The sequence below is a fragment of the Engystomops pustulosus genome, chromosome 2 (genome assembly GCF_040894005.1).
Source record: "Engystomops pustulosus chromosome 2, aEngPut4.maternal, whole genome shotgun sequence".
In the NCBI taxonomy this organism is placed as follows: domain Eukaryota; kingdom Metazoa; phylum Chordata; class Amphibia; order Anura; family Leptodactylidae; genus Engystomops; species Engystomops pustulosus.
This window is the reverse complement of record NC_092412.1, coordinates 86,914,141-87,376,322: the sequence shown is the minus strand read 5'-3', so window position 1 is coordinate 87,376,322 and position 462,182 is coordinate 86,914,141. Positions and strand designations below refer to the sequence as shown.

Here is a 462,182-nt window from a genome sequence, read left to right as displayed (position 1 = left end):
TATTTAGGGTGCTATTTTCCGTTACTGGGTTAAACGACAGGAATAACTGTTATTATATTTTGATAGATGGGACATTTTGGGACGCAATGATACCTAACATGTTTATGATTTTTACTATTTATTTATATTAATATTAGTTTTATGGAAAGGGGGGTGTTTTCAATTTTTACTGTTTTTCAGACCCCGTAGGGCAGTGGTGGCGAACCTATGGCACAGGTGCCAGAGGCGGGACCCCGAGCTCTTTCTGTGGGCACCCGGGCCATCGCCCCAGCACACCAGACAGGACAGTGATATTTTAAAGTGACTTACTTGGCTACTGAGGACTGTAGGAAGAGGGAGAATGAATAGACAGGGCCTAATTATCTTTGGAGAACCTCCAGCTGGAATCTGTGTGTACAGAGGGTCACTGAAAAGAAGCTACAATGATGCAAATTTTCTACTGTGTTTGTGTCCTCATGAGGCTGGTATGATTGAACGTTGTGGAAGAACAGGAAGCAATAAAATACTGCTTTAATTGTTGGTTGGCACCTCGCGATAAATGAAGGGGATTTGGGTTTGCAGTTTTGGTACTTGGTTGCTAAAAGGTTCGCCATCATTGCCCTAGGGTACTTTAACTGCCTACAGTATGGCAGTATATGGGGATTTTCCACATCATCTATTACCGTCTTATAGTTGTTAAGAGGTTAATAAATTCCCCCATAGTTGAAAACTCAGTTCCTGCCTTTCTTCAACTGCCCATATCTCTGGTTCTGTGGATGTCATCTGAAAGATGGTGATTAAAGGCAATTGCAAATATTTTTAGTGAATGCAACACCCCCCAAAAATATCAAAATGTCAAACATCTGAGCGGCTGGAGAGCCACCCGTTGCAGCTGCAATCGCTAGTTGCCGATGGTGTCGTATGGCAGCCCAGGGTCCAGGCCTGTCTGTCTTCATCTATTAGGTCAGGCCTCTGTTGTTATTATAATTATTGTAGTGCATTGTAAAAGAGTTCAAATAATCTCAATTTAATGTCCCCTTGAGGGACAAAAATATATAAAAAAAATGTTTAAAAAAAGTGGAGTTTAATAACATTTTATACAAAAACATACCAACACACACAAATTGCCCGCCCCTTAAAAAAATAAAATCACACTCATTTTATACCTCCAAATCCTTACCAACCAAGGCTACAAAACGATACTATACTTCCCCCTGTTCCAGCAGCACATCAAAAAATAAATACATTTTAGGAAATGTAATGTGACTGTAATGTGATATAAGCCTGGGTGACTTGCCAAATTTCTAAGACCAACAGACCTGTCAAATTTATAAAACCATGTGTGTCATTTGATAAATTTGTGAAAATTACTGCGATGCACACTCCATGAAAAGTGACTTTACAAATTCCCTACGTGATAAATCGGCTACAATCCCAGGCCAAATCAGTTTTTGGACTGATATAAAACCTTACGTCTGGGTTATATTACAGAAGGGATTGGGTTCTGTCCTCAGACCCCGGACCTGAATCAATCTAAAATGTGTTATAAGGTCATGTTCACACTGTCACTGCGCGACTGTTAACCTTAAAGTAAACCTACCACCAAAATAAAGTAAAAAGAAACTAAACATACTCAGCAATCGTCCTCTTCACCTTGATCCCCACACTTCTTCAAGCTTGACACACCAGGATCGCCGGAATAAAAATAGAGACAATAAAAGCAGCGCGGGTATGATGTCCGGCGCACCGTGCTTTAAAAAAGACCAGCGCCAGGATGGAGATGAAGAGGACAATAAGTGAGAATGTTTAGTATTGTTTTACTTTATTTTTGGTGGCAGATTTCCTTTTAAGTTTCTGTTGACATTTGTCTTCAATAACTAATGATGTAATGGGGCGGATTTACTTACCCGGTCCTGTCGCGATTCCCGGGATGCGTTGTCTGACAAGGATTCGGGTCCGGCACGATTCACTAAGATCGTGCGCCCGATATCCTGCATGTGTCGCTGCTGTGCCGAGGTCAGCTGGAATTCACCTGCTTCTTCTTGGTGCATGTGAGTGTGTGTCATCTTGCGACACGATTCCTTTTTTAAATTTCGCGGGTTTGTCCGAATCCGTCGGGTTGTCCAACAGCCACGCCCCCGATTTCTGTTGCATGCAAGCCGGCATGGGAAATAATTGCGAAACCCGACGAAAGTGAGGCGTTCACACCCTTAGTAAATGAGCCCCAATATGTGTAATGGATGTAGCAAGGGATGTAACAAACAGAAGGTCCATTCTACCTGGTTCTGCTTTCAGAATGGTAATAACAAAGCAGTTTGTGTTATTTATTTTAGAAACCAATTAATGAAGATGAATACAAATACAATTGTATTTCTATGTCCAAAAGAGAGAAAATACCTCCCACCTTCCCTAAAAATCAGATTTTTTTAGTTGGTATTTTTCTGCAACTCCTGGATATAGGTGACTAAAGACTACATCCATTTGTAACAAGTAAAAGCAATATCATTCATTTAGTTATGTGCTATAAAGCCAACAGATTATATAAAAATACAATAAGGAAGTTTTTTTGCATCAAAAAATAAAACTTTGGCAGCGGTTCAGTGATCTGTGCATTGCATGCGGCTCTGATGTTTTCTCTCAGTGTGAACTATCCTTTATATGTAGCATTCTGGTGGCTGCTGTACACGGATCCCTATGGTGATGTAAGTACTGGGCACATTGCAGGTACCCGGGTGTCCTCCTGTCACCCCCCCCCCCCCCCTCCGGCACAGGATGCGGAGAGATGCAGGGGGCGGGGACTGTGGCATCTCCTCAATCTGTGCAGAGAAGAGTTTGGAGAAAGTGGGCGGAGCTCCAGGCTGTTACCCTGGTTACCGTGCAGACCACCCGGGATCCCCCAGCCTTATGCCTGCAGGCCGGCGAGTCCCCGGATGAAGAAGCGGCGGAGAGTGCGGGGGAATGGTGAGGACATGTGTGGGGGAGGGGATTCCGGGGAGCACGGCCAGGCTGCAGGGGCGGCGGGAGTAACCCCTCGGAGCTGTCCCATTACTTGTAGCCCGGGGGTGAGCCGCGTGCCGGATGTTTTGGGTATTGGGGGCTATTGTCCTGTGTGTGCGGGAGCGGGGAGGGGGCAACACGGCTCAGAGCTAGGGAGGAGGAATGTGCAGCCTGTGCAGACATGTACCGATCCCTGCACAACACCCTGACATCACCATTATATACCAGTCTGTGTGTATATACTCATCCTATACCGGTGTGTATATATATATATATATATACTCCTCCTATACCGGTGTATATACTCTCATCCTATACCGGTGTATATACTCTCACCCTATACCGGTGTATATACTCTCACCCTATACCGGTGTATATACTCTCACCCTATACCGGTGTATATACTCTCACCCTATACCGGTGTATATACTCTCACCCTATACCGGTGTATATACTCTCACCCTATACCGGTGTATATACTCTCACCCTATACCGGTGTATATACTCTCACCCTATACCGGTGTATATACTCTCATCCTATACCGGTGTATATACTCCTCCTATACCGGTGTATATTTATATATATATATAAATATACTCATCCTATACCGCTGCCAGTGTATATACTCATCCTCTACCGGTGTATGTATATATACTCATCCTATACCGGTGCCATTGTGTATACTCATCCTATACCGGTGTCAGTGTATATGCTCATCCTATACCGGTGTCAGTGTATATACTCATCCTATACTGGTGTCAGTGTATATGCTCATCCTATACTGGTGTCAGTGTATATACTCATACTATACTGCTGCCAGTGTATATGCTCATCCTATACCGCTGCCAGTGTATATACTCATACTATACTGCTGCCAGTGTATATACTCATCCTATACTAGTGTTTTATAACGGTAACAGTGTATATACTCATCCTATACTAGTGTCCTATACTAATACCAGCGTATATAATCATCCTATACTGGTGTCCCTGTATATACTCATCCTATTCTGGTGTCACTATACTAGTGTCCTATACTGGTGTCAGTGTATATACTCATCCTATACCGGTGTCAGTGTATATACTCATCCTATACCGGTGTCAGTGTATATACTCATCCTATACTGGTGTCAGTGTATATACTCATCCTATACTGGTGTCAGTGTATATACTCATCCTATACCGCTGCCAGTGTATATACTCATCCTCTACCGGTGTATGTATATATACTCATCCTATACCGGTGCCATTGTATATACTCATCCTATACCGGTGCCAGTGTATATACTCATCCTATACTGGTGTCAGTGTATATACTCATCCTATACCGGTGTCAGTGTATATACTCATCCTATACTGGTGTCAGTGTATATACTCATCCTATACTGGTGTCAGTGTATATACTCATCCTATACCGCTGCCAGTGTATATACTCATCCTCTACCGGTGTATGTATATATACTCATCCTATACCGGTGCCATTGTATATACTCATCCTATACCGGTGCCAGTGTATATACTCATACTATACTGCTGCCAGTGTATATGCTCATCCTATACCGCTGCCAGTGTATATACTCATCCTATACTAGTGTTTTATAACGGTAACAGTGTATATACTCATCCTATACTAGTGTCCTATACTAATACCAGTGTATATAATCATCCTATACTGGTGTCCCTGTATATACTCATCCTATTCTGGTGTCACTATACTAGTGTCCTATACTGGTGTCAGTGTATATACTCATCCTATACTAGTGTCCTATGCTAATACCAGTGTATATACTCATCCTATACTAGTGTCCTATACTAATACCAGTGTATATACTCATCCTATACTAGTGTCCTATACTAATACCAGTGTATATAATCATCCTATACTGGTGTCCCTGTATATACTCATCCTATTCTGGTGTCACTATACTAGTGTCCTATACTGGTGTCAGTGTATATACTCATCCTATACCGGTGTCAGTGTATATACTCATCCTATACCGGTGTCAGTGTATATACTCATCCTATACCAGTGTCAGTGTATATATTCATCCTCTACCGGTGTATGTATATATACTCATCCTATACCGGTGCCATTGTATATACTCATCCTATACCGGTGCCAGTGTATATACTCATCCTATACCGGTGTCAGTGTATATGCTCATCCTATACTGGTGTCAGTGTATATACTCATACTATACTGGTGTCTCTATAGTAGTGTCCTATACTGGTGTCAGTGTATATACTCATCCTATACCGCTGCCAGTGTATATGCTCATCCTATACCGGTACCAGTGTATATACTCATCCTATACCGGTACCAGTGTATATACTCATCCTATACCGCTGCCAGTGTATATGCTCATCCTATACCGCTGTCAGTGTATATGCTCATCCTATACTGCTGCCAGTGTATATACTCATCCTTTACTAGTGTTTTATAACGGTAACAGTGTATATACTCATCCTATACTAGTGTCCTATGCTAATACCAGTGTATATAATCATCCTATACTGGTGTCCCTGTATATACTCATCCTATTCTGGTGTCACTATACTAATGTCCTATACTGGTGTCAGTGTATATACTCATCCTATACCGGTGTCAGTGTATATACTCATCCTATACCGGTACCAGTATATATACTCATCCTATACTGGTGTCAATATACTAGTGTCCTATACCAGTGTATATACTCAGTTAAAGGAAACCTACCATTTCAAATGGTAGGTGTAAGCTGTAAACACCGAGCACCAGCTCAGGGTGAGCTGGTGCCGGTGCTTAGTTTCGTTAGTGTTAAAACCGCGGTATCGCGGTTTTAACACTTTTTAAACTTTATAGCAGAAACTGCTTCGGCGCTGCGTGATCGTGCGCGCGCCTTCATAGGAAAAGCAGCAGGCGTTGCGCGCGCGCAGCGCCGAGGCAGCTTCTGCTATAAAGTTTAAAAAGTGTTAAAACCGCGATACCGCGGTTTTAACACTAACGAAACTAAGCACCGGCACCAGCTCACCCTGAGCTGGTGCTCGGTGTTTACAGCTTACACCAACCATTTGAAATGGTAGGTTTCCTTTAAACAATTTTCAAATATACTTTCTATATCAATTCCGCACTGAATTCTAGATCTCTGCTTGCTTTGTAAAGTTCTATGTTTACTATTAGTCGATATAAATCTGACCATGGTCACACAGGTGCGCGTCTCGTTATATCACAGACATTAATCAGAGATATAATGAGCCGTGCACCTGTGTGACCATGGTCAGATTTCTCTCCACTAGTAGTGATCATCGAAGCTTTCCAAAGAAGGACAGCAAGCAGAGATCTACAAAACTGTAAGGAATTGATACAGAAAGTATATTGGAAAATTGCATAACTTTAAATCAAAAAAAGAGTTACATTAATTTGCTGTAATGGGAACACCCCTTTAAATTTGCCATCTTTTTCAGCCTTTCAGAGACAATGTCTACTACCCTCTTGAACCGGAGCAGGGAGAAATTTCACCTGATGCCATTCGTACTCCGTGGATGCCACGACCATCGACACCAATCAGGATGCCTTCCTACAACAACGACTCCCGCTTTAAATTCAGAACACGCCACGAAAATGTGGACTGGAGGAGAATTGGGGCTATTGATGTGGACAGGCTGGCAAATGAATTGGACTTTGTAACCCTTCAAGAAAACATTATGGGTATCACATTCTGTAGCATAGAGAACGAAAGGTGCCGACACTGTCACAGCAGCCTGGACCCTGTCCTGCAGAAACTCTTCAGACTATCTCAGTACACTATTGAGTACCTGCTCCATACTCAGGAGTACCTTTCCACTAACCTGCAGACATTAGAAGAGAAGGTCCGTGCCACCCTGGCCGAGACAGAGCAGATACAAGCCAAAATGGCTAAACAGACGCAAGAAGTGAAGACTCTAAAGGAGGAATGTAAGCGGAGGAAGAAGATCATCTCTACACAGCAGGTGTTGATCAGTGCCAGCGCTGGCCCATACCACAAGGTAAGACACATGAAGATGACCATTGGGCAATTATCTCATATTTGCCAACTCACCCAGGTCTCCCAGAAAAGTTGGGCTATTCAGCAGTCCCAGAAGAGTGGGTAAATCCCCCACCCCATGCTGGACAAAATGCTCTTTATGACTTTTTGACTCTTTATGACTCAAAAATAAATATAGGTCACAGACAGTTCTCAAGTCACAAATGACATCTTTTGGTGTTACTTTTGGTGCAGCTTTTATTCAGTTTACCTACAACACTCTTGCTTTATATCTTGCATTAACTTTTTCACTGCTGTAGACTATACAAAAGCATTAACCCCTTTACTACCCCATACAAATTACCATTCATTCTTTCTTTACCCTAGACCGAAAGGGAAGAATGAACATTTTTTTTTAATAAGTTTTTTGTCCTTATTTTTTATTGGGTGTATTTTATAATGGAAAAATAATTGAGCATTAAGAAAAATGGACCAAAAAAGTAAGGTAAAAGCGAAAAACAGGTACTTTGATTAAAGTTGGACACTTTACCTCATTGTTTATGTAAAGTTTGTATATGTGTGTGGGACAGGATATTAGGTAATTTACCAATATACATTTATGAAAATGTCTGCATCGGATGGCATCATATGTAAATTGAAGTAAAAGACGGGAGGCTTCCCTTTACATATCAATAAAGCAGGGCAGAATTTTTAATAGATGTATATTGGTAAATTACCTAATATCCTGCCCCCCACACTTACACATTACAAAAACATGAGCTAAAGTGGCCATCATTCCTTTTTAGCCTTGCTACTTTGGTTTGCTGCTCCCCTTCTGGATGATTATTGACTGAGCACTGTCAAAACCACTATGCTGAGCTACCACCCACCATCCCTGTATTTGTTACTGTCTTGTGAAATATTGTGATGTATTAAGAATACACATTTTCATTGTACTATAAAATACTGAATTATTTCTGTTTCTCATTACAGTGTCAACATTGTGAGAAGGCCTTCATGAATCATTCCTATTTGCAAAGTCACGTGACTAGGAGACATCCAGAAGGTACATGTGCGGTGTGTGATATATCTAATATATATATATATATATATTTCATAATGGAAATATTTTGCAAGTGATGTGTCCCTTGTGGTGGATCTCCCTTCGGACTTATAAAGATCTGCAGTGAATTACATTGTGAGACATGTGGATGATAATTTTCTAATCCATGAAATGCACAGTTGCAAATATGTTGCAAAATTTCATGGCTTTCATAATTTGTAATATGAATTCACAGCACAGTCCGCAGCAGAATGCACATATCTCAAATTATGAGGGCGATTTAGAATGAAGCCATATAATAGAGCATCCCGCCAGTGATAGACACACATGGATAACCTCACTAGAACTTTCTAACATGGCTGGAAGACTTTGAGTAGCTGCATACTGTGCACTCTGATGTTTACCAAATCTATGTCAGAATCTATAAGAAAACCTATGGTGAATTACATGTGGGTTTACCATATGTTTTCTTTAGGATTTCACATGAATATGGTATGGACTCCTCACGCCCTTCATCCAGATCCTCTTCATACAGTGCATTTTTTTTTATAAATTAGAAGTGGATTTTATACATACGAAAATAATAAAAATCTCAGTTATGACCATTGGGCACTTTTATTACTTAAAAGGAACCTTTCACCACATTTGCACATATACAGCCAGTGACAGGTTCCTATACAGCTCTAATAACTTACTGACACATTTCTTTAAGCTAAAAATTACATCTACATAAATCACATTTTATCTTATATTACCTGACATCACCTGCTCATTACCTGCACGGCCGGCCCCTCTCATCTAATACTCCCCATAGCTTGTGCCTCCTTACTGGTCACAGTTCATGTCATGTGACCAGAGTGACATCATCTCAGGTACTTTAGCCTGTTAATAATAGCAAACTGTACCGCATGCATGTATCTGACCACATGAAGTCACAGCTGTCTCTATTGACTTCTATTCCTCTCCATCCTCCACGGAGGTTGCTGTGATTTCATGTAATCACCAACATGGTGTACAGTTTACTATTGTTAGAAGGCTAAAGGACCTGCAATGATGGTCACATGTCATGAATGTAACACAAGGCACTGTGTAAAAAATATTGACACAATGGGGCTCATTTACTTAAATGGTCCAGTCGCGATCCAGCGGTGCGTTCTCTGGCTAAGGTAGTGCGCCCGATGTCCACTAGGTGTCACTGCTGCGCTGAAGTCCGCTGGAGTTCACCGGAGTTCACTATCCTATCCTGGGTGCAGGTAAGCTTGTGTCAAGCGACACTTTTTTAAAAAAATTCTGCAGTTTTTCCAAATCCGTCGGGTCTTCCGACGGCCACGCCCCCAGATTTCCGTCGCATGCATGCCAGCGCTGATGCGCCACAATACGATCGCGTGCGGCAAAAACCCGGGGCAATTCCGGGAAAAACGGCGCAAATCAGTAAATCCTGGAAACCCAACGAAAAATAGCGATCCGGGCCCTTAGTAAATGACCCCCAATATTTCCCATCTGTACATAGAGCTTTAAATGTCTGTAGTTGAATATTAGCAGCCAGTCCCTAAGTACAAGGAGGCAGGGAAGTGATTTGAGGAGACACAGAGCTGTCAGTCAGATTAATGGGGTGTGGCTTACTGCGAGCCTGAGAGAGAGAAGAGTCACAAATACCAGGCATGAGCCACGAAAGCTAATTTACTTAACAGAAAAACTTCTGTAATTAAGGTACAGTGCCCCACTTGCAGATAATTTGATGTGATATGAGGAGGATTTGTAACCCTTTAGCAGCAGGCATTGTTACTCAGGATGGTCAAAATCTGGTGACAGGTCCTCTTTAATGCTGTTCTTTAGCAAAATGTATAAGATTTGCTGACCTGTGCAGTATTTTGTCTGCATATTTGCATATAAAAGCATCCCCTGTATGTTGGGTACTTTAAGTGTGCATTTCGGTTTCTGGAGACGTCCCAGTATCAGACTCTTCAGTAGGAGAAGTGCTGAATCTAGTTGTTTGTGGCTTCTGTTGGCACTCTCTTCATATCAGACATGAATGCCCTTGTTATTGAAGCAGAACATTTCATTAGTTGTCTGGCAGCCTGATTTTTCGGCTGAAAGCCTGTAGACTAGTTGGTAGCACAAAAGAGATGAAAAGTATGTCAGAGAAGGTAGATGTGGCTGTGCCGATAAGTAAAACCTGAGAAAAACCTTTTCACCCTCAATATCATTTCATTTGACAAAGTATTATTTTTTTTTACAAAAATCCAGCTTTCATTTTCACTCTGTAAATTCACGTCATGGTAAGACAGCTTCACTCGTGTCTTCACAGCTTTATGTCTGTTCTTAGAGCGGTCGTGATGCAGGTCATAGTGTGGCTGAAAATTGCCAATTACCGCAGTAATCTAATAATTTATAGCAAACTGATCATTACGGTAAATAAATGTTCCAAATAGTAGCTTGATTGTGTAGTTTACAAAACCACCATCAAGAAACACTGTTTGTGATGAAATTATGGGATACTGTGATTATTGTCAATGTTTGGTTGCATCTCAACCACATCATTATATGCTTACACATGAAAGCTACTTACACACGAAGATGTGCTGAACCCAAAAATAACATTCTCTGGCCAGAACAAATTCTGTGGATCCATTAGCATCAGAGACTTCAAATAACTTAAAGGGGTTTGCCCATGACAGAAAGTTCTCACATTTTAATCCCCTAGTGTTTACACCATGAAGATTATTTTAACCCCCTTACTTTACAATTTTACAAAGTTTTATTACTGTTTTAGCTTCCGTGATGGGCATTGTAAAATCCCAGAATGTGGGCGGGGACTTTATAAGCAGAAACTTCATGATTCCTCTGTGCAGTGAAATGCTGCGTGCTGACAATATGCTTAGACTATAAGGGTACAGGTTTATCTACGCTTTAATTTAGATTCTGAACATTCTGCTAGTATCTGACACATAGAAAAAGAGATGAGACAGATCAGAAATGAGTGATGATGAGATCCATAAGATGGATAAAAATCAAAATGACACTCTCAGCTCTGCTAACTCACCTAATCAATAAAACACAGAGTCAGTTGTATACTTCCCTCCAGGATAAAGACCTTATCTGTCTGGATCTAGTAGAGTAAGTCTCTGCACACTGCTGCATTCCCGGTAGGATGTTCCTGCGTCTGAGCTGGTCTTTTAATGTAGGAATGGAGAGGCAGGAGGCAGAGAGCACTGCAGTGTACAGACAAGAGAGGCTATTCATGAGAAAAATCCGACCATAGTCAGAAGATTTCGTATTCAGGGGCAACCAACATAAGACTACATTCACGTGAATGTATGGGTGCCCGCATGGTGCCCTATGGGAGCGGTACGGTGCAGCACCGGTGCAGGACGTGGTCCTATCTTGCCATATATAACTGTGGAGAGGGGCAGGTAATGAGCGGCACTCATCCCCTCCTCCTCGCTATGAACGAAGTTGTGATTTCTCCAGTCTTGTATTTCCGTAACCTATGAAACCATATATACGTGACATTTTTTCATCTGTATGCAGCACATATTTACCCCGTATTTATACCTCCCTACAAGTTTCTAAGGGCATATGGAACTGAAATACGGGAGAAAATAGGACATTCTCTATATTTTTATACGGCTAGTATACGGTACGGTGTAAACAACGGCAATGTAAATGGTTAGACGTTTTGTCCATTGAAATGAATGTGGCCGTATGTAACCTGTAAAAAAACGGTACGGTATGCATAGCATACAGCCATTTTCAGGGAATATCCCTTGCATAAGGGGAAAATCACAATAGGTTTAACATGACTTTCAGTATGGATAAAAACAGAATAATCAAATAAACTTATTTGTGAATTTAATTTCTTTCAGTGCCCTCTGGTCAGGGATGGAGCAAAATTAGCTAGCAGATACTGAAGTTTGGATTCAGGAAGGACTAATGTTCCCTTTGTCATTAAAGTGTGGGGCTTTACAGTACTTTAATATGAACAAATTGATTTAACTAGAATGCACAGGACACAATGGGAGGAAATAATTACCGTATTTTTCGAAACTATAAGGTGCACTAAAAATCCTTTGATTTTCTCAGAAATCAAAGGTGCGCCTTATAGTCCAGTGTGCCTTATATATGAACCATACTTACAGACAACAGCTGCCTTGAACTGTGCACAGGTCTGCCACCTGCTGGTCATTCATCCTTATAATCACGTGCGCCTTATATATGAACCTAGACGTTTTAGCAGGCATTTAATGATGGTGCGCCTTATACTCCGGTGCGCCTTATAGTCTGAAAAATACTGTAAGACTGGCGTTTTGAACACTTTTCTTAAAGTTCCCCTCACTGATGGTCCGGCATCTAGTAAGAGGCACTGGTCTCTTGGTAAATACAGATACAATCTCCATCAGTTCAGACTTGTAGACCAGGTCTTAAGTGGCGGAGTTTCAGCTATGGTCTTCGTCGGTTTTCCAGTGGAGACTATAGAAAATTTGGCAGGTCTGATGTTTACACCCAACATGCCCAAAGTATTGTGCGTGTTGGTAAAACAGGAAAACAGATGGGGAGGAGGAGATTGTGTGTCTTCTCTAACAGAGAACTTAACCCCTTAAGGACGCAGGGTATTTTCGCTAATTTCTCGCTCTCCATCTTCAAAAATCCATAACTCTTTCATTTTTCCGTGTACAGACCTGTCTGAGGGCTTATTTTGTGCGTAACAAATTTTACTTTCCCGTGATGTTATTTATTATTCCATGCCATGTAGTGGGAAGCCGCAAAAAAAATTCCAAATGTGGAAAAATTGAAAAAAACTGCATGTGCGTCATGTTCTTGTGGGCTCAGTTTTTACAACTTTCACTCTGCTCTCCAAATAACACCTCTACTTTATTTTTTGGGTCCGGGCGATCTCGCTGATACCAAATTTATACAGGTTTTATTGCGTTTTAATACATTTTCAAAAATTAAACGAATGTGTACAAAAAAGAAAAAAACATTTTTGCCATCTTCTGACGCAAATAACTTTTTCATACTTTGGCGCATGGAGTTGTGTGAGGTGTCATTTTTTGCGAAATGAGCTGACGTTCTCATTGCTTCCATTTTGAGGACTGTGCGACATTTTGATCATTTTTTATTACATTTTTTTATGTCATCTAAAAAGGTGTAAAAGTTGCATTTTGGACATTTGGGCGCCATTTGCCGTTCCGGAGGTCACCGCTGTCAATAACCGTTTTTATATTTTGATAGATCGGGCATTTTGGGACGCGGCGATACCTAATGTGTCTGATTTTTACTATTTATTATATTTTATATCAGTTCTAGGGAAAGGGGAGTGATTTGAACTTTTAATATTTTATTATTTTTTTGCATTTTTTAAACTTTTTTTTTTCTTTTTTTTCCCACTATTTCTTAGACCCTCTAGGGTACATTAACCCTAGATGGTCTGATCGCTCCTGCCATATACTGCAATACTACTGTATCGCAGTATATGGCATTTCTGCACACTATACATTACAATGAGCCACAGGCTCATTGTAATGCATGTGCAGAAGCCATGTATCCTCGGGTCAAACGAAGACCCGAGGCTACCAGGGCAACCGATCGCGATCGGAGGTAAGATGGCGGCGCCCTTGCGGCGCCAAATTTAAAGTGCCGCCGGCGACTTTGCCGGCAGCAAAGAAAAGGTTAACACCCGAGATCAGTGCAAGCACCGACCGCGGGTGATAGCGATGGGTCTTTGCTGCGATATGCAGCAAAGCCCATCTCTGTATGAAGAAGGCTCAGCCCGTGAGCCTTCTTCATACAACCTTGACAGCTCCATGGCGGATATATCCGTCACGGAGCGTGAAGGGGTTAATATATTTCCCCCAATGCATTGAAATGTAAAAAGTAGTTAACATCTCTAAAAAAAATACTTTTAACACACTTAATACTTATATTTCACATTGCTGAAATAATCCCTTAAAACTCAATTTATTAAAAATATTTTGCCTCTGCTGCTACTCACAAAGGGACATGATATGGATGAGGCCACCAGGCTCAGCAGATCTGTCATTCATACATATTCTCTGGGCTGAGATGTTAGTAATGTTTTGAAAGTATTTTTAGAGATGTTGCTTATTTCAATACATTTTGTCCTTTGCATCATAGTAAAATCCATATTTCCATCTTGCAGTACAGTAAAAAAGCCTCACAGACATCCATGAGAATGGTAATATTACAGCTTGGCGGTTATAGGGAGCCCAAACCTGTGACTAAGTATTGATCCATCCGAATAGCAGTGAGAGATGAATCAAATCCATCCAATATCTGTTGGCAAATACTTTAGCACATCCCTTTACTAGAAACCATGGAAAGAAATTAATTTCACAAATTTATTTTACTGTCATATTAAACTGAACTAATGTGCTCTCGACTGAGGATGCGATTTATGTCCAAAAAGTATAAGAGATAGCGAAGAAGTGGTATATTAACTGTGTTCTATTAATTATGCCTTTTATTTATAAAGGAAAGCAAAGTATCCAGCAGAGTAGTAACCTTCAGTATGAGATAAATTGTCTCAAAGAAGAATTACGCCTCACCAGAAGCCAGCTGGAAGCAGAACAAGCGGCTCATTTAGAAAAACTTTCACAGGTAAGGTCTCTACAGAACTTATTCTTAAATTATAGTTATGGCAAAGAGTTAGCATGTACCTTCACTTTATGACTATTAAGTGTACAACCTCTATGTGACTATGCATTTAAAGGGGCTGGCCATTTATACAAAACTTTAACAGGGTGGGTATAAGACCCTAACTTGGTCACCCATATTAGAATTACCCTGTTAAAGTTTCTAGTTTGTGGATGCAGGGGGCCAAGAATTTATTAATGCACATCCCTTTCATAATTTAAATATATACCTAGCCAGTTATTGTTTTGTGTAAGTGGCCAACCCTTCACTACTAATAGCCTTATTCATGATGGATGGCTGGGGTAGAAGGAGACCTGGTCAAGAGGGTACAATACAATTTGATGTTTTGCACTGTCCTACATAATAGAGTAATGGCATGTCTTGATGATATTTATCATTTTAACCAATAAAATAGAATTATGCAAAATGTTTAAAATATGTAAAATATAGGATGCTTATTCATTGCTGTCTATCTTCTTGGGTAGGTTTCTATCTTCTTTGACTTTTAATGAATACAGTGAATCACAGGATTCCCAAGTGTTTAGCCTCAAAGTTCTTCTAACCAAAGCAAAGTAGTAGGTGAAGTTCTAAACATACTACACATGACCCAGGGTTAAGATATGACCAAATGTCACTTTGTAGCCTGGGCCTTATCAAGGTGACATGGTAACATCTGGCACCTGAAAGACTATAGTCATGCTACATGCCAAAACAGTTTGACTTTGTTATAACAGTACATTATTAGATTTCAAAGGCTTTTGAATAACATATGATAATGACAAGTCATTATAACAAGTCATTTATCATATTTTTTGGACTACAAGGCGCACCGGATTATAAGGCGCACCATCAATAAATGCCTGCTAAAATGTCTAGGTGGCAGACCAATGCACAGCTCAAGGCAGCTGTTGTCTGTAAGTACGGTTCATACATAAGGCGCACTTTTTGTGTGCCTTATAGTCTGAAAAATATGGTATTATGCTGCATGTTACTTGTGTATGATTTTTTTTCTATAGATACAGGAAAATGAAAATAAGAAAGCAATTGAACAGGATGTACTGAAAAAGTTTGATGACTGGAAAAAAGAAGAAAGGGAAAAATTTGAAGATGAATTGAACAAAGTGAGAGATATGTTTATGAAAGAGCTTAAAGAAGTGACATCTAAGAACACCACTTTAGAAAATGTAAGTGTAGTCATTACAGCCCGCACTCAGCTTTCTTCACATGCTATGGGGGGAATTTATCATACCCCAGTGCTCGTGTGCCTGCGTATGATAAAGGCCATGCCTTCTTCCCCTGTACTGGCAGATACATAAAGAGGCATACCTACCCGACCTGGCGAAAAAAATCCTGCAAAAACAAATGTTAGCTTAGTATCATCCATGGGTAATCAGTGAGGAAATGGTTTTCTATCTGGGATTATGATCTGAGGATGAAACCATCACTGTCTCTTCTCAACATTTTCCATTGTGATGATCATAACCAGGACTTCAGATGATTATTGATATTGTGTGTGGGTGGGAGCGTTGTGAACATTTTTCTAATATATTTCATCGAGAAATTCTGTTTAGTTTGTAGAGAAACAGACTGCAATGTGCCCCTTAAAGGGTTATTCCCACGAAGACAAGATTATTAAATATACTCACGATAACAAAATAAAACATTCTCTAATTCAATATTATTTACAAAATAATAAAATTATTGTTAATAAATAATAAAAAGTATTTATAAAATACAACATTTCACAGATATATTTTCAATCTGTCTCTATCAGTCCTGGTGTATACAATTTCGGTTGCCCCGGGATCTGACCGTAAATCTTCTGATTGTGGTCCGGCATGGCAGATTCTTCTCATGAAGAGCTCACACACAGACTCTTCCTTCGGGCAAGCAGCATTGTGCATAGACTTACTCTACAAGCTACAGAGATAAGATAAGATCTCCACACTGTGTGTCATTGTGTGTTATATACATCTTGGGCATCTCATCATCTCTGATCCGTCTCATCTCTCTTTCCCCCTGTATCAGATACTAGTAGAATATTCAGAACTAAATAAACGTGTATATAAACCTGTACCCTGATAACCTAAACACATTGTCAGCACACTGTATCTCACAGAACAAGAGGGATCATAAAGTGTCTGCTCAGCTAGTGCCTGCCCACACTCTGGAATTTTACACTGAACGTCACTGAGTGATAGGAGCTAAAACCGAGTAAAGTAAGGGGGTTAAAATGATCTTTATTGTGCAAACATCACTATAGGATTAAGAACTTTAATTGGACAAACCACTTTAATTACAATGTTACTTCTACAGTGCTATTGCAAATCTGTCTACCAGATTGAAGATGGGTCTCTTTCCTCTCCTGTTTGTTGCGCAGCTGTGAGTGTGCTTTCTGCTCTTTCCCTGGCTGTAGTATGCCATGAGTGGTATTTTCAAAGATCAAGCTGAAATTGAAGGTTAATCCTCCCTTATCAGAGCTGTTTAACCAAACACAGGGAGATTAGATGTGAGCTCATGCAGTCCCCATAGAGTCTAGACACACACTGTACAGGCTGAAATACCCATCTCTATTTTTAAATGTATTAACATAAAAAAGTTTTGAAGACTTTGTGCAGTCCAAATGACACATTTCTTTATGTCAGTATGATTATGCATATACCTAATTTATATAGTTTTTTTTCTTATAATTTAATACCTTTGAAAAGATCTGATGTGTTGTAAAAAGAAGCCTTTGCATTTCCACATTCTAACATCAGTAACGTTTTGTATGCTTGCGTGCACAGAGCTGTGTCAATTTTGTAGTACAAGTTGTCAATTCATTAACCATATTTTGTTGAACGTCTGACCTTTTCCCCAGCTTTTAATAAAATTTGGCAAAAAAGTAAGCAAGTCTGACATTCAGATAATAATTTTATATATTTATTCAATATATCTTTATATTTATTGGTTATATTTTTCTATGTTCCTCTATGATGCTGTAAATGACTGCCCCCTGTGGTCCTTCTGTCCTGAACTGAAGGCTCAATTTATTAGAGTGACTCTAGGCTCTGTCTTACAACTCTACAAGTGAATAAAATGTGATTGCATACTTTGAAAATCGCAAATAATGCATCAATTTCAGGAGCTGCTTGAAATCAAGAAAGCCAGTCAGCGGAGATCAGGCCTTGGTGTGCTGCAGGAGGGTCCGCAGAGCGATACAGAAGAGGGGACAGCTAAGTCTCCACTTGACATTCAAGGTGTGAAGGACCTACTTGAGACACAGGTATGATGACAACATCCATTTTACTATCCGCTTTATACAATTATTGACAGATTAAAATGAAAATATTATTTTATAATAATATAATTTTTTTTTCTTTGAAGGAAGAAAAATGGGGGAAGCGCTTGCAGCAACTTACTCAAGAGCATGACAAGGAGAAGAAGCAGGTATGTCTCTATCGTATTGTAACACACTTGTCATGTGCCTCCCAATGTCTGTCTGGATCTTCTTCAGCTTATGGGATTTGGCATTACAGATTCATTGGTCTACTGTCCATCCAAATTCATTAATTTACTGGGGGAATGTGAATATGGGAATGTGTATGTTAATTTTACATTTATCTTACATAAATGATTAGGCTACAAGTTATAGAAAAAGTAGTAAATACCTGAAATACACAGAAGATCAGCCATACTTGACCCACACGATCTGGCATAATTAAAGGCGGCCCCCTACTTAAGAACACCCAACTTACATACGACCCCTAGTTACAAACGGACCTCTGGATGTTGGTAATTTACTGTACTTTAGTCCCCGCCTACAGTCATCACCTGTAACAGTTATCAAAGGTGTCTGCAATTAAGATTTATTGTTTATCCTGGTTCTTATGACGATTCAACATTTTTTAAATCCAATTGTCACAGAGACCAAAAAAATTCTGTCTGGGGTTACAATTATAAAATATACAGTTCTGACTTATATACAAATTCTACTTAAGAACAAACCTACAGAACCAGATCTACAGATCTTGTACGTAACCCGGGGACTGCCTGTATTCTGATACTGGTTGTAATTTTCATTGGTTTCTAAGTGCTCCAGAGTTTTTGTATGACTTTCCATTGTACTGTTACATTTTTGTGAAGTTTTTTCAAATGTAGTGCAATAAATGTTAATATTTAAATGTTAAATATTTTAATAAGTTACATGTTTAATATTTCCACACTTACCTGCTTATTTTTAGCTCGTCTCAAAAATTGAGAAGCTAAGATTATCTTTGAATGAAGATCAAAAGACTGCAAACGATTTCTACAAGAAACAACTGGATGATCTGGGGCAAAGACTTCAGGAGCAAAATGAATTAATTAAATGCCAAAAAGAACAGGTATGTAACAAGGTCTGTAGGCTTCATCGAGACGAATAAATCCATCAGTGGCAATCATTTATCAATGAGGTAATAAATAATAACTGTCCATGACCGATCTCCGTTCCAGGACCTTATGATAGTAGAAAGTAGGCATATGGGCAATTTAAATTTTCTAATAAGCCAGGTCACAATGTATATAGTATCTATGGGGATATTTAAATGCACCTTGGATTAATATCTTTTTAATTCTTGTCCTTTTTTGTGATACAAGCAATAACATCCTTCTGCCACTATGTGGTGCCCTTGTATAGTGTGCAGAAGACTAGTATTGCTACACTGATATATTCAATAGCTACAGATAAAGTTAGTAAGGATCATGGCCGGATTCAGGCATTTTGGTGCCCTAGTTTGGTGCCCTACAATAAGGCCTCCCAGCCATAAGCGTAAATTGGAAAAATATATCCCTCCAGGGCAAATTTTTAGCACAATTTTGGACCAGTGTATACAGCTATTTCCTATGCCTGGTGGTGACTTGAGTGTATTTGTGCATTTATTTTCACCTTTTTAGGAATAACATCAATGATACATCATGTACCAACATCTGCTGGCAGGTGCAGTTCTGAAATTAATTAGGAAAGCAGGAAAACCATTGCGCAGCAAACACAAAAAAAAAACGCAAAAAGAAAAGAAACACAAAATAAATACATTTGTCCCAGTTGATTCAACCAAAAAACATGTCCTTCCCTAGACATAATCACAGAGTTCTCCTCAACACCATCTTAACCCTAAGGCTGCACCTAACTAGAGAAACCACTAAGATGGCTACAGAGTATCACAATTGTATCACTTTATCGATTTAATAAAAACAAAGTATCAATATCAAATTTTGTTTAAATAGGCAATTATTGCATGCCAATGTGAGTAGACGGCAATGGAGGGGGGTACAAATAAGAGAAAAAAAGACACAAGAGAAGAAAATATAGATTAAAAACAATGCAGAAGGGCAGCAGGTATCTATCGCTAGTACTGAAAATTACTGTGCATTGCACAATATAGGTCCCTATTTATGAAAATAGCTGCTAAAGTGCACACTTTCTGGTAAATACTAGTTAAAAGTGTTTAATCTAGTTAAGTGTCCCCAGTATAATGCCCCAGTAGAAAGCCAATTGGCAGAAAGTATAAAATAGTATGGGTTACATTTTACCTATTCCTTTTAAAGACTATCGTCAGCAGAAGAAGTGTGCGGACCTCATGAGATGCCCTGTTGCCCAAGACTACCTTTCGCTCTAGGCTTCGTTTTGCTCTAGGCTTCGTCAGGAGGTGTTGTGCCAGTTGGTCATCAAGGCATCCGTGAAATGAACGGATGTGAAATACAACACCATAGTGAAAGATGGCAAACTCCCACTCAGCTCCCTCCCCCCATTCCCCCACAGCACACGCACAAAAAAGATTTTTCATGATTGTGCACAATCTATCTTCATCATAGTAATGTAATTATGATATCCCTCCAGACATGTCCCCTACCAGATTGCCCCTCTCAATAAAAACTCATTCAGAGTTAAAAAAAAAAAAGTTACCTGTCTTCTGCCCTCACTGTCTCTCTGAGTCGGGACAAAAGGGAAGCCGTCATTGGTCAGCTTGGAAACACAGTGACCAATGACTGCTTTCCTTAAAGCATTAGGGCTTCCTTACTGGCTGACTGTTAAATAACCAATCCAACCACAGCAAGAGCCCCAGGACGAATGGAATCTGGGCACATGCAGGTGGGCAGGACTGGCTCAAGATGTCACCAGGAGCAGGACCCTAGGGAGAAGGCATAAGTGGTTTATTACTGCTTCTACATTCTCCTTTCTTCACTGCACAGATGAAGTAGTGCTATGCCGTGACAAGCAAGGCCGGCACTGCGCCGGGTGTGTAGGGTTAAATCAGAGTTGCTGACCAGAGCCAGTACAGCTCAAATCAGATATTTCCACACACAGGGGGTTGTTTCCCCATGTAATTGGGGCTCATATAGATGCTCCGGTTATAGGTGAAAACTATCCTTATGTGTCACAAAAAAAAGCTACTTAAATGTTTTAGGTTTTGCACAAAATGTGAACGTTATGGCTAATTCGCTAAAAATGCCCTGATCATTGAAGCCTTTTAAGGCCCGGTCAGAAGAGGGTTAAAGAATTCATTGAAGTCAATCCACAATATAACATAAATATTTGCTTATCTGTTATATTTCTGTTAGTTTCTTTCTGGTTTCAGATATGTTAGTTATCGTATATATACTCGAGTATAAGCCGACCCGAGTATAAGCCATAGTACCTAATTTTAACACAAAAACCCGTGAAAACCCTATTGACGCGAGTATAAACCAAGGGTGGGAAATGCATTGGTCAAAGCCTCCCCAGTATGTAGCCAGCCCCTGCCCCTTACCATGTAACCAGTGCCTGCCCCTTAGTATATAGCCAGTAGTCCCATGCACCCGTATATAGCAAGCAGCCCATGTCCCCTATTATATAGCCAGCAGTCCCCTTGTATATGGCCACTGCCTGCCCCCCAGTATATATCCAGTGTACTCACCTTTCCGACGCACCTGCAGGTCCTCTTCTGTCTTCAGCTCCGGCTCCATCTTCGGGACCATACACCATGACATCAGGGACTTGCTGACAGAACAGTGTATGCTGATGGTGGCGCACACACAATGATGTCGGCAAGTGGCTGACGTCATGGTGTGTGCGACGCAGCACTAGAAGATGGAGCTAAAGCCAGAAGAGGACCTTCAGGTGCATCGGAAAGTACATAGGGCTTATTTTTCATAGACTCGAGTATAAGCTGAGTTAGGGTTTTTCATCACTTTTTTTGTGCTGAAAAATACGGCTTATACTCTCAAGTACGGGCAGGGGGGGTTACGTACAAGATTCCATAAGGTTCGATAAGTTGAATTTGTATGTAAGTCGAATCTGTATATTTTATAATTGTAGATCCAGACAACTGGTTTTTTTTTTAGTCCCAGTGACAGTTGGATTTTCAAAATTTTTTTATTGTAATGGGACCAAGGATTATCAATAAAGCTTCACTACAGACACTTTACAGCTCATCATTGCAGTCTGGGACTATAGTAACATCCAGAGAGCTTCACCAGAGGTCATAGTGGGCCGAGGGGTCCGTCTGTAACTAGGGGTCGTCTGTAAGTCGGGTGTCCTTAAGTAGGGGACCGCCTGTATATACGGTAGATGATTTGAAGGTCTTTACACATATAAAGGATTTCTGTGAATGATTGTGCGTTGCCAAAGTGTTCTTGAAGCCTTTTATTTACAAAAAAGTTATATTTCTTAATAATATAATGTAACTTGTGACTGGTTCTTATTATCATTTGTCTTTTTTTTCAGATTAAAGAACTATCCATTAAACCACCAATAGCCAAAAAGTATTCTGGTAAGTAGATAATGGGGCACATTTACTTACCCGGCCCATTCGCGATCCAGCGGCGCGTTCTCTGCACAGGATTCGGGTCCGGCTGGGATTTAAGATGGTAGTTCCTCCGCCGTCCACCAGGTGGCGCTGCAGCGCCGAAAATAATCTTAACGCCCCGGAATGCACCATCCCATAGAAGGTGAAGGTGAGCGCTCCCCAAGCGACACATTTCCGGTTTTTAAATGCGGCGGTTTTTCCGAATACGTCGGGTTTTCGTTCGGCCACGCCCCCCCGATTTCTGTCGCGCGCATGCCGGCCCCGATGCGCCACAATCCGATCGCGTGCGCCAAAAACCCGGGGCAATTCATGTACAAGCGACGCAAATCGGAAATATTCGGGTAACACGTCGGAAAAACGCGAATCGGGCCCTTAGTAAATGACCCCCAATGTCTTTGATCCTTCTGAGGTGACATTGAAAAGTTGTTATTAAGGCGGTTCTTCTTGCATTCACATTGTTCTTGTCCATGTTTACCCTTTAATTCAACGAATAGCTCATGGACAAAGACATCTCTTTGGGATCATACACACAGAGCAGGTCCTATTTCTGTCCATGCAACTTGAGCAGCCTTTTCTGTCACTGAAGTCTGTAAAATTTCTGCTTCATACCTTTAAAGGACATCAACCACCAGGATGAAGGATTTCTAAACCAATCCTTATTCCCTGTTTTGTTTTTGTTTTTTTACAAAAAAGGCTTTTAACCCCTTAGCGCTCCGCGCCGTAGCTGTACTGCGCAGCTTCCTACGATTAGCGCTCAGCGCAGTACAGCTACGGCGCAGAGCCGATGCCGGTTCAGAGCTGCATAGCAGCCGAACCGGCATCGTTAGCCGCGGGATTTCAGTGGTAATTTACCGCTGACATCCCCGGCTAACACCCGCGGTCGGAGTGGGCTCCGATCGCGGGTGTTTAACCCGTTAAATGCCGCGGTCAACGCGACCGCGGCATTTAACTTGCCTTCTGGGGGTCTTTACCCCACGATCGGCCCCCCCGCACCGTTTTCGGGGGGGCCGATCGCTGTTCTGGCTCCTCTCGGGTCCGATCGGGACCCCAGAGAAGCCTGGAGGGTTTACCTTTAAGATGGCGTCTGTGACGTCATCTTAAAGGCAACGTGTCAGCCTATGCATCTGCATAGGCTGGCACTGATAATACCCTGCAATACATTAGTGTTGCAGAGTATTATCAAGAACAAGCAATCAGATGATTGCTTGTTCATATCCCATGGTGGATCATGTAAAAAATGTACAAAATAATGTTTTTCAATAAAAAATTACTTTATAAATCACTAAAAATGCCCATAAGCCCCAAAACATATAAAGAGACATATAACGCTCAAAAAAGTCTAAATCATAACACAAACCCCACATATATAGTATCACCGCGTCCGTAACAATCCGTAGAATAAAACTAAATAACTATTGAACCCATATGATGAACGCCGTAAAAAAAAAAACGTCAAAAACCCGCCAAAAATTATGATTTTTACCTATTATATTCCACTAAAAATGCAATAAAAAGTGATCAACAAAACATATGTACTCCAGAATGATATTGTTGCAAAGAACAACATGTCCCGCAAAAAACAAGCCATCAACCAGCTCTGTAGCCAAAAACGTAACAATGTTATGCCACTTGGAAGACGGCGATGCAAAAATGATAGATTTTTCCCCACATTAGGGTTTTATTTGGCAAATTTAGTAAAACATAAGAAAAAATATTCATGTCTGGTATCCCCGTAATCGTATCGACCCATAGAATAAAGATAACAGGATTATTAGGCTATACGGTGAACACGAAAAAAAAAAAAAGTAAAAAATCCAGTACAGAATTGATGCTTTTCTACTCATGACCTCAAAAAAAAGTTCCAAAATTTTCAACAATAGGTGATACCAACCCCAAAATGGTAACACTGGAAAAAGCATCTCGTCCCGCAAAAAAAATGCCATCACATGGCCCCAATAACGGAAAAGCGAACATTTTATAGCCTTCAAAAGGGGGCAACAAGAAAACTAAAATCCTGGCAGCTGCAGGGTGCTCCTTCCCTTCTGCGCCTCGCTGTGCCCCCATAACACAAGTAATGTCCACATGTGGGGGGTCGCTGCACTCAGGGGAAATTGTAGAACAAATTTTATGGTGAGTTTTCTCTTTTTATCTTTTGGAAATGTGTAAATTTTAGGGCTAAATGAACGTATAACCGACAAAATTTGACCATTCTAAATTTCACCGCCATTTTGATTCAATTACTATGAAGATCTCAAGGGGTTAACAATCTTTGTAAATGCTGTTTCTGATAGTTTGAGGGGTGCAGATTTGAAAATGGGTTGGTTATATAGGGGGTTTTTGTTGCTAAATATGTAAAATTTGATTTCAAACAGTATTTATCCCCAAAATAGTCAATTCCGAAAATACGGAAAATCGCTATTCGATTTGTAGGCCGCGTGACATCAAAATAAATTATCCAAACATTTCAAAAATTATGAAAATGAAAAGTAGACAAATGGGAAATGTTATTCTGCAAGTTATTTAGGTGGTAAATCTATCTGCCTGAAAACGCGGTGATTTTGAATTTCGAAAATTGCAAATTTTTCTAAAAATTCATCATTTTTGTCTTTTTTTTGTAAATAAACGCAAAACTTATCAGCCAAAATTTACCACTAAAATGAAGTACAACATGTGGGGAAAAAACAATCTCAGAATCGCTTTGATAAGTAACAGTGTTCAAAAGTTATTACCACAGGAAGAGACACTGGTCAAATTTCAAAAAAAAGTTGCGAGCCTTAACCTGCAAACAGGCTGCGTCCTTAAGGGGTTAAGATTAAGCAATTGAGCCTGGTGTGCCCCCTAGGCTCTATAGGTTTTAACCCCTTACCGACGTGTGCCGCGTCTCGGGTCACGGTGCATGGAGAGGGTTCCCGGGCTGAGCCCTCTACTTAGCTGGTAAGTCTTTGCTTCAAAAAGATGGTGGCGCATGGGTGTCGCCATCTTGCCAAGGATCGTCGCTCGTCATGACAGCCTCGGGTCTTCGGTTTCGTTTTGACCCTTTCATTATAATGAATGAGGAGTAAAATCCCCATATACTGCCATCCTCTAGTATGACAGTGTATGATAGGATCGATCAGACAACCTAGGCTTAAAGTACCCTATGGAGTCTGAAAAATAGTAAAAGTAAATAAAAGTTTAAAAAAAAATTATAATAAAAAAAACAAAAATTCTAATTATCCCCCTTTCCCTAGAACTGATATAAACAGTAAAAATCATAAACACATTAGGTATTAGCGTGTCCGAAAATCCCTGATCTATTAAAATATAATAAAGGTTTTTCACTACGTTTAACCCCGTAACTGAAAATAGCGCCCAAAAATATAAAAAAATCAATAAAACGTGATCAAAAGGTTGTACAGTCCTAAAAACGATAGCAATGAAAACATCATCAAGGAGGTTTTAATTTTGTAAATGTATTAAAACATTATAAAACCTGTACAAATTTGGTATCCACGTAATCGTACTGACCCAAAGAATAAAGTATACTTGTTATTTGGAGCGCACAGTGAAAGCTGTAAAATCCAAGCCCACAAGAAAACGACGCAAATGCGTTTTTTCACCATTTTCCCTGCATTTGGATTTTTTTTCCCAGTACACGGCATGGAATATTGATTACCATCACTATGAAGTACAATTTGTTACGCAAAAAAGCCGTCACACAGCCCCTCAGGCTCATTTGCATAATTTTTAAAGCCTTTCAGTCTTAGAAACATAAGAAGCATTAAAATCTTAAAAAGGGGAATGTGTCAAATGAGGCGCACACCAGTATGCAAGTGTGCTTGGTTTACAATGCTTCCTCCTGGTGGTAGATGTCTTTTAAATATTGGCCCTTGCGTAGTAAAGATTAAAAGCCAAATCAGTTTCCTGGTCCAGTCTCCGTCATGTATGTATGTGTATGCTCATAAATGATAGCAAAAATTGTAAGAGTATTTTCAGGATAAAGTGAACAATTTTACAGCAGTGTTGAATTAGTTTCTTTTCACGTACCTATTCTAATGTGTGCTGCCATTTTCTCTGCACTGTAAGCTACACTCTGCCGTCTTAATGGGTCTTTAGGATACAATCTGTTCACACCAGTTTTTGGAGGACAAGGCTTATCACAAGTTTGGTCCCCACATAGGATGCCATCGTCATGCATGTTTTGCTACCACTATAAAACAAATGTATAATAGACTTGGGTAACTATCATTTGTATATATATTCAGAATCACTTTTGTAGAAATGTTCTTGTGTTATTTTTCAGCTCCAGCACTTGTCCCAGTATTACAAAATGTAGAAGCAAAATCAAGTGTCTCAGTAATACGAGGTAAGATGCTGTTTATATTTGGGGAACCTAAATGGTCAGATCACAATATCAAGAAAAAATATGTCAATTTACAGTCATTTTCTTGGAATTAAGATTTGTTTTCTGTGGTGGGTTCCTTCATGACCATACAGTGGCATATGTTACCCCTAGCCTTCATAGCATATTGTGCATTATCGCTTCTATCCAGCTATGTAATGCTGGATAAGTAATACTAATGTATACTAGACTGACACTGGCTGAATAGGGGACTCTGCATATGGCAAATGGATGCTTTATATACGGTGGAAGATTTATCAGCCGTGTCTGAGGTAAAACTGTTCCATTTGCCCATGGAAACCAATCAGAGCTCAATTTTATTTTTATAAACAGCTGTGGGAAAATGAAAGCTGAGCCCCGAATGTGCACCAGAATGTATTGTAAGGATACAACTCAGGAAGAGATTATCCATATTGGGGGACACCGTGGCATCATTTATGTAATTTTACAAGTTTTCGTGTGTGTGCATCTATGGCTTAAAGGAAATCTACCACCAGGATGAAGGATTGTAAACCAATCACACTGACATACTGGTGTGTGCCCCCTCTGACAGGTTCTGGTTTTCTTCAAGCTTCTTAGAACCTTGTTTTTACAATAAAAAGGTTTCACAAATTATGCCAGTGAGCCTCAGGGGCTCCAGACTCCATAGATGTCAATGGAGCTTGGAGCCCTGAAGGGTCATCTGCATCTTAAAGATGGGTCATCTTTTTCTTAAAAACAAAGCCACACAAAGCTACAAGAAGAGCATCTTCTGCCAGAGGGGACACACACAAGTATGTCAGTGTACTGGGTTTACAATCCTTCATTCTGGTGGTAGATATCTTTCAAGGGTTCATTCACACTGCCTTCTGCGGGCATGTACATGTTGGCGCAAATCTGTTGCCACATATACATCCCCATAGATGGCAATGGTGGCACGACGGCGGTACAGTGCCACACATGTGTGGCACCGTTCCGCACCGCACAACAGGAAAGGCTAGAGCATGATTTATCTTTTCCCTGGTGTGCGGCCGTGCACCGCTGTTTCCTATGGAGGGAGAAGGGGCCACCTCCTCCTCCTCTCCAGCACACGGCGGTTTGCTGGCACGGTGGGCATACCATGTGTGAATGCAGCCTTACTTGCACTGTTCTACTTTTTGGAGGAAAATGGGTTTTGCTACTTTGGATTTTAACATTTTGACACATGAATAATTTGTGCCCTTTGAAAATTGTGCCAAACACAGCGAAGATTTGCAAATTTATCGATACACTTGTAATCTTTGATAAATAACACCAGCCACAAAGACAAAGCAAGGAATACATTCCCCTCAGTGTTTCCAGCAGGGAAGCTCTAGATTACAGTGTCCAGAATATATTTTCGGCATAGTATTAGTTCTAGTTTCTTCCACATTGTTACTTTGGATTTTTCTTGAAGGTTTGCCATAGCAATCTTGCTAGCCTTAACGCTATAGGTGCCAAAATTCTCTATATTATGTGTTTTGAGACATGTTGTGGCTGTCCTCTTCCTCTCCATGTCAGAGCTGGCACATATACTGGAGCCTATTCAGGAACTTTCTGATGAGAAAGGTAAACCTATATAATATCTATATAATATACGGTCTGTTCTGCACCTTGTGCTGTGTCATATTCACTTTGCATGTTGTTGTTCATTATCAAATTCATTGTGAGTGACTTGGTTAAGGGATCTCTACATATTTTTGGTCTTTCTACATATTGTGCTGTGTTATATACATTGTGCATGTATGTTGTTATTCATTGTACCTATCCGGTTGTATTTAAGTGATTTGGTTAAGGTTGGTTTGTTGGTAAAAATATTAATCGGCACAAGATTGATGTGTTTTAGCCGTTCAGGCTTTAATGATGATCTCTGATTGAAGTTTGAACGGCTGGAATGCGTCAATCTTTAGTCATGCCAATGAAGATTTTATGCCTGCATTGATGTATATTTTTAAAGAAGAAGTAAAACTAAGTTTTTACCACACCGGGAGTTGCTAGACGCTTTTTCAAATGTTTGAGAGCAGGTTGTTTTTCTGCGAGTCCTGTAGGTGGCAGTGTTTGCACCTATCTAGAGTAAAGCTCATTGGATGTACACTTTTGTTGTTTTTAGTTGCTTTTTTTTAATTGTAACAAGTTGGACAATTGTCAATTGTTCTTTTTCCAGTCTTGGTATTGCTTGGTTCATTCATTGCTTTTTATTTCATATGCAAAGATTATTGTTTCTGTACAGAGATGCTAAACTTTTTGTTACTAGTGGGTTGACATCTTCATCGTGGCTGTTAAAAGAGAAATACAAAGCAAATTGTCATCTGGGGTTTTCCCTATATTTCCAGATTTGGACAGTGAAGAAGTCCCAAGCACCAGCAAACAGCAGCTGATAAACGCTCTGAAGAAGAACCCTACATTAAGTAAGGAACTGCGGAAAGTCCTGGAGCAGGGGCTGGTGGAGAAACTTGAGGCCTTAGGAGTTCAGCCAGTAAGTGCTTTCCGCTTCCAGAAGGCCATGGATTGAATGTAGAAAGAGTTTATCATCTTCTAATAGATGAAGTAATAAACCAAGTTGTCATTCTCCAGGGTGTGCGCGGGATCCCAAGCGATCACTTCAATAGAGTTCTGGACGCTGTTGCAACTTTCAGGGAAGAAAAAGAGAGATCAATAGCAGAATTTCCACATATTCGACAAAATCTGATCAAAAATGTCAACCAAAAGGTGGAAGAACGGGCATCGTCAACATCTTTGAGACTGAATTCCAGTTCACAATTCTTTACTGATGGTAACACCTGTTATTTCTACATATCACAGTACAGTTCTATTGCTAATTATATCCTTTTCTGCTCTGAATAATTAGTTAAGCCAAAATCTGAAGGGGAATAAACAAAGTGGCACAGAAATGTATAATTTGAAGCATTTCTGTGTTTTGAGCAGAATACTGCCGTGTGAACATAGCCAAAGTGTTAGTGAATGTGGTTATGTTCCCTGTCAATTCACAGAAACACAATTTCATGCCTTTGTAAGGAAAGATCAGGTCTGCTTTATATACAGGCTTTTCCTGATTTTAATCAATAATATTTTTTCTCCTTTTCTCAGTTTTTTCTACATTTAAATCCTCTACTTTGGGAACTACGTCCGCTACTTCACTGCCTAGGCAAACAAAGTCAAGAGCATCAATACAGAAATCTTCTCATGAAGATTTACACTCTGAAGCAAGATACCCCATCCCAGTGATTAGTTCCACCCCAAAGTAAGACATTAACTCATGTTGAAATGTGATTGATTCCTATAGCACTGAGTGGCAAATGTCCTTTCCGGGTAATGATGGGATCAATTTATAAGCAGCAGTTTTGTTGCTAAGTTTTCTGTGATTTTCCAGTCTGAATGCAGTTTAAAGAAATTCATGAATGTGCAACAAAAAATGTCCTGTCCGCAAAACGGATTTTTGTGTTTGCAGGAGACATTTTATTACAATATGGTAATTCATAGTATACTAAGAGAGGTGGGGAATACATAAAAGATGTCCCTGTCCTTCCTAGGGTTACAGACAGACAGAAGTGCATTATATGTTTTTTCTTTATTTCAAGATGTTCTCTCAATCAATAATCACGATTTCTATGATGTCTGAAAAAAAACTCTCTGGGGGAAATTTATTAAATGTGTTGTAAGATAAGACAGTGTACAGTTAGAAAAGACAGTCTGGATGATAAATCTGTTTCTAACCTCTAAAACATTTTTTTCTGCAAATTACGACAGTATTCTGTTGTTAAATTTGCTCCTCCGTGTTGGTTTAGGCCAGTGACATGATCTATATTTATTGACATCTCATGCAATCAGTGTGCAAATTAAATCATATATAACACAGTAGATCTTTTATTAAAATGTGACATATACTGAAATCTCCTTTTTATTTTTAAAGAATTAAGCTGGTGTCCTCAAAGGAAGCTCAAGTGACCAAGCCATCAAGTATACGGTAAGTATTTCATTGGATACATATATTTAAATGTTTTCACTTTAGCTATTACATTTGATGATCCTGCACTAAAGGCAAGTATTATGTAAATGTGAGCTTCATGTCATTATATTTTGGACATATGCAAAGAAATTCTGTATAAACAGAAGCTGCAGTCTGTGGTAATTGTCTATACCACAATACTGAAATTGTATGATAACAGCCGTGATTGCGGGTATCTGTCAGACCCTGCCTAGTACCTGTTACTTTTAAACTAGCTGGAAATAATATATTGAAATGTATTGGTAGTGCAAGATATTAATATTTAAACAAAAAAGTCATAAAAGTAAAACAATGTGTTGCATGAAAGTAATCACATGATACCACACCAGTGATAACCTCCACCCACATGTTCTATCACTTACCGTATATCCTAAGCAGTGATGTTTGTGTCAAGTGCCGTTTGTATAGAGGTTATCACAGAGATCACTCATTGGCTTCCACTCCTTTATATTCTCTATTGTAGGACACCTCCATTCAGCTCTGATGATGAGTCAGACTTCCAAGATGAGTCTCTTCAGCATCACAAACGTCACGAGTCTTTCAAAGCTAAATCTTTACTTAATGGAAAAGTCGCAGTTGGTTTTGCTACAAATGAAAGTGAATCAGATGGGAGTTTGCTGGAGGAGATAAAGCCACGACCATCTCAGAAGCCAGCCCCAGCCAAACCTGCCAGGGGTAGGTATTCACTTAAATTCGCTATAAATCACATACGCTAAATTTAATACATACTTTGGCTACATTCACACGACTGTTGGGTGGACGTATATACGGACACAAGCTTGCGGCTGTATGTATATACGTCCCCCATAGGCAGGCAATGGGTTCACAGAGCAATACGGTGTTGCATACGTGCGGCAATGTACTGTTCCGTACCTGGGGAAAAGATAGGACATGTCAAGCAGCACTCCCCCCCCCCCCCTCCTCTCCCGTGCGCTAAGGCATGGTGGGCACACATTAGTTTGAATGTAGCCTTAATTATACTTAAAGAGAGCCTGCCACCTAGGACCTCATTTTCACTCAACACAGGTTGCAGAAGTCCATTACAGCTGCATTGCAAAATCCTCTGTTTAGTCCCAGGGGTTGGTTTGCATTCATTTCAAAATAACAACACATGCCTTGTTTGTGCTGCTCATTACTCAGCTCTCAGCCCCCACCTTTGTGCTCCTTCACAGGAACAGAGCTCACAGTATGGTGAACTGACATTATTGGGGGAAGGTGGAGGCTGAGAGCTGAGGAGTGAGAAGTACAGACAAGTTACGGGTTGCTATTTTATAATGCATGCAAACCAAAACCAACCACTGAGAACAGAGAATTTGCAATGCAGGCGTGAAGGGCTTCTGCAACCTGTCTTTAGTGAAAATGAGGTCCCCAGTGACCGGTTCCCTTTAAGGGAATGTGTCATTTCAAAATTATGTATTTAAAAAAATAGGTAAAGATTACACTACAATCATCAAAATAACAATAAGTTACCCATGGGTCCAACCCAGCATGACATGGCATGAATTTCCCACAATTTTTAGGATTCTTACTAGGCAAACAGGAGGATATTTCTGATATGCTGGCACATCATCGGGAGGCTCCGTCCTCCTGATATATGTGGTGGGCAGTTTCGCCCTTTGTACATTTCTACACCAGCCTGAATGGGCACAGGCAATAGCAAGTGCAGTGGCCCACTTCACGCCTCCCATCACAGCTCTTCTCCACGACCACTTGTCGTGGAGGTGCTGTAATGGTGGAAATAATTATTTCAGGGCTATTTAAGGCGTACAAACCTTGAGAAATAACCCCCATAGAATCAAGAGGTTTAAGCTATTTCCCAGTCATAAATACAGTAAATTGGACCATTGTTAATAGTCACAAGACAAATTATTTTTATAAAATTTACTGGAAATAAGATGGATTACTAAATTCAGACCTACAGCAGCTCTCTTTCTGGTTATGCATCACAATTAAGTACATGAATGGTTTCTAATTACTTTTCAGTGTTAATGTTATTTCATTCACTAATATTTCCGTATCGTCTTTTTTATTTTGTGTTTTATAGCCACACTGGTGAAAGAACTTTCTGAACAGCTGGAAATGGCTCGGTCTACACGAACTGTTGATCTGAAATCTGTTGGAGGGGTGGATATTGCAGATGCTTTTGTGAAAAGAGACCCAGTTGTGGAGTTAAAGGTAATGTCTGCAAGGTCTAATCAACATTTCCAACAAGATTTTTACCTTTGCTACACTTGGGTTAGATGGCCGAATGTGTGTGGATAGCCCCTTTGCTTTTGTGTTTGTCTACACATCTCGCTCTAGAACCATGGACATTGATATGGAGTTGCTTCTACTGAAACTAAGGGAAGTGGGGACTGGAGGCCTGACCAAAACAGACACCTTATGAGGCCCAGGTCACATAGACTGAGTGTTATATTATAATGACTGCATTACAGTTTTCAGTGTCTCATAGAAACATTTTTTAGGAGGACTTAAAAAATGAAATAAAAAAAATTAAGCATAGAAAAATAATGATAAAAAAAGAACATGAGCCGTCCTGAGCTCTGTTCTTGAGCTGTTTGTTACTAGTGTTATAGAGGTCACCTTTTATAAACACATTATGAATAGATGCCATTGGTCTATCATGTATAGTTGGCCACATACACTCACCGGCCACTTTATTAGGTACACCTGTCCAACTGCTCGTTAACACTTAATTTCTAATCAGCCAATAATATGGCGGCAACTCAGTGCATTTAGGCATGTAGACATGGTCAAGACATTCTCCTGCAGTTCAAACTGAGCATCAGTATGGGGAAGAAAGGTGATTTGATGCCTTTGAACGTGGCATGGTTGTTGGTGCCAGAAGGGCTGGTCTGAGTATTTCAGAAACCGCTGATCTACTGGGATTTTCACGCACAACCATCTCTAGGGTTTACAGAGAATGGTCCGAAAAAGAAAAAACATCCAGTGAGCGGCAGTTCTGTGGGCGGAAATGCCTTGTTGATGCCAGAGGTCAGAGGAGAATGGGAAGACTGGTTCGAGCTGATAGAAAGGCAACAGTGACTCAAATCACCACCCGTTACAACCAAGGTAGGCAGAAGAGCATCTCTGAACGCACAGTACGTCGAACTTTGAGGCAGATGGGCTACAGCAGCAGAAGACCACACTGAGTGCCACTCCTTTCAGCTAAGAACAGGAAACGGAGGCTACAATTTGCACAAGCTCATCGAAATTGGACAGTAGAAGATTGGAAAAACGTTGCCTGGTCTGATGAGTCTCAATTTCTGCTGTGACATTCGGATGGCAGGGTCAGAATTTGGCGTCAACAACATGAAAGCATGGATCCATCCTGCCTTGTATCAACGGTTCAGGCTGGTGGTGGTGGTGTCATGGTGTGGGGAATATTTTCTTGGCACTCTTTGGGCCCCTTGGTACCAATTGAGCAATCGTTGCCACGCCACAGCCTACCTGAGTATTGTTGCTGACCATGTCCATCCCTTTATGACCACAATGTACCCAACATCTGATGGCTACTTTCAGCAGGATAATGCGCCATGTCATAAAGCTGGAATCATCTCAGACTGGTTTCTTGAACATGACAATGAGGTCACTGTACTCAAATGGCCTCCACAGTCACCAGATCTCAATCCAATAGAGCATCTTTGGGATGTGGTGGAATGGGAGATTCGCATCATGGATGTGCAGCCGACAAATCTGCGGCAACTGTGTGATGCCATCATGTCAATATGGACCAAAATCTCTGAGGAATGCTTCCAGCACCTTGTTGAATCTATGCCACGAAGAATTGAGGCAGTTCTGAAGGCAAAAGGGGGTCCAACCCGTTACTAGCATGGTGTACCTAATAAAGTGGCCGGTGAGTGTAGTACTGTCATAGTGCTGCTATCATATAGGCTTCTATTATTTCTGTTTGTTTTTCCTGTCACCTTTATCTGTTAGGTGACAATTTTTTCTTCTGCTTTATAATGTGAACTCAATTGTTTGTTTTTCTTGTTATTTTGGACAATGATAACATTTAAAGGACTGGTGCTGCCAAAAATAAATCCCCTTCCGTGTATACATGCAGTTTCAGCACAGGAGAAAGCATTGTTACCCCCTGCTGCGCTCCCTCAGAGGGTCCCTGTTTGCTCCTGGAGTTTTCCTACAGAACAGCTTCTCCAGTGATATTTATTTTGTTTTCGTTTCTTTTACTCAACAGGTAACTGACCTAGATGACACTGAATTTGATAGCACATCTTTTGAGGATGAGCCCTTTGAAGTGCCGAGATGTGTTAAGCCCAAACAAGCTTCTGTACCTAAAAAAGAGTTTCCAGCAACTTCTGTAAAAAATGCTTTCAGTTCTTCTAAACTGACAAAAGGCGGTACGTCATCTACAATGAGCTGATTTAGAGGCAATTTCTTTTAAAATATTCCTGAAAAACTCATCTAAGTAAAATATGGCAGATTTTTATTGTAAATTGCACATTTATTTTGTGTTTACCAATTTTTACACTTTCCCTTATAGTATTTACATTGTGGAAAGTAATGTCATGTCTAAAAGACTCATATAAACAGCAGAAAGTGATGTGAGGAGTTAAATAGTCCATATCCAAAGAGATCGCCATTCATAGCATAGTAGAGATATGAAGAGTATTTAAAGGGGTATTCTCGTCTGGGCACTCACATTCACTTTCACTAATCTGCCATATATAAACATTTCTTCAATTGGATGTTATTAAAAAAAATGTTCCTGTGTGAAGATAATTTCTCATAATTGTAGTGATTCTGTCCCTTAGAAACCAGATAGCTTCCTCGGTTACAACCACGTCACACTTTGGCAGCGGTGGCCAGACTTGCGCTATAGAGTCCTGCCGGACCACCTGGATTCAGCGTTCATCACCCCAGGACGGCTGTTGGACATGCAGTTACTCCCGGACATTTCATATACAAAAACTTTTTGTTTATTTGTGCAATCCCTCCAGCAGAGGTGGTCATATCCAAGGACACAGTCTTTTTTCTAAGAGACAAAATGACTACATTTATGAGAAATTATCTTCACACAGGAACATTTTTTTTAATAACATCTAATTGAAGAAATGTTTATATATGGCAGATTTATCAAACTGAATGTGAATGCCCAGACGAGAATACCCCTTTAACACTGATTCCTTTCCAGATTCTGGACTCTTAATAATCTTCCTTATAAAATCAGCTTTTACAAATGGTAATGAGTCAGAAGGGGTGTATTACCAAAGCCCCTTCATGCTGTAGCTTCTTTGACTAATACACTGTGCAGGAGCACTTCCTCCTCTCACTGTGTAAGATTACAGCAGGCAGAGTGAGGGGGGAAGTGCTTAAGGAACTGTTGGAGGGTGACCATAACTTTAAAAGTTGATTTTAGAAGAATGAGTCCATGGATAACAAATATATGAAGATGGTTACAGTTACAGTGCTTGGATTTATGAGTAAGTGCTCATAGGTTATCTTCTTGATTTTGATGGTATGTTTACTTCAAATATTTTTTCCTTCCTACAACAGTCCACATATGTATATATACAGATTTATAGATACAGATTTACATAAAAAATGCAAAAAAATTATATTGATATTTGCATTTTGTGTGGATTACCTGTAGTTCTGCAGATTGCTATAATGTTAACATGTCTTCTGTGTATTGCAGATGCTCGAGACGCTGACACCTCCAGCACACTAGTGAGCAGTCTAGTTACCGTCAGTGACTTCAGTGACACATCGGATGTCTGACTCCTTGGCCACAATGCTGCCGATTATACTGTGCCTTGACAATTATAAAGCCAGTGTTGGCAAAAGTGTTTTTAAATGTGCTTTTTGTATGTTTTATGTCTATGTATTATCACATGTAGCAAATGTCTAAATATGATGGAAATGCTCACCGGCCTCTGTTGCAGTATTATATTTGCATATGTCTTATCTTTGTACGGTACAATGAATTTTTATTGAAGCACTTACTGCTCTTACTTCCCACTTGGATAGTAAATGAGACCTTGCCATCTGGAATCCTGCTCAGCTGATCCAGGGTTTGGTCACTTGCAGAATTATTTCTAGATTTCTATTTTGTAGGTTAAATCCAGTGTTTTATACCTGTATAAATGTATGTGATTGAGTGCAGTTACATCTTGCACATCATGTTCTGTGATATTTCTGCAGAAAGCACAAAGTGTTTATTCAGGGCTCTGAAAATGGTACTATATTTTCTTACTACTTTTTGTACTGCAGCTTTGACTGAAAAATAGTATTAAAATCGGATGTTAAACTGAATTGGTTTAGTTGTTCGTTATGTGTTTGTTATTGATAAGTCTAAATAAACATATTACATAAGTATGCAATGCTGGGACCTTTAGGAATCCATTATGGCTTGGTTTTTATTCATGCACTGATGTTGAGTACCCCAAAATTCAGCAACGAGGTGTGCCCTAAAACTAACAACCACATGTCTACCAGTGCTTCTTATCACTACCCCCTCCCCCCATACCTATCCTTTCCTTTCTTTAAATGCTTTTTTTTTTTTTTTAATTACCGGTAACTCCTTTCTGTAGTTTCTGTATTTCTATTTTTCACTCCCAACTTTTAGAAATCCATAACTTTTTTCATTTCTTCATGTACAGAGTTGTATGAGGGCTTGTACTTCATAGGGATAGTATGAATGTTCAATGCCATGTACTGGAAATCTGGAAAAAAATTCTAAATGCAGTGACATTCACCAAAAACACATTTGCCCCATTTTCTTGTTTCCTGGGTTTCACAGCTTTCACGGTGCACTCTAAATGGCATTTCCGCTTTAATCTTTGGGTCGGTATGATCACAGAGATTTATAGTGGTGATCATAGAGAGAGATAAATTTAAATCTTTTGTACGAAATTTTTTTTTGCAGTATTCATTACAGTATTGCAGTATATAGGCATTTTCCTACTGGGGGAAATAAGCTTTGATCCCAGGCTTCTTTAGCAGTGACATTCACTAAAAACTAAATTTGAATGTTGTAATGAATGAGGAGGAAAATCCCCATATATTGCCATACAGTAGTATAGCGGTATATGGTAGGATCAAGCAGACAACCTAGAGTTAAAGTACCCTAGGGGGCTGAAAAATTGTAAAAAAATAAAATAAAAAATATGACATTAAAAAACATAAAAATTCTAATCACCTTACTTTCACTAGAACTGATATAAATAAATAGTTTATCAAACAAGTTAGGTACACCAAAGTATGAAAAAGTTGTTAGCGCCAGAAGATGGCTAAATCTTTTTTTTTTTGTACAGAAAGTTTTAATTCTTGTAAATGTTTTTTACTAGTTTCACTGCATTTGGAATTTTTTTCCTGCTTCCCAGTACAGGGCATGGAATATTAAATACCGTCACTATGAATCTCAATTTGTTACGCAGAAAACAAGCCATCACACAGCTGTTTACATGGGAAAATTTAAAAAAAAAGTTATAGATTTTTGAAGGTGGGGTGTGAAAAATGAAAAAGGGCCTTGGTGTTAAGGGGTTAATATATAAAAATAATTACCCAGTGAATACCATAATGGAAAAAAAGACCTAAATGGCAGAACATAGCAACACATTTTTTTTTTAAAGAAGGTTTTCATTTTTTATACTCGGGGGCATAACGATTCTGGCCAAATGGGTGCAACCACAACCGGACCTGGGGGGGACACTGTATCTGCCAGGCAACAGATCTCTGGTCCACAAGAAGGGATAGGGTATCAATTGTATGTGTCTTTCATGTCTGAAGACTGAACTATGTAACATGGAGGAAAAAGAACAAATCATGCAAGCCCATCATGGAAGCAGCACTACAAAGTTATGTGACACTAAGATATATTATACTAAGATGTTTTTTGCAATTTCTTCTGTCCTGCTTCTTCTGGTTGCGCCAACATATCAGACAAATGTTTTTGTGTTGTATTCCTCTGAGGCTCCACCACTTGTCTTCAGTTTTGTAATCCCTTTAGCTTGGCTATATGAAATCTTACTGGATTCTGCGGGTCTGGAAAGAAAAAATTGTCCCAATGTTATTTGTTCTGCACAATTATATGTAATTAATTCATGGTAAACATTGGGTGACATGGATCTTTATTTTGTGGACAAGTATCCACATTTTTTTGCACCTTTTTGGGAATATTTGGGCATTTTGTTTGCACCTATGCCAGGGTGTTAAGAAGTTCGCTTGTGTCTGATGAAGTGTTCCTAATGTATCTTTGCAAGACAGATGTTTTCTTTGGTTTGCGCCTACTTCCCCCATTTTTGAGCAAATTAGAGAATTTTTAGGTGCAAATTGAAATACAACTGTCCCATACTTACATACCTACTTTAAAGCACGCCTAAAAAGTTGCAAAACATAAAAAGGTACAAAGCCACGCCAAAGAGAAAAAAAACACAATGTTCTTTTGTATCTCACAGTAAGATACATCAGAACACACAAGAGTGCCGGCAGCAGATGTATCAAATAGGGAGCAAGCAATGTAACTACACTCCTTTGGGTGTTAAAATAGAATACAACAGTAGTACAAAATGAAATAGCAAAAATAGTGTATTTAAAAAGTTGCACATGATACATATATTTCAATTGTGATATGTTAAAATGGGACTTCACACTTATCAGAGATGTGATGTCATGGAGCTGTTACGGATGTATAAAGAGGGCTAACAGGCTGATCCCCCTTCATACAAACCTGGGGTTTGCCGCATTATGCAAACACCCAGCTGTAACACCTGGAATCCGTGTTAGCACCGATCACTGGTGTTAACCTTTTAAATGCCATTGGAGAAGAAGCCGGTCGTATATAAATCCACAGTGGCGCATGGAGGATCTTCGGGAAGAGACAATCCGTTGTTATGACATACTGGAGTCTGTATGACACTCAGGGCGCGTTCACACGTTCCGCTAGCGCCGCGTTCATAACGCGACTCTAGCGCACAGGGGGCAGAGTTTGGGGCGATCGCATATGCGTTTTCAGAGAAACGCATGCGATCGGGTTATTAATCACATGCGTTTCCCGGGTAACGCATATGCGATCGGCCCAAGCCCTGCCCACTGTGCGCTAGCGTCGTGTTATGAACGTGATGCTAGCGGAACGTGTGAACGCGCCCTCTAGGATAATAATTATGTTAGGTTTCGCTGCATCCCAAAATGCCTGATCTAGCAAAATACACAGTGGCTACGGAAAGTATTCAGACCCCTCTAAATTTTTCATTCTTTGTTTCATTGCAACCAATTGGTACGATCAAAAAAGTTCTTTTTTGCTCATTAATGTACACTCAGCACCCCATCTTGAAAAAAATGTAGATATTTTTGATATTTTGTATAATTCAATCAAGTTTATTAAACAAAAAAAAAGAAGACAGAAGAAAAACAAACAAGTAGAAAGAAGGACAATGTAATGCAAAAGCATTTACATTGTACAATAGATAATTACTAACGAGCACAGATCAGTTTGTGTTTACAAAGCAAAAGAGCTCCTTATAGAGCGATACAAATTATAATCGCAATAATCAAGATCTCACCAAAACGCACATGCTCAGATGTGGCATCCCACCCCACAGCGAGGTCAGGGTGTGGTTACGTTTACGTAAATTAACCCCTCACCGACATGTGAAGTACAAGGGGTTAAATTAAATTAAGGCCCCAAGAGCAAATAAAAATAGAGTCATTGGACCTCTGTGGGGGATATAATGGCATATGAGTCCCTGTTCCACAGCACGATACGGTATGATCTAACAATAAGGGGGGGTGTTTGAGGAAATGAAACCAAAAGAGAGACAGTCAAAATTCTTGTTTAATTTTTTGAAACAAGAAAAACTGAAATATCACATGTTCAAAAGGCTGCTTAGCCAAACTAAGAAATCATGGGAGAAGGGCCCTGGTTAGAAAGGTAAAAAAAAAAACAAGATCACTGTGGCTGAGCTCCAGAGATGGGAGGAAGTTCCACAAAGTCAATTATCACAGCCAGTGGCAAATAGAAAATCACAGTTCAAACATGATTCCCAGCCAGACACAATGCAAAGGCTGCTGACATCCACCACTAGGGGGAGTGATAACTGTTCAAATATAAATGCAGATTGCAGACGCATTGTGGTTTTTATCATGTTAAAGGGGCTGCCAGGGAACAAAAAAATGTTATAAATGCTTTAAAAACAATAAACCTCTTATACTCACCTCCTCTGGCACTCCTGTTCACCTGCAGCGTTACCTGTCAATGCTAGTCTAAAAGGTTTATTGTTTTTATAGCCCCCCAAGCCATATATCATTTTTTTCCATTCCCGGACAACCCCTTTAACTGTCTTTGTGTTGCTATATTTTATAATACTGGCTGACTATGTTACATCTGTGATGCTGTGATTCTTCAATGATTTTTCTTTATTTGTTTTATTGCCATGTTACATTACAATATATACCCATCATTAAGCAGTGCTATTTACAAGAGTAGTTTTACCAGAGGCTACTTTTGGGTAGTGTAGCCCAGTGTTGTTATCCAAGAGACTTTATACTGTAAGTGACTGTGGTATTTTTAGGGACGTCGGGTGGAGATGCTGCACGGAGCTGAAGACATCTGGTTATGAACTCATCAGTGAAATGTGATGGATTAGAGGACCTGGAATAAAGTCCTCCTGATGGAAGATATTGTCATCTATAAGGTACTTGATCCCACTAATGACTCCCAGAATCTGTAGTCAGTCAGTGTCAGTTAGCCTGTCTGTGGGCATGTGTGGGGGCTAAATATAAATGTAATGCTGGTACATACTGATGTGTGTAGTAAATGAATTTTTAGTAAATATTGTGTTTGCTACATTCATTGCAGGTATTTTCAATGGAGGGATACCGGTATATTTTTCTGTAGTCGCTATATTTACTTTTGGTAGGCCTTATTGTAGATAATCCAATAGGAGTTGGCCTCATAGATGGAATTGTTATGATTTTTAATTGGGTGGGGATTCATTGTTTTCCTCCGATTCGGCCCTTATTCTAACGTATATTTGCTATAATTTTTCTGCCTAGGGCGCCAAGATGCCTCGTGCCTAAAATCTGTCTATCAATCCATTCCTCATAGTTGTCAAGACATCAATCAATAGCTTCAATATCTGTATATCTATCTAAAAATAGGAAAAACAAGCAGCACTCCTAGATTTTAGTGAAAATTCAGGTGAAAAATTTATTTCAGGATGGGGATATATCGGTGTGCTACAACTAAGCTGAGGAAGGTGTGTTAAAACAAAACATCGCCACCTTGAAATCAATTTTTCACCTGAATTTTCACTAAAATCTAGGAGTGCTGCTTGTTTTTCCTATTTTTAGATAGATATACAGATATAGAAGCTATTGATTGATGTCTTGACAACCTTGAAATCAATTTTTCACCTGAATTTTCTCTGAAAAAGAGTTTTTTTCCCCAAATTCTGCATAGCAGTTGTGTACACTTAGCTTTTCTCTGCTTGTGTACTGGGTCAGACATCCATAGCCAGAAATAATTATACAAAAAATTACTGCATGCTTGCAATATATCCAACACTAAAACCCTGGTGTTGGATACTTAAAATGATTCATTAGAATGCTTTTTCCTCTGCTGTGAAGGTTGAATGCAACAGATGGCTGTTTATTGGGGAAGGAGGCCTTGTAAAAGATTTGTTGTATGGGCATTTCTGTAAGATTGGAGCTGTGGTCATTCAAAGTAAACTTGCTTTGCCCTTTGAACCCTATAATGAATATATAATAATTCTATATTTATATAGCGCACACAGATTATACAGAGCTGCACAGAGCTTGACAAATTGGTCCCTGTCCTCCATGGGGCTCACAATCTAATCAACCTACCAGTATGTTTTGGTGTGAGGGAAGAAACCGGAGTACCCGGAGGAAACCCATGCAAACATGGAGAGAACATACAAACACTTTGCAGATGTTGACCTGGGTGGGACTCGAACCCAGGACTCAAGTGCTGCAAGGCAGAAGGGCTACCCACTCAGCCAACATAGTGCCCATATATATGTGTCATGAACCAAAAATGTATTGATGCACATCATACATTTCACTTTAAGAGGGTTTTTGCAGATTTTTTCCGTAAAAGTGTCAAACATTATATGAAATTTTTTTAATGCAATATCAATTTGTGGTTTTCCTTTGATCTGTACTGTAATTATTTTTATACGATACCATACTATCTATATGTTATTACTGAGAATATTCTAGCTATGACAATCAGAGCAGTGCTGCAAGTACCTTAAAATAACCTGTTTTGGCAAAATGTTTATAGGCGAAGTGCAGCAAAAAATGAATCCTCCCACCAATGCAAGAACAGATCCCGTCCACCCAATGAACAACGCTGTGCCGAGCTCATACCTGCAAGGTAACAACATGTATGGTTAGTCACAGTAGTCTCCAATATTCCCAAAATCCAGCACATTATGAATGTCTGATGCTAAAATCAGTTTGTCTACTTGAACATTTGCTTCAGATGTAAGAAGTGTAATTGTACACAGATGTGGACACTTATAGGGTCCATAGGTTTGTTGCTCATTCTAACATGATTGATAGGTCCCTAACTTTATATGCAAAGATGGGAGAACGATGTGAACACCATGAGCACAGCAAGAATCGCAGTAGAAACACAAGAAAACTGCACCCCTCTTCTAACCCTTGTCCTGGCCCTGTGGTATATTATTCCATCTACACCACAAATGGGTTGTATTATTATAGAAATTTTCCCCTCATCCTTTAGAGTTCCCTCTCCACACGACCCCCCCAAGCTGCCCTATAGTAAATAGGATGAAATGTTCCTAAAGTCCCTAATGGATCAGACCACTTAAAAACATTGTCCAGGAAATATAATTGATGGCCTATTCATAACATTGGGGCTCATTTACTAAGGGTCATACATGCACATTTTTCGGACTGTGCCAAGTTTTTTGGGCTTAAACGACTTGCACAGGTATTTAAGAAGTGTGTGCACTGGTATTGTGGCACACGCAACACTTTTTTGGCGCAGCTGCGCTGACTTCAATGCGGCACAAATTAATGGGCATGCCATCGGACGATCCAACTGATTCAGATCGAGTGCGGTATTTAACTTTTAAATTGTGTTTCAAACCCTAGCCCTAAGATGCACTGCTAAAAAGATGGTGAACTCTGTCGGACCTGAGCAGGGAAACAACACATTCATGATTTCTGGCTCACGATCTTAGTGAATAGACAATGCACTTTCGGTAAACTCCAGTGACCAGGTAAGAAAATGTGCCCCAATATCTTTAATTCTATAGTGCATCTCCAAAGTGAATTACAAGCATTATCACTAAGGGAGCACAGTGAACAACAAAGACATCAAATTCTGACAACTGGGCACCAAATCTAATAAGTTATTGTCACACAAACTTAAAAATGTGAAACATTAAAATAAAATCGAAAAGATTACAGGAACCAACAGAGCAGTAATTTATGACCCTCAAAGAATTATACGGACATTTATAGATTTCTGCTCAGGTCTATATAATTTAGAATCAGTAGGGGAAATTAAGAACCAGACGTATTACAGATTAACTCCTTTTTAGATTCATAAACATTGACAAGGTTAGATGTTAATCAACCAAAACTGCTAGATGAAGAGATCACACTGAATAAAGGTCAAAACTATAATAATGGGTCTAAAAAAATCCAAAGCACCAGGTCCGGATGACACCTGCCCGTGAGCTCTCTCCACTATAGAAAAAGAACGGAGGGAGAATTTCTTGTATTCTTGGTCCCCAGAAGGGTTCAGATCTACGAATATATATAGCAACATCTCTTGATGTGATTATTAAAAAGAATATATTGGATTTAACAGATAAAATAGTAAATGTTATTAAAACATGGTGAAAACCCCCTTATCCTGGCTTACAAAGATTGCAGCGGCTAGAGGGAATGTTTTACCAATAAAATTATTTTACATGAGATGCATTCCTGCAGTCTTTCTAAAGGAAGATATAGGAAAGTTGCGGAAATGCATTAAATGCAGGTTTGAATGGAAAGGAAAAAGGAGTTTTCTATACGCCTAGAGAACTGGGTGGAGCTGGGCAATGAAACTAACTGGAATTTCATAATGCCACAAATTAACGTTCATATAAAAATGGGAGATGCCCCGATAGAACTTGATTGAAACTGGATCAGGAATGTTAGTGTTTGTAATCTAATATATGAATGTGGTTACATTGTATAATACACCATGCTTGGGCTGGGGTGGGGGTGGCGTAACCTCCAGGGATAATATAGGGAATCTGCAACATACTATTATTCTGAATCGTCACTTATATTAAACAGAAACTTATACTAGTGTATCTATTACTTACTAGTGATATGATGTCTATTTTATAATTGTAAAATTTATATTTGAATATAATAAAGTTTAAAAAAAAAGTGCATATAATTATGTTTAGTGTTGATACTGCCCGAGGCATTCTCAGTGCTTACGCACCCTATCGGAGCCCCCAGCACATTACTAGAAAAGAGCAGCACTGATCCATTGCTAGAATTAGATTCAAAAACTGCTTCAGGCTGCGTTCACATGATGCATTTGCCTTGTGTTTAGAAATACAATGGGCCAAATGCTTCATCACATGTAAACACATTTTGTTAGTAGCACCATTCGTGTAGTGTGTGATATTGTTAATCATCCCTATTAATGTTAAAACACATTTAGCTCTTAAAAAACACATATGTGTTTGTGGTGGTCTTGCCCAATGCATTTGAATTGCAAACGCTCATCACAATGCGGCCTCCACCTGTGTTCACAATCTGCACTCGAATTACATTTAGAAAGCACAGCGCAGAGGAGATTCTCCCGACCACATCTGCGTTTACAGTGAAACACTTGTGATTGGGCATGTGCACCACGTGTTTTCCATTGAGCACATACGATCGGGAGAGACTCATGCCCACTGTGCCCTCCATAACTAAATATATAGTGCCCTCCATAACTAAAGTGGGTGCAAAAGATGGGGGCGTCAAAACAAAATGGCAGTTGTAACTACCCTTCGGTGGTTGAACAAACAAAAAACAGAAGACGCCAGCTCACCCTCGAGGTTTTGTTGGCTCCAGCAATCCTCCCGGTGCACGGACTAACGTGTGAGCCCTCCACAGACCAGCAAGTGAAACATCAAAGAACAAATCCAGCACTTTTCACGGGGGATGCCGATAAAATCAGTAATTTTTTATTTTCAAGCTTTAAAATCCACAGTACAGCAATGTAGGAATGGCACACATCAGACCATCTGCTGTACAATGGATTTTAAAGCTTAAAAATAATGAATTACTGATTTTATCGGCATCCCCGGTGAAAAGTGCTGGATTTGTTCTTTGATATTACCCTTCGGTGGTTCCCCGCTACAGGGATGTGCCTCCCATCACACCCGATATGTATGTATACAAAGACGCAGCAGTGACATCACAACCAGACCCACTGCAGGTGCTGGCTATGTTCTGTGTAATGCTTTTACAGGCCGCAGAGGGAACGCACTGTGATATTGACATAACTGCTTCCTCTTTGTATACAGAGAGCAGGGTATGGAGTGCACAGCGCTGACCTGGAGCTCCAGAGGGGATCAAGTACAACTGTTATCTTGTTTTTACAGCTTCCCAACTACACTGGTAAAAAAATACAAGCCTATACAACCCCTTTAATCATGAAGGCCATGTATGTATCTATATGTATTTTATATAGACATGTATCAACATATATATATATATATATACATGTGAAAGTACATGAAAACAGAACCAAAACTAAGCTTAGAATTTTGTGTACAGAATTGTAATACCAGCACTTGATGTAAATCCAGCACCTCCCACATGACATCTTTGGCCAGAGAAATTCTATTTAATCTTCTTCTATCTGGAGGATATGTCAGCTCCTTCCTGCCAGAACTCATCTCTAAGGAAAAATTTCTCATTTTCTCCTCTTTAGTGATAATAGTCACAGAACCTGCCCCCAGTAGCAGTGCTGCCCCCAAGTAGTCACATGACTATTCCCAGTAGCCAGTGCTGCCCTCAAGTAGTCACAGTACTTTCCCCAAGTTGTCACAGTTCTGCCCCCAGTAGTCAGTGCTGCCCTGCAAGTAGTCACAGTGCTGCCCCCATGCCCCAGTAGCCAGTGCTTTCCTTATGTAGTCACAGAGCTGATCACATGCCCCAGTAGCCAGTGGTGCCCCAGGTAGTCACAGACTAGCCCCCATGCCCCAGTAGTCAGTGCTTCTCCCAGGTGTTAATAGAGCTGGCCTCCATGACCCAGTAGCCCCTGCTGCCACCAGGTTCTCACAGAGCTGCCCTTTTCTGCTCCTACCAGGGTAATCTTCAAATCTTGTGCAGGTGCCAAATGAGGTTGTCAGCCAGGTCAACGGCCTATGGCTTGCGGTCTGTGTGATTGTGAGCAGTAGAGCATGGGCGCTGAGAGCGCCTGTGCTCTGCTGCCTCAGATACATGGTGGGAGCCGGCACATCCGCTAGATCCCACCCCCCCACACACAAAACAATCCCCCCCACGGCCTGGCCCCCAGCAGGCTGCCCAAGGCACCGTGCCCCTGGTGCCTAGCAGCAAATATGGCCCTGTATATAGTATCTTTGCCTATTAATCATCTATTTAAAGCAATGGTCAAACATATTCAGCTGTAGGTTTGGAGGTCTCCTGCTTTATTATATAAGAAAAACAAACAATTATTTATAACAAATTTTAAATATTTTATAAATATTGATATAGTACGCTTACTTTGCAGTTACATGTGTAGGGTCAAAGAATTCCACAGTGGTTTTATGTGCATAAAGGGAGCAACCAGCCAAGGAGCTTATGCCTGAAAAACATCATAATAATAAATGGCTCAATGTTCTAAGCAAATATAAATCTGATATTGATTAACTATCAATAGGAGAGTTTATCTATATCACATTGGTGAAGGTTCAAAAACATGTGTCAAAAAAAACAAGAAAGAAGCTGGCACGGCACTATTAGGGAGAGGGTCTTCTGGTAGATTTAAAAATTATTCCATTAAACAGTAAACGCGTTTCGGGTAGAACGACCTTTTTCAAGTAAAAATGGAAAGAGTTCTACATATTATTAAAAAGATACAAAAAGATATATATAAATAAATACATAACATAAATTAAGTAAATACATGAATGAATGTGTGAATATATAAAATAGTAAGAAGGGAGGGCCATTACACAGCAGCTGGAGAGTGCATAAATAAACTAAATACTTCATAAATACACTAAATACTTCATAAATACACTAAATACTTCATAAATACACTAAATACTTCATAAATAAATACTTAGTAAATATGTAATTCATAAATGAACTTTCAATTCAGGCGAACCGTTAAAAGTGCAAAGTGAGGTATTTAGTATTTAGTGCTGCAATGTGTGTGTAGTGCAGAATCTGCAAACGAACAGGTGATGCACACAGAAACTTGGAACCTGAAACTGAATCCCATTTCCAGCTGCCCTTGGCTGATTCCTTCACTTACCCTAATCACTAAGGGACAACTACTTGATGTTCCCTTCCTGCGCCAAAGGTATAAATCACAAAACATTAGGGTAGTCTGTAAACAAGCAGCACATGCAATACAAGTACTGAATAACAGGATACACAGAATTCTTACTACGTACTAATACCATAGGACAGTGGTGGCGAACCTATGGCACTATATGGGCACCCAGGCCATCACCCCAGGGCAGGGTTCGCCAGACAGGACTCAGGGCCTCTTGCAGTCCCAGGCAACCCAGGGCCCTAAAAGGAAGCTACAATGATAATCCAAACTACTTCACCTTCTTTCTATCGTACTGGTGTCCTCAGGTGCTTATACAAATTAAACCTGTGACACAGCAGGGAGTAATAAGTTACTGCTTACATTGTCACATTGGCACTATGCGAAAAAAATGTGGGTTTTGGTTGTAGTTTGGGCACTCGGTGTAAAAAAGGTTTGCCATCACTGCTATAAGAGGCAAAGAACCTAGGACAGGTAGACTTCTTATGTGATGTCCATCAAAGAGGTGATTGGACCAGAACTCTGGAATTCGACAATACAAAATAGCAAGGAAGTAATGAGAGTGAAGGAAGGTCCAGCAGCAGAGAGTTAACTATTGATGAACCAGAGCAGAATTGCAGGAGATTGAAGGTGCAATTCAAACAAAACCACATGAAACAAACTGACATATCCACAGCCGTACCTTACAAACAGAGGATACTATACTATATACTATACTACAGGCACAGATGTACCAGTGTGTTCCTCTGTGTGTATGTCAATTCTCTCCTGCAGATGGATAAACAAGCAAGCAGTGTTACTACTTCACTTTCCATGAGGTAGTGATCCTTCTTCTAAAGGAGGTTTGCACTGTGAGAACCATGGGTACTGCTATTGACACAAGATACTAGTAGATGCAGAAACTTTGTGTGGATTTTGAGTCTATATTAGATTACTTATTTGGGTTGCGTAGGTGTAGGATAGATGATGAACCCAGAGCGCCATTGTGCTGAATACGCCATTGAGTCATGATCCAAGCCTCACACTGTGCTTGGTCATGATGACTTATCTCACATAGATTCAACAACAAGTGCCTCCATTTACTAGTGTCTTGTGCCAATAGCAGTATCCACCATGTTCACAGTGCAACCCTGCATAGAAGAGGAGATGTCACCACATCTTTTCTACCAAATTGTCCCCATGCACTTCTTTACCAAATTGTCACCTTGCACATCTACTTTACTAAATTGTCACCAAGCACATCTTCTTTACCAAATTGTCCTCATGCACTTCTTTACCAAATTGTCCTCATGCACTTCTTTACCAAATTGTCACCATGCACTTCTTTATCAAATTGTCACCATGCACATCTTCTTTACCAAATTGTCCCCATGCACTTCTTTACCAAATTGTCACCAAGCACATCTTATTTACCAAATTGTCCTCATGCACTTCTTTACCAAATTGTCACCATGCACTTCTTTACCAAATTGTCCTCATGCACTTCTTTACCAAATTGTCCTCATGCACTTCTTTACCAAATTGTCCTCATGCACTTCTTTACCAAATTGTCACCATGCACTTCTTAACCAAATTGTCCTCATGCACTTCTTTACAAAATTGTCACCAAGCACATCTTCTTTACCAAATTATCCCCATGCACTTCTTTACCAAATTGTCCCCATGCACTTCTTTACCAAATTGTCCTCATGCACTTCTTTACCAAATTGTCACCATGCACTTCTTTACCAAATTGTCCTCATGCACTTCTTTACAAAATTGTCACCAAGCACATCTTCTTTACCAAATTGTCCCTATGCACTTCTTTACCAAATTGCCCCCATGCACTTCTTTACCAAATTGTCACCAAGCACATCTTCTTTACCAAATTGTCCCTATGCACTTCTTTACCAAATTGCCCCCATGCACTTCTTTACCAAATTGTCACCAAGCACATCTTCTTTACCAAATTGTCACCATGCACATCTTCTTTACCAAATTGTCCCCATGCACTTCTTTACCAAATTGCCACCATGCACATCTTTTTTACCAAATTGTCACCAAGCACATCTTCTTTACCAAATTGTACCCATGCACTTCTTTACCAAATTTTCCCCATGCACTTCTTTACCAAATTGTCACCAAGCACATTTTCTTCACCACATTGTCACCAAGCTCATCATCTTTACCAAACTCTCACCAATCACATCTTCTTTACCAAATTGTCCTCATGCACTTCTTTACCAAATTGTCCTCATGCACTTCTTTACCAAATTGTCACCATGCACTTCTTAACCAAATTGTCCTCATGCACTTCTTTACAAAATTGTCACCAAGCACATCTTCTTTACCAAATTGTCCCCATGCACTTCTTTACCAAATTGTCCCCATGCACTTCTTTACCAAATTGTCCTCATGCACTTCTTTACCAAATTGTCCTCATGCACTTCTTTACAAAATTGTCACCATGCACATCTTCTTTACCAAATTGTCACCATGCACTTCTTTACCAAATTGTCCTCATGCACTTCTTTACCAAATTGTCCCCATGCACTTCTTTACCAAATTTTCCCCATGCACTTCTTTACCAAATTGTCACCAAGCACATCTTCTTCACCACATTGTCACCAAGCTCATCATCTTTACCAAACTCTCACCAATCACATCTTCTTTACCAAATTGTCACCATGCACATCTTTTTTTTACCAAATTCTCACCAATCACATGTTCTTTACCAAAGCGAATCTTTGGAAATTTGAACCATACGTCAAATGACATTTTAAGATGTGCCATCTATTCTATCAGTGTAGGTCCCACTACTGATGTTCTCCAAAAATGTCGTTAGCTGACCTTGTTCTCACCATTTAGCACCAGTTGAATAAAACTTTATGTCCAGTAAATAAATGTTTGAAGCGATATAAATGGAGTGGGAAGCATAAAGCTCTGTCCACTGCATAGTGGAGGTGTCAGGGAACTTCCGTTCTTATTTACTTGAATACTCCTCTGGATAGATCATCAGTATCAAGAATGACTTAGTGCCCAGACAACACTTTTAGGATGCATGTATATATCACAGAACATTTTCAGTAACATATTATTGTACATAAAAGTAATAGAGATTCTGTGCACAATGGTTGGTTACTGGAAAGGCTTGTGATATGGCTTACTAGGTAAAAAAATGAAAATAGTTATGCTATGACCATGTGAGTCATTACCTGATATTATGAATAGTATTCCAGCCATACAGGCAATTTTAGCCTTCATTTGGTCAGAACCTCCAATCCGTGTACATTTCATTCCGACAAAAGCAAACACTGTGCCGAAGAAACCCAGACACACAGATACAATCATGAGTGCTCTACAGGCTTGCAAAAACCCTGGAGGTGAGAAGCAAAATAACATAGTTACATAGGATAGAGCGTAAATGACCTTTCAAACAATAAAGTTTCTTATCCAGGCAAAAGTAAAACCAGTTCTCACACAAAAGAGGTCACTTCAGTGTCGCAGTGTAATGGCCCACAGGTGGGTCCTTACTAATTCTTTAGTACCCCTTTTGGAACCAACATCCACACTGTCTGTAGCCATTTGCTACCACCTACTGGCTGCTTGTGAATATTGTATGCAATATTTATTTAGTTTTGCACCTAAAAAGTTGAATTCATTTATTAATGTTTAAACTTCATGTCTGACCCTGACCTCGAGTCTGGTTCCTGATTCTGTATCTCGACCTTGGGTGCCACCACGGGTAAGTCGCACCTGGTAGTACCCTACCCTACCCTGGTGAAGATCAGGTGCTACTTAGATTCCGGTCCCAGGTGTCGGCTAGTACCATCTCTCGCGGTGGTCCAGGGGGTTCACTGACCCCCAGCCCTGACACTTGCCTTACCATGTTAGCCCAGACGGGTGTGGAAGAGGCCTACACAAGGCCTGAGCTAGCCTGACACCTGCACCTATACCATTCTATACCAACAGCTGCCCTCTTACACTGTCAACCCCCGGTGGGGATTTTGCTACAGTAGTAACAATTAGTTGAGACATTCAACACCCTGATATTATAGTTACATCCTGAATCTATTGTTATGCATGCATGCATTTTTTGGGGAAAAAAAAGCTAATACAATATTTAAGTGTGAAAACTATTTTACTTAATGAAGCTAAGCAACATAAAAAAAATATTTACTACAAAAGTAAATACAGTATAATAAACTACTGTTGAAATGCTTAGGCTCCTTTCAGACGAACATTTTAATATGGCGGTGTGCTACCTGTACTGTACCGTTTCAATACCGGTCACACAACACATTCATTTTAAAGGGCATTATAGCCATCCATTGAATGGCTGTATTGCCCACATACTACCAGAAAAAGATACCAGAAAGAGAGAGCATGCTCTATCTTTTCCCGTATGTATGGCTGGCTGCATAGCTTCCTATGAAGCATTTACCCCTCCCCTTCTCCAGCCAGAAGTTTGCTACGCCCGGGCCCCGGCCTGGATGTAGCATAAGTTTGTCTAAAGGAACCTTAAAGCTAGTCTGCCAGCTTCCTTTATTATTTAGCCCAAAATTCAGTGGTGAAGTAGAAGTTGGTAGACTTTCCGATATTACATTTATAAGAGTATACTGACTGGCCCATTAATATCAGAGTGCAGAGTGTCTGAAAAGCCTCATGCTTTTTTAACCGCAAAAATGGTCACCGCAAGTTTTTTTGTGTCTAAAAAAACTCCCCTAGTGACTTTAATAGGAAATATGGCTCAAAAGAACCTGTCCAGCAGAACCACAACCAGCTGTCAGACTAGGTAAGTGGTGGCCCTGCCTGCAGCAGATAAGACTGCCCTGACAAGGGCAAATCCGCTATCACAAACCTAACTAACTATCCCTGCGTGATCCTACAAGGTCTGGCAGCTGCTGAATGGTTCAGCGGCTACTGAGATAGACCAGTGTTCATACTAGCATGCAGAAAAGTTTCAAGCCAGAACCAAACAAACCTGGGACAGGGGAAGTGGGGAAACAGCGGGAGATACACTGAAGGACAAACAACAGGTACAGACAGACCAGCAGAGTCGGACAGAACCGGATCAAAACAAAGATGGCGGCAAAGGTACAGAAACGTAGAATGGTCGGTAAGTGAAGCAGAGCTCAAATACACAGAATAGCAAACCACATTATAGCAAAAGCACTAGATAGCAGAGAGAAAAATGAATAACCAGCACCACCTGAAGGGTCTGGGAAGAATATAAAAAAAGACATGGACACCGACTTCAGCTGTCCATCATGAAAACCACAGCCGCAGACAGAAAGAGCTGTCGATCACAGGCAGCTCTGGGTGTGGTTACAAGCCCATAAGCCTGAAATCTGATTCCATTCAGAGCAGTTTGCGGGTTCTGACAACGCTATATATCTGGTCATCTGACCGCAATGTAAAAAATAGAACATGTCCCATTTTTGACCTTATTGAGGTATGGCCTCTCCATAGAAGTCTATAGGAGTGCAAAAAACGGGTTGTCCAGGAGACCACCCTACCATATTCTTTTGTGAATATGGCTCAGTTAAAGTGGCATATGGCAAGAAAACCACTGCAAAAACATGACTGCATTATGCATATGGTTGTGTGCATGAGAACTTAGAAATATATTACTAAAATATGGTATCTTTATTAAGTTTTATCTAAAAAATTACTAACATGTTCTATCATTATAAAACTGCACTGATAACTATTAGGTTTGTTGTTCCCTATATACAACTGTATTTATGTCTGAAAGATAATTATGTATTAGGGCCAATATTACAGCAATATTGCAATTACTAGAGTACTTTCAGAAATACTGAAGTTTGGTAGACAAAAAAAAGCAAACATACAAATATTACAGTTGAAAATTGCATTGAATACAATGCAGACATTATTGTGCAAATTTATAAATGGTTAATGTAATTAAACAAATATTTCCTATTTGATATATGTGATAATTCAGTATAAAAGTTATACGTGTATCTTTGTTCTTTGCTTAATTTCTGCCACAGAAAGGATACCATCCCTTCAAAGTTTGCTTTCGTTGCAGAGTTCTGCAGAGTTAAATAAATATTTAAATAATCTTTATTTATATAGTACCATCGTATTCCATAACAATTAACACATTATTTAGAGTAATAAGCAAATAAAATAAGACATTATAAAGAATAACATATACATATGAAACAATAGAAGTGAGGGCTCTACTCCCAAGAGCTAACAGTCTATGAGGATGAAGGGATGACACAAGAAATATAAGAGCTTGAAGAATGGTTCAAATATTCTTTATCATTTGTGTTATCACCCGAATTCAGGGTTGGAACTCTTTTTTTTTTCTGCTGTGTGACTTCCAAAAGTCACAAAATTTAGCTAAAAAACAATCCTGCTTCCACCAGATGTAGGAATTGAATTTGTGCTGTTTGTAAAAGTCACAATTGCTGGCGCAAAGTCTATAAGTCTTATATCAGTTAGAAAAATCCACTAAAATACATCTGTCCACCAGAAAAATGTGGAGCTACGGACAAATGTGGGGAAAATATACAAACTTTACTTACTTAAAATAAAGCACCTCATTGCTGCAAGACAACAATGCTAACAAATAAAGCAGTAGAAATCCTATGGCAGTGGTGGCGAACCTATGGCACGGGTGCCAGAGGCGGCACTCAGAGCCATTTCTGTGGGCACACGGGCCATCGCCCCAGCACACCAGACAGGTTCAAAGCAACTTAAAAGATGCTGCTTTCAGTCATATATTAAAGTTATACTTACTTTGCTACTTGGGACTGTAAAAAGAGGGGAATGTATAGACAGGACCAAATTATCTCTGGAGGATCTTCTGCTGGCCCCACAATTCTCTGTATACAGAGGGACACTTGAAGGAAGCTAAAATGATGCAATTTTTCCATCTTGTTGTCAGGAGGCTAATATGATTAAAAGTTATTGAAGAGGGAGCAATACGTTACTGCTTTAACTTTTGGTTGGCACCTCACAATAAATTTTGGGGGTTTTGGGTTGCAGTTTGGGCACTCGGACGCTAAAAGGTTCGCCAACACTGTCCTATGGTAACAAAGTATGTACAAAATCGAAGATCATTTTTCCTCAACAAAATTTTGAAATAAATGGACAATACATAATTATATAGTTACTGTAAATATGTAGGCTGGGTGAAATGTTCCTGTAATTTCCACACACATAGGCAAGTAAAGGCCCTTATTTTATAAACCTTCATATGCTCCCACTATAAATATTTCTAAAGTTCTAAAATACGTTTAGTCTGGAAATAAAAAGTGCAATAAGTGCAAAAAAGTCTATCTTACCTTCTACACGGAATATGGTCAAGTGAGGTCGACAGTGATACGAACCCAAAGCATTCCCTGCACAGTTCATCCACAAGCCCTGGAACACCCAAGTGGCGGTAATAACAGAGCTGGCTCGGCTGGTCACCCTCCATTCGTTGGAAATAATTGCTCCAATTACTGCTCCACTGCTAGTAATGCAAAATATTAATGCAATTATTTGTAATCCAGACATATCCGGTAAATAAGATGTTGGGATCTTCAAAAACCTGTGTCACCAGCTCTGAAGGCCTAATTACATTAAAAGGACACTAGAAAAACATCAACCTCTTGTAAAACATGGTTTTCTTTTCTTCCAGGAACAATCCTTGCTGTGAGTTCAAAGTACAGTTCATTGGAGGTGAAGCATTGGGGCAAGAAAGGCTACTCCATCTATTAATGGGTTATTAATGTGCTATGAGCACTAATCCAGATGGAAAGCTCTTTTGCTTATAAGTATACAAACAAATCATTTACATTCATGTAATATTAATCAGAATTAATACTACATTACATTCTCAAAAATGTAAGTTAAGTAAAAGACAAACTTGGTAACAAAGTCCTTACTAATGATTAATCAAGCAATAGCGCTGTTCTTATTCATAGTTGATGGTTAAAAAGGACAAACCACCAGGGAGTTACAGGCAGTGTGAAACATAATTGTAAACTGCTTTGATGTATGCATGGTATGTACTCTACACCAGTGGCTACAATCTAGTGGGCCACATTTATTAAAGGGTTTTCACTAGTTCTCTGCACATGTATTTATAAAGTGTCTGCGCCAGTTTTGTGTTGTGCCTTACAAGACAGAAAAAAACGTGCATCTTCAGGGGCAGTTAGTGCTTAGCCGTACCGTGCACTACAATTCTGCAGCATGAACAAAGTGCACCCAAAAAAAAATTCATAAAGAATGTGAGACACAAACACAATTTATGAATCTGGCGCCCTCTGTAGACTTTTTGCTGTGTTTACTGGTTTTGATAAATGTGGGCCAATGTTTCTTCAGTTCACAGTCAGTGGCCCTCATATACTAAAAACAGTGCAAACTGCACTATATGCACTGAAAAGAACGTGCAAAGTCCAACAGAAAACGTTAGTAAATGTGGGCAGCAGGATGAAAATTGCTGTACAGCAAACATTTATTAATCCACACGTCTTGCCCAACTCCTTATCACAGCTACTAGTGTCCTAAGAATAAACATTATCTGCTCCGACACTTAATGGCACTCACACCATAAAATAACCCCCTTGTAACAGCCAAACAGTTTAATGTTCCTCTTACGGCTATCCATGTAGTATAATGCCCCCTTCCCACTGAATAATGCCCCCATTTCTGTGGCATTCTTCACTTATTAATGAACCTCTTCCTATGCCAATGTAACGATAATGGTAGACACGGCTGGAATCCAGCACCCAGATGGAGAGAGACAGGCACAAGGATGGACTGAGGCGTTGGAACAGTAATGCAGGTTGTAGAGTAGATGACAGCAGGTATAATACATGTAGGTACAAGTCTGGGTCAGTTCAGGGAGCAGGAGACTGGAACAAGTCACAATACTCAAGCTATGTTAGGATGATCTCACGCTTTTCTTATAGGCCCAAACAGGAAGCAAGATGGCACCCACACAGGAATGGCCCCATGATGCATTCGATCCACCATCTTAGGTAAGGGCAAATTCAAGGACAATTTCAGCAGCCTTTAGTTTTAAGGAGCAGAAGTGAAGCACAAGAAGACAGAGAAACAGCAGCCATTAGTGGTACATAATAAAAGTACATCAGATTCTGAGAGACAACCCAGTTATAACTGCTCCATTCTTTTTGCCACATGTGTACCAGGCCTGCCATACTGTTCCTCTACTATCTTGTTCAATTTAACCATCACCTGCCCACTCCTTATTATGCTAAAAATGTAAATAAATCTAATACCTACCACATCACACCAGCTGGCCAGCAGAATGGTGGTTTACTGCTTTTAGTCACCACTAAAGGAATATTCTCACCTGGGCATTGACATTTAGGGTTAAATAAATATCTACAGCTAAGAAGCATAAATATATAAAAATTCTGTGGAGTATTACAAATATAACATATTGGGGCAGATGTATTATCGTATATGCGTCAAAAAAGTGTCGGGAACTCAACTTTTTTTAGGCACAAAAGTGTTGCGTTTGCGCCAGAAAGAACAGCTATTTCCGACTATCCGTCTTTTTTTGATGCAAGTGGGCATGGCCTATATTTTCCACATCATCTGCCACATTTATGTTCGGTTTGTCGTCTATTGTTCTTCACATGCTATTTTGGGCGCACCGTTCCGCGCGTATCTCCCGACAAGTAAGCAGATGTGCCGAACATCTGTAATCTATTCTGCACTGTGTTCTGCACTGTGTTTTTCTCTTCAATGATCCTGTGTTCACTGTGTTCACTGTTTTTATTCTATTCTTCACTGTTCTTCACATCTGCTAACTTGTCGGGAGATAATATACACGGGGAACAGTGAAGAATAGATCGCAGATGTTTGCAACTTATCAGAAGACATTATTTTTCAATTAAATAACACATTTTAATCCCAAACCATGGTCCCTTTGAAAAATGCTCGAGTCTCCCATTGACTCGCGCGTGAAAAACGCGCCGAAAACGCAAAAAAAACGCTAACAACACGCGCATGAAAAACGCAAAAACGCTAATTACTCCAAGGAAAAATGGAACAAAAACGCAGCCAAAAACGCCAGTTTTTCACGCATTGCACCCTGACGTGAAACGCAACGCTAGTGTGGAAGGGGCCTTAGATTAAGGGTTTTCTTTTTTGGTCTTCTTCATATGGTCAAGGTCAAAGACCACATAAAACTTTTTCAGACATGACTTGTGCCTACACAGTCAACACCTGGTCTTGTCATATTGTATGGTACAAGTCATCTGATCTATGAGAAAATGGCAGGCCAGGGAGCCCACAACTACAAAAGGTGACAAGATACTGACGAAGTACTGATGAAGTACTAATGAAATACAGGCGGTCCCCTACTTAAGAACACCCGATTTACAGACAACCCCTAGTTACAAAGGCACCCCCGGATGTTGGTAATTTACCAGACTTTAGCTTTAGACTACAATGAACATCTATAACAGTTATCACAGGTGTCTGTAATGGAGCTTTATTGTTAGTCCTGGTTCTTATGACAATCCAACATTTTTAAAATCCAATTGTCACAAAGACCCAAAAATATTTGGGTGGGGCTACAATTATAAAATATACAGTTTCGACTTACATACAAATTCAACTTAAGAACAAACCTACAGAACCTATCTTGTACGTAACCCGGGGACTGCCTGTAGTAACTCTGCTTAGAAATTCAATTAGCATTTAATAAAATGTTATACAAGTATCTATATTTTTACTTTATATGAGAATACATTTTAAACCTGTGACATGTTTGCTAATGTATTCTACATTATTTTGTATCCTTTTACATATAAACACAAACACATATTATACTGTTTTGCTGCCTCTCTAAACTGATCATTTAAAATGAGCTCTGGGTCCATACACCCCATATCTGCCATCACTCTTGAATTCCTGCTTGAAGAGGTGATGAGGTTGCTCGGTGTAATTCATGTGGAATAATCTCTCATCACCAATACTGGTGAATAAGTAGGAAGCTTTTCATCTCCTGTAAATTATTACAAACAAGAGATGGCCTCCCCTGTTTACTTTTCTTTTACACTGTAACTATACCTGTCACGTTATTCATGTTATTTGATCACACTAAGTGTTCACTGCTATATCACAATTGTATACATTTATAATGGGATATTATCTGCTGATCATTTCAGATCTGATCAGTCCAATCTGCAGATGGCATGTTATAGAGCAGGAGCAGCTGAGCAGATTAACCCCTTATCACCGACACTAGTTTTCAGCTCAATGACCAGACTCGATTTTTCAAATCTGACAAGTCTCACGATAATTGGTTATAACTTAGGAACGCTTTAACATATCCTGGTGATTTTGAGAATGTTTTCTCGTGACACATTGTGCTTCATGTTAGTTATAAAATTTAAGTGATAAGTTTTGCATTTCGTTCTGGAAAAAAAGTGAAAATTTGGCAAAAGTTTGTAAAAATTCTTCATTTTCCAAGTTTGAAATGTTCTGGTTTCCAGACAAGATGTAAAACTACCCAAAAAGTTTGATAATTAACATTTACAGAATATCTGCTTTATGTTGGGATGATAATTTATGCTTCCGGTCACTTTTCTAGGATGTTATGAGGTGCAGAACTTTAGGTGCCATTTTTCTTATTTTCATGAAAATTGCCAAAACTCACATTTTGAGGGACAACTCAGCTTTCAAGTGACTTTGAGAGGCCTAAATAATAGTAACACCCCATAAATTACCCCACTATAGAAACTTCACCCCTCAACGTATGTAAAACAACTTCTATTAAGTCTATTAACCCTTTAAGTGTTTCACATGGGTTAAAAAATATGGACCTGTGATTTAGAAACTATAGAATTTTTTTGGAAAATACATTCATTTAGGCCAAAACTGAAATTTTCAGAATAAATTAAATGATGAAACGCACTGCAACGCTTGATGCCCAATTCCTCCCGAGTGTACTCATACCCCATATGTGGTGGTAAACGGCTGTACGGGCGCACGGCCGAGTATAGAATGAATGGAGGCGCCATTCACAGCAGATTTGTATTGTCACATTGTACGACCTATAAATTTTTATTTTTTTTGGTAATACAAACATATGAGGGCTTATTTTTTATGGGATGAGATACAATGTATAGATAATTTATTTTGGGAGTCTAAAGCTTATTCTTGAGATTTTATTAACTATTTCAAGTGGGACTCAAACAAAATCATCAATTTTTATTTTGGATTGTTAGCATTTTTTTCCCCCCCCTCACCGTAATGTAAAAAATAATATTTTATCTTTATTCTCTGGTTCACTACGATTGCGGTGATACCTCATTTATATAGTTTTTCTTATTTTTGCTTAATTTTCCTGAGCAAAACCAATATTGGAGAAAATCACATTGTTTTTACTATTGACAACTTTTCAGGGCCATAACTTCTGTATTTTTCTGTTGTCAGATCTGGTTGAGGGCTTATTTTTTGCGAAAACAGTTGTTTTTTTCAGTCGTATCATATTAGGGAACGTAACTTTTTTTGATCACTTTTTAGAACATTTTTTGTGATGGTGTTTGATGAAAAATTGTATATTATGGGAAGTTTTCCGAGTTTTTTTTTTACGTAGTTCACCGAGCGGGTTCAATATTGATTTAGATTTATTGTACAGATTAATACGGACGCGGTGATACCAAATATGTATGTTTTTGTGTTTTATTTACTGTATATGCATTTTATGTGTTACTGGGGAGATTATGGGACTTTTATTTTATTTATTTATTTAATTATATTATAAAAAGTTTTAATTTTTTTTTTTTTTACTTTTTTTACATTTTCTACTTCTTGGCTTGAATAAGCGATCATCCGATCGCTTATTCAAGCCTTTACACTGCAATACACTTGTATATGCTGCGCATGCTCAGTTACTTACAGCCGGGTCCTGCCAGGAAGAGGAGCCGACAGCCTCGGGTCACTCGTCGGGACCCGGGGCAGCGGCAGGAGGGATCGGATCCCCCGGTAAGCACACCGGGGGGGTCCGATCCACGGGGGACACGCTTACACACCGCGGTCATGCTTGACCGCGGCGTGTAAGGGGTTAAACACCCGGGATTGGAGTTTTTCCGATCCCGGGTGTTAGTGCCGGGTCTGGGCTGTGATATCACAGCCCGACACCGGCACTATACTGACCCGGTGTCCCGAAATCTTCTTCTGACGCGGCACCGTAGAAAGGCGTCACGTCAGAAGAAGTACCCTTAATGACCGCCGTAGAATCCCGATAGGGCGGTCATTAAGGGGTTAATGTGTATGTATATTCACTATTACTTTATGTTATTACTCTGTCTATTGTTATATGAGAATATACTCAGGTCTTCCTGGGTTGTGTATACTTGCAATGTGATGGTTGAGCCTGCACTTTGAGACCATGTGGGATGAGAATGTCCCAATTCTTCAGTAGGTTTTATCATTTCATTTGACAACAAAGATGTAGCACACACCTTGGTGAAGATGAGAATATCCCTATTCATACTAGGTTTTGTTGTCCCTCTCTGTGAATCCTGCTTGGTAAAGGTTGATGAAGAGAAAAATATTGGCAAAGGCTTCTGGCAGGACAAAATATTTGCTGGAGACCATCATGAAGTTAGAATTTATGAAAATGATGACACCTGACTTAGAGACGACCCCTAGTTACAGACGGACCTCTCTGCCCAATGTGACCTCTAATGAAGCTCTCTGGACACTTTACTTTAGTCACAGGCTGCAATGATCAGCTGTAATATGTCTGTAAATATGTTTTCAGGGTTGGACTAGGGCCCATCTGTGCAATTGATTCTGGGGGCCCACCTATTGCAACATGGAAATATTTCCTGTGTATTCTTAGGCCATGTTTACAGAATGCGCTTTCGTTACGTCTGAAAGTCTGAAAACCCCATCAGGCAAAAGCCATATCAATACACATCAGTATTAATGATGATAAAAACATGGATTTATTTTGAGGTGTGTTTTTGCCCATGTGTTTGCAACATCATTTAAAACGCATTGAAAACACATAATATGAATGCAGCCTAAGACCATGTGCACAAGAGGCAATTGAACTGTGTTTTAAAATGCGTTTTAGGCACATCTGGAGAATCTCCTCCCAGAACGCAGATGTGTTTAGACCTAAATGCATGTGTTCAGTAAGTAGTAAAGTGCATTGTTGCTACTTACCCATCACAAGCATTTAACACATCTGTGTTCCAGAAGTCTACACTTAGGGAGGAGATGGCGGAGCCAAAATGCACACCGGTGGGCCAGTCCGACCCTAGAAGTTTTATTGATAATTCTTCTTCCTGTTACAGCAAAATATTTTTTGGAAAAATCAAATTTGGCTGGAGCTACAATTATAAAATATACAGTTCCGACTTACATATAAATTTAACTTATGAACAAACCTAAGGAACTTATCTTGTACATAACCCAGAGACTGCCTGTATTCATTAATTTTTTGCCTGAAAAGGTTGGGAAAAGCTGAATTTCCCTGGTGACATAGTTGTGCATAGAATGATTCTCAAGCTGGAAAATGACAAGAAGATTGGATTCATCATTGGAGAGAAGACCAGAAATAGCAAGAATGGTGGAGAAAGGAGTCTTCCTCCTCACAAGCTGCAGAGCAGTGAAGACCAGGACTTTTCATAAGTCTGTCAGTTAGGCCTCATGCACACAGCTCAGCTCGCTCTCAGTGTTCTGCGACATGGTGCATGCACTATGGCCATCAGGGCCGGATTATAGGCGGGGCTCCCGGGGCTCGAGCCCCGGGGCCCCCACCATCTTGCCCCCCCAGGGGCCCCCACCATATCGCGTCCCTCCGGGCCCTGACTCCTCAGCCGCCACCTCCCTGAGCGGTCTGCCCGGCACAGGTGACCGCCTCCCCGCATATCCCCCTGCATGGCCACCCCGCCCACCTGTCCGGCCCCCGGCACAAGTTACCATATGTCCGCCCGCCCTTCACCTGCATGGCCGAGCCCACTGCCGCAGGTTCCCGCCTACCTGCCCGCCAGAACAAGCAGCCTTACCCCGCATCCCCCCGCGCGCCACCCCCCCCCCCCTGCCCGAACAGACAGCTGTCCTCCGGTTAACAGTAAGTATATATGGGTGCAAGCATACGAGTGTAGAACTTTATGTGTGTATATAAAGGTGTGTATATATCAGTGTATAAATGTGTGTAATTGTATAAACTGCGGGACTGCATGTCTGGTGCGGGCTGGGGTGTATGTTAAATGGGACAGCATATCTGGTAGGGGTGAAGGTAGATACAAAGATGTGTTACTGAGGATGAGGCGGCTGTATGTAGCTGTGTTACTGGGGATGAGGCGGCTGTATGTAGCTGTGTTACTGGGGATGAGGCGGCTGTATGTAGCTATGTTACTGGGGGCGAGGCGGCTGTATGTAGCTGTGTTACTGGGGACGAGGCGGCTGTATGTAGCTGTGTTACTGGGGATGAGGCGGCTGTATGTAGCTGTGTTACTGGAGATGAGGCGGCTGTAAGTAGCTGTATTACTGGGGATGAGGCGGCTGTATGTAGCTGTGTTACAGGGGATGAGGCGGCTGTATGTAGCTGTGTTACTGGGGGCGAGGCGGCTGTATGAAGCTGTGTTACAGGGGATTAGGTGGCTGTATGTAGCGGTGTTACTGGGGGAGAGGCGGCTGTATGTAGCTGTGTTACTGGGGATGAGGCGGCTGTGTGTAGCTGTGTTACTGGGGATGAGGCGGCTGTATGTAGTTGTGTTACTGGGGATGAGGCGGCTGTATATAGCTGTGTTACTGAGGGTGAGGCGGCTGTATGTAGCTCTGTTACTGGGGGCGAGGCGGGTGTATGTAGCTGTGTTACTGGGGGTGAGGCGGCTGTATGTAGCTGTGTTACTGGGGGTGAGGTGGCTGTATGTAGCAGTGTTACTGGGGATGAGGCGGCTGTGTTACTGGGGGTGAGGAGGCTGTATGTAGCTGTGTTACTGGGGATGAGGTGGCTGTATGTAGCTGTGTTACTGGGGGTGAGGAGGCTGTATGTAGCTGTGTTACTGGGGGTGAGGAGGCTGTATGTAGCTGTGTTACAGGGGATGAGGCAGCTGTATGTAGCTGTGTTACTGGGGGCGAGGCGGCTGTATGTAGCTGTGTTACTGGGGATGAGGTGGCTGTATGTAGCTATGTTACTGGGAGCGAGGCGGCTGTATGTAGCTATGTTACTGGGGGCGAGGCGGCTGTATGTAGCTGTGTTACTGGGGACGAGGCGGCTGTATGTAGCTGTGTTACTGGGGACGAGGCGGCTGTATGTAGCTGTGTTACTGGGGATGAGGCGGCTGTATGTAGCTGTGTTACAGGGGATGGGGCGGCTGTATGTAGCTGTGTTACTGGGGGCGAGGTGGCTGTATGTAGCTGTGTTACTGGGGGCGAGGCGGTTGTATGTAGCTGTGTTACTAGGGATGAGGTGGCTGTATGTAGCTGTGTTACTAGGGATGAGGCGGCTGTATGTAGCTGTGTTACTAGGGATGAGGCGGCTGTATGTAGCTGTGTTACAGGGGATGAGGCGGCTGTATGTAGCTGTGTTACTGGGGGCGAGGCGGCTGTATGTAGCTGTGTTACAGGGGATGAGGCGGCTGTATGTAGCTGTGTTACTGGGGATGAGGCGGCTGTATGTAGCTGTGTTACTGGGGGCGAGGCGGCTGTATGTAGTTGTGTTACTGGGGGCGAGGCGGCTGTAAGTAGCTATGTTACTGGGGGCGAGGTGGCTGTATGTAGCTGTGTTACTAGGGATGAGGCGGCTGTATGTAGCTGTGTTACTACTGGGATAGTGGAAAGTGAGCAGGAGGAAGTGTATGCACGCTGCACACAGTGGGGGCCTCCACCAGATTTTGTGCCCAGGGGCCCCCACCAACCTTAATCCGGCCCTGATGGCCATGCATAATAGGCCTCTATAGAGTCCATAAGCTAACCTCAACATGTACAGCTAGCTCACAACCCCAAAATAATGTTGTGTGCACAAGGGCTTAGAGTGATCAAGTCAGAGACAATGGCCAAGCCCATGTTGATGACATGATCCAAGAGTCACCAATACCTACAGATATCTTAATGGGCAAATACGTCTTTTATGTAGCACAAACAATTATTTATGCCCTCTGCTAACAGGAATATCCTCCACCATTCTATATAGACCGGCCTGTGTAAATGGCAGATGCAATGGGCCACCAAACAACATTATATCAGCAATCTGTGATAGTCTGAAAAGTGATCATTATCACTCATGGTCATAAAATATCTCACATAAGTGTGTAAGGTTTTCAGCTTACTTTATAGTATGATACCTTTATAACACTTTTCAGCAAAAGAAGTTAAATATTATCTTTACACTTTGTATAAAATTAACCTAAAATACTCAGGTCCACAATGAATAAACTGGCTGCTCTTTTTAACTTCTATAAAATTTCCTACTAGAATGTGGTAATTTAACCTTTGCTTAATTTACTATTTAAGTAAATGTATATTACTATGATGTTTACAGAAAACTAGCTAATAGAAGTCAGCCTGGCTCTATTACAGTCTATTGCATTCCACTGCTATCAGGAGGTTGTGAGAAGATAACTGCCTTTATGGACGCTGTAATCAGATGTGACCTAGCCTTTCCAAAAATGTATTGTACACAAAAATGCAGGAAAAAATGAGGATTTTCAACTACTGATATAATGTAATTTTAAATATGAAATTTATGTTCACTTATCAGATGGTGATGGTATTTAATTTTCCATGTCATGTACTGGGAAGCAGGAGAAAAATTCCAAATGCAGTGAAAATGGTGTAAAAACACATTTGCGATGTTTTTTTTGTGGGCTTGGATATTACAGTATTTTTCGGACTATAAGGCGCACCGGAATATAAGGTGCACGCACCATCAATAAATGCCTGCTAAAATATCTAGGTTCATATATAAGGCGCACTGGACTATAAGGCGCACCTGATTATAAGGATGAATGACCAGCCGGTGGCAGACCTGTGCACAGTCAAAGGATTTTTTGTGCGCTTTATAGTCCGAAAAATATGGTACTGCTTTCACTGTGCACCCCAAATGACATGTCTAATTTATTCTTTGGGTCAGTTCGATCACGGGGATATGAAATTTATATAGGTTTTACAATTTTTTCATGCACTTAAAAAATTAAAACCTTAAAAAAAATTTTGGGGGGGGATTTTGCCATCTTCTGGTGCTAATAACTTTTTTATACTTTGGTGTACAGAGCTATGGGTGGCTTCATTTTATGCGACTATTCATGACGTTTTCAATGCTTTCATTTTTCAGACTGTACAACCTTTTGATCACTTTTTAGTGAATTTTTTATATTCTTCAAAATGGCAAAAATGGCCATTTTCAACTTTGGGCCCTATTTTCCGCTACTGGCTTAAATGCAGTTTAAAAACCATTAATATATTTTGATAGTTCGGGCATTTTCGGACGCGGCAATACCTGATGTGTTTATGATTTTTGCTATTTATTTTTTTATTTTACTATTATTTGAATTTTTAGGTTTATTTATTATAGTTTTTTAAACTCTTTTTTTATTTTTATTTTTACTTTTTTTCAGACCCGCTAGGGTACATTAACCCTAGATTATCTGATCAATCCTATCATATACTGCCATTCTACAGTGTGACAGTATATGGGGATTTTACTCCTCATTCATTAGAACGAGACAGCCCTGGGTCTTAGGAAGACTGCGATGACGTCACCAAGATGGAGGCGCCCATTTGTCGCCACCAGCTTTGCCGGTGGGAATCTACAGGACAACACCCGTGATTGGTGCTAGCATTGATCACGGGTATTAACGGTAAGTCTTTGCTGCAATATGCAGCAAAGACTTACAGGCTATGGAGAGGGCTCAGCCCTTTAGCCCATGCACCTGCATCCGACTTGCACCATACTATTACGGCACGCGTTGTTAAGGGGTTAATGTTTATTATTAATGTCCACACAGGGGCTCACTTACTAAGGGTCCGCGAACCGCATTTTCGTTGGGTTTCCCGACAATTTCTGATTTGCGCCGCATTTAACAGGGTTTTTTGGTGCACGCGATTGGATTTTGGCGCAATCGTGACGACTTTCATGCAACGCAAATTGGGGGGGGGGCGTGGCTGTCGGACAGCCCGAAGGATTCAGACTACGCGCAGGATTTAAAATTCTAATTGTGTCGCAAGACACGCACTTACAAGCACCTTGGCAGGGAAGCGACAGATGCAGGAAATCGGGCGCATGAGCTATGTGAATTGTGGTGAACTTCATCTTTGTCGGACTGTCCAGATCGGGGGATCGCAACACGGCCGGGTAAGTAAATTTTCCCCAGAGTCTTTTTTGTGACAGTTTTTACTGCAATTTTTAAAGCCGTAGCCAGACGATAGGGATGAAAGTACCAGCTTTATTTTTATATGTTTTCTGCTTTTTGGATATGATTTATAGAAAATACAACAAAAACTTACACAAAAAGGTGTGTGACTTCAGAATACATAAAAACGTGTAACAATGTAACAATGTGTAAATCCAGCCTCATGCAATATTCTGCAATGCACAGTGACACAGTAGAAAAAGTTACATATTCAAGTTAAATAACCTGATGACTCAGTGACAATGACAATGTAATTATTAACATATATGACAAGTCAGAATGCCACCTAGCTCAACTTTGTTGAGACAGGACTCTTTTTTCCTATTAGATAAAAGTGGTTGCCTGTACATAACTGATATAGGACGCAGCCAGTTTTGGCCTTCAGGCTGTGCTGACTTTTTTCCTCTTAGTTTTTACATTGAGTTCTAAATGCTGTAACTCCTTTATAAAACTTTTCATGAAGCTTTTGTGGGAGCCTTAAATATACAGTGAATGCTGACAAGCCTGGTTCACCACATAATACACCTTGGACACCATGGTCGAAATTGAATTAAAGGACACCTGTCATCAGGTCTGTGTCACTAGTCCTGTCACCTCTACCTGTTGGAGCAGCTCACATACATTTCATACATTAATCATTGTAAAATCATCTTTTCTTTATTATGTAAATGAGGCTGGTCACATGGTCAGAGGCCGTGATGTCATCCCTGCCCCCCGCCTCTCCTCCCCCTGCTCATGTCTGTGTGTAATGTATAGTAAAGCATTGCTGGTGCCTGTTCTGTATCTGCTGACATGCTGCATCCTCCTAATACACATGTGAGAGACACAGGCATAAGCTGCACATGTACCTGATATGTTCTGCTATAACATGGCTGCATCCTGGAGCTGTTGTATCTCTCCAATACACACACACATGCACACACAGGCTGCAGGGGGTGTGGCCACCAGCAAGCTCATGGAGCAGCCATCACATCATTATACAGCCTCACATCATTACACAGGCTGTGCCTCTCACTCATGCATAAACTGGACAGCTTGAATATGCTAATGACTCATTGGACATTTCACAGGTCATTTGCATACAGCTTTAGGACCTCATTGCTTGGGTTTACAGGCATGAAGAGGGACAATGAAGGGATAGAGGCAATGACCTCTAATGGCAGTTTATTTAAATATATATTTAGATTTAGATTAGGGGGGTTATTTTGCATGGCGGGTTCTCTTTAACATGGACAGTGCTCATTACAGAGGGAGCCCAGCCATCAGTATGTGCAAACACAATAACATAATTGTATGCTAAGCTATACAGTAATATACCAGCCACCAAAATTCATAACTATAATAAACTGCATTTTTTTTTTAATATAAGTAATATACCAGCCACCAAAATGCAAAACTATAAAAATCTGCATTTTTTTAAAATAAAAAAGTGATCACTAATTGCCATCACCCCTTTTGTACCATTCCTCCTCCTCCACTGATTTTTGTACTTCCTGGTCCTGCTAGACATAGAAATATAATGCTCTGGCTGTGAGTATAGTTTTTTTTTTAATGTTTATATTTTATACTATTTCCTCCCTTTACCTCATATGTATATGAAATTGTAATAACCCTTAAAGGGATTTACCCATGGAAGCAAATTCTCCAATTTTAATCACCTAGTGATGTCTACACAATAAAGATCATTTTAACCCTTTACTTTACAATTTTACTCTTTCACTTTCATTTACCTTCTGAAAATTGTATATGACACATAGAAAGAGAGATGAGACAGATCAGAGATTATGAGATCCATGAGATGCATATTACACACAATGAGACTCTCCAGCTCTGTTACGCACACTGTTAGATCTGATGTGCCTCCCTCCCCATTACTTATCTGCCTGTAGCTTGTAGTTCACAATATGATGTGCTGCTGTTTGCCAGCAGGAAGTCAGTGTGTGTGAGAGCTCCTCTTGGAATGCAGGGGGAGGGGGCTGGAGCCAGAGAACATAGAACAGCTCAGCACCCCAGTGACAGAAAAGCATGATGGTTGCCAAATCTAAAGTCAGAAGATACGGGGTTAGAAACCGAACTGAAAACTGTGTACACCAGGACTTATAGAGACAGGTTGGACTTATAGCTGTGAAATGCTGTTAATAACAGTGAAATAGAGAATGTGTTATTTTGTTATCCTGAGTTCATTAAAGAAACTTGTCTTCATGGGAATACCCCTTTAAGAAATTATAAATATTCATAATAGTTCATATGACTGAAATCACACATGCATCCTTTTGATGTTTAGTAAAACCACACTAATATCCAAGTCTGATCTATTCTTAACTTCCTTGATTGTGACACAAAGGGTTTATTATGAGTAAATATTTCTGTTTGCAGAAAAATATAAGACACTTTGCAATCTCCACACTTATAGAAGCTTGTTAGAAAGTCGATGAAGAGTCACGAGATGCCTGGAGCCACTCCTAACATCTGCTACTTTGCACACAAAGCTGTGTTATGAACTCATGCAAAAAGCATCATGTATTATTTAAATACAGAAAATATGAATAATGGACCTTGTTATTGTCTACATAAAGTCGAAAACAAGTTTTGGCCATGCTGGAAATAGATTAAAAATGAAGAATTCCTAATGTCCCTGATCTACTGCTGCAATGTGTACAGGGTCCCTGGTTGTCTCCGACGGGTGCAAATAAAGACAGCACATGGATGGAAGGGGAGGTGCATGACACGGGCGGCGTGCTGACACGTGTTGCCGCGACGCCAGGGTGAGAGCGGGCAACAGGCTGGAACATCACCTCTGCACAGTGTGGTGGACGACAACATATACAGCACGGAGAAATTGATGAAGGTAGCGGTCGAGATTGTTATAGCGACATGGGTTTGTTGCTGGCGGCCAGACCAGGGCGGAAGATGGTTTCGGAAAGCTCAGCAGTGGGTGCTGTGTACAAACTGACCCCCCTGCTCAGCTGAGGTGCCGAGGTAAAGCCAGTGTGCCACATGTCAGAATTGGAGCTGCCAGCTGAGGATCCACGGATGCTCCTTCAGTACAACTACTCATCGAGGAAGTACACCTGAACGATCTCTCTGTCTGCTGGTATGGTAAGACCATGAATTTTACTTTCAGCTGATGTCTGATCCACTATTCAGATGGTATTGTATGGCGACCTGTTGAAACCACCAGCGAGAGGCAGTTCTTAATTAAGTTTGGGAGCTGGCTTCTATAATTAACTTTTCAACTAACCGTCTTGCTGCCAAAAAACCGAGTTGATAGGCGACTGATGACGATTTAACCATATTAACCATATTAACTTTGCTCCTCCCTGCCTCCTATGAATTGTTACATGCTTATCCTAGTGTGACTCAGCTACTTATATCTAATTAACTAACCAATCTTATCTCCACTGAGTGCGGCGTGTTAGAGGTCTACTCCAGGGTGATTTGTTCTTGGCAACTAACTAACAATGACTCTTTGCTTGCAATCTGGACTGATACATTTCTGTTTCACAGTGACCCTTGTTCTAAAACCACTTGCAACATCCCCCACCGGGGCCTAGCCTTTTCTCGGGGCCTGGAGTCAGCCGGGGCCCGCAGTACCTGAGTGGCTGGCGGTTGCGGCCTAGGCACGCTAGTGTCACGGTGCTTGGTATGGGGAACCGGAGGGCTGTCCTACAGCCTGGCAGGTCTCCAGCAGGGTGGTGTTGGCAAGAAATGATGAGGGAGAGGCTGCTATAGCGGTTCTCCCTGGGGCAACCCTTTGGTGTCTAGAGTATAAGTCTCTGTGTAGTGAACAGGGTGCCGGTGAGGGTGGCAGCCATAGTAGCAGGGACCAGACGGAGGCAGAGGTTGAACAAAAACAACTTACAGTTCTTTATTGGAACCGACAGGAACCGCGGCAACGTGCCTTTAACAGAGTAGTGGAGTGCTGAGATGTAGTTAGAGGGAGCCACAGGATGTAGAGCGCCAGCCTGGATGCAGAGGGCATGCTGGGAGGTAGCTGTGTCCTAATAGGATGCTTCAGCTTGTCCTGGGTTGCTTCAGGTATCACCCTTAAAGGTAGGATGATACCCCTTTCCTCACTAAACTAGCTATTAGTTCCACTCTTCAGGCAGGGGCTAGGCTCTTCCTGCTCTGGTCTGGTATGCTAGCTGTACAGAGTCTGTACTGGAGTAACTCCAGTCTGCTTCTGCAGACTCCTAGGTCTGACTGCTCTCTACTCTCTCCTGAGAGATAACTGACTTCTTCTGGAAGTTTCCTGACAGGGTCTTGTTACTCCCCTGGTCAGGTGGTGGCTGCTCCTCCAATTACATCTCAGCTCACAGCTCAGCTCACAGAGACAAAGTATAACACATGTGATTGGCTGACACATATGACATCAGACAAAACAGTTAACTCCTGCCTTGCCAGGCAGGATCTACTACTGCAGTGTTCCCCTGTGTCCTATAAGGACTATGTAGTGTGATGTAGTGACATGCTGTGGGGCTGACTAGACCCTACACAGGCTGCAAGCTACATGGTGGGATGTATTCGCAACCACTCCTCCGCCTTGCATCGGTGAGGGTGTTGCACATCTTTACCCTCTCCTGAACTTGGACTGATGTGTGCCTGTCCCAGAGGGGATTGGTCTGTATTATCAGTTGATTGACTGCTCTTGTTCCTGGTTTTTGGATTTTTGAATTCCTGCTGGAAGGTCTAGCCTTCATAATTTACTGATCAATCATTGGTGCCTGATCTGAAGTAGGCTCCTCCTGGACACTAATGAATGTATGCCCGCCTTATTGCAATCTGGCACCTAAAATCACCAACTTAGTCAATTTAATCAATTCTTTTTTGTTATGCTTTTCATAACTCTGTATGTAGTTGCCGAGAGCCTTGGTGATTAATCTAAATACATGTTGGCCCGTTGAAGGCCCCATAAGAAGGCTCAGGCAACAACCTTTGCAATAACTATCGCACATTTATTGTTTATATCATAGCTCATATCTATAAGCAAATTGTCTTTTGATTCTTTTAGGGTCACGGGCGACAGGGTTGTCTGATTTAAGTATTTCAAAAAAGAGAAGAACCATGGGGAGCAAGAGGCAGAACAAAGCAGGGGTGAAGGGTAGATTATCAGAAGGGGGGCTCTCCCCAGGTGCAAAATCAAAAGAAGGTAATTTGGATAAATTCCTACACTCTCCCAGCTCAATGAAGGAAAAGGGAAAAAAATCAGAGGAGAAAGATAGGGTAGCGGAGTCACCTGTACAAGGGGTGGGACAGGAAGAAATTGCAGAGGGAGCACAGTGTCCAGAGAGCCTATCCCTTAAAGGGGTATTCCGGGAATATGAACGTCTGACACAAAAACCCATGATGATATAAATAAATAAATACAACATTACTCAATGTCATTAGTAACAAAATGGAGCTTAAATAATTTGATTTTATGATTTACAAAATGTATAACCTCTCTAAAGTAGGTGGAGTTATCATTAAGATGGCCGCCACTGGAAACTACAAGTTCCATGATCCTTTAGTTCTCAGTAACTCCTCCTACCTCTTATACTCTGCTCCCAGTGATGATGTAACAGGTTTTCTTGCTCTGTTACCATAGTAATGATGTGTAACTGCCATCACCACAACACTAGCCATACTGAATGCACTGCAACCAACCGACTACAGCCAAACTTGGTGGTGATCACATGACCCTGCCCAGGCAGGTACAGGACATGTGATGTGGACATGTGACCAGCAGCCATCTTCTGTCCTGCAACGGACCGCGCGGAGGAAATTAACGGACTGATTAAAGGGCCAGTAGCATTTTAATTCTCCATCACAGTGTATGTGCAAAGCATTTACTGCTAAGGGGAGCAAAATTTTTAATAACAACTAATTACACATTAGCTTATATTTTGAGTGCCCACTTCTATATGAATTATGCTGATTCCTGGAATACCCCTTTAAGGACATCTCTGCACAGATTGCGCAATGTACTTTGGCAGTAGGGGAAGTGTTGAAGGAGATAGGGGGCATGAAGAGTAAAAAAAAAGATGTCATCGGTACCAAAATTGACACTCTTAGAGGAAGAGTTGAAGAAAAGGAAACTAGAATAGGGAATGTTGAAGATTCTGCAGCCAATATACAGAAAAGGGTAAAAGGCTTGTAGGCTTCCTGGAAGGTGTGGAGGGAGAAGATGCAACGACCTTCATGTCCAACTGGTTGGAAAAAACATTCTCGGAGGATATTTGCACCAAGGTATTTTTGGTGGATAGAGCTCACAGAGTGCCCTCTTAAGCAAGGGCAGTGGGCGCTCCACCGAGGAGTATCCTGGTGCGTCTCCTTTCACCAAGGGACCGGGACAACATTCTTAGGAGTCTAAGGAAAATTGGGAAAATGGAATACAATTCTGCCCCAATAATGATCTTCCCAGACTACCCCCAAGAGGTACAAAAAAAGAGGGCTAGTTATGCGGATCTGAAAAAGAGGGGGAAAGGCATTTTGTATTCATTGATGTACCCGGCAAAATTAAAAATGATTTATGGACAAAAATCCCTCTTCTTCGAAAATCCAGTAGAAGCTAAAGAATGGGTAGAATGGGTTTTAAAGATCTAAGAGGTATAGCCCGATGGTAGCCTTGCCCCGGCAGAGGTAAATGCTCTGGGAAGAGTCCAGGGAAGTTTGGCCTGGGCATCTGAAGGGGGTGGGGTGGTGCGAGGGGATGACTGGTGGCCCCAAAATTTGATAGGAAAAATGTAAGTAAAAAATGTGATATAGTGCTACTATGATTAAATTGTTATCATGGAACATACGAGGGTTGAATAACAGGACTAAATGTAGAGCGCTGTTTGACTTATGCTCCTCGTACCAACCAGATGTAGTATGTTTACAGGAGACCCATCTATTGAAAGAATCATAGAGGAGGAACCGCACATAATGATAGAGAACTGGGCACATGAAAAAAGTTAAGCAATAATACGAAACAACCATGCGCTATACCAAAATAATAATCTTTATTCCACTAAATATGAACAACAGATGTGTAATATACACCAAACCAATAAAAACATTTAAAAAGGAAAAATCCTCTATACAAAAATCCAAGGGAGGGCAGGGCACATGATAAGGCCCACCAACACAACACCTCCCTACTGACGCTTTTGACCGTGTCGAGTGGGACTACATCTGGGCAGTACTTGGTAGGATGGGGTTTGGTCCCCAATTTATCAAATTGGTAAAAATGCTATACAGAGGCTAGGGTAAGCATTAATGGTAAGGCTTCAGGGCCATTAAGCTTGCACAGAGGGACAAGACAGGGGTGTCCGCTGTCACCTCTGCTGTTTGAGGTGGCACTGGAGCCCTTGGCATGTCAGCTAAGAGAACATGCCCTGATAAGGGGGTTTGTTAGAGGTATTAAAGAGGATAGGCTGCAGTTGTATGCGGACGACATGCTGCTGTTCTTGGACCACTCGGGCACAATGCTACAAAAGGTTATTGCCCTGATAGAAGAGCATGGCAGCATGTCGGGGAAAAAGATCAATTGGGGCAAGTCCTCCTATTTATTGTTGGACTCCCTGCCTAAGGAAACTCAAATTCCCGGCCAGTTGGAAAGAGTATCTGAAATGAGATATTTAGGTATTGTCATTAGTAAAGATCCAAATGACTATGTGAAATTAAATGTGATGCCCATGCTAACAAAAATTAGACGCAAGGTAGATATACGGAAGAGAATTAACCTTACACCGGCAGCTAGGCTTATCTTATGCAAAATGGTGATATTGCCACAGGTCCTCTTCGTTCTGCAAAATAGCCCTTTGGTGATACCAAGAAAAAGCTTTAGGTCTCTGGAAATGATAATAAGGGATTTAATGGTTTGGCGGATTAAGCTGCCGCTGAAAATCACCTCCTATTTTATCCAATTGTACTTGAAGAAGGGCTGATTAGCCCGAAACGCGTCTACTATGGAATAAAGCATTTTAACCTTCTTGAAGACCCTTGTCCGAATAGCGCCGGTCCAGCCCTCTTTTGGTTTTCTAAACCACCCCTTCTGTCTAAGGGATTTAATATGGGGGGGGGGGGGGGTAAGCGGGCACGAATTAGCTTGAATAAATTATATGCACCATTTGAAAAAGGAGGATTGGCAATCCCCGATTTTGGTAAATATTTTGTGGCAGCACAACTACAAAACATTATTGACTGTGATATGGATAAGATTATGTATACACTTGGACAAAATTATGATTATTTAAAGGGGATGAATATTTTTTAGTGGATATGGGAAAAAATTAAGATAGATTTAGGCTGGGAAAGTTTTCTGTATGAAACGCCGCTCTGGGGAGACGGGGAGTGGACGTTAGCCCCGATAGAGGGATATAGGCTCTGGTGTCAGAAGGGGGTGAAATTTGTACACCAAATAGTAGACAATAGGGGCTAAAAACAGCAGAGGAACTCTCACTACAATTTAGGATTGGTGGAGGGGAGTGGCTCCGATACACTCAGCTTCGGTGTGCCTTCAATGCGTCTCTAGCTAGGGTCGATTTTAAGGAAGTACAACACCCCCTCGTCAATGTATTGAGAATGCAGAATAAATCGAAAGGCTTGTTGTCCAGATTGTAAAGCATTAGATAGTGATACACAAGCAAAGCTCCATACTGCTATGTTAAATGGAAAAAAGATATCCCCGACCTATCATTAGAGGAGTGGGACGATGCCATGGGCATGATCAATTGTACTACCAAGAACCTGTCTTATATCGTGTCTCAAATATTTTTAATCCATAGAGTCCATTACACCCCAAAACTGCTAAATAGGTTTGGACACCGGAACAAAAAGAAATGTCCCAGATGCGAGCTTGTGGACGCAAACCTAATCCACATGATGTGGAGGTGCCCAAAATTAAAACGCTATTGGGAAGACATAATAGAAGCTATAGCAGTGCAAAGTGGGTGTATGGTCTCATATGGGGAAAAAACTGCATTCTTGGTACAAAGATTGGTGTACTGGGCTAAAAAAAAGGTATACAAGATGCAATGAAGGGGCTACTAATGGCCTGCAAAGTGATATTATATAATTGGAAGAACAAAAAATCGCCTGGGCTTCAGGAGTGGAAAAGAAAGGTGGATTATATGCTCTTGAGCGAATCTTTAGTGAATATAGAAAGTTGCTAGTTTGATAGATATGATCTCCAGAAAATAGATGAAAAAAGAAAATTATAGGATGCACTTTGTGAGTAATAACTATTGGTACCTAGTCAGGTTGGGGGACACCAGTCGTATGGGGTGGGTAGGGGGGTGGGGATTGAAGTGTAATAAGTTCTAGGCCTCCGTATGTGTTTTTGCCTATTTCTTTTTTTTTATGTTTTCTATGAGCCGGTACATTATTTAAGACAATGGGCCAGATTTATCAAGTGTCTGAAAGTCAGAATATTTCCAGTTGCCCATGGCAACCAATCACAGCTCAGCTTTCATTTTACCAGTGCTCATGAATATTTTAAAGGGGAGCTGTGATTGGTTGCCATGGGCAACTAGAAATATTCTGACTTTCAGACACTTGACAAATCTGCCCCAATGTGTTTCAGTTACAGGGCTCAACAAATACTGTTAACTGTTTGTCCTGGCTGGGGGCTACTTTGTCACATATTTTGTACTTGTTTTTATTCCTCTGTGAACTTTAAAAAAAAAAAAAGACAGCACATGGATGACACATGTGAATGCACCTCGTACGCTGATGACAGATGGCCCAAGTGACCCTAGATGTAGTAAAACCTATAGCAGGCTCCTAGATCAAAACTGCAGCAAATTCCCATAAGGCTCTTGGGAGGGGATGTACAGCAGTTCTAAGAGCATGCAGACATTTCCCCAATTCCCCTATAATCTTAAAATTTAAAAACATTTATTACATTAACCCTTTAATGACCAGGCCCTTTTTTGTTTTTTTCACCCCCCACAATCAAAAATCTATAACTTTTTTTCCTTACACATAAAGAGCTGTGTGACGGCTTGTTTTCTGCGTAACAAACTGCACTTCATGGTGATGGTATATACTATTCCCTGCCGTGTACTGGGAAGTGGGAAAAAAATTCCAAATGCAGTGAAATCGGTAAAAAGAAACACATTTGCGACGTTTTCTTGTGGGCTCGGATTTTTACGGCTTTCACTGTGTACCACAAATGATATGTCTACTTTGTTCTTTGGGTCGTTACAATTATCAGGATACCAAATTTTTTTCTTAAGATTTTGCCATCTTCTTTTTTTCATATTTAAATTCTTATTAATTTTTAATAACAAGACAAAACAGTGCGAAAAGGGAGGGAGGGGGGAAGCGGTAAGCATTTAAAGTCAAATAATCAGGCGCCAACATGCACCCATTTGTGGAAGGGGAGGAGGTTTACATTTGGATAATGTGACAATTTCTAATACAAGGTATCAATTGTACAACAACAGAAATTCAATGTACTGTTATCTACTGAGAAAGATTCACTTTAACTTAGATGCATTCTATAAAATTCCTCAATAATGAAAAAGAAGAAAAAAGGAATAGCGGCGAGGAATCGCAAAATAGGAGGGGAAAGAGAGGAAGACGGAGGGGCGAGAAGGGGAATCGAAAGAAAGAGCGTTGTGCTTCCCCCTACCTAGAGCTTAGGTCTCGGTAGATGCACGATCCCGTGCCGTCAAGTCCAAGTAGCAGGGAGATGCCACAAAAGAAACCCAGTGGAACCATGTTTTATGAGAGCGGGCGGCCCTCTTTGGATCAGTATTCAGGAGACTCTCCATCCTTTGCAACTCGTTGACACGGCCCAGCCACTGATGCATGGAGGGAGGATCGGAGGAGTGCTAGCAGGCCGGGATACAAGCCTTAGCTGCATTCAGGAGGTGACATACCAGGGACTTCCTGTATGTGGCAAGGGAAATCTTGTGGTGATGTAACAAAACCCAGGCGGGGTCATCCCACAGCTCTCTGCCCGTCACCTAGCAAATCACCCCCAGCACCGTCGTCCAAAATGGAACAAGTGAGGGACAACTCCAAAAAATGTGAAGGAGTGTTCCCTCCTCTTTACCGCGGCGCCAACAGGTCCGGCCGACATCTGGGAACATCTTGTGAAGTACATGGGGCACCCTATACCACCTAGTTAGCAGCTTATAGTTTGTCTCCTGGTAGGCTGTGCTAATTGAGGATTTGTGTGCCAGTTCGTAAATCTTTTCCTTTTGTTCTACAGAGAGGGTCAATGTCAGGTCCCGTTCCCATTTGGTCATGTATAGTGGGACATAAGCCTGTGGGGGGAAGATTTTGCCATCTTCTGGTGCTAATAACTTTTTCATATTTTGGTGAAGGAGCTGTGGGTGGTGTCACTTTTTGCGATTTCTGGTTAAGTTTTCAATGCTAGCATTTTTAGGGCTACCTAAAACCGTTGTTATATTTTGGTAGATCGGGGAAATTACGGACGCGGCAATACCTGATGTGTTTATGATTTTTACTGTTTATTTATATTTATATCAGTTCTAGGGAAAGGGGGTGATTTGAATTTTTAGGTTTTTTTAAATATAATTTTTTTAAAACTTTTTTTTTATTTTTACTATTTTTCATACCCCCAGGGTACTTTAACCCTAGGTTGTCCGATTGATCCTATCATATACTGCCATACTACAGTATGGCAGTATATGGGGATTTTCATCCATATACATTATAATGTGCAATTAGCACATAGTAATGAATGGGTTAAATCCAGACAGCCTCGGGACTTCCGAAGACCCGATCAGCTGTTTTGTGGGAAAACCCCTTTAACCACTTCCCACAAATGGATGTAATAGTACTGTCATGTGGGGCTTCCAGCTTCTTACAAGTGGAGCCGGTGCCAGAAGCTGCAGATGACACCCTTCTCTAACACCCATTACCAGGGACCCCTCCAATCTCGGATGTTAACACCTTACCCATGATCAAGCATGACAGCAGTGTGTAAGGGGAATGTACCCGCTCCACCCTGGATCGGACACCCGAGGCGGGTCACTGGGGGGGAATCTGATTCTTCACCTGGCAGCCCCAGGTTCTAATGTGTACCCCAGGACTTTCCCATGTCCTGGTATGTCAAATCCTGCTCCTGGCAGTAACTGACTGAAAATGCATCAGCAATGGCTTGCATTGCAGAAACTTTAACAAGCGATCAGACAGTTGGTTGTTGAAGCCCTTGTCTGAAAAAAAGTTAAAAAAATCAAGAAAAAAGAAATAAAAAATAAACATTTTTATAATAATAACTAGATAAAGACAGAAAGAAAAAATACTTGACCATAAAAATAACTAATAGTGTATAAAACCCCCCCAAAAAACGCAAAAAAAAAACACATTCGGTATTGCCGCCTTCGTAGCTATCTGTTCAATAAATATGAAGCATTATTGGACCTGCATAGTGAAAAAAACAAAATTTATTTTCTAACAGGTGATCACAAAAAGTTACATTCCCCAAAATGATTACACTGAAAATAACCCTTCTCGCAAAAAAATAATCCAGCTGTCACCAAAAATATAAAAAAAACGGATTACTCTGAAAAAATGGCTATGCTAAATCAAATGTGATTTTCTCCAAATTGGATTTAATTCCATTAAATAGGGCAAAAATAAAAAATATATATAAATGAGGTTTCACTGTAATCACAGTGACCCATAGACTAAAAATCTTAAATTGCTGACTTTTCTTCTCCAAGAAAGTAAATACAATCTGATCAATAAGCTGTAGACGCATCTAAATGATGTATCTGAAAAGTAAATCTCATTCGACAAACAATAAACCCTCATAAAGTACAGACCAAACGTTTGGAGACACCTTCTCATTCAAAGAGTTTACTGTATTTTCATGACTATAAAATTGTAGATTCACACTGAAGGCATCATAACCATGAATTAACACAAGTGGAATTATATACTTAACAAAAAAGTGTGAAACAACTGAAAATATATGTCTTATATTCTAGGTTCTCTTTGCTTTGATTACTGTGTTGCACAGTCTTGGCATTCTCTTGATGATCATCAAGAAAAGGTTTTCACATCACCTGTGTGCCCTGCCAGGTTTAAAGGGAACCTACCACCACCGATCTACCTATACAGGTAGATTTCTGGTAGGAGGATCAAAGAGGCTACTGGGGCGTGGAGTAGCTGCGCTGTGTGGCCTCAGCTCCGGCTACTCTACGCCCTAGTAGCCTCATTAGAAAATGTACATATTAGGGAATTAAAAGTTAGTAAAAGATTGTGGGGATGGAGGATTAGCCCTTTAAAAGGGCTGTCCTCACATCCTATAGATGCACCTACCACCCAATTTACCTTTACAGATAGATCCGTGGTGGTAGGTTCCCTTTAATAAGTGGGATTTCTTGCCTTATAAATGGGGTTGGGACCATCAGTTGTGTTGTGCAGAAGTCAGGTGGATACACAGCTGATAGTCCTACTGACTAGACTGTTAACTGCTTTTAGCCATAATACAAATTCTAAGTAAAGAAAAATGAGGGGCCATCAATACTTTAAGAAATGAAGGTCAGGCAGTCTGAATAATTGGGAAAACTTTGGGAAAGTGTTTACAAGTGCAGTTGCAAAAACCAAGCGTTACAAAGAAACTGACTCACATGAGGACCCCCCAGCCCCCAGGAAAGGAAGACCAAGAGTCACCTCTGCTGCGGAGGATAAGTTCATCCGAGTCACCAGCCTCAGAAATTGCAGGTTTACAGCAGCTCAGATCAGAGACCAGGTCACTGCCACACAGAGTTCTAGCAGCAGACACATCTCTACAACAACTGTACACAAGAGGAGACTGTGTGTAGCAGCCTTCATGATAAAATAACTGCTAGGAAACCACTGCTAAGGACCGGCAACAAGCACAAGAGACTTGTTTGTGCTAAAGAACACAAGGAATGGACATTAGACAAAACTGTGCTTCGCTCTGATGAGTCCAAATTTGAGATCTTTGGTTCCAACCACCATGTCTTTGTACGACACAGAAAAGATGAACGAATGGACTCTACATGCCTGGTTCTCACTGTGAAGCGTGGAAGAGGAGGTGTGATGGCGTGTGTGTGTGTGTGTGTGTGTGTGGGGGGGGAGGCTTTGCTGGTGACACAAAATTGAAGGCATACTGATCCAGCATGGTTACCAAAGCATCTTGCAGAGCCATGCTATTCCATCTGGTTTGCATTTAGTGGGACCATATTTTATTTTTCAACAGGATGACCCCCAACACACCTCCAGGCTGGGTAAGGGCTATTTGACCAGGAGGGAGAGTGATGGGGTGCTACACCAGATGACCTGGCCACCACAGTCACCAGACCCAAATCCAGCCGAGATGTTTTGGGGTGAGCTGGACCGCAGAGTGAAGGCAAAAGGTAATAAAATGTTGCAGTGCTTTTCATCATTTAATCCAATCTAAAATTACAATTCCTGAATCGCACCTCCATTTTATTTTAACCTTTGTTGAAGGAAACCTACCACTTTCCAATAGTACTTCTAAGCAGCAAATACCGAGCACCTGCTCTGGGCGAGCTGGTGCCGGAGCATATCTTTGTTATGTTCATAAACCGCTGTAATGCTTTTAAACACTTTAGTAATCTTTATATTGGAAGCAGCTTCGGCACACGTTTGAACGCGCTCGGTGCACCATGCGCACGACCGCGCCTGACTAGGAGGTGGCGGAGAGCGGGGGACGTCATGCGTGTACCACCGTGCGCCGAAGCTGCTTCCAATATAAACATGACTAAAGTGTTTAAAAGCATTACAGCGCATAATGATATTAATGAAGATATGCTCCGGCACCAGCTCACCCTGGTATTTGCTGCTAAGAAGTACTATTGGAAAGTGGTAGGTTTCCTTTAAACTCCTAAAGGGTTAACAAAAATCTTAAACGTTATTTTACACATGTTGAGGGTTGTAGTTTCTATAATTTACTATTTATGCCTCTCAAAGCCACTTGGATGTAAGATGTGGCGCTCTCCGGAGGTAATATGAGGTGACAGGTGACAAGGGCAGGAGTGTCCGGCTTCTCCCCGTGTCACCTCCGCACCACTATTACCACTATGGGAAGCCCCGCCCCCTCCTGTGTGTGACGCGCTTCCACCGCTATTAGTGGGAGATTCCGGCAAGCCATGTGCCGCTCACAGACAGCGGTCCAATGAGAGGCGGGACTGCGGGGGTGGGCGGGACCGTGGCGGCCTGGGATGAGCGGAGAGGTAGCAGGCTGCGGTGCACTTTGCCCAGTCAGTCGTGCGGCTTCGGGTCCTGATGAGGACGAGGACAGCAGCGGCTGCTGAGCATGGAGCGCGCACCCAACCAGGACAAGCACAACCCGCTGCAGAGCGCCAACTTCTGCTCCAAACTCTTCTTCTGGTAAGAAGCCGGCGCAGTGTGCGCCCAGCATGTGCCTTACTAGCGCTGTCATCGCAGGACGTGTCATTGTGCCCAGAGGGCACCTCCAGCGGGCGGCTGGGGCACTGCCTTACCTACCGGGATGGCTGCTGCCCCTGGTCACAGGGAAGGGGGACACTTATAGTAAACTTGTCACCGTGTGCTGCTGCCCTATGGCACCTGATGCTTTCCACAGGAACAGGTCATGTCACATCCAGGAGTTCTCTTACTAAAGTGTTATAAGTGAGACATGCCATGATGGAGGGAAAAAACTCATTTCTTACCCCCAGATGAGCTTTCTCCCATTTGTTTGGTTTCTGGTCTTAAAGGGATGACATCTGTTCATGGTCAGGTGACCATTGACTTTAACAGAGACCTGTCCACACAGCACCTCTGTAACTTTCTGCAGTCACATGGTGTTTGTGTACAGGACGCTGCTCATGCTACTGATTGGATGAATTTAGCGGTCCCCATAACTCAGGACTGGGCTTCATCATGACAAACCACTCACTCATAGATCCAGGCACCGTGACTGTGATATTCTTATATTTGTTATCCATGGCTTCCATCCTTATTAAATCAACTTTAAAATTATGCTAATGAGCCAAATAGGGCTTCAGGGGTCCAGAAACCCTCTAAAGCTTTAGCTTCAAAGGCTGTTACACTGTCTCCTCCCCCTGCTTCCTCAGCAGAGCTCTTGGAACACTGTTACAGTATGGAGGGGCTCTGGTAAAGCTCATAATTTTAAACATTGACTATGAACAGGTCTTATGTATAGAAACTGCCAGACATACAACACAGATTTTTTCCCCCCCTAGAAAAAGCCACAAGGCAGCGGCTGTGGGCACGGGCCATTAAAAAATAAGGACGTATGTGGACTTTTTTCTTTTTTTTTCAAAGTGCTTTTATTACTTCATTGACACAATGGGGCACATTTACTAAGGGTCCGCGGACCGCATTTTCGTCGGGTCTCCCTTCTTTTTCCGTTTTTCACCGCATTTAATTGGGGTTTTTTGTGCACGCAATCGGATTTTGGCGCAATTGCGCCGACTTTCGTGCAACACTCATCTAGGGGCGTGGACGTCGGACAACCCCAGTGATTTGGACTAAGCGAGGGATTTAACATTCAAAGTTGTGTCGCAAGCCATGCACTCACATACACCGGGAAGAAGAAGGTGAACTCCGGAGGACCTGAGCGGGGAAGCGACACATGCAGGAAATTGGACAAACGACCTTAGTGATTCGCGGCAGATCCGAATCCTCGTTTGACAACGCACCTCGAGGATCGCGATGGGACAGGCAAGTAAATGTGCCCCATTATGAAAAAGCTTTGCCTTTTAACCCCTTAACGCTCTGCGCCGTAGCTCTACGGCGCAGAGGTATAAGGGATGTATGAAGAGGGCTCACGGGCTGAGTCCTCTTCATACAAAGGTGGGGGTTTTTGCATTTTGCACAAAACCCCCACCGCTAATAACCGCGGTCGGTGCTTGCACCGATCGCGGCTATTAACCCCCTAAACGCTGCCGGCAAAGTCGCCGGCGGCGTTTAAAAGACGGCGGCGCGTGGGCGCCGCCATCTTTTTTTCGATCGCCACGCCCCCGAACGTCATCGGGGGGCGGCGATCAGTTGCTATGGTAGCCTCGTGTCTTCTTTTGACACGAGGCTATCTGGCAGCTGCATATTCGTTACAATGAGCCAGTGGCTCATTGTAATGAATGTGCTGCAAAAATGCCATATATTGCAATACAGAAGTATTGCAGTATATGGTAGCAGCGATCTGACTATCTAGGGTTAATGTACCCTAGATGGTCTAAAAGATAGTGAAAAAAAAAAGAAAAAAAAAAGTTTAAAAAATAAAAAAAATTAATAAAATATTAAAAGTTCAAATCACCCCCCTTTCCCTAGAACGGATATAAAACATAACAAACAGTAAAAATCACAGACATATTAGGTATCGCCGCGTCCCAAAATGCCCGATCTATCAAAATATAAAAACGGTTACGGCCGGCGGTGACCTCCGAGGCGGGAAATGGCACCCAAATGTCCGAAATGCGACTTTTACACCTTTTTACATAACATAAAAAATGAAATAAAAAATGATCAAAATGTCGCACAGACCTCAAAATGGTAGCAATGAAAACGTCGCCTCATTTCGCAAAAAATGACCCCTCACACATCTCCGTGCGCCAAAGTATGAAAAAGTTATTAGCGTCAGAAGATGGCAAAAAAAATTTTTTCTTTTTTGTACACATTCGTTTAATTTTTGAAAATGTATTAAAACACAATAAAACCTGTATAAATTTGGTATCACCGCGATCGCACCGAACCAAAGAATAAAGTAGGCGTGTTATTTGGAGCGAAGAGTGAAAGTCGTAAAAACTGAGCCCACAAGAACGTGACGCACGTGCGGTTTTTTTTCAATTTTTCCACATTTGGAATTTTTTTTCAGCTTTGCAGTACATGGCATGTTAAAATAAATATCATTACGGGAAAGTAAAATTTGTTACGCACAAAATAAGCCCTCACACAGGTCTGTACACGGAAAAATGAAAAAGTTATGGATTTTTGAAGTTGGAGAGCGAGAAATGAGGCGAAAAACCCTCCGTCCTTAAGGGGTTAAAAGATGACAATGGTAACAATAAAAAGGGACGCTTTTATAGCCAACACACCAGCCATGTAGGTAGGAAATCTACCATCAAAATCCATCATGATAAACCAGGGACACTCATAGATCCAGGCACCGTGACTGTGGTAATCTTCTTATATACCCCTGGGGTATTTACTCTATGCAGCATATATTTGTCAGGACTCAGTGTTTGTAGTACACACATGTGATCTGCTGAATGATTGTCTGGTATCTATCCCATCACACGTTTTGAGGCACGGATCTTTGTGAAGTTGTCAGATCTGCTTCATTTACACAGCACTACAGTCATTCTTTACCTTTCTCAGTATTTATGGACTGTTTAACCCTGCTTGGCCTGGCCATTTTAGACCGTTATCTTCAGAATAAGGCTACCTACACACACTCTCATTGCCATGTGAGACCTACTCTTATGCACTGATGACCGTAGAAAAGTGTGGCAGGAATAGTGGAATTTGTGGATTGGCCAGAAGACTCGCACATGGGGCAGTGGAAGCCAGAGCTGTGAGTATGAGCCCATAGGAAAGCATTTGTCCATTGTATCAACTGATGGCTTCCATGGACAACCTCTATGTTTGTGTGCAAGTAGCCTGAGGGTGCGTTCACACATGGTATTCTGACGCATCCGTTTTAATGTTACTACGGGTTTGGATGGTTCAAAGCCGTGTAATAACATGAAAACACATGCATTTTAGACATGTTTGTTCTAAGTCATGCGTCTAAAACACGTCTGTCTGGACATCATGTGTGAAGGCACCTGCAGGGAGACCTGCCACCAGCACTTTTTGTAACTAAATTGATCTCTAGGACACTTTTCCATATTACTACAATATTCAGGTTGTGATACTTCATGGTTGTGTTATTATATAGAACTCCTAAGATGAACGGTTTATGAGAAAATGGGGGACATTTATGAGGGATATTTATGTTGTACAAGCCCTGGAAATAACCTCAATTCCTTGTGAACTGCAAGGAATTGTGAGTGTCGCCCTTCACACCACCTCCACACCAAGTGGGCATGAAGGGGGCATGCCAGGAAGGAATTTAGTGTAGATATGTACACCCGCACATCTGCCCACCAGAACCTCCATGTAGTATACAGCCAGCCCCCATGTAGTATACAGCCAGCTAGCCCCCAGTGGTATATAGCCAGCCAGCTAGCCCCCAGTGGTATATAGCCAGCCAGCTAGCCCCCAGTGGTATATAGCCAGCCAGCTAGCCCCCAGTGGTATATAGCCAGCCAGCTAGCCCCCAGTGGTATATAGCCAGCCCCCAGTAGTATACAACCTGCCAGCCCCCATGTAGTATACACCCAGCCAGCCGGAGGGTGAGAGGGTGAGTATGTAAGTTTTTTTTTTTTTATTGACCACTGTATAAGACGGGTGCTGTAAAACTCGGCTTATACACAAGTATATATGGTATATGTAGGTGATGCAGGATGTCTGTCCTCTGTCTACAGTTTGGTTTTATTCCCACATCATGTAATTAGGCTTCCTGAAGGTCATGCTTGATGTCAAGGGAGCTGCCTTACAAGGAAGCTAAAAGAGGCTTGGTTCTCCTTGTTCCATCCTGGAAAACGTATTAGCATATTCTCTCTGGCCCTGTGATGATGCACGGGTGTTATGGCTTCCTCTGCGGGAACATGCGTGAGCTTGTCTGTAACTTATCAGGAAGCCTTGTGAAATGATTGCAGCTATAAGTCATATAGTCAGGAGAGTGTTCTTCCTGTATATGGAGTGAGAGTCTTATCACAGGCGTTTTGTTTGTCCATCTTTACATATCATTACTGTTAACTGACACTGTCATCCGTTATGTTCAGTTGTATCACCGTTTATTTACCATCAGTTACCTTTTGGTAACAGAGGTAAATAAACTGAAATCCTGATGGTAGTGTGAACTTAGCCTTACGCTGGGTTCACATCTCGTTTTTTTGCATTCGTAAGATGTATGCAACAACCCTAAAACTCTAAACCTCTAAAAATGGACAAAAATTGATGCTTTTTTCCTTCATACATTCACAGGTTTTTTTTTACGTAGCTTTTGTATTCGTCGTATACGTTGGCATATGTTTTTTTATACTTAAAAGTGGTCTTTAAAAAGAGAATTTTAAGATCCATAATTGGGCGTACAAATAATTGTGACTACTGATACATTTTCTGTAACGCTTTATGCATACATCGTCCCTAGACTCCAATGTTGAAGAAAATGTATATTGTATGCTTATGTTTTCTAAAAGGATATGGAAAACGCAACAGCCCACATTTTTCCCAACCAAAAAAAGGATACAGAAGCACAGAACAACAAAAGTACCCTGTGTGTGCATCCGTCATGACCCATGAATGGATATGCCACAGCACATGTTTTGATACTTTTATACCACCAGGATGATGGATAGTAAACCAATCACACTGACGTACTGGTGTGGGCCCCATCTGGCAGGATCTGCTCTTTTTTAGCTTCTTATATCCTGTTTTTTTTTTTTTGTAAGAAAAGGCTTTTACAATTATGCAAATGAGCCTGAGGGGCTCCTGACTCCATATATGTTAAAGCCTTTTTTTGTTAAAAAAACAAGAACATAGGAAGCTTAAGAAGAATGAACCCTACAAGAGGGGGCACACACTAGTATGTTAGTGTGCTTGGTTTACGATCTTTGATCCTGGTGGTAGATTTTCTTTAATTTTACCCCTTCCGGCCCATGGCACACTGGATATTCCAAGAGGTTCTGGATCAATTGTAAGTCAGGTCCTGTCAGTCGAATCCTGTGAATAGAGAATAACTAGAACACTGGGGACAAACCCTTTAGAGAGGTTCTCCACTTTTATTAAATAAATGTTGTTATAAAAGAAAATATACAGTTTTCCAATATACCTTGTGTAAATAACTTTACAATAAAATGTATTTTCTTTAGAGCTTTTAAACGGTTTATCTATTTTAAGATCAAATATAGAATTTTAGAAGGGTTAAAATAATATGACCAGAAGAAAGAAAAGTTTCTCATGTGCCCCAGTCAGTAACATCACCAGCCTGTGGTTCTTTCCCACACCGACATTATAGAAGGCAGGATAGAACCCCAAACTAAGGACATTAATAATGCACATGAGCTACAAAAAATGTTTCAGGTTCTGCTTGGGGCCTCTCCCCTGTGAATCCTGGCCTTGCAGTCCCAGCTTCCATCAACAACAACAGAAATATAGATTCCACAGCGTATCGTCCTATTTCCATGCCCCCGCCACAGCAAAATCTCAGCATAAAACCTTGACAGAAACGAGTCAATTTATTAAGGTTTCTCAAGCAGAAACATGGCTACAGAATCACCACTGTGTAATTTCCATAGTCATTCTGCTGTTGGTGGAGAAAGAATTACAGGGGTGATTTAAATAATATTAAGGCATTTTTTTCAGGCTTGCACTATTACCTACAGACTAAACATTATAGTGTTTATACGTAAATGGAAAATCACATGCAATATAAAAAAGGGTAGTGTGTCATAGTTCAGGTCTTAAAGATGGTCAAATCCGTTGATGAAAGAACATAGCCTGTCACACTATAACCAGTTATCCCTCCCTGCTCAACCATAAAAAGAACCACAGAGATGATCAGCAGGGTGGGTTGTATTGAGGGCCATACATCTGCCTTTCCTGGACGAGAGTCATCTCCATAGTGGGGATCTAGCCTGAGTGGGAACACCTACATCTCTATACTCTATATACTTTATTTTCGTTACATAAAATATTATATGTATCTTCCAAATATTATTATATTTATATTATATATATCTTTTTAAGTCATTTTATTGGAACATTTGTATTGTTCATGTGTAATGGGCCTAATCCTTTCTTTTACTTGCACCTATTGACTTATATTTTGAGAGTCTTGTCAGAAAATGATGACATCTGCCACTAAACTAGAACCAAACATTTACGAGAGAATAGTTTGTGATTTTTCATCTTTTTTTTTTCCATCTTTGCGGGTGTACTTAGTCTTAAAGGCCATTCCTGCCCAGCTAAGCGTTCTGGTATAGTGTTATGCAAAGAAGTTTCCCAGGAGCGAAAAGGAAAATGATGCCCCTTACATTTGACAAGGTAGCTTACTAAAAATAAATACCAGCACTTCAAAGAAGCCTAGTGATATCGTTACGGGTTTCCCTGTGATCCATGCCTCTGCTTTGATCTCCTGTTGTGACCCTGGACCTGTTCTCTGACCTCTACTCCTCTGCCACCTGCCCTGACTGCCTGCCTTAACCTCGAGCCTGGATGCTGATTCTGTTCCTCGACCTTGGCTCCCATCCCGGTCTAGTCGCACCTGTGGAACGACCTGGTGTCACTCTGCCGCAGCAAGACCATCCCGCTTTGTGGCGGGCTCTGGTGAAGACCAGGTGCCACTTGGATTCTGGTCCCAGGTGTCGGCTAGTACCATCTCAGGCGGTCATCCAGCGGGTTCATTGACCCATGTGCCCTGACAGATATGACCTGGGATAATGGCCCAATAACAATAGATAGCACATTCTTTATATTCCGATATATTTATTCCCTGTCTGCAGGATAAAGAAAAAATCTTGGATCCTTGGGGGATGAGGTTTCCACTAATTTCTCCAAGTGATATATGTGCACAGTGGGTGACCAGAGATTTCTGCTTCTGAGTGAAAAACTGTCATGCTAAAGAACCATTATCATTTGACATAACTATTAGAGTACAACTCTAATCACAAGAAATACGGTAATCTTGTAATACTGTATTTAGTAATTTATAGTTCTGATACCTACAGAACCTTGAGAATTTAGAGAACGCTGTACAGATAGTAATGAAGTACAGAAGTACTAGCCTTTGCCATGTGGACCTGGAATAGCGGGTTTGTGTCTGCGGAGTGGGAACCTCACATTATATGTGGTTTATGTTTCAGCAGATCTGCTCACATGCTGTCTGAAGTCCTGCTATGAAATTACCAAACTTCACAAAGTTTCTCTTTGAACTGATGCATACTGACCTGTGGAATATGTTTTTCACTTTCTATTGTCTGTTAACGGGACCTGAGAACATAGACCAGATTATGCAAAGGGAATGCTAGATCATTTTCAATCCAGAAAAGAAAGTTGTCCCAAAATAGTGTATATATCTCCATTTTTGTTCATTATGTTTTGGGGTGTGTGGTGTATGGAAGGAAGAGTTGATTGAGGGAGAAACGGAGACCGCAGGAGATCATTATTATTATTAGGCAGATGTCTTACTCTAGGGTCTTTGGGTCTTTTTGGTTATTATTATTATTTTATTTATAGAGCTACATGAATCCTTCAATTCCCTATATATTGGGTGTCTACAATGGCTGTTAAGGCTAGTTTTTCTGAGACACCCGGCTTCTCTGGTAGATTATTTCAGACACCGTGATCACATTACCGCCAGGCTCTATAGTGGCCTGTATTCACTGCATAACGCTCTTTTACCAATATATAATAAAGAAAAGGGACGGCAAGCTAATAAGCCACTTCTACCTTCTTGCTAGGGTCTCTGGCTGCCTTTGCACAGAAGAAACTGCAGCACTGCCAAAGGACATCACTCCAGGCGCACCGCCCGTCGTCTAAAGTTAGTGCACGGTTGGGAGTTAAAAAGAGTAACAAAAAAACCTTCATTCTGGACTTCTTATTGTGCCAATGGGATGTTAAGTGACTTGTAGGCCCAGTTCATACCACCATTAGCAGTGTCTGTCTCTATTCTGTCATTGAGAATAGCAAAAATAGCAGGGGTTTCAGTGTTGTGGTTTCTGTAGTTAATATATGAAGGGGACCTTCTATACATGAGCTGCTATGGGAACTGATGAGCTTCTATTTATCAGTATTAGGTGTCTGTCCTTCACTTCCATATCTGATGAATGTAACAGACATCACTAGCGTTGGTGTGAAATTGGCTTTACATTGTGTTTTTTTTTTTTGACTATTCACTGTAGTCAAACACTGCTGTGCTGTAATCTGCGTGTACTTCCTCTTCTTATTGATTCGTCTTTAGTAGTGACACGTTAGGGGAAACGGTAACCAATTTACAGCGGCACACATGGTGTAATCGTTCCATGACTGGAGAGATCTTGTGGCATACAGCCAGAGTAATCAGAAAACATTGCCGCGTATTGCTCACTTCAGTGTGGGTGGCTTAATATTTACATTGTCATGACTAAAGCGCTCTGTGTTATCAGGTTTTCTGGGTTGTGGGTCCTCTTATCATTTCTACTGAGTTCTCTTTTTCTAAAGTGGAGATAATATAAACACTTAAAAAAAGCGTAGCCAGGTAGGTGGCCTCAATGTATTATGGAGACCACACTATCGTCCCCTGCTGAGGATGGCATGGAGGTTGCCCCATTTGTGAAGTCTCCTGTAATGATAGATTGAAACAATAATTTGATGTTGGTCATCTGTCACGGGTGCTCCCGCGATCCAAGTCAGGGATTGCGGGTACACCCGTTATCGCCGTATGCTTGTCCCAGCCCCCCTGCCCGGACTTGCCTATCCTGGCTCCTGGCTGCACTCCAGGTGGTGGCGTGGAGAGCGCACGCCTCCTGCCTTCCAGGCCGCGCGCTCCCGCCGCTAGGGCGACTTCTCAGGATTTAAAGGGCCAGCATCCTCCTGATTGGCGCTGGCTAATCCGGCTCAGCCCTTATAATCCGGCACCTCCCTTCCTTCCTGGACGGATCTTCAGCATTCTATGGAACTTCCAAGGTTTCCACACCTCGCTTCCCACAGCGGTTCCTGTTGAAGTGATTGCCCCTCAGCGTTTCCAGACGCCTACGTGTCTCCTGTCTCCAGCGTTCCCATACACTTCCTTCTGTGCCTTCCAGGATTCTAGTTCAGCGGTGTCTTCAGTCCGTGCCAGTTTTACCAGTTGGACTGTCTCCTCCATACCCTGTACCTTGACTGCAACCGCGGGCCTCATAACAACTCCCGCGGTGGTCCAGTGGGTCCACAGACTCCTCCTTCCAGACTCTTCCCATAGAGACTTTACTCCCGGGTACTCACAGGTACCGTCCAGTTGTCTGTGTGACCCGTTACACCATCCTTGTCATTGATGTTGATTTATAATTTTGGGTAGTGACTTAGTTAGGAAATCTGCCACCCCAGCCTTCTGCTTATCATTGTGCATGTCCATGGATGAGTAGCAGCACACAAACTTGTTTTATGTTGCTTTTGGTGTTGCCTTGCAGTGTGAGATGTATGTGTGTGTGTGTGTGTATACAAGCCCCCTAATGCATGAATTTATCAGAAAACATTAATAGTTGTTTGCCGTCGATCCTCCGTCTTTTTCATTTTCACATACCTATCCTACAGAACACAACTAGTGTGAGGATACAGTGACAGCTGAGCCACACGCTCTTGTAGTCGTAAAGACACAAGTTCCATTGATTATCTTATAATATAAGATAATGAATAGGTTTACCCAGTGATGGCGAACCTATGACACTAGTCATTTTTGGTGACACGCGGCCGCCCAGCTCCCGCTGTCCGCCCCCTCCCTGTGTAATGTGCTGCCCCTGTGTAATTGCTACCCCAATGTTAATGTCCCGCCCCTGTCCCTGTATTTCTGCCCCCTGCTTACCTGTCCGGCACCGCGTTGGTCCGCCCACCGTCTGCAACTCCTCCGGCTCCTCCAGGCTGCAATGCGCGCTGCTCGTCACGTGACTGAGGCGACCTGACGTCAGGTCACGTCAGTCACTTGACCCGAGGCGCGCGGTGCAACCTGGAGGAGCCGAGCCGTCATTATCGTCAGACCTGCAGTAAAGCTACAGGGAAGAAGACATCACTGGGTAAGTATATAAGTTTATTATTATATTATATTTAAAGGGAGGGCGCTTGGGGTATTTTAGTAGTAAAGGAAGGCAGCTAGGGGTATTTTAGTAGTAAAGGGAGGGCGCTAGGGGTATTTTAGTAGTAAAGGAAGGCTGCTAGGGGCATTTTAATAGTAAAGGGAGGCCGCTGCTGGACATGTTATTAATAAGGGGAGGCCGCTGCTGGACATGTTATTAATAAGGGGAGGCCGCTGCTGGACATGTTATTACAAAATTAGGTTTTTTCTAAAGGTGACACAGCACCCGAGTTATGCTCGGTTTTTAGGCAAATTTTGACACACCAAGCTCAAAAGGTTGCCCATCACTGTCTTATATAGTTCTTAGACACCGCGCTCAGTAGGGCGGCACCCTAGACGAGCACCTAGCAATCATCCTGACTCTGTCTATGCTGGCTGCTATGGATACACAATGGCAATGTGTTATAGCACAACATTTGTGTAGCTACCACATATGTGGACATGGCCTAGCACAGTGCAGAGTACTAATCTGATTGTTCTACTTAGGCATTCATAGCTTTTGTTTGCTGTGAAAACATTTTAAGAGATTGTGTTTTGACATTAACTATCCTTAAAAGGGAGCCAGTGAAGGACATATTTAGACTATGAAGGTTTAAGGTGATGATAAGACATGGCAGTTTAATGTATGAATTAAAATCTATTTTCAAACTTTATAGTACAGGCAGTCCCTAACTTAAGGACACCCAACTTACAGACTTCTCTGGCAAAACTCTCTGGATGCTGCTAGTTTACTGTACTTTAATTCTAGGCTGCAATGAACAACTGTACGGTGTCTGCATTGAAGTTTTATTTTTAATCATTGTTCTCATGTCAACGCAAAGTTTTGAAAATCTAATTGTCTCCGAGACAAAAATTAATATTTAGTTACACTCACTGAGAATATACCTTTATAACTTTACGAATAACTTTATGTAACTTAAGAACCTAGACTGGGTCAAGCAGCAGCACCTCTATATATTATATTCTATTTTGTTTTATTCCCTTGGGTCGCCCCTTTCTCTCGTCTTGGGTCGCCCCTTTCTCTCTCATAGACTGTAAGCTCTTGGGAGAAGGGCCCTCACCCCTTTTGTTCCATATGAATTGTTTGTGCTCTGTCATGTTTTTTATTTTATTTATATGTGTCCCCTATGATCTGTAAAGCGCTACGGAATATGATGGTGCTATATAAATAAAGATGATTATTTTTTTATTATTATTATTATTATGTTGTACATAACCTGTGGACTGCCTGTGATTGGCTTAAAGTAGCTGCCGCTTTTGATAATGTCTTCTGAGATGTCTGACAACGAGTTACAGGCACATTGTGAAAAGTATATTATTGACAGATGGCAAGTGTAATGATGTAAAAGTGAACTGCAGCAGCTCATACACCCAGCCATTTTCTCTTCATGTAAATGGAAGTATTGGCTGCTCTCCATCTTTTAGCGCTTCCTGTTTGTTGTAACCCTTTGACAGCCATAAGGCATTTCATGTACACACGTTCCTTCTGCCATCAGCTATTGAGAAAATTGGTTGACGATTTCCAGTTGTACAAATGAAAAACATGTTTTCAATCCTGCATCTTGCAAAATATACAGCATATACAGTGAGGCAAATAAACTTAATAGTAAATATTACTGGATTACAGATGACTGGATCCTGGGCAATTAATCCCTTATAGGAAATCTACCATTTGATTTCATGCATTATGAACCAAACATACCTTGAGAACCTACACTGATGCAGAAGCATATCCTGTTTAATTCCTGAACCAAGTGGTGTTGCTGAAAAATCAATTACAACATTCAGGATCTTGGGGGAGCTGGATTGCCTTCTGCTTGCATGGTTCATGGAGCTTCCTGAAGTGTCCAAAAAGGACAAATCCTGAGCTGGATCACTTATACACAGCAGCTAAGGGGGGGGGGGGTGTTGGGGGTGCAGCGATTGATTATTTCTGCCTGTCAGAAATAATAACACAGTGATACACCTCTGAGCAGTGCTTTTTGGCTTTTTATGAGTGGCACTGTTTTCCTTACAGACTAATTTCAAGAGACCAGCTGGAAAGTTATTAAGAGGTCATATCTAAGCTAAGCCATTCACATGCCTGAAATCCTATCCTCCTAATTATGTTTATGCATTTTTCATCAGTTTACCTCAGGTTTTTGGACTGGTAGTGTGGGAAGAGCGGTGTCGCAGCACATTTATGTTTGGAAGAGTTTCTTAATTACTTGGTACATATTAGGATAGAACAAAGAATGTTTTTTTTAAAGTGCTTGTTTGGTTGGGAACACACAGAAATATTCCAATATACTGTAGATGGGTGAATTTCCTAACCCAATAAACACCAGTGCACATGTTTTTATATATGTATATTTCATCCTGCGCAGCATTTAAAGGGAACCCGTCATCTGGTTTTCTCCATGTTTAATGAAAAGTCTGAAAGTGAAAACCTGATGACAGGTTCTCCTTAATGGGCTTTGCTCATGAAAGAGTTCTCAAATTTTCCAGCTGTGAGTATGTGCACTGGAAAGCATCTCCACCATGCCAGGGAATAGGAAGCAGACGTATGTTTGGTTGTGGATGGGCTATAAGTAGGAGACAAAAGTCATTGGAGTGTAGAGAGGTGGCAGGCTGGATTTAGGAGCACCGTCATATGTACATAGAGCATAGTTAACAAATAATGGCAAATTGACCATGGCTGAAATGGCATTGAAATTGTCGCAATTCCTGGCACGTGGCCAGAAATTGCTTCTATTTTCACTCTTACTCCACCACCATACAAAGTGGGTGTGCAGGGGCATGATGGAGGCCTGCTGACGGAACTGGTGCAGGCTATGGCAAAGTACACCATGTGCCAACGTGTTATATTAATAATCTTTATTTATATAGCTCCATCCTATTTCGTAGCGCCTTACAAATCATAGGGGACATAAACAAATATAATGTTACGTTACAAAGTACTGACAGTCAAATGGAACAGGCCTTGAGGGTACTGCTCACAAGAGCTTACAGTCTATGAGCATGAGGGGGTGACAAAAGAGGTGTAAAAGTTTGTATGATGGTCCAGCCACTTTTTTAATGGATCATAATCCCTACCCATAGTTCGTATCCTACTGAGTTACAGTCCACCTTGGGATTGTGAACATTAGGAGTGTGGGGGGGGGGGGGTGTTAAGGACTTTTGAGGATGTGCATTTTAATATGACATACAGTGATTCCAGAACATACATTTTAAATATGTAGCAACAGTACCACTACAGTACCGGTAACAACCTTAATACATGGTGTATGTGAGCATTGGTATAGGAATCCTCAAGGGATCAGCCTAGAACAATTAATAGGTCTCCTGTCCAGCAGACTGGTTTCCTCTTGGTGTAGGATCTGAGGCTCACACAATAGGACAGCATGCAGATGCTTACCGTCAGAAGTATGGCCAATGTCAATAGAACTTTCTGCTGCTTTGTTATGAGCTATGTCTTTTTTAAAGGCGTTTGAAACTGTCTGTGTAATAATACATTCTTATCTGTTGATGTTTTGACTAACATGGATTACTCCTATTTACATTGTTTTGGATTGTAACAATGGCTGTCAACAATTTCCTACAATCATTTCTTGGAAAAAAAAATCCTCATTGTTCCTCTGCTCAAGACTAGAGATGTTTAACCCCTTCATTAAAATGTGCGATTGTAATTGTAATGAATAAGGGAAATCCCCTTATACTGCCATACTGTAGTTTGGCAATACAGGCAGTCCCCGGGTTACATACAAGATAGGGTCTGTAGGTTTGTTCTTAAGTTGAATTTGTATGTAAGTCGGAACTGTATATTTTATCATTGTAATCCCAGCCAGAACTTTTTTGGTCTCTGTGACAATTGGATTTTAAAAATGTTGGGTTGTCATAGGAATCAATATTAACACTAAAGCTTCATTACAGACACCAGTGATAACAGTTATAGCTGTTTATTGTAGCCTAGGACTAAAGTACAATAAATTACCAATATCCAGAGGTCCGTTTGTAACTATGGGTTGTATGTAAGTCGAGTGTTCTTAAGTAGGGGACCGCCTGTATATGATAGGATCGATCAGACAACCTAGGGTTAAAGTACCCTATGGGGTCTGAAAAATAGTAAAAATAAAAAAAAGTAAAAAAAAAAATTATAATAAAAAAACCTAAAAATTCACATCACCCCCCCCTCCTTTCCCCAGAACTGATATAGAAATAAACAGTAAAAATCATAAACACTATCGCCACGTCCGAAAACTGCCTGATCTACCAAAATATAATAAGTTTTTCACTGCGTTTAACCCCCATAACGGAAGGTAGTATCGAAAATGGCACTTTTTTGCAATTTTGAAAAATATGAAAAAATACTATTTAAAAGGGATCAAAGGGTCATACAGTCTTTAAAATGATACCAATGAAAACATCATCAAAAGTCGCAAAAATGGCACCACCCACAGCTCCGCACACCAAAGTATTAAAAAAGTTATTAGCACCAGAAGATGGCAATGTGTGTGTGTGTGTGTGTGTGTGTGTGTGTGTGTATATATATATAAGATACAAAGAGGTGAGGCAGCACTCGGGAAAAGTTATGAACTCGGGTGCAATTCCCAGGAACTGAACCAAGGTCCATCAAACCATAGAACAGAAAAAAAAGGCAGCACTCCGAGATTTGTGGAAATCAGAAAAACATACTCATTTATTCACACATGTGTCAAGGCTACGTTTCGGCTCCTTGCATCTGGAGCCTTTCTCAAGCAAAGGTGCATGTAACACAGTGAAAAATTTATACAAAATACACAGGAAGTGACATCATCTTACAGGTCATGTGATCACAGCAATACCAAGTTTAAATCACATATTTGAATACAAAAAGGACTTTACAATTACATATAAACATTAGGTTAGAGACCTAGTGCAGTCATGTGCATAATAAAAGGAAGATCTGGCGCCTACCTAAGGATCAGTAGCTGGCAGGATGTGGAATAGTGGCGTGCCCCATGGAGCACCGCCTCTGACACAATCATGTGACTCATATAAACAGAGCTGGCAGTCACGTGACGCCATCTTGTGAAAGGGAGAACCATGCAGTGTATAATAAATACGAGATTATTGTCTCTAAAACGGGTGCCGGGTCTCAATGGATCCACAGTGCCATGCACAGACATCAGTCACATTATCGTGACTGAGTTGTCAGCACTGCCCGATCCATAGCAACCCTTTCAGGACCGGAGTCCAGCGGGTGCATAATGCAGGTCAGGTTATCACTCTATATCTGGCCCATAATAGAGACCATTTGCAACCCAAAATAAGTGCAGTCTCCCTATAGATCAATAAAGGTTACTGAAGGAGGTGAATCATGATATGTAGTGTCTGATCCTTAGGATAATCAGCGGAGATCACATCTGCAGAGTGAAGAAAACAGTGGGGTGCCTCTAGTGAAGTGTTTGCGAGATCTAAAAAAGAAGAAAAAGTGGTAAGTATACGGCTTGGTAGGAAATAATCATTATAAATATACAATATCATACACCAATGTTTCACTGATTCAGATAAGGTGACCAAGATTCCAACCTACATAGGTTTACGCCCATTATCGAGCAACTTCCGTGGTTCTAAATTCAATATTGAGACCCTTGGGTTTCAGAGTGTCCAATCTGTGGATCCACTCCAATTCTTTCCTACGAAGTCTATATAGTTTATTTCCCCCTAATCTATGAGGTGGGACATGGTCAATAATTCTGACTCGTAGTTGAAATTCCGTATGTTTGGCCTCCACAAAATGTTTTGAGACTGGTAAGTCAACTCTCCTGTCCCTGATGGACTGCCTATGATTATTCAATCGCAACTTCAGTTCTGTGCTCGTTTCCCCAACATACCATAAGCCACAAGGGCATTCCGTATCTCGTATTTATTATACACTGCATGGTTCTCCCTTTCACAAGATGGCGTCACGTGACTGCCAGCTCTGTTTATATGAGTCACATGATTGTGTCAGAGGCGGTGCTCCATGGGGCACGCCACTATTCCACATCCTGCCAGCTACTGATCCTTAGGTAGGCGAAAGATCTTCCTTTTATTATGCACATGACTGCACTAGGTCTCTAACTTAATGTTTATATGTAATTGTAAAGTCCTTTTTGTATTCAAATATGTGATTTAAACTTGGTATTGCTGTGATCACATGACCTGTAAGATGATGTCACTTCCTGTGTATTTTGTATAAATTTTTCACTGTGTTACATGCACCTTTGCTTGAGAAAGGCTCCAGATGCAAGGAGCCGAAACGTAGCCTTGACACGTGTGAATAAATGAGTATGTTTTTCTGATTTCCACAAATCTCGGAGTGCTGCCTTTTTTTTCTGTTATATATATATACACACACTCACTCACCGGCCACTTTATTAGGTACACCTGTCCAACTGCTCGTTAACACTTAATTTCTAATCAGCCAATCACATGGCGGCAACTCAGTGCATTTAGGCATGTAGACATGGTCAAGACAATCTCCTGCAGCTCAAACCGAGCATCAGTATGGGGAAGAAAGGTGATTTGAGTGCCTTTGAACGTGTCATGGTTGTTGGTGCCAGAAGGGCTGGTCTGAGTATTTCAGAAACTGCTGATCTACTGGGATTTTCACGCACAGCCATCTCTAGGGTTTACAGAGAATGGTCCGAAAAAGAAAAAACATCCAGTGAGCGGCAGTTCTGTGGGCGGAAATGCCTTGTTGATGCCAGAGGTCAGAGGAGAATGGGCAGACTGGTTCAAGCTGATAGAAAGGCAACAGTGACTCAAATCGCCACCCGTTACAACCAAGGTAGGCAGAAGAGCATCTCTGTATGCACAGTACGTCGAACTTTGAGGCAGATGGGCTACAGCAGCAGAAGACCACACCAGGTGCCACTTCTTTCAGCTAAGAACAGGAAACTGAGGCTACAATTTGCACAAGCTCATCGAAATTGGACAGTAGAAGATTGGAAAACGTTGCCTGGTCTGATGAGTCTCGATTTCTGCTGCGACATTCGGATGGTAGGGTCAGAATTTGACGTCAACAACATGAAAGCATGGATCCATCCTGCCTTGTATCAACGGTTCAGGCTGGTGGTGGTGGTGTCATGGTGTGGGGAATATTTTCTTGGCGCTCTTTGGGCCCCTTGGTACCAATTGAGCATCGTTGCAACACCACAGCCTACCTGAGTATTGTTGCTGACCATGTCCATCCCTTTATGACCACAATGTACCCAACATCTGATGGCTACTTTCAGCAGGATAATGCGCCATGTCATAAAGCTGGAATCATCTCAGACTGGTTTCTTGAACATGACAATGAGGTCACTGTACTCAAATGGCCTCCACAGTCGCCAGATCTCAATCCAATAGAGCATCTTTGGGATGTGGTGGAACGGGAGATTCGCATCATGGATGTGCAGCCGACAAATCTGCGGCAACTGTGTGATGCCATCATGTCAAAATGGACCAATATCTCTGAGGAATGCTTCCAGCACCTTGTTGAATCTATGCCACGAAGAATTGAGGCAGTTCTGAAGGCAATAGGGGGTCCAACCCGTTACTAGCATGGTGTACCTAATAAAGTGGCCGGTGAGTGTGTGTATATATATGTGTATATATAATATATTTTTTTTGTAAATGTTTGAAAACATTATAAAACCTATACCAATTTGGTATCCCTAACCGCCATATAGTGAGGAACACTACTGCTATACAGGGAAGAATAGAGCCATACAGTGAGGGACACTGCCGCCATACAGTGAGGGACACTGCCGCCATACAGTGAGGGACACTGCCGCCATACAGTGAGGGACAGTACCGCCATACAGTGAGGGACAGTATCGCCATGTTTCTTTCTTCCCCAAGATCTCTGCCCCATGTCACAAGTTGTACTCATGGCGAATCACTATAAACTTTGTGACGAATCGTGGTTTTCCTGAAATTCTAAACGAATTTAGAATCATTAGAATCGATTCGTCCATCTCTAATCAAGACTTGGACATTTAGGCGTGACCACTTACTGGCATACAGCACCTGTGTTGAACTGAGAGGGGTTTTCTGGGACAAAAATATTGTTTACTTATCCTAAGTATATGTGATCAATAATGGATTGGTGGGGTTTCAACACTGCTGAGTAACCCCATAGATCTTCTGTTTCTAAGAAACCCCAAAGATCAGCAGATCTCCGCATCTGGTAAACAGAATATATAATAGTAAAGGGACAGTTCTGCTTGTGTAGTGACTAAAACAAGTCATTGCAGCTCGTGCCTTGTGATCACATGTTTAATTTTGCAGCCATTTTAGGGCCTTAGGACTAGGCCTGATTTTTAAAATTTGCCCTGTGAAATTATTGGTGGTCATATAGCTTTTGTGTTTAGTTCTGAAAAAAATTGTAATTTGGCTAACTAACAAATGTCTGCTTGATATCGGCGTGGCTTTTTATGAGAATCCAGAGGCCTAAATAGCAGTAAACCCCCATAAATCATGCCATTTTAGAAATTACACCCCTCAATGTGGTGAACTTTTTGCAGAATATAGAACTCATTTTGTGAGAAATTTTCTTGTTTTTGCATCGCCATGTAACAATGGGCAGAACATTTATATTTTTTTTGTTTACAGAGCTGGTTTAGAGCTTATTTTTTGTGGGACAAGCTGTACTTTTTTGTTATCATGTTGGGGTAAATGTTACTTTTTGATCATGTTTTTATGAAGTCAGATTTCATACTTTTTGTTTTACCGTACGGGTTCAGTGACAGTTTTATATTATTGTACGGGTTGTTACGAACATATGGTACCCAATATGTTGTTTTTTTTGGGTGATTTTTCACTTTTTTATGTTTTACTTGATTATTGCATGGGATGGGACTTTTTTATTCTTTTTTAATAATATTTATAAAAGATTTTTATTCTTTTTTTTTTTTATCATTTTTTAAATTACACTTTTTTTTAACTGTTCTATTTTGTCCCAGGGTGGGACATGAACAAGTGATCATTTGATCTCTTTTTCATTGTAATATACTGCAATACTAATTTATTGCAGCATATTACATAGTGCGCCTATGCATTCTGCATAGGCTGACAGCTGCATTGTTATATCGTGTTGTAAGCAAGATCCTAACAGGCTGCTTCTGAAGGCAGCCCTGGGGTCCTTATCAGGTGCCGCTCGTTGCGGCAATGTACTATAGGGCGTCTACAGGGTTAAACAGACGGGATCACAATAGTCGCGATCCCAGCTGTTACTGTGGGATCCTGGCTACCATGTACTGCTGGGATCCCGCGGTGATCCCATGGGCTTCTGAGCGATTGCCATGGCGTAATTCTACGTCGGTGTGCGGGAACTACCTGCATCCTATGATGTAGAATTACTTCAGGGTGCGGGAAGGGGTTAAAGGGTCCTGGAAGGGGTTAAACGTTCTGCTTGGAAAAGTAAAAATTTCACTTGTTGTGTTGCTTCTTTCAGGCTATTTAGTTGTTTGATCAGCCTCTAGGGACCAGCGGCATTGCCTTTTCACTGTCCTGCGATGACAATCTGGGGGAGATGTATCAATCAGAAAATTCTGTATTGTGGTGCAGCAAACCTGACCAACAAATAGGTGCAAAGTAGGACTCTCTATTTTTTTTCATCCAGCATCAGCTACAATGATTAATCTGGCGCACAGAACTTTCTAGTTCTACTCTGCACTGGTCTAAAGACAGACACAGCGACTTATCTCCCCCTTGACTACTTATCGTGTGGTCTCCCTCTCTGGACATCCTGGAATAGAAGACCTTTATTTGTTTTTCGGCTTTGTTGGTTTGTTACTTCTATTGACTTGAAGAGGGCTGTGCTAATTCACAGTTAGTGCTGACCATCTCTTCATGCTGGTCAACAGTGAGACTGGGTGAGGAAACCAGCAATCTTGAGATTGGTGTCAAAGCTGGAGATATCATAAATACCTAAGTATGGAAATGGTTGTTTACAATTGCTTTGCACCTCTTCTGTATGCTTATCCACTCCTGGTTTTGTCTCACAATAGGGCTCCATGCAAATGACTGTAATGGTAGCTGTGATCTGACTGCACAATTTAAACTTACAAAGGTCCCATGCCTCTTCTCAGCCTGCAGTGTGACCAGGGTAATGTCATCTAAGGTCCTTTACCCGGTTACGTTTGCAGCGTCTACCCCATGTATGTATCTGATCACATGGGAGTATCATGGCATGATTATATCATGCCTCCATGGATTTCTACTCCTCTCCATGCCTTATGCCTCCTTACTGGTCACAGTTCATGTCATGTGACCTGAGTTGCATCATCTCAGGTCCTTTAGCGCCTTAACAATACAAACTGTACCCCATGCATGTATCTGACCACATGAAGTTGCAGCAGCCTCCATGGATTTCTACTCCTCCCCATCCTCCATGGAGACGTGATTTCATGTGAACCAATACATACCTGTGGTAGCCTGTGCAAATGTAACAGGACCGTGGATGACATCACCCTGGTCACTTGACATTAAGTGTCAACATGTAATTGAGTTTTCTCTCAGTTTTCCACATAGCAGCATGTAGCAGTGAGGCCTGTAATAGGAACAAGACAGCAAGGCAATGCAATCACCACTGAATATTCAGGGACTCATTGGACTCACTTAGTGGGTTGGACACACATCAGGTGAGTTGCATATAGGTTTACTTTAAAATTGCATCCATGGAAAGGTATTATTTGAGGATAAGGACAATGCTTTTTAATCATAATTTTTAGATAAGTATCTATTTTGGGTGGGTTAATTTGCATGGCAGGTTCTCTTTAAAGAGAATGTGGATCAATCATACAACCTAGGGCAGTGATGGCTAACCTATGGCACTGGTGCCAGAGGTGGCACTCAGAGCCCTTTCTGTGGGCACTCAGGCCATCACCAGAGATGACTCCAGGTATCTTCCTGCAGTCCCAGGCAGCCCAGGACTTGCTGTGCACAGAGCTATTTTAAAGTGACAGCTGTACCTGGGACTATTTTCTGCTTTATTGGTGTCCTCAGGTGCTGGTATCAATGAAAACTGTGACAGTGAAGGGAGTATAAATAAAAATTAATTTCTGTGTTGGCACTTTGCGATAAATAAGCGGGTCTTTGTTGTAGTTTGGGCACTCGGCCTCTATAAGGTTCGCCATCACTGACCTAGGGGTAAAGTAGCCTACGGGGTTTGAAAAATAGTAAAAATATTAAAAAACATAAAGTCAAATCACCCCCTTTCCTTAGAACTGATACATATATAAATATACAGTAAAAATAATAATCATTTTGGGTATCGCCGTATCCACAAAATGTAAAAACTGTTATTCCCGTGATTATGGAAAATGGAAAGTCAAAATGCCACTTTTTTGCCATACAAATAAAAAAAAAAAAATAAGTGATCAAAAGGCCATTCAGTTCTCAAAATGGTAGCATTGAAAACGTCATCAAAAGTTGCAAAAATGTAGACATGTAATTTGGGGTGCACAGTAAAGGCCGTAAAAAGTCGTAAAATGCATTTTTTCACCAATTTCACTGCATTTGGATTTTTTTTCCCGCTTCCCAGTATAGGCATGGAATATTAGATACCGTCACTATGAAGTACAATTTGTTACACAAAAAACAAGCCATCACACAGCTCTCTACATGGAAAAATAAAAAAGTTATGGATATTTGAAGGTGGAGAATGAAAAATGAAAATGCAAAAAATAAAAAGGTCCTGGTTGTTAAGGGGTTAATATAATTAATCTGTTATTTGTGCTTTAAGCCGTGATTCTGATTTTATTTGTGGAATCACTTTTCCCCATATGTAAAACCTCCAAAACAAATATAATAAAAAAGCAATAAATAGTACCAATAGAACCGTTATCTTATCGTGCAAGAAACACACCCTAAAACACTCCTTTAATTGATAAATAAACTCTCAGAATATGGGAAGCAAAATGTGTCTTTTTAATTTTTCTAAAATTGTAAACCTGCACATTATTGTTGTTTCTTAATCACGCAAACCTACAGAATAATTCTTTCACATTTGATATACAGTGTGGTGAGCAGTGTAAATGTTTTAATTAAATAACAAGCGGGGAAGGGAGGGAAGCAGCAGGGGGCATGCAAGGAAGTAAAAAGAGGGCCCACCAGTCCCACAGATATTATTAATTCAGGAGTGGACGGTATGTGGGAGAGAACAGGAAGGTCCACGGTTTCTTCAGTCCGTGCCAGCGTTACCAGTGTTTCACCATGTTCCAGTGGCACAAGTGCTCCTCCGCGTTCCTGCTGTCATCTCAGGCCCGGAATGTTTCCTGCATTTCCTACTGTAGTACCTTGGCTGCCACCTCGGGGCTAGTCACACCCATGGAACGACCTGATGACACCCCGCCGCAGAAAGACTATCCCACTTTGCGGCGGGCTCTGGCGTAGACCAGGTGCCACTTGGATTCCGGTTTCGGGTATCGGCTAGTATCTCCCGCGATGGTCCAGAGGGTCCACAGACTCTTCCCTAAGAGACTCTATGACAGTTCGTCCCTACGAACTCTGACTTTAACATACATGATCTGCAGGGGACTGTGCAATGAGTTCCTCTATCCTATGAGTGGAAGCAATTTCTGTTATCGGGATTAAACAGACAGGCAAGGACAGTGGACCAAAACTTACTTAAGCTAGAGCCAAATCATCGGCAGGCATCAGGGACCACGGGGTATCATTTATGCAGTAGCGAGGGAACTCTGTACCACTGGGATAAGATCTGTGAAGCAGTCTCTCTGGTCCCTCCAGGTGGGAATGCGGGATTGTCTACAATTAAGGGCAAGGGGACTTTCAAGTCAATTAGGGAGAGACCGTGTTCTGGCCTACTCAGGGTACGTAGGGTGTGGGCCGGGGTCTCGTAGTGATACAAACAAAGAAAGGGAGATGGAGTCTCGAATGGTCAGGTCCAGGGGAGAGTAGAAAGCTCTCTGTGGCAAACCCCTTGCGCTAGGTCTACCCTTGTCTTAGAAGTTTTGCTGTAAAAGAAGTCCAGAAGCTGGGAGAAGGCCTCAGACAGAGAGTAAAGGAGGCACTCAGGCAGACCTATACCCCCTTTATATAAGGCAGACCACAATTTCACTTCGGATCCTGGGCTGTCCTGGGGACCAAATAAAGAAGCCAAAGCACTTTCGGACCTGTCAATAAGGAGAAGGGTATGAAAATTGGGATAGTCTGTACAAGGTAGGCAGTTGGGGCAGTCCCGAACCAGGAAACTTCTTTCTTTTTCCAGGAAGCCAAATCTATCCTAAACCTAGCCAGTAAAGGATGTCAGTAAATAAGCAGTTCAGGTTCTTACAAATTTTGATTCCTAAATATTTAATAACCACCCAGTGGCCAGGCAAAAAAGAGCCCATACATCAGAGCTGGCACATTGGCCGAGAGAGAGATGTTGAGGGCTTCGTATTTTGTCATATTTACCTTGAAGCTAGACCAACGGCCAAAGCTATTTAGCTCAGACATTAAAGCAGGGAGAGAAGTGTGAGGTTCCGTAACTTATACAAATAAATAATCAGCAAAAGCTGCCTCTGATGTCTGGGTTGTTTCGTTGTGAGTTACTCCATTACCAACATGTATAAAAGTGGTAACGGGGGGCAACCCTCCCAGGTGCCGTTGAGGGGGCTAATGGGCCATCATTTTAATTTCTCTAAAGTTCTCTCCTGTTACAATAGTCCCTCGGCCAGACTTAAATCTGGCCAAGGGATTATTATAAAGGGAGAGGAGATCTTATTGAAATATTTTACACTGATCATCTACAAGGCAAAGTCTAACCCAGGTGAGCACACGACCGGTTGCAGGAGAGAGGAGGGGTCGGCGCTCCTCACTCCTTCCCTCTCCATAAAAAGCCTCACCGTAGGTGCCATAGACCTATATAGACCTCTATTGGGGGCCGTGATCTGTCTGCAAATCACCGGCCCCTATGAAGTTGTGTGAATGAGAACTCAGGCTAAGGTATACGTTCGGCTGCCTCCATAGGGAGGCCTGCCCCCGGGCTGTTCATGTGGTAAAAGATAGCGGCCCAAGGAATAGTATCCAAGAAAATGACCACAAAATATGTATACAATAAACTTTTTTCACTTTGCTTCAAGTTTTTTTCACTAACAATTTCAATATTCATGAAAGTATAAGAACAATTTCATAGTGATTTGCTCGATAGTATAGCTTGCAATTTTCTAGACCATAGACAACGTGAGTATATAAATTCCCAACAGTCCATTTGCTTAATCACTAGTATAGTGTAATTTAGAGTTCATAAGTTGAAAAAACTCATGTGTCTTGATCTCGGGCAAAGACTCGTACTCTTCCAGACGCCTTACAAGATGATGTAAGCCACATACTGTGACATTTCAGGGCACACCCCCTCCTGTATCCTAGACCACCGCCCCTTATTTCCAATATTCCCTCCACGTATTATGATTTTTTGTACATAAAAGATAGAGGTCAATGGCATACAAATTAGGCTTAACCCCTTCATGACCTCTTAACCCCTTCATGACCGGCAGAGGTCGCACTACGTTTTTTCCAGAAGAGTAATAATGCTCCTCTTACCATTTGTAAGGAGTATTTTTCGCCAATGAGGAGTATATTTTCACTAATAGAAATACAGAGTGGGGGTGGGTTTAAAATGTGTGGGGGCATTATACAGTGTGAGTGTGTAATTTTAATATTCATGCAATTCATGCAAGATGATCGTTATTGCACATAAATATTGCAATAATGAGTGTGTAACTCCTACTGTATATGCAGGCAGTGAGGGCATAAGAGATTGAGCAATTTAAGTGGCGCATTATACTGCGTAGGGACACAAGGCTACAAAATGGCTGCGTCCTTAAGGAGTTAATGGGACACCAGAATTTTGTTTCTAAGTGCCAGGGTTCAGGAGATATGACCGTTAGACTGTCAGCTGAAGGCAGAAAGCATAAGGAGCTGCAGAAGACTCTTTGTAAAAGTACAAGCACCCTCTGCATGCATCCTCAGAACTGCAAAAATTGACCTGGACATTCAGGCACCAAATGACCTTTGGTCATGAAGTGGTTACGAACAAATCTACATCTTTTGCCTAACCACTGGGACTGCCTGTATTAAGTGAACTGCCCCATCAATGCAAATGGGTAGTTGTTTTCGATTCTGCGACACAAGCAACATTAAAATAACTGCACTTTTTCTAATTAGAAGTACAAATATTAGTTTTGTGGTCTGGTAGCAAAGTAAAATGTATAAAGGGCTTTATTCATGCCCGAGTCTTGGGTGTTCTTGCCAACAAGTACGTGTGTTTTGTCAAGTATCCAGATCAACTCTGTGCAGGACTTGTAGTATCATACTTTTACACTGACTACATTGATAATGGGACATTTTATTAGAATTTTAGGATTAGACATCTGCTTTTTTTATTTTACAATGAAGGAAAAGTCGAATACAGTTGAATTTCTTCTGAAGTTCCATTGAACATGTCACATTACAACTTTCATTATTTGTTGGATGTGTAGCCCTAACCTATGTGAATTTTATTGTATTTGATATATTGGGTAGACATTTAGGTACATTTTTTTTCTTAATGTGTTGCAAAACAGAAGTATTGCAGTGTATTGTATGAGTGCCTTATTGTGCCAAAGCAAAGTAAGGGACACTGTCACTATATTTTACCCCAATAAGATAAGCACCCTCAGGGTATGAAATGTCCTTACTTGAGTGTCCTCTTTTTTTCAGCAGAATGAAGAAATATTGCTTAAATAGTCATAAACTTTTCAACAAACTTTGAATAAATCGTTGAATACATGAAACATTGTAACACGTCTTCTCAGAGCAAATTCTCTCTTGCTACTTACTTTGGCTTTTATCTTCCTTTCATCTTCACTCCTTAAAGGGGTTGTCCCATCATAGTGCCTAACTTGTTGATCAGTGAGGGCCCCACGGATCACGAGAACAGGGGTCTGATGTATCCTGAGCTGATCGAAGCAGTCGGCCATAGAGATGAACGGTCATCTCTATGGAACTGAAGGAGATGGCCGAGCATGCCCCGTTCATCTTTATGTAGCTGAAGGAGTTAGCTGAGCGTGCCAGTTAATCTCTATGGAGCTGATAGAGATGAACGTGGCAGCCCGCATATGCGCGACCGGCTGCTCCGGTCATCTTGGAGTGTGTCTCCCATCACCAAGACCCTCACCGATCAGCAAGATGGGCACTATCCTGTGGATAGGGCCTAACTTGCTACGATGGGACCAGGGCCGGCTCCAGGTTTTTTGTATGATAGAGCCTCAGTGGGCCCCTTCATGGTCTCCCCTTCAGTAGCCTCACTGCCGCCCCTACCTCGCGTAGCCACACTCCCCCCCCCTCCCCCTGTAGACACACTGTATCCCCCCGTCCAGCTACACTGCCCCCCCCCCCGCTGGGTAAGAAAAAAACTCACCTTTTCTCCTTCCCCCAAAGCAGCGCAGGAACAGCCGCCACCTTTCTTCAGCATGTGCCCGCTGTACGGGCCGGCTCTGAAACCGGCACACGTGATCCGATAACATCATCATGTGCACCGGCTTCAGAGCCGTCGCATACTGTGCGGAGCACAGCTTCGGGTGAACGAGGACAGGTGAGTTTCGGATTCTGCTTCTATGCTGCGCTCCCGACGAGCGCAGCATGGAGGCAGAAAACAACACCAGCCGGCACCCGGGGCCCCGGCACTTGCCCTGGTAAGCCTGGTGCTGGCGCCGGGCCTGGATGGGACAACACCTTTAATCTACATTGCTACTTGCTAAAGACAGATAATACTTGTTGGTTTGATTTGCCAATAGGCGTTATTTTAGAGCAAGTTTTCCAATACAACTGTGTGGTTGCTATGTAGTGCCCTATTATACTGACTTCTTCTATTAATTATTTCTGCATCCAAATTTTTTGCAGTTGGCTCAATTCACTTTTTCTTGTTGGCCACAAGAGAAAACTTGAGGAAGATGACATGTACAATGTACTCCCAGAAGACACCTCAGAGAGACTTGGAGAGGAGCTTCAGTGGTAGGTGGCTTCGCTGTTTTTCCTACATGGGGGGTGAAGTTTGGGGGGAGGGTCAAACTTTGTTTCCAATGGAGATCCTGATGTAGATGCTAAGGAACCCATAGACATTGCTGTCAGAATCCGGCAGCCACAACCATATTGATTTGCCCATAAAAGAAAGTTTTCAAATTTTAACCCCTTAACGCTCTGCGCCGTAGCTCTACGGCGCAGAGGTATAAGGGATGTATGAAGAGGGCTCACGGGCTGAGTCCTCTTCATACAAAGGTGGGGGTTTTTGCATTTTGCACAAAACCCCCACCGCTAATAACCGCGGTCGGTGCTTGCACCGATCGCGGCTATTAACCCCCTAAACGCCGCCGGCAAAGTTGCCGGCGGCGTTTAAAAGACGGCGGCGCGTGGGCGCCGCCATCTTTTTTTCGATCGCCACGCCCCCGAACGTCATCGGGGGGCGGCGATCAGTTGCCATGGTAGCCTCGTGTCTTCTTTTGACACGAGGCTATCTGGCAGCTGCATATTCGTTACAATGAGCCAGTGGCTCATTGTAATGAATGTGCTGCAAAAATGCCATATATTGCAATACAGAAGTATTGCAGTATATGGTAGCAGCGATCTGACTATCTAGGGTTAATGTACCCTAGATGGTCTAAAAGATAGTGAAAAAAAAAAGAAAAAAAAAAGTTTAAAAAATAAAAAAAATTAATAAAATATTAAAAGTTCAAATCACCCCCCTTTCCCTAGAACGGATATAAAACATAACAAACAGTAAAAATCACAGACATATTAGGTATCGCCGCGTCCCAAAATGCCCGATCTATCAAAATATAAAAACGGTTACGGCCGGCGGTGACCTCCGAGGCGGGAAATGGCGCCCAAATGTCCGAAATGCGACTTTTACACCTTTTTACATAACATAAAAAATGAAATAAAAAATGATCAAAATGTCGCACAGACCTCAAAATGGTAGCAATGAAAACGTCGCCTCATTTCGCAAAAAATGACCCCTCACACATTTCCGTGCGCCAAAGTATGAAAAAGTTATTAGCGTCAGAAGATGGCAAAAATTTTTTTTTCTTTTTTGTACACATTCGTTTAATTTTTGAAAATGTATTAAAACACAATAAAACCTGTATAAATTTGGTATCACCGCGATCGCACCGAACCAAAGAATAAAGTAGGCGTGTTATTTGGAGCGAAGAGTGAAAGTCGTAAAAACTGAGCCCACAAGAACGTGACGCACGTGCGGTTTTTTTTCAATTTTTCCACATTTGGAATTTTTTTTCAGCTTTGCAGTACATGGCATGTTAAAATAAATAACATTACGGGAAAGTAAAATTTGTTACGCACAAAATAAGCCCTCACACAGGTCTGTACACGGAAAAATGAAAAAGTTATGGATTTTTGAAGTTGGAGAGCGAGAAATGAGGCGAAAAACCCTCCGTCCTTAAGGGGTTAATCACCTAGTGATGTTTACACAATAAAGATAATTATTAACCCCCTTACAATTTTACTCAGTTTTATTGCTGTTTTAGCTTTTATAACTCAGTGATAGTAATTGTAAAATTCTCTAAACAGACACTTTATGATCCTTCTGTGCTATGAGAGGCTGTGTGCTGACAATGAGATTATCATCCTACAGTTTTAGCTACACTTTCATTATATACTATGTTACAGACATTTCCCATTAATAAGTGGAGGCTATTGTGTAGGAAATCCTGACACTTAACCACACATAATATCTAATGAAGGAAATGTAGTGTCTGCCTGGCAGTCCTAATAGCAGATATGTACGACATCATTAATCTGGTGTACATCCTATCAATTATAAAGCCACTATCTGAATATATTTCCATACTTGGATCACAGGACAATATTTCCTTCATCAGGAAACTTGTGAAAGGATAATTGCTAGGCACTTCTGAGGTGGGGCTGTTTATCAAGGATTGGAAATGGTGACCAGGATTGTCTGCCAAGAAACTTTTCTGCTGCTGGTAAATGGAAGCCTATGTAATAAAAGTGTAAGCCCATTGTCTTTGTTGCTTCCCGAATCTGCCTCTGTAGCCTGTAGAGGTTTTTCCTAATCCATGGAAGTCGATACAATTTTTTATGCAGTTTTAGTCCTGTTTCATATCATTCATATCGTGCATTGACTATATGTCTGGCTAATATAACAGCTAATAGAGTTAAACCAGATCCCCTAGTGAAGGTTAGAATAGGGATTTACTAGGGATAATAGCAATGGATTTTACCATCTTGATAATGCAGGTCTGCAACTTCTAGTTCTGTATGGGAGACCAAACATATTTTTTTGGTTATAATTAACTTTTTAAAATCGAATAATCGAAATTTAAAATCGAAATTAAATAATTACAAATCAAATCGAGTCCCCCCCGTGTTTGATAACCTGCCAGATGGGCTGCAGGCCAATATTGATAGATTTAGACATTCTATAGATATGGTCTCTCCCTGGATATCTCAACGGTAAAACAGTAAAATCCCAGCCTTAGTAAAGGATGAAGTAAAGGAATCTGAAGTGCAGATATAAAGCATCATTAAAAAAGGCACAGACTCCAAAAAAAAAAAAGTTTCCCCCTGCTGACTGTTTTATAAAATAAATCCCAGATTGATGTATAAACCTAAACAAGGAATTGATTGACCTTGCCTTTGTCCAGCATGGCTCTGGTCCATCATATTAAAATAGCAAATGACTAAGTAGGCCATTAAACATTAGAATACTAAAAACTGGCTAATTGCAGTGTATAAGTGTCAATGCCTACCGTAATGTGGTCATGCACCTGCTTTTTTTTGGAAGTAGTTGAAGGACAACTTCTAGCTTATGGTTTATCGCACCATTATTATATCTGTGGTGTAACTTGAGAGGGTGTAGGGGGGCGGTCACAACCAGGTCTGGGAGGCTTAGTGGGCCCATAAGGTGTCATTTTCCCCATACGAAAAGACTAGTACTATAAACCATACATTATAATTGGGGACCTAGCATGGACTTTGCACTGGGGTCTGACAGCTTCAATTTAAAGGGAACCTGTCATCAGCAATTGGCCTAATAAACCACTAACACAGTATTGTCATGGTCTATTGTGGTTGCATCAACTTGAAAATCAACTTTGAAGTGAGAGGTAAATTGGTTGTATAAAGTCAAGGAGGAGGAGAATTTAGCACTGAAGTCAAAGGGGGGAGCTCTGAATGCCTTGAAATCGTTTCATTAGACTTCAGGAGATCTGGTTAGCGATGATTCTGGATGCAGGACCATCAATTATAGTGAAGAGGGCTTTCTGAGGAAAAGAAAGCTTGATTTCAGTGTTAAAATCACCACCTCCTTGACTTTATACAACCAATTTACATCTCACTGTAAAATTGATTTTCTGGATGCCACTACACTGGCCATGTAATAAACATGATCTGGAAGGTGCTCAACAGCTTGACAACATACATACAATTTCTGCTGATAGGTTCCTTTAAGTCACTGTCTGTGGCACACCTGGTTGCTCTGCATAAACTCTTAGGCTATATTCACACTGCCGTTGCCCGCCCGTACCGTACCGTAGCGGGCAACGGCAGTGTACGGGGAGAGGAGGAGGTGAGTGCAGCTCACCCCCGCCCCTCTCCATAGCAACCTATGGCGCACGGCGCCGTATTACGGGAAAAGATAGGACAGGTCTTATCTTTTTCCCGGGTACGGAACGGTACGGTGCCGCACGTGTGCTGCACCGTACCGCTCCCGTGGGGTGCCGTGTGCCCATAGAAGTGTATGGGGGACGTATATCGGCCGTATATACGTCGGCCGTATATACGTCCCCCATACGTTCGTGTGAATATAGCCTTAGAGGGACACTGTCATCAGATTCTATCCCTCAGGTAGACTCGGGTAGAATTACCAGACTTGTGGTTCTATGAGCTACAGAACCAGAGATGCAAACAGTTAAATATATAGTTCCCACCTATTTCTTTATCTGCAGCTCAAAATTTCTAAATACTCCATCAATATATATTAAAATGCTTATATCTCTGATTCTTTCATCTCAAAGAACCACAACTCTAAGTCAAACTAGAAGTTGTGGGTCTTCTCTTCAACATGATACCAAAAGCCTGTTTTTAGGTACTTTATAAGACAAAGCATCTGAAGTGACATTTTCTCATGACTTTGGAGGAGATTTTTTTTATTGGTAAAAAGGAAATTTAAAGCCTGTAACCTGTCACCAGCAGTGTCATTTTAGCTGGTGCAGCCTGTGTCTCGGTCTCTTCATTCATTCTTCCTCTACTCCACTGGATGCATGCGCAGTAGAGGTGATTGAGACACAGGCTGCTGCCGCTGCCCCTACCTTCCCTGGGGCTTGCCACATGCTGCTGGCAAGGAGCCAGGTAATGTGAAAGAAAGTTTTATAAAGTACTGAAATGATTCAGAATGCTGATAAAGGCATTTTAAGATCTGCATCACCATGAGCTGTCACAAGCTAAAAATGACATGTTTTGCAAAATCTGGTGGTGGTGTCCCTTTAATGTGTAAAGGAGTCCCTGCACTGAGGTTGATCAACAGAATTGCCCAACTATTAAAAGTACACCAATGATCATAAGTAATGCATTTATATTTATCTGAGTTTCTGGGTGGCTTATGATGAATACAGGAGCCACACAATAAGTGTATTACACTGTTTAGTGAGTGTCTAGTGCGAAATGACAAGACCCCTTTAATTTCTTCACCTGGTAACTATGGATACTGTGCCCTGAACTGTCATTAGTAATATAATATACGCGTATTTTGATCTTTGATCCAGAATGACTGCTTGTGGTATCTAGTTCCCCTGCTTGTAAGTTACTTGCCACTGATATTTAACGGAATCTATTCCAACCAAATCTTTCCTCTAAAAGTCAAATACCATACACCAATTTAATTGTAATAACTCTTTGACACATAAAATGAAATAAAAATTGGGGTTAAAATCTGTTTTTAACAATTCAGGGGTCATTCAGGGGGTTTCTAGTATAGACTGTTCAAAAACAAAATAAAGGAAACACTCAAATAACACTTCTTATATCTGAATGAATTAAATATTCTCATTAAATACTTTGTTCTGTACAAAGTTGAACGTGCTGACAACCAAATCACAAAAGCATCAATGGAAATTAAATTTATTAACCAATGGAGGCCTGTATTTGGAGTCACCCACAAAATAAAAGTGGAAAAACACACTACAGGCTTATCCAAATTTGATGTAATGTCCGTAAAACAAGACAAAATGAGGCTCAGTATTGTTCATGGCCTCCAGGTGCCTGTATGACCTCCCTACAAAGCTTCAGCATGCTCCTGATGACTTCCTTAGGGATATCCTCCCAGACCTGGACTGAAGCATCCGCCAATTCCTGGATAGTCTGTGGTGCAACGTGACCATGGTGGATGGAGCGAGACATGTTGTTCTAGATGTGCTCAATCGGATTCAGATCTGGGGAAAGAGCAGGCCAGTCCATAGCTTCAATGCTTTCATCTTGCAAGAATTGCTGACACAATCCAGCCACATGAGGTCTAGCATTGTCCTGCATTAGGAGGAACCCAGGGCCAACCGCACCAGCATATGGTCTCACAAGGGGTCTGAGGATCTCCTCTCAGTACCTAATGGTGGTCAGGCTACCTCTGGCAAGCACATGGAGGGTTGTGCTGCCCTCCGAAGAAATGCCACCCCACACCATTACTGACCCACTGCTAAGGATGCTGAAGGATGTAGAAGTTGGCAAATCGCTCTTCACAACGTCTACAGACTCTGTCACGTCTGTCACATGTGCTCACTGTGAACCTGCTTTAATCTTGAAAGAGCACAGGGTGCCAGTGGTGAATTTGCCAATCCTGATGATTTTTGGAAAAAAACCAAGCGTCCTGCAAGGGATTTGAGCACAACCCCAATCTGTGGATGGCGGGCCTTCATGCATCCTCATGGAGTCGGTTTGCTAAAGGTCATTTTGCAGGGCTCTGGCAGTACTCCTCCCTTTCCTCCTTGCACACATGCTGAGATAGTGGTCCTGCTGCTCTTACGCCCCCCCCCCCCCCCCCAAATGTCAACACAGACTGACAGGAGTCAGCGGATGCTTTAGTCCAGGTTTGGGAGGAGATCCTGCAGGAGACCACCCGCAACCTCATCAGGAGCATGCAGAGGTGTTGTAGGGAGATCATACAGGCTACAGGGGCTGACGGGCTGTATACTACAGGGGCTGACAGGCTGTATACTACAGGGGCTGACAGGCTGTATACTACAGGGGCTGACAGGCTGTATACTACAGGGGCTGACAGGCTGTATACTACAGGGACTGACAGGCTGTATACTACAGGGGCTAGCAGGCTGCAATCTACAAGGGGCTGGCAGGCTATATACTACAAGGGGCTGGCAGGCTATATACTACAAGGGGCTGGCAGGCTATATACTACAAGGGGCTGGCTGGCTGTATACTAGAGGGGGCTGGCTGGCTGTATACTAGAGGGGGCTGGCTGGCTGTATACTAGAGGGGGCTGGCTGGCTGTATACTAGAGGGGGCTGGCTGGCTGTATACTAGAGGGGGCTGGCTGGCTGTATACTAGAGGGGGCTGGCTGGCTGTATACTAGAGGGGGCTGGCTGGCTGTATACTAGAGGGGGCTGGCTGGCTGTATACTAGAAGGGGCTGGCTGGCTGTATACTAGAAGGGGCTGGCTGGCTGTATACTAGAAGGGGCTGGCTGGCTGTATACTAGAAGGGGCTGGCTGGCTGTATACTAGAAGGGGCTGGCTGGCTGTATACTAGAAGGGGCTGGCTGGCTGTATACTAGAAGGGGCTGGCTGGCTGTATACTACAGGGGGCTGGCTGGCTATATGCTGGGAGTCTGTGACCAATGCATTTCCCATCCTCGGCTTATATTTGAGCCAATAGGTTTTCCCAGTATATACGGTAGTCAATGAGAATATTTAATTCATTCACATTTCCTGCAATTTTTTTGAGCAGTGTATATAGGTTTCGCTAAATCACTTCTGATCTGAAATAATGATTCAAAAAGTCACTATAAGAAATTCTTGTTAAAATATGAAAATTTAAACCTTCTAGCATCCTGAAAACATTGGTAGTAATGCTGATCCAGAACTAAAAAAAGGTTATGGAGCAACACTGTAATAGGGGGTTCAATCCTCACAAATTTAGGCTGCAAGCCTGGGCAAATAAACACTAATACTTAGCAGGAGTGCTGCTTCTAACAATTTAGTAGGTGTGGTGCTCCTTCAATTTTATTTTTACATTGTTAGCAATGTTTGTATTATTCACATTGAAATAATATTCCTGTAGTATTCCTGTAGTAGTAAGAACCACACAGCACTTCTGTTTTTGCTGATTTATTTATATTATGATGCATATTTAATTCTTCCAGGTACTGGGAAAGAGAATTACAAGAAGCTCAAAAAAAGGGTCGTATCCCACGTCTGACAAAGGCTATCATACGCTGCCATTGGAAAGCCTACTCTGTCCTAGGATTCTTTACCTTTATTGAGGTAGATGTACTGAGATCTTTCATCTATTACTGCATAAGTTTGAAGTGTAAACTTCAAGGAGGGCTGGATTGAAAGCATTCTTAAAAGGAAATATACCACTCATTTAGTGGTAGAACAACCCTTAAAGGAACCTGTCATCAGAAATTGACCTAATCAACCATTACCAGTATGTTGTTTAGCAGATTAACACCTTCCAGATCATGTTTCTTTCATGGCCCAGTGTGGTGGTATCATTCAGAAAATCAACTTTGAAGTGAGCTGTAAATTGCTTGTATAAAGTCATGGAGGTGGAGAGCTCAGTATTGAAGTCAAGCTATTCTCCCCTGGATGTAGGACAATCAATTCCAGTGAAGAGGGCATTCTGAAGGAAAGCTTGTCATTATAAAGTTGATTTGCCGGATGATGCCACCAAGCTGGGCCATAAAAAGGAAATGATCTAGAAGGTGTTCAGCTGCTTGATGACATACTGGTAGTCGTTTATTAGGTCAATTTCTGCTGACGGGTTCCCTTAATAACTGCGCAGTACATGGAAGCTACTCACTGCTTCCACAATATATCTAGCAGATGGTGGGAGAGAGAGCGAGAAAGTAGGGGTTGGGGAAAAGGGCCCAGGCACATTTAATTAAATAAAAAGGAAGTTTTCAAACTTCACTGTTCATATACAGTAGGCGACAGGAATATTTTGATAATTCCTGATGACTGCTTAATTTTCTCCATATGAGTAATAAGCAGGGACAGATAAGCCAGTAATCCTGCAGACGCTGTACATTTTTAGTTTCCGGACTTCTTCCTTTATGACTTCCTGCAAGTTTTTTTTTTTTTTTTTTTTTTGCACTGAATCCTGTAATTTAATTTTTTTTGAGGAATTACTATTGGTAAAGGAAAATAGTTTTTGGATGTGAACTAGCTGTTTTTTTAACGTCTAGCACGTGTCCCAACTTATTTAATTTAATGGGCTCCTGCACATGGCGGAGGTTAACACAGCTCCTTGTATGAGCCGACAGCCCGAGCCACAAATTATAGTGCAGGCCTTATTCCTGCCAGAGGTTGCAGCTTGTGCAGTCCTTTTCTACAGTCATTGGTACCGTATTTTTCGGCCTATAAGGCGCACCAAAAATCCTTTAATTTTCTCAGAAATCAAAGGTGCTCCTTATAGGCCAGTGCGCCTATACAGAAATGTACTACAGACAAGTTGTACTCTACATTTACCAGTGTTTAATAGCTCCATCCCCAGAAATTTCCTGCACCTTCCCACACAGTATACAGGGTCCCTAGCTCCTGAAGTGCCCTGGCCCCACAACTAACATTGTGCCCATCCTGCCCTCCCCTAGCATGGAGAGATCGGAGCTGCCATAGTGCCGACCACGAGGCAATCATCATCATCAGTAAACAATCCCCCATACCTGACAGCCCTGTAACAGGGGAAAGAGAAGGAGCCACAGGGAACCCCACAGAAATAACACCCTGGCTGAGGAGGGAAGGAGAAGGGGCAGAGGGAAACCGCTTAACCCCTGCTGCATCACCCTGCATTAACCCCCAGCAGCCCATACCTCTGAGATCGGAGCTCTCTGACACACTGAAGACAAGTTTCCCGGGAAGTGTAGCTGGCTTGAACTGTGCACAGGTCTGTCACCTGCTGGTCATTTTTAGGTACTGCATTTGATCCTGCCCCTTATACTCCAGTGTGCCTTATATATGAACCTAGATGTCTTAGCAGGCATTTATTAGAGGTGCGCCTTATAGTCCGGTGCGCCTTATAGGCCGAAAAATACGGTATGTAAGTAGACCCACACATGGGCAACACACGAGCTGCAGACAATGCACCACTGAGCCCTTGTTTGTGGCTCTAGAGCACACAATGCTGGTTTACCTGAAAATGCAGAAATTCCATTTAAAAAATACATGGCCACCTACCCTGAGGTTTCACAATTCTTTTATTCCTAAGTCAATTGTACTATATAATCAGATGTTTGGCTTAGGAAAAAAAAAGCGTTGAACTAGTCCAAAAATCTGTCCGCCTCCACCCAATTCACAATATGGTATGTTATCTTATGCTCAAACTGCCTGTACAAATCAATTTCCCCATGGATAAAGTTTTATTGTATTGCATTGTACTTGTTAGAATTGTAGTTTACTGTAACTCTTATTTGGAATTAACTTTTGTCTTGGATGTCCCTTTTCTTTTTAGGAAAGTGTCAAAGTGATCCAACCTATTTTTCTTGGAAATGTTATAAGCTACTTTGAGATGGCTGATCCTAGTGAAGCCGCCCTGGCTAATGCCTACATAAACGCTGCTGCCTTGTCTGTTTGTACCTTACTTTTGGCAGTCCTTCACCATATTTATTTTTATCATGTTCTTCGAGCTGGCATGAAGCTTCGTGTGGCAATGTGCCACATGATTTATAAAAAGGTGAGCATTTATTTTAGCATCAGTTGGATTTAGCACTGAATTATTACTAGTTGTTAATTCATATGATTAGTAAGGTCATCGTTGTTAATAGTAAAACATAACTAAAATAGTTTAATTATTACTATGTTAATTTTACTTTATTCATTCTATATATAACAAAGTATGCAAATGTTTTTGTCTAAGGAATTAAATGCACAGCCAAAAATACCCCAATGGCAATAATAGAAAAAATGAGAACATCCAGTAATAGACAGGAGGCCTGCCTACTCCTATAAAAATAACAAAGAAAAATCAAAGGTGAAAGGAGGAGCAGGATTGGGTGTTCCCAAAATTTATCAAGAATATTTCCCTGATTAGGCTGCTAATGAATTTATTGTGAGGACACTTGGTGCATTAGAGCGTTTACTTTGTGAGGTTCACTAAGGCATTCAGATAATTTATATCCTGCTGGTTAATATTCACTTGAATATAGGAGTTACAATAAAACCTCAGGGTTTGTGTCTTGATAGAAAAGATCTAGAAAAAGAAGTCCATCTAAAGCTGGTTGCTTATAAGCATGTTTGTTCCAGAAAAAAAAGATGCAAAAAAGATGTGCAGGATTTACTGGACTGCACCTAAAATCATACTGATGTTCTGAGTTGCTACTGGGCATCATAATGCATAAAAAATGTGTAAAATTCTACCATCAAAATAATGCATGATAAACTAGGGACACTTACTCATAGATACAGGCACCGTGACACTGGTAATATTCTTAAATTTGTTTTTTTTCTTCTAAAATCAATGTTTCAAATTATGCTAATTGAGCCAGAAAGGCTATCCTAGCCCCTCTGCAATGTGGTTTTACAGACTGTTACACTGTCTCACTGCTCCCTCAACATCTTTGCAGCAATTCCTGCAGGGGGATGGTGAGAAAGTGTAACAGCCTGTAAAGCCGCATCACAGAGGGGCCAAGGTAGCCCCTCAGGCTCATAATTTTAAAAGCTGACTTTAGTAGGATGGAGGCCATGGATAACAAATATAAGAAGAGAACTATAGTCACACTGCCTAGATCTATGAGTAATTGCCCCTGGTTTATAATAATGATGGTAGATTTCCTTTGAAGAGCACTTGCCATTAAAATTAACCCACCCAAAATCGTTGTTAAAAACTATAATTAGAAAGAATTTCCCTCATCCCTAAATGGATCCTTTCCACGGCTGCAATGTTTGTAAACTTATATGCAACTCACCTGATGCGAGTCATACAATACGTGAGTCACGCATATTAAACTTTACTTGCATTGCCCTGTTTCCTGATTGATGGGTCTAAGTGCTAAGATATTCTGCTGTATGAAACTCTGATAGAGCTCTGTTATATCATTGGACACATTGGTCATCTAAGGTCCTGTTACATCTTTATCATCTACCCCATGTATGTATCTGATCACATGAAATCACAGAATGCCTCCATAGAGGATGTCCAATTAGGCTGCTGTGATTTTTTTGTGATCAGATACATACATGAGATTAGTTAGTTAACTTCATTCAGACCGCCCGCTGACTTTAGACGTGGGGCGGTTTTTAACCGCTTCTCCCTTCTCCGCTACTCACAGATTCACGCTGAAGTAGAGCTATGCACAAAGGAGTGGATCTGCTGGCTCTATAGACTCGGGAGTCACGTGACCGCCGGATCTAAAGAGGTTAATCAGAGCAGCTGGGTCTAATCAGAGTCACTAGGTTATTCTCCCTGTAACTGGGGAATCTATAAAGAAATTTATAAAATAAAATAAAAAACTGTGAAAATGCCCCCCAGGGGTCTTTTGGGACCTCATAGGGGAAATATAAAGTAAAAATATACACCCATAAATAAAAAAGAATAAATACATTTGCATTTCCCCATATAAAAAAAAAAAAAATTCTCGCTACACTACAAAAATTATGCCATAGTAGCTCTGTTTGCCCAAGACTATACATATTGGGGCTCATTTACTAAGGGTCTGCGGAGCGCATTTTCGTCGAGTTTCCCAACGATTTCCGATTAGCGGCACATTTAACAGGGGATTTCGGCGCATTGGTGCCGGGTTTCACGTGACACGTCGGACGATCCGACAGATTTGGACAAAGCGCAGGATTTATCATTGTAAATTGTGTCGCAAGACACGCACTTACAAGCACCGTGAAGAAGGTGAACTCCAGCGGACCTCAGCTGGGGAACCGACAGATGCAGGATCTTGGGCGCACAATGTTGGTGAATCGCGTCGGACTTCACCTACATTGGACCATCCGGATCGGGGATCGCGACAGGACCGGGCAAGTAAATGTGCCCCATTGTATATAAAAATGACCAAAACAAAATAGGGAATTCAATTAATGTGAAAATTAAAAAAAAGCACTATAAATTACAAAAAAAGCCTTTTTTCCAATTTTAACCCCAAATAAAACTAAAAATGAAAATCTTTAAATCTTGAAACTTTTATTATGTTTTAAGTAGCTCCCGAAAAAAACACTGCAAAATATTTTAAGGTAACACGCAAAAAAAAAGTTATGGGCCTTAAACCACCGCCTACAAAAATTTGATAAAATGGTCGCTAGAGCCTTTTTAGGTCGAGTCGCTAAGGGGTTGATAGGGCTCTATGGGAACTTGTCACTAGCTGTATTATAGAAAACGTGGTGACAGATTCCCTTTAAGAGAGACCCCACATGTCAGTGGTGAAGAAGTGCAGTTTTGCAAGATAGGAAATATCAGTGAGGGATACTTACAGTATGAAAAGAGGATAACATTTGTAGGGAGTTGTATTTGTTGGGCTAAATATACATAGAAGAATGTACTGCTCAGTAAGTACAAATGCTACTGTCTCTAGGTTCCCATGTGATGATGTGTTGAGGCATCATGGAATTGAGAGCTGACAACTTAAAATAACAGAAACATAAGATTAAAAGTGATGACTGGCATTATTACAGGGAAATAAGTGTCTTTTTGCTTAATTTTCAGTGCGGTGAAATGAATGTTTCTGCCATAGTACTGTGTAAATTATTACATTTTTTCCTGAAGTGAAATGGTTGTATCTGGACTTGTACACCTTGCTTGTATGACTGAAGCACTGATACAATGCTAGCTAAAAACTAAAACAAAAAATACAATAGTTTTATGAATTTTCTGCCCTCTGTTTCTTTCCTATTCTTTAATCCGTAAGCAAAACTTAGCAAAACTAGTATCATGTTCGTGATACTAGATGTCTAGCAACAAAATTTATATTTTATAGTTTAGAAATTTGTCTAAACTCTGGATAGCATCTCAATAACAATGTTAATAGTGATGACTGACAATGAAATTCAACACTAAGGAGACTGTTGCATCCCTTCTGTTTTAGGCTCTCCGTCTTAGTAATTCAGCCATGGGAAAAACAACGACTGGTCAGATTGTAAATCTCTTGTCAAATGATGTCAACAAGTTTGATCAGGTATTTTTTGGATACGGATCATAAAGATACATGTATTTTAAATATATTTTTCTTTGATTTGGTAAAAAATACTAGAAGTCTCCATAACCATGATGAAATGATGAGCTACGGTGAGGATCCCTAAAAAGAGTGTCTTTGTCACATGTTCCCATCCATGTTATGATTGTGTAAAACAATAAGACTCATGAAAATGACAATAATTAAATATTCTATAAAACTAAAAAAAATACCTACAGGAGGCTAGTAAAGAGATAACCTCCAGGAGGAGCTTCTTTTTAGTGGACATAAACTTGGAAAATCTAACTTGTTCATTGGTCTACAGTTTCTTCAGTTTATATAAAAAATCTTCACAATATCATAACACGTTCTTTGCATCTATTTGGAAATGTGTTCTCTGTTTTATTTGATTTTAAGAACTTTGGGCCTATCACAGAATTAAGTTTTGCAAGTTTGTCTGCCACATAACTGCAATGAGCTGGGATCCTACAATAACCACATTGTTTGTGGTGTTATTATGCCACAAGCGGATAAAAGGAGAATAAAGTATTTAACTTTTTCTTTCCTACTGTTTTCTCTGGCGCAAACACTGCCAAGTACCTGCCTGTGTGATGCCATCCTTCTCGTATGCCTTTGGTTGTGAAGAGTAATTATGTGCATCTTTTTTTTACAGGTAACTATCTTTTTGCACTTTCTGTGGGCAGGACCGTTGCAGGCGATTGCAGTAACTGTATTACTTTGGATAGAGATTGGCCCATCGTGTCTGGCAGGGATGGCAGTACTTATTATACTCATGCCCTTGCAAACCATTCTTGGAAAATTCTTCACATCTTTGAGGTGAACATTCATTCCGGCTAAACTATACAAGAGTAGTGAGAAAAGATCCCCTTGAGTAATAAGTAGTGGTGGATTTTAGTAAGCTGAAGGATGAAAAGTTTCTAATCAAAAAAAAAAAAAAAAATAGGGTTGCAGAAAAGCATTTCATTGCATGGCGTGGAGTTGTTACATGCCTTTCACTTAGATTTGGATGCATATAAAAACATTATATGAACATACCCTGCAGTGCATTGTAAGACATAATGATGAGTAATATGTACCAACAGGTTCCTAAGCCGTAAATCCGGTATTGACTGGAATAATTGCGAGTCTTATTTCTAACACCCAGTAATTATTCCAGGTTAAGGAAACAAGATGGCAATTGCTTTTAGATTTATTCATGTGTGTATGTGTGGTAATTTTATACATTTTTTTTTGTGTATACCTTTTTCTTAGGGGTAAGACCGCAGCCTTCACTGACATTAGAATACGAACCATGAATGAAGTGATATCTGGAATGAGAATAATTAAGATGTATGCATGGGAGGAGTCATTTACAGAGCTGGTCAATGACATAAGGAAGTAGGTTTCACTATCCTCCAGTTTATTTAGTAATATAGTGTTTTAATTTGTATAAAGAATAATACTCAAGTATATGACAATACTATACTAGTACATAATTTTCCTTGCACATGGATGCAATGCTTCTAAATGAAGCAAACTTACATGCTAGTGTGTGCCTCCTGAAATAGGATCTGGTTATTTTTTTGTTTTGTTTTTTTGCTTCTTATAGCTTAGTTTTGGAAGAAAAAGACTTTAAAAATTATGCAAGCGACCCTCAGGGGCTTGTGGATACGTCACAGAAGCCCCTTCTGGCTCCGTCATCTGCTGATTATTCTTGCCTCGATTTGGCGTTTGTGCCCACCTCCAACCTCCCCAGCCACATATCCGAGCGACATATTCAGGAGCCCCTAAGAGTCGTTAGCATAATTTTGAAAGTCTATTTTCTCAAAAACTAAGCTATTAAAAGCAAAACGGAGAACTGATTCTATTTTAGAAGCCACACCACAAGTCACAGATTTCCTTTACTAAAGTTAACATTTTTACAAATATGATTGACAGCCTTCAGTGTACACACTTTTACAGGAAAAGAGTAATCACTGTGTTAAAGGAAATCTACCATGAAAATCAAGCATGGATAAACCAGGGACACATTTAAAAAAAAATCAGATTCATTCAAGTGAATACATATAGTAATAACTTGTACATTTTAAAATTTTTGGGCAATTGCATGAATATGGATATTACAGAATAACATCAGAACATTGTTTGAACAACCCCTCCCCCCAGAAACCTCCCCTCTCCCAGCGGTCCCCGCTAGCTCAGTGCTGTCAACCTCTTGTATTGTACCTCAGCATAGCCACTGTATCTCACCCCTCTCCATCCCTTAACTCATCCCTGCCAATCTCTGGGGTCACACTTGCATCCACCTTCTAAGCAATTCTTCCATCCCCACTCCATCCACTTATGCCATTGCTTCTCAAACTTTCCCACTGCATTCTGTTTCAAATATACCCCCTGTTCCATTCGGAGAGTAGCATTCACCATCCTCTTAACTTCCATAATGCTAAGAAAGTCAGCATCTAGCCAGTGTTTTACAATAGTTTTTCGGACCTGGTATAAGATCTTTACTGTCGCGAATTGTTCTGCCCTGGGAGCATCCAGAGTCCCCACACAGTCCAACACACAAACCTTCGGATCAGTCACCACTATCCACCCTGAACACTCTATCAATCAATCCGCCAACCCTGTCCCACAAATCTCTGGGCACCGAACATGTCCAGAACATATGCATAATATTTGCTCAATCTAACGAGCATCTTGGACTTCTGTCATCACTACAAATCCTCATTTTCCACAACTTGACTAGGGTGCGCTAGGCTCTATGAAGCAAAAATAACCACATTCAAAGAGAACTTACACAAAGACTCATCAAGCACACCCATCTGATCCCCCAGCACCTTATCCAACACTTCCCAATACAATAAGGATATTCGACTTCTCATGGTTCTCGCCTAGACCACCCCTGTCATCACCCCTAATGAAGAGATCACTATTTCTCTGTCTGTAGGCTGTGTCTCAGTTGTAGGTACTGGAAAAACATTTGTCTGGGAACATCAAATTCTTCCTCTAACTGATAGAATGACTTCAACGTTGATCCCGCCACTGTACACCCTCAAGCATATATACCTCTCCCAAATAATTCGCCCACGCATCATGACCGCTAACCCCCCTTTAAATTTGGGTAAAAAACTGGGACACTTACACATACAGGGCAGACCAAAAGTTTGGACACAACTTCTCATTCAAAGAGTCTTCTGTATTTTCATGACTAAGAAAAATTGTAGATTCACACTGAAGGCATCAAAACTATGAATTAACTATGAATTATATACTTAAAAAAAGTGTGAAACAACTGAAAATATGTCTTATATTCTAGGTCAGTGATGGCTAACCTATGGCACTGGTGCAAGAGGTGGCACTCAGAGCCCTTTCTGTGGGAACTCAGGCCATCACCAGAGATGACTCCAGGTATCTTCCTGCAGTCCCAGACAGCCCAGGACTTGCTGTGCACAGAGCTATTTTACAGTGACAGCTGTACCTGGGACTATTTTCTGCTTTATTGGTGTCCTCAGAGTGCTGGTATGAATGAAAACTGTGACAGAGCAGGGAGTATAAATCACAAATTAAATTTCTGTGTTGGCACTTTGCGATAAATAAGCGGGTCTTTGTTGTAGTTTGGGCACTCCGTCTCTAAAAGGTTCGCCATCACTGTTCTAGGTTCTTCAAAGTAACCACTTTTTACTTTGATTACTGCTTTGCACACTCTTGGCATTCTCTTGATGAGTTTCAAGAGGTAGTCACCTTAAATGGTCTTCCAACAATCTTAAAGGAGTTCCCAGAGATGCTTAGCACTTGCTTGCCCCTTTGCCTTTACTTTACAGTCCAGCTCACCCCAAAACACCTTGATTGGGTTCAGGTCTGGTGAATGTGGGGGCCAGGTCATCTGGTATAGCACCCCATCACTCTGCCTCTTGTTCAAATAGCTCTTACATAGCCTGGAGGGGAGTTTGGGCTCATTGTCCTGTTAAAAAATAAATGATGGTCCAACTAAATGCAAACTGGATGGAATAGGAGCCGCTGCAAGATGCTGGTTCAGTATACCTTCACATTGGAATAAATACCCAACAGTGTCACCAGCAAAGCCTCGCCACCCCAACACACCTTCTCCTCCATACTTCATGGTGGGAACCAGGCATGTAGAGTCCATTCATTCACCTTGTCTGCGCCGCACAAAGGCACGGTGGTTGGAACCAAAGTTCTCAAATTCGGACTCATCAGACCAAAGCACAGATTTCCAATGTCTATGGTCTAATGTCTATTCCTTGTGTTCTTTAGCCCAAACAAGTCTCCTCTGCTTGTTGCCTGTCCTTAGCAGTGGTTTCCTAGCAGCTATTTTACTGTGAAGGCTGCTGCAGTCTCCTTTTACCAGTTGTTGTAGAGATGTGTCTGTTGCTAGCACCCGTGTGGCATTGACCTGGTCTCTAATCTGAGCTGCTAATAACCTGCAATTTCTGAGGCTGGTGATTCGGATGAACTTATCCTCTGCAGCAGAGGTGACTCTTGGTTTCCTCTCCTGGGGTGGTCCTTGTGTGAGCCTTTTTCTTTGTAGCACTTGATGGGGGACTGCACTTGTGGACACTTTTAAAGTTTTCCCAATTTTTCAGACTGACTGACTTGCCAAAGTAATGGCCACAAGTTTTTCTTTACTTAGCTGCTCTTTTCTAGCCATAATACAAATTCTTACAGTCTATTCAGTAGGACACAACACAACTGATAGTCCCGACCCCATTTATCAGGCAAGAAATCCCACTTATTAAACCTGACAGGGCATCTGTGATGTAAAAAACATTTCCTGGTTTTATGAAGCTTATCAAGAGAATGCCAAGATTGTGCAAAGCAGTAAACATAGGAAAAGGTGGCTACTTTGTAGAACCTAGAATGTAAGACATATTTTCAGTTGTTTCACAATTTTTGTTAAGTATGTGATGCAGTTTTGATTCCCTTCAGTGTGGATTTACATTTTTTATACCGTAGTCATGAAAATACAGAAAACTCTTTGAACGAGAAGGTTTGTCCAGACTTGTAGATCCAGGCACAGTGACAGTGAAAATCTAATTATATTCGTTATCCATAGCATCCTTCCTTCTAAAATAAACTTATGCTAATGAGCCTTGGGGGGGGGGGGTTCAAGAGCTGCTCTGTGATATTTGTTCACTTGTTGCTATGAGCAGAACATGTCTTCCCTCCCCCTGCTTTCTCCCTCCTGCTTCTGTCTGTTTAATCTGGCAGCAGCAGGAAGTGCAGGGGGAGAGGAGACCTGCTCTGTTCATCGTAACAGCCTGTGAAGCTACAGCACTGAGGGTCTCTGGAAACCCCCCAGAGCCCCTCACACTCATTAGAATTATAATAATAATAATCTTTATTTAGCGCCATCATATTCTGCAGCAATTTAAAACGCCTATACCAATAAAATAACACATTACAGAGTCATATGGAACAATAGAAGGGAGGGCACTACTCGCAAGAGATTACAATCTATGAGGATGAAGGGGGTGACACAAGAGGTGTAATAGCTTGTATAATGGTGGAGCCATTAGAAGGAAGCTATGGTCGGGTCGCGCTGTTTGGAGAGGGCTCACGGGCTGAGCCCTCTCCATACCCGGTAAGTCTTTGCTGCATATTGCAGCAAAGTCTTACCGGTAACACCGATCGCGGGTGTTTTCACATTGATGCCTGCCAGCAAAGCTGCCGGCAGCCTCAAAAAGATAGCGGCGCATGGGCGCCGCCATCTTACCTGGGATCGCCGCTCCCCGTGACGTCATCGGGGCCGGCGATCCGTCTCCATGGTAGCCTCGGGTCTTCCGAAGACCCGAGGCTATTTCGTTTTAACCCCTTCATTACAATGTGCTGATAGCACATTGTAATGAATGAGGATAATCCCCATATACTGCCATACTGTAGTATGGCAGTATATGGTAGGATCGATCAGACAACCTAGGGTTAAAGTACCCTAGGGAATCTGAAAAATAGTATAAATGAAAATAAAAAAAGTTAAAAAAAAAATTATTATAAAAAAACCTAAAATTTCAAATCACCCCCCTTTCCCTAGAACTGACATAAATATAAATAAACAGTAAAAATCATAAACACATCAGGTATCGACGCGTCCGAAAATGCCCGATCTATCAAAATATGATAACGTTTTTTCAATGCGTTTAACCCCGTAACGGAAAATAGCGCCCAAAGTCGATAATGGCACTTTTTTGCCATTTTGAAAAATCTAAAAAAAATCTATAAAAAGTGATCAAAAGGTCGTACAGTCCTAAAAATGATATCATTGAAAATATTATCAATTTTCGCAAAAAATTACACCACCCACAGCTCCGTACACCAAAGTATAAAAAAGTTATTAGCAAAATAGAAGTTGGCAAAATCAAAATAATCATTTTTGTACAGGAGGTTTTCATTTTTGTAAATGTATGAAAACATTATAAAACCTATACAAATGTGGTATCCCCTTAATCGTACCGACCCAAGGAATAAAGGAGACATGTCATTTGGGGCGCTCAGTGAAAGACATAATATCCAAGCCCACAAGAAAATGGCGCAAATGCGTTTTTTCACCATTTTCATTGCATTTGGAATTTTTTTACCGCTTCTGAGTACATAGCATGGAATATTTAATAAAATAAAAATTTAAGGTACAATATGGTAACATTTTACAGTAAAATGGATGATGGTAATGTTGTTGTTGTATGACTTATGTTTATGAGCGACAGTGTTCCTGCTATATACCTGCATGTCATAGGAATTTAAATTAAAAAAAGGACCATGTTAAATTCAAATCTGTTTTTTTTTTATTTTTACCGGTGTTTTGTATGCGTTGGAAAAGGGGTAGTCTTATACGGCGAATATATCTTAAACTCTATATTTTAACAGGAAAGTAGGGGGGTCGTCTTATACGCCGGAATATACGGTATATTATCTATTATAGATAAGAGAATCATAGAATAACAGAAATCAGGAATGTAACCATTTTAGCGATTTGGCGATGGCATCTTGTATGCAATTTAGCCTACAATCTCACATTGCATTTCATTTACTCTCCTGCTATATTCTTTACAGGAAAGAAATATCCAAGGTTCTTCAAAGTTCTTATCTGCGTGGAATCAACTTGGCTTCATTCTTTGTTGCAAGCAAAATCATTGTGTTTGTGACTTTCACTACGTATGTTCTGCTTGGCAATGTTATCTCTGCCAGTCGAGTGTTTGTTGCAGTGTCCCTTTACAGTGCAGTGAGACTCACTGTCACTCTCTTCTTCCCCTCAGCTATTGAGAGGGTATCTGAGGCCAAGGTCAGCATAAGGAGAATAAAGGTATGCTCTCTTTTTTTCTTAATGAAACAATTGTACATTGTCTATGTATTTTTTTTTTTTGTGCAGATATATTTACTGTTTACATTGCAATCATTTTACTTTGCATAAGTCAATAGCACAAATGATTATAACAGACAATCCTCCCCAGAAGCTCTATATAAGGTGGAGCAGGAGCAATAAGTTACAATTGTAAAATATCCACCAAACAGCTACACATTGGGGCAGATTTACTTACCCGGTCCTGTCGCGATCCAGCGGCGCGTTCTGTGTGGAGGATTAGGGTCTTCCGGCAATTAGCTAAGGCAGTTCCTCCGCTGAAGTTCATCGGAATGCACTGAAGTACACCAAGCCGGGCCGAGTACAGGTAAGCGCGTGTCCAGCGACACTTTTTTTTTTTTTTTTTTTAATGCGGCGGTTTCTCTGAATCCGATGGTTTTTCGTGCGGCCACGCCCCTGATTTCCGTCGTGTGCACACCGATGCGCCACAATCGGATCGCGTGTGCCAAAAACCTGGGGAAAATTCTGGGAAAATCGGGGCAAAACGGAAAAATTTGGGTAATCCGCCGTAAAAACGCGATTCGGGCCCTTAGTAAATGACCCCCATTAACTCCTTACCGATATGTGACTTAATAGCATCTCGCACGTCGGCTGTGGGGGGCGTTTGCTGGCATCTAAATCCCTGCCACCAATCACTTCCCCCCCGATGACCTCACAGGGGGCGGCGATCGAATCCAATAAGGCGGCACTTATTGAATTCGATCGCCGCCCCTGTGAGGTCATCGGGGGAAGTGATTGGTTACTATGAAGGTCTTGGGTCATACAAAGACCCAAGGCTGTTTGGTTTTAACCCATTTATTACAATGTGCAAATTGCACATTGAAATATAGGATGTGTAAAATCCTCATATGAATCAGACAACCCAGGGTTAAAGTAAACCTAGGGTTAAAACAAATAGTAGGTCTAAAAAATCTTTAAAAAAAATTGTTACAGGGGATATTATTCATAACTGGACCCTCTGCTCTATTATTATATATATTACATATAGTGTAAATGGATACAGTATATACTGATAGCAGTCACTGATACTCTGTGGTGAGATGTGTGTGTACTGAAGCCATTGGGTCATTAACATATCAAAAGGCTTTGAACAGTAAGAAGCCACCATGAACCAGGTGTGAGATTCCCTGCACACACTGGGGTCTATCCTAAGAGGGTCTTAGGGTGGAGTTATAGGTGGTGGGAAGGGATTACACACAAGGATATTTAAGGATGGTAAAAACAGAAATCAGTCTCTTTTGTCTCTTGCTCCTGACCCCCCCCGGACGGATAGCACTTAAGGAACCAGGTCATATATTGTGTGTGCTTTCTGTGTATGTATATAACTTTATAAGAGTAATTATAACATAGTACTTATTATAATATAGTAGACTTTATACGTGTACCTATAGATATTCCAGGTGTTATGTGTTTTACCATATATATACATAGCTAAGTGTTTACAGTGAGTGTGTATATATTAGTGTAACTACATGTATAACCTATAGCCGTATCCCATTCACACGTGGATCTCTGCCCTGCACGTGTATTGGAGTTGATATATAGATGCTATTGTGCATGAGTCTCTATATGTACATGTATATGGTCAGGTACTGGATGTGACTCCTGCGTCAGGATATATCCAGGAGCTTCTGTAGTGTTAATTATATATTGTATATACATACACATTACTGTGTCCGGGAGAGGTCAGGAGAAGGTTTGTCTCTATGTATTTTGTATTGTATTTTATGTAGTTACTTTGTCACATGTATGTTGTTAGTAAAGTCTTTTTGTATATAAGTATCTGCGAGGGTTGTATGTTATTCCTGTGATATATGAAGGACTGGAGTAGGTGCTTATGGTAAATAGCACAGACTAAGGGGCTGGACAGAACCACTGGAGCCTAGAGGAACTGAATAGAAACCCAATTCCCCTACCCCCCTTTATCAAAAATTATGAAAAAAATTGAATTAAAAACCTAAAAATTAACATGTTAGCTATCGCCACGTCCCAAAATGTCCGATCTATGAAAGGTCATTTCCAACGTATAACCCCGTAACGGAAAATAGCGCTCAAAGTCGAAAATTCCACTTTTTTGCCACTTTGAAAAATATGAAAAATTCAATAAAAAGTGATCAAAACAGTCCTTCAAATGGTAGCATTGAAAACATAATTAAAAGTCGCAAAAAATTACAGCACACAGCTCTGTACATTGAAGTATGAAAAAGTTATTAGCGCCAGAAATGGCAAAAAGTTTTTGGGGCTAAAACAGCTTGGACAGGTATTTAAGAAGTGTGTGCACTGGGATTGTGGCGCATACAACCTTTTTTGTGGTGCAGCTGTGCACCATGCAACACAAATTAGGGGTTGTTACGTCGGACTTGGATGCATTCATGATATCAGGTGCACCATCTTAGTGAATTGCGGCACGGTGCATTATACATGGACAATGCACTTTCTGTGAACTTCAGCGGCCGGGTAAGTAAATGTGCCCCATAAAAAATAGTTAAAAAATAATGCTTTCTGGAATACCGGTATCCGCAAAGTTTATTGAAAGTGGAGTTGCATTTTTACATATATAGTTTGAACAGTCAGCAGCCTGGAAAGCAACATGAGAAGATTCTTAATAGTTTTGTGAGGAAACTTAAAGGGCTCTTTAAATTTTGGCAAATAAATATCATTGTTTGTACATTTTAAGTCGTACAATTTTCCAATATACTTACTGTATTAATTCCTCTCAGTTGTCTTACTTCTAGTGGATAGTAATCTGTCCCTGATCATGTGATGTCACTACTCGTTGGTATCACAGAGAGTAATCCAAGCCCTGTGTTATAACGAGCCATTTACCTGAATGGCATCACATTACTATGGACAGATTTATATCCACTGGAAGTAAGATTTCTATAGAACTGGGATGAATTGATATAGAAAGTATATTGGAAAGTTCTATAACTTGTTATCATACAAACATTGCTCTTTAAGTAACACAGATATTTCCCCACTAAAGTAGCTCTATAATGTGGTGTTATAACGGAATGTGTTTTCAAAATCCATAATTATATAAATGATTTCAAATTGCTCCGTCCCTTTTCCATAAATCTTTAACTAAATGAAATCCTAAACATATTAGGTATCCATTTATCCGACAATGCCATCTTTCAAAATAGCTTATCAAAGAGTCTTGTATTTCCCAAAATGGTACTGATAAAAGCCTTCGGTTTTCCTGCAAAAATATACAGCCAAAGCTGGCCAGTCACTCAGGGATCAAGTGGTCATTCATGAGAATGGTTTTGTCTTAAAAGAGACAAGTTGTGTTTTGTTTGATGCAACAAACCTCTTTGTGTGTAGAATGGGGAACATAAAACTACATGAAGCAGTCACATGGTTGATATCTCTGACAGTATTGCCTGTATGTCTAGTAATATAATACATCTGTATGGTCCAGCCAACTGCGGAGGGGGAAAGAAGGATCGAGAAAGCTCAACTAGTGAACTTGTGTGCTTCTCAGTGGAATGAAACGGACTGCAACAATATTTCACTCTGGAGCCTTGTCGTTAGTTTTTCTATGTTTCAGTAACACAAATGTTATTCTTCTGTACTTCAGACTTCCTTCTTTTGACACTTGTTACCCTGCATTGAGTATTTTTATATCTATTGCAGATATATTTCTCTACACATCAGAATAGACATGTGGATTCTGCACAGCTCATTCACATGGATCAGACTGTTGCAGTAATCCGTTCTTTTTTTTCCCATGATAAATCTTCTCTGAATGTTTTAGAATTTTTGACAACGGAATCAGAGCGCACAGGGGTGTGCCACAGCCCAATCGTATATGGATTTCTATGGAAATGCATGCAAACAGTAACCAGCACCTAGTGTCTTTCATTTAAACTATACAAGACAATACAAGGTGCTGGTTCTCGAACGCATGCATTTCCATAGAAACGCACATATGCCCGTGGCATGCCCCCGTGCGCTCTGATTCCGTTGATTCTAAATGGAATCACTGCACCTTTAGTAAAACTTGTGTTTCATTATCGGTATCAAGTCACTTGATGAAAATGAGGACAGAATTATATAAAAGAAATGTAAAACCATAGCACCTGCCTATTCTCCTTTTTAATCACAGCCTTGATTCTACATTCCAGGGTGGATTATCTGTATCACATTTCACTTAGAAGTGCCTTGGAAGGCCAGGCCGGAAAAGCTGTTTCTTTTTGTGCTCGTATTTGTTGTGCTTGCATGTCTTTGTGGCATTCTTCATGTTTTGTCTAAAATCAACAACCTTGAAGATATCTGTATCGGGTTTATTCGTCAGAGGCTTATCTATGTCCAGTTCTTTTCAAAACCAAGGTCAAAAGGATATTTGGTTGCAAGTTAGTTGTTAAAAATGAGTGTGCACCTTTATGTATTTGAATTATCATGGCAGATGATGTACATAACCATTTAAAAGGAGCTCATTGTTGAGCATAGTCCTTGTCCAGTGTGTACAAAATCCACAAGTTAATGCAAGGCATGATACAGATGAAAAGAAAACTGCACTGCAGATCAATGACAGACGTTCGCATTGAATCATGCCCCCTTTCTCAAAATGCTGAAAGGGGTTCTCCAGTGACAAAGAATGACCTCACTATACCTCATCTCCCCACACATATCACTTCACTAATTCAGTGTCATTAAATTAACCCCTTTAAGGCTGATCTGTTGAGGTGGGGTTGGATTAATATCTCCTGGTTAGGGCGTATCATCAGCTTAAAGGGAACCAGTCACCAGGGACATAATTTTAACTAAAGGCAGGTTGAAGAAGCTCATTACACATGCAGTGCAAATCTGTCTTTCTGCCTTTTCTAAGCATTTACATTACAGTATAATTGTGTGTTATAATTTACTCTTGCATCCTCACAAAATCCTGGGGTAGTCACAGGGGCTGGACTTTGGTTTGGATTCATTTAAAAAAACATTTGCCTTGTCTGTGTTACTCACTCCTCAGAGCTTGGCCCCCACCTTTGTGCTCCTGTACAGCTCCTCCTCCTGCTCCTTCTCAGAAGTCACAGCCTGGTCAGCCTGACATCAGTGGGGGACGGACAAGCTGTAGAGGAGCACAAAGATAGAGGCAGTCTGCAGCTCAGACAAGTCACATGTTGTTTTTTTAAATGCATCCAAACCAAAGCCCAGCCCCTGTTGCTACCCCAGGATTTTGTCAGGATGCAAGAGTAAGTTATAACACACAATTATATTGTAATACAAATGCTTAGAAAAGGTAGAGAGGCAGATGTGCAATGCAGGTATCATTTTCTGTCTTTAGTGAAAATAAGGTCCCTGGTGACAGGTTCCCTTTAAAGATGAATGCTCTCCCAAGACTGTTCTATTTATTTCAAACTATTCCACTGAGCCTCCCAACTTCCTTTTATAACTAGATGTTGTCCCTTTTCAATAAGTTTGCAGGGTTTTGTCCTCGTGCCCCCTCTCCACTTTGCCCTGGACCTCGTCTGCATCTTACAAAATGCAAGACCTCCCGTATGTGGTCCAGCAATCTCTTTCCGCCCTGAGCCATTTGACCAAGAAACTGCGACTTTTCACTACAGACGGCCCACTTACTCCCATCACAAATAAAAAAAGATTTTCCTAAGGGCCTTGCCCTTTCTTTTTGGGGTAGACATAAGGCAGACCTCCTCTTGACATTCTGTGAGGTGACCATCAGTCCACGTTGCTTTCCCTAGGATTGCTTCTTTGTGACTCTCCAGAAGCAGCGAAATTGCTGCTGGAATACAATTAACATTATCATTTTTATGACAATTTAACATCATTTGAATCCCTGTGTGTCGCAGATAATGCTGCTACAGGCAACCTCTCTTGGTCTAAAGTATCCTTATAGACAACATGTCTACCTCATTACCCTTGTTTGTCCAGAGCTGGGAGTGTGCACTAGGGAGGACATTCCCACAAGCTTCCTGGCTGAGAGTGTTTGACCTATGCCACAGGGGTTTGGGGCAAATTCCCCTTCCCTTGTTGTCTTCCCTTGTCTGTTTGAGAATCAGAGTGAATGGCTGAACAGACACTGCACCCGTTTATAGGAAATAGTCTCATAAGGAGATAAAGAGGTAAAAATTCCAAGTGGCACGGTCCCTCCTCCTTGATATATTTAACACAAGACTACTGAGCCAATATACTAATGTAATGTCCTCTTACACATATCTTAAACTTAGAAAATAAAAGTTAAATTTTAGTTAGCACAAAAAGGGTTAAATTGGCCTTTTGGCATTTTTTTGTTATGTACCATAAATTATCAACTCTTTTCATGGTTTGTACACCAGAATACTTTTGTACAGGGCAAGGTAATGTGAGGGAAGATGAAAACACTAGGTGATGGAGCAGAGCAGTGCAATTATTGTGTGTGTTGTAGAGAATTCTACATAAGTGGTTTTTAACTTGCTATGGAAACCTGTAGAGAGCTGAATTGTCAGAGTTGACAGTGGATTGAAGAGAGTTAGAGAGTTAGCTTGGATGTCCAAGGGGTAGGTAAGGGAATGGACTAGCAGCTAATTGTAGGTCCAGTAACGTAGCTGGAATTACACTGTGCCCTAATATGTATCTTACCCCAATCTGTAAACTCATGTTCATTAAACTCGGAATGTGGTGAAAATAAGACCACTGTACTGCAGGATAACATTGATAAGGTTTTTTTTTTGGTAACTCCTAGTTCTTTGTTAGGAAAATATTTTAAAATATCAATAAATCCATATCTTTTTTAAAATTCTATTTCAGAACTTTTTATTACTTGATGAGATCTCAAAACCAGCTGTAGAATCAGAAAAAAGTGAAAAAATTGAGGAAAGTCTACTGGTCCAAATTCAAGATCTTACCTGCTATTGGGACACGGTAAGATACTATATTTGGGGATGCTAGGTGAAAACAGTGCAAAAATCTTTTAGCTGTGTTCTAAATACATACAAACAATACCATAGCATTACCAGTGCTTTTACACAGTGCAGCCTTGCTGGGTATGTGCATCATGTAGCTGGGCTTGCTTTTGGAAGGGCATATGTGGCCTGGCATGTAATGCATACTTATTGTTATTTACCAGCACCTAACTTTGAAACGCTGACCCACTTCCAACAACTCCATGGGAGTGATAAAAATATGCTTTCGGCACTTTCTGTTCAGCCCGGCTATGGGAAGTAATGTTTCCATTACAAAAAAATAGAACTTAAAGGAAAAACCCTTCCATATATGTAACTCTATGGGATCTGTTGGTAACTGAAGGGTTTTTTTTTATCAACAGTATATATCTTCTGTTAAAGGAACCTGTCAGGGCTGATATGGGACACTTTAAACTATTCACAGGTTTCAGTATGATTTCAAAGCATTTGGCTTTAACATACAAACAATCCACTGTATTACAGGTATAGTTATGTTTTTTTTTCCCCATTATGAAAACATTATGGATGCAGACATATTGATATTGCAAACGTTCAAATAAATTGGAAGGGCCAAGTTCAGCATAGAACTCGTATGACACCCATATGCCCTCCTAGGGACTAAGGCCTCATTTACACAGGAGGTTGTTGTAATGGAGGTTGTGACCTGGCCATAGTATTTGCTGCCTTCTCACAGCCGCCATTGAGATCTATGTTACCTGTTCACGGTGCAGTGAGCAGCCGCTTATCCTTCAATGGAGAGGGGAGGGTTTTTTCCTGAGGCTTTATAAATCTGTTATATAACCGTATGATCACATTCTGAGCCAACAGAAACAGTGTTAATCTTTTAGTACAGGTCATTCTATTACAGTATCTTGAGAGCTTGCACTTTTCCCCGTTTTCCCAGGTAACTGAATGTAGTCAGGTTTAAAAAAAACAATGTACATGCCCAGCTTTGTACTGGCTATGCGGCACAGTCAGAGTGGGGTGAGATACTTTGACCTCACTGCATTGTTACCGGGTGTAATAAACACATACCGTATTAGGGCCGTGATGTAGCCACAATTTTTGCGGTCAGATCACAGCCCCTAATACAGTCGTGTGCATGGGGCCAGTGTAAACAAAACTTTGGGGATAGAAAATCCCAATGATAACTTGTCTCTTTTCATAAGTGTCTAATGTAGCGGATATAGAGGTGCAACATATTTGTCCATTAGACACAAACAGTCTGTAATAACTCTTTCTTCAGTCCCTCTTCCGGCATTTTGATGTTGTTCAGGTGCTGCCATCTACTGGTAGTCAAGGCCCTCAGGTTACATAGCACTACACATGGAATATTTATTAGGCACATCACCTGACTTCTTAAGGAGTTACATTTCTTATAGTGGAAACCTAGTTGTCAATCACTATGGATGCCCTATCAGGGCTATTATACCCTGTCTACATTAATCATTTCCAGCAAATCAGAATTACGTTGCAATGTGTCGCACAAGGGTGGTAATCACTGCGGGATGTCCGCTGCTTTCCGTCACAGCTTTCAGCTACAGCTCTTCTGCTATAAAAGGCACAGAGCTGTAAGAGGGACTGTGTGCTGCTCAGATTCCACAAGCCGAGCACAGCACACAAGACGGGAGTCCTTGCATCAGAGTAACTCTACTAATTGTACAGTTAACTGTTCAGTATAGTTGCTTTTCTGATACTGTTAATGCACATTTAGTTTTACGTATTATGTATCTTTCCCCAGACATTGGAAATGCCAACTCTACAAAACCTCTCATTTAGTGTAAGGCCAGGGGAATTGCTGGCTGTAATTGGACCGGTTGGGGCAGGCAAAGTGAGTATTTTATGTTCTCTGAATACCTTGAATCTGTGATTTTGCAGTATAATGGAAATGCTGATACTTTCCTAGGCTGTATTCACTGTCAGTCTTTGGACTCGTAATGAAAGAGAATGTGTCCGGTATGTACATTGATTGTCCCAATACATTCCAGTTGAGTGATGACATGTCAGAGAAAACTGCTTGGGGTGTTACTTCTTTGTAAAGACACAATAGTCCGCTTAGTTTACCTTGCTTTATTGTGTTTTCTTATTGGAATATGCTTGATTTTTTTTTTCTTTGGAACAGGAAAATTAATACTGAAACCTGACCTAGAAAGCTTCTTTACACTTAATACACAGGATCGTGTTGTAAAATATAACTAACTTTCAGCAGGTTCATTATGATGAAGATTTCTGACAGTATTACGGTATCAAAAAGATAGAAATGATAACTTGTGCTATACTTGAACTATAATTTGCACTTTTAAGCCAAATATTATTTTAGTTTATGTCTGCCCTATAAATTTCTAGTTGAAATAATATGTTTCTTAGTATCAATGTTTTCCACTGATTAAAGCGATCCACTGATCTTCTTCACCTAACACAGTGTAATACAGGTGTAATACTCGGCTCCCGGAAGAGCATTGCGCAGCTGCGCTGGGAGCAGCGGACCCCCCTCCCTCCCCCGAATCACTTTAAACGCCCCAAACACCCCGCGGTCAGCGCAACCGCGGCGTGTTAGGGGTTAACACCTGCGATCGGAGAAATCTCTGATCACGGGTGTTAGAGGCAGGTGCCAGAAGCATGACCTAATAGTACTGCACTTTGCGGGACTGCACCTCCCGCGATTCAGTATTATTACATCAAATGTCGGTAAGGGGTTAAGGGGGTTGCCCAAGGGGGCATTATACTATGTAGGGGCCAGTAAGGTTGATATGATACTATGTTTTCAGGTGGAACAATGGGTGTGGTTTAGAAAAAGGGTAGAGGCTTTTTGTCACTCTTTCTCTCACCCAAAAGTTGGGAGGCATTTACAAAGAATGGGAGGGGAAAACTGTTTTTTAATATCTTAAATTCAGAAATACAGAAACACATCCATGGAAAAGTACTAAAGTTATAGAACCAAGCCTTTATATTATCTAGTACTGCTAGACTGTGCAGCATTATGAAACAATTAGTGTGCTGTTCCCAGAGAAAATCCTGTGGTTTTCATCAAAACTGACTGTTTATAAGGCAATTCCTCTATATCCGGAAATTGTTAGCCATGTTGTCCGTTACTGCATTACCACCAACCCAGGTCAGTATAGAGAGGCTGTTCTCTAGCCTTAAAATAAATAGGACAGACTTGAGGTCATCTATGAAGTAGGATCTGATGAAGCAATACGGTTTCCAAGAACAAATTCATAGACTTTCTAAACAAATATTATTCAGTCTAGCAATGCTCTTCCGGGAGCCGAGTATTACACCTGTATTACACTTTGTTAGGTGAAGAAGATCAGTGGAGCGCTTGTTCAAGCTAACCTGTAAAAGTAAATAAAATCAGTTAAAAATATTAAATAAAAACATTTTTTAATAAAAAGAATTAAGTCCCCTAAACACAAATATTCCCTATACACATGCAATAAAGTGAAAAAAGCACAAAATCTCCAAAAAACCCCACATATTTGGTATCGCCGCGTCCGTAACAATCCGTACAATAACTCAGAAACATTATTGGAGCTTTAGCAGAAGCACATTGGTTATGTGGCAAATCTGTAAATTCTTTTCTCTTGACCGTATGTACTGCAAAACTATTTGTGAATAAAAGTTGAAAATTAAAAAAAAAAAGAAACATTATTGGACCCGCTCGGTGAACGCCGTAAAAACCCCCCTGAAAAACTCGCTAAAAACGTAAATTTTTCATGAAACCTCTACACAAAAATGTTCTAAAAAGTGATTAAAAAAGTTATGTGCGCAGAAATGGTACCACTGAAAAGAACAACTCAACACTTAAAAAATAAGCCCTAAACTAGCTCTGTCAACCAAAAAATATTAAAGTTACGTCTCCAAAAAGATGGCGATGCAAAAACAAATGAGATTTCCTCTATATTAGTTTTTATCCAGTAAAATTGTAAAAATAAATGAAAGACTATATATGGGGTATTGTTATACGCGGGAGGGATTGGGTATTAAATTTTGTGGAGCGTTTTGGTATTCCACTGAGGATTTGTACATTTTTTGAAAAAAACATTAATTTAGCCAAAAAAATTTTACTTTCAAAATTGCATCCGATTTTGTTTTAACCCCCGTAAAACAATTAAAGGGTTATCAAACTTACTTACGTTGTGGGGTGTAGTTTCTATAATGGGGTAATTTATGGGGTTTTACTTTTATTTAGGTCTCTTAAAGTGATTTGAAACCTGAGTAGGTCCCTCAATAGCAGGATTTTGCGTTTTTTATGAAAATGTGAAAAATCACACCTAACGTTCAAAGGCCTATAACATCCTTCAAAAATAAGAGTATGCATAAAAAACTACTGTATGTCCACATAAAATAGACATTCAGTGAATGTTAATAATTAAGTATTTTTGCTGTTATGACTGTGTGGAAAAAGTAGCATATTTTGAAGTTCCAAAATCGAGAATTTTTCCAAATTTTCACCAAATATCTGATTTTCTCATAAATAAATGCAAAACATGCCACCAAAATTTTCCAACTAACCTGAAGTACAAAGTGTCACGAGAAAACAATTTTAAAATCACTTCGATATGTTAAAGCGTTTCAAAGTGAAGGTGAAGCGTGTCAGGAAGGTGAAAAGTGGCTTCGGCGTTAAGGGGTTAAAATAACCCCTAATGCAGCTCTGCAACATATAAAACGCCTTTTATCCTCCTTAACATTAGTTTTTTTTTATTTATCTCCCCAAACTTACACATAATACTATCTGAACTCCAACCCCCATCCCACCTGTCCTCCAGCCTCCTCCTGTGGCCTCTAGTTCTCCAGCCTCCTCCTGTGGCCTCTAGTTCTCCAGCCTCCTCCTGTGGCCTCTAGTCCACCAGTTTCCTCATGTGGCCTCTAGTCCTCCAGCCTCCTGTAGCGTCTAGTCCTCAAGCCTTCTGTCGCCTCAAGTCCTCCAGCCTCCTCTAGTCCTCCAGCCTCCTCCTGCCCTGCAGCCTTCCCCTGTCCTCTATCCTTCTCCTGTCCCTCCAGCCTCCTCCTGTATCTTCTAGCCCTCCAGCCTCCTCCTGTAGTCCTCTAGCATCCTCCAGCAGCCCCCTGCCCCCCTCCTGTTCCCCAGACTCCTTCAACAGCCCCTCGTCCTCTATTCTCCTCTTCTTGTGGCCCCCTGTCCTGGTGTTAAACAAAAAAGACCTGTTTCTTACCTTGCCTCATTTCCCCGCTGAAGTCACTCTCTCTGCTCCCGGGCTCCGTCTGACTTGCAGAGGAGGCAGAGTGAGATGAGGGGGAGCTACTTTCTCACATGACTTGTGCAGACATCATGTGAGGCAGTAGCATGGGCTGGTCCCACCTCCTCCTGGTTCCGATCCTTTGGCGGCTCTGCAGCTCTAATGCATGGGACCAGGAGGAGGCGGGACAATTCGGGGGACAATGGGGCAGTGCGCCAGCCGCCCCTGAATTCCGTGACAGTGTCCAAAAAGCAGGACTGTACTGTTGAATCCGTGACGGTTGGGAGTTATGCATGTATAGTGTATAGAATCCATCAGAGCTGCTAACCTCCACAAACATGGACTCAAAAAAGCAAAATATAACATAAAGTAGTATGCTGAGAGCACACTGGACAATCCTGCCTGAAACCAGTTTTCCTGAGCACTTAATTGCAGACATGTCTTCCCCTCTGATCTGTAGGGGAGGAGCTTCACTACAATGCATGTACATAATTTGCAGTCACAATTGTCTATACTTAAAGCATACAAACATGAGCTCAGAGAAAAAGCAAAGTAAAACGTAAAGCATCATACAGGGAGAATATAAACTGGACAATTGATTTATGCACATCTTATTAAAATATTAGATATGCTATGTTAATCTTGATTTTCTGGTCACTCTAGCAGCGCTATGTAAGGGAGTTGCTTTACTACTGAGCTTGAGCAAAATGTGCATCCACATTCATCTCAACTTAAAGCCTACTTTGTCCGATCAGGAATAGAACAGACATATATAGGATATTTCATAATTTCCCTAAATTTCTTATGAAAATAAATATTTTGCAGTGCATTAATTGTAACAATTTAATATATATTTTTGGAGTTGGTCCTTTTTATTTCTGACTCCACAGGTCTGGCTCGTCCTTCAAAACCCTCCCACCCCTTCCCTCCTTTAGTACACTGTGCTTTTAGAACTTGTCATCACTGAAAAATTAGTTTTGTGCTGACAGGTTCCTTTTAACCAGTAGACAAATATGTTCCATTACAGTGCAGATGCATATTGTGCTGATTATTGACATAAGTCTTTGGAGCCAGTCATTTGCATATAATAAAGAAAATTATTGAACAAAATAGAGAAAAAGTCAAATAAATGACATCATAAGTAAACTGTTGCCTCTGTTCTTTTCCCACTGTCAGTCATCCCTTCTGAGTGCAGTGTTGGGTGAACTGCCAAAAGATAAAGGCTTTGTGGACATCAGAGGAAGAATTGCCTATGTGTCACAGCAGCCATGGGTGTTTTCAGGCACTGTCAGAAGTAACATATTATTTGGGAAAGAATACAACCAAGAGAAATATGAAAGAGTCCTGAGGGTGTGCGCGCTTAAGAAGGTAAATTGTTATCTGGACCAGCTGTCTAGCTGCAGACTTGTGCTGAATGGTATTTACTACATTTATCAGCGCTCTATGATTTACTTTTTTGTTTGGAGACTAAAGCTGACAAAGCTGCTGTAATAAACAGATTCAAGGGACAGATTTGCCTTGAGCTCTTCACTGACACTAGAGACTGTTAAGCGCTTTCTATGTCCTTTTGCAGTGGCAGAAGAAATATGCCAGGCGACTTCACAGACGTACTTAGTATGCAGAGTGGCCGGCACTCAAAATAAGAGGACTGATACCTCTTCAGTTTTTACATGTACTAAAAGATTGATTATTCTGTGTTCAACTTTTAGCTTCTTAGAATTTCCATTTCCAAATTGCTCATCTAAGAAATAGTAAATAAAGCAAGAGTTTGAGATGCAGTAACTCTGAGAGTTCCTGCATCTCAGAGGTGTCATTTAGTGAACTAACCTGCTTTTTACAAAGAATACTCTATAAAATATAGAGTTTCGACTTGCATACAAATTCAACTTAAGAACAAACCTCCGGACCCTATCTTGTACGTAACCCGGGGACTGCCTGTATAATGACATTAAAAGTACAGGACTGTCTACCACCGTACTGTAGTATTCTGAAGGCCATCACTCAGGGTCTCAGGAGCCACTGAGTATAGTAAGGCAGGTGCTATATTGTGTATGGCTCCAGACACTCACACCCCTCAACAGTAGCACTTCTTATCGTGATATGACAACCTGATTAACATTGCTGTGAAAAGACACCCTACTGTAGAAGCCCTTTGACATGTTTCACTGGCAACCCAGCGTCATCAGGGATTGGGACTACAAAAAGCTTAGTTCTGATAAGACACCCTAGACCCCCCCCCCCCCAACATGTGTCGCTGGCAACATTTAGTATCCCCAACCCCTTGAGGATGCTGGTTAGCCAGCAAAACATGTCGGGGAAGGGGGTCTTCCAGGGTGTATTTTATCAGCAATAAACTATATAGTAGCTCCAATCCCCTAATGATGCTGGGAAGCTAGCGAAACATAACCCGGATGGGCTTCTAGGGTAACTTTTATCAGCAATGAACCAGGGTGTTATCACAATAAGAAGTGCTATTGTTGAGGGGTCTGTGTGACCCCTCTATAGAACCTACCATAGTAACAGCCCATGGTTCCTGTTTTGTGAGGTATACTACCAGTTATTTGAGACCCTGAGTGATAGCCTGTCTTTTGACAGTTTGTAAATAATGAGGCACATTTACTTAACCGTATTTTGCGTGTTCCCCGCTTTGTGTTGTCCGACGATCATGGACTCCAGCGCGATTGTGCACCTGATATCCTGCATGATCCGCCGGAGTTCACCTTCTTCTTCCCGGTGGCTTGCGACACAAATTCAAATGTTAAATCCCGCGCTTAGTCCGAATCCGTCAAATCGTCAACCCATTCTATTTTGTTATTCCAAAGACTGTTTTTTACTAAGCTGGGCAAAGCTGGGAGCTACAGCTAGTACTAATGTATATCAAAACGACCGTCACACACTAGGCAATTAATTTATTATGGTAGTTTTGAGATGATTTGAAAACAAACAAAGGAAGGTATGGCCCTTAAACCAATAAGTATGGAAATTCATTGGAAATGCTCCTGGTCAGTAAAGCCTTTTAAAAGGGAACCTGTCATCGCTGTTTGAAAATATAAAGTGGGGAGAGGTTCCCACAGAGCCCTTATAGCATAAGGGCAACCTTTCTTCATCTAATAAAATCTCTGCTCCGAAAAGCCAAAAATTAACATTGATTCTCTGCCTGGTATCCAGGCAGAGAGTCTAGCAAGTCGAGGTGGGCGTATACATATGTGCGAGTCTTGCGGTCTACTTTCCCTACGTCATCCGTCTGTCGGCTGAATTCTCACACAAATGCTTATGGCTGCCATGCGCAGAAGCAGTAAAGCCACGCATGCGCCGAATCTTACGACGCATGGCAGCCATAGGCATTTGTGTGATAAGTCAATATAGTAGCAGGGCCACCACAGCAGTCACTATAGTAGCAGAGCCACCGCAGCAGTCAATATAGTAGCAGGGCCACTGCAGCAACCCATATAGTAGCAGGACTCCCACAGTAGCCAATATAGTAGCAGTATCCCTTCAGTAGCTAATATAGTTACAGGAGCGCTCAAAATTAACAGGGCCTCCACAGTTTCCAATATGGGAACAGGGCCCCCAGTAGCCAGTATAGTTATGGTGCCCACAGAGCCACAGTAGTCAATATAGTAACAGGGCCCACATGGTAGCCAATAAAGAAATGATGCCTTCAAGTAGCCAATGTAGTCACATTGGCCCCTACTGTAGCCAATATGTTAATGGTGCCTCCACAGGACCAATGGAGTAACATATTTGTCCTGGGCCTCCATGGTAGACAATATAGCCACAGTGTCCACCCCCCTCCCAAGCAGCCATAAAGTCAGGGGCCCCCAAAACAGCCAAAAAAGCCTCAGTGCCTCCTAATTAAAGCTAATATAGTAATAGGCGCCTGACCATCCATAAAGTCTAAGCTCCCCCTATAGCTACAACATCAAGAGACTTCTGGAAAACAAAAAAAAAGCAAAAAAAAAAGAATACTACTCACCTTTTATTGTAGCTGGGCATCTCCTTGCTGAAGTCAGTATGGAGAGGTTAAAATTTGCGATGACGTTATCACGTCCGTTCACCCGTGTTGGTTCACAGGATACTCCAGATGCTGGAGTTGCCTGTGTAAATGGTTAACACAGTCAACTCAGGGCAGAGGTCTGGCCTTTGCTCTGACTATTCTTGGAAATTGGTGCAAACCGACACCATGACTATATCACATCCGTCTGCACTGAAATGTAGTTCACTCAGGGCACAGACCTAGTCAGGCCTTACATGCTCTGTGAACCAACGGAGGATTCTGCTGTCCTGTGGTCAGTCCAATGCTGGTCTAATGACATCAGGTCCCGACTGGTAGTGTAGAGGAGACGGATAATGTAGAGAGAATAAATATGATATACAGTTGGCGAATGTCAAAGAAATGGATAATTACAATGTTACTCTATTACAACACAGGACATGCTGCAGCTAGATGATGGGGATATGACAATGATTGGAGATCGTGGAGTTACATTAAGTGGAGGACAGAAAGCTCGTGTTAACCTAGCAAGGTAAGATGTTCAGCCAGTAGAATTGCTTACATGCCTTTGAAAATTTTACCTTCAGTCATAAACAAAAAAACCTTTGTTGTTATGGTTAAATGACACCTGTCATCAGGTTTCTGTCACTAGTCCTGTCACCACTACTGTTAGAGCAGCTCACACGGATTCCATCCCAGCCAATTCCATACATAAATCATTGTAAAATCTAATTTTCTTTATTATGTAAATGATGGTGGTCACATGGTCAGAGGCAGTGATGTCACCCCTGTTACCCCTCCCCTCTCCTACCCAAGCTCATGACACAGACATCAGCTACACAAGTACCTGACGTTTTCTGTTATACACATGTGTGAGACACAGACATCAGCTACACAAGTACCTGACATATTCTGTTATACACATGTGTGAGACACAGACATTAGCTACACATGTACCTGACATGTTCTACTATAACATGGTTGCATCCTGGAGCTGTTGTATGTCTCCTATTCACACACAGGCTGCAGTGGGCATGGCCACCAGCACCAGGAAGTACATAAAAGAGCCATTACACCATTATACCTCACATCATTATACAGGCTGTCAGTATTGTATATAGGAGTATCTCATACACACACAGGCTGCAGGGGGTCTGGCTGCCGGACCCAGGAAGCACATAGAGGAGCCATTACACCATTATACCTCACATCATTATACAGGCTGTCATTCAAGCACTTGGGGTGTGGCTGTGCCTCCCACTCATGAATGTGCTGGACTGCTGAATATAATAATGATTCATTGGACCACTCTCAGGTCACTTACATACAGCTTTAGGACCTGATTGTTTGAGTTTACAGGCATGTAGAGAGACTATGAAGGGATAGGGGCAATGTTTTTTAATGGCAGTTTATGAATAATAATTCCTTTGTTTATATAGCACACACAGATTACCCAGCGCTAAACTGAGCTTGCCAAAATAAACTTATATGGGTTTATGAAAATATAAACTTATATGGGGGTTAATTTGCCTGACGAGTTCTCTTTAACCGGTTCGCGACCGCCCGCCGTGTATTCACGGCGGCGGTCGCGTTCTGATGCATGGAGAGGGCTCGCGGGCCGAGCCCTCTCCATAGCCGGTAAGTCTCTGCTGCATATATCAGTGCCGGCACCGATCGCGGGTGTTTTCTTGCAGAACGCCACCGGCAAAGCTGCCGGCGGCTTCAAACAGATGGCGGCGCATTGGCGCCGCCATCTTTCCGAGGATCGCCGCTCCCCGTGACGTCATCGGGGAGCGGCGATCCGTTGCCATGGTAGCTTCGGGTCTCACGAAGACCCGAAGCTACTTCGGGTTAACCCATTCATTACAATGTGCTATCAGCACATTGTAATGTATGAGGAGTAAAATCCCCATATACTGCCATACTGTAGTATGGCAGTATATGGTAGGATCGATCAGACAACCTAGGGTTAAAGTACCCTAGGGAGTCTGAAAAATAGTAAAAATAAAAATTAAAAAAAAGTTAAAAAAAAAAAATTTGAACAAAAATACCTAAAAATTCAAATCACCCCCCTTTCCCTAGAACTGATATAAATATAAATAAACAGTAAAAATCATAAACACATTAGGTATCGCCGCGTCCGAAAATGCCTGATCTATCAAATATAATAACGGTTTTTCACTGCGTTTAACCCCGTAACGGAAAATCGCGTCCAAAGTCAAAACTGGCACTTTTTTGCCATTTAAAAAAAAATTAAAAATTCTATAAAAAGTGATCAAAAGGTCGTACAGTCCTAAAAATAATATCATTGAAAACATCATCAAAAGTCGCAAAAGATGACACCACCCTCAACTCCATACACCAAAGTATGAAAAAGTTATAAGCACAAGAAGACGGCAAAATAAAAAAAAAATTTTAGTTTATGAGGTTTTAATTTTTGTAAATGTATGAAAACATTATAAAACCTATACAAATTTGGTATCCCTGTAATTGTACTGACCCAAAGAATAAATTAGATGCGTCATTTGTGGCGTGAAGTGAAAGCCGTAATATCCAAGCCCACAAGAATACGACACAATTGCGTTTTTTCACCATTTTCACTGCATTTGGAATTTTTTTACCGCTTCCCAGTACATGGCATGGAATATTTAATACCATCACTATGAAGTGCAATTTGTTACGCAAAAAACGAGCCGTCACATAGCTTTTTACGTGTAAAAATAAAAAAGTTATAGATTTTTGAAGGTGGGGAGTGAAAAATGGAAATGAAAAAACGGGAAAGGGCCCGGTCCTTAACCGGTTAAAGTGTAACTGTAAAGTTCTAATGATTTTATCGAATTATTATATGTGATACCCCTTTTTAAAAACAAACAGAATGATGGCTATATTGTGCTGCTAGCCCTCTTCTTTTCAAAGTTATGGCATTTATGTTCAGAAAGGGTTTGACAACATTCTTTCTTATCAGAGGTGAAGTTCGCGGAGGCTAATGTCTGCCTATCTTTGCTCTCAAGCTGGTTCCATTTAGCTTGCCCACAGATCCAATGATGCCTCATGTTTTCTCTCAAAGAAATTTAGTATTAAATCCATTTAGTTTCCCACACGTAAATCCACTGAACTCTGCACAGGGTGAAGAGAGACAGAGAAAGTTCTGTATAATCACAGACTGTGATGAAGGGATTGATGGAGAACAGGGGGGGATCTATACCTCACTAATCTGTGCAGGAGACATCTGTATCCACAGTTTTGAACACATCCAGCTCTGCTACATACACAGAGAGAGCTCTGTCAGATGACCTCCTCCCCTGTGAGCAGGAAGGAGCAGCTCCTCCCTTCCCAGGAGTCCAACAGATAAACTATGAATTTACAGGGCTTTTCAACACAGGCAGAGGAAGCGGCTACTGCAGCACTAAGAAGCTACTGGATATAGGCAACAAAGATAATAGGCAAAGTCGAAGAGCTATAGATTTGTAAAAAAAAAAAAAAACTTTACAGTTGCTCTTTGACCTCTTGAGGACACAGCCATTTTTTTAAGACTCAGACCCATTTTTTTGTAATGTGTTGCTTTATATGGATTTTAAGGAACTGCACAGTAAAGATCATTTTAACCCTTTACTTCACAATTTTACTCAGTTGGTCAGTGTAAAAGTGTACCAAATCACATACATACAACAAAGTGGGTCAGGGTCCGGTAACAGAGACCCACATACGGCCACTGGTCAACACAAAGATAAGTAAATGCAGTACCCTCACAAAGATAAAGTGCAAATGGAGCCCTAAAAACTCTACCTGATCCCTGTCCTGAGGAGATGTCAGGAAATAGACCAAATCTAGATGCTCAAAAAGAGCCAGATTAGAATCCTGTATGGAGCCCAGGACGAAAATAAAGCTGTAAGTCTGAGGAAGTTGCAACTAAGCGACGGAACGCGTGGGGTGCCTTCGGCCACGGGTCTATGACCTAGCTCTCCCTCCTCCCACTTGGGCTCTCATGCATAGCAACTTTGATTACTTGGGCTCTGCTCTGTTCTGACCTCATGGGACTACTTTTGATCCCTGTTATCTTTTGCTTTATCGATCAGCTATATTTCCATCCTGGGCTCCATACAGGATTCTAATCTGGCTCTTTTTGAGCATCTGGATTTGGTCTATTTCCTGACATCTCCTCAGGACAGGGATCAGGTAGAGTTTTTAGGGCTCCATTTGCACTTTATCTTTGTAAGGGTACTGCATTTACTTATCTTTGTGTTGACCAGTGGCCGTATGTGGGTCTCTGTTACCGGACCCTGACCCACTTTGTTGTATGTATGTGATTTTGTACACTTTTAAATGTTTTTAATCATGCATGTAGGATTGGTTGATTTTTTTGTATATGAATTGTAATAAAGCTTATTGATTCTCTAGCCTTTACACACTTACTCTTTTTTCCTTTTTTGGCCTAATCTTGTCTTTTAGTGTGTTGGCTAATGCAATACTGATCTTTGTGTATGAGATCACGCTTCACATTGTTTGGCTTGAGATTATCAACACTAGTCAGTGTAAAATTCCCGGGTATGGGTGGGAACTCTCTAATCAGACACATTATGATTCCTCTAGTTCTGTGAGCTGACAGTGTTGTTAGATTATCAGGGCACAGGTTTATGTACACTTTAATTTACCTTCTGAACATTGTACTAGTATCAGACACAAAGAAAGAGAGATGAGACAGATCGGAGATGATGACATCCATTAGATGCCTATTATACACTCTCTCCTACTACATCTCTGCTATTCCACAACACACTACTTCTGCTGTGCCTCCCCAGAACTTGGCTCTATGTAGCTTGTAGTTGTCCCCATGCTGCTGCTGCCAGCAGGAACTCACGCTCTATGTATCAATGTCAGTGAGTGAGCTCCGTGCTGCTTTTTTTGTATCTGGCCTATTTGGAAAATAGCGGGGAACTCGCACGTTTTTTTGTTCCATTTTTTTTTGGCCAGAAATGAAAAAAATATGTGTTGGGTCCCCCATAGTAATTGGGGGGGAACTCGCGAGCTTTTTTTTATGGCCAAAAATGTAGGAAAAAACCCAGGTGTGGTGCTCCCCCTGTTTTCAAAATCAGCCAGATACAAAAAAGCAGCAGCCTGCCATTACTGAGTGGGAAAGCCCACTGTTAGGGGGCTATTCAAGTGCATTTATTGCAGCCTGCGGCCACCCCACTACCTGCCCATCTATAGACGGCCAGGTTCTGGTTTGTACCTGGCTCTTTCTGGCACCCCTGGTGGCAGTGGTAACTGGGGTAATGGTATTGGCATTAGGGTCAATTTGACCAAAAAAAGTGAACACTAAGGCCAGCCCTTAGTAATGAGCACCGTCAGCTAGACAGCACCACTACAATGGCAAACTGTGAAGATGAGAACTGTGTCGCGAAGAAAAAAAAACATACTTTTATTAACAAATAGAAAATTTTATTGAAACAAAAACGCAGACACACCCTCATTGACCATTTTGTTTGTTAATAAAATGCTGGTCATCGAACGTAATCCTTTGAATCCAAAGTAGTCCGCAGCAGAACACAAAAACAAACACACACGAAAAAGTGACTCATTGCCATAGGGGCAGGGGAACATGCTTGTAGCCATTGGGGAGGGTGACATGCTCATTGCCAAGAGGGAGGGGGACATGCTCGTTGTCTAGGGGGAGGATGCTTGTTGTCTAATGTTTGCGGCAGTTAAGGGGCAATGTTCTTAGTAAATGTGCCCCAATGTGTTCAGGTCTCCCGACTTGTGCTATACATCCTCCACAACACACAGCACTATCCAAACAAAAACAATGTGCAGTTAGAATTGCTGGCCTCGGACAGCCGGCCCATGCTCAGTAAGCCTTAGCCTTAAACTTAGCCTTAGCCTTAAACTTATTTTTGTTTCATACTTTTTTAATAGTCCCACTACGGGATGTGAACAAGCAATAATCTGATTGCTTGTTCATTATAATACTCTGCAATACAGATGCATAGGCTGACGCTGAGACTGTAAAATCCTGTCTGTGTGACAGGATTTCACAGGTTCTGACTATGGTGGACAGCCTATGGTCCGATCAGGCATATAGCAACCCCCAGGAGGTATTTAAAGGCAGCGGTCTTGCTAACGGCATTATTTAAAAAATTAAACACCTGCAATCGATCTTACAGAAGAAACCCCCTGCCAGATCAGCTCCACTGAAGAGCCACTGTATCGGCATTAGCTCAATTATATTTGTCATTGAGCATTAACCAGCAGAGCTCAGTGATCGGTATATCCGTTGCTGAGCATCAATAGGTTAAAGGAGTGTTCTTATCCTAGGTATTGGATGTCATAAATACAAGATAGTTAACGGGAGTTCCAAAGATACACAAGCAAGCAACCTAGGGATATGTCATCAATACCTGATATGGTAATACCCATAACTTTGCTCTCTAGTTCATTAGCAGCGTCCTCCTTTTTGAGTTCCAGCAGTATAGACACCTATGATGTACACTAGAGCAAGGAGGGGTCTCCTAGATATCCATAAAGTCTGGGGGTCTTTGAGCTCTAGAGGAAGTAAGCATAATCCCTATCTTACCCCGTATCCATATATAGAAAAAAATGTAATACAGGACATCTCCTTTTACGACAGGTGCATAGACAAGAAAAAAAAAGAAAACAAGTACTTTCTTAAATTTATGTACAAGTGTGATGTTTGCAGAAAAAATACAGTGTTTACAGTTTGTATATCTGACCAGAGACCTTTATGAGGATGTACATGAGTCTTTTGTGATTTTATCTTTACCGTTTTACAGAGCTGTTTATCAGGATGCAGATATTTATCTGTTGGATGACCCTCTAAGTGCTGTGGATGCTGAGGTTGGAAGACATTTGTTTGAAAAGTATGTATGTTATTATTTCCACCTGCTGCATTCCTTTTTTTGTAGCAATAAATCGGCATAAAACCACATAAAGTGTACCTTTCTATATCCTGATGTATAGGTCTACCAACACTGCAGTGACTGCATACCCACACTGCAGTGACTGCACTGGTCACATACCTGCACTGCAGTGACTGCACTGGTCACATACCTACACTGCGGTGACTGCACTGGTCACATACCTACACTGCGGTGACTGCACTGGCCACATACCTACACTGCACTGGCCACATACCTACACTGCACTGGCCACATACCTACACTGCACTGGCCGCATACCTACACTGCACTGGCCGCATACCTACACTGCACTGGCCGCATACCTACACTGCACTTGCCGCATACCTACACTGCACTTGCCGCATACCTACACTGCACTGGCCACATACCTACACTGCACTGGCCACATACCTACACTGCACTTGCCGCATACCTACACTGCAGTGACTGCACTGGCCACATACCTACACTGCACTTGCTGCATACCTACACTGCAGTGACTGCACTGGCCACATACCTACACTGCACTTGCCGCATACCTACACTGCAGTGACTGCACTGGCCGCATACCTGCACTGCACAGGCCGCATACCTGCACTGCACTGGCCACATACCTGCACTACACTGGCCGCATACCTACACTGCAGTGACTGCACTGGCCGCATACCTACACTGCACTTGCCGCATACCTACACTGCGGTGACTGCACTGGTCGCATACCTACACTGCGGTGACTGCACTGGTCGCATACCTACACTGCGGTGACTGCACTGGTCGCATACCTACACTGCGGTGACTGCACTGGCCGCATACCTACACTGCGGTGACTGCACTGGCCGCATACCTACACTGCGGTGACTGCACTGGCCGCATACCTACACTGCGGTGACTGCACTGGCCGCATACCTACACTGCGGTGACTGCACTGGCCGCATACCTACACTGCGGTGACTGCACTGGTCGCATACCTACACTGCGGTGACTGCACTGGCCGCATACCTGCACTGCACTGGCCGCATACCTACACTGCAGTGACTGCACTGGCCACATACCTGCACTGGCCGCATACCTACACTGCAGTGACTGCACTGGCCTCATACCAGTGCAGAGCAAGTTGTTTAGTTTATATATACCTATAGGTATCCATATGTTCAACATATAATTAGCATTTCTTGTGAAAATATACATTTTATTCTAAATCATAAAAATACCAGCTCACTTGGACCAAAAACCAAATATAAAAATTACATCTGGTGGTGTTCATATGTACAGGCAGTCCCTGGGTTACATACAAGATAGGGTCTGTAGGTTTGTTCTTAAGTTGAATTTGTATGTAAATCGGAACTGTATACTTTATAATTGTAACCCCCAGCCAATTTCTTTTTTGGTCTCTGTGACAATTGGATTTTAAAAATGTTGGATTGTCATAAGAATCAATATTAACACTAAAGCTTCATTGCAGATACCAATGATAACTGTTATAGCTCTGTATTGTAGCCTAAGGATAAAGTACAGTAAATAACCAACATCCAGAGGTCCGTTTGTAACTAGGGGTCATATATAAGTCAGGTGTTCTTAAGTAGGGGACTGCCTGTATATATATATACATATTGGTCCTACATGACTCACCGGCACAAACAAATATATATTTATGGTATCATCCTGACAGGTGTTTTACTATACAAAGTAAACTCAGTAAAATGGGGGAATACACAATATGCTGCAGTGCAAAAAAGGATAAATATGTAATGTACACTTATATATCCAACCTACCGTAAGTTGTTTTATTGTCTGTAACATAGAAAGTGGAAATTTGAAATGCAAAATTATCACGTCAAAAAGTTGTAGAACACGTGTTTTAGATTGAGGTTACCTTATTCTAGGTATGTATAAGGACCGGCAACCTTGGTCCGAAATGCGTTTTCTAAGTCAAAATGACTTTTCAACTACGATTTTTGCAGATGTCATTTGCCATTGTCTATGTTTTTGTGCACGGCTACTCTTTTCACAGAAACCCAGGAGAAAAAGATGGTGAGCTTTTTCATAATATATATAAAAAAAAATTCTCATTAGTCTTATTTTGATGGTAATCACTAATTTCATAAACCTTATCCAATACCTTGTCGGGCCAATAGAATAGCCGCTTTTTTTTTTTTTTTTTTTATAGAGACCTACAGGTGCACTTGAAGTTTTAGAATACAGGTCTATCTATAAATCTGTAGGCCAAGCCAAACTATCAATAGATTGAGACTATACTGTATATAAATTATTGACATCACTGACAATCTTTCATTTTTCCTTCTTCCCATTCCACCAACCGTGCATCTTGTTTGTTTGTTTGTTTCCTTAAGTGTGCGGCTGCCTCTGGTTACAATTTCCATCACTTGCTTTGATGTTTTGTCTTCTTCTCTAAACAGCGGTGTTATCTAAATAAATTCAGACATTTGTTTTCTTGACACAGACAGAAGATTTCGGATGTCTATGACAATACTCAGAGAGTTACTTTGATGATTAGTTTCCCTCTCGCATTCCCACAAAGTGAACTGATGCTCAATGCCTTGATTATGCCGTGAAACACATTGACTATATAGAACGTATTTGTTACCAGTTGAGGCCCAGGGACATAAAACATTTATCGGTTCAGCAATACTGTAAGGATTTGCACATGAAATGTGTCAGACAAAGCGCTTAAATTAAGGCATAGCGCCTTGTTATCCCAGGCTTTTTTATTTATCACATCTGAATGTAAGGCGAGGGACGGATGAAAATGTTTCCTATCTCCAATCTGTCAAAAATTCTTTTGAAATAGAACATAATTTTTTTTCAATTTTGTCCTCTACAATGGAAATGTTTCCTTATTCAGTCTGCATATGTGTTTTTGAAAGCAGAGCTGTGGAAAAAATAATGGTATTATTGCGCCAATTCTCCTTAACAGCATTTTTTATCAGATGAACAAGTGTGTGGCCCTGACATGGGTTCTCTGCGTAGGATACTCTGGTCTTCACTATTCTGCATCACGTTTACATTAAGTGTAAGGATTCATTGTCCTCCAGGGCTTTGTGTTGTGAGGACTCGCAAAGAACCTTGATCTTACGTTAAAAAGTAGAATTAGTCAGGTGAATGGATTCCTGCTTCTCGTTTACAAGGCTATTAATACAGCCCTGAAAATTTCAGTTGAGTTTCTTTTCCTTGTAGATTTTAATTATATTGTTGTTCTCTGTGAGAAGACCTTTCAGAATGGCTGAAACTATTTTTTTATGCTTATTTTTGTCATCTGGATAAACTCAGTAGAATTTGCTTGAAGGACCTGTGTAAATTTCAGCCTCATCAACTGTTACTAAATGAATCTGAATATTCATGCTGGTCTACTGGTCCTTTAATTCAGTGTATGGCTTTTAGAAAACAAAGCTCATTAGTATAATAGAAAGTTGTGAACTTTTATAATGTATCATGGTCATGGATCAGAACTTTTATTATTCACGTTTGAGAATGATCACATGATGCACACACCAGTTCTCCAATTGTAAGAGAGTTTTGAAAAGTATTGCTCATCGCATGACCTGAAGAGGTTTATAATTCTATGGAAGTAAAAAGTGAAATTAATCAGTCATTGGTATCATTAGCATCAGATCTTGTTAAAGGATATTCTTTTTTTTTATGGACTTTGCTCAGGATAAGGCCATGAAGAGGAATATGCCCCTATCCCTCACAGCCTTTCAGGATTGTTGCATAGCCAGTCACTACAGAGGTGAAAGCAGATGTTTCCATCTGCTGTGTGGTGGCCATGTGGTATTACTATCATGGAAGCAGAGAGACAATGTACTTACAGACGACCCCTAATTATGACCTGGATGTTGGTATTTTATTGTACTTTAGCCCTAGGCTAAAATTAACAGCTATAACAGTTATCAAATGTGTATGCAATTGAGATTTATTATTAATCCTGGTTCTTATGACAAAACAAAACATTTTTAAAATCCAGTTATCATAGAGACCAAAAATATTTTGACTGGGGTTACAATTTTACAGTATACAGTCCGACTAACATACAAATTGTTGTATATGTAACCCGGATACTGCCTGTATAGGGAACAGCTCAGCAGCTGTGCCAAACAACTCATTGTTGTTCCCTTGTACCTACCATGGGGATGCTCCATCAATAAAAACTGCAGTGGTTTCATACTGGCATAGAACATCATTGGAAATGAAAAAGAAGGAAACTGTTGTCATGTATGTAGTGCACCAGAGAAGAGGGGGAGGAAAATGGTGTTGGTCCTAGTTATATAAAATCCAAAAAACTAAGGAATTGTTCTTCCAGCGTGCAAAAAATATATTACATTTTACATGTGTTTCTTGTTCCATTTCAAAAATAACTTTCACAGACAAACATACAATGGGCAAATCTACGCATTTGAACTGTAAAAAAAAATTATAGTTCTTAGTCATGGTCTTGACTATGATTTGAATTTATCCTACAGTGCGGACCTGGTTAATAAGTCTCTGCTATATGAACAGTTTCTGAATTTGATCACAGTATTTGGATCATATTTTCCCATATTTTGTGTCCATAAAAATAATAGTACTGCATATTAATTGGGGTTGATTGTAATTACATTATTCCATCAACCTTCTTTTAATGATTTGTTAAAATTCTGACTCAAAATGTATTTTTTTCCGCCTAGGTGCATCTGTCAGGCTCTACGCAAAAAGTTGTGCATTTTGGTGACTCATCAGCTGCAGTATTTGAGTGCAGCCAAACAGATTCTCATCCTGAAAGAGGTACATTATGTCTTAAAGATTATATATGAATTCTGTGCCTGTACGTAATTGTTGGCAAAGGGAATTGTAGTATTGCCCCGTATGAATTTATTGGGACCATATAATCTACACTTGCATCGCAAATTTCGAATAGGACCAGGTGTACAAATCTTTACGGAAACAACTTAAACTTGGGTTGTTCGGGAATACTTAATCTTAATTTATGTATGGGGGAAAGGGGTCTACAGTATTAAAATATAAAATAACTTACACCCTCCCCTCTTCCATGGTACTGCGGAGGCACCCCGTCGTTTCCATCTTCTGTTTGTATATAGAGGCCAGCGGTAATGCGCGGTACATAGCGCTGCTACTGCACTGGCCTCTGAATGTAAACAGAAGCTCTGTACAACAGAATGTACACCAGACTCTGTATAAAAGCGGCAGCCGGAATTGATGGGGTGCCACCACAGGAGCGTGGAGAGAGTAAGTATATGTTCTTTTTAATTTATAAAGCCTTCCCTACTCCAACCATATAATAAAAATGAACAATTCTGAGACAATCCCTTTAAAACAGTATTCCTGGATTTGTGGAGTGAAGAAACCGGATTGCTCTGTTGCATGCTGCTCTCTGCATTGTACGTTGTACTGTGGATGGTGTTAGCCAATTGACTTGAATGGCACTGCTAATAGGCTACTTGACAAATAGATGTGACTACACTGCTTCCAGAATCTGCATTTTCAGTACCACTGCAATTGCTGCCACCAGCTGATTGATAGATAATAGACTGCCTTGGCAGTTTATTTAGCTGATCATTTTTGAAACCTAGGATATACACTCACCGGCCACTTTATTAGGTACACCATGCTAGTAACGGGTTGGACCCCCTTTTGCCTTCAGAACTGCCTCAATTCTTCGTAGATTCAACAAGGTGCTGGAAGCATTCCTCAGAGATTTTGGTCCATATTGACATGATGGCATCACACAGTTGCCGCAGATTTGTCGGCTGCACATCCATGATGCGAATCTCCCGTTCCACCACATCCCAAAGATGCTCTATTGGATTGAGATCTGGTGACTGTGGAGGCCATTTGAGTACAGTGAACTCATTGTCATGTTCAAGAAACCAGTCTGAGATGATTCCAGCTTTATGACATGGCGCATTATCCTGCTGAAAGTAGCCATCAGATGTTGGGTACATTGTGGTCATAAAGGGATGGACATGGTCAGCAACAATACTCAGGTAGGCTGTGGCATTGCAACGATGCTCAATTGGTACCAAGGGGCCCAAAGAGTGCCAAGAAAATATTCCCCACACCATGACACCACCACCACCAGCCTGAACCGTTGATACAAGGCAGGATGGATCCATGCTTTCATGTTGATGACGCCAAATTCTGACCCTACCATCCGAATGTCGCAGCAGAAATCAGACCAGGCAACGTTTTTCCAATCTTCTACTGTGAAATTTGGATGAGCTTGTGCAAATTGTAGCCTCAGTTTCCTGTTCTTAGCTGAAAGGAGTTGCACCCGGTGTGGTCTTCTGCTGCTGTAGTCCATCTGCCTCAAAGTTCGACGTACTGTGCGTTCAGAGATGCTTTTCTGCCTACCTTGGTTGTAACAGGTGGCGATTTGAGTTACTGTTGCCTTTCTATCAGCTCGAACCAGTCTGCCCATTCTCCTCTGGCATCAACAAGGCATTTCCGCCCACAGAACTGCCGCTCACTGGATGTTTTTGCGTGATGGTTGTGCGTGAAAATCCCATCAGTTTCTGAAATACTCAGACCAGCCCTTCTGGCACCAACAACCATGCCACGTTCAAAGGCACTCAAATCACCTTTCTTCCCCATACTGATGCTCGGTTTGAACTGCAGGAGATTGTCTTGACCATGTATACATGCCTAAATGCACTGAGTTGCCGCCATGTGATTGGCTGATTAGAAATTAAGTGTTAACGAGCAGTTGGACAGGTGTACCTAATAAAGTGGACGGTGATTGTATCTCTAAAGGAGAGCTCTGGGATTCTTTTATTTACATTTCAATATCCTGTGAACCCATAAGAATGCTTCAATTACTGTATTGCACTTTCTTCCTTCTAGGGTCAAATGATAGGAAAGGGAACATTTCCTGAACTTTTGCAGTCGGGTGTTGATTTTGCTTCATTGCTGAAAAGTGGAGATGAGGAACAGTCCCCAACCCAAGATGGTCAGATAATAAAGTTAAGTAGGAACAGAACCTTCTCTCAGTCATCAGTGTGGTCTCAAGACTCCTCTGTACAGTCCCAGAAAGAAGGAGCTGCGGATGCTCTGCCAGTGAGTAGAAGATGTAATGTTATGAGCTGCACATATTTACCCTAAGCCAATGGAGATATTTACTTTCTATTAACATCGGTGTTCTCATTTCTATAATAGACGGAGCCCGTTCTGACTGCAGTTCAGGAGGAGAGTCGTTCAGAGGGAACTGTTGGTTTCAAGGTGTACAAGAAATACTTCCTGTCTGGGTCCAGCTACTTTATGCTATTTATCCTGTTTGTGCTGAATATCTTAGCACAGGTATGTTCTTATTCATACTGTCTTTCATGAAAAATGTTCTGAGACCCAAGAATAGTGCCTAAATGTCAATCGGTATTTCTAGTCCCCCTCAAATAATCAGGTGTCCCTGGGGGAGCGGTGCAGGTGAAAGATATTTCTTACTTTTTGTAATATGAATGGTGTAATATATAAGCATTGCAATTACAATTAGATTGTTAACTGTTTATACATGTGTACGTTATTTCTAGAATATTTCTATAATGTAGTTTAACTATTGGAACAATGGTTGGGACTTGTTTGTGTTATGTTTCCCATTGTTTCATTGTATTGTATATTTGCCCTTAGGTTGCGTATGTTTTGCAAGACTGGTGGCTTTCTTACTGGTATGTGTTTATAGTAATAATAAAAGAATTTACTTGACTACTGAAAGGGGTTGGCCTATTTTCCTCATGTTTTTTTAACGTGTGTAAGTGTGGGTGGCAGGATATTTGGTAATTTTACCAACATACATATACAAAAAGTTCTGCCAACTTTCTTGATATGTAAAGTAAAGCCCCTGATTCAGAAATATATTTTACCTCATCAGCCAGACCTTCCTGTGAATAAAATGGCAGCAAATGGACGGTAGTGTGATCTCTAAAAGTCCATGATCTATGTACCGTCCAGGACCTAATGACAGTATTACAAGCTTACAGTATTACATGAATACAAGCTTAAAGGAAACTTACCATTTGATTTGATGCATTATGAACCAAACATACCTTGAGAATGCTGTAGCTACACTAATGCAGGATCATACCTTGATTAATCCCTGAGTTGAGTGGTTTTGCTGATAAAACAATTATACCGGGGACCATGGGAAAGCTGGATTGCATGATTGCACAAGTTACACTGAGCTTGTATTACAGCTTGTATTACACATGAGGCTTCATTCAGACAGGACTAATAAACCTGAGCTGGATCACTCATACACAGCAGCTAGGGGATGGTGCAGCAATTGATTATTCTGCCTTCAGGCACAACCCATTGATTACATCATCCTGTGAAGCAGTGAATAAATAACTAATGTGCTAGGAGAAGCGCTAAGCCAGCCACAGTAGCGAGACAGCTTCATTATCATAATTTTATAATTAATCAGAAAACCATTCGGCTCAGGGATTAACCAAGATATGATTCTGCATCAGTGTAGCTACAGCATTCTCAAAGTATGTTTGCTTCACACGGCATCAAATGGTAGGTTTCCTTTAAGGTCCTGCAAGGGTGATTGCTCATGGACAGGAACCCTATCTTCAGTTATTTAATGGATAGGCTTGATTACATTTCTAAACCAGGGGATTTACTATACTTTAAATAGATGTATATTTTTAAATTACCTAAACATTTTCCCCACACATTACAAAAAACTGGTATAGTGGCAAACCACATATGGGAAACTCCAGTATAGCAGTTTCTTAAAGGCATCCATTCTTTTAAGAGGCATTCCCCTTAGATCTCTGTTATATACTGCCAGCAGGGAAATTTATTTTTATTTAATCTACATTCTTCACAATTTTTAAGATCTGCTTATACTATCCATGTAATACTTCTTCTGACCTAGCAATGTTCAAACAGCCTATGTAGAGGTAGCTTTCTGGTTTAATTTTATGCTTGGCTGCAGAAAATCTGCCTCCTGTGTCCATGGATTGTCGAAGTGCCACAATATGGATATATCATGTCCATAGCTTTCCTGTATCACCTGTATCTGAACCTGTGCAGTAGAGAACACTGCTGCCATCTGGTGTAGCACTAGACATAATGCCTTCTTTACCTGGAAATTTAGGTGTTAGGGAAGACTTTTGAGCAGCATTCCCAAAATTTTGGCAGAAAGTAATTACTTACCCAGTATGGAAGATCTAGATGGGAGAAATTTAATATTTTAAGGATATAAAACTATTTTTTTGCCAATATTTTGTTATTATTGTGGTATACCTACAGTAAATGTTTCCCTTTTTCACCAGTGCAATATGATTCCTTTAATCTGATACATCAGAGTCCCATTTATTGTAGTAAATGTTTTCAATTTTAAAAATTTCTGTGCCATCATTATGGTCAGAGAACACTTTTGTCCATTTTTTTGCGGGGTTGTATAATGTAGAAGTGGGTTTTTCTGGGGGTTAGTGCTTCATGGGAAAGTCCACATCACATGAGGCAACTGAAAGGGAAGAAGTTACAGAATTATGTAAGAGGGAGATCAACATTTCCTATCACACTGAGTACATGTCTGTATCTCCTGTTGTCAGTGTATGAAATAACCTCCACCTTACATTCTGTAACTTTACAATCCTTCTGTCTCTAAAAAGGATAAAGAAGAGGTAGGCCTATTCTCAGGGGCCAATGCTAATATTAAATGACTTTGCAATTGCATTAAGTATTCTTGAAACATCTGATTTATCTATTAGGGCTACGGAACAGGAAAAGCTGAATATTACTACTGGGACCAATAGCAGTGATACAGAACCAGATCAGCTTGATCTTAACTTATATCTGGGAGTCTATGCCGGTAATTTCCATTTCAATAACTCTGCAGTTAATTATTTTGATGATATTTAAGTATGTTTTGGTCATAAATTCAGGAATATTGGATCAGTAAAAAGGCTTTTTTTCATCTTCCTTACTGGAGTTCTAGTGGATTAATAGGGTTTTTCTATTATAGTGTAAATAATTAAAAGATAATGCCTAGATGAGGCTCAGTCACCTTAGAAAAGTTGAGATAACTGATGCCAATAGTCTAAGAAATACCCCTTAAAGGGAACATGTCACCAGTATTTACACCACTAAAGTAGCAGCACCCTCTGTAAGGGAATGAAATATCCTTTCTAGTATTCCCTTTTTTATGTTAAATGTCTTTTTGCCTGAGATGAGTCAGCAGAGAGACATGTGGTGTCACTTTAGAAGCCACTATTTTGGGCTCTATAGCGGGGTTCTAATAACATATTAAAGATGAGTATCTCCTCTTTTAAATCATGAGGTTTGTGGTTCTGTGTATAGAAAATAGAGATATATGAGGGCGGTTCAATAAGTACCCTTGTTAGAAATTAAGACACCATTAAGAAACCATTATCGTGTTGAAACAGCACCTTCTTTTTCACCAAATGTGTCTCCGGTCGTGTCTCCTTCAATTTTTTGTTGAAGTGGTCCAATAACTCGCAGTAGTAATGTCCAGTGATCGTTCTTTTTTTTTCTAAAAAAAATCCATGAGGATGACACCATTCACATCCCCCCCAAAAATCGCTTCCCTGACCTTTCCGGCCGATGGGACCGTCCTCTCCTTCTTTGGAGCAGATTCACCGGGAGAAATCCATTGTTTTGATTGTTGCTTAGTTTCTGGTGTGTAATGATGAATCCATGTTTCATCAGCGGTGACAACTCGATGAAACAACTCCTTCAAAAACTCGCCTACATTGCTCCAAACACTGCTTCGAAGTTAGCAGCCGCATCCGCTTGTTGTCCACCGTGAGAAACTTTTCAACGCCAGCTTATAATGTAAAATATTAATATCCGTCCTGGTCGACACACCTACGGCCTATGCTACTTCGCACACTTTCGTTTGTCGATCTGCGGGTATCAGGTCGTGGACTTTTTGAATGATTTCCTCGGTAACCACGTCCGCCGGGCGTCCTGGTCACTCCTCATCAAAAATGGATGTTCGCCCACGTTTAAATTGGTTGAACCAATATCTAAATATGGTCATAGATGGCAAAGTGTCCCCATAAACAGCATCCAACTTTGCTTTTATCTCCTCACATTTTTTTCCATCCAAAAACAAAAACTCTCTGCTCTTTTTCCATCTTAACGAAAATCACGAAACGCTTCTTACTCAAATGGCTGCCAAATCCAAACTAACCAATCAATCAGTCTGCAATTTGTTTTGCCATCGTTTGATAGACGGCAGCACACGATGATAACACCAACAACAGTGCAAATATATAACCCCAGTTCAAAATTAATACCACAGTGCAATACCCAACAAATTACAACTACTACAGTACAACACAAACTACCACCCAAGACTAATAACTAATACAAACACCAGAGAAATAAGTAGACCAGAAATAATCAAACAGACTCCAGACTAAAACAATGCTGCCCCTCCAATCTCTACTTTTGCTTCCATTGTCTTTATGCCATTGGTGCAAAGCAGCCCCACAACAGAGAGGAACGCAGGAGAAAGAGTAACACGTATGCCATATATACCAAAGAGCACTTCCGCAGCTGATATCCTTGTCCTGTATCTGTACTTGTTTTGTATTTGTTATTGCAGCTCAGTTGTGTTGAAGTGCATCAAGTGGAGCTGCAATACCAGGCAAAACCTGTTTGGTGCGGCACTGTTTTGGGGTGGTCCATTGGACCCCTCGCTGCTCTGTCAGACTAATGGAGCAGACGGCCATGCATGATGGTTCTGCTCCATTAATCTCTATGGAGCTGACGGAGAACAGTGAGCGTGGTGCTCGGCAATTTCCGTCAGCTCCACAGAGATTAATGTCGCAGAACGGTCATGCGCGGCTGTGGATAGGGCCTAACTTTAGTTTGTGGTAAAACCCCTTTAGTAGAAAGCAGAATTTATTACATGACTTCATAGAGTACAGGATAAGTTTACATGGCAGCTTATTTTTTTTAATTTTAGATTAGGTTTTTAGATATTGGGAAGTTTTTAAAGCATTATTGGGATAAGCAAAGTAATATCACATCTATTGTCCAACTACCAGCTCCCCACCAAATCAAGTCATTGTGGTTTAACATAATAAATCAATCAGACAGCAACAGAAAGTGACACCGGGACCACACACAGCAGGGGGAACATAGATTGGGAAAATGACTTGCATTTTTTGTTTGCCTTTTGATTCTAACACTATTTTGAGATCTCACAAAGTTCATCTTAACTGTGTGGTAGCTCCTTACTAGAGATCCGACTTTATGTTAAAAGTGATATAATTGTTTTAGGCCTCATGCCCACGACGGTGTGTTTTGGGCTTAAGCTTGTTCCCAATGAGGTATAATCCCCTGCATCACCACAGTGTGAACGTGCCGCTTCCCAAACCACAAAAGATGGGACAGGTCCTATTCCTGCATGTTTTTAGCAGCCCTGGCATGTGCTGTGGAGGACAGCAGGCTTTTACCTAACGATTTCAGAAGGACCACAATCAACAGACTGCCCATTGCTTGTGGCCCGCAAAATACTGTACGCATGTTGGTGTACATCAGGCCTTAATGTGTTGTATGGCATGTTCAGAAAGTAAAATTTTCAATGACAACTGTGTTTCCTCCTCTTGATGTATCAGGTCTGACACTGGCTAATATCGTGTTTGGTTTTCTTCGGAGTTTGCTGGTGTTTCATGTCCTTGTCTCCGCTGCCCAGGCATTGCACAACCAAATGTTCCAGTCACTCTTGAAAGCACCAGTGTTGTTTTTTGACAGGAACCCAATTGGTAAGTTTATGTGCAATTACTTTATTCTAGTTTTGTTCTGGGAATAAATCTGTAAAATATAAAGCATAAGAAAAGCTTAATGTTAAACAGTAGATTTAGTAGATTGAATAGATTAGAAGCGTCATGCTGAGTCCTTTTAATGCAGGTCAATTACCCAAATAATCCTACTTAAAAATATGACGAGATATAGTATTAACCATATTTATGAATACAAAATATAATAATCATAAATCAGAGTAAAGACATACAGCAGTGGGACAAATTTAATAAGTTTCTTGTACACATGTAAATATGTAACAAAAAGTGGGAAAGTGTAAATATGTAAATAGTGGGGGGAGGGCACAGCAGAGCAGTCCAGATATGAGAAATGGGGTGCATGATCTCTGTGATCTCAATTGTGAAATGTTAACAACTTGTTGATTAAATATGCAAACCGTAATCTAACCATCTAACCTCAGGCTCCCTATAGTCCCCATAGCTGTAGTATAGTTGCAGATCTCAGCTCTGCCCTATAGAATCTGAGCTGGAAACCCGCAAAAATGGTGGAAAGTAAATCCCTTGTGATCACATATAACATTATGTTTGTACATTTCCTTAGACATCATCAAGGGGAGTATACACAATTTCTAATTTTCCTCTGAAACCTATTATTAGCTATTAACTGGTTGCCCTGATTATAGACCGTGAGCATACAAATGTGACATCTTACCAGTGCAAAAGACATGTGGAGAAGTCTAGGAAGACTGATACCTTGCAGGCTATATGTAACTTTATAAAATGCTATATGTTTTTCTATAAGAATGCTGGTTGACATTTGCTTCCCTGGACCTTTCTATAAAGTGACAAGTTATTAATCTCATTTTCCGTCTTTGTTACTAGATGTATGCCCTGTACACATAGCTTTTATCTGCATTGTTTATACTACGTGCTAGCTTTTGTGTTATAAAGTGTCAACAGAAGTGAATATCAAAAATAGTTTTCCCACCTCTGACCTCTGTCATTTCTTTCTTTCTTTGCTCAGCATACCTGGCTGTATGATTTTCCTCCACTCACCTGAATCCCTTTAGGGAAGAACAGTCTAAAAATAGACATCTTATTTAGCCTGGAACACTTCTTGCCTTAGCTTGTTCAGTTTTCTTTGTAGGAACATAAAGAGTAGCGAATCCAGACTTTGGTTGTTCTTCTCAGAGGATGACACAGACTGAAGATTTACCCAGCAAAATTGATCTAATTGTGGCAGCAAAGCGACGTAAATGTCATACACCAAAATTATTAGGTGTTTTGGCCAATTTTTATAACTTTACACAAGTTTTATAATCCTTTGTTGACGACTCTGCAGTGCTCACATTTACTTTAGTATAGTCCATATCCTTTTATTGTCCCCATTTCTGATAGCCATGATGAAAACCACTGTTATGAGGGATTTCATGTTTCTATTTGAGGGAGGCTAATGGAGGGAGGCCACAATATACAATACAACTTTATCAATCCCACAAGAGAAATTACTTTGAACAAGCGGTCTGAGCATGAAATGACATTTAGGTACATTAGCATTAACATACAAGTAGAAAGGAACACTAGAAAGGAACTTGAGGCACTATAGTATTTGGCTGGGTTGTAAGAAGGTTCGGCTGATTACAGTCCATGACCGATTGGTACCAATTGGCTTAAAAGGTCAATCGATTTAGAGATAAAGTGTTTGCGAAACCTCTGTCCAAAGTTCATCTGGTTATGACAATTGCTTATTGTACTTGCTTGTTGTTCAGATAATATTAGGAACATGGGGTGTGATTCCTGTATGATGGAGGAGGGAGGCCACAATATGATGGAGGAGGGAGGCCACATAATGAAGGAGGATGGAGGAAAGAAGGCCACAATATGAGGTGGATGGAGGAGGGAGGCCACAATATGAGGGAGGATGGAGGACAGAAGCCACAATATGAGGGAGGACAGGAGGCCATAATATGAAGGGAACAGAGGACAGGTAGGAGTACTGAAAGTAAAAAAAAAAATATATATATATATAATGTGTGTGTGAGATAAAAAGGTGGGGGAACATGTAAAGCATGGATAAAATTAAAGGGGAGGGGGTGATATATGTTGCTGAATTGCATTAGTTACATTATCCTATGGATCCTTAGGGGGTGAGCCACAGGAAGGGGAATTTTATTATTTAGGGCCATTTAGGTCACATGGGACCTCATTTTCACTAAAGACAGGTTGCAAAAGCCCATTACAGCTGCATTGCAAATATGCCTTTCTTCTTTCTCTAAGCATCTGCATTACAATATAATTGTGTGTTATAACTTACCTTGCATCCTGACAGAATCCTCTGTGTAGTCCTAGGGATTTGGCTTTGGTTTGAATGCATTTCAAAAAACATGTGACTTGCCTGTGCTATTCACTCCTCAGCTCCAAGCCCCCACCTTTGTGCTCCTGTACAGCTCCTCCCTCTCCCACTGTTGTCAGCTCTGTGAAGGAGCAGGAGGGAGGAGCTGTAGAGGAGCATGAGCTCAGCAGTCACAGAGAAGTCACATGTTGTTTTTTTTTTAAATGCATCCAAACCAAAGCCCAACCCCTGGGACTACACAGAGGATTCCGTAAGTTATAACACACAATTATATTGTAATGCAAATGCTTAGAGAAAGAAGAAAGCCATATGTGCAATGTAGCTGTAATGGGCTTCTGTAACCTGTCTTGTGAAAATGAGGTCCCTGGTGACAGGTTCTCTTTAAGATCGATATTATACTGTGTTTGGGGGTGGAACAGAGAGTGGGATAGTAGGAATGCTTTTGGAAAATAAGCCTTTTTTCCCTCTATCACTAGGCAGGTATAAATCACAGCAGTGATAAGTGTGTATTACGCACATTGCTTTTCCCTGCAGTATCTTAAATGACATCATTTAGGTCCTCCAGCCCCTAGGTGGATAGAGGGGGAAATATGGGGGGCTAACTGTGTGATATGGGTGGGCGGTAACTCGATGATATGATAAAAGCACTGACTGAATGATATCGGGGGGGGGGGGGCTGCTATCTGATTTTGGGGGCTGACTAGCTTCTGGTCTGCTTATACTTGAGTATATACATGGTATATTAGTTTTGTTAAATGGGCCCTTTTAGTAAACAATTTTGAACATCTTTTTCTGTTTTAAAATAAAAGACAAGACATAAAAATATTCCCTTTGGCTGGGGACACATGGGTCTGGCAAACACACAGTGGAACCAGCCAAAATTAGGTGCATTGCAAAGGCCGATAACTGGGTCAGAATCTACCTGGTGGGAATTAAGAACCCCAAGCACAAGCCATCGTCCACTTCACTTCACTGCTGCTATCATCTATATGAAGCACAAGACCATTTCGATCTCAATGAGGTTTGGAAGATTGGAGATTTTATTCCCTGGGGTTGGTAATAGACCTTAACCTTCATGCTATTTTATGCATGCTTCGGAAAATGAATGTTAGTTGCTGGGCTGTTTATGTAATTCTCAAAAAAACAATATTATGTTGGCCTTTACTTATCAACTGCTACTAGAACAATGTATTTGTTTTAATGACAAAGTTAAATCCAACTTTTCAAGGATTGTTTTTCAATAACGTCCCTTGTTTTGCTCTCCTTTGGACACAAGAGGGCAGCATAGTTCAGTTAACGTGGCACTGAGTGTCTGACCACATCTTTTAAGAAGCGTGACTTCTATTTTTCATGATCCTGTGCACATCAACGCTGGGAAACAAACTTTACACTCAGTAGTAATAAATTATATTTTTATGCACATGTTGCTGGATGGAGTCGGTGCTGCTTGTGTTTCAGTAATGGGTTAGTTTATAGAAGAGTTGTGGTTGTTTTGGCTCAGGGTAATTATAGAGTAATAACACTGCATTAAGTTTCAGCTTATGTAGTTAATACTTCTGACACACAGAGTTTAATGGCGTTAATCTACTTTGGAGGTTTTTCCCTTTGTAGTTGGCTTTAATGTGTTGATCTGACATTTACCACTATTATTATAGTTCTCATCATTTTCAGTTGGTATAAGTTACTGTATGACTTCACCGTCCTACTGCAGATTTTACTTGTTTTTTTCTTGATTGTTCATAATGCAGTTATTGTATTTGTATTTCTTTGTTTCTTTTTATGTATTCTTTTGTCTTTCCTGGTTTTATTGCTGCTTTTATTATTACTTCCTTTAGTGCTGATTACTTCTCACTTCCTTACGCTCCGATTATACGAGAACATACATTGTGCATTCCCCCTGCTAACTTTGGCAGGGTATTGTGTGGTTGTATCACCGCAGACATTCTCTCTGACCTGAGCCGGCTTATGTTATAATTGCAAGTGACTGAAGTATTCCAAGACAAAAGGTTGCATCAGTCTCCTTTATTTGGTGCAGCCACATAATAACACCCTAAATATTATTTTTGGGTGTTTGAATGGAACAGCTAATAACTCGGGTAGGTGTGTCAAAGGAAGGCTGTATGACTTAGCATGTTTGACAAACATCCTAATGTTTTCCTACATAAGCGGTGCTGTGTATTCCAGTCCTTATCAGGGTGTGATATTAAATGATATTTTAGAGGGAGTTGTTCATTTGCACCTCGTAGAATCATAAAAGCCCTTGTTACATTTCAATAGCTTTCCAGTGGCCCAACAGTAGATAAACCATTGTGTTATGGCTGCTAACCTTTTTACAAATGGATTACTTTAGTAGAGTCAACACTACGTTAGATTGTTTTGTTTGCTTGTATTATCTGCTAGGATAACCTAATGCATCTTTTACATTTGTGTCACTTTGTCACATTCATCATAGACGTTGGCCTGATTAGAGAAATAGATGATCTTTTAAGTGTGGAAGTCTTCCTGTGGTTTTATGTTGTTGTTATTGAGGAGGACTCTGTGCATTTCTCTGCCAGGGCTTAGATGAATCTTCAGATTCACTCATTGAGATATTTAGTTTGTACTAATGAGTGCTGTCATTTGCAATACAGAATTTTTTTTTTTTTTTTTTTTGCAAGATAAAATTGCAATCCATTTGCATCAATGTCATTAAAGAAGGAAAAACACAATGTACCCCTCACCTTAAAATGGAACAATGTTTTATTATATTTTTCTTTTACTCTGATCTCAGTTTATACAACTTTTCATAAGAGAGGTGGCAGACACTGTCAAACATGTAAGCTCGACTGCAAGCCAGTGCATTGAGTATCATGTTTTATATATTCTGTATATTGTATTTTTTTTATTGTGATTTATTTATTATTATGATTACTATTTATTATTTGTGTATATACTATCAATCCACAGATATGGCATTGCTTTCTTTCTGTTGATGGATTGTATGAAACTATGGTAATAGTGATAATCTCATTTCAGTATTACTTTTGGTCTGGTGTGCACAAATAGCCTGCTTTATGAAGAATCAACTAATTATTACGAGGGTATTAATGTACAGAACATAAATCTAAAATTGCTTATGCTGTCTATTGAAAGTGCCTGCCGCATTAGGAAGTCACATTATATGTAGTAGTTGGTAAGCTAAACGTTCCTGCATGACTGTGATCCTGTAACGTACGAATGAGGCCTGGGTTATTCTTATGTATGAATGATTCATTTCAGAATTTATTTAAAAAATGCAGTAGTAGTCAATGAGTTTTCCTTTGTTTCCATAGAACCAACCCCTCGGCATAATTTGATAAAGTTTTGTAATGTTTGACTGTTTGCATAACTAGTTTTATATTATTAATGCACACTTCTTTTGAAAAGCCAAGTTTCCTCGCCCGCGCTTTGACACATCAGTATTTAATAACTACTTTGAAGACATAATACCAGTATAAGTATTGCATGTATGGTACACATACTGAGTGATCCGTGCCTGGGGAGAACACTGTCTTGTAGCTTGAGGTGCTGCAAAAGATCCAAATATTTTCTTTCTTGTCTTTTTCACAAATCATCATTACAGTTCTCTTTTCGTTGTGATTTTGCCCTGATCCTATAATTGACTCCTTTATCTGAGACGCACAATATTGCCAGAGGATATAAAGTGAAAAATACGTTACAAGCTTTCAGGTTCTCAATTGTCTTTTCATCAAAATTCACCAATGCATTGCTGTTTTCTTTATTGAATTTTATTTTTGTGTGTGTATGTATGTATATATTTACATGCATCATATATGAAAAAAAAATGAATTAGCACATGTGAAAATGATATAATACTTGGGTGCAAAGTCCCAGAGCCCAGACACTTCATCCAATAAACAATAGCAAAAAAATGGACCACTCCTAGATTCTTATCACAAGATTAAGGTACTTTTATTACCATGTTTCCACATCCTTTCCAAAGCTAATACATATATATATATATATATATAATATATATAATATATATATATATATATACTGATGGGGGAAGGGGAGGAAGCAAGTTACTGAAATAAATGATATCAATGTATCGCCCACATTTGGTTTTGCACTGCAACGTATCTATAAGAATTTAGAGACTGCTCAGTTAGCGGAAAGTTTCTTTGTAGATCTAGTGTGGACATTTCTCTGCTGAATTCTCTGTCTACAAAGTAAAAAAAGGGGTTTTGAAGAGGTTAAACCTGAATTTTATACCTGAAACCTGAAATCTGTACGTGCCTACAGCTTTGCTGCTTGTGACTATTCTTGGCCCCAGACTAAAGATGCTTGGGTTAAAACCTTCAGTTTCTGTATCTTCCGTAGGACAGAATCTGCCAGCTTGAGAGAATAGTGAAATTTGCCTGTTCTCCTTAGTTTACAGTCAGTGTTCTGTCCTGTAAAGTTTGGAAGTGTCTTTCTGTGTTTGCATGTCTTGAAGTTGGGTCCTTTTAGGGAAATGATTTGACTCATATTGGGTTCCTGTCATGAGGGCTTAGATAAAGAGCTTAGCCCAAAATCTCTTAAAGTTCAAGCGTCTGCCACTAGGGGCAATAAATAATTTCCTCATAGGCAATCGCCTTCTGTATTGTGCTCCTTCCAAGCTGTTAATCTAATTTAAACCTCCCTGATGATTCATCGCTCCTCAATGGGATTTATACTTAGTATTAAATTCTCCCATGTCAGGAGCTCTCAAACATTCCAGCTGCCATGGCTGAATATATATTCTTATAACTATTGGCATGTTTATTCGGAGGTCCTTTATAGGCCGGGTGATGAAACTGGATTTGTCGTATAAGGACCTTACAAACACTTTATATTACATTGCTTATTATATTAGATTAAAACAGAGAAATCATTCATAAAATCATGGCCATGGTACCTGAACGGCTAGGACTGTCCTGCAATGACTGGGCTACTTGAGAGTTCTCCTCTTCTGAAATAACCAGCACCTTCATTTAGATGTTATCCCTGGGAGGCTTTCTGTCATTATAGTTTACATTTCATTTTGCATAGTGATGCCGGAGCTCAGATGTCTTGTATGAAGATTATTTTGCATCATGCTAATGTAAAATCCTCCACGGCTGCTTCTCAACAAGAAATGTCAGATTACAATTCAGCGCTATCACAATCTTATGACTTTCCAGCAATAGATTGTGTAAATTCTAATTTATTCTAACAGCCGTCCAAGAAACATTTGTCTGACTTTGTGAAAGTGTATAATTGTTGTGGTGGCATATTGTAGTCACTGGCGACCTTACAGACCAATTCCATATACATCAGTTTCTCCATGTTTGCAGCCAGGCTTCTGTGTTCGCTGCATGTAATATAGATTTTTGCTTGAGAGAACAAAATGTAGTGATTTATTGTCATGCATAACCTTGGTGACAGCTGCAATATATTGTATTTTTTTTCTTTGTGGTTGCTGCTATTTAATTCAAAATCAACTTTTTAATTATGTGATGATCACATGGATGGATTACTATGTGTAAAATTTGGGTTCAGAAAAATTTTAACTCTTAAAATTGAATTTTTCAGAATGTCAGTGTTGGGCAAATTCCATCAAAAAATCACAGATGAAGAAGATTTGCATTGATCAAAATAATCCCAATATTTCTTATACAGGCAGTCCCCGGGTTACATACAAGATAGGGACTGTAGGTTTGTTCTTAAGTTGAATTTGTATGTAAGTCGAAACTGTATATTTTATCATTGTAGTTCCCGACAATTAATTTTTTTTGCCCCAGTGACAATTGGAGTCTCACATTTTTTTGCTGTAATAGGACCAAGAATTATCAATAAAGCTTCATTGCAGACAATTTTAAGCTGATTATTGCAATCTGGGACTATTTTAAAGCATCCAGAGAGCTTCACCAGAGGTCACAGTGGGCAGAGGGGTCCGTCTGTAACTATGGGTTGTCTGTAAGTCGGGTGTCCTTAAGTAGGGGACCGCCTGTACTGTTATTATTTATATACTATATATATTATCTATACCATACTGAATAATTGATGGTGTACACTTGCAAATATAAGGATAGACACTAGGGGGAATACCTTGTTTGGACTTGGGCAACGTATTCCTCAGGTTTTCTACGCTTGCTTCAGTTATCATGTGCAGTATACAGCGAATCCAACACTTTCTTTGAAAAAGAGCAAACAAAGAGAGCGTTTTACAAGACAAAGTCCTACAAGAGAAAGTTTGCAGAAAGATAACTATAACGTAGACATTATATTGTAACTTAAACTAAATGGCAATTGAGATTAAAATATTATAAAATATTGCTGAAAAAGTATAGTCCTTTGGAATACTATCACAAAAAGTATGGATGAACCTGCTCCCACAGGGGGACATTTATTATTGGCAGTTTTTTCTTGCTGCGCCTTATGCACTACATTTATGATTTTGTTTCTTTTCTGACACACCTTTTGTTTTCTATAGTCACAATTTGAGTGTAGCTTGGGAATCCCAACACTTTTTCGATGCTTCTGGGTTCACGACACTTCTTTTGGTGCACAAATATATCTATGAAGTTCTCGTTCACCTTCACGAATTTGTAGTTAATTTTATATCCTTTTCGGCCTTGTGCCAATTCATTAAGCCCTTGCAGCAAAAACTAACATCCCAGCAAAAATTACCGCACAATCATTGTGCTAGAATATTAATTCCTGTAATACTATTAATGACTGCCCCTCATAGTTTCCAAGAGATACCTACCAATACCTTTAATAAAAATGATCATTTGAATACAATGGTCATAGATGTAATAAATGTATACTCAATGAGAAATGTTACTACTGCTAAAATGAGCAGTTCCATGAAAGTGATCGTAATAGTGATTTGCATTATTGCAGATATTTTTTAGACTATGGGGGCTTGTCTGGCATAGAAATAAATGCCCACTCTCTGGCCGGCCCGCCCGCCCCTGCTCTACCTCCCCACCTTCATGCCCCTCCACGCCCCCCTTGCGTGCAGGTGGTGGAAAGGGGAAAATAATTGCAAGTGCTAGCAATAAGTTATTTTAGGGCTTCTACGCCACTGGACCTAATATATATCCCCTATATATCTATAATGACCATAAAATTAGATATCAGATGAGAGCAGGTCTTTTCATTTATGATCAGCCTTATACTCAAATGAAAACTCTAACTGAACCTAGCTTACCATCACATATGGATTTTCTGCTTCAGTTCCTTGTTTATTTTTGTTGTACTGTTGGTCAAAGGAAATGGACAAGTTTAGGTTCAGAGATAGAGAATAAATCCTGATGCTGCAATTTTCTCAGGTCAGAACTTCCAACATAAATCAAGGACCCGTTTAGTAAAAGTACAAAAACTCTATATATTGTCTCAATAGCATGATGCATTATTTGAAATATTTTAAAATTTCAAATAAATATTAGCAAATCCACCAATAATTGTTGGATATAAGCCGCTTCCTACATAAATGTTTTCCTTTCACCAGCTCCATCAGCTCAAACCCTACTTTAGTTTTCATGGCCAGGACCTCCCTTCAGGCAGTAGACCATATAGGCTACGCAAACCAAATGCCCATAATAGGTGGCAACTCGAAACAAAAATTGGACTGCAATTCCACATTTATTAAATGAAGCCTTGGGTTGGAGTTGATCAAATTAATGAAAGGGCCTTCATAAGATAGATATAAGCTTTGTAACCTAGAAGGTCTCCTTTGGTGCATAAAGTCCAACTTAGACCTTATGTAGAAAATCTTAAGATATTTGTTCAAGGTCACGCAATAGTGTAGTAGTAATGTAGGATATAATAGCGTGTAATAAGGTAGACTATGCCAATTCAAAGATGCCATACAGCGATCATGAAAATGGTAAAGAACTGAAAATACAAAGTATATTAGAAAGTTGGTAAAGTTTTTATTACATTATGCATAATGGTAAAGCATCAGATGACACACATGTTATACCCTGCTTAGTAATAACTCTTGGGAACTTTAATAACCGCCACACTGAAATTTCTGCTCGCTAAACAAAGTATTTTCTGGTGTCTCTTTTTAGGTAATTAATTTGAAAATGGCAGACAAAAGGGAGATTCTAGAGTTCAATCAGTTTGTTAGCGGCGCATTGTTCGTATAAAAATGACATGGCACTAGGCCAGACCTGCATAAAGGATGACTGTAACTGCATCCTCCTGAGCTCAAAAGAGTATCTTCCAAGAAATGTGAGTTGTAAGATGCGCAAGACAATTTACCTAATGTGAAGTTAAATCCCAAAGGCTGTGGCACATGATTTTGGGTCAGATGAGCGACAATATACCATTGTCTGGTTATATTTTCACTACTCGACAATTTGCGTCCAGCTTTACTTGCTTCATTGCTTGTCACAGTGTTACAAAATCCTCCGGAAAGGGTTAGCATTTAAAGCTCCAGGATATTAACCCGGGCATGTCCTCAAGATTCTCACGAGACATAAAATTAGATAGTTATGCACACCTAGGACTGAGTAATAGAGGATGCACAGTACACAACTAAATGAAAAAGATTCATCATTTTGTTGCAGTTTTGTGGATCCTGTGTATAGTATCGGACAGTAAGACACCATATAACTTCTTAAGTTTGCACTTCAAATCCGAGGGTTTCTGTATGTAAACATTCATTGTCTTCCTTTTTGTATTTTCTCCCTTTACTTTCTCTTGAGATTTTCTGCTAGTGTTAGGGTTATTTGGCGAGCATTGAATCACGTCCTACTTGTATTCAGGTGATCTTTTGTGTTCAGTGTTCATTATATTTATAGTGATTATCATTTCAACGTGATAAAATCTGTTTGTTTAGTCAAGAACTCGAATTTACACATCTGTGTTTGCCTTCAGGCTTCCAAATCAAACCTGTTTAGTTTACCAAGCCTTCTTGTATGTTATCGTGGCAGTAATAACCCTTGTTACAGCTCTTTGGCCTTTTATTCCTACTTGTATTTGAGGTACTAGAGCTACATGGGCTACCTGTTGTTTTCAGAATATATCATTATTCATGGTAGTTACCCCAGAAGGACTTGTGGATGAGACTCAAACAATTTCAGTCTTCTGATTTCAGCAGTTCCCTTGTTTCAGTCACCCTCAATCCTATCATTTTTTTTTTACTAATGTTTAAAGGGGTTGGCCATTTTTTTTTTTTACCACAAATTGCCCATGTGCCTTTACTGCCTTCATAAGAGGCAGAGACATGGGTACATATGCATGCACAGACCTAATGGAAGAGACTTATTGAAAAGTGGGCAATCCCTTTAAGTTAAGACATTTTAATTTCTTTTTTTTCTTTGTATTTTTAACCTATAACACGTAAAGTGTTTTAGAATATTTAACATTAAAACCGCCATTTTAATTACTGAGCAAGTTCTTTCTTGGAACATAAATAGCTGGTGTAAATGCTCTCTATGTGGCGCTAATACACACTCCGGATCTCACATTTCAAAGGCACATTGAAAGTTGTAAAAGTAAAGCCCATCAGAATATGGCGCAATTGTTTTTTGTCAATTCCACCACATTTTATTCCAGATTCTCAGTACATGGCACAGAATATTAAATGTCACTAGAAAGTACAATTTGTCTTGCATATAACAAGCCTACATATAGCTTTGTAAAGAAAAACAGCTTACTTCTTGTGTTAGGACAGTAGTGAAAAACGGAAATGCAAATAGACGAAAAAACTTGTTCTTGAAGGGAACAAAATAGCAAAAAAAACTGTGTGAATCTGCCCTCTTCTAGCCATTTTTTAATACTGGTATCCACCTGGCAGGACTAACCTGATTTTAGATGAGCATTGCATATTATGGGCTTAGTCCACACTGGAACCAACCACAACAAAAAAAACAAGTATATCACATGCTCAACATGCTAGGGACAACAGAACAAAGTAAGACGTGGCTTTATTAGGTATAGAAAGCACAGGTGTGGTACAATGTCAAGTATTTTCATACATGGATCAAAAGATTTTAACAAATTGACTGCAAATGACTGAAAACACCTGCAAGAGCAAAAATGGATAGGGAGCACCTGAACACATTTCAGTTCACGCAATTAAAGTATTTTACAGCGTAAGCATGGAAAGAATAATACTCTGTGGTTTGATGTCTTTTATTGAGGAACAAAAGATTTTTGAGTTATTCACTTCTGGTTTAGCCTCACCATTGTGTAGCAAGGGAGGTTTAATGAATCATTGTTTAACTTAGATAGTGAAAAGTATTTGAGCATTAAATAGTCTTAGATGTGTACATAGCACGTCTTTCACAGGTCTTGTATTTAACAGTGATTAATTGGCATTCAGTGGTTATTTAATTACTTGTGGAGAAATCTAAGAACAGTGTGTATTCTGATTAAGTTATTTAATGTTATAGGATAGACATTTGTGTTGTGAGCGTGTGGCTTACTAATATGATATAGAAGATAGTTGCGAAATTTGGCTGCCTCGTATGACTTGAGGTTTATGGTACATCGATATTCTGGGAACCCATAATAATAATAATAATGAAAAATTAGAAAGCCTTACATGGGGGGAGATTTATCATACAGCGGCACTCCTGTGTAGTTTTGCGTAAAAATAAATACTATGTACTATGTGGACCTGGTGTAGTTTTGCGCAAAGAACTCAGGCATGCCCGTCCCCTCCACCGGCTGCAGCGTCCCTCAGCGGTTCTTAACCTGAGGGTTGAACGCCCAAAACACAGGGGTCACATAAAACAGTCGGAGCCACGATTTTATCGCGTTTTTGCCGTGAATCACAGCAAAAACTTGATAAACCAAGTGTGCACTATGCACACACTAGTTGCTGCGGGACCTTGAATGACATCATTGAAAGTCTCGCTGCAGGGGTCGCTATAACAGCTGTATTTCTATACAGAAATACAGCTCCTACTGCATGTTGGCTAAAGGACCTGTGATGAGGTAATCATCACATGATCCTCCGGCTTCTCAATCGCATACAGCAGGGCTGCTGACAGTGAAGAGGGGGACAAGGATGGAGGACTAGACCTGTGGGGATCCCGGGTAAGATCTGGGGAGGGGATTCTTTTTTTGTGGAGGAGGGGGGGGGATGTCAGGTTTTGGAATTGTTTGTTTTGTCAAGAGAGGGCGGTTCTGGGAGAGAATTTTGTGTTGTGGAAGGGGGGGGGTCTAGACCAGGGGTGGGATTCTGTTTAAGGAGGGGGACAATACCTGGGGGAGTTTTGTATGAGGAGGGGGTAGCAGACATGGGGGGCTACCTGAGTGAGGTGAGGTGGAAGATAAGACCTGGGGGGGGGAGTGTTATAGTAATTATATTGTTTTACATTGGGGGCAGTATTATCATAGTTCTATTCTTGTACATAGGGGGCAGTATTATAGTAGTTATATTCCTGTACACAGGGGGGAGTATTATAGTAGTTATATTCTTGTACATAGGGGGCAGTATTATAGTAGTTATAGTCTTGTACATAGGGATTAGTATTATCGTAGTTATATTCTGGTACATAGGGGCAGTATTATAGTAGTTATATTCTTGTACATAGGGATTAGTATTATCGTAGTTATATTCTGGTACATAGGGGGCAGTATTATAGTAGTTATATTCTTGTACATAAGGGGCAGTATTATAGTAGTTATATTCTTGTACATGGTTTGGGGTCACAGCATTAGAAACGTTGAGAATCACTGATGTACACCCTCTCCACACCCACATGGCATGGAGCTGATATATTCCCTATTTAAATTGCAAACTCTTGCACAGATCAACAATTTGCAATTATTTCACTGCTTCTACGCCAGAAAACTGCATAGAAGCAGTGATAAATCTTCCCCTACAGTCTATGTAGGTTGGGAAGGGGGAATGCTGCCAGCTCTTAAGTTAGTTATTAGATCACCTTTAGCACTTTTAAGTCTTTTTGCTGCACAACTGTGAAGTGTAGCAGAACTAATAAACTGAATTTACTTCTACTAGTCTCCGTCTCCCTCTCTACTTAGAAGCAGAGAATACGTATTGCTAATATAAATTGAATATGTTACAATATTACAATGTTTTTATGTTCTATAAACTAAAAGTCTAACCGTCTACAAGTAAGTCGATCAGGTCTTCGTTTGGAAGAGACAGAACATTGAAGTGGATTACTCACGTATAAGCCGAAGCACCTAATTTTGCCTCAAAAAAACTGGGAAAACTTATTGAATCAAGTATAAGCCTAAGGTGGGAAATGCAGCTTCTACTCTTTAATAAAATGTCCAGCAGAGCCTCCCTTTAAAAAGAATGTCCAGCAGAGCCCCCCTTTAAAAAGAATGTCCAGCAGAGCCCCCCTTTAAAATAAAATGTCCAGCAGAGCCCCCCTTTAAAATAAAATGTCCAACAGAGCCCCCCTTTAAAATAAAATGTCCAGCAGAGCCCCCCTTTAAAATAAAATGTCCAGCATTGAGGTCCTAAGCCTAAACAATGAGGTCCTAAAGCTGTATGCAAATGACCTGTGAAATGTCCAATGAAGCATTAGCATATTCAAGCTATCCACTCTATTCATGAGTGGGAGGCACAGCCACACCCCCAGTGCATGACTGACAGCCTGTATAATGATGTGAGGCTGTATAATGATGTGCTTCCTGGTGCTGGTGGCCACGCCCCCTGCAGCCTGTGTGTGCATGTGTGTGTGTTTAGGAGAGAGACAGCAGCTCCAGGCAGCCATGTTATAGCAGAACATGTCAGATTCATGTGTAGCTGATGTCTGTGTCTCTCACCTGTATATTAGGAGGATGCAGCATGTCAGCAGATGACATACACACTAGCCATGCTTTACTATACATTACACACAGACATGAGCAGGGGGAGGAGAGGGGAGGGGTAACAGGGGTGACATCACTGCCTCTGACCATATGACCAGCCTCATTTACATGATAAAGAAAATATGATTTTACAATGAATAATGTATGAAATGACTAGATAAAGGCTGGGATGGGATCCTTGTGAGCTGCTCCAACAGGTAGTAGTGACAGGACTAGTGGCAGAGAACTGATGACAGGTGTCCTTTAAAAAAGGATGCTTCATGTCACGCCTTGACACAGTGTGTGCTGCTGGTGAGTAGTATATATGTATGTGTGTGTAGAAATATGTAACGTTTTAAGTAAGCCAAACCTCTGATTCCACAATTTCCGGAACTTCGATTCCTCCACCAAAATGTTTCACGACTCCGACCCCACAGTCCTGTTATTTTGGTCACTCTAGCAGTGTGTGATTATTCCTCTAATCTATAGCAGAGGAGCTTTCACTCCTCAGCATGTACATAAAGTACAGCAAGCAATTATCTCTACTAAAAGGGGGATCAGGACTACACAAGTCACGTCAACAGGCCACATGCAGCCAGTGAAGCTCTGGGTCCTGATTCCGGCGCATACAACCAGCATGGGGTGCAGAGCACAGCAGCACATGATGACATAAGACGTTGCAGTGTGGTGCAGGGAGGAGAAAAAGAGCAAAGAAGAGGAGAAGATCTATTTTTTTTTGTCTGGCCTGGAGGTCTCCAGTTTTTTCTTCTATGGGATCTCCAGTATTATTGTCTTCTCTGGGGATCTTCATTATCAGTATTTGTCTGGCCTATGGGTCTCCAGTATAGTTAGTCTGTTATGGGGTTTCCAGTATCTTCCTGCCTTTGGGGTCTCCAGTATTAGTAGTTTTATGCTCTGGGGTCTCCAATACTATTATTATATGTTCTAGGTTCTGGACTATTATTGTCTGCTCTGAATGCAGTATTTGATTTCTGGGATTGTATTTATTGCTGTGTAAGCAGTACGACAGTATGGCCCTTGGACTTATAAATTTGCTCAGCCCTGGCCTAAATGCTTGGATCAGGAATTTAGAGGAAATGTAACATTTTTTAAAAATGTTTATTATATGTTTGTGGAGTTTGAAGCGGTACATTTTAGCACGACACCAAAATTGACTCCGGCTCCACAACTACGATTTTACAGTTCTGTGCAAATCCGTTTCATTTCCATTTTGTTTTAACATCAATTTTGGTGCAAAATTGAAAATTTTATATCAAACATGATAACCAAAGGACACTTGTTAATAGAGGGAGATATATCATAAGAGCATAGAACATAAGAACATTTATTAAAGGTCCAACGCCTCTCTAATGAATCTAATGGGCAGTGGAGCTCCAAAAACAGACCTAGAACTGTCCCACGGAGCCTGTCTAATGATAACTAAGCTCCATAGATCCATGCACTGTGACTGTGGTAATCTTCTAATAATTGTAATTCATGGCCTCCTTCCTTCTAAAATCAACCTTTAAAATGACGTTATTGAGCCAGAAAGACTTTGGGGCGTTACCAAAACCCCTTCATGCTGTAGCCGCACAGGCTGTTAAATTGTCCCACCGCCCTCCCCTCTCAGCACTTACTCTTCCCTCTGCCTGATGTAATCTCACTACAGCAGAGGAAGTTTCAGCACAGTGTGAGGGGTACTACTAGTATGGTGTAACAGCCTGTAAAGCTGCAGCACGGAGGAGCTCTGTTAAAACCCCCAAGAGCCCTTCAGGCTCATTAGTATAATATCAAAAGTTGATTTTGGTAGGATAACAAATATAAGAAGATTACCAGAGTTGCAGTGCCTGGATCTATGAGTAGGTTTCCCTGTTTATCATACTGGATTTTGATGATAGATTTCCTTTAAACTCTCCCTGTGTGTGATATGCAAGGTTATGGTCACATGCATAATGTCATGAAATGTTGGCATGGTACAATAAGAGGCATGAAGTAAGTTTGGGCATTTGCTAATGTTCATTTTACCTGTGTAAGTTGTTTGTTTTTGCACTTGGGGAGTTAGAATTGTTAACATTGTGTTTGATCTTCTGCTTATCAGAAGATGAAGAATATCTGAAATGCAATTTTATTCAGAGGCTAATGTTCATTTGAATATAGCTTAAATGCTCTACAGGTCTAATCACATCTCAGTTTTTCTTTTAAAACGAATCTTCTCCTCCCCGCGGGTATCCTTTTTAATCCCAGTACATTTCTGTTAGGTACAACTGTAAATTACATTCTGAAGGTTTAAGCTCCATCCTTAAGTTTGTGGCATTCAATTAGCAATTCCACTACCCTGAAGAAATATCGTGATCCGCCACTTGATTTTTATTAAACTTATCTCTCTATGCTAAAGTCAACTTTTTTTTTTTTTTCAACCTGAAACACCTACTTCAAATGAAATGATTCAGCTTCGTCATATAGTATAAGCCAGTGTATCTATATTCTGTATAAAAATACTGTATCAATACAACAAATCTGAAATCTTAGATAAAATTGCAGCACAGAAGGATATTTGGGTATTACACATACTCGTAATTCACTCAGACAGAAGGTGATGTCATTGAACCAGTCTATCCCACTTTTATAGTAAATTTTGTGTGGGGACATTTCTACGGAAACTGTCTGTCATGCTTGCAAGATAGAATTCAGCAAAGATTTTAGTGAAAAATAGATAAAAAGGAGGGATGGAGGATAATGAGGACCAACATACTGTAAGTGGAGAAAGAAGCACTTTTGATCTCATTAGACATAGAAGAAAGTTTTATTTGCTTGTATTACTGGTCAATGTAAATTTCGTTGAGCATTAAACCAACACAGACCACGCACAGTACCTTTTAGATGTCTTTATACATGTTCCACTTTTGCCTCTATCCATTGATTAGAGCTTTATTCCCACCTTCTCATTGACCTTGACACTGCTAATCCAGCCCCCCTCATGAATGAAAGAGACCTGTTTCTCTCTGAAAACAATTCCTAAGGGCAGCATGAGTCTTTCTCAGGCCAGGTCTCTCTCAGTCCCCACCTTCTAGAGAGAGTAGTTAATGATGTAGCAGTGCTGAATCACACACACCCCATCTGTCTCTCTCACTCGATTTTCCAGCAAGGGATTGTGTACAACTTCCTAACTTTTCTACACCAGCTGTTTGGTGCCCGGGTAAAAGATGCACCAGATAGAACATGCTCTATCTTTCCCTGCGTTTACAGCCGTCCAGCGCTGTTTCCTTTGAAGATGGGAAGGGTGAGCAGCGCTCACCCAGCCTCCTCTCCAGCGTGCTGCGGTGTGTTCGCCCGGTTTATGGCATGTGTGAATGTAGCCTAAATCTGTAGTTGAATATTGGCAGACGGTCCCCAAGTACTACTGTACCGTAGTTCCATACCGGCAGCATGTTTGTAGCAGTGAGACCTATCAATCAGGAACAAGGAGGCAGGGCAATGCAAGTAAAATTTAACCCAGCCCACTGACATACTGGCGTGTAAAATCAAAGTTCAAGTGTAAAGAAAAAATTTAACCCAAAATGTAAATTTTTAACCAGTTTTTACATATATAATATATAAATTTATTTTTCTTTCAGGAAGGATTCTGAACCGGTTTTCCAAAGATATTGGCCATCTAGATGACTTGCTTCCTTTTACATTTTTGGACTTCATACAGGTAAATAACATGTACTCTTGTAGTTTGTCTATACGCAGCTTTGAGTTTTTAGAGTTACAAAAAACATTAAAGAAGGTGGGATTGTAAAAAAGCAGTAAATGAGCAAAATACAGTAATCGTTCAATCATAACTGTAACTGTGGTGAACATGGAGTAATGTGAATATGTGAGTATAAGGGATCATTTATTATGAGGACAGGTAGAACATTTCCAATAGTATTACCCTTGGTTGAGACATGACATGCTCATATTTCTGTCACACTGACCTTTCAGGAAAGGGGCAACGCACTGTCCTATGCAGAAACAGGGTAAGATGTGATCTCTTTACATGTCATCAGGGATGAATCTAAACTCTCCGCTGCCCGAGACAAGCTATAGAACGGAACCCCCTCTGTCCCAATGCTTCTGAGTATAAGCCGATTTTTCAGCACCATTTTTGTGCTGAAAATTCCCCACTTGTCTTATTGTCGGGTAGCTAAAAAAAAAAAAAAAAGAGTATTCACCATTCTGACGCCCCAGGAAGCTCCTCCTTTTTCTTCATGTGCGCCGGCTCCAGGTCTGCAACAGCTAACCTGCGCACGGAGCTGTCGTGGATCTGGAGCTGGCACCGGCACACATTAAGAAAGAAGAGGAGCTGCCAAGTGCTTCAGAAAGGTGAGTATTTTTTTATGGGCAGGCTATATACTACAGGGGACTGACAGGCTATATGCTACAGGGGGCTGGCAGGCTATACACTACAAGGGGCTGGCAGGCTATGTACTAAAGGGGGGATGGCTGTATAAAGGGGCTGACAGGCTATAGCCTGGCTATATACTAAAAAGGGGGGCTAGGTATATGCTAAAAGGGGGGCTGGCTATATACTAAAAAGGGGCTGGCTATATGCTGCAGGGGGCTGGCAAGCTATGCACTACAGGGGGCTGGCAAGCTATGCACTACAGGGGGCTGGCAGGCTATGCACTACAGGGGGCTGGCAGGCTATGCACTACAGGGGGCTGGCAGGCTATGCACTACAGGGGGCTGGCAGGCTATGCACTACAGGGGGCTGGCAGGCTATGCACTACAGGGGGCTGTTAGGCTTTATTCTACAGGGGGCTGTTAGGCTATATACTAGAGGGGGCTGGCAGACTATATACTAGAGGGGGCTGGCAGACTATATACTAGAGGGGGCTGGCAGGCTATATACTAGAGGGGGCTGTTAGGCTATATTCTACAGAGGGCTGGCAGGCTATACACTATAGGGGGCTGGCTGGCTATTTACTGGGATGCTGTGACCAATGCATTTCCCAACCCCCAGCTTATATGCAAGTCAATAGCTTTTCCCAGTTTTTGGTGGTAAAATTAGGTGCCTCGGCTTATACTAGTGTTGGCTTTTCTTGGGTTTTACCTAATGTTCATTTATATTTACACAAACGGAGAATTCTCGGCTTTAACAACCATTGGTAAATAGTAACGGAAACCATTGCTTGTTGCTAGACTCCTGTACAGTAATTCATATTCCTTGTGTACTCTGGCTTTGAAATACGACAGATGGAAATGAAGGATACGTTAAGAACTACTGTTTATCTCTATATTCTATTCTAGTATTCTTCTTTAAAACATGCTATAATAGTTTGTATAACGACTGTGCATTAACTCTGCAATGCAGATATGTTACTAGAGCTGATATTATTACAATTTTCAGAGGATTCTTAGGGGTCAGATTCCATCAGCTCTCTACATCCATAGTAATGGTTTAGTTTTGAAGTACAGGCAGTCCCCGGGTTACATACAGGATAGGTTCTGTAGTTCTGTCGGAACTGTATACTTTATCATTGTAACCCCAACCAGTATTTTTTTGTTCTCTGTGACAATTGGATTTTAAAAATGTTGGATTGTCATAAAAACCAGGATTAACCATACAGTTTAAGTTCAGACACCTGGGATAACTGCTATAGCTGTTTATTGTAGCCTAAGGATAAAGTACAGTTATTTAAAAATATCCAGAGGTCCGTTTGTAACTAGGGGTCGTCTGTAAGTTGGGTGTTCTTAAGTAGGGGACCGCCTTAATAGTCATTTTTTTTAAACACATAAGTGCCCACATTTAGTGCAAATTGCATCTAGTGAAGTGTGCATGGTGCGCCAGAATAAGGAATTGTGGCGCATGTTCTTCATTTATATGACCAAGCTTTTTTGGTGCACCTTTAACATAGAATTCGGACGGACACTGCATCGTAAATGTGGCGCACCTTCCTACTGTGCAGGATACTTTATAAATACATGTGCAAGTAGTTTGAATTCAAAAGAATGTGCAAAGTCAGACCAGTGCAGGGGCTTTACTAAATGTGGGCCAATGTATTCAATAAATAAAAAGTTGAGAAAATTTCCAATTTTTATCTTTGATCATTACATACATTAAAATTCCAATGGGTGGGTCTGAATAGCAGTGATGTGATATCCAACTGTGTGCAAGGAGTGCTTGCTACCTCTCTGCGTAGATTGTAATAGTTCTTTCTACTTCTGTATCGCTTTGCTTTCCTTTGGATTGCCTTGCAGCGGTCTGGCAAGCAAAGAAATGCATTATGAAACGTCAGCCTTGTAGAAACAATCCGCTCTCACGGAATGATAACAAAGATTAAGCAAATTCTGAATGTGTGTTGGCTTTGCAGAGCCTGTGTTTACTGCACCTATTGAACAAAACCAGGAGTGGTTATTTGTAAAGAAAGAACAGATTAGCTGTAATAAGGTAAAAATAATGATGTCTTAATAAGAAGAAAAGAAAAAACTGTAACTCAAGATAATAATCTCCACAGACACAAAAGATTTATGTGCCAGCAAGATTGTAAGAGATCAAAGGTATTACAATATAATGCTATTGGCTACTGCTCCAGTTCCAACTTTTATGCATACAGCATGTATTATTAACCTGTACGACTAGATTTTTAACAATTAGAATGTAAATACTTGTGCACTGTAAGCTTGTAAAGGCAACCCTTTATTGTGACTGCTTTTAACCCCTTTCACATAGCTATAGTAAGATTGGAGCTGTGCAGTAATGTCAAATTTCTCTAGCAATGAAAGGGTTACAGCTAGTGTACATGGGGTTGGGCCCTGTGTGCGTGCAGTAAATCCAATGCTAATTACGCCTTCTAAGGAGTGATAGGTTTCAAAGGTGTTATGGCTTAAGAACTAAATAGGTGGGGAGGATGTTAGTTTATTACACTTGCAATTTAATAAAGCCCATAAATCACATATCAATGTTCTGGTGACATTGTCTTCTCACGCTTCTCCCTCATCTTTGTTTTAGTTGGAATAAAGATGCAAAAGACATATGGGTTGTACTTGAACTTGCATTCTAGTTTTCTTCTATGTATTGCATTTTTAAGTTCACCTGGGCTGAAGGTATAAGGGAAATTTAACAAATCTCTAAATTCTCTTAAAATAAAGAGAAAATGGTGGAAAAAACTGTAAAAAAGGGAGCGCTGATATTGTGGTATTTTAATGTACAATATAATCAGTAAAGGTGTATTCTTGGTTGTGAAAGAAACAACACTAAGGCCTCATGCGCATGTCCGGATGATGGCAGCTGTGAGCTTGACGAAAAAAACAGCAGCTAACTCACGGCTACCATAGACATGGATTGCATGCGGGCGAGCACATATTTTGCTAGGAACTTGTGCAGGAGGCTTTAGGATGCTTTACTGGTACAACATCCATGATACCGTCCAAATATCCCCGATGCAGACCAGAGGTAAAGAGGTTATATAAAAGGATGTAGTTGCTGTTCTATTCGTAGAGATCTTATTTTATTAAAAATCTTTAAAAAAAAAAAAACAACTGGATATAAAAACATGGAATATGTATTTCAGGTCTGATTGATTCCTTTCACCATTCCCAAGAAGAACCCAATCCAGATCTAAAACTGGTATTCCATCCTTTTGTATCCAATTTAAAAAAAACAAAAAACATTTAATACAATATAACGTCTATGAATAGAACAGCATTTCTATTTAGTAACTTAATAGACAAAGATAAGGTTTTGTATGCATTTTCCCTGCCATTTCCTAGTCTCTGGGGATAGAGTTTTACACCATCACTGCTTCTGTAAAAGTCTAAAACTTTTTTCTGTTGTTTTAATCCTTATGTATTAGTAATTAACATAAGATTAGTCTTAAAAATCTGGTGTGTTAATGAAATCCATCATGTCGCACGCTAATCATCTTTTCTTATAACTGATTGAGTAGTTGTCATAACCACGCCCTTAAATAAATATTATCAATGACCCACATCACTTCTTTAGTGGTTGTCTTGTAACTTTTCAATGACTAAAGATATATCAACCCAAAATATTTACGGTTGCTTAGTTATGAATTCTCTTATGACAATAGGGATGTCAAAGTGGCAATCCGCGAAGATGTCCTGAGTAATATTTTACCAGTTTTGTATACCCAAAAAGGTTTTTCCGATCTCACTTGTTATATTCAATTGTTTTATTAAGAAAAAGTGGGCTTCAGTGAGTGAAGGGCTTTATTTTTATCCGTTCGATTTATTTACATAAAAAGGTCATTCATCAAAATGGGCAAAACCCAAGAGCCTTCAACTCAAATGAACAGAAAGTAATGTATAATAAATACAATCTGTGTAAAATAGGAGCATGAAACAGTCAAAATGATCCAAGAGGAGGACAGATGAGTTTATGTCTTCTACACCCAGTAGGAAAGGTGAAAAGAAAGGCAAAACAAGATTTTAGAACTGCAGTTACGTTCAATCATATAGTTTTGGGACATCAAATTCTACTGCCAGACAACATGACTAGTAACTTTTTAGTTTGAAGTTCCAAGAACATAATCTTTAATTCAAGCGACAGTATCTGAACATTTATAAAATGTTGGTACTTTACAGTACTTTTTAAAAAATTAAGTACCGGATATACTCGTGTGTAAGCCAAGTTTTTGTGCTCACTCAGCTTATACTCAATTGAATATATATAAAAAATTAATACTTACCTCTGGCTCTCCCTGCAACTTCTCTACTCGTTGCGGCTCTAGCTAGCTCTTCCCGCTGCTCTTGTGGCTTCCTTCCAGTGTGGACAGTGGCATACCTATGTGCTCTGCTCACGCACACACTATGATGCGAGAAGAAGCTGGAGCCGCAGGGAGGAGAGAAGGCTGGAGTACAGAGCTTATTATTTTTTAGGGAGTTCAGCTGGACTTTTCATTATTAAGGGTTGTCTGCTGGACATTTTAATAATGATGGGGCTCTGCTGGACATTTTATTAATGATGGGGGCGCTGGTGGGTTTTACATTATTAAGGGGGCTCTGTTAAACATTCTGCTGTGGGGAGGCTGCTGTACATTTTATTAAATTGTAGCGGTGGCATTTTCCATCCTTAGATGATGCTTGAGTCAATAAATTTTCATGGTTTTTTTGTTGGTAAAATTAGGGGCCTCAGTTTATAATCCAGTTGGTTTATACTGATTTTATATACCGTATATACTCGTGTATAAGCCGAGTTTTTCAGCACAAAAAATGTACTTAAAAACGTCCCCTCGGCTTATACACGAGTCAATATACTCGTTAAAAATACTTAAGAAATAATAAACTTATATACTCACCCTCCGTTGGCCCCGATGCGCAGCGCGGCTCCCCAGATGTCCGCGCGGCTCGTCTTCAGCCTTCCGTGACGTCTTCTTTCTTCTACTGGGCGCCGCCATGTTTTTCCCCTGGGCGGTGCCTAGTATGACGTCAGCAGCGGCGCGTCATACTATGCGCCTGCCGCCCGGGGAGAACATTGGCGGTGCCCTGCAGAAGAAAGAAGACGGGCGTGGAAGCCTGAAGACGAGCCACGTGGACATCGGGGGAGCAGGGCTGCACATCTGGGCCACCGGAGGGTGAGTATATAAGTTTATTTATTTTTTTAATGCTGGGCTGGGCTGTATACTACTGTGGGCAGGCTGTATACTACTGTGGGCAGGCTGTATACTACTGTGGGCAGGCTGTATACTACTGTGGGCAGGCTGTATACTACTGGGGGCAAGCTGTATACTACAGGGGGCAGGCTGTATACTACAGGGGGCAGGCTGTATACTACAGGGGGCAGGCTGTATACTACTGGGGGCAAGCTGTATACTACTGTGGGCAATCTGGGCTGGCTTTATACTACTGGGGGCTGGCTTTATACTACTGGGGTCAGGCTGTATACTACTGGGGGCAGGCTGTATACTACTGGGGGCAGGCTGGGCTGGCTGTATACTGCTGGGGGCAAGCTGCGCTGGCTGTATACTACAGCGGGCAGCTGTATACTATAGGGGGCTGCTTGGCTATATTCTGGGGGGGTCTGTGACCAATGCATTTCCCACCCTCTGCTTATACTCGAGTCAATAGGTTTTCCCAGTTTTTGGTGGTAAAATTAGGGGTCTCGGCTTATACTGGTTTCCAAGTGGCTTAAATGGGTATTCCCACAAAGACAAGTTTATGAAATGTACGCAGGATAACAAAATGACACATTCTCTAATTCACTGTTATTCACAAATATACAGCATTTCAGATATAATCCCAACCTGTCTCTATCAGTCCTGGTGTACACAATTTCAGTTGCCCCTAGACACAACCCTGGAACTTCGGGTTGGGGAAGCCATCTTGGAATTTAATCTTGGATTAAATTGTTTACATACTTTTTTAGACACGTCTGGTTACATCTGTAAATTGTTTATATATTTTGATTTGTTAAACTGATTGTAACTGTAAATCTACCTAAAATGGTAACCTACAGAACAAATACTGTGCACCTTGTATGTTTGAGGCAGGTTGCTTGCTGAATCTGTGTATCATTGGGGATCTGCATTTCAACAAGAGCAATATCAATTATGATAAAGATCTTTTGACACTTGTTTTGTTTGCAGGTGTCTTTTATAAGACGACCTCTAATCCCTTCAGGAAGAAATAGTTTCTCCCTTTTAAAGAGTATTAAGTAAATATAAAGGCTCTGATCCTTGCCATTGTTGCTGATTCTTTGAGGGATATTTCCCAACATTCATTGTTTAAATGGTTGTCAGGAGGAATCAAGTGAGACTTGATAAACAATGCCGTAACTGGTTCATCTCATCCTTTGTGCTGGAGCAAATTTTTTTAAAGGATTTGCATTTAAGAAGTGCTCTTTTGGTGGAGGTACATTTAGGGTCACTTTCAGCTTTTGGAACAGTCACTGTTCTTGCTACTTTGGTCTTTAAATGCAGACTTAGCGTACAAATCCAGAGCTTAGCTTGAGTGGCTTGACAAGGTATAGTGTACCATGGACATAGGACAGACACCTTTAACCTGTAAATGTTTATTTAGAATATTTATGTATATTTCATCATGTAAATACGTGCTTTGTAAGGCTGATCATTATGGAAACAGTCTGTTTGGATTGTGCAATAAAATATGTATGTCATAAAAGAAGCCAAAACCACAAAACATATCAAACATGTTTTGATATGTTTAAGATGGTGATATTATTTATAAATCTTCTGTATCTATAGAGAGTTGGCTTGTAAAATCCAGGAATTCAGTTAATAACTGAATATCCATAGAAAATTCTGTCATCCTCAACCATCAGATACTTGAGTAGTTTAAACTCTTATCGCTTTTATAAGCCTTTTGTCACTGAAGCACATCTTATGCATGATCCTGCTTCAGCTGAAATATCATGACCGTTTCATAAAAAATACATGGGGCAGATTTACTAATCTTAGGTTTAGAGTAAAGTTAAACTAGATACCAGGCAGTCTTACCATCTGCCAGATTTATCGCTGTGGTTCATGCTGGATGACAAATCTGGTTCAATTATCTGAGTTTTCTCTCTCAAAAGACATGATTAAAGGGATAGGCTATCCTGGCCAAACATGAACAAGATGGGAATGTGCAGCTTGGTCTCCCTACTACAAGGTCAGGAAAAAGTGCAAAAAAAGCTAAAGCTGGCAGTTCTTCTTTGTTTTTATACCTTTCACAGTACGCAATGCTGTTCTCATAAGCTTAGGAGCTGCAGTGCATCTTGCTCTGCTTTACTGGTAACTCCTGTTTATTTGAGTTGTGCTAATATAATACCTAATCCAACTAACCTATTTGTGAAGGCAAGTCATGTGCTGAAGGTCTTCTCCTCGGACCAGCGTCCAGCACCAAACGTGTTGTGATTTCAATAAAAGCTTGTCATTCGACTTTATTCAAGATCCTTGCATAAAAACATTGCATGAAATGTAGGACATATGTTCCATCAGCACCACTTTCTTACACATGTCCAGTTGTGGAAATCTTGTGTTACCCAGTGGTTAAAGATGGTACACTATTGTGGTAACTCTTGGTGTTGTGACACATTTGAAACCATTTATACAGTCAGAATATTTATATTGAGTTTATTACTCTTTCCGTCGTGAATAACCACTCCACTGGTTAGGGCTAGGATTGATCTTTGTGTAAAAGGTATGAGTAGCTTCACCTGGAATAGGTAGTGCTTATAAACCTTTTCCTAGGCGAGAGTTTTCTTATTGTTTCCCTGGAAGAAAGGTGCTACTGAATCAACAAACCTATTATGGATCTGTATGCAGGACTTAATGTCATAAAAAAAAAAAGACAAAAGCAGATACCCTACTGACAGGTCATATTTTCAGATAGTGGTCTCTTGGGAACTGCTCAAAAGTTGTGTTTTAAATTTTTTGTAACCTAGACGCAAATAAGTGACATCAAAGTAATAGTGGAGCTATGTTGACATACTACACTACCATTAATAGAGTGCTATTACCACATAGAGACCTGGCAAATTTACCATTTGGTATTCATATCCTGGTTGTACGTGAAAGCTTGATTCTGATTCCTTCTCAATAGTAACCTTACTGGTGTTCCTAAAGTTTCCATGATTAAATACCATATACACCAACGTCTTTTTGGTCAATTTATTTAACACAGCCTCTAAAATGATAATGCCATACACTATTTACATTTTCACATGGTGTGAAAGATATTAACATCCACATTCATCAAAAATAGTATCATAGTTTTTCAAAAGAAACAAGGGAATTAAATGCCGCAAGTTGTAATTAATAAGAGCAGAAAAGTAAAAGGGGGGAAAAAATCAGATGGGAGGAAGTTCATGGAGAATATGTGCGTTGTCCTGCAGCTGCCCCCAGAAGAATCGAGTGATTTATTAAAGAAAGCAGATCTAAAAAGCCTTTATTTTAAAATCAACAGCTTGACTAATTTTAAATAACTGACTTTTCAAATGCTTTCATGGCAGACAATGGCGTAATCCTGAGACTACTTGAGCCAGCATTGAAGGGTATGGTGAAGACCACCAGTGAATGTGCTTTTCCCTCCCTCTCTGTCCCCACCACACACATAATGCATTGACTGCAGCTTTATGAAGTGAAAACACTGAGGAAAAGGGAAATGTGGAGAAGCTGTCCACAGTTATTTCTTTGAGAGAATAGCTCTTGCATCTGGACATTGAGAACAAAAAGTGCTTAAGACAGAAATAATAGCTGAGGTTATTCACTTGCACAGAAGCAAAAGACTGGAACTGCCGTGCCTTGTTTCTCTACCAGTGACCCTTGCATTTTATTGTGTGGAAATGTCAGGGAAAGTGTGTAGAAAGAATTTTGCGGTTACAACAACTTTGTCTTTTTTTAACTTTTGTTATGGGTTATGTATGTATCCCCTTTCTTATTTTATTGTGTACATCAATAAGTACTTAGAGCTTTTCTTTACATGACGTACATGAGTTGACCTGAGGTTTTGGGTGGAGTTGCACTTAACATTATTATGAAAAGGCACAAATTTCCTGTAGATTAACCTTTCTCCACATCTGGCGTCCAAAATGATTGGGTCAAGATTTTCTGCCGATACTTCTATTTGACAAGTTTTCCCAAAAATTGAGACTGCAAAAGAGAGATGGACAGTTGCAGTAAATCAGGTTGGAATCCTCGGAGCCCCCTCTGTTTGTAGTCAAAAGGCTAATTTGTCATTCTCAGCATGAGAGTAACAGCTCTGCCATTAAGTGTTAACAAGAGGCTAATCGAGGCACTTGGGAGCGACGTAAGGCTATCATTTTAACACTATCATTTCAGTATCTGAGTGTGTTCAGCCAGGTTTTCCATTAATTAATGCAATATTTCACTTCATTCCCAAACTAAAAGATTGATAGGTGCAAATGATTGCAGTCATTTAGGCATGAAACCTTGTTATTAGCATAAGTGGAAAGGACATGCTGTCAACAATACCGTTCACATGTTGTATGTCATGGAAGTGTCAGAAGCCTGGCGCTAAAATGAATGTAGAGATTCTGTTATAAATTAGACTGTACACTTGATAGGTAGATTTTTAATACTTAGTATGTGTGTTACATACTCTGCGTCACTGTGCACCTGCCTAATAGAAAAACATAACTATAGTCCTAGCAGACTGTAGCTAATATTTGCAATAGTTAAGACTATTAGGGCAGATTTACCATAAAAGGTGGCAGAACTGTGGCAAAAACATTCCTATTTTTTGTGCATTACATTTATTAATGGCATCAAAATGAAATTTACCATCAAAATCAAGAATAATAAAGCATGGACACCTATTACAGGAAGGGATGGTGATAGAGTGAGAAATCCCCATAAGCTATAGCCTGCACCTGTTCCTGGCCGGAAATATATCAGCAGGGCCTGGTGTATAACTGATCCAGGGGCATAGGTGTGTGTGCATTGAATTGATCCAGGTGCATAGGTGTGCCCATAGAATTGATCCAGGCGCTCAAGCATGTGCCTGATATGGTGAGATATACTTGACCCCCCACCACAACCCTAGAGTTTGTTGGAGGAAAAAATGTGCAAGCATGGCTCCTCTCATTTTCATCCTAGTCCCTCTTATGCAAGTCTAAGTAGCTGTGAAGTCTGTTTTTTCACAGTAAAAATTGGAAAATAAGCCCAGAACAGACATGGATCCAATACAGCAAAGCACAGATACACAGGTCTGCTTTTTACCATTTTTAAACAGGACAGGTAATATGAAAATGGCAATAAAGTAAACCTGTCACTATGTAATTGCATTTCAATCTATAATATATGGTTGTAGCTGGATGATTAAATGTGGTATAGTTTAGAACTGACTTATGTAACTTTTAGCATCTTTTAGGTGATTGTGCCTCTACATAGCACAGGTGCCCATTCTATATAAAACCTCTTTATTGTCCACTGTTCATTAAGTATACTATAAACAAAATGACACATTTTCTAATTCATTGTTATTAACAAAAATACAGCGTTTCACAGATATAAGTCCTGTTGTACACAATTTCAGTTTCCCATGGATCCGACCCTGAAATAGAAGTCTAGGGTTGGGGAGGACATGTTGTTCTCCTGTCTGACGCTGCAATGTGCTGCTCTTTGCACTCCAGCCCCCCCCCCCCCCCCGCATTCCAGGCCGAGCTCAAACAGAGACTTCCTGCCGGCAAGCAACACATTGTGATGAGGTCTTTATCTATGTAATGGCTGTTATAGCAGAGCTGAATATGTCATGTGTTATATGCATCTCATGATATCTGATTTGTCCCATCTCTCTTTTTATGTGTGTCAGATACTAATGAATGTTTAGAAGCTCAATGAAAGTGTATATAACACTGCACTCTGATAATCTAACCACATTGTCAGCACACAGCATCTCACAGCACAGAGGGATTATGAAGTGTCTGCTTAGAGAGTCCTTCCCCACACCCTGGCATCTTACACTGACCATAACTGAGTGATCGGAGCTAAAACATCAATAAAATTGTAATGTAAGGGGGTTAAAATCATCTTTATTGTGTAAACATTACTAGGGGATTGAAATTTTTGAATTTTCTTACATCGGCAAACCTCTTTAAGTTGCTGGTACTTTAACCACTCTCAAGGCCAAGACAATGTTTAGTTCTTTTAGGACTGCTGTAACATTTCGTAAAAGTGATTTTGTGTATTTTGTGGCAAGTAAGATTTTCATATTTTGTTCAATATTGGGTTTTTTCATAATTTTATGTAGTTATGTAAAAGTGGTAAAAAAATGTGTACATGTAATGTCCATTCTGCATGTAGGTGGCTTATGCCATGGCCATGATCAACCCGAAGAGTATAGGCGAAGTTTACACTTGAGTTCGCCAGTTCCGCTTCTGCTTTTCATCAGTCATACAGAAAGCGGTTGCCCTTGTTATTTTTGTGTGATAAAAATGTATGTGGAATAGAAGTTGTACAGAAGACCTTCTATTCACATTACATTTTTAGTTTCGGTTATGTTCCTTTAAAACTGAGATGCAAGTATGAATTTTGGAGACTTTTCAACAGGTCCTTTGTGGACATAGCCTTAGAGGCGGGATCACTCTGTGAGCTGTGTATATAATATTAGAGAATACTGAATCAATGAAAAACCATATAAAAACCAATGAGAACATGATTATTCCATCAAAGAATGTTTTTGAGCGCCATGGACTGGATCCCTCTGTATCTGATGTTTGGAGTTAATGCACAATGTTACCATAGGCTTTTACATTAATAGTCTTGTAGTTAAATAAAGTTCTAAACATTTTTTTAGACAAACTTATTCGTATAGTATAAATATTCATACAATTATGGTGATTTGTGATCGTTTTGTTTCTTTCAGGTGTTTCTCCAGATTTTAGGGGTTATTGCTGTAGCAATTGCTATTATTCCATGGATTTTAATTCCATTGCTTCCTCTTGTGATTATTTTCTATTTCCTGAGGAAGTATTTTCTGGAAACCTCCCGCGATATCAAAAGACTTGAGTCAACAAGTAAGTGCTGTATAAATGACTTCAGCAAATCTTCTAAAAGATCATTTTAAATAGGTTTTGCCATGATAACAAGATGATCGTAGAGGGACCCCAACTGATTTAATAAATGGGACCCCCAGGTACCTCCAGTTGAGTGCTTTGCCTGGCAAATTTCGGCACTCCCATGCTAGTGAACGGAGCCACAGTCAGACCCTCACTTATAGGGGGATAACTTGCTAATATTTTACAAACCCTTTCAAGCATGTCTGACAATAAATACAATAGCTACTTTTCTAACTAGATGCTAAACTCTTCTATAATGCGTAAGCACTTATTTTATATGTTATAATCTGTACATTGAGTTCTCTGAACTGAATCGCCTTAGTGTGAGAAAAACAGGCTATATTGCTTTGTGTATCTATGGGAACTTTAGAAGAGCACACTTTTTTGTAGGTGTTGTAATTTTTTTCATGCATAGTTTGCCCTTGACTTTTATATAATGGCTACTTTTTTATGCTATTAAGAACATAGTAAGCGGCTGGAATTGTGTGCATTTTATGTGCATTATATTATAGAAATGAGACCCTTAGCTCAGATTAAATTGAGCACCATTTTTTTTATTCATAAGAAAATAAAGTGAAAACTAAAGTTGTCCATGTTCTCCATTATGAAATCTCACCTTTGCTGCTGCTTCTAAAGATTTTGCTATTTGATTTGAGGCCTACAGTATGCGTTACTTAGCCAGGTTTCACATTTACTCTGAAAATCCTATCACAGTTCCTAATAATATCACACAGTTATACTAAGCTCCCTTACAGTATAGCTACGGCATAAAGCATTTGCATAGAGAGGATAATCACAGAGAAACCTGACGGGTCGCTCTGTAAAGGCCATGTGCACTACCCTAAAGTTCACCCTGTGTGTATAAAAAAGGAAAAGTGAAGTGGTAGGTTTAGGGGAAAGACCTTGTGTTTCTAATGGTCTTCTTTGAATAAGAATGCCCAGGTATTCTATGAGGCCAGTGTTTATAAATAATTCATTACCTATATATTCTCAGACATTCATGTTTCTATGCTATTATATTTATTTGCTCTGACCTTTTTTTCCTATGAGTTCTTGGGGTTATAACTTTAATTTCGATTTATGCTATTTGTGCTGATATCAATGTGCGTTGGTGGGGATGTTCTCTACTCATGGCACTTAAGAGTTATTCAGACAGTAATGCGTTGTCTTTTTCTAAGGGGAATGATTGACATGTCTTCTGTTGTCTAGATCATGTTAGGTGACATTTATTTTCTATGAGAGAGTGACCACTCAACAAAAGGAAAATAGAAAAATATGAAAGAAAGAGAGAGGGAGCTACTATAGCTTGAAAGCGCTTTATAATGCCTCCTTTGTAAAACTGTCTTACCTGCTGACAGGCACAACCAGTTGCTGTCACTTTATATTCCATTAATAAGCGCCCATTGTAGTCTCGGTGTATAAGGGAGATGGACTGAGACCATCTCATATGATGCGGTTTTTAGTTTCGTTCTTTAGTTTCTACAAACAAGAGGCTGTATACTTCACATATATGCTGTAAGCATTGTGCATAAGAAATGTACAGTGCTCATTTTATTGTACATTGTCAAAAAGTAAATGTCTTTATGTACTTACACTCAAGCCTTGCCTCTTCTATACTCTGCAGAAACTGGAGAGGTTTGTGAACTGCGTAGCATGGCAGTCAGTGTGATAGGTACTAGTGTATTACCTTTTATGAAATAGTAAACTTTACACTACAGCAGACATCAATAGTGGTTTATTTGGCATCCTTGTAAGTAATGGTGTACACCTCCGTCTGACTCTCAGATATTGTCAATTTTAGGCTACATTCACACGATATATGCCCGCCATAGCGTAGTACGGCGGGCATAAATCGGCGGAGAGGAGCAGGGGATGAGCGCAGCTCACCCCCGCCCCTCTCCATAGGAAGATACAGCGCACGGCGCCGTATCACGGCAAAAGATAGGACATGTCTTATCTTTTCCCGGGCTACGGAGCGGTACGGTGCCGCACGTGTGCTGCACTGTACCGCTCCCGTACAGGGCTGTAAGCCCATAGAAGTGTATGGGGGACGTATATCGGCCGTATATACGTTCCCCCATACATGTGTGTGAATGTAGCCTTAGCAGAATGTCAAGCTGTGCTACATACTCAAAATGAGATGTTAACTGTAAATAATTTAAAGGGGTTGTGTCACCATAGCAAATGGCTGTAATTGGGTCCAATGCATTGTGACAAGTACTTTCACCATTTACACTTATTACAAAATCTGCAGCCTTACTGAGATAACTCCTTTTGTTCTGGTTGCTGGCGCCCCCTGGTGGTAGCTGTGTCCCGTCCTGAGCTACAGCTGATCTGGCCGAGTCAGCTGCTCTGCACTACAGATCACTCCACAGGCTCACAGCTCCTCTCCACACTGAGAGATCACCTGACACACTGCAGCCAATAGGAAGTGAGAGAGGAGGAGGGGCTGGGATTATGCTGTGATGGCCACTGCTTACCAGGCACTTGCTATACACGAGGGGGCAGGCACTTGCTATACACGAGGGGGCAGGCACTTGCTATACACGAGGGGGCAGGCACTTGCTATACACGAGGGGGCAGGCACTTGCTATACACGAGGGGGCAGGCACTTGCTATACACGAGGGGGCAGGCACTTGCTATACACGAGGGGGCAGGCACTTGCTATACACGAGGGGGTAGGCACTTGCTATACACGAGGGGGTAGGCACTTGCTATATACACGAGGGGGCAGGCACTGGCTATATATTGGGGATTGGCTGGCTATATACCTGGAGGTTGCTGGCTATATACTGGGGGCAGGGGGCTATTGGCTGAATACAAGGGGCAGGTGCAGTCTATATACTAGAGGGTAGAGGCTGGGTATATACTGGGGGGCATGTGCTGTCTAGATATATACTGGGTGGAGGCTGTGACCAATGCATTTCCCATCCTAGGCTTTGGTAGGTTTCCACACAGCACAATAGCTGATTCCTGCTGTGCTGGGGATCAGTAAATGCAGGGACTATTTGAGCACAGCAGGTGGAAGGAGACTCTGAAGGCTGAGCGCTCTGTAGCACTGAGTTGTGCAATAACTGCCGCTGTCGGTGCTGTGCATGTGCCTGGCTAGGCCCCTCCCACATCTGCTTCTGTGTGGAGCAGAATAGAGGCTGAACACGCATCATAATAACAAATAGAAAGGTATCTTTAATTCCAGGTAACCATTACAAATAGATTTTTGAAATATTTTAACCTCTTTGACAGCTTTTTGTAGTAAATTGTTTCGTGGCATAACCCCTTTAAGTGTATTAATTAAATGTTTCAGGCCATGAGCCTAGGATTAGGACTAGATTAGGATTTTGTTGCAGTTATTTAGTGATTTTTGCTGTAAATTCATAAATGGAGATGTTGCTTTTCTTCTTGTTTTTCATTCACTCCTTGTTTTGGCTTCATAAACTGTATTATAAGGCAGCATAAGGCCAGTTTCGGTCCAATGTGGTAAACGGACAATGCTGTATCCTGTTTCGTGGACCGACCACAGTGCAGAGGTGGGAACACCATGTATTATAATGATATATGATGTGTGGTCGGGGTAATCTGAAACTGCCCTGATCCTGAGGACTAAATGTAAAATTACTAGCAGATAACCTGCATTGGTGTTGCTTATGCCATAATGGAGTGCACTGTGGAAATGGAATCCGCAGCTTGTAACCCATTGCTGTGCATGTGGCACAGATATGGGAAAGCAGACAGCTGTTCTGCACCAGACCCAACCTGTGTGTCCTAGAGCAGACTTTGGCGTCTCACATACAAAATTATTCTAAAATTTTCCAGTTTGACTTACTTCAGCACACCTTTGTGTCCTTTTAACCCATTGAATAATATTTATTAAACAATGGGACAGATTTACTTACCCGGTCCCGTCGCGATCCCATGGTGCGTTGTCCGACGAGGATTCGGGTCCGGCGCGATTCACTTACATCGTACTTCTGAGTTCCTGCATGTGTCACTGCTGCGCCGAGGTCCGCCGGAGTTCACCTGTTTCTTCCTGGTGCGTGTAAGTGCTTGATCTTGCAACACAAATCCTTTTTTAAATTCTGTGGGTTGTCCGATGGCCCGCCCCCCAATTTCTGTCGCGTGCAAGCCGGCGCCGATGCGCCAAAATCTCAGCGCAATTCAACGCAAAATGGAAATATTTGGGAAACCCGACAAAAGTGCGGCGTTCGGACCCTTAGTAAATGAGCCCCAATATGTTACTTTGTGTAACAAAGCCTTTTTTTTCTGCAGTTTTTACAAAGTTTTTTGTTTGTATTGCCCATGTGTAAAGTGACTTGCATATATGTCACATGCTATCACACATGTTGAATGCTTGTTAAGGAACAAAAAAGTTCCTCAACACCTGAGCACTTATTTGTTGCAGATTTGTCTTTCTTAACTGGCATCTAATGGGCTTTATGTAAGAAAGTCCTATACAAATGTGTTCTTCTCTTCCAGCTCGAAGTCCAGTGTTCTCCCACCTATCATCCTCCCTCCAGGGACTTTGGACAATACGGGCGTTTAAAGCAGAGGAGCGATTTCAACAATCATTTGATGAAAAACAAGATCTTCATTCTGGTTTGTGTAACTTGTATTCTATGCAAATTAAAGTACATATGGGACAGTATAGAAAACATTGGGGGACATGTATCATAGTTTTTTTTTTCTTTGGTGTATAATTGAGACATTTGGAAGAAATTTTTTTGCGCCTTATGTATGATCATGACTTTTTTCTTGTGATACATGTCTAGTTTTTCCTGTCCTGGCAGAAAGAAAAAAAAAAGAATTGTAGAGGGGCACTATTGAAGGTCTTATGCAAGGAGAATGAATAGGATGGGGTATAGATACCCCTAGGAAATAGACAATGTATTGCTTATGGTCTTTAGTGTGATGCTCAAACTCATCACTTCTGTTAAACTTCTTTGTTAATTCATCTTAAAAAATGGCATACATAGCAGGGGACAGTAACTAGAGAGGATGTGTTCTTATGCAGGGACAAATCGTTTCGCACATCATCTTGCGTCACAGGGTCCATGGAAAAAAATTCTTCTATTGCACCTGCCCTAGACCAGGTGCAGATTTGCGCCTAAAAAGTCACAAAAAAGGTGATACAAAAGTGAAAAGTCGTATGGAACTTCTGGAAATACATAAGGCACATTGTAGAAGGTGCAGACAAAGATGTACTTGAAAAACTACAGCAAGTCACAGTGAAAAGTTGCAAAAACTGTCAGATGAGACAATTTAACTAACAGAATTAAAGATACATGTCCCACATTGGGGCAGATTTATCAAGAGTCTGAAAGTCCGAATATTTCCAGTTGCCCATGGCAACCAATAACAGCTCAGCTTTCATTTTACCAGTGCTCATGAATATTTTAAAGGGGAGCTGTGATTGGTTGCCATGGGCAACTAGAAATATTCTGACTTTCAGACACTTGATAAATCTGCCCCATTGTGTCCATAGCCCTTACTTCCCAATATTGCAGATTTAGCACCTACTTACAGCCAGCAGTGCATCACAGTGGTGAAATCATTTTACAATGAACAAAAACAGAATGTATTATTTTATTCACTTTATTTTTAGTAGATCCTTTAATATAATATCCACTGAGGGCACAACATGATCCATTTACTGGTGCTAGTTGATAATATTATATGACCTTAAAAGTGGGGCAATAATCAGGAATGGAAGTTCCTATGCATATTTGTTCATGTTTATTGCTTAGCCCAACGTTCCTGTGAATGTTTATGTTTATTGCCTTGGGGGGGGGGGGGATTTTATTGTGTTTTTTTTTTACATTTTTCCACACTTCTTTCTTATCCACTAGAGGCTTGGTTTCTGTTCCTGACAACATCCCGGTGGCTTGCAGTGCGTCTGGATGCCATATGTGCGCTGTTTGTAATAGCAATTGCATTTGGGTCCTTAATCCTTTCAAAAAGTGAGTTCTAAGGACATTCTGATAATATTTCCTTATACAGGCAGTCCCCGGGTTACGTACAAGTTAGGGTCCGGAGGTTTGTTCTTAAGTTGAATTTGTATGTAAGTCGAAACTGTATATTTTATAATTGTAGATCCAGACAAAAACATTTTTGGCCCCAGTGACAATTGGAGTTTAAACATTTATTGCTGTAATGGGACCAAGGATTATCAATAAAACTTCAATACAGACACTTTACAGCTAATTATTGCAATCTGGGACTATAGTAAAGCATTCAGAAAGCTTCACCAGAGGACAGAGGGGTCTGTCTGTAACTATGGGTTGTCTGTAAGTCGGGTGTCCTTAAGTAGGGGACCGCCTGTATTACTTATGTGTTTTTCAAAGAACATTATTTTGTCAGTATTCAGCATACATACCCGCATGGGCAAATTATCAGGGGAATATTTATTCCCATTTCTTATTTTTGACCCATTCCTGGTGTCCACTTACAAATACTGATGAAAATACTACTGTGTGAAAGAGAACCTAGTTGTCTCTTGGTCAGGAAGCGCAGCCTTCTAGCAGCTTTAAATCCTTCTAGCATTACCTGAGCCGTTTGTCATAGAAGTTATGCTAATGTGGATGGATGGATAATTCCATATTTAGTTTACTTCACATGCACTTTATCTAGAAAGCTTGTTGGTATGAAAAGAGTTCATTATGAAGTCAGAATCCAGTACAGCCAAATCCATCACCTGCATGGTTTAGCTTCATTCCTGAAGAACTGAATTAAGTGATGCTCAGTGACTGTGTTTTTTTTTTCTTCCCTCATCTAATCTGAATCCCTTGCCGTGGGGATCAGTCTGTATTTTTAGATGTGATGTTAATGATGTGGTTTTCTCACTTCTGTTGTCATTAGTATGACAAGGTTTGTGCTGCCTACTGTCCATGTAGAATAAATTTTAATCATATTAACAAAAATACTGCTGCATACCTGCAATATTCTTGCATGCAAAAGTGATGGAAAACTTTAAAGGGGTTGGCCACTTACATCAAACTTTAGCATGGTACATATGAGACTGTAATAGGGTCACTCATACTTGCCCTGTGACCCCGGGCAGCAAGACTTGTGACTTCCTGTGACATCCCTTGTCCTGCTGACCTCCAGGTATCCCCCCCCCCCCCTCCATCTTAACCTTTTCCATATCAGTGGTTGGAGAGAAATTACCCTATTATGATCTTCTGCTTTCCCTGTTAAAGTTAGGTATAAATGGTCAACCCATTTAATCAGTCACTTAATTAGGGCCAAAAAGAAATGAGAACATGGCCTCACAATGTAAAAATAAAATGAGTCTTCCTCAGAATTTCCCATTTGCTAACAGCATTTGTGTTGAAAAGTAAAACAAAGTACTTAATAAACATTTATCGTTTCTTTGTATCAAAAATTTTGGAATTTTTTTTTGCCAGATAGAAGACCTTTTATAATCCTCACCATTTCACTTTGCATTGATTAAAAAGGGTAATCTCAATGATTCACACATATTGTAATTTTCATATAGCCCCCACTGTCCCAAAGCAAAATGCTATTTAATCCATCTATGGTCCGGTGATTGGTGCCAGGTTGTCTGATCCGGTGGAGGGATAGGAATGACATATAGGGAGGCACACTATTATTGCTAATCAAACCAATTCTCTGGAGCTAAGGGAATGTTGGTATTGTTGGGATCTGTAAAATGGTTACTTATGTTATATTGTTGGATTTGAACCATTATTATAGCAAAGTATTTGTGTTAATTTGGTATAAATCATAGTCTGTTTGAATATAATAGATCAGTAACCTAGAAATTGCATATTTATGACTGAATTTCTCTATTTTATATGTTACTACAGCTCTTGATGCAGGACAGGTTGGTTTGGCACTATCTTATGCCATCACCATTATGGGATCTTTTCAATGGGGAGTAAGGCAAAGCGCAGAAGTTGAAAATCTGGTAAAGTAATTTACCTTGTTTCCTTTTAACTATTATCAGCAAATTAGCCAATTTATGTATAAAAAGTTACATGTATGAAGCCTCCTTATATGGCATGGTAACTAGAGATGAGCGGGATTGCTTTTTAAGATTGTTGCATCTTGTGTGGGTTGGGACTCCCCTGGCCAATCACAGCCATGGCTAGTGGGTAGGGGCATCAATTTCCTGGTTTGACTGCACACTTTCCAATCCCGCTATATGTCTGGGTCGTGCGGGACACACCCAGACGCAAACTCAAAGTTCGGGTCCCCTCATCTCAAGTTATTTTGATAGTATTTTTTTATCTTTCATCATGCATGATGTATTTTTTAATCTATCTTTATTATAGGCTTAAGGTTTCTTTTAAGGAGACGTGTCACTAGAACTTTACCCCTCACACCAGTAATATCTGCTGGTAAAGGGCTAAAAGTCCTCCACCTAACACCTAAAATTATCTGCCACTGAGGCCATGTACCTTGTTTACAGCCGTTTTTCTGTTATGCAACTCAGTAGACATGAGTCAACTTCTAAAGGGAAAAGTCAAGTTTTCTTCTCCTTTTAGTGACAGCTCTGTCCTGAGCAGACAGGAAGTCCTCTTGCTGTCCACTCCCTGTCCTAAACAGAATGCTGTCCCTCTCACTGCATGGTGTATTTAGCAGTGTATGGTAAACTGCAGATATTCTCACCATCTCTAGCACCCCGTGATGGGCGAGGCCAATTGGTGGAGGGGCGGGGCCAACATAGACAAAGGCAGATATTAGAAATTGTGGGTGGTTCTTTGTCCTTGTATGGTATGTGTATATATATAGGGGACATGTTCATATTGTTGTCACCTTCCCCTGAGGAAGTCACTAATATGTGACAAAACGTGTGGCTTCTGCTCACCTCCCCCTCTCTCTGCACATGTTTACAATCGTCATTTGTTGCACAGACCTAGTGTTAGGTATTGTATTATGTTGTTACAGTTGTTGGCATGTACTCATCTTTAGTCCATGACTGTCTTGAGCACATTTTGTGATTATGACTACTGTATGACTTTGTATACACCTTTCATTTGATAGGTATCTTGAGCAGATTTTAGTAAGTAATCTAGTGCCAGTTTCAATTCTGGCCCTTGGTAGTCTTATACACCGTGTGGGTGTACTTTTAAGTGTTTTTATCTCTTTTCCTGTATCTTACATGTATGTCGCTTTGATTTTTTCAACAAACTTGTTTTGCCTATTATTGTTAGTCCTTCATACACATCCTACTGTTTTTTTGTATGTTCAAACACTTAAGTCAGTAAATTTATTTTCTTTCAGATGATCTCTGTGGAAAGAGTCATGGAGTACACTCAACTTGAAAAAGAAGCGGCATGGGAGTCTAAAAAGCGACCACCACCAGACTGGCCAAGTAAGGGAATGATAGCCTTTGAAAATGTCAACTTTGCATACAGCCTTGATGGACCGTTGGTTCTGAGACACTTAACTGCTTTAATCCGACCAAAGGAAAAGGTATTTGAAAATGTTTTTATTTTTCTGTCTTCGTCCCTGCAAATCTCGTTTTATACACATTTAGTTGTGCTATATAGATATAGCTTCTTAATATTCTTAATCATCACTAACGTGTGTTACCTCTGATATAGACCACCCACTTTGAATTTGATGTCAACTTAATATATTGCTGATTGACTACTAGTAGTAGTGAGAGGATCTATTTGCGTGTTTATTCTTTGGCTTATTTTCCTTACTGATTTACAGGTAGGAATAGTCGGAAGAACTGGAGCTGGAAAGAGTTCCCTTATTTCTGCTCTATTTCGTCTTGCTGAACCTGAGGGAAAAATTTGGATTGATAGACTTTTGACATCAGACTTGGGCCTACATGATTTGCGGAAGAAGATGTCCATTATACCCCAGGTATTTATTTAGTTACTTTGAAATGTAAACTGAGATGTCCATATATGCATCTTGGAAAATGAAAGGGTTTAGTATGTTGGCTTTACCAATATTCATATGCTGCAATTAATTTTGGCCTTCATTTTACTCCTTCTTTCTAAAATTAACTTTTAAATTTATGCTAATGAACCTGAGAAGCTCCTGAGGGTGTTGCCAGAGCCCATCCATGCTGCAGATACAAAGGGTGTTACAGTGTGCAAGAAGCTCTTCACCCTCCCACTGTGTGCTGAAAATTCCTCTGCAGTAGTGACACTATATCAGGCAGAGGAAGGGGGTGAAATAGTGTAACAGCTACACCCTGGTGGGGCTCTGGTAACTCCCCCAAGAGCCCTTATGGCTCATTACCATAATTTTAAAAGTTGATTTTAGAAGGAGAGCATTGATGACTAATATAAGAAGATTACCACAGTCATGGTGCCTGGATCTTTGAGTAAGTGCCGCTGGTTTATTCCCCCCCAAACCAGTTATATGGGGAGAAACATCTTTGCACAATTTCACACACCCAACAATGGGTGGGGCCAAGTGGTGATGGGCTTGGCCAGTTGGCAGTGGGTGGGGCCACCATAGACAAAGCCAAAAAAAAGATTGTGGAATGATTTTACTGATGGGAAGAGGGAGCTTTAAGCTGGGTTGCATGTTTCAACAAAGGGACAGTGGGGCATGAGTAAGGTTTATTGTCCCTGTTCTTGATAACAGGTTTCCTTTATGTGCATAAGTTGCACTATAATTGAAGTTCAGGGGAAAAGTTGTCCTAAAGTACCCATTTATCTCTTTTTTTGCATCAGTCTTCCAGTAGAGTGGGCAGCATTACCAGATGATTGACACCCTTCTGGATGTACTGGCCTGTTCAACCTCACAGATCTGCATTAATTGTTTTACTGCTCCCTCTAATACAGTGACATGTATCTGTACTTCAGCTCTCCTATTGCTGGAGACACATTTTCAACAACAGTACTGAAGTTTTTATCTCTGACCAGGTACACGTCAAATTAGTAGTGATATATGGATGTGCCAGATATGTGTATTGATATTATTGTAGTGCAGTTTTATATTATGTTCTCTATGACTATTCTGCTAGTTTACCCAAGTATCATGTAATGGAATGTCTGTATTAGAGAAAGAGAAATGGAGAATGTTCGCTTTTAACCTTAGTGTAGTGCAATTTAAGAACAAGGCAGTTCTTAGACCTTCCTTCATGTGAGCCATTTCTTGGGATATCAGATAGCAGGATAAGCAGGACACTACACGACATGATAAAGGTGAACCAGTATTTAACTGTGTGTCTGCCTAGAAAGATTATTACATGGATGTATATTTATTTATTAGGATAAAGTGTGAAGCAGGTGCTTTCTGGGCAAACTATGATTCTTCACAGTATGATATATAATGGTGTGAGGTGTATATTGTTGGAAACAAAGGGATTTTTACAGCTCTGATTAATTGCCTATTTTTTGCTCAGCCAAAGTTAGTCAATGGCCAGAGTTTTGCAGAAAAGTAGACGTTTTTCTCTAGCCTAATACAGAGCTTTGTTTCTGGATATTGAAGGCTTCATTAACACTCAGTGCAGCTGCTCAGAGCTAGCGACCTTTTCATTTCCAAAGAAGACCCTACACAGACTTAAAAATCTTTTCTCTTTGTTAGAGAACAATATGCTTTTTCTGTAGAAAATGAAGGCTGTTAGGTTACCCTTTATGTCTGTGGCTCAGACTGTTTAGAAGTCCTGTCATTTTGAGGTGTTAGTGATTATACAAGAAAGATCCTTAGTGCTAGAGTTTGCTTTCTTTGGTTTGTTTGTTTTTTTTTCTTTTACTTCACACTTGCCCATTTATCACTGTATAGAATACAATTGAATGTGCCTCTTTTAAACCTTCAATAAGTTATCATTTTTGACACATCTGATTTAAACTGCAACAAACTACCTCGCCACATACCTATTTTCCTGGTCACTTTAGTGATATAAGTGCAGGCATTCCTTTTCGTTGCCTTATTCCTTATGCCAGAGGAGCTTTACTACTGAGCATGTACATAAACTGCAGCACACATTCATCTCGACTAAAAGTCTAGAAGATGATGCACAAACAAGCCACATGAGACCTGGCAGGCCCCATTCTGTCCCACACCCTGCTAACATTCACAGTCCAATGGCTGCAGCTGAGAAGTCCTCACTGCTCCGTGATCCTCTGCTGCCGCTCCGATCTGTGTTTTGATGCTGGCTGTATGTGCCAGCACAGGACCCAGAGCAGAGCAGCTCCAGGAGTGATAAGTACGTATCAGCTTCACTGTACTGCTCCCATGTCCTCTACCTTTTTGGGGCAACTCTGATCTGAGGTCCTGAGCTGCACATGGAGGAGAGAAGATGCTGGAGTGTGGTGCAGGGAGAAGCAGAGGAGCCAGCAAAATAGTGTTTAATTTTTTTTGTCTGATCTGTGCGTCTTCAGTATTATTTTTCTGCTCTGGGGTCTACAGTGTTGTTATTGTCTATTCTGGGGTTTCTCCATTATAATTGTTCGCTCTGAATGCAGTATTTTGTTTCTTGGGTAATACTTCTCTGCTTTACTGTGGTTTGGTTATTGGTTTGGCCCCTTAACGGGGAACCTGTCATCACAAAGGGCATGTTTCAATGATGATAAGTTTCAAAAGGGCATATAGTATTTAATATAAATGTTTTGGTTAGTCCTTTAATTGTTTTACTTCCTTCCAATCCTGTGCTGAGACACTTTTGCTCGTAGTACCGTGCACAATATCCTCCTATGGCGAACATATGCTTGCTGCCGTTCAAACGTCTAACATAAGGCCACCATTTACGTGCATAGGAAAGGGGCCTTGGTCAAAATAATGGATGTAGAGCTAAATGCAGGAGTAGTACTCCTATACACATAGTAGTGGTGTATATGCAGTGAGTTTTTATGGAAAGCGGGCTAGTCAGATTTTGTGTAGGCTGGGTGATGATTAATGGGCTGTCATATACATGCTTACCCAATCGACTAGACATTGGTGTCATTGTGTATGATGCATCCTATGATGGGAAGGACTTTCTCAGCTGTTGCTTTTATTCTCAGGTGCAATGGTACTGAAGAGGACAGGTGTCTCATCTTCACGGCCTAGTGTGCAGTGAGAGATCGCAGTCGGGTAACCCAGCCGGCACAAGCGCCTTGTAGAGTTATTCTGGTTGCTAGGTGATGCCATTATGCAGGCATCCTGTATGAAGAGTGTAGTGATGCATCGCCATTTTGGTGGTAGTAGGGTGAAATGGATGGATAAAAGGCACCTTTTTGTTTTGAATTTGGTTATCTCTCTAAGTGTTCAGAGTTGGCACGTGCTGAGATTACTCACCAATCTTTTGATCCTAGTTAAAAGGACATGACTGATATACCTCTTTCAGACTCTAGCATGCAGTCTGAAAAGAAGATGGGAATAGATGTATGCCTCTTTAAAGACTGACATGTCATTTTTTTGCATACAGGGGGAGGGCTATTGTAGAGCCCATTGGGTCCCCTTTAACTGATAGTTTGTTTAACTTTTTAAGAGTACTGAAAGGGGGGACATTACTAAATCACTACATTCTGCTATTGCCATCCTGGGGGTTTGGTCTGAGGTTTGGGACCTGCAGAGAGACATCTATGGTTTGTCCCCACTTTTGGGTGTTTTGGTTCCTGATCAGGTTTTCTCATGCCTGGTTTTCTGCCAGTATCTTAAAGGAAATCTTCCATCAAACATGATAAACTAGTGGCACTTACTCATTGATCCTGGTACAGTGACTCTAGTAATCTTCTTATATTTGTTATCCACGGCCTCATTGCTTCTAAAATTATGCTATTGAGTCTGAAGAGTGTGAATGTGTTACATAAGCCGTCTGTGCTCTGGCTTCACAAGCTGTTGTTACACTGCAGCAGCACATCTCAGGCTCACCTTTCTCCTGCACTTTCTGTAATCTGTGCAGCAGTAAGAAGACAGTGAGACGGAGAAGTGCACCTGCACAGTCTAAAAGCCTGTCAATCTGCAGCATGGAGGGGCTCTAATAACACACCCATAGTCTTTATTCTAGGTTGCTGGAGTTCTTTCTTTAATGCAGTTTTTCTTCACCAGATGAGAACCAGCTTGGTACAAGCGTGAATTGGGTTGTTCTGAATATATTTAAAATTGCATACATCCATTTTAAGTGTCATGTAAAGTTTTATATAAAAATTGCATTTACAAAGAAACAACTCTGAGGATTATTCTAGCGCCCTTGGTGTTCATCCATCCATTTCTTACACAAACTTTATACTTTATGCCCTACTCCCCGTGGAAATAGACTAAGGAAAGGATGTGGCAAAAGAATATGTCATTTGCCTCTAAGCTACTTCTGGAATTGTGCCCAGCATCACAACCCCATCAATCTTTCCCAAGGGTATTACATCTAGTAGCTCCCTTTCTCCTCTTATATGTCTGCATAGATACTGTAACAGAGCCAAGCTAGCTACATGGATATAGTGCCAGAACCGAGCTTGCTACATATATATGGTTCCAGAATTATGTTTACTCCATAATTACAGTACCTGAACCAAACTTACATGTAGTAAACAGTGATTTACCAAGTATACTGCATACATACATGCCAGAACTAAGCTCACTACATAGATACAGCTATCACCGAATGAGGGGATAGCTCCCTCTGTAAGGCTACATTCACATGAACGTACAGGGGACGTATATACGACCGAGGTATATACGGCATATAGACGCCCCCCAAACACTTCAATGGCCTCATGGTGCCGTACATGTCTTATCTTTTGACTGGAATACGGCATCATGTGCTGTGTATTTCTATGGAGAGGGGCGGGGGTGAGCAGCTCTCATCCCCTGCTGCTCTCCCCGGCACCGATGTATGCCCGCCGTACTCTCATAAGTCACACCCGCCGCTGACCTCACCTTTGGCGGCACACACAAAACATCTCCTTTGTGGCTTGCACATAGTTTTATGTAGTATTTTGCCAGCTGTACAGGTTTTCTGAATTAAGAAGACTTTATATGTTGCATTGACAGCATGTCTCATCTTTTTTCCAGTCATACTCAATAACTAACACATTTGGTAACTCGTCTGGCTCACAGATATTAGAATTTTCAGATTAGTTTAATTTTAGTTTGTAAGGAACATTGATTGGCTATCTATAGAATAGTTCGCTATAAATTGTTGTCTCATATTGTTTAAAAACTGTAGAAAAGTAATATTCTTAGTGTTGCTTTAAAAACACATATAATCAGTCCTGTATTAGATTTGTTTTTTAGGTTTGTTCTTAAGTTTAATTTGTATGTGTGTCAGAACTGGTATATTTTATAATTATAACTCCAGACAATTTTTTTTTTGTCCCTGTGACAATTGGATTCTCAACATTTTATGCTGTCATGGGAACGAGGATTATCAATAAAGCTTCATTACAGACACCCTACATCTGATCATTGTAGTCTGTACTAAAGTAAAGCATCCAGAGAGCTTTGCCAGAGGTTAGAGTGGGCAGAGGGGTCCGTCTGTAACTAAGGGTCGTCTGTAAGTCAATTGTCCTTAAGTCGGGGACCGTCTGTAATGATATAGTTTTGATTCCTTCACACGTCACATAGTAGATCTGCGAGTATAGAACATTTTTGGTATGCTGTATGGCTTGCTGTTTCTCACAGTAATAAATCAGGTGAGGTGAAATGGAAGAGGCTGATGCTGTAAACACATTTTGTTAATATGACTCACTTGCAGGACTGATTATGTTGTAAACTATTAATACCACTTCTCATGCTTTATGCACACATCCTACAGTATGAAATGGAAAAACCTGATCATCTGTTGGCTGCATTGTTAAGGTTTCAGCACATCTGTATGTGTTCTAGTTTTTAATTAAAGACCACCAACATTATTCATTTACCCATTGTTTACATTGATTTACAAGGGTATAAACAGGGAATTATAAAATGCTATATTGGGAAGGAGAAGGGTGTCTCTGTATCAATAAGAAATTTAGTTTTCCCAAGTAGATTACAACTCTGTGGGTACCACAAATGGTTTCTGTTGCCAGAAAGCATTAAAAAGAGTATAAATAATATTTAACCATGTTGATTTTGTGTTCACATCTGGGTTAGAGGTCCAATTAGAAGTCTTTGTTTCAGATTAATAAATAAATGGCAGCCAGAACTGCCCAGCATGCCTCACTGTTGTGTGGAAAATGCCAGGCACCTTCTTGAAAACTGAACCGGCCACATTTTTGCCATTGGAACTCATAGGGATCACATGGAGCAGGAAAACTGAAATATTAGCACAAATTTGAAAAGGAAACTAGGGCCGAAGTTGTGAAATTGAAATCAGTTTTGGGTGAGGTCAGGGTTAGAGTCATTATAAATGTACCGGCTCCTACTTGTATATCATTATATATCAGTACTGGTAGTGTAGAAGGATGTATTTTATGCATAGGCTGTGCATATACAAGCCTTACTTTGCAATTTTAATCAGTTTTATTCCTGTTTTGGTCATATCACTCCCTAGACAGCAACATGTAGAAGAAAGTCACAGCACTCACCCACTTGTTAGAAAAGTGCAATGTCCTTTATTCAGGTGAAGAAGCATAAAATCACATGCAGGGAGAAGCAACCCTCGGCAACGGGGCCGTTTCGCGCTCAGTGGCGCCACTGAGCGCGAAACGGCCCCGTTGCCAAGGCTTGCTTCTCCCTGCATGTGATTTTAAGCTGCTTCACCTTAATAAAGGACATTGCACTTTTCTAACAAGTGGGTGAGTGCCGTTACTTTCTTCTACATGTTGCTTATGGACTTTTATGTTTATTAACGTGAGCACCACCGCATGGTCCTGTACCACGATCTCTAGTTCCAGGATTGGTCTGTGGCGTAATGTGTGTCAAGTGGGGATACTAGTCTGATGGAAGATAGTGCCTGCCAGTTTTCCTTCATGTGAACTGATCACTCCCTAGACAGGTCATTGTAATAATCCAGAGTGTGGGTGGGGACTCTCTAAGCATACACTTCATGATTCCTCTTTGCTATGACATGCTGTGCTTAGATTGTCATATGATGTTTCTACACTTTTATTTAGCTTCTGAAGATTCAACTTGTATCTGAAACATAGAAAAAGGGATGCCTCAGATCATAGATGAGAGATGAAAGGAGCTATAAAATGGATATAAAACACAATGACACTCTCAGCTCTGCTAACTCACCTATAACACACACAGAGTCAGCTCTGCTTAATGCGTCTATTGTATAGTAAATTTCTGCACATTGTTGCTTGCTGGCAGGAAGTGGTGGTGTCTGAGCTAGTCTTGTAATGCAGGGGGGAGGGGCAGGATGCAAAGAGCACTGCAGTGTGCAGACAAGAGAGGTTATTCATGAGAAGGATCCAACCATAGTAAGAAGATTTACAGTCGTATCCAGTGACAACCAAAATTGTAAACACCAGAGACGGGTTGGAATTACATCTGTGAAATAATGTATTTTTGTTATTAAAAGAGAATGAGAGACTTTGTTGTTTTGTTATCCTGGGTATATTTAATAATCTTGCCTTCATGGTTGTATCAAATGAAGGCTTCTGTTTATCAAAAACTATCAGCTATTTAAGAAGAAACTGGAGTCAGAGACAAAGTAAATGGTGTAAAATTTATAGTAATATTATTGGACATTCAGCTTACCAACTACACAACCTTTAACATCTGATAATGATGATATTTCAATGGCAGTTTAAGAATACTTTTACACATGTTTTACATGTCTATCCATTACCATTGTAATTTTTTTATGTACAAATTACTTTTTTATGTGTCTACTATTATTTTTTTTTAATTTAAATTTATATGCTTTTAACCATAAATGTATGTTTTTATTTATGTAAAGAGGAGGAGACAAACTTTTTCCCTCCCTGAGGACAATAAATGTTATCTTTTTTTAACCTATCTATTTTTCTAACCGCCAGTTATGCACCTACATGAAAAAATAAACCATATTTGTTGTCACCTGTTTTGCTAGAAGTGTCATCCAACGTTTACATACCTTTTAACATTATCCACTATACTTTCATGTTGCATAAGACTCAATGGTATGGAGTAAACGCTTCACCATTGTCATTTACTAAAGTAAAGCATCAAGAGGGCTTCATCAGAGGTCACGGTGGGTAGAGGTCATCTGTAAGTTGGGTGTCCTTAAGTCGGGATTCAGTTGGGCTTATACGGCGGTCCATGGAGGCTGTACGACTTTGCAGTAAGCATTCCATGATACACCTACTAACCTTTCATTTTTTGTTCTTGTTTTTTTAATTCTATAGAATCCACTAATGGTGGACATAAACTTCAGACAGCGTTCATATTTTAGTTTCAGAAAACATTCTGTTTACCAGACCTTTTTTATTGGGTCCTGTTGTTGCTATTGCTAATCGGGTTGTGATTGAAGTTTGCCTAATTAGAAAAACACTGGAGTGAAATTTTTGGTATGATGTAACAAAGGAAATAAAACAATTGAATTTCTTAATGTGTTTAATATGCTACTAATTTGGGCCGAAAACACTTCAGTGAATTACAGGATTAAAACAACAATGAACATATTTGTTTTATTTAGAAGTGTCACAGCATACATTCTTACATAACTAAGAACATGTCTTTTAAACTTGTCATTTTAATCCCACAGTTTAAGCCTAATTCCACTTAGACATGAAATTTCTGCAAGTAGTGCTAAACACCTTCTTTCTCATCTAGTGCTTTTACTTTTCCTGTTACTTTTACCATTTCTGTCCTATCAGCTTATAGTAAGGCCAGGCTTCTGCCTCAAACTGTAGCTTATAGTCCTAGTGTGTCTAGAGCTCTTCCTTAACAACCGTGGTAAGCTCAACGGAGAGGTTGCTAAGGATATGCAAGAAAACAACCTCTCCATAGAGAAACATGGTGCATGGCGTCGTATTCTGGGAAAAGACAGGCGATGTCCTATCTTTTCCCCGGGTATGGAACAGTACTATGCAGCACGTGTGCTGCTTCGTATCGCTCCATACGGCACAGTGCGCCCATATACATTTCCCAACAGCCGTGTGAATAAAGCCTTAGCTAGTGTCTAATCTCCCATTTTATCTTTTGTTCCCTCTAAGGCCTATATGCACATGTAAATATATGTATATATGTTCCTTAATACCTAAACAGTAGCACAGGAGTGGGAAAAAATAAAAAAAGATCCATCAGTTTATCGGTTATTAAAGGCAGATGAACCTATCCTGAGATAAGTGCCCTTTTTATGTTCAGTTCTCTACATTATAGTTCTACATTATATCACGGCAGACAATTATGTTCAGCGACAGGATTGTACTTGCAAATTCAACTGAATAGAATATCAACTAGAAAAATATTACCATGACAGTAGAAAACCATCAGTAACAAACAAAGAAGAATCTAGACAAAAGAAACAACATACTCTTTCACAATAATCTATTCTGTATTTTTTTATGATTTGTGTATTCACATATTTCATTTTATGTTTCTCAAATAACAGGAGCCAGTATTATTCACTGGGACAATGAGGAAAAACCTTGATCCTTTTGACAGACACACTGATGATGAGCTGTGGGATGTTTTAGAAGAGGTACTGACGACTTTGTGATGAATTTGTGATCAGCTACAGTTAGTGTGTAACATTTTATATTTTGTTACCTCTTATAAGAAATGACCACAGTGCATTTGGAAATCTCTTTTGCTTTCTAAAGGTTACAGCGATTATTTCTCGTGCTTATGTTTGTGTACGATTATATTATAAAGGGGTTTGTTACAATCCAGTGATGTCTGGGTAAGGGTCTGTAATAGGTGCAGAAAAGTACTGTGGTGGCTGTGAATTTTCTATTGATTTGCTACTCCTTCTGCTGTGATGGACATCTTTAGCCATGATCAAGGACACTACAATATGTTTACCTGTTGTGGAAATATAGGCACACAAATGATCTTTCTTTACAGACAGCTTAGACACAGACCCTCCACCAGTGCACTTGTGGGCTTATTAATATATCCGTAATAGGATGTATTTCTGTTTTAATAGGAGCAGCTATCAGGGCTGTGGAGTCGGTAAGCCAAACCTCCAACTTCACCAAAATGATCAATGACTCCAACTCCAGAGTCTTGTTTTCCTGGTCACTCTAGCAGTTCAATGAGATAACTGCGGCATTCCTTCCCAGGGACTTATTCCTCTATAGCAGAGGAGCTTCACGTCTGAGCATGTACATAAAATGCTGCACATGTTCATCTCAACTAAAAGGGAAATTGGTGGTGCATAAGCCTCACACATGCCACATGCATTCTGTCAAGCCATGAGTTGCCATGTGCACCCTGCTGATTGTCAAATGAGTCCAATGAGCACTTCCATAACTTATGTAACATAACTGATGGATGCATTCATTGGCGCAGGAGAATTTCTTTTCCTTTCCTGCCGACCTGCTCTGTGTCCTGACTCTGGTTGTATGACCCCACAGATTACGAGAACAGGGAGTCCAATGGGGTCCAAGGTACCTCCGTTGGACCCCTAGTCGCTCCCTCAGGTGAATGGAGCAGAGTGGTCATGCGCAGCCATCTGCTCCATCCATCTGCTCCATCTGCAACCCCGTTCTCGTGATCACATCACTGAGACCCCCATTGATCAGCAAGTTAATTTTTTGGTGGGAAAACCTTTTTAAAGTTGAGCGGTATGACAATATGCCCCTTGAACCAATAAATGTTGCTCACCCCTGGACTAAATCATTAGATCAGGAATAGAACAGACATTTAAAGGAAATTTTTAAATTTTATTATATGTTTGTGGAGTCGGTCCACAACTCTGACTCCAAAGCTCTGGCAGCAATATAACATGGTGCCCACAAATCAGTAAATATTCCTATACAGCCTTTTTACTGGTTTGGGTGGTATTTTGGCATGTAACCTGTTTCACCAGTGATTCCTAGTATACTTTGAATCTACCTTTTTTTGGGTTGTAGAAAAGAGTGTTGAAGACCACACCACTTTCCTCTGAAGTCACACCCATATGTACAAGTATGTCATTGTATAAATTACTTGCAAAACATGACAGGAAATTATAGACATTCTTTTTTATGCAGGTTGCTTGTAATTTTGGTTCATTTTTCTTGATAAATCTCCCCTAATATGTTTGTGATTTGTCAGTGTCTTACATTTGTTTTATGCCTCAGGTACAGCTAAAAGAAGTAATCGAAGAATTGCCTGGAAAAATGGAGACTCAATTGGCTGAATCTGGTTCCAATTTTAGTGTTGGCCAAAGACAACTAGTCTGCCTTGCCCGGGCAATTTTGAGAAAGAATCGAATACTGATTATAGATGAAGCAACTGCAAATGTAGACCCAAGGTACACCTAGTTTATTTTTTTTAATTTTTATCTTCTTTAGTATGCTTTTCTTCATGGAGCAGAAATCCATAGTGGAATCATGTGAAAATGTATTTACTTTTACATAGAGATATTTAGCTTAAAATGGCATGTCAGTGTCTGGGTATGGCTCTCGTACTAGCTTTCCATATTGAGCTTTATATTGGCATAGTATATCTGATTCTTTGTACATCTTCAAAGTCTAGAATAGTGTAATGCTGTCTAGTCATACTTTGTGCCTCCTATCAGTTGGCTTGGCTTATGCCAGAAAGGAGCACCACAATTCTGCCGTTTTTGTTTAATTTCTGGTTCATGTATCTTTTTCCTGAAAGACAGCGCTTCCTTTTCTAGGGTCACCCCCTTTCTTCGTACTAACTTTAGAAGTGCCTAATGACTGCCTTGAGTCCTTCATGAATGTGGGACAAGGCATTGGTGCAAAATGCAACAAAATTCTGTCATAAACAAACAGTTAAACTTCCCCATTGTGTCAGTTTCTTCATTCCTCATATAGACATCCCTCCATGTAGTCCTAATTCAGTTTGATAAGTAACATTTCTGCCTCATATATCCACTTTTGTTTCTTACAATCCCTTCTACTATCACAAAAATGCCCTTTTTTCTGCAACCAGTCATGGTCACACCAAGCTGCCTTTTAGATGTTTGGTTGAATGAAATAGCCTAAATGCAATATGAGAAAAGCTTTTCACAGCTATATACAGAACTGCCGGTTACAGAATGTCTCTCACCTCCACCCAGATAACATGATTATATCATCATTCCTGTATTAAATAGATTTACTTCTCTTATGACAGTCATATCCTATTATCTGCATTTTTAACAGTAGATTTGCATAGAATTTAGCTTTTTCATTATGCACATTTTCAACCAGCAGGAGATTTGTGAGTTTTTTTTGTTCTATTTGCACAATAAAGATATAGTTATATATATATGCAAAGCGAAATAAATCATAAAGCACATGGAAGTGTATTTCTTTGTTCTGTGGCATGTTCATGCCATACCGTAAGGAAGAAAAGAGTGTAAACTGTATTGTGATTACAAATGTAGATTTAACACTATTTCTGCATTTCCTGCTAAGCATGAAACAATAAATGACAGGCATATGAAGGCTAAAGCTCCCTAAAAGTTACTGTTTCTAAAAGTAGAATTTAATCCCAGACATTTGCATTAAGCATCGTGAATCACCCTCCTCAGAGCATTACAGCTTAAAAATCTCCATTAATTGAGGCGTATGAGAAACTTTGTGAGGAATTTACATTTCTTTTGAAGATTAATCTGTTTGATTGACATCTAAATGGTGGTTTATTAACAGCTGTTTTGTGCTTAGATAAGACACTGGTTTTATTTTGTAAGCGTAAACTATGTTAGCCTAGATATTGTGGGCGCACTTGACAACTATATTGTGGGGCCCTACGTGAGTGCATTTGCTATATTACTGTACTTGGAAACTCCACTTTTAATAGGGACAGTTTGTGAGATGGCCCTTTAAAACACGGTGACAATCTTTTTAAACCAAGGTCAAAGCTTATTCTGCCTTCAGCAATAGATTCTAAAATGGCACATTTGTTCGGATATACATGTTCTCTGCTTCTGCCCCTTTTGTATATTTCTATATTCTTGAGTGGATAATCTAATACAACATTTCCATTATATGCAGCAGATATAAATTGAATGTGGGCATGTGAAATGTCTCTTGCCATCGCCTAACCTTTGAATAGAGAGCAGCCCTTAAAGACAGAGGCAGATGAAAATGTGTAATGTTCCAAAACCTTAGGGATGATGTTTATCTTGTTCTGTATTTCAGTGCAACTCATTGTTTTGCTACCCACATTCAATTACTGCCCATTGAAAGTAGCTAAAAATGATAATGAAGTCTTAGGTTATATTAGGCTAACCTCTTCATTTCTGCAGAATGCACACAATAGTCGTCCTTCACAAAGTGTTCTCATTGTTAAACTGAAAAGTTGTTCTATAGGTTTTAGTCTGTTCTATGTATTCAGGAGGAAACGCATTGCTTTCAGGCTATATCATTTTAATTAGACTCTGCTTATAAACTTTCTCAACAACAGCATATTAAAACAAGATCTCTTTATTGTGGAGAGAGGTAGTGCTATGGGAAGTGTTTCATCATAAACATGAATTTTAAATACACGTATGTACAATGACAATGCATTGGCATCAGCCTCAGATGTTTTAGTATTCATATTGCCGTAACACATTGACCCCCTACTGAAGCTGACATCACAGTACACTACTTGACTAAAAATAGAGTTGTTAAGATTGCTAACCTTCTCACTTTAATCTCGCAACTTTTTGGCAAGTTTTAAACCAGAAATAGATAGGCTAAGTCCTGCGGATATTGATGTTTCAGGAATCCCGGTTTACCAATCTTTCTATAATTTTGCCCTTTCTGTAGTTCCATGTCCCCCCCCCCCCCCTTCTTTTTTGTCTTAACCTGGACTAAGTGTTTAGGTTGGTGGGAATGTTCTTTGGGCAATCCCCTGCATGGTAAACTATTGCAGTGAATTGTGGTGCTGTTTTTCGATTTCTCCGAGTTGGTAAATTTAAGGTGAATTGTGCCTGATCTGCGTTTGTTTGGTCTTTTACTAGGCAATCTACCACTGGACTGCTTTGTAATACAGGCAGTCCCCGGGTTACATACAAGATAGGGTCTGTAGGTTTGTTCTTAAGTTGAGTTTGTATGTAAGTCGGAACTGTATATTTTATCATTGTAATCCCAGACAGAACTTTTTTGGTCTCTGTGACAATTGGATTTCAAAAATGTTAGGTTGTCATAAGAATCAATATTAACACTAAAGCTTCATTATAGACACATTTGATAACTGTTACAGCTGATGATTGTAGCCTAGGACTAAAGTACAATAAATTACCAATATCCAGAGGTCCGTTTGTTACTAGGGGTCGTATGTAAGTCGAGTGTTCTTAAGTAGGGGACTGCCTGTATTTCAAAGGTACCATTGTCCCCTGCGAGGGATTTACTTTGGGCGGTCCTGTGCCCTTGTAGTCTCTGTTTTTCATTTAAAAAAGACATTAAAATAATTAAGCAGTGGCTTCAGAACAACTCTGTGACCATTTTTGACTGGTCCAACCAAAGCTCTGGACTAAACTCAATTGAGCATCTCTGGCGAGAGGTGAAAATGGCTGTCCACCAATGTTTACCAAGAAATGGCTGAGGATCCCCAAATACAGGTGTGAAAAACCCTGTTGCATCATTCCCAAGAAAAATCATGGCTGTACTAGCTTTACCCCTACGGAACTCAGCCTCTTTTGGCCTTAAGGACGCGGCCCCATTTTTGAAATCTGGCCTGTGTCACTATAAGTGGTTATAGCGTGGGAACGCTATGAGATATCCAGGGGATTTTGAGATTGTTTTCTCGTGACACATTGTACTTCAAATTAGTTTAAAAATTTGGATGAAATCTTTTCCGTTTAGTTATGAAAAAAAACCAAAATTTGGAAAAACTTTGGAAATTATTCTTTATTTTCAACGTTCTAAATTCTCTACTTTTGATGCAGATAGTCATAGCACCCAAATAAATTCATAACTTACATTTCCCAAATGTCTGCTTTATGTTGGCATGGTTTTTTAAGATTCCACATATTTTACTAGAATGTTATGAAGCTCAGAATTTGGGTGCCATTTTTCACATTTTTTGGAAAATCACCAAAACCTGTATTTAGATGGACCTGCTCAACTTTTAATTGACACTGAGAGGCCTAAATAATAGCGAGACTCATAAATTACCCCATTGTGGAAACTACACCCCTCAACGTATGAAAAAACACTTTTAAGAAGTTTGTTAACCCTTTAGGTGTTTTATAGGTGTTATATATAATTTTTTTCTTTTTTTAATGTGTACCTATAGGGGCTTATTTCTTTTGCCACATGAGATGCACTTTTCTGGTAGGTAATTTTGGGGCATCTATAGCTAATTGGTGAGATTTTATTAACTCTTTGTTGGTGGAGGAAATGAAAATCATCAATTTTCAGGAAAATTTTAGTTTTTTGGGGTTTTTTTGTCGTTAACCATACCATAAAAAATAGTTTATTATTTTTATTCTATGGGTCGCCACGATTACGAAAATACTTCATTTATATATATTTTTCCAATTTTTACTGAATAAAAAGTAGTTTGGCAAAAATGTTGTTAATTTTAGCATCACCGTCTTTCATATGCATAACTTTTTTATTTTTCGCCTCACAAATCTGTTTAAGGGCTTATTTTTTGCGAGAAGGATTGTTCTTTTTAGTGGTCTTATTTTAGAGTGCATAACATTTTGTTAAATCACTTTTTAGAGCATTTTTATAGGGTATTAATTGAAAATGATCTTTTTTCTGGAGCTTTTTTTTGTTTTGTTTTTTACGGGGTTCACTTTGCGGTTCTAATAATGATTCTGTTTTATTATGCAGATTGTTACGGACGCAGGGATACCAAATATGTGGGGGTTTTGTGTATTTTATTCAATTGTAGTGAATAAAAACTAATTTGGAGAAAATCTTGTTCATTTTAGCATCACCATCTTTTCATATGCATAACTTTTTTTATTTTTCGGCTGACAAATCTGGTTAAGGGCTTATTTTTTGCGAAATGAGTTGCTCTTTTGAGTGGGCTTATTTTAGAGTGCATAACATTTTTTAAATCGCTTTTTAGAGCATTTTTTATAGGGTATTAATTAAAAATGATCTTTTTTTTTTGAACATTTTTGCGGGTTTTTTTTTTCCTCCGGCATTTACCGTGCGGGTCCAGTAACGATTCTGTTTTATTATACAGATTGTTATGGAGGCGGCAATACCAAATATGCGGGGTTTCTTTTGTGTTTTTGTGTTTTTTCTACTTTATTTAGTTTTTTTATGGGAAAGTGACATTTTAGGGGCTTATATTTTAATGTATTTATTTTTTATTTAGTATAATGTGTTGTGTTCAGTGTTTTTCACTTTTTTTTACTTCTGCATACTTGAACTTGAACCAGCGATGCTCTGATCCAATACACTGCTCTACAATACTATTTTATTGTGGAGCAGTGTAATCTGTCTGGCATGCTTGCAGATGCTCAGACAGTTTGCAGTCAGACCCGGAAGGGGTCTGACTGCCAGGGAGACCGGGGAGCTCCGGGGCACTTACCAGTCCTCGGAGCTGCCCAGAAGTGGATCCCCCGGTAAGCGGTGCGGGGGATCCGATCCATAGCGTGAACACCCTTACACGCCACGGTCATGCTTGACCGCGGCGTGTAAGGGGTTAACAACCGCGATTGGAGTTGGCTCCGATCGCGGGTGTTAGCGCAGGCTGTCAGCTGTGATAGACAGTTGACAGCCGCTGCTTCTGGTGCCGGCTCCGTTCGTGAGCCAGTGCCAGAAGCAGGACGTTATAGCACGTCCCTGTGCGCTTAGCATGTAGCCCCGGGGACGTACTATAACGTCCTGGTGCGCCTAGGGGTTAAAAGGTGCTTGTACTCTGAGCAAAGAGTCGCAATACGTATGACCATGTGATTTTTCAGTTTTTCTTGTTTAATACATTTTTTTATACATTTTTATTCATTTATATCAATTCAACATACAGTGTATATACAGTATATATAAGTATATAAAGTACAATAATAAATGTTTAATAAATTGGCAAAAATATCTACATTTCAGTTTTTTTGTCGAGATGGGGTGCAGAGTGTAATCAAAGAGTGAAAAATTTAAAGTGGTCTGAATACTTTCTGTAACCACTGTACATTGTTTAACATTGTTCTTTTGTGTCATCCATTTAAAATCTAAAAATACAGGAAAAGTGGTGTTTCTTAATATTTTTTGTTTATTTTTTTTACAGAACGGATGAACTGATTCAAAAGACAATTCGAGAAAAGTTTGCCGAATGCACAGTGCTGACAATTGCTCACAGATTGAATACAATTATCGACAGTGATAAAATTATGGTAAGAATTTTCTAAGCATTTGATTTGGGGTCTTTTTCAAAATTATTTTGTGTCTTATGTATTATGGGTTATTCATTTGTTATGGGCATTTCATTTGTTTGAGTTGAAGTGTCTGTACATGCCATGACATACCGTCACTATGAAGTGCAATTTGTTATGCAGAAAATAAGCCCTCACAGTTTACATGGAAAAATAAAAAAGTTAAAAGATTTTTGAAGGTGGGGAGTAAAAAATGGAAACGCAAAAAACGAAAAAGGGCCTGGATGGGAAGGGGTTAAAGGTTGGATTGTCCCTAATATACTATATATACTTGATAATGGGAGGAGTTTTCCAGCACAATTATTGTGCTGAAAAAGCCCCACTCAGCTTATACTCCAGCATATACTCCCGGTCAGGCCGGCAGATTCACGTCTATGCGATCTGCTGGCACAGAGACCAGGACGCGGCAGGCTACTGATGTCATAGTTGTGTGCCGGCAGATCGCCTGGGAACCTGAAGAGGTGGTGCAGGAAGAAGAAATACTAACTGGTGGGTATTACATTTATGGGGGTGCTCTGCGGGACATCACATTTATGGGGGTGCTCTGCTGGGCATCACATTTATGGGGGCACTCTGATGCACATCACATTTATGGGGGTGCTCTGCTGCACATCACATTTATGGGGATGCTCTGCTGCGCATCACATTTATGAGGGGGTGCTCAGCTGGGCATCACATTTATGGGGCTGCTCTGCTTGGCATCATATCTGTGGGGGCGCTGTGCTGTGCATCATATTAATGAGGGCGCTCTGCTGAACATCATATTAATGGGGGCACTCTGCTGAACCTTTTATTAATTTGAGGGACTGCTGTGGACATTTCATTAATGAGGGGAGACTACTGGACATTTGGTTAGAGAGTAGCAGCTGCAATTCCCACCCTAGGCTTATACTCGAGTCAATGTTCTCCCATATACTCTGCTGGGCATCATATTTATGGTAGCGCTCTGCTGAGCATCATATTTTTGGGGGCGCTCTGCTCAGTATTACATTTATGTGGGCGGTCTGCTGGACATTATATTAATGGGGGCGCTCTGCTGGACATCATATTAATAGGGCACTCTGCTGGACCTGATATTAATGGGGCACTCTGCAGGACATTATATTAATGGGGGCACTCTGCTGGACTTTATATTAATGGGGGCACTCTGCTGGACTTTATATTAATGGGGACACTCTACTGGACATTATATTAATGGGGGCACTCTGCTGGGCCTTTTATTAATGGGGGCACTCTGCTGGGCCTTTTATTAATGGGGGCACTCTGCTGGGCATTATATTAATGGGGCACTCTGCTGGACATTTTATTAATTGGAGGGGCTGCTGTGGACATTTCACTAATTAATTAAACTACTGGACATTTGATAAGAGAGTAGAAGCTATTAGATGATTCCTTTTATCATCTGAGGAACTGAGGATCCCTGCCCAGTATTTTATACTCTACCATCATCGGTCTGTGAACATCACTTTGTAGCACCATGGACATTTCTATAAAACTTTGAAACAAAGGGATTATGCTGCACTATAAAGATGTTTTTGTTAAGTAATTATCTGAGATTATAAAAGAAAAACTTTTACAATGTTTTTCTATTTTCCCTAAGTTTCATACCATAAAAACCTAAATAATAAAAGTAAACTTCTGTATATGCTCAAGTATAAGCTGACCCGACTATAAGCTGAGACCCCTAATGTCAACACCAAAAACTGGGAAAAACCATTGACTCGCGTATAAGCCGAGGGGGGGAAATAAATTGGTCACAGCCTCCCAGTATATAGCCAGTCAGCCCCCAGTAGTATATAGCCAGCCAGCCCTCAGTAGCATACAGCCAGGCAGCCCCCAGTAGTATACAGCCTGCCAGCCCGCAGTTTGCCAAGCCCATTAAAAAAAAAAAAAAACTTGCATACTCACCTTCGGGCGGTCCTAAAACTCCGGTCCCATGGCTCCTCTTCTGTCTTCTCCCCGATGCCCCGGTCCCCGCGGCTCCTCCTTTGTCTTCTCTACACTGTATTAGCCAGCCGAGAGGCGTCTCTGTCGGCTAATACAGCATAGAGAAGATAGAAGAGGGGTCGCGCCGAACATCGGGCCGCCGGAGGTTGAGTATGTAAGTTTATTTTTTTTGATCACTCGTGTATAAGCCGAGGTGAGGTTTTACAGCACATTTTTTGTGCTGAAAAACTCAGCTTATACATGAGTATAAGGTGACATTTTACTGTGGCCATTCAGGTCTTGGTTTTCGAAGCCTAATATGATTTTTCATTTATATTTACTTATTGCAGCAAACTTTCAGCTCAATGTCTAGAGAGACCATGTTGCAGCAAACTAAACAAATTAATATGAGGTGCAAAGTACGACTTACAAGTCTAATACTGCATCAGCTTAATATGGTGCACAGCGAACTGTCTATTTCTACTCTGCACTGATCTAAAGACCGACACAGGGGTATTCCCATCAAGACAAGATTCTTAAATATACCCAGGATAACTGTCACGGGTGGTCCCGCGACCCATATCGCGGGTCACGGGCTCACCCGTTTCTCTCGCTCCCCGCAGGTGCAGCGCCAGCGCCTCATACCTGTCCCGCGTCCCGGCCTCGCTCCGTGTGCGCGCGTCCCCGTGTCTTAGGAGGCGCGCGCGGCAGCCTTAGAAAATTTAAAGGCTGGCCATTTCCCATGAGGCTATTTATATCTGCCTCTCCCATCTCACCCTGCCGGATCTTTGTGCCTCACAGCCTAAGAGAAAGCTCTATTGCGATTTTCCTGCGTTCCAGTGTCTCCCGCGTTCGTGTCTCCTGCGTTCCTGTGTCTTCTGCGTCCAGAGGATCCACAACCCGCAAGCCTGACAATAACAAAATAACACATTCTCTAATTCACTGTTATTAACAAAAATGCAGCATTTCACAGATAAAATTCCAACTTGTCTCTATCAGTCCTGGTGTACACAATTTCAGTTGCCCCTAGACACGACACCGTAACTTCTGACTACGGGTCGGGGAAGCCATCTTAGATTTCTGTGTGACAGCCGTGAAGATGAGATTTCTGTTTCTCTGCTCCCTGCACTCTAGCGCCGCCCCCTGCAGCCAGGACAGAGCTCACAGACACACGATCACTTCCTGCCAGCAAACAGCACATCCTGAAAGAAGCTGCAAGCTCATAGTGTCAGAACAGATATGTAGCAGAACTGACAGGGTGTAATAGGCATCTAATGGATCTCATCATTGATCCGTCTCATATCTCTTTCTTTGTGTCAGAGATGTTCAGAAGGTAAATGAAAATGTATATAAACCTGTACCCTGATAATAGAACAAGAGGAATCATAATGGGGTACATTTACTTACCCGTCCACTGGAGTTCATCGAAAGTGCATTGTCCGATAATGCACTGTGGCGCGATTCACTAAGAATGTGTGCCCGATATCCTGCATGTGTCGCTTTCCCACTCAGGTCCGAGGGAGTTAACCTTCGATTTCATGGTGCCTGTAAGTGCTTGGGCTTGCGACACAATTTGAAAGTTAAATCCCGTGCTCAGTCTGAATTAGTCGGATCGTCTGATGGCCCGCCCCGTCACATGGAAGCCAGCGCAACTGCACCAAAAGCTGCTTGCGTTCGCCAAAAATCCCAGCATAGACACCTGTTAAATACCTGTCCAAGCCGTGCTGTTCCCAAGAAAGAAAAACAGTCCGACGAAAGCGTGATCTGCGACCCTTAGTAAATGAGTCCCAATGTGTCTGATTATAAAGTCCCCCACAGTCCCTAGGCTAGAATTTTATACTGACCAACCTAGGAGCTAAACAGCAATACATCTGAGTAAATTGTAAAGTAAGGGGTTAAAATGATCTTTATTTTAAACATCTCTAGGGGATTGAGATTTGAGAATTTTCTTTTGTCGGAAAACCCCTTTAATACAACTCCCCCTATGTCTGATATTACACAACTGTTGTGAAGGGATGAATTCTGCATGAGGATTTTTTTTTTGGGGGGGAGGGGGACTGTTCATGTGTATCTGTTCATTGTATCTGTCATTACTAATTTGGTCACTAAATTAGGTCACCCTATAAATATAACAAAATATTAAGTTATATATTTTTGTTCTATGGATACATTTCCCTTTAACTGTCTAAAAAGTCAGAATGTGTTACTCAAATGTTTTCTTTTAAAGTGGAGTATTCCACATTCTTACTAGAGGAGCAGGTCACAACTGAAATGTTTTATGAATTACAGATTCCTGCATTTTATAGAGATCAAAGCTAACAGGGATAAGTGCATTGATTTTGTTTTGTTTCCTGACTATTAATGACGAGAAAACAGAAATACAGCACAATGTTATGGTACAGCCATGAAGCTAAGATAAAACTCATAATTGCCACTTTGATCTTGGGCAGGCCATCTTCTCCTTTGTTGAGTACTGTAAGCAATTTGCCAATAAAGCTGTTTAGCATTAGCATTGTCATCATAACATCACTTAATTACTATTGTTAAACTCATTATAATCCTATTGTTGTTCTCTGGATTATTTCTCCCTCTACAAATGCAAGTGGGATGTTCTTCTGTTTATTGTGATGAAGCCGAACAAAGTAGTATAAGGAAACATCTGTGAAATAATTAATAGCATTATTATGACTCTTGTTTGCTTGCTGGTTTTCCAAAGGGATTTGATTAATTTAATTCACCAGTTTTAAATTCACTTTATCATTTTGTTTCTTGTTGGCACTTTCCACAATGATGATGTCAAAGTTCAGATAATACTTTATGTACAGTCGGTAGCTTTACTTTAAGGATCTGCGGAACATTAGGGATAATAGGGATATATATTTTTGAGGTAGGTAGTTCAGGTAAAGACTGCTTAGCAGTGTATTCCCTGAACATTGTGAACAATTAAGAGAAAATTTAATGTGGTATCACCCACTGCTAACACCTGCAATCGATACTGGAACATCACTGCTATTAGCAGTTTAAATGCAGTGGGTGCATTTGCGCCCCCATATTGGCTTGAGTCCTCCCTCTCCACCCCCCATTGTCCCCCCACCTTGGGAGTCCCTAAGGCCTGTCGTTCAGTCTGATCTGTAACTCTGGAATACAATTCTCATGTAGTCTATGGTGTTTTTTTAAGGGGGCATAAATAAAAGTTTTAATGACCCCAAAGTAAAAAATGAACAAATACATTAAAATAAACATGTTGGGTATGCTGTGTGCCAAAATGGCAGAATTATCAAAATATGTATCTGAGTAGCCATCATTGCACCATTTCACAACACGTACAAATTTGAACAAACAGTGGAAGTCATGTATACAAAGCTCTTAAGAAAATGGTGTTTTTTTTTTTTATTGTATTGTATAGTATTTTTTGCAGCTTTCTGGAACATTTTATGGTATATTAAATACTGACAATAGGAAGCACAATTTGTACGGCACATATCAAGCCCTCGTACAGTTTTGTTAACGGAAAAATAAAAATGTTATGGCCTTTAGAAGGAAGTGAAAAATGGAAACCCAAGAACAAAAAAAAGGTCAAGACCGTTAAGGGGTTGAAAATCAAAGGGATTGTCTTCCTACACTCACCTTTATCTGCCCTGCTTCTCCAGGTTGTGCTTATTCTGGAGGAATGATGGTTTATCATACAATTGAACTTTTCAGTCTCTTACTGGCTGAGGTCAGTGATTGGCTACAGTGGTCAGGTAAAAAAGAACTTGATGCTGTAATTGCATAACCAAGGGGGGCCGAGCTTTAGGAAATCTAGAGGGGGTGTATGGACTTTTTTTTATTAAGGAAAGATCATACCTAAATCTGTGGTTTTTGTTGTGCTTTACAATATAGAAGAATGTTATGGAAATGAAATACAGAAGGTGAGAAGGTAGTCTTTTGTACCCCATAGAGTTCCATTTACAGAAGCGTAGCTTCTGTTATTTATAGCGCTAAAAAAATTTCTATTATAAATGATGGAATAGCATAATGGAAGATGCTGGAAATAACGCAGGCTAATGCTAACTCTTCTCTTCTAATTATGGAAGTGCATAGTGGAATCTGTTGAACATAAGAGTTAACCTTCCTCAACCTTTCACAGTCTTTCTCATCTTTTTTGTATTTCTATTTTGCAACTTTCTTCTCTTTATATTCTTTTAATGCTCAACTTGGCTCATTCCGAGTACATGGAAACTACTTTAAAATTCAGATACTGAAATCCTATGTAAGCCTTATTCTGCTAAGGCTCAGCCCATACATCCATTGGGCTTTCCCCCATAGACTTTAATGGGGTGGGCCACTGTTTTACATTAGTTATCCATTTGCCTTTACTGCCTTGAGGATAAACGATTCAGCATTCCTGCTACTTACTTTTGAGGTGTGTGTATTCTCTGTTCTTCTTTCTTTACATTTCTAAGCTCTGCCGAAGAGGACGAACTGCAGCAGAAAATTATGATTCATTCTGCTCCCTCCCTCTCCCCTCTTCCTGTCTGTCAGTGAGGATGGGTTTTGAGAAGTTGGAAGATGCCTTAAGGACATCATGGAGCTATGAGAAATCTGTGTATTTATACAGAGGGCAGCATGGCAAGAACAGGGAAAGCTTCAGCTTTCAAAGGAGTAAAAGACATAGGTACATATACATGCAGAGACATGTCTAACAGATGGCCAAGCCCTATAATATATCAACCATTTTCTTTGGTTATGCACCAGTTATTTATAGCAGAATAAGAGACACTACTGTGTTATTTTTATCAATGTTAATAATGGAAAGTGGAACAGAAACTGCCTAACCCAGGTGCGAAACTGAATCTTACAACTCAAGTGGGAGAGAAAATATCAAAATAATTTAAAAATTACATAACTTTTTAAGTGAACCATAAAGTTAGAATTGCAAGTAAATGTGCGCTAAAATAACAGTACAGGCAGAAATACTCATTTTTATTGAACGTCGTGCGAGTGTTACATAATCTTCCCCTCTGTATGGAGAAGACATTGCTATGAATGGAGTGAAGGAAAGCTACATGTATCAGGAAAAAAGAGAGCATTGCTGGGGAAATTAGTTCAGACATATCAATGTTTGCTGTCACAAACCAAGCATCTCAAAGAAAACCATTTATTCACTTACCAGGCACTCCTTTATGTGTGCACAAGACACTTGGACTTGACAAGGATTTTGTAGGCTGCAAGCTGACTCGAGTGTTTTTGGCAGTCAAATAGTTAAGAATGCAATTTATAACTCCATTAATGGGTGGTTTACGACCTGAGTCATTGCTTGAAATTAATATCTATACTATTTTCATAAAGGACAAAAATACATTCTGCCCTCTGGCTGTCCTCATTTTACCTGGTGTTTTATTCACTTGTAATTTACCTCTTATAGGTACTTCATCTTTTGGGTACTTGCAAGTCCCTTTCTTTTCTGCATATACCTGGAAAGCGTTTATGACTTTCATTCTAAATTACATTTTGTTGGAACACATTCACTCCCTGGTGACTCTTAAATTATTATTGAATGAAGATTCAACCAGGACATCATGTTCTTATTTATGGAATTGATAAAAAAACTGGATGGACTAGAAATCCAGTACTGTTTTAGTCTCTATATATACTGCTTTAGATCTCTATATTTCATAGATTTCTTGTACATCAAAATATTTTTTTTTGCCTTGTTAGTAGTTCCTTTACCCCTTACCAACGCGAATCATAATAGTACAGCGCATGTCGGGTCCCGGTGCATGGAGAGGGCTCACGGGCTGAGCCCTCTCCATAGCCGGTAAGTCTTTGCCAGTAACACTCCACTGATCGCGGGTGTTATCCCACCAATGGCCACTGACAAAGCTGCCAACGGCTTCAAAGATCCGAGGCGGTCTTGTTTTAACTCATTCATTACAATGTGCTAATTGCAAATTGTAATGAATGAGGAGGAAAATCCCCATATACTGCCATACTGTAGTATGGCAGTATATGGTAGGATTGATCAGACAACCTAGGGTTAAAGTACCCTAAGAGGTCTGAAAAATAGTAAAAATAAAAAAAAGTTTTTAAAAAAATAATAAAAAAACATGAAAAATTCAAATCACCCCCCTTTCCCTAGAACTGTTATAAATATAAATAAACAGTAAAAATTATAAACACATCAGGTATCGCCGCATCAGAAAATGCCCGATCTATTAAAATATAATAACGTTTTTTCACTGCGTGTAACAGAAAACGCGACCAAAGTCGAAAATGGCACTTTTTTACATTTTGAAAAATATAATAAATTCAATGAAAAGTGATTAAAAAAAATGATAGCATTGAAAACGTCATCAAAAGTCGCACAAAATGACACCACCCACAGCTCCGTACAACGAAGTAGGAAAAAGTTATTGGTGTCAGAAAGTGACAAAAAAAAAATTGTACAGGTTTTAATGTATGAAAACATTATAAAACCTATACAAATTTAGAATCCCCGTCATTGTACCGACCCAAAAAATAAAGTAGACATGACATTTGGGGCGCACAGTGAAAGTCGTAAAATCAAAGCCAACAAGAAAACGGCGCAAATGCGTTTTTTCACCATTTTCACTGCATTTGGAATTTTTTTCCTGCTTCCCAGTACACGGTATGGAATATTCAATACCATCAGTATGAAGTGCAATTTGTTATGCAGGAAACAAGCCGTCACACAGTTATAGATTTTTGAAGGTTGGGAGTGAAAAATGGAAATGAAAAAACAAAGTTTTTATTGAAAAAAAATTAACAGCAGAAGTAGCACTAAAAAGTTTTTGTTTTTTTTAAAATATTCTTTACCATTTAAAAAATAGCAAAGTCATACAGCCAGCGATAAATAATACAAAACATATATTAGAACCATGGGCAGGAGTGGGGCCTGCTCTGAGTTTGTTGGCTGGAGCAGTCTGCTTACCCATGTTGCTGTGTGCATGAGCCCATAGATATGCTTTTGTCCGTATGCTAGCCATTCAATTAACAGGTAAACACAAATAAAAACACCATGCACGTGCCTTAGGCCTCAATTTCCTCAGCAACCTGCTATTTGCTCATTGCCCCAAACACTGTTATGTGCACAAGGCTTTAGGTTCTGGATCTGATGTTTTTGGACCAATAAAGGAAACATTTGTGTGCCGGTAAGGTTGCAGAAGCATATGAATACTGTGGATCTAAATGGGTTTCACTGAAAAGTATAATCACTATCTTGGGTATAGTGCCACACAGCATCCAAACTGCTGGACTCAGTGGTTGTTCATTAATGTGAAGCTTATTGAACTTTCAGGCTACTCTATAGTAGTGATGCTTGTCCATATATACTTACAGGCAGGTCATTATAATAATTGATGGAGGATACAAGAAACAAAGTAATTTTAAAACTATTCTTTCATTGTAATTTACATACTCATTTACATATTAAGGAGTGTTGAATCTTAAACTTATGTCACAACATATGTAAAACCTATTTACGTTATCTTTTTTGTCTGCAAAAATGTAAATGAAACTGAGACATGAATCACACTTGTGGAATTTTACTACCTCCCTACCCTACAGCATCTGTAAACAACTAAAAGTATATCGCTTACCAACCATGTTTTAGTTACCTTCTATGAAAATACAACTGTAGTGGTTTTGTTTTGTTTTCCTTGAAAAAATGTCAAATATTACCATTGACAAGATATTATGACATTCCATTCTGATGGCAAAACTCTATTTATCTTTAATGGATCCTTAGAACTTGGAACCACTTCTTGTTTGCTGGTTACTTGTTTCAGCTTTTTTGATTATATAAATTGTGCTATTTAGCAAGATGCACTGCATTATACTGCTGAAACCGGATGAAAACTGCCAGTAACTGCCACGGTCTGCTAACCTGTTAGGTGCCATGTTGGAATCTGACCTAAGCTCCTAACAGCCCTGCAAATGGACGTCGCTATCTTCAACCCCTTGGCACATTAAGACGTACATTTACAGTATATCTCGACAATCGCCCAGGCTTTGTATAGACTATGTCTATGGAGCAGTGCCCAAGTACTCTCCCGGCGTGCAGGGCATGGACATCACAGTTTTATTGTTGTGAAAATTCAATATATTCTTGCTATATCTTTGCCGGCTCTTGGAAGAGAAGAAGGAAGAGTAGCCATGAGGAGCATCGGAAGGTGAGTATGTAGGGTTTTTTTTAATATACATGCGAGGCTGCGGGGCATTTCCTTAGGGGGGCTCCAGAGAATTTCATTAATACGGGGCTGCAGAGAATTTCAATTTCAATATGAATGCATTTCATAAGGGGGACTACAGAGCATTTCATTACTTGGGGAACTGCGGAGCAATTCATTAATGGGGGGCTGCAGGTTATTTCATTAGGGGGACTGCAGAGAATTTAATTACCAGGGGCACCAGTGCTCCAGGGCACTTCATTACTAGGGGGGCTGCTGCACGGCATTTCATTACGGGGGAGGCTGCTGGGCATTAAATTACTTGGGGCCAATGCATTTCCAACCCTAGGCTTATACTCAAGTCAATAGGTTTTCGCAGTTATTTGTGGTAAAATTAGGGGCCTCAAGTATATACGGTAATTCCATTAAGCTGTGTCTCGTATAGAAATTGACATGCGATGTGGGGTCGGGTACTGATGCACTTTTCACCACGGACTAGTTTTCTTTTTTTATGGCTGCACTATATAGTTGTCCAGCATTTGCCCATATTCTGTATCAGCTAAAAAAAATCTAATGGTGAATAACTGCAATGGAAGTGCTTGCAGAATGCAAACATTACAGATGTTCCATAAAACACAAGAGGAAAAGGTGTGTGCTGTTCAAGGTCAGGGCCGATTTATAGCACATTCAGTGGGAGAATGGTTCAAGGGTTTCTGTTTGATACCTACTTAGATGGTAAAGTAGTTATTTTCTGAAAGACTTTATAATAAATTGTATGCCATTTTCCATGTTCTGCTATACAACAATAAAGTACATATAATGTATGTTCAATAATATAAATTCATTTAATTTCGAATAAACACTCATGGGAAATTGATGTTTGTGAAGTATAGGTCCTGAGAACGTGTTGCACGTCACAAGAGTTCAGGGAAAAGAGTCCCTGGGTCATATCCCACCCACACGCATTAGTAATTCTGCTGCGTGTATCATATAGTGCTTTAATGTTCCTTCTAATGTAAGTTAGTTGCAAAGATTAGTTAAACATTTTCCTACTGCTGTTCAACAGGGGTGGGTGTGTGAAAAAGAACACACATTTATCCTGATCCAATTCCTGGTATGAAGGGCCTCTTATTGGCTAAAGTGGGTCTTGTTTAACCCCTGTCCTCTTGATAGAACTTCCGGCCACATGATGCCACAGACTGAACACATTGCATACGACTGGAGGAACTGTTACAGGGCCTATGCTGCTGTTCAGACAGGGACTCCTAGCATTACATATGACTCTGATGCTATGACTCCTGTCCAGTGCAATGTGTTCAGTCCATGGAATTGGAATGATGCATGGGTCTGTTTCTACAGGATGAACATGTTTGTCTGTAGCTGGATTAGGAAGTAGAGCCAGGAAGAGAAACCCATTGAATCAATTGAGCTCATAAAATTGCTCTGTAGCTATAGTAGCTTCTGTTTGCACCTACATTTTTCCTCTCATACTTAGTATTCAGTCGTTCCTCCGCTGTGAGATGCAGTCTACTGTTATATATAACAGATAAAATAAACAGATTTAATAAACTACCTTGACTAGTTTTTTTATGCAAAGTTTATTATAAGTTCCTAAGTATTTGAAGTGTGTCATTTATGGGGAGGGGCGATGTTACTATGCAGGCTGTATCTAAAGTACTTGATTGTCATCTTTGTTAAAATGCAGTTTTATTAATATATTTTTGTGTTGCTATAGGTGCTTGATTCAGGAAGAGTAAAAGAATATGATGAACCCTACAACTTACTTCAAAACAAAGAGAGTCTATTTTACAAAATGGTCCAACAAGTTGGAAAAGCAGAGGCATCTTCTTTGACCGAGACAGCCAAACAAGTAAGTTTTTGCTGGACAGGAAAATCTTAGCCTTAAGGCGTATTCACACATCAGAATGTTAGCAGTGATTTCCAAGTATAGAATACTAACCATTTTACAGGAAACCAGGAAATCAAGATTTTACATTTTCACCTAATGACTGGTTAAAAGTGAATTGAAGCAATAATGTTAACAAAATCAGATTGGGAATTGGCAATAAAAAGGCTATGGGAACCTGTCATTAGGTGAAAATGTAAAATACTGACGGCAGTAGACGGTTTGAGTCTATGGGGGTGATGTTTTATTGTCTATGTTTGATGTTTTGGCACAGTTGTGGTGCAAATGCTGTAACTTTCCATTCCACCACATGAACATAGGACACTTTCACATATACCCCCGCTTGCACCAAATTCAATATTTGCATAGACTAGTTTTCCCAATAGGAATTGCAAGTTTTGGAGCAAATTGATGCCAGTCCCCACCCTGGTCTGTGTGCTGTGACTTTTGATAGTATTTTGCGACTTTTTATGTGATACTCGCAAACAACACTGCAAACAGATTTATCAAGGGCCAAAGCCACTTTAATGAATCTGATGGCAGTAAAACTCCAAAGACAGAATTGTCTAGTGATAGCCTAATGATAAACCCCTTGGGGGATATTTGTCATAGGCCAGCGGTAGTGCTAGGCATAAATAAACGCAGACGGCGACTTTTCACATGAAAAAAAGGATGCAAATACAAAACTGAAATAAGTTCACTAAAACAGGGTCAGTATGCTGTTATTATTGATCGCATATGGAGAAATATACTGACATGTGAATAAGACCTTACATTGTTGCTTTTAGCATATCGTGTTATATTACATAAAAACATCAACATTGTGTTCAAGCCTCATTGTTGCCTGGTTTCCAATGGAAGGGCCAATTGATCTCTACATATTTCCCTCAACATTTTGCCTTGGATGTTGCACTGAAGATTCTATTATAATTTAAAGTCTTTGAAAAGCTTTTGCGCCCAGCTATCAATAAGAATGGTGGAATGATAAAAAAATACATAGATTTGTAATTTTAACCCCTTAACGCTGAAGCCACTTTTCACCTTCCTGACACGGCCCATTTTTTCAAATCTGCCCTGTGTCACTATAAGTGGTTATAACTTCGGAACGCTTTAACATATCCAAGTGATTTTAAAATTGTTTTCTTGTGACACATCGTACTTCATGTTAGTTGAAAAATTTTGGTGGTATGTTTTGCATTTATTTATGAGAAAATCAGATATTTGGTGAAAATTTGGAAAAATTCTTGATTTTCGAACTTCAAAATGTTCTACTTTTTCCATACATAGTCATAACCGCAAAAATAATTAATAACTAACATTCACCGATTGTCTTCTTTATGTGGACATGGGTTTTTATGCATAGTCTTATTTTTGTAGGATGTTATGGGGCTTTGAACTTTAGGTGCAATTTTTCACATTTTCATAAAAAATGCTAAATTCTGCTATTGAGGGACCTGCTCAGGTTTCAAGTCACTTTGAGAGACCTAAATAAAAGTAAAACCCCATAAGTTACCCCATTATAGAAACTATACCCCTAAACGTACGTAAAACAACTTTTATAAAGTTTGGGCTAAATTAATGTGTTTTTCAAAAAATGTACAAATTTTCAGTGGATAAAATACCAAAACGCTCCACAAACTTTGATACCCTATCCCTCCCGCATATAACAATACCCCATTTGTGGTGGTAACCTGCTGTATGGGCACACGCCAGGGCATCGAAGGGAAGCTGCGCCATTCAGAGCAGATTATGCATTGTCACTTTTTATTGGCTATACAATCTTTATTTTTTGGGCAATTTGGACATATAAGAGCTTATTTTCTGCGACATGAGATGCACTTTACAAATACTTCATTTTAGTGGGTCATTAGCTAATTGGTGAAGTTTTATTAATTCTTGAATGTATGGGTGAAAAGAAAATTGTCAATTTTGGTTTCCTTTCTTTTTGTATTTTTTGGGGGTCGTACACCATACATTAAAAATACTATATTATATTTATTCTACAGATCACTATGATTACAGTGATACCTCATTTATATAGTTTTTCATTTATTTTTACAATTTTACTGGATAAAAACTAATATAGAGGAAATCTCATTTGTTCTTGCATCGCCATCTTTTCGGAGACGTAACTATAATAGTTTTTGGTTGACAGAGCTAGTTTAGGGCTTATTTGTTGTTCTTTTCAGTGGTACCATTTTGACGCACATAACTTTTTTTGATCACTTTTTAGAACATTTTTGTGCAGAGATTTTATGAAAAATGTACATTTTTGGCGTGTTTTTCGGGTTTTTGTTTTTACAGCGTTCACCAAGTGGGTCCAATAATGTTTCTGAGTTATTGTACGGATTGTTACGGACGCGACGATACCAAATATGTGGGGGCTTTTGGCGATTTTGTGTTTTTCTCACTTTATTGCATGTGTATAGGAAATATTTGTGTTTAGGGGACTTTAACTTTATTTAATTCTTTTTATTCAAACATGTTTTTATTCAATGTTTTTAACTTTTTTTTATTTACTTTTACAGGTAAGCTTGAAGAAGCGATCCACTGATCGCTTGTTCAAGCTATTCTTGACATTACACAGTGTAATACAGATGTAATACAGAAATCTCCGATCGCGGGTGTTAGAGGCAGGTGTCGGCTATAATAAATAGCTGACACCCGCAGCTTCTGGCCCCGGCTCCGTTCAGGAGCCGGGGCCAGAAGCATGACGTAATAGTACTGCATTTTGCGGGAACGCACCTCCCGCGATGCAGTACTATTACGTCAAATGTCGGGAAGGGGTTAACTACATGAATAACATACTGTAGATTTGTTTCTCATGAAAATAAAAAGATTTGTTTACAAGTAAATGCATATGAAAAACCTATCCTTTATCATGCGTTACCGTTTGGACATGAAGCTAAATTGCCAGTGCCTTGCTCATCCCTTGTATCAGTTCAAATATTCTTTTCCAATATAGAAACTTACAGCCATGTTATGCTGTGATTGTCACACTAGAAATGACCCTTTTTCCAGGTAAATCCTTCCTCCATATCTTGTCATGCTTAGAATGACTCAGCGGACCAACTGCATGTATAGTAGTATTGTCATTCTTATGGTGAATTGATACATGTGTATACTCTCTAGGTTCAGGCAAGTGAATATTAAATTGACTTTTGAGCCCTGAAGCTAAATAACAGGGTCGCAGTGCAATGAGCCAATGCGTCTCAATTTTGCCCATGTTTAATGCATTATGCAAGCTTTAGGCAAAACTAGGCTTCGGAGTTTAGTTGCTCCATAAGTGAGGCCGTTTCTATCTCTATTCAAGAGCCTAAAATGTAAACTTTAAAGGACTTATCATATTAGACCATGCCAAAAAAAGCCTATTATTGTGAAGCAAACATCAGTATATGGCACTTGTGCTATATGTATATTGTAAACACATTTATGGGACGCTGTAGATTTATTTTTGGTCTGACTTGTGACACGTGTCAGCATAAGAAGATTGCATTTTCTTTTTGAAAGGCTTGAACAAAACTTTTCACGTTCATCTATGAAGGAAAAAAAATTGCATTTGAAGTCCCTTTTCTCCGGCATACACAGTGGTAGATAAGAGCACACAAGTCTTGACATTATTTCATTTTGTTATGCGCATCTGTCAAAGAACAGAGATACCATACAGCTCCTAAAAACTGCCGATTGTGTAACAGTGAAACTTGACAGCATTTCATTCCTTTTATATTCTGATTATACATTTATCAGGGAACCTGTATCTCTTCGAGTTCAGCAGGAAATCACAGGGATTGAAGCGCTGAAAGGCACGCTGAAAAAAAAATACATATCTTCTATTACTTGGGATCATCTTACGTTTTAAAGAAGTTGCTTGGATGAGGCTTTGTCAGAGCCTTAGCCTTCCATTCCATTATTGTGGTGTACTATCCATAGATCGCATTTCTATGGGCCGTGTAACTGCTTTTGGTACAAATTAAACACTCTGATATTTCTAATATATGTACCTTGAAGTTTCAATGCTTGTCAATCATAGTTTGTAAAATATAGGGATTACAAGCTGATATTAACATCCAAATCTATTGTGTTTTGGTTTTATGTGTGAAAATGAGAAACCTTTTTGCTGACGCCGGGTTCCACACACTATTGTCACCCTGTTTTAATTTATCTCGGTGTTTTCAGTGCACACAGTGACTGTCTTATCAGTATAATGTGGCCGTGGTTGCATCAATACTCGGTGGGATAACAGGCATTCTATCATTTTGGTTTATTGGCAATTAATTCTGCCCATTGTTCAGATGATGTATTGGTGACTTTGCTGATTTCCACACAGATTAAATTGTTTGCTTTATGTCCTTGCTTTTTGAGATTTTGATTTTATTATATTATGTTTTACCCATCTTCTTGGAGACGCTGACACATTGCATTTTTTGTTTTTAGGTTTATCTGAACAAACTCCAAGAATCAAACAAGCCCCCTACAAGAGACCCATCGGAACCATTTATTATTTTTGAAACTGCTCTTTGATACGATTTTTGTGCAGGATTATTCCAATGTACTTTCACAAGTAGCCTTTTGACAGCCCATGTGCTGTGCCAGGTCTCTCAGTCAGTCCTTGGACTGTCGTTAAAGTGCCAGCAGTTTTGATGCATTCAAATCTATGGTTAAGTATTGAAAATTATTAGATTGTGAGGTAAAGTTGACATAGTGATACTGTAACTTAGAGTATCACTTTTGGCTCATGTCAACCTTTTAATATACAGGGAATGTGTGTTCATGGTGTCAGCACTACGACACGACTTTATTTTACTTCAGTAGTCTTTGGCAGTGTTTCCATCTGCCCAAGATCCTCAGTGGTATAGCCAAGTTTGTCCTTAGTTATCAAGTGCAGAAGTGGAGTTATCCATTTACATAAAGATAGCCCGGCTTACAATATTCATTTTAGTTTCCAAGAGCCCTTTAATGAAACAGGCATTATATAATGAAAGGTGAAGGAAAAAGGCAAAATTCAAATCAAAAGAAATTCCCCTTTAAGTAGCACTTATATTAATATTTATGTACATTCAATATTGATCTTGAAATTAAAAATTTTTTGCCTTATAATGATACACTGACATGTAACCTTAACCAAAGCAAAGGCAAGATGCCCATTCAGATATCCAATGGAGTGAATGAAGAACCTCTCAGGTAGTTCCTATCAGGTTATTCCAAAGTGCAGATACCACATATTATCGTGCCTTACAGTATCTGGAAACAATCTGTGTTAATGTTTACACTGATATTGTTTTTTGTAATCTCGATGCCTTAATTGTTACATACAAGTTCATTACTCTGTGAATGGGGCCTGAAGTGCCGACAAGCCAAACATGTTTCTGTCATAAGCTCCTTCATTTTCATGCTGTCTTTTAAGCAACAATCAGTTAAATGCTATTAATGCAATTAGTATTCATGGTTCTTAGAGTTTGCTTCATTAATGCCAATTTCTATTCATAATCGTCTGCAATTAAGATACGCGCTCTGAAGACACTAGAAAACGCAGGCATTTCATCGCCATGAATGTCGTTTACTCCTACCACTTCTATATGATTGTTTCCATTTGTTGTACATTACAATGGCTTCATGTTGACTTCTTTGATTGCTAAAAAACAAAAGTGTTTTATTTTGTGTGTGTTTCTAATTTATGATTTCATTATTTGACTAAAGGGACTCCCACATCATTTTCTTTGTATTATGAAAATATATATATAATTTATTTGACAATTGTGCATGCATTGTCTTTTAGAACGAGTTTTTAAAAGAAGGTGGTGTCAAACTTGTGTATTAAAGATTCACAGTGAAAGAAGAAAAGAATGAAATGTGGAGCTGTCCATGGTAGAAAAAATATAGATATGGCCTAAATATTCAGTGATATTGTTCTACTCATCACAAACTGACAAAACTGACTTTTGCCACATTTTGGCAAGCTCTTTTATCCCCATTTTATTACTTGGATCGATAGGAACACTGCATAATGTCACATCATGGAACAGCCCATAAGCAACATGCTTTAGGTACACAGTGGTAGCATCTTTTGCATCATGTGTACATATACATGTTTTATGGTACTGTGCATTATACACTGCATTTATTTTTGTATATTTTTTTTAAATTTACCACTAAGATCAAGGATCGTAAACAATGCAGACTTACATACAGGGGTGTGCACTTACATTCAGGATCTGCTCTTGTTTTAGCTTCTTAAACCCTCGTTTTTACAAAAACAAAGTTTTAAGAAATTATGCAAATGAGCCTGCCGGGCTCCAGGCTAAATAGATGTCAATGAAGCCTGGAGCCCCTAAGGCTGATGGAGGGGATACACACCAGCGAGCTGACCCTGTCGGAGGGGATACACACCAGCATGTAAGTGTGCAATGTTTATGATTCTTAATCTTGGTGGTACATTTCCTCAAATATCAGTTTAGAGTTGCCTAAATTCTCTGGTATTGAATACCATGAGAAAGAGTCATATTTCACCATTTCATTACAGATTCGAGACATCTGTTTGTTTAAAGAAATCATCTTTTCGTTGCATTACATTTAATTTAAACTTAGAAATCTCTAAGTAGGTTGCTGTTTGCAAAGGAGGAGTCCATAAGAGTTGATACATCAATGTATTGCATGGACTGTCCATTAATTTCATTGAACAGCAATGTTATGGCCATGTAGAAGAATACACCCCAGATTACAGCTGATCACTAATTAAACTGCAGTGTATGCTGGCCATGAATAGTTCTTGTTTTGGAGACTTGTCCTTTTGGAGATTTTTGAAGTATCTAATAATTGTTAGGTAAACCTTCAGTAAGAATGTATCTCACAAATGAAAAAAACATAGGTGTGCACTTGTATAGCTGGAGGCTTAAAAAAACTTAAAAGACCATAAAGTTGTTCAAATCTGTAAAGTTATAGCAGATTACACAGGTATAGAGAGGTTAATCTTACATGAATGGAACCTGGAGTCACGAACACATTCAATAATACACAGTATAGTTACAGAATATGAACATTTCTCCAATCTTTTGTTAATACGCCTCATCCAATATCTGTGCACTTGGTTTGAAAAACCTTTGTAATTAAAAGACAAAGCAATGTATCTTTGAAAGGCTCCATTTCTTTTCCTTCAAGAAAATACTGTATCGGCTTGCCTTGATACAATTAAAGTAATTCATCTTTTCATACTTTTATTGAGCCCTTGATTGGAAGATTGTTAGCGATTGTATGACACAAGGATCTTAAAGCAATCATCATCATTTAAAGATAACCATTTCTAATCTCTAAAATATATAAATTATGTCATAAACTTGTGCGTCAGTTGTGATCTGTGTGTATTCTTATTATGTGGTCACATGTTGTTTTTTATTAAAGGGGGCTATAAATTTTAATCCCAGAAAGAACAAAGTCTTTTATCTTGACCTGTATTGCAAATAATATGTTTTTCAGGTTTGTATAATTGCCCATCATTATAATTCCACCAAACATTTTTAAACTTGCCCTAGTTTTAAATACAGTGCTATTTCTTTAATCCCTAAAATGGTCATTGTTCTTGCAAGGCCCCTTAATAGCACTATGCTGCACAGTATTACATAATCCTGGATAGAATGCTTAGGACGGTGATTGCACTACTTGGATTTACACACCAGAATATACTGTAGCTAGAAGCAGTTTTTACCAAAACCCAGGATTTCTTCATAAAAGACCTAATTGGTTAATTGGTCTATATTGGTTATGGAGGTTAACGACTTTGTCGTTAGGGATGCCAGCTTTGTAGATCTGATGAGGAGATGGTGGTTAGATATCCTACCTTTGAAAAATTCAAAGCTAGTGTAACGATAATAATGGTTTATGTCCAGACTTATTAAATTCGCAGCTATCTCAAAAGGACATTAAAAACGTAAATTTTTTTAGGACAATGTTAAAAAATATATATTCGTAGGGCTGCCTATAATAATTTTCTTTATAGAACCAAATTGACAAGACGAACATACATATATTGTAGTATGGCTTCCAGCACACTACAGGTAATGTGTGAGAATGATGGTGCTATGTTTATTCGTTGTGCGCACACTTATCGCACCCAATCACTATAAACGAAAATACTGGAACCCATCCATCTACAACACTAAATGGTGCTTAGCCCTCGTGTTTGGGTATTTGTATCAGTTCACACATGAGGGTCTGCACCTATTGTGACCATACGTCAATAAGAGCCTGACGCGTTTCCCCGCTACAAGTAATTAAGTAGCGGTTCATCAGAGGAGTATTATGATAGCGACCCCCTACCTAACATCTATATTTCCTAGCATTAAGCATTGATGTCAGCTTGCTAGCTAAGCTAGAGTACCGAGGGGTCGGTCACGCTGGTATGGTGACATACGCCGGCATTTGTTTGGCCGCGCGTGATGCTGGCGTCCCGGGCTATTTAAAGATTAAGCACCGCCCACGGGGGGGGGGCGGACCTCCAGAGTGCTCCACGTCACCGGACACTCCCCCAGACAGTCGGCGGGAACCTCCACACGTCACCAGTCCAGAGACCCAATCCGGAGCCAGAGAGCATGACAGTGGAGGCACCAATCCGACACCAGGGAGCATGACAGCGGAGGCACTCCCACGGAGAAGGTATCCCGCCTCCTAAGGTTACTTAAGGTACTCGATCGCGGTTCTCAGGGAAACCATAACACCAAGTATATTTGTAGGCTAAACAAAAACAGAAGTATATACATATTGAGAGGTAAAAAACACAGTATACAGAATCACAGAAATATGTACATATTAAGGGGTCACATAGTATAGAAATGAGTACATCACAGATGTGATGACGGGATCTAGAATCAATATATCTATAATATGCTCGGCCCCATCCTTTGGATTTATACATTCTGTCAAATAAATGAACAAGATGTCCTGAAGATGGCCCTGTGACAGATATGGTATTATATCAGGGTATATATGTCCCCATTTGTCACGACTAGGAGACATCGAGACTTAAAGATGTAAGATGAATGAACAAGATGTCCTAAGATGGCCCTGTGACAGATGTGGTGTCATATCAAGGTATATATGTCACCGTTTTTCACAACTAGGAGACATCGAGACAGAGATAGTAATATTAGCGTCATCTAAGATTAGATGAAGCAAGCATAGGCAATATGTTAATTTAATCCATCAGGTTGGACTGTCCCCAGATCAAAAATCCACCTCGATTCGCGTTGGGACAACTTTCTTTCAAAATCCCCTCCTCTGGGTGAGGGTTCCACTACCTCAATGATCTGGAAACGCAGGATTTTATGATTCCCCTGATGGTGTTCCCATACATGTCTCGAGACAGACGTGTCTCTTTTGTTCTTCACATCATTGATGTGTTCCCTAAAACGTCTTCTAGCTTCGCGAGTTGTTTGCCCAATGTGTTGGATTTGACAGATGCACGTGAGTAAGTAAATTACTCCCTTCGTTGTGCAATTGGAGAAATGTTTCATGTAATAGATTCTCCCTGTTACTGTACTTTGGAACGTTTTACCGATGCAGATGTATTGGCCTCATGTGAAAATTCTCAAATTTCAATTTCTAATTTACCCTTGTGATGATTACACAATACAGATCATTTTAACTCCTTAATTTACAATTTTACATAGGAGCCAAAACAGCAATAAAACTATCACTCAGCGATGGTCAGTATAAAATTCCAGAGTGCGGACGGGAACTCTCTAAACAGACACATTATGATCTCTCTAGTGCTTTGTGAGATGCTGCGTGCTGACAATGTGGTTAGTTTATCAAGGTCCAGGTTTATATACACTTTCATCCAGCCTCTGAACATTCACTAGTATATGACTCATAGAAAGAGAGATGATACAGATCAGAGATGACAGATTTGGAGATGCATATTACTTATGTCATTCTCAGCTCTGCTATAACAGCCATGACATGCACTATTAGCTCTGCTATATGCCTCGCTCCCCGTCTCCTGGACCTTATCGGTCTAGCTTGTAGCTTTACTTTCCTTACAATGTGTTGTTTGCCTGAAGGAAGTCTCTGTGTGAGCTTGTCCTGGAATGCAAGGATGGGGGCAGGGAGGAGCTTATAGCAGCATCAGACAGGAGAGCAATACAGTACGTCTTTCCTGATCCTAAAGTCAGAAGATTCAGGGTCGGGTCCAGGGGAAACCAAAATTGTGTACACCAGGACTGATGGAGACAGGTTTGAATTAGATCTGTGAAATGCTGTATTTTTGTTAACACATTCTCTAATTTAATGTTATTATTTTGTTAACCTGAGTATATTTAAGACTCTTGTCTTGTACCCCTTTAACTGCCTCAATCTTGGCTGACAAGATACAGCAGAATATTAAAACACTCCCCCAGGGAAAGACACCTGAAACTAATGTCCTAGATAATTGTGAACCTTTCTGCCCTCATTGATATTGGGGAATCCGGTTGGTTTTATCAAAGGGGAGCAGCAGTAACTAATGTCTAGCGAGTCCTCATGGCACAGGTTACAGAGACAGGAGGGGCAATGGTGCCTACACTGGTTGCCATTGATGCAGAAAAGGCTTTTGATAACCTGCGCTGGGGTTGGGTGGAGCAGGTATTCAATAGGATGGGATTTTAGGGAGCTTTTAAAACATATCTAAAGATCCTATATTCTGACCCAAGGGCTAGAATGAGCTCCCCAGGTTTCCTGTCCACCCACTTACCGTTGCAGAAGGAGATGAGGCAGTGGTGCCCATTGTCACCCCTCCTTTCTGATCTGGCACTGGAACCCCTATCTCGACTACTGGAATCAGTTAATGTTTTCAAAGGAATAGAATTGGGCACTTGCCGTCTCCAAACAGGCTATTTACTGAAGACATTGTTTTATTCATGTTTTACATACAGGGCAATCTGCACAACACCATTGACCTGCTAAGAGAATTCGGATCCAAGCTCAATATCAATAAATTTGCGATATTGTTCCTAAGAAAAGAGTCCTTTCCCCAGGCAACTGCCTCCTTAACTTACCTATGTATTAGAATAGGCTGGACATGGGAATCAATATATTGGTGAAACTATCCTCCACTTTTTTCAAAATTAAAATCTAAACACAATCATCTTCCAATCCATTGCAAACGATCCCAATATTCCTTGGCCATATTGATCTGGAAGCTGCTTTTTGTTCCCCTTACAACCTATTGGCGTTGTTATACTAGCCACTGAAGTGTGCAATGGGAACTGAAGAGTTCAATCATTGATAAATCATAGCGTCCTACTATTTCAAAACATCTTCCACTGTGGGCCAAACCCAGCTTTCCTCCAAGGTTTGAACATCAGATTGTTTCATACATGGAGATAAAAAGATATTTTGAGAGTGGGACAGCTCCTTCATGGCTTGGAAACTCGCTGGTTGACATTGGAGGAACTTGTTACACAATTTGATTTAGGCCATGAACAATTTATGCAATACGCCCAGGTGATGGATGAACTTATTGTTAAGCTGAAGGACATAAGTAAAGAAATGTCCAGGAACTCATTTGACTCCGTGATCCTGGGAGGCACGGTATGTCCAAACATCTATTATGCCAGACTAAGAAAACTTGCTACTAAACAAGAGGCGGCAACGGTATTTAACTCTTGGACTAGACACATTCCTGATTCAGAAGTAGGGAAAAAGATAGTAGTAGGTTGGCAGATTATTAGAAGAGTAGTGCTCAATGAAATATGGAAGAACTGTCACTTCTGCATAATGCATAGGGCAATATATGCCTTCCTCTGCCCTCACCAGGATTTGGGGGTGGGTGATCCCATTGGAACCAACATATATCTTCCATTATTTTTAAGAGTCAGATAAGAATTCCTTACAGCAAATCCAATTTATCCCTCAACTGTTTCATGTCTTGTGTCTAGTAACAACCCGCTGTATATCCTTTAGAATCGGAAAGGAATAAAAACCCTAAAGTAAAGAAATTATTTACCAAATGGAGAAGGTGGGTCAAAGTTTATCTAAATGCGGGAGAAATAACCACCCTAATGCAACTCTTCACCCCTACCCAATGGTACCTCTGGGGGAACTTAAAGGGGTTTTCACACTAACAACACACAAACAAGTTAGGCCCTATCCACAGAATAGGGTCTAACTTGCTGATTGTTGGGGGTCAAAGAACACTAGAATGAAGGACCCCATAGAACAATGCATAATAAGATGCAAACTAAGCACATATGCAGACCTGTCAGTTATTACAGGACTGAAGCAATTTGAAATATGAAATTCTGTTCTTTACACTAATACCAGAACTATTCTGATGGCTGTTTCCTGGTAAGGACCCCCACCATGCAGGGACTACTATAGGACCAGCATTTATTATCCAGTATGCAAGCAAAATAGATTACTGCAGTCCTTTAGAGATTCTTATGTTACTTAAAGTAATCCAGAAGGAAAAAAAAGAGATTAGGGGTGTTTTATAAAGAGCTTTCCTTCAAAGTCATTATACCAGTGTTGTGTAATATATCTTCCTTAAAGAAAACTTCTCAGGTTGATTTGAGACCCTAAACCAACTACAGGCAGGGACATAACAACAGCCGTAGAGGCTGCAACGGTGCCCGCACTGCATAGGGGCCTGGGACGGACAGCAGTACCCAAATTTATTAAGGCCAATCTACCGGGGCCGTCCCTCTCTGCCCAACCCCCATCCCAACTCTGTTTACACAGTGTACACCTTCCTGCCGCTATGTTTGATTGCTGACTCTTCGGGACTTATGGGCATTTTTATTGATTTATTACTTTAAAAAAAAAATGTTATTCAATAAAAAATACTTTTTCCATTATGGGACATGAACAAGAAATCATCTGATCGCTTGTTCATGATAATACTCTGCAATACTGATTTATTGTAGGGTATTATCAGTGTCAGCCTATGCACTTGCATAGGCTGGCACTGTGCCAGTAAGATGATGTCACAGACGCCATCTTACTGGCAGTGCCTGCAGGCAATGCTAGGGACCAGTTCGGAGCCCCCAAAAACGGTTTGGGGGGGCGATCATGGGAAAAGACCCCCCCCAGAGCCATGTTAGATGCCGCAGTCACACTGACCATGGCATTTAACGTGTTACACACTGGGGGTTCCGGTTATTAGTTACAGCCGGCACCCTGTGTTTCCCGATGCCGGTTTGGCTCTGATCCAGATATATCCGCCACGGAGCGCTAAGGGGTTAAACTTATTTGAAGTACAATATGTCACAAGAAAACAATCTCAAAATTCTAACAGCGTTCCAAAGTTATAAGCACTTAAAGTGATACGGGGCAGATTTGAAAAATGGGGCCGCGTCCTAATGGCCAAAATAGGGGTTAAACTTCAAGCAAAATAAACACACTTTCTATAGCTTGTAAACATAAACTTAACCCCTTATCACCGACACTACTTTTCAGCTTAATGACCAGACTCGATTTTTCAAATCTGCCCTGTGTCACGATAATTGGGTATAACTTCGGAACACTTAAACTTATCCAGGTGATTTTGAGAATGTTTTCTTGTGACATTGTACTTAATGTTAGTTGTAAAATTTAAGTGATAAGTTTTGCGTTTCGGTCTGAAAAAACTTGAAAAGTGAAACTTTTTCTAGGATGTTATGAGGTGCAGAACTTTAGGTGCGATTTCTCATTTTCATGAAAATCCACAAAACTCCCATTTTGAGAGACAACTCAGCTTCCAAGTGACTTTGAAAGGCCTAAATAATAGCAAAACCCCATAAATTACCCCACTATAGAAACTTCACCCCTCAACGTATGTAAAACAACTTCTATTGAGTCTATTAACCCTTTAAGTGTTTTGCATTAAAACAATATGGACCTGCGTTTAAGAAACTTTTGGGAAAATAAATTCATTTAGGCCAAAACTAACAGTTTTATCAATTAAATGATGAAATGCTCTTCAACATTTGATGCCCAATTTCTCCCGAGTGTACTGATACACCATATGTGGTGGTAAACTGCTGTATGGGTGCACGGCCAGGGATAGAATGAAAGCAGCGCCGTTCACAGCAGATTTGTATTTGTCACATTGTACAGGCTATAAATTTACATTTTTTTTGGTAATGCCAACATGAGATACAATGTATAGGTAATTATTTTGGGGGGTCTTAAGCTTATTCATGAGATTTTATTAACTATTTCAAGGGGGACACAAACAAAATCATCAATTTTTAAGCACTTTTTTCCCCCGCTCACCGTAATTTAAAAATAATATTTTACCTTTATTCTCTGGTTCACTACGATTGCTGTGATACCTCATTTATATAGGTTTTCTTCTCTTTGCTCAATTTTACTGAGCAAAACCAATATTGGAGAAAATCGCATTGTTTTTACTATTGACAACTTTTTAGGGCCATAACTTCTGTATTTTTCTGTTGTCAGATCTGTTGAGGGCTTATTTTTTGTGTAAAGAGTTGCTCTTTTCAGTCGTATCATATTAGGGAACGTAACTTTTTAGATCACTTTTTAGAAAATTTTTGTGTGATGGTGTTTGATGAAAAATTGTATATTACGGGAAGTTTTTTGTGTTTTTTATTTATGTCGTTCACTGAGCGGGTTCAATATTGATTTAGATTTATTGTACAGATTAATACGGATGCGGTGATACCAAATATGTACTTTTTTGTGTTTTATATACTTTATTTGCATTTTATGTGTAACTGGGGAGATTATGGGACTTTTATTTCAATTATTTATTTAATAATAAAATGACTTTTTTTTTTTAACTTTTCTACATTTTCCACCTTTTGGCTTGAACAAGCTTTCATCCGATCGCTTGTTCAAGCCTTTACACTGCAATACACTTGTAGCCGGGTCCTGCCAGGAGGCGGAACCCGACGGGGACAGAAGCCAGCAGCCTCGGGTCACTCGCCGGAACCTCTCCTAGTTACAGAATAAGTACCAAAAACAGAGATAAAGTGAGCATACGTTACTAAAAAATGTATAAAGTTTATTAGTATACACTAAAAATAGAACATCACATAAATCTGGGTAGTTGCATGGCAGAAGCCAACAAGGTGCTGGGCAGCAAACATTATACAATGGACATTAGGCATAGTATTACATAACATCATAAAGGGCACAGTGCAAGGCCCAAAATACAATCCATCCTGAATAAATAAGGGAAGATAGTTGCAGCGCTAAGAGACAAATCACAATATATATCTGAGAGTTAAAACGTAGTAAGGGTCTCAGGTATATATTGTGATTTGTCTCTTAGCACTGCAACTATCTTCCCTTATTTATTCAGGATGGATTGGTATACTCTAATATAATAGTGTGAACGGAATCAGTAAATATAAAATCAGATTGGGCGATAGAGCCTCAGTGGACCCTTTAACGGTGAACTCATGTGGCGGCATGACCCTGTCACCTGAGCTCGGACACAGTAAGAGACAATCATACCTTTCAACTACATCGGCAACAAGGATGCCATCACTTATGGAATTAAATTTTCTGATCAGGGGCGTTACCAGCTGAGGTTGGGCTCCATAGCAGATCATTGAATGGGGCCCCCTTTCCCTTAAAAACACATGCATGTTTTTACATAATAATAATCATTTCTACAGATTCCTACGTTTATACACACATACAGTATATACACATATATAGCATATATACTGTACATGCACATCTAATATATACACACAGCACATATGCACAGATATACAGCATATATACACAAGCATCCAGTATATTCAACACATACACACAGATATACAGCATATATACACATGCATCCAGTATATACACACACACAACACTTACGCACAGATATACAGCATATACACACACAAACACATATACATGCGTAGCAATAATACTCAACCCAGCTGGATGTCACTCGGTCAGGACGTAGTGGCAGGGTCAGGAAGGAGACCACGTATGAGAGGGTGGACAGGTCTGTGAGGCACGCGGACCGTACCAGGCCGAACATTAGGCGTGCAGGCCGGATGTGAGGTGGGTAGGGAAGGGCGGGCCACATGTGAGGTGGGCAGCGTGAGGCAGGGCTGCCAAGCTCCTTCAGCAGCAGTCAGGGGAGGTAAAGGGACGGGCCAGGAGTGGATGGGATTCTGAATGATACTATGCCCCCAGGCCTGGGGGCACGCGATACGGCTATTGTTGTTACGCCACTGTTTCTGATCCATCGTCGTGGTGGGCCCCTTTGCAGCTCTGGGGCCCTGGCACTTGCCAGGGTCAGCCGGGTGCTGACGCTGGTCCTGCCTTCACCATGTTTCTGCCTCGTCCTCCCAGCTTAAAGGAAATCTACCACCAGGATGAAGGTTTGCAAACCAAGCACACTGACATACTGGTGTGTGCTTCCTCTGATAGGATCTGCTCTTCTCTAAGCTTCTTATGCCCTGGTTTTCACAAGAAAATAATTTATGCAAATGAGCCGGAGACATTCCAATCTCCATGGGTCTTAATGGAGCCTGGAACCCTCAGAATACTTAAGGCCTTTTTTTTCTTAAAAACAAGGACATAGGAAGCATAAAGAAAAGCAAATCTTGCTAGAGGGGGCCCCCACACCAGTATGTCAGTATATTTGGTTTAAAATCCTTGATCCTGGTGGTGGATGTCTTTTAATCTGCATGGCCTCTAGATTCCTTCTGGCCTCTGGCTTACTCATTTTTATGTTATGTGGACTGAGAACCCCTTTGAATTATCTTAATAATATCAATAATATCTACCCTTCCCCACAATTTACTGGCTTTTCCAGCAACATTTCTGTCACCAATCTAAGAATTGTTTGTAGAATTCTTGTTGTAACTGCTAGTCCAAATTTTTTTTAGCCTTCTCTTATCCATCTTTTATTGCCTCTTTCAGGCAGGGTGGACAGAGGCACATCTATGCACTTGAGCACACCATATAAAGGGGTGGTGACACTGCCGCATGACATCATAATGTGTGCACGGGCAGAGCGCATAGATGTGCCTCTGCTCACTCTGCCTGGAAGACATGATGAGAAGAAGTCAAAGGCAGGTATAAAGTTTTATTGTTTTTAGGGGGTCTCTGCTGTGGACATTTCATTATTGGGGGGTACTGCTCTGGACAATTCATTAACGGGGTGGGGCTCTGCTATGGACATTTCAGTAGTTTGGGCTAAGCTGTGGACATTTCATTAGTGAGGGGAAGGTTCTGCCGCTGGACATTTCATTAGTGAGGGAAGGTTCTGCCGCTGGACATTTCATTAGTGAGGGAAGGTTCTGCCGCTGGACATTTCATTGATGAGGGGAGGCTGTTGGGCATTTTATTTAAGAGTAGTGTCTGCATTTCCCACACTAGTTTTATACTCGAGTAAAAAATGTTTTATTGCATGGTAAAATTTGTCATCTTATACTCGAGTATTTACAGCATGTATATTTTTTTTTCCTCATGGCAAAAAAGGTAAAGGACTAGGAGACATAGGTTTGTGTGGGGTGTATAGAAAAAGGAATGTTATAATGCCCCATTTTCTGTATCCCCCTTCTTATAAATACAGTCTACAGAAAAAGGAGCACTATCAAAAGAGGGCCACAGAAAAGGGGGTATTTTAGACCATGGACTGCAAGAAATGTCACTTTATATGGGTTGGGGTTAGATATAGAGTATTAGCGGGGCAAGAAATTTTCCCAGGGACCATGGTAAGGGGGTTAAAAATTGAAACCATTTTTGGGTGTAGCTGGTCTAAGGGTACTGTCACACTTCTATTTCAAAACACAAATTCAGCCTTTGCTTAGGCACATACAAAATAAACCCTGCCCGGCTGGGCACTGCCTAATACAATAACAGCTCCTAACTATACATGTACCAGGCTGCCTGGCACACGCTCTTGGCCAGCAGAATATCAGGAGGCACTCAGTTACCTTTGCTGTGGGAACACGGTCCAGCCTTCAGTTCTCCAGGTAGTGCCTCTCCTCCTGCTTCTGGCCTGCAGACTAAATCAGGCTCTAACGAGGTCTGTGACCCGCACCTGTGTGCTATACAGAAACCCAAGACTGAAGCCCGGATGGAGTACGAGTCCCACTACCAGCCTACCCCTGGTCCATAATAAGCAGGCCAAGTACGGACATTACAAAGGTGTCTATGCTAGCTAGGCCAACATGGACCAAACAGACTATTCCTGCTTATCATGTCTGCATTAACCCTTGGGTTACTGCAGACAAACCCAGGGCTTTTACCATGTACTTTTTATCTGCCTGTATGACAGATAGCGGTTCTCCCAAACAACACCTCTCACTTTAACCCAATACAAAAAGGTTTGGGACCACTGTCTTACTAAAACATTCAGTGTGACTTCAGTGAAAAATCTCTGATGGGAATCCTCCCTAAAGAAGTTGCTTGCCTGCTTTGCATGGTGGAAGGACTTCAATGAGTCATGGGAAACAACCAAACTTTTCAGGCTGCACCAATAAAAAAAAAAAACATTGTGTGCACAAAGTAAATCATCCACATGAATAACATATATAGCCTTGTCATTCTTCCAGGAGGTTTACATGATACAGGTGCGTTCACATTATTCATGGTGTTAAATATTTAATGCTGGATTATCTTTTAGTGACATGACAATACAATCATTATAACAGATCATCCTTACAAAAAAATCAATTAATTCTCTTGATGAAACATGTGTCATATGTGATCCTTCCTATATAGGAATATATGTTGTGTCTCTGTCCATAAATATTCTTATTTGATGATGGAATAGGCAGGTCTAAGTGTTCTGAAACATATTTATTCTATTATATTGTACTAATCTTACTACAGTGCCTGTTGGCAAGGCTTACTGACTTACTGTGACGCATCATATTTATTGTACATTTTGGTGACTTATACATCTTTTTTGTCTGCGCCAGTTTTGTGTCGAAACTGCACAGGACAGAAAAGATGTGCACCTAAAGGGGCTTGTGAGTGATTAGTCCGAGTTTGTGACACATTTATTACTGACGTGCGCCACAATTGTGTCCTGGGTCCTAGCTATTACATATATCAGCTGCTGCTGAACCTCATTATACACACCCTCTGATTAAAGGAAACCTACCACTTGAAGGGGCAGGTATAAGAGGGAACTACCGAGCACCAGCTCAGGGTGAGCTGGTGCCGGAGCTTATTTTTGTTAGTGTTTTAAACCGCAGTATCGCGGTTTATGAAAATGGCCAACCAGAGGATGGCATGTCTGGAAACCTTATCAAGTGTCCTACACAATCCCAGTGTAATTTGCAGAGGATTTGGGAGTCGGAAGACTTCTTTTTGTCATTTAGAACTCATAATGCTATAATATTCTGTTATGTTTTTGCATAGGATCACATGTAAATCAGAGAAATTGGAGTTTTGTGTTCTAGTAAGTATAACAATGAGAAATCAGCTTTGAGTTACAAATTCGGTATTTGGTATTTTGGTTTTTCACTAGCACTATGGTGGTGTTGTGGATTACAGGTTTTGAGTCATAAAATGGGGATATGGAATTAGAAAATAGATCCACCCAAGACTTTACAATGGTATTTTACAACTTGACTTTTCTGCTTAAGTGATTTTAGTTCTCGTGAGTGATGGCGCCAACTGACAAGACGATGGTTATTTTATCTATTGCTCAATTTAAAGCCGAAAAATACATAAAATGGCAATGTCACTGTTTTGAATAATGCTGTGCTTTAGCTGACACCTATCAAAGGTGATCTATCTGAACAATGCATGTTTTGACTGTGCTTCTAAACAAAAATCTATGTGCCACTGAAAAAAACTCATTCCAACCATGTTCTTCAAAGTGCTTATTATGTTATTTTAGTCAGTAAGCGCCATAAAATTCTTTCAGCTGTCGTCATCAGATAAATGGTTAACAATGTCCAAAGTGATTCATCCTGTAACTAATGCCTATATTGACACTTATAATAATGAGTATTTGGCAGGAGCACTAAAGACGTTTCTGCGTTAAACTGGTGACATCCCTTTCATTTATACCTTTGATGCATTAATAAGCCATAAAAATTCTACATGAGAACTATTTATACTGTAGCCCTGCAGCTAATATGCTGCCTGCTTGCTTAATAATCTGGAAGAGTTTATTTGTTGGCCTGGAAACTGGAGAGATCACAATATTCACAATTATTTGACTTTACTTGTGGCTCTTTCTAATTCACACAGGGCTACCAGAACCAAGCTTAATATACAAATATGGTAACAGAACCAAGCTTCCTGTACAGATATGGTAACAGAACCAAGCTCACTGTATAGATATGGTTACAGAACCAATTTTACTGTATGGATATGGTAACATAACCTAGCTTACTGTATAAATACGGTCAGAGAACCAAGCTTACTGTATACATACAGTAACAGAATCCAAGTTACTGTACAGATACAGTAACAGGACCAAACTTACCATATAGATATGGTAAAAGAACCAAGCTTATTGTAGACAAACAATAACAGAGCAAACCTTACTATATAGACACGGTAACAGAAGCAAGCTTACCATATACATATAACAAAAGCAAACTTAATGTATACAGAAAACCAACCAAGGTTACGGTATAGATATGGTAAAAGAAGCAAGCTCACCATATACATATAACAAAAGCAAGCTTAATCTATATGTACGGAAAAAATAGCAAGCTTACAGTATAGATATGGTAACAGAAGTAAGCTTACTGTATAGCTATGGTAACAAAACCAAGCTTACTGTAAAGCTATGGTAACAAAACCAAGCTTACGGTATAGATCCAGTAACAGAAACAGGCTTCCCAAATTAATATAGTAAAGGAAGCAAACTTACCATATTGATACAGTAACAGAGACAAACTTGCTGACCCTAGCCCTTATCCACTATAACCCACAAACCCCAACTAACTAACACAAACCCACTAATTGATTAACCCCAATTCAAACCCTTACCCACTAACCCTAATTTATTAAAATGTTTTCTAAACCCTAACCAGCACCCCCAGTCACTTGATTTTTTTTTTAATTGTTCAGCTTCTCAACAGCTGCCCACCTCACATGGATGCCCAAAGCCAGTGGTGGCAAACCTATGGCACGGGTGCCAGAGGTGGCACTCAGAGCCCTCTCTGTGGGCACCCAGTGCCAGTTCAGCAGACATGACTCAAAGAATTCACCTGCAGGCACAGACAATGTAGATGGTGCTCTCAGCATTATTTTAAAGCAACACATCCTTGGCTTCTACGGACTGTAGAAAGAGTAAGAAGGTACGGACAGGGGTGATTTAACGATAGAGGTCCTTCTTCTATTGAATTTGTGGTAGAACAGAGAACAATAAGTTACTGCTCAAATTTACGTGTTGGCACTTTGCAATAAATAAATGGGATTTAGTTGTAATTTGGGCACTTGGTCTCAAAAAGGTTTGCCATCACTGCCCTAGGCATTGTACCCACAGCCACTACTGAAAGATACGACCCTCATTGTAACCTTGCTGGATCAATAACTGAATAATAAAGCTGACACAATGTAAAACTGAGAAAAATTGTATCCATCACTCCAAATCATGCAATAAAACGTCACATTTATTTCATCATGGTAAAAATAGATACTTGGGACATAATCCAGATGCAGTCCTTGGTGTAGTGAAGTCTAATTGTTAAGTTTTATTTCATGATTTGGAGTGCTGGATACAATTTTTCTTAATTTGCTTATTGGAAACTTTCCTGCCGATGGACACAGCGGTCTCTGTCCGTGCAGCCTCTTCCATGGACTACACAAGAACATACAACCTACGTGAGTGAGCTGACTTTTCTTTCTCTTTCTTAACAATGTAAAACTGTCTAGTCTAAGGGCTCTTTCACATTGATGTTGTTGCTCTACTTCAGTTGTGCATCCGCTCATTTTGCTTCCGTTGTGTATCCACAGAATACACACTACCTCAACCTTTTGTCCTGTCTAAAATCTTGGTCGGTGCTTTATATACAGATTTTAATCTTTCATCTTTCACATGATCAAATTAAAGGTTATGTTTAAAACAAAAATTGTGTTGCGAAAATTACACTTACCTTCACCAGGTATAGGCCGGTGAATTTCAGGGCATTCCAGCGCGCCTCCGGGGAACTTCAGCGTATCAGTGCCACCTGGTGGACGGCAGAGGAACTACCTTAGTGAATCCCGGCCGGACCCGAATCCACTGCAGAGAACGCGCCGCTGGATAGCGAACGGACCGGGTAAGTAAATCTGCCCCATTATGTTTTAGTTTCGGAAGTTTGTCCAGCACGATCCAAATATCACTTGGGAGTGGAAATGAAATAATCACTTCTTTATTTATTACTTCTTTATTTTATAAAACAGCAATAGTAGTCACATGCAGTTAGCAGCACCAGTCTGGTCTATGCAGATCAACACGATGCATCTTAATCATGACCTATTGGTCTCTGAGTTTACTCAACATTCAAGAAAATTCCCTCCCTACGTCATGGAAGTGGGCGGAGTAATCTCTAACCCACGTGACCAGGCCACATGAGAGAGTGCTCTGGACAATGCCGAGCGATCTGCTCCACAATGCCTGACGAAAGGGGAGAATGGGTAAATACCTACATATAAAACACACAGATATGTTTAAAATTAACATCCTTAACCCCTTAAGGACGCAGCCATTTTGTAGCTTAAGGCTCAGCCCGATTTTTTGGATTCGGACTTGCTTCGCTTTATATGGTTATAACTTTTGAACACTGTTACTTATCAAAACGATTCTGAGATTGTTTTTTCCCCACATGTTGTACTTCATTTTAGTGGTAAATGTTGGCAGATAAGTTTTGCGTTTATTTACAAAAAAAAAGAAAATATGATAAATTTTTTGAAAAATTTGCCATTTTCGAAATTCTAAATCATTGCGTTTTCAGGCAGATAGATTTACCACCTAAATAACTTGCCGAATAACATTTCCCATTTGTGTACTTTACATTTTCATAATTTCTGAAATGTCTGGATAATTTATTTTGATGTCACGCGGCTTACAAATAGAATATCGCTTTTCCGGATTTTCAGAATTGACTATTTTGGGGATAAATACAGTTTTGAATGAAATTTTACATATTTAGCATCAAAACCCCCTATATAACCAACCCATTTTCAAATCTGCACCCCTCAAGCTATCAGAAACAGCTTTTACGAAGATTGTTAACCCCTTGAGATCTTCATAGTAATTGAATCAAAATGGGGGTGAAATTTAGAATGGTTATATTGTTCCCTTATACGTTCATTTAGCCCTAAAATTTACACATTTCCAAAATATAAAAAGAGAAAACCCACCATACAATTTGTTCTGCAATTTCTCCTGAGTACAAAGACCCCCCACATGTGGCCGTTACTTGTTTTATGGGGGCACAGCGAGGTGCAGAAGGGAAGGAGGGCGCTGCAGCTGCCAGGATTTTAGTTTCCTCATTGGCCCCTTTTGAAGGCTATAAAATTTTCGCTTTTTCGTTATTGGGGCCATGTGACAGCATTTTTTTTGCGGGATGAGATGCTTTTTCCATTGTTACCATTTTGGGGTTGGTATCACCTATTGTTGAAAATTTAGGAACTTTTTTTGAGGGCAGGAGTAGAAAAGCATCAATTCTGTACTGGATTTTTTACTTTTTTTTTTTTGGTGTTCACCGTATAGACTAATAATCCTGTTATCTTTATTCTATGGGTTGATACGATTACGGGGATACCAGACATGAATATATTTTCTTACGTTTTACTAAATTTGTCAAACAAAACCCTAATGTGGGGAAAAATCTATCATTTATGTATTGCCGTCTTCCAAGTGGCATAACATTGTTACTTTTTTGGCTACGGAGCTGGTTGATGGCTTGTTTTTTGCGGGACATGTTGTACTTTGCACCAGTATCATGTCTGAGTACATATGGTTTTTGATCGCATTTTATAGCATTTTTTGTGGGATTGAAAAGGTAAAAATCATAATTTTTGGAGGGTTTATAACAGTTTTTTTTACGGCGTTTATCGTGGGGGTTCAATAATGATTTACTTTTATTCTACGGGTTGTTACGGACGCGGTGATACTATATATGTGGGGTTTGTGTTATGATTTAGACTTTTTTTGAGTTATATGTCTCTTTATATGTTTTGGGAGTTTGGGGCATTTTTAGTGATTTATGACTTTATTTTTTTATTGAATAACTTTTTTTTTTTACTTTTTCACTTTTATACCATGGGACATGAACAAGCAATCTTCTGATTGCTTCTTCATGATAATATTCTGCAATACTGATGTATTGCAGAGTATTATCAGTGTCAGCCTATACACTTGCATAGGCTGGCACTGTGCCAGTAAGATGACGTCACAGACGCCATCTTACTGGCAATTCTTGCAAGTAACTCTGGGGTCCAGATCGGACCCCAGAGTTGCTATAGCAACGATCGGCGCCCCCCGAAAACGGTTCGGGGGGGCCGATCGTGGGGGAAAGACCCCCCAGATGCATGTTAGATGCCGCGGTCGCGCTGACCGCGGCATTTAACGGGTTAAGCACCCGCGATCGGAGACAACTCCGATCGCGGGTGTTACACTGGGGTGCCGGCTATTAGTTACAGCCGGCACCCCGTGTTTCCCGATGCCGGTTCGGCTCTGATCCAGAGCCGAGCCGGCATAAGCGCCGTGGCGGATATATCCGCCACTGAGCGCTAAGTCACTGCGCTCCGTGGCGGATATATCCGCCACGGAGCGTGAAGGGGTTAAATGATGTTTCTAGTGCAAAGGGAAATAGGGGTAATATACGTTTAGCATATTACAATTATTTTATTATTACACTTACTTATATATTAGATTGTATTTCATTACAAATATAGTAGACAGCATAAACGATCCACTGAACACTCTATGTATAAGGTTACATTGTCATACTATGGCATTATAGAGTGTTTTATTTAGTTCAAGTCACATTATGTTCATTTCCTTACATAGATTATACTATGACAATATTGCAACAATATCATTATATTACAGTATTCTAGTGTGTTATGTTCCGTCCATACCCAAAATTTGTTTAAACAATGTACACAAGGTATGGTCAGCTCACCTGGGACCTGGTCGACACAGGGAAAGCAATCCCGAGCTCGGCTATCTCCAGCTTCCGTGGAGCAATCAATACAAATCCAAAACACCGGCTCAAGGGAAGTACGCTCAACTCCAGTAGTAGTAAAAACTTTTAGATGCTTTATTGAAATCTTCTGATATGTCATACAATAGATAAAAACAAGGACACGGATGGCGGTGAGTCAAAAAGTGCAAGCCTACGCGTTTCGGATGAGAGCTACATCCTTATTCATGGCTAACTAAAGCCGCAATGATCCTAAGGTTATAAAGTTGCTCGTTGATTTGCCAGCTGATTAACACCCAATAGAATTCAAGCTGTATCTGACCAATACATTTGCGAGCACAACGGATAACATTACGGATAAACATAAAATATACAAGATATATCAAATCTAATACATACAATAAAATGAGAACATGCAAGCTTTATCAATTCAAGAAAATAATCAAATGGAGTTTATTATAACTGGCAGATCACATCTAGTCTTTTATTTAACCCTTTCGGGATCCGGGTTTCAAGGCAAAAGATCCAATATGTTTCTCTATTGAACATTTTTTTCTTTCGATCCCCTCCTCGTAATGGGTTAAACACCCTTTCAATCCCCATGCATGAAAAAGATCTGCAATCCCCTCCATGTACTAACTGGAAGTGTTTAGAGGCCATTGAAATATTAACCGCATCCACATTTTTGGCATCCGAGAGGTGTCTCCTAATGCGGTTTTTTAGCGCACCACTAGTGCAGCCTACATATTGAAGCTCACACAATTTACAAGTAATCAAATATACAACATATGACGTGTTGCAATTAATATAACTTATTATAGTGTGTCGCTCTTCTAAATGGGTAGATTGAAAAAACTTTTGTGGTGTTGCATAGTTGCAACACGTGCAACGATTATGTCCGCACCTAAAAAAACCCTTCGTCGATAACCATGTATTTTTTTGAGGAGATAGGGATGAGTATAGACTGGGTGACAAGATATTGCCTAGTGTTGGGGCCTTTCGAGATACAAATTTAATTTTTTCAATTACAGAACCAGAGATGGTGTTATCCGTATACAGCAGGGGTAAAAATTTTTTAATAATGCGTGTTATTTCATAATATTGTTCACTATAAGACGTGGAAAAAGTTATAGTACCTGGGGAATTAACTGTCTTGAAAGCTCTTCCACGACTATCATTTTTTATAAGATCAGATCTTGGAATCTTGTCAACTATGTCAGTAGCTCTATTTAACATCCATGGGGGGTAACTTCTCTGACTCAAACCTTTGTGTATTCTCTGGTTCACATTAACAAATTCATGAGGATTCGAACAATTACGTTTGAGTCTGACAAGTTCACCCACCGGGACATTTTTAATAACATGGGTAGGATGGCAAGAGGTGGCATCCAAGATAGAATTCACAGCTGTGGGTTTGATATATGGGGAAATATGGATCATTTGGTCTCCAGTGAGCAAAATATCCAAAAAGTGCATAGTAAATTTAAGATTCATATCATTTTTACCCATGTACTCCACAAAGTTATTAGCCTCTGACTCGGTCCCCTCCCATATCAAGAGCAGGTCATCGATATAACGACCATACCACTTGATATGGGAGAGGAACGGATTGTCAGAAGAAAAAAGAAAATTCTCCTCCCATGCAGCCATGTAGATGTTGGCCATGGAGGGCGAAAATTTGTTTAGTTAATAAATTATTGTAAAACGTTGGAAAATGTATGTCGGAACACTTATGGAAAAACTGTTACAGATTACAAATGGCTACACACAATACATGGATGCCATATTTACGTATATATTTTCTTATTACTGGTACCAGACATATTTACGTTAGATGGGGAGTTTTTAATAAGTGAATATCAGATCTAGACGTTTGTTTAGACCTTGGGGGGCTCTACTTCCCAGAGTAAACATCCAAAATGTCTCTCTATTAACCAACTTTCTTTTTAAATCGCCCCCTCCTATAGGTCGAAACACTTTTTCTATGCCACTCCACGCAACGTCATATGCCCTACATATTGTTTCATGCATGTTTGGCACCAGATTATGTTTATGGCATTATCGGTATTACAATTAATGTACAATCTTATTGTGAATGTTTTTTGTGTGGCCAATGAACATTATTTCCTACCTTAGCATAATTACATGCCTTGCATTGGCGATGGGCACATTTATAAAAACCAATGTGGGTCAGCCAAGTGTTGTTCTGACTGTGCATGGGGACACTACTGTACAGGCTAGGGGACTCCAGAGACCCAATTGTAAGAGCACATTTAGCCACATATGTATATTATGTAGATTGTACAATGTAGAATCCTGCAATAAAATAGGAATGTATTTTTTTTATTATGCTTGCAATTTTCTGGTACTGTCTACTATAAGTAGTTGAAAAAACAATTTGCTGTTTATTTTACCCCCGCACCTTGCCAGTGCTATCATTTAGTAACACAGAGTGTTTGATTCTATCAATTCTTTTCTCAGCTTTGACAATGCCCTGATGCTTATATCTCCTTTCTCTAAGTTTTTTCTTTAGTCTTTCTTTTTCTTCCACAAAATCTACATCTTCCGAACAGTTTCGTCTATGCCTCACAAATTCCCCATAGGGGATGTTACTCACCACATGGGGTGGATGGCATGAAGTAGCAAGTAAATTGGAATTCCCTGAAACCTTTTTTCTATAGGGGATGGTTTTGATTTTGTTGTTTATAACCTGTATTTCGATGTCTAGAAATACTATGGCGCTGTCCCCATATACATGTGTAAATTTGAGGTTCATTTGATTATTATTGAGGTAATTAACAAAATTGATAAAAGCACCCTCCATACCCACAGAAGGTCATCAATGAAGCGACCAAACCATGCTATCTGATTTCTGTAAGGATTGTCATCTGAAAAAATAAATGAATACTCCCACTGGGACATATATATTTATATATATATATATATATATATATATATATATATATATATATATATATATATTATACAGGCGGTCCCCTACTTAAGAACACTCGACCCATAGTTACAAACGGACCTCTGGATATTGGTAATTTATTTTACTTTAGTCCTAAGCTACAATAAACAGCTATAACAGTTAACAAATGTGTCTGTAATTAAGCTTTAGTGTTAATCCTGGTTCTTATGACAACCCAACATTTTTAAAATCCAATTGTCACAGAGAACAAAAAAGTTCTGGCTGGGATTACAATGATAAAATATACAGTTCTGACTTACATACAAACTCAACTTATGTTATATAGTTGAAAGAGAGGGGGAAAACTTAGTCCCCATTAGGGCCCCCTCTAATTGCCAATAATATGTCCCATCAAATATAGATAAATTATTTTCCAAAAAAACTTAGCGACCAGTAAAATGTATTATTTTAGATTGTCACTATATGTGCCATATTTTTACAAATATTTTCCCAAAAAGAATAAACCAAGGTTGTGAGGTATGGAGGAGAACAAGGCAGTCACTGTCCGGGATCTGGGTTTGTGGACCCTCTGGACCACCGCGGGAGATGGTTCTAGCCAACACCTGGCACCGGAGTCTAAGTGGCACCTGGTCTTCACCGGAGCCTGCCGCAAAGTGGGATGGTCTTACTGCGGCGGGGTGCCACCAGGTCGTTCCACAAGTGTGACTAGCCTGCAGTGGCAGCCAAGGTAGAGATGCGGGACACAGTTCGAGCCCAGGGTGACAGCGGGAGAACAGCGCTGGAATGGACACTGGAACTCACAGCAGGAACACGGAACAGGAACACAGGAAGATTGGAACATGGGAACACGAACATGGGAACACATGAGCAGGAACTAGAACGCAGGAACACTGGAACACAGAGGGGCTTTCACTTCACAGGAGTGGCTTGAAGATCCGGCAGGGAATGATGGGAGCCGCCAAATTAAATAGCAGAACCGGAAGTGTCTCATGCCAATCACCTGTGCCCTGGTCCCTTAAATCTTCGAGTGCTTGCGCGGGCGCACCCTATGGAGTGAGTGCGGGACCTAGGCCAGATGGAAGCGGCAATGTGGACAGGTAAGTTTGAAGAGGGGCACGGGTGTGACCTTGATCCATGACATGGATCGCGGGAGCACCCCTGACAGTCACATTGCAAGTCGCCCATGCAAAGTCCTGTTCCCATGGAAGATGTTTTACTATCTGTAATAAATGTCTTGTATATAACAAGAAATTAGGTGTAACCTTTGTTAATGGTTTCAGGTAGTGATCCAACCATTCCCCCAGCCTTTCACCCGCACTGCCAATTCCTGCCACAATCGGCCTAGGTGAAGGAGGGAATACACCTATGTGGACCTTAGGCAGGAAGTGAAAGACTGGGGTGACTGGATCACTCACTAGCAGATAATCTGTTTGTTAGTTAAGACACCCAACGAGACACCCTCCTTTAAGAGTTTTTCCAACTTGGCAAGGTAAGAGGTGGTTGGATTGTTATCCAATACTCTATGTGTGTTGACGTCATATTATGTTTTGTTTTTTCTATGGCATCAAATACTTATTTCATGCAATAATATGCTAAATAATTATTTAAAAATGTAAAGCGATTCTCTGTATTTTTTTTGTTTCAACAAGGCTGTATTGTTTGAAAAAAACATCGGAAAATGCCTTATAATAGATCAAAGAGCAATGTGTACCCCACACAGGGGGATTAGTAATGAAAGCAGAATTATCTTGATACCTAGACAGATTCTTTATGGAATTTTTTTAGATTTTGTCTCTCACAGTTGAAGTGTACCTACACTAAAAATGACAGGCCTGTCGATTCTTTGTAGGTGGGAAAACTTGAAAAATTAACCAGCCATCAAATTTCCCCCACTGTATATCAAGGCAGTCCAAGGTTCGGAGTATACATCAGTCTGACAGAAACAAGAATAATAGCCATAGGTCAGGGAAGGCAGCAGTCAAACATCCAAGGTACAGGCATAAACAGAGCACAGCCATGGTTGTACAAATCTTAGAACCGATCCGTGGTCACAACGCAAAAATTGAAGGCACCTCCCATTTGGAGAGTATTCGTTTTATTATCAGGGGTCTGCACTGATTGGGAGGAGACACATTTAGTGCACTGGTGCCTTAGGAACAAGCAGATGATGAGCAGGACCAGGAGATGCTGCAGGGGAGCTACAGTGTGAACAGCAGCACAGTATTTGTGGCCGCCAGGACATATGACATGGCGGCGGGCACACTGCAGCTACATTTGTAACCTGTGTTTAGTATATGATAGATGCCATCTGCAAGCCGACTGAAAATCCCACAAATGTTAAATACACTTTTAAAGGACATTGAACCAGACAAGTTATTGTATGTTACAAATGTTGTAACCTGAGAAAAATGTTCCTTTTCTTTACTTTTCAGGCTCTTATGTTCTCACCTCCTCATTGCGCAGTTTTCGGTTCTATCATGTTACGGATGAAACTAATTTTCAGCTGTTCTCTCACACATAAACTGTATGTCCCGAAAGTGGCTGCAGAAAGGGATAAATGTTGATAGAAAAAACATAAACAATATTTTAATCATAAGAGTTATTTCACACGTTCAGTTCTTCAGATGCAAATTCCAATATTCAAACCAGGAGTGGTGTGAAAAAAAAGAGGTGGAGCAGCTTCTTTCTATGATAAGTTCTCACTCATCATGATCCACACCTGCTTTTGGCTTTGAAAACTGCATCTAAAAAACTGAATGTGTGAACCCACCCTTAAAGGGTTTTCTAACATGGCAGCTTTCCTCCAAAAACCTGCACCAAGCACAAGAAATAATTGGAGCCTAGTTGCAATACCACCTACTACTCATGGTCAGGTGTAGCTGTTTTTGTTGGAAACCCCTAAAGGACAAGAGTGGCCTGCTCTTATTAGTTTGTAAGTATGTTTACTATATACACTGTACATATGCACAAAAACACACTGCTTGATCTGCATAATCCTTGATACAGGATAATGCCATATAATTAATGTATCACCACCCACAGTGCTGAATAGTATATAAAAGCTCACAAAGTATACAAACACACAGCATGTCCAATGAGAAGGGACTCGTTTCTGTGCAGGTGCCTATTATAATGTAATTAGAGAGGTTGCAAACTGTTTTGAAAGACGTTTAATAACAGAGCTGCTTAGTTAGTTGCGGTCATCAAGCTGAAATGAAGATGTCTGTAGGGAGAATGATAAATATCAGCTGGATTTTACCACAGCCACAGAAATAACAAGCAACTTATCAGAGCTCTTCTCCTTATTCTTCTGGGAATGTTATTAGTGAGGGGCTGTTGCTGGGCATTTTATTAGTGAGGGGAGGCTGCCGGGCAATTCATTATTGCGGGGAGACTACTGGGCATTTATATGTATAGAGAATAATCACAATATTTCTATGGTAACCTACACAAGTGTGGTACAAAAGAGCATTATTAAAGATAGGACCCCTGAGACCCCTGAGGAAGCCTGTGCATTCAGGCGAAACGCGTGGGGATCATTACCCCCAGTGCCCAGCATTGACCAGTGTCTACTGTACCACACTTGTGTAGGTTACCATTGAAATATTGTGATTATTCTCTATACATATATAAGCCTGCCCTACCATGACTGCGAATTTATACTGCTGTACTGGGGACACTAGGATTTATATAGCACTCGTATGTGCTTTTAAATATGTTTTTATTCTCTTTTTTTTGATGATACAATAAAGCGATTTTGTTTATCTTACCTCCTTTGGACATCTGAAATACTGTGATATTTTGGATGTATACAAAATACTCATGACCCAAACTTTGTCTATATATTGTTGAGACTACTGGGCATCTAATTAGTGAGGGGAGGCTTCTAGATATTTCATTAACGAAGAGACTCTATGACCAATGCATTTCCCACCCTAGGCTTATATCTGGGCCATTGATTTGAGTATATCACTGTCTATGCACTAGTTTTTGTGCATGTATATGCAACACCCCTGCAAATGCTTAGGCAGGCTGGTAGTTGCGAATAGCACCAGGTCAGGAGGGGGAGTCACTAACCCTCTAGGAAGGTTCTAGAAGCTGGGTATTGTGTAATTGCAGCTGTAGATACTGCCTGGCAAGGCAACAGTTAACTGGTGTATGTAATTATCCAATGATGTAGCTGTTATGTCAGCTGTAATGTGATTGGAGAGGTGCTACCACCTGACCAGGGGGAGTAAAAAACCCCCTGGAAGCACATGGTCTGTCTCAGCAGTCTGCTCAGGACACAGTGAGCAGCACATGCAAGTCCTATGTACAAAAATATACCTACAATAATACTTGTCCTATGTTCAAGACTATAACTACTATAATACTGCCCCCTATGAGCAAGAATATAACTGCTATAATACTAATCCCTATGTACAAGAATATAACTACTATAATACTGCCCCCTATGTACAAGAATATAACTACTATAATACTGCCCCCTATGTACAAGAATATATCTACTATAATAATGCCCTCTATGTACAAGAATATAACTACTATAATAATGCCCCCATGTACAAGAATATATCTACTGTAATGCCAAATATTTAGAAGTAAATGCTCACACACCTAGGTAAATGTTCATTAGTCCAGTCTCCATTCGTTAGCGATGCAAAAGCCTAGTCCGCTGGCCACGGACAAAATGATGTGAATTCAAATGAGGTGGACGGCTTAGCATCTGATTAAAATCCACTTTTCTTTTTGTGCCATCATGGTTAAAAAGTCCAGTGCAAAACCAGCGCGTTTCAGGAGTTTATCCCTTAATCTTGGTTATCATGATTAAGGGATAAATCCTGAAGCGCGTTGGTTTTGCACTGGACTTTTTGTCCATGATGAAATAAAGAAAAGTAGATTTTAATCACAAATGCTGAGCCGTCCTCTTCATTTGAATTCACATAACTACTATAATACTGCCCCATATGTACAAGAGCATAACTACTATAATACTGCCCCATATGTATAAGAATATAACTACTATAATACTGCACCCTATGTACAAGAATATAACTACTATAATAGTGCCCCCTATGTACAAGAATATAACTACGATAATACTGCCCCTATGTACAAGAATATAACTACTATAATACTGCCCCCATGTACAAGAATATATCTGCTATAATACTGCCTAATTAATACTATTAGAGACACGGCAGTCTTCTCCCCAAAAATGAATATTATTTATTATAAATGTCCCTTATAGTTGCCCAAACCACGTACATAATTGAATAAATGTTGTGTACAAGATACAGACATAAAAAAAATGTTTACAAACTTGTTATCTTCACAGCCTACTAGTATGGCACTGAGCCAATGCTGGTTCAGCTCTGCACAGAAGCTGAGTTGCGGGGTGTCAGCAGGGTAATCTACCGCTGACATCCCTTTGTAACACCCACAGTCAGAGCGAGCTCCAATCGCGGATGTTAACTTTTTTTTTTGGGGGTGCCGATCATTGCTATGGCAACACAGGAATCTGAGCTAAGACCCTAGGGCTGTCCATAGTAAATGCCTGTAAGGCCCTGCTACATATGGCATGCATCAGCATGGGCTGTCAGTGCTATTACCCTGAAATAAATCAGTATTGCAGGGTATTCTAATGAACAAGCAATCAAAGGATTGCTTGTTCATGTCCCAAAGTGGTACAAGTAAAAAAGTTAAAAAAAAAGTTCCAAATAAAAATAAAATTAATCAAAAAGCCCCATTTACACATTATACTTACATATAGAATAAAAAAAAGTTAAAATCACCATACAAACACCACATATGTAGTATTGCCACATCCATAATGACCTGTACAATAAATTGAAATCATTAAAATAAACACCAAAAATGATGGTTTGTGCTTATTTTGTCCCACATAAAATGCAATAAAATGTGATTAAAAAAATGTATTAATACTAAAATGGTACTGCTGTAAAAGCACAACATTTCCCGCAAAAAACATGATCTCATCAAGCTATATAGACCAGAAATTAAAAGAGTTATTTTACTTGGAAAATGGTGATGCAAAAATTATAGATATTTTCCCAAAATGAGATTGTATTACAAAATTAGTAAAACGTAAGCAAAAATATAGAAATTTGCCATCCCAGTAATCATACTGACCGTTGAATAAAAGTAACATATTACTTTGGTTATATGGTGAACTAAAACCCAGCGTTGATGTTTTTTTCACAACTCCCCACACCCACACACAAAAAACCTTAATAGAAAAACAAATATTTTATAACTCAAAAAAGTGCACCATGAACCAACTAAAAACCACTAAATGGCTAATGCATGGCCCTGTTCTCTCGCTGTGCATCTCTACAACAAGTAACGGCCACATGTGGGGGGTTTCCGTACTCGGGAGAAATTGCATAAAAAATTTTAAGATGGGTTTTTTCTTTTTATGTTTTGTGAACATGTAAATTTTAGGGCTTGATGAATGTTTTACAGACAAATTGGACCTTTCTAAATTTACATCCAAATATTTGTCTTAATTACTATGAAGATCTCAAAGGGTTAACAATCTTTCTAAAAGTAGTTTCTTATAGTTTGAGGGGTGCAGTTTTGAAAATGGGATTCTAATATATATTTAAAATTTCAATTCTGAAATCTCTTTGAAAATACGGATAAGCGATGTTCAATTTGTAAGCCGTGTGATATCAAAATAAATTATCCAGATATTTCAAAAATTCTGAAAATGTAAAGGAGACATATGGGAAATGTTATTCAGCAACTTATTTACGTGATAAAATGATCTGTCTGAAAATGAGATAATTTCCAATTTTGAAAATGGCAAATTTTTTAAAATTCATTATTTTTTCATATTTCATAAATTAAAAAAAACTTTCCAGCCAAAATTTACCACTAAAATAATGTACAGCATGTGACGAAGATTTTTGCAAAATCGCTTTCATAAGTAACAGTGTTCAAAAGTTATAACCATATAAAGCGACGCAAGTCAGAATACAAATAATGGGATTGAGCCTTAAGCTACAAAATGGCTGCGTCCTAGTACCATGTTCATTAAACACTAACTTACACACTATAGGGAACCAAAGGGAACACAAGTTATTCTAACACTGAAGTGTAGGTAAAAGGAACAAATATCAACATTTTTTACTGATTTATACTTATATGGCATATAAATTACTAACTGGAGTACAAAATAATTGCTACATAATTATCTCACAGGACTGCTGCACAGTTCCCATACATGTAGGGTTTGCGCAGAAGCTACATTGCGGACATTCCCCAGTGGACTTGTATGTGTCAACAAACACCAACACTTTGTTTTTTTATGCAGCATTTGGATGGAGTTTATCCAATGTGCAACTAATGTGAATTGACATGGGATGGCCACTGGTAGTTTTGCATTGGCTAACCTAATCCTTAAAATGAATGCTTTGTGACTTAGGCTTCATTGACACAGGCATGAATGAATCTGTATCGAGTCCACTTTGTGTCAGTACTACATCTGCATCTGTTTTCCATGTCCTTTTGGCGACTGTTGACCTTTTTGTTTTCAAGTCAACAATAAAAAAAATTGATGGTTTGCAAAAATTAGATAGCAAAACACTTGGCTCCCCAGCATCATCCACTGACTTCTAATATAGTAGAAGTCCGAAAATGTGAAAAAAAATAGTGTTTGAGCCAATATTTTTCCAGCAGACTGGACCATGAAAATAAAGAAATTGTGAATAGCCACATAGACATTAGAGGGTCGACATGCTGTCTGCAGAAATCACAGATCGCATACTGAAATGTTGGTATGCTGGATGTGTGAATAAGCCATTATAATAAGCCCTTATAATAAGCCCTTATAAATCAACAAGGTCGCAAATTTACTAATCCTGTCTAGTAACACATAAGTTACCGGTAATAGTACATCACATGCAGTGATGCCTTGAAATAAGGCATGGATAAACACTCATAGATCCAAGCACTGTGACTGTGGTATAGTCTTATATTCACCGTATATACTCGTGTATAAGCCGAGTTTTTCAGCACAAAAAATGTGCTGAAAAACGTCCCCTCGGCTTATACACGAGTCATACAGTCATAAAAAATCTTTAAAAAATAATAAACTTATATACTCACCCTCCGGTGGCCCCGACCTGCAGCGCTGCTCCCCAGATGTCCGTGCGGGTCCTCTTCTGGCTTCGGTGCCCATCTTCTGTCTTCACTAACTTCGTGCGTCATACTAGGCGCCGTCCAGGGGAGAACAATGGCGGCGCCGGGACGAAGTTAGTGAAGACAGAAGACGGGCGCCGAAGCCAGAAGAGGACCCGCGTGGACATCGGGGGAGCAGCGCTGCAGGTCGGGGCCACCGGAGGGTGAGTATATAAGTTTATTATTTTCTTTTAATGCTGGACTGGCTGTATATTACTGGGGGCAGTGCTTTATACTACTGGGGGCAGTGCTGTATACTACTGGGGACAGTGCTGTATACTACTGGGGGCTGTGCTGTATACTACTGGGGGCAGTGCTGTATACTACTGGGGGCAGTGCTGTATACTACTGGGGGCAGTGCTGTATACTGGGGCAGTGCTGTATACTACTGGGGGCAGTGCTGTATACTACTGGGGGCAGGCTGTATACTACTGGGGGCAGTGCTGTATACTACTGGGGGCAGTGCTGTATACTACTGGGGGCAGTGCTGTATACTGGGGGCAGTGCTGTATACTACTGGGGGCAGTGCTGTATACTACTGGGGGCAGGCTGTATACTACTTGGGGCAGTGCTGTATACTACTGGGGGCTGACTGTATACTACTAGGGGCAGGTTGTATACTACTGGGGGCAAGCTGTATACTACTGGGGGCAAACTGTATACTACTGGGGGCAGTGCTGTATACTACTGGGGACTGGCTGTATACTACTGGGGACTGGCTGTATACTACTGGGGGCAGGCTGTATACTACTGGGGGCAGTGCTGTATACTACTGGGGGCAGTGCTGTATACTACTGGGGACTGGCTGTATACTACTGGGGACTGGCTGTATACTACTGGGGGCAGGCTGTATACTACTGGGGACTGGCTGTATACTAATGGGGGCAGGCTGTATACTACTGGGGGCAGGCTGTATATTACTGGGGGCAGGCTGTATACTACTGGGGGCAGTGCTGTATACTACTGGGGGCAGGCTGTATACTACTGGGGGCAGGCTGTATACTACTGGGGGCAGTGCTGTATACATACTGGGGGGGTCTGTGACTAATACCCACCCTCGGCTTATACTCAAGTCAATAGGTTTTCCCAGTTTTTGATGGTAAAATTAGGGGTCTCGGCTTATACTCAGGTCGGCTTATACTCGAGTATATACGGTCATTTTTAATATTTAAAAATATTATATTTACTAACCATGGCCTACTTCCTTCAAAATTATGCTAATGAGTAAGAAGGGCTTTGGGGGTCATTACCAGAATTCCACTTTACCAACCCCCTCCCCTCAGCGCTCCCCCTCCCTCTGCCTGATGTAATCTCACTGCAGCAGAGGGAATTTAAGCAAACAGTGGAAGGGGGGAAGTTTTCCTGCACAGTTGAACAGCCTGTGAAGCGCACAATAAATTCTACAATAAAATGGAGTACATGCCTTTTTTTGTCAATTTCACCTCATTTTGAATTTTTTTCCTGCATCCCAGTATATGGCAAGGAATATTAAATATTGTCACAGGGAAGTGCAATTTGCCCATGAAAACAAGCCCTCATACAGCACCGTACACAGAAAAAAAATGAAAAAAGATGTTTTTTTTAAAGGAGGGAAGCAAAGAATGGAAATGAAAACACAAAAAAAATTGTCGGGAAAAGGTTAAAGTTTTCTACATAAAACTGTGCAGTACTAGATAAAAAAATGTTTACCTTAACGTACAGCAAGCAATTAAATGTCACATCAGCTAGCCAGGGATGTAACTAGGAGAGGCTGGGCCACATGGCAGACTTTTGCATTGGACCCCATTCCCCCTTAGAAGATATACACACAATAATACACTGTTACACACACACACATAAATTCATGCATTTATGTACTCTGCAGCATATATAAATTTATACACTTACACTTACTACATACGGTATATACACTTTTTATACATCATATTATTACACATACAGCATATACAAACACACCATATATACACATGTATACAATATAAACACATACATACAGTATATATGCACCATATATACATACAGTGCCATATAGCATATGCACACACACATACAGTGTATACACATCATATACACCCATACAGCATATACACATTTAGAGAAAAACATCACATATACACACATACAGCATATGGATACATTCACACAGTATATATACACCCCCATACCATCCATACATTTAAACACACACACACACACACATAGGTATATACTCACTGTCTGGCATATTTCTTATCCCAGGGCCCAGTAGCTGCTGACCACATTGGGGAAGCAGAGATGGAAGATCCCTAATTCTGGTATCCTGCTGTCCCTCCTCCCTCAAAATTTGGTATCTGAGCTGCAGGCTCAGCTGTGTACTGTGAAAGATGTGAATTGTTATATACATATTAAGCTACACAATGTGCAGCATAATATGTGTATAATAGTGCACATCCTCCATTCTTCAGTGTAGCAGGTGGGGTGGTGGGGCCCCCTGACACTACAGGCCCCTATGGCTGCTTCCACTGTAGTTACACTGTGTAGTTACACTGTAGTTAGTGCAGATGCACACAGGTCTGCCAGCTGTATTCCATGGGCATTGGATATGTTTTGTTTCTGTTATGCTCCTCCATCGTTATTTTTCACATCTGCAAAAAAAAAAACCTGAAGGTTTAACATTTGTTAGAAGGAACAACACCTGGATCCCCACATCATTAGTAAAAAGAAAACAGACTGTCATCAGTTTTTTGGTGGACCCATAGAGGGAGAATTATCACAACTCTGAGGCATGTTTTTGTGCCCAAAATTGCATCAAAATGGTGCCGCATGCAATTTTGTCTTCCATTATCTGCAAGCATGATTAAATGGACAATAGATCAGTTGAAAATAACGGAAATGTGAAAAAGCACTTAGGAAAGAAAGGTTCAGTAAGGCTCAGGGAAAATCACTGAAATGAGGAAACGGAAAAAAAAGATGTGTGAATAAGCCCTTACTTTGATTTATTTATTCAGTGTTTTAAGAGGAACGACAAACAGGGTGGATTGGCTGCAGAACTTCTGAAGCTGATAACCGGTGACAATTCTGTCGTAACCCAAGGTTTTTAATCGAATCGGGACAATTTTTGCTGCTAATATTTAATGGAAACTCTGACGCACTTTGTTGGTACTTACATTTGATGCTGATATTCCTTATTCAGTTCCACACGAGAAAATCTGCAGCACAATTGCAATGTGTGAACATGCTGTTAAGCCAGCAACAGGGCTCATGTATTCCCTTGAAGAAATGGTCACCAAAGGAAAAGCGGGGTGAGGTCAGTGGGCCACTGACCCCAAACCTCCCAAAAAAGCAATACACATACAGGAACAAAAGAAAAACCAATAATAACTATAAACAACCAAGTGGTTAAAAAATCAATTTCATTTTATTATTATATATATTCAATGACAAACATAAATAAGGCAACACACAGAAACAAATTGCACTATACCCGATGTAAACTATATAGCAGCAAAGGGCTCCCTGTCATGCCATAGTAAGGCAGCTAATAGTGATGCAAAAAATACATTGTTTAAAAAGTCAATGACAAGACTACAATAAGTAAGGGAAAAGCCACATATTATGCATATACATAAAGGGATCACATACAGACCGTGGGCAGTGTGCAATGGCCCCGACACCTGTTTCGCCAGGAAACGGCTTCGTCTGGGGGACTACTAAGCAAGGGGAGGATACAACTTTAAAAACAGTGGCCATCCAATCAGAGATCAACATATAATCATTAGATGTAAATCACCTGGGCTGTAAGAGACCGAGTATCAAGATACTTGGTTGTTTATAGTTAATATTGGTTTTTCTTTTGTTCCTGTATGTGTATTCCCTTGAAGAAAGTAAAAGTGTTCAGTATTTTTCTATTCTTTTTTTCTCACATATATTTATCATATGCTATGATTTAGGACATATGATATGATTTTATGATCTAAAATTTATTTTCCCTGAAACAAATCCGCCACTATTAATGGTGACCTCAATTTGTTGGTCTTTAAAAAATATATTAAAAGAAGCAGTTTTATTTACAGCGCTGGAATCAGTTTTCCATCTTACATAAATGACAAGACAACAACCTTAGTACGGGCAATCGCCGGGTTACTTGCGCAATACACTCTAGGTTTGTTCTCAAGTTGAAAAATTTGGATTGACATGAGAACAGCATTAACAATAAAGCTTCATTGCAGACACCTTATTGCTGACCATTGTAGCCAGTAAATTACCAGCATCCAGAAAGCTTCATAGGGGTCAAAGTGGACAGAGAGGCCGGTTTGTAATTAGGGATTGTCTGTAAGTCTAAGGTGTCCTTAAGTCGGTGGCCGTCTGCATATACAATCCCACATAAAGCAAATCCTGCTGTTTATGAAACAAAAAGAACCATTTCCAAGCTACCAAAATCCTTATTCGGTAAAAAGACGGGAGTTTAAAATAAAAGGCAAATTAATTTCCGAGTCGTCTCTTTATTTTCAACCAACTGTGGATAGCACTGAAAGCCGGGGCAAACAATGCGATGTGGAGATGAATTACAAGGCCATGTACTGGAGAGTGTCAGTCATATTGTAATATTTATTCATCTGCGATAATTAGAAGCGCATTGATTATTTAACATCATTGTATACATCGTAATTGTACGATTGTGCGCTGCTACGAATAAAGACGTAAAACAATTATAATAAATAGGACGGCTCTTTCAACCTTCCCCAATTTGCTTTCACATATTCCGCTTACATATAAAGAAGGTCCTTTTTTTTTGTATTCCCATTTATCGCCTGCCAAGAAATAATTAAGAATAGGAGCCAGAAGATTAATTTTAAATAAAAACTCTTCTCAAATGAAAATGTCAGGTCATAAAAATTCCTTTTAAATCATAACAGCATATAAATCTTTGAAATTAACCATGTAATTGCAATGTCTATCAACTTTTACCTTGAGCTTTGAGCTTCTCTTTTTAATCTGCTATTCTTGCTTTAATGAATAGCTATTTTCAAATTAAAAAGTACTGTTCATTACACATGCCCTACTATAATAGGGTTTTTATCATATTTGCTCTATTTGAAAATACTTGCTACTTTGTAATTATTCACACGATGATCCCTGCCTATATTGAGTAGAAAATAAAAAATGAAATGCAAGTCAAAGGTGCTTTTGAGCTGAATGATTTACACAATTCATTAAGGACGGTGATTTTTCAGTTAGCATCAGATTAAATGGTTACTTACTCTCAAATAGCCCTTAGGGAGTTGAATTGCTGGGTAGCAAACAGATTAAAGTTTGCATTGAAAGAAAAATTGAATTCAGAGGTAATCAATAGCATAATAGGGGCAGTGAGTGGAGCCTGCTGCCTGAAATGAAATTACCATATTTTTAATCTTAATTTTCCACTCTGTTTATCTGACAGTGTGGATGTGCAATCCAAACAGATAATGAGAGAGTAGGATATTGACACTGCTGTCCTCTGGAGTGCTTGTTTTCAGTGATTAAATGCTGTGATCTGTGATTACTTTGTGCAAAGATGTCAGGGCTGCTGGCCAGGATGAGGGGAGGGACAGTAACTCAGCAGCTGGGCTCCGGGGTCTCATAGGTCCTAAAGACTGAAATTCATTTTCTCCTGGCTATCTTCGAAAAAAAAACAAGAGTGGCGATTTATGTAGAAACTTTGACTGCACAGATTATAATAATTAATCCTGTTATTATTGGTATCCAGCCTTGTAAACATTATGCATGATTAAAACGGGCTTCCTCAATATATGGTTCCCCAAGGCATCAACAGTGACAGAGCGGGTATTGAATAAGCTCATCATGAATCCTCTCTATAGCACTTTAAAGATTTACAGCCAGCGACAATCTGTTAATGAACGCTATGTTCAGGAAAGCTGAATCGGGAGATAAAATATTCTTAAGAAAAAAACCTAACTAAAAGAATATTTCCACAACTACGATACAATATGTTTTGCAGCAAGTTGCATCTGACAAAAAAAGCAATCATATAAAATTAAAGTATATTAATAATCATATGTATTGTATTACATTAATTAGCAGACTTATTAAAATATCCATTTTATACAGATTTTTATGTATTTAATATGGCTGAATTTTTAAGGTTTGTGATAATATTAAATCGAATTTCCTAAAAGAAAGTTTCAGTGTCACTTTCATCAATGCAGAAATCAAAGCTCCACATATATCCAGTTCCCATTTCAGTTCTTCGCCATTTAAATGAATAAGTGAATAAGATTATTCTAAAATCCTAGCCAGCATTAGTCCCGTGCACTGTACATAGTAAAGTCTGGGCTCAGGCCATATTCACTGCAGCTGCCCCCCTCACTTTAAGGAGCATGCAATGAATGAGGGGATGTATCTCTCCCATTGCAGTTACATCAGTCTTTTGTATTTAAATTTGCAACACTTGAGCCAACGGACTCCATTTTAGACGGCAGACAACTTTCTGTAAAATATCAGGTAAATGAAGATGTGGCAGATGCCCAAAGGGCAACATCTGAAAAAGTTGCTAATTCACTCTGGTCCCCCTATAACACAATACTAACATAGATATTCTGAGACACTTGTTTGCATTTTTAGTCAAAAAGTTACATATTCACTTCAGACCTTAAAGGGAACCTGTCATTAACAGTTGGCCTAATAAACCACTACCAGTATATTGTCGAACAGCATACCACCTAGTGTTAGTCTCTTTCATGGCCTATGATGGTGGCATCATTCAGAAAATCAACTTTGAAGTAAGATGTAAATTGGTTGAAGCAGAGAGTTTAACACTGAAGTCAAGGTGGGGAGCTGATCGCCTACTTCTCTGTGATTGATATCATGCATCAGACTTCAAGAGATCTGGTTAGTGATGTCTCTGGATGCAGGGCCATCAATTACAGTGAAGGGGGCTTTCTGAGGAAGAGAGATCTTGACTTCAGTGTTAAAAATCTCCGCCTCCTTGACTTTATAGAACCAATTTACATCTCACTTAAAAGTTAATTTTCTGGATGATGCCATCACCCTGGGCCATGAAAGAAACATGTGGAAGTTGTCCATCTGCTTGGAAACATACTGGGCTTACTAGGTCAATTACTGATGACAGGTTCCCTTTAAAGCAAACCTATCAGGCTTTCTCATTTCAACTAATAAAAGGTTCCAATAGCCTGTTAAATACTAATTCATACTAAAGCATACCACTATATGGTTTTCATCACAGAGTCATCATTAGCATGAATTAGTATTAAGGCTATGGGAACCTGTCATTAGATGTGAAATCCTGTTGACAGGTTCCCTTTAACACAGCATGTGCCAAAATAAAAAGAGCAAAAAATGAGTATGTCTCAGTAAGTAAGTAATTAATCAAAAGTAACACGATACTAATCTGGTAAATTCATAACTGTCATAACTGTAATGATTGCCAGGTCTGTAGGTAATTAATCAGAGCTACTAGGTGTGATCAGAAGCAGTCTAACCCTGATCCAACATCTGTCCCCCCAGGGGGTCGTTTCCCCTTCTAACTGGGGCTCTTACGGATGCCCCAGTTACAGAGGAAAACCAAAATTAAAAAATATGTTTAAAAAGGAAAATAAAAGAAGAAAAAGTGGAAATGTCTTTTATGATTTCATTAAAATAAACATTAATATTCCATAATAAAATTTTAAAAAAATCTCCTGCTATACCACGAAAAACATGGTCATCAGTGTCCCATTTGCCCCATTTATATATGAAAAGACGCCCACAGAATAGGGAAATAATTTGTAATGGTCATTTTTGAGTTAGTTTGAAAAAAATATACATTTCTCTCCAGTTCTTACAACCCCCAAAAAACTAAAAATGAAAAAAGGAAATGAAAAAAAATGCAGCATTTTTTTACAGTATTGCACAAACAAAGAAATAATGGTCCTTAAACCAATAAGTATGCAATTTGTTTGCAGTGCAGGTGCTTTTCAACCCCTCGGCGTGTGTCGGGAGAAGGAGGACAGAGAGGGCATATTACAAAAAACACCCACCGGTAACAGTCACTGGCACTGATTGCGGGTGTTAATCATTAAAATGCCTCCAGCAAAGCTGGCGGAGGCATCTTAATCCCTGAGGCTCGTGGGAGACGCCATTTTGGTTTTTGATCGCCGTCCCTTGTAAGGTCAAAGAGGGGTGGCAGTGATCGGTTACTATGACAACCTCTGCAAAAAAAAATAGTAAAAATATAAATAAAAAAAAAGTTTTAAAAAATGTAATTTAAAAAAAAACTAAAAATTTAATCACCCCTCTTTCCCTGGAACTGTTATAAATATAAATACACAGTAAAAATCATAAACAAGTATCACTGCATCCCAAAATGTCTGATCTATCAAAATATAATAATGATTATTCCCTGGCGTTTAACCCAATAACGGAAAATAGTGCCCCAAAGTTGAAAATTCCACTTTTTTTTCCATTTTGCAAAATACAAAAAGTGATCAAAAAGTCATACCAACCAGCATTGAAAACATCATCAAAAGTTGCAAAAAATGACACCACACACAGCTCTGTACATTGAAGTATGAAAAAGTTATTAGTGCCAGAAGAGGGCAAAATGAAGATTTTCTTTTTGTACAGGAGGTTTTAATTTTTGTAAATGTATGAAGACATTCTAAAACCTGTACAAATATGTCATCCCCATGATTGCACCGACCCAAAGAATATAGGAGGCATGTAATTTTCGGTGCACAGTTAAAGCTGTAAAAACCAAGTCCACAAGAAAATGGCGCAAATGAATTTTTTTCACCATTTGGAACTTTTTTCTCGCTTCCCAGTACGCGACTTGGAATATTGAACACAGTCACTGTGAAGTGCAATTTGTTATGGAGAAATCAAGTCTTCACACAGGTCTGTACACAGAAAATTAGAGAATTTATAGATTTTTGAAGATGGGGAGCAAAAAATGGAAACATTAAGGGGTTCAAGTTTGCTTTGTTAATTTAGAAGTTGTGATATAGGGGCGATGAGGGGGGAGATGATGTATCCATGCATTTAAAATCTTCAGACTGGTGGAAGGCCCAAACCTAAATCCACATAATACAAAATAGCCTATAAATGAAATAGCAGCTTGCATACTACACAATTGTTACATTAAATTTCACAGGAAACCTATTCTTACGATCAGTCAAGCTTTAGGCTAAATTCACACGTTGGCGCCGGGGAAAGGAGAAGGGGGTCTCCCAACGACCGTCTCAATGCAGCCTTAGGTGGTAGACATACTATTGACCAGACACTTATTCCATTTATAATTCAGAAAACCCTTTTAAATCTTTAAATCTGGGTTTTCAATATTGGTATCTATAAAGAAATATTTTTTTATTATACTGAAAGCTACTACTTTTATTACAGTGGACAAAATAATAATTTCATGTACTGTTGATGTTGCAAGTTTTCCACCTACAAAGAATGGGATGTCTGTAATTTTTATTGTCGGTACACTTCAACTGTGAGAGATAGAATCTGAAAAAAATCCCTAAAATCACATTGTATGAATTTTGAAGAGAACCTTTCATGCAAATTAACCAACCCAAAATAAATGATTAAAAAATCTATGATTAAAAAGCATTGCCCTCATCCCTAAATGTTTCCTTCCCATGGCTGCAATGTTAAAAAGTCATCTTGAAAACTTACACTAATATGAAACTTACCTGATGTGAGTCCAATGTCCCTATTTGAGTTCAATGAAGCCCTGCATATTCATGAGTTACTTGCACTACTCTGCCTCCTAGTTCCTGATTGACAAGTCTCAGTGTTACAAAACTGCTGCTTTGTGGAATCTTGAGTTAGAGCTCTGTTACATCATCGGCCACATCATGTCATGTGAACAGGGTGACATCATTTAAGGTCCTGTTACAATTGCACGGTCTTCTACATGTATGTATCTGATCACATGAAATCACAGCAGCCTCCATGAATGATAGGGGCAGGGTTAAGTGAGCCATTGGCTCACAGCAGGGAGCCAACTCTCGTCGTTCACACAAAGGAGTCGGCCTTTGTGCCGGCTCGTTCAAGAATGACCCATCACTAATAGGGAGGAGTGGAAGTCCACAGAAAGCTGAAACTTTCTGCTCAGCAAAGACCTAAAACCTAAAAGATCTAGAGAAGAACTTTATGAAGGAGTGGGCCAAAATCCCTCCTGTAATGTGAGCAAACGTGTTCATGTTCAATAGACAGAATTGAGCTGCTTCAAGTACACTCTGACAGTAGCTTATTTTCTGTGGTTTGCAGTTCCAAAATTGTCTATCCTGAGAGCATCTGGTAACCCCCTTCCTTGAATACATATTAACATAAAAGTCCTGAAGCTATTTAATAATCTGTGATCAAGCTTATTGTCCAAGTTTGCTGTATAGATATGATAAGAGAAGCAAGCTTACTGTATAGAAGTAACATAACCAAGCTTACTGAATAGATAAGGTAAGAGGATCAAGCTTACTGTATAGTTACGGTAACAGAACCAAGCTCAAATTTAGAGCCATAGCATCAGGAAACATCAGAAAATAGAAGCTCTTCTGTTTCCATCAACTACAATACACTTGACATGCATGAAAGGGTCTCTACCTTCATGCTTCTATTATATATAACAGAAACAACAGTGAAACCTGCATTATATATTCTGTTATATATAAGCGAAGCATGACAATAGACTTCCTTTCATGCATGTAACGTGTTTGAGAGGTGTTGGAAACGGCAGAGCTCCTATTTATTATCAATATTTATCCATCTAATTCTCATCCAACACACAAGAATTATAAAGTCAGCTGGAGATGAGGATGCGTCCAAAATTCTACTTATTAAAGGGGTGGCCCAAATACATAGAGCAGGCAAAGACCAGGCACAGTTAAATGGGAGAGGAGAGAAAGGTAAGTATGTGCCCTTTATTATTTTTAAAGCCTCACCTGCCATATATTAAAAAATAAAAACCCAGATCAACCCTTTAACATGTTAATGATGAAGGACAATTATGGTCGTCCTAATTAGTAGGTTTTTGCCACTTGAGGACGAGCATACTCATCCTGATGATCAGGCTGGCACTCTGAAACCCTACACTAACTTCCTGCACATAATATCAGGTGCGGTACCATTCACATAGTTCCAGCCCATTGAAGAAAGGCGATTGTGTGCGCTCATCCTAACCCTACCCGCCCCATTAGACTGCTGTTTTTCTTGTGGGATAATTTGGAATCTAGTAGACTCCCTTCAAAAAAACTATTGTCACTATTCATTGTTTACTATGCAAAATGAATCAAGCAACATGCAGCATGTCAAATGTCAGATATCTAAGCAGTGAAAAGGTTTGATGACATCTGAATGATATTGTCACTATCTTGTGTCATTGATTTGTTATTAAGGTGTGCTACCTGTCTTGAATTGTGCTACTATGGATATGTCAAAACATGCTCCAATAATAACAGAATAGTTGTGGGAATTATTGTTTATGACTGACGGAAATGTAGTTGAGTCAACACTGAGTGGTCATGCACTTCTACAATGATTATGGTGCTGAAATAGACATGCTTGTAGCTCGCACCTGTAAGCTAAGAAGCCTAGGCAGAAATCTATTTTCTCCTATTGTAACTCAGCTCAGGTTTATCTGATTTATGTGTTGAAAAACACATTACATATAATAATATACTTGAGAACCTGTATTTAAATCTATAAAAATAGGATTTTACCACTAAATTTTTATCCTCCGGGCATGTGCAAAATGAAATACCATTACAATATATACAGGTCAACTTTGCCATGCCATGGAGTTTTCATTTTTGTGATTAAAACTAGAGTGCAGTTTTTTATTTAAAGAGAGAGTCTACCGACTCCTACATGATGCCAGAAGTAAAAGTTTATTATAATGAACAGAAGGTTGCAAACCCACTGTGTTATCCAACCGGAGATGCCAAAAGCACCAATGGCCAGGCAAATGCTGGGCTAAGCCAGGCAGTAATTTATCAAAATCCAGGTAACAAGCCACACATCAGAGACAGACAGCAAGCTGAAAAAGTCTAGAGAACAGCCAGAAGTGTGGCCAGAGGGGAAGTGTGTCGTTTTACCAATGTTGTGTCTTGGTTGGCGGTGGACATTGCAGTTGTGTGTGCACTGGTCCTTTAAATATCAGAAACTGATACATAGCTAGGCCTTAGGACCCATAAAATGATGACCAGGGGCAGGACGATGTAAGAGGGCCAGATCACGCTGAGGAGCATGGCGAGCAGCAGGATGAGCAACTGGGTGGTGGCTGTGGCAGGTAACATGGTGGGCAAGAACCCCATGGAAATGTAGGACTTTTCTAGAATAAAATCATGAAAATAAATCCATTTTATAGGCCTGCAAAATCAGGTGATGGGTCAGTAAATATCACCCCAATTGTTCAGCTGTTTTTTGGTATCTAATAAACAGAGAATGAAATAAGACCCAGACAGCCCTGTTCACATTGTGGCATTCAGGCCAGGTTCCTGCAGATCTGCTGCAATGACTTGGTTCAACCACTACACTAAGAACTTTACTGTCTTCTTTGTGTTGGATGCTCTGTTTATTATCCGGTCAGAACTGATATTGATGACTTAAGATATATCATCAGCAAAATTTTAAGTCTGAAAACTTCTTTAGGCTCACCATACATGAGAGGAACATTCCCCATGGAATCTGACTGTTGCAGAAACCAGCTGCAACAAGAATCTTCAATAGTAATCAGCCAGCCACAGATTCCAAAATAATATCTGCTGTGCCACCAGCATTTTAGGATTTTTAAAGTAATGTAACCCTATATATGGTACTAGAACTAAAATTACTGCCTTGGTAGTGTACCAAAACCAAGCTTACCCTCCCACCAAGGCAAGGTAATAAAAACGAAACATTGCTGTCTACAGTTGGGAATCTGTTCCTTCTGGAATAGATATGCTGGCTTGGCTTAATCCCACATCATGTTATTAGACTTCTTGTAGGTTATACTTAGTGTTAAGGGGGCTTCCTTTAAAGGTAGCAAAAGTAGGCATTGTTTTCCATTTCCTGTGTAGGAAAACGTATTTGCATATTTCCCTACATACAGAGAGAGAGAGAGAGAGCTCTGTCATATCCCCTCCCCTCCTATGAATCCGTAGAGTTTGTTTATAGGACGGACTCCAGGACCACAGGAGCTACTGCAGCACTGAGGTTATCTGAGGGCTATAGCAAAGAAATTGCTGCATATAGGTAACAAAGATAATAGATAACGTTGTTCTACATCCCAAGAGGTATTGATTTGTGCGGGGGGGGGGGACTTTATAGTTGTTCTTTAATGATAGAGCTGTAGACCAATGGTGTAAACATATATACATACATTTTTTATTGTAAGAATGTACAGTGATTTTTGATAAATTAAACCTCTGGATAAGGTTTTGTAGGTGGTTAAGTGTCTGAAATCACTCTGACTGCTTCCCTATAATTTACTACATAGTTATGGTCAAAACCCAAATTTATAACTATAAATTATTTCTACGAGAACCACATTTATGCATTCAAAACCTTATTCTCAATAGAACCCACTCTAATGCTAATCCAAACCTGTAAATAATGAGTGCTATAGTTCTAAAAATAATTTATTGCAGTTCTTAAAAACAATCTGCTTTATTGACAATTCATATTAAAAACTAAACAACAATAAATAAACATGAACTTGGTGTATGCAGCATTACATGCATGTACCTCGCCAGTCAATTAAAAGACTATAAATACGCATGTTACAGCATAACAGTATACTCCAACCTCAAGTTTATATTACTTTTATGGTGCAAGTGCAATGTATGAGGGAAGGAAACTATTTTATAACACAATGAAACAAAATGAACTAATTATTGGTGTTCAAAAACTCATGTCTTACCAATAATATAAAGTCGCCTTTGGTAAAGGTGAGGCTTTCTAACGCGCGTTTTGCATGCCCACGCTTCGCCAGGGGGCGATAGTTGCGAACCCTGAATAGAATTCATAAATGATTTCTTCTTGCTGGATGCAGATACTTAACATTGATTTTGCAAGTGGCTGACCATTTATGTTACATATTGTAAGGGATTTATGAAAGCTCTGCAGCTTTTATTCATTGCTAAATTATGCAATATACATGTTTTTTTTTAATTATTAATTATTAATTAATTATTATTTTACATTGCACACTACTAGTTTTCCCTACTAATATGGATATATAACGGTGAAAATATAAAGAGCCCAGCAGCTTTTACAATCTCAGGATCTCTCACTAATAATTAAGATATCAAATCCCTTCTTCAAAAACAATTTTGTTTTTTCCTTTTTTCCCCTTTGCCAATTATCATGCTGTAACAAGACTCTAAAAGAGCATGAATTAAATGGTTTGAGAAATCAGAGTGCTGTTGCTAATACTCGGAACAATTAACAGAATTAGCAAAAGATTCTCTAATCTCTTCCATTCCAGAGGGGTTTCATATTTCCACTTACCTCTGCACTGGAACAGCTTGTAATATCAGCATAAAGCCGATCTTGTGTATAATAATTATAGGAAATACACTCCTTATAGTTATAAGGGGATGGGGGGTGGTAACTATAACCATAAAGGCTCATGTTTTTTTCTTTGCAACAAATCAAGGTATTTGCATGTAAAATGCAAAATACTTAACCCGAAATTTAAGCAAGATAATAGAATGTTCAGTTAAATAAGAGGTCCAAAATAGATGTTTTTTAGTAAAATAGAAGCCAATGTAAAAGATGGAATGAAATATCTGCTTCTCGTTGTATAATAGACCATTTTAAGGTCACATACAAACAGCAGTATTAGGCAAAATTCAGATTACAAAATAGATTTCCCTGCAAGCCGATTACAACTGATGTGTAATGGACGGACTCTTGTTTACTGTCAGTTTTTGTTTCTATTATTCTTCTCCACGATGGAAAAGAATAACAGAAATCCATCATGGGGTTGTGAACTTGGCCTTACAGATGCATAACAAGTTGTGCATAGCTACATTTGGGCCCAGGCTTTGTTTCTATGTGCTGTGTTTTTAGGGTGAGACACATGGATCATCATATTACACAAGCCTTGAGGAGTCTTAGAACATTAGTTCTTTATTTGTTTCTGCTATTGAAGGTATAACACATTGGGGGTTTTTGAAACTTTTCACTGCTAAAAAGTCTTGCAAGACTATATACACCTCTTCATTAATCTGGCCTAAACTACTGCTAGTGCAACACTGTCCAAAGCCAGATTCATGACATAAAAAGTCTCATAATCACTCCAGCCCCCTGATATTCTATGTGCTGAGACTTTTTATGCATTTTAAGACTTTTTTTTGAGATTTTTTTAAAAATTATTCCAGACAGAAAATAGACCATAAGAGTATTTAATAAAGGGCCAAAACCCTTTGTTAAAATGTGAAAATTCGCTTGCTGCAGCGAGTGCGAAGGTCTGGGGAAAAGGGCTGACAAATGGTGGGAATAACAAGGCAGTTGCACTGCTCAAAATGAGCTAAGAAAAGTACTTCAATAATAATAGATAAAAAATTAAAAAAAAAACCTTTAAAAATTAATCAAAAGAATTATGCTATAAGTTTCCAGACCCAGTTATTCTGTCTGCGGTAAAAGAAGCAAAAGGAAACCCACACACCTTGCTTCTTTTACCACTGAGCCTTCACCGCTGCCCTCTTTCTCAGTATGCACATTGCAGAAAGTCACAGCTGTGTTCTGATGCTCCACCATCCATACACTCTTCCTCCAATCTTTGGGGGGCATTGGAAGGTGCATGTGCTATGGAATCCCAGCTAGGAAAGTCATTGTACAGAATGAGTGCATGCTCCATGACTTGTGGCTGAAATGATTTTGCTACTTTAAAGATGAGGATGAGCATGGCAAAGATTACATAGTTTACAGTAGAAAAAAGACACAAGTCCATCAATTTCAACCAAGAAAGGAAAGGAAGGGAAGGGATTGGATGAGGAAGGGATTTAGGGGAAACAATTCTATAAAACATAACTGTCAATGTTATATAGGTGTAAAAAGGCACCTAAGACCCTTCTTGAAGCTCTCTGCTCTCCCTGCTGTGACCAGTGCCGGACATAGGCTATTCCACAGATTGAAGTTCTCACAGTAAAAAAAAAAACCTTCCCTCTGGTGATTAAACAGACAGTGTCCCTTGTCTTTTGATTTAACCTGGAACAGCTTTCCATCTTATTTTTTGTATGGACCATACATATATTTATATAAATTAATCATACCCCCTCTTAGTTGTCTCTTTTCCAAACTAATTAAATCTAGTTGGTTTAATCTTTCCTCATAACTGAGACCCTCCAATTTTGTGGCTCTTTGTTGAACCCCTCTCCAGCCAGAACCAATCCCTGTCACGAGAGTCCATACCACTTTTGATACATGACAAGATCTTGCTGGTTTTAGAGGTAGCTGATTGACATTGCATGCTGGTATTTAATTTATGATCTTCCAGTACCCCCAGGTCCTACTCAACAAAGGACTCTCCCATATTTACTCCCCTAAGGACATATTTTACCTTTGGATTATTAGCCCCCTGGTGCATAACCTTACATTTATCCACATTGAACCTCATTTCCAAGTCGATGACCAAACACACAGTTTGTCCAAGTCACCCTGTAGCCTATGAACATCCATTACACTACACAGCTTGGTGTGATCTGCAAAAATAGACACAGTGCTATTAATTCCTACCTCTATATCAATGAAAAATAAATTAAATAATGGGCCATGAAAATAATAATTAAGTGAACCATATACCAGACAGCATACAATCAAGCTTGTGTTTAGTTCAGTACATAAAGCATCCAGAAAGCTGAGTACACTTATAAAATATCAAGAATGCCCCATCATACAGTTACCCAGAAAATTGGTACATTTGCAGCCTTCTGATCGTGAAAACACAGATAAACAGGAGAAATAAAAGTACAGTCAATGACTTATAGGAGTTAGAGTGCAATTCCTTATATCTCCAGTTGACTCTTCCCAGGACCAGTATTTTCCTTTTAACACATATTTGTGTTTTTCTTGCACAGATTTTGTATTGGATCTTGTATAGCCCTTCTATGTCTTGTTACTAAAGAAACAAATCAAGTTAAATGATTTTATTTTGCCATAGAGAAAACTTTATTTTAATTTAATATGACATTATTTACTTTTTGTTCCGTATAACTTTAGTTTTATTTCATTTCATGTTAAGTAACCCAGCCTTGATGAACTTGAAAGCCATTAAATAAAAGCTGATTGTACCCACCAAGTGTCGAATCTACACATATACATTTCACCAGTGGAAATCCCTGGGCTTAGGAAACTAGAACAAGTTCTTCTGTTTTAACTTTCTTTATTTTCTGACTGTAAAGGCCTATGGGGTAAATGCCAATCCTACAATCCTGAAGTTATATGGTTACTGTCAGCCAGCTCAAATGATGCTTCCTGTTCATTAGGCTTCCTTTCATCTACCAACAATGCACTGGCTTTGCAGCAATTCTTAGTCAACGCCCATCTCCTCAATAGCCTGTGAATAGTATTAAATAGTGTTTATGCTACCTATTGTTGCCCTTTGTGTGGTATGTCTAATTCACAGAGAAAAGTCTGCTTTTGTAGACTTAAACCGGCTACGTCATGGCACACTATGTGCCTTCTCATGGGATCCATTCCTGCTGAGTGATAACACTGTAGGCTTCAAATCCCCTGCAACAAAATCTACCACTTTTAATTTGGATTTTTTTTTGTTTATTTCCAGAATGAAACTTGAACGTCCAGACAGTTCTCTCAAGCATAAAAAATAGATTGTACTACCGTTTTATACACTTGACCTACATAATCCTCACACCAATGTTTAACCTGACCATAGTTACCTGTTGACTAGGTGAGATCTGTGTTCAGGTATGACTGATATTTGTATTCTCGTCTGGAGACAAGGTTCTACAGATACAGATCCCAATATTATGCAGGTTGTGACATCCTTGGCATCACAAAGCTAATGGCATCACAACTGGTAGGTAACACATCTATTCTATTAAAAACTAATAGCTGTAAGTTAAAAAATCTAGAATTTTTGATTTTATTTTTTGCCATATTGCCATGTTTTGTGCACCTGTTCCTGCAACATTGTTTCGTTTCCTACATATGAGATTTTCATAGTCTATAGTTGTATAGTGCATGCTGGAACAGATCACCAATGCCTAATAAAGTAAGTGTAAGGCAAACGTCCCAAGAAATCCCTTTATTTCATAAACAGAAGGAAAAATGACAAATCTGCATACTCCATCAAGTAATAATGCCTTTCTTTTAGGCTATATCCAGAACATGACCTCCTATTGTAATGAATCAACATGAGAATCTATAGAAAATGTCGGCATGATAACTTTTTAACCTCAAGAGATATTACAAATCTGATGGTGCCAGTTTATTTGTGATCCAATTCTGGATGTTAACATGACCATTGTATGTGCTTTCGGTGGTGGACAAGTGTTTTTTTTCTTACACCGTTCTGTAGGGATCAAGCTAGGTGAGGACAATCATCTTTTGGCAGCTTAATATTGTTTTCTCTGTAGGAACAAACCATTGCAGAAAAGTAATGTGATTTTGGAAATTCTCTGTTCCAATCTTTTCCTGCCTCAACATATGAACTCCAAGAACTGACTACTCCTTTGATGTCTAATAGACGATATTTCACCTCTTGACCACCATTGTCACCAGATAATTACTCTAATTAATTCAGTCTAAAATGTGTTTATTTAGTGGGAAGGGAGGTCCGGGGAAGATGCAAGGCCTCAGACCTTCCCCTCATGAATACGCCAGACTGCTTCGAGCGCAGTCTGGCGTTCCTATTGTACTGCTAAAAATGGGGTAGCGTTAGGAGCTGCAGCTCTTAGTGCTTTTATTAATGGGTGACAGGCCCTCTTTAAAGGTAACAATTATTACTGTATATACTCGTGTATAAGGCAAGTTGGGCAAAATGTGCTGAAAACCTCACCTCGGCTTATAAAGGAGTCAATAAGAAAAAAATAAACTTACAGTACAGGCAGTCCCTGGGTTACGCACAAGATAGGGTCCGGAGGTTTGTTCTTAAGTTGAATTTGTATGTAAGTCGAAACTGTATATTTTATCATTGTAGATCCAGACAAAAAAAAATTTGCCCCCAATGACATTTTTTGCTATAATGGGACCTAGAATTATCAATAAAGCTTCATTACAGACACCTTACAGCTGATTATTACAATCTAGGACTATAGTAAAGCATTCAGAAAGCTTCACCAGAGGTCAGAGGGATATGTTTGTAACTATGGGTTTTCATTAAGTCGGTTGTCCTTAAGTAGGGGACCGCCTGTACATACTCAGCACGGCTCCCGATCTAGTAGATCAGATGACAGTGGAAAATATTGCAAAAAAATAGGACCTGCTTGAAAAAGTGTGGTTCTGGCAGTCAGGTCACACTGTTTTGGATTACACACTACACCATCTCTGGTTGAATTCTCTAGTTTATTGTTCAGCTACAGCAAGTTTTATATGTTACATATGGTTGTAGCCATTTAGGCATTATTCTTGATTACAATTGGCTATAGATTAGTTTCAGTCATTAATATGCATAGTTAGTAAATGGTATGTTAGAATCTTAGTAGAATAGATATATATATATGGGAGTTTTCAAGGTGCCTGGTACCAGATGTTCTTTTCTCCAAGGTCACTCCTGATGTCAGCTTGGGGGTTACATGTACTCCAGAAGCCATTTTGGATAACTTCTCCACAGATCTGTCCCTTGTAAAAACCCCTTTTCATGCAATTTTATATGAAAACCCATTTAAGTTCCAGTATAAAGCACTGTGGTTGTACCTGTTAGTGGTTAATTTGCCCAGGTCACATTATTATTGTCTTGCTCCATTTTCAGACCTATATGAAAGTAATTGTTCTAAACAACTCTCCTTTATGTAGGACAATGTCTTAGATAATGGATTCACCTAGTGCTATTTGACCATAGCATGTCAAATCAAGGCTTTTCTCTTCTACTATTCACATGTCAGCTTACTGTCACTACCAAAGAAATGGTAAACACAGATGTGACCATCTTAAGAAAAAGGGCAAATCAGTTGTTTGATCTTTTTTTAACTTCAGTATTCTCGGTATAAGATGTTAACACATGTATGCATGACAGCAGAATGTGTATCATTACATGACTCACACAGTACTTACAGTCCTTGTCATCATCTACAATCTCAGGTTTTCAAACACCACCCTGTCTCGTAACACACCTGTTTAAACAAACAAACAAGGCAGAGGAAAACAGGAGACATAGGGGCTTATTTACCACAGTGCGACAGATGCACATGAAAGGGACATCTTGTGGTAGAGATAAGTAAGATACATACAGCATGCAAAGTTTGAATCCCTGGTCTAATTTCCCTCAAGGAAATGTTTGAAAATACTATATACCATATACATAACATGTTACTTATATAAGATAAAAGTAACAATTACTGATACATGTATTATAGATTTTTTTTGTACTTGACCTGTGTCTGCCTTATAACCTTACGTTGTGTGACTTGGATGAATTGCCCATTTGAGCCTTTTATTAACAAATTAAATTAACACATATTTATATATATCACCAAAAAATTGGAAAAAACACAGCATCTTAGGTATATTACGTATAAGACAAAAGAATCTTTATTGGAAAAAAGTAATATAACACAATGCACCAGCAACAATATAAAAACAACAGAGAGTGCCACATAGTAGTAAGTTTATAAAACCAATGGAACACATGAAGACTGGTAAGTATAGCCTATTGACAGTCACAACCTAAGTAGGAGATACATACAGAGGAATAATATCCCTCACACGAGATCAATAATGTTACCTATACCAGTGAAAAGGCACACGCTGTACACCCCGACACGTGTTTCGCACTTGGCTTTTTCAAGGGGAGCACATATTTATATATTTAACCCCTGAAGGACGCAGGGTTTTTCGGCTCATTTCTCGCTCTCCAACTTCAAAAATCCATAACTTTTTCATTTTTACGTGTACAGACCTGTGTGAGGGCTTATTTTGTGCGTAACAAATTTTACTTTCCCGTGATGTTATTTATTTTAACATGCCTTGTACTGCGAAGCTGAAAAAAAATTCCAAATGTTGAAAAATTGAAAAAAAAAACGCACGTGCATCACGTTCTTGTGGGCTCAGTTTTTACGACTTTCACGCTTCGGTCCAAATAACATGCCTACTTTATTCTTTGGTTCGGTGCGATCGCGGTGATACCAAATTTATATAGGTTTTATTGTGTTTTAATACATTTTCAAAAATTAAACGAATGTGTACAAAAAAGAAAAAAAAATTTTTGCCATCTTCTGACGCTAATAACTTTTTCATACTTTGGCGCACGGAGATGTGTGAGGAATCATTTTTTCCGAAATGAGGCGATGTTTTCATTGCTACCATTTTGAGGTCTGTGCGACATTTTGATCATTTTTTATTTCATTTTTTATGTTATGTAAAAAGGTGTAAAAGTCGCATTTCGGACGTTTGGGCGCCATTTCCGCTTTGGAGGTCACCGCCGCCCGTAACTGTTTTTATATTTTGATAGATTGGGCATTTTGGGACGCGGCAATACCTAATATGTTTGTGATTTTTACTGTTTATTATGTTTTATATCCGTTCTACGGAAAGGGGGGTGATTTGAACTTTTAATATTTTATTAATTTTTTTTATTTTTTAAACTTTTCTTTTTTCTTTTTTTTTTCACTATTTTTTAGACCATCTAGGGTACATTAACCCTAGATGGTCAGATCGCTCCTACCATATACTGCAATACTACAGTATTGCAATATATGGCATTTTTGCAGGTCATACATTACAATGAGCCACTGGCTCATTTTAACGAACCTGCATAAGCCATGTAGCCTCGTGTCAAAAGAAGACCCGAGGCTACGATGGTAACCGATCGGAAAAAAGATGGCGGCGCCCGCGCGCCGCCGTCTTTTAAACGCCGCCGTCGACTTTCCTGGCGGCGTTGAGAGGGTTAATTGCCTCGATCTGTGCAAGCACCGACCGCGGTTATTAGCGGTGGGGGTTTTGTGCAAAATGCAAAAACCTCCACCTCTGTATGAAGAGGACTCAGCCCGTGAGCCCTCTTCATACATCCCTTATACCTCTGCGCCGTAGAGCTACGGCGCAGAGCGTTAAGGGGTTAAAGGGAACCTGTCTCACCAAACCCCATAATAAATCACAACCAGTACCTTATAGAAGACTGTACTTGTTGTATAATGATGCCAGTGTGACTACAATGTGTTGATGCTGTGGCACAAAAAAGGCTCTCCGCGCACCCCTTGTCATAGCTCCCATCCACAAGTCAAGTTGGGTTTGAAAATTCAGATCTTAATATCATCTGCAAATATTGAAACTCTACTTTGTAAACCCTCTATGAGGTTATTAATAAAATATTTAAAAGAAATGGTCCGAAATACTGATCCTTGTGGCACCCCACTGGTAACGTCAATCCAATCTGACAATGTGACATTAATGGTGACCCTCTGCTTTCTATCACTAAGCAATTTGCTTACTTAAATACACAGATTTTTCCTAGTCCTAGCAGCCTTACTTTATGTACCATCCTTTTCTGCGGCACTGTATCAAATACCTTGGAAATTTCCACATGGGAAACATCCACCTCCTCCCCCATATAGCACAAAAAAGGCTCTTGCGCACCCCTTTTCATAGCTCCCATTCACAAGTCAAGTTGGGTTTGAAAATTCAGATCTTAATATCATCTGCAAATATTGAAACTCTACGAAACATCCACTGCCTCCCCCATCTTGGTCCAAGCAAGTCAAGCTACTCCACCCCCACCCCTGTTTTTCATTCTGACATTTTGCACTGCAGGCTTACCTACCTTAAGTAACACTGTGGTAACAGTTACCATACATGGCCGTTACTATATAAATCTAAATGTTTGGAGGACAACTTTGGGACATATGTTAGTGCAACTTTTTGTCTTAGTGATTGATTTATTAGACTTTCTGAAATGACTCATGGAAGGAAGAAGTCATAAAATGTGATGGATAATAAGTTAGTAACACTTTACACCTTTTATAAATGTTTATTCAGTTCATTATTGCAGGTCTACAAACAGGTAACTTACTCCAAAGATTGCTTTAAACTCACATTTTAATTTTATCTTGCTAACTTGTGCAATAGATGAGCAGAGCTTCTATAAATTATTGCTATTCGGTGATTAATTCTTTAGCGAGATAGTTGTACATGAAAATGTATTTGTACATATATAGATGTTTTGCTTCAGACGTAGAGGAAACCTACCATCAGAAGTAGGTCTGATGGTTATTTCTTCCAGCCTGCCTTTGCCCTAATCTGTAATGTAATAATCCTTGAACCGAACCTAACTTGTTAAAAAACTTTCTTTTAGTAATATGTAAATTAACTGTAGAGGCTACTGGGGCGTGTACTAGCCTGGACTGGCACCTGGGAGCTAAGGCTAGTACACGCCCCAGTAGCCTCTGCAGTTAATTTACATATTACTAAAATAAAGTTTTTTAACAAGTTAGGTTCGGTTCAAGGATTATTAAATTACAGATTAGGGCAGAGGCAGGCACAAGGAATATACCATTACATCTACTTCATGATTCTTCATGGTAGGTTTCCTCTAACATCTCTCAAATGTTGTGTTTTTTTCTTTTAGTACTTCATTTGTATCCTTGCTTGATGAAGGAGCCTGTGTCAGCCAATGAAGATGTAATTCCTTAAGCACTTTTGTAGTTTTTACACAAACGTATTTAACATCATAGAAGATTATGAACTTCCGTTTATAAAGCTAGATACTATTTGTTGGTAAGCCTAATAACACTGTTATTAGCTGAACCTTGGGTAAAGGTCAATGTTCTAGTAGGCAGGAACACCAAAAAATAACCACTATAAACTTTATCACTTATATATTTTAATATGGTCCCCTGCAAATATGAATATGAAGGACAATTGTATTTAGTTGGCAATAAAGTTTTCGTGATAGACAATCCTTATTTTATAGATAGTATCACGTGTTTAGGGTGTCTGCATTCATTTTATCATGTAAAATAGTTGTTCTATCCTTGAAGCTGAAGCCCTAAGCTCAACATATGCAGCCTTTATTGATCTAACTTCTCTTTTTATGGATCTACCTTCTTGAAATAATCATTAACTACAATGATTTGTTGCCATTGACTAGATGTTGCATTGCTTTTATATACATAATTTTTGCCTCTGTAATTTTAATTTTGCTGTTAATAAAATGTGTAGACAAGGCAATCAATCATAGCACATGATTGTAGTGAGTTATTTCACATGTAAATATATTTTCAGGTATGTTGAGGGGTGACACCAACAATACAAATCACACCATTTATCTATAAAAAAAGATGTATAATAAGTTTATGTACGCACATTGTCAAAACTCACATAAATGAGAACAAGAGGAAGGGACTAATGGACAAATAACTATTCAATATTTGTAATGTGTTTCATGGAAGAATCAGCAATGTCTATGTGGATGTATTGTGGTGCTTGAAAGATTGTTGATCCTGTTTACAGAATTTTTGCCTTCATCAACAGTAATCCAAATAAAAGATACAAAGGATGAAAATTAAAATAATTTTGTCAAAATTACCCATGTTGATTAATTCTACTATGATCAGTCTTTAGGTGAACATGGATCAATTTGTTCTTTTTATAATTTCATTGATCACAGCACTTTTAAAAATAAATTCTGAAAAAACTAAAGGATTGACAAAGTTTCCAGTTCAGTGGTAAAGATTGTTGATTTGATTTCAGAAATAACTTGTGCTTAACCATTTTTTGCCTGTAAGTGTTTAGGATATATTGTAACAGGGAAATTATAGCAATAGGAAATTAAAAATCATGAAACAATTCATAACTGAGATGCTTGATTGTGAGCAGCTTTTAAAATTTCCATAAGATAACTCTGGAACATCTTTTCCGTTTTGTGCAGTCCCTCTATTGTTTCTTCTAAAAATGTATGAACACAATAACAACTGGGGGTTACTATTCCCCGTTTTAAAGGAGTTTGCCTTAGGTTTCATTAGCACCTTGTTTGATTTATACGCTCAGGAAAGCTCCCGGCGTATACAATGGCCACATCCATAGACATGGTCTGGAAGATGAAGGCATCCTTTCTACCTCTGTCTTCCCAGCGTACATCATGTACTGTGGAAAGCATAGGATGGAAACACGTAGTAATCCGTGTCTTTCTGTTCTGCTCCCACTTGGTGAGCAAAGAATATCAGAGGCCATTGAAGCCTTAAGGGGATGGATGCAAGGGAGGTCCCCAGTCATTTCACTGTCCACATAAGGACAACGTCATCACTGGGGAAACACCCTGAAAATCAGCAGTAGCAAATCACTTGATGCTGCCGATGTTCGCTGCTCCTCCTGTTTTTAGTAGGACAACATATCCCACTGTAGGTGCATATAGTGGGAAACATCTTTTGATTTTCGTTGTAAGGACGTATACCTATAACGAATGGCAAAAAGGCAGAGTGAACCCAGCCTAATACTAGCAGGACTTATTAGATAATGTCAGAATCTGCAAGGACACCCCCAACTGGTAACAGCCTAGTGTGAACAGAAAAACGGTATAATACTGATTTATAAGAAAGTATTTTGCAGAATTGTTATGTTATTTTAATACAATTATTTGCTCTTATGGGCATGTTAGAACACCTGACAGATGCTCCTCAAGGACTCAAGACAAGTTTCAGGGTAATAATACTCATAGATACGAAATGTGAACCATAATATTAAAAGGGATATTGTGTGGAAATACTGTAATGTAGCTCATGATGAAAGAATGTGCTTACTGTATAACACATAATCCACACGTAACAAAAGGAGCAGTGGAGCATCATCATCATTAACAAGAAACAAAAAAGTCTGTAGTCAACTGATGAAATGATATCAGCTCTAAATTGCCCAATTATCTACACCAGGTTATACAGACAACAAAGCACTAGACTTCTGTCATGAAATCAAGTAGCACAGCGACAATGAGAGGCACTAACTCAAGGTCATTAAGGGAGATTTCAATGCAAAGCTTGGTGTATTGGAGAAAGACAAGCCATTGCTTGTTACATACGGTTTTGGTATTACATGTGAATGTGTTTATTGATAAAAGTGGAAATATATATAGCTAAATCTGAATAGAGTGACTATGAAATAGCCCAGACCAACAATGAGGGTATGAGTAAAGGAAATGAGGTATAACTTATCTTAATATTAGCTCTACTATACTAAGAACGGTGCTTTATTGTATCTGTATTCTTACATAGCTATTCCACCACAATTATGTTTAAAACCTTATAGCAGTTTCATTTATTTATAGTTTTAGCAATTTTTGGACAAATATATATTTTGGCCAATTAAATGTTTTTGTAATAAAAAGGAAATGAGATCCAGTGGGATCGTACTCACACTTACTGAACCAAAGTCCTGGATTTCAAGTTTTAATTTAAAAATCTGCTCAGGAGCAACAGACCAGTCATAGGAAGGGTAGTTGTATTTACATTATGTGTTAACTTGGATCAAAGCTCCATCACTCACTTGGTGAACCAGTGGAACATGCACAACACGGATTCCTACGCTGTCAAAAATTGGCTCAGCATATGAAACCACTGGCAGATGCTTAATTATGTGTGTACCCTGTTTACCTATATCATATGTGTATTTACAATGTCACGGGTGCTCCCGCGATCCCTGTCTCGGATCGTGGGCGCATCCGTGCTCCCCCGTGTGCCCCCGCTGCAGCCCGGTCTCCTCACTCACCTCTCCCGGCTCCTGCTCTTCCCCGGACTGACGTGCGCGTGCCCCGCCTCCTGCCGAAAAATTTAATTGGTGCACTGGCTGAACACCTCACCTTTAAGAATCCTGCCTCTTCCTGTGTCCCCTGCTGGATCTTTGTGCCTCATAGCCTTAGAGAAAGCTTCCAAGCGAGTATTCCTGCGTTCCTGTGTATTCCTGCGTTCCTGTGTGTCCCCGCTCCTGAGTCCTGTGTTGCCGTGTTACCCGAGTTCCTCCGTGTTGCTATGTTACGTGTGCCTGTGTTCCTGTTCCCACCTGCCTGGACCTCCTGTTGCTGACCCCGGACTTGGACTTGACGTTGCATCTCTGCCGCCTGCCCTGACCCTGTGCCTGGACCTGACTAGGAGATTGTCATCCGCTAAGGTACCTCGACCTCGGCTGCCACCACGGGCTAGTCGCACCTCGGAACGACCTAGTGGTATCCTGCCGCAGCAAGTCCAACCCGCTTTGCGGCGGGCTCTGGTGAATACCAGGTGCCGTTAGAGTCCGGTCCCGGGTGTTGGCTAGTTCCTTCTCCCGCGGTGGCCCAGAGGATCCACTGATCCTAACAATAAGATCCGCCATGGATCCCACCGAGGTTCCGCTTCCCACAAGACCAAACTTTGCCGCCATAGTGGTCCAGCAATCCCGGGAGATCGCTGCTGAACGCGAGCAGCTGGATCAAGTCACCACCATGCTGCAACAGCTGCTAGCCGCCCAGCAACAGGTTCCCGTGTCTGCTCCCGTGGCTCCTGCAACCCCGGTCTGCCTTCCTGCTGCTGAACCACGACTACGGCAGTCTATGCCCAGCAAATTTGATGGAGACCCCAAACAGTGCAGGGGTTTTATTACTCAATTACTCAAATAGAACTCATGCCTTCGCAATTTGTCACGGAGCAATCCAAGGTGGCATTCTTCGTGAGTCTTCTCTCTGGGAAAGCCCTGGCCTGGGCCACTCCTCTTTGGGACAGAGGCGACCCGGTCACGGCTACTCTCGCAGCTTTTCTGGCGGAGTTCCGGGCCATTTTTGAGGAACCAGCATGGGCTTCTTCTGCTGAGACTGCATTGTTGAACCTGCGCCAAGGCAACTCATCTGTGGGAGAGTATGCAGTTCAGTTCCACACCCTGGCCTCTGAACTTGCCTGGAACGATGCAGCTCTCATCGCCACCTTTAAGAAAGGACTCTTGCCGCAGGTCAAAGATGCGCTAGTGGCTCGGGATCTACTGTCAACCATGGGTGGTCTCATCACACTGGCCACTCGGATTGATGTCCGGTTTAAGGAACGCGCCGAGGAACTTCGCTCTGAGCATCCTCAAGCTCAGGTAAGACGTTTTCCTCGCCTACCACCTGCCCTCCAAAGGCCGCTCCAGCCTCCGCCTGTATCGTCTGCTGAGGAACCCATGCAGGTGGACAGAATCCAGCTCTCTCTACAAGAGCGTTCCAGAAGACGACAGTAGAACCTTTGTCTGTATTGTGCCAATCCAGGGCACTTCATCAGGACTTGTCCTGTTCGTCCCCAACGTCCGGGAAACGCCAGCACCTAGGGCTCTTGGGAGAAGCATCCCTAGGTGTGAGCCAAGCTTCTCCACGCCTGATTATTCCTGTGCTCCTCAGCGTAGACACCAGCACCGAGATCCAAGTTTCTGCTTTCCTGGATTCAGACTCTACAACGAACTTTATGGATGCAGCCCTGGTCTCCCGGCATCACTTCCCAGTGGTTCGTCTTGAGTTGGAGCAAGTTGGAGCAAGTTGGAGCCTTACATAAAGAAAGACTTTGTTTTTTTGTACTACCCCAAAGCACTTCCACCCTCCTGTTGGGTCTCCCCTGTTTGCAGCAACATGCCCTTGTACTGGACTGGTCCTCTGGGGAGATTCTCAGTTGGGGCCTGGCTTGTCTGGACTTCCACCTTGTCTCCCAAGCCCCTGGAGGGGCTCCCCGCTCCATACTTGGATTTCGCGGATGTGTTGTCCAAAAAACAGGCTGAGACTCATCCTCCACATCGTCCCTATGATTGCCCCATCGACTTGCTGCACGGCTCTTCTCCTCCACGGGGTCGGGTGTACCCGCTCTCGGTACCCGAAACAGCCGACATGTCTGAATATATTAAGGAGAATCTGCAAAGAGGTTTCATACATAAATCCTCCTCTCCAGCTGGCGCAGGTTTCTTTTTTGTCACCAATAAAGATGGCTCTCTTCGCCCCTTTATAGACTATCGTGGTCTTAACAAAGTCATCGTTAAAAATCGCTACCCCTTGCCGCTGATCACGGAGTTGTTTGATCGTCTTTACCAAGTTGGATCTTCGTGGTGCCTATAATCTTATTCGCATCAGGAAGGGTGACGAGTGGAAGACCACCTTTAACACCCGTGATGGTCATTTTGAATATTTAGTTATGACCTTTGGACTTTGTAATGCGCCAGCCGTTTTCCAGGAATTTGTTAATGATATTTTCAGTGACTTATTGTACAGCTGTGTTGTGCCACTTTCATCAAAGGAACCTTCCATTCCTTGGCTACATTATGTTGTGCCACTTTCATTAAAGGAACCTTCCATTCCTTGGCTACATTATTTCCGACAGAGGTCTGCAGATGGATCCAGCTAAACTATCCGCAGTTCTTCAGTGGCCACGCCCAGTGGGACTGCGTGCTATCCAAAGATTCCTGGGCTTTGCCAATTATTATAGGCAATTCATTCCACATTTTTCATCCCTGGTAGCTCCACTGGTGGCGCTAACTAAGAAAGGTGTCAATTCTTGTCTCTGGCTTCCAGCGGCTGAGGAGGCCTTCACGAGATTAAAGACTGCTTTTTCCTCTGCATCTGTTCTTACCAGACCTGATACCGAAAGCCATTCTTTCTGGAAGTCGATGCCTCTTCCGTAGGAGCTGGAGCGGTTCTTATCCAGAAGGGGCCTAGGGGCCGAACTCTCTCCTGCGGCTTCTTCTCCAAAACTTTTTCCTCCACAGAGATGAATTATTCTATTGGGGATCGTGAGCTTCTGGCTATCAAGCTTGCCTTGGAGGAATGGCATCATCTGCTGGAATGAGTCAGCATTCTCACGGACCACAAGAACCTCCAGTACCTACAGACAGCTCAACGGTTGAACCCACGTCAAGCCCGGCGGTCCCTCTTCTTTTTCCGTTTTGACTTCCAGATCCATTTTTGCCCAGCCGAGAAAATCATCAAGGTTGACGCCCTGTCACGTGCTTCCGATGTTATGGGGGAGGACTATGCTCCGAGACACATCATTCCTCTAGAGAGGCTTGTACTGGCAGCACCGGTGGACCTTCGGCAATTACCTCCCGGCAAGACTTATGTACGACCTGGGCTTCGAAAGAGGATCCTGACCTGGGGACATTCTTCTCGAGTGGCTGGGCACCCTGGGGTGCAGCGCTCTGTGGCCCTGATTTCCCGTTTCTATTGGTGGCCTGATTTGGTCTGGGACATTCGTGATTTTGTGCGGTCTTGTGCCTCTTGTGCTCGCAATAAGCCCTCACGAAAAAAACCAGCTGGTCTTCTGTTGCCGTTACCCGTGCCTACCTGCCCGTAGTCTCACGTGGTATGGACTTCATTACTGATGTACCGCCATCATCTGGCAATACCATTATCTGGATGGTAACAGACCGCTTCTCTAAGATGTCCCATTTTGTCCCTCTACCAGGTTTGCCTTCAGCCCCACGTCTTGCCAGTCTCTTCTTCCAGTACGTTTTCTGGCTTCATGGCCTTCCCTGGCACATCGTTTCTGATCGAGGTGTTCAGTTCGTGTCCAAGTTCTGGAGATCTCTGTGCAACCAGCTGCAAGTGAAATTGGACTTTTCCTCTGCCTATCATCCTCAGTCCAACGGCCAAGTGGAGAGGGTGAATCAGACTTTGGGGTGCTATCTCCGCCACTTTGTGTCCGCTTGTCAGGACGTCTGGGCTTCTCTTTTACCATGGGCGGAGTTTTCCTACAATTCCCTGGACTCCACTTCTGCTGGTTCTGCTCCCTTCTTTATTAATTATGGACTGCACCCACGGCCTCCTCGTCCGTTACCTGTGTCTGCAGATGTTCCTGCCGTGGAGGACAGCTTGGTACAGGATCTAAAAGCCATCTGGGAACAAGTCGGTACCTCATTGCTCCAAACCTCTGCCAAGACCAAGCGTCAAGCGGACAAGAAACGTCGGCCTTTTCCTGTCTTAGCTCCTGGTGACAGGGTCTGGTTATCCTCAAGGTACGTCCGACTGAAGATCCCTGGCTACAAATTGGGACCCCGGTTCTCTTGGGTCCATTTGAAATTCTCAGTCGCATTAACCCGGTGGCCTACAAATTGCGGCTTCCTCCTAGCATGCGCATACCCAACTCCTTCCATGTTTCCCTCCTCAAGCCAGTCATCTTAAACTGCTTCACCCGACAAGTTCCTCTCCCTCCGGCACCAGAAGCGGACTCTACTGATGTCTTTGAGGTGAAGGAGATCCTGGATACTAAGACAGTGAGAGGTAGGCGGTTGTTTCTGGTAGACTGGAAAGGATTTGGTCCAGAGGAGAGTTCTTGGGAGCCAGAGGATAACATCTTGGACAAGAGCCTGCTCCAACGTTTTCTCAGGCTCAAGAAGAGAGGGAGGCCGAAGGGGGGGTACTGTCACGGGTTCTCCCGCGATCCCTGTCTCGGATCGCGGGCGCATCCGTGCTCCCCCGTGTGCCCCCGCTGCAGCCCGGTCTCCTCACTCACCTCTCCCGGCTCCTGCTCTTCCCCGGACTGCCGTGCGTGCGCGTCTCCGCCTCCTAGGGCGCGCGTGTGGCTCTTGCCGAAAATTTAAAGGGCCCGTGCACCGCTAATTGGTTCCTGTGTATTCCTGTGTTCCTGTGTATTCCTGCATTCCTATGTGTCCCCGCTCCTGAGTCCTGTGTTGCCGTGTTACCTGAGTTCCTCCGTGTTGCTGTGTTCCGTGTGCCTGTGTTCCCGTTCCCACCTGCCTGGACCTCCTGTTGCTGACCCCGGACTTGGACTTGACGTTGCATCTCTGCCGCCTGCCCTGACCCTGTGCCTGGACCTGACTACGAGATTGTCATCCGCTATGGTACCTCGACCTCGGCTGCCACCGCGGGCTAGTCGCACCTGGGAACGACCTAGTGGTATCCTGCCGCAGCAAGTCCAACACGCTTTGCGTAAATACCAGGTGCCGCTAGACTCTGGTACCGGGTGTTGGGTAGTTCCATCTCCCGCGGTGGTCCAGAGGATCCACTGATCCTAACATACAATCAGTGTTGGAGAAGTTTCAGCACATAATGGGAGGGGGAAGTGTTCCCACATACTGGAACAGCCTGTGAATCTGCAGCATGAAGGTGCTCTGGTAACGCCCTAAGAGCCCTTCTGGCTCCTATACATAATTACATTTTTAGTTGATTTCAAAGTAAGGAGGCCATTGATTGATATATATGAAGATTGCCACAATCTTGGGACATGGACCTGAGTAAGCAAACCTGGTTTATCATGCTTCGTTTTGATGGTAGATTTCCTTTAATGCATGGTTGTTTTCCTCAAATTCCTCCAACAGTACATTAAATTATTTGTTGAAAATCTTTTATTATTTGTGTAGTTAAAAAAACAAAAACAATCATATTCTCTCAGTCTCACTTCTTTGCATGCTCATTTATTAGCAAGTGTTAACATCCTAATGATGGTGCCCAGTGTCGGACTGGGTTTCCTAAGGCCCACCAGAGAAAAATCAATCTGAGGGCCCCCTTTTCATTATCCCCCAGGAAATATACCCTAGCAGCCTTCAAATTGTGTTGTTTTCTAATGGACCTCTGGGGTTCAATATTGGGTTGAGCCAGGGCCCACCGGAGGATCCTCTGGTACTCTGGTGGGCCAGTCCGACACTGATGGTGCCTATCTGGCCAACTGTGTAGCTTATATGGGGCTTATTTGTTACAGAATCAAACTGGATCAAAGTGGTATCATTTTAGGATACAGAAAGTATATTTCTTGAATGTTTCTGGTGTAAATGGAAAAAATGATATTGAGCCAATGTTTACAACATAAGTCTTTAATTTCTTAGCCAAATTAAATTTGGCTTCATAAAGCTTAATGTTTTCATAGTTCTTTACTTAAAGGGGACCTGTCATCAGAAATTGGCCTAATAAACCACTGCCAGTATGTTGACAAGCAGTTGAACAGCTTCTAGATGATGTTTCCTTCATGGCCCCGCTTCTGTGGCATCATCCAGAAAATCAACTTTGATGTTAGTTGTTTAAAGTCAGGGAGGCAGAAATTGTAACATTGAAGTCAAGCTCTCCCTGCATCTGAACACCTCCTCCCATGTGATTGACATAATGCGCTGCACTTTAGGAGATCTGGCCAATGATGCCCCTGGACATAGGACCATCAATTACAGTGAATGGGACATTTTAAGGTAGGGAAAGCTTGACTTCAGTGTTAAACTCTCTACCTCCTTCATTAAACCAACTTACATCCTACTTCAGAGTTGATTTTCTGGATGATGCCAACATACTGCTAACGGTGTATCAGGCCAATTTCTAATGACAGGTTCCCTTTAAAGGGGAATTCCCATTGAGGCATTGACATAATTAATCTGCCATATATATATGCATCTCATCGCATGTTATTAAAAACATGCAGTTACTCACAGACATTGCATTTGAAAATCAATTCTTTTCTTTGCACAATCGCTCCAGCAGCTGTGGTCGTATCCAAGGACTACAATCTCATTTCGAAGGGACAACATGACTACATTTATAGGAAATTATCTTTACACAGTTAATTTATTTTTGATAATGTCCAATTGTATGCTGAGAGAGGACTACCCCTTAAAAGAGTTTGGCCAGTTTGCCTCATGTTTTTTGTAGTGTGTGTATGTGTGAGTGGCAGAATATTAAGTAATTTACCAATATACATCTATTAAAGGTTCTGCACCACTTTCTTGAATCCTAATGTCTTTTATCTGACCAGCTAGACATTGCTGTCCATAAGAAAATGGATGGCCATGTGATCTCTAACTGTCCATGAGCAATATATAATACATATCTACATATACAAACTGATATATAATACACACATGCATACATACATACATATACAAACTGATGTACAATACATACATACATATATATATACAAACTGATTTTTTAACATTGCAGCCAAGGAAAGGAACCATTTAGGGATAGGCGCAATGCTTTTTAATAATAGATTTTAATGAAGTATTTATTTTAGGTAAGTTAATTTGCATGACAGGTACTCTACTTGACCAATACCTTGTGTTTAGATTTAGTCACTGCTTTGAGTAGTCAGCTTTTGCCATTTAGTCCCGTCATTTGGTTTGTTACCCCTATTAGAAAGGTCAGTACACTGTTTTGTATTCAGATCACAAGAATCTGCATGTTCAAACACATAGATCTAAGAAAGAAGAATTGACTTTATGACATCACAAAACAACAGGTTCTGGGTTTTTATGCTTTTAGTGCATAATTTTTAAAATTAAAGAGACCTTTTAATTGCACTTTTCACTTGACAGACTAGTTCTATTCTTTTATCTTTGCGCTTCTATTATCTTCTATTGTAAGGCTATGAAGATCAACTAGATTTATGCTGAATTGCTTTACATATACTGTATGACATAGACATCCAGAAATCATTTTAAGATTATAACTGACTTTGTTTCATTGACTATATAAGGTCATCTAATTGGCTTTCCTAAGCACCATTCATGTGGCACAATTACAGTGACATCACCAGTTAGCTAATTTCACTATACAACAATAAAGACCATAATCATTTTGCAAGTTAATATCAATGAAATAATATACTGAGTTGTGTTAATAATGGCACAGGAGACACACCCTAGGTGTTGCACTTAACAAAAACCCTTATACCGATGCCTGAAGGGTTTATCTGAGGATGTAAGAGAAAGGGTGTGTAGAAAATCTGAGCTTTAAGCCTCACCCCATATTTTCTAAATCTACTTTCTGTATTTTTTCATAATAATAGTTATGTATATTAATCTATAGATATTGTTAGATTGTTCCTTTTCAACTGGATAGTGATCAAGTGCTATTAAAAATTGGCTGGACTTGGGTATTAAAATAAAAAATCTTTTAAAAGTTCATCTGATATAAAATGTATTGAGCAGTTATTTCTTATTATACAAAATGCAGTTTTTGTTTTCAGATTGTATGCTGCATTGAGGCAGAGACCTATGTGAGGGGTCTGAAGCACAATATGAACAAACATTCATTCAATTTTGCAGCCTATCACTAAAGGGATTATTCCTAAGGACATATAGCTTTATTTTGAATACAGACGGTCCCCTATTTAAGGACACCTGACTTATAGATGTTACAGACGGACCTCTCGGCCCAATGTAACCTTTGAATGCTTTACATTAGTCCCAGGTGTCACGGGTGGTCCCGCAACCCATATTGCGGGTCGCAGGCTTACCTGTGCCCCCCTCTCATCTCCACCGGGTCGCACGCGCAACGTACCTGCCCTGGCTCCTGCTCCGTTTTCCTTGGCCGTGTGCGCGCGTTCCCAACTCGTAGGGTGAACGCCGGCTTCAAAAGATTTAAAGGGCAAGCCAACCTCTAATTGGCGCTGGCCATTTTCAGGTATCTGTTTAAGGCTGCCTCTTCCTGATAACCATGCAGGATCTTTGTGCCTATGCCTACCCCCAGCAATATTCCTGCTTTCCTGCTCCTGTTTTCCTGTGTTCCTGCATTCCTGTGTGTGCCTGCTCCTGAGTTCCCGTGTTCTGTGTGTTCCTGATCCTGAGTTCCCGTGTCCTGCGTTCCTGTGTCCCGTGTGCCTGTGTTCCCTTTCCCATCTGCCTGGACCTCCCGTTGCTGACCCCGGATTGGACTTGACCTTGCATCTCTGCAGCCTGCCCTGACCCTGTCCATGAACCTGAGCACGAGACTGTCTCCTGCTAAGGTACCTCGACCTCGGCTGCAACAGCGGGCTAGTCGCACCTGTGGAACTACCAGGTGGTACCCCACCACAACAAAGCCATCCCGCTTTGCGGCGGGCTTTGGTGAAGACCGGGTGCCACTTAGACTCCGGTTCCAGGTGTCGGCTAGTAGCACCTCCCACGGTGGTCCAAAGGATCCACTCATCCCGAATCCTGAGAGTAAGATCCGGCCATGGATTCCGCCTAGGTTCCACTTCCCGATCGGCCCAATCTTGCCACCATCGTGATCCAGCAATCCTGGCAGATTGCCACTCAAAGTGAGCAGCTGGGACAAGTCGCCGCCATGCTGCAAAAGCTGCTGGCCGCTCAACATCAGCAACAGGTTTCTGAGACTGCTGCTACCCCAGCCTGTCTTCTTGCCACTAAACCTAGGCTAAGTATGATGCAGATCCTAAGCTGTGCAGGGGCTTTATAACCCAGTGCTCCCTGCACATAGAACTCATGCCTATTTGTCACGGAGTGATCCAAGGTGGCATTCATCGTCAGTCTCCTCTCCGGGAAAGCCCTAGCCTGGGCTGCCCCTCTTTGGGACAGAGGCGACCCGGTCACAGCTACTCTCACGGCATTTCTGGCAGAGTTATGGTCAGTGTATGAAGAACCTGCACGGGCCTCCTCGGCTGATACTGTGCTGTTGAATCTGCACCAAGGGAACTCTTCCATGGGAGGAAATGCTGTCTAGTTCCATACCCTGGCCTTGGAATTCTCCTGGAACAACGCGGCCCTGTCCGCAGATTTTAAAAAGGTACTCTCCTCTCACGTTAAGGCCACTTGTGATCTGCCGTCTTCCTTGAGTGGGCTCATCACCCTTGCCACCTGGATTGACGTGCAGTTTAGGGAGCTTGCTGAAGAGCCACGCCTCAAGCAATCCCAAGCCCATCCATGACGTCTTCCTCGTATGGCTCCTGCTTTCCAAACGCCGCTCCAGCCTCCGGTCATACATCTGCAGAGGAGCCTATAGAGGTGGACAGAGCCAGACTCTCTTCCCAAGAGAGTATTAGAAGACGTAAGGGAAACCTCTGCCTTTATTTTGCCAGTCCTAAGCATTTCCTTGGGTCTTGCCCTATCTGTCCTCAGCCTCCGGGAAATACCAGCACCTAGGGTTCATGGGAGAAGCATCCCTAGGTGTAAGCAAAGCTTCTCCACGTCTGATGATTCTGGTGCTTCTCAGCATTGGCACTGGCACCCAGATCCAGGTCTCTGCCTTCTTGGGTTCTGCAGGGAACTTCGTGGATGCCGCTCTGGTCTCCCAGCGTCACATCCCCATAATTCGCCTCGAGAAGTCTTTGGTCATCTCCTCTGTCAGTGCCCAAATCCTCTCTGACCTGGTCCAGTACTGCATCAAGCCTTTGCCCTTGCAGGTCGATGTACTACCACAGTCCACGTCCTCCATCCTGTTGGGTCTACCATGGTTGCAGCTCCATGCACCCGTTCTTAACTGGAAGGCGGAGGAGGTCCTTCGATGGGGTGTGGATTGCCAGTCTTGCTGTGTGGAGATACCTCAACAAGTGCCAGTCTTGGTTTCTTCTTTGGCTCCCAAGTCCCTGGAGGGTCTTCCCGCTTGCTATAAGGACTTTTTTGACGTCTACTCAAAGAAGCAAGCCAAGATGTTGCCGCCTCCCCTCCGACTTTCCTGTGGATCTGCTGCCGGGTACATCCCCTACGTGGGGCCGTGTGTACTCACTCTCAGTACCAGAAACCACAGCAATGTCAAACTATATCAAAGAAAACCTTAACTACCACGGTCTAAACAAGGTCACATTTAAGAACCGCTATCCGTTGCGGTTCATCAAAGAGCTGTTTGAACGTCTTTGTGGGGTCAAGATCTTCTCCAAATTGGATCCCCGTGGGGCCTACAACCTCATTCTTATCCGCCAGGGAGATGAGTGTATGGCTTTTAATATCCGTGATGGACACTTCAAGTACCTGGGGATGCCGTTTGGACTCTGTAATGCACCAGCTGTCTTCCAGGAATTTGTTAATGACATCTTTAGAGACTTGCTTTATGTCTGTGTAGTTGTCAATTTGGACGGTATTCTGGTATTCTCTCTGGACCTTGAGACCCACCAAGTCCACGTACAGCAAGTCCTCAGTTGTTTAAGGCTCAATTGTCTTTAAGCCAAACTTGAGAAGTGCCAATTCCATCAGCGGAGTCTTCCATTTCTCGGCTATATCATCTCTGACAGAGGTCACTGGATGGATCCTGCCAAGCTATCTGCGGTTCTTCAGTGGCCTTGTCCTGCAGGAATATGCGCTATACAGCAGTTTCTGGGTTTCGCAAATTACTACCGGCAGTTCATCCTGCACTTCTCCTCTCTGGTGTCTCCTATTGTGGTGCTCACCAAGAAGGGTGCCAACCCCTTACTCTGGCCTTTGGCAGATTAGGAGGCCTTCAAGAACTTAAAGTCTATGTTTGCTTCAGTTCCAATTCTTGTACGTCCTGACACAGAGAAGTCTTTCCATCTGAAAGTGGATGCCTCCTCAGTAGGGGTCGGTGCAGTGCTCAAGCAGAAGGATCCCAAAGGACGAACCCTCACCTGTGGATTTTTTTCCAAGACCTTCTCCTCCACAGAGAGGAATTATTCTATAGGAGATTGAGAACTGCTGGTGAGTAAGCTCACCTTAGAGTGCCGTTACCTCCTGGAGGGAGCTCGGTTTCCGGTCAGCATTTATACGGACCACAAGAACCTTCTCTATCTCCAGACTGCTCAGCGACTCAATCCACATCAAGCTCGCTGGTCACTCTTCTTCTCCCAGTTCGATTTCCTCATTCATTTCCGTCCAGCTGAGAAGAACATCAAGGCTGCCGCCCTCTTGGGCCTCAGATGTCATTTGCATGTCATCTCTCCTGAATGACTGGTACTGGCCGCGCCTGTGGATCTTCGACAACTACCTCCTGGCAAGACCTATATACGACCTGCTCTACGGAGGAAGGTTCTGACTTGGGGACATTGCACATGTGTGGCTGAGCATTCTGGGGTGCAGCGCTTTATTGCCCTCATTTTCCGATTCTACTGGTGGCCAGATCTGGCCAAGGATGTTTGGGGCTTTGTCCGGAATAAACCGTCACGTCTCAAGCCTGCTGCTCTTCTTCTGCCGTTGCTGATGTACAGCTGTCCGTGGACTCATGTGGTCATGGACTTCATCACGGACCTGTCGCCTTCATCAGGTAATACCTTAATCTGGTTGGTGACTGACCATTTTTCAAAGATGTCCCACTTTGTTCTCTGCTCCACGTCTTGCCAGCCAGTTCTTCCGTCACATCTTCCGACTCCATGGACTTCCCCAGCACATCATCTCTGACTGTGAGGTTCAGTTCGTCTCTAAATCCTAGCGTTCTATCTGCAACCAACTTCAAGTGAAATTGGACTTTTCTTCCGCCTATCATCCCCAGTCTAATGGGCAGGTGGAAAGAGTTAATCAGACCCTGGGCTGCTATCTTCGCCACTTTGTTTTATGCCCATCAGGACGATTGGTCCACTCTTTTGCCATGGGCAGAGTTCTCTTACAACTCCTTGAACTCTGCGGGCTCTGCCCCATTTTTTGTCAATTATGAACTGCATCTTCACCCTCCTCTTCCTCTGCCTGTGTCATTGGATGTTCCTGCTGTTGTGAAATTGGTACGGAAAGTCTGGTTGTCTTCCAAGTATGTCTGGCTTAAGATCCCTGGCTACAAGCTTGGTCCGCGTTTCCTGGGTCCCTTCGAGGTGCTGAGTAGCATCAGTCCGGTGTCCTACAAGCTGAGCCTTCCTCCCACCATGCGCATCCCAAACTCCTTCCATGTCTCCCTGCTCAAGCCTGTCATCCTGAACCGCTTCTCCCGACAAGTGTCCTGTGGCCGACTCCTTCGACATCTATGAGGTAAAGGAGATCCTCAATATGAAGACGGTGAGGGGTAAGCGGTACTTCTTGGCTGACTGGAAGGGTTTGGGCCGGAAGAGAGATCTTGGGAGCCCGAGGAAAATATTTTGGACCGGGACCTCCAGCAGAGATTCCTCCAGCCCAGGAAGAGGGGGAGGCTTAAGGGGGGGTGGGTTCTGTCATGGGTAGTCCTGCAGCCCATATCGTGGGTCGCAGGCTCACCCATGCCCCTATCTCATCGCCAGCGTGTTCTTGACTCCGGCTTAAAAAGATTTAAAGGGCCAGTGTGCCGCTAATTGGCGCTGCCCATTTTCTGGTAATCTATTTAAGCCTGCCTCTTCCTGATAACCCTGCCGGATCTTTGTGCCTATGCCTGACAGAAAGCTCCCAAGCGATATTCCTGCGCTCCTGCTCCTGTTTTCCCATGTTCCTGCGTTCCTCTGGGTGCCTGCTTCTGAGTTCCTGTGGCCTGTCTGTTCCTGCTCCTGAGTTCCCGTGTCTTGCGTTCCTGTGTTCCCACGTTCCTGTGTCCCGTGTGCCTGTGTTCCCATTCCCTTCTGCCTGGACCTCCCGTTGCTGACCCCGGATTGGACGTGACCTTGCATCTCTGCCACCTGCCCTGACCCTGTGCCTGAACCTGACCACGAGACTCTACTGCTATTGAACCTTGAACTCGGCTGCCACTATGGGCTAGTCGCACTTGTGGAACGACCTGGTAGTACCCTGCTGCAGCAAGACCATCTTGCTTTGTAGCGGGCTCTGTGTGTTCTTTTCACACAGTATCTGGTTACTACACCTGGACTATAAATGCAGAAATATTTCTCAGTATATATATTCTGGTTACTGTGAATACAGTTAATAGCGGCTCAGGCCAGAGGACAGTCCCCATGTACAAAAAACACAGAAATAATTTAAAAATATGTATCTGGCTGCATCAAAATGTCTAAGGCCTCATGTACATGGCTGTCTGTTTTGAAACAGCTGCAAACTATGCAGCCCATTTTAGGATGAGGGTCGCTCACCTCTCCCATGTCATCGTGAACATGCACTTTTTACTGTGCACAATAGACCTCTGTGGGGGCCATGAGATAGCCACACAAATTGCCTCCATACTGTCATGTGCAGGAGGGCTTTGGCCGTATGCACACGCATGTGCTGTTTACAGTCCGCAAACAACGGACGTATGGTTCCCTGTTTGCGGCCCGCTGATAACAACCCGAGCCAAAAAGTGTGAATAGGTCCTGCTCTGGGCAGTCAGTTCAGGAACGGGGCCATGAAATATGGGGCTGTAAAATCCATGGCTGTGGGCATGTGCTCATATAAGTAAATGGAGGCATGTGCTAGCCACTGAAACAACAACTAGCACATCGCCCCAATGTATGTTTGTGGCATAAATGTGACATGTAATTGCCAGTCCCTTTCCTTATGAGACTCAGTTTATAATATAAAATTATCTCTTCTCTAGAAAGAAACTGAAAAGAATAAACAACACACATTTTCTATATTTGTTGATGCCACTTCACTTTGTTGACTTAAAAAGAAAAAAAAAACTTTGTGTTTTCATTCCTATTGTAAACTACTGATCATTGAGGCTTGGCCAATAGATAGTATCAGCTCCCAGAGTCTATTTTATGGGAGGCCTATAGAAGCATATCTGTTGAAGGCATTCATGCAAGTTATTACTTACTGCCCTGTATATTCATAAATTAATAGCTTCTCTGTGGATGAAAAACAAAAATTAGACAACCATTAAAGTTGAACAATGTTTGAAGAATATTAAATATTAATGCAAGTATTGAAAAAAAATTGCTAAAGATATGTGCAGAGATGCCCAGAGCATAACAATTCACATCTAAGAATGCAAATAATGAAAACTTGTTTCTGATAGACAGACTGCCTGGTTTACTGTTTAAATTAAATTTGCCTATTGCTTATTCTATTACCTGGAAACACAATTCTACAATTGTCATAGGTTCTTAAAGTTCAGCTAAAATATATTGTGAAAACAGATCTATCTACATTACTTCCATAGAAAGTTTCACATTTTATCTCAATTGTTAAAAGGTATATTTCTCTGGTAGGAAAGATGTAAAAGAAGTTTCTTATATTCATTTGCACTATAGGTGTACACAGAATTTGTTAAAAAGGAAAGTGACCATTTAGTAGGGAGGAGTAAACCTGTTAAGGAAGGGAGGATGACCCCACCCAACCACATAATGGGTTCTGTAGGTTTGTTCTTAAGTTGAATTTGTATGTAAGTTGGGATTGTACATTTTATAATTGTAACCCCAGCCAAAATTCTTTTGGTCTCTGTGACAATTGGATTTTAAACTTTTGAGTTGTCAATAGAACCAGAAGTAACAATAAATCTTCATTGCAGACATCTTTGATAATTGTTACAGTTGATCATGAAAGCCTTGGACTAAAGTGCAGTAAATTACAAACATCCAAAGGGCCGTTTGTAACTAGAAGTCATCTGTAAATCGAGTGTTCTTAAGTCGGATACCGCCTGTATTAGTTCTACTAATTAGTATAACAGTAGTATAACAGCATTATAAGTAGAGTAATCACACCTTTTATATTATCTATATAAAATCTAAAATTTAAGATTATTAATTAAATCCTCCAAACTGCTCCTTCTAACATTAATAATACTTTATTATGCTAACAAATAAAAAATAATCAACCAAGACAACACATTTGCCCAATTATTTCTCACACTCTCTGTAAACAGTGATTGTTTGACCATGTTTTACAGCCAAAGGCCCAGAACATCTGACAGTCATTGAACCTAAACTGTTCTAGTGCCAAATGTGGGACCATCTATCCAACAGCTACAACTTGGCTGAAACTGTCATGAAACAGGACATTGGAATCATGCATACTAGCAAATCTACAACAGAATGGTTGAAATGATAGAATTAAGGTGTTGCAATGGCCAAGTCAAAGTTCAGACCTCAACACAAATGATCTAGCTTAAAGGGAACATTTTCATCAAGATCCCTCATTATTACCTGAAGACAGATTCCCCTTGGTTGTTTATTGCTAATTCCCAATCTGCTTTTATAACAACCATTTATGGTTCCACTCACCTTTAAAAGTATGTGAAAGTATGCATCAAGTCATGGAGGGGTCTGTTACAAGGCTGCAATCATCATTATTATGTGCTTTTTGCTTTGTTAGCCTTCTTCCTCCCCTCCCGCATGCAGCTGTAAGCTCACCCTATGCAAATCTCTGCCAGATCATGCCTGCAGGGGGGGGGGGGGGGGAGGAAGAGCTAGCAGAGCAGAGAGGAGATGATGTTGATGAAACAAGGATTGCAGTCTTGCACGGGCACCCCATGACTCAATGCAATTTGCTGGCAGGGATTGGCAGGGGTTGGTCATTAGGCAGTGACTTAGGAGCTCTTTTGACTATTAGATTTATGATAAATGTGGCACATGAGATGTTAATTTCTGCAGAGGATACACAACATTTTAGTTAAAAGTCTCAAATTAGTCTCAAGTAGTTCCTCCTAGTCAGGGGTGCATCAGCCACAATGCCAGTTGAACCTCTCGCCTCAGGCAGCACCACCTACAGCAAAAATGAGCAGTATCAGGGGCACAGTTATCTGCTACAAAGCAGGACCTGCCACTTAAAAAAGTGACTCTTCATACTTGATTTTGGCATTGGTGTGCAAAAATAACCTGATATATTACTACTGGATGGGGCAGAGGGGACCCCATTGTATGGTTTGCCCCAGGAAGCAGAGAGTTTAGGTTCACTTCTGCTCCTTTTTTTCTGCACCACTGAGAGACTGTTTTTTTGGAACTAGGTTTGCAACTTTTTGAAATGTTGCCCTCCTTAAATCTTTCTAGCACATCTGGATTATTTTGGAAAATCTGGAGTGAGTTGGCTCAAGTGAAAAGCAGAGTGGGTAGGAAACAATTTCAAAAGCGGGGCGACTTTAACAATTGTGAAACATTTTGGCAACAAAAAAACTGATGTGACTGCAATGATACATCCTCCCCATTGTGTGGAGGATGTAATTTATATGAAGATATGAACATATATATAGATGGGTGGATAAATATACACATGGCGATTGTGTATATACTGATGATTAGTATTCACCCATTGGATACCTATTTCACAGAGAAACATGTGGGAGGTTATAAAATACTCCTATTCATAAATGGTACAGATAATTTCCAATTAGAACTACAAAACCCATGTCTAGTCTATTACTGCACTCATAAATTGTTTTAGCATGAAAAAGAAAATCAAACGCTAAGGACCACAATATTGTTTCCATGTTTGGAGCTGGAACTAATGTTAATATTATGTGTAATGCTAATATAATACAGAGACAATTTTTAATAATAATCTGAAAATTGAAGTAAACAATCAATTTGAATGTATTTTAAGTAGAAAGGAAAAATCATTACATGAGTACAATGAATAATGACAAAAAAATGTTCAGTGAGAGTATGTTGGAAATTATCTCGACAATGTGGTGTGCTTACTTCTTTCCTAGGTTTTCATGGTCTGACAATGTAACAGGCTTTCTTTATTATTCATGTATGCTATTCTCCATAAATGTATCTTCATTGGTCATTTGCTGTTGGCATGGCGATTGCTATCAATTTACAGAAGTAACCTTTCAACTCACCAGAAAAATAAATATATTAGAGAAGTATATATTAAGTAGAATGATAATACTGTGCAAAGGATAAAAAAAGACAATTGGGAAACGTGATTCTGGCTCTTAATTCCAAACACCATATCTTTCGGGGTTTGTGTGATTGTAAAAGAATGCTTCATAAGTTGTGATGAGCTGACTCAAACCATAATTTTCGGATCTGTGCCAAACTTTGCAGGTTTGAGTCCCAGAATCGGACTTCAGCCAAAAGTTTGAATACAGGGTTTGGCTCATCGGTAGAGGTGATCGTTTGGTTACAGTCTGCTTATCCCTACCTATAAGTGGTACACTAAGTGACTTTCTTTCCAAAAAGTACAACCTTGTATACAGTTGTGTAACCAATACTCTTGGGTGGATATCTTGAGATATGAGTATCACAAGTGAGGGCCAGTTTATATCCTGGTTAGTCCATCAGTTTTTATAAAGGTAGAGGCATTTACTCATAGATCCAGGCACAATAACTGTTGTATTTTTTATCCTTAAAATCAACCTTTAAAATTATGGCAATCAAAAAGGCTCATAGGGTTTTACCAGTGCCTCTCCGTGCAGGAACTTCACAGACTGCTACACTGTGCAAGAAGCACTTCCCTCCGTTCCTCTGTGTGCTGAAGCTTCCTCTGCTGCTGTGAGCTTACAGCAGGAAAAGGAAGGGGAAGTAATGAGTGAACAATTGGGAGGGGGAAACAGTGTAACAGTGTGTGAAGCTGCAGCATGGAAGGGCTTGGTAATGCCCCAAAAGTTCTCCCGGCTAATTAGCATAATATTAAAAGTTGATTTTAGAAGGAAAGAGGAAATGGATAACAAATATAAGAAAATTGTAATGAAATGGTTAAAACGAGACAGCCTCGGGTCTTCGGCAGATCCGAGGCGGACTTGGAGACCGGTTGCCGCTCCCCGATGACTTCACGTCTATTTAAAGCCACCGCCAGCTTTGCCAGCGGCGATCAACGGGATAACTTGCTTGCAATATGCAGCAAAGACTTACTGGCTATGGAGAGGGTTCAGCCCATGAGCCCTCTCCATGCACCCGCACCCGACATGTGCAGTACTATTATGGTGCATATCGTTAAGGGGTTAAAGGACTATTATGTGTCCCTATTAGATGTTTTGTTTTATGTTTACGTCTTTTCTTCACTTTTCCTTACTTTGGAATATTTACTTCTATTTTTCTAAGTTTATCATTATCACTGAGTCATTTATAATCGTTGTATATAAAATGAGTCAAGTGGCAAAATCCAAATGCCTCAGGCAAGTGGATTTGATTGTGGTCAGACCTATGGAGGAAATAAAGTGCTGTAATATGGAAACTGGATGTTTATAATTGTTCTATGCAGAATATTGAGATACATTTTAAGTAGACATCCTGTACTTGCAGATGAATTTCTCATGCTATTGTTAATTAAGTCAATGCATCTTTGCTTCTCAGTGTTCTGTGCTCTTTGATGAAAGACATCCTTGAACAACTAATTTTTCTGTAATTATGGACAAATCTGCCAATGGCTCATTTAAAGAACATGTGTCGCTTTTCTTTTTCTTTTGTAAGTGCTATTGACTTGAAAGTATTTTCTTTTAATTTAAAACATTCTAAATGTACTTCTAGCTAGTGATAGGCAATTTTGGTTAAAGGTAATCAGTAGAAATGAGTGGTTTGGTCAAAATTAGGTTTCAACAAGTTTGTCCAAATTATAAACGTTTTCACGTCGGGTTACCCGAATTTTCTCCGTTTTGCGCTGATGTTCCCTGAATTGCCCTGGGATTTTAGCGCATGCAATCGGACTGTGGTGCATGGGCACCGTCATGCACGCGATGGAAATTGGGGGGTGTGGCCGTCGGATTAGGAGAAACCGCCGTATTTTTTTTAAAAAATGTGTCGCTTGACACGCACTTACCTGCACCCCGTCTGGCTTGGTGAAATTCTGTGAACTCCGACGGAATTCAGCGCAATTGCTGTTGTTTGTTCTTTTTGCATTGGAGATTTTCTCCTACTTGTGATACCATTGAGCTTTGCGTGTTGGATAGTAACTCCCGCTGGTGGCAGTCAAAAGCAGATGGCGCATGGGCACATATTAACTGTGGCACATGGTAACAGATGGTGTGTAAAACCCACATAAAAACTGCCATACTGTAGTATCACACTATATGGTATGATCAATCAGACAACCTAGGTTTAAAATACACTAGTGCAGTGATGGCAAACCTTTTAGACACCGAGTGCCCAAAACTTCAACCAAAAACCCACATATTTTTTGCAGTGCCAATGCGACAATTTAAGCAGTAACTTATTACTCCCTGCTCACAGGTTTAAATTGTATCGGCACCCGAGGACACCAATACAGTAGAAAGAAGTTTGGTATTATCATTTTATCTTCCTTCCAGGGTCCTGGGACTGCAAGAGGCTTTGAGTGCTGTTTGGCAAACTCTGTGCTGGGGTGATGGTCCGGGTGCCCATAGAGAGGGCTCAGAGTGCCACCTCTGGCACCACTGCCATAGGTTAGCCACCACTGCACTAGTGGGTCTGAAAAAGTGTAAAAAAAGAGTTTAAAATATGTGAAAAATTAAAAAAAAAGTTCAAATCAGCTTGCTTTCCCTACAACTGATAAAATAATAAAATACAAAATCATCAACATGTTTGTTCTATCAAAATATAATAACATTTATTCCTGGTGTTGAATTCCATAATAAACAATAGTGCCCAAATGTCTGAATTGCCACTGTACAGAAGGTTTTTCATTTTTTTAAACAACTTGGCGCTCAGCATTCAATATATATCAGGCATTGAGCTGATACCGATTCAACTCGTAATCAGAACTGAGCCAGCATCATAAAACACAGGGTGTCAGCTGTAACTAACAGCTGACACCCCAGTGTAACACCTGAGTGATCTCTGATCGTAGGTGTTCAACCTGTTAAATGCCGTGTTCAGTGCGAACTTGCCATTTTACTTGCCTCTCAGGGGTCTCTCCCCCATGGTGGACCCCCTGTGCTGTGGGCGCAGATAATTTCAATGACAACCATGAGGTCCGATCAGGACCACAGGGCTGTCCGCAGGCAGTGACTGTAAGATCTCGTCTACGTAAGATCCTGTCATGTGCATAGGCTGGCTGAGGTAATACCCTGGAATACATCAGTATTGCAGGGTAAAATCACGAGCAAGCACCGTCCCACCGTTTTAAAAAAGTTTAACAAATTTTTATTCAATAAAAAATAAATTAATAAAAATGCCCCAAATCTCCATTAACGCATAAAATGACATAAAAACACATAAAAGTCAAAATGATAACACTATCCCTACATATATAGTACAAAAAAATTCAATAAACAGTGATCAAAAAAACATATCTACTCCAGAATAATACTGGTGTAAAGTAAAACATGTCCAGCAAAAACAAGCCATCATCCAGCTCTGTAGACAAAAAAAGTGAGTGTTATTGCACTTGGAAGATGGCAATGCAAAAACTATAGATTGTGAGACACTGAAGGGGTTAACTGTGGATGGGCGGTATGTTTCCCCTAGGTTTTGCTATTATGCAAGGCCTTAGTGCTGAGGTTGGGTTGTCCAGCACCGTGGACACAGGTGGTGGGAACAGCCCAATCAGCCTGCATAAAGCCGCTCAGCAGAGCTGAGAGTGTGTTCTCTCTGAGTGGAGGCTGGAGAGCACGCAGCCTTGACCTCTGTGCCTGGAGCAGCCAAGTGTTTTTGTTAGTGGTGAGTCAGAGAACCATTGTTTAGTTAGCACCCTGACGGGTAGGATATTATTTTGTTTTTGATGCCTGAATGTGAAGGCTGTTTTATTTTGTTCCTGCTGAAATAAACACAGGCTAGACCTATTTTGGACTGTACCTTGGTCTCACTGTCGTGAACTGCATCACAGCACCCCGCTACCACGGTCTCTACTGGGCCAAATCCCCACATATGGTGCTTCGGATTGCGGGCAGTTAAAAAAGACACACACCTGAAAGGCTCGCTACATCCTGCAACATTGCATGGCCTGGGTGAAATTGCAGGATACAGCCAAGATGGAGGACTTTATTAAATACCTGCAAGAGGAGGCCAGAGCTAATCGGCAGCAGCAGCAAGCCATGCTCCGGCAACAGCAGGAAGAGTCCCAGGCTAATCGGCAGCTGCAGCAAGCCATACTCCAGCAACAGTAGGAGAGGTCCTGTCAGCAGCAAGCCATGTTCCAGCTGATGATGGAAAAGTTATCTGGCATTATGGCGGCATCGCAGACGACGGCTACGCAGGGGTCCCATACTGGTTTGCAAGGGTACCCGGTAGTCCAGCATTCCGCACGGGCTGCAGTGCAGAAGGCCTTACAAAAGATGACGGCGACCGACGACGTGGAGGCGTATCTCACTGTGTTTGAGCGAGTAGCTGAGCGAGAGGAGTTACCAGCAGTGGGCAGATGTCCTGGCACCGTTCTTGACTATCGAATCGCAGAAGGCTTACTACGACCTGAGTGAAACGGAGGCCCGTGAGTACCCCCAGCTAAAGGCGGAGATTCTGGCTCATCTTGGGGTCACCGTTCAAGTTCGTTCCAGCCGGGTCCACCAGTGGGCTTACTCAGAAAAACTACCCCCACGCTCCAAAATGCATGACCTGATCCATCTTGTCCGGAAGTGGCTACAACCAGAGGACTGCACCCCAGCACAGATGGTAGAGAGAGTGGTCCTCGACAAGTTCACCCGTTCTCTGCCCTCTTGGTTCCAGCAGTGGGTTGGACAGGCCGGTCCCACAAAAGCTTAGGAACTCGTGTCCCTAGTAGAGAGATATCGGGCTACGGAGGACCTTCTACTTACCTCTCCCACACGAAGCAGTGCCAGTGACAGGGTCACCAAACCATCTAGTAAGACCGCTACTGCGGAAAAGGGGAGACATGTCAGGTTGGGAGGGGGTTCATTGGGGGGCGTGGATACCCAGAAACCCAGTGAGGCTCGTGACAGAGGTCATAGCCGTATCCAGTGCTGGCGATGCCATGAAATGGGCCATATTGGAGCCAATGGACTGCAACCAGACCCGACGAGTGTCACTGTTTGCCCGGCCGGTTCTGGCAGCCGAGTTAGTCACGGATGCAGAACCCCAAGTGTGCATGGTCACAATCGGTGATCACACAGTGGAAGCCTTGCTAGACTCAGGGAGTCTGGTCACCCTGGTGCGGGGAACTTTGGTTGAACCTGGACTATACAGTGGGCGGAAAGTGGGAGTGTTGTGTATACATGGGGACACTCGCGAATATCCCACTGCTGTCATCAACCTACATACCCCTTGTGGTACTATTACCCATGAAGTGGGGGTGGTGGGGACCCTGTTTCATGAGGCTATTATCGGCAGAGACTTACCTGTGTTTTGGGACCTCTGGAGACGAAGACCCACCTCAGGTGCTGTTGCAGATAATGGACAACAGGTATGTCCGGCAGTGGCCCCTGAACCCTTTGAGGCCGATGTACCCACACCAGCAGTAGGGGTGACCCCATGTGATGAATTCTCTCCCCTAGAGGTTCTAGCTGGTGAGGTCGAGGGCCACAGGGAGGTAGCTGACATGCCGGACCTTGAGATCTCCCGTGAAAATTTTGGGGCTGCACAGCTACAGGACCCTACCTTATTTAAAGCACGGGAGAATGTTAAAGTAATAAATGGGGTACTCCAAATACCAGGGGCTGACAAAATATACCCCCGAATGGTGATTGTTGGGGAACTTTTGTACAGGGTTGACCAGATACGGGGTGAGGAGATTGAGCAACTTGTAGTACCCCAATCGGCACATAAACATGTGGTGGGAGGGCACTTAGGTGCTGAGAAGACCCGAGAGAGGATCCTGCAGAGATTTTTCTGGCCCGGGGTGTGGGAGGAGGTAAACCGGTATTGTAGCTCCTGCCCTGAGTGCCAACTTACTGCCCCGGTGTCCCACTTCAGGAGTCCTCTGGTACCGTTACCAATCATAGAGGTGCCGTTTAAACGGATTGCAATGGATTTGGTTGGCCCCATAGTCAAGTCCACAAGGGGGCACCAGTACATCCTGGTTATCCTGGACTACGCTACGTGGTATCCAGAGGCAATCCCGTTAAGGAACACCTCCTCCAAAAACATTGCTAGGGAGCTGTTCAAGGTGTTCTCCCATACAGGCCTCCCCAAGGAAATCTTGACTGACCAGGGAACCCCATTCATGTCTAGAGTAATGAAGGAGATGTGTAAATTACTCCAGGTTAAACAGCTCCGCACCTCTGTATATCATCCTCAGACAGATGGCCTGGTCGAGAGCTTTAACAAGACCTTGAAGGGAATGCTAAAGAGGGTGGTCAGCAAAGATGGGAAGGACAGGGATTGTTTGTTACCTTATTTGATGTTTGCCATACGTGAAGTTCCCCAGTCCTCCACGGGTTTCTCACCCTTTGGTCGTTCCCCACGTGGGCTTTTGGATGTAGCTAAGGAGACCTGGGAACAGGAGAGGACCCCCCACCGTAGTGTGATTGAACACGTCTCCCTTATGCAGGACCGCATAGCGGCAGTAATGCCCCTTGTAAAGGAGCATATGACAAGGGCACAAGAGGCCCAGTCTAGGGTCTACAATAGGTCAGCCAGACTCAGGACCTTTAACCCAGGTGACAGAGTGTTAGTTCTGGTGCCCACCGTTGAGAGTAAGTTCTTGGCGAAATGGCAAGGTCCATATGAGGTCATGGAGATAGTGGGGGACGTTAACTACAAGGTATCTCAGCCGGGGAGGAGGAAACCCGAACAGATATACCACGTGAACCTCCTAAAGCCATGGAGGGAAATAGAGTCCCTGATAGCTGTGGGAGTAGGAAAAGCGTCTGTCCCCAAGAAGGTGACACTGGAGGTGGGTGTACCCGAAGCCAAGGTGCCTGAAGTACGGATCTCGGAGTCCCTCTCCAGGGCCCAGATTCAGGAAGCGAAGGAGTTTGTGCTCCGAAACGTTGATGTGTTCTCTAAGTTACCGGGACGTACTTCAGTCATCAAGCATGACATTATAACCGAGCCCCACATCCGGGTACACCAAAAACCCTACCGGGTCCCTGAAGCGCGCCGGCTTGCCATATCCGAAGAAGTCAGGCAGATGTTAGACCTGGGGGTTATCGAGGAGTCTAAAAGTGTCGAGTCCTATTGTGTTGATTCCCAAACCTGATGGTTCCCTACGGCTCTGCAATGACTTTAGGAAGTTGAACGAGGTGTCCAAATTTGATTCTTACCCTATGCCCAGAGTTGACGAGTTGATAGAACGACTTGGACAGGCTAGGTTCTTCTCCACCCTTGACTTGACGAAAGGGTATTGGCAGGTACCCCTTACTGACAGGGCTAAAGAGAAGACCGCTTTTGTTACTCCTGATGGGCTTTTTCAGTATGTGGTACTTCCCTTTGGGCTACATGGGGCTCCTGCCACATTCCAGAGGTTAATGGATCTCCTGCTAAAACCTCACCGGAGATATGCCTCGGCCTACCTGGATGACATCATAGTCTATAGTAACGATTGGGAGAGTCATCTAGCCAAGGTGCAAGCAGTGGTAGACTCCCTGAGGGCAGCAGGGTTGACAGCGAACCCCCAAAAATGTGCACTGGGTCTGGAAGAGGCCCGTTACCTGGGGTACCGTATTGGGCGAGGTGTCATCAAACCCCAAGTAAATAAAGTGGAGGCTATCCAGCAGTGGCCACGACCTATGAGCAAGAAGCAACTGAGGGCTTTCCTAGGCATAGTGGGCTATTATCGCCGATTTATTCCCGATTTTGCTACCATAGCGGCACCCCTGACTGACCTGACCAAGGGTAGCAGGTCGGTGATGGTAAAGTGGAGTGAAGAGGCTGAGGGGGCGTTTCAGCGACTTAAGACGGTTTTGTGCGAGGGACCAGTACTGATCACCCCTAACTTCACCAAGACCTTTATTGTGCAGACTGACGCTTCTGACGTGGGCTTAGGGGCTGTCCTGTCCCGAGTAGTGGAGGGTGAGGAACATCCTGTAACATTCCTGAGCCGCAAGCTCACACGTCCTGAGAAGAACTATAGCATAGTTGAGAGGGAGTGCTTGGCGATAAAATGGGCTCTGGAATCCCTGAGGTATTACTTGATAGGGCAACAGTTTACACTAGTGACCGATCACTCTCCCCTCACCTGAATGAGTCAGGCCAAAGAGAGGAACGCCAGGGTCGCAAGGTGGTTCCTAATGTTGCAGAATTTCAAATTCACGGTGGAAAATCGAGCAGAAAAGCTGCATGGGAATGCCGATGCCCTATCTTGTACCCACTGTCTGATGGCCAAAAGTGTTTGCCCCCACAGGGTCAAACAGAGGGGGAGGGTAGGTGAGACACTGAAGGGGTTAACTGTGGATGGGCGGTATGTTTCCCCTAGGTTTTGCTATTATGCAAGGCCTTAGTGCTGAGGTTGGGTTGTCCAGCACCTTGGACACAGGTGATGGGAACAGCCCAATCAGCCTGCATAAAGCCGCTCAGCAGAGCTGAGAGTGTGTTCTCTCTGAGTGGAGGCTGGAGAGCACGCAGCCTTGACCTCTGTGCCTGGAGCAGCCAAGTGTTTTTGTTAGTGGTGAGTCAGAGAACCATTGTTTAGTTAGCACCCTGACGGGTAGGATATTATTTTGTTTTTGATGCCTGAATGTGAAGGCTGTTTTATTTTGTTCCTGCTGAAATAAACACAGGCTAGACCTGTTTTGGACTGTACCTTGGTGTCACTGTCGTGAACTGCATCACAGCACCCCGCTACCACGGTCTCTACTGGGCCAAATCCCCACAAGATTTTTCCCCATATTAGGTTTTATTCTGAGAAATTTAGTAAAACATAAGAAAAAATATCGTCATCGTACTAACCCATAGAATAAAAATAAGATGTTTATTAGGCTATATGGTGAACAACAACAAAAATAAGTAAAAAATCAATTACAAAATTGATGATTTTCTACTCCTCCACCCCCTAAAAATAGTTAATATGTTTTTAAAATAGGGCATACCAACCACAAAATGGTACCACTGAAAAATACATCTCGTCCCGTAAAAAATTCTCCACACATGGCCTCACTAACGGAAACACTTAAACTTTATGTGCCTGCGACCCATATCCCGGGTAGCAGGCACACCCGTGTACTTCTAGGTGCCCCAGCTTCTGAATTCACCTGTCCCGGCTCCAGCGGCGATCCCCGTAATGTACGTGCTCCCTTGTCCTGACTCCGATTCCGTGCTGCCTGTCCTGACCTATTGCTATGTTCTCGACTGAGACATTGTGCTGCCTGTCTTGACCTCCTGCCTGTCCCTGACCATGAGTTTGCCTCATGATTCTGCACTACGCCTTGGCCGCCACCGCAGGCAAAGTCATGCCTGTGGAACGACGTGGTGGTACCACTCCGCAAAAAGTCCAACCTGCTTTGCGGCAGGCTCTGGTGAAAACTGGGAACCACTTAGACTCCGGTCCGTCATCACCTGCGGTGGTACAGAGGATCCACTACCCCTGATCATGACACTTTATAGCCTACAAAAGGGCACCATTGAGGAAACTAAAATCCACTAAGCTTAACTTCCATTGTGGTGTATGTAGTGTTTAAGTGTTACTTAAAGACTACATACAGAAATAAGTGATTTCACATATAATGATTAGTGACAGTCAGCATGGGTTCACTAAGGATAGAAGTTGTCAGTCTAACCTGATCTGCTTTTCTGAAGAGGTGAGCAGATGCCTGGACAGAGGAGCTGCTATAAATATTGTGTTCTATGGATATTGTGTGACTTTGAAAAGGCATTTGACATTGTTCCTTTATAAACGCCTAGTGGATAAAATGGCAGGAATCATTTGCAATTGGATTAAAAACTGTCTGAAGGATCATATCCAGAGAGCTGTAGTCAATGATTCGTAGTAAAAATTGTCACCAGTTAAAAGTGGTGTACCCCAGGGTTCTGTGCTTGGCCCAATATTATTTTATTTATTTATTAATGATACATCTTTTGCAGATAGCACCAATCTTTGTAGTATGTATGTATAACAGTCTAAGGAGGATGTTCATAGGCTGCAGGGAGACTTGGACAAACTGAGTATTTGGTCATCCACTTGGAAAATTAGAATTAATGTGAATAAATGTAAGGTTATGCACCTGGGGACTAATAATCCACATGCAACATATATCATTGGGGTAGTTAATCTGAGGGAGTCCCTTGTTGAGAAGGACTTGGGGGTACTAGTAGATTAAATAAAAGTAGATTAAAAAACAGCAAGCATTGTCAATCATCTTCCTCTAAAGCCAGCAAGATCTTGTCATGTATCTGGATAGGGGGATGTAATATTACCACAGAACAAGGCCTTTAAAAGGAGCTGCATACTCCAGGTGAGGCCGAACCAATGCCTTGTTCTGGAGCTGGAGAGGGTACAACAAAGAGCCACAAAAGTGATAAGGACTATGGACGTTCTCAGTTATAAGGAAATATTAAAACAATAAAAAGATTAAAAAGTTTATTCACCAGAGGTGACAGGGCTTTTTTACAATGAGAACTGTCAATCTGTGGAATAGCCTGTCTCGGGCGCTGGTAACAGCAGGGAGAGCAGAGAGCTTCAAGAAGAGTCTAGATGCCTTTTAACATTTAAATAACACTGATAACCGTTATATAGAATTGTTTCTTCTGAATCCTTTCCTAATCTAATCCCTTCCCTTGGTTGAATTTGTTGGACGTGGTCTTTTTTCAACTGTATAAACTATGTAACTATGTATGTAAATGCATATTTTTCACCAATTTCCCCACATTAGGATTTTTTTCCCCACTTACCAGTACACGGCATGGAATATTAAATACTGTCACTTTGAAGTACAATTTGTTATGCAGGAAACAAGCCTCACACACAGCTCTGTACATGAAAAATAACGGCCAACTTGTTTACAGGACTCCAGTGCTAAAGAGTGTAGCACAATCTACCAGAGTTTGTCTTTAATTTTTGCCATTGTTGCAAATTCTACATTATTACAAAATCCAAACTAAATTAATAATTGGGAGCAACGTATATATAAAAGTTAAAAAAGAAACTTGTGAACAGAAACCTCAGCACAGTAACGCTCTTACTTTCCATTTTTATCACTTACATTCATTATGATCCACAAAAGACTTTTAACAAAATGGTGTTTTGATTCTGCTCATCAGCTGTTAAATCTTCAGGGAAATTAATGTACTGAGCTGTGCAGGGATTCTGAGACTGTCTCATCAGATGTTCTAGCTGGTGCTTACTAATAGTTAAATGTATACAATTAGTGCGGCTATTAAGCAGTCTGCATGGACAACATCCATTTAGAAACACTGCAAACAAATCACATCAAATTTTTAGACAGAAATCTTCCGAAGTCTGGACAAGTGTACAGCATTTACTGACTGCTAGTTAAATGGTCAATCCTAGTAACCCCTGTAGTAGTTCCTGATATGAGTGCAGAGGACTAAAATGTAGCAAAAAAGACTTTAAAGGGAACCTACCACCACGATTCTACCTTTAATGGGAAGTGAGGATAGCACTTTTTTGGGCTAATCCTCACATCCCGGCTATCTTTTAGAAAACTTTGATCCTGGGATATGGAGTGGAGTAGCCGGACATGAGGCTACAAGTCGCGGCTACTCCATGCCCCAGTAGCCTCTTTTCTCCGCCTACCATTTCATCTTCGCAGGTGCCGGGAGACTCGGACGAGGGCGCGCAGCTACGAAATTATTATATTTTGATAGAATGCGCCAATACCTAATGTGTTTATGATTTTTACTGTTTATTTAGATTTATATCAGTTATATGGAAAAGGGTAAAAGGGAGAAAGGGAGGTGCTTTGAATTTTTGTTTTTTTAATTATAATTTTTTTTCTTAAACTTTATTTTATTTTTACTATTACTAAATAGTAAATGGCACATTGTAATTAAATGGTTAAAACAAGACAGCCTCGGGTGTTCAGAAGACCCGAGGCTGCCACGATGACCGACCACCGCTCCCCGTTGACGTCAGGGGGAATGACGTTCGTCACCATGATGGCGGCACCCATGCGCCGGCATCTTTTTGAAGCCGCCGGCATCTTTGCCACAACGATGGACAGGATAACACCCTGCTAGGGTTACTGATAAGCCTTTGCTGCAATATGCAGCACCAGTCGTTAAGAGGTTAAAGGACATCTACCACCAGGATTAAGGATTGAAAACCAAGCACACTGACATACTTTTGTGTGCCCCCTCTGGCAGGATTTGCTCTTCTCTTATTCACTGTATTGCACAAATAACAAGTAAATCCGTAAAATGATAGAAATATCCCATTTATATTAATTAATTGTTTTTTTTTTAATTAATTAATTTTTTTAATATTAGATCAATTTTTTTTAGTTAGTTCTTTTCTTCAAACAGGCATAACATTTTTATTTTTTATAGGGCTTGTTTTTGTAGTTATACATTATTTCATTTTTGGCATCAATTTGGCATAAATGTGACTTTTAATACTTTTTATCTAGTTTTTTTCCCGGTTTAATGTGAAATAAATTAAATTTTTGGTATGTTTTACACAATTTTGCAATATTCACTATGTGGATTGAATAATTATTTAAACTGTACAGGTTGTAATGATTTGTATACAGACCGGAAGGTACTTCTGGTAGCTTTCTGACTAGTAGATGATCAACTGGACTCACCTGAGCATTTCATTAACACTGAATAATATTAGGTATTGATGAGATTATACATTGGGTTGACTGAAGGGTTTGGATATTGGAGGAAGATTATGTATTCTTTGTTTTTCTGTGTCCTTGATTATGAATTGTCCTGATTATTATCATAATTTTTTTGTGTTGCTATACTGGATTTGTGTATAAACTAAAAACTATTATTAATTTTTATAAAGATAGACCCTTTTGGTATGCTATTCTTGTTGAATGTCTACGATTAATTATTGTTAAAATAGGCAATTTTTTGTGATAGTACAATACTTAGCCTAGTATTGGTTGATCATGGTGATGAAGGGTAGAAAAGCCCTATAGGTGCCATATTTGACAGTCACTTATTGCTTCACAAGGGGATTGTCACAGTGCACTAACTATGCCCGTTCCATGAAGTACATTGTCATGGGATACCCATGCATCATCATGAAGTGTTGAGTGGAGGTTGTAACATTGAGTAACATTGAATGGAGGTTGGAATTTGGAGCTCTTTGGAAAGAATTATTATAATTTAACTGGTTCACAACCACCTGCCGTGTATTCACGGGCTGATCCCTCTCCAAAGTCGGTAAGTCTTTGCTGCATATTGCTAGTACCAATCGCAGGTGTTATCCCGGCAATGGCCACTGGCTACAAAAACATAATGGCCTCTGGGCGCCGCCATCTTGCTGAGGATCGTTGCTCCCTGTGCACATTGTAATGAATGAGGAGGAAAATCTTGCCTGAAAATACTGCCTTTAGTATGGCAGTAAATAATAGGATCGATCAGGCAACCTAGTGTTAAAGTACCCTAGGGAGTCTGAAATATAGTAAAAAGAAAAAAAAAGATTTAAAAAAATTATAATTAAAAAACCTAAAAATTCAAATCACCCCCCTCTCCCTAGAACTGATATAAATATAAATAAACAGTAAAAATCATCAACACATTAGGTATCGCCGCGTCCGAAAATGCCTGATCATTTGAAAATGGTACTTTTGCCATTTTGAAAAATATTTTAAAAATCTATAAAAAGTGATCAAAAGGCTGTACAGTACTGAAAATGATATCATTGAAAACATCATCAAAAGTCACAAAAATGACAGCTCCATACAATGAAGTATGAAAAAGTTATCAGAGCCAGAAGATGGCAAAATAAAAAAAAATTGGTACAGGAGGTTTTAATTTTTGTAAATGTATGAAAACATTATAAAACCTATACAAATTATATCCCAGTACAGGTGGTCCCCTACTTAAGAACACCTGACTTACAGACAACCCCTGGTTACAAAGCCAACATTTGTAAAATCCAATTGTCACAGAGATAAAAAAAAAATTGACTGTGGTTACAATTATAAAGTATACAGTTCCGACTTACATACAAAATAAACTTAAGAACAAACCTACAGAACCTATCCTGTACGTAACCCGGGGACTGCCTGTAATTGTATTGACCCAAAGAATAGAGTAGACATGTCACAATGAAAGCTGAAAAATACAAGCCCACAAGAAAACGGTGCAGATGCATTTTTTCATTATTTTCACTGCATTTGGAATTTTTTTTCCGCTTCCCAGTACATGGCATGGAATATTCAATACCATCCCTATGAAGTGCAATTTGTTATGCAGAAAACAAGCCATCACAGAGCTCTTTACATGTAAAAATAAAAAAGTTACAGATTTTTGAAGGTGGAGAGTGAAAAATGGAAATGAAAAAACACAAAAGGGCCTGGTCCTAAACCGGTTAATTTACAGAAGTTATTTTGGGTTTTCTGTGTTTCGATTCTACATGTTAAAATGTAGCAGGCAGTTTACCAGTACATCCTCTTATGTCCCCACTGAATTACTGATGCTTTGCTGCAAGAACATATTTGTTCTTGTTTGTATTATTGAAACAGAAAGGATTTTTGAAGTGTACAGAAAATTATACATGCTTTTCCAATTTTTTTCAAAACAAATCAATGAAATATGTTCAGTCCCAGTGTTCTTTGATAACCCTAAATACATTTCAGAGTATCCATTTGCCTTTAGAAGCCACCAAATATATAATAAAGTACATCTATATGTATTTTATTTTCAGTATAGATACAATTTATTGTGAAGATTGTGATGGTAAGATATTTGTTAGAAAACATTGGTGAACAAACCACATCACGAAAATCAATGAAAAAACCAGATGGCTCAGGGATACAGTTGGTAAAGTATATTGCAGGGTTAGGTTCAAAGGGAACCTGGCATTCAAATTAACCCACCCAAAATAAATACTTTAAAACTATAATTAAAAGGCATTTCTGTTATCCCTAAATGGTTCCTATCTGTGGCTGCAATATTAAAAAATCAGTCATGTACAACTCACCTGAGGACAGACCAATCACAGTAAGTGAGTCCTGCACATTAATTGTTTCCTGCACTGCCCTGCCTTTGTGTTCCGGATTGACAGGTCTCACTGCCACCATCATGCCCCCATTATGGAACTAGTACTTAGGGATTAGCCGCCATAATTCAACTACAAACATATACAACTTCCTTTACTTTCCACTGCTTACCTCTGTGAGGCTGAAGAGAATTTCCGATGATGGGGTGAGGAGCAGGTATGAGAGAGACAGTGGATTTGCGTGACTTGCATCTGCTACCTCATTAACCACTGCCTTAGAATAGAGGGGGTTGAGAGAGAGGCTGGCTATGTGCAGAGAAATCTACTTTGCCCTTCACCCCTCCCTCAGGAATTCTCTTCAGCCAGGTTAGCAGTGTCAGCCCCGGTAAGGAGGGCAGGGTAACTTGGCTGTATACTGCAGCTGCCTGTCTGCATGACTGGAACAGGGAACATCATTAAAAGTCTTTTTTAAAAGACTGGTGGCTCTAATCCCATGGGCAGAGGCATCAGTGGAACATAAGGACATCTAAAATGTACTGTGTGTGGTTTGTGGGGGAAGGGAGGGTGTGGCTGGTGACAGGTTTTCTTTAAAGAAAAATCAGCACATACTCTGAACATCTCACAGAGCAATGTTTAATCCATCCTCCAGAAATTGAAGGGGTATGGTAAAACAGTTGACCTACCAAAATATGCACTACAACCTAAACTGAAAGTTCAGTCTAGAAGAGTATGAATTAGGAAAACATTCTAGCAGCACAGGTTACTTTAGATGAGATCCACAGTTCTGGTGATAGAATCTGTTTACAGGCAATATTTTAGTCATGTACACAAAAAATCTAGAATTCATGGAAGAGTGGCAAGAAGTAAGCCATTTTAAAAAGAAGCTAAGAAGTCCAGTTTGCAGTTGCAAAAAGCTACGAAGGGGGCACAGCAAGTGTATGGAAGAAGGTTCTCTGGATAGATGACACCAAAATGAAACTTTTGGCCTAAGCGTTTGAGGGAAAATGGATGGAAGAGATTCTTGTTTCAAAACCTGTTAGACGCTGCAAAAAAAACTTGAGGCTCACCTTCTAGCAGGACACGGTGGGCACACAACGTAGCATGGTGGGCACACGTCAGTGATGGGGAGAGGAGGAAGGGGGGAGCGCCGCTCACCCCCACCCCTCTCCATAGAGGAACATGGGGCACGCCACCGTATTCCGGGAAAAGATAGGACATGTTCTATCTTTTCACGAGCTAAGGAACGGTACCGCTCCCGTAGGGTGTTGAGCACCCATTGCCGTCTATGGGGGACGTATAGCCGACGTATATATGTCGGCCGTATATATGTCCCCCATACGGCTGTGTGAATGCAGCCTAAGTTACAATGATATTGTTAATGGTCATATGTTAAAAGGATTCAAATCCAGATCTACATCCAGTTGAGAATCTGTGGCCTGACACAAAATTTCACGAATGTTCACAAACATTCTCCAACCAATCTGCCTAAGCTAGAGCTATTTTTCAAAGAATGGTCAAAACTAATAGAGACATACCCGAAAAGACTTGAAGATGTCATTGTATCTGAAGGTGTTCATACACACTATGCATGCCATACTTTACATGGCACACTCCTTTTTTATTTAGCCAAAATTTGCAAAAGGGTGCATGATTATCTCTAAACTGCACAAAAACATGATATTTTTGTTGCTCAAAAAATATTTAAAAGATCAATAAAATACAATAAGTTTTTGGCTGTAATTTTTTAAAATAGGAAAACTACTGTATCAGTGTAACTCATACTTATTGCATACGGGACCACCTTGTAAGTATTTATTAGTATTTATTTATTAGTATAAATAAGTATACAAAAGGGGGGGAGCAGCACCTGTGTACAGGGATGATTGGGTGCAAATCTTGGCTGCATTGGGAATAAAAATACCTTGATTATTCACCTTAAATCTTGGAGTGCTGTCAATTGTTTGTAATATATATATATATATATATATATATATATATATATATATTTATTTATATCAGGTATTTTTAAGATTTGAATTCTATCAGTTGCTCTTTGGAGATACAGAGCAATTTGAATACTGGTAATGTGTGCGACTGATTAGTCCTGTCAAGCTAGCCACAGGTTAACAGGCCTCATTTCCCATTTCTGACAGCAATATATGCTGTTTCATGCTTCATTCACATTCTCTATGTTGAACACAAACCAGGGTCATTCTATATATGGAAATTTCTGTCTCCGGGGCAAAAAAATTAAAAAAGGTGAGATTGGCGCTTTAACCTCACTGGCCTCAGAAAATATGTTTTAGTCTGATACATTATACTAGTGGGAATTATTTATCAAGAAGATACAAGCCTGATATTTCAAAAATAATGAATTGTTCTGCTTTTGCAGCTGAAATTTTATGGTCTGGAGAGCATCAGCCAAAAATCCAAAGGAATTAAATAAACTTGGAAATGCTATATCATGAAGAACAGTTATGTAACTTATTTTCTGATAGTCTTGTCAAGTGTCACTGAAATCAGCTTTTCAAAGCTTTAATCTTTATTGAAACATTATTCTTTTTATCATGTGGACCTGCTGTTTTCAGACAGAGCCTGTTTTGGACCCTTCTGTCCGTAATTATGATGATGAGAAAAAGTTGTGTGATTGTGGTGCCTTCATTTAATAGAATTCATTTGTTCCCTTTCCCCTCACCAAACTTTGAATGCATTGAGGATTTATCGGATGTTATGGACACTGTTGAAATTATTGTAAAATATTTCTAAATGTATTTATTGTTATAGCAACATTCCAATGCAATTTTTGTATCAGTTTGTAGCCATTTTCTAGATTTCTGTTTTCAGTTTCATCTTTATAAACACAATTGTAGAAGGCACAAGGACCAAAGGAGGCAGAGCCCAAAGCTACTGTTAAAAATTAATAGCACATTAGATCACATGTAGAGGGTTAAATCTGTGGTAGATCACCATCTAAAAGTTTTTACACTCTTGTGACCACCCAGGCAGCCAATTCACAGCAAATTCATTATTTTATTGGATTGGAAGATTATTATTGATTGGCCTCATCTTTTGTTTTTTTCCCTATACTAAATTTTAGTTTTGCATTTGGCGTTACATATGGGTGAAACTGGTACATATTCCCTTTTTTTCATTTTTTCTAGTAATTTTTTAAGTAATCATGGTTATTCTCTACAAGTGAACATAGTATATTGATATAAATATATGAATTAAAAAATAGAATATGAATAGTAAAACATATTTGAAGATGAAAACAAAATAGTCTTCCTTTCTACTTTAGTCCCGTGAGACTAAGCTCCTTTTGATTGGTATAACCATTCATTTTCAGAAACTGATTGCTTAAAACTTGTGCTTTCTTTTTTACATATGTCCTTCACTTCAGTGTTCCAGAACGCCCGTCAAGTAGTCTTTAGAGGGATTATGGGAAAAAGAGTCATCAGAAAACAAAGTGTTTTCAGAATTCCACTCTGCTGCTTTCAGAGCGTTTCCATCAGGGCTCTTATTCATTTTGATTTATTTCCATCCATAAACAGACTAGCACTTTTCTATACTTCTATTGTTCTTCAAGAATGGGCCTTCTATTGGAGAAAAATGATGTCTCTGCGACCACCACTTTGCTCAATGCAGATCTTCATTAATCTGCAGCCACAGTACAAGCTTTTAGCAGCAAGCTCTGTTGATGGGAATTGAATTTGATACTGCTTTATACTTGTAAGGCTTCTCACAATAGGCTGCCTTTTTTTCCATGTATTCGCACAATTGGAGAGACCCAATTAAATAATTTGGTGGAATAATACGAAAGAAAAGAGTATGAGGTCCTAAAGTGAGGAGTTCTGCATTTTTGCTCCCTTTTTAGTATCATGTTAATTTATTTCCCGCTGAATCAGTAGCGTCTGGACATTGTAAATGTAGTTTGTATGCCAGGATTAATATGGACAAAGCAAATTCTATTTAAAGTAGATGTCAAATGTCGGGAAATGCTTTTTATTTTTATTCCATAACAATTGCCATTATCACACAATAATTGCAAATTCTCTATCCATCTATCTATTTATCCATCCATCAAAACAAAAAGAATTCAGCTGAACCAGATGGAGCTGGGTGCACACCTTTTGGACTTCAATTGAACCTTGATATACAAAAAATGTCAGTACACCTACATAAATTATTAAGCCGTTCCCGTATACTCTGCCAATAGATGGTGCTATTTATTGGTCTTATAGGTCTTCTAGGGGTATGTGATTGCACACTCCACCACAGTTAGTGTGGGATGGGCTGTTTGACATGCTGCCTAAGGCTACATTCACACGGACGTATAAAAACGGCCGTATACGTACCGTTTTTTTTACGGGTTACATATGGCCACATTCATTTCAATGGACAATACGTTCAACCATTTATATTGCCGTTTTTGACACTGGAGTGTACGTACCGTATACTGGCCATATAAAAATATAGAGCATGTCCTATTTTCTCCCGTATTTCAGTTCTGTATGCCCTTAAAGTCTATGGGCATGTATAAAATATGGGTTAAATACGTGCTGCATACGGATGAAAAACGTCACATATATACGGGCTCATACTGCCCGTAAATACAGGACTGGAGAAATCATACGGTCGTGTGAATGTAGCCTAAGGCTGTAGCACTGCCCATCCCAGCCTGATAGGCTAATTTGTGTCACATATGGGGTTTGGCACAGACTCAGTTGATCTAGGGGACGCTGTAGCCTGCTGACTTGTGGTTTTAGTCAGTGCTGTTCGTCTTATGTATACACTAATGTTGAGGGAAGTATATTATATGCACTGCACTTAAACCTTCTGTTTGAGATCATTATACAAGTATGATAATGTACATATATGAAGTATATCACATGTTTGTGTGCTATGATGTCACTTCCCTATATATACCTGTTTCATACAATACCACTTTTCTTGACAAAGGTCTCTAAACAAAGACCAAACGTACCCCTTAGGGAATAAAGTAGACCTGGTATTTTTTTATTTCATACTGGATTGCTGCCATTTTTTGTATTTATGGATCCATCTTCTCCACCTCTTTATGTGTATTTCTCTATATCTTACCAAATGAGTACCTTGTACATTTATGCAGAGCCCCACTAGTTATTGGGGCATGAGTGCCTTTGGTAGATGTAAATAACATTGTATTTTCTCACTGAATTTAGGCATTGCTGTTGATCATCATATTTCAACTTTTCGATTATATATATAGTAATAGGGTAGTGCAGTAAGATAAATTAATTTTTAATATGTGAATAACATCAATATGGGATATCCAGCCTTTTTGACTTTCTTTCTTTTTCTATTTCATTATCCATCTCATTATTTTAATTCTTGCATAAGGGATATGTGAACAAGAACATATCCCATACATTGAGATGATACATTTTGCTTCTTTCTGAGTAAATTATTGTTTTGTTTCTTTGTTTTTTTTGTAACTCTTTTACACAATTTCCTTTATATGTATATTTTTTTAGGGCAGACCAAACTATACCATTGTACTACAGTGATGCTGTTTTCCATAAATTTACATGATAGAATCTGAATATCGGGATTGTAGGTTTTATTTGTAAACAATCTTAGAAGAAAATAACAACTATTCCTACAAAATAAAGGTTTTTTTTTCCATCGAAGAAAACTATTTGAAAAGTTTGATACGGACACCTTGTAATCTAAAATAATTTGACGACAGAGGAAAGAAAAAAATCTCACAATGATAAAATACATATTTCCCAACCAGTAATAAACCCTATATCGATTAGGTCTCTCTCAGACCTTGTTGTTGGAATGAGTATAGTACTAAATAGTATCTTGTTCACCAAATCATAACTGCAAATTGTAATAGGTAGAGATATAATCAACAGAATTAGTAATTTGTCCTGACTGTACTCAATTTGGTTTGGTCCATCAATACCATAGGACAGTGGTGGCGAACCTATGGCACGGGTGCCAGAGGTGGCACTCAGAGCCCTCTCCATGGGCACCCTCGCCATCACCCCAGGGCAGGGTTGACCAGACAGAACTCAAGACCTCTTGCAGTCCCAGGCAGCCCAGGACCCTAGAAGGAAGATACAATGATAATTAAAGCTTTTTCTCCTTATTTCTACTGTATTGGTGTCCTCTGGTGCCTATACAATTTAAACATGTGACAGAGCAGGGAGTAATAAGTTACTGCTTACACTGTCGCATCGGCACTTAGCGAAAAATATGTGGGTTTTGGATGTAGTTTGGGCTCTCGGCGGCTAAAAGGTTTGCCATCACTGCCATAGGATCTATTCACAAGTCATGTACTTGTCACAGGATATGTTGTATGAAGCATATTACTGATGCTTCAAACTATATTATTTTTACCATGTGACAGAGCCTAAACATCAGTGGATCTAAAATGTCATCTTCATTTGATGACTAATGGTTGTAGAAATTGTGAGCCTGTCACTTCACAATCTTTCCGTTGCCTCTTGGTTTTCTCCAAGCATTGCAGACACTGTTGCCAGTTCACTGTGTATTTTACTTAATTTATATTGCAACTAAAATGAGTGCTTAATATTGTTCCTGCGTAATGAATAGAATTTTAGTACCTAAAGCTCTTTCTAGAGGTACTGAAGTGGATTCTTTAATTATCTCCTTCATTGTTAAACTGAATCATCTAAACTAAAGAGTTTCTTCTTTGTCAATTCAAATTACTTATTCCGCCTTGTGACCACCTGGGTCAGTATTTTTTTTCTGCCATTAAAATAATTCACTGTATTTAAAAAAAAAATGCTCTGTCAGTTTTTCATGCATTCTTCATTTATTGTGGCAATACATCTGATGCATTACATTGATGTTTGCTTTATTTTTATAGAGACTTGTTACTGATAAAGTAACCTCTTGAGAGTAACTCTTACTCTTACCACTGAGTCAGGGATCTAGGGAAATACAGTAAGAGGAGTGCGCCAAATGAACAAAAAAGAGAATATACCAGGGATAGTGAAGAAAAAGAAGAAGAAGACGACGAAGGACTAAGAAAGGATTATAATTGAGAAATTCAAGACTAAGGAAAACCGTCAAGACAACTTAAATTTTTGTAATGCTGCTTTTTGGTAATAAGATGGAAAAGGAAAGGACAGACACTGACAGTGAACCATAAGCTAGTGCTACCCAGTTGTCCCTGCCCACATTTTGCCCTCGGAAGCAGGTGACAGCTGGAAGACATTCCCCTCCTGCACCAAAGGGAACACACAGAGACAAAAGAAGGACAAACAAACACAGAAGAATGGTTAAAAAAATATGGGTCAAAATCAAAAGAACAATGCAGTATGGAATCAAAAGACAAATGGACAGTACCATTTTTAGCTTTATTTAGCAATTTTTTTTAATTTAAATTCAAATTTACTGTCAGCATAGGGAATAAATATTGTGCAACCCTTTATGGGCAGGTAGATGTAGAAATAGCCTCAATAATATATAAAATGGAGATTAAAATTAGAGAACAACGTACAATTTCCAAAGTGTGTAGTTCCTCAAGAAGGATGGCCCTACAAAAAACAACAAATCCGAGAAAGGACAGGGATCTCCATGGGTAATTGTTTTAACACTGCAGCTGGAAATCCAAGCACTGAACAGGGAAAGGATCTGTCTTCTCATACAGTCTAGACATTTAAGAGCATTTGGAATGAAAGCCCACTGTGTAGTGATGAAACCTCTTATTTTCTGAAATAATCAAAAGGCTACACTCACCTTTATCTGGATCTGATGGGAAACATTATATTTGTCAAAAACTGGAGAAAGACTAAACCCAACATTTGTAAAGAAGTCAGTAAAAGGTGGTGATCATGAAATTTTTGCAAAATAAAAGTTTTATGTTGACATACTCTGATAACTTTATAAAACACTGTTCTCGTGGAGATCAAACAAAACACAAAACATATAGAGATTAGAAGCAGAATTCAGCTTAACACAGGTGTAACTTCCCGAAATTTACATTTAGTAAAGACATGTAGGTATAAAAAAAATTGTGAACAAGCAAAAGAAAAAATAGAGGTGAACAGAAAAAAAAATAAAAAAGATGTGGACATGAAAATATTACTTTTACATCATAAGTCCTTAGTCATAACCGGAAAGATAACTGTTCAAAGCGTCCTGTATGTAGTATATCAACTAACCATTAGGCAAAGGATGCTCGAAATGTGTGCGGTAAACTGGTTGGGTGGAGAGTCATAGTCATGTGAGAGTTGGTGGAAGTACAGATCCCAATCATCTGGCATCTCATAAACAGAATCATAAATTAAAGGGGTATTCCCATCTGGGCATTTACATTTAATTAAATTCATTTGCCATATGTAAACATTTCTTCAATTGGATGTTATTAAAAATAATGTTCCTGTGTGAAGATAATTTCTCATAAATGTAGTTATTCTGTCCCTTAGAAACGGGAAAGCTTCCTCGGATACGACCACGTCATACTCTGGCAGCGGTGGCCAGACTTGCGCTATAGAGTCCTGCCAAACCACCAGGATTCAGCGATCATTACCACAGGATGGCTGTGCGACATGTAGTAACTCCCGGACATTTTATATACAATAACCTTTTGTTTCTTTGTGCACTCAATCTATCAGACGTGGCCGTATCCGAGGAAGCTATCTCGTTTCTAAGGGACAACATGGTTACATTTATGAGAAATTATCTTCACACAGGAACATTTTTTTTAATAACATCCAATTGAAGAAATGTTTATATATGGCAGATTAATGAAACTGAATGTAAGTGCCCAGATGAGAATACCCCTTTAAGTCTCTTTCTGTGAATTAGTAAAAATAAAGTAAATCCTTTTATAATTCAAACCTTTGGGAAATATTGTCTCAAGAGTGAAAATCCCAAAGTCTTCACATACCAGAATGTTTTTTTTCCAGTTGTCTCCATGTTGTGGATGGCTAACGTGTTCAATGGCGATGTAGATCTGTAAAGTATTTCGACAACACGGATAGACGATGGGGGCTTTTCCTAGTAGACAGTCTGGTTACTGTGACATGTTCACCAAGGCTTACTTTAAAGCTTTCTGATGGTCCAACCCACATATGTAATGTAATATGTAAAATGTAATTGGCAGCTAGCGCACTGTACAATGTGAGCTACATAAGTGGAATTACAGTTTATGTGAGAATTTTATAGCTTACTTAAGTAGATATAGTATTCCTGGACATGTACTTGCACAAGTTATATTTGATGCCTCCACATATGCATAATTGAGCCACTTGTAATGCATACTTTTATCTGAAATGTATTACAAGTTTACACAAAGACGTGGCCCTGGTAGCTATCATCTTTTAAGATGGTATTTAAGGTGGTCTCATGGCATAATATTGGTAAATACCAAGTTAAATCTTGAACTAAAATTGGGTTTAGTGATGATGTTACTTTCTTTTTATTTTGCTTCACAAAATCTGAACGAGGTTTCTGTTGTGGGATGTTTTTATACCTATTAAACCACAAGGGTTTATAATCTTGGTTTCGGTTTTTTTAAATTTATTTTTGAAAGGTTTTATCTGTAAAACGCACTTGTGTGGCCTTTTCTATTTCTCAATTGATAAGTTTCTAATGTAATGTATAGGATGGCAACTATTGGCATATAAAAGAGTATTGCTGGATTAGGGTTTGCTTAACAACCTAGCGGATACCCAATATGAGTGAACATTACCAATAAGTTAGATGTCCAGCATCTTACTTAAGTCTCAGCATCAAAAGAAAAAGTGAATTCCAGATATAAACTGTTACCATTTAACACTGTCTCCAGTCTGGAATTCCAGGTATACCGACCATACCTTGTTATTGTTCTAACAAAAGGTTTGGAATATGTATACAGGTAATGTTCTTCCCAAAAAGCCATAAATACGTTAGCTATAGATAGGGAAAAATTTGACTGCATCAGGCAAAATAATTTTTGTACATAAAAAGTATTTTTGAAAACAAAATAGGATATTACTTTACAGATACATAAAAATGGAAACCATATACCGTATTTTTCGGACTATAAGGCACACTAAAAATTCTTTGATTTTCCCAGAAATCAAAGATGCGCCTTATAGTCCAGTGCGCCTTGTATATATAAACCGTACTTAAAGACAACAGCTGCCTTGAACTGTGCACAGGTCTGCCACCTGCTGGTCATTCACGCTTATAATCAGGTGCGCCTTATAATGCGGTGCACCTTAAATATGAACCTAGCCGTTTTAGCAGGCATTTATTAATGGTGCGCCTTATACTCCGGTGCGCCTTATAGTCCGAAAAATACTGTAATCCTGGATCACTGGATTATGATTACTGTATTTTTTAGATGAAAAGACATTACCTGGCTGGCTTCATAATGGGGAATAGAAGTGTATCATGCAGTGACATTACATGTTGCATGCAGGCCGACTAAGCAAAATCATTCACGGCATTTAAAACAGACTTACTATCCTATAGGTAAGCTGGGAAAAATTGCACTAAAGGTTGGAGTAATTAAACTAACCAGATACCCAATCTCTTGGACAATCCTGGCAAATATGTGATAGTCTATGTGGTGTTAAATACCATCTGTTTCTGATTTTAATTGTATTTTCAAGGTGATTAATACATTTAGAGACTAGTGGCAGAAATTAAAAAACTGTTTCCTTTTTAGACCAATTTTATCAGTGTTAGCTTCCAATATCATTTTATAAAAGTTTGATAAATCTTTTAATTTGAAATTTCCTAAGTGGGGTATTTTCTTTAAGAAGTGATATGGAGTGAATCGATTTAATTCAATAATTTTGCAAAAATTCTGTACCTGTTATCTTGTGATCTGTTATAATTTGATTTATGGGATTAAGGTGGTGTGTCTCTATAATCTTGCCTAGATAGTGAAAATTCTTAGAGAGCCAAATTGGGATTTTAAAGTCCGGAATTCCTACCTCAAAGATGCTGATTGGTGTATCATTTACGGAGACCTGTATAAGTTCCTTTTTAGTCAGAGCAATCCAGATTTTATGGGTGAGATTCTAGGTAATTTGGGGTTTAGTTTAGTTAACAAAAAGTGTAGACTAGATTCTTAGTAGATTAGTAGATTTCTTGGTGGGAGTTGGGAGTCTTCTATGTTTATCCAAAGTTTATCCCTATCTGAGGCCAACAAAAAGTTTCATCTGGTCTAGTATGCAGGCTTAACAGTATGGAATAATTGATGGGCAGTCTAGGTCTCCTTTGTTAATGGGTTGAAATAGTATATTATCTTGGATTCTTGGAGGTTTGCATTTCCCGATGTATGATTTTATGGATTTCCCTAAGGGTTACGGAATACATACAGAAAGGGGATTATACACATTTTAATTGTTTATATTCTTCCAAACCACGATAGATCATGTTATATAAGTCTGTTTTGATTTTGCTGAGAAATTGTTTGTAATTAGTTGTCATAGTGTTTCTGAATGGGTATGTTAGTTTAATACCGAGGCATGTTATATAATTGTTCCCCTTTTGGAATTTATATTTTGTTCTTAACTTGGTTGAGATAGACTTGGAAATACTTAGGTTTAAAACCTGACATTTGGCCTCATTTAGTTTATAGTAAGAGATTAGGTTGAAATCTCTTATTATATACACAGTACTTCTAGGAGAGATTGATATAACAATGATATTCCCTTAAGATATTCCCTTCAAAAAACGAAATTTTTTCAGGATAGCATGAAGGTAATGCTAGTAAAACTGGTGAAATGCCTTCTCCACATCCAAAGAGAGGAGAAGCGAATAAATTTGCTGGGACTCCGAGATCTGAATTAAATCTAGTATTCTCCTTGTACTATCTAGGGTCTGTCTATTCTTGATAAAACCTGTTTGGTTTTTATCAAATAAGGATCGGCGAATGGCTGCGATTCTTATGGCAAATATTTTTGCATATAGTTTGAGATCTTTGTTAAGTAAAGATATCGGTCTGAAGTTCATAATTACTTCTACCTGGCTTGGGTAAAGTAATTACATTTGACTGAAGCATTTCCTCTGTGATTTTTAGTTAAGAGTGCTTAGTAAGTAAGGCTTTAGGATGTTTTGGAATGTTTTAGAATAGTTTGAAAGTCCATCTGGACCTGGTGCTTTGTTATTTTTTGCACTTTTAATGCTTGTTTCTAACCCTGTCGTACTTACAGGTAGGTTCAGAGATTCTATTTGTTCCTTTCATACCTGAGGAAGCAGTACTGAAGAGAGAAACTTAGAGATTAAATCTTCTGTTGGTTGGGGTGTATGAGTATCATCTTTTACATTATATAGTGTCCTATAATAGTCTGCAAAAGTCTCCTAAATATCCTGGGGGTTTAGAATTTTTTAAAATTATATTTATCTACTAAGTATGGGATTTTTTGTTTAAATCTTCTGTTTTTAATTTTATTTGCTAGGTGTTTCCCAGCTTTATTTATTGCCAATAGTATTTGGCTCCGGTCTTCCACAATTTGTAAATCTTAAATGACTTTTTACTCTCTCTGTGTAAGACTGTACTTGGGAGTAGATGTCAAAGTTTATTTAAATAATCCTTCAAGTCCTGTTCTACAAAAATTTCATCCCAGAGGGTCTGGTGTTGATAGGGTAAGTAGACTTTTTTTGCTTTCACAAAGCAAGATGTATTTACAACCAGTTCAAGGTCAGTATTTTATCATGGTCAGGACAGTATATACCGTATATACTCGTGTATAAGCCGAGTTTTTCAGCACAAAAAATGTGCTGAAAAACCTAATCTCGGCTTATACATGAGTTAATAAAAAAAAATACACAAGTTAATAAAAAAAAAAAAATTAATACTCACCCTCCGGCTCCCGGTCCTCGGCGGCGGCTCCCGGTCCTCGGCGGCGGCTTCTCTCTTCATGTGCCGGCAGCCGCGTCTATGCGACTTGCCAGCGGGCGCACAATATGATGTAGCGGTGTCGCCGCTGATGACGTCATCAGCGGCGACACCGCCGCATCGCACTGTGCGCCCGCCGGCAAGTCGCAAGGACGCGACTGCCGGCACGTGAAGATAGAAGAGAGAAGCCGCCGCCGAGGATCGGGAGCCGCCGCCGAGGACCGGGAGCCGCCACTAAGCATCAAAGGTGAGTATCGTCGGAGGGTGAGTATTAAGTTTATTTTTTTTATTATTCGCTAGGCATACTGGGGGCAGTGCTGTATACTACAGGGGGCAGTGCTGTATACTACTAGAGGCAGGCTGTATACTACTAGGGGCAGGCTGTATACTACTAGGGGCAGGCTGTATACTACTAGGGGCAGGCTGTATACTACTGGGGGCTGCTGTATACTACATGGGGGCTGCTGTATACTACATGGGGGCTGCTGTATACTACTGGGGGCTGCTGTATACTACTGGGGGCTGCTGTATACTACTGGGGGGCTGCTGTATACTACTGGGGGGCTGCTGTATACTACTGGGGTGTTGCTGTATATTACTAAGGGCTGCTGTATACTACAAGGGGCTTGCTGTATACTACAGGGGGGCTGCTGTATACTACTGGGGGCTGCTGTATACTACTGGGGGCTGCTGTATTCTTCTGGGGGCTGGCAGGCTGTATACTACTGGGGGGGTTTGACCAATGCATTTCCCACCCTCGATTTATACTCGAGTCAGTCGTTTTTCCCAGTTTTTGGTGGTAAAATTAGGGGTCTCGGCTTATACTCGGGTCGGCTTATACTCGAGTATATACGGTAAATGTGACCACCTTGAACAATGTAACTTGTTCTGTAAAGTGGGATTTTAGGTGCAAAATATTAGATCACACCTGGTTGTTAACCTGTATTGTACAGTATATAGCTGGTATTTTTAAACAGCGGTAACACTGGAAAATTCAGAGGTCCTTATTAACATCATAAAGTGTATTGTAGTCCATATTGGTGGCAGGCATGTAACTCAGTCCCTTAGATAAGACAAGATAGTTGATGGTGAGTTTGGATGGTTGTTTTAAAATCCTTTTAAACTGAATGTGATGCTCCTAGTATCCCATTGTTTTATTTCTTTATACAGTATGTGGAGTGATATATGTTTTTTTTCATATTTGTTGTCTTCTGTGTGTCCTATACCTTTTTTTTTTACTTTTTAGAATCCTATGGGTTTTTTGCAATCTGAAAGGCTCTAGGTGTGGTTAACACAGCTAACTCTAAGTCAGAAATATCAGCATTTCCATCTGATTCTTACTCTGATGATGAAAAAATAACTTTACAATTGGATTTACTGCAACAATTGTTTTAATGTAAAATTGTTCTTAATTTCTTTCCATTTCAATTTTGTTTCAAGTAAACCACATCATATTCAAAGTTCTTGGCTAAATTTATTCTTTGTAGTTCACATAATTTGGGACTCTAAACTATTCACATGGCCATATGCTAACCTGATTGGATACCAGACATAGCACATGACCAGATGCAGAAGGGAGGGAAAGTGAGCACTCCTCACCCCTTCCCTTTGCATTGAAAGCTGAACATGGTCCCACCAGAACCGTACCAAAGGCTTGTATTAGTTCTGACAGTGGTTTTTTAAGCAGATTAAGCAGCTCTATTTATACTCAGGCCTTAAAAAATAATGACATTGAAAAGAAACCTTTTGGGACTATTTTCACCAAGCATCCCCTTTGAGAATGTGTGGTGGACTGGATCTGCTACAGGAAAACTCTAAGAACCCTTCTCTGCTCTGTCCTAATGCATACTGGAGCTCTGGTCTACTGCCTTTCCTCCTGTGCACATCACAAGAAGCGACCTTTCACACCAGGAGGTGATGACAATGTTGGTGCTCCATTCCTCTGATGGTGAGAAAGTGAAGGGTAAAAGTCAATTTTCATTGAAAATTTAAAATCACATATACTATACCACAATTAGAAAGAGAAGATAGAAAAGTGATACAAGCGCCACATGTGTGAAAGCAGTTTCTGGCTTGGTAAAAAAAAATAATAGGATTGGTAATCACCTTTTCTGGTTGTACAAGCGGTACAACTCGTATAGTAGCTTAGGTATTGTAGTGGTCTCGGCAGCCGTCCTGGGTTTTTTCCAGCAATAGAATTCGTCGGAGAACAGAGTAATAAATGTATGGCAATCTTCCAGGCTATCAGCGGCGCCAATCACTCAGAATAGTTCCTTTTCATAAATGAATATCTTTATTCATAGGCTGAGTAATACGCGTTTCGAGCCCGGACCGGGCTCTTCCTCAGGGTCATTATATAAGTCAGACATGTTTTAATGTAATTTTATGCTGTATATAACTGAGGAAGAGCCCGGTCCGGGCTCGAAACACGTATTATTCAGCCTATGAATAAAGATATTCATTTATGAAAAGGAACTATTCTGAGTGATTGGCGCCGCTGATAGCCTGGAAGATTGCCATACATATACTATACCACGGCAGTATCTCTTGTTATTTACTCTCCAGCTTTTATCTTGCTGGAAAATTTTCTTGGATTGATATTCATCTAACAAAATAATGCACTGCAAAATTGAATGGTTGATGTCTCATAGTGGAAACATTTTTCAGCTTTAATTTGGATTTTTTTTAATAAATGAAAAAAGCTATTTTGGTTAGCATAGGATAAACTATTGAAAGAACACAAGTTATCTGAAATGTTAGTAACCATTTAGGTTTCCTCACCCATTTTATCCCAGAGATTTCCACTAATGCCATGTTTGTAGGGAGACAAGCATAAACAAGACAACAATGTTGCTTACGTTGTCTAGAAGAGTCTAGAACAGAAATAAGTTATTTCCATATCTGCCGTAGAAATAATGGGAGAATCAGTGTGGCTCAGAGAGCTTAACTGCCTTTAACTTTAACCTATAAGATATATGGAAACAATGTAGATCACAGAGCATTTCTTTATTAGTACATTGCATTTGCATTGATTCATAGTGCCCTTTTCTCCTTTACTAGTTTATCTGTCGTAAGCACGTAAAGCATATTTCTCAATAATAATAACTGAAATATAGCCCAATGAATACAGAAGTAATTTATGCCTTTCTTCCCTGTTATGATAATATCTGCTCCATTCCTGCCCTTGTTAAATATTTGTGGCATTTCACTGAACACTTTCTTTGTGTACAGCTGATTAAAACCTACTTTTCTCATTGCCTCCAGTAATATTGGAGCTGTTTGTAAATGTTTCCCACAGTGACTACCTAAGCACAAGGGTTTTAATGATGAAGTTAAGTGTTTAGAATACGAATGCTGTGCACAGTACAATAATTTGACCTGATGTAATTTCAGTACTTGACTAGTGTATAAGGAGTCCCACAGCTAAGCTGTGATCAATAGTAAACTGAGTGAATTAATATACACCATGCAGTTCTCATTAGACACTTACTTGTCCTAGCGGTTCAAGAAAGAGAATTATTGCGCCCATGATAAATTGTGATCTTAAATTAAGCAGTACTGTATATAAATCTATACATTTTTGCATGAGATCAATATTTATCAGGATACATATTAATCACATTGGGAATATCGTGAACGTGAGGCAAGATCAGCAAATCTGGAATGGTCGTGTTAAATAACAGTCATGTTAAGAATTGATCTTGTTTCTTTGCCACTGAAATCAATTCATTTTAATACATAGTGTAAAAAGTCAGGGATGTTTTAATAAAAAGCTGCAAATGTAGGGAAACATGACATGCCTGGGCATTACACATTACTATCTGAGGTGTAATTATAGCCTATGACAGAAGACCTTGGTTAAGAAATAATAGGGATCAGATAGAACTCAAATTTCTTTTATGAGACTTAATTTACAGCGGTGGTTGTTAAAATGTGGTTATTGTTAAAATGTCATGTAACATTAATATTCAGATTACAGTAAAATAATGTGGGAAGATACACTTATTAAAATTGCAGCACCAAGATGGACATGCCGTGCCATTATCCATCGCTAGAATTTAGGATGGTTTCTCTTAGATCCGTAAATGATGAAATATTCAAGCATCTACCTGTAGCACATAAAATCCAGATCTACAGCAAATGTTTTTCCAGCCATATAAAACCACAAACATTGGATCAAGTAAATTTTGAATTGCTTCTTTATTAGCCATTAATGTGTATTGCAAAGAAGAATTCAGCACCATCAATCTGCGGTAACAATTGCTACATTTTCAAAGATCCACAGAAGAACTCAGTTTCCACTGTGAGTTTATATTACAGAATGTGGTTTGGATTTGTACAAATCCCATCCATTACTTTGTAAATGTAGATTACTGTTTGCTGTGGTTAACCCCCTGCCCTTGTTTTCATGTATTTCAACTGGTTTCACACTTGTTAAACAAAGGGCAGGTTATACAGGGTGAGATTATCTGCCCAGAGTTGACCTTGTTATTACTCATCTTACTACCATACTACCTTGTCAGCCTAATGATCCTATTATTTAGATCTGTGAGATTAAAATACAGTTGAAATTAAAACATTTAGCAATGGACATGAGTGCTGGTAAGGGGAGCTGAAAAGCCATTTTATGGTGCTTGTGATGTTGCTATGTTTGCCATCAACATGTAGAATAAGTGGCAATTCACGCAAAGATCTAAGGTTCTTCCCTCAATTTTCTAATTTTCCATAACCAGAAATTGCTTCATCAATGAAATAAAGCTTCTCATTAATTCAAATGTGTGGAAAATCCTTTACAAACATTTCATACTTAACACTTTCTGGAAGGTAGTTTGAGTAAGGAGGAAATCTGGCTTGAGAAAGGGGAAAGTCCCTCGAAACATCACTTCCGGATTGGCTCACATGCTGTCTTCATGCCAGGAGACTACTCCAGTCAGCAGCATAGTCTTTCAACACATTGGGGGTCATTTACTAAGGGTCCGATTCGCGTTTTCCCGACGTGCTACCCGAATATTTCCGATTTGCGCTGATTTCCCCTGAATTGCCCCGGGATTTTGGCACACGCGATCGGATTGTGGCGCATCACCACTGGCATGCGTGCGACGGAAATCGGGGGGCGTGGCCAAACGAAAACCCGATGGATTCGGAAAAACTGACGCATTTAAATAAAAAAATGTGTCGCGGAGCTTGCACTTACCTTCACTCAACCCGGCTAGGTGTATTCCAGTGTGTTTGGGGGAACTGCAGCGCCACCTGGTGGACGTCGGAGGAACTGCCTTAATAAATCCCGGCCGGACCCGAATCCAGCACAGAGAACGCGCCGCTGGATCGCGAATGGACCGGGTAAGTAAATCTGCCCCATTGTTGCCACAAAACAGACTGAGATAAGCTGTTTGAAATTGCCGATATAGAGCTTTGCTACTGGCGAGAAAATACAAAATGTTTGTAAAATTTTTACCACAAATTTGAAGTAAAGAGAAGATTTATTGTATTGTATTGATGAAGCATCTTCTGGTTTATATTACGCTGTTGATAAGTTTTCCGCAGGTTATGAGTATTTTGCTCTTAATAACCTCACGGTTACTGAATTAAGTAGAGCAGGCAGTTGTAACACTGTATACCTACATGCCAGAGGGCTTGTAAAGCAGTTAAGAAAATACTATAAAACTTAATTTCTATTTAATTCTACTTTATGATCAGTCTGTTTTGCAAGCACATAAAATGACAATTGCTGCTTACACATTTGTTCTTGTAAATCGGCCTATTGATGTGCTACTGTATATCCCTTGACTTTAGTGGGTGTTAAACAGATAGAAAGGAGAGCATGACAATTTCCTCTTAAACTGGCAGATAATTAGAATTGCCCTGTAGCAGACGTGTCAGTTGTTCACTATACATTTGCTGTTCATTACAAAGCCCTTTCCCTATGGGCATAAAAACTGTAAAACAACACCTGCAGCTCCCTCGTCTTTGATTTAATTATTCTAATGGTACTAAGCAGTGTAGCTGCCCAGGCACCTGAGAAGATTGGATAGAGCATACAGAAGAATAAGTTATATTAAAGCAGAATTGATTAATTATGCAATTACAGTGTTAAGCCTAAATGCACACAAGTGTATTTTGGGAACACACGTATTTTTTTTTTTTTACCATAAAAATATTGAGCTAATGTTAATTAATTGTTAGTGTTCACTTTTAAATTGTTTTGTTTCATAGTGAGCATGATCTTTTCAAATGTAACTTTCCCAAAGATTTCAATGCAACCTGATGAAGAAAAAGATTTGCTATGTGGATGTATAGTTCACATTCATTTTTAATTCTTATTATAATGAATCTGTCAGGAGAATTCTGCTAGAGAAGATGTGCTCTGTTATCTATAGGTTTAAGTGGGGAGCAGGATTTCTAAATGACAGAGATTGGTAGGACTTCTATGAGGGACTGTAAGAGTCCTTATTAACCTGCTGACACCCAGTGATTGACAGTCGTCTGTGAACACAATAATAGCAGGAACACTGCTTGTGCGCAGGGTAAGGAGAAGTTTTCCCACATAGAAAATACTTTTTGGATTTCCTATTATTTCAAGTTACTAGGCATCTTAAAAATTACATAGAAGTAGAGCAAGTTGCACTGAAACATGGTTCTCTTTTTCCCACCCTTGAAAACGTATTTGCATTTTTATTTCCCAGAATCCCCAGCAGAGCATGAGGATATTTCTTACACTGAATTTCTCTATGAGAAGGGTATGCAGGACTATCACTATTTATCCTAAGGCATTCTTATGGTGTTCCCTTTTTTCAAGAAATCCTGCTCTTAAGAGATCCTTCTCCAGATCATATATATATCTATGTATCAAAGAGATTAGGTACTAAATCCTAGATTTGGATCGTCAAAATACATCTACTGAAAACTTCACTACAATAATTAATCCTACGCTCAATAAGGTAGAAAATGCAGAAAGAGTACATCAATCTGTGGTGGGACTAGCAAATAAAAAGAATTACAATAAATAGAGATTTTTTTCAATGTTTCTGTCCATGTAGAAGAAAGTTTCTCGTAGGGATAAATGTTTAATTCAATCAGCTTTACTTTAACAGTGAGGCTTTGGCTTATGTAGTTGATTCTTAGCCATGTTTTCATAAACCGTGCGGGGTCTCGTGCAGATGGCCTTAGACTTTAGGTGAAGCTAGGTATTTGATCATTTTTTATTTTTTTTTGCTGTAACATATTTGATGCATAAAAAATGGAAGTGGAAGCAGACCAAAATTCAGTTATTTGAGGGTAAAACAAGGCATAGACAAGAACACCAAGAGATTGACCCAGCTGATCAGTTATTTCTGACATGTCAAGTGGATATTCTTACAGTAGGGTACAATGGATGGCTAGGGTGGGAGGTAGTTTCTAAAGGGGGTAAATTACTGCGCTGTACGAATATGGAGTTTGAATAGAGAAATTTGTACTTTTGTGTACCTGACCCTGCTTAAGACAAATGCATAAACTTCTTTTTGTTTATATATTTTCATGAATTTAATTTGTTGATTTCTAGATCACATGTAGCAACATCTACAAACATGTCCTGAAATAGTCAGGAAACATAAAATACATAAAGATGAAGCATTATATTACATTTTAAAGATGGCTTCAAAACCATGCAGGAGATGTAAGTAGTAAGTGTTGTGTCATGTCTGCACATATTCTTATACTTTTTTTTCTCATTTATTTCTCTGTCTGTTTGAAATCCTGCCAACCTGCAGATCCAAACACCTGGAAAAAGAAACTACCTGAGTATCACCTGAGGGGATTATTTCTCATTTGCCTTTTTTTGTCTTATAAACATTCTGCTTCAAACATGTCATTGTCGGGTAATAATAACTGACATTAAACTGCTGTATGAAATAGAAAAGCTCACATGATCTCATTTTGGTAGATGATGTCACCTGTGAACTGTCCTTTGAAATGGTGATATGTCATTTTCTGTGTTTTTATGGAAGACATTGCAGACAATTAGAAAATTCTTACAATTATTTGTACTTTTCTCTTTTGTATTACCCATCTTTAGGAGGTCCTCTCACTACTAATATCCAGAATAGTAAATTTACTCAATTTTATTCCTCTAGGAGCAGGAATATATCAATGTGCTTTAAACTCATGAATCATGAAGAAATATGTTCACCAAGAATAAAAGGATTACTGATTAGGCATTTGAGCCAATCTGCAAGGTATAAATATAGTTAATAGAAGCTTTTCAAAACCAAAAGGACTATTATAACAATAAAAGATATAGATAAATATTTGATCCAACATATTCTTAAAAGCTTCACTAAATTCTGCTGCAGATCTGCAGTACAGGGCCATACTGTATCATTGGAAAAAAAATTGCTCCTCCAGCACACAAAAATATGTTAAAAAAATCTTGGTTCCTTTATTTAATCCATACTGGTACAAAGATAAAATCCAATAATGTCATAAAAAGTAGGCAAACCTACGCTTTTCAGGCCTTCACATGTGGCCCTTACTCATGGCAACCATTAGTTGCCTCCAATATCACATTATGGCATGTATAGAATTTTTTTTCATGGTACATGGTCCATTTGTAGGTGGATCATACATTATTACAGACACACTCTCCCATAGAAGAATTGCTTTGAAGCGCTAATGCAATAGCACACATCAGCAGAATACAGAGCTAGGTTGTTTTCATACTTCCATATCTTCTTCACACACAAGTTACCATTGGCAAAGCAATTGGTAGCAGTACAGCCGCCATCTGCTCTGTACAGATATTATTGATAAATAACCCAATTAATATTTACTCAGTTTGTTTGTGCATATTACATAAAATTGATCCATTTTACTTAATGTACCAGTCTATTCTAACACATACATTTCATTTTTTCCCCTGTCCAGTAAATACAGTTTTTTAAATGTACTAATATCTTTTAGCCTTTGAAAATTGGCAGAAACTTTTGGATTGTGGCAGAGCATTGGAAAAAGTGGTGGCAATTTTGTACACTGTAATGAAACTAGATTATACAATTGTTCAGCAAATATTCAGATATCCTTTATGCTTGGTGCTGAAATTGTACTTTATGTTCAAAATTACAACCATCAATCTCTTTGTAGAAGAACAAAAGCATGTCTTGTTTTTTTCGCTCTCCTTTTTTACTAACAGTATAAGGACTATTTCAATTAGCTTCCAGTGGCTTTGTAAAACGAGTCTGAAAGAAATGGATCAGAATAGAGAAAGTTGGGGGCTAGTACACTCTCTCCACAGGCTAACACAATAGAACTAGTATTTCAAAGACGTGGAGAAAAGAAGACTTTGCAATGGTGTGCCAGTGACAGCGGGTGATATGGGCTGCTTGAATGTGCTTCTGTTACAGTACTCTTTATCAAAGGACGATGAAGCAACCCTGCAATTTCATATTAAGTAAAGATAAATCTTCTCAGTAAAATTTGGGGTTTTTTTAATATAGAATTTTGTGCTCAGTTTTACTCTCTCTTTTTTTATGGATGTATTAGGATATATTAAGACCCTACATAAACAAAACCAATATGCAATTTGGCTGCAAAGTCAGCAGTCATTTATATTTGAGGTAAATACATATAGAATAACAATTACATTCATTATTTGCTTTTAGCAGGACCTTTCCATCCTAAAGACTGACAGCAGACACCTGCTGGTATCTAGGTGACTATACAGATGCTTTGTTTAGTGTGGATCTTGTGTCATAGAGCTAAAATGTACCCCTTGAATGCCAAGAAATACAAAACCAACCACTACACTGCCCTAAACCATCAGGGAATATAAAACTCACTACAAATGTACTGCCTAAGAATACATAAGGGTTGTAAGAGTAGAGATTTTTTTTTTTTTTAATTTTGAGGTGCATTAATAAACACATTCCTAGTTTGCTTGTTGGCCCCTACTTTCTATAAAGCTTTACTTATGACCTATGTAGCTATTTCCTATTTGCGATATAACTATTTGATAATTGCTGATTCGACCTCTAGTATCCAAATCTATGAATCTCAATGGTTATGTTGGTTAAAGTATGTAATGTTATTGTTACTATTGATATAATTGATGTTACATTTTAATAAATTATCTACAGTTACATTCATTACACTGTAAACAGATGCTCATCAACATCTGAGACATTGGAAGAAGGTAATTCTCTAAAGGACAAAATAATGCTCATTCCAAATCATATGTTTAAACTTTTACATATCTATTTAAAAATAGATCTATTTAAAAATACAAACAATGGGAAAATGCCATATATTATATTATATTAAATCAGTAGTGCAGATGATTAACTTTCTAATGTACTTTATTATATATGTTTCTTTGTCTTTTTTTCCCCTGCCTTTCTTCCTTATTTAAGCAGTTTCTGTAAATCAACAATCTCCTTGCAGCATTGAAAGCTAGAGGCAAAGCAGGCTGATAAAATGTATAACTATTTACTCTTACTTACTGTCTGGAATTTCTAATCACCAAAGGAAATATTCTCTAGGAATAGGAAAAGTTAGTCTTTAGTATTCTTATCTGCCTGAGGTTGAGGGACCTCAGAAGGCTTTCATATACACTGCTCATTTCAGAAGGAAGAACAAAAAAAGAACAGATAAGCTATTCATTTTATTAATTATTTTATTATCTCACAAAGTTTACTACAGTGGGGTAAATATGTATTTGATACACTGACGATTTTGCAAGTTTTCCCACCTTCAAAGAATGGGAGGTCTGTAATTTATATCATAGGTACACTTCAACTGTAAGAGACAGCATCTAAAAGAAAAATCCAGAAAATCACATTGTATGATTTCTAAATAATTAAGTAGCATGTTACTGCATTAAATATGCATTGAATCATCTACCAACCAGCAAGAATTCTGAATTTCTTTGACTTGTTAAAGCGGTTTATCCATGAAAGAAATTCTCAAATTTGAATGCCCTTGTGATGTTTACATAATAAAGGGCATTTTCAACCCCCTTACTTTACAATTTTACTCAGGTTTATTGCTGTTTTAGCTCCTACCATTCAGTGATGGTCAGTGCAAAAATTCCAGACACTAAGACACTACTTGACTCATCTGTGCAATAAGATGCTATGTGATGACAAAGTGCTTAGATTATCATGGTCCAGGTTTATCTACACTTTCATTTAGCTCCTGAACATTTTTACTAGTATCTGATACATAAGAAAAGAGAGATAAGAGAGGATGAGATCCATGAGATGGATATAACACGCAATGACACTCAAGTTCTGCTATATTCCTGCTATATCTCAGCTATAACACACACAGTCAGCTTTGCTATAGCTCCTTCTCCTGCCATAAAGATCTTATCTTTAGTTTGAAGAATAAGTCCTGAGATACTGCTGCTTGCCGGCCAGAAGTGTCTGTGAGCTTGTCTTCGAATGCATAGGGGAGGGGCTGTTTGCCAAGAGACACTGCAGCATGCAGCAGCAGAAGCTATTCATAAGAAGAATCTGTCATGACAACCCTAGTCAGACAATTTACGGTTGAATCCCAGGCCAACCAAAAATCAGGTAAATATTTCATGCAATAAAATGCAAATGCATTATCATACAATGTGATCTTATGGATTTTTATTTTAGTTTATGTTTCTCACAGTTGAATTGTACCTTCTATAAAAATTACAGACCTCTCCAATATTTGTGGGTGGGAAAACTTTCAAAATCTGTTGTGGATTTAATATTTATTTTCCCCTGTAATTCCTAAAAATTTTTTTTAGCTCAGCAGATCGTTTCTTCAAGTACAAGTATACTTGGACAGGGGAAGTAGAAAAGACATAACCCCCCCCCCCCCACATTTTGGTATTGCCACTTCCATAATAATCTGTGCAATAAATCTAAAGCATTACTGGACCCAGGTGAATTATGTAAATAAGAACCTAGTCAACTTACAATTACTAATATTTTTTGTCAACTTCCTTTTGCCCTCATTTAAATGATCTACTCATTCCAAGGCTAGATAGAGCAAGTAGTAGATCAAGATGGTATAGTCCCCTAATCGAACTCAGCTCTATATAGTTTTTACTATTTTCAGCCTAAATTTACTATATGCAGCCTAAATGTTTTAATACTTTGTGTTGGCAGTGATGGGTATTTGTAATGCAGCCAATCATTGGCAAGCTCTTTGTGAGGATGCAGAAGGTTCTGTCACTACGGGCACTTCCAGCTAAACCAATCTTGAAGACTGGAAAGTATACTTATTCTTTTTCCTTACATCTGCCCCATACCACCAGGAATTCTGGTCTGATCCTGAAGAATTCACTTATTCTTGTGAAGCAGAGACTTCTGTGTTTTCCTTGAAATTCACAATAATCTGAAAATCATATCCCAAACCACTATCAATAGTTTTGCTCTTCTCTATTGTGAGATGAAGAACCACAGAGAATAATATAGACTTATAACTATATTTTATAGAAACATTCTTATATCTGCAGATATTTTACGGTTCTTTGATACCTGCTCTAACAAGTGTCACACTGTTCTATGTTTTGACTGCTGTAGTTTATGTTTTTTCTTACTGATCTATGTAGACACAAGTTTTCTACTACTTCTATGTCTTTACCTGTGTTGTAATATCTTTGTAGATAATATCTCATCCGTGTCTGACAGCTTTACAAGAATTTAAAGCTGTAGTCTTGGTATTGGCACACAAAGTGAACTACATCGAAATATGGGTCATAACAAATTTCTGTTTCTATTTGTTATGCATTTTGCAACACTTTGTCCTCTTTTAGTTTCCTCTTTTTAAATTAGTCATGTGATCAGCATGACAAGTTCGCAGCTGCCAATAACTTCCAATGCTGGGGGAGATAATGGAAGACTAAGGATCGATGTGCAATGTGATCATAGCTTAACAGTATACATTCGTTTTGAAAGGCTTGGTGAGAAGCCAAGTTCCAGTGATTCAAGCATCAGTTATCTCCCTTCCCATTTTCTTTGCTACCGTATCAATATAACTCCAAGTTCACTTGTGGTTGCAACTCCTTGCTTTGCCTTAATGCCTGCGTACTTCCTGACGTGTTTCCAAGGTTACCAGAACTTCCATATCCCCTGACGCATCTGTGGCATGCAGACGCAGTGGGAAGGCATCTAGTTGCAATGTTTACCCGAACTTCCAGGTTTGCACTGACTCTCGCTTGTCCCCACAGCCGACACCACTTCTGCCCCTTACATTTATAAGCCTCTGGTCTCCACCTCCATCTCCTCTGCTCCACCTTGCTGACTAGTAAGTGTCTTTTTTGTCCTTATTCTAATCTAGCATTTTTCATGGCTCTACCTTCTATTTTATCCGATATATCTCCCACATTAATTCAAACTCGTGGTCAAACTAATCTATACCATCAATTTCCTTGCTTTAACCCATGTCAAAAGCAAAGTGCAATATACCTTGTGTTTCATACCTGGCGCTCAGTACATTATTTTGATAAGAGTAGATACATGCTATTTGGATGTTGTACGACTAGCCAAAAATACCTCCTGCAATTTGTCATCTTGATATCATGTAAATAGCTTTTCCTCATTTTTCATTGTACAGTTAAATTATTTTAATGTTATAATCTCAGATAGTCACAGATACCCTACAGTAGTGAATACTGTCACAGTACCCAATATAGTCACAGTGACCCTCAATAGCCAATATAGTCACATGGCCAACTCAGTATCCAATATAGTCACAGGGGCATCACAGTAGCCAACATAGTCACAGTGCCCCCTCAGTAGCCATTATAGTCACAGTGCCCCTACAGCAGCCAATATAGTCACAGGGGCCCTATAGTAGCCAATATAACTAAAGGGGCTCCACCATAGCCAATATAGTCACAGTGCCCCACAGTGCCCATTATAGTCACAGGGCCCAATTGTTCAAGTCCCAGAGGGGGGCAAAAAGGTGAAAAAAGTCAAAAATTTAAAACACAAAAAAGTGACAATCACTACATGTATTAGGCAATGCCACTTCCAAAACAACCCATACAATAAAAGAAAAGAATAACTGAACCTGTACAGTGCACTCATTATAAAAAAAATCATAGCAAAAATTTGTTATCATACTGACCCACAGGACATAAGTTACATGTTATCTATGCTGTTTGGTGTATAAAACACAATAAAAATGTAAAAATCAATGATTGGATTTTTTCGTTTGCACCTTCACCCATAAAACGCTAATGAAGATTAAACAATGGTGTATTGTACCCCCTAATATAGTATCACTGTTGTTCTTGAGGGGTTTAGTTTTCAAAATGGGTCCACTCTTTGGAGGCTTTAACTTAGGGGCTAAGCAAATACGACATAGCATTCAAAATCTGTTCCAGAAAAGTCCACCCTCCAAAAGATTCCCACCTGAGCTCCCAGTGTGCATCTACAGGAGTTTGTGATAACGTGTGGGATATTACTGTATTCTACAGAAACTGGGTAACAAATTATGGGGAGATTTTTTTCTTTAAAGCTTCCAAAAAATAAAAATTAAGCGGCCAAAACAAGTTTTTTTGGAAAAAGATTTCAACTTATACAAGCCAGTGTTTATACTTTCTACAAAGCATCTGCTGTGTTAGAGAATTCATCAAGTGTTATATTGAGTTTTTTGAGTTTTGTAGTTTCCAAAATAGGAACATTTGTGGGGGGTTCACTATTCTGGTACCTCAGAACTTTTCAAATGCGTTATGGCACCTTATCACAATCTGCCCTCCAAGAGCTCAATGGCGCTCCTTAAGTTCTGTGACCTGTTGTGAGCCCCTAAAGGAATTTACATTCACATGTGGGATATTGATCTACAACAAAATCTCAGATGTGGTTTTAATCCCACATGTAAATTTTAGGGCTACATAACCATTTTATTGCCAAAACTAAAAATTTCAAATAGAACCTCCATTTTGTTTTAATTCTTGTGAGATGCTGAAAGGGTTATAAAGCTTACCGAAGTTTTGAATAGTTTGAGGGAAGTGGTTTTAAAAATTTAAATGATTTGTGGGGAGTTTCTAAAAAATAGAACTTTGTAAACTCCTACAAAGAGGAATTTAAAATAATTAAATCTGAAATTTACTTAAAAATTTGGAAAACTGCTGTTCAAACTGTAAGCTTCCTAATGTACTAATAAAATAAAGTAACACTTAAAAATGATGTCAACTTAAAGCAGACATATGGTTAAGGTGAATTGACACCCAATTTGGGTGCTTAGAATAACTGCATGATGAGTATAACATTTAAAAATCTGAAAATCACTAATTTTTCAAAATCTTTACCGAATTTACATTTTTTAAAATAATAAAGTTAAATTAGTAACCCTAACACAAACTAACTTTAAGTGTTCTAAAGTTATAACTGCATATCGTGACACATGGTAGATTCGAATCAGTGTTTAAGTGTGTGTGTTATTTAACTTCATATCATAAAAGACCCCTGGGGGACATTTCAGCACTATGCAGTGAAGAAAGGGGGAGGCAGAAGCAGTAATAAACCACTTCTTCCTTCTGCCTACAGTTCTGATTGACAGCCAGAAACCCAGTCCTGCTCCTGTGATTAGCAGAGCAGCGGCAGAAAACTGCAGTGATGATGAAAGACGCTGCTACATACCTGAGACCTGCAAGTCGCCATCTTTCATTAGTGGGCGGAAGGGATCAAGCTAAATACTTTTTGAATTTACACAATAACATTTTTTCTCTACCTAGATATTCTATAATATTCTTCTGATATAATATGTTGCCTTCTGTGTTTGTATTCAACAGCCAGTCCACCTTAGAGAATGAGTTGCAGGTCTGAGTTGGTGTTAAAGGGAACCTGTGACCAGTTTTAACCCCTATAATCCTTTCCTTGCCAGACATTTATGGAAATTTTGTAGCGTTATTGGCCAGAGCAATATTTAAAATTTTGACATGAACAAATAAAACCGAAATTACAGCACACAAAATTATACTAAACCCTACCAAACCATTTTTTTTCTCAAAGAAGACACTTACCCCACATTTAAAATTGCATTAAGGAATTTATAAACATAGGCATATTCATGCAATTGTGATGCAAAAGTATAATTTTATAAAATTTTTAAACAATTCATAAAAATTTTATTTAATTTCAATACATGTGCCCCAAACAGAAAATAATTTGCTTTATACCTCCAAAATGTAATAGATAAACGTGTGTACTGTTCATGGATATTTTATATTTCATACATTATCAAATCGCTATAAAACGACTAAAACAGAAATAACCAGAACATGTTTTTTAGATAGAAAATTTAAGACTGACAGAAATTGCTAAATATACTTATTAAACATGAAAAAGTAAAGACACCACTAAACCTTATATATTTTTAAAAGTAGTCAATATGGCAATTACCGTATATACTCGAGTATAAGCCGACCCAAGTACAAGCCGAGGACCCTAATTTTACCACAAAAACCTGGTAAAACCTATATTTTTTTTACTCGAGTATAAGCCGAGTTTGGGGTTTCAGCACATTTTTTGAGCTGAAAAATTAGGTTTATACTCGAGTATATATGGATTTGCATATATGCATTTTTTTAATATAATTTGTTACAAAGTTGCATGATGCTTACATGAGCTGTCAATTGTTAATCAAGACAAGACAAAGCTGAGGTTTCCGCACAAATAGGGATGTAAAGCTAATAAGACAAAGTCAACAGATTTATATATACCACAATACACAACATCAATAATAATTTGAATTCATCAATCAAAAACGCTAAAACAAAAGTTATGTCATGTTATCTCTTGCAATCACCAAAAGTGTTTAAATATATATAGCGGCAAAGTATAAAGTTCCTATCCTGTCAAAATTCAGAAAACAAAGCCTACTGTGAATACACAAATAACTTTTTAGTTAATACACACAACCACCAGAAAACAGTGATAAAATGCAAAAATTACATGGAAAAAAATGTCCATGAAAAAGAATATTTATATAAAGAAAACAATTTTCCTAAAAGCAGTAAGATGTGAGAAGTTCCCTAACCGCGGTACAGCGGCTAATCTCGACTTTTGTCTGGGCCAGTAAATCCCCAAGATTGCAAAGAAAGATTTTATACCTGTGTAAGAGAGAGGGGGGCGTGGCGCTCCCAGATATCACCCAATACTATATGGCCTCACACTTAAATAGGGTGGTGGACTGGTGCAGACATGGGGCTACGAAGGCCTGGGTTTCAATTGAGCAGCATTTCTCCCATGTCCCACTCCCCTGTCTTCCGTGGGTAGAGTCAAAACATTGGCAAGCGCTGTCCTCTCACCCTACCATATATGCTACTTTAATGGTGTTTAAACAATGCAGATCAGGGGCTGAGATTTCCCCAGCTGACTCCCCCCTAACGCCGATCCACGGTAACCCTGGGTTTTCCCTGGGAATTACATCACCGGTTTTCAAACAATGGGTAAGGGCGGGTCATTTTAGGGCCTGTCACTTCCTGGTGGACGGACAGTGGCGAGGAGGCGAAGACTTAGTCTCCGCCCCAAATCTCCCGCGGGCGCAGAAGTGGCAGGGCCTCCAATTAGCACACTATTTAAGATCTCTCACATCACCGCCCATATTTAGTCGGTCTCTAACAGGGTTTGAGGGGATATGCACCAAAAAGTTCAGATTAGGGGTACCCTCTCATTGACATACAACCTTCTGATATCCCCCCGCAGGATTATGTTCCTTCATACATAGACAAATGGGAACGGGACCTGACATTGACCCTCTCTACAGAACAAAGGGAAAAGATCTATGAACTGGTGCACAAATCCTCAGTTAGTACGGCCTACCAGGAGACAAACTACAAGTTACTAACCAGATGGTACAGGGTACCCCATGTACTTCACAAGATGTTCACAGACGTTCGCCAGACCTGTTGGTGCTGCGGTGCGGAGGAGGGCACGCTCCTGCATATTTTCTGGAGCTGTCCCTCACTTGTTCCATACTGGACGTCAGTACTGGGGGTGATTTGCGAGGTGACGGGCAGAGAGCTGCGGGATGATCCCGCCTGGGTTTTGATACATCATCATGAGATTTCCCTTGCCACATACCGGAAGTCCCTGGTATGTCACCTTCTGAACGCAACTAAGGCCTGTATTCCAGCCTGCGGGCGTTCCCCTGACCCTCTCTGGTGTAAGGTGGGAGTCAATGAGTTGCAGAGTTGGCCGAGTCAATGAGTTGCAGAAGATGGTGAGTCTCCTGAATACTGATGCAAAGAGGGCTGCCCGCTCTCAGAAAACAGGGTTCCACTGGGTCTCTTTTGTGGCATCTCCGCGCTATCTGGACTTGACCAGCTCAGTCCCGCTTCAAGTACAAGATAGTGAAACTACCGAAACCTGAGCTCTAGGTAGGGGGAGGCACGACTCTTTCTCTTTTACTTCTTCTTCTTTCCCTCCGCTCCCCCCTCTTGCCCGTCTTCTTCTTCTCTTCTGACCCTCCCTCCACCGCTATTCCTTTTTTCCTTTATGTTATTAGTGAGATTTCATATAATGTATCTAAGTTATAACAAAGTTGCCTTCTTAGACAATAGTACATGGATTCTCTATCATTGTGAATTTGACTTTCTGTACTGGAAATTGTCACATTGCATAAATGTAAACCCCCCCCTTAATCCTCCCCCATTACTCTTTCCCAAACCGGTGCATAACGGTGCCTGATTTTGTTTCCTTCCTTGTCCTGCCCTTTCCATTTTTTCCTTTGTTTTGTATTGTTTTGTTTTGTTATGAAAATTAATAAAAATTCAAATATGAAAAAAAGATGTGAGAAGTTCATACATACCCCATATGTATGTGTATACTCACTGAAATATACAGCAAAGGGAGTGTTAAATCCACGGTGAGCACCAATTTTTGCTACAAGATTTACACAGATATATTATTCTACATTCCCTTACACATGGTGACACCCCCAAAAAACTATATATCCATAAACCCAGCCAACGACATAACAAAGGTCACTTTAAGGCTACATTCACATGATGTATGGGTACGGTGGGCATACATTGGCGCCGGGAGAGGAGGAGGGGATGAGCGCCGCTCACCCCTGCCCCTCTCCATAGTAATATATGGAGCATGGCGCTGTATTCCGGTGAAAGATAGGACAGGTGTGCAGCACCATGCTGCTCCCATAGGGTACAGTGTGCCCATTGCCGTGTATGGGGGACATATGTACACAGCATATATGTCAGCCTTATATAGGTCCCCCATACATGCTGATCATTGATATGGCAACCCCGGGGTCTGAGACAAGCAGGGGCTGTCCATAGTAAATGCTGGTCAAGTCCTGTTACATACGGGACCTTACAGGCCCAGTGTTGCAGGGTATTGTAATGAACAAGCAATCCAACAATTGCTTGTTCGTGTCACATAGTGGGACAAGTCAAAGAGTAAAACTAATTAACTAATACATTAATCAAAAAGCCCCCAAAGCCTTGTTTCATATTACACTTACATGTACAAAAAAAAAGGAAAATCACCTAACAAACCCCCCATATGTACTATCGCCACACCCCTAATGACCCGTACAATAGAATAAAATAATTGTTATATCGTAATATACGCTGTAAAAAACCCACCAAAATTATCATTTTTACCTATTGTGTCCCACATAAAAAGTTCCAAAAAGAATAGAAATACCTTATGCTTTAAATCGTCTATGGCCTGAAGGGGTTAATCATTTAATCATAAAGGATCCAAGATTTTAACTTACAGTATTAGAGTGCTGGAGACCACTTTGCTATTAGTTCATATTATCCTTTTTCAAAATTTAGCTACAGATAAAGTCAATATTTACTTTATCTGTCAGCTGGTAAAAAGAAACTCTTCTGTGCAGCTTCCTCTAGCTCCTCCCTGCAGTCTGCCGACTAAGAAGTTGGAAAGGGGGACACAATTCAGAGGGCTATAAATGGTACATAGAATTTCCCAGGTTTTTCGCTGAAAGAGGAGAATCTCCTCTTTCATATGAATCTATGATTGTGTTTCTAGGTGCCAGGGAACTGGAGATATTGGGGCAGATTTACTTACCCGGTCCGTTCGCGATCCAGCGGCGCGTTCTCTGCGGTGGATTCGGGTCCGGCCGGGATTCACTAAGGTAGTTCCTCTGCCGTCCACCAGGTGGCGCTGCTGCGCTGAAGTTCCCCGGAGGCGCGCTGGAATGCCCTGAAATTCACCGGCCTATACCTGGTGAAGGTAAGTGTAATTTTCGCAACACATTTTTTTTCTTAAATGTGGCGGTTTTTCCGAATCCGTCGAGTTTTCGTTCGGCCACGCCCCCAGATTTCTGTTGCGTGCATGCCAGCGCCGATGCGCCACAATCCGATCGCATGCGCCAAAATCCCGGGGCAATTCAGGTACAATCGGCGCAAATCGGAAATATTTGGGTAACACGTCGGGAAAACGCGAATCGGGCCCTTAGTGAATGACCCCCATTAACTGTTAAAGTGACAGTTAGGAGTGATTTATGTATATAAAATTTTCATCTGAAATTGTCCCTTTCCCCCTGGAGGCATTCCCCCTATCTTTGGTTCTCTAGAGCCTAAAAAAGAAGAAAAACGTAGTGCTCCTCACCGAAAATGTACCACATTGAGAAGCACAGGGTGTCAACTGTAACTTAAAGCTAACATCCCAGTGTAAGAAGCCTGGTCAAAGAGAGCTCTGATCGCAAGTGTTAGCCCATTAAATGCATTTGTCAGCATGACCGCTGTCCCAAGGTGTTACTAATAAAAAAGTTTTAAAAAGAGTAAAAAAAAATTTTAAAAAAAAATAGTAAATAAAATGGCCCATAAGCCCCATTAACATATAAAATTGCATATAATGGCAAAAAAGAATAACATTTTAATTCTAACAAAAATCCCACACATTTAGTATCACCACATCTGTAGAGTAAAAATAAATCATTATTGACCCCGCACAATGAATGCCAATAAAACAATTATCCAAAACCCACCAAAATATGATTTTTACCCATTTCATCCCACAAAGAAAGCAATGAAAAGTGATTAAAAAAACCCCACATCATGTCATACGCCTTCTCTTTTATTTATTTATTCAAATTTTTTTATTGAAATAATTCAGATTACAATCATTAAGGCAAACAATAGAGTTACATTTACAATTGAGCTCTTGCTCACGTGGCAAGTATTAAAATGTGTAACATAAGCGACACAAGATTGCGTGGAGGTCCTTTCCAGATTGAACAAGTCCAGAGATGTTGGTGATCTATAGCCCGGCTCAGGTTCATTTATTGTTGCAGAAGTTCTTTCTTTATGTTTGCCATTCCTCTTTTTATGAAGATGGTATAGTCAAAGTGATATAAAAAATAAACAAAAATAACAATACAACTTATGTAACACAGGTAAATAAAAAAAATTTTACAATCTGTGATGGTGGTTTTTTTTATTTTCTTTGCGACGCTTTATGTCGCATTAAAGTCATACGCCTTCTTGAGGGTCATGCTTGATGTCAAGGGAGCTGCCTTACAAGGTAGCTAAAAGAGGCGTTGTTTTACTTATCCCATCCTTGAAAACTTATTTGCATATTTTCCCAGACAGTTAGGGAATAGTCTTATCTCCTTAGAGAGCTAAAAATATTCTCTGGGTATGTATAAGAGACTCCGGGCTCTTAGTAAATGTGGATGTAAACTCCGCCAGTTTGGACCTGTAGACCCGATCTGAACTGGCAGAGTTTTTAGCTATTGGCGCGCCAGGTGTTTAAGCACCTATCTGCCACCACCCCCCTCCCCTCTCAGTCTTTGCCTTGACCATGGTGGCATGCAAGTCAGAGAAAGCCAAAAATTGATGGGGAGGGCATAATCTATCTGCCAAAAGTTTATTATAAAGTTTACTTACTGTATTTATGTATAACTTATGGGGGTTGTCTACTTTGAGCCAAAAATGTATATTGTTTGCATTATGAAAAATGATACATTTTTCCAGTATACTTTCTGTATCAATGTCTCACGGTTTGCTGTCATCCTACAGGAAGCTTTATTGTTGCACGGCTCATTATTGTCATAGATCATAATCAGAGTTTAGTGATATGACAAGACATTTGACAGCACACAACCAGTTTTTATCCACAGATAGTAAACAATTAAGCTTTTTTTTAGGAATTGATACATAAAGTATATTAGAGAACTGCATAGCTTTTCATTTCACAAACAATATCAATTATTTGCTTAAAGTGGACATCCCCTTTAATTTGAAGAATATTAGTGCAATAACTCATTTATATCCCAAAATTTATGGCAACTGATCCTGCAAATTATAACTCAATAAACACAGTGTAAAACTAAGAAGGGCTAAACTAATTAGACAGCTAAAGGCTGATTTAAACAATGTCTTTCTGGGACAGATTGGGTGTGTGAAAAGGCAATATTTGTAAGTACACAGACGTATGGCACAATAAAATCATTTTACATTCATCTCAATCAGAAAGGCCTGTTTGTGAGGAATTGTGTATCGGGAAGAGTTATTTACTTTGTATTTACAGTAGCCATTTATGGATAATGAGTTATTTTTTTCTTGAAAAACATTCATTTGAAAGCACACAATATCCTTCTTAACCTTCATGAACACTGTGCTTACTGAACTAAAGCCTTCTATTCCTTACAGAATGAGAGCCACTCCTGTTTAGACACTGTAGCCAGGGATTTGAGGCGGTAGACAATTTCAAAGACTGCTCTTTCTATTTAACAATCAGTGCATTAGGCTAAAATAGTCGCACAAATGCAACAGCAATTGAAAAGGTTTGTGGTGCAGAAGCAAGGTCCTTCTTTTACCTGGATTTCTCTGTTGCTGAATGAACATTAGCAGAATATTCCTTTTGGCCTTTAGTTTCACCTTGATCTTCTCTGTGAATGCAAATCGACATTATACCCCACATTTCTATGGTATTTATTGCCATGGTCATGATGTGAGGGCTCTTTTTTTCAACCTGAATAGTGTAAAAGGGGAAACATATTATTGCTCAGAGTCATTATTGTGCTGGGAATGTATAAACAGCTGAAAAGAATAGAGCGACATGCTCATAATGGGGAGTGAAAGCTCTTCATTTTGTACTCATTGTCTACCGTTCCTTTCTAAACAACCTCCCTTTTTTCTAGCTATCAATACAAAGTTCTTTTTGGTAAAATGAAGTGTATTCATGCTGACTGAAAGAGGCTTTTAAAGTCGAACTGTGCCCACACAAAGGAGAAACAGTGCTGGAGCAAATCGGGTAGAGGAAGGGAACTTGGTCAATGTTCATTACTCAAAGCAAGACACTCAGAGCCTTCGGAGCATTTTGTAAAGAATCAGATAAACTTTCTCCGTGATAAATAACTGAAATAATTTTTCATTTCTGTCAGGCTTTTTCTCTCAAGTCTAAACCCTTTTCATACACTTTTTTACTGCTTGGCAGAAGCTACTGATCTCATCCTTTTGGGCTGATAAATAGGCTTCTTTCAGTTGGTGGCAGGCTACGAGAAATATAGATAATCCTGGATAATGTGGACACAGTTTTCATTTCTTGTTACCCAATTAAACTGCAATTATCCAGAGTGCAACAGCAGAAAAAGGGGAAAGAATGGAGAGAGAATAAGGAGCTATGACTCCCTGGGCCTCTTTATACAGTTCCCATTAGACTAGATGTGTTCTATTCTGATTATATAGTGCCAGTCTAAGCACACAGCAAGAGGCAGGCCAGCTGCAACCTGTCGCTACAATAAAATGCTATAGCGAGTTCTATGGGAAATGTCACTTTTGGCCATTCCAACATGAATCTTTTCCTTCTTCTACAGTGACCAATGACACTGAATCAAGATCACGCTAAAATAATTGTTAGGGAAACAAATGGACACTATTGTGATCCGGACAATGATCTGTCTCTTGCTGACAGATGAAGCTTTTTTTTTTACAAAGAATTTACAAAGTTGTTGCTGATTTCTCGTAACTTGTACTTAAAGGGGGCAGCACCTTGGTATAAAAAAAGAAATACAAAAAGAATATACTAACCTCCCTTGAGGGCCTAGCTTGCTCCTGCAGCAGCACTCCTCCCTCCGGTGCTTCCAGTCCTGTCACACCAGAATCAATGGCATTGCATACAATGGGGCACATTTACTTACCCGGTCCAGTCGCGATCCAGCGGCGGGTACTCCGACGCTGATTCGGGTTCTGCCGGGATTCACTAAGGTCCGTGCGCCGATATTCACCAGGTGTCGCTGCTGCGCCGAGGTCCGCCGAAGTTCACCTGCTTTTTTCTGGTGTATGTGAGTGCTTGATCTTGCGACACAAATGGCTTTTTAAATTCTGCGGTTTTTCCGAATCCTTCGGGTTGTCCGGTGGCCACGCCCCCCGATTTCTGTCGCGCGAAAGTTGGCGCGATTGCGCCAAAAATCGATCGTGTGCGCCACAATCCCGTGAAATACAGCGCAAAGTGGAAATATTCGGGAAAAACCCGACGGATTCGCGGCTGCGGACCCTTAGTAAATGTGCCCCAATGTGTACATGGTGTCTGTGGGAGATGTCTATGGAGAGGTGCAGGGCCCAAACTCTTCATACATGGTAGTTGTTTCTGCATTATGCATGGCACTGATCACAGGTGCTACAGTTTTAAGAGTAACTGTAAAGGTTTTTTTTAACAAATCAATAGCTCTTGGGATGTAAAACAATTTTGCCAATTATCTTTGTTACCTGTATCCTATAGTTTTTTATATCCCCCTCAGATTGCCTCAGAGCCGAAATAGCTGCTTTCTCTGTCTCTGTTGATAAGCCCTTGAGTTTGTAGATTTGTTTATCTGATGTTTATCAGTTTAATGGGAGGGGTGGGACTGCTGCTCCCTGCTCACAGAGGAGAAGGACATGTGACAGAGCTCTCTCTGTGTATGTAGGAGAGCTGGATGTGTTTAAGACTGTGGATACAGAGATCTCCTGCACAGAATAGTGATACAAGATCTCCCCTGTTCCCTCCACCCCAGTCTGTAAACACCGCATAAGCATAAATGTGACGCAAAAGCCTTGTAAGTGTAAACGTGACTGAAACTCGGCTTAAGTGTAAATGTGACGCAAACACCTCATAAACCTGATTCAATGCGGCATAAACGTGCGTAAGCGTAAACGTGATGCAAAAGCCTCGTAAGTGTAAATATTATGCACACACCTCATAAGAGTAAAGGTGAAGCAAACTCTGAGTAAGAGTAAATGCAATTCAAACATCACGAAAGCGTAAATGCAGCATTTGTGTAAACGTGATGCAAATAAGGAATAAGCGTAGACATGCCGCAAACACTGTGTAAGCGTAACTATGATGCAAATGTGTAAGTGTAACAGTGATACATATGCTGTGTAACCGTGCCACAAGCGCTGCATAAGTGTAACCATGCCGCAAACTGCGCATAAGCGTAAGCATGCCAAAAAGACGCATAAGCGTAACTGTAACGCAAACGCTGTGTAACCGTGCTGCAAACACAGCATAAGCGTAACCATGACACAAACGGCGCGTAAGCATAGCCGTGACGCAAACGCTGTGTAATCGTGATGCAAATGCCACGTTAGCGTAACCGCGACACAAACATTGCGTAAAAGCATTCGCCAGCAAAACTGCCGAAACATTGTGATTATGTAAACACAATGGGGTCATTTACTAAGGGCCCGAATCCCGCTTTCCCGATGTGTTACCCGAATATTTCCGATTTGCGCCGATTTTCCCTGAATTGCCCCAGGTTTTTGGCGCACACGATCGGATTGTGGCGCATCGGCGCCGGCGTTCACACGACGGAAATCGAGGTTGTGGCCGAACGAAAACCCGACAGATTTGGAGAAACCGCCGCATTTAAAAAAAAAAAAAGCGACACGCGCTTACCTTCACTCGGCCCGGCTTGGTGAACTCCAGTGCATTCATCGCAGCAGCGACACCTGGTGGAAGTTGGAGGAACTGCCTTAGTGAATCGCCGGAAGACCCGAATCCACCGCAGAGAACGCGCCGCTGGATCGCAAATGGACCGGGTAAGTAAATCTGCCCCATTGTCAACAGAATTTTAGCAGAATTTGTGTGAACACAGCCTTTAGATGAACATAGAAAAAAATTACAGCTCAATGGTCATTAAAGCTTCTCTGACATTTCCTGCTACTGATTGGACAGTATGAGAGAAAATTAGCATAACACATGCCTCCAGCTCTAGCCCTAGCTCCTCCTCTCTGACCAAATACAGATTACAATGGTCAGAAACTGGGAATGATATCTCTGCAACCGTGGGTGCTAGAAGGAAATTCAAAGTGGCCCTGAATCTGTCTAACAGCCCCTACAGAATGGCATGATAATCTTCACATGTGTGAAGTGGTGAAAGGTCCTCTTTAAGTGCCACAGTCAAGCAAATTGGTGCACTAAAAGGGGTTTGCCCATGAAAGAAATTTATCAAAACCTAACCCCCTAGTGGTCCTAACATGATATAGATAACTTTTAACCACTTACTTAGCAGTTTTACTGCTTTTGCTCCTATGCTAGCATCAGCTGACCAGTGTAAGATTCAGACCTGTGGATGTGGACTAGATAAGCAGTCACATGGTGCAAAGCAGACACTTACTGATTCCTCTGTTGGTAGAGCACACACACCACTGCTATGTCACATATAACCACACACACCACTGCTATGTCACATATACTCACACCCAAAACTGCCATTTCACAGATCAGAATCATGATATGGATGAAGATCCCTAATAACAAAATCTGCTCCCTCACGTAATCAATCAAACACACTCAGCATTGCTATGTCTTGTTTGTAGAGCTTCTCTCCATGTCATGCTGCTGGACAGAAAGTGCCTCTGGCTCTAGTGATCTCTGCTTCCTCCTCCCCCCTGCTTCCTGACCAGACAGGAAGACCTGGCCGACCATAGTCAGGACTGAGTTTATGGTCATATCTCATGCCAACCAAAACACACAATATCGCTTAAAAATGGAGATAGATTTCAGCACCACATTTAAAAATAAAATCTTTATTAAATATTGGTGTTTCAGGAAACTAAATAAATAATGTGTCCTTCGTCATAGTCTACTTACCAGGATGGAATGTGCAAATATAAATACAATGGCTGATCTGCAAACCTAAGGACAAGTCCTACCCCAATGAGGGGTGTGTTTAGCCAAAGGTTACGATCAAACACATCAATGATATTACAAAGTCATTTAACCCTCTTCCCCTAGAACTGAAGTTTGAAAAAAACACTCATAAACATGTTAAGTATTTGTGTGTCTCAAAATGCCCAATTTAGTAAAATATAATAATGATTACTCCTGGTCGGTGCATCCTGTAATGTAAAAAATAGGCCAAATGTATGAATCACCACAAAATTATCATAAGGTTGTACAGATCCCAAAATAATATAAATTAAAATTCCAGCTTGCCTCGCAAAACCAGCACCTTACACAGCTCTGTGCATCAAAGTATTAAAAAGAAAGTGACCTTGAAAATGCCCATATGGTAAAACATAAGAAAAACCATATACATTTGGTATCTATCTGATCCTACTGATCCTAAAAATAAAGGAGAAGTGTCCTTCTTGGAACACATAGTGAAAGCTTTAAATACCAAGCTAACAAAATGGTGCAACTACGTTTTTTCACCAATTCTACTGCATTTGGAATTTTTTTCCTACTTGGTGATACATAGCATGGAATATTAAAGGGGTATTCTCATTTCAGCAAATTAATGTTATTGTTTGCATTATCAAAAATTATACATTTTTACAATATACTTTCGTTATCAATTCCTTACAGTTTTCTAGATCTCTGCTTGCTGTCCTTCTATAGAAAGCTTGTATGTTTACACCCAATGGACAGAAATCTGACCATGATCACACAGGTGCACGGCTCGTTAGTATCAGAGAGTAATCAGTGCTGTGTGTTATAATGAGCTGTGCACCTGTGTGACCAAGGTCAAACTTCTGTCCACTGGAATTAGACAATGAGGCTTTCTTTAGAATGACAGCAAGTACACATCTAGGAAACCGTGAGGAATTGATACAGAAAGCCTGTTGTAAAATTGTATATGTTTTTATCATACAAACAATAACATTAATTTGCTGAAATAGGAACACCCCTTTAAATATTTACTTGTCCCAGAGATGATAAGCTTTGTCAATGGTCTTCAGCTATCAGAGACAACCAGAGACACTGGAGAAAAGGTAGAGGTAGTTTATTAGCACTTCTGTCTTCTCCTTTCCTCGATACATAGATCTATAGTTGCAGAATGTGGTGAATAGAGGATGCGGCGGGGCAAAAGACTGACTATAAAAACTCTTTTGTCACATGGTCACCGGGTCTGAAGGGGTCCATCAGAGCTGTTGGGTCTCATCTTCCCCCACAGGGGTATATTACCCTCTGTAACTGAGGCTCAGTAAAGTACTTTATTTTTGGGTCGGTACAATCATGGGGATACCAAATTTATATAGGTTTTATAATGTTTTCATACAATTACAAAAATAAAAATCTCCAATTTTGCCATCTACTGGTGCCAGTACCTTTTTCATACTTTAATGTACATAGCTGTGGGTGGACCTTTTGATCACTTTTTATTGATTTTTTTCAAAATGGCAAAAAAGTGCCATTTTTTACTTTGGGCGCTATTTTCTGTTACAGGGTTAAACGCAGTGAAAACCCCGGTAAGGAGTTAATTTTGGTTACATTTATAATAACATGAAGACATTTGTTCTTTACTGTTGTTTATCTGAGACCTGATATTTAAACTGGGGAATTCAAAGATGATGTACTTTTCTTTTTCTCATGATTGTTGGTCAAGAGAGAAGTATAGGACACCTCAGAGACTGTGAAAATGTAATTGTAAAGAATATAATTTACAAATATTTCAGTAATTATATCCATTTGAGCATTTTAGGAAGGTTGCAAAATTAAATTTATAACTTGTTTCTTGACCTCTATGTCATTAAAGATTTGTATAAATTGAAGCTAAAGAAGCAATATCCATACATGCATTGGGATCTAGAAAGTAGGTGTTATGCAGGGTCTCAGAACAGACAGAAACAATAGACCCTCAGACCAAACCCCCTTCCCTGTTGTCCCTGCGTATTTGCCCAGCCCACTATAGGCAGTGGGTAGACAACCAGTTGTTGTTCCCTTTCTGTGCAAAAGTACAGACATGAAGAAAAAGACAAGACAAGCAGGAATGAATGGTCAACCGAAAAGGGACAAAGCCACAAGGAAAAATGCAGTACAAAATCGTAAAGCAAATGGTTTGTCAAAATATAGGCAAAGGATCAAATATAAGAATACAAAAGCAGTGTGAACAGGAGCTAGCTAAGTATTAAACTATAGCAGGCAAAGAGTAGTGATAAGGATGAGCTTACCATATTTTTTGGACTATAAGGCGCACAAAAAATCCTTTGATTTTCTCAGAAATTAAAGGTGCGCCTTATAGTCCAGTGCGCCTTATATATGAATCATACTTACAGACAACAGCTGCCTTGAACTGTGCACAGGTCTGCCACCTGCTGGTCATTCATCCTTATAATCAGGTGCGCCTCATAATCCGGTGTGCCTTATATATGAACCTAGATGTTTTAGCAGGCATTTATTGATGGTGCACCTTATAATCCGGTGCGCCTTATAGTCCGAAAAATACGATATATGAAAATCCATGCTCCCTCTCTGGAAGGTGATTGGAGAGAGACTTTGTCAATGACAGTGTTTTAACTCCTAGAATACAAGAGCTGGTTTTGCAGGAGCTCAGTGTTAGACTCAGCTGTGGGCTGTATTATGTAGGAGCTAGCCAGTCTGCTGCTGGGGGTTGCATCCACGAACTGAATTAAATCCTAGAGCTCAGTTCACTGGTTCAACAGTTTCTGAATACTATCTGGCTCTGTGAACCTCTGCCTGATCTGGTTTTTCTGTGACTTGTGGTACTGTAGCTCCAGAAAGCTGTATCCTGACCTGAATCCAAAACCCTGTATCCAGCCAGCTCTGGAATCCTGTATCCTACCAAAGCAGGAATACTGCATACCCTCAGCCTGAGCTGGAACCATTTATACCTATCCTGAACCCTGTTTATCTATTCTGCAGACCATGAGAGTCTGCTTACCAGCACATCTTTAGCCATAACAGTAGAACCTATTTCCACTTCCAATTTTCATGGACATGTCTTTGTTCATCACAGACAGAACAGGGATCGAATGTCCATTTCTTTTTTAATAACAGCTGTGTGCATGTAGTCTCAACCTCCAATATGCCATGCTTTGGATCAAAAAATATAAGTCAACTATATTTATATATTGTTCATATTTTTTTACATAGTAAATAAACCTTAATTGCTTTACCGATCTAAAAGCTAATAATACTCTTTCCTTTTTTTCAATTGTTTAAAATAAAGTTATATTTTTTTTTATTATTATTTGCCCTTTTTCAAAAATACTCCTTCTTTTTAAGGAAATAGAAATAGAGATGATGTAAAGAGAAATCAAAGGAGCTTTCTTGGACAAACACACCATCAAGTGTGTCTAATAATTGCATGGGTTCAGCATTTTGGAGAGATAAATGAGAAAACTTTAAATGTATCTCTGAGATGTGCTATCACAGACATTGCCATGGGCAAGTTTTATCCAGTGAAGAAACACGAAGGCCTTGTGAGATAAAGATGATAGAAGGGGTACTATCAGGTGGCAGGCTGGGTAATTACAACTTTCTATTTGGGATGTGTAGTGATGCTGCATTGGATAAGTGGAGAATAATGAAGAAAAAGGAGCAGTGATAATGTAGAAGCTAAATGGCAGAAAATAGCCTTGCATTGCCCACAAGCCTTGAGAGCCTAGAGGGACTTTCAACTATCTTATTCAGTTTTCAACCACAGAAAAAATACTCTCTCATCCTTTATTCTTTACTTTCTAAATTTGTTTCTAGAGGGACAAAGGAAGAAACTAGAATGAAATCTGGGATGTGAAGAGAATATGACCTTTAAACATAGCTCTGAAAGTCGCAGTGTAATTTTTATTAAACGCTAACTCTACAATATCCCATTTTTCCTCAGTTGTTAGAAGTATAAATATTTCATGCGGTATGCACTAATATGAAATATATTCCTTTAATTTTTCTACAATCAGATAAATATGAAATTCTCAACAATTAATAAAGAGCATTGTATAAATATTTTCCAGAAAATTATAGTTATAGTGGAGTTATTTTTTTTTTGTAGTATTGCCAAAGTATACTTTATGTTTAAGTTCATGTTTAACATTACTTTTAATATATATTTCTTGTACAAAATGTGGAAAGACAAGAGCAGATTCGTTGCACTTTTGTAGTATTGGCCTGCGGGTTAATAATTTATAGAGAATGGCTGAACAATAAGTAGTATATGTTTTAGGAGAAACATTGTACAAGTATTAGGATAGAAATGTGGAGAGGTGTATTCCACTATTATGAAACAAGGGCCAATAAACAAAAGGATAAATTGATCAATTTACTAATATTGGCAGTGAGGAAAGTACTGCTGGCAGAAAAGATATGTACACGTGTACTAACAATGATACAAGTAAGAAAAAAGTGGAAGGAATTAGTATATTGACTGGCTGGAAGATTTTTGTGCCCCCCTCCCACTGGTGTCCATTCCCAATTTAATACATAACATTATACACAATTTTTTTTTTAAATATATAAATATATAGCCCCTGCACGTACCCACTCAGTATATAGATAGCCCCACCAGTCCACAGTCATCCCCCAAGTCCAGAGCAGATGTCCCTCTTTAATGAAATGTCCACCCCAGATTCCCCCTTTAAGGAAATGTCTTGCCAGAGGCCCCCTTTAATAAAATGTCCTTCCAGATGCCCCCTTTAATGAAACGTCCTGCCAGACACCCCCTTAATGAAATGTCCTGCCACATGCCCCCCTTTAATGAAATGTCCTGCCAGATGCCCCCTTAATGAAATGTCCTACCAAACGCTCCCTTTAATGAAATGTCCACCCCAGATGCCCTCCTTTAATGAAAAGTCCTGCCAGACGCCTTCTTTAATAAAATGTCCTGCCAGGTGCCCCTTCAATGAAATGTCCTGCCAGACAGCCCCTTTAATGAAATGTCCTGCCAGATGCCCCCCTTTAATTAAATGTTCTGCCAGATCCTCCCCTTTAATGAAATGTCCTGCCAGACGCCCCCCTTAATGAAATGTCCTGCATGATGCCCCCCTTTAATGAAATGTTCTGGCAGATCCTCCCCTTTAATGAAATGTCCTGCCAAAAGCCCCCTTAGTGAAATGTCCTGACAGATGGCCCCCTTTAATGAAATGTCCTGCCAGATGCCCCCCTTAATGTAATGTCCTGCCAGACACCCCCCTTTAAAGAAATGTCCTGCCAGACACCCCCCTTTAAAGAAATGTCCTTCCAGATGCCCCCCTTAATGAAATGTCCTTCCAGATGCCCCTGTAATGAAATGTCCTGCCAGATGCCCCCCTTCATGAAATGTCCTGCCTGATGCCCCCTAAATGATATGTCCTGCCAGATGCTGACCACTCCTTTGGAAAAATAAAATCTATAGATACCTTTCGGCTTCCTATCCCCAGTCCCGCGGCTCCGTCTTTCTGCTCTTCCGGCCTTGGTACATCACTATGACGCGACTGCGGGACTTCATACTGTAATGGCCCACGCGGCGCATACAATATGATGTCAGGTGGCCGCGACATTGGTGCATCATAGTGATGCGCCAGGGCCGGAAGAGTGGGGCTGGGTAGAAGCCAAAAGGTGAGTATAGATATTTTTTTTCTCATAAAGGGCCCGGGAATTCGGGCTTTAGTAGGTCCTGTGAGACCCTCGGGCGCCCCTTTTGATAGGAAAATGGGGGGCCCTTGAACACAGTCCCACTAGACCCTCCATGATGGCGGCCCTGCTTTCAATGGTTAGAGAAAAACTGATTATATTAAAGAGATAATGAAGCCAATTGGGAACAAAAGTGAAAATGATTCGTAATTAGAATTTTTTGCTACACAGAAATGTGGGGAATTTTATAGAGAAGTATAATAAGAGTATTAGGAGAAGAGGTGGAGGTTGGTGACAGAGCTTGGGGGGGGCTTATGGAGGGTAAAGGGTAGGAGGATATATATGTATATTGTTCTTGATTATTGAAATGGAATTTAAATATTTGGTTTATTTAAGATTCAAAGATATTTTTAATAAAGAAGACACCCAATATTGGGGTTGGACTGAAATGTTTTGAAAGTAAATAAAGGCAAATAAAACATACATATTGAAAGGTTTGTCTTTGTAGCATCTACTACATAAAGATACAATAAAAATGGGTTGTTGACTGTGTAGTCTGAACCACCCCTACGGTAGCAGATTGGCTTTGTAGTAAACAATATAATAACAGATTAATTGTGAACCAATTGCGGACCACTTTTATAACAGTAGCTTGTATATTCTAGAACAAGGGTGTCAAATTCCGATGCACAGTGGGCCCGGGGGCACATGACTTTGAGTGGTTTGGGAAAAATGGACCATGTACTGGCCGGATTTAACAGACTAACCACAGTGCCAGGGACAGGGCATAGTGATGTAAAATAAGGCTTGCTTGGCAAATAATGCCTGACGGCTCTCAAGGCGAAAACTAAAATGCTGCCCCCCCCCCTTTCAGTAGCCACTCCAGTTCCATTATCCACACCAGGTTCAGTAAATGCTGAAAACTTTACTAACAATTAACATCCCCACAGGCAGGATCACTGAGGGTGCGGTCACACGTTGCGTTTAACGCATACATTTAAAAAGGCATTGCAACAGCTGAAGAAAGATCTACCTAATTAAACAGCTGTTAACTCTTGCATTTACAAAACGCAAATGTGAACCCATGTGTTAACATTCTGTTAACAAATGTTAGTGCCATCTAGTACCTTATAGATGACAATCTCTTCCATCAGGAGGACTTTATTCCGGGTTCTCCAATCCATGACGTATCACAGACAGATATCTTCAGCTCCGTGCAGCATCTCCACCCGGAGTCCCTAAAAATACCACAGTCACTTACAGTATAAAGTCTCCTGGATAACAATACTGTGCTCCTAATATATACCCCTCACAACACAACTGACCTCACTCTCCACACATATAAAACATCCCTTCATTATATATATATATATATATATATATATATATATATATATATATATATATATATACACTCACCGGCCACTTTATTAGGTACACCTGTCCAACTGCTCGTTAACACTTAATTTCTAATTAGCCAATCAGAATACAATATAAATTTAAATCACAATTAAAATCAATATAACACATTTTTTTTTCCATTCCACTAATTTGGTGAGAATTTTAAAAGCTAACAATTAATCCCAAAAAGGTGTAAACACAACTACCACATATCCTGCCAAAAAAAAAACAAACAAACCATCATAAAGCTTTGCATACAGAAAATAATAAGGCCACATTTCATGTAATGAGTTAATAAAAAATAATTTTGTCCCATAGACTGAAACTCAGTTGGTCCACTGATTCCATCAATGCTGGAATTATTTATGTAGTCCTGGGATTCAGCAGTTAACCTGACTTCTCTTCTGACAGTATAGATTCAAATTAGCTTATTGGGTGCTAAAAGTAAAGGAAATCTACCATCAAAATCAATCATGATAAACCAGGAACACTTGACTAAAATCAACTTTTTAAATTATGCTACTAAGCAAGGAAGGCTCTGAGGGCATTACCAGAGCCCCTCTGTGCTGTAGCTTCACAGGCTATTAAATTGTGCAGGAGCACTTCCACCCTCCCATTGTGTGCTGCTGCCCTCTCCTGTCATGAGATTACATCAGGTAGAGGGAGGGGGAAGTGCTGAGGGAGCAAGAAGGATGGTGAGACAGTGTAACATTCTGTGAAACCAGAGACAACGGAGGGGCTCTGGTAATGCCCCCCCAGAGGCCTTCTGGCTAATTAGCATAGATGTAAGGGTTGACTTTAGAAGGCAGGAAGCCATGAATAACAAAGATTACCACAGTCACGGTACCTGGATCTGTGAGTTAGTGTCCCTGGTTTATCATGATGGATTTTGATGCCAGATTTACTTTAATGGCACTGACTTATCAGGAATGGTGGGTGCTATAGAATAAATCCAACTGCACCTGAATTGTTAGACAGCAATAAATATAAGGCTACACAGAGTCTAAACTGGTGGGGAAAGGCCCTCATTAACAACTACATTTTTTTTTAAAAAAACTGAAAATTAGACGCAGAAACTAAAGAACTGATGACATCCTTGAAACTTTCTAAAAATTGATCAATAAGTCATACAGTCCTCAAAATATAGTAATGTACACCAAAGTATGAAAAAGTTATTAGCGCCACGAGATGAAATGGTGAAAAAAAAAAAATTTTTGTACTGAAGGTTTGGATTTTTTAAAATATATTAAAACACCTTAAAACCTATATACATTTGGTATCCCTGTGATAGTACCGACCCAAAGAAAAAAGAAGACATGTAATTTGTAGTGCACAGAAAAAGCAGTAAAAACCAAGCCCACAACCTCACCAATTTCACTGCCTTTCACTGCACTTCACTGAATTTTTTTCCCACTTCCCAGTATACGGCATGGAAAATTAAATACTGTCACTATGTTATGCTGTGTCAACTTGTTATGTTGAAAACCTTCAAACAGAGAATTAAAAAATGTAAAAAGTTATAGAAAATCAAAAAGGAACTTGGTCATTAATGGGTTAATTCAATCCTGAACAATAGAAAATTTGTGCCACATTTACAAACCAACAAATATAATTGCCTATTTCTCCTAATGCTACCATTTTCTCTTTCACCCCATTTCTATATTTTCTAATACATATCATACTCTGTGTATCTATCTTCTTTCCCATCTGGTCATATGTTAAATAGATGTTAAAGTTACAAACATCACTTGCTTTGTTTCTATAAAGAACTGAAACATAATGGTGATGCAACTTGTATTTAGTACACTGCAGAAGGGCATGGGCAGGGCAACAAACATATACGGGTATATGTTTAAAAAAAATGTAACATTTGTATGTTTTCTTTTTACTAATGTTGTGTACAAAAAGATTTAACATTTGTTGAACGGGTTTATTATTTAGATGGTTACAGCGAGCATGTCTATTTCATGACATGTTACCTGCTAATAGAATTGATTTATAACCTACTGTACCTAAAATAATCTCTTTCAGATTTTTTTAAACTGTCTTTCACTTGTTTGCTTAAAATGTTTCCTAGGTGACCTTTCAGAGAGGAAATATTGGCAAAGTTTATTTGTATTAAACGTAAATGTGTTTATCTTTTGTCCATTATAGCAAAATACATCAAATAGAAGCCTTAACCTGATTGTTGTGATGTCAAAAAGTTTGGAATGAATATATTTTAGAATATTTTAAAATAAGACTGTTTTTTAACTTGCAAAGATAATTATATTCAATAAGACCCTACCCACTGCAGATAGCCAAGTGAATAAATGAATGCACAAAATATGTCAAACCAAGCAGAAAAGACGGCGCGGGAGAAAGTCCAAAAACACCAAAGTCTGAAGAAAAAACAATAATTTTTCACCACATCAACGTCCTTCCCAGCTTCACTTCATATTCAAGTAGAGATAATGCACAAATATTAGGGCACATTCACATGGCCGTCTGCGGGGACGTACATGCGGCCGCAAATTTGCGGCCGCATGTACGTCCCAATAGACGGCAATAGCGACGCGGCGCAGATACGGTGCCACACATGTGTGGCACCGATCCGTGCCGCACACCGCAAAAAAGATAGAGCATGCTCTATCTTTCGGCGTGTGTGCGGCCGTGCGCCGCTATTCTCTATGGAGGGAGGAGGGGCCGCCGTGTGAATGTACCCTTAGTCCAGATCACACAGTACCTTTCTCACTATGTCTCCAAAAAAAGAGTAGGATAAGCGTCCTCTCGTCTACTCATCTTCCCGGGTTGGCGTTTTGCCGGCTGTAGTTGTAGGTAGAGCACTGGGATAGCAGCTAGTTCCGGATGCACAAATCCGGTCTTCCGACTGGAAACCTGCACCTTCTTGCTGTTGGTTCCGCTAGTCTCAGAGTGACTCCGTATATACACTCAGAGTGAGTGTATTATAAAGACAACCATTGCTTTGTATATCTACAGTCGTAATATAAGTGTGTTACCAGCCTGATGCCAGTGTTGATTTGCGAGGCCATTCAGCCAATCACAAATGCGGCAGGAAAGAATATTGGATGTTCAAAATCATATAACAGGGTTGTTTTAACACAAATTCCCTTTGTTGAAGCATAAAGACTAGTATGATCCTCGAGAACATCCAATAGCAAAATAACTTTTTATAGTACATTGATATGAGTGTTACATTGAATTGCAAAAGGAATGCAATTAGTTTAAGGCTACATTCACACTAACATATGGAGGACGTATATACGACCGACGTATATACGGCCGATATACGTCCTCCATAGACGTCAATGGGCGCACGGCACCCTACGGGAGTGGTACGGTGCCGCACACGTGCGGCACCGTACCGCTCCGTACCCGGAAAAAGATAGGACCTGTCCTATCTTTTGCCGTAATATGGCGCCGTACGCCATTAATTCCTATGGAGAGGGGCGGGGGTGAGCTGCGCTCACCTCCTCCTCCTCTCCCCGTACACTGCCGTTGCCCGCTACAGTACGGGCGGGCAACGGCAGTGTGAATGTAGCCTAAGGTTAAGGCTTATATGTACCAAAATCTAATTGTATCATTTAATCATTCTCTTTTATTAACACAACCAGAAAGCTCATGAGTAAGCCTCCCAGTAAGGAGGGGAAAGGAGGAGATGTAGAGCAGTTCCAGTTATTGCAAATATGTGAGTTAAAGAAATCCATAATAAGTTGATCAAAAACTCTCAACAATAACAGCAGAAGAGCTGCTTAAGACATTATACACTGCATAATCTCTTTTCATGCGTCTACAAAAAGACTTATGACCCATCTCAAGCCAAAAAATCTAGTTATTCCAAAATGGCTGTGAAAGAGAAGAAATTTTGTATTTTTGAATGGTGAAGTCAGAATCTCTACTGTGTCAAAGTATTTTGCTTCCATGTCATGGGTATTGGTAGCCTGGTAGCCATCAGAAAGTGTGATTTGCAGGTCAATTCTTTCAGGAGAGAAACTAGTGGTTGAGCACCATAGCAGTATAAACCATAGAATATATTTATTTCAGATAGAACTTGATCCCAGAAGGAAATGATTGGTGGTCACATCCACCACAGATGTAGAAGAGTGCCCTCCTCTCTTCATGTTTTTGAAACATGGGGTTCAAATATTTTTATACTGTGCTATTTGATGATGATGATGATGTTTACTACATGTGATAAGTACAACTGTTTGTGAGTGGTTAGTTTAGTAGATTGTGTTTATCTATAATTGTGACCTAGATAACAATCACATTATATTTTATTAGTAACCAAGGGAACCAATAGTTTACTTACATTTTATTTCAACTCTTTACCTCTCTGCTGTTTAGGATCTGCTTTTTATGGTATTTCTTTATTCCCCTAAAAATCCAAACCAATACCAACAACATAATGAGTTCATCTTTCTAGTGGAAGAAAAGATTCAAAGTGTTAACCACAACAGAGAGGAAGAACTTTTAATACGTTTGCCAATTTATGTTTTGGATTATCTACCAAAAGCAAAGTATCACAGGTTCTTACTCAAGTCACCTGATGCCAGTTTCATGGATAAGTAATTACTTTCCCTCTCATTATAGAATATATATATTTTGCAAAGGACAATAATATAATTGAGATTGGTGGTAACTGAGAAATGCATTAACAAACCAAAAAGATAACTTTTAATACAAAAAAATGCAATGCAGATATTTGAGAAATGAATGCCATGTATAAGACTGTAAAAGACTTTCAACAGGTATTTTTAAAACATCATTTTTTTCAAACAAAATAACAATTGGACACTAGAAGAGATGAAAAATATAAAATATAATGCCAAGTGAGAAGATAAATGGATTGTTTGTAAGGTCAGACCATGCAATGCTGCTCATGATAAATGAGACATAACAGCACATTCACTGGTATCCATGCGTCCTGATATATAGTATTTGTAGATGTATTACAAAAATTGCAAATACCTAAAACAGTCTAGCAATCAATCAAATATAGTTTTTACATTTTTTATAATTGTAATGTATATCATTGGATAATTATAAAGCTAAAACCTACTATATACAACATAATAGAGTTCAGAAAATAATATATTTTGGCTTTTGGGACACACAAAATAAATTTGTGTTAATGGGGTTTTCAAGGATTTGGAAAACAGGACTGTTTTAATACATTAAGAGCATCATACCAGACAACAGTTTGTTACAGCAATGCAACTCTAAACTGCAGCTTTATAGAAATCAATGTAGATAAGCTGAAACACTGCACACTACCAACTGGTCAAGTTTGGCGCTGATCAAATGGTCCTATGGATCCCAAATAGCACAAATGAAAATCTTAGTTCATCCGACAAATAAATTACACTTAAAGCAGCACTGTACACTAAAGTATAAAAAGATACAGATTTCTGAATATGACTGAAATGCAGGGTCTTCAAACAGACTAAAGATAGAGACAGAGGCAGTGGACCCTGAGACTATTCCCCTTCTCAGCTGCCCCTACCTACTTCCCTCACTTTACCCTGAAGCGGTAAGGGATGAATAGAAGATGTTCCCTCCCTGTGCCCAAGTGCAAAACACAAAGATGACGGCAACACAATACAAAAACAGAAGAATTGTCTCTAGAGGGCAAAAGCAGTACAAAATCTAAAGGCAGAAGGACAGTTTGAATGCAGGCAGAAGGTCAATATACCAGAATACAGAGATAAGAAATAACTCAATACCTAGATACCAGGAACTGCTTTGAACTGCGTCTATAGTAGGCACAAAATTAAATGCAAGCAGGTTATTTATATGTCCTGGCCTCAGGAATTATTGATGGATAGCTCCGACATCCTGGCCAAACAAAACAGCATGAAAGTGTTGTGAGTGGATGGAGAGCATGTCAATAACAGTAACATCAACAACTGTTGAAGAACCAGAGCAGAGTTGGAGGAAAGTGATGGGTGTGGTGCAAATCAATCAAAGTACTGTATTCAGCAAACATAAATTATTGTTCAATTTGGCAATGTCAGCATGAAACATAACCCAACCAGTGAATCCTCATCTGTACTCTACGGAGAGAGGATTCCACAAGCACAGATGTTACAGATGCTCTGTAAATGGAAAAATCAAAAGTCATTAAAAAGTCACAAAGAGGTCACAAAAGAATCCAAAACATAAAAATGGGGAAAAGGGCTGCCATGTGTAGGGTCCATTTATAAAGGAATTGACATCAGTATGTACTTTCTGTCCTGTAACTCGATAAATTATCATTTATTGATTGATTGATTATATTATAGGACATATAACTCTCATATCACTGTGTTTATTCTAAGACTATTTTGGTTGTCATTGTGTTTTATATCGATCTCACGGATCTCATCATCTCTCATCTCTGATTTGTTTCATCTCTCTTTCTGTATGTGCTAAATTAAAGTGTTGATAAACCCTGAACCATAATAATCTAAGCTCATTGTCAGCACACAGCATATTATAGCACAGAGGAATCATCATGTGTCTGCTTAGAGATTCCCCGTCCAAACTCTGGAATTTTACACTGACCATCACTGATTGATAGGATATGAAACAGCAATAAAATGGAGTAAAATTGTAAAGTAAGGGAGTTCAAAATAGGGGTTAAAAATCTTTATTGCATAAACATCACTAGGGGATTAAAATTTGAGAAATTTCTTTCATAAGCAACCCCCTTTAGCCCCTTAAAGGAAACCTACCATTTAGAATGGTAGGGGTAAGCTGTAAGTACCGAGCACCAGTTGAGGGTGAGCTGGTGCCGGTACTTACTTTCGTTAGTGTTATAAACCTCGGTATCGCGGTTTTAACACTTTTTAAACTTTAGAGCAGAAGAGGCTTCGGCGCTGCGTGCGCACGATCGTGCGCGCGCCTACATAGGAAAAAGCGGAGATGTTGCGTGCGCATGGTCGCGTGCAGCGCCAAAGCCCCTTCTGCTCTAAAGTTTAAAAAGTGTTAAAACCGCAATACCGCGGTTTATAACACTAACGAAAGTAAATACCGGCACCAACTCCTGAGCTGGTGCTCGGTTCTTACAGCTTACCCCTGCCATTCTAAATGGTAGGTTTCCTTTAAAGAGAACCCGTCATGCAAAATAACCCCCCTAAACTAAATATATTTTCATAAACTGCCATTAGAGAGCATTGCCTCTATCCCTTCATTGTCCCTCTACATGCCTGTAAACCTAAGCAATGAGGTCCTAAAGCTGTATGCAAATGACCTGTGAAATGTCCAATGAAGCATTAGCATATTCGAGCTGTCCACTCTATTTATGAGTGGGAGGTACAGCCACACCCCCAGTGCTTGACTGACAGCCTGTATAATGATGTGAGGCTGTATAATGATGTGCTTCCTGGTGGCCACGCCCCCTGCAGCCTGTGTGTGCGTGTGTGTGTATAGGGGAGATACAACAGCTCCAGGCAGCCATGTTACAGCAGAACATGTCAGATTCATGTGTAGCTGATGTCTGTGTCTCTCATCTGTATATTAGGAGGATGCAGCATGTCAGCAGATGCAGCACAGACACTAGCCATGCTTTACTATACATTACACACAGACATGAGCAGGGGGAGGAAAGGGGAGGGGTAACAGGGGTGACATCACTGCCTCTGACCATGTGACCAGCCTCATTTACATAATAAAGAATAGATGATTTTACAATGAATAATGTATGAAATAACTAGATAAAGGCTGGGATGGATCCTTGTGAGCTGCTCCAACAGGTAGTGGTGACAGAACAAGTGACACAGATCTGATGACAGATGTACAGAGCTGTGTGAGGGCTTATTTTGTGCATAAGAAATTTTACTTTTCTGTGATGTTAGTTATTATTCCATGCCACTCACTAGGAAGCTGGGAAAAAATTCCAAATGTGGAAAAATTGAAAAAAATGCATGTGCGTCATGTTCTTGTGGGCTCAATTTTTACGGCTTTCACTGTGCACTCCGAATAACACCTCTACTTTGTTCTTTGGTCTGGTATGATCACGGTGATACAAAATTTAGATAGGTTCTATTGCATTTTAATACATTTTCAAAAATTAAACGAATGTGTATGAAAAAGAAAAAAATGTTGCCATCTTCTGACACTAATAACTTTTTCATACTTTGGTGTATGGAGCTGTGTGATATGTCATTTTTAGCAAAATGAGCCGACGTTTTCATTGCTATCATTTTGAGGACTGTGCAACATTTTGATCCCTTTTATTACATTTTTTATGTCATGTAAAACGGTGTAAAAGTCTTGGACATTTGGGCTCCATTTTCCATTATGGAGGTCACAGCCGGCACTAACTGTTTTTATATTTTTATAGATTGGGCATTTTGGGATGCGTTGATACCTAATGTGTTTGTGATTTTTACTGTTTTTATGTTTTATATCAGTTCTAGGGAAAGGGGGGTGATTTGAATTTTTAATATTTTATAGCTCTCCAAACATCGTTCATAGCTCTGCAGCGGATATATCCGTCGCAGAGCATGAAGCAGGTTAAAGGAAATCTACCATCAAAATCGATCATTATAAACCAGGGACACTTACTCATAGATCCAAGCACTGTGACTGTGGTAATCTCCTTATATTTGTTATCCATAAGTGTCCCTGGTTTATCTATGTTTGATTTTGATGGCAGATTTCCTTTAAGAAGCAGCTAAAATTCACTATGTTAAATTACTTTGCATCTTAACATTTCCACCCCTTAAAACAGATCAAGACATTACATAGAATGAACAAAGCAATTAAAAGATAACTACACAAAAAATAAACTAGAATTTGCATAGAGTTGGATTTCTTGCTTTGTAAAGCCTCATCTCTGGCTTGTTATAGATATTGTAAGGTGAAACACCACGTTAGTCTTGAATCACTGTGCACATGTAAGCGATCAGTGAGTGGAAACCTCCAAGCCCTCTATTCAGTTTGGTAAACACTGGCTTGTCTGTCATCCTCCTTTGTTTTCTTTTAAAGTACAGTTGCCACCTTATCTGGCAAAAGCGCCCAACAAAGAATACCGTTCATGTGAAGTAATCTCTCACCAACAAGCCCAGAAAAGCATTTATCTAGCAGTTAATGGTTAATTAATTTTGAAAATGTATATTACAACACAATAAAAAAGAGAGAAAAGTAGGAATGGACAATGAAGCGAAATGTCCCTTCTTCAAATTGACTCCTATTTAGTTCTTCCAATGTCATCCAAAACACAGATAACTTTTCTTTCATGAATTGTTCTCCTGAATGATTTATACATGTTGTGTTATCTGAGGCCTTTTACAAGTCCCCTTGTGGATTCATCCAGCCATCAACTGCACAATTGTTAATTTTACCACTATAAAAGGTTCTGATGAGGGAGATATAGTGCATTGGTAGAAGAATTAATTGAAATGTATCTTACAATCGCACCGGGTCTATACAAAAATGAAGTGTTGGTTTTTAAGATGAAATAAATTTCCATTTGTGAAGACCATGAGACTTTAGGGCGAGCTGACAAAGAGATAAATTAATTGTTTCCTTTTTCTATCCATTATGACGTTACATACAGAAAACCCTTGGGCAATCTTCTGTTCCTCAGCCAACTTTGAGGAGATATGCCCTAGAAATATTTTGTATTTTTAATACAAAGTTAACTGGAAAGCGCTTTAGATCTTGTTATTTGATTTTTGACATGAGACTTCTGAGCTTAGAATGTAGACTTCAAAGTTCACTTAATTGCTGCTATGTAGCATCACTGATGTTCCATTGACAAGCAGTTCTTTTCCTTTTTACAATTTTGTGCTTGGGTGTTATAAGCTATGATGTTAACCAACCTTTTTTAACTTGCTGTACGGTGAATGTCATCTTATTGATGGTTGATGATGTCTTACTATTGTCTTTTTGTGATAAAATTGTTTGTGGGTTTTCACGACATGGAGAGGAATTGTTCTTGTTTATCTCCTGTTTGTATAGTAATTATGAAGCCATTATATGCCTGTCAGATAAATAGACATAGTTGTTATTCCTGTTTCAGGAGACACTGAGTAGTGATTTCCCTATCTACCAGTTTGTGAATGATAGAGTTGTCGATTGCAGAAAGCAAATTTAATCAAAGGAACTGCAAGCTGGATGTTTTAAAACTGAAACATGCACCAAAAAACCATAAATAAAGTCAAACGGGTCACAAAGACAATTCATGACACAGATTGCAGTTTTAACCTGTGCCTGTTCTTACATCATCATGATGATCTTTTGGTGTGCATGAGGATAGAGGGCCCAATAATCACAAATTATGTGGCGTGTGCCAGAACAAAAACTGGTGCACAAGGCATGATAAATAAATATATATTCTTGATGACAAATAGAGAGCAAATTTTATTTAAAACATTTTTAACATTAAATCTGATGAAGGCAGTGCTACCCAATATGGTGGCCAAAGACGCCATGTACCCTGACCTGAAATTCCCACAATATATAAATCAAACAGAATTAAGGGTGTACACTTATGAGATATGAAATGGTTAAAAGGTAGAACCTTACTAATTCATTCCTATCAATAAAAGCAGGAATAAAAATACATACAGGCCGTCGCCCAAAAATAGGTACATCTGGACGGGACCCTGGACTGTCAATGTTCAGTATGGGAATCAATACCAATATAGTTATGAGTATCTCATCTAATTTGTAAATATTCTTGCTAAGAAGAATCCCCAATGCATAGGTGAACAAACCATGCAAGAAATATAGTATAAGACAGTTGGGCATGTTAAATTGATATGCATGCTAATTTTACTGATAGGAATGTATTATTGGTGCTGCTTTCATTTCAAATTAATAGAATTATACCTTTTTTAACCCTTTCATGTCTCATTAGTGTACATCCATTGTTCTGTTTGATTTATATATTGTATTTTCAGGGTAGTAGTAAATAGTGCATAGTTTATGGAATGGTTAATGTTGATAAAGTGACATAATAAAGACAGTTTTACCCTTAGGCCACTTATATCTCACTTAATGGATAGTAGGGGAAATCCTGGCTGGAATTCATGTGATAGGGCATGTGGAATGCAAACCCTAGTAATCCATAGGGCTCATGCCTACACCCCATATTATAGACTCCCGCCCTTACAAGAGCAGTCCCAAGGTAATACTGTCCCTGAGAAGAATGCCCTAGTAATCCCTAATGAAAGTACATATTTAGCCCTTACGTGTTTCATCAAAGAGATAAATCAGACGGCTGAAAAGAAAACAGAAACAAACACAGATAGAATTTACAGGGATCAAATCTCTTCTTGGTGGGATGTCCAGAGCTTAGACAATTACATCAAAAATGGGATAATACCTTGTGGTTTAAAGATCACACTGACCCCGGGTGCTAGATTAAGGAACTCTTGACTTGTAACTAAATGGGAGATGGAGGCAACAGATAGTTCCCTTCGCTTTGATACGTTGATACGTTGATGGAACTGATAGAAATAGTTCATATATTTCATAAAGAACTGGATTTTCATACCAAAGAGACACATTTACAAAACAACATTGAGAGGTTCCAATATACCATCAAAGCATAGACAATTTGTTCGTGACTTTCAGGATTTCAAGGACAATAGAGCATACCTTTCCTTGGAAACAACTACTCCACAACGAGATGGTGACATGGACCTCCCTTCGACTGATGTTGAACAATCAGAGACAGAAGGAAAGGGTGGAATCTTGAGAGGCCGTCAGAAACATAGGGGTAAAGGACATGGGAGACGGAGAAGTAATAAACAATATAAATCACAGCCACATTTTTTAGAAACAGGGCAAATCCTGTGGGGAATCCAACCAAATAATTGATATTTAGTCTAGGACATTCACTGACAGCAAAATGTCGGTGCTTAGCAAAGACCCACCACGGACTTTCATTGTTTTGAGTGGGTCAAGGAGCTTAATTTATTCATCAGGATACTTCAATGGTGTAGGTACATCTGAAGCATTAGGCATACCCCCTGGCATGTTGTCACATGTATGGATGTTATATAAGCTAGCATCTTAAATTTAAGAACCCGGTGAAGGGCCGTTTGCCTCTTTAACCCCTTAACAACTTGGCCTTTTTTAGTTTTTTCACTTCCAATTTTCACTCCCCACCTTCAAAAATCTATAACTTTTTTTATTTTTTCACATTAAGAGCTCTGTTGTGGCTTATTTTCTGCGTAACAAATTGCATTTCGTAGTGATGGTATATATTCCATGGCGCGTACTGGGAAGCGGGAAAAAAATTCCAAATGCAGTGAAAATGGTGAAAAAAGACATTTGCGACGTTTTCTTGTGGGCTTGGATTTTACAGTTTTCACTGTGTGCCCCAAATGACAGGTCTACTTTATTCTTTTGGTTGCTACGATTACGTGGATACCAAATTTGTATAGGTTTTATAATGTTTTCATACATTTAAAAAAATTAAAACCTCCTGTACAAAAATGTTTTTTTTTATTTTGCCATCTTCTGGCGGAATAACTTTTTCATACTATGGTGTACGAAGCTGTGGGTGGTGTCATTTTTTGCAACTTTTGATGGTGTTTTCATTGCTATCATTTTTAGGACTGTGCAACCTTTTGATCACTTTTTATTAATTTATTTATATTTTCCAAAATGGCAAAAAAATGTCATTTTTGAATTTGGATGCTATTTTCCGTTACGGGGTTAAATGCAGTGAAAACCCGTTATTATATTCTGCTAGAGCGGACATTTTCGGACACGGCGATACCTAATGTATTTATGATTTTTACTGTTTATTAATATTAATATCAGTTCTAGGGAAAGGGGGGTGATTTGAATTTTTAGGTTTTTTATTATAATTTTTTTTTTAAACTTTTTTTTACTTTTACTATTTTTCAGACTCCCTAGGGTACTTTAACCCTAGGTTGTCTGATCGATCCTGCCATATACTGCCATACTGCAATATGGCAGTATATGGGGATTTTACTCCTCATTCATTACAATGTGCTGATAGCACATTTTAATGAATGGGTTAAAACGAGACAGCTTCGGGCCTTCGTGAGACCCGAAGCTGTCATGGCAATGGATCACCACTCCCCGTGACGTCATTGGGGAGCGAAGATTCGCGGCAAGATGGCGGCGCCCATGCGGAGCCATCTTTTTGAAGCCTCCGGCAGCACCGATCGCGGGTGTTACCGGTAAGCCTTTGCTGCAATATGCAGCAAAGACTTACCGGCTATGGAGAGGGCTCGGCCCGCGAGCCCTCTCCATGCACCGGGACCCGGAAGGAAGGAAGGGGTTAAAAAACAAATGCCTCCCAGAGGGGATGTCACCTCTATTGAGATATTTGTTGATACGGTTGTTGTGGTTCATCTACAACAGTGATGGCAAACCTTTTAGTGACCGAGTGCCCAAACTACAACTAAGACCCACTTATTTATCGCAAAGTGCCAACACAGAAATTTAATTTGTGTTTTATACCCCTTGCTGTCACATCTTATATTCATAATCGCACCCTGAAGAAACCAATAAAGCAAAAAAATAAAATAAATTTGGATGATCATTGTAGCTTCCCTCCAGGATCCCCTACACAAGAAGAATTGTCAGGGCCAGAGCAGGAGCTACAATGATAATATCCACACCTTCCCACTACTCCAGTAGTCCCAGATAGCGCAGTAACTTTAAAATAGCTCTGTGCACAGTAAGTCCTGGGCTGTCTGGGACTGCAGAAAGATACCTGGAGTCCTCTCTGGTGATGTCCTGAGTGCCCACAGAAAGGGCTCCGAGTGCCACCTCTGGCACCAGTGCCATAGGTTCGCCACCACTGATCTACAAGATAACCTGTGCCTGTGGGATGCAGTACATTGGGAAAACATTTCATTCAGTTCAGATGCCGTACGGGCGAACACCTTAGAGACATAAGGATTGCAAAAGATACACCACTCTCTAAACATGTCCATACCATGCTTCATGTTGACAAGTCTGTCCTAAAATTTATGAGCATTGATGTGGTACCATACCCAGCCTGTGATGGGAATTGGAATTGTTTGCTTTTACAAAGAGAGCTAAAATGGATGAATGAGCAAGATAGCTTTAAATCTTTCATTTAGACCATTCAGTATATACGGTTCCACCCATATATTCAACCCTTGAGTATAGATTCCCTTATACTCATTATACTCCACCCCCAGAAATGGGATTGAACAGCATCATGATGCGTCAACAGATGGCAGTTACCAACTGTTTTGCCCAGCTCCCGGATTTCTATGCGCAGGCGCTGGCATGCTCGTCCAGTGTAACATTGCTCCACTGAGTGAAACACCACATTTAGTGGCTCTCGCTAGAACCATTACCCCCCGGATCTTTAAACCATGCTAGGCTTTCATATTGTCACTACGGTAAGCATTACTGGGAGCATTGAGTGTAAGATCTTGATCTCCTCTTAACCCAGACGCTTATCTAAGCCCCCTATCTGTGTTTGTTTCGGTTTTCTTTTTCAATGCAATTTCAATGCATTTTTCACATGCAGATAACTCGCATGAAAAGGACTCAGGACTGAGCTTTATCTTTTCAATTTGTTAATTGATGTGTGAAAAATGCATTGCATTTGCATTGGACTGCGTTTTTGACGCATCTCCATAGACTTGTATGGTGCGTTTTTCACGAGAGTGACTTGCAAAAGTAGAGCATGCTGTGGTTTAAACACGAATTAAAAAAACGTGCGTGTGTGCCTGAAAGAAAATGCAAGTCTGAAAAAGCCCATTGCTTACAATGGGTTAAAGTGCAATGCAAGTTCTGCTCGTCAAAAACGCAAGTGTGGACTAATACTGTCTTTATTATGTCACTTTATTAACATTACCCATTCCATAAACTATGCATGTGTTCTCTTTGCTTTGGATGTAAAGCCTACTGAGCAAGGTAGTACCTATTATATATCTTTTGGTCTCACTGCGTAGAATATGTTTATGCGGTTTCCTATCTTTGAAGATCATTGTACGCTTTTTTTCAAACATACTAATTTTAATATTCATACAGTAAAAGTTGAGTTTTATATCATAAATTGCTGCTTGTGTTTCACTGATATAATTTGTGTAGACTACCCTCTCCTGAGCTTTGGTTAAATATATTATTAATCACAATATATATACATATATATATATATATATATATATATATATATATATATATATATACATATATATATCTACAATGCTTAAAAGTCTTTGTGTATTTAATGTTACCACCTTGTTTTCTCTATTTACAGCCAATACAATACAAACAATACAATGCGACACAAATGCTTTGTACTCAATTGCTGAAGTTATAAAGAAGTAATAATTGATTTTCAATTACAACATGAATGTTAATATGTACTATACTTTTTGTATGCCTGTTCCACAATGGGCACATCTGTATAGAATAAAAGGGAGCTCTTTCTCAATCCGTTTCTAAGATATCACAAGAATGTATAATAAGACAACCAGATAAAATAATATACAGAATCCCAGTGTGCTGTGAGCCTACAATGAATCACTCATAACTTAAGTACTGTTCGAGTGGTTCATGAACACAAAAACATTCAGACATGGCCACATCCCTGCTTTAGTGTAAGACCTTGAGTTATTGTTCAATGCTTGAAAAAAAAAGTTTTGATTTTGAAAAAGGAACATCAAATAACAAAGGAACTGGAGAGAGAATAAAATGTCTGCAAATGATAATTGTGAATAAGACATTATAGATGATGGAGAGAATACTAAGACTACAAGAGCCATCGCATTTCTCTATTCAGCATATGGTACAAAACACGTATCCAAACATGAGAAAAAATACAAAAGCTACCACTGTATTTTCTCACAAAGGTTTTACAATAGCACAGAACTATGTTCTGAGAATTATTACAAAATTGTGTTACCTGATTTTTAAAGAATAGATATAACTATTTCCCACAATGCATCTGAAATATTCAATATTAATTGTTCAACAGTTTCTATTCACATAAAGTGATGGTCTCAAACAAAAAACAACCATCGATTGGGATATATGAATATAGAATTGGGATATATGTCAAAATATTTTTTTATTTTTACTGTGTTGAAAAATAATTGAAAAGAACCACAGAGTAGCCAACTTTTTTCTGACAAGAAAGTTCTTCTTTCCTATACTTTTAATGAGGTTATTTTTTGAGTTATTATTTTTGTGCTAGGTAGGTAATGAGAGGGGTACAAACAAAAGGACACATTCACCCCAATATTTCTGTCATCCGCAAAGAGATAAATGGAGCTTCATTTAAACTACTCCTAACCATGATCAGGTCGCTTGGAAAACAATAGACCAGGGTTCCCTGTGCTGGGGATCATTGGGGGTAGTTCCAGTGGCCAGACACTCACCAATCTAGCATTTGTCACCAATCAACGGTTTTGGTGGTTTAAATTCTTCTAGTCAGAATAGTTCTTCTAGGTCTAATTCACAAGAACATTGTTTTATAAATAACCAAAGTACATCAAGATTATAATTACATTTACCAATTAGTAGCCAATCGGTAAGAAGTGTACAGGTCTTTACATTGAATAACTTCAGCAAATCTGCATTCACAGGATACAGTGATCCACTCTTTTTCCAGTCTCTTCCACAGTTCTGTGACTGTTGGGTTAAGATCAGGACTCTGGGCTGACCATTTCATTCAATGTTTTATGTTTTAATGAACTGCTTTTCCTGCTTTTGTAGTGTGACAGGGGACATTGTCATGCATTAAAGTTGCTGGATGATTGAGTGATGAATGCAAAGAAGGAACCACATTTGCATTCACTCTGCCATGTAGCTGTATGAGCGGTCGAACTCCTGCTGCAGAAAACATTCCCAAAACCTGGACACATCCTCCACCACCTTTCACTGACTTCTTTACACACTTTGGGTTCAGTCTTTCCCCAGTTTGTCGACGTACATAATGTTTCCCATTAGATCCAAATAAATTAAATGTTCTGCGGATCTCTTCTTCTCTGTCCACACAACATCATCCTCAGCAAAGGTAAGTGACGTGTTGAGTCTTTCTGCTATTGAGAGGTTTTGTCACTGTAGAGAGGGCTTTCAGTCCAAATGATTTTAAATGTTGAGACACTGTATGATGAGACAGATCCTTACCCTGTTCAGTACTGAGCTGGAGAGCAGTGCCAACTGCAGTGCTGACATGATAATCCATGGAGATTCCCATTATCCTGTCCACTCTTGCTTTTGTCTTTCAAGGGCAAGCAGCCTTCTCCAATGTGTATTCTCTACATTTCTGTGCCTTCTTAACTAACACTTGTGTAGTTTCATCATGAGACACAGCATGATGAACATTCATTTGCAGCTTTTTAAGCAAAAGTAGGACCTGCCGTAGTTTTGGTGGTGGTACACCTAACAGATACATCAACAGGCCTAAGCCTCTTGATATATTCGTATATAAATATGCCTGTGTATATATGTGTGCGTGGGTGTTTATATGTATATATACATTCACATATGTGTATATTGTGATGCTTTTTATTTGTGTTTTTCAGATCTGTGTATGCTATAGAATTCGCCTGATTCGGTGGACTACATCGATGATCTGGATTATTTTTTTCTTAAAAAGGTTAACAATGGTGTTTCGTGGAGTTGTTATTTTTATAAAATATATTTAAGAAAAAAATGTTGTGTTCTTTTACTCAAATAGAAGACACCCATTACTAGGACTGTGCCCTAGTGTTAGCTAGAAAAAAAAGACATTGACTGCCTTATCATCACCCCGGTACCCACTACCACCAGGAGAAGAGCTGGGTAAAATCCAGTACCTGACCATCCATAGATGATCAGGTACTGGGGAGGCTGCAGGCTGGTGTTAATGACTGTGGACACCCCAAAAAAGTGTCCGCTCACACTCAGGTAATATCAGGGTTTTTCTGCTGTACTGTATCTGGCTGGTTATGAAAATTAATGGGTACCCGACATAATTTTTTTTCCCAATTATTTATTTATTTTTAAAAAATGGTGTTGGGATCCCATTTTCTATAACCATCCAGATACCATACAGCAGCAGCCGGACATTACTGGGGTGTGGGGGGCCATGTTTTTTGGTCTTCTCACAGCCCTATAATACCCGGCTGTAGCTACCCCAGTAAACCTACACACCTCAATATTTAACATAAAGATATTGAGTCCTTCAGAAATAAATCTAAGCATCTATAAAAAAAAACTGAAATTACAAAAAAAGAAACATACAAAGCTATGACCCATCGATCTAAAAAAATCTCGAATTTTATTATTGAATTATTTATTTAATAATAAAATTTGACTTTTTTTAGATTGATGGGTCATAGCTTCATATATTTTTTGTTGTTGTTTAGATGTAGCCATCCCAGTACTAATCATGAATAGATTGTCAAGTACTGGATTAAGGTGGGTAGGGGGTTAGTGTTAGTCTTTTCCACTGGCTAACACTAGGTCCTGGCCTTAGTTATGGATGCTGTCTATTAGACAGCACCATTACTAAGTTTTGAGTTAAAAAAAAAGCAAAGAGTTACTGTAACAAATTGTATTTTATTTAAAAAAAATTCCCTGACACAGCCTTGTCAACCGTTTTAACTACTGATGTAGTCCACCTAATCAGGCAAAGTCTACAATAATCACATATCTGAAAATCATTTCAATAAAAAGATTAACAAATATATGTATATAAAGGTATATGTACATATGTCGGCCTGGCCCCAGCCAAAAGTTACCTATGGAGCCCACTCATTCCTAGTTATGCCACTGGTTTGTGGTTAACCCCTTAATGATGTGTATTTATACGTCATACATCAGGTGCATACATCAGGTGCAGGTGTTCGGAGACGGCTCCCAGGCTCACAAGCACCAATCATAGGTGTTAACCCAGCAATCGATGCTGGTAACATTGTTAAAAAGCCAGCGGTGCATGGGCGCTGCCATGTTTTCTTTGATCGTCGCTCCCTTTGGCATCATTGGGAAGCGGCTATCTGTTACCATGACTACCTGGTTCTAATCCCTAGAACTGATATAAATATAAATGAATAGTAAAAATAAACATAACATAAACATGTTAGGTATTCGCCGCATCCCAAAATGTCTGATCTATCAAACTATAACAAAGGTTATTCCCAGCATTTTCCATAAAGGAAAATAGCCCCCAAATTTGAAATTTTTTCACCATTTTGCAACATATAAAAATTTTTTATAGAAAGTGATCAAGAGGCTGTACAGTCCACAAAATGGTAGCATTGAAAACATCATCCCATCTTGCAAAAAATTACACTGAAATCTGAAAAATTTATTAGGGCCAGAAAATGGCAAAATGAAGAATTTTTTTTAGAGTTTTTGTTTTTGTATAAATGTATGAAAACCTTATAAAAGCAACATAAACTTGTTATCCTTGCAATGGTACCAACCCAAAACATAAAGAAGACATGTCTTTTAGAGCGCACAGTAAGGGCCGTAAAAATCCAAGCCGTCCAAGAAAATATTGCAAATGTATTTTTTTTACCAATTTCACTGCATTTGGATTTTTTTTTTCCCAGTACACAGTATGGAATATTAAACACTGTTCCTATGAAGTGCAATTTGTTATGCAGAAAACAAGCCCTCGCACAGCTATAGCTACATAAAAATAAAAAGTTATAGATTTATGAAGGTGGAAAGTGAAAAATGAAAACTCAAAAATGAAAAAGGGCCTATATTATCTTGCCTTAAAAATATTGTCACTAACTTTCCAACATTTTAGAGCAAAAGTAGCTTTTCAATACTTATAGAATCATGTTAAATTTTGAACCTATTTCTACAGGTAAAGAAGATGTTCCTCCTCCAACTGTAATACATAAGCTTAAGAATTGTGAATATGTAAAACCATATAAAATTCACTAAGATTTGTATTTGACCAAAGTACAGTATGTTGAACAGTGGGTTAACCAGACTGTAATGGGCCCCGTGCAAAATTTGTGTCAGGGCCCCACATACCAAAACCCTCACGATGCATCATATGCTCAAGTATAAGCTGAATTTTTCAGCACAATTTTTTTCTGGACTGGATAAAGAGGAGGATCTGTGAGGGGTGTCAGAAAGGTGAGTACAGAGTTTATACGATGGTTATATACTGGGGGCTTGCTGGTTGTATACTGGGAACTAGATGGCAATATAGAGGGGGTTGACTGGCTATATACAGGGGGTTGGAGGGCTATGTACTGGAACTGCCTGGCTATATACTGGGGGCTGGATGACTATATACTGGGGGCTGCTAGGCTATATAATAGGGGATGGCGATATAAAGAGGATGGCTGGCTACATACTGGAGGTTGGCAGACTATATACTAGAGCTGACCGGCTATATAGTGCAGCTGGCAGGCTATATACTAAGGCAGGCTATGTACTGGGGGTTGGCTGGCTATATACCAGGAGCTGAAAGGCTATGTACTGGGGGCTGGCAGGCTATGTACTTTGGGGCTGGCAGGCTATATACCGGGGCTGGCTGTCTATATACAGGGGAGAAGGGAGATGTCTGGCTATATACTGGAGGCAAGGGGTTGGCTGGCTACATACTAGGAGGCAGAGGGCTGACTAGCTATATACTGGGGGCATTCCTGTGACCAATGCATTTCCCAGCCTAGGTTTATACTCGAGTCAATAGGCTTTGCCAGTTTTTTGTAGTAAAATTAGGGGCCTCTGATTATATTCAGGTCGGCTTATATAAACTCTACACACAGATACACATAAATACATATATATACAAGTGCTTCTCAATAAATTAGAATATCAACAAAAAAATTTTTTGTATTAATTCAATTCAAAAAGTAAAACTTACCTTTTTAAGTAAAACTTAAAAATTACCTTTTTCAAGTGTTCATTTATGTTAATATTGAAACCAACTTTGTGACTTTTTTGCTCAAAAAACTTTTTTTTTCTTAATCCACTTAAGACAAATTTGACTAAGAAACAAGACAAAAACGAGACTGACAGGAATAATAGAAAGAAAAGATAAATCTCCCCTATTTTTTTCAGAAATTTAGAATATTATATAATATTGACAAAGAAATGTTGGCCCAATGAAATGTATGTACAGTAAATGTACATAATACATTGTCGTGCATGAATGACAGCATCAACGCAGAGTGGCATGGAGACAATGGCATGTGAGAGGTATTACGGAAACTTAGGTTGCTTTGATTGCAGCCTTCAGCTTGTCTGCATTGTTGGATCTGGTGTTCTTCGTCTTCCTTTTGACAATTTCCATAGATTCTCTATGGGGTTAAGGTCAGGAGAGTTTGCTTGCCAACAAGCACAATGATACTGTGTTTATTAAACCAGGTATTGGTACTTTTGGCAGTATAAACATGTGCCAAAGCCTGCTGAAAAATGAAAATTCGATCTCCAAAAGTTTGTCAGCAGAGGAAAACATGATCTAAAATTTCTTGGTAGACGACTGGACTGGTCTCGATAAAACACAGTGGACCTAATGACATGGCTCCCCAAACCATCACTAATTGGGGAAACTTCACACTAGACCTAAAGCAACTTGGATTGTGTGGAGTGGCACACAATCCAAGCTACTTGAGATACAGTGTTAAAAAAATAAATAAAATCAGTATCACAGCTGTTGGTGATCCTGGAGCTTCCTCTTCTGCTCGGGTTACTACAGAGAGACACAGGCATGCGTGATGCGGTTATCATGGATGTCTGGGTCATAGGAAGGCCATGAGGAGAAGCTTCTCTGCCAGTGGGCTCGCTGACATTTATTCCTTAATGAGGGGTTGGGCACAGTGCTGGCACCGGCACTAGTGCCTCTGCCTCTTTAAGTGGTGGCAGGCAGTAGTGGGCCTCCTCTAGTGCTGGACATCAAGGGATTGGAACCCTGGTTTTAATCACGGTGTTGGGAAAGAATACCTGCATGTTTTTAAGAGATAAATAATAAAAGTATCAGGCAGTAAGTGTACAATATAATGTTTGGAATATAAACTGGTGTATCAGTGTGAAATCACTTGAATTGATTTATAAGTCTTAATAAGAGTCACTTGATTGGTCATAGTAAATAAAATAGAAAAATAAAAGATACATATGATGATGTTTTACTGATATATGATTGTCTACCAGATCAAATAAGTAATAATGTATTTTAATGTCCAGCAACAAACCAGTTAGAGCATACAATGCACATAAAAGTTATGTTGATCCCTGTATCACCTAAATAATTAAATTTTACAACCTCATAAGTTTCATGGAGAGAAATAATTTCATACCTAATAAGTGCAACTAAAACTTTTTTTCAAAGTGATACAAAGGTATCTTGACTGTTCATATGAAACCAGCACTGAATATCAACCATACTTCATTTAATTCTAAGCCACAGGGCAAAAATGTACAAGAAGCACAAAAGAACAAGAAATGAATCAGGGAGTAACCAGAAACCAACAGTTTAGACCAAATACCCAGAGGGCTATATATTAAAAGGGTATGTGCTTCAAGAGGATTAACGGAATGATATCTGTATGTCAAAAACCATGAAAGAAATATAATTCCATGTGTCAGAAATATTTCCTTTATGTATCACATTAATAGCTTAAATACTTTTAGCTTGTGATGGACAGTGGTTGTATGATTTTTATCTAATTTACAGACAATTTGTAACAGAAAATAACCTGTATGCAAGAAGATAAAATCATACTGCTTTTGTGTGTAAACTATAACACAAAATCATTTTACAAAAAAAAAAAACTATATCACAAAAATATTTTTTGAATACCCCTAAACTGTTTGCTGTATAACAATTAACTGTAAACATGTTCTTCTTTTCCTTCGGTTACTAGTCAGAAGTCAGTGACCCATCCCCAGGTTACATAACAAGCAGACCCGCGATTGTTCATGTGCTGTCCATGTGCTATCCTCAATATCTAGTGCATGTGCAGACGAGGATGCACTCATGACCAACTGAGAATAGGGTGTAGTTAAAAAATCACCTAACCAATGCCATCTGACTTGCTGTAAAGGGTGCTGCTACAGCAATTTAAAGTGCCACAGCAGCTATATAAGGCACAATAAAGATATTTTTATGAAGGGACCAGGCCCTTAAACGTAACTTTCACATGTCAGTGATTTTTTTGCATCAACATTTATAAAACAAATGAATAAGTTTACATGAGAAAAAGTATAATGAAAAGATTTATACATCTTCTGTTTTTTTCAACTCATTTCTGGTCTGGGTTTACAAATACTGATGCAAAATAGTGACCAAAACATTGCTGTGTGTAACCCGCCTAATGGAGCTATTTACACATTTTCTGAAAAAATACTACCATGCCATGCAAGGTAACTTAGTAGCCATGTCTCTGTGTAGTTATTAAATATGTTATCTTTTCAAAGTTTTGGTACAATTGTGTGACAGCGCAAACTCTGATGAATATATCAGGAGGCTGGGCCACTAGATTTACTTGGCGCAGAAGAGAGGTGGGGTGTACATCTTGCTCAAGCATATGGTAAATTCCTCTGAATAGTTCTTTATGAAGATCTTAATGTATGGCCTAATGTACGTAGAACTTTTTTATCTGGCATAGTGCCCAATAATATACAACAAACATGGCTGACGCAATTATAGTCAATATAATGTATCAGGATCTATGGTATGTTCATAATTGGAGTTATTTGTTCCTATCATGATTCCAGTTTTTATGCCCCTTTAATAGAAAAGAAGATGTGAACGTGGCCTTAGCAGTTTTGTTTTCAGACAAGCACAAGCATGTCCATTTGTGACATCAGTGCTGATACATATCATAGACTGTATACAACCATATCAACTAAAGAGTTGTTGTGCATTATCAATATAATGGCACGTTTATTTTCATTTTCAGTGGAATACTTGGTAATATCTGGCCTTTTATACATGTATATAACAGTTATAATGGTGTACTACATATACAGAACTATTATGACATTATTGCCATCATATGAAGCATTAACTAAAATAGGGAAGGCTTCTTATGTGCCTAATCTCCTATATTTAAATAACTATGATGGAATTTCGAATGCTTTGTCGGTATATGATTAGGCTTACTGTGCCGTGTATTACATTTCCATTGTAAAGTTGATGTAGGGGCAGATGAAAGGAAACAGTATTTTAAAAAATGCATAATAATATATTCTGCTATCCAATGCACAATGTGAAGAATCCAAATTAATTCCAATACATTTTCATAATTCTCTATGGTAATATAGTTGTATTAATGTAACAATATAAATTAGTAGTAGGTAAATGAAAAAGTGATGGAAAATTATCCAGAGCTCAATTCTTACAAGATACCTTCTCATACCACTTACAGTAGTTCTCATGATGAATAAATAATTTCAGTATTAAAATGTAATGTTTAAAACCATGCCCAAGGGCAGTTCTGTAGTCAGGCCTATGGATATTAGAACATTTTTAATCATTTATTTCTGCTTGAAATGTAATGCTTTACATTTATTGGACTTGCAAAGCCTGTTGTAGGTAATTATTGTTTCATGTTTAACACGTTACAAACTTAAAGGACACCTGTCAGAGCGATTTGGGACACTAAACCATCAACAGTCCCTTAACGACTGGTGGTTCCAAATCACTCTTTAGGTAGTCCCTCTGTGCCCTTTATTAAAAAAAAAAACTTTTATACTTCGGTACTCCTACTTGCACCGCCGTGCAGTAAAACAATGTGCTCCAATGCGCATGCTCTGTGGGTACAGCTCTTGCGTGATGAAGCTGAGGTGTACTTCTGCAGCTTTATTGAATTACTGTACATGCACAGGGAGCACAAAAGATAGGTCCACTGCGCCTCATCAGAACCACCTTTATGTAAATATAAATAGTGGACACAGAGGGAGTTCCTAAATGGTCACTTGGGACATTAAAACACCAGTCTATAAGGACCTGAGTGTGGTTTAGTGTCCCTTGACAGGTCCTCTTTAAAGGGAACCTTTCAGCACACTAACCCCCCAAAGTTCACAAAGAAGTGTCCCTTGACAGGTCCTCTTTAAAGGGAACCTTTCAGCACACTAACCCCCCAAAGTTCACAAAGAGAACCTATTTCTATAATATGTACGAGTCTTGGAGGTCTTTTTAACATATTTCTAGGTTGACGAAAGAATGAAAAAGCATCTTTTTTTCTTTTGTATGATGCAGTCAGGCAGTCAGGTAACCCCTCCTCCTGCAGTCAGGTAACCCCACCTCCGGCAGTCAGTTTGCTCTGCCCACTCCATTCATTTGGCATCTCACCCCTAGGAGGCAGTACTAGGACACCAGATGCAGGTGGTGGAGTTGAAATTTGTACACTCACTACATAAATTAAAGGGGTTTTAATTTTTCTGCAAATAAATGTTATTGTTTGTATAATTAAAAGTTTGATCATTTTCCAGTATACTTTCTGCCATTCAATAGGAATCTTTATTGTTCACAACTCTTTCTACCACACAGCTCTAATTACTGTGACAAGCTAAGTGACATCAAATGGCCATGACTTACTATAGAATCACAGCAAGGAAAGATCAAGAAAAAAGCGAGGAAAGTTTAAAGCTATCGAAAATTGTATAACTTTTCATTATTACAAAAATGCATTAAAAAAGTTTTCACTTGCTTTTCACAGCAAGTTAGTGAGATTAATATAAACCATTAACCAGTATCCAAGCAGCCCATGCGTACCTGGATTAAGAGTGGGTTCACATACATGTGGCACTCAAGTCTTGTTCCACTCTGGATAAAAAAGGCAAAATTTTGCCACACTTGAATCCAATTTTTCCAATTGGTTACACATATATTTCAAGCTGTGTGCAACTGACCAAAGACTACAAAAATGGGAGGTCGGAAAGCAGTAGAACTAAAACCAAACAAAACTCCCATCAAAAGTGGACAATGCTTTCTTACCAAAATCCTGTGATTTGACATTTGGTTTATGGACAACTGGTCTTAGAGGACAGTTTTTCAGACTACATACTTCTGGAATGGAATGTCTGTAATGGACATTCCTCTACAGATTTGTTCTATTTGTCTCCAGACTACAAAAAAGTCTAGACGTGTTTACAAAATTTATTCTGGTGCGATTCTTTAGTGTCCTACAATGTAATATACAAGTGACATACTTTTTACACCAACCTGTTATTATTTAATGGGAACAATAGATATTTTAACATTTTACAAGCATGCAAATGCATAGATATTAATAATTAGAATTCCAAATGAGTTACATAAACACCCTCACTTCAAACAAGCTTTTCTTGTTTTCTAGTAGTTTACATGAAGATTGTGTTGATAAGCATTACAAACACACACAAACACACAGGCCAAGCATATAGCTAACAGGAAGGTGCTCTGTAACAGGTTTATGGCATAAGTGCCTGGCAACTTTTGACAGCTAAATGTAATGTGGTATTGGTGGCTGATGGATACACAAAGGAAAGTGTCAGCTACGGTTAGTGTATGGAAACGCTTTTAGAGCACAAACAAAGTGATAAAAACAGAGTGGATTATGTTGGCCTGTTGATAAGTCTGTTAGGCATTTCAGTCAGCTTTTCAGTCATTTACATTATTAGTTGCAGATTGTTATCACACTGTAACCACTACTGTTATAGGTTTCCATTCACTGCAAAATGCCACCTGATTAGTGGTTATGAGCCTCAAATGAAATATATATAACCCCATAATGTCCTGTTTGTACTGTGTCCCTAAGGATGCAACCTTTTAAGATTTAGAGGATTTGGAAGCAAAGGGAGTTAGATGTCATATTTATCAAATTGTAGTCCCATAATAATATCACAGCTGTTTATTTTCACATACCTAGACAGAAAGATCCTTTATATATGACAAAATGATACTTTCTCTTAATGACTCTTAATGACTCTTTCTCAATATATATATATATATATATATATATGTGTGTATATATATATATATATATATATATATATATATATATATATATATATAGTAAAAGCAAAGCATATAAGACATTAGTAAATTAGTATATGTTTCCATTTTATGTGTCAATGTGTATGGGATCTAATAAAAAAACTGTCAACCTATAATTTAATATTAAATACAAAGTGTGAATCATTTCCTGCAGACAAACAGATTTTATTTAATTGTATATAGATATTTGTTAGACAAGCAGAATGGATAAAAATGAACATAAATAAACAGATATATTTAAGGATTTTGTTGTTTGTACAACTAAAAGGTAACAAAAGCACACTGCACAGACACAGAACCCATATTGTGTTATTTTTCGGAAAACTAATTATTTACCTGTTATAAGTATTAAAGATGACATTTGTATGTTTGTCAAGGAAGTAATTGTATCTGAGTGTCTGAATTCAAATTGCAGAATTTTCCCTCCTCTTCCTGTCTTCTATTTGACTCTTATCTTTTGCAGGTACCATTAACTATGAGTGACTCATCTCCCCTTTACGATTTGCAAAAAATATAGAATTTGTTACCGTAAACCAATAATCATACACATTTTTAACAGAAATGGTCTATTTACTGGTTTTGTCAGCTAAAACTAACTTGTTCAGGGACTTTCAAATGCTATATATGCATATACGTAACTATAAATATATATATCCATCTCCCTATCATCTATGTAACCCACATTATATTATGTCTCATATCTTTCTATTACCTATCTATAAATCGAGACATCTATCTAGGTATAATGAAAGTGTGATGGGAAAAGCATTCAGTTGTTTTTCAAACATCTCCTTTAATAATAAATATAGTATTCTCCCCTAGACCAAATCAAATAACACAAAATTTACATTTTATATAGATCTTTAAGTATTGTCCCAAAATTAGATTGACAGAAAAATAAAAAGATACAAGATATGGGCTCCGATAAGCAGTATAAAGCTTCTATTAAATTCGATGTCATAAAATCTCATCTTTCTTATAACTGATCACAGGTTGTTTTTAATCACAGTAAATACAATCACACATAAAAGGCTGAGCAAAAGGAAATGCAGTCGCTTGATGTGTATTTTCCTAGATGAAATAGTTCTTCCTGCAGGGGACCATCCCCACTAAAATACATGGCAGCAGGTTCTTTGGAGAATGAATGAGATGATGCGACTACAGACATACTAGTGATCACCTCCATCGGTACAGCTCGGGAGTGACTTTCCCTTCTTGGCGAGGTCCCGGCAGTGAAGGGGTTACAGGGATTGCACATACCACACTGGCACGCCAGCTTGACACTGACAAGCCACGAACAGGGCGATCTAGTCCGTCCTGATTGTCAAGTCAATTTGTTACTTACACACTTGTGACATATTTTGTGCTTTCAAGAGCTGAAGCTAGAGAAGGGAACAATGTGTAGGTACTAATAACCGGGCCGATAACATCTGAGGGAAATGTAAACATGGAGCTAAGACAAAAGCATTCCCACGTACAAAGGAAAGGTGTCTAAGCTGTGCACAAAGCTGCACAACACAGGCCATTCAAGGTGTGGTGACTGCACACAACTTGTAGCAACTTCCACTCACTTGTGTCAAGTGTCTAAGCCAGTAGCACAATGACATCCCATGCCACAGTATAGCTTTACCCACAGTACTGCCAGGACAGATGGGATATACCTCTACCCAAAGAACTGCCAGGACATATGGGGTGTAGCTCTACCCATAGTACTGACAGGACAGATGGGGTGTAGCTCTACCCATAGTACTGACAGGACAGAGGAGGTATACTCCTACCCACAGTACTGCCAGGACAGATAGGGTGTACTCCTACCCACAGCATTGACAGGACAGATCGGGTATACATCTACCCACAGTAATGCCAGGACAGATAGGGTGTACTCCTACCCACAGCACTGCCAGGACAGATGGGGTGTACTCCTACCCACAGCACTGCCAGGATCGAGGAGGTATACCTATACCCACAGCACTGCCAGGACATATGAGGTATTCTCCTACCCACAGCACTGTCAGGACAGAGGAGTTATACCTCTACCCACAGCACTGCCAGGACAGATGGGATATATCCTTACCCACAGCACTGTCAGGACAGAGGAGTTATACCTCTACCCACAGCACTGCCAGGACAGATGGGATATACCCCTACCCACAGCACTGCCAGGACAGATGGGATATACCCCTACCCACAGCACTGCCAGGACAGATGGGATATACCCCTACCCACAGCACTGCCAGGACAGATAGGATATACCCTTACCCACAGCACTGCCAGGACAGATGGGATATACCCTTACCCACAGCACTGCCAGGACAAATAGGGTATACCTCTACCCATAGTACTGCCAGGACAGATAAGATATAACCTTACCCACAGCACTGCCAGGACAGATGGGATATACATCTACCCACAGTACTGCCAGGACAGATGGGATATACATCTACCCACAGCACTGCCAGGACGGATGGGATATATCCTTACCCACAGCACTGTCGGGACAGATGAGGTGTACTCCTACCCACAGCACTGCCAGGACAGATGGGGTGTACCTCTACCCATAGTACTGCCAGGACAGAGGAGTTATACCTCTACCCACAGCACTGCCAGGACAGATGGGGTATACCTCTACCCACAGCACTGCCAGGACAGATGGGGTATACCTCTACCCACAGTACTGTCAGGACAGATGGGATATACCTCTACCCACAGCACTGCCAGGACAGATGGGGTATACCTCTACCCACAGCACTGCCAGGACAGATGGGATATACATCTACCAACAGAACTGCCTGGACTTATGGGGTGTACTCCTACCCACAGCACTGCCAGGACAGATGGGGTATACCTCTACCCACAGCACTGCCAGGACAGATGGGATATACATCTACCAACAGAACTGCCTGGACTTATGGGGTGTACTCCTACCCACAGCACTGCCAGGACAGATGGGGTATACCTCTACCCACAGCACTGCCAGGACAGATAGGGTATACCTCTACCCACAGCACTGCCAGGGCAGATGGGATATACATCTACCCACAGCACTGCCAGGACATATGGGGTATACCTATACCCATAGCACTGCCATGATATATGGAGTATACCTATACCCACAGTAAAGGTAGCTAGCCCCAGAGCTGGCTAGAAGTGACTTTAGCAGTGTATATTCCGGAGGGTGTAATAGCAGGTGAGGGGTCTCCGTGTAGTCTGGCAGTACATGGCAGTCAGCGGCTCCTTCAGCCCCTCCCAGGCTCTGCCCATCACACACCCACCTTTCTCTCCCGCCCAGATTCCCTTTCTGCTTTCAGTCACCGCGAGGGGAGTAGAGAAGACAGGCAGTAACTTGGAGAAGTAGTGATACTCGCCTTCAGAGGATGCCATGTGTGCCGGTGCCATCCGGGGCCGGGAGTGCATGCTGATGCCCGCTGCTGGAGGGAATGTACTGGGATCGCACTTGTTCCTGTGATTGACTGAGTGTCAGGAGAGAGGACAGCCCAGTGTCACCCAGTCAGCAGGACCTCCTCAGCACTGTCACTTTCTACAGGTGCTACATGCCAGCACACAACTTCCTGAGCCCACCAGTCACCCACATAAGAGACCCCTGTAAAATGACACCTTTATAAAGGAGGTTTCTCACAACTTTGTAAGACTTGTAAGAGACGCCGGGGACTCGCTGTGCAGGACGGACACTGCTGGAGATGTCTAAGCCGCTGGATCATGTGAAGAGACCCATGAACGCCTTCATGGTGTGGTCCCGGGCTCAGAGGAGGAAGATGGCCCAGGAGAACCCCAAGATGCACAACTCGGAGATCAGCAAGAGGCTGGGGGCAGAGTGGAAGCTGCTCACCGAGTCTGAGAAGAGACCCTTCATAGACGAGGCCAAGAGGCTGCGCGCCATGCACATGAAGGAGCACCCCGACTACAAGTACCGGCCCCGCAGGAAGCCCAAGACTCTCCTCAAGAAGGACAAGTTTGCTTTTCCTATGCCCTATAGTTTGGCTGGGGACCATGAAGGACTGAAAGCCGCCGGGCTGCACGCTGCCGGGGCTCTGACCGACTCGTTACTCTCCAACCCGGAGAAGGCGGCGGCAGCAGCAGCGGCGGCGGCGGCGCGGGTCTTCTTCCCCCCGTCAGCAGCAGCGGCAGCGGCGGCAGCAGCAGCGGCGGCGGGCAGCGCCTCCAGCCCCTACTCTCTGTTTGACCTGAGCTCAAAGATGGCAGAGATCACATCCAGCTCTTCCTCCCTCCCCTATGCCTCCTCTCTGGGATACCCACAGTCCAGTGCAGGCGCCTTCCCCGGAGTGGCGGCTGCAGCAGCTGCAGCGGCGGCTGCCAGTGGAGGTCACACTCACTCTCACCCTTCTCCTGGAAACCCCGGCTATATGATCCCATGTAACTGCACGGGCTGGCCCAGTCCAGGACTGCAGCCGCCTTTAGCTTACATTCTATTCCCGGGCATGGGGAAACCTCAGTTGGACCCTTATCCTGCTACAGCCTATGCAGCAGCATTATGACAGCATGGCAGCCCTTGTCAGGGCACTGTCACCTCAGCACCCAGGTGTACCTCCATGTGGGACATAGGACCTCGGCCCTGAGAAGATGCATCATCACTGGGTATTTGTCTCTTTATGCTGTGAAAATCGGAGTCTGTGAGCATTTGTTGTGGTGCCACGGCTGCACAGATCACCTGTGTTACCCCACAGCAAGCACTGAACACCCCATGGTCCTCCGGTGTGGAGGTGCTTGTATTCATCATAGTCCCTCCACTACTGAATCGGTGGTCACCCACAAGCAAAGAACATTTCAGAAGTCACTTTTGCCTCTTTCTGCACTTGTAAGCTGGATAAATGGAAGGGACATGCTGATCACATCCTGCATGCACTTGCTGGACACTCAAGAAAACTCTTTATGGTGGAGCTGGGATCTGGTAAATCTGTTGCCCCTCCATATAAATACCCTTACCCATGACTCGGTGTCCAGAGTATTAAAGCCTATGTCTAGATACGACTAGAGGAGAACTATGTACAATCTGGTACTAATGATGCTCTGACCTTTCCATTCAGGAAATGTAGTTACTTAGATAATGGCTCTTAACTCTCCAAGACAGGGGGAACCTGTCACACTGGAAAAGAAAGCAGGGTCCTCAAGATGATTGTAAATGTGTACATTGAAGATGATAGGTCTCTAAAACAAAACTTGCTGCTCACTAATAATTCCAAGTCTAAATCCTAGAAAGAGAAGATAAACTATAATATGTGACTCTTAAATTCGTTTCTCTATATTCCAGACATTTTGTCTGTTTAATTGTATATTTATTGTTTAGAAAAATATAAACTATTTGCCAAGAATTTTCGCCCCAGACGATCTAAACTTGGAATTTCGTCCACGGTCTGTTTTTGGCCCACAAGGTCCATTTCTGTAGACCACTGAGTACCATCCAGTCACTTATTCAGTTCTGGTTTCTTTTTTTGTAATGTGTACATTTGACTAATATTTGTGAATGAAGCTGGCTAACATGTACTTTTTAGTTTTTATTTTGGCTTTCTGTAATACAAAGTAAAGAAGAAATGGTTTTAACAATTTCATCCCAATGTCTTGTTTTGTGTGTGTCCAGGTCTGCTTTAATATGAGATGACAAACTGTGTGTAGAGGGATTGAAAGCGCTGAACAAAGACCTGAAATAAAGCCCATTATAGGTAAAAGGGGGAGAAAATCTTCTATTTCTTGTTGAGTATACTAACAAGATTTTTATCTGAATTGCCCTTACGTGCTTAGTCCAGGTGAAGTGTAACTTATCCCCTAAAGGCTGCCTTTGTTTCCCTCTTGAATAGATTTACCAGGAAATCTAAATCAAGCCATTGTTATCCAGAGCCAAAAACCAGATTTATCACATTTTTAATCGTGAATAGGAAAGAAGATAAAAACAAGTCGATGTATTATCTTAACTATTCATGATTCAGCAGAACAGAGGCCATTGAGAAGAGTTCGGCGCACAGAGTATTAGCGAGGTGTCCTATGACATCCTGAGAGGAGAAACTTCCATGGACACTTTATCTTGTTAGCACAAGGACTTCCCAAGAAAATCCTTGTCATCTCTTCAAAGGGACCCAAAATACTGTGGGACAGGGCGCTTTATAGAATGTGTAATAATCGTGTTACTGATTAGCAATGTCGCATCTTCTCCATTACTCAGTGTGAACAGTATACGATGCTTTCATTTGTGACAACAGGTTTCTATAAAATCGACAAACTATCCTATTATTACACGTATTAAATGTGCTGTTTCTGTAATTAAAGCGATCCCCTTAAATCTGGTCCACACGGAGCTTGCAATATTCATCTGCTTGGGAGCGATTATGCAAAACTAATTTGGGCTGTCCAGGGGTAATTATCCCTGACACGGTTAATTAAATCCTTTCAAGACTTTCCTTTGCTTTTTGTAGCAGCCCCTCATTTCTCAACAAGGAACTTCCTGCTGCTTGTCTGGAGAATCCAGTCCTGTCCCCCTCCCTCTGCAGCTGAACAGGTGAATTTCCTGGGAGTTTAGTGCCTGGGATCATCCTGAGCACATCTCCTGTGATGGCATTTGTGGCATTCCTCAGTACCAGGGATGCTATTACATAGACATGCTTCTCACCCATTTGCAATTGTCAGCTGTCTGTGAGTAACTTTTTTGCACATTTTTAGACTTGGAACTTGAAGTAAACTAATCACTAAGTATTGTGCTTTGTAAAAGTCTCTCTCTCCATTGTACTTGTAATGTACCTGTTTTTTTTACAGAATATCTCAGCTAATTCTTTTGGATGCCACTGCTGTGCCCAGGGTCTCTCCTTCCAGGCTCCTTATTCTCCAGCACACAGGGATGTATTTGTCGCTGTGTCATTTCCACAATCCCATACATTTCCCAGGAGTGTCTGGCTCTTTGGAAACTTTGCTAATCTCTCCCTTGGCCTTTCTCCTGGAGCCCAGTGCAGCTCAGAGGTTACCCCCTCTCCTTAAAGGACTGATATTATGAATTCCTTGACAATGTCCCTCCTGGCACCCCCTCCTGCCTCTGCTTTTCTCCTCTTTCTGGCAGGGAAATAAGGCACTGGTGAAAGGGCTCCTTTCTGTCCTTCAGTGGGAGCGTTTAGACAGTCGAGGAGGTTTTGTTAGGGAACAATACGTGGGGTTGGGAGGTTTTGTGAGAGTGTTGTTTGTTGAAGTGCAGCTCAGAAGAAGCGGCTGCTTTCTGGACATTGTAAGGAAAGCAATCAGTGGTATTTGGAAAACTGTTAGCATTGTGCACTTGTTCTGTGCCCATTGTCAGGCTCCTCTTTTCAGCAGGTTTTTTCAGCCCATCCAGCTGGCCACACTGAATAGCAGTGCAATGTGTACACGCTTTGTCCCTCCAGCCTTCAAGTAGCCCCCATTGAATAGACTAAGTTGACACTGCATGACAGTGAAACAACATAATAAAAAATACATGAGCCCCTGAATAGGAGCAGGCGCATAAATAAATAAAATGGCTGACCAAAACTGGATAAACTGAATGACAAAACGCTGAAAGGGGGACAAAAAGATATTTAACACGGTAGATTAGCATGAGAATGCCAGCTACAAGGCACCACAATGCATGAATGGCTTCTGCCGCCAGAAAAGAAATGGACTAAATGCCCTTTCAATGCCTTCATTTCTCTATCGGGGAAAGGTAAAGACGAAGTTATGCAAATGCACTTTTTATGTTTATATATACGGGCACCGGAATCACCATCATCTCTACTACTACACCAACCAGGGAGTGGGGATGACCATCATCATCATCATACTACTATTATCAACATCATTATATACACCTGCTATTAATACTGTTATAATCAACATCATTATTAACAAGTATCTATCTATCTATTTGATAAATAAATACATGTTATAACTATATATTCATATTAATTGGTTTTCAAACCAATAATATAAACTATAAACAATATTAATAACGCAAGTAAAATGCACAAAAAGTAAATCTTAAATATTTTTGGAGACGGTGTCTGTCATATGAACCCTGCTTTTCATAAAGGTTAGGTTTTGGGAAGTATTTGATATATTACAAGTGTCCTCCTCATTATGTCGACATGTCCTAGGTCAGTTACAGTATTCTGCTGTAAAGATACATCTAATATGATTAGAATTATGATAATTAAGTATCAGAATAATCATATTTGATATCTTACATAATATTCATATGTAATACAATATACTAAATATGTATATACACTATATTATATACTAAATATGTATACAAACTTGGGGCTGTAATGGATTTAGTATCGAAAAGAGGAAGTTACTGCCGCCTAGCCTTCATAGGGATATCTGTCAGGCTATAGATTAGAAATACTGAATGGATCGTAAAATATATTATTTGGAAAGAATTATTAGAAAATGTTTATATATATATATATATATATATATATATATATATATACACACACACACATAACAAACATATACATATGTTTATATATAACATATATTTATAAATTCTAATTGGTATATATATATGTTTGTTATGTATATATATATATATATATATATATATATATATATATGTATATATATATATATATATATATATAATGAAAGCGATATTATGGAATCACACCTATTTGCTTAAATATGTTTGTTTCTTTCAGTTTCTTTTTTTCTTGCGTGAGAAATAAAATCTCCAGTTCTATCCAGTTGTCAGTGTAAAGTGTTGCTATGTATGGAACAGGTGACCTGGGAGCAGAGCTCACACAGGGAGGACAGTGGACAGCACCTGTGTCTCTTGCACCTGATACCTGCTGCCAGGTGTGTGTTTGTGTGCTGTAGCGCCCCCTGCTGTTATTCGCAGAACTTTCCGAGGTATTTCTATTAACTAGTTTAGCATCAATACTTTTTATATCTTCCTTAATATAATCATAGATTAAAGCAACATGTACTGAATATGACATTAATATACCCATACCTGTCTACCTACAACAAATATTTGGAGATACTTTTTTATAAATGAAATAGTTTCCTGAAAATAAGTCTAAACGAATTTCTTATAGTATTACATGTAACACGTATCCATATTTTCGAAATATCGGGATCGTTTTATCATCCACCATTAGTGATGTGACTGCAACATCTCACCCGATGCGGACGCAATGTAATGATGTGGGGACATGTGTCACCTGTACCGGAGAGCCGCCTTCTCATTGGCTGTGGAAGGGTCACACTCGTCCCTGGACTGATAGACAGAGCAGTGACCTAGGGGCAGAACAGCGCTGTCCTGCTGTCCCTGTCATGTTTTATCTTGTATCACCATAGCCCTGCCGCCTGACCCCATTATCTGCCATATCCCAGACATTACTCACTAATTGTCTATCTCCTCACATGTCCCTTCTCTTCATAGAGGCACGTAAAGAAAACACATACATGAATGACTCCTGAATTGGTCATCATTCTATGTAAATGCATCTTATATCTTATTAACTAGATATTTTCTATAATCTCTCTCTTTCTCTTATCTATCTATCTATCTATCTATCTATCTATCTATCTATCTATCCATCTATCTATCATTTATTACCTATATCATCTATCTATCTATCTATCTATCTATCTATCTATCTATCATTTATTACCTATATCATCTATCTATCTATCTGTCTATCATTTATTACCTATATCATCTATCTCTTTATCTAACCAAAAAAAAAGAAAACCAAGTCTGCACAGTGGAGAGAAACCTCAATAGAGAGGGTGCAGAGCCTCCATGGATCCTGGCAAGATCCTTCAGTGGTAAAGTCGCTGCCTACACTTTTTTCAACTTTATCTATTTATCTAGAAATATGACAAAATCCAAAGCAGCAGCACCAGGCTGAGAAAAGCTTCAGAAATCAGATCAAAACTTTAGCACAAGGAATAATCCATCATTTTTCTTCATTTGCTCCAATTTTTGTCTATATCTCTAACGAAATCTATTTATCTGGCATCTAATCTAACATCTAATGTTCAGATAAAGTTAGAGGATAAAGAAAATATACAAGACTTTTGTCATAATTTGTAAAACAAATATAAACTTTATGCACCATATTCTTGAAGTGTTTTAGACAGTTTTAGAGGCTTGTAGAGGTAAGGTGTCTTAGGTTAACCCCATGGTGACCAAGCTCATTACCACCTGGATGAACAAGCCCTTTTTATATAACTAACATTTGTCAGTTACTTAATTCAGAACTAACTTTAGAAGGGTTTAAGTTACCCAGGTGATTTTGAGTTGTGCTTTATGTTGGAACAAACATTCTTTTTTTTTTTTTTTTTTTTTTACAATGTTAGGTTAAGTTCACACTACTGTTCCTTACCTCATTCCTTACCTCTGTTAAAAAAAGGAAAGGATGTAGGTTTAACGCATCAATTAAAAATCCCATTGACAATTTAAATTTTTTTGTCATCCGTTCTGTTCCGGTTAGGCAGGGATCCATTATCTATGCATATATTGGACGGACAAAATAATGGTGGCTGCAGTACTTTTCCTCTGTTTGAAAAAAATTAATGGATAACAGATGCATGCCAAATTGACCATAACAGATTCCATAAAATTTACATTGATGTCAATGGTATTGTTTAACCTCCGTTCTTTACTTTTTTTTAATGGCGGTAAGGAACAGGGGTGTAGTGAGCATATTGAACTTTTAAAACATTTATGTGATATCTTGTACAAAGTAAAAATTGCTGTTTTTGCAATTTCACTGGCCAAAATGTTGTGCCCAGGTCATGCCATCTCTTTATTGTTATTATGCGTTTTAGGATTTTAGTATCATCCTACATGAAACTAACATGGCTCAATAGTGGGAGACAACACATATATGATACCTAATTTGGTAATTTACATGGAAATGGAAGGCAAGTGCAGAGGCTAACTCAATTGGCTGTACCCCCCTAGATATGATCCATTTAGGAAACTACATCCATTAAGGATTTTCTCAAGTTGTAAAGAAATCATTTTAACCTCTTTTCCCAGCAAAGGCGGTCCCCTACTTAAGAACACACCCGACTTACAGACGACCCCTAGTTACAAGCGGACCTCTGGATGTTGGTAATTTACTGTACTTTAGCCTTAGGCTACAATAATCAGCAGTAACAATTATTAAAGGTGTCTAATATTAAGCTTTATTGTTCATCCTGGTTCTTAAGACAACCCAACATTTTAAAAATCCAATTGTTACAGAGACCAAAAAAAATTTGGCTGGATCTACAATTATAAAATATACAGTTCTGACTTACATACAAATTCAGCTTAAGAACAAACCCACAGAACTTATCTTGTACGTAACCCGGGGACTGCCTGTATAATATTTTGTGTCAAGCTTGTATAGAGATGCACACTGCAAAAACTTCAACATGGAATTATCCCCACTTTGTAGGGCATGTCTGTTGACACAAGTAGGGCACATCATATTGGGCACTGTTTTGACATAGTTCTGGATAAAGTCCTACTATCACTTTTCTTTGCTCAACTGGACATTGCAAAACATTGCCCTTAACAACCTGGCCCTTTGTTTTTGCTTTTTCATTTTTCACTCCCCACCTTCAAAACTCCATAACTATTTTATGTAAGGAGCTGTATGAGGGCTTGTTTTCTGCGTAATAAAAATGCACTTCATGGTGACGGTGTTTAATATTCCATGCCATGTACTGGAAAGCGGGAAAAAAATTCCAAATGCAGTAAAATTGGTGATAAAATACATTTTCACCATTTTCTTATGGGCTTGGACTTTACATCTTTCACTGTGCACTCCATATGACATATCTACTTCATGCTTTGGGTCGGTATGATCACGTTGATACCAAATATATATAGGTTTTATAATGGTTTCTATACTAAAATTAAAACCTCCTTTACAAAAAAAATTCTTCATTAGCGCCATCTTCTGGTGCTAATAACTTTTTCTTATTTCAGTGTATGGAGCTGTGTATGATGTCATTTTCTGAGACTTTTGATGATGGTTTTAATGCTACTATTTTTAGGACCGTACAGCCCTTTGATCCTTTTTTTTTTACAATTTACAACTTTTTTTCCCTATTTTTCAGACCCCTAGGGTCTTTAACCCTAGGTTGTCTGATTGATCCTACCCGATACTGCCATATGGCAGTATTGCAGTAAATGGGAATTTTACACATCATGTATTACAATTTGCAAATACCCCATTGTAATACATAGTGGACAAAGGGACAGCCTTAGGTCGGGGAGCAATGATCAGAGCCAAGATGGCGGCAGCGGTATGCAGCAAACACTTACCAGCTATGGAGAGGGCTCAGCATGTGAGCCCTCTCCGGGATGAGCCCTCTCCATACAGGGTGAGCGTTTGCTGCATTTTGCAGCAAACACCCACCGGTAACACCAGCACCAGTTAACGATGAAACATGTAACCGCCATATTGGATTCAATCACTGCCCCCTGTGAGTTAAACGGAGGTAAAATGTCAGATCTATCAAAATATAATAAAGGTTATTCCCAGCGTTTAACCCTGCAATGGAAAAAAAACACCCAGAGTCGAAAATGCCACCTTTTTGCAATTTTGAAAAATATCAAAAATTCTATAAAAAGTGTTCAAAAGGCAGTACAGTCCTTAAAATGTAGCATTGAAAACATCATGAAAAGTCACAAAAAATGACATCACACATAGCTTTGTACACCAGTTTGAAAAAGTTATTAATGCCAGGAGAGGGCAAAATGAAGAATTTTGTAGATTTTAATTTTTGTAAATGTATAAAAACATTCTAAAACCTATACAAATTTGTTATCCCCGTGATTGCACCGACGCAAAGAATAAAGTAGGCAAAAACGTTATAGATCATTGAAGGTATAGAGTAAAAAACAGAAATGCAAAAATGAAAAAGGGCCACGGCGTTAAAGGGGTTTGCTTATGAAAGAAATTTGTAAAATTTAATTCCCCTAGTGGTGTTTACACAATAAAGATCATTTTTAACCCCTTACTTTACAATTTTACTTAGTTTTATTGCTGTTTTATCTCCTATCACTCAGTGATGGTCAGTGTAAAATTCCAGACACTTAATGATTTCCCTGTGCTGTGAGATGCTATGTGCTGACAATGTGGTTAGATTATCAGAGTACAAGGTGTATATACACTTTCATTTACCTTCTGAACATTGTACTAGTATCTGACACATAGAAAGAGAGATGAGACAGATCAGAGATGATGAGATCCATGACATGCATTCTACACACAATGACACTCTCCAGCACTGCTACATCTCTGCTCTGCCACAACACACTGTTAGATCTGATGTGCCTTCCTTCCCCTGTAGCTTTCCTCACAATGTGATGATGTGATGTGTTGTTTGCCAGCAGGAAGTGAGTGTGTGTGAGCTTGTCCTGTAATGCAAGGGTCAGGGGCTAGAGGCAGAGAGCAACTCAGTGCAGCATCACACAGAAGAGCAAGATGTCTGCTGACCCTAAACTCAGAAGTTATAGGCTCGGAAAACAGGGGCAACTGAAATTGTGTACACCAGGACTGATAGAGTCAGGTTGGAATTATATCTGTGAAATGCTGCATTTTTATTAATAACTGTGAATTAGAGAATGTGTGATTTTGTTATCCTGAGTATATTTACAAAAAATAACTTGTCTTCGTGGGAATACTCCTTGAAGTGGAAAAGGTAAATTATCAAATATAGATTTTCTTTCAAAGTGTCAAACATTTCCAGTGTTACTACATAAATAGTAAATAGTATCCCCAATCAAAGTGAATTAGCTACAGTATTTGTCTCTCTTTAAAGGAGTTGTCCAGGTATATAATTTTTCTATATATGGCTTCAACAATTCTTAAGATCTTATACATATATACTTACCTCTCCCCCCAATCCTGTTCAGCTCCAGCAGAGGTTGGTTGGGATAGTACCGCTGGCCTTTGTATACGAACAGAAACCCTGCACTTACAGCCTGCAACGCAACTGTAAGGGAGCAGGTAGAGAGGTAAGTATATGCTCTATATTAATTTTAAATCTCTCCAGCCCTATATAAAAAAATGTATATCCCTGGAACACCCTTTTAAAGCAAGAATAAACATGCCAATCACTTTATTTTCCAATTACTCTGTAAGTAAGGCTAAACATAAAGTTTACGTGTATCCCCGGCATTACTCTGCAAATACTTTGGATTGCTCAGAACACAGGAGTTTCACTTCTACATTGTCAAACAAAGCTATCAAATTGAAGACTACGATATGTTTTATTGATTTTCTACCCAGGAAACAACTCTTGAGCACTCAACCTAATCCAGTAGCAGTTTTTTTTTTGGTCTGGCAGAAAAGCAGAAGATCATTTATGAATAATGAGATGTACTGTAAAAGACAATCCCAACATCCAAGGGTTAAAAGCCTAGGCATGTCTCTGTTTTGGAAAAATATCCATGTCATTATTCTGTATTATTATTATTATTATTTTTTTATAAAGACCTCCTTCCCTTTCACTACAAAGTTGATATTTTTCAGTTCAGCAGAGGAGGCAGCTTAGTATTTCATCCTCAGAGTAATAAATGCAAATATACAACAGAATGTGGCTCTGTGTGGAAAATGCTTTATACCCATATGGTATGATGAATATTTATAGAAAATAATATGACAATAATCCTTAGGTATAAAGAGAACACATTTTACCTTAACCCTTTAAAACACCTGAGCATTAATTTCTCTTATGTCATACATCTGATTATTTCACAGTTGTCAAAAGGTCAAAACTGAAGCATATCCATATAATGTACTGATCAGATTATGAATGAATTGAATGATGAACAAAATGTTTGTTGTGCTATTTCTTGCTGATAGGGTTGTATTCAGAGTTAGATAACTTTGAAGTGTTTGAGTCACTTATTTAGAAGTAACTCATGGACTGGTGGCCAGTTACCCATAGGAAGTCAGTGATTGTCAATATTTAATACCTTAATTATATTTATTATTATATTATATTTATTGGAAACTCCTGAGAACATTTAGTATTGCCTTTAGACAGTGTTCCCAATAGCTCCTATAACCTCTTCCAATACCTTGCTATATATTGTCTGGATTTTCATACTTATCCTTCTTCCAACATTTCCAGAAATTCCTCTTCTTTGCTGATACACAATTCCAACTATTGTCAGCAAGTTGGTTCCCAACATTGCATCTTGCTATTTTATTTTCCAGTAAGCAGCACAGGAGCCAATGGGTTTATTTTAGATTGTCTCCTGCTAGAAATGTTTTGTGGACAAGACATACATTTTATTACTGTTGCTGGAAATATATAATAGAATCTTTTAATGGCAAGAAATGTATTTTATTCTTAAAGCGTAACTGTAAAGTTACTTGACAAAAAATAGTTTTAGCAGAGCAGGATAGAGACTTTGACAAGAATTCCAAGCTTTTGGCTTCTTCCTATCCTGAGATATAGCCTCATATATCTATCAGCCCTATCTGTAAAATCCTCTCAGCTCCTCCTCAAGTGGGCAGGACTTCCTGATTGTGACTTTAGCTAATGGCAGTGAGGTCAGAGCACTGAGGGCATTGACACGAACGTGCACAGGCAGAACAGCCAATCAGGACACTGAATTAGCTACTGCTTGTACAAAGATCTAGTGCAGAGTAAAGCAGGTAAGACACAGGGCTGACAGCACAGATCATTGGATCTTTGCATTATGGTCAGAAATGATCATTCAGTAATCTTCAGTAAAGATGTCCACCTACACTATAAAACAAAAGGAACAAAAACAGTGAAACCTCTCCATAAGACCACCTGTCTGAGAGGACCCCTCCCTAAAAGACAGTTTTTTTAAATTGAATCACTGATCAAAACTTTTTTGTCATTATACTCTATGGAAGCTTCCCTTTATCTCCTATTCCCCAGACCAATCCTTTCCTGTGCAAGGAGATCTGCTCAAAGAGGTTGCACTATATATATACTGTGTTGTGTTTGCAGGATCTGATAGTCATTCATTTGAATTGATGGGGAGACTAAGCTTTGTTTTTATTTGTGCGGTCAAACTTCCACACCTACAGAATTGTGTTGCATTCAACAAAAAAATCTCTGCTACATACAATTCCTGGGGCTGCCTCCTTGTAATTGAATGACCTGAAGTATGTGATCAGTCACATGCTTGGGACATCACAATTTTTTCTTACTGCAAGCAATATTCTAGGACTGATATTCTACTGCACCTAGCAGCTACAGATTGTGAGTGTACTCTGTGTGCCCCAACAAGATCCCCCCTCCTCTCATCTCCAGCTACAGATATGAATACCCATAGCAACCAATCCAAACAGCCAGTTGGACAAGGTAAAACCCCTGCTAGCAAAAGAAACGGCTGCAATAGCAAATAAGTATAAATTAGAGAATTGGTTATTTTAGCTTAGTGCAGAGTTAGAGTTACTTTTATATTTTTACTTTTATACAGTTTTTTTAAGTAAAAAAATAGTGTTAAGAAAAAAACAAACAAATCCAAAATCCTTAACTCCCACTGCCAGAAGACAGTCTTTTGACATTGCTGTAGATTTTTTCTGCTCCCGCACTAATCATGGGAGCAAGTCCGCGTTGACAGGCGGAGACTCTAAAGAGAAGGGAGACCTGGTTTATTACCGCTTCTCCCTTCTCCACTCCTCACAGCAAATTTTTAAAATTGTAAAAAAAAAGAAAGAAAAAATTAGAAAATGTAAAAGGTTAAAACACATATACACATATTACATATAAATAAATATTTAAACATAAACGTTAATATTCCCAATAAAATTTAAAAAAATCCCCTGCTACACTAAACATGTTTGCCCGTTATATATCAAAATGACCGTCACACACTAGTGCAGGGTTCAGGAACCTTTTTGGCTGAGAGAGCCATGAACGCCACATATTTTGAAATGTTATTCCAAAAGAGCCGTACATGCCCCCCCGTAGATAGGTAGTCCCAGTGTCACAGATGCCCCTGCGATCTACATCTCGGATCGCAGGCACACCCGTGTCCCTCTCTGTGACAGTGCCCCTTTCCAAGCTCACTCAGCTCTCCACGTTCCTGCTCCCATCCAGTTGGACAGTGCGCGCGTGCTGGCACTCGCAGATTTAAAGGGCCAGCACGCCGCTGATTAGTGCTACCCACTTCCCGGATCCCAGTATTCCCTGCCAGATCTTAGTGCTTCATGCCTATGAGGAAGCTTTCCACAGTGTTTTCTTCCCAAGTGTTGACCTCCCGTTGTGACCCTGGACCTGTTCCTGATTCTTCTCCTTCAGTGCGAGTCCTGACATCTTGCTCCATCCATAACCACGCATCATTGCTGCCTGCCTTGACCGTCTGCTTGTTCCTGACCATGAGACTGCCTCCAGTTGCGCCTGTGGAACGACCTGGTGGTACCACGCTGCAGCAAGACCATCCTGCTTTGCGGCGGGCTCTGGTGAAGACCGGGTGCCACTTAGAATCCGGTCCCAAGTGTCTGCTATCCCCAGACTTTTTACCAGCGCAATCTCATTTATAGAACAATTTATTGTTTGTAAAATCATAATAAAACAATATACTTAGACTTCTAATCCTTTTTATAGTATCATGGTAAAAACATTTAGAAAAATACATAAGTCCATCAAGTCCAGCCTGTATATTATACTGCATTGTTCCAGAAGTAGGTTATAGGCGATCAATATCCAATGGGGAATCAACAACCAGCACTCCCACTATTCACCTGGCTTGAAGAAGCCAAGGGCTAGCGACTTAATCTCTTGGCTGTATCTTGGAGGTTGAAAATAATAAAAATTGTTCTGTTTGATCCACCATAACAGCAGACAGTTTTTAATTGTCTTCATGGAGTTTGATTGTTCATGACAACTAAACTACAGCAGCTCTACCGATAGATAGACAGGTAAAGGCTAGTTAACAGCTATTTGATCAGTTTTTTAACATCAGTAATTGTGAGCCAAAATTGATCAAATACATAGAATAGGTGCAAATCTGTCACTTCTTATTTTATCTCCCAATAATGCAAAAAAATTATGAACCATCTTAGATATGAACTCGCCTTTAATAGATTGGTAGATTCATAATGCTTTCAGAACTTATATGTATGAGAAATACAACTATGTGCTTTAATTTCCATATATCACTTTCCATGTCATTATTGTTGAGGTATTTATCCTAATCAGTGCTTATTGGCCCGTCAATTTAATTATCTTTGTCTAAGAAGGAAATTAACCGGTAGCTGTTTTTTTTGTTAAGCTCATGACAAAAGTACTAATAATGTTGCTAATAAATCCTAAAGCAACATGAACCCACTGCCACTTTTTAATTTTTTAATGGGTTGTAATTTTCCCCTACATTATCAAACAGAAATAATTGAATATGTTAGAATTCACTTCATAAAAGCAGACCAATTTTCATTTGCAAAGGTAATAATCAGAATTGTTTTTGTACTGTGCATCGGCTGCCCCTATCCATGCGGATCTCTTGATGTGATGGATCTGAAATTTGCGCATTATTATTCAGTATGGGATAAATAGAACTTACAGCAAATGAGTCAAATTGATGATATTTTAATCTAAACTCCACACAATGGGGAAAAAGGAGAATTCTGTTATTTTAATCGTAGGTACCCCTCAGCTGTGAGATACAGGATCTAAAAAAACCCCCAGAAAATCACATTATATGACCTAAATAATTAATTAGCATTTTATTGCATTAATTAAATTTGATACAATAGAAAACAGAACTTTATATTTGGTACAGAAACCTTTGTTTGCAATTAAAAAGGACATATGTTTTCTATAGTTCGCACATACTTTGCACATACTGTAGCAGGAATTTTGGCCCACTTTCAAGTTTTGGGGCTGTGGACTGGGTAGCATAAAGTTTCAACTCTCTGCAAAGATTATTGATTGGGTTCAGGTCTGGAGATTGCAGGTCACTCCAGGACCTTGCTTCTTACAAAGCCAATAACCAACCTTCTATGGAGGTTGTTGTCCAAAATCTTGTGATACATGGCCCATTCAAACTCCCTGTAATATGTTGCAGTTGTCTTGTCACCTTTGCAGAAAAGCACTCTCAAAGGAACCTGATTCCATCTCCCATTCATCCTTTAGATCATCCGAATGGTTATTGCCAAATTTCCAATGGATCTGCTCATGTGCAGGCTTTAGCAGTGGGACCCTGCAGGATTTTAATTCATGACAATATAGTCTGTTACTAACAGTAATCTTTGATAATATGGTCCTAGCTCACTTCGGGTCACTGACCAGGTATTCAGACCTTTCTAAGAATCATTCTTACCCCATGAAGCGAGATCTTGCAACAAGCCCCAGACGTAGAAATATTGACAGTCATCTAGTGTTTCTTCCATTTTAGTAATTGCCACAACAGTAGTTGGCTTCTCACCAAGATGATGACCTGTTGTCCTGTTGCCCATCCCAGCCTTTTTCAGGTCTTCCATTTTGTCCCTAGTGTCCTTAAACAACTCTTTGGTCTAATAGGTCTGAAACAGCTGGAATTCCTGCTGGTTTGTAGGTGATTAAATTATTACATGCATTAAAATGCTAATTAATTACTCAAAAATTCTACAATGCTATTTTCTTGATTTCTTTTTTAGACTCTGTCTCTCTCAGTTGAAGAGAACCTGCAATAAAATTACAAACCTCTCCATTCTTTGTAGGTGGCAGTGCGTCAAAAACTTATTTTCACCACTGTAGAAGTATGAAAAGCCAGGGAATGTTTAGGATATTGATGTTTACTGCATGGCTATAATATTTCAAGTTTCAACTTAGTCTAGATATTTATTATAAAACTCATGTAGGATATGAAAGTGAATCATTAGATGTGTTACCTTAAATCTTCACATTCCAATTATCATATTAGATCATTAAGAAATCCTTTTGTTGGGTAAAGGTGTCATGATTTTTCACTGGCAACACAGGTGAAAAAAGAGAGAGAAAAAAAACAGAATAAATTCTTCCAATATCCAAATTGTAAGGAGCTTTAAAGGTAATTTAGATGATTAGATGAATTTGTGTTTTATGTCCACTTTGGTAAGCATTTAGATGATTGTACTTAATGGGACCAAACATATATAGTTGATCACTGGTAAGATATAATTACATTTAAAGGGGTGGGCCACTCTTTTACATAAGTTGCCCATGCACCTTTACTGCCTTACAGATCCCTGAGTGTTCTTTGTGTGATTCAGCAGTCCTGCTTCTTACTTGTGTGCAGTGTACAGACTCTCTGTGCTTCTTTGTTAACATGTCTGAGCTCTGATGAATACCAGGAGCGGTAGCATGAGAGATATGACTCTTCCTGCTTCCTCTCCCTCTCACAGTGTCTGTCCGTGAGGTCAGACAGTGAAAAGAGAGAAACAATAGGTGACACCATGAGGACCGGCTGGAGGAGTGTGAAAGAGAAAGCTGTATATTTATGCAGAGGGCAGCATGATGAGAGCAGTGAAAGTGAAAAGTAATAAAATAATAATTATTATTAATAATATTATTTAATAATTATGCAGGAGCCTTCATACAGCACCAATAAATACAATGAAGACCAGAAAAGCCAAGTTCTATGATTAACCCACCCATTTGGACCATGAAGAGATGGGTCCCAACTTACAAGTTCTTACAAACATCTAGAATGACAGTTTTTACATTCCCCTGCACATTCCCTAATTTTTTCCTTTTTTTACATCATACGTACCAATTAACCAGTTAACCACAGTATCACAAGACGGATGTGTTTTATTGAAACCTAGGCTCTGTTATATTAACACTCTAAGGCCAGAGAATTAAATCATATTGCTTATCTTTTAACCACAAATATTGGTATTCTCTGCATAAACATACAGCTCAGAACAATATAACATATATTTTTTCTAAATCCTATTTTATATGGATTGTAAATTGGATATTCATATTAATGCATAAAATATAATTTTTTGCATTACACTAGTCTCTTCAGTTCAATAAAGTTATAACCCTTTTGCACTTGAGAAAAGCCACAATTAAAATACATGGCATTTACATTATACAAAATCTCCAAGTCCAGAAAGGAATGAGCAAAGCTATATATTCCATTCTTTCTGCATCGGTTATACCATTTAAATCTCTCAACTTCAACATATATCCTCTAGCAGTCTTCACTTTCTAGATTTCATTTTTTAAGTCCTCTAGGCTGCATCTGTCAAACCAATATTATGAATTTAAAGTGCTAATGCCTGGAAGACTAGGGAAACATTGAAATATATCCTTTCCTGATTAAATTACCACCTCTAGCTACTTTACATACTTATGTCTAAACAGATTGCTGTTTTCTTGCCAAGTACTGGATCTGGGAGATTGGAAATATGTAATTTCATGGGGGAAAATTGTGTGTATTTTTACAGACAAGTACATTCTACTTAAGTATCTTTCAATTGTATTTAGATATTATGTTTTTATGTGTGTCTGATATTTATAATTTTGTCTATTCATTTTCGAAAACATGGCTGGAACAGTAGGTGAGTGTTGCCAATTTGTCAAATATAATGTCTCCATGCCACATTTATTTCAAATTAGAGTGTACTTGTTTAATAATAAATATTTTCTGCTAGGGGATTTTGTGAATGTGGGGACTCAAAAGTAAAATCTCTTCATAAACCTCTAGCTTAGCAGATTAAAATGTGAAAACTAATGTGGAAAAGGCAGAGATAGCCAATACCTGCATAGAGGACTACTAAGTTCTGCAGGCTTTTGGCTGTTTTGTTCACTGGTACTTCTCATTAATATGGACCAGATACCTGCACAGGTTCTTATACCTATTATTCAAAGCAAAATGTTTAAAATACTGGTGAAAGGTTTCTGGACCCCCTCTATATATTCATGTAGGTAGTGGCATATAACATATATTAAACACTCCCTGAAAACACAAGGAACAAGTCAGGATGCATAGCTGAAAATGGTATTGTGACAAAGATTAAAAGAGTGTCCTATATCATTGATTGAGAGATATACATAAGGTGTATGTAAATATTGTTCATTTGCTCATTTATTCATAGTTTATACAGTAGAAAAAAGACACTTGTCCATCAAGTTCAACCAAGGAAGGGAAGGGATTGGATGAGGAAGGGATTTAGGGGGAAACAATTCTATATAATATAACCATCATGATCCATATAAAGCAACAAACACCAAAAAGTGGAGTACAAAATAAGCCCCTATGCCCGGAAAGAATAAAACTTGAAAATAAAGGGAGAAGCAAACTTTATTTCAAATACACATTAAAAGGAAGATAAAATAGAAGTTCAACTGGACAAACTAAACATACTCCTAATCCCTGGCATCCATAATATAAGGTATGCTATATACAGTATTGCACCTATTAGCCTAAGGCCCACAAGCATTGTGACAAATAGGGACCCTTCAGATGAAGCTGCAAAACACATGCAGAGTTGTCATATCCCTCCCTGGTCTGTATTTTATATCCTGACTACTTTTTTTCTGTATTTGTGCTTCCTTTGTTACATATTACCACTATCTGTTGTTCTTTTCATTTTATTTATTACAATACTTGTGGGGCTTATTGGAATAGGTGCAATACTGTATACATCATGCCTTATTTTATGGGTATCAGGTATTAGGATTAGGTTGGTCCAGTTGAGCATTTACTTTATGTGCTTCTTAGGTTTCTTCTACAAGAACGGCCCAAACTTAGCCCACATCCGAATTGAGAGGTGGAGGAATGAGCATGCTCTTTTTTTCCCAGCAAAGGCGTGGTACATTGACGCATGTGTATGCTCACCGTAGTGCGGCCGAGTGCAATAGGCATCTACGGGGACGATATGGCTGCAAATTGTTCTGTGTTTCTGGCAGTTTTACTAATCAGCTTTCAAAAGCAATAATTTTATTATTTTCTAGTTTAGCTATATCAGAGCATGTATTAATACTCTGTGCCATGTACTGGAAAACTATAGAAAATTAAAATGCAGGGAAATTGAAGAAAATAAATGCAGTTGCTTCCTTTTTTATGGGCTGTGTTTTTATGGCTTTCACTATACATTCAAAATGGCATATCCATTTTATTTGTATCATTTTGTAAAAAAATAAAGATCTTTTGAAAAGAAAAAAAATTCTCTCTATGGCCATATTCTAACACCAGTAACTTTTTCACACTTCATTCTATGGAGCTGTGTAAGTTTAATTTTATTGTGGGATGAGCTCCCGTTTTCAATGATAGTTTTTTTATGAACTGTGTAATTTAAGGGTGGTGTCATGTCAAAAACCCCCCACAGTAATTAATATATTCAGACATTTTATTCTTTTAATTACTTAATACATTTTATATTGAAATAGACAGAGCATTTTGGAACACAAGAATACCTAAACTGCATAATTTTGTTTAGTTTTAAGTGCAGAAAAAAGTTGTGATGTTTTTTTTATTTTAGCCCTTGAACCCCAAAGGGTCTGATTGCTCATACAATATACTGCAATAGCATTATATTGTAGTAAATTGCTAATGTAATGTTTCAGTTTTAAATGCTGATGATGACAATGACACTCATGTACCCTCAAGGTGTTCCCCACCTTCCAAAAGCCATAACTTTTTTATTTTAACGTTCCATAGAGCAGTGTAAGCACTCATTTTCTGCATTGCACCATTTTACAAGCTTAGTGTAACGTCCATGCATAAACGTCGCTCTATCCGCAGTTGGCAGAATAGATGGCGTTTATTTGTGTGTGAACTGTGGCTTAGTGTTTGTGTTTGGATTAACTGAGCCACACCCTGCTCCTTGCATTTTAGCCCTGCCCAGCAAGGGTTACTAGCCTGATTGACAGTTTTCCCAGTGTGCTGCTGGAGGTGTGTCCAGGAATGGCCTAATACACCTGCCCATTCCCATAATACCTGGCTGCTTATTTCTAGTCTTACCTGCGTATCTAGTGCTCTTGCTATCTTGTTTGGTATTCTGTATTTTGTATCCGATTCTGTACCTTTGCAGCCATCTTGGTTTGGACCAGGTTTGCTTGTCTACGCTTGTCTGCCTGTATCTTGACCTGACCTGTATATAACCCGCTTGATCTTGACCTGACTTGTATATAACCCGCTTGATCTTGACCTGACCTGGCCTGTAGTCCTGTGTTATCCTACTTTCCCTGTCTCAGACCTGTGTTTGTATTCTGTGCACCAGTGTGAACACTGGTTTATTCCTGTATTCCGGTTACCTGTCCGCTCCACCATCCAGCAGCTGCCAGACAAAGTAAGCCTTCCCTGTCATCTTGTAGAGTCGCCCAGGGACCGTCAGTTAGGTTCCTGATAGTGGGTTCGCCCTTACCAGGGAGGTTTATCTGCTTTAGGCCTTAGCCCACAGGGACGTTGCAGGGTGAGTTTGCCACCACTTACTTAGTCTGACAGCGCCAAGCCTGGTTGTGGTTGCGCAGTTGCTGGACAGGTACTGACACTTAGTTTTTACAGCTTTCATTGTGTGGCCTTGAACATGGCATTGATCATGGGTGTTAACAGTCGGTTTGTGCTATCTCCATGTATTGAGAACCTGTGAGTCCCCTCCAAAATATCTGTTTTGTTGCTCAACATTAAGGGGTAAAATAGGTTAACGCCTTTAAAAGGTGCATGTACTGTTAACAATTGCTTATGGCAGGTTTCGTCTAAATAAAACACAGCAGAAATGATATGTTGAGGTATTCTCGTTCTAAAGAATGGGCCAATTTGGTGGAGATTAAAGCACTCTTCATGTCTTTATTTGGTTTGTCCCTTAGATATGCAATACCAGCCATAATGTGCCCTTTCACATAAAACCTACCAGTTCATTTCCCACTCGGATAGACAGCTGTCCCATGGCACACTCTCTAGAAGGTGGGGCTTGTTTGATATTCTGCTTTTCCATCAGCTTTTTGGGTGAACTCATTATTAATCTTGCATAAACAGAATCATACTTATTTATCTGATATTTTGAATGACTTCAACAGCCTTCTCTTATTGGTGTCCTTGCAGAGGTCCAGTATGGGTTTTCTGGTTCACTTACTTTTAGTTGTGATACTTCCTTGACTCCCTTGGATATAAGTCTCAACTCCATCGTTCTGATACTGGCTTTGAGACTTACCTTCCAGACCTCAATCCTCCAACTCATCTTCTTGCTCCTGATCTTTTGAAACTCAATCTTTGCTCTCTACTCTTACTTGTTGGGCTCCCACATAACCCCTATCTCTTTAGGTAGGTCACCTATCCATGATCCTGGGATTATGCTTCCCCTCATAAAATCCTCTTCCAGCCATCAATGGTGATACCTCACCATTGGTAATCTACCTCTTGCCCCTCCCTTACAGAATGGATTACTGGGATGAATTACTTAATAAGGATGGAGGAGCTTATTGGTGATGATGCTGACCACCCTGACCCAATTTCCACACCGTGTCAACCTGGTCTATCTTTAGGGAAGAAGATCGCCTACCACCATGGCTAAACACAAATAGAACCACCCCCACAGATGGGATCTAGGCCCCGGCTCTCTGCACATTTTGTGTTGGCTTTATGTCATACTGACTGCTACACACCTTGAAGATATATTATCTTCTCCTGCTCCCTTTGCTTCTTCCCTTCCTTCATTCCATCCTTCTTCTTCCTTTTCTCTATGACTCTTCAACTTTATTAAACTCAATAATTGTTCTAGGAAATATCTTGGTCCTTTTCTTGGTTCTGTTCTTTTAGGCACTAGGGATCACTACTAGTTCTCATCTGTCATACTAATTGTAACTTATGTAACATGAATTTGCGTTCATTTCCATTGTCTGTTCTTTCTTCACTGTTAATAATAAACCTTGATACAGCAGAGACCCCCCGGTATGGAGAGGGATCAGTCTGTAAGCCCTCTCCTTACAGGTTAAATGACTGTGTGCTTTACATGTACGGTGGACACCATTAAAAATATAAAATTCTTTACCTGGTATTATGTACAAATATAATTGAAAAAATAGGGGTTTATGTTCAATCTTTGGCAGTGTGTTCACAGCTGTACATTTTCTATACTTTTTTTGGTAAATCTAATGGCTCTTTTAACAGGGTATGATTCTCAGTAAAAGGGATTTGCATAGAGTGAATCATTCTATAAAATATGTACTAACCTTGAATCACAATATCCTTTTTATAACAATTAACTAACCTTGTAAGAGTCTGTGCTTGATAATAAATGACAAAAATACTCCTACACCACTAGAGCGGTACACTTTGTATAAATGCCAAGCAAATACGTCAGCTCATCTTTTATACGTTAAAAAAGAATGTATTGCTTGTGGCTTTAAAATGTCTTTCTATTAGCAAATACATTCCGCATGAATAGATTTTAAAAGCAGATTTTAAGCTGAACAAAACAATTTCCTTCCAAGGGTCAACAAAACAATACATTCACTAAACATTCTAACATTTAACGTGTATCTAACCTTTCATCAAACATTGTAAGAATGACAAGCCCAGTTTGTGTTCTTAAAGGGTAACGTTATATCTGGAATTATGTGGAAGTGTAATGTATTTCTAGTACTTTCCCCTCTGCATGTTCTGCGTGATTTCCACTTCTTCCTGAGCTGGTAGGTAGAGATGTAACTGCTGGGATTCCGTTTCTGCTCTCTCATAACCTTTCTTCATAGAGATTTTATTTAATCTGCTGCCCCTGTCTATCTAGCGATATGGAATAAAGAAGAGATTTCAGAGGGAAACACAAGGAGGGAGCATGAGATGAGCCAATTTAGTGGATGCACTTTCCAATGAAAAGATATATTACAAAGTTTCTTCACTTATACTATAGTATACTATATGCATGCAACATTTTTTTGAAAAGTTAGCGACTATTTAATATGTAGGGATAATTAAAGTAAGATCTATAAAGTGTCATTAACAAGAGTGAATCTAATTGTATTAAACCTTCCGTGCCAGCTTCTTCCTCTGTCCGCAGAATGTCCACTACCCTTCCTTCCCTCCTTTAAAAAAGTGAAGAATGGAGGTTTAAAATCAGTTCAAAATCCCATTGACATCAATATAAATTTTATGTCATCCGTTATAGTCAGTTAACCATGCAATTTTTTCAAACGGAGGATAAGTACTGGAGCCTCTGTCATTTTTTCCATCCAAAAAATGCACAGATGACGGATCCGTGCCTAAACGGAACATTACAGATGGCATAACATTTACATTGATGTCAATGGGATTCTTAAGTGATATGTTAAAACACAGTTAAATCTTTATTCTTGACTTTTTTGACAGAGGGAAGAAACAGAAAGAAGGAATTGTAGTGTGAAATGAGCCTTAGGTGTGTTTACTTTCTCTTTCTGTTTTTGTTTGACTTTTCATGACTTCTCCCACTCCCTTCCTCTGTCTCTCCCTTCTCCTGGCCACACCCCCTATGGACCCATATAATACCCCCTAATGCAACATATAGCCCCCACATAGCCCCATCTTTAATTTTATACCCTCTTTACATTTAGTCCGCCACTTTTATCTATCGACTCATAATGCCCTAGCTTTCTCAGATTGTGGTCTTCTGTCCTTCATCCCCCTCATATAGTGGACTCCTTTCCTCCATCCCCCTCATACTGTGGCCTCCTTTCCTCCACCTCCCTCATATTGTGTCCTCCTGTCCTCCATCCTTCTCATATTGTGGCCACTGTCCTCCATCCTTCTCATATTGTGGCCACTGTCCACCATCCTTCTCATATTGTGGCCACTGTCCACCATCCTTCTCATAATGTGGCCACTGTCCACCATCCTCCTCACAATGTGGCCACTGTCCTATATCCACCTTATGTTACCGCCTCCTGTCCTCCATCCTCCCCATAATTTCCAAAATTTTGCATAATCTGCAATACCTGCATAAAACAGTTTTGGTTTAATGTCTGTTTTTATGTGGACTTGTCTATACAGGCAGTCCCCGGGTTACATACAAGATAGGGTCTGTAGGTCTGTTCTTAAGTTGAATTTGTATGTAAGTTGGAACTGTATATTTTATAATTGTAGACCCAGCCAGAACTTTTTTGGTCTCTGTGACAATTGGATTTTATAAATGTTGGGTTGTCATAAGAACCAGGATTAATAATAAAGCTTCATTACAGACACCTCTGATAACTGTTACAGCTGTTTATTGTAGCCTAGGACTAAAGTACAATAAATTACCAATATCCAGTGTTCCGTTTGTAACTAGTGGTTGTATGTAAGTCGGGTGTTCTTAAGTAGGGGACCGTCTGTATAGTGTTTTTAATGCATTTTAATGCAGATCCTCCTCATGTGTTTTTTCTACCTGATTTGTTTAATCTGATTTGACGGCATTTCAAGCTAAAATCTGCATCAAATCTGCAACATGGTGCAGATTTAAAGCAGATTTTCATTCCCCTATAGACTACAAAGTAAAAAACACATTCCAAAATCTACGAGGACACACAAGAAAAGTAACATGATCATTATTTTCACACAGAAAAAAACGAATTTTTTTCAAATAACATTCACTTTAATGCTATATTAAGATGCATATTTTCTTCACCCAAATCTGCACATAGCCTTAACCCCTTAACGACCTAGCCCTTTTTTTTCATTTCCATTTTTCACTTCCATTTTCCACCATCAAAAACTTTTTTGTAAAAAATGAAAATGGTGAAAAAACACATTTGCGCAGTTTACTTGTGGGGTTGGATTTTACGTCTTTCACTGTGCGCCCCTAATAACATGTCTACTTTATGCTTTGGGTCTTTGCGATAACGGAGATAACAAATGTGTATAGGTTTTATAATGCTTTCATACATTTACAGAAATTAAAACCTTCTGTACATTTTTTTTTTAATTCTGCCATCTTCTGGCGCTTATAACTTTTTCATGCTTCGGTGTACGGAGCTGTGGGTGACTTTTGATGACATTTTCAATGTTACCATTTTTAGGACTGTGCGACCTTTTGATCACTTTTCAAAACGGCAAAAAAGTGCCATTTTTCGACTTTGGGTGCTATTTTCCATTACGGGTTAAACGCAGTGAAAAACGATTATAATATCGTGATAGATTAGTTATTGCTGAGTCCGCAAATGCCCAATGTGTTTATGATTTTAAGTGTTTATTTATATTTATATGCCTTCTAAGGAAAGGGGGGGGGGGTGATTTGAATTTCTAGGGTTTTTTATAATATAATTTAATTATTTTTATTTTTACTATTTTTCAGACCCCCTTTGGTACTTTAACCCTAGGTTGTCTGATCAATCCTTCCATATACTGCCATACTACAGTGTGTATGGGGATTTTCCTCCTCATTCATTACAATGTGCAAATTGCACATTGTATTGAATGGGCTAAAACTTTGGAAGATCCGAGGCTGTCATGGCAACAAATCGCGGCAATGGATGGGATCGCTGGTGTTATCGGTAAGTGTTTGCAGCAATATGCACCAAAGACTTACGACTATGGAGAGGGCTCAGCCCGTGAGCCCTCTTCACGCACCCGCACCCAACGCATGCCCTACTATTACAGGGCACAAGGGGTGTTTCCATTACAGAAAATTGATGTTATTGTTTGTATTATAAAAAGTTATACAATTTTCTAGATCTATGCTTGCTGTACTTATATAGAAAGCTTCTATGTTTACTTCCATTGGATAGAAATCTGACCATATTCACACAGGTGCACAGCTCGTCACAACACAGAGTGTGATCAGTGCTGGTGTGTTACAATGAGCCGTGCACCTGTGTGACCATGGTCAGATTGCTGACCACTGGAATTGAACATAGAAGCTTTCTATAGAGGGACAGAAAGCAGAGATCTAGAAAACCATGAGGAATTGATACAGATAGTGCGTTAGAAAACTGTATAACTTTTTACAATACAAACAATAATATTAATTTGCTGTTATGGGAATACCCCTTTAAGGTATTGCACAAAAAATGGAAGTTATGGCCCTCAACCAATATGTATAAAAATTTGCTGGGTCATTAAAGCCTTTTAAGGTCTGGTCAGAAAGGGGTTAACACACATGCAATGTTAATGTGATGTTTATGCAATATAAACTGTGTAAAGTATAGTTAACATGTAAACATATTACAAATATAAACACAACATGATTTTGCTTCCATTTATCATGAGCGGAACTCAGAGATCTAAGGTTGCGTACACATACAGAGTTCAAAAGGTGGTTCACTTTTAGCAAAGCGGTGGAGACTACCATATTTTAACAGTCCTGTTATCTGGATGCTGCTCAAAGGTAAAAGTGTGACTTTGCCATTGCAAACTAAGAGAACACAGGATAAGAAAGGCTAAGAAGACAGAAAGTGTAGTTGGGATGAAAACAGGGATAATTGCATTGTCATAAAAATAACAAGCAAATCATCAGGAAGATGCTGAGCAGGAACAGGAGTCTATGGGCATACCAAGTCTCATCGTAAGGACATTGTAAGTCTCGCAAACATACTATCCAACCGGCTGTGCTGGATCACGAGACTTGCAAACAACCGGATGACGTCATGAGCTATCTGCACATCAGCGAATATCCCATCAGTAAATATTGATAGTGGGGGGCATGCATACTTTATGAGTCAGAAAAGCCAAGAGGTTCTCTGGTGACATTGGCCGAAGTGCTTCAGGCTCATTTCCATATTTTTATAAAGTATTTTCTATGCCATTACGGACTTTCCTGTATTATAGAAAAACTTTTCCATCAGCTAGAAAACTTAACAAGCAGTTATGTGGGGGAAGTCTACCATCCATAAATCTGATGGTAGATGTGCTTTAAAGATGTGTAGACTTGGTTGTAGTATAAAAATCTATTAATTAGGGCTAGCCAGCATAAAAATAGAGTTTTTAGAATTGTTGTCATCTACAGAAAACAATGGTCACTGAACATTCACATCAATTGTCAATTTGCTAAATATTTATACAGTGGATACAGAAAGTATTCAGAGTCTTTTACATTTTTCACTCTTTTTTTCATTGCAATTAATTGGTAATGAACAAAAAAATTCTTTTTTTGCTCATTAATGTACAATATGTAACCCATCTTTGCAGAAAAACCCAGTAATGTAGATACTTTTGCAATATATTAAACAAGAAAATATAAATATCACTTCATCATAAGTATTCAGACCCTTTGCTATGATGCTCATATTTAACTCACATGCTGTCCATTTCCTTTTGATCCTCCTTGAGATGGTTCTACTTATTCATTAAAGTTTGGCTATGTTTAATTAAACTGATTGGACTTGATTCGGAAAGGCACACACCTGTCTATATAACACCTCACAGCTCACAGTGCATGTCAGAGCACATGAGAATCATGAGGTCTAAGGAACTGCCCAAAGAGCTCATAGAATTGTGGCAAGGCACAGATATGGCCAAGGTTGCAAATAAATATCTACAGCACTCAAGGTTCCTCAGAGTAGAGTGGCCTCCATAATCCTTATATAGAAAAGTTTGGGACAACCTCAACTTTTCCTCAATGTGGCCCTCCTCCAAACAAAGCAATCATGGGAACCTTGGTGAGAGAGGTAAAGAAGAACCCCAAGATTACTGTGGCTGATGTCCACAGATGCAGTAGGGAGATGGGAGAAAGTTCCCAAAAGTCAACTATCTCTGCAGACCATTACCAAGCAGGGCTTTATGGCAGAGTGTGCCAACAGAAGACTCTCCTCAATGCAAGACAACTGAAAGCCTGCATACTGTTTGCAAAAGAGATTAGAAAATAAGAATCTCTGGTCTGATGAGACTAATATTAAACTCTGTGGTGTTCATTCTAAGCGCTATGTGTGGAATAAACCAGGCACTGCTCATAACCCACCAACTACAATTCCAACAGTGAAACATGGTGGTGGCAGAATCATGATATGGGGGTGTTTTTCAGCTGCAATGTCAGGATGACTGGTTGCAATTGAAGGAAAGATAATTGCAGCCAAGTACAAAGACATCTGGTATGACAACATCTTGCAGAGTTCTCTGGACCTGAGACTGGGTCGATGGTTCACCTTCCAATAAGACAACGACCCTAAGCACACAGCTAAAATAACAAAGCAGTGGCTTCAGAACAACTCTGTGACCATTCTTGACTGGCCCAGCCAGAACTCTGACCTAAACCCAAACCAAATTGAGCATCTCTGGAGAGACTTGAAAATGGCCTCCACCAACGTTCACCATCCAACCTGAACTGGAGAGGATCTCCAAGGAAGAATTGCCTCATGACTGTAAAAGCTCAAAAGGTGCTTCTACTGAATACTGAGCAAAAGGTCTGAATACTTATGACCATGTGATATTTCAGATTTTATTGTTAAATAATTTACTACAATTATCTACATTTCTGTTTTTTCATGACGGGATGCAGAGTTTACATTAATGACAAAAAAAAAACAAAAAACTTTTTGATCTTACTAATTGCCTGCAATGAAACAAAGAGTTAAAAAATTAAAGGGGTCTGAATACCCACTGTATTTCTCGTATTTGTGATATAATGGACTATGTAAGCTATTACTCCTATATACCCAAAGAAATATTATATTTCTTTTCTTGGCTTCAATTATTTTTCACTGATGCCTTACTGAATCATTCTTTTCAATGGACCTTTTTCACTCTTTCACATATTTTTTTTCTTCCACTGAGGCAATGTTGTAGGTGAACAGAAAAAGAACAGGTTCTATATTGACAACTGACGTCATCGGAACTTAAGTGTGAAAATGACTGTTGAAAACAATGGTTCATTTGGGTATCAGTGACAAATCACTGAATCCAGGAAGAGAAAAACTATTTGTAAATGTCCTTTACCAAAAATGGCTCCGTGGCCATCACCTAAAAGTTAAATATATTCTACCCTTCACCAACTACAACTCTCTGCACTCAGTAAACATTATATAGACATAGCAAATTTCGGGTGCTAAACTTTTAGGGTGCGGTCACACGTTGTGTATACCACAGGCATTTTAAAAATGCATTGGAAAAGCTGAAAAATGATTTGCCTAGTTAAACAGCTGTTAACACTTGCATTAACAAAAAACAAATATTAACTTTTGTGTTAACACATGTGTTAACAAGCACACGTGTTAACAGCAATATTTACACATGTGTTACCAATGTGTTAACGGTTGTGTTTTGTAAACACACGTATTAACAGCTGTTTAATCAGGCAAATCACTCTTCAGCTATTGCAATGCGTTTTCAAACGCATGCGATAAACGCGACGTGTGACAGCACCCTTAAGCACAATGGTTGGACTAAAATGGTGGCAGCGCATGGAAGCCACCATCTTTTCCTTCATTTTCACCCTCTAGTGGTGGTTCATGTGCTAGGGCTAGGGTATTCAACCATCACTTTAATAGCTGTTAGAGAGAAGTATTAAATTAATTCTTACTGAATGGGATTAGGTTTCAGGCTTCTTTGCTTGAAAACCACCACTCCTAGGGCTGCTTGGATTGAGTGATGAAGAAGCAGTCAGCTGCTAGGGGCAGAATCCAGGAACTCTTTCATATATCTGCCAAGTTTTAATTACTGGTTGCTGGTTCATTCAGTCTTCTTAACACTTGCTGTTCACTCCCCTTGCCATTTGCTATTGCTGTGATACAATGTGTATCTGACCCATGAAAGTCATGTCATCTCAGCAGTACAGAGATCTCTGTAAGAGGAATGATCTGTGCTTCAACTATGGTAATTCAGGTAATTTTATCTATTCCTGTCCTACCAGACCTCCATTTAAAAAGGATCAACACCTAAGTGATAATCAAGGAGATCCCTTAGGTGCCCCGAAACCTCAGATGAGGTCACTTGTCTGTTCCTTGGCTGAGAATAAGGTCTGGCATAGTCATTATTGAAATTTAGGGCCAAGGACATTGAGCGCCTCAGTGTTGGTATCTGTGGTTTTGCAAACTGTGAACCTGTGTCTATTTTACCTCCAAAAGTTGTTGTGTCTGATAGTGACCCAGATTTGTTTACTGTCATATGTAGCAATCGACATCTGACTACTGCAGACAAGCTGTTTGTACATCAACATCAGATTAAGGTTATGGAGGAATATCATGGCACTGTACTTGCTGAACATTCTGGTGTCACTGCTACTAAACAGTTTTTTTTAATCTTACTGATGGCCTAATTGGTCACATGATGTGGAGAAAAATGTTGCAGAATGTGGTGTTTGTGCTAAGGCAAGAATTCCCAGGGAACATACAGGTCTCTATCCTGTTATGTGTAAACCATGGACACATTTATCTTTAAATGTTATTTTTTGGGTGGTTGTTATTCTTTATTCACTTCTTTCTGCTGGGAAACTGCCTCATGCCAATGAATTTGCCACTCTGTTGACAACATGCTAGGGCTGTCATTCAACCATCACTTTAACAGCTGTTAGAGAGAAGTAGTAAACTAACAATATACTCATCAGAACCCTCTGAATGTGATCTGTGTCGCGGGTGTCTACACAATCCATGCCGTGGATCACGGGCACACCCATGCCCCTCTTGGCACCGCGGTCCCCACTGCCGCTGTCCCACTACCCGGCGCGGACTTACCTCTCCATGCTCCTGCCTCCCGACTAGGCCACGCGCTCCCGCTCCTAGAGCCAGCTTTCACCTGATTAGAGCTTGTTAATTTGTCACCTCTTATCACTCCCCGCCGGATCTTCAGCATTCTCTAGGAGCTTCCAGCTTTAAAGCCCTTCCAGCGTTCCCAGATGCTCCTGTGTCTTCAGCATCATTTCCTGCTAATGATAGCCCTGCAGCGTTCCCTATGTTTCCAGTGTATCTCCGTGTTCCTGTGTTACCAGTGTTCCTTCGTGTTCCTACTATTCCTGTTTCCTGCTGTGCCTTCCAAGGTTCCTGTCCTGCTGTGCCTTCCAAGGTTCCTATCCTGCTGTGCCTTCCAGGGTTCCTATCCAGCAGAATCTTCAGTCCGTGCTAGAATTACCAGTTTTCCTCTATGTGCCAGCGTTACCAGTGGTCCTCCGTGTTTCCTGTTGTCATCTCGGATTTGGACTGTTTCCTGCATTTCCTGCCGTACTACCTTGGCTGCCACCACGGGCCTAGTCGTACCCATGGAACAACCTGGTGGCACCCCGCTGCAGCAAGACTATCCCGCTTTGCGGCAGGCTCTGGGGAAGACCAGGTGCCACTTACACTCCGGTCCTGGGTTGCGGCTAGCTCCATCACTTCCCGCGGCCCAGACTTTTCCCTAAGAGACTCTCAGACACCAATTTCGATCTGTACAACTTGGAGGTCTTAGTGCCAAGTGCCATTTAGATTAGAAAAAAGGGTGTCTTTATCCCTTTTAGAGGGTAATAAGGCCAGTAGGATGACTTTTAAGGTCATGGGCAGCAACATCTAGGGGAAGTAGATCGTTCTGGATTGCAGACGATGATGAGCTCTTCAGAGGACAGGGTCTAATACAGATCCATTATGTTGTGAATATACTTCACTATAGTAGTAGTGCTATATACAGTATATAGTATCAGTATTCAGATTCCCTGGGTGGCAAGAACCCAAGTGGTTCTAAAAACAAAAAAATAATAAAGGCAAATTCTAAAAATGTTAGAAATAAAAAAAAAAAAATCACATCCTTTCTCTCATACAAAAATAAATTAGTAAACATAAACATAACAGCTATTCTCACGTCCCAAAATGCCAGATGTATTAGAAGATAAAAATTATCTCATTAATCCCTTTAACCCCTTAAGGTAAAACAGTCTTTTTTTTGCAACATATAAAAATTTAAATAATAAGTGATGAAAAGTTTATACAATCACCAAAATGGCAGCAATGAGATGTCATCATGAAATGTTTTTTGTCCATTATACTTATTAAAGAATTTTTTACCAGCTTCTCAGTAAATGGCATAGAATATTAAATGGTGCCACTATGAAGTACAATTTTCCCTACAGACAACAAGCCCCCGTGCAGCTTTCTAATCACAAAAATAAAAAGTTATTATGGAGTTTTGATGGTGGGGAGTGAAAAACACAAAGGCAAAAAAGGGCATCAAGGGGTTAACATATCAGTGGCCAAAAATATGTAACAGGTTACTTGGGGATGGTGAGGACTAAGAAGCAAATTTCAATTGTACGAGAATCACCTAGGAGCGGAGTCTAAGTGGTTCCCGGTTCTCACCAGAGCCCTCTGCAAAGCGGTTTGGACTTGCTGCGGCGTGGTACCACCAGGTAGCTCCACAGGCATGACTTTGTCTGCAGTGGCAGCCAAGGTGTAGTACAAAGTCGTGAGGCAGAGGTCGAGACACGCAGCACAGGATCGGAGTCGGGACGTAGCGGTAGGTCAGGACAAGCTTCACTGGAGCAAAGTCACGAACGGAATTGAGGAATATGTAACAGGTTACTTGGGGATGGTGAGGACTATGAAGAAAATTTCAATTGCGCCGGAATCTGTGAAGTGGTAGCTTTGAAATAATAATAATAGTTGGCACTGATGGAGTTATATGGCATTAGAAAATCTGGGCCCAACAATAGAGTGAGACCAGTGCTGACAGCAGTGGTAAATGCAGTAGGTATAAGAAAACAAAAACAACCAAGGACCTTGCCATTATAATGTAATATCACTAACTGCTAGCAGAAAGGATAAAAAAAGCTTTATTCTTAAACATACACATAGCTTGAAAATAGCTCCGCACTCCAGAGTTGGTGTTGATTACCTTTGAGATCCTTGCCTGGCCTTGCTCTTTTCCTGTCACATAATTGTGAATGTAGCTATTGAGCATTTCTTTTTTTCCCACTTTAAAGTGATAATTCTCTATGGCAACAGTTCATGTTTGTTTTAATGGTAGATGTTTATTCTTACAATCGATTGTATATATAACATAAAGTATCTTACCATCTGCTGTCACTTTGTAAGGATGTCAATGTCAGGTATATTATATTAGTAAATTACTAACATCAACCAAACAAGGTAACAAGCCTACTTATATAAACTGCCATGATCTTATGTTTCAGCATGTGCAAGGATGTTTTCACATATTAGTTGTGTCCGGCCAGTACGCAATTGTCTTCCATAGAAGTCTTCCAGAGTCTTCCATAGAAGAACTAACACCTGAAATTATAGTATGTATTTGTGTTGTGTGGAAGAAACAACGCCAGATTATTATCATTGTTGCAGCTCTATGACAACATTGCACTACTTGTGTAGGTTTTATAGCAACATGTAAAGGGGAAAGATATTGTATATGTTGCATAGCAAATGAATTGTTTAACAATTGATTATCAGATTTTTCAGACTATAAGACACACCCTAGAATCTCAGAACTAAAAATATTAAAAATATTTTCCAAATGTCAAACCGTTACTCCTTTCAATGTTACTTTATTGGTTTGGCTATTACCTCCTTTCTTCTGAGGTTGGTGAGAAAGTAGGTTTGCTCCGAATAAATACAGCATTTAGACACTGCACAACCCATATACTACCCTGGTGTGTATAAATACACAGACAGCACTGCTATATACACACAGACCTGCTCCAGTGTACATTTACACCCAACTAACTGGTGCAGTGTACTGTTGCCTCTTTGTCTCTTCCTCTGCATTTGACAAATCTCATGTATAGGACATTACAGAAGGTCCTTTAATCTAGTGGTCCCTGACTTTTTTGTATTCAGGGACCGATTGCACCCAAAATTTACGATTAAAGTTGTGGAACATATTTTACCACAAAAAACTGGGAAAACGTATTGACTTGAGTATAAGCCTAAAGTGGTAAATGCAGCCACTACTCTTTAATAAAATGCCCAGTGGCAGCCCCCTCATTAAAAAAAGGTCAACGGCAAGCTCCCTGTCATGCACCAGGGGTAGTGGACCCACTGGACCACCGCAGACGATGACGTAAGCCAACACCTAGGAGCGGAGTCTAAGTGGCACCCGGTTTTCACCAGAACTTGCCGCAAAGCGGGTTGGACTTGCTGAGGCATGGTACCACTAGCTTCTACGCCCCCAACACTAAATAAAACAAATTTGCCCAATGTACTATTGACAGGACTCTTTCCAACTAGTATGGCACGTTATTACTCAGCAGAAACTTTAACATTGTTCTTTGCCCAAGACTAGACAAATCCACAGTCATTGGATCCACAGTTAGTTTTATCCACAGATAAAAACAGAGAATCTCCCGAATATAGCTAATATTCTTTTCCAAGAAGACCTCTATGACTTGGAGAGTGCTTTACAGAGAAGATAAGGATTTCACATTTTCTCTAATCCACACCAGTTATATAGTCGAATCAACTTTATCATTGTAGATAAATGGCTCCTACAATGAATCAATAACAAGTCCATAGGTGTAAAAACATGGTCAGGCCATGCCACAGTCTCAATTTCTATAATAGAAAAGTTTAACAACGCCCTTTATGCCCCATGGAGGTTGAATAGCTCTATTTTAAATAATGACACCTATGTGGAAACCATAACTAAACATCTCAAGGAATTTTTCCAAGTCAATAATACCTCAGACATTCCACTACAGAGGCTTTGGTTCTCACACAAGATTACCATTAGGGGACAGTTCTTTAGCCTAGCAGCATAGAGGAAAGCTACTCTTGATTCAGCCTTACAAAATAATTAACAAAAAATTAAAATTACATTAAAAATATTTAATTAAATGAACCCTTCCCAGAATGTAACAAAGAACTTTGAACTTACAAACACCAACTCTATGAACTACTCATCTTTAAACATGCATACAACATGAGAAGAACTAAGCTTCATACTTAGCCGATAAGTTTTAAAAACAAAATAGACAAAACTAAATCCCATTAATCTGCAACAAAAAAAAGAGGAAAAGTTACTAGCCCTCTACATATAGCAGACACATTTTCACAATTCTACGAAAGTCCAGGGAGACAATTGTGTCCCTCAAAGATATAACTGATAAATTCTTATTCACACTAATACTCCCTGAACTTACACCTCTACAGACTATGACTCTAAATGACCCTTTTTCCCAAGATGCGATTCATAATGTTATTAGAGAAATAAAACCAAACAAATCCCCAGGGCCTGATGGCCTGACCAATGAAAACTATAAGAAATTTGCTAGCACCCTGGTCCCTCATCTCACCCAAGTATTCAACCACACTCTACAGACAGGAGTTATTGACCCTAAAATGTCACAAGCATTAATTGTTACCCTTCCCAAGACAGGTAAATCCCCTGATAAATCCGAACACTTCCGCCCAAACTCCCTACTAAATGGGCATACCAAAATTTTAGCCAAACTTATTACAAACAGGCCAGTAGACATCCTCTCTAAACTTGTTAAACTTGATCAATTAGGATTCGTCAAAAACTTACAAACTGTTGACAGCACCAGGGGGTTTATAGGCTTGATTGCTTATGTAGAGGACTGTCAAACACCTTGTCTGCTCCTATCTGTGGATGTGGAGAAGGCATTCGACAGGGTACACAGATTCATGGAATCAGTCCTCAAAATGTTTGGATTTAAGGACCAGAGGCTACTCTTTCCCTTTACTCCACCCTACAGCCTCAGTATACATACCAGGGTTTTACACTTGTCCAATTGGACAAGACAGGACTGCCCACAGTCACCAATGATTTTCACCTTAATTATGGAACCCTTTGAGCAGTGATGGCGAACCTATGGCACGGGTGCCAGAGGCGGCACTCAGAGCTCTTTCTGTGGGCACCCGCGCCATCGCCCCAGCACACCAGACAGGACTCAAAGAATCTTCCTGCAGTTCCAAGTAACTTAAAAGATGCTGATTTCAGTCATATTTTGATACTTACTTCGCTACTTGGGACTGTAGGAAGAGGGAGAATGAATAGACCGGGCCGAATTATCTCTGGAGGACCTTCTGCTGGCCCCTACAGGTCTACAAAGGGACACTGGGAAAAAGCTAAAATTATGCAAATTTTCCATCATTCTACTGTGTTGCTGTCCTCAGGAGGCCAATCTGATTGTTGAAGAACAGAGAGCAGTAAGTTACTGCTTTAATTTTTGGTTGGTACCTTGCGATAAATAAGGGGGGGGGGTGTTTGGGTGTCTTTTTGGGCACTCGGCCGCTAAAAGGTTCGCCATCACTGCCCTAGAGGAAAGAATTAGGTCTCTTCAGAATTATGAGGATATAACCATAGGCTAGGAAGAACACTACATAGGTTTGTTTGCAAGTGATGTAATTCTAGCCCTGTCTACTTAACACCCTAGAAGAATTCAGTCTAGCTTCATACTACAAAATAAATGAATCTAAGTCACAGATACTAAATATGGGGCTCGCTAATAAAACAGCTAATTTTTGTAAAAACAAAATATCCATTCACCTGGGTACACAGCTAATTATTATATTTAGAAATCTTTTAGACTTTCCGTTCTCTAAACTCGTAAACACAAATTATGTACCACTCCTTCACACTATAAAGCTAAATGGCTACAAATTCAACACTATCTCATGGTTAGACAGAATAGCAGTTATAAAGTGTTAGGCTTCAGGGTTAGTGAACCCCCTGGACCACCGCGGACGATGACACAAGCCGACACCTGGGACCGGAATCTAAGTGGCACCCGGTCTTCACCAGAGCCTGCCGCAAAGCAGGATGGTCTTGCTGCGGTGTGGTGCCACCAGATCGTTCCACAGGTGCCACCTGCCCGTGGTGGCAGCCAAGGTTAAGGTACAGGAACAAAGTAGGTTCAAGGTCGGGGACAGGAAGATAGTCAGGGCTGGCGGCAATGGAGCAATGTCTAAATCAGGTCTGAGGTCACAACAGAAGGGCAGAATACAAGTGATATGCACAGGAAGCTTTCTCAATGGTATTAGTTCAAAGATCTGGCAGGGATTGCTGGGAGAAGCCGGCTTATAAAGAAACCCGGAAGTGGCTAGCACAAATCAGTGGTGTGCTGGCCCTTTAAATCTGCGAGTGCTGGCACACGCTCACCCTAGCCAGCTGGGATGGGAGCAGGAACGCGGAGAGGTAAGTGAACTCGTAACGGGGCACTGCCACGGAGTATGCCTGCGGTCCAAGACATGGATCGCAGTCGCAGCCGTGACATAAGATGCTAATTATTCCGAAAGTGTTTACTTTTAGAAACATTCCAATTTATACTTCTATTGACTTCCTTAAGAAAATTCGCCATAGGTTCTCCACCACTGTACAACTCAAATTATTATGCCAAGGAGATCTTTCATAAAAATTGGCATCTATTAAGTCCTACCTACAAAAAACTGACAATATTAACCCCTATGCGCACCTGGACGTTATACTACGTCCCTGCGGCTAGATACTTTGCGCACCGGGACGTAGTATAATGTACTGTTTCTGGCATTGGCTCACAAATGGAGCTGTCTATCACAGCTGACACCGCGCGCTAACTCCCATGATCAGAGCCGACTCCGATCGCAGGTGTTAACCACTTACATGCCGTGGTCAAGCATGACCGTGGCGTGTAAGGGTGTTCCTGCTATGGATCGGATCCCCCTTCCCGCTTTAAAAAATGCTCTAAAAAGTGATTTAAAAATGTTACACACTCTAAAATGAGACCACTAAAAAGAACATCTCTTCTCACAAAAAATTAGCCCCTAACTAGTTTTGTCAGCCGAAAAATAAAAAAGTTATGCATATGAAAAGATGGTGATGCTAAAATGAACCAAATTTTCGCCAAATTACCGTATATACTCGAGTATAAACCGACCCAAGTATAAGCCGAGGCCCCTAATTTTACCCCAAAAACCTGGTAAAACCTTTATTTTTTTACTCGAGTATAAGCAGAGTTTGGGTTTTCAGCACATTTTTTTGTGCTGAAAAACTAGGCTTATACTCGAGTATATATGGTAGTTTTTATTCAGTAAAATTTACTAAAATACACAAAACCCCCGCATATTTGGTATCAGTACATCCGTGATAATCTGTATAATAAAACAGAATTGTTATTGGACTTATAAAATGAACCCCGTAAAAAACTACCTCAAAAACGTTCTGAAAAAAAGATAATTTTTAACACCCTTTAAAAATGCTCTAAAAAGTGATTTAAAAAAGTAACGTACTCTAAAATAAGACCACTAAAAAGAACAATCCTTCTTACAAACCAGATTTGTAAACTGAAAAATAAAAAAGTTATCCATATGAAAGTCAGTGATGCTAAAATTAACATTTTCGCCAAATTACTTTTTATTCAGTAAAAATGGGGAAAAAACTATATAAATGAGGTCTTTCCGTAATCGTGGAGACCCATAGAATAAAAATTATAATAATTTAAAAAAAATGGCACCCAAATTCTGAGCCTCATAACACTCTAGTAAAATGTGGAATTTTATTAAACCATCCAACATAAAGCAGACATTTTGGAAATGTAAGTTATGAATTTATTTGGGTACTATGACTATCTGCATCAAAACTAGAGAATTTAGAACTTTGAAAATAAAGAATTTTTCAAATTCTTGCCAAATTTAGTTTTTTTTCATAACTAAACACAAAGATATCATCCAAATTTTTTAACTAATTTGAAGTACAATGTGTCACGAGAAAACAATCTCAAAACACACTGGAGTTTCAACCTGATTGGCGAAAAGTATTATGTAAAGTATCAGTAAATTTTGATCGTTTACAGCCCACATGTGCAGCAGACTTGGGACTCTTAGCCGTGGGCTTGTATACTCTACAGGAAAAAGAAGGGGAACAGCTTTCAGTGCCAAATAGAGAAGCGGGATAAGCAGTGGCACCATATGAATACTGATAGGCTACCATAGAGATCATATATATGATGAACTGTGGACAGGCAGTGGGCATGAGTGCCATATGGAGATTTGTATATTTTCCCAATCATTGAAGGCAGCATGTAGCAGTGAACAAGATAACGTCTGGAACAATGGATTGAGACTCTGTATATCTAGGTTTCCCACCTGGGAGGATCAATGGTACAAAAGAGAAATGGATAGGATCAGAATGAGAAACTCTATTTACAGAAGCCATAAGCAGAGGTCTATTTGGCCTCATGTATTACATTTCCTGCAGAACCTAAGTCCTGGAAGGTCCTTACAGAAAGGAGTTAAAGAAACAGTCAATTAAGATGTTTATATTATTCCACCCAGGACACCTGCAGTGCCGGGCTAAGGGATACAATTCCGAGTAGTGTTTGCCCACTGGATTCTCGGTGGGTCATTTAAAAGGTATAAAATTTGGTGTATCTAAAGCAATTAATCAGTATTGGTATTATCTTCCTGAATGTATAAACTACTAGTACTGAACTTGTTTCCTGAATACCACTTTTCATTCCTGACTTTGTACCATACATCCACTTATTGTGACTTTGCCTTGAACTCTGTTTATTCTATAGGTAGTGATTTGACATGATGTACTCCGCCGGTGTTGACTAGGCTACCGCAAATTGTTTTCTATCTGTTATTTCTTATTCTTGGAGGCAGTCATCTTTTAGGGTGGTCGTCTAGCAGGGAGGGATATATTGGGAGATTTTATATTAGGACCACCCATTCCCCAACCATGGTTACTGGGGTCCAAGTAGAGATACAAAGTATTTCTAACTCTTTAAAGATGTGTAGTCACATATATCTTAATATAGCCCCCTCTGATTAGGATCCTCATATAATGCAGATATTGGAGGCCACACAGGCCTTTTCAACCAACTGGTTGTGTAGGAAACCCTAGATGCACCTTAAATCACAGATCAATATGTGTGGTTAATGAAGAACAACTCAAAATATGAGTAGCCAAGCCAAGTCAAGGAAAAAGAAGCAATGCAAGAGAGAACTGGAAGGAAAAGGAGGAACCAATACACCCACAAGTCATTCTGCTTTACCCGTATAATCCACCCCCCCCCCCGAATATACTCTTAACTCTTTCTATTCACCAACTAAATCATGATTAACAACAAGACAGCCCCTATCCTTGCTGGTCATTCCTAGACCACAACCCTCATAGTGAAAAGAGTTCTACAGAAAGAGCTAAATGTGTCTTTATGTGAGGTGGGGAATAGTGTTTTATTGGTGCATTGTCATTGTGTATCAATACAATATTGCTGCTCAATATTCCATGTATGTAATAAATTCTCATCATTATATTCTTGATTTGTGTAATAAAGGATGATAGGTACAGAAAAACATTAATACGTTGGTGGGAAAAGCAAGTAACCTAAATATTAGTATAAGTAACATTAACATCAATAATTGATTATAGATAATATTATTAAGTTTCTTTTTATATTCCAGATGACATACACTTAGAGGACTCAACCCCTTTTCGCTTCCAATAGCCATAACTTTTTTTTTATTTTCCATACACAGAGCTGCATGAGGGCATGATACCTTCAGCAAAAAGATTTTTTGCGAGATGAGATGACATAATGGGCGTGTGATCTTGGAGCCGGCACCCTTCATACATGATGGTCTTGAGATGCCCAGTTTGCCCAAATGCCCAGTTTGCCAGCCACGAACGCCGGCCCTGGAGCTAGTACAGCCACGAGTCTTCTTGGGAATTAAGCAAATTTTTCACACCTGGATTTGCCATTTTTCATTGCAGATCCCCTCCAGTTCCCTCAGGTTGGATGATGGTGGACAGCCATTTTTAAGTCTCTCAAGTGATACTCAACTGGGTTTAGGTCAGGGCTCGGTTGGTAAAGAATGGACATAGAGTTGTTTTGAAGCCACTGCTTTTTATTTTAGCTGTGTGCTGTGTCTTGTTGGATTGTAAATCTGTGGCCCAGTCTGAGGTCAGGAGTTTTTCAGTTCTTGTCCCTGCAGCTGAAAAACACCCTCATTGCAAGATTTTGTCACCACCATGCTTCACTTTTGGGATTGTATTTGGCAGGTGTTGAGCAGTGCCTGGTTTCTCGACACATACCGCCTAAACATAACACAAAAAATTCAATCTTCATCTTACCCGACCAGAGAATCTTATTTCTTAGTCTGGGAGTACTTCATGTGTGTTTTTGCAAACTGTATATGGGCTTTTATATGTCTTGCACTAAGGAGAGGCTTCTGTCAGCACAATCTGCAATAAGGCCCTGGTTGGTGGAGGCTGCAGTGATATTTGACTTTGATGCTCTTCTTTACCTCTGTCACCAGGACTCTTCTCCCATGATTGCTTAGCTTAGTTAGTAGACACCAGTTAATAAAATACTGGAAAATACATGATAAATCACAATTCTGCAGTCACTATAGAAAACTGAGAAAGGGAAAATAATAACAGAACAATACTGTCTTACTTGGCAAAATACATGAAGTGATTCATATAACTCCTGTCCAATATCCAACTTCCATTTGGCACCCGAATGTGAAATAGTGTTCCTACAATTTATTGTCCAATAAAATATTGTAAAATATTGTCCATTATTAACTCAAAATGACTGACCATCAATCTATTGTCCACAGACTGGGGGGGGGGGGGGTTGTTATTTATCAAATCCGGATGCTTGTTGCTCCATTGTATGATGTTATACCCACTCATCCGGCATGCCATAGGCAATACTACGCCAGACAGAATTGCGAATAAACTTGCATCCATTCAGGCCTGTTTGGACTCAGGCTACAGCTAGCAAGCAGATGCCCACTCCAACCGGCCTTCACACCCCTCCACAACCATAAAATGGCATACAAGTCCTGATAAATATCCCCCACTATCTTAAAGAGTGATGTAAAGTAATAGATTACATTGTGAGCAGAGGAGAATAGACTACATTCTTTTTGCCCATAGTAGTTAATATGGAAGCTGTAGCCACTTGGCCATATAAATCTAATTTTCTAGAGTGGATGTGTTAAATGGAGATTATAAATGGTGAGATAATATTTGAAGCATCTCAGTGGAAGTGACTTTGATTTACTAGGATTACACTTTAGGATGGTCATGTCCTTGAAGAGAACAGCAGAGAGTGAGAAAGTGAGGGAGCAGGATTTGCTGGGCTTTGAAATCTGCTATTTAATGCAACAATCCTCTTGTAGGGCTGAACCACAGCAGGCGAGTCACAATGCAGAGAGAGAGAAAAAAAATGACACAATGCTGGATAAACATTTTCTTTTGGGCTAAGAAGAGAGAGAATAGGAGACACATAAAGTGCACATAATACATATAAAGAACCAAATCAAAAGGCAATAAAAGGGAGAGAAAGTGAACAAAAGGCGGGAAGGGAGAAAAGAGAAATGCAAATGGATGAGACAAAAAAAAGAAAGAAGAAAGGAGAACAAGAGGGGGGGAAAGAAGTAATATTTCCTTGATAAAAATGCACAAAAGGGAAGATGAACTTTGTTCTTTTCCCCCTCTCTTTCTACTTTCCTCTCTTTCTGCTCCTCGCCTCGCAGCACGCCAGCCTAAGCTGAGAGCTGTAATGTCATTAAATTGCAAATGCTTTTTCATTTCCGACACACACTGTTTACTTATCTGGCAAAAACATATGTTGGAAGGAATCCGTTAAATTCTGCCCATTGCCTTGGGTAAAAGTGCAATAGAAACGGCCCCAGTGAGCTCCCTCTTTCTTCTCCCAGCACTACTCTTATCAGGAAGACTGCCTGGCAGAAACTGGCTAGTTGAATGAGAAACGAAGATACAGGCGCAGATTACGGAAGAACACTGAGCACAAAATTCCTGGAGAGAGGGTCACTCCATAGCAAATGATTTCACTGCTCTAGATCTGCATAAATTACTATTTTTAAGGCATCTCCAAAGTCTGTATATTTTTCTCACTCTGTCAAACATTTAATTTCACGCCCCATGTTCTGAATATGCTAAAATGCATATCTCTGATGCACCTTTAAGCCAGAAAAACGAATGCAAAATTGAAGATAAAATGATGCGATTTGCACTACAAGCCTATTACTTCAAGTATTTACATATAGTTTACCTCTGCAATTCTGCAAACCACTTTTTCTTAAAAGTATATCTGGATTAAGCTCATTATAAATATGTATAAAGCTTTGTTTAGAAAATAGATTTGCTAGTTAAAGTAAAAAAAAAAAAACTCTATACCTCAAGACCACCAAGAAGACTTTAACACTTTCCGAGGGAATAAAAAAAATCCTGATTAATAAACACTTGTCGTCATTCAAACTATAAAATGAAATCTTCTTAAACAGGTTAAAATTGGACACGTGTAACATTTCAGACAGAACAGACAATTTGAATAAATCCAACTTTCATGTATTTTCAAGCACGGCCAAGGCATATTAGCATTCTAATTGAAGTTTACCACTGACCGACTAAGCCTTAAATATACAAAATACAGTCAGACAATAACTGTCAGAAAATGCCCCAACCTACTAAACGCGAAAATAAATAAAAGAGTTCATGTTTTGTTCTATTTTTAGATTGGGTATTTTATATGTTATTTATTTAATGTAACAATTCACTTACATAATAGATTAAAAGTAATGGCCAAATTGTATAATTGCTACATTATTATAAATTATAAAAGTAACTTATCCTACCACCTCTATTCACCATTAACAGTTTGTGGTTGCTATTTAATGTCAGTGTATGTAATGAATTGCATGTTTCTATTTCAGTATAAAGAGGATGAATGTAATTGGAGTTGATTTCTACTTGCTTGAACTTGGCCACTTGGACATAACTGGTGATGATTATATTAATTGTATTGCACTATGATAGTGTCACAATATAGATCAACACAACTGAATGCATTTACTAGAACTACAGATGTACAAAAATGATAAATAGTCCATCATTACATAACTATACTTATGTCACATAACCTGGGATAAAAGAGCAAATACAAAATGACATTAAATAGTTCTTCAAATGCTTAGTGCACAGACCTGATGGAAATTGCAATTCATTTATTGTTTACTTCTTCAATTTAAATGTGACAATAAAAGAAAACATTTTCCTCATCTAAAATGGAAAAACTAAAAACTATAATAAAACATTGTAATAATATCCCATTAAATTTAGAAATAGGATCATTTTTGAGTCATGTGCATTTTCAGAATGATTGTGCAATATTTGATTAAAAGCACTTGAGAAACATCTGATAAATATTGTATATTAATAAACCTGTCTCGACGATTACATCCACAACTATGCTAGAAAACAAATAGTTTCCTCATGAGCTGTTAAATTCAGCGGAAGAAAATGATAGAATTAGAGGGATAATGTGACATGTTACGCTTTGCCTTTGTTGAGAAAAGGATGTGATTTAAGTCTTTGTCAATAAGAAACACCAAAAGTGGTAGCAGATCTGCTGCCCTGCATCCCCCTCTAGTGGGCACATTAAGGATGTGCTGCCAACTATTAAAATGAGTAAGATTTTGATTTAAAATACCTTTCAGTATATCGGATAGATTAAAAGGAAACAAAAAAGTGGCATGTATATGTTTTATAGACTTTTACGCAATTGTCCAACTGCCTTAAATCATTTTAGAGAAGGCTGTGAATCGCATAAAATAAATACGTCATCCTTAGCTTATCATTCCGCTGCCACTCAAGGTTTTACTTTTTGGTTCCTCTTGGTGCACAGTGGAGATTACTAAGTGCCCACAATGACTAAAGAAGAGTATCAAAATAGTGGCTGGCTATATACAAAAATGGCAGTACTCCAAAATGTCAGTGAGAAAAGTCAACTTTATTACCACAACATGTGTCCAGCTATGTTTCAGCTCTTAACCCTTTGCCTCTGCAGCCAGTTTTGGCCTTAAAGACCAGGCCTTAGTATTCAATACTTACATGTGTCTCTTTATGTGATAATAAACTAATGCTTTAACATATACAGGGGATTATGAGAATGTTTTCTCATGACACATTGTTCTTTAAAAAAAAAATCTACCAGTTGCTTTTATGCACTGTGAACCAAACATACCTTGCAAATGTTGTAGTGACACTAATGTAGAAACATATCTTGTTTAATCCCTGAATCCCTCATTTTGCTCAAAAAATAATTATAAAATTATGAAAATTACGATAATAATGTCGCTCCTGTGGCTTCTTGGCGCTTCTCCTCTTACCCTAATTATGCACTGCTTCAGAAAATGATATAATCATGACAGGCAGAAGTACTCAATGGCTGCACCATCCCCCAGCTGCTGTGTAAGAGTCATTCAGCTCAGGTTGATTAGTCCTGAAATTTGGCAACATTTTGTTTTTCATTTCTCTATTTTCAATGTTCTAAATTCTCAGCTTTTTGGGCAGATGCTGATACCACCCAAATAACTGCATAACTAACATTTCCAGAATGTCTGCTTTATAGTGGCAGGGCTTTTCATGCATCCTCTCATTTTTCTAGGATATTATGAAGCTTAGAATTTTGGTTGCGATTTTTCACAGTTTTAAGAAAATCCCAATAAGCTATATTTATAGGGAACTGCTCAGCTTGAGAAGTCTAAATAATTAACAAGTTAATAAATTAACAAGTAAATAAATTACCTCATTATAGAAACTACACCCCTCAAAGTATGAAAAATCACTTTTAACAAGTTAAGAAGTACATTTAGATCTTTCACGGGGTTAAAACAAAATGGACGTGCAATTTAGAAATTGTAACTTGGTGCTAAACTACTGTTTAGCACCAAGTTAACAACAGGGAACAGAAAGGAAGGAGCACCATTCAGATCAGATTTGCATGGTAACATTGTACACATTGCTATAAACATTGTTTTATGTAATGGGGACATGTAGGGGCTTATATTTTGCGAGATGAGATCCACTTTTCAGGTACATCATTTTGAAGCAGCTATAGCAAATTGATGAGATTTTATTAATTCTTTCTTGGTAAACTAAATTAAAATCATCAATTCTTGTTTACGATTTTAAGCTTTTTTTGGCTCTTCACCGTACCATATGTTTTATATGTAAATATGTTTCGTTGTATTCTATGGATCACTATAATTACATCGAACCTCATTTATATAGCTTTTTAATTTTTGTCCAATTTTACTAAATAAAAACTAATTTAGAAATTAACTTGTTTGATTTAGCATCGTCATCTTTTCAGAGGTATAATTTCTTTATTTTTCAGCTGTTTAACGGGCTTATATTTTGCAAGAAGATTTGTTCCAGTGATCTTATTTTGGGGCACATAACATTTTTTAATCACTTTTTATCACATTTTTTGTAAATATTGATAAAAAAAATCATCTTTTTCTTTTACTGTACAGATTGTTACAGAGGCGGTGATACTAAATGTGAGTGTGTGTGGGGAGTAGTTGTTTATTTCTGTTTTTTATACTTTATTAGGGATTTATATGGGAATGTGCTATTTTATGGGCTTTATGCTTTACTTTGTTTTTTTTCCCGTTATATAACACTTAGACTTGAACCAGTGATGCTCTGATCTCTGGTAAAATCCAAGATTCTACACTGCAATAGCAATACTAATGCAGATTCCGCAAGGGGTCTGCAGGAGTGATTTGGAACGCCCGGGTACTCAGCAGACGGGGTGCCCTGAAAAGGGTCTGATCTCCACAAGGAGAGTCTGATCCATAGGGGGATTGTGCTGGTTTCCCCTGTGGCGTGTAAGCAGTTAACATCAGCGATCAAAAGCATCTCCGACCGCAGGTGTTACTCGCTGCTTCTGGTGCCGGCTCCACATCTCTGTATTGGAACACAATGTATATTAAATATATATTGTGCCCCAATACAGATACATGTATACTGTCCGGCAACACAGGGAGATATAAACTGTGCCCGAATACAGAGAGATACATTAAGTGCCCCCTTGTAGAAATAGCTCTATACTGTGCTCACTTGTAGAGATGTATATACACACTGGCCCCTTTTAAAATAACCCAAAGATAGAGTCCTGTGCAGAACACTCATTATCAATATCATCTGCATCTTAAAGTGCATATGCTATTGATTGTTTAATATGGAAGGGGTAGAAGACAAAGGCTGGAGCCCCTCCAACTGTTCCACATTGTCAGCACCAAGATCGGTCACACATCCTGGCCAGTAGTAGAAAAAACCCTGGCCCATCATCATAGTGCAGGGTCACAGAGAGGGCACTACACAAGAGCTCAGAGACGGAGCCCTGTGCAGAGCACTAATTATCAATATCATCTGCATGTTAAAGATGCATATGCTATTCATTTTTGTTCAATACAGAGCAGGTAGAAGACAGAGGCTGGCGCCCCTCCAACTGCTCCACATGGTCAGCACCAAGGTCGGTCACGCATCCTGCCCTGTGGTAGAAACAGCCCTGGCCATCATCATCGTACAGTGTCACAGAGAGGGTGCTACACAAGAGCTAGGAGATAGAGCCATGTGCAGCACACTTATTATCAATATCATCTGCATGTTAAATATGCACATGCTATTGATTCTTGTGCAACATTAGGCAGGTAGAGGACAGAGGCGGGCCCCTTCAATTGCTCCACATTGTCAGTGAAAAAGTGGTAGAAATGGCCCTGCGCATCACCACACTGCAGGGTCACTGACAAAAAAATGCACAAGCTGTGGCATTTGGAAGGTGATGATGGAAAAGGTTTTTTATGCCAAAAATATTTCATTATGCAAGTGAAAGTTTTAAAAAAAACGTATTTAATAGAGATGAGCGAGCACTAAAATGCTCGGGTGCTCGTTACTCGAGCCGAACATTTCCAGATGCTCGAGTGCTCGTTTCGAGTAACGAGCCCCATTGAAATCAATGGGAGACCCGAGCATTTTTCAGTAAAATTACAAACTGAACGAGCACAGTGAAATAACACAGTGCAGAACAGATTGCAGATGTTCGGGAACATCTGCGATCTGTTCCGGAGACACGCGCGCAGAACGGTGTTCTCCGCAATAGTATTTGAAGAACAATATGTGTGAAGAACAACTTGCAGATGTTTGGCAACATCTGCAAGTTGTTCTTCACACATATTGTTCTTCAAATACTATTGCGGAGAACACCGTTCTGCACGCGTGTCTCCGGGACATCTGCGATCTGCTCCGGAGACACCCGTGCAGAACGGTGTTCTCCGCAATAGTATTTGAAGAACAATATGTGTAGAGAACAACTTGCAGATGTTGCCAAACATCTGCAAGTTGTTCTTCACACATATTGTTCTTCAAATACTATTGCGGAGAACACCGTTCTGCACGCGTGTCTCCGGAACAGATCGCAGATGTTCCCGAACATCTGCAATCTGTTCTGCACTGTGTTCTTTCACTAATTTCTTCAATTAAACGATTAAATTAAATGTTTTAATTGTATTTTTTTACTGTTCTTCACTTCTTTTTTTTTAATTAAATGCTCGTTATCGAGCAGGGCAAATACTCGTCCGAGCAACGAGCTGGTCCGAGTATGCTAATACTCGACCGAGCATCAAGCTCGGACGAGTATACTCGCTCATCACTAGTATTTAACTTGTGCCACAACTGGAATAAGTTTGCCATTGCTGTGAAATATGACCCTTTCTAACCTGAAGTCAGATATACATCTGTGGGTGACTTGTTGAACCTTAATACAGCAGTTACTTAGGTTTGCATTTACAGTGTCAATTTGAGCTCCTAACCACATGGACTATAAAATTCAGACTTCAAGAATATGTCTGATTACTAACAAGCTCTTCAGTGACCACATTGTTACAAGTTCCACAACATTCATATTCTTCTAATATAAATGCAAAATCAAGAATACATTAAAATCAAAATACATTGTAAGAACACAATAGACAAATGAGAGGTCCAAGCAGAATTGTATTTCTAGCATTAAAAATTGCCCTTGCTTCCAAGCTTGTTAGAAATGTGCATTCAAAAGCACAGCGTGTGGAGACAACATTAATGGCACGTTTATCAGTCTTTACTGAGCTCGAAAAGGGAGTTACACCTCAGTGCTTCCCGTAATAATAAACAGGGGTGTGTGGGTACAGCTCTGACACATAGCAATGTGCCTGGCATGTCTGGAGCCAGCTATCGGTGATAAAGGGTCAGTAATGCTGGTCAAATAGTTATCTAATTGTTAAGTGAGTGCAGAAGTTTTTGACCAAGATGAAATACAGGCAGTCCCTCGTTATGTAAAAGAAAGGTTCGGTAGGTTTGTTCTTAAGTTGAATTTGTATGTAAGTCGGCACTGTATATTTTATCATTGCAACCCCAGCCACAATTTTTTGGTCTCTGTGACAATAGGATTTTAAAAATGTTGGATTGTCATAAGAACGAGGATTAACAATAAAACTTAATTGCAGACACATTTGATAACTGTTACAACTGATCATTGTAGCCTAAGGCTAAAGAACAGTAAATTACCAACATCAAGAGGTCTGTTTGTAACTAGGGGTCGTCTGTAAGTCGGGTGTTCTTAAGGAGGGGACCGTTTGTATATGGTGGGAGTGACTATTGTCTCCTAAACTGAACTTTATTTCGGTGGTGACTTTTACTGTAAAATTAGTTTTTGAATGATAAATTCAGCTTGAGCACTGAAAATCGCTAGGCTCACAGAATGTGTTGGAATATTTTTTAAATTTTAATTGAATATAATCAACCAATAACAAAAATATATATATGGTACAGTATATGTCTGTTCTGTTTTTCTTTTACACTAATGTAATTGTTCTGTGGCTTCAGTAAACTGTACTTATAGGCCTCATGTAATGTATAGTGAAGCCCAGTTTCCCATAGTGATAATAGTCACTTCTCTGTTAAGCGGGAAGACAAATGGGGAAATAATTTACAGCTTTAAAAAGGAATCTGTCAGCAGTGATTGCATAGGCTGACAGTGATACTACCATGTAACACATTGCAGGGTATCATAATGAAAAAGCAATCGAATGATTGCTTGATCATGTCTCATAGTGGGACATGGACAAAAAAACATGTTTATACATAAGAAATAAAGCTAATGAATTAATAAAAAATCTTTCATTTCCTGTACAATAAAACAAAATCATTATTGAACCCACATGATGAACGGCATAAAAAATTTTTAAAAAACCACCAAAAATTAAGATTTTTAACTATCTTTTTGCACATAAAATGCAGTAAAAAGTGATCAAAAAAGTATCTTTACAGATCTTTACAGAAGTAGTGCTGTTGTAAAGTACAACGTCCTGCAAAATAAACAAGCTCCGCCAGCTATATAGACCAAAAATTAAAAAACACTTGGAAAATAGCAATACAAAAATTATAGATTTTTGTGCCCTGTGTTAAGCTTTATTCTATAACGTGTACTAAGGGTATACCTTGAACACCAGAAAAAAAGTCAAAATGATTTTTATTCAACTCCCCCCCGCCCCCCAAAAAATTCTGAAATCTCCTTGAAAAGACATAATAGAATGAAGGAGAACATGGAACATGGATAACAAATATGAGATTACCATGGTAACATTACCTGTATCTATGAGTAAGTATGTAATTTTATTGGTGGTTTTCTTTTCACCCATTCATGCACCACGATTTAAATATACGATGCCTTTAAGGGGTATGAAAGGTTCACAGGCTCATCCCTCCCCATACAGCTAACTTCTGTGATTGGTGCTCCTAAAATGTGACAGCTAAACAGGCAATACACATTTTGACATCATTGAGGGGCCAAAATCTGCTAGTTTTTTTCTGTTTTTGAGCCACATTTTTGCTGCTGCTGCAGGGGGTAAATATCCAACGTTGCATTGCACAGGTTGAATTCCACACAACCCTGCAAAATTATATTATCTCATTCACTACACTGCAGATTTTCTGCAAATAGGATATTATGCATCATGTGCAATTGGCCTTTTTGTCCTGGAAGCCCTGTCTGTAACCTGCCTCATCTTATCATAGTATCATAGTATAGAAGGCTGGAAAAAGACGCAAGTCCATCAAGTCCAACCTTTAAATGTTTTATCCCCATAACCCGTGATATTTTTCTCTCTAGAAAGTCATCCAGGCCTCTCTTGAACATGTACATAGAGTCCGCCATAACAACCTCCTGCGGCAGAGAGTTCCACAGTCTCACTGCTCGTACAGTAAAAAATCCCTGTCTATGGTGATGGTAGAATCGCCCCT

General features: G+C 39.9%; 4 protein-coding genes across 7 annotated transcripts; 3 read left to right on the top strand and 1 right to left on the bottom strand.

Annotated features, from left to right (window-relative positions):
• The first annotated feature begins 2,780 nt into the window (after window positions 1-2,780).
• Window positions 2,781-37,142, top strand: DZIP1 (DAZ interacting zinc finger protein 1). Of its 3 annotated transcripts, none has more exons than XM_072135434.1 (19): window positions 2,781-2,940; window positions 6,422-6,982; window positions 7,954-8,026; window positions 14,517-14,641; window positions 15,694-15,861; window positions 17,802-17,942; window positions 18,044-18,106; window positions 18,901-19,041; window positions 22,401-22,446; window positions 26,765-26,827; window positions 28,382-28,429; window positions 29,194-29,336; window positions 29,435-29,633; window positions 29,948-30,101; window positions 30,771-30,824; window positions 31,330-31,541; window positions 32,911-33,041; window positions 35,065-35,227; window positions 36,526-37,142. In XM_072135434.1, the coding sequence occupies exons 1-19, from the start codon at window positions 2,938-2,940 to the stop codon at window positions 36,606-36,608; spliced, it is 2,571 nt and encodes an 856-aa protein (XP_071991535.1). In that variant the 5' UTR covers window positions 2,781-2,937; the 3' UTR covers window positions 36,609-37,142. The 3 variants fall into 3 exon arrangements, with proteins under 3 accessions (XP_071991535.1, XP_071991536.1, XP_071991537.1); XM_072135436.1 differs by lacking the exon at window positions 2,781-2,940 and adding an exon at window positions 2,967-3,041; XM_072135435.1 differs by lacking the exon at window positions 28,382-28,429 and having other exon boundaries at window positions 2,782-2,940.
• Window positions 37,143-38,297: 1,155 nt separating this feature from the next.
• CLDN10 (claudin 10) lies at window positions 38,298-62,669 on the bottom strand. Of its 2 annotated transcripts, XM_072135433.1 has the most exons (6): window positions 62,548-62,669; window positions 55,689-55,858; window positions 51,582-51,743; window positions 47,610-47,691; window positions 43,101-43,220; window positions 38,298-38,873 (listed from the first exon to the last, which is right to left on the bottom strand). In XM_072135433.1, the coding sequence occupies exons 2-6, from the start codon at window positions 55,756-55,758 to the stop codon at window positions 38,768-38,770; spliced, it is 540 nt and encodes a 179-aa protein (XP_071991534.1). In that variant the 5' UTR covers window positions 55,759-55,858; window positions 62,548-62,669; the 3' UTR covers window positions 38,298-38,767. The 2 variants fall into 2 exon arrangements, with proteins under 2 accessions (XP_071991534.1, XP_071991533.1); XM_072135432.1 differs by lacking the exon at window positions 62,548-62,669 and having other exon boundaries at window positions 55,689-55,902.
• A 20,166-nt stretch (window positions 62,670-82,835) lies between these two features.
• On the top strand, window positions 82,836-243,681 carry ABCC4 (ATP binding cassette subfamily C member 4 (PEL blood group)). Its single transcript, XM_072135431.1, has 31 exons — window positions 82,836-83,069; window positions 110,452-110,562; window positions 117,953-118,073; window positions 120,262-120,483; window positions 123,836-123,925; window positions 124,596-124,759; window positions 125,195-125,320; window positions 130,988-131,237; window positions 138,042-138,155; window positions 139,938-140,027; window positions 144,574-144,765; window positions 147,829-147,923; window positions 154,180-154,266; window positions 158,988-159,084; window positions 161,161-161,373; window positions 161,473-161,613; window positions 161,938-161,975; window positions 164,031-164,131; window positions 166,911-167,057; window positions 185,796-185,875; window positions 198,493-198,643; window positions 203,160-203,279; window positions 204,530-204,640; window positions 206,510-206,610; window positions 207,930-208,121; window positions 208,368-208,523; window positions 218,062-218,151; window positions 219,737-219,909; window positions 225,780-225,885; window positions 237,757-237,891; window positions 242,362-243,681. Exons 1-31 carry the CDS (start codon window positions 82,996-82,998, stop codon window positions 242,446-242,448), a joined length of 3,975 nt encoding a protein of 1,324 aa, XP_071991532.1. The 5' UTR covers window positions 82,836-82,995; the 3' UTR covers window positions 242,449-243,681.
• Window positions 243,682-410,665: 166,984 nt separating this feature from the next.
• Window positions 410,666-412,930, top strand: SOX21 (SRY-box transcription factor 21). Its single transcript, XM_072135430.1, has one exon. The coding sequence runs from the start codon at window positions 411,046-411,048 to the stop codon at window positions 411,859-411,861; it is 816 nt and encodes a 271-aa protein (XP_071991531.1). The 5' UTR covers window positions 410,666-411,045; the 3' UTR covers window positions 411,862-412,930.
• Window positions 412,931-462,182: the final 49,252 nt, after the last annotated feature.

Coding starts and splice junctions, on each gene's coding strand:
- DZIP1 (XM_072135434.1), top strand. Junction 6,983..7,953: donor GCGCTGGCCCATACCACAAG/GTAAGACACATG, acceptor TTCTCATTACAG/TGTCAACATTGTGAGAAGGC. Junction 30,102..30,770: donor GTGATTAGTTCCACCCCAAA/GTAAGACATTAA, acceptor TTATTTTTAAAG/AATTAAGCTGGTGTCCTCAA.
- CLDN10 (XM_072135432.1), bottom strand. CDS start 55,902: ATGTCTGGATTACAAATAATTGCATTAATATTTTGCATTACTAGCAGT. Junction 51,744..55,688: donor GACCATATTCCGTGTAGAAG/GTAAGATAGACT, acceptor TCTCACCTCCAG/GGTTTTTGCAAGCCTGTAGA. Junction 43,221..47,609: donor CCTACACATGTAACTGCAAA/GTAAGCGTACTA, acceptor GTTACCTTGCAG/GTATGAGCTCGGCACAGCGT.
- ABCC4 (XM_072135431.1), top strand. CDS start 82,996: ATGGAGCGCGCACCCAACCAGGACAAGCACAACCCGCTGCAGAGCGCC. Junction 164,132..166,910: donor ATATCTGGGAGTCTATGCCG/GTAATTTCCATT, acceptor TTGATGTATCAG/GTCTGACACTGGCTAATATC. Junction 185,876..198,492: donor CATTTTTGGACTTCATACAG/GTAAATAACATG, acceptor TGTTTCTTTCAG/GTGTTTCTCCAGATTTTAGG.
- SOX21 (XM_072135430.1), top strand. CDS start 411,046: ATGTCTAAGCCGCTGGATCATGTGAAGAGACCCATGAACGCCTTCATG.